The sequence below is a fragment of the Anabas testudineus genome, chromosome 21 (genome assembly GCF_900324465.2).
Source record: "Anabas testudineus chromosome 21, fAnaTes1.2, whole genome shotgun sequence".
In the NCBI taxonomy this organism is placed as follows: domain Eukaryota; kingdom Metazoa; phylum Chordata; class Actinopteri; order Anabantiformes; family Anabantidae; genus Anabas; species Anabas testudineus.
Genome location: NC_046629.1, coordinates 470,223 through 1,008,706, shown reverse-complemented (window position 1 = coordinate 1,008,706; position 538,484 = coordinate 470,223). Strand labels below are relative to the sequence as shown.

Genomic DNA, 538,484 nt, shown 5'->3' with positions numbered 1-538,484 from the left:
ACTGTGCTGTCAGGAATCACGCCACCTTCATATTCAAAGCTAGAAGACGTAGACAAATCTGCTCCAGGCAGTGAGGTGATGACATGGGAGGGATACAATATGCAACCATGCTGCAGCTAGAGTGGAAACTAAGACTGAATGTCCCTTTCAAGGCTTTTCAAGGCTGCAGCATTGGGTTGATGGGTGTCCAGTGAAATTTGGACGTCAGAGCTCTGTCAACGAGGAAAAGATTGCTTAAAGTGCAGTTGTTTGCCTCGGTGTGGGCAAAGAACAGAACAGAGAAGTCAACTGACGGACATCGTGTGGTTTCAACTTCTCAAATGTTGGTCAATCAAAAAAAAAAAAAAAGAAAAATCCAAATAAATAGATAAAACATCTTTCTCTAAATAGCGTTAAAACACAGTGTATCACAGTTTCTGTGATACTGTCTGGGGCTGTATGATGCACTGTCCACCACAACATTACAACTACCAGGTAGTCTTAATGTTGTGGCTGATTGGTGTACATATACTGCCGACCTTGTGATTGCATTTATAAACACTGATAAAATGATATGGCATTAAAGCTAAAATTTAAAACTCGGCACGGCAAATTTCTGATCTCTCGGACTTTTTGTAAAAAGCTGCCGTCAGTTTCACTTTAGTCACGTCTGCAGATACTCCACACTTCTGCAGAACGCTCCAGTCCAGCCTTCGGTCTTCATTTACAGGTTTATTATTGTGCGTGAGTAAATCAACTTTCATAAATTACAATTACTACAATCAAACAACTGAAGCGTTATATTTCTCCGTTCCCTCCTGTTTTCTTTCTTTATTCTATTCTTCATAATGAAGCGGTGTCATTCTAATAATCAATTTTAAGGAATTACCAACTTCCAAACATGAACTGAATTTCATAATTTCTTCAATTTAACCTTGTGACATTGATTAAAACAGCATCAGTTCCAAACACATATTCATTTTACAGCAGGCTGCTGTCATCCATAATGAGTAGAATCACATTAGTTTGCATTATTAAATTACAGACAGGAGCTTTTCGTCCGAGTGCTAACTGCAACACCCCCAGTGCTGCTGTTTGTCCACGACTTTACGCAGCAGGCTGAAAGATTTCACACGGCTGCTTCTGTTTCCTCAGGGCCTGACAGAAGAGGGAAACCAATTTCACAATTTGGGGCAGTGCTTTACTATTTATACACTGCTCCTGAACAGGGAACAGGCATAATTACACAACGGCCTGAGCAGGAGAGGAAGAAGGAAGGAGTGCAGGAGCTCGATGCAGCAGCATGTCTCAGTTTAGGTTTCTGTGTCAACAGCAGCCTGTCCCCTCTCGGTGGGCCCTCACTCTTCATGTCACTATTTGTACAGAACAGCTGGCAGCAGCTTCCGTCCCCACACTCAGCAGCTCACGCTCTTCTGGACAGGAAGTAAATGTTTAAGACTGAACAGATTCAGTTTTTTTGAGTTTTGCTGAATGGATCCGGACCATGTCTTGCTAATATAAACCTGGCCTTGCTGCAGTCTACTGTGTTTCTGTGCTGCACTGCTCTGCTTTACCACAGACCAGGCTATAGCTGCATATGAGATTCATTATGTTAGTATGTGTGAGTATGTGACTGGCTCTGTCAAGATATACAAATTAGTTTCACACTGATGAATCCATTTATATCTCCTGAACTCAGCACTTGTTTTTTCCATCCCTCTTCTATTTTTTCCTTGCCATGTTCCTCTCCTGTCTCTTTCTCGTTGTCGCTGCCTTTTATCTTTCTGTGTTTGTGTTAAACAGTTTGTTACAAATAGATAATGTCGCTTTGACTCCTCATGCCAGCGATTACTCCCAGTTCACTGTCTTCTCTCTGAGCTTCAGCATTTCTCCACCTCTGCTCCTCTAGAGAAATGCTGACGAAGATCTGCTGCAGTAGATAAACTAAACTTTTTCCTTTTACCTTAACATTTGACTGGTAGTCTGGTAGTCTGACGAGCAGAATGAACCCTGATGGTCCGTGAGTCACTTCCTCTCTTGTTTTCCAGCGATCCTTGCTCTATTCCCTGCTGATTATTGAATTCAAATTCTGATATTCTTCATAACAAAGGAGCAGGTCCCTGATGTAACAGTGTCGTGTAGTTACATGATGATTGTAATAGTTTTTGGACAATAATGGAGCTGCACGGCTCAGACTCAGGAAGTTCTCCAACCACTTATCTAAGCATTTGTTAAGGGCCCTGACACAGTTTTTATAGACCTGCTGGACCTAAACTGTGGTTACTTGTAGGGAAGTCCTGTGCTTGGGTGGCAGTTAGTTCAGTTGGTAGAGCATTCATCTATAAACCCCGGGGTTACTGGTTCGATTCGTGGTTCCTACTGGCTATATGTAGACAGGACACAGACACCCCACAGCAGCACCGTCATCTACTGCAGCCGTCTAAACAACAATTTCCCCAATGGGGTCATTAAACTATGTCATTATTATTATTTTGCAACCCCAACCTCCTCCTCACAGACTCCGAGGGTGTAAACAGTGGGTAGCTGTGTAATTGATGACTGTTGATTCAGCTTCTACACATCTTCAAGCACTGATACGTACATATTGCTCATATTTTATAAATTCTATATTTTACAGGAGAACAGTATCCACAGACAAGTAAGCTGAATGAGGTTTTACTTCACACAAAATACTTCTTATTACATACTTCATTAGAGTCTTATATTTTAAAGAAGGCTGAAATCTCAACCAGCTGGGACATTTCATTGTGGAAGATGTTTTAGTGTTTTGGTGTCATGTCAAGTGTCATTTTAAAAAATGGAAAAAACTAAAAACTCAGCAGCCAACTCACCTCCTGGACAAAACAATCCTGTGCTCCAGTGTGTGTGTTAGTGCTTTATAAATGATGTGTACAGCAGCAGCGAGCGGAGGCAGAGGGAGAAGCTCTCCATTAGTTGTGCTGAATCTCTAATGAAGCCTGTTGACAGCAGCTGTAATTATCCACAGCTCTTTGTGTTCTTTTTGTGTACTGCTGTGTTGAGACATTCCTTCATGTCCCCCTCTGCTGTCGTGACTCGTCAATGATGCCTGCTTGTCACCAAACCTTGCAGCAGTTACTTTTTAGGAATCTCTTGTTTAAAACTGTATGTAGGTTATTGCTTTGAATGGTTATAAATTAATCATCCTAAACGCTCCTGCTGGGACTTCAAATGAAGTACGTACTGTTGAAATGTAATGTAAAGTACTTTTACTCAAGTTCTTCTTCTTGGTATTTTCTCTATGTTCCTTGTACACATGTACCGGTCTTGCTGCAGGTCTTTTGCTGTCTCTTTAGGGTTCTTCTACACCAGCCTCTTCAGAATGTGGTTGCAGCACGTGACAGCCTCTTTTTTCTACGTCCAGGCAGTGTACCCACTTTTCCTTTAACTTTGCTTTCAGTTGTGTCTCTAGAAACATTCACTGTCTTTTTACATTATTTTCCTTGTTTGTGACTCTCAACAAGCCACCCAGAACCAGTTTAAGTAACCTAACCCTAAGTTAACCCTAATCATATCGTAATAATACCACATTAACCACAAACATGCTTCTACTAACACTTTGTGCTGCATCACAAACAAGCTTCAGACAAGCTGAGGAGTGATGATAGAAAGTAAAATGCCATCCATCTACATAGGTATAATGCTTCTGAGCAGCAATGCTTTATTTTGCTGTAGTTAAAAGACAACACAATAACTTAATGCTGCACAACAGTTGCTTAGCAACCTCTATCTGGTCAGTGTTTGAAGTGGTACACAGCAGCAATCCACCACAACATTGAGTGAAACATTTCTGTAAAATATCTGTTACTGAGTCTGACGGGACACACAAATCACATTGATCCACTATATGAAGTTCATGTGTAACCTGCAGCTGGTTCATCAGTTTATTTCCTTTATGTTGCAGAGTGGATTAAATAACTGAAGGAGAACACTCATTTCTCTTGTTTCCATTGTGTTTCTCAAAACAGCTTTGAATCTCAATCCCCAGTGTACCAAATGCTACACCGTGGTTTGAAGCATCAGTTTACAGGAATGGTTACACTGACATCTTGAGGCCATTGATTCAAACTGCACTAAACTCTTGTTTGTATAACTTTCCAATGCAGAAGTGTAAGAGCACCTGGCACAAGCCTGAGACAGTGCTGCAACAAACACTCCAGTATATAGAACTACAGTTGTTATAAGGCAAATCAAAAGACATAATGATGTCAATAACACACATTCTCCTTAGCAGAGATTCTATTTGCCAGGTTAAGTCAGATAATTGCTATAGAAGATAAAAGAACTCTTCTCACAGTGACTCTGGCGTGGTAATGCAGAGTGGGGTTTGAATTCTGTCTGTGGCCTACGTCAAGTAGGGGTCCTTAGACAAAAACTTGCACTTACAAGTTTTTGCACAATGCCTTTGCCTTTTGCCTTGCATCTCACTTGTGGCTTTGGATAAAAGCATCTGCCAAATGACTAAATGTAAATGTACCTCTTGTCTGGTACAAAACCGAGACAGTAAAATGGGCAGAAACATATTAAGAACCAAGCTACAACAATACCAAGAGTCCTGGCTGCTTTCAACTCTGATTTCTTGTTCAGTACAGTCCCTGAATGATGGAGTGTGGTGGCTGCAACATGAGAGCGCATGGCACGAGCCTGAGACACTGCTGTCAGAAACACTCTCATATACAGAACTATGATGGCTGTAAATGGAGCAACAAATGATAAAACAATGTCAACAGCTGTTGTAATGTCATCAATGAGAATCACACACTGGTACCACCAGGTAAAACCATTTGAACAGTGACAGAATATAAACTGGGATACTCCCATCATCATCCCACAGCCATGAAACTCTGACAGCATTTAGTTGTGTAGCCTTGGAAAATTAGTTGACACACCTGACCAGTCTGTCAGGACCAGGGAGGGGAAGGAGGCTTACAGGAGGAAACTGGAACAGAGCCTTCAACATAACGACACCAGGGAGGTTTGGAGGGGCATGAGGACCATCACTGGCTACAGGTCCAGCAGCCAGGAGACTATGGGGACAGTGGACCGAGCCAATGAATTTAATCATTTTTTCAATCAATTCCAGGCTGAGCCACAGAGCCCAATACAGTTCACTACCTGCTCCTCAGTCCCTCCCCCACACGACTCAGCCACCACCCAAATGATCTCGGCTGAACAGCTGCAGCCTTTGTGGGGTAAACCATCACACATCTGCTCCATTGCACCTACACCCACCTGGGCAAGCCTGGGGCTTAGTGAGGTTCAGGTTTTTTGATTTCTCCAGTGCATTCAACACCATCCGTCCTGCACTGCTGGAAGAGAAATTAACAAACATGCAGGAGAACACACCCCTGATCTCCTGGATCATGGACTACCTCACCAACCGCCTACAGTACGTCTGCCTGCAGAACACTGTGGTCTGTAGCACAGGTGCTCCACAGGGGACAGAACAGCTCCTCTTCACCCTCAGACTTCAGGAAATCTGGGAGTCCTGTCATCCCTCTCTCTATACAGGGGGAGGAGGTGGAGATCATATCCAAGTACAAGTACCTGGGAGTGTACTTGAACAATAAACTGGACCGAACTGGACTAAGAACTCAGCAGCACTGTACAAAAAGGCTCAGAGCCAGATGTACTTTCTGAGGAGAATCAGGTCCTTCAACGTCTGCAGCACCATACTGAGGATGTTCTATGAGTCTGTGGTTCCAGTGTCATCTTCTATGCAGTGGCCTGCTGGGGCAGCAACATGAAGGTGGAGACACTAACAGACTAAACAAACTGATCAGGAGGAGCTGGCTCTGTGCTGGGGGTGGAGCTGGACCCTCTACATGTTGTAGCTGAGAGGAGGATGCTGTCCACACTCCTCTCAATCCTGGACCATCCCTCCCACCCACTGCACAGTGTGTTGACTGGACAGGGGAGCACGTTCAGCCAAAGACTTATTAACATTAAATGTTCCACAGGAGATCCTTTCTACCTGAGACCATCAACCTGTACAATTCCTCCCCTCTCTGTAATTCCACCCTGGACTAACATTATTAAGCCATTTTTATTCATCTCACATATTCTGTATATATACTGAGTTTTCTGTATTGATGTTATTGTTTATTTATGTTGATTTGGATCTTTCCTGGTTGTGGTTCTCTTTCTCTTTCTCGTCTTTGTTGAGAACTGTAATGAGGTAAAATAATTTCCCTCTTGGATTAATAAAGTTTTTGGAATCTTGAATGTAGAGACTTTAAAAAATAAAAAATAAATCACTTTAAATGGGAATAAAGTCATAGAAATACGGCATCAAAATACAATAAAATGTGCAGCAGTAAGACTACAGAAATACCACAAATGAAAACAAATCTTAGAATCATAGACCCACAATGTTAAATGTAAATGTTACTTACATTCCAAATCAGTCACCGTCACGTGGGGCCATGCACAACTCCATGTTAATGCTAATCAAATGAAAACACCATCAGCCATCAACAACATGTGGCTGAACTTTTCATGACATCTACTGCTATTTAAAAAGTGTCATGTCAATCAAATATTATCAGATAACGTCTTTAGAATTTAATCCTCATACTTCAACTTTATTATTCCACATTGTTACAGCCTTTTTCTTTCCCCCTCCTGTCCTTTGGGGCTAATACTATCTCGAGTGTGTATGCAAATTACATTGAATTTTGTCCTCTACAAAGTTCCAGGTCTCTGTTACCATCTATAGAAGTAATGCACAAAAGGGATTAAGCGGGGATTTTTCCAATATTCTGGCTGAATTTAGCCTCGACTTTGTTGTACTAAAGCAGGATAATCTTAACCCAGTTAAGTTAGTAAAGATTTTCAGTCATCCAGGAGAAGTTATCTGAAAGTTGAGTCACGGCAACTGGACGTCCTTCATGTTAGGTCGAAAAGTTTCACTCCTCATCCAAGTAGCTTCTTCAGTCTGAAGAATTTTCTTCTAGGGCCAGGGAGCTGAAACTGGATATTGACATAACCATGGTATCCTTTGAAATCAGTTCCCTCTTACCAGCATCCCCACCACTGATGTCTTAAAGTCTGTAAGGAGAAGACAGCACCAGACGCCACCTCAACCCAGATCAGATCTGCTTTCTCCCGGACATGTGCCTGAACACCACCTACTTCACTTACAGAGGTGAGTTTTACAGACAGAAACACAGCTCCATTAGGTCCCTAGTGTCACCCACTGTAGCAAACACACTGTGGATATGTGGATAACACCTAAGTGAAGATCAACATCCAGGAGATCCAGGCTTCCGGACCACTTCTTCTTTTCTTTTGGACTGTTCCCTTTCAGGGGGCACCACAGCGAATCATCTGCCTCCATTTAACCCTGTCCTCTCCATCCTCTTCTCTCACACCAACTAACTTCATGTTCTTTCTCTCTACGTCCATAAATCTCCTCTTTGGTCCTCCTCTAGACTTCCTGTCTGGCAGCTCCAACCTCAGCATCAGTTTATCGACATGTTCCCAATCTCTCTAGTCCAAACCAACTCAACCTGTCCTCTGACCTTATCTCCAGAACATCATGGTCTGTCCCTCAGATGGACTCATTCCTCATCCTGTCCATCCTCTCTGCTACCTGTTACCTCACAGTTCCTTTCGGTTCTTTGTTTTGCTGTGTCTAACCTTCATTCCTTTGCTTTCCAGAGCATAGCTCCACCCCTCAAAATCACCAGCTCCTCCTGTCTGCACTCCCTGAATTGGGCATTTTTGCCCAAGAAAGCACATAAGTGTTAGTACTTCCTTTGCAAACTGAGAAGAGTCGGAGCCCCAGCCCCCATCACCTGCAGTTTCTACAGAAACACAACTGAGATTATCCTGACCAGCTGCATCACTGTGCGGTACTCCACCTGCACTGCGTCCTACCGCAAGACCCTGCAGCTCATAGTGAGAGCAACTGACACGATTATTGGTGTCTCTCTCCCCTCCCTTCAAGACATCTACAAGACCTGTCTCACTTGCGAAATACATTGCAGGTGATCCAACCCACCTATTGCACACTTTCACTTTCCTCAGTTTGCTGCCATCAGGGAGGAGACTGTGGACTATTTGGGCCAACACCAGCAGACTCAAGGACTAGGCTGTGAAAACACTCAACTCTCTTTCGGCTCTGCCCACCCCAAAAACTACCACAATGGGTATGAAAGGAACTGCAATTCTCTGCATGTACTATACATATGGAAGAATTGACAATAAAGTAGACTTTGAGTTTGATGTCTTGCACTACTCTAACATCTGCTACTCCAGACTTCCTCTTACAAACCACAGCTCCTCTCTCTGCACTCTGTCAGACACTTTTTCTAGATCTACAAAGAAACAGTGCAACTTCCTTTGCCCATCTCCGTACTACAGCAGCATCCTGAGAGCAAATACTGCATCTGTTTTACTCTTTCTAGGCATTAAACCATATTTCTCCTCACAAATGTTCCTCTGCCCTCAGCCTAGCTTTCATTACTCTATGGCTCAACAGCTTCATTCTTCTGTAGTTGCCACCTCTCCTAGACACTTCCGTACCTCCACAGGTATGTCATCAGGACCATCTGCCTTTCCACTCTTCATCCTCTTCAATACCCTCCTTACTTCACTCTTACTAATCTTTGCTACTTCCTGCTCCACAACAGTCACCTCCTCTACTCTTTGTTCTCTTTCATTTTCCTCATTCATCAACTCTTCAAAGTACTCATTCCATCTTCCCATCACACTCCTGGCACCTGTCAGTACATTTCCATCCCTATCTTTAATCACCCTAACCTGCTGCACAGCCTTCTTGTTTCTGTCTCTTTGCCTCGCCAACCTGTCCAAATCCACATCTTCCTCCTTACTCTCTAACCTAACAAACAAGTCCTCATATGCCCTTTGTTCTACCTTCACCTTACACTGCATCTTCCTGTACTCCTTCCTGTACTTCAGTCCTCTCAGTATCTCACTTCTTGTTAGCTAAACTCTGCACTCTACGCTTCACTCTCCCCTACCAATACTACACTACAGCCATTTAGAGTCCAGCAGTGATGATGATTCACATGTTTGATGCAGCTGGATAGTGTGTTGGTAATATTGCCACCCTCCATGTGGGAGACTGCGGTTCGTATTCCAGATATAGCCAACCTCCAGTAGCGATCCTTAGACAAGACCTCCTTACACTCACCCTTCCTTTGCCTTGTTAGTTGTATCTCACTTTTGAGTCGCTTGGATAAAAGTGTGTGCTAAATGTAAATGGTTTTCACAGACCACATACTCAGCAGGGAAGATACCATTGACCATCACATGCACACACTCACACTCACTGACTAGTACCTATTTTTTGACTCACAACACAAACTAGGAGTCATCATGACTAAAAGAAAAGGCTGAAAACATCCCCACCTTTACTAAAGGCAAAAAGAAGGAAGGCATCTGAAGATGGTGTTTAAGGTCTGTGGACACTTTAAGTGGGACTTAAGCAAGGCAGCATACTGTTCTAGAAAAAAGAACAACAGTCAGAGTCCCAGGGTGAAGAGAACCTACAGTAGTTATTCTTTAAAAGGTGGTTGTGTCTGAGAAGCTGAACTTTTTCTTAGAAAAAAAAAACACATACCTTTACACTTAAAACCCAAAAACACTCTGAGACAGAGACTTGTCTACCCTAAAGACTGGACACCAAAACATAAGGTGAGCAATATAGTGTCCAATGCAGTAAAGAATGCTCTAACCTGTACATTGGAGAAACTAAACAGCTACTACACAAGACATAGACATAATCTGTCTTCTATTTGTCATGTTGCCCGTACATCCATCCCAAGAAAGATTAGGTCCAATTCACACATCCACCAGATTTACCTAACAATCCACTTTAGGGGGTAGAAGGAGGTGTGACCATAAGATCTATTCACATCTTTCCCTTCGTTTCCCACCAAGACACCTGTAATAACTGACATAATTCCAAGCAGCTTTACCTGAGATGGGAGAAACTGTATGTTGTTGAGATGTTAATTTATTGTTGTGCTTAGATTTCATGTATCTATTGCATCTTTTACCTACCATGTAATGTTCTTTGCTCTGACTTGATGCCTTAAGGAACAGATATTTTTAGGATAGAGACGTTCTTGGCCATGCAGAGATAGACGCATGAGACAATGCAGAAGTTGTGCGCCTCTGACCCTGTAACATAGTTTAGTAAGAAAGTCAGTAAATCGTGATTCTGTTCTGTCTCCATTGTTTTTTTCTACTTTATAATAAACTGCTGGAAACACCATCTTGATGCTGTTTACTTCCACAACACTGCACAAACAGCAACTGCTTGCTGGGTTTTGCACCACTCATAGTCTAGTCTGTTGCTAAAAAGCGCAATAATGATCTCAGCAGACCATAGAACCTTGTTCCAGTTGACTCCTAAGTCTCTTTGGGCAAACACTTGTTTTCAAGTTGTCTTTACTTCTGCAACATTTCTGTGACCACAGTATCTCAAGAATGCCATGAGGTTGTTTGGTATAAAATTTCAGTGGTCAATAGTTAAGACCACTGTAACCCTTATGTATGTCCCATTCCTGACATGCATGTAACCTGCAACTTCAGGCATGCAAGCAAAATTTGATAATTAATAATTAAAGTTTTGTTGTCTTTTATAGTTTTTTACACTCATCCTGATAAACTTTCACTACACAATGGTGAAATGTTTCTATTTTTGGGGGCAACAGATACACACACACAGATTCTTTGCCGTGATCAGAGAGTACAAACTACGACAGTAGTAGTAATATTACCCATGATCAGAAAATAGGGATGCAGGGCAGGACTAAAACATGGATGAGAAGGTTTAAATCTATTCTTCCCTCTCTCGTTACAGTAATGTGAGATCCCTGGCATACAGTGGCAAGAAAAGTATGTGAACCCTTTGGGATTACGTGGTGTTTTGCATGAATTGGTCATAAAATGTGTTCTGATCTTCATCTAACTCACAATAATACAAAAACACCGTCTGCTGAAAATAATAGTACACAAACATTATATGTTTTCATGTTTTTATTGAACATAACATGTAAACATTCACAGTGCAGGGTGGAAATGTATGTGAACCCCTAGCCTAAGGACTTCTCCAAGAGCTAATTGGAGCCAGAAGTGAGCCAACCTTGAGTGCGACCAATTTGATGATATTGAATTTGTTGCTGAAAGCTGTCTTTTAAAAACACACCAGTTTTGGGTTTACTTTTGCAGCACTGTTGCTAGTCTCCCTAGGCTTGGTCGTCCTGTAAAGATGACTGCAAGAGCACAGCGCAGAATGCTGAATGAGGTAAAGAAGAATCCTAGAGTGTCAGCTAAAGACTTACAGAAATCTCTGGCACATGCTAACATTTTTGTTGACACATCTACAATAAGGAAAACATCAAACAAGAAGGGAGTACATGGAAGGACACCACAGAGGAAGCCACTGCTGTCCAAAAAAAAAAATATTGCAGCACTACTGGCAAAATATTCTGTGGACAGATGAAACCAAAATTGAGTTGTTTGGAAAAAACACACAACACTATGTGAGGAGAAAAATAGGCACAGCACACCAACATCAAAACCTCATCCCCACTGTAAAACATGGTGGAGGGAGCATCATGGTTTGGGGCTGCTTTGCTGCCTCAGGGCCTGAACGGATTGTTGTCAGTGATGGAAAAATGAATTCCAGAGTTTATCAAGACATTTTGCAGGAAAACGTAAGACCATCTGTCCACCAACTGAAGCTCCACAGAGGATGGGTGATCCAACAGGACAATGACCCAAACATACAAGTAATTCAACAAAAGAATAGTTTCAACAGAACAAAATACACCTTCTAGAGTGGCCCAGGTCTGATCTGCAACTATTAAAAATAAATAAATAAATACTTTATTGATCCCCTTGGGGAAATTGTGGGTGGACAGCTGCTAGATGGTATGTCAGCGCTACACTACGGGGTTTTGGTGTCTTGTCCAAGGACACCTCAGCAAGTAGCCAGGAGGAACCAGGAATCAAACCACTCACCCTGGGGTTTGTAGGCAACTGCTCTACCCCCTGAGCTACTGCCGCCCCAGGAAACATTTGGTTGAGGTTATTGGTGCCAAAGAAGGGTCAACCAGTTATTAAGTCTAAAGGTTCACATACTTTTCCCACCCTGCACTGTGAATGTTTACATGTTATGTGAAATAAAAACATGAAAAAATATGTTTGTGTACTATTATTTTAAACGGACTGTGTTTTTTCTATTGTTGTGACTTAGATGAAGATCAGAGAACATGTTATGACCAATTAATGCAAAAGGGTGCCCATACTTTTTCTTGCCACTGTATCTAACTATCCAGTCCACAGTGTCTGTTCACAGCATGTTGGTCTCACAGGAGCCAGGCTGCAGTATCTGAAGAGAGATAATGAGTCTAATAGTTTTTCTAAACCAGGGGTAGAACAAGGCGTAGATCACAGGGTTCAGACAGGGACTCAGACACAACAAAAATAGACCAGAGGCTGCAGGTAAATTGTTAAAATAACTACTTGGTACAAAACCGAGACAGTAAAATGGGCAGAAACATATTAAGAACCAAGCTACAACAATACCAAGAGTCCTGGCTGCTTTCAACTCTGATTTCTTGCTCAGTACAGTCCCTGAATGATGGAGTGTGGTGGCTGCAACATGAGAGCGCATGGCACGAGCCTGAGACACTGCTGTCAGAAACACTCTCATATACAGAACTATGATGGCTGTAATTGGAGCAATGAATGACAAAACAATGTCAACAACTGATGTAATGTCATCAATGATAATCACACACTGCCCATAGCATGTTTTATCTTTGCCTGGTTTACCCAGACTGTCTCTAAAAAAGATACTGTTATAGACAAGAGAACAGAACCAACACATACAAATCCATATCCTAACTCTTCTCACAGTGACTCTGGTGGGGTAATGCAGAGGGTCACAGATAGCCACATAGCGATCTGCTGATATGAGCACCATGCCGCCAATAGAGGCAGAGATAATGGAATAGCTCACAAAAGCCTGCAGAGAACATAAGAGGTCACTAAAATACCAACAAGATGTTTGTCGGTGAGTTTGTATCGGTGTCACAACGAGACCTGTAAGGAAGTCAGAGACAGCCAGAGAGAAGAGGAGGAGGTTGGTGGGTGTGTGGAGCTGCCTGCAGGGAGACAAAGACATGTAATGTGATACCAGACATTCATGCAAAGTGATATGGTTTAAAACAGACTTTTCTGGTCAACAGCATTGTGAACAAAGCAGAAGAAACAACTGGTGTCAGGATGTGATGTTATTCACATACTAAGTCACATTTCTTGTAAACTGGTTTGTTCAGATGAATAAAAACAGTCAGCTGGAAATAATCAATGTATCTCTGCCTGAAGTGGGAGACTGAGATGATGACGAGCAGGTTGAGAATTGCAGTGACAACAGAGATGAAGAACAACAAATACAGGAGCACAGTATCAGACTGATGGTGTTTTGGTTTCCTGCAGGACACGTTGAGGAGCTGTGGAAAGCAGAGCTCTGCTGCATCCTGATTCTCCATCCTCAGAGAAAGGAGGAGGAGAAGCTGCAGCCCTGACAGCTTCTGACTTTTGACCCTCCCCTTCTCTCTCTCTGTCTCTCTGAGTGGAAGGAGTGGTGCAACATGAGTGACTGAGATTTTTTTTTTCTTCTTTTTTGCCATTTTTGTTCACAGGGTTTTATTCTTGGACTGATTCTTTTTACTCTATATGTGTCCCCAATAGTAGGCAATATTATTAGAAAAAAATTCTATTGCTATGCAGATGGTACCAAGCTATACTTATACAGGTGCTGGTCATATAATTAGAATATCATCAAAGGTTGATTTATTGCACTATTCTGTTCAAAAAGTGAAACTTGTATAATATATTCATGCATTACACACAGACTCCTATATTTCAAGGATGTATTTCTTATAATTTTGATGATTAGAACTGACAACTAATCTAGCCACAGGGGTTGCAAGCCAGTTACTTCTGTGCCGGTCCCAAGCCCGGATAAAAAGAGAGGGTTGCATCAGGAAGGACATCCAGCATAAAAATTGCCAAAATAACCATGCGAATCGTTTCATACCGGATCGGTCGAGGCCCGGGTTAACAACGACCGCCACCGATGCTGTTAACCTACAGGGTGCCGGTGGAAATTTAACTACTGTTGGTCGAAGAAAGAGGGGAGGCAGAAGGGTTCGTGGTCAGAGGGATAAGGGAAAAGGCAGGAGCATAGGTTTGAGAATAGGGAAGGAAGGTAGATGTTCTGTGTGTGCACGAGACAAGGTGGAAGGGCAGCAAGGCACGTAGCATTGGAGGAAGATACAAACTGTTCTACCATGGTGTGGATAGGAAGACAACATTGTTCTAGAGGTGAAAAGATTCTCAGACAGGGTGATGAGCCTAAAGCTAGAAATTGAAGGGGTGATGGTGAATGTAGTCAGTGGGTATGCTCCACAGGTTGGCTGTAAGTTAGAAGAGAAGGAGAGATTCTGGAGTGAGTTTGATGAGGTCATAGAGAGTATCCCCAGAGGAGAGAGAGTTGTTGTTGGAGCAGACTTCAATGGGCATGTTGGTGAGGGCAACAGAGGTGATGAGGAGGTGATGGGCAGGTTTGGTGTGAAGGAAAGGAATCTGGAAGGACAGATGGTGGTGGACTTTGCTAAGAGGATGAAAATGGCTGTAGTCAACACCTACTTCCAGAAGCGAGAGGAACACAGAGTGACATACAGAAGTAGAGATAGGAGTACACAGGTGGACTACATCCTATGTAGACGGGGTCATTTGAGAGAGGTTAGTGAGTGCAAAGTTGTGGTAGGAGAGAGTGTAGCCAGACAGCACCGCATGGTGGTGTGCAAGATGACTCTGGAGGTCAGGAAGAAGAAGAGAGAGAAGACAGAAAAGAAGACCAAGTGGTGGAAGCTAAAGAATGAAGAAACTTGTGAGGAATTCAGGCAGAAGTTGAGACAGGTTCTGGGTGGTCAGAATGAGCTTCCAGATGAATGGGAAACAACAGCAGACGTTATCAGGGAAACAGGTAGGAAGGTGCTAGGTGTGTCATCTGGAAAGAGGAAAGAAGGTAAAGACACTTGGTGGTGGAATGAGGAAGTACAGGAATGCGTCCAGAGGAAGAGGTTGGCTAAAAGGAAGTGGGATGTAGAAAGGACTGAGGAAAGAGGACAGGAGTACAAGGAAGCGCAGCGTAGAGTGAGGGAGGTGGCAAAGGCCAAACAGAAAGCTTACGATGAGCTGTATGACAGGTTAGACACAAAGGAAGGAGAGAAGGACATGTACAGGCTAGCCAGACAGAGAGACAGAGATGGGAAGGATGTGCAACAGGTAAGGGTGATTAAGGACAGAGATGGAAAGGTACTAACAACCCAGGAGAGTGTGCAGAAAAGATGGAAGGAGTATTTTGAGGAGCTGATGAATGAGGAAAATGACAGGGAAAGAAGGGAGGAAGATGTGGATGTTGTGGGGCAGGAAGTAGCAGAGATTGGAAAGGATGAGGTGAGGAAGGCTTTGAAAAGGATGAAGAGTGGAAAGGCTGTTGGTCCTGATGAGTGCTTAGGAGAGACAGCAATGGAGTTTCTAACCAGTTTGTTCAATGGGATTCTAGAGAGTGAGAAGATGCCTGAGGAATGGAGGAGAAGCGTTCTGGTTCTGATCTTTAAGAACAAGGGTGACACGCAGAACTGCAGCAACTACAGAGGAATAAAGTTGATGAGCCACACAATGAAGCTGTGGGAAAGAGTAGTGGACGCCAGGCTTAGGAAGAAGGTGGAGATTTGTGAGCAGCAGTATGGTTTCATGCCCCGTAAGAGCACCACTGATGCTGTTTTTGCTTTGAGAATGTTGATGGAAAAGTACAGAGATGGTCAGAAGGAGCTGCATTGTGTCTTTGTAGATTTAGAGAAGGCGTATGACAGGGTGCCGAGGGAGGAGCTGTGGTACTGTATGAGGTCGTCGGGAGTGGCAGAGAAGTACGTCAGAGTAGTTCAGGACATGTATGAGAGAAGTATGACGGTGGTGAGATGTGCTGTAGGTCAGACTGAGGAGTTCGAGGTGGGACTACACCAAGGATCAGCTTTGAGTCCCTTCTTGTTTGCTATGTTGATGGACAGGCTGACAGATGAGGTCAGACAGGAATCACCCTGGACAATGATGTTTGCGGATGACATTGTGATTTGAAGTGAGAGTAGAGAGCAGTTAGAGGAACAACTGGAGAGGTGGAGGTTTGCTCTGGAAAGAAGAGGCATGAAGGTCAGTCGTAGTAAGACAGAATACATGTGTCTGAACGAGAGGGATCAAGGTAGAAGTGTTAGGTTACAGGGGGCTGAGGTTAAGAAGGTGCAGGAGTTTAAGTACTTGGGGTCAACAGTTCAGTGTGATGGGGAGTGTGGAAAAGAGGTGAAGAGGCGAGTGCAGGCAGGTTGGAGCGGGTGGAGGAAAGTGTCAGGAGTGTTGTGTGACAGAAGTCTGACCATTTTTTAATAACATTTGAATTTACAGTACCAAACTTTACCACACCTACAGATAAGATTCACTACAGTAGATGTTTATGTAAAAATGCTGTCGACAAATTTAAGGAACTGATTCCATCTTTTATTTCAGAGCCATGTACCAACACAGAGGAAGGCAGTTATTTCAATGTTACTCCAGCACAAGTGGACTATTTTGTTGATAGTACTGCTGCTTCACTCTGTTCAATACTTAATACTGTTGCTCCTGTAAAAAAGAAGCCAGTGAGTCAGAGGAAGTTAGTTCCATGGTACAATTCAGAAATCCGTAGCTTAAAGCAGAAATCACATAAACTGGAAAGGAGGTGGCGTTCCACCAATTTAGATGAATATTTCCTAGCCTGGAAAGATAGTTTAATAATATATAAAAAAGCCCTGCGTAAAGCTAGAACTTCATATTACTCCTCATTTATAGAGGCAAATAAGAACAACCCCAGGTTTCTTTTCAGCACTGAGGCTGGCTGAGGCACCAGGCTGACAAAGAGTCATAGCTCTGTGGAGCCTAGTATTCCCTCAACTCTAAGCAGCAATGACTTCGTGAATTTCTTTACAAATAAAATCATAACTATTAGAGAAAAAATTGATCAGATCATCCCTGCATATAGCATGGATTGTACAACAACTCTAGATCCACGCTCGTACTTAGACTGCTTCCTCCCCGTAGATCATTCTGAATTAATTTCAGTAATTAATTCCTCTAAACCATCAACATGTCTCTTAGATCCCATCCTGACTAGACTCCTCAAGGATGTCTTACCTTTGATCAGCACGTCCATATTAGATCAGATCAATCTATCTTTACAAATAGGCTACGTACCACAGGCTTTTAAGGTTGCTGTAGTCAAGCCCCTGCTCAAAAAGCCTAATCTGGACTCAGGGGTCTTAGTGAATTATAGACCAATATCCAATCTGCCCTTTATCTCTAAAATCCTTGAAAAGATAGTTTCTAAGCAATTGTACGACCACCTGCGCAGTAATAACTTGTATGAAGATTTCCAGTCAGGATTTAGAGTACATCATAGCACAGAAACAGCACTGGTAAAGGTCACTAATGATCTTCTATTAGCATCAGACAATGGACTACTCTCTATACTCGACATGTTAGATCTTAGTGCTACATTCGACACTATAGATCACAACATTTTATTACACAGACTGGAACATGTCATTGGAATCAAAGGAACAGCACTAGAGTGGTTTAAATCGTATCTATCGGATAGATTTCAGTTTGTACATGTTAATGATGAATCTTCCATGCACAGCAAAGTCAGCTATGGAGTTCCACAGAGATCTGTGCTTGGACCGATTCTTTTCACTTTATATATGTCCCCCTTAGGCAATATTATTAGGAAACACTCTATAAATTTCCATTGTTATGCAGATGATACCCAGCTATATTTATCTATGAAACCAGGAGAAACTAATCAATTAGTCAAACTTCAAGCTGCTTAAAAGACATAAAGACCTGGATGTCCTCCAATTTCCTTCTCCTAAATCCAGACAAGACAGAGGTTATTTTGTTTGGGCCTAAAAATCTCAGAGACACTATGTCTAAACACATTCTCACCATTGATGACTTAGTATTGGCCTCAAGTAATACTGTAAGAAATCTCAGAGTTATCTTTGATCAGGATATCTCCTTCACTTCATACATCAAAGAAATCTCTAGAACCGCCTTTTTTCACCTAAGAAACATTAAAGTTAAAATTAGGAGCATCCTGTCCCAAAGTGATGCTGAAAAACTAGTCCATGCATTTGTTACTAGCAATTCATTATTAATAGTTTGTCCCAATAACTCATTAAAAAGCCTCCAGTTAATCCAAAATGCTGCAGCCAGAGTTCTGACTGGAATTAGCAAGAGAGATCATATTTCTCCTACGTTAGCTTCTCTCCATTGGCTTCCTGCTAAATCCAGAATTGAATTTAAAATTCTTCTCCTCACTTATAAATCACTTAATAATCAGGCTCCATCTTATCTTAAAGAACTCATAGTTCCATATTATCCAAACAGAACTCTCCGTTCTCAGACTGCAGGTTTACTTGTGGTTCCTAGAGTTTCCAAATGTAGAATTGGAGGCAGAGCCTTTAGCTACCAAGCCCCTCTCCTGTGGAACCAGCTCCCAGTTCAGGTTCTGGAGGCAGACACCCTCTCTACATTTAAGACTAGACTAAAAACTTTCCTTTTTTATATAAATCTTATATTTAGAGATGGATCAGGTGACTCTGAACCATCTCTTAGTTCTGCAGCTATAGGTTAGTCTGCTGGGGTAACTCCAGTGAGCTCGTCTCCTCTCTCCTTTCTCCTCTATCCATTCTAATTCTACCATTTCATGTCATTAACTTTGTGTCTTCTCTCTCCTGTAGTTGTGTTTCCTCCTCTCTGTCTCCCTCTCTCTGTACTTTTCTGCAGGTATCCTCGGCCTGGAGCTGTACATCTCCAGAATCCAGTCGACCTGCCCAATGTTCTTGCTGCTTGTTGTTGTTTTTGTTGCCTTCTGTTCTTATCTCTCTTCTCTTTCCACTCACCCCAACAGATTGCCGCCCACTATGAGTCTGGTTCTGCTGGAGGTTTCTTCCTCTAAAGGGAGTTTTTCCTCTCCACTGTTGCTCAAATGGGATTGTTGGGTTTCCTGTATGATTTTTTGTATAATAATTATACAAACCTTACTCTGTAAGGTCTTAAACCTTGCACTGTAAAGTACCTTGAGATAATTTCTGTTGTGAATTGTCACTATACATATAAAACTGAATTGAATTGAATAGAAGAGCGTCAGCAAGACTCAAAGAAAAGGTGTACAAGACAGTGTTGAGACCAGCTCTGCTCTATGGGCTAGAGACGGTAGCAGTGAGAAAGAGACAAGAGGCTGAGATGGAGGTAGCAGAGATGAAGATGTTGAGGTTCTCCTTAGGAGTGACCAGGTTAGACAGAATAAGAAACGAGTACATCAGAGGGACGGCTCACGTTGCCTGTGTTAGCAACAAAGTCAGAGAGGCCAGACTGAGATGGTTTGGACATGTTCAGAGGAGGGATAGTGAGTATATTGGTAGAAGGATGTTGGAGATGGAGCTGCCAGGCAGGAGGGCAAGAGGACGGCCAAGGAGGAGATATATGGATGTGTTGTTGCTCTGATAGAAAGCTGTCCTGGTGATATTATCTTAATGAGCTTCAAATGAAAGACTGGAATCTAGAATCACACCAAGGTCTTTTACTGTTGCACTAGATGTAACAGGAAGGTCGATCTAGAGTTACGGCGTGATCTAAAATCTTGCTTCTAGCTGCAGATGATCCTATGACGAGTACTTCTGTCTTATCGGGATTAAGCAGAAAAACGTTAATTAGCATCCAGTCTCGTATATCCTTTACACATTGTTCAACTTTATTACGCTGTTTGATCTCATCTGGTTTTGATGAAACATATAACTGTGTGTCGTCAGCATAACAATGAAAGTTAATACCATGTTTACGGATTATGTTGCCCAGAGGAAGCATGTAGAGGGAAAAAAGCTGTGGGCCTAAAACTGAACCCTGTGGAACACCAAACTCCACTGGAGAGCATGTGGAGTAATCGCCATTGAGATCTACATACTGATAACGATCAGTGAAATAGGACCTAAGCCAGGAGAGGGCCGTTCCCTTAATTCCAACAACATTTTCTAATCTGTGAAGGAGAATACTATGGTCAATAGTGTCAAAAGCTGCACTGAGGTCAGTAGCACAAGCATAGAGACACTACCCTGATCAGAGGCCAATAGCAGGTTATTTACTACTTTAACAAGTGCCGTCTCTGTGCTGTGATGAGGCCTAAATCCTGACTGAAAGAGGTTGTGTATGTTATTTCTATGAAGATACCAGGATAGCTGCCCAGCTACTGTCTTTTTGAGAATCTTTGAGATAAAGGGGAGGTTTGATATCGGCCTGTAATTGGACAGCTGACAGGGGTCGAGATCAGGTTTCTTGATTAGCGGTTTAATAACTGCTAATTTAAAAGACTTTGGGACATACCCACAGCTGAGTGAGGAATTTATGATTGTCAGCAGGGGTTCTATTATTTCTGGCACTATCTGTTTTAGAAAGTGTGTCGGTATAAGGTCTAATGTACAGGTTGAAGATTTTGCAGAAGAGATGAGTGAAATTAGTTCTTAGTAGTTTAAGTATTCTAGGTACTGACTTGCTGTGGATAGCTTATCATCTGCGTCTACTAAATTGTTGGGTTTAGCCTGAATTTTGTGCTTATATTTACAATTTGGTTATGAAAAGGTTCATAAAGTTCTCACAAGACAAGTTGATTGTTGTTTTTAAAAAAAATAATTGATGCCAGAATACCCATCACCTGGTCTGCTGGACAGCAAGTTTAGTCATATAAAGCTTCCATTTGAATTTCGTCATTTGGCAGACGCTTTTATCCAAAGTATCTAACCAAGTTGGGTGAGGTAAGAGGTACTAAGGCAGGGAAAATATAATGAGGTCTTGCCTAAGGCAATGACACCAAAGTTGTGTGAAGTTATTGTAGTGATGAACTGTCATTTAACTGAAGCAAGACAAGTTTGAGGTATCATATTATATAAATCATCATTACAATTTAACATTCCCAAAACAGAAGTTCTAGTCTTCCCTGCCAGACCTTCAACTCAACACAACATCAGCATTAACATTGGATCTGCGGTGATTGTCCCTACTAAGTCAGCCAGAAACCTGGGGGTCATCCTTGATGATCAGCTGACCTTCACGGAACACATCGCCACAGTCTCTAGGTTGTGTAGATATGCCCTCCACAATATCACAAAGATCAGACCCCACCTGACAGAGTACACAACCAAACACATTGTACAGGCGTGGATCTTATCTCGTCTTGACTACTACAATGCATTGCTGATGGGGTTACCGTAATCCACGACCAAACCCCTCCAGATGATCCAAAATGCAGCAGCACGCCTCATTTTTAATCAACCAAAAAGGTCTCATGTCACACCGCTCTTCAGATCTTTGCATTGGCTTCCTGTGGCTGCAAGGATCAAGTTCAAAGCTCTGTCTCTTGCCTACAGAGTGGTCAACTCCACAGCTCCATCTTATCTTAGTTCAATCATTCAGGTCTACATCCCCTCCCATCCACTGCGCTCAACCGGTGAACGACGTCTGGTGGTACCAGCACCACACAGTCGACACCAAGGAAAACTGTTCAGCTCAGTGATCCCACGATGGTGGAATGAGCTGCAGAACTCTGCTCAGCCACCTCACTTTAATATTTAAAAAACTGCTGAAAACAGAACTCTTCATCTTCTTCCTTTGCACAAAAAAACAAACTTTTCTACTCTTTTGTTCTCACATCTCTTGAAACAGAAACACTTTTTTGGTAGCACTTTGCTTTGATGTTTTTTCTCCTTGACTTAGATTTTGTGTTAGCAGAGCCAGTGCTGAGACAGCATCAACAAGCCATGCTCTTCACACTGGATGTGGGTAGCCAGGGCAAACCAGTAAACAATACAACAACAGCAAAGCTAACTAATTCCATAACTAAATGGATGGCCACAGACTATAAATGATAAGGCGGCTTCAACACAATAAAGAACCACTGAATGCAGTGCTTGCACAGCAGACGCATAAGTTAGCCATGCTAACCTCGGCTGATTATGACAGATTGGCAAAGCTGGAAACATTGCTGGAACCCTGCAGATAATGTGACTTTTTCTCTTCAATTTTACTAATTTAATCAAGTAATTTCTAAGTCATCTAGACATAATTTAAGGCCAATACCCTGAATAGGTATCTGAATATAAACTGCACTCACTTAGTCAGCTGTGCATCTGCATTGTAGGTACATCACTGAACTCCTAGGTGGTGAAAAGTATGTATCCCGCTCTGTGGTGCTACTTGCGCTGTGCCATTTCCTGCTTACAGTGGAGGTCTCTGATGTTGACCCTGCCTACATATTCCCTTTCGAGGCTGCATTTACAAATAACCTAAACAGGTGAAAGGAGAGCTCAAACCTGTAGTGCAGCTGGTTAGTGTAGTGGTAACATCACTGCCTCCCATGTGGGAGACTGAGGTTCGAATCCCAGCTGTGGCTACCCCCTGTAGGGGTCCTTAGGCAAGACCTCCTCACGCTCACCCTGCCTACCTTTGTACCTTGTAATGACTTGTAAATAAAAGTGTCTGCTAAATGACTAAAATGTAAATGTAAAATGTAGTGCTTACAGGTAGCAACAGCTCTACGTCCCAGATTCAAGGACCTGAGGTGCTTGCCCAAAGCAGAGAGGGGAGAGGTGTGGCAAAAACTGAGAATGATGCTGGAGGATAGAGCACCTGCTCCACAAAAGCCAGAGTCACTAAAGAAGAAGATCAAATCAGAGTCTGATGATGATATGGCATTGTCCACAGATAAATGTTGACAGAGGTACAAAGCTGAGTCCAGTGTCAGCATAGACACGTCCACTACAGTGGGGGTCAGCACATTCAGGTGCCCATGGTTAGCTGGTACATTTTGTAAAAAGGTATTTGTCTACACCTGCCTAACAGTACAGGGAACGGTTTTTGTTCAATGTTTACACTGGCGACTTCATGTTCAGCTCAGCATCCTGTCACCTGCAGAAGTTCTCTGACGACTCTGCCATTGTCGGCCTGATCACGGATGACGATGACAAAGAATACAGGGAACTGTTCCAGAAATTTGGTGCCAGCGGAGCTGCCTCCAGATCAATCCGGGGAAAACCAAAGAGCTGGTGGTGGACTTCCGCAGGCACTCCCTCTCCACTCTTCCACTGGTGAACATCCAGGGAATGGATATTGAGAGAGTGGACTCTTACAAATACCTGAATGTTCACCTTTACAATAAACTGGACTGGCCACACAACACTGATGCACTATACAAGAAAGAACAGAGCAGACTCTTTCTGCTGAGGAGACTAAGGTCTTTCGGAGTGCAGGGAGCACTACTAGACCAATAATGCATTAGTTATTTATTTACAGCACATAAAATAAGTAAAAACATAGAAAGGTAAGATTAAAACCAATATAAAATAAACCAATTCATTCATATATATATAACACAGTATTATGGCCAGTATTTAGTCTTGGTTCCAAGACCAGGAATGCCAGTTTCTCCATTCACCCACCATACAAGCCTCACACGAAAGCCACTGCCACTGACTGAGTTGGAGAATCTAAAAGCATAAGAACTTGCATCCTCAGAGACTGAACATGGTTCAGCTTGGCATCCTAACAACAAATATTCACGTTCCTGAATCCACTTGCAATCCTCCCAAAGTATCTGACATTTCTATCCAGAGCTTCGCTGAGAAAGAAAAGAGAGACTGTAGACCAAGAGATCTGAGTGGAAGGTACTGCCAGTGGGGAAACTTGACCAAACTAGTCATTAATTTGCAAGATACTTTTTATAAGTTCATTTGCAAATTCCTTTTCTTTCAAGAACACAACTGCTTCATTTATGGATAAGGTAATATGGGATGTTTCCTGATCTCCTTCAGCCGGAAATACCACTTCCACAGTGATGTCAGACTATTGCCCCACTATCATGATTTGTCTTAGAAACCAACCCCACCAAGAAAGCATGTTTGGTTATTAGCATACTAACTAATCACTTAACACTAAACTACAAGCACAACAAACACAACAATCTGCTTGAGAAAAAGTTAGAGGAAAAACTCAGGACACGCTCACAACCACTAAACTCCCAGTGTGCAGAGAGAGAGAAGGGGAGGGTCAAAGGTTATAGCAGAAACTGATATCATCAGTTGTCTGACAGAGTTTTAGTCAGAAGCCGTCAGGGCTGCAGCTTCTCCTCCTCCTCTCTCTGAGGATGGAGAATCAGGATGCAGCAGAGCTCTGCTTTCCACAGCTCCTCAACGTGTCCTGCAGGAAACCAAAACACCATCAGTCTGATACTGTGCTCCTGTATTTGTTGTTCTTCATCTCTGTTGTCACTGTGATTCTCAACCTGCTCGTCATCATTTCAGTCTCCCACTTCAGGCAGAGACACATTGATTATTTCCAGCTGACTGTTTTTTATTTATCTGAACAAACCAGTTTACAAGAAATGTGACTTAGTATGTGAATAACATCACATCCTGACACCAGCTGTTTCTTCTGCTTTGTTCACAATGCTGTTGACCATAAAAGTCCGTTTTAAACCATGTCACTTTGCATGAATGTCTGATATCACATTACATGTCTTTGTCTCCCTGCAGGCAGCTCCACACACCCACCAACCTCCTCCTCCTCTCTCTGGCTGTCTCTGACTTCCTTACAGGTCTCGTTGTGACACCGATACAAACTCACCGACAAACATCTTGTTGGTATTTTAGTGACCTCTTATGTTCTCTGCAGGCTTTTGTGAACTATTCCATTATCTCTGCCTCAATAGGGGGCATGGTGCTCATATCAGCAGATCGCTATGTGGCTATCTGTGACCCTCTGCATTACCCCACCAGAGTCACTGTGAGAAGAGTTAGGATATGGATTAGTATGTGTTGGTTCTGTTCTCTTGTCTACAACAGTATCATTTTTGGAGAATGTCTGAGTAAACCAGGCAAATTTAAGTCATGCTATGGGCAGTGTGTGATTCTCATTGATGACATTACAACAGCTGTTGACATTGTTTTATCATTTATTGGTCCATTTACAGCCATCATTGTTCTGTATATGAGAGTTTTTCTGACAGCAGTGTCTCAGGCTCGTGCCATGCGCTCTCATGTTGCAGCCACCACACTCCATCATTCAGGGAATGTACTGAGCAAGAAATCTGAGTTGAAAGCAGCCAGGACTCTTGGTATTGTTGTAGCTTGGTTCTTAATATGTTTCTGCCCATTTTACTGTCTCGGTTTTGTACCAAGTAGTTATTTTAACAATTTACCTGCAACCTCTGGCATCTTTTTATTGTGTATCAGTCCCTGTCTGAACCCTGTGATCTACGCCTTGTTCTACCCCTGGTTTAGAAAAGCTATTAGACTCATTATCTCTCTTCAGATACTGCAGCCTGGCTCCCATGAGACCAACATGCTGTAAACAGACACTATGGACTGACTGACTGAAAAATGATCTTCTCTATGAAAAAAGAAATTAATTTGTCAAGAGAAAGCCATGGTTATACCACTGGAACTCTAGAGAAAGTCTTAATAAATGTGATGCTGTGTGATTAAATTAAAATCCTGAGATTATTCTAATTGATGTTGTTTTTAAGATTTTTTTATTTTAAAATGTTATAATAATTAATTAGTCTGCATGGGATGGTGGTGTAATAGTTAACACCTCACAGCAAAAAGATCCTGGTCAGCTAGGTGCTTTTATGTGTTGAGTTTTTATGTCTTCTATGGTAGGCATATTTTATCACCTACTGTTGTCAACTCCTAATTGTTTACCACCTATGCTGTGTTTCCATGAATTAATGCTAGCCCTTAACTTATTTAATGCCAAATATCTAGTTTTAAGAGTCAAAGCATACTCTGGTATTAATTAATCACCTGTTTATAACTCTGCTAATTTTACAGTTATCTTGTTTTCTCTCATCAGTTAGCAAGGCCTCTACGTCTCCCTCCTGCTTTGACCTGCTCAGTGCGCCTCATGTTTAACTTCTACTTTCCCTCCTTTAGTAATAATGGTATTTGTAATCAGAGTAAGTTATTGGACATGAGGCTGACAGAATTGAAAACTCAGCTCTGCACTATTGAAAACAAGCCAGCTAGTCAGGTCCTAATAGCTGAGCCACCTAGCTTAGCTCCCAATAGCTGTCCTCTGGCAGTTCCCAAGCAGCTGGGAAGTCAGGTCGGCTGGGTGACGGTTTGTAGAACTGGCGGCAGTAGCTCAGGTGCTAGAGCAGTCGCCTACCAACTGCAGGGTGAGTGGTTTGATTCCTGGTTACTTCTAGTTACCTGCTGAGGTGTCTTTGGACAAGACACCAAAACCCTGTAGTGTAGTGCTGACATACTGTCTAGCAGCCAATAATAAAGTATTCATTATTATTATTATTATAGAAAGAATAACCTCAGACACTTGACCTGGTTCACATTTCCAGCAGAGTTTCCCCTCAGCAACAAATCGGGTAAAAGATAATGGTTTGTCAGTTGAGGACTTGTATGGTTGATTTGAAATTATTATTTACAGAAGCAGAGAAGTTAGTTGTCTTCACAGGTTTTTATTGAGAAATCAAATTTTTTCTACTGTCGCAGGCTTCAGTCGGCTCATGCGTGGCACGCAAGTATCGCAGCATAGATGATGTGTTGTTGCTGTAAGACAACTCTTGTGTGCAGAGCCAACATCGCACCTACGAGCAATTGTAATTTTGAGACCCATTTAAAAAAAATACAATTCAATTATGGAAACATAAAATGTATGCCATAAACTGTATTATACCTTATCTGGTGGTATGAGATCAAAATGATCCCAGACTTTAGAACGTGACTTATTGGTGGTACTCGCCATGAAACTTGACAAAATACTCTCACTCTCCAAATCTCTGTCTCCTCACAACCCCATTTTGAAGCATAATGATGCATCTTATATAGCTGGTACAGCACCAAACCACTCAAATCTGTAAAACCTGTCAAGCTGTCACTGGCTCAGAATGCATTGAAACGCCATGAGCCAATGAAACAGACTGAAAGACTCTGAGTCAATAAAAAGCTTCGAAACACTTTTAGGGAATGAAACGCGAAACGAAACAACAGTGACGTTCAAAGCTTCATCTGTCACGTGACACTGGTGTTTCGATACAATCTCCGACACAGCGTTTCACCAGGAAGATTCTCTGTTGAGCCCGAAGCCTGCGCTCCCTTCATACCACAATGTACACTTATCTTTGCTCTCCAGTCCTCATTGTTCTCTTCAAAGGAAGCACGTATCGCCTACATTATGTTGTTGCTTTCAGGACCAGCCCGACAGTGGGGAATGGCGGAGTGGGGCAGACGCTCTGAGATTTGTTTGTTGGTGAAAGCATTCACAGACACTATATGAAAGGTGTTCAACTGTGCAGTCCTATCTAAGGATGCTTTGCGCCAACTGCCAAGGATCTGACAGAATCTGACTTCCATTTGGTGAATGATTACACTTTGGATTTTCTCACCACTGCTGCATGTAGTAAGTGGAACAACAATGCCCTCTTTTTAAAAGACTGTACAGCTAAATATCGTGCTCACCAGGGGCAGTGAGGGCCCTATCTAGGCTAGCTAGACCTAGGCATGCCTACCTAGGCTATGTTATTTCACCCAGCTGCATCCAGATGGACTCAGAGAAGAGCAGGGCGGTGGCTGAGTGGCCCATTCCCAGCTCCAAGAAACAACTTCATGCTTTCTGGGATTTGCCAACTTTTACAGGAGGTTAATCTGAGGCTGCAGCTCCATTGCTGCCCCTCTACACCAGCACTCCTGACACAGATAAAGCCTTCCAGGTTTCACTTCACCTCTGCCCTGATTTTTGAAGGCCATCTACCTCGACTGGTTGAGATGAGTAACTGGTTGTAAATTCAAATGTTATTAAATGGTCAGATAAAAAAAGGTTTTGGGGGAAAAACTGTCAAAATTATTAATTTCAGCATTGTATACCAATGGAGTCTAATAGTGAATTAAAGTCAGTGTTGAGGCAGTTATCATCTACATCTACATGGATATTAAAGTCACCCACTATAAGAAAGTCTGAGAGTTCAGTTAAAAACTCAGAGTAAGGGACAGGAGGACGGTACACAATAACAAACAGGACTGGTTTTTGATTTTTCCAGTTTGGATCAGAGAGGCTAAGAGTGAGGCTCTGAATTCAAACTATGTTTAGATCTGGGGTTGATTAATAAACTTGATTGCTGCTACTCCTCCACCCCGACCTGTGCTTCTAGGAACATGATAACTAACATGATGGGGTTTAGACGAGAGAGATCTGATATTTAACAGCCCACATTTGATTGTTATCCTATTATTTTGTCCCTCCCTATGAGAGGAGTCGTCCTTATTTTTATTAGGTTCTTATGAATCCCTCCAATTGTGTTGGTTTTTGATATGCATATAATTTATGTGGTCGGGCAGCAGACACTTTCTCTACGGGGTTTTGGTAGTTTTGGGGGGTTGAGGGAGGCGTCTCTACATCCTGGGCTCCACTCTGAGATGTCAAGTTTCAGTCCTAAATCCTATTCTGACTTGATCTTTCTGCAGCCTTTGATAGTGTAAATCCACAACTCCTCTTCTCTGTTATGGAAGTTATTTAAAATAATTAAAGTCAAGGTTTATTATAGTTCTTGGCACTGACTCACAGTAGCTGTTCAAATCAGGTTCAATACTCTAACAGTCATCGCCAGTATGGTCAACTCAACAGCACCTTTCTACCTAATCCTAACCACTTGCCCACTGTGCCAATGAACAGCAGCTGCAACAGCATTAGCAACAGAAGTTCCCACCAAGTTCCCACAGTCTGCCAGGAAGACTGAGATAGAGAACTGGTAAAATTAATGTGCAGGGGGTTTTCCTGGGATCACAGGACTTTTAAAGTAAGAACTGGGAGGGCGTTGAGGAAAAAGTGAATGCCAGACCAGAGGGGTTCTAGTCACCAATAACCAGCTTGCCTCCTCACTTTGGCACACACTATCCATTCTCCAGCCCCCTTGGGGCCTACTAGATATTATTGTATTGTTATTACTTATTGTGGACCTTTTCTGGTCCAAGATTTACTGGGTCGGATGCCTGGTGCTCTCCTTGTCTGTGGAAAAAAGAGGGCAGGCCCATATTGACTTTTCTGCTATAACACAGACTTTTTGGCTGCAGTACATTGCTGGTCTGAACTGGACAGACACCGCTTGCCGTCTGCTTAGGAGGGTTGCTGGCCTAACCTATGATAAACACCTGTTTCTGCACACCTATGAGGATTAGGTCAGGACTGGTCTGCTCCAACCCACTTCTACAAGTCTGTTCTGAAGTTCATGAAGGTCTTCAACCTCAGGACCCCAACAACAGGAGCACCACTCTGTGGATGTGGTTGTTTGAAGAAACATTCTTCCTAACAGCATGTAGAAAACAAACTGTTTGTCTTCCTACAGTGTACAGTTCAAACTGGGCATGGGTTGTAGCAAAACAACTTTCATCTTGCATTTCTAACAGTAATCGTTTTAATGTGACCCTTCCAGTCTGCTTTCAGGTTCTGAACCTTCACTGAAACTGCACTTACCAAAGTGGTAAACAATCTCCTGCTAAACATTTACATTTAGTCATTTACCAGACGCTTTTATCCAGAGCGACTTACAAAGCAAAATAGCTAAATTAATGAGAAAAACATTAAAGTGCTTCAAGAAGAAATGTTTTGTGACAAGAAATATTGAGTCCCATGGGACTTGGTTTTTGGCCCTCTCCTCTTCTCCCTTTAAATTTCAGCTATTCACCAAATTACTGGAATTTATTTCCACTGTTATGATGGATGATACTCAGCTCTACATCTACATGTGTAAGGGCAGTGTGTCTGCTTTATAAAGCTTTTCAATGTCACATCAGTTCCTGCTACTAAATTCATATAAAACTGAGATTCTTATCACTGGTTCACCTCAACACCATCACATGCTTAATAAGATACGCTTAAGTCTTTATAACTGTGCGATTTGTCAGAGGTTGATAGCTAATAAACTAAATTACATTTATGGATGTGATTGCATCAGTCTGACTACATTACATAACATGTACATGGTACAGAATTATTACTTAATGTGCTGATCTCACCTGACACAGGCTCAAGAACAACAGTGATGTAAGCAAAGGCCACAGGTTCATCCTCTTCACAGATGAGAAAGTTAGTAGCAAGATCTTTATTATTTTTACACAGTACATTCAATCAGAAATCTGTAGTGTCTCACAGAATAACTGTCTAAACTCCTGAGAATCTTATTAATGCAGTGTTTGGTTGGTGGGTAGAAGGTTTGGTAGGTCAGACATCTGTGGAATAAGCTAATGTTGGTTTTCTCCTTGGCTTAGACATTTTTGCCTCGTACATCACTTGTAACCCGCTTTACATAAAAGCATCTGCCAAAAGAATAAATGTAAATGTAACTGTAAATGTACATGTATTATTGTTATTTAACACAGTCATGCTTGAACTGAAGTGGACCATCTCATTCTCAATCTGCTCGCCTTCAGATGCTAAACATTTACAGAAAATGCATGTTATCCAAGTTTTCTCTAGACAAATTAATTTCTCTGTCCATAGAGCAGATCATATTTCAACACAGTGTCTGTTCATAGCATGTTGGTCTCACAGGAGCCAGGTTGCAGTATCTGAAGAGAGATAATGAGTCTAATAGCTTTTCTAAACCAGGGGTAGAACAAGGCGTAGATCACAGGGTTCAGACAGGGACTCAGACACAACAAAAATAGACCAGAGGTTGCAGGTAAATAATTAACATAACTATATGGTACAAAAGCAAGGCAGTAATATGGGCAGAAACACATTAAGAACCAAGCTACAACAAAACCAAGAGTCGTGGCTGCTTTCAACTCTGATTTCTTGTTCAGTACATTCCCTGAATGATGGAGTGTGGTGGCTGCAACATGAGAGCGCATGGCACGAGCCTGAGACACTGCTGTCAGAAACACTCTCATATACAGAACTATGATGGCTGTAACTGGAGAAATTAATGTCAGAAAAAGATCAACAGCTAATGTAATGTCATCAATGAAAATCACACACTGCCCATAGCATGTTTTATTTTCGCCTGGTTCCCCCAGACTGTCTCTAAAAATGATACTGTTGTAGACAATAGAACAGAACCAACACATACTAATCCATATCCTAACTCTTCTCACAGTGACTCTGGTGGGGTAATGCAGAGGGTCACAGATAGCCACATAGCGATCTGCTGATATGAGCACCATGCCCCCGATAGAGGCAGAGATAATGGAGAAGCTCAAATAACCCTGCAGAGAACATAAGAGGTCACTAAAATACCAACAAGATGTTTGTCGGTGAGTTTGTATCGGTGTCACAACGAGACCTGTAAGGAAGTCAGAGACAGCCAGAGAGAGGAGGAGGAGGTTGGTGGGTGTGTGGAGCTGCCTGCAGGGAGACAAAGACATGTAATGTGATATCAGACATTCATGCAAAGTGACATGGTTTAAAACGGACTTTTATGGTCAACAGCATTGTGAACAAAGCAGAAGAAACAGCTGGTGTCAGGATGTGATGTTATTCACATACTAAGTCACATTTCTTGTAAACTGGTTTGTTCAGATGAATAAAAACAGTCAGCTGGAAATAATCAATGTATCTCTGCCTGAAGTGGGAGACTGAGATGATGACGAGCAGGTTGAGAATCACAGTGACAACAGAGATGAAGAACAACAAATACAGGAGCACAGTATCAGACTGATGGCGTTTTGGTTTCCTGCAGGACACGTTGAGGAGCTGTGGAAAGCAGAGCTCTGCTGCATCCTGATTCTCCATCCTCAGAGAGAGGAGGAGGAGAAGCTGCAGCCCTGACGGCTTCTGACTAAAACTCTGTCAGACAACTGATGATATCAGTTTCTGCTATAACCTTTGACCCTCCCCTTCTCTCCCTCTCTCTCTCTCTCTCTGACTCCTGTTTATTTACAGTTGTGATGTAGTTATAGTTACAGTATTTACCCTTTGTCTCTAAAATTCTTGAAAAGGTAGTTTCTAAGCAATTGTACGACCACCTGCGCTGTAATAACTTGTATGAAGATTTCCAGTCAGGATTTAGAGTACATCATAGTACAGAAACAGCACTGGTAAAGGTCACTAATGATCTTCTATTAGCATCAGACAATGGACTACTCTCTATACTCGTCACTCATTTTATTACACAGACTGGAACATGTCATTGGGATTAAAGGAACAGCACTAGAGTGGTTTAAATCGTATCTATCAGATAGATTTCAGTTTGTACACGTTAATGATGAGTCTGAGAAAGTTACCTACGGAGTTCCACAGGGTTCTGTGCTCGGACAGATTCTTTTCACTCTATATATGTCCCCCTTAGGCAATATCATTAGGAAGCACTCAATAAATTTCCACTGTTATGCAGATGATACCCAGCTATACCTATCTATGAAACCAGGAGAAACTAATCAATTAGTCAAACTTCAAGCTGCTTAAAAGACATAAAGACCTGGATGTCCTCCAATTTCCTTCTCCTAAATCCAGACAAGACACAGGTTATTTTGTTTGGTCCTAAAAATATCTGAAACACTATGTCTAATCATGTTCTCACCCTTGATGACTTAGTATTGGCCTCAAGTAATACTGTAAGAAATCTCAGAGTTATCTGTGACCAGGATATCTCCTTCACTTCATACATCAAAGATATCTCTAGAACTGCCTTTTTTTACCTGAGAAACATAAAATTAGGAGCATCCTGTCCCAACGTGATGCTGAAAAACTAGTCCATGCATTTGTTACTTCCAGACTGGACTATTGTAATTCATTATTAATAGTTTGTCCCAATAACTCATTAAAAAGCCTCTATCTATCTATTAATCTATGTTAAAAATAGTTAATATATGCCTTTTTTGTTTTCTGCAGAGTGGTCATCTGCTGTGGCCGGACAGCCCTGTGGCACCTCTGACTTTACTGAAGATATGTAGTAGCACAATCTCTATAAAGGAACAAAAACATCTTAAAATGTATGATGCTGACATAATTGAAACAATCCTTGCACACCTGTACTGTTGTGCTCCACATGTTAGTTATAGTAAAGCATGGGTAGCTGGTAAGGTATTTGTAACTTTACTTGAGTTTGGGGTTTCATTACTTTTATCACGTGGTCTTGTAGATATTACCTGACTAATCCACCAAAACGTCTTAAGAGACTGTCTGCTTCACTTTTATCAAGGTGGACAAACAACCACTTAGTCCTCACTGTTATTCTGTACTACTAATTCTATCGGTAGACCTCGACCCTCACCTTGCTTCAGTTTGTCCTTTTTTCCTTTTGACCAGGTTTTCTTCTCTTCCTGGTTCAACAAACAGGAAGATAAGTCTAAACTATTTTCTTTAGGAAGATTTCAGATGTTACTGTGTGTTACATCATTCTCTCATACAGACAATAAAGCTCTAACTTTCCTCCTTTTCAATTATTAAAAAGTTGACAACAAGAGCTTTAGTGAAATCTGCCTTTCTGTGTCTCAGAATAAATCTTGAGTCTCTCAAATATCTTTTTATGCAGTGTTTTGTTGGCGGGTAGGGGGTTTGGTAGGTTGGGACAGATATGGGACGGAACCAGCAACTATTACCTGTGACAATGCTATTTAATGGGATCAGCTCTATGTCACCTGTATACATACAGACTTGACTGATTCATTCATCCATCCATTATACTATCTGCTTTTCCTTTTAAGAGTTTTAGAGCTGGAGCCTATCCCAACAGTCTTGGAGCAAGAGACAGGGTACACCTTTTCTATCCAGCCAGTCTATTTCAACCTAACATGCTTGTCTTTGTCCACATGCATGCTAGGTTAACAGTGGTTAACAGTGATAGGAAGCTGGAGTACTTGGAGGGAACCCACGCAGACACAGGGAGAACATGAAAACTCAGACACACACAGAACAGCACCGAGCTGACTGGCTCCTTCTTCCTGTGAGGTGACAGTGTTAACCGCTACACCACCAACCCACACGGACTGATTATTTATTATAATATTTTTTAAATAAAAGTAACATCAACAACAACAATAATTAATATTAATCTCACAATTTTGATTTAATCATACATTTATGCCATAACATATTTGACTCCATTCTTTTTAGAGTTCCATTTAATTTTCTCTAGACAAGTTTCTTTATCCATAGAGCAGATCATATTTCAGTCAGTCCACAGTGTCTGTTCACAGCATGTTGGTCTCACGGGAGCCAGGCTGCAGTATCTGAAGAGAGATAATGAGTCTAATAGCTTTTCTAAACCAGGGGTAGAACAAGGCGTAGATCACAGGGTTCAGACAGGGACTTATGCACAACAAAAACAGACCAGAGGTTGCAGGTAAATTATTGAAATAACTACTTGGTACATAACCGAGACAGTAAAATGGGCAGAAACATATTAAGAACCAAGCTACAACAATACCAAGAGTCCTGGCTGCTTTCAACTCTGATTTCTTGCTCAGTACAGTCCCTGAATGATGGAGTGTGGTGGCTGCAACATGAGAGCGCATGGCACGAGCCTGAGACACTGCTGTCAGAAACACTCTCATATACAGAAATAAGATGGCTGTAATTGGAACAATTAAATTCAAAACAATGTCAACAACTGTTATAATGTCATCAATAAGAATCACACACTCACCATAGCATGTGTTATCTATGCCTGGTTCACCCAGACATTCCCTAAAAAGGATACTGTTATAGACAAGAGAACAGAACCAACACATACTAATCCATATCCTAACTCTTCTCACAGTGACTCTGGTGGGGTAATGCAGAGGGTCACAGATAGCCACATAGCGATCTGCTGATATGAGCACCATGCCCCCTATTGAGGCAGAGATAATGGAATAGCACACAAAAGCCTGCAGAGAACATAAGAGGTCACTAAAATACCAACAAGATGTTTGTCGGTGAGTTTGTATCGGTGTCACAACGAGACCTGTAAGGAAGTCAGAGACAGCCAGAGAGAGGAGGAGGAGGTTGGTGGGTGTGTGGAGCTGCCTGCAGGGAGACAAAGACATGTAATGTGATATCAGACATTCATGCAAAGTGATATGGTTTAAAACGGACTTTTCTGGTCAACAGCATTGTGAACAAAGCAGAAGAAACAGCTGGTGTCAGGATGTGATGTTATTCACATACTAAGTCACATTTCTTGTAAACTGGTTTGTTCAGATAAATAAAAAACAGTCAGCTGGAAATAATCAATGTGTCTCTGCCTGAAGTGGGAGACTGAGATGATGACGAGCAGGTTGAGAATCACAGTGACAACAGAGATGAACAACAACAAATACAGGACCACAGTATCAGACTGATGGCGTTTTGGTTTCCTGCAGGACACGTTGAGGAGCTGTGGAAAGCAGAGCTCTGCTGCATCCTGATTCTCCATCCTCAGAGAGAGGAGGAGGAGAAGCTGCAGCCCTGACAGCTTCTGACTGAAACTCTGTCAGACAACTGATGATATCAGTTTCTGCTATAACCTTTAACCCTCCCCTACTCTCTCTGTTTCTCTCCTGGGTACTGACGTCCTTCTCTCTTTCTTGTATCATTGCTCTCTCATCTTTGTTATTCTTTTTCCTGTGTCTCTCTCCGTTGTACTTAATGATGACGATTTAATTAAAGTCACAATTTAAAGTTTTGAGGAAAAACACAGGAAGGTCTTGATATTTAGTGAGAGCAGATTTACACATCTGACACTTCTTCCTAGCAGCCTTGAATATGGTGTGAGTTTACATTAATGAACAAGAGACTATGATACGTGAGACAAACAGATCTGGAAGAAATGGAGCACATACTGTCAAGACAAATTAAATATGTGGTGCAGAAGCTGAAGTTCACAAGTGTCGTGGGAGGAAGAGAAGACTTTAGGAGGGTAAGAAAGCAATCTGGTAGATGTAGAGGGGTAACTGAGAGGTTGTCCGTGTTGCAGTTGTAGATGGGAACGAGGTGGTTGCCAGTTTTATGGCTTGGGGGGGTAAGGACCAGTATTTGTCAGACATCTGGTCAGACATGCAAGGACATCAACCGACCCGGTTTGGTGTGTTCTGTCAGACAAGGGATGATATCAGTTTCTGCTATAACCTTTAACCCTCTCCTTCTCTCTCTCTCTGACTAACTCAGTGCTTTAAGCCTTGATGAAGCTGTGTGAGAACAACATAAGAAAGAACTTTTAAATTTTCAGAAAAGATTTAGACTTGTGCCACTTATTTTCAGCAGCCTTGAATGTGGTGGGTTGTTTATGGGTCATATCAGTTAGTCAGAGAATAGGAGGTAAGGATTGGTGAACCTCTATTTCTCTCCACCAGGGGGCAACATCCTAAAACCTTTTTTAAACAGTGCAATGTTGTTCTCTTCACTGGCTGAAAACAGCACATCCACAATCTCTTCTCTTGCAATTCTGTTAGAGAAAATCATGACACCTTTCTGTCAAAATGATATTGATGGGTCTGATAAGCCCGCCCCCGGACATGACGTCACAACTCCGCCCCCAAAAGTGACAGCATACTCCCACTTTATGAATGACAGCTGATCTTTTTTCTATCACTATTCACTTTTTTGATCAATGTGGGTACAATTACCTTCATAAGACCCAGAGAGTTTAATGTCTATACAAAAGAGGTGCTTATAACCTATGTGTTAAGGTACAGTGTGTGATTAATAAAAAACAATTTTTTTTTATTGGCCAAGACACTTTGCAGCGAGTCTACTCTGTGTGACTTGCTGGGCACAGCAATCTATTCTTAAAGTCAAACATGTAGCGCTCACCCCGGCAAAACTAATCCGCGTGTTAGTCGGCACTGCCTCAGCAGCACTATGGTGGCCCCATCCCCCTCCCTCCAGTCTCGAACCCTCATCAGGTATGTGCAGACAATAGTCAAACGGACACAACCCAGTATCTCAGAATAACAAAAGCCCAGTCGTGTCTCCTTATCAGGCGTGTCCAAACAGCCGCCAAACGGTCACTTCACCTTGAGTGCATAAGACCCCTAGCCCCCAAAACAGGGGTCACATCAACAATTGAGTCTTTTAGGAGGCGCATTCGCCTTTGTCATTTTAACGCGGTGGACGCACCACTGACTCTGAAAAGGTATGTTTGTTTATTTAATGTTAAAGTCAAACGTGAAGTTTAATGAATTCATGTTTAAAATATTATTTTTAAAATGTTGGTCACAAAACTGCTGCATGTCATGTGTTTTTAATGCAAAGGCTGGAATTCTTGTCTTACCTTTGTGTAGCTTTTTCTGAAGAAAACATGACTTACCTAGGCTTTTTTTTTTAGCATTCACCGGTTCACTTTAAACAGAAGTATCCCTTAAGAATTGTATTCCTTTCAGTGAAATTTATGTAATCCATCGATGTAAAGTTTTCCAAATTCTGCAGCTTTCCTATAATCATTTTTAAAACCTGAGACCTGGCACCGTCGCTTGGAAAAGCTATCACGCCAAGTAAGTCCTTCACTGTATTCGAACCCATGTTAGTTCCATGTACAAAAAAGTATGCATTCCTGTTCCAGCCTCTAAACTTTATGCCACTCGTCAACTCTAGGTTATCCTGGGGTGTAAACCATCTTAAAAAAAAAAAAAAATCCCACGTTGGCGAGCTGACACGTGTCTGTCGCCTGTTTATTCATCATTATGTTTCATTATTATTATTTGTGAAATGAGCCAAAATAATGGAGCTTAATCATCTAAGAGAATTTGTTTCCCAAGTTGTGAATGGTTTGTCACCACCCACATTGCCTCGTGGTGATAGCCAAACTCTCTCACCAAATCGTGTTAACAGCGATCGTGTGATGACTCATAATCTCACCCAGTTAGATGCTCTCTTACAACAACTAGCTGCGACCACCTCTCACAGCCCGGCTGTTGAACATGATCCGACACCCCCCCCAAGACCTCTTACATCGACCACCCCTCCTTCATTTGATCATACACAGATAATAAATCAGATATTACATCTAACCAACCAAATTCAAAACATTGCCTCTGAACACAGTCAAAGTATCGGTGATAACAGTTCTGAAAATATACTGTCTCAACAACCCACCCACACCTGTTCATCGTCTGACATATTACATATGTTACCACGACCTCCTCAGCAAACAGGAGGAAACAGTCAAATCGCTGGAGCAAGCAAAAAATACCCCAGCTGATGTTACCGTCCTTGCGCGTCCAAATTGTCCAACGTCCAACGTTAAGATTAGACGTCCTTTAACACTAGAACTACGACAGACTTGTCAAATGACAATACACCTAGGAGCCTGGCAGTGTGGTCAAATGACAACCTGGCCCCCTGTGGACAGCTGCTTTTATTATGTAAAGACCGGCACATGTCGGGGTGGGGGCAGATGGGGGGGAGGGTTGTCGCTGACACACCACAAGAGGAACTGAGGCCGGCTAAAGCGCTGCCTCACCAAGACATCTTATGGAGACATCCACACAAACATGTTGTTTTTTTTCCAAAGCGGGATGACAAGTCGTCTTTGGTGCTTTATCAGTTGGTCACATAACACAAACATAGAACTAACGAACGCATCCACACAGTGAGACACGGAGTGGGACAGGACACCGTAACACGCCGTCGAAGCAGTTCTCCAAAGCGGGACGACAAGTTGTCTTTGTCTCTAAACTGGGTGCAGTTCTCAAGTTAAACAAATATGATATTATATTAAAAAAGCAACTCACAAGTGTAGGTCTTGCCTAAGGACCCCTACTGGTGGTAGACCACGGATGGGATTTGAACCCCAGTCTCCCACATGGGAGGGGGGGATGTCACTACTACACTAACCAGCCGGATACTAATGTTTTAACAAAGTAAGAACAGAACCTGTAGTGTTCTGCAGGTAGGCCCCCGTGTCTTTTTTAGACATCTACAAATTTGGAACCGTCGCAAGTAAAATTGTTTTTTTTTTTTTACAGAAACCATGATAGCGGTCCAATGTTAAAATGTGAAACCCAGGCCCCCAAAAGTTCTCTGTATTTGTTCTGGTTTCAATAACATTACTATAGTATAAAAAATGTCCAAGCTTTTCTCGGGGTCAGGTACTTTTGTACTTTTTGTCACACGGGTTGCAGCGCCGGCAGCATATCATGTATGTCCTGAACACTGCGGTGTATGTTTAGATCCGTCATGTAGCCACCACGTAGGACAACTTACAAAATGCGACGACTGTAACAGTACAACTCTCTACTGTCTGAAAAAACACAAGGAGAAACAATGGCGACGTAGAGTGCGTAAATACGCAAGTCAATGCGATATGCATAAACAATATCCTGACTGTAAAATGTCGTATAACAATGCGCTGTCTGGACCCGTTGAAACACACAGGTGTGATGCTATTTTTTGTCGTATTTGCGAAAAAAAATATAACGGATGAGTCCAAAATACTGATCTGGGGCCTAAAAGTGTCAGTTGATGATTTGTGAGTGACCGAATTTCGACAGCGTAAAAGATTTGGTTGAGGGCTATATCGCCAATGCGAGTGAGGATCATTTTCTCACAGCCCCCCAGCCTAAAGTTCAGCGTGACAAGAGAGGATTCCAATTGAAAAAACTCATCGATTGACAAAAAGTTCAGCGTTGTTTTAAACACGCAGGCTCCTGCCCGGTGGAAAAAGCGTTCCATTTTGGTATGAAAGACAAACTGTTGTGGAAAAAACTGATTCAGGTTTTAGGCTGAAGGCTCCATTCTCTCGCTTAATTCTTGGACACAGCGGATCAGGTAAAACATTTTTTGTTAAACATGTATTGGAGAATTGTAATTATGTGATGGATGTTGAACCTTATAATATGGTATGGATTTACACTTGTTTTCAACCTCTGTATTGTGATTTGCAAAAATTGTGTAAAAAAAGTCAAGTCAAGTCTGCTTCATTTAATGAAAAACTGTTCCCTCGTGGTCAAAAACATTTGGTAATTTTAGACGATGTCATTTATGAAGCCAATGTGGTGAAAATTCTTATACATACGAAATATGCAAAACCATATTTCATAAATGGAAATATATCCGAACTCTCAACTTGCATTGCACTCATCTTATCCAATTAAAAAAACCACGCGACAAGTTGTAAATGTCTTAGTTGGCTTAACAAATATTCCCTAGACAGAAACCATACTTTTTAGAAAGTTATGAGGATGCCACAAAAAAAATTTATGTATTGGTTGACCTGGGCCTTCCTGTCCAGACGACTTTAGACTGAGAGTGGGTCTACTACCTTCTGAGCATGCGTGTGTGTATCTGCCCAGAAGAAAACACATCAGAGTGATTGCCAACGAAAAAGGTTTAACCAAGAAAAGAAAAACTCTTCAGATGGGTGGTTTTCTGGTACCTTTACTCGCTGCCGCTCTTCTAGGACAACTGATTGCAGGCACTGTTTCTAGATAAACTCTGTAGGACGCGGCCTCACGAAAAACGTACCTCGTTTGCCCTGAGCAACTAAAACACCTAAACCAGGGGTGTCAAACGTACGGCCAAGGGGTTCAGTTCGGCCTGCAGGATAAATCTGAAAGTGAAAAAATGCAATGAGACATCAACTAGAATTTTTAAAAAATAAACTATTCCTAAATTGTCTGCTGGAGGTGCTAAGGTGTTTTGGAAATGGAGTACCTGAAGGAAGAAGAAGAAAAGGACAAAACAAATCTGAGATAGACACAGCTAATGTTTAGTGATTACTATGACAAATCTATTTATTTATGTATTTTTTATGTGTTTCATGTGTTTTATGTGTTTCATGTATAAATCTTATATTTACAGGCCAGGTGATTACGTTCTTTTATATACATTTAAAATGGCCACTACTCAGGTTTGTAAGATGTGGGGAGTCAATTTAAGTTTTGAGAATTATTACACATGTGGAAAATAGAGTAAAAATATTTCCTATATGTTAAGTTAATTTAATGTTGAAGTGCAATAGGCTACCATATTTTTCAGATCTAAATACCAGTGACTTTTGTGTTTTGTGCCTTTTGTACAATCACTATGATCAGTTGTAATGCACACATGTAAATTATAAACTAAATCAATTTGTACGTTTATCTTGAGAAATCTTTCTTAATGACGTTTTGTAAAAAAGTTTTACAAAATTAAGTAAAAAAATATTCTTTTCACTAAAACAAAGGGGAAAACATGAATTTATTGTTATTTATAGCTATTATGAACTATGACACTACTTGACATCAAATTGCACTGTATGTGGCCCCTGGACTAAAATGAGTTTGACACCCCTTGTCATGTTTCCAGCCTCGTGGCTGCTGGTGTTTCCTCCCGTGCTTTTATTTTGGTGGTTTCCTGTTTCCCTTTCCCGTTCTGGTCACATGCACTTGCCTGATTGGCCACACCTGGTTTTCCCCCACACTATAAATACCGGCCTGCCCACCTGTTTCCCCTGCCAGATAGTTTGTTCTCCCTACCCGGACACTATCCCGCATCTTTATTGGACTGTTTGTTTGGATTTTTCGGACTCTGCCTGTTCTGGACCCCGTCTCTTGCCTGACCCCCTGGCACTGTGAGTTCTGTTTATCCCCTGTCTTTCTCCCCTGCTCATGGTACCAGACCTGTCCCTGTATCTACCCTGGATTCCCCCTCTCTGGACCAGCTGGACCTGACTCTGCTTCCTGGCTATCCCTCTGGTTCAGTGAGTTTCCCGTCTGATCTGTGTTCTCCCTTGTGGTTCCCCCTCTACTCTGTTTCGGTTTGGATCTCCCTGTGTTTCGACCTGGATAGTCTTTCTGTTGTGGATTCTGCCTGTTGGACTTACCCCTGAACTGCCTTGAACGTGTATGACCTGGATTACCCTTGACCTGAGTTTAGCCTGTGGATTTACTGTTTGGACTGCCTAGTTCTTCACCAGTAACTGTTTACCCACACTGTGTTTTGGACATTGGTTCTCGTCACGTGACTGTCATTCTACTCTGCACTCCTGGACACTCTCCTCTGGTTGCCCCATCCACCACCGTCCTCCATTCTGTTCATGTGCTCTCCGTTGGTCTGCCATTTTGGCTTTGACATTGTCCTTCATTTTGCCCATGTGCTCTCTGATGGTCGGCCATCTTGGTTTTGACATCACTTCCGGTTTCCAACCAGACCACCACACTCACCCTACCTCATCTCCTCCCATCTGGTGACTGTTTCATTGATTTACAGTGTCCTGTCGATTACAAATAAACATTGTTTGCTCATTTCTGTCCTGTCTAATCTCTGACCATGGAGTCCTTCATCCAGCTTATGACACCCCTGGCCTAAACGATAGTTAACCAACCTGAAGATATCAGCGATCAGGTTGAAACTGACTTAGATGAAAATATGCGTGAGATCCTAGAAGAAAGAAGTCTGTTGCCTGATGAGGAAAAAAAAAAAAATACAACATACTGCTGCAACGATATCTCAACCCTCCAGAAAGTAAAGCAAGGTGAAAATAGAGAAATTGTTCTCAGCGTGCCACAAGAAGATAGTCAAAAAGTTGCGCTGGTTTGTAAAGAAGAAGACGCTGTTGTGATGTGGTTATGAACATTAACCCACATATTCAAAAGAATGCACAATATATTTCACAAAAAGTAGACTCTGACAGGTTGGAACAATGATGGTGAATTCGTCTACAACGAAAACACTATTCGTGGATCCCACATGATGGATGTCATGAAACATTTAGCAGTTACACATAAGTGGAAGCGTCAACCACTTGGCTGGAGCGACTTCATACAGACTTTATCCAGCCTGAACATCCCTCTGTCCATGACACCTAATAACCATGCATGTATGGAAATTCATCCACTCAAAAACAACAGTGAAGCCTCTCTGAACTATTCTACACCCACCCAAACGAGAAGTTTTGCTTTACCTAGCGATTGGTCTGAATCACCACAAGCAGCATATCACCAGCCGTGAGGTTATGTGGACAAATATAGGAAGAAGAATAAGAAGAACATCACTCTATCACCACGTTGGCTCACTATGTCATGATTATCCACGCAATGTATTTGTTTTGTTACATAATAAAGAGGCTTATTGAAAAGTATTTATGAAATACTTCACAACTTTATTTGTTATACACATCATATGGTTATGGGGCGCAGTGCATTGATTAATTACACAGCTTTGATATTTTTTCACAAATTCACAACAATAGAATCATTTAGTTCAGTGTTGTCTTTATAAAGAGACAGAACATTTTGGTATGACTAACCACATGCACAATGACAGAGGTAATAGATACAGTGTTGTCTGCAAGCTACAGACGATGGATTTTGTCCATAGAGCCAGCAGTGTCTTTGAAAAACAGGCCTGCTGTGAATTGTGATTTCAGGGTGTCATCAGAGAAATTCAACAGTGTTTCAATCATTGCTCTGTATGGGTGCGTGGCGCTGGATTGTGAAATAGGTCACCCAGAGTTGTCGCATTGTGAAAAAAATTGTGTTTATTGGATAATTACCGAAACCGCTGTATCACGAGCAATGTCTGTTCCGTTGGCATTTGTAATTTTTAGACATAAAAATAACAAGGTGTCGTTTAAATCCAGATACATTTTTCACTATCACCCAGTACAAAGAACTCCAGGGGGCCGTGGTCTGTGATGGCTGAAATCGGTCTGATTTTTGTATACTGTTTGTCCTCGATACTGAGCTGGGACATGGGACAGGAAAACAAATCCAGCTCCGTAGTGGCGCATTCAACCGACCCGTATAAAGATAAGATAAGATAAGATATTCTTTATTGATCCCACATTGGGGAAATTCAATTTGCTACAGCAGGTCAGTGCAAAAAGAACAACAGAACAACAGTAATGTGCAAAAAGAATGAAAGGGTGTGCAAAAATACAAAAGTAATAAACATTTAACGAGAATCTACAACTATATACACTATTACGACTTAACATATATAATATGTTATACGTAATAATAAAATAAATAAAGTAAAAAACAATACAGTCAGGTGGGCTATGGATGCATGATAACCGGTTTTGTACAAGTATATTTAAACTGTGGCATTGTACAGTCTAACAGCTGTGGGAATGAATGACCTGCGGAACCGCTCCTTCCTACATGGAGGGTGTAACAGTCTGCAACTAAAGGAGCTGCTCAGCCCCTCCACTGTCCGATGTAGTGGGTGAGAGGTGTTGTCCATGATGGATGTTAGCTTGGCCAACATCCTCCTTTCACCCACTTCCTCCACAGAGTCCAGTGGACAGCCCAGGACAGAACTGGCCCTCCAAAAACCAAAAACCAAAAAGTTAAGTTTTTTCTTAAAATATGTCGCTGGAGCTCCTTTGCAACTTTGCTCAGTATCACTTTACCGTATCTGAAGTTTACCGGTATATTTTGATCCGTTTTAATTTCATGTAAATGTTTTCTATATGATTCTTTGCCAGAGGTGTGTACTGTGGTGGGTTAAAAGACTGAGTGGTTACGTCACCGTACTTGCCCTCTATTTTAACTGTCCGAAGGAGTGGGGCGTAAGCGTCACCCACTATCTGATGATGCACCATGTCGCTATAGCAGTACATGTGATAGAATCCAGCTTTTATGTCATCTGGAAGCGGTGAGAGGACAGGCCCTGGCCTTGCATGTTGCCACACCCCCTCTTATAACACCAACAGATAACACATGGGGGGGTAGAAAGAGACAGCAAAACATTCTCTTCCGGACCATTGACCATTGTCTTTTTATGTCTTTTTCATTTCATTATAGGACAAACGGATCTCAGTGCCCTGTAATTTAAACTGTGCATTTAACTCTTACATGAGGTTTTTGTCTTCATACAAGTCATCTTCAAATTGCACCGTGCATTCATTGAAATTCTCGGGGGTGACCATGCAGGCTTTCACATCGCTGGATGTGCTAAATAGCTTGATATTGTGTTTTTCCATGTATTCAAATGCCTTATTGTAAAACTCTCTCCCCTTATCCAACTGAAGAAAGCATGGGACACTGCTGTCTTTCAAAATGGATGCAAAAGCTTTGGTTACCTCTGTTGCTGTTTTTTTCTTTAAAGGTCGAACATATGCTTTTTTAGAAAATACATCGTTAACCGTGAGTACATAGTTAAACCCGTCATTATACGCTGTCAGGAGATTGTCACCTATGATGAGTTTCACCTATGATGATTTCACTCCTTGCTAAGAAACCCTGCAATCAGACAGATGAGACACAGACAGTGTAGTCTTTGTACAAAGGGCACCCTCCTCAGTGTAACACCCTGAGAGAGTACACCGAGGGAGTTCCTTGGTCCTTTATTTATAGTCATGTGATATAAGAATGTACACAGTGTGAGTGGGTGTGATGATGTGTATGTGTGTATGTCTGTGTGTGTGTGAACCGGGCTATTCCGGTCCTGGGGTCCGTCAGTTATGTGTGTATGGGTGAAGGCTGTGTATAAACCAAAACAATGGTAGCATGAGTACAGAGTGTGACAATATGATTAGCTGTTTCACAGTTTTCTCTTAACATACGCTGATACAGCTTGCATGTCGCAAAGATCAGCTTGAAATTGATTGAGCGGTCTTGACACAAAAACCCTATTCCTTACAAAATGTGTCCTGGCTGGTTTGTGGAAAGTGTATGCGTCTTGTGTGTAGAAATTCTCTGATTACCACCACGTTTCCTTTATACCAGTTTCTTCTTCTCCCACTTGCTGTAACCACCTCACACCACCGTAACTTGCAGGATGTGCTGGATCGTTATGTGAGAATGTAGTTTTTTCAACTCATTATTCACATGAAGGGTTTGCATGTTTTTAAAAGACAAGTCATTGTGTCAACAAAAGCAAAGCATGTTGTCACCCACCAGCGAATCGTGTATCGTCGATTGCCTGGATAATGTTAGCCTTTTGTTTCAACTCATACAAAAATGTCTCAATCACCCCTTGGATTTTTGCTTCTGACGCACGCAGGTTGTAGGATTTCAGAAGATGAAGAACAGCAGGTATTCATTTTTTGGTCCACAGTCTTTTTTTTCACTTTCTCAAAATGCTCCCAGAAGAAATGCTCAGGGATCCCCCACAGACACTCGTGACTGATCTGGCTCGGATGTTTTGTCAGACAGCCGTAGCAGATGTCCTTCTGGTGGTCGCATATGGCTATATGCAGCAACCGAGTGACCAGAGATTTTACCGTGTCCAGCAATACACAGGATAACGAGCCGTCTGCGTCGTCAACGCCACCCTGCTCAGCCGATGAGAGTCTACTCAGGGAATTGCTCGGGAGAAGCAGTCGCAGCTGAAGAAGCACAAATTTGTGTTGCGTCAAGTATCCCCTTGTACTTTGTGCAGTCATCACAGCTACAAAGCAGACACTGTAGAGGCGACATACTCTGAACAATGTCAATATCCTGAGGCAGCTCTGGTGGGGTTACGTACCCACTATGTAACCCATCACAATCATACCATTTTGGCATAAACCCACACGCTATTCAACCGCAGGCTGGGGACGGAGGAGGTGAAGCCGCCAGGGGCGAAGGTTCTATAGCGAGTGACCCAAACACTGCATCTGCCGCTGGGGGAGAGTAGCTTGTGAATGACTGCAGGCTTTCTGGGTAAGACATGCTTTCTTCAGAAAAAGCTACACAAAGGAAAGACAAGAATTCCAGCCTTTGCATTAAAAGTTTTATGACCAACATTTTAAAAATAATATTTTAAACATAAATTAATTAAACCTTACGTTTGACTTTGACATTAAATAAACAAACATACCTTTTCAGAGTCAGCAGTGCCTCCGTCCCGTTAAAATGGCGAGGACGAATGGCGAAGTGCCTCCTAAGAGACTCAATTGTTGATGTGACCTGTGTTTTGGGGGGTAGGGGTCTTATGCACTCAAGGTGAGGTGACCGTTTGGCGGCTGTTTGGATACACCTTATAAGGATACATGACCGCCAACATGTTTTACTTTAAGAATAGATCACTGAATTTCTAGGTTTAATTGTAAGTGCTTGCCAACAAAGACTTCCAGACCAGCAATCACTAGCGTGGGCAGCCGAGTACAGCAGCAATAATGAGAGGCTGGGCCATGGTAGGGAAATGGGAACTGTCAGATAGTGAGTTGTTGTGGATTCATTAAAGGACTGTATTTAGACTGTGTTTTTGAGAACCAGCAGTGTCATGCCCTGGTAGGTATGGAATCTACCAGTTGCATGTTGCAATGGAGGGTTTTCCCAAGGACAAGTGGCCCACTTCCGCCCCTAGGACAGCGGATCTGCACATAGCTAGAACCACAGCAGAGGGAGAGAATGGAAGCAGCTTCCTTGTGCAACCAGGCAGCGGGACCTGGAACATTCCGTCTCCTAATGTGATGAGGACCTAGAAGAGGGATTGAGGACACAAGGAAGAAAGGAAAGAAAGAAAAGAGAGAGAGAGGCACACAGCCTATATGCTCACTTGGGAGAGAAAAAAAACAGAGGATCAGCTGAACTGATAGATGAAGCAATTAATGTTATGATCTCGGATTGTATGGGCTACGCTAAAGTACTGGATTTATTAGTTCACCGACACTGAAACCCACCCACCAATCAAGTTGTGTACAAATTTCTGCCACTAATTTAAAGTTAGATCACTAAAGTTCATCTGTGACGTCAAAAGCTGAAGCTGTCAAAAAAAAAAGAAGAGAGATGTTGAATTAGAGTCAGTGTTTATCAAACGATCAATCTAGCCACAGGGGTTGCAAGCCAGTGACTTCTGTGCCGGTCCCAAGCCCGGATAAATAGAGAGGGTTGCGTAAGGAAGGGCATCCAGCGTAAAAATTGCCAAAATAACCATGCGAATCATCCACAAGACTTTCATACCGGATCGGTCGAGGCCCGGGTTAACAACGACCGCCACCAATGCTGTTAACCTACAGGGTGTCGGTGGAAATTTGACTACTGTTGGTCGAAGAAAGAGGGGAGGCAGAAGGGTTCGTGGACAGAGAGAGAAGGGGAAAGGCAGGGACATAGATCTGAGAATAGGGACTCTTAACGTTGGCACGATGACAGGGAAAGGCAGAGAGCTGGCAGACATGATGGAGAGAAGGAAGGTAGATGTACTGTGTGTGCAGGAGACAAGGTGGAAGGGCAGCAAGGCACGTAGTATTGGAGGAGGATACAAACTGTTCTACCATGGTGTGGATAGGAAGAGAAACGGGGTAGGAGTGATCCTGAAGGGGGAGTTTGTAAACAGTGTTCTAGAGGTGAAAAGAGTCTCAGACAGGGTGATGAGCCTAAAGCTAGAAATTGAAGGGGTGATGGTGAATGTAGTCAGTGGGTATGCGCCACAGGTTGGCTGTGAGTTAGAAGAGAAGGAGAGATTCTGGAGTGAGTTTGATGAGGTCATAGAGAGTATCCCCAGAGGAGAGAGAGTTGTTGTTGGAGCAGACTTCAATGGGCATGTTGGTGAGGGCAACAGAGGTGATGAGGAGGTGATGGGCAGGTTTGGTGTGAAGGAAAGGAATCTGGAAGGACAGATGGTGGTGGACTTTGCTAAGAGGATGGAAATGGCTGTAGTCAACACTTACTTCCAGAAGCGAGAGGAACATAGAGTGACATACAGAAGTGGAGGTAGGAGTACACAGGTGGACTACATCCTATGTAGACGAGGTCATTTGAGAGAGGTTAGTTACTGCAAAGTGGTGGTAGGAGAGAGTGTAGCCAGACAGCACCGCATGGTGGTGTGTAAGATGACTCTGGAGGTCAGGAAGAAGAAGAGAGGGAAGACAGAGAAGAAGACCAAGTGGTGGAAGCTAAAGAATGAAGAAACTTGTGAGGAAGACAGAAGTTGAGACAGGTTCTTGGTGGTCAGGATGAGCTTCCAGATGACTGGGAAACTACAGCAGAGATTATCAGGGAAACAGGTAGGAAGGTGCCAGGTGTGTCATCTGGAAAGAGGAAAGAAGGTAAAGACACTTGGTGGTGGAATGAGGAAGTACAGGAATGTGTCAAGAGGAAGAGGTTGGCTAAAAGGAAGTGGGATGTAGAAAGGACTGAGGAAAGTAGACAGGAATACAAGAAAGCGCAGCGTAGAGTGAAGAGGGAGGTGGCAAAGGCCAAACAGAAAGCTTACGATGAGCTGTATGACAGGTTAGACACAAAGGAAGGAGAGAAGGACTTGTACAGGCTAGACAGACAGAGAGGTAGAGATGGGAAGGATGTGCAACAGGTAAGGGTGATTAAGGACAGAGATGGAAAGGTACTAACAACCCAGGAGAGTGTGCAGAAAAGATGGAAGGAGTATTTTGAGGAGCTGATGAACGAGGAAAATGACAGGGAAAGAAGGGAGGAAGATGTGGATGTTGTGGAGCAGGAAATAGCAGAGATTGGAAAGGATGAGGTTAGGAAGGCTCTGAAAAGGATGAAGAGTGGAAAGGCTGTTGGTCCTGATGACGTACCTGTGGAGGTGTGGAAGTGCTTAGGAGAGACAGCAGTGGAGTTTCTAACCAGTTTGTTCAATAGGATTCTAGAGAGTGAGAAGATGCCTGAGGAATGGAGGAGAAGTGTTCTGGTTCCGATCTTTAAGAACAAGGGTGACACGCAGAACTGCAGCAACTATAGAGGAATAAAGTTGATGAGCCACACAATGAAGCTGTGGGAAAGAGTAGTGAAAGCCAGGCTTAGGAAGAAGGTGGAGATTTGTGAGCAGCAGTATGGTTTCATGCCCCGTAAGAGCACCACTGATGCCATTTTTGCTTTGAGAATGTTGATGGAAAAGTACAGAGATGGTCAGAAGGAGCTGCATTGTGTCTTTGTAGATTTAGAGAAGGCGTATGACAGGGTGCCGAGGGAGGAGCTGTGGTACTGTATGAGGTCGTCAGGAGTGGCAGAGAAGTACGTCAGAGTAGTTCAGGACATGTATGAGAGAAGTATGACGGTGGTGAGATGTGCTGTAGGTCAGACAGAGGAGTTCAAGGTGGAGGTGGGACTACACCAAGGATCAGCTTTGAGTCCCTTCTTGTTTGCTATGTTGATGGACAGGCTGACAGATGAGGTCAGACAGGAATCTCCCTGGACAATGATGTTTGCGGATGATATTGTGATTTGCAGTGAGAGTAGAGAGCAGGTGGAGGAACAGCTGGAAAGGTGGAGGTTTGCCCTGGAAAGAAGAGGCATGAAGGTCAGTCGTAGTAAGACAGAATACATGTGTCTGAACGAGAGGGATCAAGGTAGAAGCGTTAGGTTACAGGGGGCTGAGGTGAAGAAGGTGCAGGAGTTTAAGTACTTGGGGTCAACGGTTCAGTGTGATGGAGAGTGTGGAAAAGAGGTGAAGAGGAGAGTGCAGGCAGGTTGGAGCGGGTGGAGGAAAGTGTCAGGAGTGTTGTGTGACAAAAGAGTGTCAGCAAGACTCAAAGGAAAGGTGTACAAGACAGTGTTGAGACCAGCTCTGCTCTATGGGTTAGAGACGGTAGCAGTGAGACAGAGACAAGAGGCTGAGATGGAGGTAGCAGAGATGAAGATGTTGAGGCTCTCCTTAGGAGTGACCAGGTTAGACAGAATAAGGAACGAGTACATCAGAGGGACGGCTCACGTTGCTTGGGTTAGCGACAAAGTCAGAGAGGCCAGACTGAGGTGGTTCGGACATGTTCAGAGGAGGGATAGTGAATATATTGGTAGAAGGATGTTGGAGATGGAGCTGCCAGGCAGGAGGGCAAGAGGACGGCCAAGGAGGAGATATATGGATCTTATAACAGAGGACATGAGGTTGGCTAGTGTGAGGGTAGAAGATGTTCATGATAGATTTAGGTGGAAAAGGATGATTCGCTGTGGCGACCCCTGATGGGAAAAGACGAAAGAGAAGAAGAAGAGTTTATCAAACGATCATTTACCACTTTGCTAAGTGCAGTTTCACTGGAATGAAAGGATTTGAAGGCTGACTAAAAAGGTTCAAACAGACTATTATTAGTAATGGTATTTGAAAGCTGTTTAGCTACAAACCTTTACAGGATTTTAGAGAAGAACAGGATATTAGAGGCCCCATTAGTATTTAGTGACTCTGGATCAAGGTGTGGTCTTTCCAACACAGGTTTAACTACAGCAGCTGAAGGGGACAATACCAGTTGATAGTGACAAACTAAAAAAAAAATTCTGTATGGTGGGTCCCAAAACTGGCCAAAGATCTTTATACGGTGTAGCTGGTAGAGGATCAAGAGTACAAGTTGTAGATTTCTAAGCTATCACAAAGGTAATGAATCTAACTGTTTTCCAACATAATGCTTGACTGGTTCTGTAAGGGGAAGATGATGTGTAAAGGTCGAGGAGCACAAGTCACAGGAGCACAGGTCAGGTGGAAATTCACTCATGGTACCGGAGAGTAGAGCAGAGGCAGGGATAGGTTTCAGGGCAGGCAGGGTTAGAAATAGGGTGACATGTCCGGTCCTAAGTGGAGGAAATACACAGGGGGAAGAACAGGTCGGGTAGAAGGCCCTCAATATCAAGGGGATAGGCAGAGGTGGGTTCAGATTAGGCAGGTTTAGGCAACAGTAAGTCAGTCTGAAAGTTAATGTCGGATAGCGTACCTCTCAGGAAAGTGTGAGACCATTTGGCAAGTTGGGAGACACATAGACCTGCTTAAGAAGGGTTGAAGTAGCACAGATGCAGCAAATGATTAGACGATGATTGGTTCGGTCCTTCTGGTGAGAATGCGTACTGAACCAAAACTGGACCAAGGGCTGTGAATCACATGATTTGAGGGCTTTGAATTATGGGTAGATTTAATTTCTGTCGTTTATAGACACCCAAAACATACTGCAGAATGAATCGTGGGCAAACATGGAGTCGTGAAGAGGTGCAATGCCTCATTGACATCTGGTCGGATGACTACATACAGGCACAACTGTCCACTACACACAAAAACAGCTACGTTTATGCACAGTTTAGCAAACGGCTCAGGGAAAAGGGAATCGAGAGGTCTGCTGCACAATGCCGCATCAAAGCTAAAAAACTTCGTCAGGAGTACATAAAAGTGCGGGACGCTCTGAATAAAACAGGGAGCTCTGGCAAGGAAAAAGATAAATTTCCTTGGTTCGACGACCTGGACAAAATACTTGGGACAAAACCAGTCATTGAGCCGGTGGATGTGGTGGAGTCCCACGAGAGTTCAGCACCACCGCCTGTTTCCAATGATGCTAACACAGCTGACCTGGCTGCATCTGACACAGATGTTGACGGTGAGTTAAAACTTTGCAGAGTTTATCAAATTAGTAGTTATTTATCAGTTGCTTTCATGTATTCAGCCAATGCTACTGTACGTGAATTACTTACGTTAAAGTGAAGCAGCACCTATAAACCTGTTGCTTTTAAAAGCATTATATTATTTTCAGTATGACATTACTGTTATTAGCACACACACACACAGTATTAAATACACAACGTTATGGAATGAAATATCTCTTTTCTTCATTAATATGACAAAAGTAACTCAGAAAATTAAATTTTTCTACTAACAGGGTGAAATTCAAGCTGTGTGTCCTTTGATACAGACAGTACAAACACTGTGGATGATGCAGGCGTTTCTGATGCTCAGAGCACCAAGAGTGGTAAAAATGAGAAGTGCACCAGACGGGGCAAACTGCCCATTCCTGAAGATCAAGCTAGAAAAAGAAAAGAAAAATCTTACCGTCTTGATGATGAATTCCAAGCTTACATGACTGACTGTTAAAAGATTCAGGAGGAAGTACGTGAAGCTGAGCAGTGCCACTTGGCTCAAGAGGCCGCTGCTTTTGAGAGGATGCTTCAGGCCCAACGGGAAGCTGAAGAAAGAAGATTTCAGTATATGTAAGCACAACAAGAGGCTAATAACAAGATGTTTCTTCAACTAATGGGCACTCTTGAAAGTGCTCTGAGTCCTGGTCAGCCTCATTCGTCAGGAGGCTGTGTGTGACCTTTCCCATGTATCTCCTTTCCTGCATCTCGAATGCCAGGATCCTCCATCTTTCTTTGATTTTATATCGCAGCTTTGAGGTGATAATCTTCTTGTACAAAATTCCACAATTTACTCAAGTCCAGAACCAGGAATAACGCTTGAAACTATTTATTTGTAGATATCAAGCTCGTACATCAGCTCTGTCCATTACCGACTTGAAACCTCTCACTTGCAGAAATACGTTGCACCTATTGCATATTGCATTTACATCTGCCTACAGATGACACTGCTACTTTCTGCATTCTCACCTAAACCATGTTGACTCACTAAATCTTTCTTCCCCAATGTGCATTGCAGACTGCCTTACGGCACTAGATCTGTCTGTCTATCTCTAAAAACAGCAATTTAACAGAATATTAACTAGTGCTCTAGCCTAACAACACAACATAACATACTGAGCTACGCTTCATTGACTGTTTTAAGATTTTAAATAGCATATGGTATATGTAATAACAGTCAACATGCAAACACAAATGTGATGGCTTGTATAGTCTGTTACCATTTGTAACAGGCAACATTTGTCGACTTGGTGGTCCCTATTTATCTCTCTTTTTCTCTTAGCCTGTCCTGTGTATCCAGTTTTTTTTTCCTTGTTGCTAGGCTCGTTTTTTAGTACATCTCATCTCCTTGTTTAGTTTCATGTTGGCTGTGGCAGTTCTCACTTTCTTTTTTGATTAATTTGACTGAGCTTTTACCCTTCTATGCTGCTTTCTGTCCATGTCATCAGTGGAAGTTCTGAGAGGGTATAACCTAATTTCCTAAACTAGTTCTAGAAGAAAAATTAAAAATTAAGAAATTAAACAAAAGAAAATAAATGAAAGGAAAGAACATCACAAAGAAGACAGAAACTGTAACAGGCTGCTACATGGCTTGTGTTTGCACACACTAAAACTGAGGTGCAAATTGCCTTAACCTTCTAGTTTTGGTCATAAGAGGAGCCTCTAAGTCTAATCCCTTAAAGTATGTTAGTCAATCTTTCTAGCAGTCTAAAAAGCCCTGGTAAAACATAATGCTTCAACTGGTCAAGAACCCAGTCAACGGTTGTTGTATGTACACTCATGCATGTCTAAATAAAATCAATAGCACATTAACCAAGAACATGTTGTTAGCAGCACAGTGTATTGCATTAAAAAGCTTAAAAAAGCTGAAATGATTAATTGATTTACGATAATTTTGTTGAATCAGGACAACACAATAATACAGCACAGGACAAGAGTTGCTTAACAGTCTCTGCATTGTCAGTTTTTGAAGTGGTAGAAAGCAGTGGTTCACCTCAACATGGAGTCAGATGTTTCTGTAGTAGATCTGCTACTGAGTTTGTCTAACAGGACACAATGATAACATTTCTCCTTTATATGTTATAGAGTCAGGTAGATATACAGGTATAAAGAGATGCATGTTAGGAATTCTGAATCATCAGTCCATTACATTTTTTTAAAAAAGTAAAAATAACCAGAACATGTTTTTTGTGTGTTGTACTATAATTACAAGTAATCTAAGGATGAGTCACCAGATAAATAGGAAACCCAAAATGCATGGATGTGCATAAAGTGGTTTCTGCATGAAGATCAAGACAGATCAAAAAGGTAAAAACAAAAGGTTCTTCTCAAGATTATTGTTCCTCTTAAACAAAATCTGATATTTACATTCTACTGTCTCACAGGATAACTGTCAAATCTCTCAAATACAGTGGCAAGAAAAACTTTGTGAACCTTTTGGAATTTCATGGTTTTCTGCATGAATTGGTAAAACGTGCTCTGATCTTCATCTAAGTCACAACAATAGAAAAACACAGTCTGCTTAAAATAATAGTACACAAACATTATATGTTTTCATGTTTTTATTGAACATAATATGTAAACATTCGCAGTGCAGGAGCCAGGAGTGAACCAACCTTGAGTCCAATCAGTGTGATGATATTGGATGTGTTGCTAAAAGCTGTCCTGCCCTTTAAAAACACACACCAGTCTTGGGTTTACTGGTTTCAAGAAGATGCCTGATGTGAACCATGCCTTGCAGAAAAGAGCTTTCAGAAGACCTACAATTAAGAATTGTTGACTTATATGAAGCTGGAAAGGGTTAAAAAAGTATCTCCAAAAGCCTTGATGTTCATGTGTCCACGGTAAGACAGACTGTCTACAAATGGAGAAAGTTCAGCAATGTTGCTACTCTCCCTAGGCGTGGTCGTCCTGTAAAGATGACTGCAAGAGCACAGCGCAGAATGCTGAATGAAGTAGAGAAGAATCCTAGAGTGTCAGCTAAAGACTTACAGAAATCTCTGGCACATGCTAACATTTTTGTTGACACGTCTACAATAAGGAAAACATTAAACAAGAATGGAGTACATGGGAGGACACCACGGAGGAAGCCATTGCTGTCCAAAAAAATATTGAAGCATGTTTGAAGTTTGCAAAAGAGCACCTGGATGTTCCACAGCACTACTGGCAAAATATTCTGTGGACAGATGAAACCAAAATTTAGTTGTTTGGAAAAAACACACAACACTATGTGTGGGAAAAAAAAGGCACAGCACACCAACATCTAGATTCAAGATTCAAAAATCTTTAATAATACCTAAGGGAAATTGTTTTGCCTCATTACCATTGTACTCAAAACAGACAGAAAGAAAAGGAACCACAACCAGGAAAGATCCAACACCAACATAAATACACAATAACATCAATACAGAAAAACTCAATATATATACACAGAATATGTAAAATAGATAAATGAAATTCGGTCAAAATATATAGATTCACAGCAAGTATATGACATTTTCACTTCCCCCACTCCTTACACAGGGGGGAGGAATTGTACAGATTGATTGCCACAGGTAGAAAGGATCTCCTGTTGTTCTCTGTGGAGCATTTAATGTTAATAAGTCTTTGGCTGAACGTGCTCCTCTGTCCAGCCAACACGCTGTGCAGTGGGCGGGAGGGATTGTCCAGGATTAAGAGGCGTTTGGACAGCATCCTCCTCTCAGCTAGAACATGTAGTGTCATGGTTTCGGCTTGGCCGCGGCCGGTCTTGGATTTTCCTCCTTCACTCTCCCTCTGGACTTCGCCCACCAGCCACTTCTCTCCCTCTGCTCCCAGCAATCAGCTGCATATTGGACTCACCTGTGTTCCCCTCAGGCTACATAAGCTCTCCTCAGCCCTTTCTCCTCTGTCAGATCGTCGTCCCCCCCCACCCTGTCTCCAGCCTGTGTTCCCTGCCTGTTGCTATTCCTGCCTGCTTAACCCTGCCAGCTTAACCCTGCCAGTTCCTGCTCATCCTGCTCAGCCCTGTCTGCTTCCCCCCTGGAGTCTTTGGACTTTGTTACCCTTTTTTCAGTGAGTGTTTTCCTGCCTTCAAGCAGGTTTTTGTTTGTACTTTGATTTCTGATTTGTTACTTTGTTTTCCGCCATTTTGTTTTTTTTTACGTTGTCACTTTGTATCCATGTTTCCCTGCCGTTTTTGTAGTGTCTGTTGACACCCCCCTTAGTTTCCCTTGTTTTTGTACTTATCAGTAATAAATCCTGTTTCTGTTAATTCCTGCCTCGTCCCCCTCCTTTAATTGTGACATGTAGAGGGTCCAGCTCCACCCCCAGAACAGAGCCAGCCCTCCTAATCAGTTTGTTTAGTCTGTTAGTGTGTGCCACCTTCATGTTGCTGCCCCAGCAGACCACAGCATAGAAGATGACACTGGCCACCACAGACTCATAAAACATCCGCAGCAAGGTGCTGCAGACGTTGAAGGACCCGAGTCTCCTCAGGAAGTACATCCGGCTCTGAGCCTTTTTTTGTACAATGCTGATGAGTTTTTAGTCCAGTCCGGTTTGTTGTCCAAGTACACTCCCAGGTATTTGTACTTGGACACAACCTCCACCTCCTCCCCCTGTATAGAGAGAGGGATGACAGGACTCCCAGATTTCCTGAAGTCCATCACCAGCTCCTTTATTTTATTGATGTTGAGTTGCAGATGGTTGAGTCCACACCAGTCCACAAAACTGTCCACCACTCCCTGGTACTCTGTGACATCTTCACCCTTAATACATCTGACAACTGCAGAGTCATCAGAGAACTTCTGAAGATGACAGGACTCTGAGTTGTACCTGAAGTCATGAAGAACTAAATCAGATAGAAACTCTGAGAATTCAGTTAAAAACTCAGAGTAAGGGACAGGAGGACGGTACACAATAACAGGACTGGTTTTTGATTTTTCCAGTTAGGATCAGAGAGGCTAAGAGTGAGGCTCTGAAATGAATTCAAACTATGTTTAGGTCTGGGGTTGATTAACAAACTTGAGTGGAAGATTGCTGCTACTCCTCCACCCCGACCTGTGCTTCTAGGAACATGATAATTAACATGACTTGAGGGGGTCGACTCATTCAGAGAGACATATTCATCCTGCTGCAGCCAGGTTTCAGTCAGACAGAATAAGTCTATTTGATGTCTAATAAACTCATATTTCTAGAGAGTTGAGATGCACCATCTAAAGTGGGATGGATGCCGTCTCTCCTAATCAGCCCAGGTTTTCTCCAAAACGTTTTCCAATTGTCTCTGTAGCCCACGTTGTTTGCGGGACACCACTTAGACAGCCAGCGGTTAAATGATGACATGCTGCTAAACATGTCATCGCTGGTCAGAATGGGAAGGGGTCCAGAGAAAAATATGGAGTTGACTGTGGCCGCTGGAGTCCTTAACTTTGTTTGTCACTATAGATCTGCCAATGACCAGAGTAGGTTTCTCAGTGATTTGTTGCTGAGGGGAAACTCTGCAGGAAATGTGAACCAGGTCAAGTGTCTGAGGTTATTCTTTCTACAAACCGTCACCCAGCCGACCTGACTTCCCAGCTGCTTGGGAACTGCCAGAGGACAGCTATTGGGAGCTAAGCTAGGTGGCTCAGCTATTAGGACCTGACTAGCTGGCTTGTTTTCAATAGTGCAGAGCTGAGTTTTCAATTCTGTCAGCCTCATGTCCAATAACTTACTCTGATTACAAATACCATTATTACTAAAGGAGGGAAAGTAGAAGTTAAACATGAGGCGCACTGAGCAGGTCAAGACAGGAGGGAGACGTAGAGGCCTTGCTAACTGATGAGAGAAAACAAGATAACTGTAAAATTAGCAGAGTTATAAACAGGTGATTAATTAATACCAGAGTATGCTTTGACTCTTAAAACTAGATATTTGGCATTAAATAAGTTAAGGGCTAGCATTAATTCATGGAAACACAGCATAGGTGGTAAACAATTAGGCGTTGACAACAGTAGGTGATAAAATATGCCTACCATAGAAGACATAAAAACTCAACACATAAAAGCACCTAGCTGACCAGGATCTTTTTGCTGCGAGGTGTTAACTATTACACCACCATCCCATGCAGACTAATTAATTATTATAACATTTTAAAATTAAAAAATCTTAAATACAACATCAATTAGAATAATCTCAGGATTTTAATTTAATCACACAGCATCACATTTATTAAGACTTTCCAGTGGTATAACCATGGCTTTCTCTTGACAAATTAATTTCTTTTTTCATAGAGAAGATCATTTTTCAGTCAGTCAGTCCATAGTGACTGTTTACAGCATGTTGGTCTCATGGGAGCCAGGCTGCAGTATCTGAAGAGAGATAATGAGTCTAATAGCTTTTCTAAACCAGGGGTAGAACAAGGCGTAGATCACAGGGTTCACACAGGGACTAATACACAATAAAAAGACACTAGATGTTGCAGGTAAATTGTTAAAATAACTACTTGGTACAAAACCGAGACAGTAAAATGGGCAGAAACATATTAAGAACCAAGCTACAACAATACCAAGAGTCCTGGCTGCTTTCAACTCCGATTTCTTGTTCAGTACATTCCCTGAATGATGGAGTGTGGTGGCTGCAACATGAGAGCGCATGGCACGAGCTTGAGACACTGCTGTCAGAAACACTCTCAAGTACAGAACTATGATGGCTGTAATTGGAGCTATTAGTGTTGGAATAAGGTCAACAGCTGATGTAGTATCATCAATAAGAATCACACACTCCCCATAGCATGAATTAAATTTGCCTGGTTTACCCAGACTTTCCCAAAAAATGATACTGTTGTAGACAAGAGAACAGAACCAACACATACTAATCCATATCCTAACTCTTCTCACAGTGATTCTGGTGGGGTAATGCAGAGGGTCACAGATAGCCACATAGCGATCTGCTGATATGAGCACCATGCCCCCGATAGAGGCAGAGATAATGGAGAAGCTCACAACAGCCTGCAGAGAACATAAGAGGTCACTAAAATACCAACAAGATGTTTGTCGGTGAGTTTGTAACGGTGTCACAACGAGACCTGTAAGGAAGTCAGAGACAGCCAGAGAGAGGAGGAGGAGGTTGGTGGGTGTGTGGAGCTGCCTGCAGGGAGACAAAGACATGTAATGTGATATCAGACATTCATGCAAAGTGATATGGTTTAAAACTGACTTTTCTGGTCAACAGCATTGTGAACAAAGCAGAAGAAACAGCTGGTGTCAGGATGTGATGTTATTCACATACTAAGTCACATTTCTTGTAAACTGGTTTGTTCAGATAAATAAAAACAGTCAGCTGGAAATAATCAATGTATCTCTGCCTGAAGTGGGAGACTGAGATGATGACGAGCAGGTTGAGAATCACAGTGACAACAGAGATGAAGAACAACAAATACAGGAGCACAGTATCAGACTGATGGCGTTTTGGTTTCCTGCAGGACACGTTGAGGAGCTGTGGAAAGCAGAGCTCTGCTGCATCCTGATTCTCCATCCTCAGAGAGAGGAGGAGGAGAAGCTGCAGCCCTGACAGCTTCTGACTAAAACTCTGTCAGACAACTGATGATATCAGTTTCTGCTATAACCTTTGACCCTCCCCTCCTCTCTCTGTTTCTCTCCTGGGTACTGACGTCCTTCTCTCTTTCTTGTATCATTGCTCTCTCATCTTTGTTATTCTTTGTCCTGTGTCTCTTTCTGTTGTACTTAAAGCTGACAATTTAATTACAGTTACAATTTAACGTTTTGAGAAAAACACAGGAGTTTAAGTACTTGGGTTCAACAGTTCAGTGTGATGGGGAGTGTGGAAAAGAGGTGAAGAGGCGAGTGCAGGCAGATTGGAGCAGGTGGAGGAAAGTGTCAGGAGTGTTGTGTGACAGAAGAGTGTGAGCAAGACTCAAAGGAAAGGTGTACAAGACAGTGGTGAGACCAGCTCTGCACTATGGGTTAGAGACAGTAGCAGTGAGAAAGAGACAAGAGGCTGAGATGGAGGTAGCAGAGATGAAGATGTTGAGGTTCTCCTTAGGAGTGACCAGGTTAGACAGAATAAGGAACGAGTTCATCAGAGGGACGGCTCACGTTGCATGTGTTAGCAACAAAGTCAGAGAGGCCAGACTGAAATGGTTTGGACATGTTCAGAGGAGGGATAGTGAGTATATTGGTAGAAGGATGTTGGAGATGGAGCTGCCAGGCAGGAGGACGACCAAAGAGGAGATATATGGATGTCTTAACAGAGGACATGAGGTTGGCTAGTGTTAGGGTAGAAGATGTTCATGATAGAGTGAGGTGGAAAAGGATGATTTGCTGTGGCGACCCCTGATGGGACAAGCCGAAAGAGAAGAAGAAGATCTAGTCAGACAATTAGTCCATTATACAAAGTCCATTAGTCCATTATACAAAATATCACAGGTAAAACAATTCTCATGAAGCAACTCTCACAGCTTTAATAAAAATAATAAAAAACTATTTCACCTTATGTAGGAATAAAGTCACAGAAAGAGCAACACAAGGAAATAAGGCAAATAAACACTCTTACATTTTAGATCCATAGACACACAAAAACCCAAAAGTGTTTACTTACATTCAAAATCGGTCACAGTCACACCGGGATAGAGCACAACTGACCAACCCAGTTCCTTCCTGCTGTAAGGCGACAGTGCTAATCACTACACTACCATTACTTCTGGACTGAATTATTTTAATAATAAAAATAACAACATCAACATTAATTCTCACAATTTTAATTGACTCATACAGCGTGACATTAATGTCTTAACTCTCATCATTCTTTTTACAGTTACCTTAATGGAAAGCACGGCAAGGCTACAACTGGTTAAACCAAAGAAGAGGATAGGAGGAGTGGAGTGGTAGCACTGTGGGACCTTAGATCAAAGATGGTCCAAGTCTTAGAGGTGGTCTGGGAGGTGGGCCTGGAGGTTTGTTACTAGTTTCCAGATTGAGAAGAAGGCGGGTGAAAGCTGGCAGGAAATAGTCAAAACCTTGTTCTAATTCTGGCACGCTGAATTGAGATCTGCTTTAGAGTTGCTGGTTCCAAATACCAAACAAAATAACGTCTGTCTTGTCTGACTTTAGGAGTAGAAGATTAGAGAACATCCAGAACTTTATGTCTTTTTTTGGATTAGTGAATTGTACCATTGAGCTAGCTTCCTCTAATTCACTACTTTCTTTTTTAGAGTGAATTAGTATCAAGTATTGTCATCAGCATTTTCAGATAAACATCTACTAGAGATAAATGTTACATGAAGTAAAGTTTAGTACAGTAAATTAAAATGTTATTAAAGAATGGTCAGATAAAAGAGGGTTTTGGGGCAAAACTATTAAAGGATCAATTTCAACACCGTATGTCAGAACAAGATCCAGGGTGTGATTAAAAAACAGTGTGTGGGTTATTTTTACATTTGGAGTAAATTCCATGGAGTCCAACAGTAAGGGACAGGAGGCCGGAACACAATAACAAACAGAAAAGCTGCAACAAATGGCAACCACACTCTTTTGGAGGAGTCACAACATCAGTGAGCAGCTACTCGCCCCAACCAGAAACAATGGATAACTGCAAAGGTGTGCACACTGCTGAGAGTCTTTAGAGCAGGCGACTGAAACTGTCTCGGGCCATCAAAGTGGCAAAGCGTGCTCATGATAACAGGATCCACAGCCACAAGGCACATGTGGCAGGCATCCAGTCCATCACCAACTACACCAGCCTCTGACAGTGATGCATCCCTCTCAGACATGCTAACTTCTACGCCCGGTTTGAGGTGCTGAACAACAACTCCTGCCAATGACCAGGTACTGTGTTTCACAGCGGCTGACATGAGGAAAACTCCATGCAGAGTCAACACAAGGAAAGCGGCTGGACCAGACAGCATCTCTGGCAGAGTTGTCATAGAAACTGCAGATCAGATCAGAACAGATGTTCTCACAGACATCTTCAACATCTCTCTGAGCAGCGCTGTCCCCCCATGTGCTTTAAGACCACTACTATTGTCGCTGTCCCAAAAGAAATCACCAGTGTCCTGCCTCTACTACTGTCCTGTTGCATTCACACCCATCACCATAAGCCTGCTGGGCCTAAACACCTCCCTCTGTAACCTGGACTTCCTGACTGGAAGACCACAATCAGTCCAGATTGGGAACAGCATCTCCAGCACCACCACAATGAACACTGGGGCCCCTCAGAGCTGTGTGCTCAGTCCACTGCTGTTCACTTTGCTGACTCACGACTGTGTAGCAACACACAGCTCAAACCACATCACTAAGTTTGCTGATGACACGACCGTGGTGGGCCTGGTCACTAAGAACGATGAGTCAGTGTACAGAGACGAAGTGACACATCCAATGGACGGATGCAGAAAGAACAACCTTTCTCTTAATGTTAACAAAACCAAGTAGATGGAACATCAACAGCTCCTCTGTGGAGATCGTCAGGAACATTTAATTATCTACCCTAAAAAGACTGTATTTATTTTATATCAGTATAATAATGAGCTCAGTCACTTTCAGTTTACTTATTTTATATTGCACATTAATAGTCAGTGCTGAACTGGAGTCGTCTTTTTTTTATAATGAAGTTCTGATGAACCACTCATCTTTTTTTGATCTATATAATTTAGGTGGTCGGGGAACAGACACTGTCTCTATGGGGCTTTGGTAGTTTTGTGGGGGTATGGCAGAAAGGTGTTTAAGACTGAGTCTCTATTGAGACTGAGTCTATTTATCCAAAAATGTGAAAGGAATATTACAAACATATGTAAGAACTCTTAGGGCCCATAAAAGAGGTCTTACTTAAGGAGCCTTTGTTTAAGAGTCTGGTTAAAGCGCTCTGTCAGTCCATCTGTCTGTGGTTGATAAGGAGTAGTCCGTACACTCACATTTTTTCTGTTCTTCTTTGGCTACATGGCTTGCAAGACTTCCTTCATGGCCTAAAACTACTGGGAAAGGCAAATTATCAACAACTCCAACATTCAGTAGATAGGTCTGCCCTTGCACTTCAATATAGAGATCAGCAGGGGGGTATGGCTTCTCATCACCATGTACACAACAGATTGGAATAGTCCCAAGAGTACAGATAACTTGTTGGTACATACTGCCTGTGTACAAGAGTACTGCCAGTATCAATCAAGGCTCTGGGTTTTTCTCCATTGATCTTTACAATTGCCATCTTCATAGACTGGTTACTCTTACATTCAACATTTTGACTCTGGCGTGGAACAAAACACATCTGAGTGAGTTTAGTTGGATTCTTTGGGCATAATGGTTTGGTGTGACCATCCTGATTCTCCTTTACAGGAGTCTTACCCACTCCTGGCATTGACCTCTGCTGGTAATAAGTGGGTATAGACCTGCGAGTGTCTTTAGAGGTCTTCCACGCAATGGTATATACATCTCTTTCAGCTTTACATACAGCTGTTTGAGACCTCGGGCCTTACCAGCGAACAGTGGTATTAGGTGAAAGACCCAGTCAGCTTTGAACCATCGACATGCTGTTGCAATTCTTTCAAATGTAATAAGGAAGTGTTCAACATCATCACTGTTAATTTTTCTAATCCTGGATCGACAGAAAATCGAAACTGACCTGATGCCGCATGGGGTTGCCAGACACTTTCCGGGGGAGGTGTTGCTTGGGCCTGTGGAGCATGGTCATCCATGCTGGAAGTCTCCAAGGGATCCAGCACTGTTGGAGAAATGGGAGATGCGTACCTGCATCTCCATCTGCAAGAGTTGGAACTGATGTTGTAGTGTCTTAAGCCGATAGTCTTAAGGCCTCCTGCTGCCCCATGATAACCTGGAGGATGCCAGCCAGATCTTTCAGTGATGGCTCTCCAGCTCCTTCACCTTTAGTAGTAGAAACCACTCCACAGCCCTCATCTTCCTGATCCACTTGTTTTCCCTGTCCACTGTGCAGGTCTTCGTCCTCTGCTTGACTTTTTGTATTTCTTCCTCCACGCTGCATGGCTCAGACCAAAAAAAGTGAAATCAGGAAGAGAAGAAAGAGGGAGAAAGGACCAAAAAAAAAAAAAAAAAAACACACCAGTATCCTCAACCAGCTAATCCCACAGCTGCCAACATATGTGAGGGGCCAAGCAGGCAGGCAAGAGGAAGCACAGGTGGATTGTCAAAAAAAAAGGGTTTATTTATCCAAAAATGTGAAAGGAATATTACAAACATATTTAAGAACTCTTAGGGCCCATAAAAGAGGTCAACAAAAGAAACCGAACTCAAAGTAGACCACACAAACGTAACTTCAACTGAATAAACCGACTAACAAAAACCAACTAACCTTCCTAAATGAACACACAAGGGAACATATATAATGGTTGATGAGACCATTTGACACACAGGGGGTAACTACAAACAAATAGTACTAACAAAACTTCAAAACAGTACAACATCACCGTCAGTCTTTCCAATTGTAAATAATTAAATAATTAATCAAAAAATAACATCCTCCACAAAGGATTAATATTAACATAGATTAACATAGTCCACAACATGCCAAACTAAAGTCCCCCTCACAGGTAGGAGACTACAGTCCGATGAGCCTCTTCCTGTATAAAACAGGTCTGTTTTCAGGGCTGCATCCTTTGCCCCGACCTGAGAAGACCACCAGCAACTAGGGATGGCAGCTGAAGCCTCAAGAAGCTTCCACAAGGTTCATCTGATCGTGCCGGAAGATGAACCAAAGTTGCGGAGCTTTGAAACCACGCAGAACATTTACATCTGGTGGTGCACTGCAAGCATAGCATGTGCTTCAACCAGCCTCCTTGTCCTTGTTATACTTCAATATGTACAAAATAAAAGCGTGAAATAAAACAATTTGTGATAATTTATGTGAGAAGTGCTTGTGTTACATTGTGAATAATAAGTATAAAGTGAGAGGGCCACGGTACCTTGAAACCTTTATCTTCCACAATGGAAAATGGTTGCGCATCCATTACATTGGATGGACCGGAGGTGTTGCATTATTGAGGATGTGTTGTCATGAAATGCCAATTCTTTTGGGCAAATCAAACACCACAACTTCAACAGAAAGAAAAGAAAAAGATAAACAATTACTTTTTAAAATGAAAGACAAACCTACTTCTACTTAAAGACTTCATCAATAGCTAACAATAATAGTACACTTCATTTGTTTGAAATAATCCAGAAACACTTTGCGTAATAACCAAACCTTTCTGTCAGAACACAGACAGAGAGCTTATAATAGCCGTAAGGGCTTTGTTTGTGATATGTGCTAAAAGTTCAAAATTAATGTATTGTGCTACATAACTTGCCGCACGCATACCCATAATAATAGCAAAGCATTTACATTTGAAAAATTGTACAATAGTATTACCTTATTAGGAGAAACCAAGGTGAAGTGACCCCAAGAACGTTTCTTACAAGAAGCCATGGTAAAGGACAATGAATTGAATTTGATTCTGACAGGGCAACAGAACTGGTCATTTGGGATTCATTTTGCTTTTGTAGAGAATAGCGCGCCCGAGTGTTCAAACAGATGAGTGACCTCGTCACGTCATCAATCACGTGATCAGCGGCATTTGGCACACTCCCCGGGAAAATTGTGTTGAACCACTCTGCTTTATGAAGGTGAAGCAAGCGCCGAAGCGTCCGTGTCAAACGGGTCATCCCTACCAGCAACAGCAGCAACCTGCCCCTGCAACTTCTGCACTGTTAACTCAAACAAATATAAATTAGCACAGGCAACAATTGTTAAACATAAGTATAACAGCAGATAACTAAATGTGGGCTACAAAGAGAAACTAATGTACTGGCAACCAAGTTAAATAAAGTATATTGAATGAACTTTGACTGTGTTCTTTCTATACCTTCTAAATGTAGAAACGTAATCTTTCTAAATGTATAAGCTGAATATGGTGGTTAAAGTATATAAACCAATACCTACTGTGGATTACCCACAGTTCAATTGTGTGGCAGCAAGTGCTGCCATCACAGGTAGTCTAATAAATCCGGCCATTTTTCTAGATAGTAGAGAGGCACCACGTAAAGTGGGATGGATGCCGTCTCTTCTAATCAGCTTCCCGGCTGCTCTGGAACTGCCAGAGGACAGCTAACAGGAGCTAGGCTAGCTGGCTCTGCACCGGCTACTGGGACCTGACTAGCTGGCTTATTTTCCATGGTGCAGAGCTGAGTTTCTAAATTAGTCAGCCTCGCTTTCAATGCTGCAAATAAGTTACACTTATTACAGATCCCCTTCTCACTAAAGGAGACAGAGGAGAAACTAAACATCACCTGAGCAGGTCAGAGTAGGAGAAGCTGAGGGAGAAGGAGAAGCCATGGCTGACTAAATAGCTAGTTAAACAATATGCTAGCAGACCTTAGGAAACAAAAAAGTGTTTCTGTTTCAAGAGATGTGAGAACAAAAGAGCAGAAAAGTGTTTTTTTGTGCAAAGGAAGATGCAGAAGAGTTCTGTTTTCAGCAGTTTTTTAAATATTACAGTGAGGTGGCTGAGCGTGCAGAGTTCTGCAGCTCATTCCACCATCGTGGGATCACTGAGCTGAACAGTTTTCCTTGGTGTCGACTGTGTGGTGCTGGTACCACCAGACGACGTTCACTGGTCAGTGGACGGGAGGGGATGTAGACCTGAATCATTGAACTGAGATAAGATGGAGCTGTGGAGTTAACCACTCTGTAGGCAAGAGACAGAGCTTTGAACTTAATCCTTGCAGCCACAGGAAGCCAATGCAAAGATCTGAAGAGCGGTGTGACATGAGACCTTTTAGGTTGATTAAAAATGAGGCGTGCTGCTGTATTTTGGATCATCTGTAGGGGTTTGGTCATGGATGCCGGTAACCCCATCAGCAATGCATTGCAGTAGTCAAGACGAGATATGATCAACGCCTGTACAATGATTTGGGTCGTGTACTCCATCACGTAGGGTCTGATCTTTCTGATATTGTGGAGGGCATATCTACACGACCTAGAGACTGTGGCGATGTGATCCGTGAAGGTCAGCTGATTATAAATAATGGCCCCCCAGGTTTCTGGTCCTCTTAGTAGGGACAATCACAGCAGATCCAATGTTAATACTGATGTTGTGTTGAGTTGAAGGTCTGGCAGGGAAGAATAGGACTTCAGTCTTGGGAATGTTAAGTTGAAGGTGTCTTTCTCTCATCCAGGCAGAGATGTCAGAGAGACAGGCAGAGATGCGAGAGGAGACAGTAGAGTCATCAGGTGGAAAGGACAGAAAGAGCTGTGTGTCATCCGCATATCAGTGATAAGAAGGAGGAGGTCCTGAATCAGCTGTGGACCTTCATCTTAAGGACAAAGGACAAGGACTGTGACGTTCAAATATTAGACAAAGAGGACAAGTGGTTTGAGAGAGGGGTGAGGGAAGCCTTGCATGTGCAAAACAACCCCCCCTCTCAACAGAGGATGAGGACTTGGACACAACCTGTCTTCTATTTATCATGCTGCCCTTTCATCCATCCCCAAAAAGATCAGGACCAGCTCACACCAGGTTGGACACACTTAACGACCCATTTAGGTGTTAAGAGGGGGTGGGCAGAGGTGTGACCATTACATCCTTCACACCCCCCCCATCCTTTGTTTCACCTAACGAGCCTATTCAGGGCAAGGGGTGGAGTGAAACCAGTCCTGGAGCATAAATTTGTGGCCTCTAACCAACTATCTTCAGACTGAAGAAGCTACTTGGATGAATAGAGAAACATTTCAACTAACTAAAGGAAGTCCAGTTGCCATGACTCAACTTCCAGACACTTACATCAATGTGTCTGGAGTCCCTTCATTCGTCCCCAAATGCAACAGCTCAGATGCTTTGGGAAGTTTACAAATTGATTCAGGACAATGAATCTGGGTTGTAAGAATGTCAAGTTGAATCATTTTCAGTCTCTCTTTAGACAAGTTTTCATGTCCCATGCCCCCCCCCCAATTCAGTCACTGGAGGTGCCTTTCTGTGCCAAATGTGAGCCTCTAAATGTAGGAACAGAAAGTGCTGCAAAAGGCAGGATCCAAAAAATTCACTACAAACAAAAGAAACCTGAACCTACTAACTAGATACTTACAGGGAAGACACTCAAACAGTTACTGACCTTATGATCTTTTGACCAGCAATTCTCTTTACAACTGCTTAATGCTAAGAGAAGATTTAAATATCTAAAAAAAAAATGTAATGAAGGTCTAACAGAAAGTGTTTCCTCTCTGCTGGTTCTGGGCACTTAGTTTTTCACTGTCCAATCTCTCTTCTCCTTATATGCAGGGCTTAAAGGTAATTTAAGCCTTGCATATATGAATTTATTCACAAAAAGGTTTTGGTAAAATAAATACAAACACAGATAAGATTATGTGTCATTTCTCTACAAGAAACTAACTGTATGATGCCAATGAAATTGACTTGAGCTTATGGTGGGAAGGGCAGTATTTCCTCAGCCACGTAACAGACTTTAGTGCACCGGTGCCACATTGTTTTTCTTCTACTGTTAATGTTAATATTGTTTTCAGCACAAAAACAGTGAAAGACTGACTTTGTAAGGGGAAAGTTGAACTTTTACCTTTACTTTCATAAACATTTATGCATCAATCAGAAAACAATTAATATAAAAACAATAAATGTTATGTGCTATTATTGTATCTCATGATTTTAATTTAACTACATTACATTAATTCAATTCAATTCAATTTTATTTGTATAGAGCCAATTTACAACAGAAGTTATCTCAAGGCACTTTACAGTGTTTAAGGTTTAAGACCTTACAGAAAATATTTATACAAAAAATTATAGAGAAAACCCAACAATCCCATTTGAGCAAGCTTTAGGCAACAGTGGAGAGGAAAAACTCCCTTTAGAGGAAGAAACCTCCAGCAGAACCAGGCTCATAGTGGGCGGCCATCTGCCTCGACCGGTTGGGGTGAGTGGAAAGAGAAGAGACAAAAGAACAGCAGGCAATAAAGACAACAACAAGCAGCAAGAACAGTGGGCAGATGAACTGGATTCTGGAGATGTACAGCTCCAGGCCGAGGATGCCTGCAGAAAAGTACAGAGAGAGGGAGACAGAGAGGAGGAAACACAACTACAGCAATGGTAGAATTTGAAAGGAGAGAGGAGAGGAGCTCAGTGTATCAGTAGAGGTCCCCCAGCAGACTAACCTATATCAGCATAACTAAGAGATGGTTCAGAGTCACCTGATCCATCTCTAACTATAAGCTTTATAAAAAAGGAAAGTTTGAAGTCTAGTCTTAAATGTAGAGAGGGGTTCTGCCTCCAGAACCTGAACTGGGAGCTGGTTCCACAGGAGAGGGGCTTGATAGCTAAAGGCTCTGCCTCCAATTCTACATTTGGAAACTCTAGGAACCACAAGCATACCTGCAGTCTGAGAACGGAGAGTTCTGCTTGGATAATATGGAACTATGAGTTCTTTAAAATAAGATGGAGCCTGATTATTAAGACAATTATAAGTGAGGAGAAGAATTTTAAATTCAATTCTGGATTTAGCAGGAAGCCAATGGAGAGAAGCTAACGTAGGAGAAATATGATCTCTCTTGCTAATTCCAGTCAGAACTCTGGCTGCAGCATTTTGGATTAACTGGAGGCTTTTTAATGAGTTATTGGGACAAACTATTAATATTGAATTACAATAGTCCAGTCTGGAAGTAACAAATGCATGGACTAGTTTTTCAGCATCACTTTGGGACAGGATGCTCCTAATTTTAACTTTAATGTTTCTCAGGTGAAAAACAGTTCTAGAGATTTCTTTGATGTAAGAAGTGAAGGAGATATCCTGATCCAAGATAACTCTGAGATTTCTTACAGTATTACTTGAGGCCAGTTCTAAGTCATCAATGGTGAGAATGTGATTAGACATAGTGTCTCTGAGATTTTTAGGCCCAAACAGTATAACCTCTGTCTTGTCTGGATTTAGGAGAAGGAAATTGGAGGACATCCAGGTCTTTTTGTCTTTTAAGCAGCTTGAAGTTTGACTAATTGATTAGTTTCTCCTGGTTTCATATATAAGTATAGTTGGGTATCATCTGCATAACAATGGAAATTTATAGAGTGTTTCCTAATAATATTGCCTAAAGGGGACATATATAAAGTGAAAAGAATCGGTCCAAGCACAGATCCCTGTGGAACTCCATAGCTGACTTTGCTGTGCATGGAAGACTCATCATTAACGTGTACAAACTGAAATCTATCCAATAGATACGATTTAAACCACTCTAGTGCTGTTCCTTTGATTCCAATGACATGTTCCAGTCTGTGTAATAAAATGTTGTGATCTATAGTGTCGAAAGCAGCACTAAGATCTAACATGATGAGTATAGAGAGTAGTCCACTGTCTGATGCCTTAATTTTATTAGGATTCTAATAGTAAAAACTGTTTTCAAGACAAATTATTTTAATGATGACATTCCAGTCAGTCCACAGTGTCTGTTTACAATATGTTGGTCTCCCGGGAGCCAGGCTGAAGTATCTGAAGACAGACAATGAGTCTAATAGCTTTTCTAAACCAGGGGTAGAACAAGGCGTAGATCACAGGGTTCAGACAGGGACTAATACACAACAAGAAGATGGCAAAGGCTGCTGGTAAATTGTTAAAATAACTACTTGGTACAAAACCGAGACAGTAAAATGGGCAGAAACATATTAAAAACCAAGCTACAACAATACCAAGAGTCCTGGCTGCTTTCAACTCAGATTTCTTGCTCAGTACATTCCCTGAATGATGGAGTGTGGTGGCTGCAACATGAGAGCGCATGGCACGAGCCTGAGACACTGCTGTCAGAAACACTCTCATATACAGAACTATGATGGCTGTAATTGGAGCAATAAATGACAAAACAATGTCAACAGCTGTTGTAATGTCATCAACAACAATCACACACTCACCATAGCATGACTTAAATTTGCCTGGTTTACCCAGACTTTCCCAAAAAAGGATACTGTTGTAGACAATAGAACAGAACCAACACATACTAATCCATATCCTAACTCTTCTCACAGTGACTCTGGTGGGGTAATGCAGAGGGTCACAGATAGCCACATAGCGATCTGCTGATATGAGCACCATGCCCCCTATTGAGGCAGAGATAATGGAATAGCTCACAAAACCCTGCAGAGAACAAAAGAGGTCACTAAGATACCAACAAGATGTTTGTCGGTGAGTTTGTATCGGTGTCACAACGAGACCTGTAAGGAAGTCAGAGACAGCCAGAGAGAGGAGGAGGAGGTTGGTGGGTGTGTGGAGCTGCCTGCAGGGAGACAAAGACATGTAATGTGATATCAGACATTCATGCAAAGTGATATGGTTTAAAACTGACTTTTATGGTCAACAGCATTGTGAACAAAGCAGAAGAAACAGCTGGTGTCAGGATGTGATGTTATTCACATACTAAGTCACATTTCTTGTAAACTGGTTTGTTCAGATGAATAAAAACAGTCAGCTGGAAATAATCAATGTATCTCTGCCTGAAGTGGGAGACTGAGATGATGACGAGCAGGTTGAGAATCACAGTGACAACAGAGATGAACAACAGCAAATACAGGAGCACAGTATCAGACTGATGGCGTTTTGGTTTCCTGCAGGACACGTTGAGGAGCTGTGGAAAGCAGAGCTCTGCTGCATCCTGATTCTCCATCCTCAGAGAGAGGAGGAGGAGAAGCTGCAGCCCTGACAGCTTCTGACTAAAACTCTGTCAGACAACTGATGATATCAGTTTCTGCTATAACCTTTGACCCTCCCCTTCTCTCTCTCTCTCTGACTCCTGTTTATTTACAGTTCTGATGTAGTTATAGTATTTACCCTTTATCTCTTAAATTCTTGAAAAAGTAGTTTGTGAAAAAACAATTATATTCAATTCAGTTTTATTTGTATAGTTCTTTTTACAATTGACATTGTCACAAAGCAGCTTTACACAAGCAAAGAAAATAAACTATGGAAGTTAGATTGTCATAATAAACTGATTGTCCCTGATGAGCAAGCCGAGGGCAACGGTGGCAAGGAAAAACTCCCTGAGAAGGCAACAGGAAGAATCCAAAGTGTGTCGGTATAGGGTCTAATGTACAAGTTGATGATTTTGCAGAAGAGATGAGTGAAATTAGTTCATTCTCTTCAAGGGGAGTAAAGTAATCTAGGTACTGATCTGCTGAGGTTAGCTCGTCACCTGCGTCAACTAAATTGTCTGGTTTTAAAGCTTGAATTTTCTGCCTTATATTTACAATTTTGTTATTGAAAAAGTTCATGAAGTCCTCACTACTGCACAACGTTGTTGTGGAGATATCTGCAGTAGTTTTCTTTCTAGTTAATTTGGCTACTGTATTAAATAAAAATCTAGGGTTGTTTTTGTTGTTTTCTATAAGAGTGGAGAGATACGTTGATCTAGCTGCACTAAGAGCTTTTTTATAGTTCAGGATGCTCTCCTTCCACGCTATCTGAAATACTAACAATTTAGTTTGGCGCCATTTACATTCTAACTTTCGAGTAGTCTGTTTTAAGACGCGTGTGTCATCGTTATACCAAGGAGCAAGTTTCTTATCTCTAATGACTTTTCTTTTAACTGGAGCTACATTATCTAAGGTATAACGTAATGACGACTCGAGATATTCAGTCGCCTGGTCTAGTTCAGTAGGGTCAGACGGTGATCCAATCAAAGTTGATAACTCTGGAAGATTACTAATAAGGCTCTGTGCGGTAGTTGATGTAAATGTACGTTTAATGCGATAGCGCGGCGCTGAGTATACATTGTTAATATGACACACTGTAGTTGAAACAAGATAGTGGTCTGAGATTACTTCAGACAGTGGGAGCGTAAGTAAATTTCTTATACTTAAACCGAATGATATTATTAAATCTAAGGTGTGACCCGCTTTATGAGTGGGTCCTACTACACACTGATCTACTCCTACCGAGTCCAATATGGACATAAATGCTGTTCTCAGAGGGTCTTCTGGATTCTCAAAGTGAATATTAAAATCTCCAGCAATTAACGCTTTGTCTACAGAAACAACTAGGTTAGAAAGGAAATCTGCAAATTCACAAAGAAATTCAGAGTAGGGCCCTGGGGGTCTGTAAATGATAATTAGCGGGATCGGCTGAGCAGACTTTATAGGTTTCTGTTAAACAGAGTATATCAAACTCCTGATCTGTGATAGTTTCATTAACAGTAAGAGCTTTAGATGTAAGAGATCTAATATTTAACAGTCCTAACTTCAGATCAGAGGTGCTGGCTGCACAATCAGTGTGCTCTGAATTTGAGGTCTGTATGTTAATTAAATTATTAAAACATACTTTCTGGGTTTTTCCAGCTTTTTGTTTAGCTCGAGGAACAGACACAGTCTCAATATGTTGAACCCTGAGTGACGACTCTGTGCAGCTAGCAGACACTTGGTTTAGCCTGTTTGTCTGCTCCCTGGCCTGGACTCTGGGTAGTCAGCGACTAGCTAGGCCTGATCTTAGACTATGAGCTATACTGCAAGAAATGAGAGCAGCACCTTCCCGAGTGGGATGGACACCGTCCCGCCCTAACAGGCCAGTTTTGCCCTCAAAGGTACTCCAATTGTCTATGAAGCCCACATTATTTTCGGAGCACCACCTGGACATCCAGCGGTTCAGCGACATCAGACATCGCCTTCGCTAATTTAAACACCTCTTTAAAGTTATTCTTGGTAACCTCAGACTGATGAAGGCGTATATCGTTAGCTCCAGCACCATCTTGGAAAACCTATGCTGTCCTAAGGCTCTGAGATTACCTTCTATGTCTGGTGCCTTGGCTCCCGGGATACACCTGACCAGTGCGGCTGGAGTCGGGGGCTGGCTATCTCCGCCTGCAGCACCCAGACCTTCCGCTATGGAAATAATGCTACTCTCACTCTCTCTACCCCTCTCTAAAGTCTGGATGTGCATTTACGATTCCTCCCTTTGCCCCTGTCTGTGGGTTTTGTTTAGTTTTGTTGCTCACTCTCCTGCCACACCCGCATATGGACTTCCTCTTCCTCCACTCTCCACTCACCGGACTAATTGCTCATTCATTTCACCTGTTAGTCTTTGTTCTTTATAAGCAGCCCTCTGTCTTTCATTCAGTGCTGGTTTGTTGCACACTTTTCATGGATCCACTCCACTTGGTTGTCAGTTAGTCACTCTTTTTGGATTACTCTGGACTCTGTTTGTTTCACCCTGGACTGCACTTTGTTGGACCTTGGTTTTGTCTGTGAGTTTGTTTTTGAGTTTGTAGTTGCCTGCCTTCCGCAGTGATTTTTGTTTGCTACCTTGTATTTCTTATTCATGAGGTTGTTTGTATTCCATTAGCGTTCGTGCCATGTCTTGTTTTGTGTTAGTTTGTTAGTTTCTAGTTCGTATTTTTGCCTGTGTTACCACCGTGTTATCAGTTGTCACTTTGTATGTTTTTCTTTGTACTTAACCACTGTGTTTCGGGTCTCTTTTAGTTGATACTTTGTGAGTTTTGGTACTTTCCTGTATTCCCTGGTCCTTTTTGTTAATAAATACCCTTTTGTTTTGTACTCGTTCTCCCTCGCCCGTTTATTACTTTGTAACATGCGCTCCTCTAACGCTGTTATCTTCTCTGTCAGAGTGCTAACTAACACACACCTGTCACATATACAAAAAACACGCGCGTCCTCCAAGAAGCGGAAACAGAAACGGCAATATGATATATGACCACCTGCGCAGTAATAACTTGTATGAAGATTTCCAGTCAGGATTTAGAGTACAGTAGCAAGAAAAAATGTGAACCCTTTGGGAATACGTGGTGTTTTGCATGAATTTGTCATAAAATGTGCTCTGATCTTCATCTAAGTCACAACAACAGAAAAACAATCTGCTTAAAATAATAGTACACAAACATATGTTTTCATGTTTTTATTGAACCTAACATAGAAACATTCACAGTGCAGGGTGGAAAAAGTATGTGAACCCCTAGCCTAAGGACTTCTCCAACAGCTAATTGGAGCCAGGAGTGAGCCAACCTTGAGTCCAATCAGTGTGATGATATTGGATGTGTTGCTGAAAGCTGTCCTGCCCTTTAAACACACACTAGTCTTGGGTTTACTGTTGCAGCACTGTTGCTACTCTCCCTAGGCGTGGTCGTCCTGTAAAGATGACTGCAAGAGCACAGCACAGAATGCTGAATGAGGTAAAGAAGAATCCTAGAGTGTCAGCTAAAGACTTACAGAAATCTCTGGCGCATGCTAACATTTTTGTTGACATGTCTACAATAAGGAAAACATCAAACAAGAATGGAGTACATGGGAGGACACCACGGAGGAAGCCACTGCTGCCCCAAAAAAATACTGCAGCACATTTAAAGTTTGCAAAAGAGCACCTGGATGTTCCACAGCACTACTGGCAAAATATTCTGTGGACAGATGAAACCAAAATTGAGTTGTTTGGAAAAAACACACAACACACACAGGAACCAGGCTGCAGTATCTGAAGAGAGATAATGAGTCTAATAGCTTTTCTAAACCAGGGGTAGAACAAGGCATAGATCACATGGTTCAGACAGGGACTCAGACACAACAAAAATAGACCAGAGGTTGCAGGTAAATTATTAACATGAGCCCTGCATATATTGATTTATTCACAATAAATGTGAATAGAGCTAGACGTGGACCAAAAAAAGGTTTTGGTAAAAGAAATCGTAACAGAGATAAGATTATGTGTCATTTCTTACAAGAAACTAACTGTATGATGCCAATGAAATGGACTCGAGATTATGGTGGGAAGGGCAGTATGTCCTAGGGCCACATAACAGACTTTAGTGTTAATGTTAATAATGTTTTCAGCACAAAAACAGTAAAAGACGGACGTTGTAAGGGGAAAGTTTAACTTTTACCTTTAATTTCATGAACAGTTATGCATCAATCAGAAAACAATGAATATAAAGACAATGAATGTTATGTGTTAATATTCTATCTCATGATTTTAATTTAAATATACGACATTACATTTATGTAATAATATATTTTGACTGTCTTAATTTTATTAGGATTCTAATAGTAAAAACTGTTTTCAAGACAAATAATTTTAATGATGACATTTCAGTCAGTCCACAGTGTCTGTTCACAGCATGTTGGTCTCACAGGAGCCAGGCTGCAGTATCTGAAGAGAGATAATGAGTCTAATAGCTTTTCTAAACCAGGGGTAGAACAAGGCGTAGATCACAGGGTTCACACAGGGACTCAGACACAACAAAAACAGACCAGAGGTTGCAGGTAAATTATTAACATGAGTACTTGGTACAAAACCGAGACAGTAAAATGGGCAGAAACATATTAAGAACCAAGCTACAACAATACCAAGAGTCCTGGCTGCTTTCAACTCTGATTTCTTGTTCAGTACAGTCCCTGAATGATGGAGAGTGGTGGCTGCAACATGAGAGCGCATGGCACGAGCCTGAGACACTGCTGTCAGAAACACTCTCACATACAGAACTATGATGACTGTAACTGGAGCAAATAATGTCAGAACAAGGTCAAAATTTGATATAATGCTCTCAATGTAAATCACACAGTCCCCATTGCAGGTCTTGTCCTTGCCTGGTTTACTCAGACCTTCTCCAAAAATTATACTGTTGTAGACAAGAGAACAGAACCAACACATACTAATCCATATCCTAACTCTTCTCACAGTGACTCTGGTGGGGTAATGCAGAGGGTCACAGATAGCCACATAGCGATCTGCTGATATGAGCACCATGCCCCCTATTGAGGCAGAAATAATGGAATAGCTCACAAAAGCCTGCAGAGAACATAAGAGGTCACTAAAATACCAACAAGATGTTTGTCGGTGAGTTTGTATCGGTGTCACAACGAGACCTGTAAGGAAGTCAGAGACAGCCAGAGAGAGGAGGAGGAGGTTGGTGGGTGTGTGGAGCTGCCTGCAGGGAGACAAAGACATGTAATGTGATATCAGACATTCATGCAAAGTGACATGGTTTAAAACTGACTTTTATGGTCAACAGCATTGTGAACAAAGCAGAAGAAACAGCTGGTGTCAGGATGTGATGTTATTCACATACTAAGTCACATTTCTTGTAAACTGGTTTGTTCAGATGAATAAAAACAGTCAGCTGGAAATAATCAATGTATCTCTGCCTGAAGTGGGAGACTGAGATGATGACGAGCAGGTTGAGAATCACAGTGACAACAGAGATGAAGAACAACAAATACAGGAGCACAGTATCAGACTGATGGCGTTTTGGTTTCCTGCAGGACACGTTGAGGAGCTGTGGAAAGCAGAGCTCTGCTGCATCCTGATTCTCCATCCTCAGAGAGAGGAGGAGGAGAAGCTGCAGCCCTGACAGCTTCTGACTAAAACTCTGTCAGACAACTGATGATATCAGTTTCTGCTATAACCTTTGACACTCCCCTTCTCTTTCTCTCTCTCAGTCTGAGTGCATTCTGGTAGTGAGTGTGTGTGTGTTGAGCGGATGCATGAGGTGGTTGTTAGTACCTTTTTTTAATTTTCTAACTTCTTCCTTTTTTGTATGTGCTGTAAATAACTCCTGGTGTAGAGATTGTTAGTGTCACTATAAGTGGTGTGTGTGTATATAGAACAATTTGTTTTCAGTCAACCAGTGTTTGTGACCATGATAATTGACTTCACCCACCTAACATGGAAACATGGTCCAAAGATATCTGCAGGTAGATTTTGTTAATTTACTGGTGAGAGACATTATTGGACACACGTTCGCTCCCATTCTCCTATGCTACACCTTCCAAAAGAATTGTTCTTGCCAACATACTCCCGTTTATTATAACATGGGAAAGTTGGTGAACACCCATTAAAAAAGTATTTTCTGGTTAAATATCCCCACTGTTACAATATGTTGTGTCTCACAGGTATATACGATCCTGAACAATATACAGGGTCCAATTTAATTATATTATATTGATATGAGATGTATGAGATGTTTTGGTTGTGGGCCAGGAGAACATGTGCTTAGGATCTGTCCAGAAAAAGTGACCCAGGACACACCTGATCCAGACGATGAGGCCAGTGAGCAAAGCACGGTCAGTTGTTCTAGTTCTGAGCTCTGTGAAGAGCAACAATAAACATGACTGGCAAATGCCAAGTGACCAAAGAGTAGAGCCAACAAAGTTGTACTAATAACACTGTAGAGGATGAAATGTGGCCAATCATGTGGGGAACAGTGGGTTAATACTTGCTGCAGATAGGATGGAGGGCACTGGGTTATTCCATGCAATAAACAATTCAACAAAAGAGCAAAGCACAGAAGTCAGTGTAGGGCTAAGATTTTCAAAGAGTAAATATGTCATGTGAAGTAGACGTGGTCAAACCAGTCACATAAAAGGAAAGGTAAAGCTGCAAATAATAAAGCCCAAGCAAAAAAAGGTCAGATCAGCAAAGACAGGAAGTCAGCTGAGATTCCTCTGCAGTGTGAAAACGGTGAGAGAAAAGATTGTGACAGTGACTTTAGTCAGAAATCTGCCCCACAGTAAAAGCCAGTTTATAAAGCCAGTGGAAAGTGGAAAAGCATTTTGCTCTAGAATAATATCTATGAATCTGCCACGTTTTGCATAAGAATCAAGAAAGACTGTGTTTTAACTGATCAGGTTTTCTTCTTCGTTTTCTTTGGGGCAGGGGTCAATGAACACGTTAGTTGCTTTGATGATCATTCACTGGTTTACTCATATTTTACGAAATACGAGTGCTTATTGGCATTTAACAACTCCTTAATTTATGAATGGTATCTTTAAAATGCTGAGGGTTTTATTTGGTCAGGGGCATTAGTACATTTAGGAAGGACCTGGGTATGTCATGATTCCAGCTTACTCCTGCCTGTCTGTTTCCAGTTTCCCCTCCCTGCCTCATTACTGATTACTCATCACACCTGTGCCACTCCTACTTGAGCAGGTCCATGTGCTTCTCAGCCTTGCCAGATAGTCACACATCTACCTGAGGAAACACACTATCCAGCATTCATTCGATGTGACTTCTTGTGATTGAACCTGCCTGATCTGAACCTGCCTCTGCTCTGCCCTTCGGTACTGTGAGCGTTTAGTGCTTGGACAGCTTCTGTGTAGGACCCTGGATTTTGTTTTTCACTCTGCACCTTGGATTTCTGGAGAAATGTTTGCGTGTGTGTTCATTAACCCATTGTGCTTTTGCCACTTAGCCTGTTCTGCAGACCATATCATTCCTCCTCTGCTCCCAGTCTACATGTGCTTTATTCTGTGTTTCTGTGTTGTGTGGTCTATGGCAATGGAGTCGCATAGTAGGCTCATGACACAACTATCTGGCCAAAAACCTACCGAACATGTGGAACACGTGCAAGGGTATTGCAACGTCTATTACAGAACCGACTCTACGAGAAAGCCGAAAAATGTAACTTCCACTCCGAGACAGTTTCTTTTTTGGGATTCCTTGTATCCTCTGGCCGGATACAGATGGACCCAGCTAAGATCCACCTGCAGGATACCTTCGTGCTCTCTCCATCCCCCGGCCATGGTCCCACATATCAGTGGACTTTGTCACTGGACTTCCTGTGTCGAAAGGTTTAAACACCATCCTGACTGTGGTAGATCGTTTTTTCTAAAATGGTTCACTGTGCCCTTCTTGCCAGACTCCCATCAGCTAACAAGATGGCGGACCTGCTGGTACAACATGTGTTCCGTCTCCATGGCCTTGCCTAAAACATCGTGTCGGACAGAGGACCCCAGCTCATTGCTCGTTTCTGGACAGAGTTCTGTCGTTTTGTTGAGGATTTCTGTCAGCCTGTCTTCTGGATTCCATCCTCAGTCCAATGGTCAGACAGAACGGCTCAACCAGTAGCTGCACACCGGCCTCAATCTTCTGTGTTTCCAGGAACCAACATTTTCGGTCGACGATGGTGGTCTGGGTTGAATATGTGAACTCCCTACCATCTTCAGCCACTGGGTTGACTCCATTCCAGGTGGTTTATGGCTACCAGCCTCCGCTAATTGATGTTCAGGAGAATTAATCATCGGTTCCATCTGCACGGGCCTCGGTGAGACGTTGTCACTTGGCCTGGAGGAGAGCCTGTGCCGCTCCATCCAGACCAGTCATTCCACGAGACTCAAGCCAACTGGTAAATGTAGTCCAGCTCTGGCCTACAGTTTCACCAGCGGGTGTGGCTCTCCTTCGCAGACGTTCCATTATGGGTGGAGAATCATAAGCTGGCTCCTAGATTCATTGGCCCTTTCCCCATCACCAAAGAAATCAACCTGGTGGCAGTCCGTCAGCACCTCCCCAGACCACTTTGAATCCACCCGACCTTTCATGTTTTCCGGTTGAAGCCTGAAGACCCTCTCCTCCCGCCTGGCTCAATCGATGGCGGTCCAGCGTTTAATCCTGTCTGGCTGTCATGTCCCTTTAATGTCCCCACATTAGAGTCTTACACTGGGTTTGGTACCTGTAAATACCATGTATAATTTATTTGTAATGTGTAAAAAAATAGTTATTCAAGAAAATTTGTCTGTGAGGGCACAAGTAAAAAGAAATCACTAAATGTAGGAGGGCAGCAGGTGAAAGAAAGACAAGGATGAAAAGTAAATAGTAAAGTAAATATAAGGTAGTTTTTCTTATTCTTCCTTTTTATCATGTGTAATTCTAATTCTAGGTAGGAAACAGGGATCACTGCTTATGACTTTGTTTGCTTCTTCATTAACTGTGCTGCTCCTCCACAGAGGATCTTCAGCCTTAATTTAGAATTGGGGACGGTCCCAGCCCTGTGGTAAACATCTTGTATTGTTCCAGTATCTAAAGTAAAATGTCCAGCTGAGCTAAATAACTAAAGTCCGGTTGCTCTCACATGCCAGATTATGAAGGTGGTGGAGAGGATGATTCTGCACTTACTGAGACATTTTGAACATGCAATGGATCCACTGCAGTTTGCTTACAGGGAACAAGCTAGTGTGGATGATGCTGTCCATTACGTGTTTTGTTTTTTTTTTTTTTTAATTTGCAAGTGATATGATTGTGATTATGTTCTTGGATTTTTCAAGTGCATTCAATACCATTAAACCTATCATCCTTAGAGAAAAACTGAAAGTGATGGCGGTTGACCTGGGGGTTTCCTGAATTAATACTGAACTGATCCATTTACATATCAGGTTCAAAACTCTGGTAGTCACCTTCAGACTTTTAAAATCAACAGCATCTTCCTATCTAAGCACCATAATCAAACACAACAATACACTACCTCAAGAAAGAGTCACATTGTACTCCGAAAGATCTGGTGCCTGATCCTCTGTGACACGATAGAAAAAAACATTTCTCCACCGTAAAAACTTAATGACCTTCATGGCCAGCTTCTCAGACCTCATGTTTCTCAAGTTGAGGGTTCAGATGTTGGCTCTCTTTTTGGGTCATCAGTTCATTTAATAATTTAATTTAAAAAACAGCACCAGTATACAGTTTTTACTTTTTGCCTCACAAATAAAAAAGTAAAGTTATCATCATCTCAGAATGAATCATTAAATAAACAAGACACCCCAAAACCCAAAGTGAGTTTGTGGATGATGTGGCTGCTGCATGAAACCCCACAAGAATGGACAGAGCAGGAAAGCAGAAGAAAAGAGCCTGTTGCCAAATTTTAGAATTTAGGTTGTAGGTTTAGGTTTAAGTACTGAAGTGTTGCATGATGACATGTAACATATAGAATTATAAGAACTCTGTACTTATCTTACCTAAGGCAATCAAGATTCACAATGACATATGTAAAGGCCTCAGTTTCTTCTTTTTCATACATAATAATAACAACAACTTTATTGTTTCCTGTTAAACTATTCATAAAATCTTGGAAGAAATCATACAGAGCAGATCATATTTCAGTCAGTCCACCGTGTCTGTTCACAGCATGTTGGTCTCACAGGAGCCAGGCTGCAGTATCTGAAGAGAGATAATGAGTCTAATAGCTTTTCTAAACCAGGGGTAGAACAAGGCGTAGATCACAGGGTTCAGACAGGGACTCAGACACAACAGAAATATACCAGAGGCTGCAGGTAAATTATTAATATAGCTTGCTGGTACAAGGGAGAGACAATAATTTGGGCAGAAACACATTAAAAACCAAGTTACAACAATACCAAGAGTCCTGGCTGCTTTCAACTCAGATTTCTTGCTCAGTACATTCCCTGAATGATGGAGTGTGGTGGCTGCAACATGAGAGCGCATGGCACGAGCCTGAGACACTGCTGTCAGAAACACTCTCATATACAGAACTATGATGGCTGTAAATGGACCAACAAACGATAAAACAAGGTCAAAGATTCCTGAAATGTAGGTAACGAAAATCACACACTCCCCATAACAGTAATTATATTTGCCTGGCTGAGCCAGATTATCCCCATACAAGAGACCGTTGTAGACAATAGAACAGAACCAACACATACAGACACACACTTTAATTCTTCTCACAGTGACTCTGGTGGGGTAATGCAGAGGGTAACAGATAGCCACATAGCGATCTGCTGATATGAGCACCATGCCCCATATTGAGGCACAGAGAATTGATGAGCCAACATAAACATGCAGAGAACACATGATATCAGCAAGTTGCCAACAGCCTAGTTGTCTGTGTGTTTCCAACAGTGTCACAATGAGACCTGTAAGGAAGTCAGAGACAGCCAGAGAGAGGAGGAGGAGGTTGGTGGGTGTGTGGAGCTGCCTGCAGGGAGACAAAGACATGTAATGTAATATCAGACATTCACGCAAAGTGATATGACTTAAAACTGGCTTTTGTGAACAAAGCAGAAGAAACAGCTGGTGTCAGGATGTGATGTTATTCACATACTAAGTCACATTTCTTGTAAACTGGTTTGTTCAGATGAATAAAAACAGTCAGCTGGAAATAATCAATGTATCTCTGCCTGAAGTGGGAGACTGAGATGATGACGAGCAGGTTGAGAATCACAGTGACAACAGAGATGAACAACAGCAAATACAGGAGCACAGTATCAGACTGATGGCGTTTTGGTTTCCTGCAGGACACGTTGAGGAGCTGTGGAAAGCAGAGCTCTGCTGCATCCTGATTCTCCATCCTCAGAGAGAGGAGGAGGAGAAGCTGCAGCCCTGACAGCTTCTGACTAAAACTCTGTCAGACAACTGATGATATGATATGATACCTTTGACCCTCCCCTTCTCTTTCTCTCTCTCAGTCTGAGGTGGCCTGTGAGTGCTTGTCAGAGTGATGGACATTTCTTTTTCACGGTGGTTGTTAAAGTTCTCTAGTATAGTATGATGGGAGTGAGTGTGTGTGTGTTGAGCGGACGCATTAGGTGGTTGTTAGTACCTTTTTTTAATTTTCTAACTTCTTCCTTTTTTGTATGTGCTGTAAATAACTCCTGGTGTAGAGATTGTTAGTGTCACTATAAGTGGTGTGTGTGTATAGAACAATTTGTTTTCAGTCAACCAGTGTTTGTGACCATGATAATTGACTTCACCCACCTAACATGGAAACATGGTCCAAAGATATCTTTGGTATAATTTGTTAATTTACTGGTGAGAGACATTATTGGACACACGTTTGTTCCCATTCTCCTATGCTACACCTTCCAAAAGAATTGTCCTGGCCAACATACTCCCGTTTACCAGATGATTTTCAGGAGTGCGAGTTATTATAACATGGGGAAGTTGCTCATCACCCATTAAAAAAATGTTTTCTGGTTAAATATCCCCACTGTTGAAACATGCTGTGTCTCACAGGTATATATGATCCTGAACAATATACAGGGTCTAATGTAATTATATTACATTTATACATCTAGAATAATATCTATGAATCTGTCACGTTTTGCATAAGAATCAAGAAAGACTGTGTTTTAACTGATCAGGTTTTCTTCTTCTTTTTCTTTGGGGCAGGGGTCAATGAACACGAATCATCTGCCTCCATTTAACCCTGTCCTCTCCATCCTCTTCTCTCACACCAACTAACTTCATGTCCTCTCTCTCTACGTCCATAAATCTCCTCTTTAGTCCTCCTCTAGACCTCCTGCCTGGCAGCTCCAACCTCAGCATCAGTTTACCGATATGTTCCCAATCTCTTCTCTGAACATGACCAAACCACCTCAACCTGGCCTCTGACCTTATCTCCAGATCATCATGGTCTGTCTGTCTCTAAGTCGTGCAGCATCGCTGGTCTCACCACTGTCTTGAACACTTTTCCTTTCATTCTCACTGATCCTCTTATCACACAACACTGCTGACACTTTTCCACCCATTCCATCCTGCTTGCACATGTCTCTTCGCCTCTTTTCCACACTCTCTGTTGCTCTGATTCGCTGACCCTAAATACTTAAAGTCCTGCAGCTTCTTTTCCTCTGCTCCCTGTAACCTCACTGTTCCACTTAGTTCCCTCTCATTTACACACATGTATTCTGTCTTGCTGCAACTAGCCTTCATTTTTCTACTTTCTATAGCACACCTTCACCTCTCTAGATTTTCCCCCACCTGCTCCCTGCTCTCACCACAGATTACAATGTTATCTGTGAACATCATAATCTATTGACAGTCAACTGATCTTTACCGACCACATCTCCTCTGTCTCCACAGTGTGCAGATTTTCCCTTTTCAACATCACAAAGATCAGACCCGACCTTTCGGACTATACAACATAACTTATTGTTCAGGCTATGGGCATATCTGGTCTTGACTACTGCAGTGTCTTCCTGATGAGGTTACCAGCATTGCCATGTTTTTGATCAGCTAGTTCACACTCATCGTTTGTCAACTGTTTGCGTGTGTGTTCACTAACCCATTGTGCTTTTGCCACTTAGCCTGTTCGGCAGACCATATCTCAACAAACCTCCACCTTATAACGGGGATCCTGAAAACTTTTCTCATGCAATGTGCGATCTACTTCAGTTTTCAACCCTCTGCTTTTCAGTCTGAGCAGGCTAAAGTGGGGTTTGTTATCCCACGAGAGTCTGGGCTACAACAGAGTGGAGCCGTGCCGCAGTCACCTGTTCCTCTTTCAGAGCCTTTTCAGATGACCTAATCAAAATATTCGATCCTACCAAGCCAGACAAGAAGGCGGCTATCAAGCTGGGGGAGATTAAACAGGGCACAAGGTCAGTAGTAGAATACTCCATTGAGTTCAGGACGCTCGCCACTCTTTGTGATTGGAATGACTCTGCATTATTTACCATGTTTTAAAGGATGCATTGGCGACCCAGGATTTCCCAGAGAAACTAGACAGGTTAATCAATATCTCTATTCGCATTATTCATAGGATCAAAGAACGAGCCAGAGAGCATTTTAAAACACACCCTTGTTCTCGCAGTCCACTGCCTCGTGGATCTTTTGCTCACAGCCCAGCTGTCCCTCCACTAGTTCTTCCAGCAGCGGCCATCTCCTCAGAACTAATGCAGATCGGATGGACTCGCCTTAGTACGGAGGAACGGCAGAGACGTCTTAAGAACCATCAGCCGAACACGTTCAATTGCGGCTTCAAGATAAGGTACTCACCATCCTGGCCTTCATTGACTCTGGGGTGGATTCTGAGTTCATGGACCAACAACTGGCAGCTAATCTGGGTTTACAACTCCATCCCCTTCCTCGACCTATGCAGGTAAAAGCTCTTGACCACCATATCATTCATCCCTGTTCAGCTCTTACTGATCCTGTTCATCTTTCTATTGACAACAACCTTGAAGCTTTGCAGTTTTTGCAGTATTTAATTTAAAAAACAGCACCAGTATACAGTTTTTACTTTTTGCCCACAAATAAAAAAGTAAAGTCATCATCTCAGAATGAATCAAATCAAATAAACAAGACATCCCAAAACCCAAAGTGAAGTTTCTTCACTGTGTCCATGTGGAGGATGTAGCTGCTGCATGAAACCTCACAGGAATGGACAGAGCAGGAAAGCAGAAGAAAAGAATGTGTTTGCATGATGACATGTAACATATAGAATTATAAGAACTCTGTCCTTATCTTACCTAAGGCAATTTCGTTTGTTTTGGTTTCCTGCAGGACACGTTGAGGAGCTGTGGAAAGCAGAGCTCTGCTGCATCCTGATTCTCCATCCTCAGAGAGAGGAGGAGGAGAAGCTGCAGCCCTGACAGCTTCTGACTAAAACTCTGATGATATCAGTTTCTGCTATAACCTTTGACCCTCCCCTTCTCTCTCTCTCTCTCTATTTGAGGTGGCCTGTGAGTGCTTGTCAGAGTGATGGACATTTCTTTTTCACGGTGGTTGTTAAAGTTCTGTAGTATAGTATGATGTGTAAATAAAGTGGGTGGGGGGAGGTTTGTGTGTGTTTTTTTACTGACTGGCATTCACTGATCTGTGTGTCGATACTGATGCCGTTGATAACACATCATTCACAGAAAGGCAGAAGGTAACTGAGGTGGAGATAGAGAGAAAGAGTTAAAAACTGACAGTGTTGTAATTGAACATGATGCAGGGACGAAAGAGGGTGAATATGAGAAAAGAGGTTCTCAAGAACAATCGGGGCTGTGAAAGAGGTGAAAGGGAGGAACCTGAGAAATTCATCAGGATCAGGTTTCTCCTCCTGGCACAGAGTCACTGACATGTCTGATTACAGTTCATCCCAATCACAGTAAGCAAGTACCTACTGTGTTGATAGAGCAAAACTATTAAGGGTGTGAAAATTAAAGATTACTCCTCAGTCAAAGAACTTGTTACATGGTCAGATTAGAAGCAGAGAAAAAGGGGGCTTCACTGTTCAGGAGTTCTACAGACTTCATCATCACCCTTTGCCATGAGATTACTGTTGCTACACTTTGTGGTTTTTATCCTCTCTCATCACACAATCAATTTTAAAATTGATGCTTTAAACTTAAATGGGGCCATTGATTAAAAAAAACAAATGGTTTTAGATGAGCTTATGACGTTAAATCACAATGATGTAATGTTTGTACAGGAAATACCCAGTGACAGTAATGAGGTGGCCTGGACAGGTGACACTGAGCTGTGGCAGCAGCTGCAATAGAGCTGTAGGATTCCTGTTTTCTAAATCTTGTCTTCCTGTCTCCTTCACTGTGTTATTCCTGGCAGATTACTGGCAGTGCAGGCAGTGTTTGAACCCAGTACAGTTCTCTCAATTCATGTCTATGCTCCTAATACAGGAGCAGAGAGACTATTCAAGGAGACACTGTTTAACTCATTTTAATTCTGCTGGCTATTTGTTCATAGTTTGGGATTTTAATTGTATGGAAAATGATTATCGTGACCAAAGCCACACTTGACCTCATGCTGTATAAAAGCATGTTTTAAACAGATCTTAGGAAGTCACAAACTGGTAGATGTTTGGAGGAACAATATACACAGTCTCAGATGAGCTGAAGGAGCCTGCTGACATCAGGTGGTGGGTTGTGGAGTTCTACAGGGACCTTTACAGCAGTGAGTACACAGAGACTGAAGACAGTTTTGAAACTTTCTGTGCTGATCTTCCTGAGGCACCTGAGGACGTTAACATGACTCTCGAAGAACCTCTGTCTTTGCAGGAGTCCGTCACACTTTGGAATCTGGACTGGACGAGGACCACCTGTGTTCTTGTGCCCAGTAAGCTAATTTTAGGACATCAATGTGCCCTCTGTTTCCTGTGGACTCGACTAGGCATTATAATTCCACAATATGGGTCTCTAGATCTTTATTGGATCTGGTAATGAGACATTGGGTGAGAGTGCAGAAGTGGAGGTTTTTGTTACCACACGTCTTGTAGAGGGAGGACTCTTGTTATTAACAATCTGGTTGCTCTGGCCTGTGTGCACACTTTCTAAAAAAACTGAATGCCCACAGTGATAGATTTCTACTAGGATCAGCTGCACTGGGTGCCGCAGTGTGTTTTGTTTTTACCAAAGGATCAAGGAGGCCAAGGTGTGGTCTATCTGTCCAGTAGGGTGTCTGCCTTCAGACTACAGTTCACCCAGAGATTCGGCACCTGGTCAGATGATGTGGAACCCTCTACATCTGTTGTGTTAAAGAACTGAACTGGGTGCATCTAAGAAACAGAATGGACACCGTATGGAGGACAAATTTGTCCATTGCAGAGACAGTACAACAAGCTTGAAGGGTCCACGTGAACAAAAGAACTGGTGACCTTGAGTGCAGAATACTATGTAGGGCTGCTGCAGTCAACTGGTTCAATGGGAAGATCCAACAATTTCCTGCATGTGTACATTGTGGTGAGGTAGAGACTCTTTTATACTGTTTGATAGAGTGCAGTCATTTTTAAAGGTTTTAATGAAAGCTGGAGCATGTTTTTATTTTGGGGGGCTGGGTACTGCAGAATTTATTTATGTATCTATTTATTCTACTTATGTGTTTATCCTGGTTGTACTGATATCCCATTGTTCTGATTTGTGAAGTTAAAACACAAGCAGGTTCTCAGCAGCGAACTAGCTAACTAGTGGACCCAGTTGCAGAATGAGAAATTCAGAGTGAGATTTCCCACAAGATGATTTATTAACACATTTTATAAACAAATGTTTAAACTAGCAAACTAACAAACAGACTGACTACACTAACAGGACTTACGGACCGTGGTGAACTCCCCTGTCAGTCTGTCGTCCCCTGAAAACCTTCTCCTGTACCTTGTCTTATCTCTGGCCATGGAGTCCTTCCTGCAGCTCATGACAGAACTATCTGGCCACAAAATGGACTCTGTCAGAGACCTGGCCTGGGGGGGACTTACCTACCCGCCCAGCTACTGGGAGGAGTACTCGTACCTGGATGATTACCCAGATGATTACCTGGTTTCTCCGTATTACGGTACACGACTATCTATTGCCCCAAGGCCGGTCAGTTACATTAAATCCAGATAACTGCGGCGGTTTCGCCAGGGGCGGCGGAATCTCCAGGCCTCAGCCCCAGCTTTGGCTCCCGCTCCGGTTCCAGTTCTGGATACCACAGCCAAGGCCGCCTCAGCCCCAGCTTCGGCTCCCGCTCTGCTTCCAGTTCCGGATACCACAGCCAAGGCCGCCTCAGCTCCAGCTCTGGTTCCTGTCTCAGCACCCGCTTCAGCCCCTGCCATCGCAGCTGCTCCAGTCGCAGCTCCAGTTCCAGCCACCGCAGCTGCTCCAGTCACAGCCTCGGCTTCAGTTCCGGCCACCGCAGCTGCTCCAGCCCCTACTGTCACCACCACAATGTCTCCAGTTCCGGCCTCCGCTCCTGTCATCATGGCAGACGTCGCTCCCGCTCCTGTCATCATGGCCGACGTCGCTCCCGCTCCTGTCATCATGGCGGACGTCCCCAACGTGTCAACACAGAGGTCATCTTCACCACCTGTCCAGTCTCCAGGCGGGTCGACGCAGAGGTCGTCGTCGCCGCCTACCCAGTCTGTCCTGTTTCCAGGCAGGTTGACGTGGAAGACGTCGTCGCCGCCTTCCCATCCTGTCATGTCTCCGGGCGGGTCGACGAAGAGGACATTGTCGCCTTCTCCGTCTCTCCTGTCTACAGGCGGGTCAACGCAGAGGACGTTGTTGCCGTCTCTCCTGTCTACAGGCGGGTCGACACAGAGATCGTCGTCGCCGCCTTCCCATCCTGTCCAGTCTCCAGGCGGGTCGACGCAGAGGTCGTCGTCGCCGCCTACCCAGTCTGTCCTGTTTCCAGGCAGGTTGACGTGGAAGACGTCGTCGCCGCCTTCCCATCCTGTCATGTCTCCGGGCGGGTCGACGAAGAGGACATTGTCGCCTTCTCCGTCTCTCCTGTCTACAGGCGGGTCAACGCAGAGGACGTCGTTGCCGTCTCTCCTGTCTACAGGTGGGTCGACACAGAGATCGTCGTCGCCGCCTTCCCATCCTGTCATGTCTCCGGGCGGGTCGACACAGAGGTCGTCGTCGCTGTCTTCCCATCCTGTCATGTCTCCGGGCGGGTCGACACAGAGGTCGTCGAGGTTCTGTCTCTCCAGCCTGCCAAGTTCCTGCCGTCGGAGCATCCTCCTGGCGCCCCTCAGCCTGCTCTCCAGTTCCTGCCGCTGGCTCTCCAGGCGTCCGCTCCTCAGCCGGCTCTCCAGGCGTCCGCTCCTCAGTACAGTTCAGCCTGAAGCTGGCTGTGTCACTTTGATAAGCTAGGTCGCTGCACAGGCTGTAAAAGGAGATCTGTGATGCCCTCCCGAGTCCTCAGAGAGGGTTTGCTGAGAACCGTACTCTATTCGACCAATGGGACAATAAATACGAATACATTTTACTATCCATAAATATCTAAGTGAGTGACAGGAGGCCCTGTGGTGCCTTTTGACTTTAAATACCATACTAGTGGGGAAGTTTGAGTGCTTGGGCAAAAAGGTCTTAGACAACAGCTGTGTTAAAGCGTTGTGCTTAAACTCTTTTGTAGGATATAGGCCACTGAGGTAGACTGTAGTGTCTCACCTGACACAGGCTCAAGACCAACAGTGATGTAAGTAAAGGCCACAGGTTCATCCTCTTCACAGATGAGAAAGTCAGTAGCAAGATCTTTATTATTTTTACACAGTACATTAAATCTGAAATCTGTAGTGTCTCACAGAATAATTGTCTAAACTCCTGAGAATCTTATTAATGCAGTGTTTGGTTGTTGGGTATGTTTGGTAGGTCAGACATCTGTGGAACAAGCTAATGTTGGTTTTCTCCTTGGCTTAAACATTTTTGCCTCGCACATCACTTATAACTCACATTTCAACATAGTGTCTGTTTACAGCATGTTGGTCTGACGGGAGCCAGGCTGCAGTATCTGAAGAGAGATAATGAGTCTAATAGCTTTTCTAAACCAGGGGTAGAACAAGGCGTAGATCACAGGGTTCAGACAGGGACTCAGACACAATAAAAACAGACCAGAGGCTGCAGGTAAATTATTAACATAACTATATGGTACAAAAGCAAGGCAGTAATATGGGCAGAAACACATTAAGAACCAAGCTACAACAATACCAAGAGTCCTGGCTGCTTTCAACTCTGATTTCTTGCTCAGTACATTCCCTGAATGATGGAGTGTGGTGGCTGCAACATGAGAGCGCATGGCACGAGCCTGAGACACTGCTGTCAGAAACACTCTCATATATAGAACTATGATGGCTGTAATTGGAGAAATTAATGTCAGAAAAAGATCAAAAACTCCTGAAATGTCATCAATGAAAATCACACACTCTCCATTGCAGGTGTTATACTTGCCTGGTTTACTCAGAGTATCCCTAAAAATTATACTGTTGTAGACAAGAGAACAGAACCAACACATACTAATCCATATCCTAACTCTTCTCACAGTGACTCTGGTGGGGTAATGCAGAGGGTCACAGATAGCCATGTAGCGATCTGCTGATATGAGCACCATGCCGCCAATAGAGGCAGAGATAATAGAGAAGCTCAAATAACCCTGCAGAGAACAAAAGAGGTCACTAAGATACCAACAAGATGTTTGTCGGTGAGTTTGTATCGGTGTCACAACGAGACCTGTAAGGAAGTCAGAGACAGCCAGAGAGAGGAGGAGGAGGTTGGTGGGTGTGTGGAGCTGCCTGCAGGGAGACAAAGACATGTAATGTGATATCAGACATTCATGCAAAGTGACATGGTTTAAAACTGGCTTTTCTGGTCAACAGCATTGTGAACAAAGCAGAAGAAACAGCTGGTGTCAGGATGTGATGTTATTCACATACTAAGTCACATTTCTTGTAAACTGGTTTGTTCAGATGAATAAAAACAGTCAGCTGGAAATAATCAATGTATCTCTGCCTGAAGTGGGAGACTGAGATGATGACGAGCAGGTTGAGAATCACAGTGACAACAGAGATGAACAACAGCAAATACAGGAGCACAGTATCAGACTGATGGCGTTTTGGTTTCCTGCAGGACACGTTGAGGAGCTGTGGAAAGCAGAGCTCTGCTGCATCCTGATTCTCCATCCTCAGAGAGAGGAGGAGGAGAAGCTGCAGCCCTGACAGCTTCTGACTGAAACTCTGTCAGACAACTGATGATATCAGTTTCTGCTATAACCTTTGACCCTCCCCTTCTCTCTCTCTCTCTCTCTCTCTCTGTCTTTCTGAGTGCATTCTGGGAGTGAGTGTGAGTGTGTTGAGTGGATGCGTGAGACTGAGGAGAAACCTTTTTTCTTCTTTTCTAACTTCTTCCTTTTTTGTATGTGCTGTAAATAACTCCTGGTAAAGAGATTGTTAGTGTCACTATAAGTGGTGTGTGTGTATAGAACAATTTGTTTTCAGTCAACCAGTGTTGACCATGATAATTGACTTCACCCACAACATGGAAAAATGGTCCAAAGATATCTGCAGGTTTTTCTGTTAAAAATTATACTGTTGTAGACAATAGAACAGAACCAGCACATACTAATCCATATCCTAACTCTTCTCACAGTGACTCTGGTGGGGTAATGCAGAGGGTCACAGATAGACAACACCCATTAACACACCTCCACCTTATAATGGGGATCCTGAAAACTTTTCTCATGCAATGTACGATCTACTTCAGTTTTCAACCCTCTGCTTTTCAGTCGGAGCAGGCCAAAGTGGGGTTTGTTATCCCACGAGAGTCTGGGCTACAGCAGAGTGGAGCCGTGCCGCAGTCACCTGTTCCTCTTTCAGAGCCTTTTCAGATGACCTAATCAAAATATTCGATCCTACTAAGCCAGACAAGAAGGCGGCTATCAAGCTGGTGGAGATTAAATGGGGCACAAGGTCAGTAGCAGAATACTCCATTGAGTTCAGGACGTTCGCAGCTCTTTGTGATTGGAATGACTCTGCATTATTTACCATGTTTTTAAAGAATTGAGCAAGAAGGTAAAAGATGAGTTGGCGGCCCAGGATTTCCCAGAGAAACTAGACAGGTTAATTAATATCTCTTTTCTCATTAATCGTAGGATCAAAGAACGAGCCAGAGAGCATTTTAAAACACACCCTCATTCTCGCAGTCCACTGCCCCGTGGATTTTTTGCTCACAGCCCAGCTGTCCCTCTACTAGTTCCTCCAGCAGCGGCCATCTCCTCAGAACCAATGCAGATCGGATGGACTCGCATTGTAAGAGGAGGAGCGGCAGAGACGTCTTAAGAACCATCAGCCGAACAGTCAGCTTAGCAGCAGAACGGGGACAGCTGCTGAGCCACACCCTAAAACGGTCATCCCCTCACGGACGTTCAATTGCGGCCTCAAGATAAGGTATTCACCATCCCGGCCTTCATTGACTCTGGGGTCGATTCTGAGTTCATGGACCAACAACTGGCAGCTAATCTGGGTTGACAACTCCCCCCCCTTCCTCGACCTATGCAGGTAAAAGCTCTTGACCACCATATCATTCATCCCTGTTCAGCTCTTACTGACCCTGTTCATCTTTCTATTGACAACAACCTTGAAGTTTTGCAGTTCCATCTCATTCATTCCCCCAGTCTGCCCTTGGTTCTAGGTGCCTCCTGGCTTAGAAGCCATAATCCCCACATTGACTGGTCCTCCTGCAGAGTTCTTGGATGGGGACCAGGCTATTCCATAACCTGTCTCCACACAGCTCAGCCCGTTTCCACACCCCAGGTATCAGACCAAGTGGAAGAGTTCCCTGACCTTTCTTCTGCTCCTACAGCTTATCTGGACCTTAAACAGGTATTTAACAAGGTGAAGGCCACATCGCTACCCCCACACAGACCCTATGATTGTGCCATAAATTTGCTGCCTGGAACATCTCCCCCCTAGGAGGCGTCTCCCTGTCTGCTCCTGAGAGAGTTGGGATGTAAAAATACCTCGATGAGGTTTTAGTAGCAGGACTAATTCGACCCTCATCGAATTAGGGTCGAATTCCTAGACCCTTTCTTCTTCATGGGCAAGGAGGACAGGGCCTCCAGCCATGCATAGATTTTCGAGGCCTGAATAAAATCACCTTTAAGAACCGCTACCCTCTTCCGCGAATCTGTTCTGCCTTTGAACTGTTACAGAATGCCAACATTCGACCTACGCAATGCCTATCACCTGGTTCGCATTCGACAAGGAGATGAGTGGAAGACCACATTCAACACCCCCTCAGGACATTATGAATATCTGGTAATGCCTTTTGGACTGACCAATAACCTTGTGTTAGGATATATGCTGAACAAGTTTCTTATCTTCTCCAAATCTGAAGCCGAACATGTGGAACACATGCAAGGGTATTGCAACGTCTATTACAGAACTGACTCTACGAGAAAGCCGAAAAATGTAACTTTCACTCCGAGACAGTATCTTTTTTGGGATTCATTGTATCCTCTGGCCGGATACAGATGGACCCAGCTAAGATCCACCTGCAGGTTACTTTTGTCCTCTCTCCAACCCCCGGCCATGGTCCGACATATCAGTGGAATTTGTCACTGGACTTCCTGTGTAGAAAGGTTTAAACACCATCCTGACTGTGGTAGATCGTTTTTTCTAAAATGGTTCACTGTGCCCCTCTGGCCAGACTCCCATCAGCTAACAAGATGGCGGACCTGCTGGTACAACATGTGTTCCGTCTCCATGACCTTGCCTAAAACATCGTGTCAGACAGAGGACCCCAGTCCATCGCCCGCTTCTGGACAGTTTTGTTGAGGATTTCTGTCAGCCTGTCTTCTGGATTCCATCCTTAGTCCAAAGGTCAGACAGAACGGCTCAACCAGGAGCTGCACACCGGCCTCAATCTTCTGTGTTCCCGGGAACCAACATCTTCAGTCGACGATGGTGGTCTGGGTTGAACATGCGAACTCCCTACCATCTTGAGCCACTGGGTTGACTCCATTCCAGGTGGTTTATGGCTACCAGCATCCACTAATAAATGTTCAGAAGAAGGAATCATCGGTTCCTTCTGCACGGGCCTCTGTGAGATGCTGTCACTTAGCCTGGAGGAGAGCCTGCGCCGCTCCATCCAGACCAGTCATTCCACGAGACTCAAGCCAACTGGCGATGTAGACCAGCTCCGGCCTACAGACTTGCCAGCGGGTGTGGCTCTCCTCCGCAGACGTTTTATTATGGGTGGAGAATCGTAAGCTGGCACCTAGATTCATTGGCCCTTTCCCCATCACCAAAGATATCAACCTGGTGGCAGTCCGTCAGCACCTCCCCAGACCACTTCGAATCCACCCGACCTTTCATGTTTTCCGGTTGAAGCCTGAAGACCCTCTCCTCCCGCCTGGCTCAATCGACGGCGGTCCAGCGCTCAATCCTGTCCGGCTGTCCGGCTGTCATGTCCCTTTAATGTCCCCACATTAGAGTCTTACACTGGGTTTGGTACCTGTAAATACCATGTATAATGTATTTGTAATGTGTAAAAAAATAGTTATTCAAGAAAATGTGTCAGTGTGGGCACAAGTAAAAAGAAATCACTAAATGTAGGAGGGCAGCAGGTGAAAGAAAGACAAGAATGAAAAGTAAATAGTAAAGTAAATATAAGGTAGTTTTTCTTATTCTTCCTTTTTATCATGTGTAATTCTAATTCTAGGTAGGAAACCGGGATCACTGCTTATGACTTTGTTTGCTTCTTCATTAACTGTGCTGCTCCTCCACAGAGGATCTTCAGCCTTAATTTAGAATTGGGGTATTGTTCCAGTATCTAAAGTAAAATGTCCAGCTGAGCTAAATAACTAAAGTCCGGTTGCTCTCACATGCCAGATTATGAAGGTGGTGGAGAGGATGATTCTGCACTTACTGAGACATTTTGAACATGCAATGGATCCACTGCAGTTTGCTTACAGGGAACAAGCTAGTGTGGATGATGCTGTCCATTACGTGTTTTGTTTTGTTTTTTTTTATTTGCAAGTGATATGATTGTGATTATGTTCTTGGATTTTTCAAGTGCATTCAGTACCATTAAACCTATCATCCTTAGAGAAAAACTGAAAGTGATGGCGGTTGACCTGGGGGTTTCCTGAATTAATACTGAACTGCATCCATTTACAAATCAGGTTCAAAACTCTGGTAGTCACCTTCAGACTTTTAAAATCAACAGCATCTTCCTATCTAAGCACCATAATCAAACACAACAATACACTACCTCAAGAAAGAGTCACATTGTACTCCGAAAGATCTGGTGCCTGATCCTCTGTGACACGATAGAAAAAAACATTTCTCCACCGTAAAAACTTAATGACCTTCATGGCCAGCTTCTCAGACCTCATGTTTCTCAAGTTGAGGGTTCAGATGTTGGCTCTCATTTTGGGTCATCAGTTCATTTAATTATTTAATTTAAATAAAAACAGCACCAGTATACAGTTTTTACTTTTTGCCTCACAATTAAAAAAGTTAATGAATGGTCAGAATGAATCATCAAATAAACAAAACACCCCAAAACCCAAAGTGCGTTTTCTTCACTGTGTTCATGTGGATGATGTGGCTGCTGCATGAAACCTCACAGGAATGGACAGAGCAGGAAAGCAGAAGAAAAGAATGTTTTTGCATGATGACATGTAACATATAGAATTATAAGAACTCTGTACTTATCTTACCTAAGGCAATCAAGATTCAAAATGACATATGTAAAGGCCTCAGTTTCTTCTTTTTCATACATAATAATAACAAAACCTTTTTTGTTTCCTGTTAAACTATTCATAAAATCTTGGAAGAAATCATACAGAGCAGATCACATTTCAGTTAGTGCACAGTGTCTGTTCACAGCATGTTGGTCTGACAGGAGCCAGGCTGCAGTATCTGAAGAGAGATAATGAGTCTAATAGCTTTTCTAAACCAGGGGTAGAACAAGGCGTAGATCACAGGGTTCAGACAGGGACTCAGACACAACATGAACATACCAGAGGCTGCAGGCAAATTACTAACAGAGCTGTCTATTACAAAAGAGAGACAGAAATACGGGCAGAAACACATTAAAAACCAAGCTACAACAATACCAAGAGTCCTGGCTGCTTTCAACTCTGATTTCTTGTTCAGTACATTCCCTGAATGATGGAGTGTGGTGGCTGCAACATGAGAGCGCATGGCACGAGCCTGAGACACTGCTGTCAGAAACACTCTCATATACAGAACAATGATGGCTGTAAATGGAGCAACAAATGATAAAACAAGGTCAAAAATTCCTGAAATGTAGTATGTCGCAACCACACACTGCCCATAACAGTAATTATATTTGCCTGGCTGAGCCAGATTATCCTTAAACATGAGACCGTTGTAGACAATAGAACAGAACCAACACATACAGACACACACTTTAACTCTTCTCACAGTGACTCTGGTGGGGTAATGCAGAGGGTAACAGATAGCCACATAGCGATCTGCTGATATGAGCACCATGCCCCATATTGAGGCACAGAAAATGGATGAGGTAACATAAACATGCAGAGAACACATGATATCAGCAAGTTGCCAACAGCCTAGTTGTCTGTGTGTTTCCAACGGCGTCACCACAAGGCCCACAAGGAAGTCAGAGACAGCCAGAGAGAGGAGGAGGAGGTTGGTGGGTGTGTGGAGCTGCCTGCAGGGAGACAAAGACATGTAATGTGATATCAGACATTCATGCAAAGTGACATGGTTTAAAACTGGCTTTTCTGCTTTTTTCAACAGCATTGTGAACAAAGCAGAAGAAACAGCTGGTGTCAGGATGTGATGTTATTCACATACTAAGTCACATTTCTTGTAAACTGGTTTGTTCAGATGAATAAAAACAGTCAGCTGGAAATAATCAATGTATCTCTGCCTGAAGTGGGAGACTGAGATGATGACGAGCAGGTTGAGAATCACAGTGACAACAGAGATGAAGAACAACAAATACAGGACCACAGTATCAGACTGATGGTGTTTTGGTTTCCTGCAGGACACGTTGAGGAGCTGTGGAAAGCAGAGCTCTGCTGCATCCTGATTCTCCATCCTCAGAGAGAGGAGGAGGAGAAGCTGCAGCCCTGACAACTTCTGACTAAAACTCTGTCAGACAACTGATGATATCAGTTTCTGCTATAACCTTTTACCCTTCCCTTCTCTCTCTCTCTCTCAGTCTGAGTGCATTCTGGTAGTGAGTGTGTGTGTGTTGAGCGGATGCATGAGGTGGTTGTGAGTACCTTTTTTTTCTTTTCTAACTTTTTTGTATGTGCTGTAAATAACTCCTGGTGTAGAGATTGTTAGTGTCACTATAAGTGGTGTGTGTGTATAGAACAATTTGTTTTCAGTCAACCAGTGTTTGTGACCATGACAATTGACTTCACCCACCTAACATGGAAACATGGTCCAAAGATATCTGCAGGTAGATTTTGTTAATTTACTGGTGAGAGAAATTATTGGACACACGTTCGCTCCCATTCTCCTATGCTACACCTTCCAAAAGAATTGTTCTGGCCAACATACTCCCGTTTATTATAACATGGATGGTATCTTTAAAATGCTGAGGGTTTTATTTGGTCAGGGGCATTAGTACATTTAGGAAGGACCTGGGTATGTCATGATTCCAGCTTACTCCTGCCTGTCTGTTTCCAGTTTCCCCTCCCTGCCTCATTACTGATTACTCATCACACCTGTACCACTCCTACTTGAGCAGGTCCATGTGCTTCTCAGCCTTGCCAGATAGTCACACATCTACCTGAGGAAACACACTATCCAGCATTCATTCGATGTGACTTCTTGTGATTGAACCTGCCTGATCTGAACCTGCCTCTGCTCTGCCCTTCGGTACTGTGAGCGTTTAGTGCTTGGACAGCTTCTGTGTAGGACCCTGGATTTTGTTTTTCACTCTGCACCTTGGATTTCTGGAGAAATGTTTGCGTGTGTGTTCATTAACCCATTGTGCTTTTGCCACTTAGCCTGTTCTGCAGACCATATCATTCCTCCTCTGCTCCCAGTCTACATGTGCTTTATTCTGTGTTTCTGTGTTGTGTGGTCTATGGCAATGGAGTCGCATAGTAGGCTCATGACACAACTCTCTGGCCAAAAACCTACTGAACATGTGGAAGACGTGCAAGGGTATTGCAACGTCTATTAATTCAATTCAATTCAATTTTATTTGTAGAGCGCTTTTTACAATTGACATTGTCACAAAGCAGCTTTACACAACCAAAGAACAGTACATGAACAGTGAATGTGTAAGAATCATAATAATCAGATTGTCCCTGATGAGCAAGCCGAGGGCGACAGTGGCAAGGAAAAACTCCCTGAGAAGGCAACAGGAAGAAACCTTGAGAGGAACCAGACTCAACAGGGAACCCATCCTCATATGGGTGATTACATGCTGTGTAGGCAGCAGTCCAGTATAACAGTTAAAGTATTTTAAGTTAATATGGAGTCCAGTTAGTTATTGCAGGCAGACTTGTTCCATTCCTTGACTATCGAGCGTTGAGTCGAGACCTCCAAGAAACAGCTTCCGACGTCCGCCGAGGCCGGGACCGACATCATAGCAGCTTGTGACCAATTCAGTCTCCAAACACATCCCAAAGGGCAAACGGTGGATCCAGGCGACGAGATCTCCAGCCAGAAGTTGGGCATCAGGACGAGTTAGACAGGTCCAGAGGGCAAAGGGTGGAATGACGTGTAGCTCGACAGAGAGACAGGAAGAGGGAAAAGAGAGAGGGAGAGGGAAAGAGAGAGAAGAGGAGAGATTGCAGTTAGTTGTATTCACAGTCAGATAAAGTTTGAGGTGAATGTATATTTAGTGTAGTGCAGCAGGGACTCCGGCAGGACTAATTATGACAGCCTAACTAAAAGGGTGGGTTCAGAAGGAAACACAGACATGAGGGCACACTGGGATGTAGAGCAACCAAACACTTCACCATCAACAAACCTGAGTGATCAGTGAGAGTTGGGAAGACAGCATCTAAACATACCAGTTCACGATAATGCTCTACGTCCATGAGTCCTTCCCAGATCTATTTACTCAAATGCTTGACTAAATAAATAGGTTTTCAGCCTAGACTTAAACACTGAGACTGTGTCTGAGTCCCGAACGCTATTTGGAAGGCTATTCCATAACTTTGGGGCTTTGTAAGAAAAAGCTCTGCCCCCAGCTGTAGTTTTTAGGATACGAGGTACTGACAGGCAGCCAGCATCCTTTGAGCGAAGTAGGCGTGGTGGATCATAAGACACTAGCAGTTCACTTAGATAATGCGGCGCAAGACCATTTAATGCTTTAAATGTCAAAAGTAGTATTTTAAAATCAATGCGAAATTTCACGGGGAGCCAATGAAGTGTAGATAAGATAGGCGAGATGTGATCGTATCTTCTGGTTCGAGTGAGGACTCTCGCTGCTGCATTCTGAACTAACTGAAGCTTGTTTATGCACCTGGTTGAACAGCCATACAGTAAGGCATTACAGTAGTCCAACCTAGAGGTGATGAAAGCATGGACTAATTTTTCTGCATCATTTAGTGACAAAATATTCCTTATCTTGGCAATATTTCTGAGGTGAAAGAAAGCTGTCCTGGTGACATTATCTACATGAGCTTCAAATGAAAGACTGGAATCTAGAATCACACCAAGGTCTTTGACTGTTGCACTAGATGTAACGGAAAGGCCATCTAGAGTTACGGTGTGGTCTAACATCTTGCTTCTAGCTGCAGATGATCCTATAACTAGTACTTCTGTCTTATCAGGATTTAGCAGAAGGAAGTTAATTAGCATCCAGTCTTGTATATCCTTTACACATTTCTCAACTTTATTAAGCTGTTTGATCTCATCTGGTTTTGATGAAACATATAACTGTGTGTCGTCAGCATAACAATGAAAGTTAATACCATGTTTACGGATAATGTTGCCCAGAGGAAGCATGTAGAGGGAAAAAAGCAGGGGGCCTAAAACTGAACCCTGTGGAACACCAAACTCCACTGGAGAGCATGTGGAGTAATCGCCATTTAGATCTACATACTGATAACGATCAGTCAAATAGGACCTAAGCCAGGAGAGGGCCGTTCCCCTAATTCCAACAACATTTTCTAGTCTGTGAAGGAGAATACTATGGTCAATGGTGTCGAAAGCTGCACTGAGATCGAGTAGCACAAGCATAGAGACACTACCCTGATCAGCGGCCACTAGGAGGTCATTTACTACTTTAACAAGTGCCGTCTCTGTGCTGTGATGAGGCCTAAATCCTGACTGATAGAGTTCGTGTATGTTATTTCTATGAAGATACGAGGATAGCTGCCCAGCTACTATCTTTTCGAGAATCTTAGAGATAAAGGGGAGGTTTGATATCGGCCTGTAATTTGACAGCTGACAAGGGTCGAGATCAGGTTTCTTGATTAGCGGTTTAATAACTGCTAATTTAAAACACTTTGGGACATACCCACAGCTGAGTGAAGAATTTATGATTGTCAGCAGGGGTTCTATTATTTCTGGCACTATCTGTTTTAGAAAGTGTGTCGGTATAGGGTCTAATGTACAGGTTGAAGATTTTGCAGAAGAGATGAGTGAAATTAGTTAGTAAGTAAAGTAGTAAAGTAATCTAGGTACTGATCTGCTGAGGTTAGCTCGTCACCTGCGTCAACTAAATTGTCTGGTTTTAAAGCTTGAATTTTCTGCCTTATATTTACAATTTTGTTATTGAAAAAGTTCATGAAGTCCTCGCTACTGCACAACGTTGTTGTGAAGATATCTGCAGTAGTTTTCTTTCTAGTTAATTTGGCTACCGTATTAAATAAAAATCTAGGGTTGTTTTTGTTGTTTTCTATGAGAGTGGAGAGATACGTTGATCTAGCTGCACTAAGAGCTTTTTTATAGTTCAGGATGCTCTCCTTCCACGCTATCTGAAATACTAACAATTTAGTTTGGCGCCATTTACATTCTAACTTTCGAGTAGTCTGTTTTAAGACGCGCGTGTCATCGTTATACCAGGGAGCAAGTTTCTTATCTCTAATGACTTTTCTTTTAACTGGAGCTACATTATCTAAGGTATAACGTAATGACGACTCGAGATATTCAGTCGCCTGGTCTAGTTCTGTAGGGTCAGACAGTGATCCAATCAAAGTTGATAACTCTGGAAGATTACTGATAAAGCTCTGTGCGGTAGTTGATGTAAATGTACGTTTAATGCGATAGCGCGGCGCTGAGTATACATTATTAATATGACACACTGTAGTTGAAACAAGATAGTGGTCTGAGATAACTTCAGACAGTGGGAGCGTAAGTAAATTTCTTATACTTAAACCGAATGATATTATTAAATCTAAAGTGTGACCCGCTTTATGAGTGGGTCCTACTACACACTGATCTACTCCTAGCGAGTCCAGTATGGACATAAATGCTGTTCTCAGAGGGTCTTCTGGATTCTCAAAGTGAATATTAAAATCTCCAGCAATGAATGCTTTGTCTACAGAAACAACTAGGTTAGAAAGGAAATCTGCAAATTCACAAAGAAATTCAGAGTAGGGCCCTGGGGGTCTGTAAATGATAATTAGCGGGATCGGCTGAGCAGACTGTATAGGTTTCTGTTAAACAGAGTATATCAAACTCCTGATCTGTGATAGTTTCATTAACAGTAAGAGCTTTAGATGTCAGAGATCTAATATTTAACAGTCCTAACTTCAGATCAGAGGTGCTGGCTGCACAATCAGTGTGCTCTGAATTTGAGGTCTGTATGTTAATTAAATTATTAAAACATACTTTCTGGGTTTTTCTAGCTTTTTGTTTAGCTCGAGGAACAGACACAGTCTCAATATGTTGAACCCTGAGTGACGACTCTGTGCAGCTAGCAGACGGTTGGTTTAGCCTGTTTGTCTGCTCCCTGGCCTGGACTCTGGGTAGTCAGCGACTAACTAGGTCTGATCTTAGACTATGAGCTATACTGCAAGAAATGAGAGCAGCACCTTCCCGAGTGGGATGGACACCGTCCCGCCCTAACAGGCCAGGTTTGCCCTCAAAGGTCCTCCAATTATCTATGAAGCCCACGTTGTTTTTGGAGCACCACCTGGACATCCAGCGGTTCAGCGACCATAACCTGCTGTAGGTTATGTCACCTCGTCTCATTGGGAGGGGGCCAGAGAAGATTACCACATCGGACATCGCCTTCGCTAATTTAAACACCTCTTTAAAGTTATTCTTGGTAACCTCAGACTGACGAAGGCGTATATCGTTAGCTCCGGCATGTACCACTATCTTAGAAAAGCTATGCTGTCCTAAGGCCCTAAGATTGCCTTCAATGTCCGGTACCCTGGCCCCCGGGATACACCTGACCACAGCCGCTGGAGCCCCTAAAGGTCTGGCTAATTTCACGTGTCTCATGATCGAGTCTCCTATAACCAGAGTTCTTCCAGGTTTCTCAGCAGGTGAATCACTGAGAGGGTTAAACCTGTTGGACACGTGAAGCGCGGGGGAGGTGTGCTCCGGTGGGCTAGTTTTAGCCTTAGCCTTAGCTTTGAATGCGCGAGTATGCCGAAAGATCTGGTGCTAGATCCTCTGTGACATGATAGAAAAAAACATTTCTCCACCGTAAAAACTTAATGACCTTCATGGCCAGCTTCTCAGACCTCATGTTTCTCAAGTTGAGGGTTCAGATGTTGGCTCTCATTTTGGGTCATCAGTTCATTTAATTATTTAATTTAAATAAAAACAGCACCAGTATACAGTTTTCCCTTTTTGCCTCACAATTAAAAAAGTTAATGAATGGTCAGAATGAATCATCAAATAAACAAGACATCCCAAAACCCAAAGTGCGTTTTCTTCACTGTGTTCATGTGGATGATGTAGCTGCTGCACGAAACCTCACAGGAATGGACAGAGCAGGAAAGCAGCGTAGGTTTATGTTTAAGTACTGAAGTGTTTGCATGATGACATGTAACATATACAATTATAAGAACTCTGTCCTTATCTTAGCTAAGGCAATCAAGATTCACAGTGACATATGTAAAGGCCTCAGTTTCTTCTTTTTCATGCATCATAATAACAAAACCTTTATTGTTTCCTATTAAACTATTTATAAAATCTTGGAAGAAATCATGTAGAGCAGATCACATTTCAGTTAGTGCACAGTGTCTGTTCACAGCATGTTGGTCTCACAGGAGCCAGGCTGCAGTATCTGAAGAGAGATAATGAGTCTAATAGCTTTTCTAAACCAGGGGTAGAACAAGGCGTAGATCACAGGGTTCAGACAGGGACTCAGACACAACATGAACATACCAGAGGCTGCAGGTAAATCACTAACAGAGCTGTCTATTATAAAAGAGAGACAGAAATATGGGCAGAAACATATTAAGAACCAAGCAACAATAATACCAAGAGTCCTGGCTGCTTTCAACTCTGATTTCTTGTTCAGTACAGTCCCTGAATGATGGAGTGTGGTGGCTGCAACATGAGAGCGCATGGCACGAGCCTGAGACACTGCTGTCAGAAACACTCTCACATACAGAACTATGATGGCTGTAAATGGTCCAATAAATGATAAAACAAGGTCAAAGATTCCTGAAATGTAGGTAATTATAATCACACACTGCCCATAACAGTAATTATATTTGCCTGGCTGAGCCAGATTATCCTTAAACATGAGACCGTTGTAGACAATAGAACAGAACCAACACATACAGACACACACTTTAACTCTTCTCACAGTGACTCTGGTGGGGTAATGCAGAGGGTCACAGATAGCCACATAGCGATCTGCTGATATGAGCACCATGCCCCATATTGAGGCACAGAAAATGGATGAGGTAACATAAACATGCAGAGAACACATGATATCAGCAAGTTGCCAACAGCCTAGTTGTCTGTGTGTTTCCAACGGCGTCACCACAAGGCCCACAAGGAAGTCAGAGACAGCCAGAGAGAGGAGGAGGAGGTTGGTGGGTGTGTGGAGCTGCCTGCAGGGAGACAAAGACATGTAATGTGATATCAGACATTCATGCAAAGTGATATGGTTTAAAACTGACTTTTATGGTCAACAGCATTGTGAACAAAGCAGAAGAAACAGCTGGTGTCAGGATGTGATGTTATTCACATACTAAGTCACATTTCTTGTAAACTGGTTTGTTCAGATGAATAAAAACAGTCAGCTGGAAATAATCAATGTATCTCTGCCTGAAGTGGGAGACTGAGATGATGACGAGCAGGTTGAGAATCACAGTGACAACAGAGATGAAGAACAACAAATACAGGAGCACAGTATCAGATTGATGGTGTTTTGGTTTCCTGCAGGACACGTTGAGGAGCTGTGGAAAGCAGAGCTCTGCTGCATCCTGATTCTCCATCCTCAGAGAGAGGAGGAGGAGAAGCTGCAGCCCTGACAGCTTCTGACTAAAACTCTGTCAGACAACTGATGATATCAGTTTCTGCTATAACCTTTGACCCTCCCCTTCTCTCTATTGGTTTCTCTGCTGGGCACTGATGTCTCTCTCTCGCTGTATGAATAAACGTGTGATATGTGTTTCCCCACATTGCACACATTAAGAAAATCATTAGTGAAGCATATATCTGATCAAATAACACATAGAAGTGCATTGAGGCAGCACCATGAAGGTGTCAGACGCTAACAGGCTGAACAAACTGATCAGGTGGGCTGGCTATCATTGGTCCCAGAGGGACCAGATATGCTAGTGTTGTGCTTGTGTAGGATGTTAAAATTAGTCTTCTAGGAGCTCATGTCTACATAGTTTTTTGGGTCACGACTGTAAGGAAACTATAGAGAAGTGTTATCTTTAAAATTCTGCAAGGGGCTAAGAAATTATTTAAATGGACAACGCTTCTGGGAGCAGGATGAAATAAAGAGAATATAAACAAAATAACAATAGTGCAGTTTTACCACGTCCAAATAATATGTGAATTAAACTAACCAAAAATCTACTTTTGTAAAATATGTATTTTAGTTATGCTTCCCTCCCTCCCAACTTTCAGGCTCTATCAGTGGCTTGATTTTATGGTTCCTGTGGAAGCCCAGGATTTAGAAAGGAGCATTGGGATATGTCTACTTTTTATATAAGCTATGTAATAAAATGCAGAATTGTTAGTGTCACAGTGTTTTTTATGAACATTTTCTGGCTTTACCATCACGTTTCAAAATAGCTATTGTAAATATTTTACTTGGTCATGCGTCTTTGAATTGGAGCTTTTTGAAGTAGGACCCGGCTGCAGACATGCATGGCGTCTATCCACCTGGGCTGGAACTTCTTCACTTTTTATGGAAGTATGGCACCTTTTCCATATGATATGAATATCCGGCTGTATTTCTAAGGCCATGCCTCCATTTAAACCTAGTGCAGCAGGAATATGGCTGCATATGTTATATCTGACTTAACTTACTAAATGTACTTGGTACTGTAGCCGAGGACAGTGTTAGTTCAAACTGGGTCCATCCAGAGGTATTTAGTATCAGAATCTGTCCCAGTCCACCCTGGACTGTGCATTGTATGAACCTGGGGGGTGGACCTTGACACTGCAGGAATGGACATGAATTTTATGAACGGTTGCACAGTTTTTTTTTTAGAAAGCCTTTAATTGTCATATGTCACATTTACATGTTGCAATGAAATTGGTCTCCTGCCCATCCCCTGGCCCGGGGAGCTAGCATGAAGTTCTTGCTCAAGGACACACCTGGTGTCTTGGCCAATATGAGGCCAATGGTCTACCCATTGGCCTTGGATGCAGATAACGGATGCATATAATGGTGCAATTCACCTGTTCACTTTGTAGCTGGACCTTAAGAGAAGGGGATTGGGTTAGTAAACTATCATGTGTGTATGCAGTAATTACATTGACCTCATTAAAAGTTCCTAAAATGGCTTTAACGTGATGTTGTTCTAGTGTTTTACCAACATCATAGTATTTCTGATAACTCAGACCTGTGCTTCTTCTCTTATTAGTTTGCCAGCCACTTCCCCTTATTCAACAAACTTTTGTTTTAGCTTTTACAATATTAAATTTAATATATATAATTGTGTTGACAATAATATATTGAACTTTGAAAACTTGAGTATTTGGACCATTTATTATTTTTTTCAACAATCCATTTTTGGATTTCATAAATAGTTATTTTGAAAATGATAAAGATAATTATATAGGTGAGGGCACCTGGGAGACAGGAACCACTAATGGAAATTCATGTTGATATTTGTATAGTTTGGAGTAAATTCACATTGAGACATAGATTGAAACCATTTACAGTAACTTAATTCTGAGTCTCCTGCTCTTTTTTCATGTAATTTCTTTCATTTGAGTAATTTGAATTTTCAATATAATCAACTGAAATGTGTGTCTGACATCATTTAAAATGTATATTTTTCATGGCTCTTCTTTTCAAATCTTACTACTGAGTTATTTCTAACAGAAATCATGTTCAATCAAATGTTACTGAGCGCCATCAATGGGAATGAGAAAGGAGATTATCTGACAGTAGCAGCTTTATACAGCTTACATTTCATATACAAATGAATTTCTCTGTCCTTAAAGCGGATCACATTTCAGTCAGTCCACAGTGTCTGTTCACAGCATGTTGGTCTCACTGGAGCCAGGCTGCAGTATCTGAAGAGAGATAATGAGTCTAATAGCTTTTCTAAACCAGGGGTAGAACAAGGCGTAGATCACAGGGTTCAGACAGGGGTTAACGCACAACATAAAAAGTGCCAGAACTAAGGCACTAGCTGGGATTTCATATACAAAAAAGAGACAGAAATATGGGCAGAAACATATTAAAAACCCAAAAACAATGATACCAAGAGTCCTGGCTGCTTTCAACTCTGATTTCTTGCTCAGTACAGTACCTGAATGATGGAGTGTGGTGGCTGCAACATGAGAGCGCATGGCACGAGCCTGAGACACTGCTGTCAGAAACACTCTCACATACAGAACAATGATGGCTGCAACAGGGAGAAAGAATAATACAACAATGTCAAACGTTCCTGTAATGTAGTCAACGTAAACCACACACTGTCCATAGCAGGACCTAAACCTGCCTGGTTGTATGAGATCATCTTTTAAAATGATTCCATTGTAGACAAGAGAAAAGAGTCGACCTACATAAACACATATTTTAACTCTTCTCACAGTGACTCTGGTGGTGTAATGCATTGGGTCACAAATGGCCACATAGCGGTCAACTGATAGGAGCACCATGTCACATATTGAGGTACAGTAACAGAATGAGCTGACATAATAAGACAGAGAACATATGAGATCATCTAAAAACCAACAGCCCAATAGTCTGTGCACTTTTAATGGTGTAACAACAAGTCCATAGAGGAAGTCAGAGACAGCCAGAGAGAGGAGGAGGAGGTTGGTGGGTGTGTGGAGCTGCCTGCAGGGAGACAAAGACATGTAATGTGATATCAGACATTCATACGAGGAGCTGTGCTTCACATGTGACGCAGCTTGAGATTTCATGTCCAAAGCAGAAAAATATATCTGATGCCACAGCATAGTAACTAAATTCTAATATTCCAGTAAACCAGGCTGGTCATAACATTTCAAATGTTCATTTGAAAGCTCTGCTGAAAACTTTGTAAGATTATCTCTGCCTGAAATGCGTGATTGAGATGATAACGAGCAGGTTGAGAGCCACAGTGAGCACAGAGATGAAGAACAGCAGATACAGTACAAATTCAGATTTAAATTCCTTTGGTTTCCTGCAGGACACGTTGAGGAGCTGTGGAAAGCAGAGCTCTGCTGCATCCTGATTCTCCATCCTCAGAGAGAGGAGGAGGAGAAGCTGCAGCCCTGACAGCTTCTGACTAAAACTCTGTCAGACAACTGATGATATCAGTTTCTGCTATAACCTTTGACCCTCCCCTTCTCTCTCTCTCTCTGGCCTTCTCATTCATTTCTCTTTCCACCCTTTTCTCTCTCCTTCCCTTTTTACCTAATCTGGATGGCTTGGGCTAAAAAACTAAAGTGTGTTTTTGTAACACAGTAAATTTTCCACAGTTCCACATATTAAAAGTGAAGCTAAACATGAGCTTGTTGATTAACTGTGTTCAAGTTATCTTCACGTTACTGTGAGTTATCACACTTCAACATACCACAGGTCAACAGTGGGTATTGTGAAAAAGTGTGAATACAAAACATGAATACATTTAGATGTTTACAAGAAATTGTGTTTGATCAGACGTCTGCAGACAATTATTTTAGTGGCTATGTCACAGTCAGTGAGCTGTGGTGAATCAGTTCCTCTGTCACAAGCGCTCTTTGACCTCACATTTAAACATTTCTTTATGATTCTGCTCCATTTCTATTTCTGTTACTCAGCCTGTTTGTCCTGCTGTCTTCTACCATTTCTCCATCCAACGAGTCCTTTCTTGAGTTGAATGTATCTACAACTGGGGGTTTTTGTGTTGATTATAGGAATATTGTGCCCGGCACCACTGTCTTCTTCAGATCATTTACAAACTGTCATTTGAATGAAATACAAACATCCTAAACAGGCTGAACATGTCTCAGGTTGAAAGATAGTTGATGATATTGAGCTTTTGTGGAAGGTGTGTCTGTTGGTTTTGTTCACTCATTGTTAAACAGAAAAGTGAATTAAATGCGATGGTTAAAATGATTAAAATCATTCTCCCATGTCTGACCTCCACAGGAAGTAGCAGCAACTGTCCATAGTGTCTGACAGCTCCTATGCACCACACTCAAAGTTCCATGTGATGACTTCTGGTTCTTTCATTCATTCATCCATCCATCTATTTTCCTAACTGTTTGTCCTCTTAAGGGTCAACAAAGTGCTGGAGCCAATCCCAGCTTTCAGTGGGCGAGAGGTGGGGTACAGCTTGCCAGTGATACAGAGACAGACAACCACTTACATTCACAGCTATGAGAGAACAAATTAAAAAAAAATCTCTCGAAGATGCACTGACCGTCCAAAAAACAAGGTCACACTCTAATATTTTGTTGCCTTCAGCTTTGATTATGACACTTATTCACTGTGGCATTATTTGAATGGGTTCCTGCAGTGTCTCAACATCTATTCCTTTCAGAGTTGCATTAAAGTCTTCTCCAGCACATCCAAAGATCCTCACTGGGGTTAAGGTCTGGACTCTGTGAGGTTAAGGTCTGGACTCTGTGGGGTTAAGGTCTGGAATCTGTGGGGTTAAGGTCTGGAATCTGTGGGGTTAAGGTCTGGAATCTGTGGGGTTAAGGTCTGGAATCTGTGGGGTTAAGGTCTGGACTCTGTGAGGTTAAGGTCTGGACTCTGTGAGGTTAAGGTCCGGACTCTGTGGGGTTAAGGTCCGGACTCTGTGGGGTTAAGGTCTGGAATCTGTGGGGTTAAGGTCTGGACTCTGTGGGGTTAAGGTCTGGACTCTGTGGGGTTAAGGTCTGGACTCTGTGGGGTTAAGGTCTGGACTCTGTGGGGTTAAGGTCTGGACTCTGTGGGGTTAAGGTCTGGACTCTGTGGGGTTAAGTTCTGGACTCTGTGAGGTTAAGGTCTGGACTCTGTGAGGTTAAGGTCTGGACTCTGTGGGGTTAAGGTCTGGACTCGTTGGTTCTACTCTCTAACGTAGACGACTTTAGAGAATCGGAGGCATCACAGTCGTTGACGATGAAACAAACTTGATGTTTGTTGAAGTCGTGTCAGTGTTTTTCCTCTTAAAATAAGGAAAACTAAACTTCCTCCGCACTTTATCATTCAAACCGTTATTATTGCATTATGTAATTGCATTATATATATATATATATATATATATATATATATATATATATATAGATAGATAGATAGATAGATAGATAGATAGATAGATAGATAGATAGATAGATAGATATATAAATTGATCCAGCTTCTTAACCTGCAGCAGGCAGGGTGGCCCCACCTGCCCCCACCCTGCAACACTCATGGTTAGGCTGCCACCTGCCTGTCGTCGAGGCACCTCCCCACGGCTGCCACCCAATCCACACTGCACCGGCCCCTTATGCTCCTTCCTGCGGGTGGTGGGCCTAAAGGAAGTCGGTCCCACGTCGCTCCTTCGGGCTGGGCCCGGCCGGGTCCCGTGGGAGAGATCCCGGCCACCAAGCGCTCGCCTACTTGCCCCAACCCCGGGCCTGGCTCGAGGGTGGGGCCCCGGTGACGCCGATCCGGGCAACGTAACAGTCGTTGATTTAATTTTCATCATAAGGGGTTTGTGAACTGCTCTTAGTCTGGCCCATCGCCTAGGACCTGTTTGCCTTGGGAGACCCTACCAGGGGCTTAAGCCCCCGGCAACATAGCTCCTAGGGTCATTCGGACACGCAAACCCCTCCACCACAGTAAGGTGGCAGTTGGAGGAGGGGACTTGCACCCTCCAGGTTGGGGGGGAGATCCTCCCTCAAGTGGAGGAGTTTAAGTATCTTGGGGTCTTGTTCACGAGTGAGGGAAAAAGGGAGCGTGAGATTGACAGACGGATTGGTCGAAATGAGTTTCCTCCGTAGGGTGGCTGGGCGCACCCTTAGAGATAGGGTGAGGAGCTCAGTCACCCTGGAGGAGCTCGGAGTAGAGCTGCTGCTCCTCTGCATCGAGAGGGGCCAGTTGAGGTGGCTTGGGCATCTGTTTCGGATGCCCCCGGAACGCCTTGCAGGGGAGGTTTTCCGGTCCTGTCCCACGGAGGCCCCAAGGAAGACCCAGGACACGTTGGAGGGACTATGTCTCTCGGCTGGCCTGGGAACGCCTCGGTGTCCCCCCGGAAGAGCTGGAGGAGGTGTCTAGGGAGAGGGAAGTCTGGGCATCTCTGCTAAAGCTGCTCCCCCCGCGACCCGGCCCCGGATAAGCGGATGAGAATGAATTAATGAATGAATTATCCAAGCTTTGGTGTGAATTTGGAAATGACACATTAGTATATTATTGTTTTAGCAGCATGCCGCTGTGGTTAGTGCTGTCACCTCTCAGTTAGTAGTAGGTGTGGAAATATTGCTTGGTACCCCTCCAACTGTCATCATCACTGCACAGTTTAGATTTTTCCCAAACATGGTACATGATGATGTAGGCCTACTTCCATCTCTCTGCTGGAGCCTGCGATGAGCTGGTAAGTAAGGGACAAAAGAAGAACCTTGTGAGTGTTGTGAGGGTGTAACTATCTGATTTGCTCACCGCCGTTATGTTGACCAAGTCATACTCAAGTGAAGCTGCCAGTCATTTTCTTACTTTTAACACGTCTCTGTCTACAGAAAAGCAGATCTCATAATTCTGTAACACACTCCAGTGTTGTGTTGCCAAAGCTGTGGAGGCTCTGCATTTTGTGGGGCCAAGTTCACATAGCAACAAACTGGAAACTGATCACAAGTCATATTTATTTGCAAACCCATGAATTAAACCTCTCAGTACATTCATCTTGTGCTTGTCAGCGTCTGTATTTTAAACAGTCTCTTCATTTTTTTCATTTACAGTTAGTCATTTGGAATTTTGCTTTGTAAAGCAAAAGTGTCAACTGCCCAACATCTTTCACCTGTAGTCATCTCTCTTGATGGAAGCAAAGGGTGTTCCATGATCAGGCAGGTACTGACATCTTTAACAGAAGCATGTTTTCACTGTTTGGATTTGTGAATAACTCACTGAAAACATACCAACAAACGTATTTGTCACATTTCAGTCAGTCCACAGTGTCTGTTCACAGCATGTTGGTCTCACAGGAGCCAGGCTGCAGTATCTGAAGAGAGATAATGAGTCTAATAGCTTTTCTAAACCAGGGGTAGAACAAGGCGTAGATCACAGGGTTCAGACAGGGACTCAGACACAACATGAAGACCCCAGAGGCTGCAGGCAAGTTATTAACCGAGCTGTCTACAAGAGAGAGACAGTAAAATGGACAGAAACACGTTAAAAACACAACTACAACAATACCAAGAGTCCTGGCTGCTTTCAACTCTGATTTCTTGCTCAGTACAGTCCCTGAATGATGGAGTGTGGTGGCTGCAACATGAGAGCGCATGGCACGAGCCTGAGACACTGCTGTCAGAAACACTCTCGTATACAGAACTAAGATGGCTGTAACTGGACCAATAAATGATAAAACAATGTCAAGAACTCCTGAAATGTAGTCAACAACAGCCACACATTGTCCATAACAAGAATTATACCTACCAGGATAAATCAGATCATCCCTAAAAATGAGATTGCTGTAAAAAACAGAACAGAACCAACACATACAGACACACACTTTAACTCTTCTCACAGTGACTCTGGTGGGGTAATGCAGAGGGTCACAGATAGCCACACAGCAATCTGCTACCAGGATAAATCAGATCATCCCTAAAAATGAGATTGCTGTAAAAAACAGAACAGAACCAACACATACAGACACACACTTTAACTCTTCTCACAGTGACTCTGGTGGGGTAATGCAGAGGGTCACAGATAGCCACATAGCGATCTGCTGATATGAGCACCATGCCTCCTATTGACACAGAGACAGTGAATGAGCTCACAAAAACATGCAGAAAACAGACATGATCACCAAGTTGCCAACAGCCTGTTTGTCGATGAGCTTCTAACGGCATCACCACGAGGCCCAAGAGGAAGTCAGAGACAGCCAGAGAGAGGAGGAGGAGGTTGGTGGGTGTGTGGAGCTGCCTGCAGGGAGACAAAGACATGTAATGTGATATCAGACATTTATGCAAAGTGATATGGTTTAGATGTAGCACATCTAATCAATTCATTCATAAGGCAAAGCAGAATAGTGCCAAGGTAGAAGTGATGTCATTCACATATTCAGTCTAAAAAATCCTGTTTTTTCACATTTATAACAATGATCAATTGTAACCCTGCTGAAAAGTTTATCTCTGCCTGAAGTGGGAGACTGAGATGATGACGAGCAGGTTGAGAATCACAGTGACAACAGCGATGAAGAACAACAAATACAGGAGCACAGTATCAGACTGATGGTGTTTTGGTTTCCTGCAGGACACGTTGAGGAGCTGTGGAAAGCAGAGCTCTGCTGCATCCTGATTCGCCATCCTCAGAGAGAGGAGGAGGAGAAGCTGCAGCCCTGACAGCTTCTGACTAAAACGCTGTCAGACAACTGATGATATCAGTTTCTGCTATAACCTTTGACACTCCCCTTCTCTCTCTTGCTGTCTCTGCTGGGCACTGATGTCTCTGTCTCTTGCCAATTGCATCACATCCTTTTCTTTTTCCGTTTTTTTTTTTTACTCGAGGGTTTAAGGTCCACTCCCAATAAAATAAATTTTAGATCACTGCCATTAACATATTTAGAAGACATAAGACAGCTGGTCAAAAAGGTTCTATTCAAAACACTGTATTGAAGTAACTTAAGGTATGAAACTCCCTTCATCGTCTCACAGCCATGTTTCATTGCAGTAAGGTTTTGCCTGATTTACTGTTGCCTGTTTTTGCCTGTACCTGTTTTACCTGTCTGTCCATGAACGTCCTGTCTTTTCATGGACCTTGTTTTTGGATCGACTGTGTGGTCCTTCACCAGTTCTTTTAATCCCTTCCTGGTTCTTGAACGTTCACCACTTCACTCTATGTACCTGTCTTTGCATTTAATGTCACCAGAGGTACAGACATCAGGGGTCACTGACCACAGAGAAATACATAGAACTGAGCACTAGTGAAAGAAAAGCAGAGGAATGTTTCTGCAGCTCGTGATCATTTGATTGTATATTTAAAATGTCCAAAAGCTTTAAAGGACACAGAGTTGTCAGACAGAAGAAAGCTGCAACTTTCTTTACTTGGAGATAGAGCTCCCAGTGACAAGAAGAAGAAGAGATTCAAAAACACAAGTCTGTCCTCCAGGAGAAGCGAAGTCTTAAATAAAACACAGAGGCTTTCTTCTCTTTTGCTCCTGTTAAGAGTAAAGTTAATTAATGTTAATCACTGATCAAGAAAGAGTGACTCAAATCTGTTTTCACTTTAGTTTATGTCTCAAGTTCCCTGCATCCAAAAACACACAACAGTGTTTTATTCACATTTATATACATAAATGTAACAGAGGAGCAGAGAGCTTCTATCAAGCTACACAATGATCAGCTGTGCTTTGTTTAATACCTGCTGTGGCTCCGTCACGTCCCTCCCCCTTCAGCCCTTTCATGCTGGTTCATCTGACTTATCTCAGTTATTATTATTAAATATCACTCCTCTTGTTGCATCCTTTAGGTTCTGATAGCTGTAAAAGGCCTCTCCAACTGGCATTAAGGTAAGTTAAGGAGTCGTATTTAACTTCTTTTTAACATTTTTGAGTACTTTGCGACTCTCCAAGCTTCTGGTGACCCCGACTCACAGAACAGAACTGGTAGTGGTTCAGAGATTTTCACTTTCAAAGGTTTTTCAAGCAAATCCAAGGATTCTGCTTGATTAGTACATTTTAAAGTTCTTCAATTTATTGTAATAATAACTGACTCATACCTGAAGGTTGTGCAGAGTAGAGCGTAGTTCTTTTCACCTTCCACAGGTCATCAGGAACTTAAAGCAAGTCCAGTTGCTACTGAAAAGTGCGTCAGAAATGATCCGGACTTGTGTGAGCTTGTGTGAATGCAGAGTTTTCACAATGAGCACGTAGGTGTTTCCTTTCAGCCGATCTGCTCAGCACCATATCAGAATGGGAACTCTTTACTGTGCTTTGAGTTCTGCTGTATCCCACTTATTTCCTTCAGGAAACTGGGGTAATGTACATAACACATATCTAATCATATGACTGACTGTGCTTCGTTGTGCTGTAAACAAACACTCAATGTGCAGACTTGATTCAGCAGGCATTGTCCAAAGTGCATATGTAAAATGGATTATTGTTCTCACAGTGAACACAAGGACTGAAATGCAAAAATCAGCATTGTAAAATAGGCTTTAGATTCAAGATTCAAGATTAATTATCATTTACAGACCCCCAGGGCCCTACTCTGAATTTCTTTGTGAGTTTGCAGATTTCCTTTCTAACCTAGTTGTTTCTGTAGACAAAGCGTTAATTGCTGGAGATTTTAATATTCACTTTGAGAATCCAGAAGACCCTCTGAGAACAGCATTTATGTCCATATTGGACTCGCTAGGAGTAGATCAGTGTGTAGTAGGACCCACTCATAAAGCGGGTCACACCTTAGATTTAATAATATCCTTCGGTTTAAGTATAAGAAATTTACTTACGCTCCCACTGTCTGAAGTTATCTCAGACCATTATCTTGTTTCAACTACAGTGTGTCATACTAATAATGTATACTCAGCGCCGCGCTATCACATTAAACGTACATTTACATCAACTACCGCACAGGGCTTTATTAGTAATCTTCCAGAGTTATCAACTTTGATTGGATCACCGTCTGACACCACAGAACTAGACCAGGCGACTGAATATCTCGAGTCGTCATTACGTTATACCTTAGATAATGTAGCTCCAGTTAAAAGAAAAGTCATCAGAGATAAGAAACTTGCTCCCTGGTATAACGATGACACGCACGTCTTAAAACAGACTACTCGAAAGTTAGAACGTAAATGGCGCCAAACTAAATTGTTAGTATTCCAGATAGCCTGGAAGGAGAGCATCCTGAACTATAAAAAAGCTCTTAGTGCAGCTAGATCAACGTATATCTCCACTCTTATAGAAAACAACAAAAATAACCCTAGATTTTTATTTAATACAGTAGCCAAATTAACTAGAAAGAAAACTACTGCAGATATCTCCACAACAACATTGTGCAGTAGTGAGGACTTCATGAACTTTTTCAATAACAAAATTGTAAATATAAGGCAGAAAATTCAAGCTTTAAAACCAGACAATTTAGTTGACACAGGTGACGAGCTAACCTCAGCAGATCAGTACCTAGATTACTTTACTCCCCTTGAAGAGAATGAACTAATTTCACTCATCTCTTCTGCAAAATCTTCAACCTGTACATTAGACCCTATACCGACACACTTTCTAAAACAGATAGTGCCAGAAATAATAGAACCCCTGCTGACAATCATAAATTCTTCACTCAGCTGTGGGTATGTCCCAAAGTGCTTTAAATTAGCAGTTATTAAACCGCTAATCAAGAAACCTGATCTCGACCCTTGTCAGCTGTCAAATTACAGGCCGATATCAAACCTCCCCTTTATCTCAAAGATTCTCGAAAAGACAGTAGCTGGGCAGCTATCCTCGTATCTTCATAGAAATAACATACACGAACTCTATCAGTCAGGATTTAGGCCTCATCACAGCACAGAGACGGCACTTGTTAAAGTAGTAAATGACCTCCTATTGGCCGCTGATCAGGGTAGTGTCTCTATGCTTGTGCTACTCGATCTCAGTGCAGTTTTTGACACCATTGACCATAGTATTCTCCTTCACAGACTAGAAAATGTTGTTGGAATTAGGGGAACGGCCCTCTCCTGGCTTAGGTCCTATTTGACTGATCGTTATCAGTATGTAGATCTAAATGGCGATTACTCCACATGCTCTCCAGTGGAGTTTGGTGTTCCACAGGGTTCAGTTTTAGGCCCCCTGCTTTTTTCCCTCTACATGCTTCCTCTGGGCAACATTATCCGTAAACATGGTATTAACTTTCATTGTTATGCTGACGACACACAGTTATATGTTTCATCAAAACCAGATGAGATCAAACAGCTTAATAATGTTGAGCAATGTGTAAAGGATATACGAGACTGGATGCTAATTAACTTCCTTCTGCTAAATCCTGATAAGACAGAAGTACTAGTTATAGGATCATCTGCAGCTAGAAGCAAGATGTTAGACCACACCGTAACTCTGGATGGCCTTTCTGTTACATCTAGTGCAACAGTAAAAGACCTTGGTGTGATTCTAGATTCCAGTCTTTCATTTGAAGCTCATGTAGATAATATCACCAGGACAGCTTTCTTTCACCTCAGAAATATTGCCAAGATGAGGAATATTTTGTCACTAAATGATGCAGAAAAATTAGTCCATGCTTTCATCACCTCTAGGTTGGACTACTGTAATGCCTTACTGTCTGGCTGTTCAACCAGGTGCATAAACAAGCTTCAGTTAGTTCAGAATGCAGCAGCGAGAGTCCTCACTAGAACCAGAAGATACGATCACATCTACCCCTATCTTATCTACACTTCATTGGCTCCCCGTGAAATTTCGCATTGATTTTAAAATACTACTTTTGACATTTAAAGCATTAAATGGTCTTGCGCCACAGTATCTAAGTGAACTGCTAGTGTCCTATGATCCACCACGCCTGCTTCGATCAGAGGATGCTGGCTGCCTGTCAGTACCTCATATCCTAAAAACTACAGCTGGGGGCAGAGCTTTTTCTTACAAAGCCCCAAAGTTATGGAATAGCCTTCCAAATAGCGTTTGGGACTCAGACACAGTCTCAGTGTTTAAGTCTAGGCTGAAAACCTACCTATTTAGTCAAGCATTTGAGTAAATAGATCTGGGAAGGACTCATGGACGTAGAGCATTATGGTGAACTGGTATGTTTAGATGCTGTCTTCCCAACTCTCACTGATCACTCGGGTTTGTTGATGGTGAAGTGTTCGGTTGCTCTACATCCCAGTGCGCCCTCATGTCTGTGTTTCCTTCTGAAGCCACCCTTTTAGTTAGGCTGTCATAATTAGTCCTGCCGGAGTCCCTGCTGCACTCTTTACTAAATATACATTCACCTCAAACTTTATCTGACTGTGAATACAACTAACTGCAATCTCTCCTCTTCTCTCTCTTTCCCTCTCCCTCTCTCTTTTCCCTCTTCCTGTCTCTCTGTCGAGCTACACGTCATTCCACCCTTTGCCCTCTGGACCTGTCTGACTCGTCCTGATGCCCAACTTCTGGCTGGAGATCTCGTCGCCTGGATCCACCGTTTGCCCTTTGGGATGTGTTTGGAGACTGAATTGGTCACAAGCTACTATGAAGTCGGTCTCGGCCTCGGTGGACGTCAGCAGCTGTTTCTCTGAGATCTCGACTCAACGCTCGATAGTCAAGGAATGGAACAAGTCTGCCTGCAATAACTAACTGGACTCCACATTAACTTAAAGACATTAACTGTTATACTGGACTGCCTGCTGCCTACACAGCATGTAATCACCCATATGAGGATGGGTTCCCTGTTGAGTCTGGTTCCTCTCAAGGTTTCTTCCTGTTGCCTTCTCAGGGAGTTTTTCCTTGCCACTGTCGCCCTCGGCTTGCTCATCAGGGACAATCTGATTATTATAATTCTTACACATTCACTGTTCATGTACTGTTCTTTGGTTGTGTAAAGCTGCTTTGTGACAATGTCAATTGTAAAAAGCGCTCTACAAATAAAATTGAATTGAATTGAATTTTTCCTTGTAAAATGATCATCCTTTAACCATACCAGCCCACATCTGTGACTTCAGGGTGTTTCTCATTTGTAATAAAAAGCTTGCACAAAGGGGGAACGGACGGAGTCGGAGATAGGAAATCCTGGGTGAAGCATTTATGATGCCAAGACCTCAGGCCGGCTCCCCTTGCAAGTAAAAAGGCCAAGTGTCCTTGTTGTGCTTTATTGTCTCCATCTCTTAGTGTATGAAACGTGTTGTGGTAGTTTTGGACCCAACAGTTTCCTTATGATGGATTTCACTGAACTCTGGGGGATGTTCAGTGCCTTGGAGATTTGTTTGGATCCATCCTCTGACTTATTCTTTTCAATGACCTATTCTCTAAGTTGCTGGGAGTGTTCTTTTGTCTTCATGGTGTAATGATAGCCAGGAATACTGAAGAACCAGTGACTGGACCTTCCAGACACAAGTACTGTAAATACTGCACTCAGGTGATCCCCATTTCACTAATTGTGGGTCTACTAGCACCAAATATCTGGACCTCTGTTGGATTAGATCAGTCATTTTAAATAGGGTGAATATTAATGCTAACATTGATTTTACCTTATATATTTTTATTTAATTGACATTACTTTGTAGAAACCTGTTTTCACTTTGACATTAATGAGTTTTTTTTCTACCTCTACTATTGAATAAATGCTAAACATGCTAAACGTTAATCCCCCTTGTCTTCACACACATTCATTTGATGTTTTGGAATCAGTGGTGTTGGTGGTACATGAGCAACTGCTTTGTTCACTTACTGCACTGTAATGAAAGCCGTTTCCACCCTCATCAAAATGGGTAATTTAGTGTGGCAGGAAGAGGAAAAAAGGTTATTCAATCATATCTGTATTCATCTTGAATGGTCTAAATCGCCAGAACTAGCTTGTCTCCTGAGGATGACATCTTTTCGGCCCTGCAAATGTCTCCTAAACAAGAGACTTCCAAATAGTTGAATGGGAAGCTGTAGCAGATCTTTTGGACATGCTGTACAATTGAAAATAACTGTGCCAAAGTCAGTACAGTTAAAACATGAGAGTGGTTCTTGAACCATGGAACTTAGAACCTTAGAGTACCTGCATTTAACTGAATTTACATGATTTATCAATCATAAATTATATAAGTACAAATTCCACTGTCATTGGTTTGTGCAGAAATATCAATAGAAGAGGATCCAACAGTGAAATGGTATGCCTTTACTTAACAACTACATGAAAAGGAAGTCACTTTATAATGCCAACAAAATTATTTTTGAAATCAGAACCTTAATGACAAACAGGACAGACTGAAAATACAGATATCTGCAGCAAGGAGGGTGTACAATTAGTGCTCCATAGCAACATAGAGCATGTTGGTCTCACAGGAGCCAGGCTGCAGTATCTGAAGAGAGATAATGAGTCTAATAGCTTTTCTAAACCAGGGGTAGAACAAGGCGTAGATCACAGGGTTCAGACAGGGACTGATATACAACATAAAGACTGCAAAGGCAGCAGAAAAACTACTAACAGAGCTGTCTTGAACAAGAAAAAGACAATGATATGGACAGAAACATATTAGGAACACAATTATGTTAATACCAAGTGTCCTGGCTGCTTTCAACTCAGATTTCTTGCTCAGTACATTCCCTGAATGATGGAGTGTGGTGGCTGCAACATGAGAGCGCATGGCACGAGCCTGAGACACTGCTGTCAGAAACACTCTCAAGTACAGAACTATAATCACAGCTATTGGAACAATAAATGTCAAAACAATGTCAACAGTTCCTGAAATATAGTCAATGAAAATCACACACCCTCCGTAGCAGGAATTATGTGTGTCTGGTTGAGTCAGATCATCCTTTAAAAACAGAGTGCTGTACAAAACAGAACAGAGCCAACAGAGAAACACACACACTTTAACTCTTCTCACAGTGACTCTGGTGGGGTAATGCAGAGGGTCACAAATAGCCACATAGCGATCGGCTGATATGAGCAGCACATTTACTACTGAGGCACAGGTAATAGCAAAGGCCACAAAATTATATAGAGAACACATTAGATTACCAAGAAACCAACAGGATGTCTGTCGGTGAGCTTCTAACGGTGTCACCACGAGGCCCACAAAGAAGTCAGAGACAGCCAGAGAGAGGAGGAGGAGGTTGGTGGGTGTGTGGAGCTGCCTGCAGGGAGACAAAAGATTCTTTAAACATAGCAAATCAGACACTAATGCAAAATAACAGAAAGCACTGTCAGCAGAGCGTGTATGTGTGAGTCTGCTGTGCCAAGATGTGATGTGATTTGTGCACGAACTGATCATGATAATAACGGTCATTTGTGAGCACTGCTGAATAAACAAAAACTGTGCTGAGAGGTTTATCTCTGCCTGAAGTGGGAGATTGAGATGATGACGAGCAGGTTGAGAATCACAGTGACAACAGAGATGAAGAACAACAAATACAGGATCACAGCCTCGGACTGATGTTTCAGTTTCCTGCAGGACACGTTGAGGAGCTGTGGAAAGCAGAGCTCTGCGGCATGCTGGACCTCCATAATCACACGGAGCAGGAGAAGCTGCAGCCCTGACAGCTTCTGACTGAAACTCTGTCAGACAACTGATGATATCATTTCTACTGTAACCTTCATCCCTCCTCTTCTCCCTCTCTGACTTCCCTACTCGCTGATTACGTCACATTGTTATTTGTCAACACATCTTTTTTGCCCACAGGTCTAATGAAATTAGAAGTTGCCTATTTTATGTTAACGTTAATATTGTTTTGGCTGAAGTTAGAAATGTTAACATTATCTTATAACGTTGAGAATTAAACAAATACATTCATTGATTACACTGAGTGATACACTGTGCACTATATAAAATACCACTGATAAAATAATTATGTAAAATTAAACTAGGATTTCTCTAATTGGTAGCTGCTGTTTACTTACTCATTGGTTGCAGCTACTAATCCTATTATTTATGATTTATAATCAGGTTGCAAAGGCTAAGGTTGCAAACAACCCATAATGCAAATAGAGTGTATAAGACTGAAAGAAGTGCTGAAAGAATAGGCTAGTGCAATGAAACCTTCACTGTTTAGTCCTTAAATATAACTCGTAACTCAAATATAACTCATATATTTGCTCATTATGGTCAAAACCTAATAAATCAGTAGAGCTACAGGCAGAAAGGTGTTTTACAATAATCTGTACAGTACACCGCCTTTCATCCGGGGACAGCTGGGATCAGTTCCATCAACTACAGGTGATCTGCAGCTCTGGCTAAATACCGAGTTATTCATATAGTGTTTATCCATCATCAGCTCTCCAGTCGGTCTCGGCAGAGCCGATCACAGGCTTTGCTAACTAACTGTGTCCAACAAGTCAGGTTACATATAAGTGAATACACTGCTGTGGTGTAGTATCCTGTCTTTTAGTGCTGGGGATCCCAGCTGTTCAGCCTGGTCGCTTTCTGCATACATCACATCTGATCTGTTAGATCCCTAATTAGACTGGACTTTAATGACTTATGAATCCATATCATCCAAACATTCCAGTCAGGTTATGTGTAAGTTAATACACTGGCACTGCTTTTAAACAACTATGGATACAATGGCAAGAAAAATGAAGGGCACCCTTTGGGATTAGGATGAGTTTTGCATTAATTTTTCATAAAATGTGCTCACAACAATAGAAAAACCCAGTCTGCTGAAAATAATAGTACACAAACGTATGTTTTCATGTTTTTAATGAACATAACATGTAAACATTCACAGTGCAAAAAAAAAAAAAAAAAAAAAAAAAAAACAGGACGGGGACCATATAAGGAGAGTAAGGTAGGTATAGGATGAGTAAAAGCCCACTACAAAAATGGCTGTGAAGAAAACTGGAAGAAGGTGTCAGGTCGGAGGTGAGGGCGATATACTTTCCCAAGATGGCAGCCCCCATGGACTGAAACACATGCTTGCAGGAATGCATCACCAGGAGGAAAAACTGTAACACAAGCACTGAATGAGATGACCAGTTTATAAAGGTGAAATTGAGGATTCAGGGAGAAAAGTTTCTGGGAGCAGGCAACAATTGAGGTTCCTGATGAGCTGTCAATCTTCCAGAGGTCCAAAGTCTGTACAGAATCCAATAATACACAGTCCAAAAGCCAGTACTAAATCATCCACAGGGAGTTGTCCACAATCCAGTTTGACAGAGTAAAAAGAGGCAGTCCAGAGTCATACACAGAGGAATACAGAGAGGGGTAGGAAAAAACTCACAGTATCCAAAAGGGGGTCAGGCAAAGGCAAGGTTCAGATCATGCATCTGGGTCACTACCGAAAGATCCGTCAGGCGAGATCGCTGAATAGTTGCTCTCGTTATAGCAGAAAGTCTGGAGAGGAGCAGAGAGTCAGACCTGCTTATAAAGGGACCGGAAGACGGGTGAGCAGAATCAGGATAATTAGATGAAGGTGGTGTAAAGAGGGAGAGAACAGGAAGGGGACCATATAAGGAGAGAGGGAAACAGACCGGAGAATTTTGGTTCTCATGGTCTGAGAGTTCTTCAAGTTCCTTATGGCAAACTTTTACATTAGGAACAATTCTTCGTAGAATTTTGTTTAAAATAATAACTTTGATCCATTTTGTAATGAGATTGTAACAAAAAAAAGTTACGGACTGTGGATACTTTCTGCATTCAGAACGAAACAGAAAAAACAAGTCATCACTAGACAGACCGTCAGCATGCTCTCATCAAAACATTTACCATGTCCAGCAAAGACTATGTATTGTGTAGTCAGTCAGATTGATCACAAACCTTAATAATGGATTAGCACTTTCCACTTGTACCAAGGATCTACAGACTTTTTTGATAATCCTTGAACCCTAATTCTTCCCTTTTCTGCCATGCTACCTGTCATTTCACTAATTATACTAATTATACACTAATAATAACTCATATGCATGAGTAACAAACTAATTTAGCAATGCAAAACTGCAGCAACATCAAACCTAGTGTTAGTTGGAATCATTTGAATCTCATTAAATCATGCTCTTAGCTTCTGCTGTCTATCCTTCTTTGTGTTTGTCCCTTTGCTACCAGAATAGTTCACTTAGTTCTGCCTCTTGTGTTTGTGTGGCCTGTCCTTCTTTCCAGGTCTTTCTGCTGTCATGTGGCTTCAGTTCTTTCCAGTGGCAGAACATGGAAATCGCTCAGCGTCCTACCCGATAATATTCATCATATGTGTTTATACTTGAGAAGTGTTTCCTTAACTTTACAGCTTTGATTCTCAAGACACAATAAACATTTTATGTTAATGTGTTTGAACAAACACAAATGCTAAAGTTTATGATAGAAGCCAAAAAGTCACTTAAGCAATGATTGTATCACTTGTTAATGTGTGTTGGCAGCAGCATGTGTTTGTGCTGAAGCTTGTTTTTCTTCACACCTCTGATTGGATTGATACCTCAGAGACTGAGCTGTAATCATGTGACACCAAGGCATGCAGGGGAAACAGCCTTCCTGTCCAGGGAGGCTATGCTCACAGCTATTACCAACAACTTGTAGGTCATAAACATTTACTTGGAGGCAAATACAATCTCATGGGCACCAACTGTGACTGTGTCATGGTCACAGTCAATTTTCCAGGGAGTGAATTTAGGCTCAGAAATGCAAACAAGTAAAATGTGTATGAAGATGGTGTTCGCAAATGCACTGTCACATTCCCAACAAAAACTTTAGATTGTAATGTTAATATTAGATTATAAACCATTAATGTTAAATTTATATTAGTTAATTTTACATTTAAATAATATACACTGGCTAGAAAAACACCAATACACTTATGTTTATATATTTTCTGTTGTTGATTTAATTCAGTCAAATGGCAGTAAATGATTCAGGAAACACAAAAAAGGTAAAAAAGAATTTAGGGCATTCAAGAACAGGACAATGGTCAAATCAAATTTGCTTTAATCAAAAAACATGCAGCATGACAAATCTGGTCTTTCTCTTCTTTTCCATTTAGCTGTTCCCCTCTGGGACAATTACAGGTCATGGACGGATGGCAGGGGAGATGTCATGACCTTCTCTGCTGTTCTCACTCCTCTTTGAAGGGCTTTCGGAAGTAGTGTGGCTGCCATACCAGACTGAGAGGCTGCTGGTGATGATGCTCTTAACAGCACCACTGTAGAAGGTAGTGTGGAAAGAAGGGGGAACGTCTGCTCTCCTCATCCACTGCAGGAAGTGAAGGCGCTGCTGTGTCCTCTAGTGTTGGTGGACCATGTCAAGTTGTCTGTGATAGAGATTTTGAAACAGGTGCTTTCACAGATAGTGAGTGGGGGGGGAGTACATGTTTCATCCTGAAGTCAAAAAAAAAAGAAAAAAAAAAAAGGGGTAGCTCCCTCTGGCCATGATCTGCTGCACAGATGGCTTGCTTCTGATTAAGGCCTCTATGCGGGAATTAGCATAACAGAAGAGGCGCTATGAGTTTTCAAGGTGGGGGTAGGGGACAACCTTCTGCAAAATCTTCAACCTGTACATTCGACCCTATACCGACACACTTTCTAAAACAGATAGTGCCAGAAATAATAGAACCCCTGCTGACAATCATAAATTCCTCACTCAGCTGTGGGTATGTCCCAAAGTGTTTTAAATTAGCAGTTATTAAACCGCTAATCAAGAAACCTGATCTCGACCCTTGTCAGCTGTCCAATTACAGGCCGATATCAAACCTCCCCTTTATCTCTAAGATTCTCAAAAAGACAGTAGCTGGGCAGCTATCCTCGTATCTTCATAGAAATAACATACATGAACTCTATCAGTCAGGATTTAGGCCTCATCACAGCACAGAGACGGCACTTGTTAAAGTAGTAAATGACCTCCTATTGGCCTCTTATCAGGGTAGTGTCTCTATGCTTGTGCTACTCGACCTCAGTGCAGCTTTTGACACCATTCACCATAGTATTCTCCTTCACAGACTAGAAAATGTTGTTGGAATTAGGGGAACGGCCCTCTCCTGGCTTAGGTCCTATTTGACCGATCGTTATCAGTATGTAGATCTAAATGGCGATTACTCCACATTCTCTCCAGTGGAGTTTGGTGTTCCACAGGGTTCAGTTTTAGGCCCCCTGCTTTTTTCCCTCTACATGCTTCCTCTGGGCAACATTATCCGTAAACATGGTATTAACTTTCATTGTTATGCTGACGACACACAGTTATATGTTTCATCAAAACCAGATGAGATCAAACTGCTTAATAAAGTTGAGCAATGTGTAAAGGATATACGAGACTGGATGCTAATTAACTTCCTTCTGCTAAATCCTGATAAGACAGAAGTAATAGTTATAGGATCACCTGCAGCTAGAAGCAAGATGTTAGATCACGTCGTAACTCTAGATGGCCTTTCTGTTACATCTAGTGCAACAGTGAAAGACCTTGGTGTGATTCTAGATTCCAGTCTTTCATTTGAAGCTCATGTAGATAATGTCACCAGGACAGCTTTCTTTCACCTCAGAAATATTGCCAAGATAAGGAATATTTTGTCACTTAATGATGCAAAAAAAATGAGTCCATGCTTTCATCACCTCTAGGTTGGACTACTGTAATGCCTTACTGTCTGGCTGTTCAACAAGGTGCATAAACAAGCTTCAGTTAGTTCAGAATGCAGCAGCGAGAGTCCTCACTAGAACCAGAAGATATGAGCACATCACCCCTATCTTATCTACACTTCATTGGCTCCCCGTGAAATTTCGCATTGATTTTAAAATACTACTTTTGACATTTAAAGCATTAAATGGTCTTGCGCCACAGTATCTAAGGGAATTGCTAGTGTCCTATGATCCACCACACCTACTTCGATCAAAGGATGCTGGCTGCCTGTCAGTACCTCGTATCCTAAAAACTACAGCTGGGGGCAGAGCTTTTTCTTACAAAGCCCCAAAGTTATGGAATAGCCTTCCAAATAGCGTTCGGGACTCAGACACAGTCTCAGTGTTTAAGTCTAGGCTGAAAACCTACCTATTTAGTCAAGCATTTGAGTAAATAGATCTGGGATGGACTCATGGACGTAGAGCATTATGGTGAACTGGTATGTTTAGATGCTGTCTTCCCAACTCTCACTGATCACTCGGGTTTGTTGATGGTGAAGTGTTCGGTTGCTCTACATCCCAGTGAGCCCTCATGTCTGTGTTTCCTTCTGAACCCACCCTTTTAGTTAGGCTGTCATAATTAGTCCTGCCGGAGTCCCTGCTGCACTATACTAAATATACATTCACCTCAAACTTTATCTGACTGTGAATACAACTAACTGCAATCTCTCCTCTTCTCTCTCTTTCCCTCTCCCTCTCTCTTTTCCCTCTTCCTGTCTCTCTATCGAGCTACACGTCATTCCACCCTTTGCCCTCTGGACCTGTCTGACTCGTCCTGATGCCCAACTTCTGGCTGGAGATCTCGTCGCCTGGATCCACCGTTTGCCCTTTGGGATGCGTTTGGAGACTGGATTGGTCACAAGCTACTATGAAGTCGGTCCTGGCCTCGGCGGACGTCGGAAGCTGTTTCTTGGAGGTCTCGACTCAACGCTCGATAGTCAAGGAATGGAACAAGTCTGCCTGCAATAACTAACCGGACTCCATTTTAACTTAAAAGACATTAACTGTTATACTGGACTGCTGCCTACACAGCATGTAATCTCCCATATGAGGATGGGTTCCCTGTTGAGTCTGGTTCCTCTCAAGGTTTCTTCCTGTTGCCTTCTCAGGGAGTTTTTCCTTGCCACTGTCGCCCTCGGCTTGCTCATCAGGGACAATCTGATTATTATGATTCTTACACATTCACTGTTCATGTACTGTTCTTTGGTTGTGTAAAGCTGCTTTGTGACAATGTCAATTGTAAAAAGCGCTCTACAAATAAAATTGAATTGAATTGAATTGAATGTCTTCTTGTGTATACCTAGTCGAGAGTGTCTTCATCCCTGGTAGCGAATTTCACATATTGATGCTAGTACTTTCTTTAAGTTGGCCTGGTGGAAGTCGCCACCTATTATGTTGATATAGTGCGCATTTGTGTTTTGCAAGGAGTTAACAGAGTGGGGGAATGTACATATGATGATAATGGCTGTAAATTCTCTGGGCAGATGGAATTCTTGACATTATAATGTCAATAACTTTACAATGTACATTTTCAATACTGCCATCCATTAATATCCATATACTGTACATACTCACACTGCTACATATACTGTACTTACATGTATATATTTTATTTATTACTGTACTGTTTGTACTATCAGGTTTCATAGTCTATTTATCTCGGACTGTGCCAGTTTAGTCTTTCGTCTCCTATGGTCAGACTATCTTTCTGACAGTGTTTAAGCTGTTGTAAAAATGCAATTTCCCCATTGTGGGACAAATAAAGGTTTTCTTATCTTATCTTATCTTATCTTATAAACTGCTAATAAACCACGGGAACGTTTGGAGGAAATGACAGATTTGCTTAGTCCAAGTACTTTGATTGTAGACAGTTCTCTTAGTGACCTGTGACGGTACAGACCACACATTTAATATAGTTTGCACATCGCTAGCCGGAACTAGAGTATCTACTGCCATACAGGCACCGCCAGGATCACATGACTATTATGATGCACGGAATTCAGTTGGAGAACAGAAGGCAAAAAGTAGAATGTACAAGATGGAGAAAAGCTCATATTGTGCTAGTTTAACTGATATTACGAGAATATATAAAAATGGAAAATCATGATATATATTAGAGATGATCCCTGTGTTATGAAGAGGATGATGTTTCAATTTAATTGACAGGTCTGCCTGACATGCAGGCAGTAGATACCTACAGATATAATAGAACAGTATACTGTCCCCTCTCAAACACACCAGTATAGTGGCTTCATTAGCTGGTGAATACTGGTTTTGACAGATAAAGAATTCCTTAAACAAAATAATAAGTAAAATTTAAAACTACATGTAATAATCGTCACACACTTTAAGTTCAGTGGCCTGTTGGTCCCCAACTGCACTACATTTGCTAAATGCCTCTTCTGCCCATACAGCTGCCAGCAGAGAGCGGGGCATGTACACAGCTTTCTGAGCTGCAGCATCAGCGGCAGGATATGAGGAGATCAAAATGTTATTGTTCTGGCTAAAACCGTGTGTATCACAAAATTTACGACTAGACAATGTTTCGTAACTCAGATCTGATCCTGTATTATATCAGTAATAATGATCAAGTTTCTCTGCAGCGTAGGTAAAGACTGCTCTCACTGCCGTTAACATTACCATGGTTTAATTGACCAGGGGTTAGTGCTGACTGTGGCTCAGTTGGTAGAGAAGTCAGCAGTTGTTTACTTAGTCCAGAGTTGGTGTCTAGATTCTTGGCCAACTGTCAAAGTGTTCCCGGACAAGACACTGACATCTTGACAGCTGCTGGTCAAAACCGTGTACATATGATGGAAAGATCCAAATATGTTGATTTAACATATAACAAAATGTTAGGTATGTCTAATGTTTCTGCTGCTACTCTATAAATTTGACATTTAGTAGAAGTTAATCTCACTATATGAGTTTGAATATGAGTTTATTGTTTAGGTTTAAATATGTTAGTTGAAACATGCCAACACATGTCTGCCCAGACTTCTATTCTAATAATTATGCATGAGCTTGAGTTGATGTTTGTGCCATGTAATGAAATTCCTTCCAGGCATTTCTAAAATATCGTGTTGATGAGAGTAGACACACAGTAAATAATGTCACAATCAGAATCTGAATCAGAATCAGAATCTGCTTTATTGGCCAAGTTTGCACAGGACAAGGAAGGAATTGGATGTGGTCTGACTCCGTCTTTTGTACCCTCTGGTTTTTATTATTATTTATTGTTATTTACATAATATACAACAAACTGCCTGTATGCAGACTCATCACCGTCCCGGATCAGTCAATGACCTTTGACCACCAAAATTACCAAATTAAACCCATTCACCCTTGATTTAAAGTGGATGCTTCCAACACTTGACAATATCCTACATTAATATCAGATCTCCTCTCCTGCTGAACATGGTCTGGGCCGGGCCCTGCAGCAGTCTAACTGACTAACATGGAGTTAGACTTTTGTTAGACTGGAGTTTTATAATTAGGACAGTAACAGTAACACCATTTATTTCTTATGAATTTAAACATCTGCTCATTTATCTGCTCACCAGCTGCTAATTTTAATGACAAGTTATTATTTGCATTACATTTATTGGTTTGTATTTAGATGAAAATGTTTATTATAAAAGACAATTCATTGAAACCCACCCCTGTGTAATTTAACCCACATGGTACAGTCTGTGTTCCCCACACTATAAAACACAATGAATGCTTCTGCTTTCTGCTTTGACAGTTTGAACTTTAACCTGCAGGACACATGGATGGGAGCACATGCTACAAACATTTGGTAAATGAATGTGGTAAACTGTTAAATTGTGTTAGAGTTGCATTTCTCAGACATATGTGTAACCAGACTCTGAGGTGTTTTTATTCTTTTTACCAGTTCAACAAACTTGGCTTTAGTTTCTTTAGTCATCATAGCATGTAATGGATGGGTTTGTGCTGGAGCAGTATGTAGTTCAGTTGTCTGTGAACTGTTGTCACAGTAATGATCCCTCTGAGCCTTTTACTGAAACACCCCCTTCAAACCTCCTGCTCCCTATGCCGTCAGTGTCATATTTTTGTATCAACTAACAGATTACATCAGGGGCCGTGTTTATTTCACTAAACTATACAGACAGAGTAACACGAAGACAACAACTAAACTAAACTGAGTGGAAGAACAGAGAGACGGCTTTAGACTGCAGCCATCTCTACGACCAACCTCGGCCACCAGGCTCCTGCTCAGAGACGCTCGTCACAGTCTGAACTTTAACTTAACAAACTGAGCTTTAAAGGTTTGTATAGAGTATATACAATAGTTGGATGCCTGGCCCCAGATGGTCAAACAGTAAGACTGACACAAATCATAGCATGCGTATACATGTGAGCTGCAATGGTAGCTTAATCTATTCTTTATGTGATTTCACAAACTCAATCTTATGGCCCCTGTTATAACGAAGAACCTGATCCTGAATTCACAGAAAACAAGACACTGTTAATGTAAACATACCTGAATCCACTTTGTGTTTCACGCAGAGAAGCTGGAGCCTGTCTGGTCGATCCCAGCCGATGATGTGAAGAAACGGCGTTCACCTTCAGTGAGTAGCAAAGTTATAAACACAAATCAAACTCGGAAGGACAAACAGGAACTGAAACTACAGCCACAACAAGCCAAGCAAAAAATAAATATATTCTTCTTCTTCTTTTAGTATATAAAGCATGTTAAAAGGTAAAAAAGTATATTTGAAGCACAATAACTACAAAAGAAATGTATAATCAGTAAACGAGTGTTCAACAAAAGTACAATTGAAATAAAATATTCAGAAGTACATTCACAGTAACAATCGGTAACATACTTAATAGTTTAGTCCATTTTTATTGGTGTACTAAATCTTAAATGGTAAATGTGAATGGTCTGCACTTATATAGCACTTTTCTACCTAGCTGGTACTCAAAGCGCTTTACACTGCGTCTCATTCACCCATTCACACACACAAGCACACACACACCGATGGCAGAGCTGCTATGCAGCTGACCTGACTCACTAAATATATTTCTAATTATATGTTATTGAGTTTTTTAAAAGTAGATTAGAGTAAATATCAAAAGTTTAACTTTATTTAACTTTTAACACTTTAACTTTTATTAATGTGCTTCATTAGCACATTGTTCTTTGTTGGATGAAGATGGCGCCGGTGTTTGTGGCTGCTCGTCTCCTGTCCGTATTACTGTTGGTATTTATCTATTTTCTAGCTCTTGGAACTCTACAGACTGAGTCTCTGCTGGTTTATAATCGTCAGTTCCTTCTGGATCTTGGACAAAGTGTTAAGGATCTCCGCATATTTGATCCTTGTGGACAAAAAACTCTGCCGCCGCTCCTGTTGGGAATTCCGACTCACCTGTTTTGGGCCTCGGCTCTTTTTTTTTTTTTTTAGAAGAAGCCTTTATTGTCATTTGTCACATTTTTACGTTACAGATGAAATTTGTCCTCTGCATTTAACCCATCCCTACATACAGCTACATACAGCGCCCGGGGAGTGTCTCGCTCAAGGACACACCTGGTGTCTGTGACGGGGTTTGAACCCCGAACCTTCTGCATTCAAAGCAGATGATCTACCCACTGAGCCACCAGGCCGCCCCAGGCTCTTCTCTTTCGGTGAAAACGTCGCCGCGATACACGCAGTGGTCAGCTGTTGAAGCTGAAGACCTGCCTGGCTCGCTCCCCTTGTTTCTCCCAAGCAGGACATGGATTGCACCGTCCCTTCGTTGTACCCTGGCGTTTCCTGGACCCAATCGGAGCCTGCCTGACACCTGTTGCAGGCAGTGATGAGATTCTCCGGCGTCCTCGCCCCTGCTCTCCTCTGCCCCGCCAGGGTGGAGTAAACCCCCGTAACCTGAGGGCGCTTCCTTGGCTTTCCTGCTCTAAATCACAAGCCCCAGTCAGAATCGGCCTGGTGGACACTGTGGCCCCATTAAAAACTGTGTTGCCTAAAGTTAAATCTGAGCCTTGGCTCAGCAGCAGGACTTGTGAAGCTCGGCAAAAGTTTCGACAAGCTGAGCGCAGGTGGAAGAAGGATGGTCTGCAGGTGTCCTTTCAAATTCTAAAGGGTTGTTGGCGTCAGTATCAAAATACTGTTAAAGATGCTACAAAAGAATCCCCTTCAAACATTATTGCATCAAATAGCCAAACATTATTGCATCAAATAGTGTTATTTAAGACAATTGACTCTGTTTTAAACCCGACAACAACAGTGTGCTGCCTGGAATCCTCTGCTGAAATGTCCAATAATTTCCTGCACTTTTTTACCGAGAAGGTTGTTGCCACAAGGGCCTCCATTTCAGCTCCTGCTGTTGATCCATCTGATTGTGCTCCTTGTTTGGCTGTGTTTGATACGCTTGAGCCGGTAACACTCTCACTTTTGGAGGTGATGAGCCACATCAAGCCATCGGGCTCCCCTCGAGATGTTCTTCCTCCTCATTTTCTTAAAGAGGTTTTCCACAGTATAGGGCAGTTGGTTTTGTCCATTATAAATGGCAGCCTGATTTCAGGTGTTGTCCCGGCAAATTTCAAACATGCAGTGATACAACCCCTGCTTAAGAAACCAGGTCTTGACCACACTGAGTTGGCAAATTTTAGGCCCATCTCCAAGTTGCCTTTTATCTCTAAAATCCTAGAGAAAATTGTTTATGCGCAGTTGAAATCTTTTTTACTTGAGCAAAATCTTTTAGAGGTTTTTCAATCTGGTTTTAAAACCAGATGACATTAAGGAGTGGATGGCCCTAAGTTTAACGATACAAAAACCGAGGTGATGTTGATCGGTCCAAATGGCCTTGGTAAACCCTCCCTGGTAGACCTTGGCCCTTTGGCACAGTTTGAGAAGCAGACTGTGCCAAACTTAGGTTTTAAGATGGACTGTGATTTTAAATTGGATCGTCAAATTAGTGCAGTTGTAAAGTCTGGCTTTTTCCACCTTAGGCAGCTGGCTAAAGTAAAGCCTTTCGTAACATGGCAGCACTTTGAAACAGTAATCCATGCCTTTATTACATCTCGGCTGGATTACTGTAACGCACTGTATTTTGGTTTAAATCAATCTTCCATTGCACGTCTCCAACTGGTCCAAAACGCAGCTGCTCGTCTCATGGTTGGGGCACGAAAAAGGGAGCACATAACTCCCATCCTGGCATCTCTCCACTGGTTGCCTGTGCATTTTAGAGTTCATATTAAAACGCTTTTAATTGTTTTTAAATCTTTATACGGTCTTGCCCCCACTTATCTAGCTGAGCTACTTATCCCCTATGCTCCTTCCCGGTCTCTCAGGTCAGCTGACCAGCTCCTCCTGACAGTACCGAAGTCAAGGTGGAAGCCTAGAGGGGACAGAGCTTTTGCCGTTGCAGCACCCAAATTATGGAATGCCCTACCACTGCACATTAGGCAGGCACCTTCATTGTCCATTTTTAAAACTTACTTGAAGACTTATTTTTACTCTCTGGCTTTTAATTCAGCATGAAGACTCTGTGTTTGTTTTATTCTTTTGTTTTTATTGTCATCTTATTTATTATTCATTGTTTTAAGTATTGTCTTAATTGCTTGTTTTTCTTCTGACTAGCTGTGTACAGCACTTTGGTCAGCCATTGCTGTTTATAGCAATTGTACTTCAACATGCACTTAATCTAAGACACATTAGTATCTTTAATATAAATATACCATATCGCTAAGTACAACCTAATAAACGTAAAATTTTCTTTTGTGTATTTTTGTGCTTTTATAGCATAAGTCTGAAAGTAGTTGAGTCTTGCTTCAAACTGTGATTTAGTTCATTCATTTATTTAACGATCACTGTTTATTGTTAACATTGTGGTTAAAAGGTTTCACTCAGTTTTGGACATTGGTGTAGGCTATTTTTTTTTATTTCTAAGAAATATGTTGAAACTTGAACCTAACATATATTGTTTTATATTTACTGGCATTGTGCTAATATAGTAATTAGCATAGCCAAATGTTAACATATTATAATACTGCATCAGTATGCTGCAGGTTATTATATGTTTTGTAGTTGGATAGTGTTTAGCATGAACATAATATTTGACATTCATACATTTTGCATTTACATTCTTGAGCTACTTTAATGAAGTATGATTTAACATAATTTATATATAATTTAACACACACTTTATTTTCAATACCCTCTTCAAATTAAAATATTAATCAAGTTGTGCTTTATTTAACATCAAATCATCCCATTCAATAAGTATTATTATATTTCTCAGAGAGCACTGAATGGTGTCAGACAACAGTTTAAAGTGGTTTATGAAGCCACCAGGTAATCTAGCCACAGGGGTTGCAAGCCAGTGACTTCTGTACCAGACAGAGAGATAGAGATGGGAAGGATGTGCAACAGATAAAGGTGATTAAGGACAGAGATGGAAAGGTACTAACAACCCAGGAGAGTGTGCAGGAAAGATGGAAGGAGTATTTTGAGGATCTGATGAACGAGGAAAATGACAGGGAAAGAAGGGAGGAAGATGTGGATGTTGTGGAGCAGGAAATAGCAGAGATTGGAAAGGATGAGGTTAGGAAGGCTCTGAAAAGGATGAAGAGTGGAAAGGCTGTTGGTCCTGATGACGTACCTGTGGAGGTGTGGAAGTGCTTAGGAGAGACAGCAGTGGAGTTTCTAACCAGTTTGTTCAATGGGATTCTAGAGAGTGAGAAGATGCCTGAGGAATGGAGGAGAAGTGTTCTGGTTCCGATCTTTAAGAACAAGGGTGACACGCAGAACTGCAGCAACTAAAGAGGAATAAAGTTGATGAGCCACACAATGAAGCTGTGGGAAAGAGTAGTGGAAGCCAGGCTTAGGAAGAAGGTGGAGATTTGTGAGCAGCAGTATGGTTTCATGCCCCGTAAGTACCACTGATGCCCTTTTTGCTTTGAGAGTGTTGGTGGAAAAGTACAGAGATGGTCAGAAGGAGCTGCATTGTGTGTTTTTAGATTTAGAGAAGGCGTATGACAGGGTGCCGAGGGAGGAGCTGTGGTACTGTATGAGGTCGTCGGGAGTGGCAGAGAAGTACGTCAGAGTAGTTCAGGACATGTATGAGAGAAGTATGACGGTGGTGAGATGTGCTGTAGGTCAGACAGAGGAGTTCAAGGTGGAGGTGGGACTACACCAAGGATCAGCTTTGAGTCCCTTCTTGTTTGCTATGCTGATGGACAGGCTGACAGATGAGGTCAGACAGGAATCTCCCTGGACAATGATGTTTGCGGATGACATTGTGATTTTCAGTGAGAGTAGAGAGCAGGTGGAGGAACAGCTAGAGAGGTGGAGGTTTGCTCTAGAAAGAAGAGGCATGAAGGTCAGTCGTAGTAAGACAGAATACATGTGTCTGAACAAGAGGGATCAAGGTAGAAGCGTTAGGTTACAGGGGGCTGAGGTGAAGAAGGTGCAGGAGTTTAAGTACTTAGGGTCAACAGTTCAGTGTGATGGAGAGTGTGGAAAAGAGGTGAAGAGGCGAGTGCAGGCAGGTTGGAGTGGGTGGAGGAAAGTGTCAGGAGTGTTGTGTGACAGAAGAGTGTCAGCAAGACTCAAAGGAAAGGTGTACAAGACAGTGGTGAGACCAGCTCTGCTCTATGGGTTAGAGACGGTAGCAGTGAGACAGAGACAAGAGGCTGAGATGGAGGTAGCGGAGATGAAGATGTTGAGGTTCTCCTTAGGAGTGACCAGGTTAGACAGAATAAGGAACGAGTACATCAGAGGGACGGCTCACGTTGCATGTGTTAGCGACAAAGTCAGAGAGGCCAGACTGAGATGGTTTGGACATGTTCAGAGGAGGGATAGTGAGTATATTGGTAGAAGGATGTTGGAGATGGAGCTGCCAGGCAAGAGGACAAGAGGACGACCAAAGAGGAGATATATGGATGTTATAACAGAGGACATGAGGTTGGCTAGTGTGAGGGTAGAAGATGTTCATGATAGAGTTACAGTAGGTGGTGACCCCTAATGGGAAAAGCCGAAAGAGAAGAAGAAGAAGATGAAGCCACCAAGGAATTTGTGTCTGTATTGTGCTAATTTACCCTGATTCTTGTCTTTTGCGCTGCCTTTTCTCTCAACAGAATGATTCAGTCAGTGTATGTGAATATTAGAGTAAGTTAATAGACTGTTCATGTCTTAATAAATTAACAAACAGAAACACAAAGACTTTTGTGAGAATCCTAGTAAGTGGTTTAAACTAGTGTTCATGTCAGCTGAGCAGCTATGTCACGCTGCTGTTATTGACTTAGTTTCTAATAATAATAATAATATGTTTATTTATAGAGCACTTTTCTAAATATGCCTTAGATACTGATTCACATAAGAAACAAAAAACACAGGTAGCCCAACACATCCAAGCTTCCAGCTTCCGTTTCAAAGTCCTTTACATTTAGTAATTTTAACATCTGCTAAATAAATAACTTATTATTAGTATAGTATAGTATATAGTATATATCTGTGTAGCTTCAGGTAAAGAGGTTATGTTTTAAGATAGAAAGATATATTTCATAATATATGTTTTGATTGGAAACAGACTTCTGAGGATTAAAGTTAGAATTGTTTTACCTTTTACCTGTGATGTTTTGATGTCGTCCACACACATTGTTTGCATTAATTCATGTTTTATTGAGCTTCAAACTATGTTTACATTTCATCCACAGTGATATACAATTGAGATACAAAAAAAAAAAAAACGTCTAAGCTGAGGAAAAGAACTTTAAAGTAAGGTGATCTGTAAAGAACTGTTTCAGTTTCATGGGGTGCCAGTTTTTTTTGTTTTCTTTTTCATAAAAGATTTACGTGCAGAGCCCTGTTTTCCACAGGGCTTACAGAGGTGGGTAGGTTGTTCCAACATTGTGGAACCACTGAGCTGATTAATTTAATCTGGGATCTTACAGACCACAGATGCTGTTCACTGGCAGAACCTGATGCCGCAGCTACATGAAGCCAGTGCAGAGATCAGATCACTGGAGTAACGTGTCCTTTTGTACTGATCAAAATGAGACGTGCTGCAATTTGGATCATCTAGAAGTTGTAGAATGTGTCTGTTTACACACAATAAAGCACAACTTTATATCCCAACACTATAAAAAATTAAAATCAGTAATCTCTCAATTACAGAACATTTGTGGGGATCTAATTGGACATACTCAGTATAAAAAGGTTAAAAAACCTCTGTTTGTAAGGGGTATAATAGTTCCAGAGGTAGTAAGTACAGTGTTGATGTACTTTACAGCAGCTTTAGCTACTTAACAAAGCCAACATAGGCTGCAAAGTGCAATTATAGAGAGGCAAAGTGAGCTCTGGTGGTCTCTGCAGGAGTTTTGTCCTCCACCTCATTTCCTGATGGAGCGGCTAACATAGTGCTTCTTGATGCTCCTCACCGTCTCAACAAAGAACAAAACAAACGGGATCTAAACATTTTGTGGTTGATTGAGTTCTTTAGATGTAGCCTGTCAGCTTCAACTAAAAAAATATGAACTGTGTAAGGATCATCATCAACATCCATCTAATTACACACACCACATAAAACTGTACAGCACAAACAAGTATGATTTGTTGTTACTTGTTTGCAGATGGACTTGATGAGGTCTTCGGATGCTCTTCCAGGCTTTAAAAGTAGATGTCTCATTTCAAATATGTGTGTATGTGTTGATCTTTTGTCAGAAATTGCAAGAATTGGACACAAATAACCACAGCAGACCCGTCCTGTGGTGCTGATAATCATGCTTTATTAAATCAATAATTGGAGAAACACTCAAGGAGGCTGCGAAAATACTCAACACTACAATCTAACTTCAACCAACCCAAAGTGCGGGGCAGTCCGCAACACTGAACACACTGGCGGTTAGTATGAGCTGCAGTGTTTTTGACTGGCGGTGCCCTGCTTAACTGACAGATGAACTTCTAAAAACTAAAACACAAACACACACTGCAGACCTCCAAGAGACAGCTCTGCCTCTGCAAACAAGCACTGGATGGACTCTTAATCAATGGGATTGGCCAGGTTGATGGTACTACTGAGAAGCCTGATCAAGTGGTTGTTTGCCAGAAGCAGAGCGCACAACAACAAAAGAAACACTTGTGCTCAGGGAGTGCAGGCCGCTCGCACTGTGAGCATGTCATCGAAATGGCGTTATGACATAATCAGTCAGAGGCGAGGTCCAGTCGTCCTGCTTACATGAGGGTAAATGCAAACAGCACTCAGGATCTCACGGTCTTCTTCCAACACAACAGCACTACTATCACTCTCCAGCAGTGCATTCATAGTATGTCTCTGATTGAGTTAACGTCAACAGGGAGCCTCTCTACCTGTTGAGGCAATCTTAAGACTTCAACTTATCGTTGAGGCACAGAGTTTAGTTTCTCAGTTTAACAGGGTATTCGTTCCTAATGAAACTTTCTCCTGTTAAACCTCATTTAGTTTCATTTAGTTTCAGTTAATATTATTGTCATAAATAACAATGCATAACATTTTCCATAACCGTTAAATTCGGCTATATACATTATGTACATGTCACAGAAAAATGGATCAAAAATCCTAAGTCATAGTTATCCAATATGGCACATGTTACAACAACTTTAGACTTTAGTCTAGTTTGGCATAAATTAATGTCAAGATTGGTACAAAAATAGTTCATATTTACAAGAACAGAAATCCAGATCTTTATCAAGTAGATTATTTTGCTCAATTAATAAATAAAAAGGCATGGAAGTAGGGCAATGGGGAAGATGGGAAGATTAAATTTATTTTCTTTACACTGATCGAATGCTAATGTGAACAGTCGCTGTGTCAGATCCAAGCTCGTTGGATAGTTTGAGGGTATAGGTTCCAGCATCTTCCTCCTTTACCCCAGTGATGATGAGGGTGGTCAGGTCCTCTGTGGTCTCTATGTGGAAGCGTCCACCAGCTGTCACCTCAATGGTTCTTCCTCTTCGAGACCACTCGATGTGTTTGGCATCGCCAGAGAAGGCGCAAGCGACTGTCAGGACTTTGCCTGGCTCAATGCTGATGTCTTCTGGCAGAGCCTCAATCCTAGGAGCAGAACCTAAAAACCACACATCAGATCAACCTATAGTCTATATATAGGACTTGGTTGTTAATAATTAAATAATTCTATAAGTTACTATTTCATCGTAGAGCGTTTTGACTTTGTAGCCATTTACTCAGAACTGTAACAAATGAATATTAAACATAAAAAAGCTTCCTTTGAAATGATACAAGCTCCAAAGAACTGTTGTTTAACAGGTCTTGTCTACACATAGGCTTACCGATTGCTCTGAATGAGGATCCCTCCATGTGAGAGGTCATCTCTGTGTGGCTGCTAGAGCTCATAGCATATGTCTCAGATGCCATGGAGGACCTGCTGGACATGGACATGGTTTCAAACTTCATCTCAGCTGCCATGCTACTGAAGGAGCTTGACTCTATCATGGACGCCATCATTGCCTGCTGGGCAGAGGATGAGAATGACGACTCCTCCACTGTGTGGATTTCTTTCTTCATTTTCATGGACGATGATGTCTCCTTATGACTCATCATCGCTGAACCTATACATGACAAGATGAAAACCGTAAATGTGTCCATCTCGTCAGAAATCCCAATTCTTTTAATTGGTACTAAATTTGTCCAAAATATTTTAGGTAGGTGCTTACCTTTAAGTGCCACTTGCTGCTCACGGTAAGCAGTGATCTTCGTGCGTATAGACTGGAACACCTGTCCAGTGAAGGAGAACGACGACTTGGATACTCCTCTCTCCGATGTCATTTCACAGGTGTACTCCCCCTGATCACTGTCTGCCAAATCATGGATTTTAAGGCTGCAAGAGCCCTCAGAGAAGTGCATCTCAAATCGGCTGCTCTGTGAAAGCCTTCTCCCATTAACATACCACACCACCTCCTTCAAACTGCTCTCACACACACAGGACATCCTGACTGAGCCCTCATGGGCCTCGGCTGTTAACTGGCTCACAACCTTAGGAGGTTTTGGGGTTGGGGATTTGACAGTAGGCGGAGACACAACCCTTTTTGGTGACATGATGGGAGTAGGAGACTTCACCCTGGGGGGTGATTTGATTCCCTCAGGCTCAGGGGACTTTAAGCCCCTTGGCGATTTAATGCCTGAAGGCTCTGGGGACTTGATGCCCTTTGGTGTTTTCATTCCAGCTGGCTCTGGGGACTTCACACCCTTTGGTGTTTTAATGCCTGAAGGTTCTGGAGATTTGACTCCCCGAGGAGATTTTACTTCCACTGGTTCAGGTGATTTGATGGGTGTTGCTGACTTGAGTTTAGGTTCAGGAGATTTTATACCTCTTGGTGACTTAACTCCTTCAGGTTCAGGAGACTTGACACTTGGAGGTGGTGATTTTAAGCTTGTTGCCGGAGACACTGCAATTGGTTCAGGAGACTTGACACTTGGAGCTGGTGATTTAACTGGAGGCTCAGATGATTTCTTGCTGGCTTCTGGCAACTTTACATCGGGAACAGGGGATGTGACTGAAGGCTCTGGTGACTTGACACTGGGAGTGGGTGACTTTACAGAGGGCTCAGGTGATTTGACAGCTGTGACTTCCTCTTTGGGAGGTGGTCTACGGATAGTTAAAGTGAAGTGAGCCTCCTGTCTACCTGCTGAGTTCTCAACCACTACTGTGTAACTGCCCTCATCTGAGGTAGTCACAGAGGAGATCTCCAGGTTGGATTTGTACTGTGTGGTGATGACCTGGACGCGGTGAGATGAGACAATGGTTCTGCTCTTGTACACCCATGTTACAGTGGGTGAAGGGTCCCCATCGATATCACATGAGAATCTCGCTGTCTCTCCCTCTGCAACTGTCACAGACTGGGGCTTAGTGAGGATTTTGGCAGGAAGTGAGGGCTTCACTTTGCGGACAGAAACATCCTCAGCAACAACAGCAGATGACTTAACTTTAGCTTCAGATGTGGTGTGTCTCTCAGTCAGAGAAAACTTGTCAGACGAGTAGGAAGAACCAGATGATAAGTATTCAGTGGAAGAGTGCTTGACCAATGAGTCGTACCTCTCTGCTGATGAGTACCTTTCAGAGGTGGCAGCATATTTTTCGCGTGTGACAACTTCATGGGTTTCAGTCAGCTTTAACTTGCTTTCTTCCACCTCAAAATGGCTCTCGGAAGCATAGCCAGCTTTGAAGTGGGTGGTGTGATAGTGGTCAATTCGAGTGATTTCAGGAACATGTGCTTTGGGAGCTTCCTCATCTTTGCGGCAAGAGGAGAAGGTGGTGTAGCCACCACCAGACACCTCCAAGGTGGCATAGTCTGAAGCTTCTCCCTTGGTGTTGGAGCACACACAGCGGTATGTGCCACTATCCTCTTCCTGGCAGTCCAGAATAGTGATTGACAAAACACCACTCATATTGGTGAACACATATTTCTCACTGCTTTCAGATATAGAACTTCCATTGTGAAACCACTTAACCTCAGCCTCTGGCTTGGCTTGGACATTCAGGGTGAATTTGGTGTCTTGGCCAGTGGGTATGCGATGAGAGCGCATCCTGACAGTCACACGAGGAGCATGGTCCAGGCTGAAAGGTGACTGGCTGACAACCTGATATTTCCTCTCAGACTTCAAAGCAGCCTTTCTGGCCTCATACCGGGACATTATGTCAAAACGGGCAGACCTTTCAAACCTGGAAGAGGAGCGTGATGACCTCTCAACAGATTTGATGGGGCTGGGAGAGCGAGGACGGGTTCTCTCTGGTGTTGGGGACCTCCTCTCCACGATTTCTCCCTCTGCTTCCACAGGAGGCCTGGCACGTGGTGGTCTAATCAGCTCTGAGACTGGACGCATGAGCTCAATGTATGTAGGAGACAGCGACCTTCTCCTCCTCATATACTGAGAAACTGTGCGTTTCTTCTTTGTCTCCACAACCTCAGCTGCCTCATGCTTCACCTCCTCTCTTCTCTCTTCACGTACCATGGCACGGCGCTCAACACGGACAGGGCTTCCAGGAGGAGAAGCAGAAAAGCCGAGCTCCAGTTCATCCTCCAGCATCATTCTCTCCTCCTCTGTTCTTCTCATGGAAAGGTAGTCATCAACAGGCATCAACAGCTCCTCATCACTGAGGTCTCCCAGCGATCTCCTTCTAGATCTGAAAGAGGCCTCGGATTCTGGTGAGGGGGAACGACGTGCAGGCCTGACAGTCTCCAGATCATCCAGAGTGAGTTTTGGAATACGCCATCTGGGTCTGTATTGGTCGGTGATTCTAGGAAGTGGCATGACGTAGAACTGCTCCCACCTAGACAAACGAATGCGTCTCTGCCTCTTCTGCACAATCCTCTCCATCCTCTCTGGAATTTCATATTGGTCTCTCAGCTTTCTGTACCACTTCATGTCAGAAAGAGGTACAAACTGTTTGATAGCTTTGTCCTCATCTAGAACTTTGGGATCATGAACCACAGGTTCAGGGATCTCATATGGCATGAAAATCCTCCTCTCCTCCTCCAGTTTCTTGGTCTCAGATTTCTCAACTGTGATGTCAAACTCACCCTCAATGTTCTTGGTGCTCACTGCAGGCTTGTATATCTCTGCAGCAAATTTGAGAGCCTCTTGGGCTGTTGGGTTGAGAGGTACAAGTTCTTCAGTGGCAACAATCTGCTGAGCCATCTTGTTGGTCTTATCAATTTGTTTCTGAATGTGTCTATATTTCTCCTCCTCGTTCTTGTACTCTCTCCTGGTATACGTAAGGCGGTCCACCTTCAGTGTACCCTGGCAGCTTACAGACCCAGCAGAGTTGGTTGCAGTAACCTTGTACACACCTGAGTCCTCAAGGAGAGTCTCTCGGATATGCAGGACATAGTAGTCAATGTCTTCCTGTATGACAATGACTTTGGGTCCAAACTGTAGTGGATGGCCATCTTTCTCCCATTTTAGAGTAGGAACTGGGATTCCTGAGACTCTGAGTTCAAAACAGACACTATGCCCCTCAATGCACTCAACATTAGCCAGCAGACGTTTAAACATGGGCCTCATAGTTTCTTCCATCACAGGATGAGGTGTCACAGTAAGACGGGCTTTACAGCTGTCTTCTCCAAACTTGTTGCTGGCTACAACACTGTATTCTGCGTCATCATTCAAGTCCACATTGTGGATCATTAGCTGGTACAGACCCTTATCACTAGTTATGGTGTATTTGCTGTAATCATCACCTGGCTTAATCCTATCTCCATTCTTTAGCCATGTTACATGAGGCTCCGGGTGCACTGTAATAGTGACACCGAAACGAACATCTTCGCCAACATAGGCTGTGCAATTATAGAGAGGCAAAGTGAACTCTGGAGGTCTCTGCAGGAGTTTTGTCCTGTCAACTCTCTTCCTTAGTTTCTTGATGGAGCGGCTTATATAGTGCTCCCTGATGCTCCTCACTGTCTCAACAAAGAGCTCGCCATAAGCACTGTCCTCTCCATCATCACTCAACACCTTGCATTTGTAGACACCGTCATCACCGTCTTCAATGTCTTTCACATAGATGCTGGCAAAACCGTTACTATAAGTAATCTCATACTTCTGACTTGTGTGAAGCTGACGGTTTCCAAAGTACCATGACACTTGTGTACTCTTGTCATAGTTGAAAATGCTACACGTGAATCTCACATGGCCACCTTCCTCAGCTGACCCATGCATGACTGGACCAGCTCGGAGGCCACGATACTCTGTTCCAATCTTCACCTTACCCACAGCCTGTCCTCTCTGATTTTTGAAGGCACCACCATAGGCCACACGAGCTGCTGACACAATAGAGTCTACCCTTTTTACTAGAGTTTGGTAGTATCTTCTATGTCTTAGTGTCTTAATGACCCTGTTGCTGACATGCTCAATCTTCATTTTGAGCCATGGATGCTCAAGAGCCTCATGAGCTGTCATACGGAGCTTCATGTCCTTGACTAGAAGCCTGTCCACAAAGTCCATAGCCTCCAGGCTGATGTCCTTAAAAGCTTCATTGTCAAAGATATACTCACAGTTGGAGATGTTCTCAATCATCTTTGTAGTGGACTCTGCCGCAAATGGATTAAGACCGCTGAGCAGAACATAAGCCATAACACCAACAGACCACATATCAGTCGCTGTTGTGACCAGGTCATGGCGGTGGACCTCAGGAGCATAATATTCTGGAGCAGAAAACAACATTCTGATGTTTTCACCTGGCACCAGAAGCCTAGCCTGGCCCATCTCGATAATCTTTATGTTGGAGCTTCTCCTTGTGGTGTAGACAATGTTGTCAGGGTGAATATCAAAGTGGCCGAAGTTTTGGCTATGCAAGAACTTGAGGGTAGAGCAGACTTGTCTCAGGTAGCGTACAATCTCCTGCTCTGAAAGCTCAAAGTTGCTAGTGCCAAGACGCTCAAAGATGTCTACTCCAGAAATGAATTCATAAATCAGAATGATTTCTTCCATGCTTTCAAAGTATTCATGCAAGTAGATGACATTCTTGTGTCTTGCTACATTGAGTGCCTCGATTTCCCTGAGAACCAACTCACGGTCAGTTCCCCTGACCTTGATAAACTTGGCCATGAAGGTCTTCTTTGTGGCAATCTCCACGCAGCGGTGGACTGTTCCAAACTGGCAGCGGGCAAGCTCTTCAGAGATGATATACTTGGAGGACAGCTCCTTCACCTTGTAGGATACAGCCTCCTCCTTGGTAATAACTCTGGTTTCATCCACTTCCTCATCATAGTTCCTAATTACTGACTTGTCCTCCTTTGTAGTGATTGGCTCAGTTGGGTCAGAAGGAGGGCTCAGGCCAAACTGGTTCTCAGCAATGACACGGAACTGGTACTTGGTCTTTCCGAATACATTGATGATGGTGATGCTGCAATCAGTGGTCTGTCCTGCACGGATCCATCTGTCAGCTGTAGTGGGACATTTCTCTACAATGTAGCTAATGATGTCACTTCCACCATCACTGGCAGGTGGCTCCCAGGTCAGGGTGATGGAGTCCCGAGCAATGTCACTAACCACAAGTCCTTTTGGAGCTTCAGGTGTGTCAACTACATTCACTTCAATGGTTTGCTTGTCCATTCCAAACCTGTTCTTCGCAGTAATAATGTAGTAGCCAGTATCCCTCCTCTGCATTCCCTTCTGGAAAACGAGGGAAGTGAAAGACCTGGTGGTGATGACTTGATGATATGGTGAGTTAGAGAGAATTTCCTGACCCTTCTGCCAAGTGATTGCTGGCTCAGGCTTGCCAGAGATGGGGATCTTGATTGTGATGTGATCACCCCGGACAGCATGGACTGCTCCCATACCTTTGAGCTCATCAGGCAGGTGGATCTTGGCAGGAACTGGAATTAAAGTAAATAAAAAACATTATAAACAACAGTTATTAAGATTAAGATTTCTATGTAAGAAGTGACACCTGAAAAAATATCACTTAATGGATTCTCTATAAGATAATGAATAATTACAGTTATATCATTACCTTCCACCTCCAGGTTGGCTGTGGTAGAAATGGATCCCGATGAGTTGGTTGCTCTGACTTGGTAAACTGAGGCATCGTTTTCATCTGCAGCAGTGATGACCAGCTGATAGTAACCTCCCTTGAACTCCAGGGCTTTGATCTTTGTTCCATCTGCCAGGATCTCCTTTCCACTGCGATACCATTTCACCACAGGTTTGGGATGTCCCACCACCTTGTCATAGAAAAAAAAGTGTTATGAATTTGCTGGAAAAATAAGCTACATATGTTCACTACACTGCAGGAAAATGCACACCCAAAGTGTGTGTATATATATATATATATGTGTATATATATATATATATATATATATATATATATATATATTTAAAACACACACACAAATTCTTAGTAGTAGTAGTTTATAGTACCTTTGTAACAAAGGTGGCACTGGCGTGGTATTTTACAGTCATGTCCCTGATCTCCTCCCTAAATGTTGGGGCACGAGGAGCCTGGTCGGACTTGGGGATAACGGGCTCAGAGATCTCACTCCAGTCGCTCTCACCACCCATGTTCTCACACTTGACACGGAACTCGTACTCAAAGCTTTCAATCAATCCCGTGACCTCGTAGCTAGTCTCAACAATCTTTTTGGTGGTTACTGACATCCACTTGTTCTGTTTTTTCTCACGTTTCTCCAGGTAGTAGTTGGTTATTTTAGCTCCTCCATCACTGCTTGGAGGCTTCCAGCAGACAACACAAGAGTCCTTGGTAGAGCTGATGATGAAGGGCTGCTGTGGGATGCCAGGTTTTTCTGAGAAACAAAGGATGTTATTGTAGTGATGAAGTTGTCTGCCTTACTGCAGTGAATAGTATAGTAGCTAAATTAACGAAAGCTCAAAGGAACTTTGAAAGGACTTACCAAATGGACTCTTGATGATGACCACTGATGGGATCTCCAGAGACTCACTGACACCATACTGGTTCTGAGCAGAGACTCTGAAGTAGTATCCAGCATTCTCTGTCAGGTTTGAAATACGACAGGTGGTGCCAGAGATGGAGGAGGACACCAGGTGCCACTGCTCACCTTCTTTGGCCTCACGTTTCTCCACAAGGTAATTTGTGATCATGGATCCTCCATCATCCTTGGGAGCCTTCCAGCTGATGACAACCGAGCTCTTCAGCAGGGCTTCAACAATTAGTGGGCCCTCAGGGATGCATGGTTTATCTGAAAAGAAAGAAAATTGAATGACTAACAGCTCTTTTTTAACTGTACATGTGTTGGTTGAAACAAATACATTTATATATGTTAATAATATTTAACCACTAAACAAAAATCATGTCGAAACATCTAAATTGTAAACAACAGAATAACATTTTCCATTAGTGACTTCCATTATTGACATTTGACCTATGGAGTTTGTACCTTGGATTTCAACACGTAGTGAAGTGTCAATGGTTCCAAACACATTGCTGAGCTGCACCTTGTAGCGGCCAGCATGGGTCTTTCTCTGGACATTGCGCACCACCAAGTGGGTGTAGCTTTCAGTGTTTTCAATAATCACATTTTCAGATGGGTTCAGAGGCTTCTTGCCATAGAACCACATTATCTGGGGGATGGGACGACCAATATAGACAACATGGAGACGAAGGCTGGTGCCGGCACCAGCAAAGTACTTCTCTTTGAGAGGAAAGCCAGGGTGGAACTGAGGTGGTGCCTGCAGGCGCAGCTTGCCGCTGGTCTCAATCTCTCCAGCCTCATTGATGGCCCTGCAGGTGTACAGGCCCTCATCTTCCTGCTCATCTGTCAAGATGCTGAGGGAATGATTACGGCCATCTGAGCTCATCTTGTACTTGCGGCTCTGGATCAGTTCCTTGCCATAGCGGTACCACTTGATTTCAGGCAGAGGTCTACCAATGATGCCACAAGTCAGAGTGCCAGACTCCCCAAGCTTGGTGGTTACATCTTGGATCTCTTCTTTCAAAGCTGGAGCCTCACCAACTAAAAACATATCAGCAAAGATTGTTTAAAATAAACAATGTCTTTATGTAGTTATGCAGTTTTTTACTATTTTTTCCTGTACAAGGTTTGTAATATTCTTGCACTCCTGATACTGCTACTTCAGAATATACTGTATATATTTATGCTAAAATGAAAACTTGTTGATTTAAACAAAGTTTAGTTTTAGTGTTTAGCTTTGTAAGGTTACTTCAGAAATTGAGATTTATTGCACTGCTGTGAGAAAATCCACTGACTTCAACACTTGATAATGTTACATATAATAAACATGTAATGTTGCTTTGACCAGTTCATTCTATTTTATTTTATTCTATTAGATCTTAATGCTGCATCAGCTCACCACTAAGTTTGGTCTTGATTCCCATGGGTGTGCGACGAGGTCGACTGAGACCAGTCTCGTTCTCGGCAAAGATTCTGAACTCATACTCAGTTGCCTCCATCAAACCGCCCATGGTGAACTGACGATCCTTGGAGCGCTCCTTGTTGCATTTCTTCCAGGCACTCTCTCCAGCCTGCCTGAATTCAATCCAGTAGCCCAGAATCTCCTTGCCACCGTCATGTTCAGGCCTAAGCCAGTGGATGGTGATGGAGTCTTTGGTGACAGAGATGATGTCAATTTCTCCTGGCTGACTGGGTTTGTCTAGACAGAAAGAAAATAATATCCGATTAGTAACAGTATGAAAGAGTGTTAAATCTATGGATGAGGTGTTGTGTATTGTTAACGAACCAAATGGATCTTTGCAGACCACAGACTCTGAAGCAGGTCCAGGCTCACTCTGGCCAATGTCATTCTGAGCCACGACTCTAAACGTGTACTCTGCATCTGGGATAAGACCAGTGACATTGTACATAGTGGTGGTGATATGGGTTTTGTTGTGGCGCACCCACTTCTCTGTTGACACCTCTCTCCTTTCCACATAGTATCCTGTGATACGGGAGCCTCCATCATCTCGGGGTCTGGCCCAGGACAGAGACACTGTGGACTTGGTTACGTCCATAATTTCAGGTGGATTACTGGGAGGTTCAGGTGGGCCTGAAGGTAAAACATGTTAATAGTGATCTTAGTACCTCAGCAAGCTATACTGACATCAGAATTATGAATGTACACTGTGCTTATTATGTGGCCAGCATTACACAGACAGTATTAGTACTCACAAAGTGGTGTCTTTGGTGTGACAGATTCATCAGACTTGAGAGATCTGCTGATGCCAAACTGGTTTTCGGCAAATACCCTAAAGTGATACTCCACATTCTCCTTCAGACCCTTCACGACCAGAGAGTTCTCAGTTACCCGTGCGCCCACTGTATACCAGGCAGCCTTGGGTACCTCCCGCCTTTCCACAATGTATCCTAGAATGTCAGAGCCACCATCATCTGATGGTGGCCTCCAGCTAACCCGGACTGATCTGGCCTGAATGTCATCAAACTCCAGAGGTCCTTCTGGGGGGTCAGGACAACCGATCACCTTGACCTGGGGAGAGTGGCGATGTAGAGAATTTAAAGTGTAATACTGATTACTGATATTTCCATTTACTTAAATCATGTTTCACAAAAATCTGCCAAATGTGCCGCTCACCTTGATGTAAACAGCCTTTCGCCCACATTTGTTCTCCAGCACTAGATCGTAGGTACCAGTGTCATCTTTGTGTGCCTCTTTGATAACCAACTCAGTAATGTCATCATGAGTGGCAATCATGGCACGGTGGGAGATGTCACGACCATCTTTGGTCCACTTGCATATAGGAATGGGTTTTCCCTTAATGGGTACAGACAGATGAATAACTCCACCCTGTCGTACCACATAGCCCTCCTCATATTTACGATCCAGCTCATAGTCGGGATAACCTGAAGACAGATTTGTCAACTTAGTTACAAATTCATCTAAAAAAGTTTGACTCTAAAAACCAACTGTAAATTATGGAATGTTGACATACCAAGCATCTCCTGGACTTTAACCACTCCAGGAATCTCAGCAGGCTCTCCAGAACCACCAGCATTGCAGGCGATTACCCTGAACTTGTACTCAGCACCCTGGGGCATGTGGGTGAGGGTGTACTCGCACATCTTGGTGGGTGTGGTGTTGCACAGGGTCCATTCCACCTGGTCCACCTTCTGCATCTCAATGAAATAACCAGTTACAACAGACCCACCCTCTTCTTCAGGCGGTAGCCAGGCCAGAGAGACTGAAGTCCTGGTGCTGTCGGTGACTCTGGGCTGAACTGGAGGACCGGGAGGCGCTGTTCAATAAAACAGACATCTGGTAAATATACAGACTCCACACTGGAAGGATTCATCTACAATATGTGGTGAGTTGCTGAGTCTGTGCCTCATACCAATGGGATCAATGGCCACGGTGATGGCAGAGCTCTCACTGGGTTTTCCAGCTCCTCTGGAGTTGATGGCTGTGATACGGTATTCATACTCCAGCCCCTCAATCAGGCCAGAAGAGCGATACCTGGTCATGGTGACTGGGTTCTTGTTGATTCTCAGCCACCTGTCAGAACGGGACTCCTTACGTTCAATGATGTACCCAGCAATTGTGGAGCCGCCATTGTCTTCGGGTGGATGCCAGGTCAGGGTCATGCCCTCGTGGGTGACATCAAGCACCTCTGGCCTGCTTGGAGGTCCAGGGATGGCTACACATAAACGCAGATTAGTTGATGAATACAATCTGAGTATATCTAAACGACCTGTATAATGAATCATCAATCACAAGTAGAAACTGTTGTTCAACTGAATTTTTCAATAATCATTGTTTTTAAAGTCAAAATAATGTACTGATGGGTGGAGGATGAAACGGTTACATGGGCGGCACAGGGAGAATGTAGTCACATTCATTTTTCTTTCATTGGACTAAGAGAAGTTTGGCATAAATGATCAACTTAAGCAGTGTAAAAAAACGTAGTCCCAGCTTTTCATGAAAATTACTGTCATCAATTGGGTCAACTACCCCTAATAGTTGCTAGCATGTTTTAGGTAACAAATATTCTGAGTTGGAGATTTAAAAAAAAAAATTCTACCAAACAGAAACAAACAACAAAAAATAAGACTGGACTTTGGAAGATAACTCACTCTTTGCACTCTTGCATTCCACCACTTCGGACTGCAGGAAACCACCAATGCCAAAGCGATTCATTGCTGCAACACGGAACACGTATTCGGTTCCCTCAGAGAGTCTAGTGAATTTGAAGCAAGGTCGGGTCACTGACTCTGAGATTGTGGTCCAGCCTGGCCTGTGGGCATCACGCTGCTCGACCACATAGCCACTGATGTTGGCACCACCATCCTTCTCTGGAGGTTCCCAGCTAATTGTCACAGACGCACCGTCAACCTCCTCAATCTTCACTGGACCAACTGGGATACCAGGTTTGTCTGGACAGACACAGGTTAAAGACTGGTTAGAGACATTGTGCACAGGATATGAATTTTAATTTATGTAAAATACAGTTTTTTTTAAACACAACAAAAAACGGTAATGTTTACTACATGTTTGTTTCTTAATTGATTTTAATTATATGCATAAATTATGTGTATAATCTTTTGTGAGCAGCAGGTTTCCCTACCAAGGACGATGACTTTGATGACCTCAGTTGCCATGCCTATAGCGTTCTTCACCTCCAGCGTATAGTCTCCTGTGTCATTGATGGTGGTCTCACGGATGGTAAGACGGGTGTATTTGCCATTACTGTCAATCTTAATGCGATCTAGGCTGTCCTTCAGCTTGACACCCCCAAAGAACCAGGAGCAGACAGGTTGCGGCTTGGCTTTTATTGGGATGTTGAGGTCAATAGGTTTTCCACGGTGCACATAAACAATCTTTTGAGGAATGCTGGTCAGGTCAATCTTGGGCATAACTGTAATACACAGCAGCGATGTGACAAGTTTTAAGTTATTTTTTTTATCATGTATCAGTGATGGCAGAAGTGATTGTGTGATAACTTACCCTTGATCTCCTGGATTGTAACTGGAGTGACGATGTCCATTGGTTCACTGGATCCCCTGCTGTTAGTGGCCCGAATCCTGAACAGATACTGGTCCCTCTCCATTAGGGATTGGATGGTGTGATGGGATACTGTGGCCTTGAGTGTTGCCACAGCACTCCACCTGTCAGAGCCCACTTTGCAGGCCTCGATGATGTAGCCTGTAAGCCTGCTGCCTCCATCGTGCAGTGGTTTCTCCCACTGCAGTGTGGCAGAGGACCTGCTGACATCAACAACCTGGAGGTTCAGAGGAACTGATGGCACATCACACACTAGCACAGCCTCAGCTGTCTCACAGGGCTCGCCAACACCGTAGATATTCTCTGGCAGGACTCTGAAGAAGTAGTGCATGCCCTCGTCCAGGCCTGTGATCCTGAACAGGGTCTTTCTACATTCAGTGGTGACGGTTTTGTATGACTTCATGTTGGCTTCACGTTTCTCTATAATGTAGTTGCTGACGTGAGCACCACCATCGACGCTTGGGACATCCCAGGTGATCACAACAGACTCCTTGGTGTAGTCTTTTACCCTCACTAAACCTGGAGGTCCAGGAGTGTCTGCAGGAGAAAAACAAGTGCAGGAAGAGATGATAGTTATGCAAATGTACTTAAATGACTTACTTTCTATGCAGCACCCCTTTTTTACACAACTTCCCAAAGATACATATTTAGTATCTGTGGAAAAACATGACATACCATAGACTTTAACCAGGATAGTGACAGTCTTCTTTCCAGATGGGTTCTCTGCCTCCACAATGTATTTTCCAGAGTCGTAGCGATCAACCTTCTCCACTGTTAATGATGTGTAGCTATCAGTAGTTTCAATGTAGCCACGGCTCTGAAGCTCCACACCTGTCTTCCTCCAAGCCACAACAGGTGTCGGCCGACCAGTAATTGACACAAACAGACGTAAGGTTCCTCCAGCACGCAGACACACAGTTTTCTTGAGGTCATCTGCCAGCTCCAGGTCAGGCATTTCTGAGCAGGAAGAACATAGTAAGATATAAGATGACAATGCTGCCAAGCACTTACTTCCCAGCCAAAATCTCCAAATTGGCTGTAACCTAGACATTTCAAGGCTGACAAAAAATTTATAAATCAGAAAACAGAAAGTATGTATTTTATTAATCAATACTATATTATTACCACTAATACAATTTCTTCCTATATAGTAGTACAAGGTAATGTATTCCAGTCAATTTAATTCATCTTTTAAGTCAACATGAATTTTATAATTATATATATTAGGTAAAAATCGTAAAACACGACTGCATTAACTAATTCAAAGAAAAAAAATTAACACTCTACAGTATTTCTATCTGACATTATGTAGAAATTGTGGAAAATATAAATTAGATTTGAATTAAAAATAAAATTACACATTTAAAGTAGACATCTGCACTGACTCACCAACTCTTTCAAGTGGTTCAACCTCTGCACTAGGTTCGCTGAACTCCCCAGTGCCGTTGCTGTTGATGGCAGCTACTCTAAATCTGTACTTCTTATTTGCTGCCAGGCCAGCGGCCACATAGTCATTGGTGTTAAGTGCTTTGACAGTGGCACGGTACCACTGCTCCGAACCCTCCTCTAGGATTTCAACTACATAGCCGGTGACATCTGAGCCGCCATCATACATGGGTCTTGTCCAGGTCATCCTGATGCTGTGCTTGGTCGTGTCAGTGATGCGAGGCATTGATGGAGGAGCTGGTGTATCTGAGTGTAGATGAAAATAAACACATATGTTTGTCTGTTTCAAACACCATTCCGCTGAGTTGAAAATAATGTTGATGACTTTTCCTCTGAGAATAGACAGTTAAACATCTTACATGTGGGATCTTTGCAGAGGATGTATGGTGAGGCGTCGCTCGGCTGGCTGTCTCCAGCAGCATTGACAGCAGTCACTCTGAATTGGTACTCACTTCCCTCCAGCAGGCCCGTGATCTTCAGACGGGTGTCATAAATAGTGTATGTTTTATTCACTCGAGTCCACCTGTACCAGAGGAAAAATGAAAGGACCACCGGGAGAGAGGGATGGTCAGCATCAATATGTCAAAAAGTGAAATCTAGAAATAGATTACACCCACTAATTCATTTAGAGTTTGCTTCCACCTTGTGCTGCTTTTCTCTCGTTTATCCACTATGTAGTTTTTGATCTCACTGCCTCCATCGCTCTCAGGCTTCAGCCACTCTATGATGACATGTTCTTTTCCCACTGCAGTAGCTTCTGGTGTTCCCGGTTGAGAGGGGGTGGCTAAAAAAAAAAAGGGTCAAACAGATCAGAATTACAAAAACAAATCTATATCCACTTTTCATTTTTACAACATAATGTTAAGAAACAATAAAGCAATTAATTGAAAGCTTTTTTATTCAGATTTTTATTTCCTTTTACCTTAAATTCTTTAGATTTATTGATTCAAATGAATCACAAGAAGGAAAGAAACTTTTTCTTTAAATGTAAAAAGATAACTATCAAAACGCCAACTGAGCTGTAAAAAAATCTCAGCTAAACAGAATTTTTTTCAGAATTTTAAAGTTGAAAACTGATATGGAGTAATAGTTCTATTTTAAATCTGGATGCATGCTATAGCACAATCAGTACAATTTTGTTTTAATGGCTGCAGCTTACTATAAGCATTTCTGGCAATGACAGGTTCAGACTCCAGAGGAACTCCAGGTCCAAACTTGTTGACGCCTCTGACTCTAAAGATGTACTCATTGTTCTTGATCAGTCTTGTGCTGACGCATGACAGGGTCTTGCACTCGGTCTCCATGACAACCCAGTTCAGACGACTGGTCTCGCGACGCTCCACAATGTAATGGCTGACAGTGTCTCCACCATCCTCCAGAGGAATCTTCCAGCATACAGTACACTTCTCCTCTGTCACTCTGCTGATTATGATCTTATCAGCTGGAGGTCCAGGAGTGTCTAAAAGAAGGAAACTCTGAATTAGATCCAACATTTCAGACAGTTCAGTGTCACACTACTGTTACTATAATAAAGGTTTTATATCTTCTAAGTCTAAGACATGGTAAACTACAACCTCAGAGTTTGGAATCATTTGATAGTAGTTTGAAGATTGTGAAGATGTGAAGATTCTCAGGTTGTGGTTATCCCAAACAATGCTGTTCAGTGGTAACTGAACTTGCTTCTAGTTCTTCCACCCAAAAAGCTTCATCAGTTCTGAACTGTTTAGCTCAGATGGAACCTCGTTCTGGACAAAAGGTGAAACGTCTCCAAGAACTTAAGCAAGTCCAGCTGACAATGAACAGCATTTTATGGGATTTAATTTATGTCGTTACTTGGCTACGCACCTAGGACTTTCACGTTGACTGAAGCAGTTTTGATTCCACTGGCATTTTTGACAGTGAGAATGTATCTGCCTGTGTCATATCTGTCACAGTTCTTGATGACAGCCATGGCTCTGGTAGAGGTGTAAGTCAGTGAGTATTTCTCTCCAAGCTCCAAAACCTTATCGCCCTTTGACCAGTACACAGTAGGCTCTGGTTTCCCACCTACAGCACCATCCAGGACCAAGTCAGAACCAGCAGTGATGGTGACTGTTTCACCCACCAACTTGCTGTCAAGCTCAGCTTTGGGAGGAGCTACAGGAAAAAAGAAGTTAAGTTAAGTTTTTACATCAAAGAATAAACTGTAAACAGCTTGATGTAAGAATGTGTGAATGTATTTAATCAGCAAAAAGTGAACAACAGAATAACACAATAAAAAAGTGATATCGCATAGAAAATAAAAGCCTAATAAACAAATTACCAAGCATAAAGCAAATCATCAAAGCAAGAAATGAAGGAAAATGGTAAAGTTAGAGCCTCGTCCCAGAATATGAATGTAAACTGAAAATAAACAGAAATCCTAATTGTAATGTTTTAGTAATGCGTTAACTTACAGTATTCATCCTTGCATGTGACTGGCCCGGTGGTTTCTGAGGGTGCACTGTGGACACCAGCAGCGTTCTTGGCAATAACACGGTACTCATAGGTCTCACCCTCTCCTAAGTTGGTTACAGTGAAGTAGTTCTCCGTGATGGTAGTATAATTGCACTTGAGCCAACGGTAGTCATTCCACTCATCTGTGCTGAAGACTTTCCTCTCCACCACGTAACCGACAATCTTGCTGCCACCATCATTGAACGGCACAGTCCAGCATAAGGAAACCGATGAGCGGCTGATGTCTGTCACCTCTGGTTTACCAGGAGGATCTGAACAAGGAGGGAGAGATGTCTGTTGTAAAAACTGCCACAGAGTCTGGAGGATCAAAGCACGAATTATGACTGCATCAGGGATGCTATGGATTTAAAAATGTAAATGCAAGTGTATTGCATGTTTCTAGTCCTTCTCCCGTACCCTTTACTGCCTGTTATTATTAGTATTAATAAATAAAGGCTGAATAAAACATCTTTTTAACAGCACAGCATACTCAGTTTGGTGGTAAAAGGGATTTTGTGTACTTCTCACTAAAATGGATGAAGTATTGTTGCAGTTCAGAATGTTTGAAGCATCATGGTGTACTTAAAAAAAAAAAAAAAGTGTGCACTATCCATAGTGCTCAAGGTTGTATTGGCATTACGCTCATGTAGCTATTACTGATTAAAGGCAACTGTTTATCCAGAGACAAAAGAAAAAAATAACCTTGGGCTTGCTTCATTAACATTTTCTAAGTGGTTTAAGAAAGGCATGGTTATCAGTAAAAACATATTTTGTGATCAATATACTGACTAATCAGTTGTTAGGACCTTGTCTCAACAAAGGCTTGTGTTGACTGGTTGTTATGCTAAAAGTCTGGCTAATATTTCAAACATTATTCTTTATCTTACCAACAGGATTGAGCGCGACCACAGGTCTGGAGGCTTCACTGGCCTTGCTTAGTCCAGCAACATTCATGGCATACACCCTGAACTGGTACTCCAGGCCCTCAATCAAGTTGGACACCTTGTAATGGCACTCCAGGCAGGGCAGTTTGTTCTCCCTAACCCACAGAATTGTGTTTCTCTCCTTCTTCTCAATCCAGTAGCCTGTCACCTTGCTGCCTCCATCTGCATATGGAACATCCCATTTGATGCTGATGGCATTTGCAGACACGGATACCACATCTGGACGGGTTGGAGGACTTGGTGGAACTGTTAAGGTGGGAGGTAAGGTGAGAATTCTTAATCTGACCTGGATCGGAAATCATTTACAAAATATGTTACATGTCTATACATGTAAAATCTTACCAAATGGATGCTCAATGACAACTGCAGCAGACTCAATGGACTTGCTGACGCCAAACTTGTTCTCAGCGCACACTCTGAAAGTGTACTCCATGTACTTGGTAAGATGAGTCACTTTGATAGTTGTTCTCTTCACACTGGAGTTTACTACTTGCCAGGAGGCAGAGCCAGACTCTCGTTTTTCAACAATATAATTGGTGATGTCATTTCCACCATCATCAGCTGGCTCTAGCCAAGACAGAGTGCAGGACTCTGAGGAAATTCCAGAAATTTCCACAGGACCTGTGGGTGGACTGGGTCTTCCAACAACAACCACAGTAACTGTGAACGTCTTCACACCAGCAGCATTCTCCAGAGTAAGGTAGTACTTGCCACTGTCACTTCTCTTGCTGTCTTTAACTACCAAAGTGGTTCTCTCATGTGTGGTCTTAATGGATATTCTGTCAGTCTCCTTCAGCTTCATCTCCTCCAGCTTCCAGGTAGCCTTGGGTGCAGGCCTGCCGGTGATAGGGATGTCGATTGTGAATGTGTTGGAAGTCTTGCAGGTGATAAGCTGATTGGTGATGCTGCTGAGGTCTGCAGTTGGTTCAATGCGAGGCTCTCTAATGACCACGGAGCCAAAGGTGCCTTGAGGTTCGCTGATTCCTGCATCATTCTTAGCCTTGACTCTGAAGTCATACTCTGTTTTCTCAATAAGACCCTCCACCAACATCTTCTGGGATTTGGTCTCTCCACTAACAATCCAGCGGTCAGTGCCTTTAGCTCTGAATTCAACAATGTAGCCCCTGATGCGGCTGCCTCCATCATGCTCAGGCTTCAACCACACCAGGGAGGCTGTAGAGTTAGTTGTGTCTACAATGTCCAGTCTTTTTGGTGGTGCAGGTTCTTCTGTAGCAATAATGGGTTCTGTTATCTCATGAGGTTCTCCCTGACCATACTGGTTAACAGCAGTCACTCTAAACAGATATGGAACACCAATCTCCAGACCAGTTACCCTGATCATCTGGCGAGAACACTTGGTACTGACCTCCTGCCAGGCTAGACGGCTGGCCTCCCGCTTGTCCACAATGTAGTGGTGGATTCTGGATCCACCATCATTATTGGGGGCATCCCACATAAGTGTCAAGGCTCCACGTGTAACGTCTTTAAAGGTGATGGCTCCTGGAGGTCCAGGTGTATCCAGCACTTTGACAGTAAATGTAATAGATTTCCGTCCACTGTTGTTCTCCAGAGACAGAGTGTATTTGCCAGCCTCATATCTAGTGCAACCCTCGATAGTCAGCGTAGAAAATGAATCAGCGGTGTTGACATCAGCCATGACAGGCAGCTCACCTTCTACTTTAGACCAGGTGGCTAGAGGCGCTGGCTTGCCATGGAAAGCAACATGGAGAGTAACAGTTCCACCATTTTTCACAATGTGAGTTTGTTTGAAGTTGGCATCAATGTCAATCTCTGGAGACGTTAGTCTATCCAGAGCTTGAACAGGGTTTGGCATCACAGAGGCTTCACCCTCTCCCGATCCATTTACAGCACTGACCCGGAATTTGTAGAATTCTCCAGGAACCAGGCCCTTAGCAGTGTATCTGGTGTGGATACAAATCTGGTTGTTGACTCTGTGCCATTCCTCCAGGCTGGCCTTACACATGTCAATATTATAGCCGATGATTTCCAAGCCACCATCGAAAACTGGCTTGGTCCATTCCAGGGTGATTGATGACTTGGTGGAGTCAATGACCTGATTGAGAAAAGGCATAGTTATTAGTTCTCTACACCGTACCTTCTATGTGACTTTGAGTTTTCAATATTTATACTGATAATTAAAAATGAATTTCCAATATCTGATATGTCTGACAATAAAGCGCATACAAGAAAATATTTGCCGCTTTTTTTCCTTCCTTTGTTTTTATTATTAGTTTTAGGGGGTAATTACTTTTTCACAGGTGGCCAGGCAGGTTTGGACAGCTTTTTCCCCTTAATAAATAAAAAAATAATAAAAGAAAATACAATTTGCATGTAGTTTGCATTTAATAAAAGGGGAAGGGGTAAAGACGTTTTACAGCACTTTACTACAGTTTTTTCTCAGTTCATTGTAAAAGGAAGACAAATTGAAATAAAATCTGAATTACAATTGTAAGATTGGCCAGAACCTATTTTTGTTGTAGGACAACAACCTCTACAGCCCTACCTTGATCACTGTAGGTGCACTGGGGGCACTGGTTGGCTCTCTGCATTTAAAGAGCCTGGAAGTGCTGCTTGCTGGTCCAACACCAGCACCATTTTCAGCCATCACACGGAACTCATATTCGTTGCCCTCAGTGAGGTTAGTGACGCGGTGCCTTAGCTCTGTGATAGGCCTCTTAGAGGAAACTTTAACCCAGCGCAGGCTTTTCTTCTCTCTCCTTTCCAGGATGTACTGTTTGATCTCATTTCCTCCATCTGACCTTGGCCTGGTCCAGCACAGAGTGATGCTGTCTCCAGTCACATGGGTGGCATCTGGGGTACCAGGAGCCTCAGGCACAGCTAAAGTAAGGCAGAAATTGTGGTTATGTTATAAGGACATGTTCTAAACGTTAAGACAGTTTTCTCTTAAAGCAGTAACTTTTAAAGTTTGGTTTGTTTGTCAAACAATACATGAGGTTCTTACTGTACTGCATCTGTGCGATGACCGGATCAGAGTCCAGTGGTTTACCAACACCAAACTTATTGACAGCAGAGATTCTGAACTGATACTCATTGCCCTTGATAAGATTGGTGGCATTGTAAGAACATGCTTCACACTTGGATGTGACCAAGGCCCAAGAGATCCTGGATGTCTCCCTTTTTTCAACCACATAGTAGGTGATTGCTGCGCATCCATCGTTCTCGGGTGGATTCCACCACACAGTGCACTTTTCAGCTGTAATGCCAGTGAAACGTATAGGACCCTCGACAGGTCCAGGGGTATCTGCATGGATAGAGAAGATGAAAATTTTGCTTAAAGTATCATAAATTGCACTTCTGTCTGCTGATCTTATTTACATGAGTTGTAACACTTTTCAAAAGACGACTTCAATATGTGTTGTAATGTAATAAGCACTGTTCACCAACCTTGCACCCTAACGTTGACATCAGCTTTTTTGCTACCATAACTGTTCTTTGCCTCCACAGTGTATATTCCACGATGGCTCCTGTCAGCATCGCGAATGAACAGACTGCTGGTACCAATGCCAGTGGTAATCTCAATGTCAATCATGGTCCTCTTGTCAATCTCCTTGCCATCCTTGTACCAGACAACCTGTGGGACGGGACGGCCAGTGATGCTGCAGCTGAGCTTGACATTCTCTCCAGCCTTCAGGGTGAGTACCTGGTCTGGTGACCACTGAATCTCAGGAGCAACTGCAGAGAGAATGAACAAATGACAAAATAGTACAAAATGTGTGAGAAATATTATGTATGGGATAGTAAGTTTTTTTTTTTGGAAAAATCCTTACTGCTCTCATCCTTGGTCATGAAGTATCCAGAGGAGTTAGATGGGGGGCTGACTGTTCCCACAGCATTTCTGGCAATTACTCTGAACTCAAATCTGTCTCCTGGTGACAGACCAGTCACAGTGAACTGGGTCTCAGTGATATCAGTGAAGTTGCACCGCAGCCATTTGCCTCTACCGTGGCGCCTCTCAACACTGTAGGCCACAATTTTGCTGCCACCATCCCTCTTGGGAATCTCCCACTGCAGGGTGACTGAGTCTCTAGTTACATCAATGCAGACAGGCGTGCCAGGCGGATCTAATGTGGCATACAAAACAAAGGGAATCTTGAAATAAATTACACACATACCCAAATTTTATATTCAGTTATATATTGCATGTGTTGATGTTAAAGAACAACAACAGAAACAAATGTTTGTTAGCATCTATCTAAAATAACATATGGAAATAAAAGGCATTATTATTTTTTTATATTTATTCATATAATTTTTTTGTAATGTAATATTGATGGAGCTTTGTGTAACACATGAACAAAGACAAAACTGATATCTATCTCCTTATCTTATTCTGTTGGTAAACATATGTTTCTCAAATTATTTGGCTGTTTTTTTTATTTTATTTTAAAGCTATTCTGCAAGAAGTGAAAGACACAGCATTTACTTACCAACAGGGGAGATGGCAAGTGCATGTTTACTCTGTTCACTAACAGGGCTAAGTCCAGCATTGTTCTCAGCATACACTCTGAAGGAGTACTCCAGACCTTCCATGAGACCAATGATCCTGTACTCTCTGTTGGAGATTATTGTGGAGTTCACCTTCTGCCACAAGAGGCTATTCCTATCCTTCTTCTCAACATGATAGCCCAAAATGGGAGATCCTCCATCAAAGCCTGGGGCCTCCCACTTGATGGTCATACCATCACTGGTAATGTTGTAGGCCACTGGCTTTCCTGGAGGGCCTGGAGGTTTGTACTGGTGCTGGGCGACAACATCTGGGGAGGTGAGTGGTTCGCTGACTCCATACTTGTTTTCTGCACGGACTCTAAACTGGTATGCAGTTCCTTGGACCAAATTGGGAATCTTAAAAGTGGTTCTGACAACACTTGAGCATACCATCTTCCAGTTTGCCTGAGAGGTCTCACGCTTCTCTACACTGTAGCAGGTGATCTCGCCACCTCCGTTCTCTTTCGGCTCATCCCAGGAAATGATAATACTCTGTGCTTTAATCTCATCAAAGCGAATAGGACCAACAGGCACTGAGGGGGGTCCCAAAGTGATGACATTAATGTCAAAGTAGTTCTTGATGACTCTGTTGTCTAGGACCAAGGTGTACTGGCCAGCATGCTCCTTCTTGACTCCTCTCACTGTTACTGCAGTCTTGTTGTCAGTGGTCCTGAAACGAACCTTGTCACTTTCCTTCAGAGGTAAATTATCCTTCAGCCAACTGATTGCAGGTCTTGGCTTACCCTTAAAGGGTAGCTCAATGTGGATGTTCTGACCAATACGTACAGCAAGTTCTCCATTGGGGTACTCACTGAGGTTAGCTTCAGGTGGAATGATGAAGTCAATCACTGTAATTGGACCAATTTGAGAGAAGTCACTTTTGCCTTTCTCATTCTTCGCAAACACTCTGAAGTCCATGACAGCATCCTCCTTGAGTCCTGTCACTTCACAACTGCATCGCTTGCATGTAGCACCCAAGGTCCAGGTAGGATCTTCCTCAGTTCTCTTTTCAATGACGTATTCAGTGATGTGGCTGCCACCATCGTGGTCAGGTCTGGTCCACTGCAGAGTTACAGAATTCTTTGTGGAGTCCACCATCACCAAGTCCTTAACAGCTCCTGGTGTTTCTGTGGCCCTGACAGGCTCAGTGGTTTCACAAGTGTCACCAACACCAAACTCATTTTCAGCAGACACACGGAAGAAGTAAGCTACATCCTCTTCCAGACCCACCACCTTGTAAGTTGTATTGGCACACTCTGCTGCAATCATTTGGTAAGCCTTCATGGTGGAGGCCTTCTTCTCAACAATGTAATTAGTAACAGGAGAACCACCATCAATGACTGGGGCTTCCCAACTAAGGGTCAGCTTTCCTCTTGTCACATTCTTGATAATCAGTTTATGACAGGAGGATGGACTGTCCAGAACCTTAAGGGAAACTGTAATTATCTTTGGCTCTCCAACGCCATTCTCAATTTCAAGCAGATATTTGCCACAGTCATCACGGGTGACTTTGGGGATGAGAAGTGTGGTGGCTCTGTCAGTGCTGGTGATGGTATAGCGGTTGTCACCAGCCATGTTGCGGTCACCACGGCGCCAGGTGACGTTGGGTGCAGGACGTCCCTTCAAGGGGATAAATACTTCCACATCACGACCGGCCCTAGCAGTGTACTGGGTTGTCATGGAAACATCCAAGTCCAGATCTGCCTCCTCTGTTAAAAGGAAGTTATACAATAGATGAAATGCTAAAAAGACAATATCCAAAATAGCAATAATGTTTTTACTTTGGTTATAAAACAAATATAAATAACTTATGTTCTCAATAACCTGCATCAGTGCAAATACAAACCTAAAATATCTTTGGCTTGCACAGGCTGGTACATTTTGATGTCCTCTCCTTTGCCCTTGCTGTTGACAGCAGACACTCTGAAGTAGTAGTAAGTTCCAGGTTTGAGGTGGGGTACCACATACTCGCAGGTCTTGACCTGTGGGTTAATAGTGACCCATTCTTTGTCTTCTGCATTCATCTGGTCCAAAATGTAGTGTGTTATATCACTGCCACCGTCATAGACAGGCTTTTCCCATCCAAGGGTAATGGAGGTCTTTGTGGAGTCAACCACATGCAGCTTGGATGGCTCACCAGGCAGATCTGGAAAAGACACATGTTTATGAGAAGACCTCAACAGCAAACCATAATACATTCCTGGCATTGTGATGCTGTAAATCAAGGGTGTTCAATCCCGGGCCTCGAGGTCCACTGTCCGGCTTGTTCTTCCTGCATTTGTAGCTTCTGATTGGCTGAACACACCTGATCCAGGTAATCAGCAGTGGGTAGGGCAGAGATAGTAGAAAAACTAGCAGGATAGTGGCACTCGAAGACAGAGATTGCACACCCCTGCTGTAAATGCAAATTAAAGCCTTACCAATGGGGTCATAGGCCTTGAAAAGGTCAGAAGGCTCAGAGTAATTTCCTGCTCCAGCCTTGTTGACTGCACAAACTCTGTACTGGTACTCATTGTTCTCCACAAGGTTGGTGACTTTCTGCCTGGTGTCCCTAATGGTGCCCTTCACCACCTGGACACAAAGGGGATGCGATGATGCTTACATGTGCCTGTCTTTAGTTTGGCTTCTTTAACATGTGAAATCTACATAGCTAAACAAACCTTGAACCACTGAAGACTCTTCTTCTCTCTCTTCTCCAGATAATAACCGTCAATGTCACTGCCTCCATCCAATGCTGGTCTTTCCCAGGTCACGGTCATGGTAGACTTAGTAATCATTGTCACTTTAGGCTTAGATGGCTCACTGGGGGAAACTGTTAACAGTTTGGTTAGATAAAATAAACTAGTTTGCAGTAATTTTTTTAATATTTTAAAAACAAGCTATATTTTTCATATTCTCAGATTTTCTACGCCTCTCTAATAATTTCAATAATAATAATGTGAAATAGTATTTTAAGTTGTATTTTCGATTGTATATTTAGTTACTTTTTAATGCTGATAAGTTAGGGCAGTTGTGTGGAGTGAATATGTTGTTAATTCAGTTTACTTACCAAATGCATTCTTTGCCATTACAGGCTCTGACTCTAATGGGTCTCCGATGCCATACTTGTTGACGCCACGAACCCTGAAGATGTACTCATTGCCCTGGATGAGTCTGGGCACATTAACAATGCAGTCTACCAATTTCTCTGACACAATGGACCACATGACCCTGCTGGTCTCTCTCTTCTCCACAATGTAATGAGTTACCATGGCACCACCCTCATCAGCAGGTGGAGACCACATGATTGTGATGTTGTCAGCTGTGACCTTCTTGAACTGAATGCCTCCTGCGGGAGGGCCTGGCTTGTCTGGATAGAGGAGGGACATGTTTATGCATATATCATGGTTTATACTGTTTATTAATTAATTGAATAAATATCTAAATACCTTGAATGAGTAGTCTGACAATGGCACATGTAGACCCCAGAGAGTTCTTCACCTTAACCTCATAGGTTCCTGAGTTCAAACGAGTGGTTTCCTTCAGAAACAAACTGGTAGATTCAAATGTGTGTTTGAAAGAGAGCTGGGCATTGGGCTCAAGCTCTCTTCCATCCTTAAACCACTCAATAGTAGGAGCAGGTTTGGCTTTGATATTAAACTTGAGCTCCACATTAGCACCAGCCTTGTGTTTGACCTCATTGAGGTACTCCTGAGGTATTTCAATCTCTGGAGCACCTGAATGATAAATGAAAAATAGGCATGTTAGTTTTGATTGGTAAATGCAACATACATGATAAAACATAATGAAAGGAGACAGAAAAAGATGAGAAACTAGATCCCAGTTAACAAAGGATTGAAAGAATAACAATAATTATTATCAATTATCATGAAAAAGTTCATTTTCAAAGTGCTCTAGTTTCAGTTGTCAAAATGTTTCTTAGCCAATCTTTAAGGACAATCATTGCTCTAAGGTTTATTAAAATTTACAATTTGAAATAAAATGCCTACCATAGGTATCCACACATGTGGCTGGTCCAGCAGTTGAGGATGGGTTGCTCACTGAGCCAACAGCATTCTTGGCCAAGACTCTGAACTCGTACGTCTCGTCTTGTGTTAGGCCAGTCACAGTGTAGCGAGTGTCTGTGACATTTGTGAGGTTAGCTTTGGACCACTTGGCACTAATACCCTCTCTCTTCTCAATGATGTAGCCGGTGATTGTGGATCCACCATCATAGTTGGGTTTCTGCCAGCCCAGGCTAATAGAGTTCTTGGTGATATCAGTGATGCGCAAATTGATTGGTGGCTCTACAGGAGCAAACAGTAGGATTTGTTACAAGACAACAAAAGCAGCAGAAAAAGGTTCCTTCACTTCTATCTAAGAACTGCATACTCACCACAGGCATCAATAGCCAGCACTGCATCAGACACTTTGCTGAAAGCACTGATACCAGCAGCATTCTCTGCTGCCACCTTGAACTCATAAATAAGTCCAGCATTGATGTTGTTGACCTTGAAGTGAGTAGCACGGATCACCATTTTGTTGACTCTCTGCCAAAGAATACTGTTCCTGTCTTTCATCTGTAAGTGGTAGCCAAATACATGGCTGCCACCATCAGACTTTGGCTCCTTCCAAGCTACAGTGATGCTCTCCCTGGTTACAGCTGTGATCTCTGGAGTTGATGGAGCATCAGGAATAGCTGGTGGGTAAGAGGCAGTGTTGGATTATGTATACATTGATCATGAGAACTGAAGTACAAAAATATTAAATTTATAGATTAAAGAGGAAACAAAAATAAAATCACTTACTGTAAGGAAGGTTGACAGTTACAGTTGGTGAGTCAATGTGTTCACTGATTCCATATCTGTTCTCAGCCCTGATTCTGAATTGGTATTCTAGGCCAGTGGTCAGCTTCATGATTTTCATGGTGCAACGGGCCACAGCAGAAGAAATATCCATCCAGTTTGCTGTGGTCGTCTCTCTTTTCTGGATTATGTAGTTGGTGATAGGACTGCCACCATCATATGTTGGTGGGAGCCACTTCAGGCTCACGCTGTCTTCTGTGATGTCAAACAGCTCCACAGGGCCAAGTGGGGCACTGGGGCGATCCAGGACAACAATGTTTACAAAGGTCTTGGTGGTTCCACTAGAGTTGGAAGCAGTGATATCATAGCGTCCCGAGTCTCCAGCCACACTCTCACGCAAAGTGATTTTGATACTGTCAGGGGTCACTTCAGAGTTGAACCTCATTGTTGACTTGAGCAGCACATTATCCTTAGATAGGATGACTTTAGGCAAAGGCCTGCCTGTCAGCGGAATCTCAAACTTGAGGGTGGAGCCAGCTCTAACATGTACTGTGTTATGTGGGAAATCCTTCATGTTGATCTCAGGAGATTCTGGATCAAAAAAGTGTCATTAAATGATTTAAAAAGTTACAATGTGAGATGTTAGACCAAATTCTACATTTTTAAATACAATTGTTTAAAAAAAGATATATTAACTTATATGTGATATTTCTCCAATTGCATTGCTAAATCTGACCAATCTAATCAGTTGGTAACTTACCAAGCTGGTCTTTGACCATCACAGGAGTCACCATTTCCTTAACGTCACTAAGTCCAGCGAGGTTCTCAGCTCGGACCCTGAAGAAGTACTCTGAATTCTCTCTCAGACCAGACACTGTGAAATGGATAGACTTGGTTACACCGCACTTAACCCATTTCTCCTGTCCTTTTTCCAGAGCTTCAACCAGGTAGCCAGTAATTCTGCTGCCTCCATCTTGTTCTGGTTTTGCCCAGGCCAGGGACACACTCTCTTTGGTCACCTCAATCACACCTAGCTTTGGTGGTGGACTTGGTTTTTCTTTAGAAAGAGAAAAAGTGTTAAAGTGTTATAAAATAACATGGCGTTACCTTTTGCATATCAATAAAAAGCTTTTAAATTACCAATTTAAAATTCAATACCTGTTATCTTGGTTCCCTCTTTGGTCTCAGCAGGAACACCTACACCATATTCATTCTCGCCTGTTACTCTGAAGTAGTAGATTTCTCCCTCCTGTAGGTCTGTCACCTTGTATGTCAGTCTGTGGCATTTGCCAGTCAACCTAGTCCATCCTTTCTTGCTGGCCTCACGGATATCAAGAAGGTAGTTCTTGACTGGACCTCCTCCTTCATTCTCAGGAGTGTCCCATGTTACAGTGGCAGAGGTTTTGGTCACCTCTTTAACTTCTACACGTGCAGGAGGTCCAGGGGAGTCCAGGACTCTGACATTGAGTGTCAAGGAAGTGGTTCCAGCTACACTAGACAAGGTGACAGTGTATTTGCCAGAGTCCTCGCGAGTTGCTTTCTCTAAGGTGATGGAGGTGAAGGTGTCTGTGGTGTCAATGACAGCACGCACTCTGAGGTCAACATCAGGTTTACTCCAGGTAACGCTGGGGACAGGTTTGCCTCTGAAAGGCACTGTCATAGTGAATGAGCTTCCATCTTTGACAATTAGAGTCTTCCTCATCTCATTAGTGATGTCAAATACTGGTTCCTCTTCTCTTTCTTTGGCAACCTGTTTGTCTGACTCCGGACTGGGCTCACTGACTCCAATCTTATTAATTGACCTAACAACAAACACATATTCTGAGCCAGGAGTCAATCCCACCACTGTAAACTCTGTATTCTTGGTGTTATGGACTCCAATAATCCATTCATCATCAAATGTCTTCCTGTATTCTACTCTGTAACCAGTCACAGGTGCCCCACCATCAAATAGTGGCTTATTCCATGACAAGGTAGCTGAGGTCTTTGTAGAATCAATGATCTTAGGCTTAGCAGGAGGTGAAGGCAGGAACTGTGGGTCTTCAGCCTTGGTGAGTGGGCAAGGGGTGCTAGGAGCACTAAGGCCAGCAGCATTCTCTGCAAACACTCTGTATTCATACTCGCATCCCTCACGAAGGTGTGAGGCTTTCACTCTGAGGTCATAAACAGGTTTCTTATTAACACGGCACCAGCGAAGGCCAGTTTTCTCTCGCTTTTCTATTACATAGCCAGAAATGCTGCTGCCACCATCAGAAACTGGTCTTTCCCAGCAGATGGTCATTGCTTCACCAGTAACTGAAGTGACCTGGACATTAGTGGGAGCTGCAGGCACAGTGAATGGATCCATGGCCTTTACTGGCTCACTCTCCAGGGCATCACCATCCCCATATTTGTTGACTCCTCTGACTCTGAAGATATACTCATTTCCTCTGAGCAGCTTGGTTACTTTACAGGTGGTTGCCTTCATGTCTCCATAGACAAGAGTCCAGGCAAGGCGACTTGTCTCACGTTTCTCCACAATGTAATGCATGATTTCAGCACCACCATTCTCTTGAGGTGGACCCCATGATAAGGTGCATTTCTCTGCTGTAAGGCCAGATACTGCTAAAGGTCCTGAAGCAGGTCCAGGAATATCCAGAACCTTGCAGTTAATAGCCACAGACCTTGTTCCTGCTACATTATGAAGGGTCAGAATGTACTGGCCAGAGTCCCTTCTGATAACATCTCTAACAATCAGGGTGGTTGTAAAGTTAGTGGAGGTGATTTCACATCTGGCCTTAGCATCAATCTCCTTTCCATCTTTGGACCATGACACAACAGGGAGTGGACGACCTGTGATTTCAGCATCAATTCTAATGATCTCCCCAGCCTTAATTACAACAAGCTGTCTGAACTTATCTTCCAGGATAATAGTAGGAGGGTCTACATCATCCTTAACCGTGACTGGACCAGTACTTTCTGAAGGTGCACTCAACAGTTCAGCAGAGTTCTTAGCAATGACATGGAAGTCATACTGGACATCTTCTGTCAGGCCTGTGACCTCAAAGTATGTGTCCAGCAGATTGGTAAAGTTACATTTCAGCCAGCGACCATTGGGAAGTTCTTTACGCTCTACAATGTAGCCAGTAATCTTTACTCCACCGTCATACTCAGGTTTCTCCCAGAAGAGGGAGACTGAATTTCTAGTGATGTCGGTAACTCTAAGGTTACGAGGAGGCAGACACGGATCTCTGGCTGCCACTGGGTCACTGGCCTTAGTACATGGGCCAATGCCTGCAATATTTTCAGCATATACTCTGAATTGATACAGCAAGCCTTCTTCGACTCCTGTCATTTTAAACTGGTTGTCAGTCAGCAGACCTCTGTTGACCTTCGTCCACAAAATGCTGCTTTGGTCTTTGCATTCAATGTGATAACCGAGCACAGGGCTTCCACCATCACTAGCAGGCCTGCTCCATACAACAAGCATGCTAGTCTTTGTGGCATGTGCAACATGAAGGTTTGTTGGTGAGCCAGGTGGCTCAAAGGGATACTGAGCAACAACAGGAGGAGAGTCAATGGCAGGACTCTTGCCATAACGGTTCTCAGCTGCAATACGGAACTGATACTCTGTCCCCTGAGTAAGATTAGGAACCTTGATTGATGTTCTGGCCACTGTGGCTGAAACAATCTGCCATGTTGTGGTGGTGGTGTCTCTCTTCTCCACTACATAATTGTTGATCTGGCATCCGCCGTCATAGGTTGGAGGATCCCAAGACAGAGAGACAAAGTCAGCACTCACCTCATCCACCTTAATGTTGCTTGGTGGGCCAGGTTTGTCCAGAATTATAACAGAGATTTCAGCTGTATTGGTGCCAACTGAGTTAGTCAGAGTTATCTCATATTTTCCTACATCCTCCTTGGTTGCATCCTTGATGACAATCTTTGATGAGGTCTTGGAGGAAAGAACATACACTCTGGTCGTCTGCTTAAGCCCTTGGCCATCTTTTTTCCATGACACTTCAGGCTGTGGTCTTCCCTTGAAGGGAACATCTATCTTTAGGTCATCTCCGGCTTTTACACTATATGTAGTGAACATCAGGTTAATGATAGGCTCCACTGTGATGTCCTTCACCATCACTGGTGTAGCCAGTGGCTTGGCATCACTCTTGCCCTTATCATTCATGGCAATCACCCTAAAAGAGTATTCCTCTCCAGTTGTAAGTCCATCAATAGTAGCTTCCAGTGCTTTGACTTCACTACACGTAGTCCATTTGTCATCTCCCTTAGGCTGCATCTCAACAATATAGTTTGTAATCCTGCTTCCTCCATCATGATCAGGTTTTTCCCAGGAAAGAGTTACAGTATGACGGGTCACATCAACTACAACAATCTTACCAGGAGGCAAAGGAGCCTCAGACACTTTAACTTGATCTGTGAAGGCAGGCAGACCTACTCCCAGCTCATTCACAGCCAACACTCGGAAATAGTATCTGCCTCCCTCTTGCAGGTCAGAAACAATGTAAGAGTTCCTCACACAATTAGTGCAAACACTGGTGAAGGCCATTCTCTTCTGCTCTCTCTTCTCTACAACATAGTGTGAAATCTTTGCTCCACCGTCAATTATAGGGGGCTCCCAGGAGAGGGAGACAGAATTTCTCTTAACATCTTTAACCTCCAAATTAGTAGGAGCACTAGGAGAGTCCAGAACTCTGACATTGACGAATGCTGATTTGGAACCACTGAGGTTCTCAAGGGTCAGTACATACTTGCCAGTGTCAAATCTGTCAACATTCTCAATCACCAGCATTGTGTAAGAGCTTGTGACTTCAATCTGGGCATGTTCATTTAGAGTGCCATCAGCCTTGGACCATTTGACCTCAGGCTCAGGTTTTCCTCTTATTGTCACAAACAGACGCAGGGTGGCACTGGCACGAACATTAACCATCTTCCTCAGGTCAGCATCTAGTTCAATTTCAGGAGCTTCCAGTTTCTCTGCAGCAATTACAGACCCAGGTATGTCTACAGGCTCTCCTACTCCCTCAACATTAACAGCACATATGCGGAAGTTATACTCAGCATTTTCTTTCAGTTTCTTGACAGTGTAGCGAGTTTCTTGGACACCAGTGGGTGGTGTACAAACAACCCACTCATCATCTGCTGCCTCCTTCAATTCAACAATATATCCACTAATCTGTGCTCCACCATCATAGATAGGCCTGGTCCAAGCTAGAGAAACTGTGGTGCTTGAATGGTCTGTGACTTTGGGGTTATTTGGAGGTCCTGGTGGATAAGTTGCATCACAGGCTTTAATATACTGAGTTGGTGCACTAGGTTTTCCCACACCAGCAGCATTTTCAGCTGATACCCTGAATTCATATGAGTGTCCCTCTGTAAGGCCAGTGCATCTGAATCTCAGGTCATTCAGCCTCTTCTTGTTGCACTTAGTCCATCTGATACCATCCTTATCACGTTTTTCAAGGATATATCCTTCTATTTCAGCTCCTCCATTATTCTCTGGCCTTTCCCAGGTAAGCACTATAGAGTCTCTGGTGATAGCACTAGCCTCTGGGGTGGAGGGGGCACTGGGAGTGGTAAAGGGATTGCGAGCAATAACAGGTTCAGATTCCAAAGGCTCACCAACACCATATTTATTCACAGCAGTGACTCTGAAGATGTATTCATTGCCAGGCAGTAGTTTTGTGACTTTATAGCTGATGGCCTGGATCTTGGGCTCCACTACTGTCCATGACAGACGACTGGTCTCTCTCTTCTCAATGATGTAATGAGAGATTCCAGCTCCTCCATCATGTGAAGGATGATTCCAGTGCAGGTAACATTTTTCAGCAGTGACCCCTTTGACTTCTAATGGGCCATCTGGAGGACCAGGACGATCTAAAACCTTAACAATAACTGGGATCATCTTGACTCCTCCCACATTGACGAGTTTGAGAACAAAGTGGCCACCGTCTACTCTGATACAATCCTTTACTGTCAGTATGGTACGGGTGAGTGTGGTCTTGACCTCCATTCTTGGTGTTGTTTTGTCAATCTCCTTTCCATCCTTTAACCAAATTACCTCTGGGAGAGGCTTACCCGTGTATTCAGCATCAATGATAAATGTCTCACCAGCGTGAACAACAGTAAGGTCCTTGAATTTTGAATCCATGGTGGCTTCTGGAGCCTCAATTTCATCTTTGGCAGTAATTTGTCCTGTGCTCTGAGAAGGGCGACTAGAAATACCGGCAGCATTTCTGGCAATTACTCTAAACTCATAGACACAATCTTCAGTCAGCCCAGTGAGAGTGAATTGGGTATCAATAATGTTGGTGAAGCTGGCTTTCATCCAGCGGGTATCTGGGTGTTTCCTCCTCTCAATCAAATAGCCAGTGATTGCACTTCCTCCATCATACTGAGGCCTGGTCCACTGGAGTGTCACATGGTTTCGAGTGATTTCAATAGCATCAGGAGGACCTGGTGGATCACAGGGGTCCCTGGCCACTGTGCTCTCAGAGACCACGCTAGCTGGGCTGACTCCAGCAATATTCTCAGCATAAACTCTGAACTCATACTCAATACCTTCTTCCAGCTCTGTAGTCTTGAACCGTGTGTCTGGGATTAGAAGCTTGTTGAGTCTGGTCCACAAAAGGCTATTCTTCTCTTTTCTCTCAATGTGATAGCCTAAGATGGGACTGCCTCCATTGTTGGTGGGAGTTTTCCATTCAACAACCATGTTATCCTTGGTTACAGCAGATATAATTGGCGTACCTGGGGCAGCAGGCTCACTAAATGGATACTGAGCAATAACAGCAGGAGAGACAATGGCAGAGCTTTTTCCATATCTATTCTCAGCAGACACTCTGAATTGATACTCAATTCCAGTCTTCAACTTGGTGACTTTAATGGTTGTCCTGGCAATAGTTGCTGACACAATCTGCCATGCTGTTGTGGTGGTATCTCGCTTCTCTACAATGTAGTTGTTTATCTGACAGCCTCCAGTGTAATCTGGTGGCTCCCATGAGAGTGTGACATAATCAGAGCTCACCTCCTCAATCTTCACGGGGCCTGTGGGTGGACCTGGCTTATCAAGAATAATGACAGTAATCTCCTCTGTAGCTGTTCCAACACTGCTTGTTGCTGTGACAGTGTATTTTCCAGAATCTTCTTTATTTGAATCCTTTATACACAGCTTAGTAGATACTGGTGTGCTGGATACATTCAGTCTGGTTGTTTCCTTAAGAGCCAGTCCATCTTTCATCCATTCAACTTTGGGAACAGGTCGTCCAATCACTGGGATCTCAATCTTCAGATCCTCACCTTGTTGTAAACTGTAAATATTAAATGTCATCTTGAATCTGGGCTCAATAGTTACATCTTTAGCAGTGACAGGTGCAGCCAGAGGCCTGGGGTCACTCTTGCCCTTATCATTGAAAGCTGAAACTCTAAACAGGTACTCATGTCCAGCACTGAGGCCTGTGACAGTGCCCTCACAAGTTTTGGTTGTGGCAGCAATGACCCATTCCTCTGAGCCTACAGGCTGCATCTCAATGTAGTACCCCATGATCCTGCTGCCTCCATCATGGTCTGGTTTCTCCCAGGAGAGTGTTGCCATGGTTTTTGTTACTTCATTCAAAGTGACCTTGCCCACAGGCAGAGGAGGCTCAGAAGTCTTAACAGACTCTTCTGTCTCAACTGCTTGTCCTACTCCAAATTCATTCTCAGCTAAGACTCTGAAATAATAAATAGTTCCTTCAGTGAGGCCAGTGATACGGTAGCTTGTCTTTGTACACTTGTTGTCCACATTAGAGTAAACCTTCCTGGTGGACTCACGCTTTTCAACAAGGTAATTTTTAATTCTTGAACCTCCATCGATAAGAGGAGGCTCCCAGGTTAGAGTGATACTTTCCCTCTTAATGTCTTTTACTGTTAAATTCAGAGGGGCTCCTGGAGTGTCCAGAACTTTCACAGAGACAAAAGCTGATTTGGTGCCAGCACTATTTTCCAGGTTGAGGATGTATTTTCCAGCATCATATCTGTCACAAATGTCCATGGAGAGCTGTGTGTAATCTTCTCCAGTCTCTATCTGAACTTTACTGGGCAGTTCTCCATCTTCCTTGGCCCAGCTGATCTCAGGAGTAGGACGGCCCTTGAATGGAATGCATATTCTCATCGAGCCTCCTGCACGCACAACTATTCCCTTCCTGAGCTCTGAATCCAGAATCATCTCTGGAGGATCAACCTTATCCATAGGTTTTACGATTCCCTGGATCTCAGTGGGCTCACCAACACCCAGTTTATTGATGGCACAGATGCGCACCCTGTATTCCTGGTGTTCTATCAACTTGGTGATGGTGAACCTGGTAGCATTAACGCCAGAGGGTGGGGTGCATATAGTCCACTCCTCCTCATCAGCCTTGGTAATTTCCACTGCATACCCTTGGATTTCACAACCACCATCATAAATAGGCCTGTGCCAGGCCAGACTGATGGAGTCTTTAGTTGTGTCAACCACATGCACATTAGAAGGGCAGCCTGGTTCAAAGGTGGGGTCACAGGCTTTGAAATACAGTGTAGGTGGGCTTGGCTGACCCATGCCAGCTGCATTCTCAGCAGATACCCTAAATTCATATTCATGGTCCTCAGTTAGTCCTGTTACTCTGAATCGCAAGTCTGTCACTCTGCGTTTGTTGCACTTGGTCCACCTCACTCCAGCTCTGTCTCTCTTTTCAATGATGTACCCCACAATGTCACTTCCTCCTGTTGTTTCAGGGCGATTCCAGCAGACAGTCATTGAATCTCGTGTAATATTTGTGATCTCAAGCTCCTGAGGTGAGCCAGGAGGGACAAATGGGTTTCTCATGATAACCGGTGCTGACTCAAGAGGCTCACCTACACCATATTTATTGACAGCCATGACTCTGAATATGTATTCATTGCCTTTCAACAGTTTAGTAACCTTGAACATGGTCGCACCACAGTCACTGGAGACCACAGTCCATGCCAGACGGCTGGTTTCTCTCTTCTGAATGACGTAATGAGAAATGGTAGCTCCTCCATCATGTCTGGGTGGCAGCCATGACAATGAGCACTTCTCCTCGGTCACATTGCTGACAGTAAGGGGTCCCTCAGAGGGGCCTGGTCTGTCCAGTACTTTAACACTGAAAGGGATAGTCTTAGTTCCAGCCACATTGGTCAGGACCAGACTGTACTGCCCACCATCCACTCTGATTGCATCCTTTACAACGAGTAAGGCCTTAAAATCTGTGTTTTTGATCTCTGCTCTTGCTGAGTTTTCAACCTCAACATCTCCTTTGAACCACTGAGCTGTGGGGATAGGCTTCCCATTCACACTGGCCTCCAGACAAAAGGTCTCTCCTGCACTGATAATAAGGGTTTGGTTGTATATAGGATCTGTCTCACACTTTGGTGGGTCAACTTCATCCTTTGCAGTGATAGTTCCCGTGCTCTCAGAGGGCTTGCTGATGGCACCAGCAGCATTCCTTGCAATTACTCTGAAGTCATATTTACTGTCTTCTGTCAAGCCACTAACTGTAAATTCATGTTCAATTATGTTAGTAAAGCTAGCCTTCATCCACTTTCCTTCTGGAAGATCACGTTTCTCCACTACATAGCCAGTAACTAAGCTTCCACCGTCATACTCTGGAGGAGTCCACCTTAGCTTCACTGAGTGCCTGGTCACAGTCACAGCCTCAGGACGACCAGGAGGATCACATGGGTCTCGAGCTACGTAAACTTCAGAAACCTTACTGCATTTTCCAATGCCAACAATATTTTCAGCATAGACTCTATACTCATACTCAATGCCTTCCTCAAGAGGAGTAGATTTGAACCTGCAGTCTTGAATTAGCATTTTGTTGATCTTGGTCCAGAGAATACTGTTCTTTTCTTTCCTCTCCAGATGGTAGCCCAGGACGGCACTGCCTCCATCAGATGGGGGTTTGTGCCACTCAACAATCATGTAGTCTTTGGTGAATGAAGACACAAATGGTGTTCCTGGTGGGCCAGGCTCCTGGAATGGATACTGTGCCACAACAGGCTCTGAATCTATTGCATAACTCTTTCCATATCTATTCTCAGCATAGACTCTGAACTGGTATTCAGCTCCCGTCTTCAGATTGGCCACTTTGAGTGTTGTTCTTGCCACAGTGGCAGATACAACCACCCAGTTGGTTGTAGTTGTGTCTCTCTTCTCCACCACATAGTTGGAGACTGGGCAGCCACCTGTATATGAAGGTGTTTCCCAGTTAAGAGTTATACTCTCAGCGCTTATGTCCTCAAACTTGACAGGGCCTATTGGTGGCCCTGGTTTGTCTAGGGTGATCACCTCAATAGTGGCGTCCTTGGAACCCAGATCACTGGAAACATTAATGCTATACATGCCACCATCTTCTCTGGTGGCATCCTTTATGGTGAGGATGGTATGGTGCGCTGATTCAGTGACATTGACTCTGGTGGTCTGCTTAAGAGCAGCTCCATCCTTGGTCCAGGTGATGGTTGGTTTTGGATGTCCAGCAATTGGGACCTCTATTTTAAGGTCATATCCTACCTGGACACTGTAGGAGCTTACTTTTGGTCTAACAGAAGGCTCGACCACAAGGTCCTTTGCTACAACTGACTGAGCCAGTTGCCTAGGGTCACTTTTGCCCTTGTCATTGACAGCAACAACTCTGAACTGATACTCTTCTCCTTTGAGTAGGTTTGATACTACAGTTTCCAGTCCCTTCACACTTGCACACACAGACCAAGTATCACTTTCCTTAGGTGCAAGTTCGACTTCATAGTGACTGATCCTACTGCCACCATCGTGTTCGGGCTTCTCCCAAGAAAGAGTTACAGTGCTACGAGTAACATCAACAACGCTGACTTTACCAGGTGGCTGAGGCTTCTCAGATATCTTAATTGGTTCTGTTGTTTTAGCAGGAAGACCTACACCATATTCATTCTCTGCCAGGACTCTGAAGAAGAATATTCCACCCTCTGGGAGAGGTTCTACTTTACATGACATCTTATTGCAAGTGGTGATGGTAGAATAAACTTTCCTGGTGCTCTCACGCTTCTCAACAATATAATGCTTAATCTTTGAACCGCCATCGAGAAGTGGAGGTTCCCATGTGAGAGTGACAGAATTCTTGGTAATTTCTTTTATCAAGAAGTTTGTTGGTGGACTAGGAGAGTCCAGGACTCTGACACTAATGAAAACTGACTTTACGCCACTGACATTCTCCGCAGTCAGAGTATACTTGCCACTGTCAAATCTATCAACATTCTCAATGACAAGTGATGCATAGCTGCCTGTATTGTCAATCTGAGCAGTCTCTTTAATCTCACCCTCAGCTTTACCCCATTTCACCTCAGGAGCTGGACGACCTCTCACAGGAACAAATAGTCTTAGAGTGCTTGCTGCTCTAATGTTAATCATCTTTCTCATGTCAGCATCCAGGTCAAGATCTGGTGCCTCAAGCTTCTCCTCCAGAATAACTTTTCCTGGAAGATCAGCATGCTCACCAACACCAACTTTGTTGATGGCACATACTCTAAATTTGTATTCATGCTTCTCCAGAAGTTTTGAGACTGTAAATTTAGTATCTATGATTCCAGTGGGAGGAGTGCACATAAACCATTCATCAGATGCCCCATTACAGGCCTCAACAATGTAAGACTGAATCTCACACCCACCATCATAGATGGGTTTTCCCCATGTCAGGGTAACAGTTGACCTAGAAGTGTCGATCACCTTTGGGTTATTAGGTGGGCCTGGTTTAAAGATAGGATCCAATGCCTTATAGTACACAGATGGTTCACTAGGTGAGCCCACACCTGCAGCATTTTCAGCAGCAACTCTGAATTCATAGCTATGGTTTTCTATGAGCCCTGTCACTCTAAAGCGCAGCTCACTCACTGTGCGCTTGTTGCACCTAGTCCATCTTACACCATCTTTGTCACGTTTCTCAACAATGTATCCCTGGATAGGGCTTCCACCATCATTGGTTGGTCTCTCCCAGGTCACCACCATGGAATCTTTGGTGACTGTGGAAACTTGTACCTCTCTTGGTGGGTTAGAAGTGACAAACGGATTTCTGGCAATCATTGGCTCAGATTCTAGTGGTTCACCAACTCCATATTTATTGACTGGAATAACTCTGAAAATGTACTCATTTCCAGGAAGCAATTTGGTTATCTTTAGGTTTAGTGCCTGAACCTTTGGTTCAACTACAGTCCAAACCAGTCTGCTGGTTTCCCTCCTCTCAACAATGTAATGGGATACATCACTTCCTCCATCTTGCAAAGGAGGTTTCCAGGCAATGGAACATTTCTCACTGGTCACACCATAGATGGAGATGGGGCCTTCAGGTGGTCCCGGTCTGTCCAGGACCTTGACATTAATGTTAACAGATTTCTCTCCTCCAACATTCTTTACCAATAAAGTGTACTGACCTCCATCAACACGGATGGCTTCCTTAACAACTATGCAAGCTATAAATTCCGTGTTCTTGAGCTCTAATCGAGCTGCTTCAGTAATCTCTTGGCCTTCCTTCAGCCAGTGTACTGTTGGCACAGGCTTACCAGATACAGCAGCCTGAAGCCTAAATGTCTCTCCAGCATTTACTACAACAGCCTGGGAGTACTTAGCTTCCAAGTCGATCTTGGGTGGATCCACCTCATCTTTGGCAGTGATGGGTCCAGTAGAATCAGAGGGCAGACTGAGGACACCTGCTGCATTCCTGGCAATGACACGGAACTCATAAATCTGATCTTCAGTAAGTGCTGTAACAACAAATTCAGACTCAATGATGTTGGTAAAACTGGCCTTCATCCATCGGCCAGCGCCCTCCTTCTTTTCAACCACATAGCCTGTGATCTTGATCCCACCATCATACTCTGGTTTGGTCCATCTGAGTGTCACCTGGTTTCTCGTCACAATAATAGCCTCTGGCTTTCCTGGTCGGTCACAAGGATCTCTGGCCACTTGCATTTCACTGAGTTTGCTTGCTTTGCTGAGGCCTACAATGTTTTCAGCATAGACTCTAAATTCATATTCAATACCCTCCTCAAGGCCTACAACCTTGAATCTGGTATCTGGGATTAGTTGTTTGTTTTGTTTCACCCACAGTATACTGTTTCTTTCTTTGAGTTCTAGGTGGTAGCCCAGGATTTTGCTCCCACCATCATTGTTTGGTTTCTCCCATACAATCACCATACTCTCCTTAGTGGCTGACTGAACGACAACAGAGTGTGGCGAGTTTGGCACTTCAAATGGATACTGCGCAACAATGGTATCAGACAGCAGAGCAGTGGATTTGCCATATCTATTCTCTGCAGCTATCCTAAACTGATACTCACATCCAGTTTTGAGACGGACTGCTTTTATTGTGGTTCTGGCTACTGTAGCAGACACAATCTGCCAATTGGTGGTAGATGTGTCTCTTTTCTCAACAATGTAATTGTTGATTGTGCAGCCACCATCATAGTCTGGTGGATTCCAGGAAAGGACCACGCTGTCAGCAGTGACCTCGTCTAACTTAATTGGGCCAGTTGGAGGACCAGGCTTGTCTAGAACAACAACACTGATATCTGTAGATGCCTCTCCAGCTGTATTGGTCAGTTTGACAGTGTATGTCCCCACATCATCTCTGCAGGCCTCCTTAATGACCAGAAGAAGATTTTTATCAGTAGCTTCAGTATTAACCCTTGTTGTCTCCTTAAGAACAACACCATCTTTGAGCCAGGTGGCTGTAGCCTTGGGACAGGCAGCATATGGCACCTCTATCTTTAGATCATCTCCTGCTAGCACACTGAATGTACCAAAAAGCAGTTTAAAGACTGGAGCAATCACTAGGTCTTTTGCCACTACAGGCACACTGAGAGGACGTGGGTCACTTACTCCCTTTTCATTAGTAGCTGAGATACGGAACATGTATTCCTCTCCCTGTGTTAGACCAGTTACGAGAGCCTCATTGGTCTTCACTACCATGACTTGGGTCCACTTCTCACTGCCTTTACCTTGCATCTCAACAATATAGCCTGTGATTCTACTGCCACCGTCATGCTCAGGCTTCTCCCAAGTTAGTGTGACGCTGGTACCAGTAACTTCACAGAGGGACACTTTGCCTGGTGGTAGAGGCCTCTCTGATGCTTTAATTGGTTCAACAGTCTCCACTGGGAGGCCAATGCCATATTCATTCTCAGCCAGGACTCTAAAGAAATAGATCTTTCCTTCCTCCAAGTCTCCAACTTTCCAACTTGATTTATGGCAGCTAGCACACACAGTTGAATAGGCCTTTCTGGTGGACTCACGCTTCTCCACAATGTAGTTGCGGACTCTGGAGCCACCATCAATAAGAGGTGAATCCCAGACAAGGTACGCTGAATCCTTAGTGACCTCCTTGACAATCAGATTCTGAGGTGCTCCTGGAGTGTCTAAAACCCTGACATTAACAAAGGCGGTTTTGCTTCCTGAGGCATTCTCTACTGTCACAATGTATTTGCCTGCATCAAACCTGTCAACATTGTCTACCTGAAGAGTGGTAAATGATGGGGTGATTTCAATGTTAGCTTTGTCCAGGGATTCACCTTGCTCTCTTGACCATTTTATTTCAGGTGCAGGTCTTCCCTTTATAGGGACAAAGAGTCTAAGTGTGCTGCATGCTCTTATGCAGACCACCTTTCGCAGCTCTGCTCCAAGCTCAATTTCTGGAGGGAGCAGTCTTTCTTCAGCTTTGGGGGTTCCTGGAACAGCAGCAGGTTCTCCAACTCCTTCACAGTTTGTTGCACAGATGTTGATTTTATAATCTTGGTTTTCCTTCAAGTTGGTGATAGTAAAGGAAGTGGCTGTCCATCCCTTCTTGGGTGTATGAATTGTCCACTCATCCTCCTCAGGCAGGCAAGACTCTACAATGTATCCAGTGATTTCAGAACCACCATCATAAACAGGTTTGTTCCAGGCAATGGTGATAGAAGATTTAGTTGTGTCAAGCACTCTGGGGTTTCCTGGAGGTCCAGGCTTGAAGATTGTGTCTATGGCTTTGTAGAATGGACTGGAAGGACTAGGTTGACTTAATCCAGCATTGTTCTCAGCAAGGACTCGGAATTCATACTCATGTCCAGGTGTGAGGCCAGAAACCTTGAATCGAAGGTCAGTGACAGTTCTTTTGTTACACTTCACCCAACGCAGGCCAGTTTTGTCCCTTCTTTCTATTATGTAGGTGTTTATTCTACTGCCTCCATCATGTTCAGGGCGCTCCCAGCAGACAACCATGGAGTCCTTGGTAATGGTGGTAACTTCTGGTTGTTGTGGTGGGTCACTGGGTACATAGGGGTTGGCACATGTGACAGGTTCAGACTCCAAGGGTTCACCCACGCCATACTTGTTGACAGCCATGACCCTGAAGATGTACTCATTGCCCTTCAGAAGCTTAGTGACCTTGAATCTGTTTGCCTGAAGGTCTGTAGCCACATTTGTCCATGCCAACCTACTGGTTTCGCGTCTCTGAATAATAAAATACTCAATCTTGGCACCCCCATCATGTGTTGGATGCAGCCAGTTTAGGACACATTTCTCAGCAGTGACATCAGTAACTGTAAGGGAATCTGGTGGTCCAGGTCTGTCAAGCACCTTGACATTAAATGTAAACTTGGCAAAGCCCCCTGGATTGCTGGCAGTGAGAGTAAATGCACCGCCATCTCTCCTCAATGAATCTTTGTTAATTAAAGTTGTGTGGAAGTCAGATGTCTTTATCTCTAGTTTGGCTGTATCCTCAAGCTCCTTTCCTTCCTTGGTCCATACCAGAGTTGGAATTGGCCTGCCAATCACATTGGCCTCCAGTTTAAATACCTCACCTGCCATGACAACAACAGTGCTGCTGTATGATGCATCAACATCAAGCCTGGGCTCTTCAATGTCATCTCTGCATGTGATTGCCTCTGATGGCTGAGATGGAGCGCTTACACTACCAGCTGAGTTTTTAGCAAACACACGGAATTCATAAGTTGCATCTTCTGTCAGACCACTGACTGTGTAAATGGTTTCTAAGATGTTGTTGAAGTTGGCTTTGAGCCAGCGTCCATTGGGCATTTCTCTCCTCTCAACTGTGTATCCTGTGATGGAAAATCCACCATCTCCTTCTGGTTTAGTCCACATCAAAGTTACCTCATGTCTGGTGATATTTAGTGCCACAGGCCTGCCTGGTTGGTCAACTGGATCCAAAGCATACGCAGATTCAGAGGGTTTGCTTGGTTTGCTGAGACCAGCCATGTTTTCAGCAGTAACACGGTATTCATATTCAATTCCATCAACAAGGCCTGTTGATTTGAAGATATTTCCAACAACAAGAGCTTTGCTGATCCTCTGCCAAAGAATGCTGTTTTTCTCTTTTCTGTCAACGTGATAACCTAAAATGGCACTGCCTCCATCAGAGGATGGCTCGTTCCAACTCACAGTCATAGAATCTTTGTTAAAAGATGTGACCACAGGAGTTCCTGGCTGGCCAGGCACATCAAATGGATAGGCAGCCACCACTGGATCAGAGGTAATGGATGGGCCAATACCATATCTGTTCTGGGCCTTGACACGGAACTGATATTGAGTGCCAGTGTTGAGTCGGGCTGCCTTGAATGTAGTGCGGATCACTGTTGCTGCTAACTCCACCCATGAAGTGCCAGTAGTCTCCCGCATCTCAACAATGTAGTTGTTGATGGGAACGCCTCCGTCATTCTCTGGTGCCTCCCAGGACATAAGGACATAATCACATGAGACCTCATCAAGCTTAATAGGACCAGTAGGAGGACCAGGAATGTCATGGACTAGGACTGTTATTGTCTCAGTTATTGTACCTAGCATATTCTTCCCAGTCATGGAATAATTGCCTTCATCCGTCCTTTTGATCTCATTAATGTTGAGAATAGTTAAAGTTGGTGTGGTTTCAATGTTGATTCTTTGAGTCTCTTTGAGCATTGTTTCCCCCTTCTTCCAGGAAACCACAGGCCTTGGTTTGCCAAGCACTGGAATCTCCACCTTTACACGGTCACCTGCTTTTGCAATTACAGTCTTCTGATATACTCCACGTAGGTCAAAGGAAGGACCAGAAGTCTGCTCCCTTATAATAGCAGGTCTGCTCTCACGAGGGTCACTCCTGCCTGATGCATTGACAGCCATTATGCGGAAGATATACTCTGCACCCTCAGTCAGATCTGTGACAGTGTAATCCAGTGCCTTGATGGTGGCCACATGGACCCACTGGTCACTGTCCTTCTTCTGGGCTTCAATGACATATCCGGTGATCAAGCTGCCACCATCATGCAGAGGCTTGGGCCATGAGAGGCTGGCACTATCAGCTGTTACATCAGTGACATACAAGTTCTCTGGTGCAGAGGGAGCCTGGGATACTCTGACTGGCTCAGAGGTTTCAGCAGGTTCGCCTATGCCCAGGTCATTCTCAGCGGAGATGCGGAAATAGTAGTAAGCACCCTCTTCAAGGTCTGGAACTTTGAAGGAACACTTCTGCCATGTGGTGCTGAGCACAGTGTAGGCCTTTTTGGTGGCAGCTCTTTTTTCAATAATGTAGTTGTGAATCTTAGAACCACCATCAATTATGGGGATTTCCCATTGGAGAGTAATGCTATTCTTAGTGATTTCTCTCGGTCTGAGGTTGACTGGTGGCCCTGGTGTGTCCAGAACTTTTACATTAACAAAGCCAGTCTTCTTTCCAGCAACATTCTCCAGACAAAGATGGTACTTTCCAGCATCATATCTGGTGCATTCAGGAATAACCAACAGTGTGTAGGATTCTGTAGTATCAATGTGTGCACGTGTTTTCAGGTTGGTATCGTCTTTGCTCCACCTTACTTCAGGAACAGGACGGCCCTTGATGGGAATAAACATACGGATTGAAGCACGGGACCTGACCACTAGGGTTCTCCTGAGTTCAGCATCAAGCTCAAAGTCTGGCAGTGACTCCTGGTCCACCAGTTCAGTAACTTTCTCAATCTCTGCAGGTTCACCAGTTCCCTCAGCATTTACAGCACTGACTCTAAAGTGGTATTTGCCGCCTTTTTGAAGTTTACCAATAACATATTCATTAGCTTTTAATGGGAACTGTGTCTCAGTCTCCCAGTCATCATGCCCCTCCTTTTTGTACTCAACAATATAACCTTCTACTTCAAGACCTCCATCATAATGGGGTCGGCCCCAGGCCAAGGTTGCTGTGGTTTTTGTGGTGTCTGTAATTCTGGGGTTGGATGGAGGACCAGGTGGATCTAATAAACAAGAAAATGCAAAATTATCAATGTGACTAGCAGTGCTTGGAATTTATGTTGACTTTATGTGACTTTTCTGTATGTCATTTGATCTCTTAAAATACTTACACACAATGTCCTTGGTTAGCACAGGGCGTGATGGTTCACTTGGTTCTCCAAATCCAGCCTTGTTCTCAGCAGTGACTCTAAATTCATACTCCACCCCTTCACTTAGACCTTGCACCTTGAAGCGTAGGTCAGGGACTGTCCTCTTACTGGCTCTGACCCATCTCATTCCTCTCCTTTCTTTCCTCTCTACACAATATCCTCTGATGTCACTTCCCCCATCCTTTGCTGGTCTTTTCCATGAAATGGTGACAGCATTCCTACTGACATTATCAATCTCTGGGGTTGAGGGTGGGCCTGGTGGGCCTGGGTAAATTAAATATGCATGAAAAATTGTTAACTATTCCACGAAATAGGGTTTGTATTTATAATACACAATAAAATCACAATTACTTACCAAAGCTGTCAACCATTTTGACTGGACCAGACTGGCTTGAGTCTCCAGTGCCATATTGGTTTACAGCAGAAACTCTGAAGATGTACTCATTGCCTTTAATCAGTTTGCTGGCTACATATCTGCAGTCCACAATGTTTTCAGCTAACTTGGTCCACTGCAGGCGGCTTGTTTCTCTCTTCTCTAGTATGTAGGACTTAATAGAACAGCCTCCATCCTCCTCTGGTGGAAGCCAGGTTAGAGTACACTTCTCAGCTGAAATGTTACTTGCTTCAATAGGGCCTGGGGGTCCAGGCACATCCAGGACCTTCACCTTTACATGTTCTTCTTTAATGCCAAATGGGTTGCTGGCAGTGATGGTGTATTCTCCTGTGTTCTTCCGACTGGCATACTTAATAGCCAAAGTAGAGGAGGTGGGGGTAGAGGTGATGGTGATGACATCAGAGTTCTTCAATTCACGGCCTCCCTTGGACCAGGCAGCAGTAGGGGGGGGTTTGCCCACAATCTTGGAGGCTGAGATCATAATGGTGTCTCCTGCCCTGACCGATACGCCATCCTTTATGTCTGGGTCAATAGTGATGGTTGGGGGCTCTGCATATAAGAAAGTTGTATTTCAACATTTAAAAATCAATTGCAGACCACATAAATATAAATTTATGACAATATACTTTAAGTATCTGTCAAACAAATTTAAAGACGTGCCATTATTCTGATGTTTTAAGTATCTAACTACCAAAATTAGTTCACTATTCAGCATACCATACTCATCCTTGCAGGTCAGAAGCTCAGTAGGCTCAGAAGGAACACTAATTGCACCAGCAGCATTCTTGGCCCTAATCCTGAATTGATATTGAGATCCCTCGGTCAGGTCGGTGACAGTGAAGGCACAGCCCTGAATGTTGACATGATTAGCCTTCATCCAGGCCCGGCCACCAGTATCCAGTTTCTCCACCATGTAGCCTATCAATTTGTAGCCACCATCATATTTGGGAGCAGTCCAAATCAGTGTGACTGTGCTCCTGGTGACACTAATTACCTCTGGTTTCCCAGGAGAATCTAACAGAAAAAAAACCCATCAGACATGTTTTCAGAATTAGGATTTCATTTTTCCATTTAAGTATTTATTATTGTGATCAATTTTGAGTTGCCAAGAATTTGTCTTCATAGTAGTGGAAAAAAACTGTGAACTTACCAATAGGATCCAAGGCGACCACAGCCTCAGTGACTTTGCTTGCCTTTCCTAGACCAGCCATGTTCATGGCCATTACCCTGAACTCATACTCTAGACCTTCTATCAGACCAGTAACTCTGCATTCCTTCATTCTCAGAGGAGTTTTACTAGCTCGTTTCCACATCAGACTGTTCCTTTCCTTAAACTCTACATGAAATCCTACAAAAAAACACAGAACCAGGTCAAATCATGATGAAGCTATTTGTATTTGCTCATATACAAATGTATATTTATCACATTCTGTTACCAGTAATTGGGGAGCCACCAGTGTCTTTTGGATCAGCCCAAGTCAAGATGGCTGACTCATGGCGAATGCTCACAATTTCTGGAGGAGCTGGTGCCTCAGGCACATCTGGAATAAGCCAGACGGGTGGAAGGGTTAGGAAAGTAGGTAAGACATGTAAATACATTGTGAGTTCCAAAAGTCTTCCCTCGGGCACAAGTGCCTGGTCACATTTAAGTTTTTCATGAAGTTGCACCTAAAATCTTGCACATGCAACTATTTTTATTTTTGTAATTTTTAATAAAACTCTGCCCTTAATTTGTCATCCATTGAAATATTCAATCATATCATAGGCTGGGAATGAGATGCTTACTAAATGGATGCTGGGCGATGACTGGATCAGATCTCAGACACTCTCCAACCCCGTACTTGTTCTCAGCAAACACTCTGAAAATGTACTCTATTCCATCATGGAGCCTAAGCACCCTCATTGTAGTCTTCTGGATGGCTGAAGCCACTGTGGCCCACTTGTTGTCTGTCGTCCTCCGCTTCTCTACTATATAGTTGGACACCTCTGCACCACCATCATCTTTGGGAGGTCCCCACTCCAGGGTGATGCCATCAGCTGTGATTTCGTCAAATTTAATGGGACCAGTACAGATGCCAGGCTTGCCGACCACTTTCAGCTGGAACTTGCAGTCCTTTGATCCAGCACTGTTCTTAACATTGATGGTGTAAGTATCGGCATCTCCTCTCTGGCAGTCTCTGATCAACAAGGTGGTGACACCCTGCGACGCCTCCACACACATGCGGCCGGTGTCTCCAAGCACCACATCGCCTTTCTTCCAGGTGGCATTAGGGTAGGGCACTCCAGTGATTGGGATGTTGACACGTGTGGTGCTACCCTCCTTGACCACACAGCAACCATCATGTAGGCTGCTCAAATTGCAGTCAGGCAGTACTGAAAAAGGTTTTTCAATTGTTTAAAATAAAAATGGGTTGGACAATTATATGTGATGGCAAAGTGAGGCTGATTTCTTACCATACTGGTCCTTGGCAACAACATTGAGCTCAGTGGGTGGCCCCTCTCCAGACTCATTGAGCGCTTTGACTCTGAACAAATACTGCTTGCCTTCAGTCAGTTCGCTGATGGTATGTGAAATGTTTTTGCCCTTCATGATCTGCTTCCATTTCTCTTCACCTTCACTCTGCTCTAGGATGTAAGCTGTAACGTGGCTTCCCCCATCACTGATGGGCTTCTTCCAGCCTAAAGTGACTGAATTTTTGGTGGTCTTCTGGGCTTTAAAGTCTGTCACGGGACCAGGTTGCTCTAAAGGAGGAGGAGTGATGAGTTAAGATTGAGTATGTGGTTTGTAACTGCTCTAACTTAATCAAGTGAAACTTGTGTAAAATGATGCTTTTATGTCCTCTATCATAACACTCTACAATAGTTTACTGTACAATAACCTAAAAAACTTGCAAACACTAGAGTAAAACTGGAGTAAAACTATAAAATTTGTATCTACCTGAAGCCCGGACACTTCCAGCAGTCTCACAACCTTCTCCAATACCATAGACATTTTCTGCAAGCACTCTGAAGCAGTAGGGCTGTCCTGCCTCTAAGTTGGTGATCCGGAAGGAAGTCTTGTGACACTCTGCTGACACACATGTCCAGGCCTTTCTCTCAGCCAGACGCTTTTCTACTATGTAACTCTTCACTGGACTGCCACCATCATTCAGAGGGGCATCCCAGGTGATCCAGGCATGGCTTCTGGAGGTTTCCTTGACAGTTAGGTTCACAGGTGGCCCAGGTGAATCTGAGGACAGATAAGAAACAGTATCTGTGGCTTAGAGATTTTGTTAATAAACAATTCACAGGTACGCTATGTTTTCATCCAGTTTCTCATCTTCACTGCTATATTAATTGTGTAGGTGTAATTGTGTATTTGTTATATAATGTTAAACTGCATTTCAGTCAGTTTAGTAATAGCAGTGTTGATGGGTTGAAGGTGAAAAAGACTTGAGGGTTAGAACTGAGTTGCATTTTTATTTCAAAAACTTTACAACGTTGCAAGTTCATAGATGTACATAAGCTGCACTGATTAATCATGGAAGAGTTTTTGCCTACTAGAAAATATATTTTATCCAGTAATATACCAAACTATGTTAATGTAAAAAGCATTCTTACCAAGGACCTTAACCACAATGGTGTAGCTCTTAGAGCCGCTGCTGTTCTCTAGTGACAGAACGTATTTGCCAGCATCATATCTGTTAATGTCCTCGATCATCAGTAGGGTGTCCCAGTCTGATGTATTGATCAGAAGGCCCTGTCTCTCCTTCAGGTTAGCATCCACCTTTGTCCATGTCACCTTCGGTGGTGGGCGTCCTCTCAGTGGGACATACAACCTCATGGTGACACCAGCTCGAAGAACCAAAGCCTTTCTCAGGTCAGCATCCAGCTCAGCTTCAGGAGCGACTGGAGGAGAAACAGAACATTATCATTATCTTATCATTGATTCTTTTATTAGTATATCTGTTACTCCTACATTCTTTTGTACTATGATAAAGCATGACCCTTCATGTCACTCAAATAAAAATAGAAGACATTAATGATTTACAATGAGATGAAGTGATTAAATTTATCCTGAAGCTTTGCTAAAGCATTGTGCTTTAGCAAAGCTTCAGGATAAATTTAATCACTGTACCGGACATGAAATAATTGTTAGGACTTCTTGCACAGACTATGAAGTGGTATAATAAACTCATGAGGAACATACTTAGGATCTCTTTGGGCATGTGGTTTCCTGGGACCTCACTGGGCTCGCTATAGCCAATCTTGTTCACAGCAGTGACTCTGAACTGATACTCTGTGTTATCCGACAAGCCTGTGACCACAAATGTTGTGGCCTGGAGTTTTTTTGGGACATTGCACTTGGTCCAGTCCTCGGCGGTGGCTATCTTACACTCCACCAAGTATCCAATGATCTCACATCCTCCATCATATGCTGGTTTGGTCCAGCTAAGGCTGATGGATCTCTTGGTGGAGTCCACCACCTTAGGGAAGGCAGGTGGGCCCGGAGGATCTAGCAAATGATTGTGATAAAATTAATTATTTTTACATTTCATAGAAATAAATATCCAAAGATATTTTGAAAAATACAAACTTAGTTGCAGCACTCACAGTTTGAAACAGTTTTAGTTTTTTTTAGGTGTTTTTTAAAAGTGATACTCACAAACTGGGTCGACAGCCAGTTTAGCACTGGATGGGTCACTGGGTTTTCCCAAGCCAGCCTTGTTTATAGCAATGACTCTGAACTCATACTCAGAGCCCTCAGTCAGCTGTGCTGCCTTAATGGTCCTGTCGATCACCGGCCGGCGGTTCACCTTAGCCCAGGTTAGCTCAGTAGCCTCACGTTTCTCGACCATGTAGCCCAGGACTGGAGCCTTGCCATCGTTGGCTGGGGCCTTCCAACTGACTGTCATAGAGTCCTTAGTGATGTTGGTGATAACTGGCGGCTCACATGGACCAGGAACATCTGAAGGAAGAGATAAGGTCATTGTAGTGATTTTTACCATAAATTAACAGAGAGAAAGTTTTTAATAGTCATTAAGACCATACATTTTTACCAAATTTGGCGCTTTTACTGTATTTAAGGAGTTCTAATTCACAGTTTCACTGGATCCAGCTGAGATATATTCTGTCACCAACATAGCTTTGTTCTTTCCCCTGCGTGACTTTATAAACATTTTGGACTGTTGAATGAAAGTGCACCCCCCACATTAGATGTACTTATTTAAAGACTGTCTGTTGTTTTTCTTTTGTCATGTACTCCATACAAATAATTGCCCCTGGGGACAATAACATTATTATTGATTTATGGTAGCATAAGAAAAACACTAGTGTTTCTCCTACTTGGAAATCAACAGAGGCAGTTAGATTAATAAAAGAACTACAGTAGTGGCGAATAGAATGTTTTCAATAGTGTATCAGAAGCAGCTACTGTCAGAAATAGACACAGGGCATAGGTTTAGCAATGTGGCCTACATTAAGATACTTCAGGGAAGTTCCGCAGTGCACCTGGTAGAATCTAGCGCTATGAATAGAGTGAAAGCGATCAGCTTAGATGACAGTGCTGGAGATGGAATGCATCACAGCCGGATTTGTGTGTGTGTGGAATCGTGTGCTGTATCTAGTATCCACCAACATCTTGGTGTAGTTAAAATGTAGTGGTCTGAACGTACCATATGGGTTCTTCACCATGACAGCATCAGTCATAGTGGGATCTCCCGCACCATACTGGTTCTCAGCACTGACTCTAAACTGGTACTCATGTCCTTCAATTAGTTTCTCCACTGAGCAGTCTGTGACATGTCCATGGATGTTGGAGGTAACCAATGCCCAGTTAGCCCTGCTGGTCTCACGCTTCTCAATTATGTAGTTGGTGATTTCAGAGCCACCATCAGCAAGTGGGGGATCCCATCGCAGCTTAACACGGTCTGCAAACACCTTAGTAATTTTCACTGAGGCTGGAGGACCTGGCTTGTCTGGAGAAAGCGAGTAAAGTTAGTGTGTTTGTTTAATATATACAAGTGTTTCTTAAACAAAATACAACGATAATGAGGTTTGCTCTCTGCAGTGTGGACTTACCAAGCACCTTGACTTTTATGGTGGCATACTTTGTGCCATTGATGTTCTCAGCAGTGATGGTGTAGTCTCCAGACTCTTTCCTGGTGACAGAGTAGAGCTCCAGCATGTGAAGGTGTTTCTTCTGGGTCTTCTTCATTCCCTCAGCAAGGACCAGAGGCACTCCATCCTTCTTCCAGCTTACCTTTGGCAGTGGCTTTCCGTACACCTCAGCGTCCAGGAAGACATTTTCTCCAGCTTTCACAACAATCAGGTTCTTCATGTTGACACCCAACTCCACACGAGGAGCAACTAACCAGAAGAGGAAGAGAGAGTAATTATCTCTATTTGCTAATAAGTTATTTTACCACACTTTCACTTTCTTGCTGTTTTGAGTTGTACCATTCTGTGCAATGACAGGGATTGGGTCAGACAGCTCAGATGGCAGGCTGATGTTGATGGCGGTCTTGGCGATGACTCTAAACTGGTACTGTTGGGTCTCCTCCAGGCCAGTCACCACGTAGCTTTCCGTTTGGATGTCCATGCAGTTGGTATTGCATCGTGTCCATTTCTCTTCTGGTAGCTTTGTGTACTCTACATAATATCCAATCAGCTTGCTGCCACCATCATGCTTAGGACGGCTCCAGACCAATGAGACAGAGTTCTTGGTCACATCCATGGGCTCGGGTTTCCCTGGTGGGTCTGGATGAAAAAAAAAAGCAAAAGATGATAGACTTATGCTATTAGAATGAGGAAGCAAGATGAGGGTTGAAGTTCTATAAACAACAATCAACTGAAGATATGTTCTTACCAACATCTGTCCTGGCAGTGATGAAGTCAGTTTGTTTGCAAGGTTTGCCTTGTCCAGCCTGGTTGAGAGCTGACACTCTAAAGGTATACTCCAAGCCTTCAATCAGGCCAGTGCATGTGTGGTGAGTGGCTTTGATCACAGACTCATTGGCCTTCACCCACAGAAGGCTGTTTCTCTCCTTCTTTTCAATGCAGTATCCAGTGATGGGGCTGCCACCATCACTGCTGGGACGCTCCCATGAAAGGATGACAAAGTCCTTATTAACCTTGTTGATCTGCAGGTTTCTAGGCTCACTGGGAGGATCTTTGGGGAAAATACATTTAATATACAATGTGAGAGGTCAAGATTCTCGGTCATCCAGGTGAGGTTATCTGGACGATTAGTCACGACAACTGCACCTTCTGAAGTCTCCTACCAACTTTCCTCAGACTGAAGGAGCTACATGGCTGAATAGTGAAATGTTTCAACCAAACTAGGAAGAAGTCAAGTTGCCATGACTAAACATCCATTAATACACATTATCAAAGCTATAATATTACTTAGCAGAAATTAAGCTAAAAATATAGGCTTTAACTCACCAAATGGATATCTGGCAATCATCTTCTCAGAGTAAATGGGTTCAGAGATGCCAAGCCTGTTCTCTGCACGAACTCGGAAGCAGTACTCTTTGCCAGGAGTTAGTTTGGTGATTCGGAAGCTGGTTTTGGTACAGGATGTAGACACAGTGACCCAGTCACCCTGACTGATATCACACTTCTCCACAATGTAGTTAGTAATGTTGCTACCGCCATCCTCCTGTGGGGAGTTCCAGAGCAGTGTGCAAGCATCAATGTCCAGTTCTGTGATCTCTAGAGGAGCTTCAGGTGGTCCAGGGATGTCTGCACAAGCACAGAGAATGAGTTATTAGCAAAGAGTCATGACAAAGTCAAATATACACTCCTGATCAGTGATCCATTTATATCCACGTCTTTTAGTTTAGAGCATGCAGGCTCAACAATGTCTGTGTCTGATGTTCAGACTGACCCATGATGATGACTCTGAGGATCTGGTTGACTTTGCCAGTGCTGTTCTCTGCTGACAGGCTATAGTAGCCACTATCCTTTCTTGTCACATTCTTGATGACAAGCGTGCAGCTTGTCAGTGTCTTTACAACAGACAGACGATCAGACGTCAACACATCTTCATTGCCCTGCTTCCACTTGCAGAAGGGAGCAGGTTTACCTGCCACAATGGCCTCAACCACCATTTTGGATCCAGCTCTGACTGTTACGATGTCAGGCATGATGATCTTAGGAGCCACTAGAATAAGAAGAAACACAAAGAAATCAGTTTTTATTTGTTTTATTTCAGTATCACTATGTCTGTAAAGTGTGAGGTTTGTTTCAGACCAGTTTACTCACTCAGCTGCTCCTTGACCTCAAACATTCCTTCTGCCTCTCGGGGAAGACTGACTCCCACAGAGTTTCTGGCTGCCACTCTGAATTTGTACTTCTTTCCTTCCTTCAGACCAACCACCACAATAGTCAGGTCTTTAACCACAGAGTAAGGTGTCCACTTCTCCTCTGGTGCACCCTCCTCCTGGTAGTCCACCACATAACCATTGATCTTGGCTCCTCCATCTCTGAGTGGCTTTAGCCAGCCCAGTGTGGCACTGTTCTTGGTGATCTCCAACACGTCCATCTTCTTTGGAGGGTCTGGTTCACCTGGATAACAACACACAGGTGTTCAGAAAAGTAGACAACAAGGACAAGGAGCAGGCAGGGATAATAAGGGATAACATGCTGAACCCTTTTCACAGAATCTGGGGTGATACTCACTTATGGGGTCAACAGCCAGGTAGGACTTGGGTGAGTCCTGAGGAACTCCAATTCCATACTTGTTGCAGGCCATAACTCTGAAGTAATACTCAATGCCAGGTGTAAGGTTTGCCACCTTAAAGCTGGTCTTCTTCTGGTCCTCTACACACTTGGTCCAGGTCTTCCTATCCACCTCTCTTTTCTCCACAATGTAATTGAGGATTGGACTGCCACCATCATTCTCTGGTGGTAACCAAGACAGCTGAGCTGTGGTCTTTGTGATATCAGTTGCTTCCAAGCCACCAACTGGACCAGGAGTGTCTGGAGAGGATAAATTTAAGAACAAGTTTGATTGAACCTTTCCCATACCAATGAAATATATTGTAATCAAGGGGTCAAAAACATTATTTGCAAAATAACATTATTCTTCTGTTTTTCACCTAAGACTTTGACACGGACGAACACAGCCTTCTCTCCAGCTGAGTTGGATAGAGTCAGCGAGTATTTTCCTGAATCCTCTCTAGTGCTCTCAGGTATTACCAGGAAAGACATGGTATCAACCTGGTCCACATGACCTCGGCGCACCACATTATCCACACCCAGGCGTTTCCAGGTAACCCTGGGTGCAGGTCTTCCTCTGATAACGGCAAAAAGCCTGATTGGACAGCCAGCCCTGACAGTCAGACCTTTCCTCAGACTGGCATCAAGTTCTATCTCTGGAGCCTCTGTTTCCACAAGAAAACATTGGTGTAAAAATCATCAGTTATCAAAATTGATCATGTTGTGGATACAATTTATAAAGGCACAGCTGCTATTGGCTGTAGGAATGGGTTATTCTTACCCACTATGTCCTTGGGGGAGACAGCTTCCTTTAGGTAGGCGTGACGTCCCCAGCCCACCTGGTTTTTGGCAGACACTTTAAATTCGTACTCCTGCTTTTCATCTAGTTGACCAATGGTGAACTCTGTGAGCACCAAAGGGCCGTGAGTGTCAATTCTTTTCCAGCCCTCTGTGGGTTTCTCAGGGTCTGCCTCACTTTTCAGCCTCAGATCTAAGCTGTAGCCAATGATGGGTGCACCACCATCATACACAGGTTTAGACCAGGACAAGGTGATAGAGGTCCTGGTGCTGTCAGCCACCTTCAGGCCTGCAGGGGGTCCAGGGGGTTCTGAAGGTACAGTAAAACAAAGTTAAAAAAAAATACAGAAACACCAGAAGTAGCCTTTATTTGTCATATGTCACATATCCTTGTTGCAATGAAATTTGTCCTCTGCTTTCAACCCATCCCCCTAGGGGGAGCAGTGGGCAGCCACATACAGCACCAAGAGAGCTAACATGGGGTTTCTTGCTCAAGGACACGCCTGGTCACAGACAGGTTTTTACCCAGCATTATTCTGCATTCCAGGCCGATGCGCTACCCATTAAACCACCAGGCCTCCCATGGGCAATCATTGATAATCGGAAGCTTCCTGTGGTTTATCTCTGGCCACAGCACAAAATCATGAAGATGTTAACAGTGCTTTGACAGGAACTATAAACTCACCGATGGGATCTTTGGCTGCAACAGGTTTGCAGGGTTTGCTAGGCTCTCCCAGGCCAACCTCATTCTCAGCCTTCACCCTGAACTGGTACTCATGGTTTGGAATAAGGTTGGTGACTTTCATACGTCTCTCAGAGATGGGGCTCTTGTTGCATGGCACCCATCGCACTGCTCTTTTCTCTTTTCTCTCAAGGATGTAGCCAGTAATTGACTTTCCTCCGTCATTCTCAGGAGGAGTCCAGACCACTGTCATTTCATCTTTACTGACCTGCATAAAATATTTCTTGTGTGACTAACAGAAAAGATGATTTCTTAAAACTGAAACTGAGAAACTGAAAACTAGACTTATTTCACTTGCCTTGGTGACCTCTGGGGCATCAGGAGGTCCAGGTCTGTTGAACTGAGTCTTGACAGTGACAGACTTGCTGTCAATGGCAGGACCAGTTCCCATCTTGTTCTCAGCCCTCACTCTGAAGATGTATTCGTTGCCCTCCACCAGACGAGTGACATTGCAGTATGGTGTGACTACAGAAGCTGAATACGTAGACCAGACCATCCTCCTAGTCTCACATTTCTCAAGGATGTAACTGTCCACTTCACAACCTCCATCATCCTCTGGAGCATCCCATACCACTCTGCATTTGTCTGCACCAATGCCAGTAATCCTGAGGTCCCTCACTGGCCCAGGAACATCCAAGACATTAACGTTGGCATATGCTGTAAAGGTGCCAGCTGAGTTAGTGGCAGTAATAATATACTTTCCAGTGTCAGTGCGCCTGGCTTTAGTCATAAGGAACTTTGAGTAGTCCGGGCCAGTCTCACAGCTAATTCTGGGGTTGTCTCCAATAGCTTTGTCTTTTGTCCATTTGACCTCAGGCTGAGGCTTTCCTCTCAGAGCAGCTTCCATCCTAACTGACTCGCCGGCTTTCACTGTCACAGTTCCAGCTAGCTTCAGGTCAATGACCGGCTTCTGGATCTCCTCCCTCACCAGAATATCTACAAGTCTTACCCAGGCACTCTCGCCTCCTTCATTGACAGTCTGTACCCTGGATAACAAATAAGAAATATTACTTATAAAGTATATAGTATACATAATATCCATTACATTAGAGAATATTAAAGACTAGATTTTTTCAGCAGAGAAACAACCTAAGAATTTAAAAGTAAGATGTAATTTACCTGAACGTGTACGTCTGGTTCTCTACACACTTGTCAGCCAGGAAGAATGTGTTGGTGAGAGTTCCAGTATTGAGTTTCTCCCACTCCTCAGCATCTTTGGCTTTGCACTCAAGGTTGTAGGAAATGTTGGGGCTACCTCCATCATAGTCAGGCTTCCTCCATCTCAGATAGACATAGTTCTTACCAATGTCAGTGGCTCTAAAGTTCTCAGGTTCCCCAGGTTTCTCGATGGGATCAATAGCCAGCACAGGGGTTTTAGTCTCCACAGAGGGTCCTGGTCCTAACTTGTTCTCAGCACAGACACGGAATAGGTACTCATGGCCCTCCATCAGCTTGGTCTTAATCTTGCGATTCGTGCAGTTGGAGGAAATCATAGACCACATGCTAATGCTAGGTTCACGGCACTCCACTATATAATTGGTGATCTCAGATCCACCATTGTCCTTAGGGGCCTCCCAATTGATCATGCATGAGTCCCTGGTGACATAGGTTGTGTGCAGATTCTGGCAGTGGCTAGGTCTGTCTAGCACATTAACTGTGATTGCGCAGGAGGCCTCACCACCCTCATTTGAAGCCTTCAGGATGTATTTACCATGGTCTGTTCTTGTGGCTTCCTTGATCCTCAGGTGGACCACAGGGAAGTTCTGAATGATGGTGACACGCTTATTTTTTTCCAGAACAGTCTCCTCCTTTAACCACAACACTTCTGGGTCAGGACGGGCTTTGATGTAGCCAATGATGTTGATGTTGTGTCCAACACGCACGGTGAGGCGATCTCTGCACGTGGCCTCCATTTCAATTTCTGGAGGGATGAGGATATCCTGGGCAGTGATGGACTCTGGGACTTCTCTGGGCTCTCCATCTCCAATCATGTTTGAGGCGTGGACTCTGAATCTGTAGGTCACACCCTCCTGTAGACCCTTCACTGTGTATGCACACTGCTTGATGAAGTCATCCAGGTTCACTTTCTTCCACTCTTCTGAGTCTGCTTTCTTCATTTCCACAGTGTAGCCCAGGATGGGGCTACCTCCATCTTTGGTTGGTTTAGTCCACACCAGGTCAGCAGTGGTCTTGCTGTAATCTTTAACTCTGGGGTTGACAGGAGGACTGGGAACAGTGATAGGTCTGCAGGGCTTGCAGGGGTCAGAGATGGGAGAGGGGCCACTATAGCCAGCGATATTCTCAGCAAACACTCTGAACTCATACTCACTGCCCTCAAACAGACCCAGGACCCTGTACCTCAGGTCCCTGGTGGGTGTCTTGTTAACACGTATCCACTTTCCTGCCTTGTGTCTGCGCTCAATGACATAGCCAGTGATCTGACTGCCACCGTCAGAGAGGGGCATGGTCCAGCCCACTGTAACAGCATCCTCAGAGATATCATAGACCTGTGGCTTACCAGGGGCACTGGGTGGCATGAAGGAATGCTCAGCAACAGTGGGCTTGCTCTCAAGAGGAGCACCAATACCCATCTTGTTCTCAGCACGAATGCGAACCACGTACTCCACTCCCTTCTGCAGGCGTGTGATCCTGAGCTCTGTGGCGAGGCTGGCAGAACTCACACCTCCCCAGGTCTCCTTGTTGGACTCCCTTTTCTCCACAATGTAGTTGGTAACAGGGCTGCCACCATCATCCTTGGGAGGTCGCCATTCAATCATCATGGAGTCAGGAGTGACTTCTAGGATATTGACAGGTCCAATAGGAGCAGCAGGAACATCAAGGACAGTCACATTTAAGGCTACTGTCTTGGTCCCAGCTGGGTTGGACACAGTGAGCAGGTAGGTGCCAGTGTGGTTCCTGGTGCACTCATTAATGTTGAGCACAGTAGAGAAGTTGTCTGTGTCAATCTTGACATTACCCTTACTGACGATCTCTTCCCCCTCGATGGACCATTTGGCAGTGGGAACAGGGATTCCTCTCATGATTGCTGGCAATCTAATGGTGGTACCGGCCTTCACAACGATGCCTTCAGTGAGTTTAACATCAACCTCAATAAGTGGAGGCACTGTGGACATGCAGACAGAGTAAGTTATCCCACTTTTTCTTTTCAAAAACACTGAAATAATCAACTGACTAAACTGGCTTTAGCAGATAGAGGTACTCAAACAACATTTGTTTGTTTGGAGCATCACCAGTGTATTGACAGACGCCAGGTACCATTGCAAGGCACATTAGCCTGCTCGTACAGTACATTGGCACCAATATTAATGCTACAGAATGTATTGGTAAACGTATGACCACTTATAACAACAGAGAATAAAAACTGATCAGTACAATTTAATCCAGCAAGAATTTTTTGTTCTGTACTCACCCAGTTTCTCCTGACAGAGAATAGGCACAGTGGTATCTGGTCTGCTGAGCCCGATGGCATTCTCAGCTCTAACTCTGAAGCGGTAGGTCTTTCCTTCTTCTAGTCCTGTCACATGACTCTCAGGGATGCTGACAGTCTTCCACTCTTCCCATTCCTTTGCTCCCTCTTCCTGGTACTCCACCAGGAATCCTGTAATCTCACTTCCTCCATTGCGGTCGGGCCAGTTCCAGACCAACCACACCTCAGTCTTGTCCACATCCACATGATGCAGGTCTTTGGGAGGACCAGGAGGAACTGGAAGGGTGGAACAAAATACATTTAAATTTGAACCTGTAAGTTTGAGCAATTACAATATTGACTTCATTCTCAAAATAATTGTTATTTTTTTCTTTTCACAAGATTAGTAATACTGACCCCCTAAAAAATTATTTTATTATTATCATTTTTATCATCTGTTACCTTTGTGTTAAAACACCAGAATCTATTTTCAGTACAAAATAATTCATATTGAGCTTCTGATCAAGTGTTGACTGTAATGTTACTCACAAAGTGGGTTCATCACTTTGATGGCCTTTGGTGTCTCAACAAATTCACTGCGGCCATACTGGTTCTCAGCAGCGACTCTGAATGAATAAGAAGTGCCCTCCATAAGATGTTTCAATGTCATGCTGCGCTTCTTGGATGTGGAGCAGACAGGAATCCACTGGGTGGATGCTGTGTCTTTTTTCTCAACAACAAAGTTAGTGATGCGAGTGCCACCATTGTCCTCTGGGTCCTTCCAGGACAAGTAGGCAGAGTCACTCCTGACATCTGATACTCGAAGGTGCTGGATTGGGCCAGGTTTGTCTGAAGAAAACCCAAAGAATATAACAGAACTGTTGATTTTGTCTCATCATTAGTGACAGATACAAAATTAGATTTCCTGAAAGTATTAAAGAAAAAATCAGAAGACTGATTTTCATCACCGAACATTTCAGAGCAAACACATACAAAAGAGCGCATTCAACAAATCTAAATTGTTTTCTGCAATCCTTACCAAGCACCAGCACAGTGCAGGTGACAGTCTTGGATCCAGCTGGGTTTTCCACAGTTAGGATGTAGTCCCCGCAGTCACCACGGTTACAGAACCTCATCTCCAGCTTTGTGCCTCTCTGGTTGGTCTCAATGTCTGCCCTAGTGGGAACCTCAGCATCATTCTTCTTCCAGGTGACAGTAGGGAAAGGTTCACCTTTGATGGCAGCCATCAAAGTAATGTGAGTGCCGGCCATGGCTTTCACCTCTCGGGTCATTGCTGCATCCAGAATCAATTCTGGGGGTTCTGAGAGGCAACCAAGATGTAGAAGTAAGCCATGAGAGACATTAAAGGGGAATTAGTAATTAACACGAACATTTAATGTATATAACACTGCTTAAATCAGAGTTGCAAGATGATTCAGATAATATTGTACCATTGACTGGACAACTTACCAAGTCTGTCCTGCACTTTGATTGGCTCCTTCACATAAGCTGGATCAGACTCTCCAGCAGCGTTGACTGCCATGACTCTGAAGCGGTACAGAGCACCTTCAGTAAGGCCAATCACCTTAAATTTGGTCTCCTGGCAGGAGTCTGGAGTGTGGTTTACCTAAAGACAGCAGCAGGAGAGTTCAATATCACATTTCACTTGGAGATAAAGCTGATGCAGTGTAAAGGTCATGGGACCATTTAAATCAAAATAAATAGAGAGCAAATGTCACAGGAGTGTGCCTGCTTCATAGTAGTTGAGGAATTGCTTTACCTTTTGCCACTCCTCCTCTCCAGCCTTTTGGAACTCCAGCAAGTATCCAAAGATCTTTCCTCTGCCAGTGTCAGTGGGTGGCTCCCAGGACAGGGTCACTGACTCCTTGGTGTGGTCAATGGCCTCAAGATTCACAGGCGGACCAGGTTTCACTATAGCAAAAGACAGAGAATTCTTGTAGTGGGTTTGCACAGTGACATAAGTGAAAAGAAGAAGTGTTGTAAGTCGTGAATTTACCAATAGGATCTTTAGCAAAGACTGGTTTGGATGGTGGACTTGGGTCGCCAGCTCCCACCTCATTCTCAGCGCTGACTCTGAACTCATACTCACAGCCTTCCAGCAGCTCTGTAACCCAGTACTCCACCTTTGGATGGATTTTCTCTGTGTTGCAACGAACCCACCTGGAGGCAGAAACATAATGATTTTTTTTTAACCACTGAAAAACTTGTCCATGTATATCTATATATACATATATAGAGATATATATGGCTTCAGTACAATTAAGATAAAATGTGATGAGGTGAGGTTCTGTTCAGTTTAGACTCTGTGTGAAAGCCTTGACTGAAGCCATTACAGATCATGGAAGTGAATATTCACGGGGACTGAATAGTGAATATTCAAGAGGAGGTGAATGCAGGTGTTTCTTGCGGATATTAGAGCACTGTGCTACTAGTTGTTTCAGTGTTAATCTAGATGTTGGGTTTTGAAGTATCCATAGTTCCCACATCCTCTTCATGTAGCCCCGCTCACTTGGGTTACTTATGTGGTAGCATTCAAATAGTTCCGTCTTCATCTCTGTCCATGAATGTCTTATTCTTATTCCGGTCTCCCACTTCCCCAACACCTGACACTGTTGACCCGGGCAACGTCTGAGCCATTGTGACGAGGTAGACCGGTAGCATTGCCTAAGGGCCCACGCCCACGTCGATCCCACGCCCTACCGTACCAAAGTCAGTGGCACTAACCACTGAGCTAACAACATCTCTGTCCAGAAGAGTGCAGTCCTAGGAACAACTAAGATACTGCGCAGGACCCTCAAGCTCCCAGGTGGAGGACCCAAGCTTGTAGAAATAAGACCGCTCCAAGGATGGATCGAGTGGGTATTTTTTATATATATATATATTCCAAAATTTCGAGTTGTAGTGTAGTGATTATCGATAAAGCACTTAGTAGATGTCAAGTAACTTAGTGGGGAACACGTGGCTTTACTTTACAGTAAACAAAGTGACTCTAATTTCTTTGAAAGTTTTTTTGTTAGCTCCTTCTTGGATGGGCACACAGAGAAACTAAAACTAAGGACAGGACCCTTCAAACTACAGAGGGTTTCTAGTGTTGTGTGTGTTGGTGTACCTGTTGGCCATGGTCTCTTTCCTCTCCACGATGTAGCCTGTGATTGGTTTTCCTCCATCAGCAGGTGGCTCCCAGCTGATCAGGGCAGAATCATGGTAAACTTCCTTCACTGTAGGCTGCTTAGGAGCATCAGGCACCTCTGTGATGGAGATAAACAAGCATAGTCCCATTGGTCATACAGCATTCTTCACTTTACTATGTGTCACGCTCGAGTATCTCTGAATGTGGGTTTATAAGGACTTACTGAATATGTCTCTAGCTTTGGTCTCTGCAGACAGCAGGGGGTCACTAATGCCGTACATGTTCTGAGCCATTATTCTGATAATGTACTCACGACCCTCAATTAGCTTCGGCACCTGGAACAACACACAACAGCAGGAGAATGGACATCTGAAATCATGCTCTTCAGCTAATGAACACTTCATTTTGATAGAGGCTGAACACATCGGCATCACTGAGTATGAAAAACTACCAAGTACTCAAATATGTTGCCAGATTACAAATCGGGAATGATTCTTTCATCAGACAGTTCTTCCTGTTTAATTAAAAACATCTTCACTTTTACACACTTTTATAGTTGATCTTTTCCATCTACTTGTTTAAACATTTAAGATTTGAGAACTCATGTTCATATCATTCTTAAAACTGGATATAATGTTCCTCTCTTTATTGTTCAATACTGCCCATTTTATTAACTAGTCCTCCTCACTTTGCAGCTGGTCCTGGTGCAGGATGAGGTGACTGGCATCCACAGGTCTCTATTAGTGTCTCTCTTCTCGATGATGTAGTTGGAAACAGCACAGCCTCCATCATCCAGAGGAGGGTTCCAGGAGATCACCATATAGTTCCTGTAGATCTCATTGAATACCACGGGGCCCTGTGGAGGCTGAGGGCGGTCTGACAGGAGGAAGCATTCATACAGATGACTCTCCAGGTTTCTTTGATACCAGAATCTTTCTATTCTTTGTCATAATTTGTTCTATTTTAACATTCTGGTCAAATTAGGGTCAACATCAAACCACCAGTTTAAAACATTTTTTTGTTTTGGCTGTTTGACAGCTACAACCCACATGTTTGTGTTTCCTTTGTATGAAATGGTACATCCCATAATGTGAGATAACTTGTGCATACACTATATGGGTATATGGGTTTTTGTAAATGGCTATAATGAGAAACATATCTGTGAATCACAGTGTTACCGTAGCAGCGACTCACCAACCACGGTGATGGTGCAGATTCCTTTGCGAGCTCCAGCACCATTCTCCACACTGACACAGTAGCAGCCACTGTGTTCTCTCTTGACTTTGCTGATGTTGAGGCTGAGGTGGCGGGTGGTGCTATGGAAGCTTATCTCCTCGTCTGCCTTCAGCTCCTCGTCATTCTTTGTCCAGGCAATTGATGGGGCTGGTTTGCCACTGTAGCGCCCTGAGAGTGTGCAGCTGTCTCCCACCTTTACTATAATTTTTTCCCTGAACTCTAAGTCCAGAGTTGGTGGCTCTGGTGGGGGGGAGGGGCACAATTATTTTAATACTACGTTTCGTTGGTCTGTGACATTTTTATAGTGAAGCACAATATATAAGCTGCTCATCTGGTTTTTGTTGATAAATAAATGTTATGTGTTATATAGTATAAATATATATTTTCTAGGTTACTGTCACTCACCGAGCTCATCCTTGCACTGCACAGGTTTGGTGGCGAAGGATGGTTTGCCCTGTCCCACCTGGTTGACAGCGGAAACTCTGAACTCATGGCTGGAGCCTTCCTTAAGTCCAGTCAGTGTGAACTTCCTGTCCATCAGCTTATCTTCTCCACCTGCTCGTGTGAAGTTGTCCCGGCCAATCATACGGGACTCAAGGATGTATTCCGTCACTTCGGCACCACCGTCATACTTGGGTGGTCTCCAAGCAACAGAAATGGAGTCCTTGGTAACAGAAGTGATGATGAGGTCCTCTGGACGCTCTGGGACAGCTGGAGTTGAAACAAACATAAATTATATTTGAGATATTTAAATAGAATATATAATAAAACTGACCACAGTTTGAGATGTTCTCTTGTATTTAATTACTGGTTCCTGCCAGTGTTGTTGTCTTTCTTAGTGACAATTTGGACCTAAACTATAAGCCTAGTAAGAATAAAACAAATCAATAATTATTAACTCTCTTTCTCTTAAAAAATGTACCTGAAATGTACAAGATGTGAAGGGGAATTTTTTTGAAATAGTATTTTAGGTGGTGTGTCTGACTTACAGATGGGGTCCTTAATGAGAACCATCTTATCGGTCTCAATGAAAGGGCCCATGCCGATGATGTTCTCAGCTGCGATCCTGAAGAAGTAGCCTTTGCCATCAATTAGTCCCTGCACGATGGCATTGTTCCTTGTCACCGTGTAGGACACTGAAGTCCAGCCCATGCGATCTGACTCCCTCTTCTCAATGATATAGTTGGTAATTGCTGAACCGCCATCATCCTCAGGGGAGTACCAGGTCAACTTGCAGGTGTCATTGGTCAGATTCTCGCCAGAGAAGGGCACGCCGACGGGTCCAGGGACATCTGGAGTGGATATTGAATGTAGCATTTTAATTAACAACAGCCTCATCAGGAAGCGGACTCACGTTTTTCACAACTCATTCCTGTTTTCAGAAAGTCACTAGACCACTTTAATTTGGTTGACTCACCCAGGACCTCGACAATAACGACCTTCTTCCTCTCTCCCCCCTCATTCTTTGCACTCAGTGTGTACATGCCCTGGTGTTGACGTTTGCAGTTTTTGATGACCAGCGAATTGGAGATACCCGTCGTCTCCACTACGGCCTCTTTGGGCACCTCTGCATCATCTCTGCACCAAGTGATCTGTGGAGTGGGCTTTCCAGATACGTAAGCTATGATGCGGATGGTGGCACCTGCATGGACCACAATCTTCTCCTTCACTGAGGCGTCTAGGTCCATCTCAGGGGGAACTGGATGAGAAGGAAACATTTTTTAGAAATGTTCATAACATTTTATCAGCAGGAAATTTAGCTGCAGTGTGAACCGTCTTACTTGTTCTGTCTTTGACCTGAATCAACTCAGACACGAGTCCTGGGTCTCCAACTCCAGCAACGTTCACTGCGCGGACTCTAAAGCGGTACAGACCACCTTCCTTCAGACCAGCCACCACAAACTTGGTTCCCCTAATCTCTGTGTCCTTTGCCTGTAAAGAGAAATTAACACCTCAATAGTTTTTGTGTTTTTTCAGGAATTCCAAAAAAAAAATAGAAAATGAAAGCTATCAACATTCTTACGTGTGAAATGCAAAGTGAAACACAAAGGTTAAATGTCACCAAAGCGGTTAATGCCAGTGTAGACATGCTGAAGACATTTAATTATGCAGTGCTTTAGATAATATTATAATATTTCATCAGTTGACTTAACATCAGGAGCTAGTGATGTACTGTATCTGAATATATATCTGTTCTTTACCTTCTGCCAGCCCTCCTCTGTCTCTGGCTCCTTCTCCTCCTCAGCTTCACTCAGCAGCAGCTTCCTCTGAGCTTTTTTCTCTTCTTCCTCCTTGTTCACCTCCTTGAACTCAACAATGTACCCGGTGACCTTTGACCCTCCATCCACTAGAGGAGGGATCCACTCCAGCTCCACGGTCGACTTTGTCCAGTCTATCACCTTCGGAGTAGGTGGTCCGGGAGGCTCTGCACACACACAGATACAGATATACTGAAAATACTGTTCATCTGGAGTCAACATTGTCATAACCACATTGCAGCAAAGGGAAGAAGCCGGTCTGAACTATCATTTTAAGTTGGCTTGTTCTAATTTCAGTAATGACAAAAAATAAATTGTATGTATTTCACTCAAAGAAAACAAACAATAACATGCATGTGGTACATTCTCCTGGTAAAGACGTCAATTTCTATCTTTACATTATTGAGACAGCGTTTTCAAATCATTTTCAAAATATGTCTGTGATAATTATTTATCTGTCTACATTTGGTAAAGTGCTGAGTAAATCAAGTTGTTCACATCACTGTTACCGTTACTAGTGTATTTTTTCTTTATTCTTTTCTTCTTTTTAACATTTTACTTCAGTCTAAAGCTAACTGGTGAACACAGTGCTGCTTTACACTGGTCAGATATCCTGATGGTGAGGTATGCCCTCTCTCTCTCCAAAGTTCAGGATTAAACATTTTTAAAATAAACTGGCTTAAACTGTTTTGTTAAACTACAGACTGCAACACACTCAGAAAATCTGTCTTACTGATGGGGTCTCTGCAGAGTATGGGGTCAGAGGGCATGCTGGGCAGACCACAGCCAGCAGCGTTGACAGCGATCACCCTGAACTGGTACAAGGAGTTCTCCAGCAGACTGGTGACATCCCAGTTGTTGCCCAGCGGCAGTGCCCGGATCGGGTCACGGGTGACGCGGGTCCAGCGTTTGGCGGTCGTCTCCTTCTTCTCAACAATGTAGCCAGTGACAGGGGAGCCACCATCATACTTGGGTTCGTCCCAGTTGACGGTCATCGACTCTAGACAGATGTTGGTGATCGTCGGTTTGTCACACTGACCCGGAACAGCTGCAAGAAGATCAATAATCTTTACATCAGCTGTAGCAATGAGATATAATGTACCATCTATACCATAATACTCCCAAGAACAACTTACAGTAAAATGATTATCATTAATAATCATCTATACAACAAGCACAATTTGATGTTACTGAACTGACCTTATAATGTTACTTTTTAAGTCTACGAGGGAATGATCAGAAAAAACTAGGAAAACGGAACCTTTTGGCTTTGGGGAGTGGCTATGTCCATTTTACACCAGCTTTGGAACATTAATGGGGTAAGATAACACTCACTGAAGAGGTTTCTGGCCTTCTCCAGCTCGCTGACCAGCGCAGGTCCAATTCCAAACTTGTTCTGGGCCATAACTCTGAACTCATACTCGTGATTCTCCGTCAGCCGAGTCACCACATAAGCACACTCCTTGGGGTCATTGGAGACGTGCACCCAGGACTTCCTGTTGTCCTCTCGTTTCTCAACCACGTAGTTGGTGATTTTGGATCCACCATCGTCTGTGGGAGGGTTCCAGGTCAGGCCGATCCTGTCAGCAAACACCTCAGTAAACTTGATTGGTCCAACAGGCGGGCCAGGAGGTCCTGCATGAGAAAGGAGAGAAAGTCAGCAATAGTTGTTGTGTAATTAAAGATTCATGTAGCATCAATGTCTAGCTGTAATTAACTAATCAATCCTTGATCCTTGAAATCATTGCAACCACGACTTAATTCAAATCTAAATCGGTACCATCTTAAATTCGGCCAGCTGTTTTTCTACTTTCTTACACAGCAAATAACGAACAACGGCAGATTTGTCATCAGCATTTTTAGTAAAATTAGTCGTTAGACTCCAAATGCTGTAATGTTTCTCACCTAACACTGAGAGCTTGATCTCCTTGGTGACTGTGCCCAGGCTGTTGCTGGCTGTCAGGCTGTAAATGGCACTGTCATGTCTGCTGGCCTGCTGAATCAGAAGAGTGCATTTGTCCTGGGTCATCAGTTTGTTAATATGCTGGTCGTACTGGACATCAGCCTTCTCCCCAGGTTTAGCCAGGCTGGCTTTCTGCCAGGTGAGCGTGGGGAATGGACAGCCACTTATCTTCGCCACAATGCTGATATCACAGCCCTCCTCGCCCTCCATGGCCTCACGCAGCTGGATGGTAGGAGGGCCTTCAGAGAGAAGTCAGATGCTTTATAAAAATGTCCTGCAGCAACAAATAACAACTAACAAGTGAAACAGGTTTGTGAGCAGCTTGTATCGTGGCTACCACTCACATGTCTGATCCTTGATGACCATGGGTCCAACTGTGGCAGATGGTCGACTGGGTCCTGCAGCATTCACAGCTTTTACTCTGAACTCATATTCTCCACCCTGCAGATCAGCAGCGGGACAGTCCACAGTGAGACTGGGTCTGAAGCAGGCTCAGCTTTATCATCATCATGTTTGTCACATAGTAGTTCATAACAGGTTGTTAGACACCACACATCATAATATCTGTATCGGTGGAGTGGAACAGTGGGGTGGGACCTGAGCTCCACCCCTGGTTTGACTAGTATTCTTCAAGCAGGACCACAAAAAACATCTGGCTTCACATCCAGTTACTTTTGGGGTCATTTCTTAACCATTTTGCTAGAGGATAGAATTACATTGATTTATCAGGAGAAACCAAACTAACCTAAACATTCTAAAATGTGAATATAATAAATTAGAGCAATAACACTGACCTTGTATTGTAGATTAATCTTACCATTTATGTAACAAAGACATACATTGCAGCCAAAGGCTGACATCAATCTGAAAACTAAAATGTAATGTGGGCTGCATATTAACTTTTTATATCAGTTCACAGTGAGTTTTTTTTCTTTGTCCTTGAGAAAAAAACTTTTTTCTTACACATCACTCTCATTCTTAAGAATGGATTTCTTAGCAAACTAGTATAATATAAGACAGTATGTAAAAAGAATACTGTAAAATAATTATAAAATAGTTTTAGTTTATTTTTACTGTTTTATTTTTGATTATATTTAACTTAAAATCTCTGAAACCTCTGTAATTTTTCACCAGTACAATGAATTTAATATTTTAACTAATAACTGAATATTAAACAAGGTGAAGAATAAATTAATAAATATTAAGGAGAGTTTCTCTGCAGGTTTTATGTTTTTGCAGAGATATTAGTAACTTCATGTACTAACTACAACAGGACAAGAATAGCAGCCTTACTGTGTTTGTTGTTTGGTGAATAAAGGCATGGTTGTGTGTCTACTCATCTCAGAACACTGCACTAAAATCTTTGTTAAATTTTCAAGGCACCTGTTTCACTTGCTGAGTGACCATTTGTTGTGACCGTTCACATGCAGCACACCTGCTGCTTTTTTGCTAGTGTTACGCTGTCTGGGTAGATACAACATTAGATCCCAAAGCTCGACAGATAATTCTGGTGTAGGTGGGGTCTGATTTCCCCGTAGACAAGCATTTGTTTCATCTGAATTTAACTATTTACCTCTGTCTACTACTGAAAATCAGGATCTAACATCTATCCTCGCTTTATGTGCTGTCATCCGATTCGATATGACGCAGTTTTCATACGGACCCATACAACTCTGACAGTCTGGATAGCACCTATTTAGGTCTGGAGCTTGATCTTGTTGAACCCTGTGCTAATAAGCTACTGGACATTGAGTTGGACAATAAGCAGTAGTGGGGCAGTAGTGGGATCCTTTGACGGATCTAAACCAACCTCCTTCAAGTCCTCCACGACGAAGGTGAGCTCCTCCACATCTCTCTTGTTGCACTGCTTCCAGGTCTCTTTCTGTTTGCCGCTGGTGTCCCAGCTCAAACGCTCGATGATGTAATGCTTTACAGGAGAACCGCCGTTGTTCTTGGGAGGCTCCCAGCTTAGAGTGACAGTGTTTTTCGTCACCAGGTTGACTTTCAGCTTTGTGGGGGGGTCAGGTGGATCTGAGGAAAAGTAACAAGAAGATAATCACTAGAACAATTCCTTTGGCAGTCTGTATTTCAGTGGTTGGAATAGTAGGTGTGTCCTCACAGATTGGGTCTCGGGCTTGCACAGGATCTGTGGTGACTGTGAATGGGCCAAATCCAAGTCTGTTCTCAGCTCGGACCCTGAACAAGTAGTCCTGACCCTCTAGGAGACCTGGAACCACGTAAGCCTGGATAGCGCAGGCTGTGTTTACCTGATAACAAATCAACCAATCAATCACTTCATGTTGAATGCGAATGTTGTGATTTTACACCTGGATCTTTTTCTGCTATTGTGTCCATTCGAAAAGTAATGTCTGTTTACCTCTAATAACCTCTTATCATTAAGGCACATATGGAGGAGATTTGCTACTGTGTTGACTGTGTGTGTTTCACTCTTGCTTGGAGTAAAAAAAGAATCATTTTTTTGTGTTTTATTAAATTTGTACTTGTAAAGCTTTAGGAAGCTCTGGTGTTCCCCACAGTATCCCTATCCCAAAGTCAGCTTCACTCAAAATTCAACACATCCCTTGAAGTTAGCAATTACATACTCTGTCTAATGCTCAGCATTTATGATCTACTTTAAAAAATATTCTAAATGGTCAGAAGCAAGATAAAATCCTAAAATAGTGCCTGTGGTTTGAAAAGGACAGAGCAAGGTTTACCTTGGTCCAAGCCTTGTCTGTGAGACTTTTCTTCTCAATGAAATAACTCTTGATTCTTTCTCCCCCATCGTTGTCGGGGAGCTTCCAGATCAGCCTCATGGTGGAGCGAGTGACGTCGGTAATCTTCAGCTCCTTTGGAGGACCAGGAACATCTGCATCCATGAAAAGAACCAGACAAAACAATGACACCAACATACGGGAACTCTGTTACTAACAGTTACTATTCAGAGAAAAACATGTTCAAGGTTGTAGTGGACATGTTAAGCACATGTTTATATACAGTCAACACAGACATACCAAGGACATTGACTCTAACATTGACATGTTTCTGTCCAGACTTGTTCTTGGCAGTGATGGTGTAACGTCCAGAGTGGCTCCTTAGACTGACAGGGATGGTGACAACAGATGTGGTGTCTGTAGATTCAACCTGAATATAGCAACAATCAGACAATGAAAGTAAAATATAAAGCAAAAAACATAAATGTATAGAAATATATATATCTTTTTCTTTTTTTTTTTTTTTTGATGATCTTTGATGATCTTACCTCTGAGTCTACGGGCAATGTGTGCAGTTTGTTCTTCTGATGCGTCTTGGCTTTACCATAAAAGTCCCATGTCACCTTGGGGACAGGGCGGCCTTTGATGGTGGCAGGAATTCTGATTGGATCGCCAGCACGGATGTACAACAGGTCATCAACTATCATGTCTATGCTGATGGAAGGCTCAACTATGGAGAAAAAAAATAGCAGTGCAAACATAAGTGAAGGAAACATTGTACATGGTTTAGTCATTATCCACAAGATAATGACTAAACCTATTGGTATTTATTGCAGTGGGGCTTTAAAGTGGGACTTACGCTGGATATCTTCAATCAGAACTTCACTGGTGCTGGGACTGGGGTCAGACTCTCCAATGTCATTGACAGCAATGATCCTGAAGCGATAGCGTTTCAGCTCGCGAAGGGTGGGCACAGTGAACTCAGTGGTAGGGTGCAGAGTGTCTGGGTCATTAACCCTCACCCAATCTGATTTGCCCTCATCCTGGATCTGGATGATATAGCCCTTGATGGGACTTCCTCCATCACTCTCTGGTGGTTTCCAGGACAGTGTAACGTTGTGTTTTGTCTTATCAGCTACCTCAGGAGCAGCAGGCATGCTTGGAGGAGCTAAAGAGAAACACATTCTAATTTATCATTTCTCCAAATACAAGATCTGGTCTGTTTCAGTTTGATAAATTGCTCAAAGAACTATGAGAATTGTGTCTTCAAAAATAAGTTTTTTTCACTCACTAATTGGGTCGACAGCAAAGGCAGAGTCAGATGGTCCACTGAAGGGTCCAGTTCCTGCAGAATTGGTGGCAGCAACCCTGAACTCATACTCTGTTCCTTCAAACAGATGATTTGCCTGAGGGACACAGAAAAGAAAGTATTACAATTGTAGTATTTATTATTTTTTCGTTTTTTTTCTTTCTGAGAAAAATATGTGTGACAGTGCATCCTCTGTGACAGAATTTACTGGTATGTCATTGCCTTTATGGTCTCTGAAAAATTATACTTTATCTTTTTAGGAAGTATTGTCTACTACTGTGGTCTATTGGTCGATTGTTTCATCTTTATTGCACACCTCTAGGTCTGTTTAGAAGTTCCCTGAGCCTTTTATTTTGTCATGTAGTAGGTGGAAAAAAGTTAGGTGTAAATTGAGGTCATACATTTTCCAGGTTTGTTAAAGAATAGATCCAGAATTAATAATCAAGCAAAAAACAAATCCTAGCAGCTGACCTGGTACTCCCAGCCTTTCATGCCCCTCTTGGTGATCAGTGTCTTATTGACTCTGGCCCAGTAGGTGGTGCCTTTCTCCCTCTTCTCCAGCCAGTAGCCAATAATCCTAGAGCCACCAGTTTCTCTGGGAGGTTCCCAGGTCAGAGTCATGGTGGCCCTGGTGTACTCTGTGATTGTTGGTTTCTCTGGTGGGCCTGGAAGGCCTAATGGGTCTATGATCTTGACTTCTGCCGTCATGCAGGGGTCAGATATACCGTACCGATTTTGAGCTCGAATCCGGAACAGGTAGGTCTTGTTATTCTCCAGGTTCCACACCTATAAGGTAGGGATGTTAAAATTAGAGTCATAAAGAGGTTGTTGTTGTTGTTGTTGTTGTTGTTGAACATACCCCAAATTTCTTCTCGACGATGCTGCTTGTAACCTCCTCCCACTTTTCAGGTGGAGCTTCCTGTCCCTCTTCTCGCTCCAGTTCCTCTGTCACCACTTCCTGCCTCTCTATGATATAGTTGGTCAGATCACTGCCACCATTATCCACTGGAGCATCCCACTGGAGGTGGCAAAACTCAGACTTGATGTTGGACACTGTCACATTCCTGGGTGGAGTTGGTCGGTCTAAAAGAATAAGATAGGTTAAGTCAGGACCTTATCAGCTGGTTATTGTTCTAATTAAAACACTAATTTTATCCTACATTATGTGTTATATACTGAATAGGATCTTCTGTCTTTTTTGCTTTAAGCCCTGTGTTTCCACTCACCCAGCACCATGACGTAGGTGGTGTGCTTTGCCGAGCCCATGTTGTTGGAGGCAGTTATGACGTAGGTGCCGCGGTCTCTTCTATTGGCTGATGGGATGGTCAGTGTGGTCTTGCAGTTCAATCTGCCAGTCACTTCTGTGTCTATAAGCAGGGTCTCAGTGGGCTTCGGAATCACAACATCATCTTTGGACCACTCAATCGTGGGGATGGGGAGGCCCAGAACATCGGCAGGAATCTCAATGGGCTCACCCTTTTTCACAGTAATTGAGTCATGCTCAAAGTATTTCAACATGTGGACCTCAGGAGCCACTGGAAAAACAGAACAACAAAATAATTAATCAAATAAAAACAAGTGAAGATGATTAGCATCACTAATAGTACGATTGAGTGTATTTTTCAGATCAGCTGTGGTTTTGAAGTTACAGTGGGATGTCACACATTGGTTAGTGATTCAATCCCTTCCTCCTCCTGTCCCCATGGGCAAGTGTCCTTGGGTAAGACACAAATTCCTCCAAAAGATAATGCTAGCACCTTGCTTCACAGTCTCTTATCGTGTCATGTTTTTGTGTGTGTGAATGGGTAAATAAGTTACAAACTGTAAAGTGCTGATTAAACTACTATATAAATGCAGCTATTTACCATTTTTAATTATGCCTTCATTTGTTTATTTATTACGGTTGTTAACACAGGTCCTAATATTCAGCCTTACCTTCATCATCTTGGACGATCACAGCTAATGGGATGGTTGGCTCACTCTCTCCTATTGCGTTGACACACTTGATCCTGAACTCATACATCCAGTCCTCTTCCAGACCTGTCACAGTCATTGTCAAGTTGGGGCAAATCTCTGTGTTACAGGGCTCAAAGGCCTGCTGGTCATGCCTCTTCTTCTCAACAAAGTAACCGAGTATGGGGCTGCCACCGTCATTACGAGGGGGCTTCCAAGTGAATGTGATGGAGTCTTTGGTACGCTCAGTGTAGTTGAACTTCTCTGGGTATGATGGTGGGGCTGCGGAAGCAAGGAACAATTAAATTCAAGTACAAATCCACTTTTTAACAAAGACCACCGCTACTCCTAAACACTTAAGTCTTGGTCTGTTGAAATTCCTGAACCAAAATGAAGTAATATTAGGACTCACTTGGTGCATCCACAGCCAAAATTGGTGGCAGCTCAACAGGCTGGCCCAAGCCATACTTGTTCTTTGCAATGACACGGAATATGTACACCTGTCCCTCCTCAATACCCGTACACTCGCATTTTGATGCAATGGTTTCCACGGGCTGCTTCCATATATCCTTTTTGATATCTTTGCGCTCTACAACGAAGCCGGTCAGGTCGCTGCCTCCATCATCTACAGGGTCATCCCAGTTCAGAAATATCATCTTACGGGTGACAACAACAGGCTTCAGGTCAGTGACGGGCCCAGGTACATCTAAAGATAAAACAAAATTAGAGCTCTTTTTTCATTTTGTAGCATCATTTAATTTCAAGTTGATTTCTGAGTTTTATGCATCAAGCCCTGTCCTGACTTTCTGGACTCACCCACAACCTCTACTCTGGTCCAAGCATTCTTGACACCGCTGGGATTGCAAGCAGATATCTGGAATTTGCCAGCGTCCTTCCTCTGAATGTTTGGGATTGTAAGAATGCTGTCGTTGCCCTCTGTAAGGATCTCCACACGGTCCTTGTCAGGTTTTCGGTCGTCTTTGGTCCAGGTGATGTATGGATAGGGTTTACCTGTGACTGTAGCAGGTATAAGGAGTGTCTCTCCAGCTCTGATGACCAAACCATTCTTAACTGAGAGGTCCAGTTCAATCACTGGCTTCTCTGTGGATGGCAACCAAACAGAGAAGCAAAAGAAAGATGAGTCAACACTAAATTAGGCAAATTTTGGCCTAATTAAATCCCAGTTCAGTTTTGCGGCTTCTCGTTTTATTATCTTTTTGGCTGACCTGCAGGATTTCTGACAATAACAGGCTCTGTGACTCCTGGTGGTCCCTCTCCAGCAGCATTGCAGGCAAAGACTCTGACCACGTACTTTGCTCCCTCACGTACTTCATAAACAGTGAATGTCCGGCTCCTCTGGGAATGCTCTGTAGACCTGGTCCATTCCTTTGAGCCAGCAAGGGCCTGAGAAACACCACAAAACAAAGAAATTAGGAAGGTATAAGGTCATGAGTAGAGAAATTGAGCCTGCAGTTACAGTGCAGGAGGTACAGGAAGCTGGAAACAGATGTGAGTTGAACTGAAGTATCAGAAGTCTGGATCTTACCTTTTCCACGTGATATCCCACAATCTCTCCTCCACCATTGTCTAAAGGTGGATCCCACTCTACTTCGATTGAGTGGTCTGTGGTTGTTGCTATTCTGACAATTGGTGGTCCAGGAGGTACTGCAGAGTCACAAAGACACACATATTAATATTAACATAACGTTAAGATTCTGAATACATCTGCACAGACATGAATAATCTCTTCATGACTGTTTTGATGCCTCTTCTTGCTTCTAGCTTTCTCCAGGTTTCTGATTGCTGTCAGCATCAGTAATTAAAAACGTTTATCGATTCAAAGAAAGGGAGGCTAATCATGACAACCCAACATGGTGAAGACAATTGTTTTTCTCTGGTACTAACACTGAATAGATTTTTACTGAACACAGGGCTTAGAACTGTTTACATACAGATTGCAGCCTGGGCCATCATGGGTTCAGAGGGAACGCTGTACTTTCCGACGCCAGCTTGGTTTTCTGCTGCCACCCTGAAGATGTAAGTCAGTCCCTCCAGCAGACCTCCAACATTCAGCTTAGTGTCAGTGACAATATCCCTAAAGGCGAGGACCGGAGGGGAGAGTCGGCAACATGCTTGATATTTCCCATCTCATACCAAAAATGTTAATTGGTCTAGGGTCAAATTCAGTTAGGGAATGTCGTCTATTGTTTTTTCCTCACCTGTTGACTCGTGCCCAGTGGGAGCTGTTGATCTCACGGCGCTCCACCCAGTATCCCAAGATGGGGCTGCCATTGTCATTTGGCTGGTTCCAGGCGACCAGCATGCTGGTAGCCATGACATCATCAACCTGTGGCTTATCAGGAGCATCAGGAGGGTCTGAAGAGAATGAACGGAGGGAGCAATAGAAAACGTTTGTTTGGTTGAAGTGTAATTGTTTTTTTTTTTAGATTTTTGTTTTTGCTAACGTGTTTTACCACTAGTTATGATAGCATCAACATTTCATATCATATAGTGCTTTTTATAGTTCACATGATTGTATTTCACTTTTTGAATTTTTTATTTAGCCTCTTTCCTAAATTTTTTTTGAGTGAGTAACCTCTGCTTTTACAGTGTGTATATAGGTGTCAAATGTTTATAAGGTGTCAAGTTTGCATGTCTGTGGGCTGCGACAAGTAGTATATCATACCAAAAGGATTCTTGGCGATGAGAGGTTTGGAGACACAGGGTGGACCTGCACCATGCTTGTTCTCAGCCACAACCCTGAAGATGTACTCCTTCTTCTCAATGAGTTTGGGCACGAAGTAGCGGCATCCTCTCAATGTGGTGGTGACAGGGCTCCAGCCAAACTCCAGCTTTGAGTTGTCCTTCTTCTCCAGGGTGTAGTTTAGGATTTCACTGCCACCATCATCTAAGGGAGGATCCCATTTGCAGATCACAGAGTTCTTCCTCACCTCCTCAAAAGTAAAGTTTACTGGAGGACCAGGAGTATCTGTGGAGAGACAAAATGGTAATATTTAAAGTTGTTTTCACACCTCAATTTGTTTGCTTTGGTCTGAATCAGTTGATGAGTTTGTGAACTTGTGGCAGTTTCTCCTCGGTTCAGTTGTGTTTCACACACGAACCAAAACACGTCACTTCAAACTACATGAGAACGTCCTCTCTGCTTATTGATCAGATGTTTCTGCCGCGGGAACAGAAACAGTAAATACAGGAAGAAGGTGAAGTGTTGTTCTACTGTACGTTTGTGCAGCAAACAACTAAGCTCCATGAATACATCAGGAACATGGCCCCAACTGATGGCGTGCTTAGTGAATACCTCAGGCAGCATAAACCCGAGGAGCAAGGGAAGGAAGAGGAGGAACCCTCATTGAAGGACAAACCCCTGCACGGCATGTACCATCTGCAGAAAGAAGAAGTGGCTGATGTCGACAAATCTTACCAGTGGCTGGACAAAGCTGGACTGAAAGACAGCATAGAGGCACTAATCCTAGCAGCACAGGAGCAGGTCCTGAGTACAAGATCGATAGAGGCTGGGATCTACCATACCAGGCAGGACCCCAGGTGCAGGCTGTGCAAAGATGCCCCTGAAACAATCCAGCACGTAACAGCGGGATGCAAGATGCTAGCAGGCAGGACACACATGGAACGCCATAATCAAGTGGCCGGCATAGTGTACAGGAACATCTGTGACGAGTACAGGCTGGAAGTCCCAAAGTCAAAATGGGACACACCCCCAAAGGTGGTTGAGAATGACAGAGCTAAGATACTGTGGGACTTCCAGATACAGACTGAGAAACTGGAAAGTGGCCCCAGCAGATCCCAGGAACAACATCTGAGATCTCTGTCCAGAAGAGTGCAGTCCTAGGAACAGCTAAGATACTGTGCAGGACCCTCAGGCTCCCAGACCTCTGGTAGAGGACCCGGGCTTGTAGGAATAAGACCGGACCGAAAACCGAGTGAGGATTTTTTTTTTTTCACATATATGTTTATATATATAAAACAAGTGATAACAAAAAAAAAAAAAGATTCTAGTGTTATAAAATGCCTTCAATGTCTTCCAGGTTAGTTGTAATTTCCCAATTCATTCTAAACACAAGGTACAAACAGTACATTGATAGTGTTAGTAATTATTTAAACAGCTGTCCTTTCTTTCTTTTGGTTAGAAATATGTTTAGAGCAGTGACTAACAGGAATTGCTGTGAGATCACTGTCACACACTTTTTAATGGACCTCATGAACTCACTGTGTATATGAGGTTGGATACAAGAACAGCACTCTAACATATTAATCAGGCCAGATACCCACAGTACCCTGCAATACAACTAACTTTAGCAGTTGGATTATTTGGAGTTCAGCTTTTGAGATCATGCTAACAACACATATGTGCTATCACTAAATCCTTTATTTGGTTTATTTACTTAGATAGACCAAGACCAAGATGTACTTTGTACCTTGTGTGTACAATCCATGAAGAAATTAAAAACTCCCCCGAAGGAAAATGTGAAGGCTTTCAGTCCTGTTAAATACTCAAGTTATGTAAATGTATAACTACATTAAGCACAAGACACCACAGAATTAGAGAAAACTAAAACTCAATGGAATGAAACTGAATAAAAAATATTTCTTACCCAGCACGTTGACTTCACAGGATGCAGATGCGATACCATGATCGTTCTCCACTTTCACCATGTAGACACCGTGGTCGGCCCGGACTGAGTCCCTGACGATAACAGAGGACACACCCTTGCGACTGTTATTGATTGTTAGACGCTCATTTATCGTTGGGTAGTCTGGTTCCTCCACCTCTGGCTCAGCAGCCTCCTCCTTCTTCTCTTCCTCTTTCTTCTCCTCTCCTTCCTTCACCTCTTTCTTCTCTGCCTCACCCTCTTCCCTCTTTTCCTTCTCCTTTTTCTCCTCCTCCTTCTTCTCAACCTTCTTCCTCAGGGGTCTTTCAGGCCTCTTGCGGAGGGGCTCAGGCCGAATCACCTGATTATTCCAGTACCAGGTGATCTCTGGGTATGGCGCACCAGAAATGTTGGCGTCCAGGCAGATCTCGCAGCCTCGCTTCACACTGAGACCGGACTGCAGGCTGCCGCTCAGGAAGACCTTTGGAGGATCTGAAAAAAAAAGCAAAATAAAGAAAAAGTTTAGCTGGCAGCATGATGCCTTCTAAGTTATAAAACAAGTTAGTAAAAGAAACAATGGAAAAAATTGGCTATTCAGCAGAAAGTCAGCCTGCTTTTCTTAAAGTGTAAACTTTGAGAAAAGCAGAAAATATGCGTAGAAATGTCCTATATATGATTATACTTATTATGCTACATTCAACTTCATTAAAATAATGTTGTCTTACACTGAATATAAAACAGGAGCTGACATCATACTTACTGATGACATCCGAGGCCTTGACGAACAATGTGCTGCGTGATGGCTCACTGATCCCTGCAGCGTTTTCGGCTCTGACTCTGAAGGCGTAGCTCTTGCCCTCCGTCAGGCCTTTGACAGTGTAGGACAGGACAGGCACCAGGAAGTCGTTACATCTCTCCCACTTGTCTTCGCCCTTCTGCTGCTTCTCCAGGATGTAGCCCATGATCTTGGCGCCACCGTCGTACATTGGAGGCTTCCAGGTCAGCGTGATGGTACTGGAAGTGGGGTTGTGGGTCTCCACGTCCACTGGTGGGTCAGGAGCATCTGAGACGGGAGTCATATTTCAATTAGATTACTTTTTGGACAAAAAAACTCCACATTCTGATGGCTTTCTTTAAATACACCCAGCATCCTATATACACAAATCTCACAGTTTAAAAAGCTGGATGTCTGTTAATACATCATCTCTGAGTCACGAAGTCAACATGCTTACGTTTCTGGTCCTCAGCAATGACTGGGTTGCGGAGTTCAATGAACTCTCCTCCTCCAACCTTGTTGACGGCCTGGACTCTGAAGTAGTACTCGCCATTGGGGATGAGGTCTTTGACGGGCCAGCTCACCTTGTTCTCTCCAGACATCATGTTGACATATGTCCTCCTGCCAGCCTCACGCCGCTGCAGGCACACAGAAATAAAATTAACTTACAATCTAAATGCGTTTTTGAGTCTCTGATGTCAGATTCAAAACAGTCACTGTAGCTGAAACATGTTGGCTTCTCAGACCTGCAGGACATAGTGAAGAATTGGGGTGCCGCCGTCATAGTCTGGAGGATCCCAGGTCACTTTACAGGAGCTTTTTGTGATCTCAGAGGCCACAATCTCCTTGCAGGGACCAGGAAGACCTGAAGACAGAGAAACAGGCATGTTATAACATGATGTGCTGCTCCTGTGTGTGGCAATGTCAAAACTGCACTCAGTCAAAAGTGGAATTGCGTACCAATGACTTTGACGTTGATGGTAGCACTGGCAGCTCCGAGTTTGTTCTCTAGAGTCACTTTGTACACTCCGGCATCAGCGTGAAGGCTGCTTTCAACCTCCAAGTGACAGGACGTATATTCCTTCCTGTTAAGTAAAACAGGTATATTTAACTACAGATACAAACTTCTTGTAGTTTTCTAAAATTCTCTGGTTGCAGTTTCTCCAGTATAATGATTCACTCTTTCTGCCACACTGACCTGAAGCCAACACGTTCGTCTGCCTTCAGCTCCTTGCCGTCTTTGTGCCAGGTGATTCTTGGTGAGGGGACAGCTCTGAAGGGAACTGGGATGTGCAGCTTCTCTGTCTCCACAACAACCAGGTCCAGGGTTTGGAACTCCAATGTGGGGTTACCTGAACACACACACAAAAAAAAAAAAAAATCACATATTATTGCCAATTATTAACAGAAGTTTGAATAAGAAACATGATATTTTAAGGATGGTGTCAGAAGTTCTTACAATCAGAGTCTTTGGCAAATACATTCTCTGAGATGTCAGAAGGTTCGCTGACTCCAACAAAGTTGATGGCCCTCACTCTCAGGATGTACTCCTTCTCAGGGACCAGGCCCTCCTCCACGCGGTATTTCAGCTCTTTCACTGGACGAGAGTTGACCCTCATCCACTTCTCAGTTCCTGCCTCACACATCTCAATGTGGTAGCCCGTAATGGGGCAGCCGCCATCCCTCTGAGGAGGCTTCCAAGCGATGGACAGGAAGTCCCGGCTGGCTCCGGTCACATGCAGCTCAATGGGCGGTGATGGGACACCTGAAGAGGACGAAATGCAGACATTTATGCTCTGTACAGTTTAAAATTTAGAGGTCTTTCACTTCACTATGCTATTTGTTACTGGACTAACCAGTTGGATCTTCAATAGTGAGGATCTCGGTGGGTTCACTTGGGTGTCCGACACCAGCCTCATTCTCAGCGCAGACCTGGAACTGAACCTCTGTTCCTTCAATGACATCTGTGACTCTGTACTTACAGTCTGGACCAGAGGTCTTTGCGCATTTCACCCAGCGGGTTCCAAGCTTCTCCTTCTTTTCAATGCAATACCTACGGTGTAATAAGATTGAAAGGTTGGCACACCTTCATACTCAGCACACTGAGGAAAAAACCTGCAAGAGAAAACCTGAAAGGTAGGTACCTTTCACTTTTTATGATCCTGTTATGAGTTTATAACAGGCAGTACTGGCAACAGAAAAGTATACTTTTTAAGGTGGAGATTTGTTTCCAGAGTCTGAAGGAGTTTTATAGTGTCTAGTTAATTTAAATGATATTTATTTGAAATACTTGTCAGCAAAATTAAAAAGCTAGTATGAGGAACTAGAGGAAGGTACTGCCACTACACAGGACTAATGGTTCATGCTGAACAAATCTTACTGTAAAAATTAATACAAATCATAGAACTACAAGATAAATGGAACAAAGTTCGAACTTTGTCATGTTGGTGAGCAAAAACCTACAAACGATAACATGGTTAATATTTTTTAATGTGTGTTTGATGTAGATGTAAACACTGACTTGAGGATGGGTCTGCCGCCATCGTTTTTAGGTGCCTCCCACTGCAGGTCCACGTATCTTTTGGTCACTGCATTTACAGTAAGGGCGTACGGTGGCCCGGGAGTAGCTGAAATTAAAAAAATACATTATCTTGCTGATTAAAATCTTTCATCACAGTATATGTGACTAAAATTCTTACTACTTAATACTTACTGAAAGTGTCTTTGGCCAGTACAGAGTCCTCCAGCTCACAGAACGGTCCCACACCCACAGCGTTCTCTGCAGCAACACGGAACACGTACAGAGATCCTTCATTGAGTGGCGTGACAGTGTATTTCAGTTCCTTGACTGTGGTGTCCACTGCCTGCCAGCCTTTACGCCTGACATCACGCTTCTCCACCACATAGTTGGTGATGGGAGAACCTCCATCACGTTCTGGGAAGTTCCACTTCAAATCTGCGCTGTTCCTGCTGATGTCAACAACCTCCAACCAGCGAGGAGCAGTAGGAGGGTCTGAGGAGAGTCCAATAAAGATTTAATCATTGCAAACATCGGCTGTAAATTTAAGTCTGGACTTGTGTCAGGGTTGTTGTTTTTTTTACATATCTGCTGTGGAGCAGTTTGTCATGTTTTGTTTTGTTTGTCGTGTACAATGAGGGCATCTTTGTGTGTTCTAGAGCATAATTTTGACACAGCATGTTTTACAGCTCATTCACAGTTTGATATAATGTGCTGTGTCTGTTTCACAGCAGAGATGTTCAGCAGCAGTTTTGTTGATGGATGACATATGTTTAGTCTGTTCTTTATGAACACCAGTTTTTACATGTTCTGCTTGTTCTAGAGCATTACTTTAATGTGTCTGCACTGTTTCAAAATTTAGACTAGACTATCACACAAGTAATCTACATCATCATTTGACAAGATTGTGTACTTCAGTGCAATTAGCTTTTCTTACTGAGTCTCTCTTTGCAGAGCACTGGGTCACTGGGCTCGCTGGGGTCGCTCTCTCCGGCCATATTAACAGCTCGCACCCTGAACGAGTACTCCTGTTTCTCCATCAGACCCTTCAGGAAATACTCCAGGAAGGTGATGTTGTCTGCCACACGAATCCAATCCATTGTGCCACTCTTCAGCATCTCAATGATGTAACCATCAATTTTTGCTCCACCATCATGCTCTGGTTTGGTCCACATCAGGAAGCAGGAAGTCTTGGCCACATCCTTCACTGTTGGTTTACCAGGAGGCCATGGAGGATCTAGAAGAGGAACAGCCATGATGTTTTTACCACCCTGAAAGGACTTTAGATTCCCATATACAACAAGTGGTAATAAGCTAATGCTATGTACCAATAGGATCTTTGACAAGGATCGGGTCTGTCTCCTTGCTGGGTTTTCCAGTGCCTGCTAGATTCTCAGCCAAGACTCTGAACTTGTACTTCTTCCTGGTGGGAAGACCTTTCACTCTGCAGAGGAAAACACATCACTTCAGCACAGTGTACTAAAACACGTAAACTCTGAGTAAAACTTAGATCAGACTTCAGACTCACTCGTTAGACTCACCTGTAGTTTGTGTCTTTGACGGGCAGCTTGTTGCACCTGATCCACTTATCGTGGTCAGGTTCATATCTCTCCACCCAGTATCCAGTGATGGGACTTCCTCCGTCCTCATCAGGCTCCAGCCAGTTCAGAGTGAGAGAGTCCTTGCTGATATCTGAACCCTCCAGTTTGTAAGGAGCTCCAGGAGTGTCTGAGGACAGGAGGGATGAGGTTAGCTACTCTTAACCATATGCTGACACACACCAAAGTAGCTCAGCTGATAGAGCAGTCCCCTATAAACACAACATACACTAATTCTAAAATTTGTAACCCAGAGCTAGGTGTTTCCTGGAACGCTCAGTCTTTACGCTATATTAATTTAGCCAGCTGCAGTTTTCAGCAGCAAAGCAATATTTTCCATTAAGTAAACTAATTCATTGATTAACCTCAGTCCTATGGTAATGTGACCTACCAAAGGGGTATTTGGCAGTGATAGGTGGGTGTTCTGCTGATGGGCCAACACCAAACTGGTTCTCAGCAAAGACTCTGAAGATATAGTCCTTGAACTTGACCAAACCCACAGCTTTGTACGTGGTCTGTTTAATGGTGGAGGACAGTCGATGCCAGATCTCGCTATCAGCCGCACGGCGCTCAACAATATAGTTAGTAACTCTGGAGCCTCCATCGTCTCGCGGTGGGTTCCAGGAAAGGAAGCAGGACTCGTTGGTGATCTCAGAGATGTCGAAGGCTGCTGGAGGACCAGGCTTATCTGTGTGAGGAAGATGTAAATTGAATTGAATTGAGCCGAAACTAAGAAAGTAATAATTAAAACAGTATTTGTTATTTATTTCCTGTCTCACCGAGGATGTTGACGTCCACGGTGGCAGTGGCTCGACCGCTGACATTGGTTGCCTCAATAATATACGTGGAGCTGTCATCTCTCACCGTCTTGGCAATGGTTACAGTGGAATGCCCCGGCTTGGTCTCAATGGACACTCTGTCATCTGGTTTAAGGACCAGGTCGGCCTTGGTCCACTTCACCCTTGGCTCTGGCTTACCCGTCACCTCTGCGGGCAGTTCGATCTTGCTGCCAGCCTTAGCAGTTAGACCAGCAAGCAGTTTGGCATCCAGATGGATCTGTGGAGGTTCTGCATGGAAAATAACGAGGAGTTGGCCAGAATTTATATATTAGAAGATGTTTAACAGGACGTTTGGTGAAAAGTAAGTTAATCTGAACTTTTCCAACCAGTTTGTTGAACATTATTAAATATCACACACCTCCATTTGTTTTACACTGTGTGACGAACTCTCATCAGTGTTCGTCTTTAATAATCACATTTAGGTTTTTGTTAAATTGAGCAGGTTAAAAAAGTGACTAGTTAGTCTAGTTAGGCTGCAACTAAACATAAATGTCATTGTCTTCCTGGAGCTGAGCTCATTCAGATTAGTTTTACTTAATAATCAATCGTGGCTAATCTTCCTCAGTGCATTCAGGAAAACTTTCAGGGTACCTATTGGATCAATAGCCTGGATCTCGTCTGTGGCCTTGCATGGTTGGCCGGCTCCCAGGCGGTTCAGTGCTCGGACTCTATAGGAATACCACTGGCCCTCAGTCAGACCCGTCACCTGGCATTTCAGGTCAGGCACCATATCTCCGCAGGGCTCCCACTTATCTGTTCCTCTCTGGCAGCGGTCCACGTTGTAGCCTTTGATGCTGCTTCCACCATCGTACTTCGGCGGCTCCCAGGTCAGGAAGATGCCGCTGGCTGACTTGTCTCTCCACCTGAGGTTTTCTGGTGGGTCAGGTACCGCTAGAGAAGAAATGATGTGGAGGGATTAGAATGTTTTTTGGGACTCTGTTGTTGAAGTACTACATTTGGAAAAGAAAGAAGACAGAGTGTCGAGAGAGTGCACTGCCTATTCAAAATGTGGAGTAATAAAACACTGACACAGCGACTGTGTGCACAAAACATAGTAATAATAAGAAGAAGAAAAGCCACACACAAACAACATATGCATACATCTCCATTAAGCTACAAATCCAAAACTTACATAAACCAAAGCAATTAAAATACAAAAAATACCTTTTCACTATATCTAAAGATTTGGTTGAAAATAACAAAAAATAAAAGTTAACAATAAAAACTAATCTAATTTGAGAAGCTTCAGCCCTTGGTTTGGCTCACTTGCAGGAGAAGAGACGTTGACAGGCTCGTCAATGTACGCCGGCTCTCCTGGTCCACACTTGTTGCAGGCAGTGACCCTAAACAGATACTCCTTCCCTTCAACCACGTCTGTGACAGTGAACTCCAGGTCCTGGATACCTGTGACCACCTGAGGGTCAGGAAAGAGGGACAGAGTTTGAAATGATTAGTGTTCATCTCAATAAGTGGTTTATTGCTGTGTAGTGATGCTGGCGTCATTGGTAACTTCGTTAAAAACACTTTTTCTACCATATCTAAATGGAGGGTTTTGTTACTTTACAACACAAGCATTTTCATTTTCAAACTCCTACTCTAAACTTCTAACAGTTAATGGCATCATCAGTTGTTTAGAGGTTACTGTCACACCTTCACCCAGGTCTTGCGTGACACATCGCGTTTCTCCACTTGGTAGCCTGTCAGAGGACTTCCTCCATCGTGCTCTGGAGCCTCCCAGCTGAGGTGGACGTGCTGCCGGGTCACCTCCAGGACTTTGAAGTCTTTTGGAGCACTGGGTGATGCTGGAGGACAGGGACAATGATGATTTAACAAAAACTAACAAACTACTTCATCTTGGGTAAGTAATTATTCAAACTTCAGGTCTGTTCTAGATTTGAAAATAGTTTTTATGGCCCACCGATGACATTGACATCAATATCTCCAGAGACAGATGTGACGTCATTCTCCAGCTGCAGGCTGTAGGTGCCTTTGTCTGGTCGGATGCTTGGTGTGACAATTAGTTCGGCAAATGTTGGCCTGGTGGTCAGTGTGACGCGCTCATCAGCGCTGGTCAGCTCCTTCTCTCCGAAGGTCCACTTAGCAACAGGGGTTGGATATCCGGTGATGGGGACTCTGATGGTGAGAGGCTGAGGGACGATCACCTCCAGGCCGTCTTTGAAAGCACTCAAGTCGAAAGTTGGTGCGACTGTAGAACAGAGAGTTTTCAATTTTCCATAAAAATTATTAGTATCTCACTAAAAATCTTCTCAATTAAAAACACAAGGCGTTGTTTGTCTCACAGTGTGGGTCGTCAGCCAGCAGTGGTCCGATGATGTTTGAAGGGTCTGAGACTCCTGCGGCATTTTCAGCAAACACTCTGTAGTTGTACTTGCTGCCGTACTTCAGACCAGACACCTGAAATAAAAAGATAAAAAGTTAAAGTTACAGAGGTAAAAATAAAAAAATAAAATCTGTGTGTGAGTGGAATTTGAGAGAAACAATCTGATGGGGACTGTTAGCTTAAACTACTATGAAACAAACGTGATCAAAAAGAATATTCACACACTTTTTTTCTTGTATTCATTTAATCTGTACAACTTTGTTTCACAGTATTTACTGGATGAGAATAAACCCTGAGCTGTATCTGGTCCCTATCATGCTTCTACTGGATTGATCTAGATTGTTATCTGTACCTTGTAAAAGAGGTCCGGGCAGAGACGGGCGTTGCAGCGAAGCCACTTGTCTGTGCTGTCCTCGCAGCGCTCAATGATGTATCCAGTGATAATGCTGCCTCCATTCTTTAGAGGAGTGTCCCAGGTGAGCTGCACTGAGCTCTTGTTCTGGTCCTGCCAGGACAGGTTCAGAGGAGGGCTGGGACGCTCTGCGGGAGAGAGACAAAAATAACACGCAATGACACTCGTCTGGATGCACTCGAAGTTACTGCTGAATTGCTTTTGTTTCTGTAAAGTTGATAGATATTTTATGTTTCACCTGGCTGTATGAAAAGTTTAGCTGACGTGGAACTACTGTGTCTGCACCCTTTTTTTTTTACTGACCAGTCACTATGACGACCCAACTCACCGATGGGATCCATGATCTTGACGGGCTGGGAGGCAGCGCTGGGCTTTCCGACACCGGCTTTGTTCTCGGCTTTCACTCTAAAGATGTACTCTTTATTCTCAATAACATCGTTAACGATTGCAGTGAGCTCATCGGCTTTAGACACCTGGACGGGCGACCACTTCACAGACGTCCTGTCGCGCAGCTCGATGATGTAGGAGGTGATTGGAGAGCCTCCATCTGACTCAGGGGGCTCCCAGGAGACAGTGCAGCCAAATTTGGTGACATTTCCCACAATCACATTTAGAGGTGCATCAGGAACATCTAAATCATGATAAACAATTAAACAAGTTTGTTCCATTTTTTATTAGTTTAACTTTCAATAATGGAATTCATGCTGTGTAATAATGAGGCTGGAGGAAAAGTAGTTTCAATATCTGACGTGATATTTTTCTTAGCATTTCTTCATGTGACAGATGACAACTGCTCACTATTACATGTCTTAGACAGACAGTGGTGGAAAAATATCCTCAAGTAAAAGTATTTGTTCAAAAGTGTTTAAATATTATATATTATAGTTTAACAACATAATAATAAGAATATTTCATAATAATAATGTCACAATAATAACATATAATTTTGTAGATATCTTGTATTGGATTATCTGTATTGATGATCATTCATCACAAGTACTCTAGTTACACGCCCATAGTAAATTAAAACGCACCAGGATACTAAGTAAGTCTTACCAAATTTGTTCTTGGCCTGCACAGGTTTGTCGGTCTCTATATTGGGTCCGCTGCCGACCCGGTTTCTGGCACAGACTCTGAACAGGTACAAGGATTCCTTCTGAAGGCCAGTCACTGTGTACTCGGGACTCTCTGCGTGATCAGTGGCCAGAGTCCAGGTCTTACGCTTCACATCCCGTCTCTCCACCGTGTAGCTGATTACCTTGCTGCCACCGTCGCTCTCAGGTTCCTCCCATGCCAGGCTGACCTCGCCATCGGCAGTGTCGACCACCTGCAGGTTCTTCACTGGTCCGGGAACGTCTAAAAATGGACAAATGTATTAAATCGTGAAGTATCCAGTATTTTAGAATAACATCAGTGGATAAGTTACTTCTCTTCATTACAGAGCGGCTTTAGTTGATCAGAAGGTTAGTGAACTGTTTCTTCAGAGAACTCACCAATGACCATTAGGTTGATGAAGGCTTCTCCCAATCCATGTTTGTTCTTGATGATGATCTTGTAGCGGCCCTCGTCAGACTTTTTGGGGTCCTTCAGCCGATACTCTGTGTGGTCAGCGGAGGTGTAGATGTTTTCTTTGGGCAGACTCAGGTTGTCGTACAACCACTCAGCCTCGGCCTGTGGGTAGGCGCTGTACGGGACGGCCAAGACGACTGGCTTCCCAGCATCTGTGATGTAGCTCTGGTCTGTGGTCCTTATCTGGGGCACAGCTGCAGGAGCATAAAAAGGAGGAATGAACAGTGATCTTAGTCAGAGGCAACAAGTCATCATGTTTTAATTAAATAGCTCCACTAGCTTTCAGCAGAAACAAGTACTTAGTACAAGACAACCCCTAATAAGTTAAAATGCTGAACTTAGGATCCAGCAGGTAAAAGATGATTCATTCTGTCTTTTTAAGCTCTGTGTTTGGTCTCCACCACATCCTGAAGGAAATATCTGACCAGTAGCTGCTAAATGTTGCACTAAGTTCACCAGCTGCTATCTGATTGTGTCTGCCTGTTGTTTTCTGCCAAGCATGTAGAGGTCTGTGGTTGTTAAGGTTTTTTGTTCTCATAAAGCTGCTGCAGCTGAAACAACATTAAACATCTAATCACCAATGTTCATTCATGAAATCACATTCATGCATATGACACTGCACCAATGTTTCATACAAAAACAAAAACTTTCCAACCACATTCATGGCAGGTAGATCTTAAATCCATCTTAAAATCTTAAATCCATCTCTTGGCATCACTTTTAAAAAAAGACTAAAAGATTGAAGAGCGGCTCAACAACCTCACAAGGGACAAATCTCTGATGACAATTAATAAAATCGACAGTGACACAGGTGTTTTTGTGGGTGAGCTCTCACCTGCCAGCTCCAGCTTGGCTTTGGCATCTTTGTCTTTGACCATGACCCTGTACTCTCCCTGGTCTCGAGGTCTGATCTCACAGACCTGCAGTCTGTGGACTTTACCCTCACTCATCATTTGGTATTTGTCTCCCTGAACGACCGTCATATTGTTTCTCAACCATTTGACCTCCACTCTGTCTTTGTTGAGCTCCACCTCGAACACGACATCTGAGCCTGGAGGCTCGAATGCGTCCTGTGGGGGTCTGATGATCTCCACTGGGATCTCTGTAGGCCAGAAAGAGATGTATAAAGAGGGCATCCAGAAACTGCAGTTAATCCAGAGTCAATCTGAGAGACCTCACCTTCAACAAAGAGCCTAGCCCTGGATCTCTTCTCATCCACACCACAGGCATATTCACACTCATCATCCGGTCTGCACTCCTTGATCCGCAGGGTGCACATTTTTCCATCTTTTTCAAATGTGTATCTGGAACAAGAAAGAGGGTTATTCAGTCACTTTAAGTTACATTAGTAACTTACTATGTTAGTTTGGGGAACAGGAAATAGTAAAATAGGCGTACTTTAGGTTAACATTAGAGATTAAGGGAAGTTGTGTTTCCTTTTGTGACGTTCAAATTTTAACATGCAGTTTGAAACTATCAAACTTCTTTGAAGTGTGAAGGAACCAGAGTTCAGATGCGGCCTCCTTCTGTCTGATTAAACCAGATAATAGCACACCAGAGCTATTATCTGGTGTGCTGCCACTTTTAAATGTGGTGACGTACCTTGGTCCTTCTCTGATCTCCCGTCCGTTTCGGTACCATTTGACTTCAGCTTTCTCTTTGGTCAGTTTGCATGTGAACTCTGCGTTGTCAAACTCTGTGATGGTCTGGTCCTTCAGGTGCATAGTGAAGTCTGTCGGGGCCTCGCTGATGATCAGCTCGGCAGTGGACTTGCTGTCTCCAGCCACAGCCGTATACTCGCCTTCATCCGCCAGCGTGCAGTCTTTGATGGTCAGTGTGTGTTTTTCTTTGTCGACTCTGTAGACGACGCGCTTGTTGAAGGTGATCTCCTCACTGCCCTTCATCCACTTGAGAGTGGCGTTGGGTCTGTTGACTTTACAGGAGAAGCTGACAGTCTTCTTCTCCTGAGTATCGACGTCCTCCAGAGGAACCACGATCCTCAGACTCTCCTCTGAACAACGACACAACAAACACATGTTCAATACAAAAACCGACTGAATGCAAACGTTAAATCTACAGAAGGAACTCAGAGGTCAGAGAAGTGCACAGTAAAGTGTCAGGATTTATGACTGTCTACTTTCAGTTTATAGAACTTTGGAAAAATCTATTCATGCATGTTGCTCTTTGAATTCTCACTTATATTCATTTAATTTAATTTAATTTTTCATTCTGAAGTTTTATACACTTAACAGCAGGAACCAAACTTTTAGAGCTCATTTGTTCTGTAGCTGAACATACATCTAGTATGTTTTCCCTAAACCCACCTCCACTCCAGCACAGACAGAAACCCATCACTGTGGACCACTGACCTTTGACACTAAGGCTGCCAGAGCTCTTGGCCTGCTCTCCTCTCTGGTTGGTCAGGTTGATGCTGTAGTTGGCTTCGTCTCCCTTCTGGGCATCTCTGATCCTCAGGGAGAAGACATTGTCTCTCTGGACCATCACATACTTGCTGCTCTCGAACAGCGTCTCCTCGTTCTTCAGCCATTTAGCCTTCGCTCCCTCTTGGTTCACCTCGCAGTTCAGGACCACCTCCTGACCTTCTTTGGCTTCTGTGTTCTTCAGTGGCGTGATGATCCTCAGCTTCTCTGCAGGACAACATTCAGAGACAGTAATAAGTGAACATGTCATAGGCTCAGTGTGAACTTGTGTATAAAGACTAAACTTAGGACGTAAAGCAGCAGAAATATTTTAACACAAACAGCTCCCCATTTTTAAGCTACGAGGATAGTTTGGGCGGCAGTAGCTCCGGCGGTAGAGGATTCGCCTACGAACCCCAGGGTGAGTGGTTTGATTCCCGGTTCCTCCTGGCTACTTGCTGAGTTGTCCTTGGACAAGACACTGAAACCCAGTAGTAGTGCCGACATGTACTGTCTGGCAGTTGTCAACACAATTTCCCCAAGAGGATCAATAAAGTATTCATTATTATAGTTTCAAAGCTAAAAATTAAATTGTAAATTAGCACATTTACTGACAAGGGTCATTTCTGTTTTCAAAAGTCAAAGTGACTTTGTCACTCTTCCCACCGGGTGTTTTTTCAAGGACTTTACATATAATGAGTGTGGATGATCTGTGGATGACGCTTACCGCGCACAGTGAGGCTCGCGCTGGCTCTGGTCGATCCGATCATCACCACGTATCCGCCCTCGTCTTTGAGCTCGCAGTTCTGTACGACCAGAATTCTCTTCTTGCCGTCACTGACCATGTGGTATTTGTCTCCCGCCTCCAGCTCTGTGTTGTCTTTCAGCCATTTGACTTCATAGGTTTCCTTGGACACGGAGCAGGTGAACTCGGCCTTCTCGCCCTCCACCACCTCCTGGCTCTGAGGCCTGGAGATGAACTCAGCAGCCAGTTCTGAAACAACAGGAGATGTCACAGGTTAGAGCTGCTTTCATGTGCTACTTTACTCTGGACTAGAAGGAAACTAATTTATTTTTATTATAATGTATTTATTAATATTTATTTGATCCTTTCTTTAATAATTAACACCATTAAAAAGTCACTGTCTGTCATTTTTGCTGACTGTGATCATCTAAGCCTGAGGTAGACAGTAGGTCTCTCTGTTAGTTTCCAGGTTGATCATTGTGTAAATCACATATTTTTGAGACTTTAGAGAACAGGTGCTCTTCCCCTGCACTGGGTACAGTGTCTTTTATATTCTCCAGAACAAAACAGGCAAAAGAGAAAAGGCATGTCCATTTTAATGAACACCTTCTTTTTAATTATTACATTTGCTCATTTCTACTGTCTTTAAGCACATTAAAGTTGTTATTTAGTTGTTTATTAGGAACAGTTCCGCACTTTGGTACATTTTTCTCGTCATACCATTAATCTTGAGGTTTCCGGTAGTTCTAATGCTGGGACTCAGCCTGCAGTTGTACTCTCCAGCATCAGCCAGCTTCAGGTCCTGGATTAAAAGGATCCTCCTCTTCCCGTCCACAATGTGCTCATAGCGGCCGCCCTCTGGCAGCTCCTCGTCTCCCTTGTACCAAGTTACATCAGCACTGGGTTTGGAGACCTCGCAGATCAGCTTCACACTGTCTGTTTCAGTTCCCTCCACGTTAGACAGGTTCTTAGTGAACCTGGCCTCCTCCTCTGCAACCAGAGAAACAGATACAGCGATGACACGAGGTCAGACCTCAGCTGAGCTATGATTACAGACATTCTGGAGCCGAGTGAGCAAACTGCTGCTCAATATTTAGTTTGATACGTGTTACATGTTAACTTTCCCACACAAATATTTCAGATTGAGTCATTTTCCTCCTTTTATCTGGTTTATGACCATGTTTTAGGTCAGGAAACAGAAAATTCAACCGGATTCACAACCTCTGTACACATGTTCAAAACCATCCTAACACAACTACAGAGTCAGATTCATGAAAGAACCCATTTTCACATTCAACTTATCATTTAAAAAAGTTGAAACAGTATTTCAGAAAGATGTGTCCATGCTTGTGTGAAAGAAGCTTAACAGGAAAGTGAACTAATCATTTGATGAGATTCTTTCTTACCTACGACAGTGAGCATGCCGGAGGATTTGGAGGTTTTTGCATCACATTCATATTCAGCCTCATCTTCAAACACAGACTTGTGGATGATGAGGATGTGTTGACAACCTTGTGCAATAATTTCGTATTTCTTTCCCTTTCTGATCTCACTTCCATCCTTGAACCAGCGGACCTGTGAGTCAACAGTAAAGAAAAGGTCACAGAAAAGGATTTTCCACAGTTATTCAGTTTACCTGAGATGAAAGGAAGAGGTGTGCTCACCTTGACGTCCTCTCTGGAAACCTCACATTCAAACCTGGCAGATTCCTTCTCTCTGACCTCGACATCATGGAGCGGCTTCGTGAACTCGACATGTGGAGCTGTTGATATAAAGAGAGGGAGGTTTACAGGGTGGGTTATTTTAAGTATCAGTACCTTTAGTTCTAAGAAGAGTTTGTTTGCGTAAGTAACTACTGTTTTTAGTTTGTACTTAGGTCATTTAAATCATCTTGGGGATCATAACATTACTTCAACACAGAACTCATTGAAGAAGTTTTTATTTTGCCATTTCTGAACTTACGTTCAACGTTAAGGAAGCAGGAGGTTTTGAAGTCTTTAGCATCACAAGCATACGTCTTTGAGTCATCCAGAGTGCAGTCGTGGATGACCAGCGCTCTCTTGCGGCCGTCAACGATCATCTCGTACTTCTTAGTCTTGCGGATCTCCTGTCCGTCCCTGAACCATCTGACCTCAGCATTCTCTCTGGAAACTTCACACTCAAGAGTGGCGGTGGCTGCTTCCTCCACCGTTTGGTCCTGCAGAGGCTTTGTGAACTCCACCGGTGGCTCTGAAGACACATAACAATTCAGTAGTTGTTTCGTTACTAGGCTGATAAAGTAGAGCAACATCAAAACACTCAAAGCCCTTAGGTTTCCTCTCATGAAGAAAAGTCAGCAAATAATAATAATAGAACTTAAACACTCTAACCTGAAGACATTCTGAATGGGTCCTGGGTCTAATGTGATATTGTTGTGTTAACATGAAGAGATGATCTTGACCAGTTAATGAAGTCTGTTTCCCATTTAGCTTCTCATCATTATTTATAAAATAACCCAATGAAGAACTTCCAATGCAGCACACCTGTAGGTTTCAGGTGCCTCTAAATCACCACTTAAGGAGAGAAGCACGTTGTTGTTCTTTTAAAATCTATCCATTCAGGCTGCACTACACTCTGACATCATCAACAGAGTCCAGTAAAATCAGCAGACGTTGTCTTACCTTTGACGATGAGGCTGGCCTCAGTCTGGAAGTCTTTGGAAGCAAGTTTAATTTGTCCGGCTTCATTTAGCTGGACGTCTCGCAGAGTCAGGCTGTGGACTTTACCCTCCGCCTTCAGCACCACCTGTCAGGTTCAACAGAGTCTTTCAGGGTTTTTCCTAAACACAGTCTCTCTGAAAGTTTTGTTTTTAAATACCTGTCAGATTGAAAAAGGTCATGTTCCCTTAACACAGCCTAACTAGTTCAACTGGGTCACAAAGTTGGAGGGTTTAGCATTGGCTTACAGGTGGGTGACTGAGGTGATTACTACCAAAACTGAGTCTGTAAGGATGATATCGTACACGCTGGCTCAGTCATGTCATAGGTTTACAGTAGCTACTAGCAGAACCACATTTTGGTTTTTCGAGGAAGTCCGTGGTTTGGGGATTACTGCCCTGCAGCATACCTGTCGGGTCGACAGCAGAGTCAGCCAAACTGGGGGTTTTTGGTGACATACACTTTGATTGTGTTCCCAGATCTTCAACCCACAGTCGGTCAGCTGATCCCTGACAGCTGAAACGAACGCAGGCAGCTGCTTTCCCTCCCCCGATTTAAACCGTGTGACCTCTGACACCTGTGTATTTCACACTGAGCTGCTGAGCCCACAGCTACATAACTCACTGAGAAGAACTAAAAATGTGCTATGTCTGAGATTAAACCTGTTGTATTTACTATTCCCTATTTTCAAGATCATATCATGATCAAGCACCATAAAAGTCAAAAGTGAAAAAAACCTTTTAAAGACACTGCGGGGTCTCTACAGCTACACTTATTATTGAGAACAGAGCTTTAGTACATTTTAGATGATCAGTAAAGGTCAAATATTTTGGAATTAGTGATGGGACACTAAATTACTAAGTCAATTACCTAAAACCTATTAGAGGCAACAAAGTCTAAATAAAAAGACTAGAAACTGTGTCTTATGTTGTTTTAAAATGTAAGAACAGATTAGTTATGATGTTCTCATCTACAACCTAAAACACTGTTTCACTGTTTATTCACATCACATACGTTAAAACAGCTGGGAGGTGTTTTGATGTCGGGAGGAGACAACTTTAATTGTTTTACTGATCCTGTTTGTTCAGTTTTATGCTACTACATCTTATAAAAGTCACCAAAAAAAATCACAATTTGAGTCAAATTCTACACAGTGAAACTCAACATGAAGCTAAAGGAGGTGATGAGTCTCAGAGCTTTCATTTGCAGTTCAACTTTCAGCCTTTAAACCTGCATTTAAAGGCCATACCTCTGATTTAATCTAGTTTCAACAGGTTTGTAATAATTTCTGTGTCGAAACAGTAAAAGTAAGAAAAGCTTAGAACAGTGAAACATTTTAGTGAAGTGAAGACAGACGACAAGAATTAAATCATCTGTTGAAACGGTTGAGCACATGAACCTCTACTCAAGTGGAATATGTAACATGCAGTGAATCACAGTTGCACAACCCAGAGAGAGATCATGTGTCTTTGGAAAGCTCAGTTCTCAGGTTGCATCTGATCATCAAACTGATCCTGTGTTACGACTGGGTTTTATTTCAGGGTCACACCAAGCTCTATTCTACTGTTATTTCACAGAGAACCTCAATGATTCCAACACATGCAGGAACAGTTACAGCACATCGTGTGAGTTTAGAGCTGAAGCTGTCAAATAGCTCCTGTTGCCACCTGCCCTGCGTCTCAACCTCCTGCAGCTGTTAAAAATAACCCTGCAGAAACGCTTGCAGGGCAGAACAGCTTTCCTGCCTGCGTTATCTCAAAACTGGGATCGAATGCTCTGCTGGAATCCTGAACCTCCACCAGCAGGGCCTTATATGAAGACAAGCTGAAGATGGAGCAGCCTGGTTCAAAGTAAACTGTACATAAGGAGAGGGAAACCCCAGACCAGAACCACCCGGACTCAACAGGAACTGACTGTCAATTGGTCATGTGTTTCAGGACGTAAATCCCTGTTTGGAGTACAGAAAGACTAGTGAGGACTCACTCAGGTGTGTTAGGACTTACTCGGTCGCTTGGTTCCAGCTTTGTACCCCCCAGGAACCACTCGACAGCAATGCCTTCATATGACAGCTCACATTCGAACGTGGCGGTCTCCCCAGCAGTCACGGTGACATCCTTCAGAGGCCTCTTCAGGCCGATCACTCGGGCTTTGGGTTGGGGAGAAGACATGGTTAGTCCCCCCCTAAACAGGTCAGTATATCCAAAAATCCCCAGAGAGAAACGGCTAATCCTCAGTGGCTAATCCTCATGGTGTGGTTGAGCTGAAGGCAGGCCGCTGGAAGCCCTCAGGATAACTGAAGCCAGCCACCCTGAGACTTGGCACTGGGGGGCTGAGCTCATTACCATTCGACCTGCCGTCAGATGTGTATGGCCGGTACAAACCAGAGACAGATGGGGTCATGCCCTCCCCCCGCCAATCACTGCAAACTTGCTCTAGATAAGGCATGTGGCTTCTAAAATAACCGAGGGTCCCGATTGGCTGAGAGCCCACATCTACCAAACTCATCAGGGGCAGCAAATCTGCTCCTGTCAATCACCAGCCTGAATTTTTCCTGGAAACGGAGAATGTGGAGCTCCTCACAGGAGGTACTCATGTCACTCTGCAGAAAGTGACAACGTGATGGTTCAGACGCTGCTGTTTCATAAGGATGACTTGTAACGGGTGTTTTTGTACTGCAGGCCCAGCTCGGATCCAGTATGTTTATTTGGATCAACAAACCGCATCAAGTATTTACAACAGACTTCCTCAAATGCCTGATTTAAAGCCCCTTAACAGCCAGTTAAAGACGTCTGGCAGAGTAGGTGACAGCCAGCTGAGAGCTGGACTGTTTAATCAGAGAGCTTTCAGCCACTATCTGCTCTGATAGAGCTACTTCAGCAGACTGAGGGGGGCTGGCTCATCCAGCTGTTTAACATGATATCTGTCTAAAGGAAAGTTCTAGATTTCTGCAAAAAAGGCAGTTTAATAAAATCCACCTCCGTAAAGAGCTTCATGGTTCCATGGTTGACAGTTTTGTTGGCAGCTCAGCTGTCCCCCTTTAAACTAGAGAGTAAACAGTTTGATGGTTTGCCTCTCTTCACACAGTACATCAGTGGAATTATTTATTCTTTTATTTAAAAGAATTCATTTAATGGAAGGGGGAATGACTTGGTAGGATGGTGGTTTTGTTTTCATGCTAATTAATGAAATTCACCCAAAACGCGAACCGCCCTCTGAACTAGATTTTGTTTCAAACCAGCCTCGAGAAGCCAGAACTGAAGCAGTTTTACCTGGACAACAAAATCAAGCTGGTTTCCTACAAGTAACATTGGCAACATGATCTTTCACATTTCTTTTTTGTATATGTACTGAAAACTAATTAATGAATTTTTCTTGTTTGATTATGTCGTTATGTAGTTTCTTTCTGCTGATATGAACTGTCAGCCAGGAAATACACACACAAAACAAAGTGCTGCTATTAAATCAAGTCAAATACAGACACTGTGCTGGCATTCATGTTCACTACAACAGGCAGTTTTATTTATGGAATTGTAACCAAAATCTAAACATTATTGTGAATGTCTGTCAAGAGGATGAATTTCAGCTGCCAGTTACCTTTGACCCTGAGCTGAGCTGAGGATTTGGCATTCGCTGCCCCGAAGTCCACACTTCCGGCCATGCCCATTTTGCAGTTGAATAGGGTCAATGTGTGTCGGGTTCCCTCCTCCTTGATCTCCACATCCTGAAAACAATCATCCACATTTTCATCTAATGGATTAGTGTTACTAATGTTACTGGACTAGTGTTTTTTTTTTTAAGGTAATGATGCATTTATTATTTGTATATTTCTTTAATCTTACAGGAGATGGATGGAGTGCCTCTCCCTTCAGTTTCCAGGTGGCGTGAAGATTTTCCTCTGAAATCTCAGTTTCAAACTTGGCCGTCTCGGTCTCTGTGACCTCCACACTGTACAGCGGGCGAACAACCTTGATGTCACGCTCTGCAGAGATTTAACAAGACTTTAGAGAAAACCAAGCAGAAGATCTCAGAGACCCCAGAGACCATGAAATGGAAACAGTTTCCCATTGTTGTATACAGTGAAACAGACAGAGTCAATGGAAGACATACAATGGACATAAAGACATTTGAGCAAGCAGCTGACGCTCTCATTCAGAGCGACTTACAGTTTATGCAAAAGCAGAACACCTTGAATTCACTCTTGACCATAACCCAATCCTCTAAAACACTTCCCCTAAGTAAGTAGAACTGAATCACTAAAGTTTACTGACACTTTGAAAAAGTTAAGGTTAACTGAAGTGGGAAGTAACAATCAGTATTATATGCATGCCTTGAGTTGGATAACAAGTAATTCTTGCCTGTGTGCTTTGTTGTTATTTTGATTAGATATCTGCCTGAAAAAATGTGCATTGTTTCCTGTAAAATTTATAAAATACTAATGTAAAGTAAATAGAAATGTATAAGAGTACATTAATATGACTCCATGAGAGGAGAGACTACAGCATGAAAGTTAGAGTTCTCTCTTTGCTTCTTTGGATTCTTATTAGTGTTAACATATATGGTTATGATGATGTCCAGGATTGGATTATCCTCAAGCTGTGATAATAAGTGACCAACATTACAAACAAGCACATGAGACATGTGATGAAGGATGGAGGGGTGATGACCAGCGGCACAAACAGAGTCGGGATTTTGGGAAACAGCGGTGCCAAAGGCCTGTTTCCGCACTCCTTAGCAGGGTCTGGAGAGGGGGGCCCGGATCGCTGCAGGTATTACCTTCGATGTTTAGGTGTGCTGTGGTTTTGTCGGTGCTACAGTCGCAGTTGTACACGCCCATGTTGCTCTTTGTCGCCTTCTTGATGACCAAAATGCGCTTCTTGCCATCTGATCGGAAGACAATGTTCTTGGAGGGAAATATTTCATTACCGTCTTTAAACCATCTGACCTCACCGACGGCCTTGCTCAGCTCACAGGACAAAATCACCTCATCCTTCTCAACAGCAGTGTAGTTCTGGAGCTTTACTGTGAAGTACAGGTCGCCCTCTGCAAGAGGACATAATTTTTAAAGCAATAGCATTACTCCTGTTAAACTATTGTGCACTTTTGACCTTGAATGTTTCTCTTATTTGAACAGGAGTTTTGAAAGGACACCATAGAACCCTCTGTAGTAAAAATAAAACTACAGCTTTACATGGGAAAGCATGGGAATACCCCATAGTGAGATCATGTTTTCTGTATTTCCAGGAATTCAGACGATGATCTCATCATTTCTGTAATCTTACATTGGACACCTTGAAAAAACGTTCATAAAAATGCCACTAACCGAGCACAGTGAGCATGGCCTCTGATGTCTTGCCCAAGGCCTCGACTTTGATCGTGGAGGTGTCATCGATGGTCACCTCCTTGAAGGCCAGTGTGTGGACTTTCCCATTCTCCGACATGTGCACCACCTTGCTGGGGTGCAGACGGATGTCGTTTCTGTACCAGATGACTGGAATCTTTTCATGAGAGAGTTCCACGCTGAACTCTGCCGTTTCACGTTCTTTCACAGTCACATCTTTAATTGGCTTGATAAATTCGAGGCGAATACCTGACAAGAAATTATATATATATATATGTATATGTACATATATAAGAGGAAACATACTGTACAAAAAGGTCTCAAGGGAGAGAGATGCAAAACCATAAGATTGTTGTTTTACTATTTGTTTTTTCTGTGCTTGACTTGTTCAAGTGACGGAAATGGATGTTTGCCTGAAGCCTTTTGTCAATAAATTTGATCAATAAAATAAATAGGACAAGTCACTAAATTGTCCCTGGAGGCTGCAGTGTTCAACACGGCTCACACAACAAACAATAGGCTGATAATTCAGCTTGTGTAAGCCAATGAAATCTAAAGTGTATCAAGACAATCTGCCTGCAGAAATGTAAACAACTGCAAAATCTGATGGTGGTTCTAGAAAAAGCCGAGTGATCACAAAACATTAAGAATGGACACCATATTTATCAGGGAGGTCTGAACTGTAAAAGGCATATTCACTGCATAGCATGGCAAAAACATGTGGCTGAGGTCAGGGCTATGTGCCAGCCAGTCAAGTGCTTCAAGCTTCAAACTGGAAAAAACATCTGCGTCTTTTGTACATTCGTTAAGACAGTTTAATATTAAATTGTATTGCAGAGCGTTCAGATTTCCATTTACTAGAACTTAGAAAGGATCAAAACAGCAAAAGGAAAGCGAGACCATAATACAGTAAAATATGTGGGTGTAATGGTGTCTGCATATTTTTGGCCACACAGTATTTGTTGAGACATTTAACCATTATTTAAAAAGGCTTTTGGCAAACACTCATGCCATTTACTAATCACACAAATGTATGTATTGTATGTACCCCAATGTACACTTCATTCCTGTCTTTACCTTTTATAATCAGTTTTCCAGATGTTCGCTTATCTTCAGCCTCAAACATATATTTGGCTTCGTCTTCATATCTGGCAGATTTTACAATGAGAGTGTGTTTCTTTCCCTCCACCAAAAGTTCAAACTTGTCATCGTTTGACAGCTCCTGGGATCCCTTCAGCCAACGGAAACTTTTGGGCTCTCTAGAAATTTCCAGCTCAAACTTTGCCTCATCTTTCTCGTACACGTGCACGTCAGCCAGCGGGGTAATGAATGATACTGGGAGCTCTGTTGATTCAGACAGGTGAAATTAAAACTAAGCTGCTTTGTGAAAACGTCAGATCAGTTGTGGTTAAAGAAAGTCAGATGGTGGTGACTGGCGAAGACAAGAACAACTTGAAAATGAACAGAAGACTTTTGTGCTCAAGCTTTTCATTGGCAAAAAAGAAATTCACGAGCAAAGTACTGTGGTGGGATAATGTGTTAGAAGAGTTAAAAGTAGTTTGAAGTGAAAGCTCACCCTTCACTTTCAGGTTAGCAGAACACTTTGCGTTGGCGGCCGTAAACGCCACCTCACCAGTTTGAGGCACTTTACAGTTGTACAAGACCAGAGTATGTTTGGCACCATCCTCCACAATCTCAATATCCTACAGATGTCCAAAAAAAACACCAGTATTTCAAAACAAAACATGACATCTCTTCTTATCTTAACCCTTTTTTCTTTTCCTTATTCTTAATGAAATCTGAATCCTCATCTAGTAAAAATCAAACCAAACAGAGCCATGAGCATGAGAAAATCTGGCAGAGATGATTGTAATAACACATACAGCAGATGGACTGAGGATCTCTCCATTCAGTTTCCACTGGCCGTGGACATCGTCCTCACTTAGTTCGACCTCAAATCGAGCAGTTTCGCCATCAAACACCTCAACGCCATACAGTGGTCGTACCACCTTGATGTGGCGGGCTGATGTTCAAGACAGGGGACAAAATTCTTACTGAAGACATTCAGACATTTAAATATTTAACAACAAAATGGACAATTACACTGACAACAAAACAGACAGCAGACAGATAGAGCTGAAGTGGTGCAAAAACTGAAAAAAGAGTGGGTAGAAGAGGGTGCTGGTAAAGGACAAGCTAAGATGGGGTAGTTGTCTCAATAGAAGCACCAAAAATCAAAAACCTAATCTGTCTTTACCTTCAATGTGAAGCGTTGCTGTTGTCTTGTCTGTTCCACAGTCACATACATACTGTCCTTTGTCTTTGTCCCCAACTTTGTTGATGATGAGGGTTCTGCGTTTGCCCTCAGCTTTAATGGTCACCACCTTGGAGGCCTTGATCTCAGCCTCATTGTGGTACCACATGACATCAACGTCTTTGCTGAGCTCGCAATCTAGAATCACTTTGTCTTTCTCCACTGCAGTATAGTCCTGCAGCTTGACTGTGAAGTACGCATCTCTCTCTGGAATATGAAAGGTTGTGGGTGACTTTACATTGCTTAAATAAAACACACATACAGCGTGTAGAACGCAGATGACACATGACAAGAAACAGAAATGCACAACAGCGAAACAATTTCTCTGAACACAGAAATCAGTGTCTTATAAATACACATCGGGGGTGCTCTGTGGACCTGAACAAACACGACGGACGTAAACAAACTGTGCCAAAAGAGCATAACAGGGGAAAAAGCAGACACACTGGATGAGGACAGGGGGATTGGTGTTTTTGTTTTACCTATGACCGTCAGGTTGGCCATGGAAGGAATTCCTTTGGCCTCAGCCTTAATTTGGCAAGTGTCATCTAGAGTCACTTCCTTTATTTCTAGAACATGTTTCTTTCCTTCCGCGTGAGTGATCACTGTTCTGCTCAGATGAATCTTTGTGTCATTCTTGTACCACGTGACTGGGATGTTCTCATGAGAGAGCTCCAGCTCAAACCGAGCTGTATTGCCTTCCTTCACAGTTTGGTCCTTTATTGGTGAGATAAATTTGAGCCTGATACCTACAGTTGTATTAGTAAAGCATATTCATAGAGTTAGTTTTGAAAAGAAAACCTACCTACTCAATGAATAGAAATATTATAATGAAGTTATTCCTATAGGTTCCGCTAGTTATGCACAGTGATGGAGGTCCAGCACTTACCCTCCACTGTGAGCCTGGCTGTTGAAGTTTTTCCCAAAACCTCGATAGTATATTCATTCTCGTCATCAAATTCACAGCAGTTTATGATCAACATATGTTTCTTTCCATCATCGATGATGTCATACTTTTGGTCTGGAGTGATGATCTCACCCCCTCTGTACCACAAGACCTTAGAGACATCCTTCGTGATGGTGCATTCAAACTTAGCCTGTTTCTTTTCAGGCACAGACACATCCTTCAGCGGGACAACAAAGTCCATTTCGATTTCTGGGTTAAAAAGTGACACAGGTACAGTACATCAACAACTGAACCGAACAAAGGAACACACCACAACCAACAGCCAGTGGCCAGTTTTCTACGCACATGTACGGTACATGAATCCTACCGCTGTGGGGTATTCCCATGAATCCTAAACGCCCTAGCTTCTTATCAAATAAACTGGAGCGCATTGGTTTTCAAACACAAGTCGATCCACATTGGAGACTTCTTCAGGTTGTCTAGGCCATCTGAGCAGATGATCTTCACCTTTATCTTCAGTCCTGAATTGTTTAGAAGCACAGTCTGCTGTGGAGTGTAGCACTTCATGTGATGAAGGGTATATTACTGCCATCAAGGACAGCAACACGTTTTTCCCTGGGATTAAAAAGGTTCCTTGAATTGTGAATTGTGTTGGTAACAAATGTTACCTGTAGGCTGTGTAGGAATCTTCATTCTTCAGGCCGGCCTTCTTTGTACTTACTGGTACTGAGAAAAATCAGCCATTTGCTTCTATTAAACTCAACTAAAGTACTTCTGTAAAACTAAGACAATGTGATTTCATGTCTGGTGGAGTGACCTATCCTTGAGCATGGTGCTGGTGTAATGAACAAACTGGCCACTGTACTTACATTTAACATAAAACATTTAACAACTTACAAATAGACAGTATTTTGACATTGCTACACAAACGTATGTACATATGTCAAATCTGACAGAACAGTAGACAGATTCACATTTTCCACTCAAAAGAACAACAGTAGAACAACAAATACAACACTATTTGGACAAGTAGAAATAATTGGAATCCCACGTCAAAGCACACGTTCCCACGTTCTTCCATTTTTCCTGGGTTGCATAAATCTCACCAGAAAATGGGACAAATGATCAGTTTGACTTCTCAGCCCTATTAAATAAAGATCTAAGGTCTGCTCTCATGTGCTATAAAGCTTTATTTTTTCCCAACAGACCTTATGCCTTTATTTTTACAACTAATGATAAAATGATAAAACCATGATACACTTTTAATTCTTACTATATACCAGGTGTATTTCTTACCTTTCACATTCAACATTGCGCTGGTTATGGCGTTCAGAGCCTGGTAGGACACTTCTCCAGCCTGATCCAACTGACAATTTTTCAGCGTAAGCCTACGCACCGCACCATCCATTTGGATGTCGCATGTCTAACGAATACATTAAAGTCCATTTATATAGAAAAGTTAACATCATTATTGAGAGTTACATTAACACTTATTTGACAGTTTAGATCTATCCAGTCTTACCGGAGATCTGGTCAAAACCTCTCCTTTGAGCTTCCATTCCCCTGGGACATCATCCTCAGAGATCTCAGTCTCAAACATGGCATCTTCCTTCTCAGTCACCTCAACGCTCGCCAGGGGCTTTAAGATCTCAGCCTCCCGTTCTGAGAGAGAGGTTGCATTAGTATTCACAAACTGTTTAAATTGTCGAAATAAGAAAAACATAAAGTAAAGTTTATGAAAAGCTCAAGTAAAAAAGCAAACCTCCTAGTGTTAGCTTTGCAGTGTAGGTGCGTCCTTCCACCTCCATGGCATATTCTGCAACATCATCAGGTTGACAATTCTTGATGGTGAGTGTTAGCTCCTTTCCTTCCTTCTTGATCTCAACCTTGTCAGAAGGAACGATTTCATTCTCTCCTTTGAGCCACTTCCAGTTGGGGGTGTCTTTAAAGAGCTCGCATCTAAATGTAGCAGTGGCCTTCGGCTTCACATGCTGGTCTCTCAGTGGTTTTACAATCCAATCTTTGATGATTTCTGTTGGAGTGAAACATTAGTGAATCAGTGGCCATTGTACCATTACAGACACAACATGTATATAATCGATTATGTAGCCTACTCAATTTGACCAAAATGAGTTTAATCTTAGCTTGATTTCTGTGTTATGATGTAAATAAAAAGAATTCTAATTTTCACCATGTTTTTGCTCTGTCAAAGAAATGGGTATATGAAAAAGGTTAAAGTTCATTTGAACTTTGAACTGGACATTAAGACATTGGATGTGATCTAACACTAACAATACAAATACAACTGGATTTACTGTAACAGAACATCTAAACTGAAGAATCAAAGCAGTCATACGGCGTTCATAATTCCTGCTCTTATCTGTTCAGGTACATAATACTTACAAAGCACCACTATTAATGAATGTTACACAATTTAAGACTCACCAATCACTTTGACATTTGTTTTAGTCTTGACCTCCTCCTGGCCAGCTACTTCACATGAATAACAACCAGCATCCTCCTCAGTGGAGTTTTGGATGGTCACAGCATGCTGCAAACCAATGATATTAATCTGAATCTTGTTTTCCTTTTTCTTCAGGACCACGTCATTCTTCTTCCATATTACATCTCTCTCTTTATTTAACTCGCATGTCAAGTACAGAGGCTGACCCTTCAGGGCCGATGTCTCCTCTTCCAGCTCTTTGATCCATTTCACAGGCAGCTCTGTGGGGAGATAAAAAAGCCAATGAGCAATCTGGAACTGGCCAACACTTAAATACAATTAGGAGCAATTCCATTTCTGGTTCCTCAGAATATTAAATACTATGAAGTTTAAATATATAAAAGTACCTTCAACAATGAGCTTGGCTGTGCATGATATTTCCTTGCCAGCATTCTTGGCCACACAGGTATATTCACCAGTGTCCGACAGCTGGACATCAATAATGTTCAACTTGCGATCTTTGCCATCAGAGGTGAACTTATGCTTGGGACTCTCACGTAGGTTACTGCCATCTTTCATCCATGAAGTGATGGCAGTGGAGGGTGAGACCTCACACTCAAACACAGCTGATGAACCAATAGATTCAGCTTCCTGTAGCACAATGTCCTGAAGCTTCTTGATGAACTTCAGAGGTACAGCTTTGAGCTTAAATCCCGCAAAAGGTTCCTCTGGTGGTGGTGTACCTCTTCCTCCAGGCTTCAGGCCACGGCCTCTGCCTTCTCCAGGGGACGGGGTCTGCTTGGCTGGAGTACACATTAAAGACAGTCAATTCATATTTGAATTCCAAGAAGGACTCTGTGGCATCAATATGAATAATGAAGAACATAATAGGATTTTCTTCAAAAATATTATTGGAATATTAAGACTTACGTTTCAGCCCTCTACCTCTGCCTCTTCCTGCTTCCTCTGCCGGTTGTCCCTCTGTTCAGAAACAATTCAAATGAATCTGCTGTACCTTATTAATGTTATTCAAATATGCTATTACCAGGAGATGTGTACTGTACCTCAAATGTATTCGGAGGTATGAAGTAATTGTTATCATAAATTTATGAAATGACATTAAAATGAAGGCAAAAAAAGATGTCTTATGTTTTCACAAAGATGAAGCTTTTGTGAAGGGATGGAATAATGGACAGGGATGGCAAGAACACATGATGAATGGCATGATACTGAAATGGCAGACAGACAAATGACAGGAAGCAATGAAAATGACCAAACGCACAAAATGTTGTTTAGCAGAAATAGAAGAAAGAGATGGTATAAATCACGTCACTTAAAGATTTGATGAGGTAAAGATGATTTACATGGAGGCATGATAATGGGAATGGGTGGAGATTATTCAGGGCATGAAGGGAGGGTCTGTGTCGGTCGTCACCCAACAAGTTGGGGCCGCCATCATCTCACCTCTCCTCGCCACCCCAGGAACCTCCAGAGCACCTTCTTCTCCTTCTCTCTCCCAGTCCTCTGAGCCGTAACTCTCTCGGGGAACCAGCTCCCAGCCCCAAGCTTCTTCTTCTTCCAGCTCTACTTCTTCCTCAGCTTCAAACTCTTCTTGAAATACCTCCTCTTCTGGCTGGGTGGCAACTTTCTTCATCTGCACAGCTCCAGGAGAGATCTCCTTCACCAGGGGGACCTTCCCTTTGTCGGGCTTTGTTGGCTCTGCAGACTTGCCCTCTTCTGGTGATGGTTTTTTTGGAACTTTTTTAAGAGTCACAGTTTCAATAGAATCTTTTGGTGAAACTGTTTTAGGAATCTTTTTGAGTTTTTCAACACTTGGCCTCTTCTCAACAGGGATTGTCTCTGCTTCTTTAAGCTTTTCCACTTTCGGAGATGGCGTCTTTTTCACTTGCTTAAGCTGTTCCACAGGCTTCAGAGCCACTTCTTCCTTCTTTTCTTTCACCTTTGGTATGACTCCCTTCTTTAACTGCAGAGGTATGGGCCCCTCTGGAACCTTCTCAGATTCCTTAACAGTAGCTAGCAAAGGAGACACCTTCTTCTCTACTGGAACTGTTTCTAGCTCCTTTGGCTTCTCTGGCTTCTTCTCAGGAGCTTCTGGGATCTCAGGTTTCTTCGCTCGATCCTCTGGTTCTCGTTCTTTTGTTTTTTCATCAGGACTCATGCGACTCTGACGCAAGTCATCAGTAGGCTTCTTCTCTTTCTCTTCTGCGGGTTTCTTCTCAGGCTCTGCAGCCTCTTTGGAAGGCTTGGCAATGGGCTTAAGCTTAACGCTTTCTATTTCTTGTTCCTGTGTTGGGATTTTTTTCACCTTGGTGGGTGCTTTAACCTCCTCAAGCTCTTTTTCTGGAGTTTTCTTTTTATCTGCTGGCTTTGGTACCGTAGCTGGTGGTTCTGTTACCTCTGGAGGAGCCTTTCCAAGTTTCTTAGGAGGTTCCTTGGTTTCAATCTCTATAGGCATCCTCTCTCCCTTCTGGAAAGGCAAAGTGTCCCTATCTGGCCTCTCATTCTTCTCTTTCTCCAACTCCTCTGCAGGTTTAACTGGCTTCTCAAATGGTTTTAGTTTGACTACTTCTGGTTCCACTTCATCTAAGGGCAATTTTTTCACTTTCTTTAAAGTCGCACTAGGTGGAACTGCTTCCTCTTCCTTTGGTGCTTTGGGGGTTTTCTTCAAAGAAACCTTTTCTTCAGGTTTCTCATCTTTTGGGGTGGGTTTCTGACGGGTCCATGCATCTTTAGGAACTTCTTTTTGCTCCTCTTCTTTAGGTTTAATGACTTCAGGCTTTTTCACCACATCTGCTTTCTCTCGAGGCTTCTTCTCCTCCACAGGCTTCCTGGAGGCGATTGATATCTCAACCACCTCTTCTTTATGGACCATCTCCTCAACATCAAACACAGTGGTCTTGATAACCTTCTGAGGTTTGCCCTCTTCTTCAACCTCTTTAGGTGGAACTGATGGAATCTTCTTCAGTACAATAATTCCCTGCTCTTCTTCCACGTCTCTCACGACTCTGGTTGTTTTCCTCAAAGTGGGAATCTCAAATTTTCTGTCCTCTTCAATATGAATTTTACCTTTTTTGTGGAGAACAGTTTCTGAGGCAGTAAAGTTTTGACATTACTAACTGACACTTAAGGCATAACAATTTGCACAAACACATACTAAAGAGTCACAGATGGGCAAAAATAAATACACAAATCACACATTAACATTTATTTTAATCACAAACCTCCTAAAAATAACTTAAGATGGCATAAAGGACAAAGACAAGACAACATTTACAGAACACAGAACAAATACAAAATACAGAAAAAACACGTGGTATAATGTGAATATACTGAACATTTCAAAGAATGAATGAGCCAAATAGAACCAAATAGAGACCAACAGATGTCAAACTGAGGATTGGGTGAACTGGGTGTGCATTTTTGTTTTGGGGGACCTATTGGGTACTGTAACAGTTTCAGAAGGTATGCCTTCATTGTTGCTGATTATATACTGTCAGTTGCTGTGTATTTTATATACTAACATAATATGGTTTACAACTGGTCCTCTTACCTTTCTTGACTCCTCCAGGCGCTTGGACAGGTCCCTTGGATTCATCTAGTACAGATGTATAGTTCGAAAGTTAATAAAAGGTCATGTAATTAAAGAGCAGCTTTAATATTTTAAAAATAGGAAGACCCTACATTTATTTTATCACCATATTTGTCACCAAACACATTCAGAAATAACAATAATTCAAAATCAGATTATGGATGACATAATAAAGTTGTGACTGAGATGCAAAGCAAGGTAGTCCAGTATGAGTCCATCCAATTGAATGATGTGAGAAGCAGTTTGAGTATGGATAAAAAGCTAAAATGAAATTGTGTCAAAGGATAAATATGGCATGCTGTGTTGGATTTATGGTCAAAGAGTTAAACAGACAACACCACAGAGAGGGACTTCTGACCAAGACAAAACAGGCTATGCACTAAGAACAACAATGAAAACACAACTTGATGATTGTAGCCAACATGAAATAAGATGTGATAAACATGGAAAAAGCTAAAACAAAGAGAATTTTTCCTTCTCAGTCCATAACATATCTCTACCTGGCTGAGGGGCTGTCTTTTCTACAACAACTGTTTTTTCTTCTTCCACAACCATCTTGGCTGGTTCTTCAGCCTTCACAACAGGCTGTGACCGGGATACTTCAAGTGTAAAAAAGAGGGAATGGAAGGATTGTAAGGAAAGGCCAAAAGACACCGTCCTTCTAAAAGTGCAAAAGAATTACTATCTAGATACCTGGCTTTGCTTCCTCTTGTGCAGTAATTGTCTTCTCCAACTTCTTAGTTTTGTCAATAACTTTAGGCCTTTTTGGAGCTTCTTGAACTTTTTCAGCAGCATGCAGTTTGCTCTCTTGAAGTACAAAGTATACAAAGGATTTAACAAAAAGCTCTCCATGGACACCAGAGAGAGCTTGACATCAGAGTTTATACCGATAGTTTATGTTCATAACCACCTCATCTCTTTAGTGATTTGGATAATATGGTGAGTTGCTATGGGATAAAGTTTCAAAGATTTAAATTAGCTCAAGAGTGACATTATTTTACAAATGCCCTGCACAGAAACACAGAAACACTTCAAAAGTTAGGTACCTTCTAGAGGAACAGCTGGCTTTACCACTGGTTCTTTGACATCTGGCGGCAGCTCCTTGTCCTTAACTGGAACTTGGAAATGAAATGATACGTCACTGATAAGACTGATGGGGTGTGCACTGAACCATGCAAAGACAACACAATAATAAAGAAAATCCACAATGAAAACATGAAAAGCTGAAAGAGTTTAAAGATGGAAGAAATTTCCAAGATATGTTCACAAAAATATATACGCTCACCTCATCTGTAGGGGAGAAAATAGTTTTAACGCGTACAACTACAGTATAATGTAAACCACAAACAGAATTAGTAAAACTATGAAAAAAACCTACACACAAAACACAAAACTGTGGTGGTTTAACTATCAGGTGATAAGAAGCCAACAGAAACCATTTCAGATGACAGCACGGTGGTCCTTCACAGTGAGAAAGAAGAATTGGTGCCCAAACAAAATGGGTGATATGACATGGATAAATCTGCAAAATCCTTAACACGACGATAGCAAGTGAGTGCACAGTGGTGTATGATGCTCAGGTCAAAAACGTGCTCAGTGACATACACAAATCTTCCCTATATACCTCTGAAAGATTGTTGAAGGGATACATTTGCTTTCCCTTCTGGTTCCAAAGACAAAACTGTTGTTTCTATGGTGGAGTGAATCCCTTCAGGTCCTTCCACATCTTTCGTTATGGGTTCAAGCTCCTGAGTTATGATGTATTGGAAATCTGCTTCCAGGCAAGACTGTTGGATTTCAGATGTCCTCCTGTTGGCACCATGGCTATATACTGTAGCGTCTGTTTTGTAGTCAGTAGTGGTTTTCTCAGTTATGTTTTGCTCGGTTTCATCTGTTACTGAGGGTTCTCTGACTTTGGGCTCATACAAAGGCAGCACTTCAAAATCGGCCTTTAACTCAATTTCTGTGGGTTTGCATTTGTCAGAAATCTTCCCCTCTTCAGGGACTAACTCTCTAGGTGTAACTAACAGCTCACCTTTGATTTGTTCCTGTCCAGTAGCTTGTATCTCTGTGTTTTTGTTTGCCTGACACAGGGCTGGAAGTTTAGATTGTCTTATAACTTGTTCATGTTCTGATTTTATTTCTTCTTCTGGAGTAACAGTGATAGCTTCATCCCCAGCTGGCTTGGATGTTGGCCATTGTTCCTTATCTTTAGTTTCTCGTTTATTTGACACAGCTGTTGTGATTTCTTCTTTTGTTGCAATTCTGTCAATGAGAATGCCTCTTTTGATGTATGTTTCTGGTCTGTCATCTGATTTAAGTGATTGTTTAGGAGTCTCTGTTGCTTTGCTTTCAATGTGTTCCAGCTTCATTTTTGCTTCTTTGATAGGACTAACTGTACCTGTTCCATCCTTAACTGCGATTATCGTTGACTGAACTTCTTCTCCTGTAACATCACAACGGTATCTTTCATCCAAACTCAGTTTTCCAATCTTTATTTGTTCTAGTTGTTCTTGGTTTGTTTCTGCAGTTGGGGTAATACAGAGGAAATCATCCCTAATTGTTTCTGTTTTAGACTGATTGCCTTCAACTGTAACCTGATGTTGGTCTTTTAGAGAGTATGATTTCTTTTGAGATGTACCATCATATCTAACTTCCTCGTACCCAGGGGAATGGTGTACTTCTTGGGTCTTTTGATGGGTAACAGTTGTCCATTCTGCCTTTGGTTGAGTTTGTTTCTGTTTTGTATCCACTTTTTTTTTTTGGTCAGGTTTTAAATAATCTGGGACTTCTTTGGCTTTAGTATCTTTGTTTGTAATCTCGTGTTTTTCAGCTAAAATTTCCAAACTTCTTTGGGCGGACGGAGGACTTTGTGGATGTCCTATAAAAGGAACCTCACTGGACTCGTGTACACCCTGTTTCTTCGATGTAATATCTTTTACATCCTTGTCAGGAATAATACCTCTTTGCAATTTGTCCATTTTAAAATATCCTTCTTTTATAACGACAGGTTTTTCTGATGCAATCGTCATCACTGTTGGAACTGAAATTGTTCTTATAACTTGTCCCTGTTGTGCTTCTCTTACTTCTAATAAGGAAACACTACCATGTTCATCTTTAACTGTAACTATCATGGACTCCACTTCCTCTACAGGAAATGTTCTTTTTTCCAACATCTGTCCATTCTTGTTTGGGAATTTTGATTTCTTTGGTTGAATGTCATTACTCTTTGTGGCTTCTACCCCGGTTGCAGGAATAACACCAGTTTTTTCTTTAGTTTGCTTTTGTCTGTTTTTTATCTCTTCAGGTGAAAGAAGGGTGGTAACTTTGTTAGTTACAGAAGATTTCTCTGATGCTTCTTCTGCTGCATCAGATGAAACTGAGGTCTTTCCTTCAGTTTGTTTCCATCTTTCAAGTAACTCCTCCTCAATGGGACTAACTGTTTTCGTTTCATGCTGAGCTAGGTCTACTGTTGATTTGGCTGCTTCAACTGTTATGACATCTGTGTCCCTCTTTGTCAGAGAAACTTCATCTATGTCATAGACACACTCTTTTCTTGAAGTAGTGTCTTTTAATAACTTGTCAGGTGTAAAATGTAATTTGAGATTGTCTGATTTAACATTTCCATCTTTAACTACATGTGATCTTTCAGATGCTATTTCCATTTCAGGTGCCACTGAAAACTTGTTTGTGATCTGTTCCTGTTTTGTCTCTGTTACTTCCAACGGGCTAACACTACCATATTCATTTTTTATTGAGACTGTTTTGGACTGCATGTCCTTAGGGGAATTTTTGGTACTTTCTCCCAAACTGCTCTGTTCCTTTTTTGAGGACTTAATCTTTGTCGGGACATTTTCAACAATAACTGGTGATATTTTGTCAAGATTTTGCTCTTCCTCTGTTTCCATAGCTTTTTTCTCTAGTGGAATGTCATCGGACTCCTCTGTTGTCTTTGCAGTGTATTTTTCTATTGGTATCTCAGTTTTTGTTAAGCTATTCTTTAAGCAAGTTAAGTTTTGCTCAGCTGCTCTTGAAATGTCTATTCTGACTTCAGTTTTCTCTGGTTTTTCTTTAACTATGTCCTTGGTTTTGGTCTGTTCAACAGTAATATCATTGGAAGTATCTGTTATCAACTCTTCATATTTTACTATTAGAGGTTTTTCAGATGCAACCTCCATTACAGGAGGGACTGAAAACATTCCTTTAACTTGTTCCTGTTTTGTTTTAGGCATTTCAAAAGGAGTGATACTACTATATCCGTGTTTCTCTGTGACTGTCTTAGACTGCATTTCTTCAGATGGTTTTCTTTGTTTTTTGGAGAGTGTGTCATGCAAAGTTTGTTCAGTTGGTTCTTGTTCTGGCAGTTTTGTTGCCACACTTGTGGAGCATTTACCGGTTTCATCTTTAATTACTTTGGCCGCAATCTTGTACATTTTGGTTAATGTCTCAGCTACATCTTTTTCCTGAAGAACTTCATCTGGCTTCGCCCCCTTTACTTTGTTTGTTTGTTCCTGCTTTCTTTTCTTCTCTTCAACAGGAGCGGGTTTTGCTGTTTTGTCTTCCTTTTCTACATAATCATACTCAACTAAAGATTGTTTGTATGCTACATCATGCTCTGACGCCCCTGAGCCCGTGCTATCAATCTGTTCCTGTCTTTTTAGACTCTTCTTTTCAATGGAAGCCACTTTACATTTTTTACTTTCATCTGGGTCTACATCACATGTGATTGTTGGTTTTAAAATGTCTATTTTGGTGTTTTTGTCTTTTGTCACAAGTGTCTCAGCTGCTTCGTCTATCACAGGTGCCACTGAGGTTAATCTTTTTATGTGTTCCTGTTTGATTTGTAATGCTTCACAAGGTGCGATACTAACACATTCATCTGTAACTGCAACTGTCCTGGTCAGAGCGTCTTCAGTTAGAATCTTTTTAGATTTGACTGATGTTGATCTTTCATCTTTCTTATGGTGAACAACTTCTGATATATCACCACTTCCTGCTTCCATAGGTGCAGTTCCCTTAGAAGAATCAACTCTCAGCAATTGCTTCTTTTCCTTTTTTCTCTGACTTTGGGGATGTTGCTTTTGAAATTGTTTGTCTATTTTATATAATGACAGTTCTTCTGTCAAGGAGCCTTTATCAGACTCATGAATCCCTTTGTCAGAGACATTTCTTTTAACCTGCTGTTCCTGTGCTTTTGGTGTCAAATGTTTAAAGGTAGTCACTTTTAATTTTGATGGGATTGGTTGGTCTTCAGTCTCCTGAGTTTTACATAACTGTCGTGGTCTAACCTTCATTAGGTTACCTTCATTCTTTTGAGGAGTATCATCAGTGTCTACCTCCGCTTTTGCAAATTCAGTTACTTTGACTTCTGAAATTCCCTCTTCAGGAGCTACTTTCAATTCTTTACACATTTCCTCCATCATGGGTGAGACTGCAACCTTTGTTTTAATTTGTTCCTGTGTTGTTTCTCTCTCTTCAGTAGGAATGACTTTAAAAGTTTTATCTTTAACTGTGCTGACCATTAGCTGATTATGCTCAACTATAATCTCTTGAGGTTTGGTATGTTTCTCTTGTGGCCAAACAGTTTCAGGCTCTCTCTGAACTGAAATGGCCTCTTTAGGTATGGCCATCTGTATTTCTCTCTGTGATTTTTCAGATGTTGCTGTCAAATCTGCAGCAGATGACTTTCTTTCTTTAGTTTCTTTGCATTTCTGGGTGGCCTCTATTTTGGAATCTATTTTAGCCGTTTTCTCAGTCACTCTGATGGACGTGTTCTCTTCGGTGGTGGGTTTTTCTGTATTGGACAAACTAAAAGAGCTGACTCTTGGTATAATTTTATCAGATTTACTTAATCCCTGCATTTCAAGGCACTTATCTGTTCTGTCAAGACTTCCCACAGGAGTAATTTGGGTGCATTTGTCTGTGATTGTCTTTGTGTGGATAGGTTGGCCTGTAGTTTTACCAGCTTTTGATGGCTTCAGTGTTTCTGGGGTGAACTTTTCTGATGGTAATTCTTCCGATACTGGCTCAGCTGTATAGGCTACCTTTGTTTTAGCTTGTTCTTGTCGAGTTCTTTTTGGGATCTCTTGGATTTTGTTTTCTCCTGTTGATTTTGTGACCTTTGTGGACATCTCTTGTGTGTCTTGTGATAACGGTTTTATCTTTGTAGAAATTACATCTAATCTGTGGTTTTCTACAACTTCTTCTCCAGCTTCTGAAATTCTGGCACATTTGTCAGAACAGTCTCCTGCTATCAGCGATTCTTGTGTCTTTTCAATTAGTTCTTGTTTTCTTGCTTCCTTCACCTCCTTAATTCTGATTGTCTGCGACTGGCCATCCTGTGCTTTGCCTGTGACTGGTCTCTGCTGTCCCTGCTTTTGGGTTTCCCTTTTCTTTTGTGGACCTACCTCTGACTTTTCTTTCTCCTCAGCTTTTCTAAAAATGTTCCTAATCTTTGTTTTATGCTCTTCAGCTAAACTAACTTTGTCAGTTTCATCTTCTCGAAACTCTGACTGAACCTCTGCTTGAGTGTCTTCGGATTTCACTACCTTCTGTTCTTTATCTTTCCTTGACACTCCTTCTGTTTGAGACATCTCTAACAAAGCTGCCCTTTTTCCTTTTTCATTTAGAGACATCTTATCTTTACTCATTAGCAGATTTGACTTGACTCCTTCACCTAAAATCTCTTCAGTTTTGGCTAACGCTGATTTTCGTTCAGTTTGTTTTTGTTGTGTTTTTATGTCGTCTGTTGGAGAAACTTGTTGTTGTTTATTGTCGGCTGAAACCATCTTTGGACATACTTTTAATTCTAGGTCCTTGGTCTCATCCATTCCATTCTGTTCCATTTCTTTTGACTCAACTGGTCTTGTAGGAGGATCACATTCGACTTTATCCATGTTCTCTGTTTTACTAGTACACCTTTCTACTAATGTTTGTTGTGGTTTTTCTGTTTCAGGTTTCATGGTAGTCAGTCTTTCAGATTGCTCTTGTTTTGCTTTTATGTTCTCTTCTGGACTAACTTGGATGTATTTGTCTGCAACAAATTGGTCAGCTACTGCCTGCTGTCCTACGTTTTGAAATACATCTTCCTTTGGAGTCCTGCTTTGTGATATGATTTCAGGCTTTTGAAGAATGCTATCAGTTGCAGTTATTTTCTCAGAAAGTGATTGTGGAAAAACAGTCTTTCTGCTGGGTTTCATTTCAGTTGCTCCTTCCATAGGACTGACTTTGACCAGTTTGTCTTTAAGTGTAACTACTTTGGACTGGATGGTTTTATGCAGAAGCTGATCAGCTGGTGACATTATGTCTGAGGCATTTCCTTCATTCCTCCTCTGCTCTGCTTGTTTCACATCTTGATCTTCTACTGCGACTGTCTTCCACTGAAAGTTATCAAATTCTTCTCTCATTTCTACCTGATCTTCTTGTTTGGATGATTTTCTTATTTTATTATAAACGTCAGTTCTGATTAATTTTGCTGGAGCATCTTCCTGCAGTAATTGTTTATCTGTGATGTCTTTATGTTGATGTCGTTGTGGTATCTGTAATGCTTTCTCTTTCATAGAATCAGATTTGTGCTTTGGTATTTCTTTCTTTGCGTTACCTTTAGACACTGCTAACTGAATTCCTTCAATCTTATTTTCAGCTTTGTGTGATTCATTTTCAAGTTTATCGACTGTTTCGTTTTCTTTAGATTGAGAATCTGTTAACTGCACAGACTGTGCATTAATCTGTTGTCTGACTTGTTTCTTAGCTAATGTTTTCTGTTTGGCACTTATTTCTTTCTCAGTAGTATTTGACTTTTCTTCTGCTTCCTGAGATTCGACTATTCTAGTTTTGGGAGCTCCCTCCTCTAAAGATTTAATGAGCATTTCTTTCTTCTTTGAGGTTGTTTCAACATCATCAGCCTTCTTGTCTTGTATTTCTTCAACTGTTTGTTGAACATAAAGCTCTTTTTGCTCAGTACGCTCATCTTGAACTGCCGCTACTTTATTTGTCTTTGTTTCATGTCCTGTCATGACCTTTTCTTTAGTTTCAAAGCCCTGTGTTTTTGAACCATCAGTAACAGATATACCACCACTTATTTCAGGTTCCTTCTTGGTGTTAAAGATCTCTTCTTCCTGCAAACTTTTCATTTTGTCACCCACAGTTTCTTCTTCACCCTTTTGATGCATTTTAGCTTTTTGATCATTTCCTCTTTCCATGACTTTCTCTGCAGAGTTTGTTTCTTCAGCCATGAAATCTTTCCGATTTCTAAGTCTTTTCTCACCCATTAAAAGATCAGTGGTAGTCACTTGAGGATGGAAGACTTTAAGAGGTGTGAAGAAAAAGCACCATGTAGCGGTGCCAAGAGATTAGGAAAAAAAACATAGACACAACATTTGGTGTTAGACAAACACAGAGATAAAAAAGTAATCACTGACAATCAAGAACAAATGTGTTGCTGTACCTCTCTCGGGTCTTTTTCCTTTTATTTCAACTTGTTCGGGGGACGGGGCAGCAGTAACTGTCTCTGTCTTGGTTTCTGTGTCTTTAAAGAGTAATCAAGACAACATTTAAGAGATGAAAGAACAGGGAGAAGGAATAAAAAAAGAATCTGTTAACAAACAGCATCCAAACAAAGTAATAGAAGAGTGATGTAGATGAAGATGAGGTGAAACACAGTGAATAGGAAAATATGATATGAGAAGATGACATGAAAAGTTGACTGTGGACTGAGGCTGATGTGATGACTCCTGCTGGTTGCCCATGATTTTGCATAAAAAAGAACAAAGACTGCACCCAAAAATGGAGTCTTGGGAAAAAGTTAGAGATGGAAATGATCATGATGTTAGATGTTTTCTCTGTACCTCTGGAAGGTGCTTGAGAGGAAATCCTTTTCTTCTCCAGTGGTTTCGTATGAACCGTATCCTCGATAAAAAGACTTTCTTTTTTTGTCTTTTGTGTGTCACTTCTCAGAGGAGGGACATCTCTGGATTCCTCTTCTTTCTCTGTTTCCTCTGTTTCAGTTATAGCAGTGCTTGACTCAAGCTCAGCCTTGTGTTCGATCACTTTTGTTCTCTTAAGCTTGAGATCTGCTGCTGACTCTTTTGGTTGTACGGTCACCTCTTCTGCACTTATTTGATCTACTTTTGTCTTTTTTTCCTGTTTCCTTTCTGCTGGCTCATATTTCTTTACTGACACTTGAGCTTGTGCACTAGTTTCTTCTTTTTCGGAATCATAAATGACTGGTGGTTTAATTCTAATTTTGTCCTTTCCACCTATTTCCTCCTCCACAATATTTAACTCTGTAGATATAAACTTTGTTGGTTTGCCTTTAATAGTAGTTTCTCCTGGCTCAACTCTAATTTCTGTAATTTCCTGAGTTCCACTGTATTTCGTCTCTGGAATACTTGATATAATCTCAGTGTCATAATCTACTTCCTTGTAAGGGACCTCTGTAAAAGGTTTTACTTCAATTTCCAATTCTTCAGTTTGTTTTCTGGCTTTTGTGCTGATAATAACTGGGGAAGGTTTGGTTTTATCTGTCTCTTCAACATATGGAATATCTTTTACTAACTTCATTTCTTTCTTTGCAGTTGTTTCCTCTGGTTGTGCTCTCTTGTGTATCTTTCTGCTTTCTGTTTTAATAGAGGTCTCACTTTCCTTTTTGACTCTAACTTTAGTTTGTTGTTTAGAAAGATTGTGATTGTCTGGCAGGGGACTGACCGAGGTGCCGTCTTTCCTTTCATCTGTGATTTCTTCTGTTGGCGATTTTAATGTCCTGACAAAAAACTCCTCTTCAGTTTTTTCTTTTGTAAGTTCATCCTGCAGTGTTTGCTGCACTACAACCTCTTCTGTTTTAGGGACGACTCTTTGTTTGGTCACCTTGGTTTCTTTCCTTTTTGTGTCAATAACAGATATCTCACCTTTCAATTCAGACTTTTTATCTTTCTGGGTCTGCTTCTCCGTTGTGCTTAAGACATCGTCTTCTGATAGCAACACTAATGTTTGGCCTACAGGAGTCACTTCATCCTCGTACAACACGTCAGCGCGTTCTTCCACCCCTTCTTCGTGTTCCCAAACCTCCTCTGTTGGGGACATTTTCTCCATCACATAATACATTTCCTTTGTCTTCTCAGCTCCTTTCCTTTGCTGAATCTTAACAAGGCTTGTAACTTCTGGAAATTGTAAGAGTTGTTGAAGAAGAGGCGTCATGAAGCGGCGCCAAGAGGTGATGGCAAAACACAAAGACAAGAGTGTTAGAAAGACACAACGCAGAGATTAAAGGGCTGATGTTTGAGGTGACAATCCATCTGGTGTGTATTACACCAGATGTGGAGTATTTAACCACCGTGTCTCCAGATGGTTAGTACCTTTTTCAGGAGGAGAGACTTTTTTCTCCTGTTCAACCTCTGTGGGCAAAAGCTTCTCAATCTTCTTAGTTTCTATTTCTTTTAAAGAATGATTCAGTTTTTAATCCATGATGGTGCATTAGCAGAAGGTCAGTGTAGAAAAAAGAGAATTTAGACAGTTAACAAACAGTGAGAAATAACAACACACATTCATTGACACAAATCAGAGCTAGAAATAACAGATAGAAGAAAGATGCATGATACTGTGAAACCCTCTGAGGAACTGGCAACAGTTCAGGTTGTGATTTCATACAATAATGAATGTAAGACATGACATCTAATGTAGACTCAAAATCTATAAGATCAGTTACATTGTCTATGCTACAGAGAGCATTTGATTATTACATGTTTCTGGATGTGTATGTTTTAAAAAAAAAACACATCCAGAAACACAATGTATATTTTCCCATGGTCCTGGAGCAAATGTTGTAACTGGACTGTTGCTGATGATTCACATGCATGAAGAAGACAAAAAGAAAGAAAGAGTTGAGGTCTGCCTCATCTATACCTTTAAGAAGAGGTACTTCTCTCTCTCGTTTAGGTTTAGCTTCAGGCACCTTCTCAGGTGTTTTATCAGGGGTCTTTGCAGGAACGGGTTTAGCGACAGAGATTATCTCTGTTTGCTTCTTTGACACCCTTTCAGGTTTTACTTCCTCAACCTTCACAGGAAGCTCCTCAAGGGGCTTCTTAGGAATCCTCTCTTTCTCAGTCACCTCCTGGGGAACCTTTGCAAGCTTCCTCTCAGGAGGAGACGTCTCTATCACTTTTTTCTCAGGTACTTTTTCTGGCATCTTTGGAATTTCCTCCACTTTTCTCTCAGGTGCCGGTACTTTCTCTGGGACCTTCTCAGGGGTCTTTTTCTTCTCCTCTGCTCTGCCCAGAGGTCGTGTCTCAGGTACTGTTTCGGGTGTTTTGTCAGGGAGCTTCTCAGATTCAGTCTCCAACACAACTGCATTATCTAAGACCTTTTGAGGTACTTTTTCAGGCACCTCTTCAGGCATTAGTTTAGGTTTGGGCTTCAGAGCTTTAAGAGGGTTTGACACAAAAATATGCACAAGACATGAATATAAAGAACAACAATTGTGCTGGCGCACAAATAAGGAGACATTAAACTAATCTAAATGAGTCATTGTCTGAGAATTAGCATACAGACATGTTATGATTTGTAAAGGCCAAATGATGGTGTCAGAAGAAAAGTAAAATCATTAAGAACTATTCTCTGGGCATAAATAATAACATTTACATGCGTTATGGTAAATTGAGTAACGTAAGCCACTTGGTTAAAATGTAAAAAGACTCGAAGGACAACAAATAAAACAAGGTACTGTAAGAAAGCCTGAGCTTGTTACTGATGAAAGATCTAGACGAAACATTAAAGTACCTTTCTCTTTCTTTGTTGGCTCTTCTTTGGGAGGAACAACAGTAGCTTCTGGTTTCTTGGCTGCTTTTGGAGGCACAGGTATTTTTTCCTCCACAGGAACTTTAAAGAGTACCATTTACAGACATTAGAAGAATTACAATGAACTAATGTGGAAACTCACAACTCTCTTATGTGTAAGACAAGGGGTTAAACTCTGTTAAACACAACGTGCAGCCCCATCTTAACATCACAGTAACTCAGTGAGTGAGAGGTTAGAAATTAGACAAACACACCATGGAAAGATGAGCATAAGAGTTTAGGTTTTAATGTGATGAGCTTTGAGATGACTGAGTTTCAGGTACCTTTAACTGCCACAGGCTTCTGCTGTGGTGCCTCTTCCTCTCTCTCCACTTTATGTGGGAGTGTAGGAGGTGGTGGTGGTGGTGGTGGTGGTGCAACCACCTCCTTCTTTGGTGGTGTCTCTGGTACTTTAAAATGACATGAACTGTATCAGATATTTGAAAATGTATCTATGGCTATGCTGTTGTTCTGTGGTTCAAGGGAAAAAGTGACATCAAAATGAGACATACACAGACAAACTGAGTCGATCACAGACTGAGACATTTAGACGAAACATTAAAAGCTCCAAAGGTTAAAGAATTTAAGAGTTTCCTTACATCCAACAAGAACAGCACAAAAAAGGATCAATAGGTATTCATGGAACAATCATTCCAGAGTTAAGGTTGGATGGTGGAGTTAAGAAGATTAAGAAAAACTCCAGAACTGCATCACAACCAGACACGGTGTATACCTTTCTTCGGTGGTTCCTGCCGTGTGGGCGCTGGTTCCAGTTTAGTCTTTGGAGGTTCTGGTTTTGGCACTTTCACTTCGGCTTCAGCTCTTTTCTCTGGCAGTTTAGGTTTGGGAATCACTGCAGGTTCTGGTTTTGGAACAGCAGGTTCTGGTTTCGGAACAGCAGGTTCTGGTTTCGGAACAGCAGGTTCTGGTTTCGGAACAGCAGGTTCTGGCTTCGGAACAGCAGGTTCTGGCTTCGGAACAGCAGGTTCTGGCTTTGCTACAGAAGGCTCAGATATATGCACTTTTGGTTTTTCTGGTTCCGGTTTTGGAGCTTCTGGTTCTGGTTCAATTACTTCAGGTTCAGGCTTGATCTCAGCTGGTTCTGGTTTTGCAGCCTCTTTGGGGACTTAAAGCAACATTCAGATTGTTTTACATTCAAAGATTCGCTTCCACATTTGAAGCTAGTTACAAACAATAAAGATGTGTCAATACTGAAAACAGAGGAAAAACACACACCGGCTTAAAACAGTCTGAACGTTCTTTAAAACACACAGAACAGAACAGAAAATACCTTTGGATGGTGGTGTCACTGGCTTCTTTACTGGCACTGGCTTAGCTTCTGGCTCTGGCTCAATCTTAGCTGCAGCCTTGGCTTCAGGTTCCAGTTTTGGAGCTGGTGTGGATTTAGGCTTTGGTTCAGGTTCTTGTTTCAGTTCTGGCTTGGGTTTAGGCTCAGGCTTAGCTGCCGGTGCCACTTTTTTGGGCTCTGCTGGAACTTGGGGCTTGGGCTCATCTTTAAGTAGGTAACACAGACATTAACTAATGTTAGCATGAAGTCATGGCGAGACCTAAGAGTTATCAAGAAGTATTTGAAAGAGAAAACACTCGACAGGGAGACTCACAGAGAAAGAGCAAATTTTAAAAAACAGTCACCTCACCGATAACAGAGGACAAAGTCAGAATAACACTGAAACAGGACAGGCATTAAGAGGAGAGAAGCCGTGTTGATGTGCAAACAAAGAAGCTGCTACTGGGGATGCTTGCTAAGATATCAGACAACAGAAAGTACCTTTCTTTGGCACTTCAGCCTTCTCAGCCAGTGGTGAAGGAGCAGCAGCAGGCTTCTTAACTTCCTCTGGTTCTTTGAAGAAACATTCAAACAACCACAAAGAAAAAAAGGTGGTGAAGGAAACAGAACTGAATCTAAACACCTGTCAAACCACAACGGAAGAGAACAGTAGCAGGACAGTGTCATAAGCAAAGATGGAAGATGTTGATGTTGAGTACTGAGATGTTAGAAATCAGACATCTCTACAGGATCTCTACCTTTGGGAGCAGGAAGTTCCTTTTTCTCTGGGACAGAAACAACAGCAACTTTTTCATCCACTGGCTTTTTGGCCTCTGGTACTTAAGTAAAATTTTACAACATCAAGGGAGGTTACGGTGGGAAAGGTCACACATACATAATTACACATTTTCAATACATAAAAACTATTAAAACCCAGAGATTAGACAGGTACATGCTAACATCAGAGGTATGTTGATGTACCTTTTGGTGGCAATGGCTCCTTCACAGCTGGTACTGGCTTGTCTTCAGGCTTTTTCTCAGCTTTGGGAGCAGCATAAGATAAATTAACACATATAAGAACAAGTAACTACAGTGGATCATGCAATAGTTCTACCTGTAACAAGAAATGACAGAGAACCAAATAAATAACAGGAATAACAAAGAAGGATAAGACACAAACACAGGTTTTCATAGGAGAGGGTGGATAGGTTGTGTTTTTTTGCAGGGCAGTTCACTGCAGCAGGAAGACGTTCAGCTCTGTGCTACCTTTTGTTGGGATTTCCTGTCTCATTTCAAGTTCCTTGGTCACCACTGTCTCCTCAATGGGAACTCTGGCAGCTGGTGAAAAAACACATATGAACACAACAAGAATTAGCATAAAATTATTAGACCACAGAATATATGATAAACCAGGTTACTGCAGTAAATGGTTTAATCTGAGAAGAGGAGCCATTGATGCTGAAATGTTAAGAACACACACCTTTAATAATAGAAAAACTAAATAAAGGGCAGACTGTAATAATAAAGTGATCATAGCAGTTGACCAGAGTTCACAATTAGATGTGAATAACTGATCTGTCTACACCCATGCATTCAGGGTGAGGAATAACAGAAGGGAAAAGCAGAAGCCAAAAAAAGACACAAAAGAAAATGATTAGAGAACAAACACTGAAAAAGGATGAAAGCAGGAATTCTAACAAATCTAAAAGATGTCATGCACATAAATGGTTAAGAGAGAGCCATGGTTAAGAGCGGCTCTAAGTCACAGGTATAAAGAGACAGAAGCTCCTCCCAGTGTGTTACTGGGATCCAATACCTTTACCTTTGCTTGTGGACACCTCTTGTGTTATGGTCTCTTCTGTCCAGCTCTGATACTCAACTGAAGGTTGACCACCACAAAAGTGACAGAAGACAACAAACGTGAGGCAAACAGTTTGTGCTTGGTAACAAAAGCTTGTGTCGTCATTTCACAGTCACTGTCTGTCCTCAGAGAAACTTTAGTTCACTCATAAATCAGACTGGCCAAATGTAATACTTCCACGGATTGCTGGGCCAGAAAAAATCAAACATCACTAATTCACACAAAGCGACTAGAACAAGGAACAGTTTCTGTTTCAAAGTGAATTACAAACAAACCAAGAAGATCGTCTTCAAAAAGAAACCAAACCCCAAATCTAGTTTGACAAGTCCGACATCTGCTGGTGAATGCAGGAGTTACAGCGCATGTCAACTGTCTGCTATCTTCTCAAGATCTGATCTGATGCTAGTGGGTTTAATATGTTCACTTTAGGTTTTAATCTGTGACTGTTGCTATCTAATCTGCTTTTATATACTGTAGTTAGATTTGTTAAGTTTTCTTGTAAAGCTTCATCATACTGATATGTAATTTCATAAAATAGAATGAAAGACGCAGACAAATCAAATGCTAAAACACTTAGTTACTCTTGGCTTTAGTTTCCTTATATGCTGAATTGTAGTATAGACTAGAGATTGTTTCTAATATCCAGTAGATGGAAAGTGAACTAATTCATTAAAACTCTGTCTAAATGAACACAGTTTCTTTTCCCCATATTTAAAACCAAATTGCTTTCCTGGAAAAAACCTCACAGCACGTTAAGATTTTAGCCTGAACAGCTCTATCCTGTGTGAATGAGATTTATGTTTCTGACTGAAGTTACAGTCACTTGGCAAAATTGAATTTTCCAGAATAATAAAGAGACTGACTGTGAAAAGAAGACATAACTAGAAGTCAGTGAGTGTGTGATGAAGAGGTGGAAGATGGGATGAAAGTGAAAAAAAGATGTATGACCTCCAAATGTCAGACACAAACAAGATTGATTAAAGTCAACAAAACAAAGACATGCCTTCGTCTTGGTCTTCACAGAGATCAGCGAGACGACACAATGATGATTTTATAATAAACATGAGAGGCAGATTTGGGTAAATTCATATTATGAGACTTATTAATACTTTGTTAAAGGTCAACAGCTTTTGTGTTTTGTTCCCCTTTTTGAACATCACTAATTTCTAATTTACTTTTTATTTATTGTCAAACAACTTACTGTTTAAATACAGACTAGAAGTTCTGTCAACAGAACTCTAGATTTAACAGTGATTTTTAGAACAAAAATAATTTTCATAATGTTCCTAATCCTTAGGTTTTTGTATTTGTTCAAATATAAAAAGTAAACAAATCTATATAACAAAGACAAAAATAGATTCTAACAAATGTACAAATGTATAGTTCAGAATAAGTAATATTTAGTATTGTGATTTAAAATCAATTTTAATTTTGTTTTTTCCCAGATCTGCTGAGATGATTTGATGGCAGAGGATTAAGGACTTTCAAATGAAACACATAACGAAACACAACATATTGTACCTCTCTGCTCCACCTCCACCTCCACCTCCTCTTCATAATGATATGAATATTCAGCTGATGCTTGACAAAAGGAAAAAAAGATATAGTTGTTTGGTTCACGTTATTACATATATAAAAAAAAAGAGACAAACTTTTGATTTCTGAATATAAGTTTGATGGTTGCTGAGCTCTGTTACTGAGATGATCAGTTTAAAGTTAATGTTTAGTTGTTTTGAAAGGTCCAAAGTAAATATGTACACAGGTAATATATGAAAAAGTGAATACCTTTCTGTTCAATCTCTTCTTCATAACGATAGAATTCAGCAGATTCTTTAAAAGACAATAGTATGTTGGTCAGAATCTTACATTTATCATAAAATCTTGTCTATAAATTTAGTAATTAAGCCACAATGACATAGTGTCAATGCAACAGTTCTATGATTCATTGCGTTTTGGTCCAAATTCACATTAAAAGGTTTAACCTGGGTAGAAATCCAGTTTCTGAAAAATGGATTATGAAATCAGCCCCTGCTTCCAGTCTTACCTTGGATGGCCACTGAGGAGGGCACTTCAGGTCTTTGAACTGAGGAGTCTGGGATATCTAAAGAATATGGAATATGATTCATACCAGTACATTTATTCAAAATATACTAACGTGTAAATAGCATTAACAAACACTAACTTACTAGTTGTCATTTATGCTTTGACATTTGGAAAATTCCTCTTGCCCGAGTTGTTGGTGTAAAATAGGTTAAATCAGCCAAATACAAACAGCTAGCATAAGGCTATTGGTCAAAGATAAGGACTCAAGCTGATGTATCTGAAAGCTAGTTTATGCTGATTATATCAGCTGTTTGTGGCTAGTAACTGGTAGCTAACAGCTCACTGTCTGTGCCTACGAACAAATCAACAACAAACAGTTAACATAATGTTGGATGCCACACTTAACCTCAACTCATCCAAGTAGCTTCTTCAGCCTGAGGACTGTTGGTTTGAGTCCACAATGAAACCAAACTGGAGCATTCGTGTCTAACCAAACATTTTCAGACTGAACAATCTACTTGATGAGTAGTGAAACGTTTCAGCCTAACAAGAAGGAAGTCCAGTTGACATGACTCAATTTCCAGATGTCTACAGAGACTAAACAAATATCCAGGTGCTCGTCTGACTCAGGTGAAGACTAAGAACAAGAGGTTTACCGTAAATGTTACACTGAATTAGTTTTTGCTGGACTGCAAAACAAAATACTTACCGATGGGGCCCATTGCTAATTCGATTTCTGTGAGAAGGGGGAGATTGAAAAATGCGTTAAATACCAAAACAGACAAAAGCTGAACAGAAGCATAAAAGGTGCCGCCTGACTAGGAACTGTACCTTTGCCAGACAAATAAAGCTCAGCTGTGCTCTTTGCCTCTCCTCTGGGCTCCAACCTCACAATGACTGAGTACACGCCTACATGGGATTAGTAACGAATGTTTAACACTCAAGTCATAAACACAATGAGGAAAAAAAATCTATAGGGCTTTGTGATGGGCCTTTGGAGCTTGATGGTGCTTTACACACCTTCGTCTTCAATGGTCACGTTTTTAATGACCATGAAATGTCTTCGGCCCTCACTTCTGAAGTTGTACTTAGGGCTCTCTTTCAGTTCCCATGTGTCTTTGTACCATGAAACGATAGCGTTGTCGAAGGACACCTCACACTCAAAGGTGGCCGACTGCCGCTCGTTGACTTCAACGTTGTGGATGCGTTTGGTGAAATGAATTTGTTCAGCTACAACAGATAAAGATGTGAATGGGTAAATGTGGCTGGAATCACACCTGGAAATGTATGATAAAAGCTGAATGGTAGTTTTCATCCACACGGTTAGAAATGATGATCAGAGGAATGTTTATGGACAGTTATGATGATTGGTTGAGGAAGATGGACTTGAGTCAAGACAGATATGAGAAGACAACAAATAAGATGTTGGCGAATGTTTTTGCAAGAGAATCCGGGAGAGGAGAGGCAGTAATGTTAAAACACAGGAACACAAATCCCAGAAGAAAGAGAAAAAAAAAGAGCTCCAACATTAGTCTCAGTGTTTGATGGTGAAATTCGAAAGAGGTTAGTAAACGGGCAGAACATCCAGCACTTTTAGAAGGTTGCAGGATGGTTTCCAGGTACAAACCTTCCACCCAGAGGTCAGCCGAGGACTCCAGGTGCTGGTATCTGCAGGTGTATCGGCCCTGGTCTTCGGTCTTCAGGTCTCTGATCAGAAGCTTCTGAACCTTGTGTTTCACCTCGGATGTGTACCTGCCCTTCATCTCTAACTGCTTGCCGTTTTTAAACCACTGAGCCTCTACGTTAGGGACAGACAACTGACAAGAGAGGGTGCATGACTGTCCTTCCTTACCCGATGTGTCCTGCAGGTGCTTCTCAACTTCTGCCTCTGAAAAACAGAAACACAACAACACAGGGTCTGTCAGGTTCTGATGTCACTGAATATCAGAAACATGATGTGGATAAAAATATTTACTGCACATTAAAATGCAAAAAGCCTACAAGCAAACAGCATCAGTACTGACCCATGACGGTGAGCTTAGCGCTCGAGATGTGTGGTCCACAGACCACACGATAGTTGCCCTGGTCAGACGACTTGCAATTCTTGATCTTGAGCAGGTGGCGGTCACCACTGATGCTAATGTCGTACTTGTTGCTGGTGTCCAGTTTCTGGGTGCCCTTGTACCAAGACAGAGTGATCTCTGGGTAGTTGATCTTGATCTCACACTCGAACACTGTGTCATTGTTGGTGAAGACGGACTTATCGGAGATGTCCTTCACCACGGTCACAGGCTGCAGGTGTAACAGGAGAATTAATCCCCTGAAGTCTTTTTAAATTTCCAGGAAATGGGAAAATGTTATTTTATCCTTTGAAATATAACAGAAATAAAGGAAGTGTTCACTTATCTAATGCTAAATTTTACTTCTCTCAAAAACATATTACATTATTAATATATTAAGGAGTTCATTAATAAATGCATCAAACTTAGCAACACTTCCCTTATAATTACTATAAACGTGCACAGATCAACTGTAGCTCTAAAATATAGTGGTTCTAAATGTAAATACCTGGATTTTTAGGTAATGAGGAGGAAAGTTTTAAGGAATACTAGTTAGAAAATATGAAGCGTGTTAGCTATAGAATAGTCGAGTACATAGCTGGAGTTCTATTTATTCAAATCCTCTTCCTTCTGCTCCATCGTACCCAACCTGGTAATTAACAGCAGCAAAAATAGGTCGTACCTTCTGATGACTGCAAATATCATACAGTAAATATGTCCTGACCTCTGTCCGCTCCATCCTCTTCTGCAGGTCGGCCACCAGTCGGGCCATGTCCTCATCAGACTCTCGATCTCCACGTTCAAGTTCCTGCCAACAACAGCATTAGTCAGCACAGCGTCAACAGACAGAAACATATTACATATGACTGGATGTGTGTTACCGGTCTTCCACTTTCTTCAGCTTTCTCCTTCTTAAGCTGCTCAATGGCCTGGAGTAGGCCTCTGTAGTCTGTGATGCCATACATTCGGGCATATTTCTCATATTCTTTAGGGTCCACGTTCCTCAACAGTTCAACAATATCAATGTCCTTCTCCTCTTGTGGACTCTTCTGCTTTGATGGTGTTCTGCAAGCCAGACACAAGTATTAAAAGAGTTTGTAAAGTCTCTTCCAGTGCAGATGTATTATAGAATATTTCAATACGGTACATGTGTTGTCAGATTAACTGAATCACATAAACTCACTTCTTCAGTTTGGCTCGGAGGTCTCCCTCAAGCACAGCTGCCTCTTTCTTTTCGTTGACATGCATGTCAGCGCTGCACTCGACCTCTCCGTGCTTGTTGGAGGCGACACACCTGTACTGACCCGAGTCAGACTTAGTTACCTCTCTGATCTCTAGTTTGGCCTCCTGGCCCTTCTGTTCAATGGAGATCCGGCCACCATGTGTAACCTGCCTCCACTTCCCCTTCATCCACTTCACACTGGGGATGGGGTCACCACCCACTTTTGCAATAAAGGTGGCAGTCCCCTCTGAGATGGAGAACAGATGAGAAAGAGAGCTCAGCCAAAAATCATTCTCATAAAAACATTTATTTTCATCGCAACAGGTGAGATGTGTTGAGAGTTTGCGCACTTCATATGATATTTAGTTCAAGTTTCTAACAATGAAGGAAACGACCAGGACGGAATACACAGATTTTCATGTATATGTTATGTTGCGTATCTCACTCTCAGTGACGTGTGCAGTTTTGGGCTCCTCAATAAAGAAGAGGTTGTCCAGTTTTTTGGTCGGAGCGGCAGCTGGAGCTTCAGCAGGAGGTGACGGTGCTCCTGGTTTCTCTAAAACACGGCATGGTGCAACATTACACATTTAAATTCGCAAACAGAAGACACGAAAATATTGTACGTCTTAATGCTTTAAGTTCCATGACATCATAAGGCTGCCTGCTTCTCTTATGCTGCTCTGCAGTTTTAAGATTCACTTAAAGAGTAACGGTGTGTTTCCCAGGTGTCACGAAAATTCATTGGGCATTGGCCACTGAAATTAGAAGAAACTGAATGAGTTACTTTTTTAAAATAGTGACCTTAAGTTTTTTCCCAGCTATTACCTTTGACTGTGACTTTGGCCTTGCAGAACTCACTGCCAGCATCATTGGTGGCCTTACAAAGGTAATCACCAGCATCATGTCTGGAAGCCGGACTGATTTCCAGACAGGCCATCCCATCAGAGAAGGTGATTTTCCTGCTGCCAGCTGATGACAAATCCTTTCTGTCTTTCATCCACTGGATCTTCAAAGGAGGAGACCCACAGACATGACATCTGAGACTCAGCTTCTCGCCCTCATCTACAGTCACTGGTTTGAGTGGGACGTCAAACACTGGAGGCTTCTTGGCCTCTGCAGGAGAAAGAAGACAGTTTCACTTCAGCAGAAAGCACTGGAGTTAATGCTAAAGTTACTGAATCAGACTTATGTTAAGAATGTATTAAATGAAAAGTTGCAGTGCAGGAGATCCTTTCATCCAACCATCCATCCATTTTTTCAAAATAGACAACTCTTTCTTCAGTTACATATTTAGGCTGAGGGATCCTGGGGCACTCCAAGAATGATATATAGAATTTCTAAAAGGGGGTGTCCGAGAGGATGATTACATGCATGGACCACCTCAGCTGGCTCCTTTGCTCTTTTTGACTTCCCTTGCAACCAATCCCGTGTGTGTTGCTGCAGGTGGTGGACCACAGGTGGGAAAATCAATATGTTTTCTTCAGGCTGTGCACAACTGAGTGCCGAGGTTGTATTGTAAACCTAAAAACGTCGCTACTAGATGTTTCCCAAATTCTGGAATGGAGGTCTGCTTCTTTGAGGTTTAGTCCAAGAGGTATCACAAGCAAATGTATAAAGTGGTAACTTGGAGACAAAACTAGGAATGCAACTAAAGACAAGCTGAAAACTACAAAGACTATATGAACTGATATAGACAGTTTCCACAAACTGTCCGATTTGTAGGAGCATTAAGCTTGTGACAAAGTAAATGGATGAGATAACAAAGCAATCTGTCACATTTCCTTTCTATTTGTATTTACTTCATGATCTCTTTGGGACATACCTGGTTAAATAAAGGTTATACTGTGTCAAAAAAAGTATTCAGACCCACCTGAAATGTCCACAGTGATGTCGCACGAGGCTCTTCCAGCTTCATTTGAGGCCTGGCAGGAGTACCTGCCGCTGTCAGTCACCTGACCGCTCTTAATGCACAGCACGGCCACATTACTCTTAAAGCTAATATCGTATTTGTCAGAGCTGTAGATCTCTGTGTTGTCTTTGAACCAGCTGACAGACATGGGCTGTGAGCCGGAGACTCGGCCCTCAATCTTCACCAGTTTGCCCTCTGTGTCCTCAATGTGCTCTGAGGGCTTTTTGGTGAACATTGGAGGGTTTTTACGCTCTGAAAATAAGAGAAGTGACTGTGAGGAGATGACATTTGTTTGTTTGTTTTTTTCACAAAGAATCACCCTCAAAAGGGGCTTAAGTGTTTAAGGAAAGAGGGTCAAGATAACAAGAGTGTGGGTTGGATTAAAATACCTTTGACAGTAATATCAGAGAAACAAGAATCTTTCCCCATGTCATTTGAGGCATGGCAGAAGTATTTCCCCGTGTCGCCTTTATCTGCCTTCAGAATGGTCAGGTTTGGTGTGTTATCCACGCAGCTGATCTTATAATTACCCCCAGTGCGAATGTCTTTATGGTCTTTGGACCATGTGACTTTGATGGGGGCAGATCCAGTGATGTGACACTCCAACTCAATGCTGTCACCCACCGTTGACTCCCGTGGTGACAATTTCCTATCAAAGACTGGGGGGTATCTTGGTTCTGCAGAGTCCGTGGAGATAAGAAGATAAGAAGAACACAACAACACAGGTTTTTCAGACTCTCCAAGATGATGTAATAAACATTCATGTTTACAGCATGTTCCAGTTTGTGTTGTTGACACTTAGTTTGTGACTAGTCTGGCTTTTCTTTCATTATCATGCTTTACAGACCTTGTAGAGTGAGCTTGGCTCTGCAGGATGCTGAGCCCACGCTGTTGGTGGCCATGCAGGTGTACTCCCCAGAGTGCCTCATCTCGCTGTGGCTGATCTGCAGCACGGCTGTGTTGTCATCGTACAACATGGAGAACTCGTCTCCCTCACTCAGAGGCTCACCATCCTTTAGCCATGACACCTCGATGGGAGACGAGCCAGCAATACGGCACTCAAACTTCACTGGCTGACCCTCTGTCTGCTGTAGGCTGGTGATTTTCTTAGGGAAGGACGGTGGCGTTTTGGCCTCTGGAGACGGTGAAGACATGATGGTGGATGTCAAGGTTGGGTGAAACGTGGTTCTTTCCTGTTATCCTTTAACATTTGTCTGATAAAAGTAATTTCTAGTTCCTTTACAAACTTTAGACATTTACTTAAAGAATTGCAATTGTTCTAAATCTTTTGCATTGTAAATTAGTCAACATAATGTATAGTAGATAAATCCAGATCCACCTCATGGTGCTTCTACATCAATACATCAGCAACAGTCACTTCAAAACACACACATTTAGAGTCATTTTCTGTGTTTGAATACTAAGGTACTTAGTAACTGGTTCTCTAGCAGCTGACTTTTAGATTAGACATGTAATCGCAGTGGTATGAAGAGTAGGAAACAGGTGCTCACCTAGCACATTGAGTCTGCAGGTGGAGGACGTGGAGCCGATCTTGTTCTCCGCTTTGCAGGTATACTCTCCAATGTCAGCCTTGGTGGCTTTGCTGAGCTTCAGACAAGCGACACCCTTTGAGTACTCCAACTTACAGTTGGGGCTAGACCTGACTTTGCCATCAGCCTTGAACCAGGAGACTTTGATCTCAGGCGTGCCCGCCACCTTACACTTCAGACAGACTGCGTCTCCTGCTGTTACCTCCATTGGTTCCAGAGACTCGACAAAGTACGGTGGTTCTGGAGTAGGAGAGACAAATGCTTAAATCATCATAGAACTGGCCTATGTTTAAAGTCAGACATCTGCTGGTCTCAACAAGTACTCTGTCTGGGGATGTCAATGTTCTTTTTCATGGAAGTCTTCTTTAAATGCGTTAAAATATTATTAACATGGTTTCATAGCCACATCAAGTTTGGGCAATTTTGGGGTTCTGACTGGTTACTTGGCATTAGTGACATCAGTCAACTGTGGCCACAAGGGGGTTAAATGACACTCAAAAACCAAAACATACGTGAACAACCCGTACAATGGTGTGTTTTTTGTTTTTACATATTGTGTTTACAGACAGTATGTTTTAGGTTTACAGAAGAAGAAGTTTTAAGACTGAGGACTAATGTTTATACTCTTAACTGCAATGTGAAGCTGCTTCCCTAAACATTTTGATGGACTAATTTCTGTAGCTTTGTGTGTAGCTCCTACTAATCACATAGTGATTCACTGATGTAGTGGGCTAAACACAGCAGTGGATGTAACTTCAGAGTTAGTGTAGTGCTTGTAACGGTAGTTACTGTAGTATTTAATCAAGCAATGAAGAAAACAGAACAGGGTCAGTGTATTTCAGTGAGTAAAGGTTAAACTAACCTAGGATGGACACGACTGCGTCACACGTGTCCTTTCCAGCATCATTGGACACTTCACAGGAGTATTTTCCTGCAGCCTCCTTATCATCAGTGCTGAGACACTCCAGGATGCATGAGCTTTCAGTCGTGGTGATGTTGTATTTGTAGGAGGCAAAGATCTGCTGGCCATCTTTGTACCAGTTCACTGTGATCTTAGGTGTTCCAGTGTAAGTACACTCTAGTGTTAATGGTTTGCCCTTTTCAACTGACACATCCTTCAGCTTCTTAGAGAAGGCTGCTGGCTCTGAATGACACCATGACACGAGTATTTAGTTCAGTTCACAGGGAAAATGTGCATATATTTGTACTGTGACAAGAGAGTGTGCAGTCAGCAAACAACAGACAAGTTTAAGTTGCAGTCTAGTTTAAACAAAGCTGTATCATATATCATATTCATGTAATAATAACTTTTTATTATTAATTATTCAATTTAAGAGATTTTGAAGTACTTTTTGCTAATCTATACATTTGTAGTTACTCTACTAATGTACAACACATAAATCCAATATGTTCTATTTCTGTTCTACATTATTATCCTAGATGTTCTACTGACAGCTAACTGAAGTTTGTGGCTCTACATAATGGTGCCAAAGCAGAAACAGTTTTTAAATTTTTGCAAAAGGGAGGAAAACTATTTATTTATTCCCATTGGGATAATTAAAGTTTTTTGAATCTTGAATCTTGAAAAAAACGTATAATTTGACTGACCTTTGACAGTGAGATTAACTGGACAGCTCTCCTTTCCGGCATCATTGATGATCTGACAGGTGTACTCTCCAGTGTGGGATCTGTCCACATTGAAAAGCTCCAAAAGAACTTGGTTTTCCTTCAAAGAGAAATTACAGCCCCGTCCTGCTAACAACTCCTTTGTTCCTCTGAACCACTTTACTTTGAGTGGGGCACTTCCTTTCACCATGGCTGAGACAGTTACATTAGAGCCTGGCATGGCCTCCACAGGCTGCGGTGGCACCACAAAAGATGGAGGTTCTGGGTATAAACAAACAGTAACAGGATCAAGCATGATGAAAGAAGTGTCAACAGACAACTATTTTTTATTTAAATCTTTCATTTCATATTTAATGGAATTTTAAGGGTTAAATACCTTGCGATCAATATAACCAGAAATAGAACTATCAATTTACAGTCTTTCAGATACTGACCTTTGACAACCACGGAGGCTGTGGTTTCGCAGGATCCTGCCTTGTTGACGGCTTTACATTTATACACACCGGAGTCTGTCAGCTTCAGTGTGGGCATTTTGAGAGTGCAGCTGTTGTCGCTGAATGAAATCTCATAATTTGGCCCACTCTGTATCTCTTCCCCATCATGGTACCATGAAATAGTAAAAGGTGGGGAGCCTGACACTTTGCACTCCATTTCTCCAGCTATCCCAACAACTGTGTTACAATCTTTCAACTTCCTTGAGAAGCTTGGAGGTATGATCTTATCTGTAAGGCAGGGAAACGAGCAGTTAGCAAAGCACCAGGACAAATATAGATGTAAATATACATTTTTAAAATGTATTTATGTTTGTTGGTACAGACTAAAACTGAAAACTGTACTGATAAGTGATGAAAGCTAACACTGAATGTCCGATCAGATCCAGAATAGGGGTCTAATTTAGATTCAATTTGAGCCAATTTAGATGGTATTTAATATAGTTCATGTACAACAGCTTGTACAGTGGCTTGTAAAAGTATTCATACCCCTTGAACTTTTCCACATTTTCTCACATTATGGCCACAAATATAAATATATTTTATTTGAATGTTATGTGAAAGACCAACACAAAGTGGTATACAATTGTGAAGTAGAAAAAAAATTATACAAAGTTTATTTATTTTTTACAAATAAAAAACTGAAAAGTGCAGTGTGCAAAAATATTCAGCCCCCTTTTCTCTGAGTGCATCCAATTGCCTGCAGAAGTTGCCTGATGGTTGCTGACTGATTAAATGTTGACCCAATGACTGAATAGAGTCCACCTGTGTGTAATTTAATCTCAGTTCAAACACAGCTGTTCTGTGACAGCCTCTGTGTTTTGTTAAGAGAATATTGGGGAGCAAACAGCATCTTCAAGTCCAAGGAAGACACCAGACAGGTCAGGGATAAAGTTGTGGAGAAATTTAAAGCAGGGTTAGGGCTATAAAAAGATTTCCCAAGCTTTGAACATCTCACGGACCACTGTTCAGCCCATCATCTGCAAATGGAAAGAGTATGGCACAACTGCAAACCTACCGAGACATGGTCGTCCACCTAAACAGGCCGAACAAGGAGAGCACTGATCAGAGATGCAGCTAAGAGGCCCATGGTGACTCTGGATGAACTGCAGAGATCTACAGCTCAGGTGGGGGAATCTGTCCATAGGACAACTATCAGTCGTGCACTGCACAAATCTGGGCTTTATGGAAGAGTGGCAAGAAGAACCACAAGAAGTCCCGTTTGCAGTTTGCCAGAAGCCAGTGACCCAGCAAACGTGTGGAAGAAGCTGCTCTGGTCAGATGAGACCAAAATTGAACTTTTTGGACTAAATGCAAAACGCTATGTGAGGCGGAAACGTAACACTGCACATCATTCTGAACACACCATACCCACTGTCATGACATGGTGGGGGCAGCATCATGCTCTGGGGCTGCTTCTCTTCAGCAGGGACAGGGAAGCTGGTCAGAGTTGATGGGAAGATGGATGGAGCCAAATACAGGGCAATCTTGGAGGAAAACCTGTTGGAGTCTGCAAAACACTTCTAATCTGACTCAGCCTGAATTGTTTTGCAAGGAAGAATGGGAGAAGATTTCAGTCTCTAGATGTGCAAAGGTGGTGGAGACATACCCCAAAAGACTTGCAGCTGTAATTGCAGCAAAAGGGGGTTCCACAAAGTATTGACTCAGGGGGGCTGAATACTTTTGCACACTGCACTGTTTTTTTATTTGTAAAAAATAAATAAACTCATGTATAATTTTCTTTCTACTTCACAATTGTATGCCGCTTTGTGTTGATCTTTCACATAACATTCCAATAAAATATATTTATATTTGTGGTCATAATGTGAGAAAATGTGGAAAGGTTCAAGGGGTATGAATACTTTTACAAGTACATGGACATTTAATAATTTAGAGCTGTGGCTTATGTTGGTAATTTCTTTCCAAAAACAAAAGATATTGATAATAATATCTTAAATATTATGTTGTTTTAACATTCTGCTCATACCCTTAAACTCATATCCTTAAACTCCAAGTAGGAAAAAGAAACCAACCTAAGACAGTGAGATTAATTTTACTTAGATCCTTCCCAACTTCATTCATAACCTCAAATGTATATTCTCCAGAGTCCATTTTCTCAGCAGAGAGCACATTCAAGCTGGAGATCATCCGAGAAAATGAGATTTTGTATTTTCTCCCAGAGGCCAGCTCAACACCATCCTTGAACCACTTAGGTATGAGCTCTGGGGTTCCACACACTTTAACCTCCAAGGCGGCCATATCGCCTGCAGTCACACTAAGAGCATCAGGTTTATCCACTATCGTTGCAGGTTCTGGAATCAACAGAGAAGAACCAGAATAACATTTTAATCAAACTTGTTGAGGAAACTGGAAGAAGACTGTAAGAGAAAGAGAGAATTATATGGTTACAAACCTAGAACAGTCAAGTTAGCGAAACACTCCACACTCCCAGCATCATTTCTGATTTGGCAGGTGTATTTGCCTGCCGTGGTTGCATCTGCCTTAAAGACTTTAAGAGCGACCTGGTTGTTCTGAAAGGTGATTTTCCTGTTCTCACCGTCCCTGAGTATGTGATCCTTGTCTTGAACCCAGGACACAGTAATGGGTTCAGAGCCTTTAACAGTGGCCACAAGGGTCACTTCCTCTCCCAGTACCACTGTCATGTTAGACAGTTTCTTCACAAACGATGGTGGCTCTGAAGAGAGGAGAAAACAGCGCAAAAGGGAAAGTCAGCAAAGTGACAAAGTAAATTGAAAATCTTATACTTAGGATTTTCATTTGAGACTTTCGCATATTCTACTGACCTCTGAGTTTAACTGATGTCTGGCAGGTGTCACTTCCTACACTGTTTGACACTTTGCACTCGTAATCACCAGCATCCGAAGATTCTATCCCAATGACATGCAGCGTAGTCGAGCTGCCCTCACTCACCATCTTATACTTCCTGCTCTCCATCAGAGGTTTCCTGTCTTTGAACCATGTGATCTGGAACGGAGCTGTACCGCTTATCTCGCAGTACAGACTCACGTCCTTACCTTTCAGCCCTTCAACTGGCTGAGGTACTTTGACAAAAGATGGTGGGTCTACAAAAAGATCAGTAAACTGTTAAAAAGGTATACACCGGAAAACAAAATCTTAAAGCTGAGACCCAAAACATTTCATGTGTTGTGACGCCCTGGAGTAACAACAGCCCCATTGCTAAGATGGCAGAGATGTTAGGAAACTAGCTCAGTGGAATTTTTGTGAAAAGATAAGTCAAGATTTAGGTGCAAATGTTTGTGGGACTACAGCCACTTGTGGAATTGTAATTGAAATTGTGCAAAGCAATTACTTAAATAATAGTAATTAAGTTAGAACAAATATGGAAGTAAAGGTAGAAAACTGAATATTAAGAGTGAGGTGGCTGAAGTTTATCTAGCTCTTTATTTACTATATTTGAGAAATGTGATAAAATTTGTGATTGTATTGCTAAAAAAGGAGGCAACACTGTAAGGCTTTTAAAATTTCTCAACAAAAGAAATAAGTGGAGCAAAAAGATTCTGGTGTATATTGATGCTCCACCACTATAGGCAGATATATAAGGTTGAAATGTTATGGATATCAGCTTTAAGCAGTGCAACCAAACTTTGACTAAAACCTCAACAACACAGTGAGTTAGGCCATGAATAACAAATAATGATTAAGAAGTCAGTTAAAGACTGACCTTTAATGTTAAGTGTGGTGCTGCAGCTGACACTGCCAGCATCATTCTGAACTTCACATGTGTAAACTCCATCATCATCAAAGCTGGTGGAGAGCAGTTCGAGGACTGCAACTGACTCAACAAATGACATCCTGTTGTTACCCCCATCCATGACCTTGGCGTCATGTTTGTACCAGGTCACTTTCAGAGGGGTTGTGCCACTGACTTTGCACTCCAGGCGGAGTGACTCGCCCTGTTTCACAAACTTAGTGGCAGGGAGTTTCAGCACAAATTCAGGTGGTTCTGGAAAGCCAAAATATAAATATATTAGCTGCTGGAGGCATCTAGAGACACTTCCAATAAATGGTTAATAAAAGTAGTGGGTGAGCAGATGGGGTAAGCTGAGGAGATGAGCTGACGATGAGTTAGCAGCAAAGGTAGGAAAGGGCAACAAACTAAGCTAAAACAATCGAAAAGCTTCAAATAATAGATATGAAAGTGCTGCAAAGTTGACAGCGTTTTAGCCAGCAATGCAAATGTGAAAAGAATACAGCCACACAAGAGTTGATTTAAAAGCTGTGAATCCAACCTTTGACCGTCAAGTCTGCACTACAGCGTACAGAGCCAGCGTCATTGCTGAGTTGGCAAGAATAAACTCCACTTTGGGTAACACCCACTGAGTAGAGCTCTAAGAAACAAGACAGACCCTCTAGCCCAGTGAAACACGTGGGTCCAGTCATGAGCTCTGTGTCGTCCTTGAACCATTTCACCGTAAACGGAGGAGTGCCCTTAAATGTGCATTTGAAGCGTATAGTTGCATTGGGTATAGCTGCCTGAGACTCGGGCAGCATCACAAAGCTGGGAGGTTCTGAAGAGAACAAGACGGATCAAGTTAAAGAAGTACTCACCTTTGATTAAGGAATACATGAATTACCACACTGGAGAGCACTCCCTGACCTTTGACCATGAGGGACCCGCTGCATTCACAACTTCCCGCTGCGTTGGTCAGTTTGCAAGAATAGGATCCTGCATCGGATCTTTCTAGCTGTTCGATTTCAACAAACACAGAATTGTCCTGTTGAACGAGTTTGTGTTTTACACCACTAGAGATTTTGGTCCCGTCTTTCAGCCATTCCACAGAGATGGGGAGGGAACCAGATATTTTACAACATATCTGAACAAAAGAGCCCAGTATCTCTTGCATGTCTGTCAGGGGTTTGATGAAGCTTGGGGCAATTACTTGCTCTGTCATCAAAAAAATAATAGGGAAGCAATTAGATTTAGTGTCAGCATGTACCACAGGAGTAATGTTTTTTACACCAACCTAGTACGATCACTTTAACTTTGCAGTTGCAGCTACTAATGTGGTTTGCCACCTCGAAGACATAGTCCCCTTCATCGCCTTTCTGAGCGGACTGAATCTTGAGACTGCTGATGTTATTTTCAAAGATGAGCTTGTGCTGCCTGATGGACTGGAGCTCCCTGCCATCTTTCTTCCATTTCACTTGGAGCTCAGGAGTGCCTGTTACCTTACATTCCAGACTCACTGGATCCCCAACTGTAACCTTTATCACATCAGGTTTCTCTGTAATCTGAGGAGGCTCTACAATGCACAATGAAGTAAGAAAGTGAAAATACTTCTAACCTAATCAGGACTGTGGAAAATTTGACAGTCAAAATGATTTGAGCACAGGCATACCTTGCACCGTGAGAGTGGCAAAGCACTTATCCTTCCCAGCCTCATTTACCACTTGGCAGGTGTATTTCCCGCTGTGCACTGCTTCACAGACAGGAATCCTGAGAGTGGCAACATTGTTCTCGAATGTCCTCTCAAACTTTGGATCCTCCAAAATCCAGTTCTCATCCTTCTGCCATTGTACAGAAAGAGTGGGAGAACCCTCTACACAGCACTTTAACTCTGCCATTTTACCCACAACAGTGACAATGTTCTCAATCCTCTTGGTAAATGTTGGTGGTTCTATTAGAGAAAACCAGTGAAATGTTAAAGTAATTTCATATAATCTCAAGAGATAAATGTACATCTGTAATTGTCAATAGCCAATACCAACCTTTGAGGTTTAACATAGTCTTACACGTACAGCTTCCCACTTCATTAGCAGCAGTACACTGGTATTCACCAACATCTACAGTGTCACATTTGTGAACCTCAAGCCCTACAGTGCAATCTGTCTGGGAAAAGCCATGTTTAGCACTGGGTTTGATCTCCTTTGCATCCTTGTGCCATTTTATCTCAAATGGACCAGTCCCAGCAACTAGACACTCAAAGGTGGCACTAGAACCCTTCACCACATCAGCTGAAACAAGCTCTTTAGTAAATGAAGGCGGCTCTAAGAAGAGAGAAAATACTGCTATGAACTTTTTACTCAAGAGTTAGTTATGTTAATTATGTATCTTGTATTGTTAAAACTCCTGCACAATGGCCCTCATTTCTAACCTTTGACCTTGAGCTCCATGCTGCAACTCTCACTGCCAGCCTCGTTACGAGCTTCACAGTAGTAAAGACCACTGTCTTTGATATCAGCCCTACAGACTTCCAGAATGGCCACAGAATTAACAAGGGACATCTTGTATCGATCACTGGGGCTGATCTCAGAGCCTTCCTTGAACCAGTAGATGTCTATCTCAGGTGTGCCGGTCACCTGGCACTCAAACATTTTACTCTGACCAGGACGTACCACAGACAAACGGGGTGGGGTCCTTGTAAACTTAGGGGGCTCTAAGAAATATAACAACAGATTTAATGGTCAGACAGATGACAAGTAAAACACTTGATTTTACTACAGTCCAAAATCTGTATGTTTCCAGCCAAATGCTCAAACTGGGGTGAATGGGTGTGTACTTCTCTTAACACTGTATTGGTCATCTTGATGGCAATTACATGAGGACAGTGGGATGTACTACACTGTCACTTAACGAAAAGGTTTCAAATGCATTCTCTATGAGTAAGTGAATGAGAATGAGGAAGAATTCAAATTGCCAGTGGACAGATGGATGGACACATACTTAATAACTCAAAGAAAGAATGATAACCTTTGACAAAAAGTGTTGCCTGGCATGAAGTGGAGCCCACATCATTCTGTATTTCACAGACATACTCTCCAGAATCAGATGTTTTGGCAAAGAAGAGCTCCAGTGAGCTTGAGGTATTGTCTTTAATCAAAGAGCATTCAGAACTGGACAGAATCTCTTTCTTGTTTCTAAACCACTTGATTGTCAGCGGTGGTGTACCAGAAACCAGTACATTAAACTGGACCTTTGAGCCAGGCAAAACATTCATGGATTCAGGCTTTTCAAGAATGCATGGTGGTTCTGGAAGAGAAAAACAACCAATGTGTATGAATTCTGCACACACAATATACTTTTAGTTATAGCCATTCAATCATTCGGCACATCCACCTACTATACTAAAAAGTACAAAAACAAATTGCGTTCAAACCTTTGACAAATAAGATCCCAGAGCACTGGACAGTTCCTGCTTTGTTTTTAGCGATGCAAGTGTAGTTGCCACTGTCTTTACTGTCAAGATTAGAGATTTCCAGAAAAGCAACATTCTCAAAGAATGTGCATTTGTATTTCTCATCGGTCTGGACCTCTTTCTCATTTTTGTACCATTGTATGGTTATCGGCAGAGAGCCAGATACAAGACACTCCAGATGAGCAAATGATCCCTTGATGCCTTCTGTTTGCTTCAGTTTTCTTGTAAAAGATGGTGGAATTATTTGATCTACCATGGATAGAAGAACAGGATCAGAAGCAAAGTTCAAAGTAAGTTATGACCTAAACAAATGTTATGTTTTAGGATACACATTAAGAACTGACCAAGAGTGGTGAGACTGGCCTCACAAGAACATTGGCCGACATCATTTGACACCTCAAACATGTAGTCACCACCATCACTTTTCTCTGTTTTAATAATCTTGAGCACAGAGCTTATATCTGTGCTCTGCACCTTATATCTCTGGCCTGAGGTCAGCTCCTTGCCAGCCTTTAACCACTTGGCCTTCAGCGGTTTTGTGCCAGAGAACCTGACCTCCAGCGTGGCTGGATCCCCCTGAGTAACACTGATAGATTTGGCTTCTTCTGTAATCTTTGCTGGCTCTGAGACAAGAAATAAAAACATTAACATTAAATCTCAAAACTATGTATTACTACACAATGATCAACTACTACAAGAGTCTGATGAACAGAAGTCAATTCTATGAAAAGATGTAATTTATCTTTAGAATGATGAATGAAAAAGTAAGGCTACCAAACTCAAGTTTCAAATGCAACCATCTTAACCAACCTTTGACAGTCAACATAGCAGAACATGTCTGGCTCCCTGCTTGGTTCTGCACCTGGCAAGAGTATTTGCCGCCATGTTTGCTCTGTAAGTTAATAATGTGCAACAGAGCTGTCTTGTTCTCATATGTTATCTGAATGTTTTCACCCTCTTTGACCTCATGATTGTCTTTCAGCCAGGACACAGTCAAAGGCTCTGAACCCTTTACAGTGCATCGTAGACTAACTTCGCTGTCCACCAATGAACTGAGGTTTTCCAGTTTACGCACAAATGATGGTGGTTCTACAAGGGAAAAAAGTGTACAGTCAGTCAAGCCTACAACAATTAAAGCTCCTTCAAGAAAATGTTTGCAAGGCAAGGTTTTCCAAATGCAGGTATGGAGAAGAGTAAAAATGTAAGCTGTTGAAATAGCAACAGAAAAGTTGATTCAGAGATAAATCCATAGCATCTAAACCAACCTTTTAATGTTACTTGACAATCACAGGAGGCCCTCCCCACTTCATTCTCAACAGTACACTGGTACAAACCAACATCTCCTGCTTCTACTGCCAACACCTGTAGGGCCACCAGGTCATCTTTCACTGTGATCCTGTGTCTCTTGTCATTCCTAATTAGCTTCGTGTTTTTATAAAATGACACAGTAAAAGGGACAGAACCAGAAACCTGGCCCTCCAGCATCATCTCAGAACCTTTTACCACATCTTTGGACTCCAAGCTACGCACAATCACTGGTGGCTCTAAAAGAGGACAACAGGCTTGTCAGTGCTTTACAATAGAATGTAACATATGAGGACAGAGAAAACACTGGGGTTATATAATGAACTTAAACATTTTCCTTGGTTTCTTGCTGTTCTCTCAGCTTTTTTTTTTCTAAATGTCATCAGTATTCACTCTATGGAGAAATCATGTCCATAGGTATTTTCAATTCTTTCAGCAGCAGTCATGGTAGTTTGATAGAATGAATGCTGATGATTTCCCATTTGAACTGAAGAAAAGCAAGATGTCTTCCTTATGACAATAAAAGTCATAATTCATATCAAATGCTAGAAAAGGTGACAAGGTGCATATATCAGGTTTAATGCAAAGAGAACCATTTGTAAATCCAAACAAAACCAACCTTTGACTGTAACTGTGCTGCTGCAGCGGTCACTACCAGCCTCACTGGATGCCACACAGACATAATCACCACTGTCCTGTACTGTACAGTTGACAATTTCCAGAGATGCCACTAAATCAGTACAAAACATTCTGTATTTAGGACTGGAGCTGATCTCCATCTCGTTCTTGAACCACTTGAAACTAATGATGGGACTGCCCACTACTGCACACTCCAGTCTGGCAGAGTCAGCACTGGTGATGAGTTTTGCCGCCTCAAGCTTCGTCACAAACACAGGAGGTTCTGCGAGAGTAGGTCAACATTGAACACCAGACAGAAGACTCAACATTAGTCTCAGAGGATACTGATGTCATACAAGAATTTGAAAACATCTTTATGAAGCTGCACATATTACTGAAGACTGGCACCTTTCACAAAGAGGACTGTGTTGCAATCCACCTTCCCAGCATCATTAGATACTTGACATGTGTATTTAGCAGAGTCACTGGGTTTCACAGAATGAAGCTCCAAAGAGCTTGAACAGGCATCTTTCTTTATAAAGCATGTGCCGCCAGTTGTTATCTCTTTTTCCTCTCTGAACCATTTAATAGCCAGAGGAGCTGTTCCAGTGAAGGCTGCTTTGAAGCAAACAGTGCTTCCTGGTATAACATCTTGACTGTCTGGTTTCATTGTGAAAACTGGGGGCTCTGAAGATCATTACAAAAACAAGATTTGCATTTCATGTTAGCATTAAATAACTGAACAGCTGTAAACAAAAAAACAGAAGCAGGACATAAGCTGAGCATTCAGAACCTTTGACATAGAGGGTGCCACTGCTCTCTTTAAAGCCAGCTGAATTAGTGGCTCTGCATTTGTAAACTCCAGAGTCAGCCTTCTCCAGTCGAATAATTGTCAGTGTAGCAGAGGAATCTTTAAACTCTGGCTGGAACTTGGCCCCAGTTGCGATCTCCTGGTCGTCTTTGAACCAAGATATGGTCATGGGTTGGGACCCAGACAGCTTACACTCCATTGAAATATCATTGCCAATGTTACCATCAATTCTTTTCAATGACTTGGTAAAAGTTGGAGGCATTATGCGATCTAGTTTTGAAGAAAAACAAAACATGATGCAATAACACAGTTTCATACTGTTTTCAGAAAAGAAGAAACAGCTAAAATAAAATAAATGACAGTGTGCACACTGACTGTATTGTATTGTATTGTCTATTGGAATGTTTCAGCTTTAAGGCCTTAGATGAATTTACATCCCAAAACATGAAGTGGAGAGAAGAGTTATATAAAGTGGGAGGAAAAAGTTGTTCATTTAGTCAGTTTTCATCATGTGTAAAACAGCAAAGGCTTTATCTACTGTTAAAGAAGCAGAAGCTGATCCTAACCTAAGACAGTGACTGAGCAGGTGCACTGGTCTTTGCCAACTTTATTGGACACCTCCATCTTGTACTCTGAAGTATCTCCTTTTTCTGCTGTGAGAATCTTCATGGTGGCAATATTGTCCTTTAGAGTCATCTTATATTTACGGCCACTGATCATTTCCTTCCCATCTTTAAACCATTTCACTTTGAGGTCTGGACTTCCAGAAATAGTGCATTCCAGTGTAGCTGAATCCCCTGCTGTCACACTAATGGATTCTGCAGGTTCTACAATTCTGGCAGGTTCTGAGATAAGACAGACCCAATGTGTTATTAAGATACAAGAGTTTAAACACAAAAACCTACACAGCAGCTAAAAGCTACAAATCTCTACAGGTATGTTTGTATTAAAGATGTTATCTGACCTTGAACTGTCAAGGTGGCCTCGCATTTTTGGTGCCCCGCCTCATTCTCAGCTTGGCACAAATACTTTCCACCATGGTTGATGGCCACTGTTGTTATTATCAGGCTTGCAACATTGTTCTCAAACACCATTTTGACATTGGGGTCATCATCTCTCAGTATTTCAGAGTCTTTCATCCATTTAACAGTGATAGGAGCTGACCCCTTAATGGTTCCCTGTAGTTTTACTGTATTTCCCAACACTGCTGTTGCACTCTCAACCCTCTTTGAGAAAGTTGGTGGCTCTAAAAACATACAAGTAAAAACTGATTTTTAGTCATGAGATTACACCTCAATCAATAAAACTCAAATGTACTAACCTTTAAGTTTAGCGAGGGCCTTAGTGATAACTTTCCCAACATCATTGGATATAACACACTGATAATCTCCAACATCAGCACTTTCAAAGGTCTGGATCTCCAGCCTCGAAAATGAATCTTGTGATATTATTTTATATTTCTCATCACTGGCAATCGCTTTCTTATTTTTTAACCAGTTGATTTCAAAAGGAGCTGTTCCTGTGATTTCACACTGCAGCTGAGCTGCTGCTCCCTTGACTGCCTCTACTGTCTGCAGTTCTTTCCTAATGGATGGTGGCTCTGGGTGTGAAAAGGTTAAGTATATTTTATGCAATTAATACTAATGGTTTTCAGAACTGAATAGTCAATGTGAAGTAAATGCAAGATTTGACAAACCTTTAACAGCTACAACAGTGCTACAGCTCTCGCTGCCAGCATTATTTGAAACTTCACAAGTGTAACTCCCACTGTCTGTTACCAAAAGGTTGATTATCTCCAACATGGCAACTCCATTCTTGAAAGAGATCTTATACTTTCCTCCATCACTAAGCTCTCTCTCATTCCAGAACCAGTGGATGTGAAGTTCAGGTGAGCCTTTAATGGTGCACTGTAAACGTGCAGCTATACCCTGTTTCCATGTAATCTTAGGTTCCATTTTCTTGATAAAAGCAGGGGGCTCTGAAAGAAGTGTTTGATTCAAACACACCAAGATGTTTAAGCAACATCAAAAGAGAGGTAAAACAAAATAACAAAGACAGAAGAGTGTGAACAAGAACTAAAAGACAATAGCAGTGCTTTGTGTTAGCATTAGTTTGCAGTTGGCTAAAAACAGTTGACGGCAATGATCCACCACTTTGAATGTTTTCACTCAAAACTAATTGAAAAAGCATCCCTAAGATCTTACCTTGAACTGTTACTACAGCCTCACAGGACGAACTCCCAGCCTCATTTGTGGCTGTGCACACATATTTCCCTGAGTCCTTCAATTTGGACTTGGGTATCTCTAGAACAGCCACTTTGTCCTCAAAGGACAGTTTAGACTCCATGCTCTGGTGGACTTTTTTGCCATCCCTGGTCCAGGTGACAGTCACACCAGTGTCCTCATCCACCTGGCAATCCAGCCTCAGCGGGTCATTTACAGCAGCTGATGCTGGCTCAATGGTCTTAACAAAGCTGGGTTTGTTGATAACCTTGAGTTCTGTGGAAAAGGTGGCAGTGCCGACACTGTTGGAGGCCTTGCACAGGTACACTCCCTGGTCAGTCAGCGAAAGACTTTTAATGTGAAGGGAATACTTGTTTTTTTCACATTTCATGACATAGTTCCCTTCAGAGGAGATGGCTATGTTGTCCTTGTGCCAGACAACTTCCATGGGTGAGGATCCAGTGAGTGAGCACTGGAACACAGCTTGTTTGCCCACATATAAAGTCATAGGGTCTGGTTTTGATACAAATACCGGTGGGTACATTTCTAAGGAGAGCAGGTAAAACATACAAAATTTAAACATAACTTAAAAGATGAAAGGTACACCAACATGAAATATAAACTAACCTGTGAAATCTCAACTTGGTGATCAATGTGGGTTTGAACATGAGTAAAGTGTAGGTTCAGTGTCATTATATAATGACAAATATGATACATTACCATTTTACAAACTCTCTTTCGCACTGCACAAAAGTAATTTAGCATAAAACACAGAGCAAACAGTATGTATATAATTCTCTCTCTCTCAAACACAAATACACGAGTATGTAAAGTGATAAATAAATTATCCCACTGGGGTCTTACCTGTGACAATGAGGGAGGCAGTGCAGCTGTCAGTGCCGTGCTGGTTTGAAGCTTTGCAGGTATATTCACCGCTGTCAGCTTTGACTGGGTTTAGGAGCTCCAAAGAGGAACTGGTGTGGAGGCTAAGGATCCTATACTTCTCACTCTGTTTGATCTCAATACCAGACTTGTACCATTTGAAGGTCACGCTCGGAGCATCCTCAATCTCACATTCAAATTTGGCGTGGCTGCCAACATTTATTTCCAGAGGTGTGATTTTCTGCCTAAAGACAGGTGGCACTGAGGCACACACAGACAAATTAAAAAGTAAATGTTAGTAATGGAATTTGTGAAACTTTTTGTATAAAATTGACAGTTCAGGCACAAGAGTGGTGGAATGTAGAACAATGGTGGGAGGCAAGTCAGGAGTGACTGTGGAGGAGAAAAACAGCAGGAACATTAGCCCCATGGTTTCACAAAAAGCTGCATGAAAGATCATTTCACATGATTCTCATGGGACTAGCATTCCAGCTACAAGGAGCAGAAACAAAGACTGTGAAAGACGAGGCAATGTCAAACTCGAAATTCTTAAAGCATGCAGAGGTACACTGAAGATGTGGAGACAATGGACCTAGAGGAAATGTGACAGACCATGGGTTTAAAACAAAGAAACCTGTTGATACCAACATGCCAAAGTGACCATGGAAAGACCATGAAAGTTGCCTGGAGCACAAGATCATGACAACCGCGATGACTGACAAAAAGGCAAGCTAAAGTTGCATGACTGTGATGCATGTGGTCTTTAGGCAGCCCTTGACCATACAATGATGTGGATCAAACAAGTGAGTTAGTACCATCTAGTGCCCTGCTAAGAGTGCTCATGCTGAGCTATGAAATGACAAGGGACTAGGGACCTGTGACAAATGCATAAAAAATCATGAACCTACTTCTGTGAATGATTAGTCTTTATGAGAGAAAATGGATGAATGAATGAACAAATGAATGAATGATAAACTGATTTTCCTGTTATCAAACCTCTTGAGACCACAGTGAGTCTTGAAGATGTTGTAGTCCTGCCAGCTTCATTCTCAGCCTCACAAACATATTCTCCTTGATGTCTCTCCTTGACAACTTTGTCGATAACCAGTGTATATGTGTCGTGGTCTTTGGAACACTTGAACTCTTTGCCAGATTTCACTAGTTGCCCATTGAAAAACCAGTTTACCTTTGTGGCATACTTGATAGTGGTACTCAGGGTTACTTGACTATATTCATCAATGGATATGTCTTGCGAAGAAGACACAATTACAGGGAATTCTCTCTGTTGTGGCCTGGACACTGGGATCTCCTCTTTGGAGATCTCTTTCCTCTCTTCCTTCTGAATGTGTACCTCTAGCACCTCTTCGGTGGGAATGGTGGTCGGTGGTAAGACAGTAGTAACAACAGCTGCTCCTACATCTTTCTCTTGGCTTTCCATAACTGATCTCACCTCCTGCCTTGACACCTGCACTGACTGTTCAAAAGCCATGTGAGCCTCACTGGAAATTTTTATCTGTGATAAGACAGATTGTTCCATTTTTGCTATCTTGGATTCCTGCACCACAACCTGCTGTCCTGCTGCAGCACATTCTACTGTCATTTTAGACTCTGTCTTGAGTGCAGCAGCGTGAGATTTAACAGCAGTGAAATCAACCGCACTCTCTGCCATGCTTACCGTCTCTACCATAGATGACAGCATTTGCTTAGAGTGGGCCGAGGTGATCTGGGCCCTTTGAGGTTTGTCTAGCTGCATAGTACCTGGCTGTTCTGAAGTAAGAACACGGGCTTCCTGGTACACTATGGAGTGGAAAGCTGCCTGTAGTTCAGTCCTAAGGTCAGCTGTCTGAGGATATCTACCCTCAAAAGCCAAAGTAATCTCTATTGGGGAACCTGTTGTTGTGATCAGGTATGTAAACATGACTCGCTTGGGCTCTCTTTGAACCTTGACCTCTTGTACCTCTACAGCCTGTAGCCTTCCTACGACATCAGCCAGTAACACTGGTTGGTCGCTGGCCACAGCAGATTGAAGAGCTTCTCTGAGCTGCAGACGTATGTTAAGACTTGATGGTTTAGGTATCTGAATTACAAATGTCATCTCTTTGGGAAGAGTTGTACTGTCTTTTGATTCAGATGCCATCAGGGACAGTTTTGGCTGTGTGGTCACAACAACTTTAGTTGCCTCAGACTTGGTGATGTCCTGAGAGAGCTCACCTATCAGCACTTGCTTCTCATCCATCATTATCGCCTGCCTGACTGACTGGCCTTCCTGAATCTGAGCAGCAAAGTCCTGTTCTGCTGCCTCTAAAAAGACACTACTCTCAGTAGAGATCTCTTTCTCCTCAATCTGGATTGGCTCAGAGGGAACATTTGGCTCTACTGCCATCTGGCAAATACATTTATCCACAGCTGTAAGACTTTCAGTGTGACCCTCCTCTAAGGCCTGACTATCTGCCACACTAGTGACATGCATCACATTCCAGCGATCCTCCTTCTGCACCAAAGCTCGCTGCTGCTTAATATCAGTAGTAACTGGTGTCTCTTTTGGCAGCTGCATAGGCTGGTAGGAGAGCTGGAGAATGTTTTGAGGCCTGGGCTCAGTTCGAAGCTGAGACTGAACTCCAGTCACTGACAAATCCAGTTCTGTGTGATAATCTGCTGTTAGTTCTCTTTTTTCTTCTGAGACTGCTGCATGGCTCCTCGTCTTTTCTTGTTTCTGTGCTGCCACCTGTTGGTCAGGCTTCTCAATTATGAGGATATCTTCTTTGGGTAGCAGCTCAACAGGTTGGGTTGACTGAAGATGCAACAGAGTAGGGGCCTCTTTCTGGGACTGGATAGTCATGGTGTTAGTCTTGGCCTCTAACTCTGATGTGTCCTCACAAATTACTGTTCTCTGCTCATCCTGGCTAACAGTGTGCAACAGAGTGGGACTCTTTCTGGTTCCTGCCTGTTCTGATGCTGGTTTCTCACATATAAAGGTCCTCTCAGATGGAAGGAGGTCCTGGTCTGTGATAACCTGCAGGTGTAACAACTGCTCTCCTTCTACCTGTGAGTGAATTGACACAGCACTGTCCAGACTTGGCAAGTGCTGAATGGACTCAGCCTGCAGCGTTTGCTTGTCTTCAGCAGTTAGAGCTGCTTTCACCATTTTATTCTTGCAGACATGGGCTGTCTCTTCAGTGGGTCTCTGCATTGAGAACTTAGTCTCCTTGGACAAAATTTGTTTAGACTCACTGACCGAAGCCAAAACTGGTTGGTGCTGTTCTTTCTCAACCTGAGTCTTCATAGCAGAATCTGCTGCTGCTAGTTTAGTAGTGTGACTCTCTGCAAGCAACTGTTTCTCTTCACTCTGGGCTGAGTACAAAATCTTAATCCCTTCTTTAACCTTGTAACTCTTCTCCTCCTGTGGTTTGGGGATATCCTCTGACTGCTCTTTCAGGATGGACAGTTTTGACTCCACTTGATACCCACTGACTAGATGTTTTGGTTCTGAAACGGACCTTACAGTAGCAGACTTCTGGTCGGCTAGGGGTTCTGTGCTAACAGTACTAATTGGGGTGAGCTCCTCAGCAACAACTGACATCACCTTTGACCTCTTTTCCTTAGCAGCCTGAAGCTCAATTACCTCAGGGCTTTGAATACGATCACAGTGCTGTTCAGTGAGGTCTTGACTCTCTTCAACAGATGATGTAAATGCTGCCATGTGAAGCTGTTTTGCAGGAACAGCTGAAACCTGAGGTGGGTGGGAAGGCACCACAGACACCCTCTCCTCTATCTCATGAGACTGAAGCACTGCTGCCTGGTGGGTCACCTGCTCACAATGAAAAGTGGCAGCAGAGATATCAACTTCTCTAAGGGACCCTACTTGTTCACTGGGAATTATCTGCCGGTCTTCAGTGCCAATGGTGTAAACCATCTGATCTGACCGAGCTCTGTCTTGGCCTGGAAGACTGACTTGGTACAAGCGAGACTCGGTTGCCTGCTCTGTAACTGAAACCTTATATCCTTTCTTCTGAACCACTGTCAGCTGTTCCTGTTTGTGAGAAACAGAGATCGATTCTTTGAAGACAACAAGTTCAGCACTACAAGATGCCTCACCAAACTGGTTAGTGGCCTTACATGTATAAAGGCCACTGTCTTCCAGTTTGACACTTTTGATATTAGTGAAGCCAGACCCATCTGGGTTGGTTTTAATGATACAGTTTCTACTTGGCTGGATCTGAAAAGCTCCCTTGAACCACTTAACATCAGGTACTGGATCACCACCTGCCTTGTAATTAAAATTAACCTCTCCACCTTCTGCACACCTTACAGGTTGGATCTGAACTGTGAAAGTAGGAGGTTGACCTGTGACCTTAAACATCTCCTCCACCCATTTCTCAGCCTGGCTAACATCCGTTTTTTTTACTTGGAGATATGTGGTCCATGTTGTCTGACCAAATCGGTTGGTGGCAGTGCAAGAGTACTCGCCCTCATACTCAGAAGTGACATGAGTTATTACTAACATATACTCCTCCTTTTCCTCTATCAGTTTGTATATAGAGGAGCTCTTGATGATTTTTCCATTATGAGACCACTGAACAGTAGGCTTTGGAAAGCCAGACACTTTGACAGTAAAACTGGCTGTTTCCCCAGTGGTTACAGCTGCTGGGGCGAGCTGGCTAAGGAAAACTGGCTTTTCTTTTTTCTTCTCTAAAGTAGAAGAGTAACGTTTGGATTCTGGCTTGAGTTCAAGTGTTTTTGTTTTCTGTGGTAACTGGACACCAGTGTAGTAGGTTTCCTCCTGTCCTTCCACAGTGGTGATGGTGGTGCTACAACGCTCTGTCAAGAAATATTGAGCAAGACTGATGACAATATCGACAATACAAATGCTTTGACATAGTGAATTAAAAAAAACAAATATTAGGGCTGTCCTTCACTACAGTAAATCTTCAACAGTCAACTATTAGACAACAGAAAGAGATTTGTGAACAGTTTTTATGCTAAATTTCTGCTTACAGAAATGTCCAATTATTACTAGTTGACTGGGTGATTAGTTTTTAAGTGGTTAAAGGGGCAGCCTTAATATAAGATTGAAGAAGGACCAAAAAATTGGCTATAAACTTTTTAGATAAGTTTTTTCCTCTTTCCTTATTTTATACCATTTTTTTTGTTTGTTTGTTCTTTGTCATTTTCAGAATAAAAAGATTTTCCCTGAGAAACCATTTACTTTTAGAACATACAACTTAAGTTAGCACTAGCATGAGACTGCAACTCTCTGGGTATTAGACATTATCAAATTATAATAATATGATACAAATCTGCAAAAAAAGAAAATAATCTGCAAGGTTTACTAATCAAGCAGAAATTCTCAGAAAAATAAACTGCTCGCAAAAGGTTTTAGACACAAGGTAATATTGGCTACACCCTAGACCGTATACACAAAAAAAGCTCAGTCTTCAAATTCACGTCATCAGTTATTTTTTATTATACAAACTCTGAGACAAACGAACATGTTGTCTGTACAAATAAATCATGAATTTCTATGTCATTGCCAAAATTTCCTAATTAACTTATTCTACTGGTAAACATACTACTAAAATTACACATATTTACATCAACAATAACATCAAAACTTATATATTATATTGTAGTTTAAAAAATTCACAGTATTATCAACTTTTAAAATTACTTACCAGTAAACTTAAACTACCATCAATTAACATTGCCTTAAAAATGTATCACTTGCTTCACAAGCTGCAAAAACTCACTTACACACACAAAACCAGAACAAAATAAGGCAATGAAATATGACTGAATCAATTCAATTAAGCAACACAACACGAGTTTATTTATGATTGTCTGGACTAACTCTGTGATATGATTACTGCTCAAAATAGCATTATGGTTGTTGGCTGACTATTCTAACTTACTGATAAGTAAATGTTAAAATCTAATTAAAATGTTGTTTTGTGTCTATTTATTAGTCACTTCAGCAACTAAATGTTTTCATTATTATTATTAAATTTTTTCTCAATCTGGAGAAAAATTAAAGGATTCAGGCCATATAATGGTTATACTGTAACTGTATTTGTGATTTATATAAATAAAAGTATATTATTGAAGCGTGGTCAAACCTGACTTGATTTATTGATTTAAGTCCAATACTAAATTCTTATATTCCAAGTTTTATACATTTTTTAGGTTTTTTTATGTACGTTTTATGTACACTGATTTAAGAAATTGATCTTGAAAATGTATGTTAATGATATATATTTCTGTGAGATGTTTGTTTCACGCATCCATTATTCTTGTTAAAAACAGATTCTGTTTGCTGTCAGTGAGCTGTACTTCATTACTTACTTCCAATTTACAGCAGAAACAAAAAACAAACTGTAACAACTTAAAATATCTGAAGAACCTGCCAGCAGACTAATTTGCTGGCATTATTCAACTCGTTATGCACTATGACAAACATTTACACACTTTTCTAATTAGACTGTATCTACACAGAGTTAGATAGTCATAAAAAAATTAAATCTGCCTAATTTAAGCTACATTCTAATCAACAGAAATTTTGGAAAAACAATTGTGTACTTGTGTATCCAGTAAAGCAGGTTGGAGAGACTAGAAAATTAATTCAAACCAGGAGATCAACTAATATTGTAAACATCACAGTATAATAGTAAAGGTACTCCAGAATAGATTAGAAGCTATCGTCTTCAGCTAAGTGACCTGTGCAATCAGCTGGTATGCTGGATAATTATTGGCTGTTATTTCTTTGTCATGCCTGTCTGCTCTTGAAGGTTTTTAAAGTAAAACCGAAAGCTTGGAAACTGCCACCATGCCCCATCATGCTTTTTTCGGAGTAACTATACAACCTACCATCCAGTCCTACTATTCAAGAATCAGCTACATACAACACAGTGATTTAGGTGTTAAATGTTATGTCTTTGTGCAGCCAGCCCAAAAACCATCAACCTCTAAAACACTTTCAGCAATGCTGTAGTTTCAATGCACCCAGCTGTGTTTTGGATTATGCATTTGTACTCACCAGCATCACTCTGGATGACATTAGTAATAAGCAGATTGAAATGACCTGCAGTTTTCTCTTGGATTATACATCTGCTGTCTGTGACCCGGTCTCCATCTTTGTACCACTCAGCAGTGGGGTTTGGCTTACCAGTAACCAGACACTGGAGGATAACAGGCGTTCCTACTGATGCAGTAACATTAGTCAATGGGATAATGCATTTGGGGGACGTCTCAGTCACCTGAAAGTGGAAGCTACACATATCCGAGGACTTCCCTTTGAACTCTATCTTATCATCTTTAGCTGGCTCAGCAAATACATCAAAGTTAATGCTAACATATTTCTCTCCCTGTTCACTCATTTCATTGTCAGTGTTTGCCACCAGCCTAACTGCTCGCTGAGACTCATCCGCCTCTTGCTCAAACTCAAATTCAAGCTCTATTTCTGACACCTGTTCATCATCAAATGATGTGTTGCCAACCATCAAATCAAACTTCTGCGGCTGGACTATGGCGCTTCCGAGAGACACAGCTGTTAACTCCCTACCTCTGGTTTTCCCCGAGAAAGCCTTTGCATTTAACACAACCAGGGAAGCCCTACAAAGAGTCTCCCCAACAATGTTAATAGCTCTACAGGTGTACACTCCGCTATCCTGTGTTGTCACCTTACAGATCTTCAGGAAATGGTTGTCTCCATCTGAAGAGTGCAAGTATTTTTTGTTATTGTGAGGAATTTTTTTATCACCTTTGAACCAGGATATGATGGGAGATGGAATACCCATCAGAGAGCATTCAAACATGACAGTGGTGCCTTCTGGGGTTTCCATGTCACAGATGGGATTGATGAACCTTGGAGGCATTTCAGTCACCTCAAAAGCTATTTTCAAATCATCATGCTCCTGAGTAATGAAATCCACAGCACCCTCCTCATAAATACTTGGTAATACATCCAATGATAGGATCATGCTCTTGTTGTCAGCTGTGTACTCAGGAATAGTGATGATCTTAACCTGTTTCTCAAATTCTTTTACCTCAATTTCATCCAACTCTACTTCAAGCAGAATCTCCTGAGGGGATGGAGAACGAGAGGAATCATCCTCCTCCACATCAAACTCCATCACATGCTGATGGGTGACAGCAGGTGGGGCAGGCATGAACCTCACTTCCTGGGATACAACTACCACTAAAGCAACACTTCTGGCTTCCCCAACATAGTTCACAGCCTCACAGATATATTCTCCCTGGTCGGCTTTACTGACGTTGTGAATTGTTAGTGAGATGCTGTCACCATCTCTCTGCATTTTAACTCTGTCATCTGCCACCAGTTCGGTTTTGTTGGAGAACCACTTCACCTCCGGGGAAGGTAGGCCAAATACCTCTGCATAGAATGTTAGTGAGTCATTTTCAAACACTCTCTTCTTAATAAGAGGTTTAAGGAAGGCAGGAGGGATTCCCTGCACCTTCTCTTGAACGGTTGGAAGGCCTAAAGACTCCCTGTCTTTGTTGAGGAACCGATTCTCATCCACACTTTTTCCATGACTTGTTGTTATAATGTCCTCATTAGCAGGAGGAGTCAGGAACTGAAGTGGTGAAAAGAACCTTTCAGTGGAGTCTCCTGTGGATGGCCTCTTGTGTTCTTCAGGGGAGAAGGGATATTCCTGTGGGGTCATAAACCCACCAGGTGCATTAGAACTGGGAGTCTGAAAGGATTCTACAATTAGCTGTGACACCTCAGTAGATGAGCCCGGGGTGTAGAACCTCTCAGCTACTTCAGCTATTTCTTCACTCACAGTGCTACCAATCTCTATGGACATCTCAGATTCAGGGGACAGTGGCCTTCCCCATTCTGATGAAGGGTTGTAGTAGTCATACACGGCACCAAAAGTAACCTCCTCTTCCTCCATAAAGCCAGCTGGTGCTGCTGTTCCCCCAGTTTCAGCAGCAGAGGCCTTGTCCAAACTAGGTCCTTTAACCTTTCTGTCTGCATCGGACTTGGCAATAAAAAGTTTAGGTTTTGGCCTTACATCACCATCAGTGATCTCATCATCACCTGTGATTGGTGGAGACTCAACAACATCACCAGTGACCGTTTCCTCTGTTCCTTCTGGCACATCAGCCTTGGAGTCTGGCAGACTAAGGAAGACGCCATTGTCCAATGAGGGCTCTGGAACTGAAATCAGCTCCTCGTAAGAAGATTCACCCTCCTTGCTTACACGTTTCTCCTTGGGCATGAAAACATATCCCTGATTAATTCCTTTAGCTTCTTGTTTGATATGTTTTTCCACTTCTGTCCACTCCTCTGCCGCACTAGCGCTACTAACATTTTCAGCTTCACTGTGAACAGGGGAAGATCTTGCAGCTCCAGTTTGTTCGACAGGTTTGAGAGATTTGTGAATTCTTTTAGGTCTAACAACATCTTCAGCTGGAGCAGGAGCTGAAGTTCTGATAGATTGTTTTACTACAGAGACCTTTTCAGATTGAAAAGGAATGAAGCTGCTAGTTCTGTCAAATGCAGGCACAGTTTCCTCCTTCGCTCTCTCCACTTGATCTGCCTCAGTTTGAAGTGTAACAGGCCTTTGTGGCTTAGGTCTGACCAGTTCTGGAAACTCCTGCACTTCCTCCACAAACCGTTTAACTACATCATGTCTTTCTGCTAAAACTGCTCCTTCTTCAACATCAGCAGATATTACATGGATCTCACTTTCTTCTTCCACAGAGAAGGTAGGCAGGGTGGATTTGTAAGAGACAGCTTTAGGAACTACAGAGTCAGCTTCAGTGATATCCATTTCTGTTTCTGCTTCAGGTACAGTTTTGGGAGAGCCTGGATTTATTCTGTGACCTTCTGTATGTATGGTGCAGGGTTTAGGTGCATTTATGTGTTCCTGTAGGTCGAGTGAAACAGCAACTGGAGGTATAAACTCCTCAGGGAAATGCATTTCCTGTTTCTGTTCCTTGTCAGCCAATGTAACAGGTGAGTCTGACTCAAAAGCTTGTTTCATCTGAGAAACCTTTATCACAGCAGCAGAAGCTTGCAGACCACAACCAGATATATTAGGAAGCTCTTTAGACACAATGGGACGGGATTTTGGGGCTTTGGCAGTTTGTGAATAATGTTTATCTTTTGTCTGAATGATTCTCTCCTCAGTAGTAGTGTTGCCAGTTTTTGCAGACTTTTTGATATTCCCAGTTACACCCACAGGAGACTCAATTACTCTTTCAGATGGAGTAAAAACATCATCCTGTAAAACACCACCACCTTCTGAAAACTGTGCAGGCTCTGTAACTTGAAATGAAACATGAGAGATGCTTGTGACCTCTCCCAACCTATTTTTGGCAACACATTTGTACACTCCAGCATCAGTGTATGTAAAATTGTTAATATACAGTTTGTACACTTTATCGTGTATTTCAATTGTATATTTTCCAGATGTGATATCAAGACCAATGTCGTTATGACACCATGCAACTTCTGGAGCAGGTTCCCCTTTGATCACACATTCCAACACAGCCGTGTTGCCCTCAGCACAGGTGATACTCTCTAATTCATTAATGACATGGGGAGCTATACTAACCACATCAAAAGAAAAAGTAAATTTGTGTTTAACATTTTGAGAAGCTCCCTCATCACTTGATACATCTGGAGTTTTCTCAGCAAAAGCCTGAGGCTTATCCTCATTGCTTTCTTCCATCATCTCAGGTACAGGAGTGGCAGCGGTAATTCTGATTTCAACAGGTGAAGAGCTAAAAGATTCATCTGAGCAGCGACGTTTGTGGATCACTGCCTGAGGCACCTGTAGCATTGCTTTTCCAGAACCCATGTAGGACTGAAGTTCTTTCTCTATTATACCCTCCAGGTTTTCCTCATCATTCTCTGGCACGTCTGCAGCTACCTGCTGTCTGACCCCTGACGTCTTCACTATCTTTTTTCCTACAATCTCAAGAGTGGCACTGCAGATGGATTTACCATGCCTATTGGTTATGACACAGTCATATGTCCCCTCGTGGTCTGTGGTTGGATAGAATACAGTGAGCTTTGATTTATTAGATTTGCTCATAATATCATAGTCAGGGTTGTGGCCTAATGGGTGACCATCTTTGAGCCAAGTGACTGAAGGCAGAGGTTCTCCCTGGAACTGGCACGTAAACTCTGACATCTCTCCGATTTTTACTTTAACTGAAGACATTTCTTTTACAAATACTGGAAAGGAGCCATCAACACACTCGTCCATCCTTACACCTTCTTTTAAATTTGTAATTTCTAGAACTCTTCTTTCCTCCTTCTCATCCTGTTTTGTCCTTATTGAGCCTCCAGTTCCTTCCTCCCTCCTGTTGACTGAAAAATCCTTCTGCTGTCTCCAATTGCTAGTCTCTGTGGTAGGTCCACTGTCCTCTTTCATATCGCTCTCTTGGCTTACGTTAGACTGAAAACCTTGACTGCTTGATTTTCTAACAGTCCTACCATACTGTTCCCTGCTCTGCCTTCTCTCTGGCTCTGTTCCTACATCCTCCTGTGGACTACATGGTGAGTAACTCCTGATGGAGGAAAACTCTTTAGGAGCCTTCCGATGGCTTTTACCTTGTGCAGAAACAAGTTCAGATCCTTCAAAAGGAGCACTTGTAGGTTGTATGGGAGATAATCCCTGAACTAGCGACGCTTGACCACATATTCTGTCTTTTACAGGAGTAGATTTTAAATCATAAGAACTGTCAATAGGTTCATTGAGACTGTGCACCAAGCCAGCACCTGTAGGAAACTCATGAGGAAATGTCTTGTGATCAGCAGCATGTTGAATAGGTGAAGGTATATTTGTTGGTAAAGTTCCCCCAGCAATTGCTGTATGTGGAGGTGGAAGCTGACTGAGATGGATTTCATGAGAAGTGACACTGTGATAGATTTTACTATCAAATGGTGTAGCATGTGACTCAGTTGGCAACCTGGGCCCAGGCTGTTTGGCCTGATTGTCCAAAGTCCATTCAGATTCCAGTTCAGCGACTTCCTCTTGTTCAGTAACATCTTGCTGCCATTTTAGAATGCGCTGAGCCAGTGCTTCCTCCTCACTTACTATGTATTCACTGTCCCTCTGCAACCTGGTCTCTCGACCCTCTGTTGGCAGTTCATCTGTGGGTGGCCACTGCAGGCCATCACCCTGCTGATCTTGGCATGCAGCGGAAACTGACTTGCTCAAAAGCACCTTCTCTTTGACCACAGGTCCTGGGAAAGTCTTACTACTGCTGAACAATTCAGATGGTGAAAATGATTCCACTTTAGGAGCTTCTGGAACATCATGTCCAACCTTTATGGTGCCCTCTCTCTGGAATGATGTGTAACCCTCTACCCAGTCAGGCTCTACCTTAACAGCTTGCTCTTGTTCCATCTGAACATCTTGCTGCCATTTCATTATCCGCTGCGTCAAAGCCTCCTCTTCACTGACAAACTTTTCACTCTCATTCTTCAGCTCAGATATGTTCTCCCTAGACAGCTGTAGCTCATGCCTATCTCTTGTCTTCTCAAACAACATCTTCTGTGTTGTAGGTGATGTCTGTGCTTCCATTTCGGCTGCCCTGGCTTTTACTCTGGGTGATGGCTGTGCCTCTGGTTCTAGTTCTCCCGGTCTCTTCGTTCTGGCATTAATTATTGGGGTGGAGGGTTTGTCCATTTGAACTTTACCTTTTACTTTAGGTGACATCCCAACATGGTCTACAGTATCTCTTTTTTCCACCACCTGCTGCTGAATGTAACCCTCAGGCTCCATGTACTGTTTCCCTGATGGCATTGGCAGATCAGTTTTAGGATGGAATGTCTCCCCTTCTGACATTTGCATGCCTTGCTGCCATTTCCGGATCCTCAGTGCAAGAAGTTTTTCTTCACACTCCATCCGTTCAGCTTCCAGGCTCTTCTCATACTTTGCCCTCAAAGACTCTTCTTCAAATTGCTCAGCTGTTTCTCTTGCTATGCCACCGGATGTTACAGCCTCACTCCGAAAGCTCTCTTCTAAAGATTTGTCTGGCCTTGACCTAGGTGACAGTGTGAGTCTGTCCTCATCCCTGGCTTTCATTCCGGGTGACAACTCTGCCTCCAGTTCTGTTGATCTAGTTTCCACTTCTTCTCTTTTGGCTTTCACTTTAGGAGATTTTGGTGTTGTTGCATCTTCAGAATCTACAACCCTTTCATTTATTCTGGGAGATTTTTGGAAAGAGGGTACCTTAGGTTCTAGAGTTGATCTTTCCTCTACCACCTCTTTCATGGAATAAATGGGTCCAGCGGGCTCCGTGTAGTGCGTCTCTGACAAAATTGGCAGAGCAGTTTCTGGATGAAATGTTTCCTCTTCCGACATTCTACTCCCTTGTTGCCATTTCCTGATTCGCAGGGCAAGGAGTTTGTCCTCACACTCCATCCTTTCAGCTTCCAGGCTCTTCTCATACTGAGCCCTCAAAGACTCACCTGCACCTTCATCTTCATACAGCTCCACTCTGTCTGCTGTGTCTTTTGTTGGTGTGATTGCTTCACTAAGGTACTTCTCCCTAATAGAAGTAATCTGGTAAGCCCTGGGTGACTCTGTGAGTGATACCTCCTCTTTAACAGGCACCATTCTAAAAGGTTCCTTGCTGTCAGTGCGTATTGTATTTTCAGGATATGTTAAAGTTTCAGAGTAAGGGACTTCAGGTTGATGAAACTCAATTGCTACCATTGTAGATTCCACCTTCGGGTCAGGAACTGCACAGTGATTTTCATTTTCCATCTTCATGAATTTATCATCTGCCTGACATTCAACAAAACTCTTGACTTCTTTAACCTTCAGCGTTTCTGAATGTTTGACATCTGATTTCTGTTCTGTCTGTGTCACCAGAGTATCAACCAACTCTCCTCTCATGATCTGAATAGCCCTGGTTCTAGACTGAGGCTCAAATGAATGCCTTACACGAGGCTGAGAGGGAGCGCCACTTGAGGTGTTACTTCGAAATTCTCTATGACTCTCCCCCAAATCAAAGGGACGATTGAAATGTGGAACATCAGGAAGAGAGGCAGGCTTGACCCTGAGCTTCTCCACATACTCTGCATAGCTTGACTCACTGGCAACCGACTCTAACTCAAACTCAGAGGAGGACATAGTAGAAATTGAAAGTCTTTTCTTCTGTTTCACCGCTTTTTGGAGTGTGGTAAGTTTTGTCCTTACTTCATTGTGAAGGCTCTCAGTGTCACTAAACCTCTCACTGTATCTGTCACTGCACCTGTCACTGAACTTGTCGCTGAACCTGGCACCTGTGCGCCGGTCACAGTATATATCACTAAACCTGTCATTAAAGCGCTCCGATCTGTCAAACATGGGGGGAGGAGATGGGGCACGCTCTGAGGCAGTCTCCAAACGTTTACACTCTTTCTCTGACTCCTCTTTTGAATGGGAACCAGACCCGAAGTACACAGTACGCACCAAAGCGGTCTTAGATCGTGATCTTCCCTGATGAACTTTGGACATCTTGTCAAACGGAGACCCTACACACCTGAGCTCAACTTTAAATTTCCTCTCTTTCCTCTGTTCTGCCATATTATCTATGCTTTCATGGGCTTTGGCAGAGCATCTAACAAAACCCAGGTAGTTAGCCGACTGTTCTTCCCTCAGAGACACCAAAAGTGATGCTGTGGAGTCAGCAGAACCCTCTGTGTTTATCGCCATTACCTTATAACTTCCCGAGTCCTTCTCTTTTATACTATCAATAACAAGACTGGTAGTGTGCATGTGCATTCTGCTGTCAGTACAGATCCTGCGTCTATGTTCTTTAGGAACAGATCTGTTATTATGAAACCAAAGAATAGTTGGTGGAGGGTAAGCAACTAGTTTACACTTTAATTCCACTGGTTCTCCCTCTAGGACTGACTGGAACTTTAGCTTCTTGGTGAAGGAAGGTTTGATGTTCTCTGTCCACGAGCTGATGGAGGAGGTTCTGCTGGAGCAGCGATTAGCTGACACCAGGCCATGATCTAGGAAGTCCTCAGTGTCAGAGAAGGCTCCTCTAAGTTGTCTAGTGCCCGTGAGGTCAGAGCTGCGTTGCAGCATTCCTTCTTTGCCTTCATGAGAAAATAGTTCTGCAAATAGAAACAGACAACTGTCAGAACATCACAGCCTCCAGGGATAAAATAGAGAAAAGGATTTAAATGAATCATTAATGTGAATATTAAAAGCATGCTGGGAGTCACAATGCCATAAGAAATAATTTCACTCACCATATTTGTTCGAATAAACGCAAGACTTGATTCTTTTTATTAGAAATCTGCAGGAAGTTTTGATCCTTCGTCTGTGGAAATTTCTTCAAAACATGAATTATTTTTATGATTATAAAAAAAACCATATTTCCAAGATGGGTTGCTAACATCCGCTCGCTTTACTTTTATGGAATTGCTTTGGCCTTGACCTAGAATATTCCTTACCTGACTTGCAGACAGGAGAATAAACGCCCTTTCTAAGCCTTAACTTAAAAGGACATAAATTATCAATGAGAAGCAAAGCTCTCCAAATCAGATCTTGTATTCTAAAATCTAAAGGAAGCGGTGGAATTGGGTGAGAAGGCGTTTATTCGAACTAATATAGTTTACTGGTGTTATTATAATGCAAACCACAGGAATCACATCCCACTATCTGCAAGCCAGGCTAAGAAATATTTTGCAGGAAGAAGGCATCAGGTCCAGATGCAGTACACCTCCATATCTTTTAAAGGTCATTTAACTTGGAAGCTTTAAAAGATACGTATCCTGCCAAATCTCCTTTCCTGGGAGAAGATCAGAGTAACTTTCATGCCAAAACGAAACGAATATTTAGATGCAAAATCGCAAGAGTCAAAAACTGGTGCAAGCAAGTTCCATCAGTTCTCGCCTGGAGGAAACCATGAAATATTATCAAGGCGCAGGTGGAATAAAAACAGACAAAAGGATTTTCTTCAAGACATAAGGATGACATGCAGCTGTGGAAATTCAAAGATCATACAGGGACAGCTCCACATAATGAGCTATTTGTCAAACACTAAAAGCAGTTTGTATATGCAAGCAACAAATAATCCAGATAAACCATAAAACATGAACCGGCACATTTTGTTGTCCACAGTTTCTCTCCACTCTCACTATTCAGTGAAGCAGAGCCCATTGCTCAGGACCAAAGTTACCCCATGACAGACTACTTTACAAGTAAAAATTCAGTCAAGTCAAACAAATTTGGTTTGAAACTCTACCTTTCCCACTCAGCCTGCTTTTCACGTGTGACAATAATCTGGTGATTTTAATACAGTATATGATGGTCAAACATCTGATATGACCTTACCTTTGACTTCTTGCTCTATCTTGGTTTCAATCTGCTCTCTCACGTGACTCACTGAAAGAATGAAAGGACAATAATTCAGATTTCATAACACTTTGATTCTGATTCCAAATTTGCACTAAATTAATCTAAAACTGGAGTTCCACTACTTTTAGTTTTTCTATACTGGACCCAAGCGTAACTAAAACTAAAAATAAACAATAATAATAATAATAAATAATAAATAAATGGTATTTATGATAATTTTTGAGCAATGACATTTTCATTGCTCAAAAATTATATATATATGTATGTATATATACATTGCTCAAATAGAGCTCTCAACTACACATACTGCAACATAGTTAAAACCATGAAAAATGACTAGAACATTTCTTTCTTACTTTAAATTTCATCAAATTCCACTTACTAGCTTTTGCTAGCTCACATGTAGCTTGAGTCAGTATTAATTTGTCAAACAAAAGAAATGTTCGAAAGCTAAGTCACTGATTGAAGTGTAGCCCCGCCTACTTCCTCTATGTGCTGCATTATGATGATGATCAAATACACTGGTGTTTTTACAAAGATGTTTAACTCTTCTTTCTAATCCAACTAGGACTTAAAACGGAGTAAAAGAACATATCAAAATGATGGACTCCAAATGCATATGGCAAAAGGATTAGAGTCCAGTTTGTTTGACAAAGATGTTTTTAACTCTTAGAAACATTACCAACACACATCACAGGTGGAAACTGGGCCAAAAGACAAATCAACGAATGTTGACATTAACACAGAGAAGTTAAATTAATGAAACATAGGATTTGAGTTTCCTGGAGGATGAGGGAACAACAGAGGTTATGTGAGTGAGTTTCATGCATTTCCATGAGTTTTCCTGTGCAGGAGAAGAGAGTGAGAACAGACAACATGTAGGAGGACAGAGAGAAGTTTGTGCCTGTGTTCGGGGAGTGACGAGGACGTGATAACCCAGGATTCAAACCAACTGATGCAGTCATGAACAAAGTGGTTGGTCTTTCTGGAATAGTGAGGTTAGTCACATCTGGAGGAGGCCTGAGGGATGTCCTGACCAAGTTTTATTTCACTAGGGTTACGGTAAGAAAACAGCAAAGATACCTACAGTAGCAGTCCAAATATATTCATACAGTTAACAATAAATAATAATAATAAAAAGGTGGTTTTAGGGTTGTTTCAAACAAAGTATAATTGGGCATGAAAAACCAAAGAGAGTTTGTTCAGACCTGGATGATTTGTACTGTGACTAAAAATGTTAAAATTAGAAAGGAAAACAATTTCCTTGGATTAGAACTGTTTATAACAGCATCAGTACAGAACCTAGTTTGTCTGCAATTGTAACGTGATGTCATTAAAGAAGCTTCCCCAGACCAGGAATGACATTTAAACTGCAGTCTACTGGTTCAGGACATCCCTGTAAGTATTTTGTTTGGAGACAAAGAGGAGGTGTTGGAGGACGCTGGATAAATCTAGCAGGAAAAGAAACAGGTAGTTTCAGAGTGAATCTGGCTGCAGCCACCCGCTCCAGATTTTACCTTCTTCTTCTTTGGTAATGGTGAGAGTGGCCAAGCATGCAGCCTCTCCTGCAGAATTGGCTGCCCTGCAGGTGTATTGCCCAGCATGCTCAGAGAAAGCGTCCACTATGATGAGTGTGGCCATGTTCGTCACCTCATCGAAATGAAACACCACATTCTTGTTGGGCTGAACTGGCTGCCGGTGGTGGAACCAGCTTATCTCTGGCTTCGGCATGCCGGACACACGTGCATGAAAGCGGGCCACCTCCCCGTGTGGCACAGAGCAGCTTGTGATTGGCTGGATAAAAACTGGCTTTTGGCCAACGGGAGGTTTTTCTAGACTGGTGAGGCTGGTGGAGACATGCCAATGAGTCATAGAAGAACTGTCCACTGCTTGTTTTCGCCCTGAAATGAAGCACGTTCATTGACTTTCATCCTAGTTAGCACATTTGGGTGATGTTCAGTTCAAAACACCCAGCCTAGGGTGAAGACAGCAGCAGCATGTCTGGTTAGTAAGAAACTCACCATCCAGTGTGAGAGTGGCAGAGCAGGATGCGGTCCCAGCGTTGTTTGTGGCCACACAGGTATACTCGCCCTCATCCTCTGGGTAAACCCTGGAGATCTCCAGCTGACAGCTGTCATCAAACTGAGACATCCTGAAGAACTCTGACTGCTTGATCTCCTTCTCCTTGTGGAACCAGCTGATCTTCACATCTGGACAGAGGACAAAGGAAAAAGGAGGTTTGCAGTGGCAGGATGGACTTTTGACTTGCGCTAACAACATATTTTTGCTCATGTTTTGTTCTGATGATTAAAGCAGGAGAGTTGCATGTTGGACCACACAGCTGAAGAGCTCCAAACTTTTACATACTACATCCTCATGGGGTGTAGTCCGGACACAAACAATGAGGTGAAACTACAACACTCTGCAAAGCTGAGTGGGCATTCTTACCATCTCCACGAACTCTACATTGGAAGCGAGCTGGTTCTCCCTCCAGGGCTGAAGTGCTGGTGATGGGTGAGATGACGACCGGAGGAGCAACGGGTGCAGCTGAGTCTGGAGAAACCACCTCTGACACTACAACACACACACAGACCGATCTATACATGTCCTAGGTTAGAAATATTTGTTTGTCTGGTCACAGGTGTAACATGTCGCTCTACCTTCCACATTGAGCGTTGCAGTGCTTGTGGCGGTGCCGTAGTCATTCTTGGCCTCACAGTTATAGATGGCGGCGTCCTCAGGGAAGACTTCGATTAGCAGCAGCGTGTGCTCATTGCCATCATGGAGGAACTTGCATTTGAAGCCTGGGGACAGTGTCTGAGAGTTCTTGTACCAGAACACCTGAGGCTGTGGAACACCGCTCACCTGCACTGAGAAGCGGGCTGGTTTTCCAGCCTCGACCGACTGAGGCTCCATGTGGCGGACAATCTGAGGTGGTTCTGGGACTGAACAAAACAGGAAAGGGTTTGGTGAGCCAGGTCAGGAGAAAGCTGATTTCACGTTCTTCAGATTTTTTAATGAAAAACTGTTTTGTATTTTCTTATAATCTTGCTGCTGGACTTACTGTTGACCCGGAGGTGCATGGTGCTTCTGTTCTTGCCAGCGATGAAGGTGTACTCGCCAGCATCACTCCTGTAGGTCTCAGAGATTGTGAGGCGGTGCAGCTTCCTGATGGCCACGTAGCTGAACCTCTCCTCCACCGAGAACTGGATCTCCACACCGTTTCTCAGCCAGCGACCCTCTACGTCATCCTCATTCACCTCAAACTCGAATGTCGCCCTGTGTTTCTCCAGAACCTATAAGACAGGAAGAAGGCAAGATTTTCTTCAGGTTTCTGCTCCATATGAAAATGTGTCTACTTGTGTTACTTAAGGACCGTTCATAATACTCCAAATTTTTTCATTTCTTGTGTTGTGAGGTCTGTTAGCTCTGTTAGCCATGGCTGCTTCTCCCTCTTCTTCTCCTGCTCTCTCTTGCTCGGTTTGTCATATGATTAGTTTCTGCTAGGCCTCATTTTGTGAGAAGGGGATTTGTAATAGCTAGCCAGCTAGCCTAGCTCCTGTTAGCTGTCCCCCGGCAGTTCCCGAGCAGCCGAGAAGTCAGGCTGGCTGGGTGACAGTTCGTAGGAAGCATAACCCCAGATACTCGCCCAAGGTTCACCACGACCACGTTCACGTTTCAAATCGATTTTCCCCACTTAGCGACACACCCGCTGAGAAACCCACTCGGATCATTGGCAGCTCTATAGTGAGAAACGTGAAGTTAGAGACTCCAGCGGCCATAGTGAAGTTCATTTCCGGGGCCAGAGAGACCTACTTGAAACTCTTGTCTAAGGGTAAACGTAAATACAGTAAGATAATAATTCACACAAGAGTTACCAAAATTAACGTTGAATCGGTGTGTAACGATGTCGGACTCCATATTTTTCTCTGGACCCCTTCCCATTCTGACCAGCGATGACATGTTTAGCAGCATGTCATCATTTAACCGCTGGCTCTCTAAGTGGTGTCCCGCTAACAACGGTGTCTACAGAGACAATTGGAAAACGTTTTGGAGAAAACCTGGGCTGATTAGAAGAGACGGCATCCATCCCACTTTAGATGGTGCGTCTCAACTCTCTAGGAATATGACAGAGTTTATTAGACGACCTAAACCCTGACATGTCAGAGTGGAGCCCAGGACGCAGAGACGCAGTCTTACACACCTCTCTGCAGCTTCCTCACAGCCGTCACCCCCCAAAAACTACCATAACCCCATAGAGACAGTGTCTGCTCCCCGAGTACCTAAATTATTTATATCTAAAACTAACACAAGAGGAGTAATTCATAAAAACCTAATAAAAATAAAGACGACTCCTCTCTTAGAACAAAATAACAAGAAAACAATCAAATGTGGACTGTTAAATATCAGATCTCTCTCGTTTAAATCCCTGTTAGTAAATGATTTGATAACTGACCATCAAATAGACTTATTCTGTCTTACTGAAACCTGGCTGCAGCAGGATGAATATGTCTCTCTGAATGAGTCGACCCCCTCAAGTCATGTTAATTATCATGTTCCTAGAAGCACAGGTCGGGGTGGAGGAGTAGCAGCAATCTTCCACTCAAGTTTGTTAATCAACCCCAGACCTAAACATAGTTTTAATTCATTTGAGAGCCTCACTCTTAGCCTCTCTGATCCTAACTGGAAAAATCAGAAACCCGTCCTGTTTGTTATTGTGTACCGTCCTCCTGTCCCTTACTCTGAGTTTTTAACTGAATTCTCAGAGTTTCTATCTGATTTAGTTCTTAGTGCAGATAAAGTCATTATAGTGGGTGACTTTAATATCCATGTAGATGTTGATGATAACTGACTCAACACTGACTCTAATTCTCTATTAGACTCCATTGGTTTTACCCAAAATGTAAATAAACCCACTCCCTGTTTTAATCACACCCTTGATCTTATTCTGACATACGGTGTGGAAATTGATCAGTTACAAATCCGTAGCTTAAAGCAGAAATCACATAAGCTGGAAAGGAGGCGGCGTTCCACCAAATTAGATGAATCTTGCCTAGCCTGGAAAGATAGTTTAATAATATATAAAAAAGCCCTCCGTAAAGCTAGAACCTCATATTACTCCTCATTAATAGAGGCAAATAAGAACAACCTCAGGTTCCTTTTCAGCACTGTAGCCAGGCTGACAAAGAGTCATAGCTCTGTTGAGCCTAGTATTCCCTCAACTCTCAGCAGCAATTTATGAATTTCTTTACGAATAAAATCATAACTATTAGAGAAAAAATTGATCAGATCCTCCCTGCATACAACATGGACTGTACAACAACTCTAGATTCATTTGTAAGACCACGCTCGTACTTAGACTGCTTCCTCCCCGTCGATCATTCTGAATTAATTTCAATAATTAATTCCTTTAAACCATTAACATGTCTCTTAGACCCCATCCCGACTAGACTCCTCAAAGATGTCTTACCTTTGATCAGCACGTCCATATTAGATCAGATCAATCTGTCTTTACAAATAGGCTACGTACCACAGGCTTTTAAGGTTGCTGTAGTCAAGCCCCTGCTCAAAAAGCCTAATCTGGACTCAGGGGTCTTAGTGAATTATAGACCAATATCCAATCTGCCCTTTATCTCTAAAATTCTTGAAAAGGTATTTTCTAAGCAATTATATGACCACCTGCGTAGCAATAACTTGTATGAAGATTTCCAGTCAGGATTTAGAAAAAAAAACTAATTAAAAAGCCTCCAGTTAATCCAAAATGCTGCAGCCAGAGTTCTGACTGGAATTAGTAAGAGAGATCATATTTCTCCAACGTTAGCTTCTCTCCATTGGCTCCCTGTAAAATCCAGAATTGAATTTAAAATTCTTCTCCTCACTTATAAATCCCTTAATAATCAGGCTCCATCTTATCTTAAAGAACTCATAGTTCCATATTTTCCAAGCAGAACTCTCCGTTCTCAGGCTGCAGGTTTACTTGTGGTTCCTAGAGTTTCCAAATGTAGAATGGGAGGCAGAGCTTTTAGCTACCAAGCCCCTCTCCTGTGGAACCAGCACCTAGTTCAGGTTCTGGAGGCAGACACCCTCTCTACATTTAAGACTTAAAACTTTCCTTTTTTATAAATCTTATAGTTAGAGATGGATCAGGTGACTCTGAACCATCTCTTAGTTCTGCTGATATAGGTTAGTCTGCTGGGGGACCTCTACTGATAAACTGCCGCCCACTATGAGCCTGGTTCTGCTGGAGGTTTCTTCCTCTAAAGGGAGTTTTTCCTCTCCACTGTTGCCTAAAGCTTGCTCAAATGGGATTGTTGGGTTTTCTATATCATTTTTTGTATAATTATTTTCTGTAAGGTCTTAAACCTTAAACACTGTAAAGTGCCTTGAGATAACTTCTGTTGTGAATTGGCGCTATACAAATAAAACTGAATTGAACTGAATTGAATTCATATTTTTATTTATGGGAGCAGTTTGGAAAATACTTTCCCTCTAAAAGTGACATCTAATACGATCTTTAATTTATTCATCCTCTCTCTGTTTTATGTAATTGTATACTAAAAGTGTGTGTATGAACATCTCAACTTGGGTTTTTAAAATGGGCTATTTTTCCTATATACTGAATTTTAAGTCAAAACAATTACTTAAACAGAATTTTCATTCTGATAATGAAAATAACTACAGCCATAGTAATGTTTATGGTCATTTGTAACGCAGTGACTTAACTTTTAAACCTGCACATACTGTACTTCTGACTAAAAGTGATCTAAAACTGTCTCACTGTGATCTCCCGCTCTGCCGGTTCTGAGATCCGGATGTCACGACCCTCCACTGTGAGGTGGGCCTTGGAGACATTTGAGCCAGCCACCACTGAATACTCTCCGGCATCAGACATACGAACTGTCTGGATCATCAGACGGTGAACGTACTTCTCTGCTGTCACGACGTACCTGTGAAAAAAGGAGATTACAGCTCAACTGCTGACAAACAGATCGAGAGGTGGTTTCAGTTCTTTTACAAGTGAAAAGGACATTAGATAAACTTTGACAGACCTTTCTTCAGAAAGGTCCAGCTCCTGGCCGTCCTTCATCCACATCACCTGAATGTTTGGCTCAGAAACCTCACATTCAAAAATCGCCTTCTTCTTCTCAGTGATCTTTATGTCCTTGATTTTCTTTGTGAATTCAATCACACGAGCTGAAAACCAAAAAAATCCAAAGGTCTATTTCAATTTGAGCCACAATACACATGGAAAATACTAAAATAATAATAACGACACTTAACTCTGGTGCCCTTTAAGAGATTCTCCAAATCAACTGCTTTTTACAGGGTTACTTAGTTAAAACTAAATGTCAAGTTTTTATTTTCAGATTTTTCAGATCTTACCACTTGTCTCCTTGCGGATAAAAACCATTAGTTTAGATTTAGTTGAGACTCATGGTGAAGCCAGCTTTAAATTCAGGTTTCTTGTCAGTCCACATGGATTCAGCACTTGTATGAACATATAGAATAGCGTTAAAATATATATGTATGTTGATATAATGAAACTTTACCTTCGACAAACAGGTTAGCGGCAGTGGCAGCAGAGCCCGCCACAAATTGGTACTCTCCTCCATCTCCAAAATGAACGTTTCGGATGGTAAGGGAATGTGTGAGCTGCCGGCTGCGGACCTGACATCTGTCCGACGACTTGATCTCCACACCGTTCTTCAGCCATTTGTAGGTGACACCCTCATAGTTCACAGTGACTTCAAAGGTGATGGTGTCTCTCTCCTGAGCGTTCAGGTCTTTCAGCATGGAGGTGATCAGAACGGCTGCAAAGTACAAAAATACCACAAACACTTCTAAAAAAAGATTTTATGGGTTTTCTTTTAATTTTGTGTGAAAAACTGCACATATTACGATATATGTTAGACCACAAAATCACAGTCAAAAATGTAACCAACTATCTTCAGACTGAAGAAGCTACTTGAATGAGTAGCGAAAAGTTACCAGGACTTAACTTCCAGAGAATCTTCCAGAGAATCTTCACCGACATACACATAAAAAACTTATGTTACTTTACAAAATCATCAGGCAGAAGTGTGTGTGAGTGTGTTGCAAGTATCAAATTTTAAATTACATGAAATTTTAAACACATTATCACAGATTTTTAGACTTTTAGGAAAACTCCCAACTCTTCTGGACACAGGCTTTGTGCATTATTCACAAAGTTTACAGTTTATGTTTGTGTAGTTATTGCTATGATCCTTATACAGAAACTACTGTTATAACGTTGTTAATCTAATGTTATTTTATTATGATCATTCACTTTGTTCAAAACCTCTAAAACCAATGTGCCAGAATGTACCAGTGGTGCAATATGGAGCTTGTTTTACTCAGAGCCTTAATTTTTAAATTCTTGTGCGCTTTGAAATGAAGGGAGTCTTACGGCTGACGGTTAATGTTGCAGAGACTCTGTCGTTCCCACAGACGAAGGTGTACTCTGCAGAGTCGTCTCTGCTCGTGTTCATGATTTTCAGCTGGTGGAGTTTTCCTTGGACCACGATTCTGAACTTCTCGCTCATCTCGATCTCCACGCCATCCTTCAGCCACGTGGAGGGCACGTTGAAGTGAGACACTTCACACTCGAAAGTTGCCACATGGGTCTCTGGGACCTCCACGTTCTTCATGGGTTTGGTGACTCGCAGAGCTGAGTCAGAGGAAAGAAAAAGATTTACACAAGGTACAAATCAAAAAGTTCTCATGTAATTAAATGTGTTTCCCATTATCACTCTAACTACTTTCCAACAAGCATTTTATGACAAAGTGTAAAGGTTTTCCATAAATAAATAAAATTAAATAAATAAATTTCTTTGGCCACATAACATGTGAAAAGTACAAACAACAAAGATCATTTACATTTCTTAAAGTAATAATTGTATTAAAGTCTAAACATAAAAACAAATAAAAAAATGCATATGGACATATCTAAAATATACTAAAGAAATAGTTAGGCTAAAAAACTGCTATAGTAAAGATTTATTACTATAAATTAGTGATAAGTTTTTTGTAATCAAATTGTGCTGTTGTGTTGTTGCCTCATATCATGCCATTTTGAAACAAAAATCCTAACATACAAACTCTGTTCTATATTCTGTATCTCTGTGCTATAAAATGATGCTGTCATTCACGCATGCTTAAAAGTTAAACCTTTACGGCATGTATAATTGCACTAAATGACACAGAAATGAATATCGTCCAGTTAATTTATTTTCTCTTTTTATTGACAGATTTATTGTATTTTTTCATTATTTAGCTTGTAATAATGTGTATTAAACGTTACCTTCCACAGTGAGCACAGCGCTGCACTGCAGGTGTCCGACCACAGCCGTGTACTCTCCTGCGCTGCTGCTGTCGACGTTTTGCAGAATCAGCTTGTGAGCTTTCCTCTCTGACAGAATCTTGCACTTGTCACTCGACTTTAGCTCAACACCTTTAAACATCCACCTGACAGGGATGTTGTCATGTGACAAGCTCATCTCAAAGGAGGCAGTGCCATCCAACAGTGACGTCACATCCTTTATCTTCTTCACAATTTTGATTGCTGTAGAAATAACAGCAGATAAAAGTTTGAAATATACAAAAAAACTTTCCTCCATTGCTGCTCTACAATTACGAATTAGGATCTGTCCAACTTTATTTACAGTTACATCAATCACAACACACGTTCAACACTTGGAAATCTCTTTAAATGAACTAAATTCAATCTGCAGAGACTCCAGAGGGTTTCATGTTTTTAGTATGTTACAACAAGTCGCTCATACTCACTCTCTACATTGAGCCTGGCATTGGCAGACAGTTTTCCCAGTTTGAAGGAATAAACCGTCTCATCTTGTGCGTTGCAGTTTTTCACCTTCAGTGTGTGGACCACGCCTTCTGAGGTGATCTCATACTTGTCGCTGTTTTGCAGCTCCACCCCGTTCTTGATCCATTGGGATCCTTTTACATCTGGGTGGGTGAGCTCCAGTGTGAACACCGCCTCCTGGGTCTCAGTCACGGTCTGGTTCCTCAGAGTTTTCTTGATCTTCACCGCTGCAATTTAAAAACAAACTTCTCAGAATTTACACAATAACACAAGATTCATCCTCTGGCGAGCAGGCATATCAGTAGGTGAAGACAGAATTAATTGATTTTCCAAAACTAACGTCACCGTTTCCTTAGAACTGTGAAATCAATAACTTAGTTTTGTGTTGTAATGTGCAACACAGAAACACGTGCAGTGAAAAGCTGGTACTCACCCTCCACCCTGAGGTTAGCAGTAGTTTTGGAGTTTGCCACCTGGTAGGTGTACTCTCCAACATCCTGTGGTCTTGTGATGATGATAATGAGGCGCCTGACGGCTCCGTTCACCTCGCTCACCACATTCTCATTGAAGTCTACAGATTGTCCCTCCTTCAGCCACTTGCCCTCAGCATGGGCGTTCGCAACTTCACATTCCAACTCAGCTGTCTGAGACTCTGCCACCGTCACATCCTGCAAGGGTCGCGTTATAGCTCCACCTGGGGGCAGCACAGGGACACAGATTGTTTTATGCTACTGGGGTAGCAGAGCAGAACAGAGCTGCCCCACACCTGGCCAGGTAGCACATGACACAAAAACAAAGTGTTTTCCAATATGTGAAAAATTCTCTGAAAAGAGATTCAGCTCGTTGGTATCGTTTGACTTCCTGTAGTTTTGTAGTGATACAGTAATCAGGCACCTGACTGTGCACTGTTGACCATTTTCCGTATTATTAAATTGTCCGTGTTTTGGTTGGGACAGGTCTTCAGTTGTTTTAACCATTTATCCATTACTCTTAGCTAATAGGACAGTACTTTCACTATGCTGCAGCATACATTGTTGTCACAAATGGAAAAGGATGTAAATCTATATCTACTATTTGTTGTAGTTCTGGAAATTCAGGACATTGTTTAAAAAAATGCCATTTAAATGGCAACTTAAGGACCTTAAAAGAGTTAAGACATACCAGAGACAGTGAGCTGGGCACAGGATGTCTTTTCACCAGCATGGAACATGTAGTCGCCCTCCTCATCCTTCATGGCATCAATAACACTCAGAGAATGAACCTTGCCCTTGGATTCTATCTTGCATTTGGGTCCAGGTTTGAGTTGCTGCTTCCTGAACGTCCAGAGTGGGTCGATACCGGGATGAGAAACTTCAACAGTAAAGGTGACATTCTGGGACTCTGAGCAAACTTTGTCCTCCATGTGCTTCACAATGTGCACCTCTGTAAAATTAAACATGATCCACTGTTAGAACCTGAACCTGGAATCAGAACCTAAAACCAGGATTGTAAAATCACTCTTACGTTCAACAGTCAGACTGCAGCTGGTGTCGACCTTGCCGACCACCAACTTGTACTGTCCTTCATCTGAGGCATGGGTCCTGGTGAAGACCAAACGTTGCTTGGCTCCCTTTGTCACCATCTGGACTCGGTCACTGGGAATCAAGAGTTTATCATTGTGGAACCATTTGACTGAGCTGATGTCCTGAGCTGAGATTTTGGCCTCCAGAACAGCCTTGGTGCCCTCGATGGAGGACACGTCTTTCAGTGGTATCACAATGTCAATAGCTGTAAAAAAAAAACAGCGGAAATATCATCAAGTGTTGTACTGATGATTATGCTTGTGTATTTTACACTAGATTTCATACTTATTCTGACTCTTACTTTGGACGCTGAGTTTGCCTGAGGTGGAGATGTCCTGGGCTGGAACCATGAAAGAGTAGGATGCAGCATCTTCCCTGGTGACATTCTCCACCAGCAGCTTGTGAACCTGTTTGTCGATAACAATGTGAACACGGTCTGAAGCAGAAATGGCCTGACCGTTCTTCATCCAGGTTCCCTCAACATTCTCCTGGGAGAACCTGACCTCCATCTGAGCTATGTCACCCTCACAAACTGTAAGGTCAGTTAGAGGCTGCATCAAGGTCACTGGGCGTACTGTAATAAAAATAGAGAACTCCAATTATTCTCATATTACACTACTGCAACCAGTAGGTAAACACAACATGCAATGGTATATTATACCCATGAAGTGTTCTGTCATTTGCAAAGCTAACTAGTGATCCCAGAAACTATATATGTAAGAAACAACCAATCACAGAACTTCAAATTCTGTTGAATAACATATATCAACAGCTAAAGGCAAGGTCAAGTTGCAGGTTGCATAAACTTAACTACAATTTATGCTTACGTTTCATTTTGAGTGATGCACTGGTCCTTAGTTCTCCACATACAAAGGTGTATTTCCCCTGGTCCTCTTTCCTGACATCCTTAACAGACAGAGTGTGTCTTCCTCGGCGGGAAGACATGATATATTTACTGCTGGGAGAGAGCTCCTTGTCTCCAAAGAACCAGCTGCCCTCAGCATCCTCACGAGACAGTTCAACCTCAAATTCTCCAGCGAATGTCTCTGGTACCTCAATGTTCTCCAAGAGTTTGATGAGCTCCAGGGGAGCACCTACATATGTGTAAAAATATATCGAGAACCATCATACACCAGTCTACCCAGCGAAGGCCAAAAGAAACAGCGGAATGAAATTCAAATCTGTGCAATAATTACCTTCTACGTGGAGCCTCGCGCTCGTCCTTATATTCTCATCATCTACGAGCACACAGGAGTATTCAGCATCATCCCTCATTTCAATCATCAGCACAGACAGAAAATGGACCTTTCTGTCTGAATGCATTCTGTATTTGTCTCCGGAGAAGATCTCCACATTGTTCTTGAGCCATCTGACTTTGACAAAAGGTTCACTGGTTTCACACTCAAAGGTTACCATGGTGTCCTTCTCATTGGCACTGGCTTCCTCCAGGTTTTGGGTAAAGCTAACTGCTGCCTTGGCTGGAATGAGAAAATATCATGTGAGGCTTTAAAATAAATCACAACTTGTTACTTCTCATGTTACTGGAAAAATTAGGTATTAGGTGACTTTACCTTGCACAAGTAGGAAGGCGTGGCTTGATGCCTCCCCAGCAACATTCATGGCTTTAACCATGATGCTAGCAGAGTCCTCTACAGTGACATCTCTAACTACCAGTTCACAAACGTGGTCCTCAGGCCAGTACCAGTAAATACGGTCAGACTTTTCCAGCTGAATGCCGTTCTTGAACCACTGGCACTCAGGTTCTGGCCTGCCAACAACTCTGACTCGGAAACGGACCTCATCAGTTGGAGCAACAGTTTTGCTAGTGATGCGTTCCAGGATCTTGGGTGCCTCCATACTTGGGGAGAGCTGGACCCTCTCTGGTTTGATAGTGGGTATGGTGACTTTGCCTTGTTCCTCCATCCTTCTCCTCTCAGCCTCTTCCTTCTCTTTCATGTGATGAAGCAGCTCCTCCTTAGTCTTCTTCAGTAGATCCTCATAAGAGTCATCCCTCTTGCGAGACTTGAACTCTACAGCAGAGATGGACTCATAGAAACCTTCTTCTGTTCTACGCTTGAACTTGCTCTTCAGCTCTTCGGACTCCTCTGAGGTTTTCTCATGAACAATTCTCTGTGTCTTACGCAGTTTAACAATTTCTCTGTCCTGTGTGACCTCGGCAGGTCGATCAACTTTCACAACATCGAATCCAACTCTGCCAGGCTCAAATGGACTTTCTGCAGCCTTTTCTGGAGCACGACGCAATACAGATCTGAAGTCCTCTTTCTGTTGGATCTCCAGCTTCACAGTGTGCTCAGCTGTGCCCAAAGGATTGTCTGCAACCACCCGGACCTCTCCGGAGTCATAAGACTTTATGTCAACAATCTCTAAATAGTAAATACCGTCATAACGAAGTCTGTATCTCTTGCTTTTGCGGATAAGTTGTCCATTAAGGTACCAGTTAACCTTAGGTGCTGGATAACCAGTTACTCTGCAGCGGAAACGGGCAATGTCGCCTTCCAGCACTCTGGCTGGTTCAGGTAGGAGCACAATTTCAGGTTTGGTCTTTTCAGATTCCTCATCAGCACTTACTCCAGATGGTCCTCCCTCATGAGCTAGGCGCTCAATCTCATCAATTCTGTGGGCTCCCTTCCTTCCTTCAGGCAGCTGTGTTTCCTCAACAAGGCCCTTCTCATCCTTGACAATCAGGGTGGCTGAGGTCTGGTCAACTCCAAACTTGTTTGTGGCTCTGCAGGTGATGACACCGCTGTCTCTAGCATAAGCAACTTCATAGTCAAGACTGCAGTAGCCAAATTCATTGACCATGCGCAACCTGTTTGCAGCTGCCAGAGGTTTACCATCATGCAGCCACTCCACAACCATGGTGGGGTCACCAATAGGGGTCAGCCTGCACTCAAAATGAGCTGGACCAAAGCGTTTCATTCTGATAGAGGTCAGCTTCTTCTTGAACACTGGTTTCTGCTGCTTCTCTTTATCATAAAGATCACCCTCCTCCCACTGCTCCTGACCATAGCGAAGATGAAGGGGCTCCAATTCAGGAGCCGCAATCTCTTTGGCTTTGTAGGTTCCTTTAGGAATAATAAGCTTTCTCTCGGCTTGAGGAGCAGTGAAGTCCACCTCAACATTGACTCTGCACCGAGTGGTGTCTCTACCAGCCTTGTTAATGGCAGTAGCTGTGTACCAGGCACTGTCTGAACCAGCGGCTGAGGGAATCTGGAATTTAGCCTCTCCTTTAGTACCATCAATCCTGAAGAAAAAAATATATTTCATATTTAAACATATACCATGTGAGGACCTTTAATTCACTAGTCACTGTTTCTCAGATTAGAGAAATTTTAAATTAATTCAAGATACATACTTGATATGTGGATGCTTGTGTGAAGTGATAATGTCACTATTTTTCAGCCAGACAATATCAGGCAGAGGGTTTCCAATAGCTCTGACAGCCAACTCAACCAGAGTGCCTTCTTTTACTGTCATGTTCTTTAGCTTCTCGACAAACTGAGGGCGCGCCAGGCTTTCACGAGCTGTAGTGAAACACGATAAGGGATCAGACGATATTTAATAATAAAATAAAAACATTTCTCAAAGACCAAAGAAAGTCATCAGATGCAGTATAATAAATCTGTAGGACAAACATACCATCAACAGTAAGATTTACAGACACAGAAGTCCGACCAGCTCTGTTCTGAGCAACAACTGTCCATTCTCCAGAGTCTTGAGGCATGGCTGGGACGATGATCAGGGACTGAGTACCATCCTCTTTAATCACTATCTTGTGGGTGTAGTCACTAACCACTTGTTGTCCTGGGAAAAGAATAAATAGTTTTACAAAATGAGTCACAAAGTGACAAACAAAGGTGCATTTCTAGAAAGTGTTGAATTTTTACTTACCATTATGGAACCAATATGTGTCAGGCATGGGTCTGCCAACAACCTTCAGGTCAAATCTGGCAGTTTGACCTTCAGAGCATTTTATTGAAGAAGGCTTCATGACAAACACGGGTTTGTAGAGTCTTTCCAGCTGAGCCTCATCAGTCTCATCAAGCCTGCGGGCAGGAGAACGTCCAGGAGAACGACTGGAAGAACGGCCAGGAGAGCGGCTCAGAGAACGTGGAGATGTGGACCTGAGATAGGAGCAGAGTGATGGTTAAACATCAGGATAGTCACTACGGTTGTCTGTCTGCTGTTTAGTATTTCTGCTATATTGAGAGGTCAGTGCTAAGTTAACAGTACGGTTGTTAGTAAGAAAATCTAAACAAGCTGAAAGAAGCTACAAGACAAATAATTTGCAGCACTCTATAGGTTCATTAATTCAAGTGAGACCCCATTACATCACAACCAGCTAGTTCATACATTGTTATGTATACATATAACAACAATAATCATTTTAGCTTTTTGTAGTGCCTTTTGAACGAAGCACTCAACCTTACCTAATCCTCTGCACTGCTGACTGTGGTGTGTATCTCTGAGGTGTTACAGCTCCAGATGGCTCCACATAGAGCTTCCCAGAGCTGACTGCATTTCCCTTCATGTTGGTGGCGAAGGCAGTGTACACACCCTCATCCTCTGGTAGTACCACCGGCAGACGAAGGCTGGCACGTCCATCCTGAAGAACTTCTATCTGGTAACGGCCTCCAGGCCTGATGCGCTGGCCATCTTTGTACCAAGCAATCTGGCAAAAGGCAGAAAATTATTTTACAAACTAAAATAACTTCTCAAAATCAATATTTATTCAGTTAACAATGTCCTCGAGTGCTAAAAGGGCTGACGAGGGTTGGAGACCAGAAAGCAGTTACTGTGGATGTAAGCTGCTATTATTAGCATATGCTAGGTCCTCTTCTTGTGATAATGTGAGTCGCATAAAAAATTGTAAACACACCATAAATCTGACATATTAGGTTCCTGTAAAATATAGGTTTTATTTACCACATTGGGGAAATACAGTTGAATTACAGTTGCTGTAACCTCTGTGCATTAGTCATTATTCACTTCAGAGAAATTTCAGTTTTACCCAATTGAGACTCTCTTTGACTACTTATATGACAAAATTAACAAAAAGAAAACATCAATACATGTGAATATATCTTATATTAATTAATCTTGAATCTTTTTACACTGAAAACCACATATTCTTGCTAAAGGTTCGGCTCTGTACCTTTGGCAATGGATTTCCAGCCATCTTGCAGTGGAAGGTGACACCCATTCCCTCCATTATCCTGTAGTTTTTGACCGGTGTGTCAAAGGCCGGCTGCACAACCTCATCATCAGCTGCAGTCACCATCAGCTCTCCGTCCTCTGTTACCAGCTCTCTGTAGGTAATCCTCATGATACGGAGCTCAATCTCCTGAATGATCCTCTCCTCAAAGGCGGATATGAGAAATTCCTGCAGATTTTGTAACATTAAATATGAACTGTGGATTACTGAGACACTGATAGAGTGTAATCTAGTTATCACCTATGAATAACAACATCAGGGTAAGAACAATGGATCTTTAGACAGAAAATACCGTTTCTGACACGAAGCTCATGGGGGTTGTCACCTTCCGCTGTTCCATCTCGTACTGAGTCACAACCACGGATGGCTCTTGAACCACAGCTGTTGTGACTTCAGTTTTGTAGGTCATGTCATGCTGCTTCATATACGCTTCATATTCCTCTGTAAACATACATGCAGAAACACTTTGAGTGACTGGTCCAACAAGGTTTTCTTAATGCGTTCAGATAGGATTCAAATCCTCGGATGTAGAAACAGAAGAATACTGATACCTTCCTCCAACAGGTTAGCGGAGGATGAGGCTTCTCCATGTGGATTTTTGGCAAAGATGGAGTATTCTCCAGCATCATCAGCAAAAGTCATGGAGATCTCCAATCTGCATTCTCCTGTGTCCCTCTTGTAGGCGACTTTGTATCTAAGATAAACAATAGTTATCTGTTTTACTCTGTGGGGTGTATTTGATTCAGTTTCTGTGCCAGAAAATATTATAAATTTGTCAGACTAACATTCCTCCACCAAAAACAGTATGATCCACTCATAATGACATAAAAGAGAGAAAGACAGAGATCAGTGAATTAATTAGTGGATTAATAGACTAATCATTTCAGTGCTAGTGGAAAATGCAATATAAGTGTACAGATACTGACAGAAGCTAGTGGGAGGTCTGTACCTGTATCCAGTAGTGAGTGGCACACCATTCTTCTTCCAGATGATGTGAGGTTTTGGGTTTCCGCCAACCTGGCATTCGAACACCACACTTCCTCCCTCCACCAGCTTCTGAACAGTTGGTTTCTTGATGAAGGAGGGAGCAGCAGACTCTCCTGTGGTCACTTCTGCCACAGTTTGTTCCTTTGTCTCGACAGAAACACTGAAAAGAGGCAAAAGCTCGATCAAAAACTACAACAGTGGAAGCTTAAAGTGACTGATTTGGACTGTTGGTAATATATAAACATATATATACATATATATATATATATATACACACACACATATTTACAACTCACATTTTCTCTTGTGTAATTCCGATTTCACTGACAGATGTCTCCTCTCTGCTCTCGACTTCTTCTGAAACTAGAAGTAGATTTTGGATTACACTTGAGGATCTGTGTTTTTCAAGTGATGACCACAGATTGATTCTCTTTCTTCCAAAGAGCCATTAGTTTACTAAAATGTATTTCAGTGAACATGAAACTTAAATCTCTCATCTTTTTTACTGCATTCTGTGCTTGATGCACATTTATTAATCATGTTTCATGTTTAATGGACTACTGAAAAAAGAACAATCAAATATGTGACTTCATTCTTTCATAATTAATTATTCCACCACCATCACCTTTGACGAGCAGGTAGCAGGAGGTGCTGACAGTCCCCGCCTCGCTGGTGGCGGTGCAGGTGAAGCGACCGCTGTCTTCAGCGAACGCCTCGCGGATCACCAGCCGAGCGAAACTGTTCTCGTAGCTGATCTGAAAGTCAATGGAGCTCTCGATCTTGTAGTCCTCTCTGAACCACATGACGACGGGAGCGGGGTGACCGCTGATCTGGCACTCCAGGGTCACAGACTCGCCCTCTGTCACAGTCAGATTCTTCAGGCCCTGAGGGTTAGAAATGTAACCGTTCCTGTTATTTTAAGTTAAATATGTCTGAGGGATAGAGATAATGTAGTGTCTGAATATCATAGTAGAAGTACTCGTTGTCATTTATCTGATTATGAACCCTGAGTAATCCAGAAATGGATTTATTTAAATTAGATTATTTATTTTTACTCACAGCATTCAGAGTTGGAGGAACAATGGGCTCCTGGGCTCTTGTGGGCACTGCAGCTGCCTCCTGTGATAAAAAGAACATCAAACATCATCAAACACAGATAACGACCATCTCATCTGTGTCAGTCTGTGGGGATGGAGGGTTGGAACAGATAAAAGCCCTGCAGAGAGGACGGACCAACAGGGGAGGACAGGAAGAAGAGGAAAAGAAGGATTCTTCATGAGGTGGGGGAGAGCAGCATGTGACTGGCTGCTGCGTTACAGTGAAGGGGTTAAATCAAAGGAAGTGATGGCGGTATGACAGCGGGGGGTTGGACCAACCTGAGGAGCCCAGTCCTCAAACTCGTCCTCACTCACTGCATAAGCCCCCGCCCGCTGTAACTCAACCTGACTCTGATATCTGACATCTTTGAACGGCGGGGGGACGGGCTCCGGCGTCACTGGCACTGCCGCCCTGCGAGACGGACTGGGAGACTTGACAGGCTTGATGATCTTTTTGTGAGCAGAGGAGGAGGACAACTCTTTCTGCAGAGTGGCGATGGCAAAGCCAGCGATGGACACCTGACCGGGCCAACGAGAACAGCGTTAGCCATCTCCAAAAACACAACAGAGCTCCACAGTTCAGTGGGGATTAGTGAGGAGAGAGTGGGGGGGGGGGGGGGTAAATCTTAGTGAGAATGGGAGTCGTAGCAGGATCACAGGCAGATGTCTCTCATATTTAACTTTTTCCAGTTTATTAACTGAACTAAATAAAGTCCAATCAATCTTTTCTTATAGCTGTGTTAACTGAAAGAGCTGCAGACTGTTACAAAGCCACACAGCTAATTCTGCTGCAAAAATAATTTTAGTTTAATCAAATTATTTTTTATAGAAATTGTTGATTGGCATATCTTGATAATGCATTCATCATTTGCAGTAATTTATTTTGTTTAGCTTTGTTATTCTAGTTAAGTTTAGTTGTTTTACTTTTTATGCTAAAATTAAGTGTCTTCATAACGGGGTCTAGTAAATCTTACTTTGGGCAACTTCAACTCAAAAAACAGCAGAATATGATATGAGAAACTGTTCGAGGCTCATCAGAGAAAACGTGATGACATATTTTAGGATGGATGAAATTAAGTGAACCACACCACATAACAAAAACAGTGAATCTTGAATGTTAACGTGTGTGTTAAAGATGAAATGGAGGTTTTTGAATGACGACGACGAGCCTGCAGCTCCTCTCCTTACCTCGTGGCTAGGTTCATGTTTAGGAAGAGAAACTTTAGAAACTGTGAAATGTGGAACTGGGGACGGGGCGAGACCAGTGTCCACATGGGAGGAGATTTCTGTTCTTGTGTGAATCTGGAGTAACCAATAAAGTTTATTGAGCAATTAAGAAAACTGAGACTCTGTTATGTTTGGATATGATGTCATGAGTAAACCTCTCCAACCTGGGAGACCTGGACTTTGCGCTGCTCTGAGGCCACAGCGACAGCTGCTGGCGGTTCAACAGGGAGGGGTTTTGTTGCGACTATGTGTTTCTCTGCTGTGGTTACCGCCTGCTGCCTCATCTCCACCTCTATAGCCTCTTGCTCTTCTGCTTGACCTCCCTCCACATGCACGGGCTTGCGGACACGAGCCAGATCAACAGCAGCCACCACTGTGGCCACCGCCTCAGCTTTTTTCCCTCCCTCACCCTGGAGACATAACAAGCAGCACATAGATCTCAGGACATCCATGGCAGAAAGTCAGGAGGAAGAAACTTCACCAAAAGCCTTCCATTTAGTTTCCAGTTTCCAGAAGGGGAGGAACAGTGAAGCCGAAATGATCATCACTGTAGCCATGCCTCGTGCAACAATGCAGTCAAACATGCAGCTTACGCTCCTCGTTAGGAGCACAAGGATTTCATTAGAAGGAGCACATACAGTGAGGAACAGGCGACGAAGGGGAGACATTCAGTGACGTCAGGTTCACCATTAAAAGTAAAGATATCCACCTTCCAACAACTTGGATGTTTTCATGTCTTATTCTAAAGAATAAGAAAACCGTCCAGCAGGTTTTTCTAGACTCCGAGAATAGATGGTGTTTAATGTTGTAAAGCTGTCTGTGGCAGTTTAGAGCTGCTGGAAAAACAACTGCTCCAACACTAACTGCTGCTAAAATCACAGGGTTACATCCAAATGTAGCAGAGTTTAGTTGACTTTACAAAAGAACTGAGCTGAATGTTTAATGGAGACAAAGAGGAGGAGGTGATAACACAGGAAGGTAACAGCGTCCTCATCACACCACACACTGTTTGCTATTATACCCAGGAGAAAATGAGAAAAATGCAGTAATGGAACCGTTTGTTTTTCCTAATTCTCTTCATTTCCATGTGCAAAACATACGATTATAAAAACAACAAAAAAACTAGCCTATAAAAAGAAAATCATTAGATTAGCTACAGATCAATTTATTGTAACCAAGGGTGAAAAAGAAAAAGAGTACACGCACAATGAAGAGTATAAAAAGGTGAAGTGATGGTAGTAGACGGCGGGGGTCTACCTGCACTCCGTGCACTGCGGCCTCAGGTGGCCCCCGGCTGCGAGCCTGATCCACGGCCGCCACCACGTTCGCCACAGCCACGTTCTTATTGTCCTGGGAAACATGCTCATCCTGATGCATTCACAGCACAACAACACATCAACACATGTTCACTGCATCCAACACACGGGCAGAGCTGGGCCAAGGCACCGTTAGTGTATTTACAGATTCAGTGTTCAGCTTGCACTCACTGCTTTGGAAGAATTTTGATTCAATGGAGAATTACGTTATTCAGCATTAACCCTTTAAGAGCCAAACGAGAGCTTTATCCATTCGGCAGGCACAAGTGAAGCTTCACACACATTCATTAAATCACCTGCTCGCGTTCACACTCACACACTGGTACAACAGGAGGTGACGGCCCACCATCCTCACCTCTCTGGTGGCAGCAACCTGCTGCTCCCAGTGCTTCTCCATGTGAAGCTGGGCGGCACTGCTCACACTGGTCATGCTGGTCAAAGTGGTGTAGCTAGTTTCAGCCACAAAGTCTCCCTGCTTCCAGGGCGGCAGGACCTCTGCAGAGGCAGATACCTGCAGGAGAAGAGACTGGTGATCGTGGGTACAACAGGTCTTTAAGCTGATAAACTGAGTCATTTAGGTAATTATTTAAGGAGAGTAGAGCGGTAAGGAGCAGTAACGAGGGTCTGCTGGATGATCAGGTGGTCTCACCTGTTTCCTGGTCATGACAGGAGACTTGACCGGTCTGATGGGAGAGACGGACAGTCTGGCAGATGGAGAGACGGATCTGTGGTGTCAAACACAACACACTGTTATGTTATTTTGTATTCCTTAATTTCCTAACACACTTTTTGCCTCTACTTCAATGACAGTCCTTCTAAAACACTTGATAATTTAATGACAGTCCTTGGGGAGTACTATCATAAACGATCAGCTGGCCTTGGCCGTACCTGACAGGTGTGGGTGTTGGCCCTTTCACGTGTCTGACAGGTGAAGGCGACTGCTGGCGTCCTCCTGTCACCTTGGAAACAAAGGACGGTGGAGACTTGGAGGTCGGCTTCGGGGGAACCCGTGGAGGGGTTTTGTGAGCCAAATGCTGAATCATCACTCCTCCTTCTCCGTACATTTCCATCTTGGTGGTGGCCTGGAAACTTGCTTCCAATTTCTGAAGAGGAAAAATATATTTGATCGATAGAAGGAAAGACGTCCAAACATTTCCTTTATCAGGTTCTGTTAAAGGTACATAGCTAAGAACATTTAAACAAAACGGGCGTCGATATCAAATAAAACTAATAATAAAATGCAGTTAATCATATACAGTTCATTTTACTTCCAGTTTTTATTCATCCAATTGAACCCATTCAATCGGTAAAACTTCCTGCTCACCCTCTGCACACCAGTCCGGGAAGTCGCCATCTGGGATGTGGACACAATCATCTTGCTTTTCTTAGTAGGTACAGCTTCCTCGCCTGCAGCAAAGACACGCATTCAGAACACATTTAAAACCTTGATGCACTGGAGCTAATCATTATTTCCAATATCAATGAATCTAATTATTCTTGGTTAGTGTCCAGTAAATTTTCCCACTGTTCAAACCGCTTGTTTTCTTTAACCAACTCCCAAAATATACTGTTTACCGTTACATATGAAAAGTGACTAATGGCTCCTCTCGTACTTCTTTAAAAATTCAAACGATGCTTCATTAATGTTACATGTTTGTTTACAGCTGGTAGAAAACACAGAGGTCCTCACCCTGAACCAACAGTTCAGCGGTGGACGTGGCCCGTCCGCTGCTGTTGGTGGCGGTGACAGAATATGTCCCAGAATCCTCTGGGAAGGCTTCAGCGATCAGCAGACTGTACAGGTCTCCCTCTTGGAGGATCTTGAAGTCGGCTGAGCTCTGGATCTCGGCTCCCTCTCTGTAGAACTTCACCACAGGTGTGGGGATCCCAGTGACTCGGACATCCAGCCTCACCTGGCTGCCCTGTCTCACTGTGGTGCTCTGCAGTCTCTGAAGAAAATTTGGAGGCGCCGTCTCCGCTGCAGAAACATAAAATACACCTCATTAGACTGATACAAACCAAGCAAATCATTTCTGATGTTATGTCCAATGAAACTTTATCATGGTTGTGGGAATATAACATAACTGCAGCAAGAAAAACGCTGGTGTAAAACAAACTAAATCTAATTCCACACTCAGAGATGTAATAATGCAAAGATAAGCACAGAAGAACAAAGATAAAACCTGACAAATACACATTAAGCTTGACTCCTGAACTCTTTTTCATATTCAAGCTGTTTTACAGTCAACATGATTTCTCAGACACAAGATCCTTACTCGTTAATCACTTAATAAACTTGAGATTCCTGTTAAGGAAAGATATGCTGCAGCAGCTGCATCTATATCTGTTTTATCACTGGATTAAGTGACACAGCATGCCCCTCAGCAGAGAGCAGGATAAATATAGTCTCAGGTTTTTGGATATATTTGTTTTTAATCTATGGAGAGTGGAGCCGTCACTAACATTAATATCTATATCGCCTGCAAAACAGTTTACAACACAGCCAGTGATTTACAGTGTAACTGTATCAAACCAGGTACCAGTAAAATGGAACACTGGTAAACTGGAAAAACAAGAGATGGGGAATAACAACTGGTCCTTTTAAAGGACATGATAACTACATTTTGCATTTCTTCTTAGCTGTTTTTATCGTGTCACTGGGTCTGTTCAGTACTCCTTTTGGGCCTCTCTGTTGCTATTTGCTTTACTTCTCATACAGAAGTGTTAGGAATCTAAACCAAGTTTATCCAGGGCCCCCTGACCCTTCAGGGTCCTGTGCCCATTCACTAATCCATCCAACATCGCCTGGAGTGAGAAGTCTCGCCTGTAAAATGGAGCCTGCACCTGAAGTGATGAGTTCTACCTGCGGTCTCACCTGTAACGAGGAGTTCAGCGGTGCTCGTGGCTTGTCCAGCGCCGTTGGTGGCTCTGACAGAAAATCTTCCGCTGTGTGCGGCGGTCACAGCAGGGATCCTCAGAACAGCGCGGCCATCGCTGAACGAGATCTGAACGCCGGGCAGAGCGGCGGTGGAAAGAACCTGGCCATCACGGAACCAGCTCACCTCAGGAACTGGAGAACCTGCAAAGGAGACAAGAACCAGACCAATGACTCTTAATCACTGCTGGGATAAGTTTCATGTCTAGTACAGGTTTTCATTCACACTCACTGCAGAGGACCATTTGAAACTGGCTGCTAATCAGCTGAACTTTGCTAGCTGACAAGTTACAGAACATTGGTTGGGTCATTCAATTCAATTTTATTTATATAGCCAAATCACTACAGAAGTCATCTCAAGGCACATCTGCCTCAACTGGTTGGGGTGAGTGGGAAGAGGAGAGAGATAAGAACCACATTGAGTTAGCATCCAGTGCTACCTAATGCTAAAACTACATCTTCTTTGTACAGATGTACACTCTTTGACACTACAGATATAATTGGGTCAAAATCATGGAAATCCGAGTCAGACTTGTTGGGAGTTTGTTTCTTTGTCTGTTAATGGAGCTAGGCACTTTCTCTGCCTTAAATAAAAAGAATGGGGCTTGAGACCTGGTTCCAATTTGTCCAGTCCATCTCAACTGCATGACTCCAAGGTTATCAGTTCCTATTGTTCTGGCATCGTTAAAACAGCTGCGATCGGGCTGAAAACTTGCATGTCTACTTTTTTTCTACTAAACAATCGATCTGTTAAACAGAATCATAAATGGTGTTGGTATCAATAAAATCTTTCAAATGCCCGTCAAATCCTGGTACAACACGGATTATGAAATGTCATATTTCTAATGACATTCACCTTATTTTGGGATAATCTCTCCGCACACAAAGCTAAGTGAGAAGTGAACAGCCAGTTTTCTTACCACTAACTTGAGCCTCGAACGTCGCGGCACTACCCTCAAGTGCCACGACGCTCTGCAGCGGCTGCGTAAATGTTGGCGCCTGTGTTGACATGTTGGTCGGCACCCTGCAGACAGTACGACAAAGAAAGACAATACGTCAGAACAAAACACAAAGCAGGAACAGTGAGACCTCTCCCACACAACATGAAATCATTTCTTTATTCAGACACAGTTCTCAGATGATTACAGATAAAGTCCAAAAACCAACTGTTTTAGGGAAGCTGTGTTTTTAATGTCAACCTCTGTCACAGTGACCAACAAACATCAGGTGAAGAAGACATTTTGATGAATATTAAGCTTGGAAGCACTTAAATGAAGTGATCAAATGATGATGAAGATGATTAAATGTTTACTGTTCTGTTTGGTACCAACTGAAATGAGCCTGTACAGAATACAGAAAACTACCTTTCAGCCCAACAATATCCTGCCTCAGTAAAAATTTCACTTTGGTACAAATTCACAGATCCTAAAATCTGTCTGTGAAGTAAATGGCACCTCACAGAGCAAAGATTTTACTGTAGTCACTTTAAATGCTGAGGTTGGTCCCAAACAAACAGCCGGAGTCATAAAGAACCATGTTCAGAAAGGGGTCCTGCAACAGATGGGCTGGCCGTAACAGGAAAGGACAAGTCTGGGAGGATGCACCTAAACCAGCCTTCCATCATCAGTGGTGCATTGAGCTAATTCCTATGTTCAGTGTGGCTCACACCGTTTATGTGTTAGCATGCCATTTGCTAATTACTACTAAACACAAGATGTCTAAGTCAAACTGATTGAATGAAGCTTTTGACTTGATGGTGGTCCAAGCTGAAAAGTCAGGAACCAAAGTAATGGCCGTTCATCCTATGGGGATCATGAACGTCTGAACCACATTTCACCACCATCCATCCATGCAACAGTTGTTGAGATATTTCAGTCTTTGGTGGGTCATCACGGCCTTTTAGAATTTCCACAGTAAACACAAGGACCTAAACCTGAAGGCTGCGTGGATGTTCTGCTGGGTTTCATGTTTTTCTTTGACAGCTGACCTGCTGACAGCGAGTCTCTGGGCTCAGATCACCAGTTTGACCCCCTCAGAGTTATTTTTAGCAGCTCTGTCCCTGGAGGTGGTCCAGGCTCCACAGGGTCTGGCCGATAAACCACCAGCTGATCCATCACAGAGCCCAGAGCAGATTAAAACACCTGCTTAACTTAGGGGGGACTGGTCTTAGGTTTCAATTCCAGTCTACTTATAGGCTGTCTTCAAGGTGTAATCAGTTTTGTTTGTTGAGATACATACATACATACACAGTTCAAAAACACACACATAAAAACTGTGCCAGCTGTCACATTACAAGCGTGAGACAACAACCCACAACATTTAAAAAGGAGGATTTAGGCATCTCAAAATTGCTGTACAGTGGCAACTGTAAATTGTTGAAGATGGAAGTTCTTGCAGCCTCCTTCAGGATGGAAGGCATCACATTTTTCCCAGAGACCCTGAAGCTTTTTGTTGATCGATTGATTAATCACTCATTTGACAGTAACTAACTGGAACTAATCAGAAAAGCCAGAGATGTATCTGGAACAGTTTCTCCAGTGTGCAGATGTGCTAGTTCTCCATGACACAGAAGTAGTTAGTATACGTTAATGTTCATTTTTACACTTCTTTTCACATTGAAATGCTTTTTGTGATATTATCTGTGTCTATATCACTTCACATATAAATTTTGCTTGCCTTGTATCTCACTTGCTAGTCGCTTTAGATAAAAGCTGTTTCCCGGAGTCTGTCTATGTGTCATGGGCAGATGAAGGACGGAGGATCTGACATAGTTCTGGCATATTTGCAATTAATAAAATTGATCTGTTGGCACTGAACTTCAGTAGAGAGGAAAAATGATTTGAGTCCACGGCATGTTAACCCTTCACCTTTAACTGTATCAGTCTATAAATGATATAAACAGCTCTCAGAGAGTCACTGCAGTCATGTTCAAAGATAATGCTCTTTGACACTACTTGGACATCCATGGATTCTTGATGGACCTGTCTGACCCTGGTTAACTGACTTTAGCACCGAGTTGTGTTTAGGCTCAGCCTAACTGTTCTGGGCTGGGGACTGGATCCGGCCCTGGTTGGCACCAATTGTACTTAATAATGTACCAGTTTGGCTGTACCGTTGATGCACCATGACTGTCCTCAATAGCTCCATTACAATTTCTAAACAGCCCTTGTTGTGTCTGTCAGTCCAGCTTCCGTTGGCCCAAACGTACCCTCACTAGCCCTGGCTGTTATAGACCCTGGTTGACTTAGATTGTCCCTGTTTAATGTTTGGCTCTGACAGGCTCTGGTGGTCTCCATTTGGCTCTCCCCCGTTGTTCTTAGGTGTCTCCGATTGGTGGTGGCTGGGCCTGGTGTCTCAAGCTGGCACTGACTGTTGTTTATTTAACTCTGATTGGCCCCGTTTGGCTCTAACTGACCCTTGATGTCCCTGGTGTTTGGCAGCGGGTTCGTGGTCCTGGTCCACGTCACCTGTCACCTTCCAATCAACACTTGGAGAAACAACAACAACAGCTGCTGCAGTTTGACACCACACCACCTCAAGCTGACGACCCAGAGCAGGAAATGTCAGCACTTCTGCTTATTAAAACCTTAACTGGTCTTGGTCCTGCAACGACTCCATGAGTTACAATAAAAGTCTCCAGTTTGTGAAACAACTGATAATTAAAGCAAACAGAGGGAATGAAGGAAGACACTCACTTACAGTTTTTATGTTTTCATTTGTGCCAGGTTCAACGTCCCTAATATGCGAGTTCCTTTTGTTCTCAGGTTTTTACACTGAACATTAACCCTGTCATGCATGAATTAATGCATGAGTCAAAATCAGTTTCTATTCCTCTCTAGACATGTAAAAAACAATGCAATTAAAAAAAAGATTAATGTGCGTTTGACCTTTAACAAACCAGAAGCAGAAATGATAAACTATGGAATTAGTAATAATGTTAATCTGATGTTTTCATATTCCAATACTAAATGTTGACCCTAGCCGCTGACCGAGTAAATGAAAGGGTTAGCCACAGTTCAGATGGTCTATTCCTCGTTCCAAAATGTTATCACAAACTCTGACTCTTTAAGCAAAAGCAGAAAATATTCTCTAATACAATAAGAACTGAGAAGCTGAGAATCTATTGAAATTCTATATTTGGTCGGGTTAGACCAGAACATTATGACCATTTGGTGATTTTTGTTTCCTTTACAATTTTAAAATTGATCAGTTTACATGTTAGTGGTAATATCATTTACAGTACAAGTAGACATAATCGCATCTTCTGCAGCAGCTGAATCAGGTTTAGGTGAATCCCCGAACATAGATCTGGTTACAGCGAAACAGAATCTGATGACTCGACCGCACGTTAACGAGGCGACTGAGTGAGAATCACGTCCAGTTGTTACAGAATGAGTCAGAGATGTATCATCATGAACGAAGCAGCTGTCAGGACACAAAGGGTTCAAATCAGCTCCACCTTTACTGTTACTGACGTGTCATAAGATCTGCAGCACGTTGTTCTGAAACATGTTATCACGATGCTTTTATTTTGGAACCATCAGTATGTGTTGGTTCTAATACTCCTGTACAATAGAGGAAGATTTTATCACAGTAACATGATAAAGTCACGCTAAGATGATTCAATTCAGGACTTAAACATTTCACTTAATTTTATTCTTGCAATTTTGTGGTTTTAATACTTTTAAAAATGTAATTTGTCAAAACTAAAACTTTCATTTCTTCTTTTTGAATGTTTTCGTATTAGTTTTCATCTACTTTATTGTTTACACCATCTTTTTAACGCAGTTTTTTGTCTTCCTGTTGTTTTTGTTTTTTAAAATTAAAAGCATTTCTATTTTGTCTGTCACTGTCCTGTTATTTAAAAATACTTATTTATCACATTTAAATAATTAACACCTTAAAATACTGTTATAAATATGTATTGGAACTTAGTAGATGTATTTTGTACAGTACTTGATCCGCAGAACTAAATGTCTGTGTGTTTGATACCAGTGAAATTATTTCTAAGCATCGATTCAAACTCAGAATCACAGTCAACATTTACATTTAGTCATCTGTCTTCACCCAAAACCAAGGGAGGAACACATGCGCCAGATGGATAGATCGACATAAAAGTGCCGAATTTTACTCTCAGATCATAATAATCATGATCATCAGTCATTTTATGAAACACGATCTAAATATAATAGCACCCCCAAATGACAGACAGCAGCTGTTGGGTGTCCTCCAAAATAAAAGCCTAACTGAGCTGTTCTTATTCAGACACCTCCACCAGCATAGCTATGTGTGATGTACTGAGGGAGGGGGGGGAGCTATCTAACACACTACACCAAACACTAAAAATAACAGCACCCCCCAACCCACACAGTCTCTCCACACCCCCTCCACCACACCTAGGTTTGATTGACAACCACCATGTGGCACATAGCTGGGGGAGCAACTGATAGCCCTGCTGCTGATTCCCTTAAAAAGCCATCAGACCAGCTGAGAGTCCGCTGTGATGCTATCAGCAGCTATTCTGGGACGTCTCATTATAACCTTCAACAGGGAAAAGCAGCAAAAAGCCTTTAAGGTGTCAGCGACACTGTGTGAAAAGTGAGAAGAACATGAATGGAGTCTGGCACGAAGGCTTCTTACAGTGTGGTGTGTAAGAAGACAAATGTCTGGGTGTTAAAGTTAAACCCAGCAGGCGTCAGTCAGCTGCTGCGCATTAATCACGACATTTAGAAAACTTTGAAGACACTTACTTGTCTGCACAAGGATGCCCGGGATGCCCAGAGGTGGGCTTCTTCAGAAAATCTCTTTATCCAGAAAATTTAGTGAGAAAATCCAAAAGGAGAACAGCTGAGCCTCGTAGGAACCCACACAAAAAACAAAACTACAGGCAGTCGGCGCCGTGTAGTTTTGTTTTTCCTCCTGACAGCAGTCCCTCCAGCCGAGGCGTCCAGGCCGGGAACGCTGACTCTGCTCAGAGGAGGCAGCCGGGCGCTGGGGGGCTTTATAGTGACCTGACATCACACAGGACGCGCTCTGCCATTGGTCAGCTGCAGAGAATCATGGGAGATCAGAGGAGCCATTTTATGCAACTTGTTACACCTGTCGTTACTTAAAAGAAGCAAACATCTGAAGTGTGTCGTTTTCCTCTCGATCCACTCGATGAACTGACTGAATTTACTCTTTAAAGACTGTTCCAGGTGAATATCTGGCTTTCTGTGTTTTACAGTAACTGAACTGAACCACTTTGGGTTTTTGGACTCCTAGTCAGACATTTAAAGATATCACCTTCACCATGTTCTGACATTTAACAACCAAACGTTCACGACATTCAGCAGATTTTCAGGACTGAAAATAATCATCAGGTTGTTGTGTGTTTTAGAAGGAACTGCGAACCTGATGGGATTACTGCACAGCTACTGGATGTAGTGCACAGACCTGCTTGGTTCACTTATTTTATTCTGTGAATATTTGTGGAACCTGTTATAAAACAATATTAATCTTAAAATAACTTCAAATGATTCCTAAAGTTGCTTGTTTTTCTTTTTTTGAAGACAAAATCACACCAGAACAGAGCGTCCATCGACCGAAATCTTAATGATCAATTAAGATTTTTGACCATTTTTAGCAGAAATGAAGAGAAACAGCTAAATATATGTGTCACATTTCCTAAATACATCTGATGAAGTCCCATTCATCTGTTTGTTGGAGTAAACAAATCATTGCAAAAACAAAACGTGTTGCAGCCTTGATGGAAGTTGGTGAACGACCTGTTTGCACTGAACCCAACTGATAAGAATGTGTGTGACGCTCTGCAGCCCGTTGGTCTGATTTCTGAAGTTCTGGAGGTTGATTGTGGATCAGAGATGACGGAAGTCACACTGAATCAGCTTGTGTTTCATATTTCTGAACATTGTTTAAATACGAATGTGAACTTCATATCTTCAAATAACCAAGAAGATGAAGAGGAAATGATTTCTCGGATGATTATAAATATAACCCGACTTAAAGCTGAACTGGAATCAAGTTTCAGGGGTGAAACAGGGAAATTGGCTTCTTCTTGTTTTTTTTTTAAAGTTTAATCATCTGAATCAGTGAAAGTTTAATACTTGTTTTATGGAACTTTACACTGGAATATGTGTATTTGTACAGCATTTCACAAACTTGACAAGTTTAAACAGAACGTTTTGGTTTCAACGAACATCGAGCGGAACTGGAATTTAAATGAAGGTCTTACCTGAATTAGCTTTATTTCAATCTCAATATGAAACATTTCCTTCTCACTTGTTTCCCTGTGAACAGCTGCAATTTAAATCTATTCTCTGTCAACATGGGTTTAAATTCACCACCACTGACTGACATGCTCACACAGAGGTTCATGGGAAATGTATTGTTTAGACCCGCCTGCCGCCATGATGGATAAACAGAACTGAAACTACTAGTATCAGTAAAAGTTCTTCATTTGAAGACAGACGACAGAAACGGATCTGTTTCACTTTTTCTAAAATGCAATAAAAACTAACTTCCATCTAAAACCTTAACTTTGTTAAGTTTGGATCGTGGTCTCACTGCAGGGTGAAGCTCAGCCCAGTTAGTTCTTTGTAACTTATCAGACTAAAAGTTTCACTGCACCGTGCCTCAGTACATCAGACTGTGTATTTGTATGTTGTTGTTTCGTCTCTGTATTTCTGATCATGAAGTCTTGCTCTAACGGTGGACTGTGAAACCTGCACTCTGCTCTGTGGGGGTTGTTTCCGATCTCACTCTCTGTTGTTTTGGGGTTTTCCGTCACCAGCTGTTGTTGTTTTCCTGTTTTGTTTTGCTCAGTACACCGGTGGTTTCTTTCTTGTTTAGTCCAACGTTTTGTTTCGTTGTTTGTTTTTCTTTCGTTTCCTTCTGGTCACATGTCAAAGTGTCTTTTGAGAAGACACTGAACTTTACCCCACAAGAAATAATAAAGTAAGTCAAAATCAAAAAACCCAAAGTTAAATAGTGATTCAGAACTATTTATTGTTTGAACAATCAATCTTATAAGACACACCTGGGTAACAAGAAACATGTGTTCCGATGCTTTTGCTCACTTAAAAAGGTGCTATTAACTACTCAAGTAGTTTAAGATATTTAGATGTTTTATGGTAATAAAAATAAAGTGAATCATCTGAAAATCTCCACCATCATAATCAAATTGCCAAATGAGGAAATATCCTTTGCTGTTCCATCACCTGTGGAATCATTGCTAATGCATAACGACTTCACGTGCTGCGCTGACCGACACCTTTATTTGGGGTTTTGCTTTAATATGTCACCACAGTTGGGGATGTTTGGGGTAGATACTGGAAACTGTTCATCCAAACACTGACAAAACCATTCATTTTACTTTACAATGTCCACAGCACAAACTTTCAACAACTGTTGAAATGCATGTTTTCATTTCAATACTTCTCTGGTGAACTGTCATTAAGAGAGCAGATAAAAATCTACTATTACATCTTTTATTAACACCTGCTATTAATATTGCCAGTTATTAGGATTCCATATTCAATCTATCAGTGACAATGATTATTACTGGGGAGAAAAACCCAAACTTCTCTCTACAAATTCAAAATCAACACACTTACAACCCTGAAGAGATCTTTTCTTCTTTCATCTCTAAATACAAGCTGTGTTAGATTAAAAGGAATCAATCATTTCTGCAAACACAAAAGTCAAATGTACTTAATATCTATAATCACTGTTACTTAAAAATGTCATCATGAAACACGTTAAAGCCCTTTTTAAACAGAACCTGCCATATTGCTATTAAATTATAATAATAATAACACGGCCTGGTGGCCGATGATGGGTAGATTATTGGCCTTAGATGCAGAAAGTTCGGGGTTCAAACCCTGTCACAGACACCAGGTGTGTCCTTGAGCAAGACGCCCCGCTAGCTCCCCAGGCGCTGTATGCGGATGCTCACTGCTCTGCACTTAAATGCAGAGGACAAATTTCATTGTGACACATGATAAATAAAGGCTTGCTTTCTTTCTAAATTCACCCTTTATTGGGACAGATGTGTCACAAAGCCAGCAGAACTTCTTGTTTTCATGTTCGACATGTTAATACTTAGGGTCACCGATCTGGTTTCTGGTGAACAATGTGTTCATGTGATAAGACACTGAAGGAGAAACAGGAGGCTCTCTAAGCACCACTACAACAAGCAACTCTTCTGCTGCCACCAAACACTTACTCGCTGTAGTGTTCCTTAGAGAGTCGACCAGGAGAATACCCTGATGGTGTCATCAAACCAAACTGCTGCTCCCTTTGACGCAGTCGTCGAGCCGGCCGGTGTGTGACACTTTACTATTTCTTGTACCAGCATATTGCTGGGTGAACTATGGCCCTTTGCAGTGGTACGTTTGTACCATTTATACAGATTGTGTGGCAGCAAAATGCCACCACATTTCCACTTTCAACAGACTTTATCGATGCCGACATACGCTGAACTGAACAGTGTTTATGACTCGTAAAGTCACACGTACCCATCCTCCATCCCAACTGTTCTTTACCCAGTCTGGTGATGGAGATCCAGGTTACAGCTTGTTAAGTTCCTGCAGTGGAAAAAGGTGATTAGAGCACAATCAGGTAAAGCAGCCACAGGAGAACACAGAGTGTACCAAACCAGGTCTGCCAGTCCACACTGATGGTGTCCAACACTTCAGCCATCGACCACTTATCACTGCTGCTGCTGGCGACCAGCTGAGAGTTCTGATAGTTGGCAGCTCTGACCTTGTACAACCCACCATCTGAGTCCGACGCCTCTGGGATAAACAGGAAGTGTTTCTCATCTTCGCAGGCCAGCACTCGGCCCAGGCTGGTGGCTGACACCTCTCCATCTTTAAACCTGGAGTAACCATGACGACAGGAGGTCAGATAGCACACAGCCCAACTCTGAGCCAGAGGAGCTACAGCTCCTACACCAGCCTGTGGTGTAGGATCCCTGACTATGTAACCAGACAGCTGAAGGAAGGATTTATGATGTGGAAATGTGAAAGTGTTCATGCAGCAGTGCTGGTTTGTATTCACAGGAACACACCAGCAGGTTTATGTTAACTAATTGCCGAAGTAAAAATCCTACTAGCAAATGGCAATATAAAATTAGCACACACATTAAAAGATCACTTCAGCTTCAGTTATTGTTATATGCTGACACAGTTGATCAGAGAAAATGTTTTTTTACAAGCACTAATTTAAAGTCACCAAGTTCACTTCAAGACTGAATTCAAGCCTAAACATTGATATTTGACAATTCTATTTCATTTGAAACCAACAAAAGATAAAAACATTTTCTCCAAACTACTGTATTATTGTGGTTTAATCAGTATGTACATAGGATCCAGATTCAAACATACAGGTCTTTGAGGTGAGACGTGTCGTTAATAATCTAAAGCTTGTGTGTTATTGTGGAGCTGGTTGTATGCTACCCACCAGGTGAGCGTGGGCTTGGATTCTCCTGTCACCTCCACCTCTAGTGTCACTGGAGAGCCCTCCATGACCGTAGCTCTAGACAGGGGCCTGGTGAAGCAGGTAGGGACATATGTAGAGGCTTTTCCCTGGGGAAGAGACTCTGTCTGTGCCCTCGGAAGAGGTGAAGGAGGAGCGGGAAGGGGGGGCCCTTGGATCTGAGGAGTAAGCCTGATCTCCTCACGGATGGCCATAGGCTGACAAATGTCTGGGTCTCTGTCTGGAGTTAGTATATGAGGTGGAGAGGATGGGTGGTGGTGAGGGTGAGCATGCAGGTTAGCTTGCTGAGCCAAAGCCTGCATCTGTGCCTCAGGCTGAGGAGGTGCAGCAGGCCTGCTGCCAGAGTCATGCACACACTGCTGGGTAGATGTGGACGTCAGAGACTCGTGGAGGGAGTAGACTGTCTGGTAGCTCTGGTTATTGATGAATCTATTACTGTTGATGGTGGTGCTACTGGATATTTTGATGTTGCTGATGTCGTTTGGCTCTAGAAGAATGGGAACATGGACATCAGGCAGATCTCCAGCACCAGTGGAGAAAAGGTTTTCTTTGCTGCCAGGCTGTTCCAAGGTACAATGGCCTTCTGAAGAGGAGGACAAAGAGTAAACACCTTGTTGGGTGCCAGTGGTGGTTGCCGTAAAGCTACTGGACGTATCCTTCAATGATGCGGCTGTATCAATTTGTGGCGAGGTCTCACTCTGGGGTAAGAAGCTTGCTTGGGGTGAACTGCTGCTATAGCCTGAGAAAGTTTCCTTTATTATTTGGGAATTTATGGCCTGATTGAGGCCACTTCCTGTGTCACTAAAACATTCTGTCAAACTGTCTTGATAATTGTCAGTTCTGGTGTTCAGCAGGAAACCTGTGTGTTGTGAATAGGTCTTGCCCTTGTTAAGATCAAGATTTGGACTGAGGATTTGGGGAAGGGTGGGGCTTGGAATGAGGTCTGCAGCTTGGAGCAGGGGATCAGTTTTTGGCAAGATACCATGTATGTATGTGACATTTTGGGTGTTTTCACCGTGGCTATTTCTCCGAGGCTGTTTATTTTGACTGTTGTGCTCACTTTGCAAGGAGCTTCTCTTCACAGGAACATCGTTAAGTCTATCTGTGGTGTTGCTCCTGTGGACTAGGTTAGATCCAGAAGTGAAACTCATTTCAGCATTACCCATGGGCAGGTCATCACTCTGAGGGAAGTCAGATGTGATGGTCTCTTCAGTCCTCAGGTTGCCGCACAGAGTGCTGGTGAACATGTTTGGAACAGGAGCAGAACCTGTCAGAGGACACTGGACGAATGAACTGGACTCTGATCTGAACCTGTAACACACACCACAGGAACAAAATCCAGGTCAGACCAAGAGGCTGCCACTTTCTCACTTGTGACTAGTTGTGATAGAATATTGTTGCTCTTGAACAGGTTTGGTGTAGAGTTGTATTTGGGATGGAAGATGTAGCTGTAGAATAGAAGCCTCTGTCAACCTACATTGTTTTAACCAGTTTTTCCTCATATGGTTAAAACGATTCAGTAAATAACTAATGTCCCAGTTTGGTGCGGAACATCTTGAATATCTTGCTCCTTACTGCAGCTTGCTAGTGATGTGCGTAGTCTCTGCTGGTTCTGAGGACTGTAACACATAGGAAAGTTGTGTCATGACTTTGTGTTTGACAAACCTGGTGCTGCTGTGAAGGCTGGTGGGAGGAGTTAGACCACCATCTGTCTGGCTGGATTCTGTCTGTTGTTGAGCAGTAGCAGTACTGCTCCCATGATGCTCTGGCTGAGTGGGGTAGTGGTGGCTGTACTGACTAATGTGGACACTGTGGCAACTAAAACAGAAGCCGTCCTCAATATCTGATTGGACCATGATGGATTCTGGTGTCTCTGCCAGGGGAGGCAGGGAAATGTCATCAGGTGACACACACTCATAATCATCAGTGGACAAAGAATCCTCTGTCATCGCTTCTTGCTGCTGGAGCTCCAACTCCATCAGGCCTCCTGCTGATACATTCTGGTTACAAAGGAAGGAGTATTACAGTTTGTTAGAGGTCAAAAACAATATTCATCACAGACAACCAGAAGAAGAAGAAGAAGTGGTTTAAAAGACACTACAAATTTAGCCTGAGATGCTGATGCAGGAAGCTCCAAAGCTGGGGGAATGTGGGCAGACAGCTTATCTTATATTTATAGTCACTGGCTTTAAGAGGAACATACAGTGGTGTATCATCTGCATAGAAATGAATATTGAAACCGTGTTTTTGAAGCAGTGTGTGTCTGGGAGGTAGGTCTTGAGCCACTCTTTGCTCTTTGAGTGGTTCATGTTTGAACTCCAGGAGATCACCTGCTGTCCTGTTTCTTGTCTTTCCTTCCTACGGATGTCAGTAAGTGATGACCCAGTCCTAGAATATGGGAGAGTGGCCTGGATGGCATGGGCCTGTCGGTGAGCCTCCACTGGGGTGCAGGAGAGAATGAAGGTGTGGGTGGAGAAGTAGGAGGAGGTTAACCTCTCGCTGAAGGAGCAACGACATAAAAACCTGTTACTCATACAGTCGGGATTTTAATACACAATAGAAACGACAAGGCAAAACAATTCATCTCATTTTCCACAGTTTTCCTCCGTGTATTAGTTTTATTTGACAAAAAGGAACAAGTAGTCCAAGAACAATAGATGATCCCAAATTAAATCTAACAGGAATATCAGCACCTGGCCTCCCTCAGTGTACCTTCTCTCTGAGTCTGGCTCCTGACTGGGGCTCTTTCTTAGCTGAGGCTTCTTATTGGCTGCAGTCTGCGTCTTCATGAGAACCTCTCTCCCTTCCTGCTCGCTGGTCAGTTCAGGGGTGTGTCCCGTCTCTTTTAGCTCGTACTGGAACACATTCAGTTTTATTTTTATTGAAGATGATTGTTTTTATTTTATGTTTAGACACCTGACAACATTAACTCTTCTTATTGAATGTCTGTGTGATCATTTTTACCACGTCAGCTGACTCCTGTGTGCTGCGGTTATCCATCTGCTCCTTCTTTTTCATCTTTCGGTTTCCCTTTGTCTTCTTTTCTTTGTCTTCATCTTTCTCTTGTGTCTCTTCCTCTGTCCTCTGCTCCATTGGGCTCTCTTCCTTTATTTCATGCTGCTGCTGTTTGAGACTCTCCATCTGAAAACACCACAGTGAAATAAATAGAATGAACTCATTAAGGTTAATTGCCCGTGTATGTGTATCAGTGTCTAACAATGTGTAAATTACAAATATAAAATATTGTACATTTTTGTATGATTATCCACACCTTACAAACATACAACATATTGTTCTGTCACCCAGTTGGCTGCAGGAGTTGATGTTCCTTTCCCTTCTTGGGATGTTGCTGCTCTTCAACTCTCCAGCTAATTCTTAGTTAGCCAAATTAAATTATACTATTATGACATTTTCTAAGAATTTCTCCTTAAAGTTCAGACTAAATCCCAGAAAAGACAGAAATGACGCAAAGTATGTGTTCCTCATTTATTTCTCTGGACGTTCAGACCACAAAGTGCATACTTCTCCGACGTCTGCTCGGATAGGGAACTGATGAGACACAAACTGCATCATCACAGCATCAGAAGATGAAGATCAGTGTGGACTACATGTTAATCAGTCTGCTACTACAACAGCACATTGGTAAGTTAAATTACATCGAGTTGTTTTAATAATTAAACATGTGTTAACTTCAGAGTAAGCCTCTTGTTCTCACTGTCCAGTGAATAATCATCGTTTTAGCAATGACTCAGGGAACAAAGACCTCATCCCCCACATGAAATCAATATGATCTAAATGAACATTAATTTAACATGAACACTGACGGGGCCACTAGCTGCTACAGGAACTCTTAGCCACATCTACTGACACCAGTCGACACCAACCAGTCCAAACCCAACATACTGAGTCTGTAATGTGCAAACGGAACCTACAAATGAACAGAACCAAGAGTTTTCCAAGCAGCCATTTCACTCGTTACAGTATATATTTGATCAACCACACCCCCTCACTGAGATAAGGGTTTTTGTTCTTTCCCAGGTTAAAGCTCGCTCTGTGAAGTTTCCTAAATGCCTCTTAGACCAAGACTCTCAGCTGGGTCTTTTTAGGCTATGTTAGGAGCTCTGAGAGTTTTCCAAGAAGGTTTGCGAATACGGGCCCTGGAGTCCAGAATCTAGACCAACACAACACTGACTCCACTTTGATTCAGTGCTGCAGAATCATGAAACATGGAAACAAATGCATGTGTTACCTTCAGTTTTGCCTCCAGCTCCATCAGTCCATCACTCAGCTTTCTAATGGACTCCACCATCTGTGAGTGTTTACTGACCGTCTTCTCTACATACCGCCGCCCATCCTCTTCCCCTAAATCATTGACACATGTAAGGACTGTTTTGTTTTGAGGGGCCATGAGCTAATTCACAGGAAAAGGCAAACAAAGTTGTCAAACATATAATCTAAAATCTGCCTCTTCAGAACCAGAGAGGCGGTTCATCATTGTCCCGCTGTGATGTTACTGACCATGCAGCGTGACAGCCAGCTCGGTCATCTGACTGATCCTCTCTTCCTGCTGAGGAACCGTTGGCCAGACGAACTTCTCAAACTGCCTGGAAAGAACAGAGACGGCCTCTGTGCTGCGACACTCCAGCGAAAACTTCCCAACTCGAGCGATGGTTGCACTCGCCTCTTCACACCAGAACTGATACTGTTAATGCAACACAACATACATGTAAATCAAACATAAATGGAGCATGTAGTACCCTGTAGTGTTTGTGTACATACTCTTCAGCTCTTCTTCTTTATCTCCTCAATATAACCATATCATCTGAGACTACATCATTTGATTAATCTTGGATTTGTGAGCTGGAACGAACTAGAACACTAATTAGTATATTAACAGATATTATTATCCTATTATTCCAATTCATTAACTATCATATAAAACTGGGCAAAGACAGTAAATATTTACATTCTGAAAACATTTTGACCAAATCCGTGTGTCCACAGTAAACCAGTATTGTACCAGTAACCAACCTCAACAACAACACAACTCAGTAATCTAATGGACTCATCACCTCCTCCATGGCTTTCTGGAGCCTACAGGTCATGTCTAGTGTTTTTTGGTATTCGCTGACACTTCGCTCAAACTCGCCCATCTGTCTCTGCAGCTCGTTGACAGCGTCCTCCGTTTGCCGGGCTGCGCTCCTGTCCTTGACATCTGACCCCAGCCGGGACATCACAGCCTGCAGACGTTTCCTGAGCACCTGTGGGATCAGACAGAGCAGGGACGTGTTAAGTTTCACTCATCATTAATGAGTTTCCTCGTTGGGAATACCCGGGTTAAACAGTGCCCTCTAAAAGGTGAGCTGTTACCACTACGTTACTAAAAGCATGTTCACAAGATAGAAATTCTTAGAACTTGATTTGTTCAGATAAACTGACAGCTGTTTGTTTCAAACTTATTGTTTTTAAAGCTGTTACATTTTAACCAACCTAACAGTGAGTAACTCCTGATTTTAAATCCAGTCACTTGTTAACATAAAATTAATTCAGACTTTGTTAGAGGAGCTGGAGGCAGAATGCGGCACATTTTTCACATCTGATAATGTGGTTATATTAAACCTGGACTTTTGATATTATATTAATATTCATGTTTACCACTTATTTTCCAGTTGTGTTTTTGAAAGACACAACTGCTGTGTAGTGGTATGAACTCCAGGAGTGGTGGAGTTCTGGATGAGACACTGAACCCTGTACTCGAAAAAGCAGCTCAGCTCAGGGAATTAATAAAGTTTCAATTGTTGATATTACATGATATTATTTAACTGACTGTTAACTTTAAAAGCATGTGCTTTTATTGTAGTAATTAAGTACATTCTTCTAATTGTAAACTAATTGTAGCAACTTAATGTTTTTGAGCAGCCAACTTCCAAATCTGCATTTATTATGTTGGTTCAACTTAACTTCCCCAGATTTTGTCATCACCTAAAAGGGTTTTAGAGTGCGTGAAAACATTCACTGGCACGGTAATGTTAAGCCTGAAACAACCCATAATGCAACAGTCTTTGTAGCAGACAATGTCTCTGTATTATTGTCTCAGTGTTCCAGCCTGAATTGAACTAAGGACTCTGTGGATATGTGACTAACATTTTAACAATGACACTACAGGCCACTCAAACCTGGGTTACCTTGACTTTCCTGTTGCTCTTAAATGAAATACCTGCTGTGCTGTATCCGCATCACATCATACGTACAAACAACATACCTGCAGCTTCTCCTTGTACGTCTCCACCTGCTGAAGCTGGTTTCTGATGGCCTTCATGTTCCTGGTTCTGTCGTTTCTTTTCAGGTAGTTAAACTTCGTATTGCTGAAACGCTTCTTCAGCTCCTTAAAGGAGTCACGAAGCTGAACAACAATACACTGGAAAATCAGTCACCTGACTTCATCAGCTGGTTGTGCATTAAGAAGACAATGTTTAAACATCACACATCCCACGGCAAATACGTCTCTATGGACGTGTCCATGGAAGCTTTTCATAGAAACAGTAACAGATCAGTTCAAATATATATCAAATGAATAAAAGTGGAACTGTTTCATGGTTCGATATTTGGTGTGATCAGAGCAAACTTTAGTATTTATTTCTTGACCTCTGCTTTATTTGTTCATTTTTTTTTTGGTTTAACCAACTAAGTTGAACTATGTTAGTCATGGAAGTGTCATCACTTCATGTACAATAATGTTGGGTGCTTGATCCACCACTTTGGTCCAGACTGAATTGACATACTACTAAGTACAGATGTTCGTGGTCTCCAGATGATAAATCCTACTGACTTTGGGGATTCCATTATGTTTGGTTTTAATGTTGTTAATTAATTAAATGTAAATAATTGCTAATTTACATTTAGTCATTTATCAAACACACACGAGAGATACAAGGCACAATATCTAAGTCAACGAGAAAGAACAAACAAGAAAGAAGAAAGTTGTGGAAGAGTTCTGTTTTCAGCAGGTCTTTGAAAACTGAGGTGGTAGATCGTTCCACCATCGTAGAACCACTAAGCTGAAAGTTTAACCTGGGATCTTTAGAGGTGAGGGATCGTAGATCAGGATGAGGGAGTTCAGGTAGGGAAGTCAACAGCAAAAAGCATTAAACTGTCAGTGGTGTTATAGAAATACTTGAATCACCAAAGTCAGTAGGGTCCATCTTCTGGGGACCTTTAGATAATATGGATCATGGTTATCCAACATGATGCTGGTATATATGCTGCTAGCGTGGTTAAATGGTTCTTTTTGCACAGTACATATTTTCCTTTTTGACTGTTGACTGCATTATGGTCAGCTTGGTGAAGATGTATCCGCATGTACACAGAGACTTGATAAGATTATTTTTAGATCGGGGGGTCCAGACCAGTGGGACATTTCTGCCTCTGAAGGGAGGAACAGCAGTGTCAGATGACCGATCTGTCAGCTGAAGACAGCTGAGACACAGAATCTGTGTATTCGTTAGTTCAACAGACGGAGAAGCAGAAGTTAGAAGCTGAAGAGTTTGGACTGTGAACACTGAGGTACAAAAGTAAAATAATAAAGGTCACATGGAGGAGAACTACCAGGATGTTTAGCTCAAAGTAACACAAACTACATTAAAGTACCATGAAGTAACCATGAAGTACCCAGAACGATCACCTGTAAGAATGTTCTATGTACCAAATAAAGAACCTCAACATAGAACTCTATAGTGGTACAAATATCACAAAATACTCCCAGGGTACTACACACAGTATACGTAAAGGAAAAACCAACATTTCCTACATATTTACTACATTTCATATATTCTACTCAGATTCTGTTTGATTACAAGATGTTATACTGTCACCATGACAACACAACGTTTCCATGGGAACAGTCCACAGCACTTGTTATGAGACAGTGAGGTCCAGTTTACCAGAGAGAGTGGATCCTGCTCTGGGACTTTAGGGACTTGAATAAAGCCAAAATGTGTTCTGTGTGACTTCAGTTATATTTAGACTCTGATCAAACTGAGAGCAGCTGCTTCAGATCGGTGTCGTCCAACTGAAATGGAGTCGCTCGGTGTGCCATCAATTAACATCATTTATCTTAAATGAATTACTAATTGGATCTTAATTAAAAGACGGTCGAGTAAACCAGACACCTCAGCTGATGGATCCTGTGTCTTTCTCTTAGTGGAGGATTACAGACCTTTACATTTACATTTAGTCATCCAGGTGATATTTTATCCAAAATAAAGTAACAAAGCCAAATAAAAGGAAACCTACCAAAAATAACACTAAGGCCAAATGTAACTGATGAAAAAGCCACTGGCTACAAGGGTTCGTCATCCGAACGAGCCCCACCCTCTGATCCACCCGAGCTGTGTCCACGGTTACCTGACCTGCAGCCTCCACCACAAAACCAGATGTGTTATGAAACGTCTCGACGTCAACTCGCTGTCTGTCATCTTTCAGCGTCACTCATGCTTTTAATGCCTCCTCCTTTCTCACATGAACCAGCTGATGACCTGGATCTTTGATCTGTGGCACAGGCTCCAGATCAGCTGGAACCATCACTGCACACAGGTAGAGGTTACGAAAGATGAGCTCACCTGGCTGATGTCATCGTTCAACGCGTCGGTCAGCAGCTGTCTGTGGAGTTTCTCCTCACGTCGAGCTGCTTCACGGAGCCATGAGGAACAGAGAGAGTCCAGATCGAGGAGACGAGTCTCCAGCTGCTGCACACGGAAACATGTGCAACCCTAAAAGAAGAGGAGGAAGGATGCCCACTGTTAACCTCAGTAAAAGTACTGCGAGGTACTGCAACCAGAGCACAGGATTAAAGTACTGGAAGGTACTGCAACCAGAGCACAGGATTAAAGTACTGGAAGGTACTGCAACCAGAGCATTGGATTAAAGTACTCGTGCTGTGTCTGACAGTATCACATTATTAATCCTGGCACGTGGAGCTTTACTGTTGGACTTGATTTAACAGAGCTGTGTGTACTGTGTGTATTCGTACGCTGTGCTTGACGGCGGTGCAGATTTCTGTCTTCAGTGTTGAAGCTGTTTCAAACAGACTCTGGATCTGCTGCCGGTCGTCTCTGTGTCGCCTCAGCTCAGCCTCAGTTGATCCACATAAACCAGTGGAACCAGTTGAGTTGCTCGCAGGGTCTGACTGGAGCAGCGCCTCCAGCTGGACACACAGAGAACAACAATGAAGTGATGACAGCAGTGACTTTTCTATGAAGTGGCGTTAAGCTGGAACAGCTGGAAGTTCACAGTGACGGCTTTGTAAGAATTTGTGTTAATAACTTATATATTTTATTTATCTTCTGTTTTAAGCAACAGGTCCTCAACCAAATGTCACTTCAGCCGGAGACATGAAAATAGAAAAACTTAGAGCCACACTACAAATACACTGCATCTCCTCCTGGTCATGGCCAGTTCTCTGTTCTGCAACACAAGTTCTGTGGAACATTTCACGGTCAGATGTTTTCTGACACCGTCTTAATGACTTGTTCATGATGAAGACGTCCCACAGGGGACAGTTTCTGTAGCACATACTGAGAACTACCAGGAACTCCTCTGTTCCACTGACCTTTTTGGCTGTGAGGTGGAAGCTGCTGGTCCGGTTCAGGATTGATTCGCTCTGCTGGATTTTGTCTTTCACTCTCTTCTGGAGCTTCAGCAGCTCAACACAGGACAACACTTCCTCCTCCTTCACCTCCAGCCTTTCCTGGACTCCTCTCAGACTCTCCCAGCTCCTCACTGTGTACTCGACTTCAGCATCTAGTTTCTGAAAAAGAGGAAGAAATGTCCTAAAAACACACACACACACACAAAACACTGTTCAGCTACAACTGGACCTGCTTTAAGGTCTTCACCTTACATCCAGCAGAATAACTATGACCCAGACCCGGAAGAATCTTCACAGACAACACACAAGATCAGTTCAAAATGTCACAACAGTGGTTCCCCAACAATCACAGTAGCCCCCCGGGGTTCCACTGGTCTAGAACCACTACCAGTAGTCCTTGTGGTCCACGTGAGGTCAAAGTTCTTAAATAACCATCCCACCGTCCAAACACTGCAATGGTCCAAAAGTCAAAGCACTCACAATCAAATGTGGTCTGGCCTGGATGAAGTGCTCCTGCAGCCTGGACGTCTGCAAATCTAAACCCAGATCCATCGAAGTACACGAGTCAAGTAGCTCAGAAACAGACTTCAGGTCTTGCTGGCTCTGAAAACATACGTATAGCAGTCCAGTAGTAGAACCCAGTTAAGGATATATGCTGTACCTGTACTTTGAGTATTTCGTTTACACTACACTTCATAGTACTGTACAGTGGTACCTACTCAGTTCTCAGTTTGTTCTACTGTGGATAAAACCTTTCCCATATTAAACGTCAGTGTAGTGAGTACCTTCAGCAGTCTGTCGTGGTACTTCCTGTAGAACCTCATGTCCTCCTGTAGCTGCTGAGTCTGCAGTTCATTCACTTCCTGTTCGGTTTTACTGAGCCGCTCCAGCATCTGCTGCACCGCCCACAGCAAAGCCTGCAGGTTTAACCCCGATCCTGACACCTGACCCACAAACACACGATACATACCAGACTTCATACAGAGCGTCGTCAGTGAAACTGATGCTTCCTTCTCCTTTTGAACTGTTCTGGTCTCGTGAACTCTAATCTCATCTCGTGTCACTGGATGTGATTCCAGTTCATGTCACATCCTCTCACGTCATGTTAAATTAGTTTAGGTCATTTTACCTCATCTCATGTTAGAATAAGGAAACTAATAAAGGAAACAGGTAGTATGTTATCAAATATAATATAATATCTAATCTAATCTAGTTTCATCTTGTGTCATGATCTGTTAAACCTCACGTCTCCTCATCAAATCTCAAACATCATCCTGCTCTTATGTCACTAAATTAACGAATCTGAACTCCTGATTTGTGCTGGTCTGGTTACCGTGGTAACAGTGTGGACACAGTCGTGTCCCATTTCCTGGGCAGTGTGACACCTCTGCAGCGTTTCCTGCCAGCAGGCATCGACCTGCTTCTTCTTCTGTGGTGACCTGACATGACTACAACTGGATGGACTCTCCTGCTCTTCCTCTGGCCTCCTCCTGCACATCTCCTTCAGTTCTTCCACCTCCTCCTCCACCTGGAGAACAGAAATACCTTCAGCTAACAGCACAGTTAGGCTCCGTGCAGCACGTGCTGTGGAAGCTGGAGTTCTCATGAACCGAAAGGTTAATTTTACTCCTGTAAACAGCATCTCCCAGAGGCTGTGAGTTCCTTACAGCTCAAAGCTGCTGCATGGAACTGAATTACCATCATTTCACACTGACCCAGTGCTGTGTCTGTGCCCCGTTGACCCAAAGAGACTCTAACCTGCTGTGCCGCCCTCAGGAAAGTGACATAGAGTTGTAGCAGCTGCAGGTTTGAGTTAAGCTTCCTGTTCAGACTCTGCAGCTCCTTCAGGACCAGATCAACTCGACCAGTGAGTTCAGGACTAAATGTAAAAGATGAGTCAGCTTCAAGTGAACTGGAAGTGGTACTGGTTCTGGTCTGTTTGCCAATGCTGCCTTTCTTTAGCTGCTCTGTCAGGGCCTTCAGAGGAGACAGTTGTCTGCTGGGTTCACTGGGCGGGTGGCCACTGTCTCTGCTGGTTGAATCTGTGTGCAGAGCTGTGATCTGATCCAGGACTCGTCTGAGGTTCTCTGCATCGAGACCTGCAGACTGAAGACAAACACAAACAGCGTGGGTTAGGAAGGAGAGACTGGAATTTTCATGTCTAGCCACACAACATAACCGAGTCACTAACATTATGTTCAGGGAAAAGGACACAAAGCAGCTCGACACACTTAAACTACACAGAACTTCATCAATAGAACGGTGTGTTACAAAACAAACCAGCTGTGACAGTGATCATCATCATCATCATCTTCAAATGTCCTCGTAGCTTGGTCCTGAGGCTCGTCCCGTCCCACAGACACGTTATAGTAACGACGAACAATAAAGAATTTACCACTGATTTGATGGGGAAAGTTTGATCAGAATCAGAAAACACGTGATCAGAATTAAAAGTAGTAAAAGCCTTGTTTGTGCACCTCAGCCTGTGTGTGCAGCTGCAGGTGTGTGTTCAGAGAGTCTTCAGCTTCACAGAGCTGCAGTCTGGCCTCAGAGCAGTTGGACAATACGCTGCTGCCCTGCTGCACCCAGCTCCACACCTGCAACACAAACACAGTCATGTTTCCGCTCTTTATAGGATGTTTTTTGATTTACAATCATTTCCTGACTCTCAAACTTAACCAGAGGCGGTAGAAGTACATAAAGTGTATACTCAAGTAAAACTGCAACGATTTGACTACAAGGCAAAGTACAAGTACCACTAGTGCTAAGTACATACTCCCAAACCTACTTAAAAGTACTCAACGAAGAAGAGAGTATATGTTGAAGATGTTTCTCCAGAGCTGACGCTGCATTTACTGCTTGACATGACAAACGTGGTTTCAGCTCCACTAATCCACGTTACTTCTGTGAGGAACCTGCTGGTGAAACTGTCTCTGGACTCAGTCTGGACTAAGACAAAGACTGTTTGTCTGAGGGAAGATGATCCACTCGGTCATAACCAATGACAGACTGTTTTTGTAGTTCCAGAAAATCCAACAGAGTGATATGTCTTCACTCTACAGGATCTTGTCAGTTCAGTTTATCACAGTCATGTTAACCTGTTTTTATCAAGAAGTGATCACTGGATTTTGAAACCAGTATATAATTTATATTGGGTGGCTCCTGAACAGTAGGGATCAGCTGGTATTTCTCACACTGATTTACCAGTTTGTAAAAAACCTGGACGTAACTGCAGCTTCAACAGCGACATGAAGACTGTACTGATAAAAACCCAGTGGTACCTTGTCCAGGAGCTGTTCACAAGACAACAGCAGCTGCTGTCTCCGATTGGTCAGGAATGTTTGGTGGGCGTGGTCTTCTCTATTTTCAGTCTTGTTTCCCAGCATGCTCTGCGGTCCTACCTGCTGCCTGCTGCAGAAGAAGAAAGAAATCATGCAGCTGAGTTAAGAAATGTTAGATGTTCATGCACTGAAATGATTCAGGCTCAGGCGGAGACATGTAACCGTGAAGATGCTGAACACGGTTCAGCATTTTAGTATTTTCCTACCTGGGAACATCTTTGGTCTCATCCTGGTCCCGGCTCAGTTCAGACAAACCGACCTCTCCAGCCTGAGTGAGACACCACACCAGTGTGAATTTAACTACAACTATGAAAGAAATGTTAACTCAGAAAACGGAAATAGCATCCATCAATGATTCAAAATGAAAAGATAATGTTTAAGATGCACAAATGTTCACTGAGTCATTATCAGCTTAGCTCCTCGTCAGTAAAACAGTTTCCTCCACTGATTAAATATCTCTGGATCACGAAAAAGAAGAAGCTTCTTCTTCTGTGAAGTTCTCTCCTCTGACATTATAGTAGTAGGTTATGAACCACGGACATTCAGAGAAAACACAGAGCAGCACAGAGACCGTCAGTGACCTGCTGTGTTAAAGTCAAAAGGAGGAACTCAGGTCCGGATACTAGTAGGTCCTAGACCAGAAAACTGAATGCGAAGCAGTCTGTTGACTGGTGGAAGACTTTGTTCTCAAACCTCCCACTTACTTCTGATCTTGATCCTGGCTTGAGATCAAACTTGGAACCAGACTGGAGGTCTCTGTTATCTTCTGATTTGGATCCAGGCTGCAGGTTGATTTTTTCTTTCAACACAAATCCAGGCTTCAGAACTGACCTTAGACCAGACTGAAGGTCTCTGGTCTCCTTTGATGAAGAACCTTTAGGTTGAAGCTCTTTAGAATCTGATCTGGACGCAGAATCTAGAAGTCCAGTGTTCTCTGATCTGGATCCAAACTGCCAGACTGTGGTTTCTTCTGTTCTGGAATCTGACTGCAGGTTCTCTGCTGTTTTCGGTGCTGATGTGGATTCACACTGCTGGATCTGGTCCAGGATCTCATCAGGACCGCACTTCTGTGTTGGACAGAGAGTTTTGAGTTACAACGTTTTATAGGAAGGTTCGAAAGATGGATTTTATTATGGTGACTTTAATGAGTCTCCCTGAGTTCAGCTGTCGTCCATGTTTCATCAGACAGAATATTTTTATATCCAGTCGTCAGAGAGCAGAGTGTAACTGCAGCAGGACTGATATTTATATCCGGAACACTAGACGGATGCTGACAGATCAGGCTCTCACTGCTATAATATGCATCAGCGACAGTATTTTACATTTGATGCATCAGGCGTGTCTGGTGAGTCCACAGCTGTAAACACACTGTGAGCCTCCAGGATGTGGATTCTTATACTGACATTTGACCACATTCATATTATTGTTGTTTGTTGCTTCTGATCATGTATCAGAGCGGAACAATCCCACAGTAAGCTCTACTTTCAGGTAAACCTCTGTCCAACAACGTGGATTAGTAATGTGTAGCTGCCGTGCTGTGTGTCTGTGTCATTATTTAATGCTGTAGCAGGTCTTGAATGGACTGGACTTTTGTCAGCTCTGTGTCGTCTTTGTAAGACACATTCTAATTCAAATGGTAAACTGCTGGCCTGTCTGGACTCTTCCTCTTTCTTGCAGTTCATGATGTTGTCCTTCACTTGTTGGAGCTGGAGCCTGATGGTCCGGTCCACCTTCCTTCTCCGATCCTGCAGCATCTCCACCATCTCCTCCAACTTCAACACCATCCCCCTGCTGCAGTGGGAACTCTGCAGAAAAGCAAAATGAGAAGTAAAAATAGTGAATTCATCAGCTTGATGGTCGACAATGAAACATCCTCAGTAAAGTGAAAAAGGTGGACGTGTGGGCCACAGCTGTTAGATGTTGTAGAGCTGAGGCACTTTCACCTCCTCCTCCTGCTGCAGTGCTCTTCCTCTCTTGAGGAGAACCTCTGTCCTCTGCAGCTGCCTGAGTTTCTGCAGCAGAACACTGCTGCTGGTTAAAACGTGCAGTGACTTTCCCAGAAGGTCTGCATCAAAAACACAAACATACAGTGACAATGTTGCTGCAGTTCACAACCACCAACCAAAGAGACTAAACCAGTTTCTACTTAACCCCCAAACCTAGAAATGAAACCACCAACAACAAAGAAATGTTTGACCTTTAATAAATTAAACATTTTAATGTGTTTAAATCAGGTTAAATCAACTTTTAAATTCAACTGGTGGAGTACACCAATTAAACCAAACCAGACCAGTCTCAATGTTGTAATGGACAGTTTTTGGAATGGCTTCACCTACTGCCAAAGTGCATGGATGAGAGAAAACAGCCTAAAAGGACCAAATCTCCAGCAACACTTGGAGATTGTAAAACAACTTTACTACAAGATCGATTGATTTCATGAAGCCGAAAACTGGTTCTACTCTCTGTAAAGTGTTGCTGGAGGTTTGATCCTTGGATGGGCAGTTAAACCAGTTAATTTAAGGTCACCAGGTTAAACACACACAGCCTTGGGCTGTAAACTAATTTAAACTAGTTAGTGTTCAAATCAGTTTAAAACCAGCTCCAACTTAGTTTGTCTGGTGAACTAGTAAAGTTTTAGTTTCAACTCAACACTTAAAATAAGTGCAGTTCAGTCTAAATTATAACAGTTACCTCTACTCATGGAGTTGTATGTGACCTGTTTCTCATCGTCCGGTTTGATCTGTAGATTCTCAGCTCTGTTAATACTGACACCAAACTGCAGAGAGAGAAACATGGTGTGCTATTTCTCAGATAAACATGAAACTCAACAGTGAGTACAGTCAATTTTAAACATATACTATGTTTTGACAATAGCAATGCTAAAAAGTATAGAGTAGTAGAGTTATTTCACTCTACTACGATGCTACAGATTTGCTACCACGGTTTGTGTATGTCAGATCAATGGCAACAGAATTCTGGACATATTAGTGTTTCCCAAAGGCTCTTCTATGTGGTCCACAAGACAAACAACTAAAGAAAGCGGGACAGAGAGTTGGAATGAAGGTGAGTCTGCACAAGCCCTTGTAGCCCTCGACCATAGCAGGACTTCATTAGACTGAAATGTAAATACAGCGATTCCAATGAGGTGCAAACCAATGGTAACATCCAAGAACATCTGAAGAAGCCTCCCATGTTTGGGAATCCCATTCCTTGGACTGATGGTTTATAGCAAGTCCCCAACCCTGGTCCTCATGGCCCCTGTCTGCCCCCAACTCTCCCTGTCCCACCCACTGCTGATTACCTGGATCAGGTGTTTTTAGCCAATCAGAAGCTGATTGAAAAACAAGCTGAGCAGTAGGTTAGGGAGCACAGGCTTAAAGCAGCGGGTGAGGCCCGTAGTCTTCAACAACACTCAGCTGCTCGTATAGTAGTAGCTGTTGTTGTTGTAGACAGACTTATCGTCCCACTTTATCCGACTCCACTCTCTGCTCACATTTAGCCAAATGGTACAAACCTCGAAGGACGCAGATGGATAATGAAATTTACCACAGAAAGCTACTTGAGACTTTTTGAAAGCACAGAAATGAAATGTTCTTCAGTCACCCGATGTAAACCTCACTGAGCAGCTTGTCACTCAAGACAAAACTGAAAGTAGAGAAACCCACAAGCAGCAGGTGAAGGTGGCTCCAGCGAAGGGCTGGTAAAATCATCTCCAGGCAGGAAACTAATAATGTGGGGATGTTCATAGGCTCCACACTTCATGCAGTCATTGACTGCATTTTCATCCAAGTGTTAAAAATGATAGTAATATTTTCACTTTTTCCAAACACTCCCCTGAACACTGAGGTACTTGAAATGCTTAAAGTGGCGGGTTTTAGTGAGAACCTCTTAAAATGAAGCTAAAAGTTTCTACACTTTGATCTCATCTTGATAGTTTTATTCTAAATCCAGATTACGGTGGTGTACAAAAGCAAAATCAAAAAACTCTGTCACTGTCTAAATACAAACTGTAGTGACCTGGGGGAACCGAGTGTTAGCTGTGCAGTAAGCAACATGGAATTACATCAGAACTGTGGGTAAAAGGGAAGAGAGGACAATGGAAGGAGAGAAAAGAAAAAGTGATGATTACGATGTGATGCAACCAACAAGAGACAGGACGTCAGCGCCAGGCAACACCCCTGAACTGTGGGGGGAGGAGATCATGGCACAAACTAATATCATCAGTTGTCGGACAGAGTTTTAGTCAGAAGCTGTCAGGGCTGCAGCTTCTCCTCCTCCTTCCTCAGGTGATGGAGGTCAAGGACAAAGCAGTGCTCTGCTTTCCACAGCTCCTCAACGAGTCCTGCAGGAAACCAATGCACCGTCAGTTTAAAGTCGTCCTCCTGCATTTGCTGTTTTTTATTTCTGTGCTCACTGTGGCTCTCAACCTGCTCGTCATCATCGCAGTGACACACTTCAGGCAGAGATAAACTTCTCACCAGAGTTTACAAATGATTATTTCTGTGTCCAAACAGATTTAGAAGAAAATATAACGAGTGAACAACATCATTCAACCATGAATGAGTTCCCACATCTAAACCATATCACTTTGCATGAATGTCTGATATCACATTACATGTCTTTGTCTCCCTGCAGGCAGCTCCACACACCCACCAACCTCCTCCTCCTCTCTCTGGCTGTCTCTGACTTACTTGTGGGCCTCGTGGTGACACCGATAGGAGTCCTCAGACAAATAGCCTGTTGGTTTCTTGGTGACCTTGTGTGTTCTCTGTATAATTATGTGAGCTGCTTCATTATCTCTGCTTCAATAGGAGACATGGTGCTGATATCAGTCGACCGCTATGTGGCTATCTGTGACCCTCTGCATTACTCCACCAGAGTCACTGTGAGAAGAGTTAAAATGTGTGTTTATGTGTGTTGGATCAGTTCTCTTCTCTACAACAGTCTGTTTTTAAAGGATGATCTGACTCAACCAGGCAGATATAAGTCCTGCTACGGAGAGTGTGTGATTGTCACCGATTACATTTCTGGAACTATTGACATTGTTTTGTCATTTGTTCTTCCAGTTACAGTCATCCTACTCCTGTATGTGAGAGTGTTTCTGACAGCAGTGTCTCAGGCTCGTGCCATGCGCTCTCATGTTGCAGCCACCACACTCCATCATTCAGGGACTGTACTGAACAAGAAATCAGAGTTGAAAGCAGCCAGGACTCTTGGTATTGTTGTAGTGGTGTTCCTATTATGTTTTTGTCCATTATACAGTGGCTCTTTTATAATAGATAGCTTTGATAGTGCATTACCTGAAACAATTATGTTTACTCTAATGTCTATTAACCCCTGTCTGAACCCTGTGATCTACGCCTTGTTCTACCCCTGGTTTAGAAAAGCTATTAGACTCATTATCTCTCTTCAGATACTGCAGCCTGGCTCTCGTGAGACCAACATGCTGTGAACAGACACTGTGGACTGACTGAAATATGATCTGCTCTATGGATAAAGAAATGAATTGGTGTCAATGTGACAGTTTTTAAATGTTCTTAGTGTTCTATAGACTTAACTGTTGTTTTTTCCAGTGATCAGTAACCAGTTATAGTTGGAGTGTGCCGCTAAAGTGTGATCAAATACATTTGATGACTATTTTCTGCTGCAGTTATCTAACCTGTGTATTTTAGTGCCTTTAGTTTCATGTAATTGTGAATTACGTGCAGCAAATATCTTAGATAGACTAAAAATGTCAGTGGAGGTATAAAAAAAAAAAGAGTTAAATGAACAAATATCATTCAGCTCCTCATTACACCTGTAGTAATGACACACATAGCATTCAGCCTGTCAGCTAAGTTACACTAGCTCATAGTAATAATTCCTCCTGTTTATACACAACATTAACTGAAAGCAGCGGGAAGATATTTTAATGTCAGTGTGAACCATCGAGCAAAACCTGTTTCACTGTTCATTTTAGCATCTGACTAAAACTGTGAATTCTCTTTTAACCTGTAACGACGTCAACGTCTGTGCAGTACAAACTGAGATTAAGATTGTTTTTCCTGCGTCACACTTTACTGTTTGAAATCACTGGAAAAATCAGTGACGCCGCACCATAATAAAAGATACAGTGCCGTGTGAATGTGCTATCATTAAAAGGATCCCGCTGTAAAACACACTGTTTGTTTCCTGTGTTTACAAAAATCCTCCAGAATAGGAGGATTATTTTGTTCTTTTTCCCCATGTTTCACTCCACAGTACCAACAGTACATTGAAGTACCTGTAAGTACAAACATGTCCGTATTTTTTTAGTCCCTTACACTTTAAACCACAGGCTGTGAGGTGACAGCCCAGTTTTCCATACGTCTTGAGGCCTCCTACCTCCTGTGCTTTTTGGAAAAAGTCTGAAGCCAGCATCAGGACTTCCTGTCGTCTCTCCAACAAGTGAAGGAGCAGTGACCATCCCTCGCTCAGAGACGCCACCATGGCCTCGTCCACGTCTTCCCCTTTCTTGATTTCCTTGTTCTTCTTCTTCCTCCGCTCTGACTCTTGCCTGTTTTCCACCACAGCCAGAACTTCCCGCTCATGTTTCTAAAACAACAGGAGTGTAAATGAGAATGTTCAGGTTGGGATTAAAGCACAGTCACTGGGAAAGTTTTACCCAGTTCAAGTCGACAGGAGATCAAGCACATTTCCAGTTTTTTTCTTGTGGATCTAAAATGGTTCTGATCATGTTTCCAAATCCCAGTTCATTTCCAAGTCCTTGTTAAAAAGTGCAAACTTAATATGTCAGGAAATTTTCTGGAGCACTGAAATTTGACTTCACTTGTCTGTTTCTGAGAACTGCAGCAAACGTTTGTGTTCACCTTGAGTTTCTCTATCAGCTGCTGCTGTTCCTGGATCAGCATCTGGTTTTCATCTTTGCTCAGTCCAATCTCACAAAGGCCTGGATGGACCTGAACAAGCTGGAGGTGGAGCAGAGATCCACTCTGTGCACACAGACACGTGGACAAAACAACAGTCACTATTCAAAAAGGGACAAACTGTTTCTAACTCCTCTGTTTTTGTCCTAATGAGACATCCTAATAATGGAACTAATGTTCCCCATTCAATGACTTAGTTAGCCTTCATATTAAAATACCAGATGCAAAGTGATGAGGAGGAAACTAGTATCAATAATAGCTAACAATGACTCTTCATTAGTTTGACTGAAAATAATCTGTTCTGAGTTTGTTCTGGTGGCTAGTTCAGGTCACAAGGAGCTGCATGTGTCTCTGATACAGTATCTGTGGTATGTCGACTGGCAAGGACACATGACCTGGGACCACAGTCACACACTGGGAAAACACCGGCTCACTGAAATGCTGTACTTACTAAAACTATTATATACAATATGTAGCACAGGTACGTTTGAAATCCAGTGGCCTTCAGGACACAGACAGGTGTCAGCTGCTTGACACTTCCCATTGGACCCAGATCAGTAAATAGTTTGTACTAAAACAGGAAACAGCACATGGACAGAATAGAGACTGACCCGTATCCTAAATGGCTCTGAGAGCGTGTGAGAGGTGGGGTACGGCCTGGACAGCTCGCCAGTCTATCACAGGAGTGACATTCACACTGACAGAGCACCTATAGGCGATTTAGAGTCACCTACTAGGAGGAAACCCACACAGGCACGGGGAGAATATACAAATTCACAGCATACTAATGGATTTTCCTCACAGACTTTGTGCTGAAGCTATTGCATCACGTCCAGGCTGGCCTCTGCTCCACTAGTAATACCTCTTCAAACATTTCTCTCACTGGTCTTCGTGGAGAATCAAGTCCTGTCCTACAGCTAATAACTACAGCACAAGGTATTAGAAGATGATGATTTAAAAGAAAGTTAACCAACAATTGAGTCTTTTGAATTACATCAGAACATGACGGCAGACATCACAGGACGGTATACGTTAAGTTGAACCTTCTTCCCTCCGTCCTGGATCCACTGGGTTTTAGCAGCAGTGAATGGAACAGTGTCAGTTTAGGTGAAAAGGTCTTAAAGTACGTACCTGGAGGACGGAGACGACAATCTGTGACTGGCCGGCCTGGATGGCAATGGTGCTGAGTGTGGTGAAAGAAGGAGAAGGCTTCTGGTTTCCGTCGCCTGTTTCTCCTTCTCCAAGGATGACGCATCCCACCCCCCCCGTCTCGTCATTCTCTCCAGTCGTCATGAGGAACGGTTGGAGCTTGACAAATGATGGTATGTGTAAGATTTGTCTTCCAAGTGATCTCTCATCATTTCAACATCTTTCTCATCAAATTATTCTCACTCCAGTTTGTTTGTTTCGTTTTCTGTTTGCATGTTTTCCTTTGTGTTGCTGTTATTTGTAATGTTGGTTCATGAACTAAAGCCAAAAGTCCATCGTGAACAGCTGGAGATCCTGTTTTTTATATATATACACAGCTGAATCTCCTGCAGAACAGGAAACAAAAAGAAGTTGATGATCAATGAGGAAAGAAGTATTTCGATTCTTAAGTAAAAGTACTAATAGTACACTAAACATATTCCAATCGAAGTAAATATGATCGTTAAATAATGGTTACTTATTAAACTGACTGATTTGTACAATTTCAGGAAAAGAGAGAAATATCAACTACCCAAGAACAAACTAACTTTTTAATTACAAGTGACACTATTTTCCACAAACATAGTTCACTTAATATTCCCTTTGCCTTTCAAATGTCTAGTTCCTACTCTGTTTACCATCATCTTGCCTCCATTTAAACACCAATAGTGAGTTTTATATTAGGAATTGATTAACAAAAAGAATGTACACTGCTAATAATGGCCGGGCTGTGATTTGTTAATGCTAATTATATATAGCTTTTGTCATTTAAGGTGTAAAGCAAAGATGACATAGCAAATTATGAGAAATAATGGAATTCAATAATATTTCAAGGAATTAAAAAAATACATTTTAGGTTAATTCATTTTTTTAGCACTTTCATGCAAAAAATGACAAAAATGTAAAGATAAGAGCCATAATGTGCTTTACAAATGAAGTCCTTTTCAGTGAGGTTAATCTTAGAAAAACACTTTAAGTGTTCTGTATAATCAGTATGTAAACATGCCAGTAAACTTACCAACAAATACACAATGAAACACTTCATTATAATGAGGCAGAAACCAGTCATTAAATGATTCTGTAGCAGTGACGTGTGACCACTTTTAACCCCTAAAGAACAAAGAAATGTCCACAAAGGTGAGTAAAGACTAAAGAAACAGTTTAACTCTGACCTGAGCCTCAGCACCGAGATCAGTGCTGTTCCTTTCTGCTGTTGCGTCTGTGGCGCCACAAAAAACTCTGAGAGGAGGGTTCGTGTCAGGGTTAGAGAGAGAGAGGTGGTAAAAATAGACGTGGTTTCCAGTGGGATTATCACACAGCTGAATGACAGAGACACACTGTGTAAAGATATGAGCACATGAAGTGGAACGTGATGAAGCACAAACAACTGAGCAGTTGTTTTCCATTTGTCTACACTGACGTGCACCTTCATCACCACGAGCACACACACTGTCTGCTGCCACAGATTGTCACTGCAGCACCAGATGTGACACCACAGTGATCACCAGATGATTAAAGTTTATAAGTTTCCATCCAAACGTGGGACAAATGTTTGCTATATTTATATTATATCAGCTACACAGTGAGCGTTTCTATCGAGTGCTGGGACGAGTAGGAGCTGCTTCAGTAACACAAACGGTTGGTTGCACACATTTTCCACTTGAGAAGAAGTTGTAATTAAGAGTACAACTTCATCTGCTGCTGTTTTTCCATTTCTTCAGTGATGTTCAAGTCTCATATCAACTCTTCCCTCCATGTGATGCTCCTGCCTCCTCTTTCAGACTCAGCCCCTCCCTCACCTGTTAGGTCTAACTTTGTACTTTAGTTTTGTTGGACTGTAAAGTTGCCCAGCCTCTCAGGTCAGTAAGTCTTCTTGGGGAAAACACTCACGCATTATCTCCTGCAGTCTTTCTGTAACACTGCTCTTGTCATTAAAGATTCCACTTTTCCTCCACTTGCCATTTTGAATGAATCGAGTCAGAATAGCTGTCAAAATAATGTGTTAAATGTCCTGCGATGGACTGGCGACTGTCCAGGGGGTACCCCTCCTGACGGCTGGGATAGGCTCCAGTGCTCCCACGACCCTTTAGAGGACAGGCGGTTAAGATGTTGGATGGATGGATAATAGGTTAACCTCGATTAGTTATTCTCAGTTTAAATAAATAAATTTAAAAAAGCTTAATTCCATTTCTCAGAGCAGTTGTGGTTACTGTATTTATCGTCTCTTTCTGTTCCCGATATGCACTGTGGTCCTCCCACGAGCAGAGGGTTGGCTTTTCAAGAGCTGCCTCCTGCTCGCTCCCTCTTCAGATGCCAGGACCCTCCTCTCCGTTCTCTCAATATTCATTTGCTCTGCTGCCTGAGATGTCCATGTCTTTCTGGGTCCACGCTAATCTCACAGAACAATCTGACCAACCTGGACCCAGTTCCATCCCTAGGGTACGAGCCAAGGATCAACGGCCAGGCCTTTCTGACCCAGTGCCAGTGACCCCCCTTTAGGGAGCCACAGAGTGGGGACTCCAAGTCAAATTGAATTGAGTTTGTAACTTCAAGTGTGAGCTTGTCCATTAAAAGGAGGGCGTCTGCAGGAGGCATGAGGAGGAAGGCCTGCTGAGGAGGAAGGTGGGGATGCTGTACGGTTAGTGTTGGGGTGTAACAGGCATTAATCACAGCATTACTTAATTACAAAGTAAATGTAATTGTAATCCATCAGAGTTAATAATGAAAACGTTGGTGATCACAAATGACTTACATGAGAATATATTAAACTATTTTAACAGATAAAATCTCATTTTATTGTAGAGTGAATTCACTTTCTACAGATGAATTCATGAAAAGACGCCTGTCAATGTCAACACTAATCAAATTAGTCGGGAATGTGGCAAATAAGTAAAGCTCAGTAGTTATAGTTCAGTCCAGTCCAGACCATGACCCGAGTTATGAGGATATTTTAGGATTAACCAGTGAAGCTGAAACAGGCCAGAGTAAACGCAAAGATGCAAAGATTTTACATTTCTTCTCTTCCATGCTTTGTTATTGTTTAGTAATTTAAATAAAGAGCTTGCCAATTAAAATATGTATTGTATTGTGTAATTATAGTATTATTTAATAAGTGATTAAGAAAGCATGAAGTGTTGAGTGCTGTTGTGAGATTTTCAATAAGTTATAACAACTTAATATTTTTAGGTCTGGACGGATTTGTTGCCCTGTTGAACAATTGTTGAAAAAAATCAAATATAAGTTACATTACTTTGAAGACAGTAACCTCTACTTAAAAATGCAATAACCTACTATATTATACCCCGCCTGTACCCAAAAAAAGTCGCACAATATTTCGTTGGACCCCCTTTAGCTTTGACATTCGGTCAGTCAGATCAAGTGATGTGTCATGTTCCCTCATCTTGGAATATGTCCTAGAAGAATAAATGGATGGAATAACCTGGTCCTTCAGTATCTTCAGGTAGTCAGTTGACCTTATTCTTTGGACTCATAGCAATATAATAACATTAGTTATTATAGGTCCATCACTTCACCTCCTCTCTTCTTACCCTGATGCTCCATCACTCTGGAACAAGGTCAATCTGGACTCAGACCACATGACCTTCTTCCATTGGACAGTTCTTAACCCAGCTTTAGTAGTTTCATCAATCTCCTCAGATGTTTTCAGACATGGTTGTTTAATAAATGAGAAGCTTCCACTGCATCATACCATACCAGCTGAAACATCATCCAGGCAGTAATTATCCAGTGGAGGCTCTCACCTATTTACTTAGTTAAATCCAAGTAGTGACTTTTTATTTGGACAGGCAGTGTACATAAGTAATCTTCCCAACACTCATAGCTGACCACCTCAGATGTGAAAAGATGTCTAGATAAAGTGGACAAGTCTTACTTTCTTACTAAATGACTTCACAAATTCAAAGCTCGGATATCCCAAAACATTTCAGCATTTTTAAATGTTGAAAGAAAATTGCTGCTAATGGAGGTGACACACCTTATGTCTCTCTTCCTATTGGCTCTCTTGGGCCTCCATAAGTGAGAGTCACAGTTGAACCCTATAGAATTGGATGCAGGCTGCAAATGTTAAAGTACCATCTGTGCTAGGAATCACAGTGCTGGCAGAGAGAAAGGCCAAACCTTCACAGAGGCTGCTGAAAGTGTACTACACAAACACTTGTTGAGGCCTGATACTCCATGGCTGGCTCATAATGCTGAGGTAATATCATTAAAGGGTCCCATTGCATCAAAGGTTGTACTGTAGTTCAGACATTTCTGTTTTGCATTTTCTGAAAGAAATAGGTCTCACAAAGGCGACGACAATGAGAATCGTATCCAATATCTTCTGTGCATTGTTTGGCAGGTTTCTACTCAGTGACACAAAGTTTCTCCTGAAAATACAAATGTTCTATTTGTTATTGATGCAAAAGCATTGTCTAGTGAAGTTTTAACATCAAATGTCTCTTTATAAAATGTTGGCATCAGAGGAGCCAGGCTGCAGTATCTGAAGAGTGACTATGTGTTTTACAGTTTTTCTAAACCAGGGGTACAACAAAGCGTAGATAACAGGGTTCAGACAGGAGTTAAAGTACAGCAGGTAGATCTGATAGATGCCGTCCAAGCTGTTCCCACCTGTAACACTGTAGATGTAATATGGTGAAAGGCACAGAAGAAAAACTGCCACCAGGACCCCAAGATTTCTGGCTGCTTTCAGCTCCGATTTCTTTGCAGTTGTCACTGAACATTGGAGTTTGGCAGCTGCAACGTGAGAGCGCATGGTACGAGCCTGAGACAGAGCCACCACAAACACTCTCATATAGAGAACGACGATGACGGTAATGGGACTGACGAAGTTCAGTAAAAAGTCAACAGTTCCTTCAACAAAACTGATGGAAACTACACATTCTCCGTAACAGGTAGCATACCTGTCTGGCTTTTTGAGAAGATCCCTCAGAACCCAGATGCTGTAGAAAATAGAAACCATCCAGCACAGAAAGACACAGAGCCTCACTGCTGACACAGTCACTTTAGTGGGGTAATACATGGGCTTACAGATGGCCAGGTAGCGGTCCACTGATATGAGCAACATGTTTCCCACAGAAACACTAGTAGTAATGTAACCTAACAAAGAATTCAGAGCACATGCAACGTCACCAAGGGACCAGCAGCCGTGCCAGATAAGGATTCCAAATGGCATCTGCTGTAAACCCACGGTGAAGTCAGCGACAGCCAGAGAGAGGAGGAGGAGGTTGGTGGGAGTGTGGAGCTGCCTGCAACAAAGACATGAGTAAGGTGAAGAGTCAATAAAACAACAAAAGTGGTGGAGGAATCATTCAGATCCTTCATTTATATTGACTTTGGGATACAAGCAGAAAAAAGTTAATAAACTACAGAGTGAACCAAGTACTGGAATCTTGAATAGCAGACGTCCTTAACAATAATTTCCCCAGAGGATCAATGTAGTTTTTCATCTGTCTTTGTCTTTTGAAATAACAATAATAACCATTTCTGAATTTAAACTGCAACAAATACACATTTAATATAAAAATACATCATTAAAAATAAGGCTTGGAAAATTAAATAGTAAAGATAAAGGATTACATTTGAAATAATCTGTACAGAATTTAATAATGAAAGATTTAAAAGTTAAAATATGAAGAATAATTTGAAAATTACAAAATTTAAAATGACAATAAATACATACATAAGAGAATATACACTGAATATGGTTCACAGGTATCCAAAGCAGAAACATTTAAAGATGTTCTTTCTGAATTTAAATTTCCTCTGCAAAGCTGTGAACATCTATTAAGGTTTCTTAGGTTGCTGAGTATTACTGTGATTCAATTTAAATGGTATTAAAAGTATTTTGTACACAAACTGAGCAGCTTACACAGAGACACCAACAACTAAAGAAAGTGGGTAAAGAAAAACCTTTTTCAGTTTTTCTGTGAGTTGAGTTTTCTACAACCACTGCACAGCAATAATGACTTCAGCAACATATAAAACATGAATATCTTTTTTACCATCACTAGTTCACTAGTTTCTTGTTTAAAAAAACAAAACAAAACATAAATATAATGCATGATGTGAAAAGTTTTATTTCTATCGTACCTGTAGTGGGAGATTGCAATGATGACCAGAAGGTTGAGAACAGCGGTGAACAGAGACATGAAGCATGGCACGATGTAAATGAGCATAGTCTCAAAGTGACGGTGCTTTGACTTCCTGCAGGAGGCGTTCAGGAGCTGTGGGAAGCACAGTTCAGCTTTTTCCATCATCAGAGAGGAGAGTCGGCTGAGATCAGACAGCAGTCTGATCTACGAGAGTGGTGACAAAATCTTTATATACAGGTTTTACTCACTGTATGACGCAAGGATTACACTTTGAGTGAGTGTGTGTGTGTGTGTGGGGGGGGGGGGGGGGGTAATGGTGGTGAAGGGAGCTCACAGAATCCTGAAGAAGGGAAAAATGCACTCACGTGACAAAGTTTGTACAGAACGAGTTTGTAAAAATGTCGAGGCACTAAGAGCACACTCACAGACTGTATTTCCAAAATAACCAGAGCGTTGAAGTGATGATGTCAGCCAAGGATTGGTATGCATTCATTTGTTCCTGTACGGATTTCTGTCCACGGACACACGGAGCCAATAAAATGTGTATTTTCAACATTTCCTTCACACAAACTGACAGCAACACACCCAGATGTAATTTACCACATCACTTGCTGAGATAACGCTGTTCTCAGCTGACACTGACTGGCTGGGCCACAAGCTGCTTAGATCACCACTATCTCACCCAGTAAAATGGTTTCTCATTGGATGAAAACATTCCATCATGCACGGATTTAAAAAAATGAAAGAACACTTAATCAAAGTTTAGCATCAGAAGTTAAATCTCTGGGATATTAATTTGAACAAGTGAACTAGAGGGGCAACAATGAGTTGACCCCCAAATCAGGAATGGTTTTCCAGGTGGAGGACACTGATGTTTTTCTCTCCTCATCTTTCCTGACTGTTTTTCACTAGATTTGCATTTGACTAAGGTCAGTGTCACTACTGGTAGCATGAGGTGATACCTGGACCCTACAGAGGTCGAACAGACTCCAACTCCTCCAGGTTGTCTCATCAGTACGTACCATTGACAGAAGGTTTGCTGTGTCTCCCAGCACAGTCTCAAGAGCACAGAGGAGATTCTAGGAGACAGGTTACTGTAGGAGAGCTGGACAGGGCTGTAGAAGGTCCTTAAATCATCAACAGGACCAGTATCTACTCCTTTGTTCAAGGAGGAACCAAATGAGCACTGTCACAGCCCTACAAAATGACATCCAGCAGGTCACTGGTGTAAATGTCTCTGAACAAACAATCAGAAACAGACTTCATGGTGGCCTGAGGGCCAGAGATCCTCTTGTGGGCCTTGTGCTCACTGTCCAACACCGTGGAGCTCAATTATTTTGCCATAGAACGTTAGAATTGTCAGGTCTGCCACTGGGCCCCTGTGCTTTTCACAGATGAGAAGAGATTCACCTTGAACACACGTGACAGAAATGAAAGGTCTGGAGAAGCTGTGGAGAACATTATACTGCCTGTTACATAGTTTAGCATGACCGTTTTGGTGGTGGGTCAGTGATGGTCCTCTACAGGCCAAGCAACAACACCCTGAGTGCTATTAGGTATCAGGATGAAATCCTTGGACCCATTGTCAGTCCCTACACTGGTGCAGTGGGTCCTAGGTTCCTCCTAGTGCACGACAATGCTCTGAATTTGAGGATGTCTTTGAATTCAGTCCTCTGTAGGTTGATAGGTTGATCATTTTTATTTCTATCAAATATTATTCTAACCTTTCATTTGTCCACACCATATCAGTATATATATATCCAGCATAGTTTTTTTCCACATTGAGATCTGATGTGTTTTCAAAGTCTTCCTTTAGGTTTTTTGAGCAGTGTATATACAGACTTCATCTGGACATAATATAAATCTAAAACTAAATCTAAACTTTCTGATTCTAAGTAGGTTCCAAGAGTTCCAAGAGGTGTTAAAAGTGTTAAAATCCATGTTTGGGGCCATAAACAACATGATCATGAACATGTCACTTTATATCAACATGACATAACAGGTGAGGTTATTTGGAAATTGAGTCAAGGTGCCAATAATCATGGTCATCTGCAGTGTTTAGGATGAACGTGCACCCTCCTGTAAGGTCTGTTACAGGAGGGTGCCTGCACAGATGGATGGTAAGGCTGAAAAGCATAAAGACAACTGTGAGTGGGGAGGAGTGAGGATTGTTGATCGCTGCTAGGAAACGTAAGGTAAGTCTAAGTTAGGCTCTTTCAGCAGTGAACTGAAGGAAGGAACATCCATTAACTTAGGCCTTGAGAGTAAGAGTCACCGATCAAGTTTCCAAGTCCGTCAACAGTGGAAGTTGAGTCATGTCAACTGGACTTCCTTCTTGTTAGGTCAAAACGTTTCACTACTCATCAAGTAGCTTCTTCAGTCTGAAGATAGTTGGTTTGTCTCTCTTCTCACCTGGCCTGAATAGGCTCATTGGGTGAAATAATGGAAGGGGAGGGTGTGAAAAGATGTAATAGTCACACCTCTGCCAACCCTTTCAACCTCTTAAGTGGGTCGTTAGGTGTGTCCAACCTGGTGCAGGTGTGAATTGGACCTTATCTTTCTGGGGATGGATGAAAGGACCAATAAGACTGATTATTAATTCAATTCAATTCAATTCAATTTTATTTGTAGAGCGCTTTTTACAATTGACATTGTCACAAAGCAGCTTTACACAACCAAAGAACAGTACATGAACAGTGAATGTGTAAGAATCATAATAATCAGATTGTCCCTGATGAGCAAGCCGAGGGCGACAGTGGCAAGGAAAAACTCCCTGAGAAGGCAACAGGAAGAAACCTTGAGAGGAACCAGACTCAACAGGGAACCCATCCTCATATGGGTGATTACATGCTGTGTAGGCAGCAGTCCAGTATAACAGTTAATGTCATGTTATTACATGATGTGCATTTTCAGGATTTTTAAATTATGCACAAGTGGCCACTTTATTAGGTACACCTACACCATGTAATGCAACTGAATACTGCCAATGAATTTTACTTTTATAAGGTTATAATTTCTCAGTCAGTTTTTGTTAGAACTGTCAGAAAGGTGATAATGTTTTATAATTAAATACAAACTACATACAAACGTGTAATAGCTCCATGACTGCACATACAGTGTAAGTGGGTCAGTTTGTATATAATGTAATTTTTTTCAAGCTACCTATGTTTCTCACCTCACTTAACATACGGGTCTATTTTGTAGATATCTCTGATTTTAGGGAGATTACTGAATGTATTATGCCGTTACAATATTTGAAATACTTGATATTTTTAACTATAATTAATCACAATTTATTCAGTGTGTGTGTTCATAAAGGACCAAGTCTACATGTTGCAGATACCACCACAATGTGACTTCAGCAGTTTAAATGGGTTCCACATATTGTAGCATAGAACGTCAAACTAAACAAATAGACAAACAGGGATAAGGACAGTTCCAGCTCATGGTTACAGACAAATGTCCAAGAAATTCAGCTGCTTCTTTTATTTTATGTATTTTCACACTTTTCTTCTTGAGGATTCAGAAACTGAATTTAAACCTTTTAAAGGACTCCTGTTTAAGTCATTCTCACTCCTGCATGCTGCAGGTCCTTTTTTCTGCCTCCCCCAGCCACAGGTTTTCCTCATCTATCCCATTTCCTCTTCCCATCATGGTGGAAAATGCTTGTTCTGTTTTTTTCCCCATCTTCCTCCTGAGTGTGTGCTTAGCAGCAGAACATTACAAATGACTGCTTTAACTCTAAAGATCAAATTACAATCAAATGGCACACACACGAACAATTCTTCAGAATTAAATTTCGTCAGTATGTAAATGTTCAGCAGTTGTCATTCTTCTATCTGAACAAACTACAATGGATATGTTCTACTGTGGCTCTTGAAATGTTTGATGAAACGTTTTGTTATAAATCTGCAAACTGCAGCAATCTATCCTTTCCTATTTAATATATCCTTGTGTTATTGTCACTGATATATACCTAAAAAGCCTTGTTGTCAATATCGTACAATGCCTCTACAGTATGTTGGCATCAGAGGAGCCAGGCTGCAGTATCTGAAGAGTGACTATGTGTTTTACAGTTTTTCTAAACCAGGGGTACAACAAAGCGTAGATAACAGGGTTCAGACAGGAGTTAAAGTACAGCAGATAGATCTGAAGGATGCTGGTGAAGTTGTTCACTCCTGTAACACTAAAGACATAATATGGAGAAAAGCACAGAAGAAAAACTGCCACCAGGACCCCAAGATTTCTGGCTGCTTTCAGCTCCGATTTCTTTGCAGTTGTCACTGAACATTGGAGTTTGGCAGCTGCAACGTGAGAGCGCATGGTACGAGCCTGAGACAGAGCCACCACAAACACTCTCATATAGAGAACGACGATGACGGTAATGGGACTGACGAAGTTCAGTAAAAAGTCAACAGTTCCTTCAACAAAACTGATGGAAACTTCACATTCTCCGTAACAGGTAGCATACCTGTCTGGCTTTTTGAGAAGATCCCTCAGAACCCAGATGCTGTAGAAAATAGAAACCATCCAGCACAGAAAGACACAGAGCCTCACTGCTGATACAGTCACTTTAGTGGGGTAATACATGGGCTCACAGATGGCCAGGTAGCGGTCCACTGATATGAGCAACATGCTTCCCACAGAAACACTAGTAGTAATGTAACCTAACAGGGCATTCACAACACACACGGCGTCACCGAGGAACCAGCAGCCGTGCCACATCTGGATTCCAATCGGCATCTGCTGGCTACCCACAGTGAAGTCAGCGACAGCCAGAGAGAGGAGGAGGAGGTTGGTGGGAGTGTGGAGCTGCCTTAAAAAGACAGAGGTAAAAGAAAAGAAAACATTTAAAGCAGAACATTCATTAAAAAATAAATTAATTAAAGTTGATAAAAAGACATATTTGAGAGCATATATAAAAAATGTTTACTTCACTAAATATTATATTTATATGTATAATTTCTTTTCCATGTACGATGAATTTACCTCAACCATTTATGTGCTAGTTTTAGCGAATGAAAGTAACAGATAAATACACAGTTCAGTAAATCTTATCTTTTACCATCATAAACAGAAGACTTTAAAATATATGAATGTATAAATGAGAAAAAGGATGAAGACTCAGTAACAAAACATGTAATTAAACCACAGCTTTGATTGGTCATTAATCCACTACTGAAACCTGTCACAGATTAGAAAAAAAACACTGATATTTGTAGTAATATGCTTTTTTCCTGTGTGTAACAGACAGAAAGTGATAATGATCTGTGAGTAAGAGAACAATGAATTAGTGAGAAACCTTTTGCAGATCCTTCAAGTGCTTATTCATGACTGCTGATAATTTAATGTAGGATTTAGGGTGAATTCCCACATCACAAAGTGACCAATTACAAATGCATACACCACAAAATGTAAAGGTGCCTCTCAGCAACCTTTCTGAAAGCAGATAGGCCGTAACATTAGATCTGTTCTCTCAGACACATGAAACAACTTTACATAAGTCATATGTTTTTTTACAGGGACAAAAGCCACAATCTCCTAGATCCTAATTTCAGTGACAGTTATCAGTAGTCAGATATTACAGTACAGTAAATGTAAGTGACAAGCATCAATAATTACATTCATTTCCCATTTCAAACCATTTCTACTTTGTGAGATCAGAACATAAAATGAACGTAGCGTAAGATAAGCAAAGAGTTGAATATCTACCTGTAGTGGGAGATGGCGATGATGACCAGCAGGTTGAGAGCAGCAGTGACCACAGAGATGAAGGACAGCAGGAAGTTAATGAGCACAACCTCAGAGTGAGGACGCTTCAGCCTCCTGCAGGAGGCGTTCAGGAGCTGTGGGAAGCAGAGTTCACTTTCCTCCATCAGACACTTTTCTGATGTCACCAGACACATGCACAGAAACACCCCAGGTGCTGCTCAGGCACCTGCAATTTTTCCCACTGAGTTGATCAAGCACATTCTTCTGTTGTCACTTTTAATGTTATATCAAATCAATTTTTATTTTGTCATCAAATTTCAGTTAAAAACTGCTCTAACTAGCCCCAGCAACTAGGTTTAGGTTCTAATTCTGTGAGGCTGCATGAGCCACTTTGACTTTCCCTGCCACAGCAAGCGCTGCATGAAAATCCAGCAGCATCCACACCGGTCTGATCTGGTCCTGAGCCGACAGCTCAGTGTTAAAGAACAGAGAGAGAAACAGAGACAGTAAAGCAGAGTGAGACAGAACAAGAGGGAGACTAATAGTCATCACTTCCCTCATGCCTGTCTCCCCACAGGTAATTGGGTTTAGGTCCCCTGACTCCACCCACCTGCTCAGTCTTTGTGTTCATACCTTTTTCATTATTATAGCCGCTCACTTGCTTTATGTAAAAACTAACTTAGAAAAGTAAAAGCTTTACTGTATTGCATGTAGCAGCAGTAACTCTGCAAACATCAGTCAAGTATTATAATAAACACCACAGACTGAAGACTACAGTTTAATATAATGATTAAATAAAAGATAATCAGTAACATAAAGAGAAGTTTTTTTACAAAACGTCATCTTCCACCCAAATGCTCAGCAGTGGCCCCGTCTACATTAGCCCAGTCCAACATCTGTATTTCAAGCTACAAACAGAAATGAAGCTTGAATTCAAGGTTCAATAAATACTTAAGGATTCTCACAGCTGGGAATCTGTACTCAGATGTTCACAGAAGCATTTCAGAAGTACAAAGTTTTATGACATACATATTTTCTGGATCGGCAGCTTTAGATCCAGGGACAGCAAGAAACTGAACAAACTGATCAGGAAGGCGACTCTGGGACTTCACTGGAACCCTTGGAGCAGGATGCTGAACAACCTGCCAGCAGCTATCACCCTGGTCAATGACTCTCCTCTGACAGTTGATAGATCTCCCCCCAGAAAGATTTCAGTGATGCTCTCCTCTGTTTAACAAGGGTCGATCAAGCTAGCACTGAACAGCTTCCCTCACAGCTCGTTCGAACCAGTTGTCTTCCCTGCACTTTGGGAATCATCAGAGTAAGATGAGGGTGAGTTTTGTCACTGAGGTGAGGGTGGCACACGCCTCCACTGTCTGGCTGGCTGGGGGCCGTTCTGTGGTTCTGCACCTAAGCCCATTGCAGACGTACGTGTGTAAGGCCAACTTCCTACTCTGTACCGCAGCTGCATTGTCGTCTTTCATTCAGGCCTAAGCCTGGTACACACAGGGTTATTTATCTGTAGAGCGGCTGTTCTACCTGTTTGTGACATAAGTAACTGGGACAGAACGAGTGGTGGTGCCCAATTCATCTGTCTGGGTAGAGGCCAGTCTCCGTTTCCTAATGGAGCCACTGTAAATCACTGGACTCATTTTTCAGCCTCCTTTAGGGCAGAGCGTTTGTCGGGAGGACTGAGAGGTTTCAATGACATGCTGTCCAGAGATTATCAGGTTATCTGGCACTGCTCCCCTCTGGGGGCCTGTCAGGATCAGGACTGTCCACCCGTCTGTTAATCATTGAGGGTGCGTCCTATCCTTTAGCAGCTGGTGTGCGTCACTCATTAGGAAACAAAAAAAGCCATAAACAACACCCTTGTAAGTGAAGTTGTTGCAAAGTAATTAATTTCTGTACAAAATTAAACTTGGTGACAGACATCTGCATATGTCGCTGCCCTCACAGCTTTTCTAACGCATAAACACGAGCACTTCGATGTCTCTGGACAAGTGCTGCTCCAACACTGAACAGACACAAACACTGCTGCTTGTTCTGAGAACAGCGTTTCCCTTCAGTCCATTTGATTGTTGTTCAAACTGAATGTTAATGTGAGCCTTTCTTTAACCAACTACTTAGCAGCAATGTTTTATCAATCGCTAATTGAACTTTGAACTTTCTTTCCTTACAGTAGATCTTTAGTTGACCTTGTTGGTGATGATAGTCCAGGACCTGCTCCATGATGCAAGTGGTTCTTGGTTCTAGAGCAGCAATAATTGGGTTCCGGTCTGGAACCAGATTGAACTGGTTCAAAGCGCTGCATTAGTTTCTCTTTATTTACTTGTTTATTACATGTGGTAATTACATGTTAGTTCACCTTTCAGCACAACAAAGATCCAAAGCACACAGTCAAGACCACACTGAAGTGGCTTCAGGATAAGTCTATGAGTGTCCCTGATTGTCCTCCAGTAATCACCTACAAAGAGACCTAAAGATGTCTGTTTACTGAGCAGCTACACGAGACACAGCAGTGAGGTTTAGATTTTTTTACTCATTTCAATTGTTACAAAAATATAAATTTGGCATATTACTATGTGTATATCGAGGGGGAAGTTTTACAACTCAGCTAAATGTGGGTGATATGGTCACACACGAACATTCAACATATGAAACCGCTTGTAAAACTGCAGTGATACCCATTTTCTCCTGAAAATGTACATTAAGGTTGTTATGGTAACAAAACACATGGTCGTGCAAAGTTTAATTGTATAGAAATGTCTCATTTTAACATATCTACAATATGTTGGTCTCACAGGAGCCAGGCTGCAGTATCTGAAAGGTGACTATGTGTTTTACAGCTTTTCTAAACCAGGGGTAGAACAAGGCGTAGATCACAGGGTTCAGACAGGAGTTAAAATACATCACAAAGCTCATGAAAGCCTCTGTTGAAGAACCAATCAAGATGTCACGGCCTGTCAGACAGAGACAGTAATATGGAGAGTAGCAAATCAGAAACACAACTACAACAACACCAAGAGTCCTGGCTGCTTTCAACTCAGACTTCTTCATCAACCGACTCACTGAAAGATCAACACTGGTGGCTGCAATATGAGAGCGCATGGCACGAGCCTGAGACACTGCCACTACAAATACTCTCGTATAGAGAACGATGATGACTGTAATGGGACTGATAAAGGCGACAAAAAGGTCCACCTTTCCATTAATGTTGACCATACATTCTCCATAGCAGGAATTATATCTGCCAGGTTGCTGCAAGTTATCATACAAAAGGAAAACGCTGTAGAAAACCGAACATGTCCAACACAGAGAAACGCTGATGGTGACTATTTTATGAGTTATTCTGGTGGAGTAATGCAGAGGGTCACAGATAGCCACATAGCGGTCAACTGATATAAGCACCATGTTGCCTACAGAGGCAGAGATAAGAATGACGGGTAGGAAGAAATACAGAGCACACACGAGGTCACCCAGCACCCAGCAGGAACCCATCATGAGGATTTCCACCGGCATTACCAGGAAGCCCACAAGGAAGTCGGAGACAGCCAGAGAGAGGAGGAGGAGGTTTGTGGGCGAGTGGAGCTGCCTGCAGGGAGACAAAGCATCACTATGTATCATGAATAAAATCTTCAAGAGGAGCAGCTGTGTGCAATGAAACACAAACAGCACACAACCACAGTGTCCTAGAAGTACAACTCCTCAAATTAGGTTCAAGAGGTGACGTTCAGAAAAGACTTGAAAGGCTGTTGTTACACGTCTGCCTCCGTAAACTTGAGAAAACTGAAAACCCTGCAGATAAATGTGATTTTAACTAATATTTCTGGACGTATGGGAATGATCCAAAGCAGAAACAAATGTAGTGTGATAATAAATATGCAAGTACAAATGCTGGATCTGATATCAACTCCAAGTTCTAACTTAAATATTTCACACAGTTTAGAATCAGTACCAAGATGTTAGTAATAGTGAACCTGCTGCAGTGGACTTTGTAGACCTGTAGACAACAAACTGCAGGTGAAAAACTGTCGCTTGTAAGAAATTAAATGTAGTAGAAACAAATTCCCATGAATTTTCACACATTTCTTAACAACATAAAATATGTGAGCATCACTTCAGTCTCGTTCTCCTTTGAGCTCACACTTGTTACTGTAAATTACAACAGTGTCACTGTGCCTGTAGTGGGAGATGGCGATGATGAGCAGCAGGTTGAGAGCAGCAGTGAGCACAGAGATAAAGAACAGCAGCACATTAATAAGCGCAGCCTCAAAGTGAGGAGACGTCGGCCTCTTGCATGAGCTGTTGATGAGTTGTGGGAAGCAGAGTTCAGCTTCTTCCATCATGAGAGAGGAAAGGCTGCTGAGCTGGGACAGCTCTCAGACCAAACTCTGTCTTACAGCTCATTTATCTCCTCTCCTGCTTTAGACACAAACTCCCTCCTCCCTCGCTCTAGGAATCACACTCCTCCTTTGCTAAAGTTTCTAGGTGCCCCATCCCACCATCTGCCACTGAGCGCATTAGAATAAGGCCCACGAAATGGGTCATATTTCGTATGATGTTTTTCCAAAGATGTGTGAATATGAACATGTTTTCATTTACAGTGAGAGTTGACTGTGTGGCAGTAAAATGAATAATTATATGTCTTCAATATAAATTCACTTAAAATATCAGATTTTATCAATTCAAAAGGGAAAACAAGCAAAACCAGTTCTTCACTCCATCAATTTATGCTCTGCAGGCTCCAAACCAGGGTCCAGTTCTGTGACTCTGCCGGAAGATGTTAGTATGTTCGCTGTGAAGTCAAGTACTGACACTAAATGACCTGACCCGAAAATAAAGAAGTGCGTCCACAGCAGCGTCGCCTGTGTTCGAGACAGTGAAGGGAAGCTTCAGCAGAGGAATCATACATCCCAGATAAAACGAGGCTTCACTGGATAAAAGTGGGTCAAGGGACCGTGCAGATCACAGATCATTACATACATGAACTGGGGTTGTTGCCAAGAAAAACCAGCAGATGTTTTAAAGCCTGTCTGTTCACAGCCGGACGCGTGGTCACTGCTAAGCAACATGTCAGGGTGTCTGTCTGCAAACTGAAGAAGCAGAAACCCAAACCCTAACCCTGGTGCCGCAGATGATGCCATGATGAGTTCAGAGACACAAAATGTGCCGCTTGGAGCGGGCCAGTCAGAACCAGACCTCAACTCGACAGAGATTCTGTAGAACGACGTGAAAAGAGAGTTCCACACCAGACCTGAAAATCTGTTTGAGCTGAAGCAGTTCTATGAGGAAGACTGGTCCAAAGTTCAGGTCTGATCCACAGCTACCCCCTGAAGATCAGATCAGAGTTAATGCAGAAACCAGGAAACTACAACAGTGTGACAACTCATTCCACTGTATCCGAGTCCTTGACATGTGCCATTGTGAAGAGAATATGAATATGAATGTGAGTGGTTATAATGTTTAGGCTCATAAGTGTACGGCATGTTTTTGTGATTAAGCAACAATTACATCATGAGTCAAAAGTTGGAAGTTGCATCACAGTTTGTAAAACTAAAAGGAAAAAGACAGAAAATCAATTTGCCTCCATTGTGCTGATTGCATCATGTATTTACGTTGAAGCTTGTTAACACCTCTGACTGCCGTTGTGTCTTCATGTCACACTGATGTGAGGAGGTGTGAAAAGTTTCTAACCAGAAAGTCATGAACACAGTCAACAGCAGCTAATGGGTTGTTCAGTGCCCAGAGGACAAAGACACATGAGACATGTAATGAGCTGCTGAGTCTGGGTAAGCAGCTAAGCACATGAACAAGTTTCTAAAATGTATAGACCCAAAAGCCCTGTGTCCAAATTCATCTGTCAAAATCCATCTGCTTGTTAACAGCAGATTTCCTCTACACATGCATTCACGACAACAACAGAGTAGAACGTTCATCTCTTACAAGACACAATGAGATTCTACTGGATTTGCTCCGACAGTCAACAGGTTTACGTTTCCATCACCAGTTCCAGTTGTTTCAACTTTATCCCTGAGAAATGTTGTTTAAGTCCAAAACAAATACTGCCAGGTGTCCTGTGCCAAAGCGGTAAATGAAAAACAATTTCAGTGAACTGATCACAACGGAGTAAACTGAAAACTGATAGAGCACTTAAAAACATTTAAACTATAAAGGGTGTTTACCGTCATCTCTAAGACTTGTTCTCTGTTAGAGGCTCACATCGGCAGACTGTACAAGTGTTCACACACACCACAGTTAACGTCCCTGCGTGGTTTTGACCAAGAGCGGGTCCAAGAGGTCACCATGAGCCCAGAGCAAACGGTTTCTCTTTTCCGAGGTTTTTCACGTTTCTGCATTGGCCACTTTCCTTTTTAACAACAAATGCAGTCTTCATAAATGTTACACAAAGTGCCTCCTGCTGTTTAACACATCGAGTTGTACACAGCACAGTAAAAATCGTAAATGTCCTCAGTGTACTGCAGAGATGAATGCTGTGTAACAGTGTTCAATTCTACAGCAGAAAGTGTAGGGATCCATCTGTGAAGTGAAGCTCCCCAGGAAGTGGATCACAGAGCAACACAGCAACCGTGAAAACAGAAGAAGAAATACAATGTTCGAAATGGCTGAGTCAGCCGAAGTCTATCCTACAGAAATACTTTGAAAGAAGCTGGAGCTTTAAAAGCAGCTCATGCAGGAAACCAACTGAATTATAAACTACAATCACCACAAATATTGATTGAGGTTAACGCTGCGAAGGGGGTGACACCAGCTCCTAAAAGTACGGGATCAATACTTTTGTCAGACAGATATTAGATTAGATTTAAGTTTCAAAATAAATGCAGACAGATGTGCAGCTTTTTGCCTCACTTCTTTAATTGGGTTCTAAATGTAGTATTTACATGGAAACGTGACCACGGTTTAGTTCATTTTTATGCAAAAACAGAGAAAGTTGTAGAGGGTTAAGAAGGGGCGTATGTGACATAACTAGGGTAACTTATAAAAGCTTTGGTACACAGACACACAACCGAACCATGAGCCAGACATCATAGAAAAAGTGTTTCCTGGCTCAGGGATTTGACTTCAACATTTAAACAACGTAAATATAGCACAATAAATAACTCAGTAGACGAGTGAAGTCGAACCTTTATTCCATAACGATCAGTAACTTGCGTGTTTTGGATCCTTATAAATTCAGTTTTACTGTTTTTTATTCCATTTTATATTTCAAACTAGAACATTTTATGTATGTCACATCGCTCTCAAACTAAATACAATAAAATAAATGGTGAAATGTGAACTTTGCAGAGCAGTGTGTGTCTGCAGTCTTCATCCTGCAATGCTGACAAGTATACATGGCAGATAAACTGGCTAAACTTAAGTTCCCTGATTACAGGTTTGTAGGTACAGTAACTGATTATATACCAATTCATTTCCTGTGCTTGTGCAGAGCTGACACTTGCAGAGGAGCTCGTCTTGATCCAAAGTATTTCGGCAAACATGACTAAAGGTGATCCATTATATTGACTGTAGCTATATTACAAAACTCGGCTGGAGAAGTTGTTATCTATAAAAGCTAAATGTGGGAAAGTGCAAATTCAAGGGGGTGCTCCCTTTCCAGACTGCCAAATGTCATCTTCATAAGCATAAGACAGCAACAGCATCAAAAGTCTGTTTGGGTCAACGGCGACACTGGGACCGTTCTCACACGAATTAGTGAAACTATATAAATATGAATTATCTCCACCAACTGTTGATGAATCGCTGCTCTCACTTTTTCCATAACTGCGCGGTAAGTGACCTAACATTCTGTACGTTTTGATGGAAACTTGTGGTCCCAAACCCAAAGGAATTCTTAGGCCTTTGTGCAAAAGTGCTGACTTTGGCTTAGATTAAATAAATAGAAACAACTAATCTCATTTTAAGTTTAAACTTCACTAACTTAGGTAGAACTCATCTGCAAAAATAGCCACAAACCACATGTAGTGCCGTAAAGGTTCCACTGTCAGATTCAGGTTCCAAAAGTCGTGGTTCATAGTTCATAGAACAGCGACAAATGAAAACTGGCTCAGTTCTGCAGATCAGTCAACATCTTTGTAAACATTGGTGGGCTAGCTGCTCGCTAACATAGACTCGACTGTTGTCTATTCTGCACCAGACAGAACGTTTCAATTCTGTCAGAGGAAATATTAAAACCATGTGACCTGCTCATTTAACAGAACACGCTGTCAACCACAAACCGATCTCATTGATCCTTAAGGTGGCTCAGAAGAGGCTCTAAAGCTGTAACATGCTGTGAAGGACCAGCAGAATGTCTTTGACCCAGTTTGTTGGTGCTCAGACGCTTCAGCAAAGAGCTTTTATTTTTCACAAGCTACAACTGGCTGAGGGACATCCTGACCTCCTCCTCCCGTAGGCTGCGGTCCAATCGCTGTGTCTCAGATTCCAGGACGGACGGAATTGGACGCTGCGTGACGGCGGCCAGGGAATCAGTGAGGTCATGTCTTAGAGAGAGCAGCCACTGGCTGTTTCTGGAGGACTTCTGGATAAACTCCGCCCTCTGCTGCTGATCCACAGCCAATGAGAGATGGAGCTGACTCACCTGTGGGGAGGAAACAGTCAGCATCTACCTGACAACCCGAACACCTGAACTCTTCTTTGCTGCTGCTCTCACCTGCTGCTCCAGCTCCTGCACTCTGCGCCGCAGTTGTTCTTCTTCTGTGGTGTCTGCAGACGCCTGAACAAACAGGACAGCTTTAAGCACTAACACATAAAACCTTAGTTGTGTGTGTGTGTGTGTGTGTGTGTGTGTGTGTGTGTGTCTCACCTGAGATCTGCTGTCAATAAGTTGCTGTCTGAACTTCGAACGCTCCTCCTCCACCTGAAACACAAAACATGAAACATATAAAGAATCATGCACCGTGTTCATATCGAGCTGTGTGTGTGTGTGTGTGTGTGTGTGTGTGTGTGTGTGTGTGTGTGCGCGCTCACCTGTCTCAGAGTGTCTCTCAGTGCGTTTCTGTCCCTCTTCAGTTTTTCTCTCTGGTTTTCTAGATGAGAGTTTTTCTTGTTCAGTCGTTTCTGTTCCAGCTCCAGTTCAGCCACGACACGCTGCAGGACCACCAGCCTGTCGCCCACACTCTGCACACACACACACACACACACACACACACACACACACACACACACACACACACACACACACACACACACACACACACACACACACACACACGTTTCTTTATGTTTAGTTCAGCCTCCATCAGGTGCAGATAAACCAACACAAGATGAACTCTGACTTTTAAACTGGCTCCACAGGGTGCTGGGCTCCAGCAAAACAAAACGGGATTATGGTTAGAAAACATCTTCTCAACGTCGAAACCAAAACACAACAGCTGCCGCTGAGAAGATGTCGTTTCTTATTTTAATTGACAACAGAAGACAGGATGTAAGTGAATTAAGTACAGTGTGTGTATCGGGGTATTGGGTGGGAGGTATGATTTTAACAACAATAATAATATAGGAGGTTTTCCTACATCTGTCTATCTGTCTAGGGAACAATGATTACGTTGAACCATATGTTCATGTTGTTCTTGATGAGCATCAACTGAGCAAACGTCACAGCTCATTTACCATTATGAAATTGATGCCGTGGCTGGTACTACATGTTACTACATTGACATTATACAACGCTAACGCCCAGGTGCCAGTACCTGTAAATAAAGACTGGAGCTCCTGTCCTGGAGCTTTGTTAGTTCTGTCTAAGTAGGCGGACGTATCTTAGGGATCAGATGAACACTGGCGTATACTGGTTGTACCCACCTCATCTAAGACGGGTCCTGTCCCTGGACTCTGCTCCTGTTGGTGGGCTCTCTCCCTGTAACCAATCATAGCTGCTTCAGTTCGCTCCAGAGCCAATCGAACTCTGTCCCGGTCTTTTTTCAGCTCCTCAGTCCTCTGAGTCAGAGTGTACACCTACTCAACAACCACAACGACAACAAAGCAGGTATTCACACAGGTCACAGAAGCTATAATTGATTCAGGGTAGTTATTGTTGCCGCCCTGAACCCCGACAATGTCCCGCCCTGAATCCTGCTGACCTACCTCCAGTAGAGGACCTTATGCTTACTCTGCCTTTACCTTGTACCTTCTAAGTCGCTTTGGATAAAAGCGTCTGATAAAGGACTAGATGTAAATGTCCACAGTTTGTACGTGAAAACGTCTGTGACGTCAGATAATGAGGTTGACGGTTTAGTGACCTATGGTTCACAGTTTACACAGGTGTTAAAACAAGGTTTCTGGAGAAGTTGTGTATTTTGCTTCTGCTAGTAATGATAGCAGCTGAGCTTAGGCTGCACCTCACTCTGTCTGGCTTCTGCACGACTCGCTCCTACATTCATTTGGAAGAAAACTGTTTTTACACGGTTCACCAGAGCACTGACTACTGACTACGACCCTTTTGTTACCTCAGCTTCTTTCTGTCCGAGCAGCTTCCTGATCTCCTCTTTCTCCTGCTGCAAAGATGAAATGTGCACCTCCAGAGAAGAGATCCTCTCCTCCTCTTGCTGCTCAGGATATGATCAACAATTCAATTATTAAAAACCTGTGGATTGATTCCAATATTTTTTAAACACTGTCTTTCCATTGAGTGCTCACCTCTCCACATTGTCCTCCTTCGTTCCTGTTGTCCGTCTCTTGTCCTTTCCTCCTCCTCCCCCGTCTGTCCTCCTCTTCCAGTCTCTCTTTGAGTCGTTCGACTTCTCTTGCTCGCTCAGCAGACAGTGAGGAGATCTGCGTTTTCTGCTCCTCCAACATGGCCGCCACGGCTCGGACTCTGCTCAGCTCAGTCTGGCTGTCCTCAATGTTCTTGTCTTTCTCCTCCAGCCTGGACCTCCACTCCTTACCCATCTGCTCTTCTCTGTCCTTCAACATCTGTACCTCTCTAATTAAAGCTTTCAGCTTCGCCTCCTGTTCCTCCTTCACCTCCTCTACTATTCTTGTCCATTGCTCCTCAGCCTCTTTCCTCTCCTCCTCTGCCTTCTTGTTCACCTGTCGAGCCTCATTCAGCTCCTCCATCATCTCCTCCCTCCTCCTCTCCAGGGCCTTGACTCTGGCTCTCAACTCCTCAAATGCCTCTCTCTCCTTCTCCACCTCCTCCCTGGCAGTCCTCAGGTTCTCCTCTCTGACTTGCTGCTTCTTCTCCTCCAGAGCTCTCCTCAGACACTCTCCCTCAGTGTGGCTTTCCTGAGGAGCAGAAGTATAAAATGATGAGTTCAGCGTTTATTTGTTATTGTGGATGGTATATTACAGAGTGAACGCTGACTGGATCCACTGGATCTGAGTGTGTATGAACCATGTTCCAGCCTTTAACCAGGGCAGGATGTGCTGTACCTGCAGCAGGAGTTTCAGGTTGGTCATCTCCTCCAGAGCTGCTCTCAGACCCTCCTTCATCTGCTGCTTCTCCTCCTCCTTTCCTTTCACCTCCTCCTTTGCTCGGTCCCTGCTCCGACTCAGATCAGACAGCTGGAACACAGAGAGGAACAGAGTGTTCATTGAACAGGTGTTCAGGCCCCAGCTCCACCACAGGGTGGAGAAGAGGAGTCCACAGATGGTTCCGTTGGGGACTATACACTCTGTACTGTGTTTGTTGGAGCATCATTGACTACAACTGCTATAAAAACAGCAGCATCGTTTCTACACAGAATATGCTGCTGTGACTGTACCTGATTTTGCAGGGAGCTCAGGTTCATCGACGTCACCTCCATGCTCTGTCGTAGTCCTCTCAGCTCCTCCTGCACCTCTTCTGTCCTCCTCCGCTCCTCTTGCAACTTCTCTGTTAGAGACATCACCTCCTTCTCTGTTCTCATTAACGTCTCTTGTACTTGTACTTTCTCGTTTTGTTCCTTTTGCACCTCTTGAGTCATCTCGTCCTTGGTTCTCCTCAGCTCCTCCTGTAGCTCATCTTTCTGCCTCAACTCCTCCTCTGCGTCCTTGCTCCTCCTCTTCTCCTTTTCTAGTTCAGCCTTCCCCTTCTCCAGCTCCCCGTGTAACTCCATCTTATCCCTTTGTTCCCTTTCCATCTCCACTTTCAGTACAGAAACCTCTCTTTTAGTTCTCCTCAGCTCCTCCTGTAACTCCTCCATCTGCTGGCGCTCGTTTGATTGGGTCTCCTCCCTCCTGCACAGCTCCTTCTGGATCTCTTCCTTGAGGGCCATCATCTCCACCTGCACCTCCTCATTCTCCCATACCTTCCTTTTCACCTCCTCTTTAATAGTCATGACTTCTTCCTCGGTCCTCCACAGCTTCTCCTCCAGCTCCTTTTTCTCACTTTGTTCCTCTGTGATCATGTCTTTAAGTTCTGACACTTCTTCTCCCTTCCTCCTCAGCTCTTCTTGTTTTTTATCCCTCTCCCTCTGCACCTCCTCTTTGAGAGCCGTCACCTCCTTCTCCCTTCTCCTCAGCTCAACTGACAGCCCTGCCTTCTCCTCTTCCAGCTCTCTCACTATGGACCTCCCTCTCTCTACCACCAGGAGGTGCTGATTTCTCTCAGCCTGCACCAGTCTCTCTTGGTCCTCTTTTGCCTCCCTCAGTTCATCCTCCAGCATCCTTTTCTCCTCCCTCACCCTGATGAGTTCCTCCGTCTCTGCCTCCTTCCTCTCCCGTGCTTCCTCCAGTTTATCCTCCATCTTCCTCTTTTCCTGTCTCGACCTCTTCAACTCTTCATCTGCCTTTTTGTCCTCTTGTGCCTCCTTCAGTCTCTCTCTTTGTTCTTTAATCTCTTTTTTCATCTCCTCCGACCTGTCCTCCATCCTCCTCATTTCATCCCTGACTCTCCTCAGCACCTCTCTCTCCTCCTCACACTCTTTTTCCACCTCCCTCACTTTTTCTTCAAGACTCCTCTTTTCCTCCTCTAGTTCCATTAGTTTGTTTTCTAGCTTTCTCCTCCTCTCCTCCTCTGTTTTCCTTCGATCCTCCCTCTCTCTCCTCTCCTCCTCATCTCTCTCCTCCAGAGTGCTTCTCAGCTGCTGCAATTCCTCCTCTCTGTCCTTCAAGATGCGACGGAGCTTTGTTAGCTCCTTTGTGGTCTGCTCTGCCTTCTCCTGCCATTCCTTGACCTCCTCAGCCAACTTTTCGTGGGCTTCCTCCCTCTCTCTGAATCTCCTCTTCATTCTCTCACTCTCTGCATGAGCTTCCTGTAACTCCCTGGCCTGGGAGAAGAGCCTGTCATGTTTTCCTTCTCCTTCCCTCCTCTCTTTCTCCAGGACCATCCGAGTTTCTCTTAGAAGTGCCTCCAACTGCTCCTCCCTTGCTTCCTTTTTCTTCAGCTTCTCGTTTACCTCCTCTTGCTCCCTTACTGCTTCCTCCTCTCTCTCCTCCATCAGCCTGAGATGCCTCTTCAAGACCTCTGTCTCCTCCTCACCTTCCCTCACAGCGCTCATTTGATGTTCCAGGCAGCGCTCCATGCGCTCCACCTCCTCCTTCACCTCCTCACACTCCTCCTTGGCCACGCTCAGGCTCACCCTCAGCTGCTCCACCTCCCCTGCTTTCTCCTTTAGCTTCTCCAAAAGTCCTCTCATGGCTTCCTCCTTGTCCTTTTGCAGATTCCTGTTCTTATTCTTCTCTTGTTCTTTCTCACCCTCTAATTCTTCCATCTTTCTCCTGAATTTCTCCAACTCCTCCTCTGCTCTCTTTGCTTCACTCCTCAGTCGTTCCATTTCCTCCTTCCTCCCCATCGCTTCTTTTTTGTCTTGCAGTCTCTCCTTTCTCCTCTCTTCCTCTATTTGGGAGATTTCTCTTCTTAGTCTGTTAACCTCAATCTCCGTGTCTGCCACCTTTGTCCTCCACCTCTCCACCTCTTCTTCAGCTTCACACCTGAGTTCCTCTACCTTCTCCTCCCTGTCCTCCTTCTCTCTTTCCAATCTCTCCATGCGGTCACAAAGTGCCTCCATTTCTCTGTCCCTCTGCATCTCTTCCTGCCTCTTCCTCTCGTCTCTTTTCACCTCTTCCTCTCTCATCCCGACCTCCATCCTCTTCATGTGCTGTTCTAGTCTCTCCCGTTCTCCCTCCACCCACTGTATTCTCTCTGTCATGTGACTGATTTGCACCTCCTTCTCCGTCACCTCCTCTCCCAGTTTTTCTACCTCTCTTTGTCTATCTTGCTTCTCCTGCATCAGTCCTTCAACCCTTCTCCTCAGCACCTCCACTTCTCCATCCCTCATCCCCAGCTCCTCACTCAGAGCCTCTCTTTCTCTCTGCCAGACGTCCTTCTCCTCTTTTCTTTCCTCTTCCTCTTCTTTCTTCCTCCTGCTCAGCACCTCTGCCTCCTCCATCAGCCCGTCCACCTGGTCCTGCAGCACCTCATTCTTCTCCTTATTCCGTTCTCTTGTCTCTCTGTCATCTTCTATCTTGGCCAATGCTCGCTCCAGCTCTCCCCTCAGACACTCGATCTCACCTTCACACAAACAAAAGCAGAATCATTTTACTCAATTAACTACTGTGAATAACAGACACAATTTCTGCTACTGCTGCTGCGTCTAGTGGACACCAAGTGGTCCTGACTAATTCCTGCTGAGGGTTACTGAAAAAAATAAGGGAAAACACAGAGACTCTTCTTGATGTTTTACAAATCCATATAGGATCAAATTTATGATTAATCAGAAATCCTGTTTTGTACAGTCGCGCCTCAGACTGCATTTTGAAGCCAAAGCCTTTTTCCATAAACACTAATCCAATAATTAATCTTTGCTCATTTACACGTGTTGTGTTTTTCTGTTCTGTCCTTGAAGGACAGGTAGAATTAAATGGTAATATTCACACTCACCATGTAATGTTTCTTTGGCCTGCTGCACTGTGTGAATGTGTGTTTGCAGTTGAAATCGATCCACCTCTGACAGTGAGAGTTGTTTCTGCTGCTGACTGAGCTGCTGATGAAGAGACACTGATAAAGACCTGCATCAAAGAAGGACAGAGAATGTCTGGTGCATTACATACATACATACATACACCTGTATGAACAGGAAGTTTTGATTTCTTATGCTTCGAGATGTTGGAACAGTTTGTGTGAGGATCTGATGACTACTGCACAGGTGCAGGTCTAATCCACAGCTAATCAGACCGTTTTATACAGGAGTCGTTCCAAAAGCTTCAAATACTTTTTCTGGCCACTTTATCTTTTAAAGAGTTTTGCGATTCTGTACCTGAGCTCCTGCAGCTCGTCCTCCAACTGCTCCCGGTGTCTCTGTAGACTTTCCTGCTCTTCCCTAAGCCTCCTGCTATCTCTCTGCTCCTCCTCCTGCTGTCTTTCTCTCCTCCTCATCTCCTCACCTGCCTGCCGCAGCTGCTCCTGCACCTCCTTTAGTTCTGCACACACCAAGGCATGCTGGGAGGACAGCTGAGGATCAAACACACGATTGATCACACAAGTCTTTATGTGTTTCTGGGTCACATGATGGCAGGTCACTCACTCCCCCTCTGTACCTCCTCCAGCTGTCGTCCATTCCTCTCGGTCTCCTCCATCAGGGAGAACAACTCTCTCTCCTTCCCCTCAATTATTGTGTCCATCTTGTTCTCTCTTTCTCTGAGCTGTCTGATGACCTCTGTGTCCACAGCTCTATGAGCTCTAACATTCACAGAATTAAAGGTCCGATTAGAGGGTACATTCAGGGTTAAATTCAACATTTAAGAATTCAGGTACAAACAGACTCACCTGAGCTCGGTGCAGTCCATTTTGAGGGTTTGGACCTCCCTCTGCAGAGAGCTGACCTCTGACCTCAGAGCCTGCAGCTGTGATTGGTTGTCTGACAGCTCACACTCCACCTGCAACGTAACCACACTCTTACTATGAAGTAAAGGTCTCCTGCTCAGGAGCCTCCGAGCCAGTGGTAAAGTAGCAGTGTTACCTCCAGCAGCTGTTTGTGCAGTTCTTTCTTTTCTGAGGCTAAAGCTGAGTTCAGGGCGGCCATCTTTTCCAGAGCGTCCCGTCCCTCCTCCACCTCCCGCTTTAACACACACTCAGATGATGAGAGACGCAGCACAAACTCTCTGGCCTGGAGGGGGCACAAACATGTACGTCCCAGTTTTACCAGGAGGGCATTATTCATGTTCACATACAACTTAACCTGACAAACAGTTCCTGTTACCCCATGACAGATATGTGAAAAGGAGAAATACTTATCTGCTGGGTGTATTCATTTTTCTGTTAACGTATTCCCAGATGTAAGAACATATTCCAGAGTTTAGTCTAAAGCGTCACCTGTTCTCACTCTAGGATATGACATCTCACAAAAATGGAGGACAAACTTCTGAACATCAGCACAAGTGTTGACATAAAGCAAACACAGTCACACAACATCTGTCCTGCAGGTTGAACTTTATCTGGAAGTTGAGTCCCGGTAACTGGACTACCTTCTTATTAGGTTGAAACGTTTCACTACTTATCAAGTAGCTTCTTCAGTCTAAAGATAGTTGGTTAGAGACACTAATTTATCCTCCAGGTTGGTTTCACTCCACCCCTGGACTGAATAGACTTGTTAGGTGAAACAATGGAAGGGGAGGATGACTTTAAGGTTGTGCTCTGACTCTGTATCGGCACATTCACCACACTAAGAGACTTGGGGAACATTATTTTTCTAACCACCAGAAAACAGCTCATTGATGTCTGTACCTTCTGCAGGGCATCTTTGGCATCAGCAGTCTCCTGTTCTGCTCTCTGTTTTTCCAGCTGCTCTCTCTCCAAAGCCCCCTTCAGGACACAGGACAACAATAAGAGGAAAAACAAAAGAGCCTAACAATAATTTAAGTGAACTAAACCTTGACGTCTTACCTTCAGAACATGGATCTCCATAAGGTGCAGAGTTTTTCTCTCTGTTAATTGGACGTTTTCCAACAACTCCACCTCAACTCTAAAGCCAAACATCAATTCAATATCTGAGATTAACTCGACTCCGGTGTTTGTGTGGAAAATGTCCAGTTCTCCACAGAAACAAAGACGAACAAAAACTTTTCTGGTATTATATAAGCTGCTGCTTATTTCATGAACAGTGAATCACTTTAGAAAGTGGATTTTTATTAAGAGTACCGTTTGTGTGATTCTGTCTCCATCTGTCTGTTTCTCTCTTCCTGTCGCTCTCTCTCTCTCCTCAGTCTGTCATTTTCCCTCTTCACCTCCTCCTCTCTCATCTGTATCTCATCCACCTGCAGACGTAGAGATGAGGACACCTCACGCTCCCTGAAAGACATACAGAAACATTAAAGAGTGTTGCAGGACACGCTAGAGAACAGAACAAGAGAAAGCTGAGCCCCATTGTTTGGATGAGTTCCACTCTGAACAAGTTAAGCTGTATCAGCAACTCTCCGTCCTTCCGCCACGAGTGATTAAAATACTGCATATCACAGTGCAGGAAGCAGCAGCAGCATTCTCAGCAGATGCCACATGTGCAAACTCTCTGGGCTTCAACAAGCCGTCATCGGCATGTTGAAGCATGTGTTAGCTGTCAGAAAAGTGTCTTTATCAAACCGAAATGCTGTTGTCACCCTCGTCCACAGTAGGACACTAGTAAACATTTAATTTGAGCCACAACTGGGTCAAAATGTAGCAGTGAGACTGCTCAGTGTTTTCTCTGAACTGGTTACCAGTTTGATTCAGTGCCTGGTTTGACACCAGTTTGCATCGGTCATCTCTTCATCCTGGATTCTACTTGCAGACCCCTCAGATCTCTTGATCAGCTGCTCTACTCACAGTAAAAAATTAGAGGCGATGGAAAATTTTCTAGTTCACTCCTCACTGCATCATCTCCACCATTTTTTGCAGTTTTTACAGCCTCAGCTTTAAGCATTTGCTTTTGAGTTTGCATAATAATTGATGAGTAACGTTTCTAAATTGAATTGTTGAGGTCATACTGAAGTGTGTTACATTAAGACATCTCTAATATTTTGGCTATTCTATATAAAATGAATAAGGGAGGAAAGGCATTAAAGACACCTCGTCATAAAAGACATTAACTACGACCCAGTTACAGTGTATACCTCTTCAGTATGTCCAGAGTGTGTGTGAGCTCCAGCTGTGTATGTTGTGAGCTTGTTTGCAGCTGCTGATTGTCCTCCTTTAGCTGGCTCAGTCGCAGCTGCAGAGCGGTTTTCTCTTCACCAAGCCGCCGCAGAGATAACTCTACACCCTAAAACACACACACCACATTCATTTTAACACTATCATGACCTCTGAGCTGCGGTAGAAACCGGTTCTATTCTGTGTGGGACTGACCTGCAGTTCCTGATTTCTCCACTGCAGGGCGCTCTCTGTGTAAGAGAGGGCAGAAAGCAGGGAGGATCGGTCCAGACTGAGGACACTGTCTGAGAAGACACACAGAGGTCGAGTGCTGCTGCTGCTCAGGACTCTGGACTGAAGACACAACACAATAACAGTGATGAGTGACGTTCTAATGAAAGATCAACCAGACCACTTGACAAGAGCGAATGACGCAGATGCTCTAAACTTTCATTCCTGTGTGCTTTCTTAACTGTATGCTGGTCAGCAGCAACCTCCAAAACACCCACCTCGCAACAGCTTTTCCAGCCTTTTGTTTAAAACCTTAATAATAATAATAATAGTAATACCAGTAGTGTATGAATGTGGGTTTAGGCTCACAGAGTCAGAACCAACTCTGATACTGTAGTGGTTATTGTTGCCTTAAAGTTAGCAATGCTGTGAAGGTAAAGAAGTAGCGCTATGCAGACGTACATGGTGATGTCATGATTTGGATCTATGATGGCTCTCTATCCTGTGGAAAAAACGGTTCTTAAACAGTTCCCAATTTTAACCAACTGAGATCCAGCACTGGCACCATGTTCGTGCTGGTCCAAAAGGTGTATGAGTGACTTATCTTATGTCTTATGTCTTAACATCCAGTTAAATGATGATTACCTAAAACCATTAACATAGTTGATCAAGATGGTTTCCAACAGGTAGCTGACATTACAAACATGTTATGTTCTGTGTAGGACTCCTGTAAGAAGTTAATATTTGTTAGAGATTTAAAAAACTAACATGAGATCACATTGTGTTTCCAGACTCACTAGTCGAATTACAGCCTGACTGACAGACTGCAGGGTTCTCTCCGTTTCTCGGTGTCTCTCTACCTCCCACTCTCTCTTTTCCCGCTGATTCTGCTCAGCCTGCAGTGAGTGAGAGAGCTCTGCAATCCTAAGGAAAACAGAGAGACAGAGAGAGAGAGAGAGGTCAACATGGTAAACTATTAAATACAGTCTGAAGTAGAATGAACGCAGGAAAAGAATGAGGGATGATTTACCGTTCCTTCAGCTGAGAAACTTCAGTTTCATGGAGAAGCTGCAGTGCACACACCTCTCGCTCCTTCTCCTCCTGTATCCTCTCCTCCTCCTCTTTGTGTTCCAGTTCTCCCAAAGAGAAGGTTCCCAGGGTGGAAGTGTCTGGAGGAGGCTCAGATGGTGAGATCTTTGGGGTAGGGAGGACAAGCGTGGAGGAGAGAGGAGACGACGATAATGGGGGTTGATAGAAGAGTGTGGAGGAGAGGGGAGGTGAGAGAGATGATGGGTGAAGGTCAGAGGGGACATGAGGAGGAGGATGGACAGATGGGGAGGAAGAGGAGGGTTGGAGGTGAGAAGCACTGAACCGCAGGGAGGAGGCGACTGACTCACATCTGGAGAGGAGAGAGGAGGACAGGCGAGAAAACTCTGCCCTCAGCTGCCACAGATCCCTGCAGACAGAGACAGGTTGGTCAACCAGCAGCAAGTTCTTCAACTCGTGTTTCTCAACACTGCAACCTGACCCTTTTAACGTTTCTCTACAAACTCACCTGTCTGCGGCTGTTTTGACAGTGTGACAGTGTCTTTTCAGAGCAACTGCCGATCTCCAGACCGACAGCAACTGCGCCTGGTGCTGACCCACATGATCTGACCGATGCTGAACACAGAAAAACTCTTAAAACTTCACTTCAGCCTGAAAATACTCCACAAAGGTTTTCTTAGCATAGTGCACGTAAAGAAACACACAGGGTTTTGGAGGTTTTAGCATCCAGGTAGTAGTCAGAGCAGTTTATAATGTACAATTGCAAAGTTTGTTAAAATGTATTTTATATATAAACAAGTGTTGTGTTTTGACATTGACCCGTTTACCATTATTTTTTATTAACTACACTCCACATGCACAGCTGATTGGAGGACACGTACTGTGAGACTTATTCACGTTACTTAGATAATGTAGAAAAATCTAAACTGAATTTAATATTAAACAACAGACCTCCTCCTCTCTCAGCCAATCAGATTCTTTCTGCTCCATCTCTGCCACTGCTCTCGTCCAATCATCTGTTAGCTTCTGAACCTCCACCCTCAGGCCCTGGTTAGCCTTCTCTGATTGGCTGAGCTGCTCACAGAGCAGGGCATTGGTCTCAGCCAGACTGACCGACCTGAAGAGAAACACACAGGTGAGACTGACACACCGAACAGGAGAGACACACACAAACACACACACACACACCTCTGTTGTTCCTCCTCCAGCCTGATGAGGGCGCTCTCCAGAGAGTCACTGTGTTCATCTCTGATCCTCCACTAGAGGACAAAAACAGAACAGGGGTACATCAGCACCTAGAATACTGCACTGTTCCCATAGTACCAAGCACAGTAGTGTAGTAGTAGTAGTATTGGAGTCTGACCTCCGTATTGAGCTGCTGTTTGTGTTCGTCCTGCAGCTGAAGCTCCAACTGCTGACATCGATCTCTGTACTCCAGTACCTGAGGTAACACTACAGTCAGTACTACAACACACTGATACTACTAGTCCTCTGGTCTCTGTACTTATGTTCTCACTTTGTTCTGCAGACGGTGGATGAGCAGAGCCTGTCTGGCCTCCTTCTCTCTCCCCTCTCTCACCCTCCTCTTCCATACCCTCTGCTCACCCTCCATTTGCAGAGAGAGGGCGAGCGAGGGCGACACCGACTGGCGCAGCTGGAAACAGAGAGAGAGAAGTGATGTTTTGATTCACGCTGATGATCACGTGACCTCCTTCCCTTGTCTTCCCGTCTCCTCACCCGGTCATTCAGAGCCCTGCTCCTGGATTCCAGCTCCTCTCTCTCAGCTCTACTTTCTGCCAGCTCCTCTTGCAGACGGCACACCTCCCCTTTGAGCTCTGCCTTCTCCCGCTGCCAGCCAATCAGCAGCTCTGAATCCATGGCGACATGTGGACCTGGTCTTCAGTGATTCAGTGACTCAGTGAGTCCAGCAGCAGAGCAGACAATAGACATATGGAGATTCTGACAGAAAGTTTGTAGTTTCCTGAAATAAATAAGGTCGCTGTGTTGAGTAAGGAGGAGGAACAACGTTACACAAAAAAGTACACCACAGAAACCAACTGTCTTTTGTTGACAGCACGTCTCTAGATTAGAATGATTAAAACCACTCTTTAAGTAAATAGCTCTGGTTTCCTGAAGGAAAGAAGCGTGATCCCACAACAGAAAGCCGGTTTTTAACTGTGTGGAATAACTAACTCTCTGTGAATAGTCCGGACTGTTCCCTGCTGTGTTCCCACATGGGCTCACTCGGACATCACGGTGACTTTGTACTTGGGGTTTCGCAGGATATCGTCCCGGTAATCTCTGAACTGAATAAGGAGGAGTTTGGGGGGGTCAGCGAATGTGTGAAAGCTTAGGAATTGTTTTGACACACCCCCAGATGTTTTGTTCAAATCAAGACTCAATGAACAATTAAAAATCTGAATTATTATTATTATTAAAACAAATACAATACACTTGTGGACAGGTTGCCCCCTCGAGGCGCCAAGGGTTCGGCGTTCAGCGCCAGTGACACTTCGACGAGTGGCCAGGAATCGGGGGGAGGCGGAAATCGAACCACCAACCCTGGGGTTCGTAAATAACTGCCGACCGATTTAACGCTACAAAAAAGAAACCAGCTGAACTAAAGCGTAGAACCCAATGACATTGATGTAACATGACGATTTAAAGCCTCAAACATGTCCGAAACGTGTCAGCTGACGGTACTCTGGTACCGGTACCGGTAATTATCCGCTACTGCTGAGCCTTAATCCTGTGGTTGAACTGCAGACACAGCAGAACATCTCCTCGGCTACTGAAAACACCGACAAACGGACCACATGCAGGTTAAAGGTCCAAACAGAACCGGGTCGAACCGCTGCCGTCACCACTGTTTCATTATGAACCGGGATGTTATAACGTTTTGTCCGTTTTTGCAGGAACTGCCTCTAGCTAACCTGTTAGCCAGAATGCTAACAAACAGTGAATAAAGTTCGTACCTGGAGCGGATAAAGTTATGAGACGAGTTAAACTGACAAACTCTCACAATTCGAAGGTTTTGAGCGATTTAAAATTGACAGTCGGACGCGTTTCTTCGTTTATCTGGACAAGATGAAGCTAACAACCTGTTGTTTTTAAAACATTCAAACAGAGAAACTTCACCTTTCACCCCGGAAACAGAGCGTCACATGATACGACCGGAAACACGTCACAGCGCTTTAATACAAACAGCGACACCTGCAGGGAGAAAATATACTGAGACTGATTTATCAGTTTTTCTAGAGACAAATAAACTTCCTATATTTATTACATTGAATTGATATATTATAAGTTACTCAGAAAGTATGATACTCTAAATACACAAACATCAGTGGTCTTTAGTTTTACTTTTCATTTCATTTCAACACATGAAATGTATTTGTGGAGTGTATTTACAATAATATAATATATATATACAAATATATAAGTAAAAGCAATTTAAAAGAAAACTGTCTGAAATTAAGCAGATAGTAATACATTCAGATGCTGATTAATGATAAACTGTAAATATATCAAAAACAGAATAAATATTTCACTATTTATTATTATAATATTCTGAATTGAATGTTGTTTCTGTTAACACTATTTTAAACCACAGATGATAGATGAAGTAGTACAAAAATGTCATGTTAAATTTAGTCACTGATTTTTTTTTTTAATCTAAGCTAATTTTCACTTTGATGGCAGCAACATTTTTCAAGCAAGCAACAAGTTGGGACAGGAGAAACTAAAGACAGGAAAACATTAGCAGCAGGGATCAAATGAGCCTTGAGAACTAAGGATGTGATGAGGGTCGTCATCCTGAGTAAAACTGTGAGAATAAGGATTTTTAGTGAAACTAATCTGCAGTGAATTTGGAGATTTGATCCAGAAACACCACCAACGATGAGCCTGATCTCATGTGAAGGTCCACTTTGTGAGTATGTCCACTCACTCCAGATTATTCCTTCTACTCTAGACTTCAGAACCAACAGAACCACCTTCTTTTCTCCTGTCTTCACAGAAATCTGTAAGATAAGACCTTTATTAGTCCCACAGTGAAAAAATCCTGTGTTTACAGCAGCAGAGTGAACAGAAACAAGCCCCAAAAAGATCAATCAGAAAAACATTTGTTCCTATTTACAGTGCTTTGGGGTTGAGATTCTGAGTATTGAATATTGTGTAAAACCTTGAGTTACATATTCACTGTGTGATTGTGTGTTAGTGCAGTGATATATTGTACAGTGTAATGACAGGGGGGAGTAATGGGCTCCTTGTTAAGAGTCTTCCTGTCTCTTCCTGTCAGCGATGTGGGGTTCATCCACCCCGATACCAGATCAATATGCAAACTGCAGCGGGTCCAGTGCTGAGCTCACCTGGGTGCAGAGGTAGCCGAGTACAATGCTCTCTGTGGTCTTCATCAGGTGAGAGGTTAAGGCAACGGGTCTGTAGTGGTTCAGGTTTGTTTTAGGTAGTGGAATCAGAAAGGAGGTCTTCCACAGGGCCGGGATTCTCTCCAGCCTGGGGCTCAGGTTAAACATGTACAGGACCACCTCACTGAGCTGGTCTGCACACTGCCTGAGAAGCCTGGAGCTAATGCGGTCTGGGCCTGTGGCCTTCCTGGATTCAGACTTCTTTAACTCTCTCCTCACCTGGTTCAAAGTGAGGCAGATGAGAAGAGAAGGGAACCTTCTCATGTGGATGCTACTAACACTGAACAGTGCATAAAGAAAGGGACGTAACACACGTCTAAGGGTCCTAACCCTAACCCGATCCTGGTCTCAGATGTCTTATGAAACATCTGTAGAGAACATAAACACTTTGTGATGTGTCTTCAGTATCACCCCCTCTTTTTGTCCTTTCCTGTGAGTTTCTTCTCAGTCTGATTGTGGGGGTCATGAGGAGGCGATCTGTAGTTGTGTTTAAACTGGTATAAATTAAAGTGATTGGCCTCATCAGTTCCCAAACACTTAGAGCATGTAAATATAAGAAAGTTAGATTGAGCAGTTAGATTGAGCAGGGACTTTTATTTTGGTGGGTATAGAGTGACCTGGTTATATATTTTGTACATAGTGAGTTTTTTCCTGTAACTGATCATTTAAAGATGGGACAGGAAACTTCTTTTATTTTTTAATAATCCATTATAATTATAAATGCCCTTTGGTACCAGGCTAAAAAAAACAAAACTCTACAGTCTAGATCAGAGTGGAACTCGGTCGATTAGATCTGACAGCACCGAGGTGACCAGTTTCCTGTGTATGTGAATGACAACATTTATAAATTACCACAGTTTAAGTTCAGGAGATTTGTTATTGACTCAAGTGTTACGGACATTTGAGCCTCTTCCGGCTAAATGACCAGATTTAGTTTAGTTGACTCAGCTACACTGTGTCACAAAGTCCTGAACACTGTAAGTTGACAGAGTTCAGGACCCAGACGTTCGCTTCAAAAATAACTTTACGTGGCTTTTAATGTATAGATGGCATGAAAGCGTTTCATTTGTTTTTTACTTGTCATGCTGGAAACGTCAATCAGAAAGTTAAGAACTCACTCATGTTCCTAACAACTGAGAGCTTTATTTCATGTTGTATACAGAGTGTTACAGAGTCTTCTATTAAATGCCCATCGTACTCACTGTGTTGTGTTTTTCCTTCATTTAGTAGCAGACTAACTGTGCTGACAGTGTGTGGTTCAGATTTACTGGTAGAAACATGGAGACTTGTGGATGTTCAGACTTTTGTAAAAACATAACCTCAGAAATCTGGAAGCTGTTTACTGTTGTGATGATGATGGTGATAACTGATGGTCATTTTAAATGCAGCACATTGTTGCTCTACAGTATGTTGGCATCAGAGGAGCCAGGCTGCAGTATCTGAAGAGTGACTATGTGTTTTACAGTTTTTCTAAACCAGGGGTACAACAAAGCGTAGATAACAGGGTTCAGACAGGAGTTAAAGTACAGCAGCCAGATCTGATAGATGCCGTCCAAGCTGTTCCCACCTGTAACACTGTAGATGTAATATGGTGAAAGGCACAGAAGAAAAACTGCCACCAGGACCCCAAGATTTCTGGCTGCTTTCAGCTCCGATTTCTTTGCAGTTGTCACTGAACATTGGAGTTTGGCAGCTGCAACGTGAGAGCGCATGGTACGAGCCTGAGACAGAGCCACCACAAACACTCTCATATAGAGAACGACGATGACGGTAATGGGACTGACGAAGTTCAGTAAAAAGTCAACAGTTCCTTCAACAAAACTGATGGAAACTACACATTCTCCGTAACAGGTAGCATACCTGTCTGGCTTTTTGAGAAGATCCCTCAGAACCCAGATGCTGTAGAAAATAGAAACCATCCAGCACAGAAAGACACAGAGCCTCACTGCTGATACAGTCACTTTAGTGGGGTAATACATGGGCTCACAGATGGCCAGGTAGCGGTCCACTGATATGAGCAACATGTTTCCCACAGAAACACTAGTAGTAATGTAACCTAACAGGGCATTCACAACACACACGGCGTCACCGAGGAACCAGCAGCCATTGAAAATCAGGATTTCAACAGGTATCTGCAGGAGCCCGACTAGGAAGTCAGCGACAGCCAGAGAGAGGAGGAGGAGGTTGGTGGGAGTGTGGAGCTGCCTTAAAAAGACACGTAGACAATGTGAAGAGTCAAAGATCTCTTACTGATACTGAGTCCAGGATTTTAGAAAAAAATCTAAACCAATGAGGAGAAAGAAAAATAACAGTAAAGTTATGTGAAGCACAAATGTGAAAAAGTAAAATTAAATCAAAAAAGTAGTAAAAGACTTACTGAAACATGGGAGTTTTAACAGGGATAAAATGATTTGATCTGCACAGATAATTATAAAAAACAATGATCAATGCTTTAGATCACATTGAACTTCTGTGAGGAAACACAAAGAAAGAAGAAACACTTCAGACACATTTTTCTCATTTGGCAAAGACACAAACTAGATTGTGGTAAAATCATTTCAGTTTCCATTTTCCTGTTGTCGACATGTTTAACGTCAGCTTCTGTTTTTCTACACGTTCACAGCCCAGACCTTATTCACACTGTCGACTCCTTGGAGATCATCAGGTGCACATTACTGTCTAAAGCAAGATAAGCAGAGAGTTGAATATCTACCTGTAGTGGGAGATGGCGATGATGACCAGCAGGTTGAGAGCAGCAGTGACCACAGAGATGAAGGACAGCAGGAAGTTAATGAGCACAACCTCAGAGTGAGGACGCTTCAGCCTCCTGCAGGAGGCGTTCAGGAGCTGTGGGAAGCAGAGTTCACTTTCCTCCATCAGACACTTTTCTGATGTCACCAGACACATGCACAGAAACACCCCAGGTGCTGCTCAGGCACCTGCACTTTTTCCCACTGAGTTGATCAAGGTCTTTTTGGACATTTTCTATTTTTAACTTTACATTTAAGTTTTTTAAACAGTATGACATGAATACAGCTGCTGCCTTTAAATCCTAATTCGCACAAACACCTTTAACTTCTGGTCCTCGGTCTGCAAGTCAACATCCACAGAGAGAGAAGCAGAGCGACAGAGCAACAGGGAGAGAAATAGACGGGGGTCACTCCTTCACTTCTGTCTCCCCACAGATCACTGGGTGTGGGTCTCTGGCTCCACCCTCCTGCTGTCACGGAGTGAGGAGAAATGAATTCTGACTTGTACAACAGGAAAATGTGTGACGGCTTCACGTTCTCTGGTTTGAGCTCCGTCTAATGAACTCAGTGAAGATTCACACTCACTCTGAGAGTGAATAAAATAAGCTGCAGTTCTAAAGTTCTGAAACACAACTTATGGATTCGAATCCCACTTTTCAATGTTAATATGTTTCTGAGTTTTTATCCCCAAACTACAGGAAGAAGCTGGAATTGAATTGTATGAATTCGAATCAGAATAAAAGGTGAATTACTTACTAATATAAATATAATTCATGGCCAGATCATTTGATTTCCTAAATGTCTCTCTTTACTTTATAACCTATATCATTTGTCCCAGTCCTCCCATAGAGTCCGAACAGCCCCCCAACCCCGGGCAGGGCCATCCATCATCTTAACTGCAGCAGGGTACACCTGGACAGGTGTGGAGGTGTGTCTTGAAATTGCCAGAATTCTTCTGGCACCAGACACCAAAATGACAGACGCCATCACGTGACAGTTGTTCTGTACCCAACTTGACCTTTGACCTCCTGTGCTCTGTTGTGCTCTATTTTACCATTTACTCCCTAAACAGTCAAGTTATCCGGTCACAGTAGACAGGAAACCTGTTTCCTGTGATCGGGGTAGTGGATACTCAGACTTCGGTCGAGGCAGATGACCGCCCACTATGAGCCTGGTTCTGCTGGAGGTTTCTTCCTCTAAAGGGAGTTTCCTCTCCACTGTTGCCTAAAGCTTGCTCAAATGGGATTGTTGGGTTTTCTATATGATTTTTTGTATCATTATTCTCTGTAAGGTCTTAAACCTTAAACACTGTAAAGTCTTGAGACGACTTTGGCGCTATACAAATAAAACTGAATTGAATTGAAAACTGAACTTCCAGTTACCTGTTTGTGGTCATAACAATGTAATGCTTCACTGAATTGCTCAGGTGTCTACACCTGTCCACGTCTTAACTACTGAGAACTCCTCGTTACATAAAGAGTTGTTTGATTAAAAATATTCAGCTTTACTCTGTTCACCTGTGAGTGGTCATCACGTTCAGGTTCAACTGAATCTTTAATCAAGTTACATCATGTGTTGAAGTTTGGAGGTTGCATCACAGAAGCTTGAAAGTCAAACTTTGACGAGTGGTTTGTCTCTAATGTCCCGATTGCATCATGTGTTTATGTTGATGCTTGTTAGCAGTTAACACCTCTGAGTGTGACACTGTAGAGAGAAGGTGTGAAAACCCTCCAAACACTTCGGCGTACACAGAGGAAAACGACTCACGAGACACCTAATGACAGTGTTTGTGAGCAGTCAAAAGTTTGTTCTCTAACTTTGTTATTTTCAATACTGAAGACGTTCAAACTGTCAGAACACGTGTCGACTCATCTACTGAACAACCCCGAGTATCTTTGATAGTTGGGATTCAGCTTTGATCCTCTCAGTCGGACTCATGAGCTACCAAACCATGTCAGCTGGATTCAGGTCATGTGATAACCTCGAGGTGTGTTTGGGTCATTGTCCTGTTGGAGAACTACTGATGGTCTCACTAAGTACAAACCCAATGGGACGGCATGTGGCTGAAAAGCCTGTGGCAGCCATGCTGGTTAAGTGGGCCCTCGGTGCCACCATCAAACCTCCTCCATGCTTCACAGTGGGACCACACATGTACGACCCCTCTGTCCATTCTGTCTGTGTCTACCAAACACACGGCTGTGTCCATTCCTTGTGGTTCTAGCGTGGATGTCCTGCTTGTTCTTCTTCTGAAGGAACGGTTCCTCCTCTGATCTCTGGATGTTTAATCTGGGGTTCTAAGGTTCTGGTAATTCTAATAAACATGTCCTCATGTCAGCCTCATAACAGCCAGTTTTATCAATTTTATGGTTTTCTTGTTAATTTGTCATAAAATGTGATCTGATCTTCATCTAAGTCCAGAGTATTAACAAATACAATGAGCCTAAAATAAGAACACAAAACAATTCTCATTTTTCATGTCTTGTTGAAGAACCATATAAACCTCAGTGCATATGGAAAAAGTATGTGAACCCTTTGAATGATGACCTTAAAAACGCTAACTGGAGTCAGGTGTTAGCCTAGGTTACATAAATTAGTTAAGGAGCTGTGGACTAGAGCTACTTCAACTGACAAAAAACACTTTTTGAGTTTGCTCAAGCGAGGAACAGGATCCTGTCAAAGCTTTTCTTTGAGAGGATCTACGATCAATAACTGTTGACTTACATAAAGCTGGAAAGGTTTACAAAGTGATGTCAAAGACTTTAGAAATTCACCATTCTGCAGTTAAACAAGTTACAAATGGTGTTATAGTTCCCTCCTCCGGCCTGCTGTGACCCCCCGACCCCGAGTGACAGAAAAAGATTTGAAGGCATTATTGGGACTGACTAACATCTGTGTTCATGAGTCTAGGGGAGTGGCCAAGTCAGAGCCCAGACCTCAACCCAATAGAGATGCTATGGAACAGAGAGCCACACATGAGACGTCCAAAGAATATGAGCTAAAGGAGTTCAGACACGCAGTGAGTTCACGGTGTTACTGCTACTGTGCAACATAGAACACACTGATGAAACAAGAGCTCTTCACACAAGCTCTTCAGAAAAATGAGGTGTGTATGAGAACAGAGTCTACCGTGTCATGTTTGTAATGCTGAGTCACAGAGGAACACAGGGGCTAAATCATGAACCGTGTAATGAAATAACTCATACAAAACAAGATGTCAAGGACAGAACTACTGGTCCCGCTCCTGATTCCTGCACAGGTTGGAACAGCTGAACCAGCTGAAAATCCTGCAGCGGACTAGTTGTGAAATCTGAATTGGCTGCTGTGTCATTTCCCTTCATCCAAAAAAGCCCTTTTATGACCAACCACCAGTGAACGTGAGTACAGCGTTGGTGTAGGAGCCTAAAACAGAGGGCCAGGTATGGATTTCACCAACTCGATGTGAACAGGTACAGCATGTTGTCCAGACTGAGACCTTTCACTACCGACAGCATGTAAACACAGGTTCACATTAAGCTTTGAGTCTGTGCAGGTGAGAGGAACATGAGCCCCTCAGTTTGTGTGGATAGGAATGTATTTAAGTACAGTAACCACGTATTTGTACTTTATTTTTGATTTATTCATCAACATTATTACAGACATACAATTTGATTCATAATAAATCTCACAATACAAACCCGAACAGAGTCAAACAGCTCCTCTTTGGTTAATTTATATACATTGGGATTATATATTCTAAATCACAGGATCAGATTCAGGTGTTTCTCAAACAGTAGTAGCTTATCTCACTGACATTAGCTCATTTCTGTGGTTCATGCAGACTCTCTTTATGGAAGAGGACTTTGGTTTGTTTTACTCTTATCATCTTCTCTGTAGGACAGAGTTCATGTAAATTCTGGAGCATTATAATAAAAAGACAAACTGCACTGCAACAAAAGCTTGAACAGCATAAATAAATAAATAAATAAATGAGCATGATCCTGTGACTGTCCTGTAGCACCACCCTGTGGTTCACACAGACTGTTCATCTTCTTATCAGACAGGATAAAGGCTTTAGTCTTTTCAGCTTAGCCACAGTATCAGTGTATCAGTGAAACTCAGTGAGAAGCAACTTTAGCTGGAATGGAAGACACAACAACTTCTGTGATGTTCTTCATGCTTTGACTGCTCTCTACAGCCTGTTTGAAATGTACTGAAACTTGTTGATATGGTTCAGCACAACTTCCAGTTCCTGAGGGAGTTACTATTTCTCTCATCCCTCCAGAACAAAACCTCCATCAATCCAATTCGAAGGGAGAGTTGCTGCCTGAAGTGAAGGCTTCTTGGGGTCAAAGTAACAGGTTGCTGCATTTTCCTTGATGACGACCTCATAATTATATTTGTGTTTTAAATAATTATTAGTACAGTACAACAGCAGACTCACCACTGTGGGTGTGTGTTATTTCATATTTACTGCTGATGGCGCTCTATGTGCAGCAGTGCCTGGGCTTCAGGGCTCCGCTGGGTCGGGTACTGCACGGTCTACAGCGTTCTCTTTGGATTTCTGTGACAGTCCTGTGTGCGCACACAGACCTGCAGCCTCATGTCCTTTTGTCTGCACTGAGGGGGTTTACCTGAACTAAATAGGAACAACTAATGACTAAAACTAAACATAGGATATTGGTGAAGGAGGTGGTATGTTCCAAACCTGAACAATGGTCATGCACCAAAAGGATGAAATCACAAAGACAGGTAATCAACATTTTCCTTCACTGATTCTCTAAGACTGAGGGAACCTAAAGAAAAGCCAGTGCTGAGGTTGTTTGCTTATATCTCCTCGGATATCGCCTTGGATCCCCTTAGGATTTGGCAGGTGGAGCTATAAACCATTTCAGAGAAGAGGGACGTGTGGACCATGTTCTGAACCTCCATGGACCCGGGACCAGCAGCAGAAAAAGATTTATTCTGACTCAGCCTCTCATGTGGGATTTGTTTTCCATCGCTGTAAACTGAATCTTTGGAGAAGGAACCATTTGCAGGTCAAATCCTAACTATCATTTCAGTTTGCTTCTTTTCTTTCTGTTCCATGGGGGAAGGCTGCTTTCCTGACACCACTCGGGACCAGCATCTTCAGTGCACTGGCTTGAGATGAGGGGTTTTTTGGACATCCTGGGGGTGTCCAGGAGGAGTCAGCTCACAAACCACCTACCCTAGAGTTGATGGGTAACTTCGTTACCTACTGATCACTAATGGTTTTATGGTTGTACACCTTGAGACAGAACGCAGTCCCATCCTCCAGCGTCCCTTCTCATTTAAACGTTGTTCTTTGAAGGTCAGTGTCCTAAAATAAACGTAAGTTTTAATAAACTCTGTAAAAGTGCTGCATTTACTCATCGTGGTTATTATTCATTTTGAAGGATCTCAGGATTTCCCTTGCATGGCAGATTGTTTGAAGGTTTAAGTCAAACTCTGTTGAATCCTGAAGCTCCACAACTGTGAGGAGCTGCGTGGTGGATTTCATTCAGTAGGTCTTGAGTTTAAAGACCTTGCTGAGCCTGGAGGTGGCACTGGAGTAGATGAGGAAGGAGCCTTCATCAGTGCTGAAGTATTCCCAGTCTCTGCAGCCAAATGTCGGCAAACTGTGGACAGGAACAAAGCCCTCGTAACCCTGCCACCTGAAAACATGAGGCGTATAGAGGCAGTGACGCACAACAAAATAAAATGTGCACTAACATCAATAAACATCCCTCTAATGCGCAACAGGACATACAAACCTGTAGATGACACTGTTCAGAGAGTACGAGCTGCCATCATGAGAGTTCGCCACGACCAAGAACTTCTCATCTCCGATGGAAAAGAACTCCCAGTCCACTGCACTGAACACAACAACATGTTGTCTTATTATGTCACTCGATCTTTATTACATTGACAGAACTAGATTAAAGAGCAGTTTGAAGTGCAGGGTTTTAATCTAGTGTACAGTTTAAAATAAGCAGGGAGACTTCACCATAAAGAGCCAAAAGACAATTACACAGAGACAGAAAGTGTAGATTCAGTGTCAGAGAGGGAAACCACATCACAGTAAGGGCGATCGTCCACTCCAGATGTTCATTTAGGACTGGAACAAAACATATACTTCAAATATCGTCACTTTACCTTGTTATCCAGGGCCTACATTTATTTAGAATGATATATTTATTACTTTTATACTAGGAACTAAAACAACACATTGGCAGAAAACACGTTAAAGGACCAGTCCTTAGTTTAAATATCAAGTCCCTCAGTGATGAAGACATAGACAGACCCCCGGTATAAAGAGCAGGTTGGTTACCTGTGTGTGAGGATGTCCTGGAAGGGAATGAACGTCTGAGTGAGCGTGTTGAGTTCATACACGGTGGAGTTGATATTGTAGAGACTTGGACCGCGGCCTGAAACCTTCTGACTATTGGCGACGGCGAGGAAGAACCTGTCATCGATCTGAAACGTCTCCCAGTCCGTGGCTCCCACCGTCTGCAAAGAGAGGATAAAAATTCAGAGATGAATGGACACAATCCTATTTTGGGACAATTAGCACAGATTAACACTATGATAAATCAAATACTAACATAGCACGGTCATCCCTCTCTCTATACAGGGGAAGGAGGTGGAGGTCGTGTATGAGTACAAATACCCGGGAGTGTACTTGAACAAAAAACTGGACTGGACTAAGAACTCATGAGTACTGTACAAAAAGGCTCAGAGCCAGATGTACTTTCTGAGGAGACTCAGGTCCTTCAACATCTGCAGCACCATGCTGAGGATGTTCTATGAGTCTGTGGTTCCTGTGTCATCTTGCTGTGGTATGCTGGAGCGGCAACATGAATGTGGCAGACACTAACAGGCTGAACAAACTGGGGAAAACAGGGCAACCTGATGAGAAGTGGCCGGGATCTACCATACCAGGCAGGAGCCCAGGTCCAGGCTGTGCAAAGATGCCCCTGAAACAATCCAGCACCTAACAGCGGGATGCAACATCCAGTAGATCCCAAGGAACAACATCTGAGATCTCTGTCCAGAAGAGTGCAGTCCTAGGAACAGCTAAGATACTGTGCAGGACCCTCAGGCTCCCAGACCTCTGGTAAGGAGGACCTGAGCTTGAAGAAATAAGACCGCTCCAAGGAAGGAGCAAGTGAGGAATTATACATATATAAACATTTATGTATAGTTTTCTGTATTTGTGTTGGTGTGGATCTTATCTGGTCCTGTTCTTTTCTGGTCCTGTCTGAATTGAGAGCAACAAGACAATCCATTTGGGATTAATAACGTTTTTTAATCTTCAATCTTGAATCTTAACCTGATTAAGTCAGAAAATGTGTGTCCACTCAATCCCTACAAAACTAACAGCATTCACATCAAGCTCAGCTGGACTCTGTGTTCACTGATCACTAACATGTTTTTATTGCATTTTTATTTTAGTTTTCCCTTGTAAAATATTCAGCTATAAGAGAACACCAGCAGCTGTCCTGTTCTCATTATTCACCATCATGCAGTAGTTTGTCCTTAATATGTCGTATGGGATATGAGTTTGTTTTAAAAAAACGATCAGTATGTTTGAAGTTGTGGGTGAAATGACTCGTGTAACCTCTAGAGGACGACAACAGGGTTTGTATTTAAGGTTTAAGCTGTTCTGTTTCTAGATATAACACACCTGGTGTGAACCATCTGATGATGTTTGTACAGTTGAATGAGTGTCCTCTCTTGGCTGTGAATGTTCTGTCAGAACTCCAATCAAAGGTTCAGCCCGTCTTCATAAAGCTTTAACATGTTTGTTGTGGTTTTAAAGGCCAATAAAAGTGTTTCTTCACTCAGACGAGTCCAAACAGCTGCCTACAGCTGGAAACCCCCTCACATCAACACACACACTGCTCACCTGCAGGCATGTGCGTCTCATTAATCACACTCTTTAGGTTTCCTGCGTTTTAATTGGAGGGTGTCATTTACTATTTCATCACAGCTTCATGAACTAACGGAGCAGACATGATTAAAAACACATTTTCAAAAATCGGAGTGATTTTACAGAGCTTCTGCTTTCATGTGAACATCTGTCATTATGTTAATGTTTTACTGCACTTTGTCGTCCTGCCTTCACATTTATTACAACTGAAAACGAAGCAGCAGTAAACACGAGGCTGCTGCAGGTCAACTGGGATGTTTCAGTGATTTTATTTCTTTATATTCATTTATTTCAGAAAAGGCTGCAGACTGAGTTTTTTCATAGTTGATTAATCTAAATTTCATCTGCTGAAATACTGAAGGGTGGTTGAAATGTGGGGCAGCAACCTATTGAAGGAATCCTCCCACTGGTCTGGGGAACTCACATCTCCTATTATCCTCAAACTGATTTGAATGCATCATTCATGCAAGAAGAACTCATCCATAGTTGGATGGACCTCCAACTCAGAGAGGTTGTGTTGCTCCTGCTCCTCACTAGGTTTGAGTTTGTGGATGTGTTGCTAATTTGGAACATATCCAGGATCTTGTGAAATCATCAACAGTATTATCAGTTAACCTGTTAATTCACCACAAAAAACAGAGATCAAGTCTAATCTGAGAGTGAGTTAAGACAAACAGTACGAAAGGGTGGCACTTCAGTCAAGCGGGAGTCAAATCCAAGTCAAGACTCAAGATTGAGTCAAGAGGTGAGATCAAATCCAAATTAAGGCCAAGCCCAGCGTCTGAATGGGGATCAACCTCAGTGTGAAGCTAGCTAAACTGGATCAAGCCCAATCTCCAAATAGTAGGTTGGGCTCGAGTCGGGACCACGTCCAAAATGGGAATCAAGTATGTATGAACACAGAGTCCAAAGCTCATCCAAATAGAAACCAAATCCAAATGGAGTCAAGATGTTGTACCAGTAATCTGCAAGTAGTGCTTTTACTTCTGGTATTTTAAGTAGCGTGTGTATTTTGTTAATAATCCATTTTGGATGTACATGTATTTCTACACTGTGGTATCTCTCCTTTTACTTAAGTGCATAATCCAGCACGGAGCAGAAAGACATGGTGAGAAGGATTATCGCAGTAATCTCTGCGGATCAGACACTAACAGCAGCACAAGGTGACAACATCCAAACCACAAATCACACACAGGTAAATGATAACCTGCTGAGTCAGAGCAAAGCACTGACTCATCCTAGTGCTGACTGAGGTGTGATAGAATGAGGCGTCTAACAGGAGTCAAGGAAATGTCTGTGTTTTTAATACCTCGATTTTTATTGCTAACAACTAACAGGGAAGAAGCCAGAAAAATGTCCAAGCCACTCACTTGGTTTGTCCTGCTTTTTTACACCCTAACAAGGTCACACTGTTTACGGTAATATGTCAGACAGCTTTAAGGCCGCAGGACTAAAAATGAGCGTCAGAGGGTTTTGGTGAAGATGCTGTTGGCAATAACATGGCAGTACTGATGGAGAACTTGATTGGTATGGTAAGAATGTATGACTCAGCAATTAGCTGACACAAAACATATTGTCTACTAAACATTACTTCGATACTTTAAGAACATTTTACAGGTAATACTTTTCCTTTAGAAGGATTTCAAACACAGGACTTTTACTTGTAATTGACTGTTTTAAAATTAAAGGAGCTGAGTACTTCTGTGAGCTCAAACACTGACCGGGATTTCCTGGAAAGTCTGGAAGCTGCCGTCCACCCAGACATAGACAGTGGAGCTGATTGTGGTGGTCTGACCGTTAAAGGTGTTGGCGACAACCAAGAAGTGGTACGGCCCAACAGTGAAGAACTCCCAGTCATAAGCTCCAGACGTGGACAGAGTCTGGTTCACTTCAAACATCTGACAGGACGGAAGGAAGAAGAGAAGTCAGGAGAGAACAGAAAAGTAGAAGATGGTTAATAAAAAGATGGGACAGCAGACAAAAGACACAAGTATGGAATGGAAGAGGACACAACAACATCAGAGTCAGAACAGGAAAAGACAGGATAAGAGGTGGCTGGTTAGTGTAGTGGTAACATCACTGCCTCCCATGTGGGAGACTGATCCCACAAAATCAAATCCCAGCTGTCGTCTACCACCAGTAGGGGTCCTTAGGCAAGACCTCCTCACGCTGCCCTGCCTACCCTTGCACCCTAATTGTAAGTCGCTTTGGATAAAAGCGTCTGCTAAATGACTAAATGTAAATGTAAACATGAGAAAGGACACAACAAGGCAAGAGAGATCAGGTATAAGTGGACAAGAAAGACCATCAACAACAGAGGACAGAATCAGGAGAAGATGGCACAAGACAGGACAGCAGAGAACAAGAAGAGCAGGAAACAGGGAGGACAGGGTGTTGGACGTGTCCGGTGTGGTTCAGGCTTGTGAGGTCACCTTAGTGTTTGGGTTCCACCTGTAGATCACACTGTGGATGTTGTGGTTGGAGTCTCTAGCTGAGGACACACAGACACTTTTTTATCATTTAAAACTGAGGGACACGTCATCAACCTGCCATCAATACGCAGTGTGGAACCTGTTTGACGTTAATATTTGGAAAAAAACAGATAAAAACATGAAAAGTTTAGAATAACTATATTTATAACTTATTTCTGTTGCAATAAACTGAATGTTAAGAAACTGTGCAGCTGTATGATAAAAGTGTTTAGTGCTTAAATGACGTATGTGTAACAAAAGGAAGTAGCACAAAGTCATTAGTGACCTCGTAGAACAGCACACATGAAAATATCATCACTTCGTCCAGCTGGATGTCAGAAATATTATACTGACTGAATGCATCTGCTGAAATGTCCTCACTATACTAAAATGTCCTCACTGTACTAAAATGTCTTCACTGTACTAAAATGTCCTCACTGTACTAAAATGTCCTCACTGTACTAAAATGTCCTTACTGTACAGAAATGTCCTTACTGTACTAAAATGTCCTTACTGTACAGAAATGTCCTCGCTGTACACTGGAAGATCCTCACTGTACTGAAGTGTCCTCATTGTACACTGAAATGTCCTCGCTGTACTTAAATTGTCCTCACTACACTAAAATGTCCTCACTGTACTAAAATGTCCTCACTACACTAAAATGTCCTCACTATACTAAAATGTCCTCACTGTACTAAAATGTCTTCACTGTACTAAAATGTCCTCGCTGTACTTAAAATGTCCTCACTACACTAAAATATCCTTACTGTAATGAAATGTCCTCACTGTAATGAAATGTCCTTATTGTACACTGAAATGTCCTCCCTGTCCTGAAATGTCCTAACTGTACTGTAATGTCCTCCCTGTCCTGAAATGTCCTCACAGTGCAGAAATGTCCAATGAAGAATGTGTTGATGGAAACGCAGATAAGACTCCTGTGACGAGGTTGTTCTGTTTCCAGTGTGTGATCTAACCACAGGACACCTGCATCAGCTGTCTCTGTCTCTGTCTCTCACACCATAAACAACCTTTCCTGCTTTTCAGATCAGTGTGTTTTATCTGCACAGGAAACTCACACACCACATGGCGTGAATGTGTAATCAGAGCAGGTGGAGGTGTGTTTGATGTGAATGGTTCAGTACCACTCTATTTACACAGGACACACTGTTCAGAGAGATGATGTACCACCAGCTAAAAAAGTTTACACATACATTATTTTAAGATATTTAATACCAGGATTCCCATTTTATTCACAACAGAGCTAAACCAATAACATCCAGGCTTATTTCTCTCCAACCAAAACTAATAAAGTGAGTATAAGTAGAGCAACGACTAGAACACGTTGAATACCTGGCAGCCTTTAGACTAGAGCTGGGGACATGTGATATTTATTTTTTGGGTGGAGTTCCTTAAATAAAACCTGTAAATGCATCTTTTAAAGACTTTTTATGACGATTTTGAGTGAAGAAACAAAAAGCTCCTCCAAAGAGGGATTCTGTTTGCTGTTTACCTCGTCTGTGATTGGCTACAACAAGGAAGCTCTGGTTGTGGATGCTGAAGGCCTCCCAGTCCAGAGCGGCGTGAGTCTCCAGAGTCTGATAACGGAGAAAACGCTTCCGACGTTGATTCCAGCGGTAGATAACAGACAGCTCAGGTTGTGCCTCCCTGGAGTTAGCCACCACCAAAAAAATCTGACAGAGAAAAGTACAATCATTCATGTATTTAACATCACAGGATGTGACCTCCTGTGTTCTGTCCACTTCTTTCACCTCAGTTTATTTCTAAAGCACCAAATCACAACTAAAACCATCTCAAAGCACTTTACATAGTAAGGTTGGGACCTGACAGACATCCCTGCAGAACTGTCTGTGTGCGTGGGTCCACATGAATCTCCTGTTCTGTACAAACAAAAGCGACACAATGTGATCAGAGGCTCCAACAGCTGAACTTTTGTTCTTTTTCTGTTTCTTTTAAAGACACTGCTCCCTCTGAGTGGACGCATTGTTCACACGAGCAGAGAAAAACCTGAAAAGTCAGTCACACAGGTCAGTTACTGGTGGTAAAAACTAAGTATCAGCTCTAATCTGTTTGATATATTCTCCCCATATTATGTAATATTAACAGCGATAGGAAAAATCAAGACTTCAGCTGCTTCTTGTCTGATTCTCAGTGTAGCTGAATATATTCCATAAGTCTTCTAACAGTGCTGGTAGCAGGAACCGATCTCCCTAGAGCACTTTCCTTTTAAGTTCCTCCTTACCTTACATACTTTTGTTCATGGAACTGGAACTGGAAATGTAACGTCCGGCTGTGTAAACAGCAATTTAATGTTGCAGCTGGTAAAAATGGGCCTTTACTACTTTAAATGCTGCTTAATCTACAATAAAACATCTGCTTATTAGTCCCTGTCTGCTGACAAACTAGAAAGTACTTTTGTAGTATAAAGTAACATATAATCCATATTATTGCATTTGAGTACATGTACTCCTTTACTTAACACTACTGCACTCGTGTTAATGTTAGATACGAGTTTCAGCATACAAACATCCTGTACAGCAATATGAATATGACTACGTTTTGATTTTAATTAAACCGAAGTGAGTTCATTTTGACATTGTTCTTGTTTTCAAACCTTGGTTTTTGTAAAGGGATTAGAATACAAAACCTTAACCATATGGGCCTGTATGAAATGAAGCCCATCACTTCCACAACAGATCATTCAGGTCTGTGAGTCCCGGACTGATAAAGCAATGGAGCTGGAGCAGCTCTTACCTTGTCGTCAACGGTGAAGTGTTTCCAGGCTCGAGCCTCCTGAGTGCTGATGTTCTGGTAGAGCTGGAACGACCCGCCACTCCACTTGTAGATCCCTGAGCCGGGCCGAGAATCCCTTTGGGAGGAGACATGGGGGCGAAGAGGACAAAGGACAGTCCGTCACACTCTTTAAGATAATGTCCAGGTCTTACATCAGATCTGTTTTCTTTCAGTACCTGTTGGCTGCAGCCATGAACAGACCTTCAGACGGGATGGAGAAGACCTCAACGTCGAAGGTTTCTGAGCTGGTGTACAGATCCTGGTAATCCTCCACATAATCCAAACGCTCCTTATCTGCAGAAGATACATGATACAGACGAGAAACAGAGAGAAACTACTTTTACTTTACACGTGTGACCAGATCTTCTGCATCCGCCCTCTGTTGCAGTTTGATGATTTAAGCTTCGTGACAGAGACACCGCAGCACTCGCCTGAGTCTCTGTGACATCACAGCTCACCTTACTTTGATCACTGAATATTGTATATATTATATATATATATATATATATATTATAAAGTTTCACACTCACTCTGCAGCAGCGCCCTCCATCTGAGTCCATCACAGATGAACAGGCTTTCCCTCTGAACATTGAACCACAGCTGGCCTTGTTCTGGTCTGGAACACGGAGGAGGATTTCCCAGAGTCACTCTGGCCTCAGCCTCTAAAAGCAACAACAAAAACCAACAACACGCCCTTGTTTACTTTTTACAATGTGACGTGAAACTGAACCAACGTGCTGTAAGACAAATCAATAGAAGTATAGCTGTCAGATGAACGTGCAGTAAAAAGTACAATATTTACCTCTGCAGTGCAGTAGAATACCAGCACTACGTGGAAGTACAGAGCTACTTTATTAATCATGGAAAATCCCTTTTCTGTCCAAACAATAATCCCCAGTGACAGAGCTAGAAAGAAGCATGAATGACTTCTCATTTCTGCAGCTGGATTTGAACAGTAACTGTATCTGACGGATGGAGGTGAACCGACAGCTCCGAGTTAATGAAGTGGAGGTAATGAAGGTTTTCGTCACTCCTTCAACCACATGCCTTCATTACGAGCAGACAGAAAGAAGTGAGTCTATTATTACACATCAGTCAATGTCAGCTGGAGGGAGAGGACAGCAGCATGATAAAAGACAGAGACAATGAGGCTGATAATGAGATTTAACCACTGATTTACCCCAGAGATACACAAGTGCACGTCAACTTCAGCACAATAAACAACTGTTGACTGAGCCACAAGGCTCACTGTAACTGATTCAGGCTGCAAGGCAGGGCTGCACCTGGTGGCCACGTCTGTTTCCATGTGATCGAACTGTTCCGTTAAAAGTATCTGGATTCTCCGTCATCAGGTTGGCTTGTGTAGCCATGTCTGTACAGTCAGCCACCACTGGGTCACTGTGACTAAAGAAAACCTTCTCAGGCTGGAACTGCAGTTAGAAAACAGGTTTTCTCATGATTTAAGTGGATTTATGGAACATTGTCCTCACTGAGAATCCACCATATGGATATCACAAGAAAAAAAAGGTTTCACGTCTGTATGTTGAGATTTGCCTGAGTTTTAGTTCTGACAAGAGCAATTTTCAAATACTATATATAAAGAGTGTTCACTTTAGAATACCACAGTATTCCCATGATTGATAAACAACTGCTCTACCCACTGATCCACAGCCACTGCTATGTCTGTTCACTGGTGTAAACAAACACAACTGGTGGTTTTGCCACTGTACCGAATAAAGTTCATACACGCACAAAGAAATGAACAGTAGCCAGCACTGCTGTGATGACACAGGAGCACTGGCCCATGAAGTGCTGTCCACCTGCATTTATAAATGACTGCAGGCGACAGCGTATACTACTAGGTTCAAACTGCAGGAGAAAAGACCTTTGTTTAAACTGAGATCTGACAGTCATCAGAGAAACATTATAAAATTGAGAGACCAAAAACAGTTCTCACCCTGTGACTAGGACACACAACTACAAATGATGCAGAATACCACAACACCACACTACAGTTGACTTTGCGTCAGTGTCATTTCTCACACTCCTGAATTTTTTCGATGTGTAAACATTTAGTCATTTATCAGACGCTTTTATCCAAAGCAACTTACAAGTGAGGTACAAGGTTCAAATGCAGGGTAAGAGTAAGGAGGTCTTGTCTAACGAACCCTACTGGACGAAGACCACAGCCGGGATACGAACCCTGAGTCTCCCACATGGAGGGCTGCGATCTCACCACTACTTATCCACGCTGTAGATTAAAAGAACATTCCACTTATCTTTGTTTTTTTCTTTGGACATTAAGAATTATTTAGATGAACAGAGAATATGCAGCTTGACATTTCGTGAAGACTTCATTTGTCAGAGGAGGCAAAAAGGTTCAACCACACACTTCAGTGTCTCAAGTTAACTTTGTAGTTTTTATGGAGCGCACTCAGCTGTGAGCAGGTACATCAATCAAACACACCACAGACAGTTAACCTGACGTAGGTTTATATAAACTGTGAGTCATAAGGACACAGATTTGACTGAGGGGCTTGATGCTGATATCCATCCGAGACCGAGCTCACTCTACTGAACTTTATTAACTCTCTGAGCCTCCGACTGCTCACAAACAAGTCACTGTTTACTTTGAAATACGCTCAGATGTTGGTCTGATGATGATGTCTGTCGTTTTGAGACTTGGATGTGGACGATGGATTTTAGTTAAATCATAGTAACGAGGGAAAAGTCTTTTTCAACAAAGAAGGGACTGTAGGCAGAGATAATACTGTCCACTAAATGACCACTCTTGGTTTTAGTCTGTATCTGTTAATGAAATAATAAATCAAAATGAAATGTGTGAGAAAAGCAGTCATTTACAATCTAAGAGAAGAAGGAAAAAAGACACTGGACAAACACTGGACACAGTCGATACAACAATCTGGAATGAAAAAGAAAGAAACCACTGGTGTACTGAGCAACACAAAACAGGAAAACAACAACAGCTGGTGACGGAAAACCCCAAAACAACAGTCGGTGAGATCGGAAACAACCTCCACAGAGCAGAGTGAAGGTTTCACAGTCCACCGTTAGAGCAAGACTTCATGATCAGAAATACAGAGACGAGACAACAACATACAAACCTCCGATCAGCAGAAAGAAACAGGAGGTTGGAGTTCACAGAAAAGTTCAGAGAGGATCCACAAAAGTGCAGGAACAGAGTTTTCTGGACTGAGAGACCAAGCTAAACCTGTACCAACATGATGGAAAGACCAAAGAGTGGAGGAGGAAAAGATCTACTCATGATACAAGCACGGTGGAGGTAGAGTCATGGTTCTGGGCTGCATGGCTATAAAACTATTTGAGCTATTTCCATTTTTGGATCTAAAATCTAAATGTTGTCAGTGAACAGATAAAAACAAATAAGTTACTCTTTTCTGTCCAATATCTACAGTTCTTCCATATAAAGTAAGTCATGCGGGCTTCGTACAGGAGTGGACAAAAACATGAACACACCTGTTCAATGTTGTTGTTTTTTTAAAAGGAAATGAAACCTGTACCTGTCTGAACCTCACACTGTTGTCATGGATACACACATCAAACAGCAGGCACCAAATGTCAGTCAAACTGCTGGTAATGTACCCACACACACACACACACACACACACACACACAGACACACACACACAGAAACCAGTATCTGTAGAGAACCGTCAACCATTACCTGAGGATCCTGTCAGTCTGTAGTTCAAGTTACTGAATCTCTGGTACCATCACATCCTGAAGTTTACAGTCCAAACACACTGAAACACACAGTGGTGGAGCCTCAAACAGTGTTTCAAAGCCCCGCCTCATTAGCTTTACTGCCTCTCTTAAGGGTCACACAGGACTCGAGCTCATCGTGGTGGGCTGCACCCTGGACAGAGTCTATCACAGGCACACGGAGACAAACAATCACTCTCATACCTCCTAGCTCTGGAAAGTGACAGACTCAAACAGAAAACTCAAACACGTCTAGTCCGAAAACCACGAACAGAGAGGACCCAGCAGGCCGGCAGGCTCAGACCTAGGACGACTCACTGCACCTCTTCGATTTAGGAAATTCAGAGAAACGAGTTTGTTAAAGCCATGATCAGCAACGATCGGCAGACCTCTCTCTGCTGGTCTGGCTTTAATCACTTAACTCCCCCTCTCTCCTCACCGTATTGGTAAACCGGTCCCTGGTGGTCTGGATGTAGAGGGGTAGACTTTAGGACCTTGGGGATGGACAGCTCTGCCAAACTGGGATAAGTGGTGGGACACAGTCTGGGCGTGGCGTCTGATCCAGGAAGTAGAACCAACTGACGCAGTAAACCCTGAACACAGACAGATCAGTTTGAACCAGCAGACTGACTGAGAGGGTCTCAGTTGACTGAAGACCTGATCCAGAACTCAGACTCACAGTGAAGCGTCCCCTCCACCTCCTCCTCCTGCTACCAATGTAGAACCTGGACCCTTTGGTGCTGAGTGAACTGGGGAAAGACTGGACCTGTTTCCTGGGAAGACGGGAAACAGGTTAATACACTGGTTGACCTTCAGAAACTGATCATTAACCAATTTGTGTGAATCTTTTCTGGTTGTGGTTCTTTTCTCTGAGTCTTAACGACCATAGAATAAAGACGCTGCTTTGTGTCCCTGGTCTGGGTTTAAGGTCATGTTGTGATTTTGTGATGTACGCCAACAAAGCAGACTGACCCAGAGTGATCCAGAGAACCAAGACTGAACTGAAATAAACCAGGCTGAACCAGGTAAACTAGACTTAACTGCTGAGATGAACTGGACTGAACTAGTCTGAACTGTCTGACTCACAGCTCCAGAGGCAGTCCACAGTCCACAGTCAGTGTGGCATACGGTCCAGTGATGGCCAGCACCACAGTGTGCCAGTGGTTGTCGTCCAATCCAATGTCCTTAAAACTCAGCCAACTCCGCCCTTTGATTCCAGAGGGCGTGGTTATAAAGTGGAGGCGGTTATTTGAGACACGTAACCCTAGCAACAGGGAATCAGATCTCTCCTCCACCACGGAGAATATGTACTCGTTTATCTGGAAACAGAGAGGAGAAGAACAGGTGAGACTAGACTGGACCTGACTGAATCAGAACAGTCCAGATCAGAACAGGCTAGACCAGGGGTGTCAAACGGTCCGCGGGCCAGAACCGGCCCACCAAGGGGTTCAGTCTGGCCCGCGGGATAAATCTGAAAGTGAAAAATGCAATGAGACATGAAGTAGGATTTCTGAAAAATAAACTATTCCTAAATTGTTCGCTAGGGGCGCTAGGGTGTTTTAGACATGGAGTAGTTGAAAGAAGAAGAAGAAAAAGACGAAACAATTCTGAGATAGACACAGCTAATGTTCAGTGATTACTACGATATATCTACTTACTACATCTACTTACTGCATCTACTTACTACATCTACTTACTACATCTACTTACTACATCTACTTACTTTTGTACTCGCCTTCGCACCCTCATTAGCCAAAATATCTTTCTCAAAAAGGAGAAAACTTCACTACAAAAGAGTTTGGTCATAAAGTTTATGTATGTATTTTTTATGTGTGTTTCATGTATAAATCTTATATTTACAGGCCAGGTGATTACTTTCTATCTTATACATTTAAAATGGCCACCACTTAAGTTTGTAAGATGTGGGGGGGGTCAATTTAAGTTTTGAGAATTATTACACATGTAGAGTAAAAATATTTCCTATATGTTAAGTTAATTTAATGTTGAAGTGCAATAGCCTACCATATTTTTCAAATCTAAATACCTGTGACTTTTGTGTTTTGTGCCTTTTGTGCAATCACTGTGATCAGTTGTAATGCACACATGTAAATGATAAACTGAAGCAAGCTGCACGTTTTTCTTGGGAAATCTGACTTTCTTCATAACGTGTTTTGTAGTAGGATAGTTCATTAAATAAAAAAAATATCCTAATGTAATTGTACTTCTTTCCACTAAAACAAAGGGGAAAACATGAATTTATTGTTATTTATAGCTATGATGAGCTTTACCTCGATTTTAATGGTCCGGCCCACTTCACATCAAATTATACTGTATGTGGCCCCTGAACTAAAATGAGTTTGACACCCCTGGGCTAGACCATACTAGTCTGGATCAGACCACACTGCAAAAGCCCACAGGCACTAGACTAGACTAGCCAGACTAGACGAGACCAGAACAGGTTATAATAGACTGGATGAGACCAGAATAAACCAGACCTGGGGACAGACTGGATTAGAACAGACCACATCAACCAGGTCAGAACACAGTAAATTAGACTGGACTTGACCAGGTTCTGATCAGTTCTACTGGTTTACCTTTGGTCTCAGCTTTGGTATCTTCACGGTGGCGACCAATGAGAATTCAGCAGGAAAAGAGTCACAGTTGGTGAAGATTTGGGCGGCAGGGAAACTCAGCGCTGTTGCCATGGCACCAGCCAATCGGAGACCTCTGGACCCTCTGGACTGTACCATCTGCACCTGATTGGTCGAATGATTGATCATATGTTTGCGCATCATTCATCTGTTGCCCCCTCCCTCCCTTCACACCTGTGTCCTACCTGTGTGGGCTGGACTTGTCCTGGGCGTGGCAGAGCTCTGGCCAGCAGGTCAAGGGGCAGCAGGTCTGAGTAGGAAACAGTCATGTTGAACACACTACACTACATACACACGACTGAGGTCTTCATGGGTCCAGACCCAGACGGGAGTCAGGACCAGGCCGTGACGGCTCACTGTTCCCCTTTACTCAACTGTTTTCTCTTCATGCATTTTATTGACTTGCTGAAAAAAAAATGACATTTACTTCAGTAGAATTTTAAAGTACTTGATTATTTTACTTCTACTCTACATTTGAGTGTTTTTACACTTTTTACATGTATTGAACAGATTCAACAGCTTTAACAACAGCAACATTTATATTTGTGTAAAATAAATAAAGTGCAGATTTTTCTCTCTCTCTGCAGTGAAGCTGATTTTTGTGAAACTAGTTAAAGTGAATGAATCACTGCAGATGTTGTGGAACAGCTGGTTTCTGATCTGATCTCTTTCTAATAGGACGTTTTCCCCACACTGGAATTGGTGTAGTGTTGGCAGACTGTGATGTTAATCCTTATCGGCTCCCAGATCAGATGGTTAACAGTTTATTTTCATCACATTATCACTCAGATGGGTTTTTATTCCTCCTTCTGCGGCTTCAGTGTTGATCTAAAAATAAAACCACAGGTACACTGAGCTCAGGATTTTTGAATAAATTCTGTTAATGAGCCAGTTTATAATCAAACCAGCTTTAGAAATATTTTTTTAGTTTAAGGAAAATTCATATTAACAGAGAGTCATGAGTAATATAAAGTGAGAAAGTAATGTAGAGAGTCACTGATTAAGAAACACGCTGTCACAGAGGAACAAATGTAACACGCAGACGTATAGTAACGTAGAGGATTTTCTCCTTTTCTTACCTTACGTTGAAGGAGTACCATAAGAAACTGTGACATTTGGCATCACAGAGTAATGTACAGGATCATCAACAGAATTCCAGACATTTACAGAGTAATGCATAAAATAAAGCTGTCATGTACAAATAGCTGACTAATAGAGTAGTGTAAAAGCAGAATAAACCCCATGTGGCAGCATCAGTTCCCTGATTACAGACAAACTGAGTCAATGTAAATAGAGACAGAAATGAGATGTAAGGAGAGATTCAGAGGGAATTTAAATCTTTGTTTCTTAACTGACAACAACAGGTTGATGTTAGATTTTAGCTGGAATTCCCCTTTAAGCTCCTCTGAGGCCCTGTCTGTGTGTTTTGTTGCTGCAGCGGGATCAATGGAAGATGAATAGAGGGAGGGGACGACAGCACAGAAACACGTCTCACATTTCAAAGACTCGAGAAGCAACGAGAGACTTCTGAAACACACAGGGCGGCCCAGAGAGAGATCAGTGAGGACAGGCAAAGTTAGAGGACAACCAACGGGCGGAGAAGACGAGGACGAGGCTACACAGTCAGAACAGCTGCACACAACATGTACATCACAGTAGAGGCATTTCTACTCCAGCTAACAGATTCCATCTCCTTCCAGTGTTTGTGCTAAGCTAGGCTAATAGTTTCCTTCTCCTTCTGGTGTTTGTGCTAAGCTAGGCTAATAGTTTCCTTCTCCTTCTGGTGTTTGTGCTAAGCTAGGCTAATAGTTTCCTTCTCCTTCTGGTGTTTGTGCTAAGCTAGGCTAATAGTTTCCTTCAGTTTCCAGTGTTTGTGCTAAGCTAGGCTAATAGTTTCCTTCAGTTTCCAGTGTTTGTGCTAAGCAAGGCTAATAGTTTCCTTCAGTTTCCAGTGTTTGTGCTAAGCAAGGCTAATAGTTTCCTTCAGTTTCCAGTGTTTGTGCTAAGCAAGGCTAACTGTTTACCCCACTTTCATTTTTTTTGCTAAGCTAGGCTAACAGTTTCCCCCTGCTTCCAATTTTTGTGCTTTTACACCTCGTACCTGTGCAGGGCCTCCAGCCCTGGCTCTGGACTCTGGTGGTGAATAGTGCCCAGGTGAGCAGAAAGCAGCGACACGCCAACATTACGCCTGCGTGCTGTCAACAGCGTAGGTTCGATTCCTCCTCACCAGTCTGCCAATCTTGTCATTTTCAGATAGATATTCAACCACACAGACGCCTCAGACAACCTGCATCAGAACAAAATCCCATCAGGCCTCTTCTTGATTTACAGCCTCAATTCTAATGTCTGTGTTGAGGGACATTATCAATATGATTTTAATGGTATTTGAGTTATACCCTCTACTAGTCCAACTGTGGATCCAACTTAAGCAAAGAAAAAGGTTTGTTAACTAACAGCAGTAGTAGTCAAGTTTAGTAATAGCATTCCATTAATACTAGCAGTGAAAACCTTTCCTGTTTTCTGTCTTTCCTGACACGTACTTTTGAAATTTAAAAGAAATCATTCAGCTAAGTTTCTGATCCAGTCTAGAAATATTTTAATCAGAACTTGTTTACCTTTACCAGGGTCTTAAATCAAACTACATTACTGAGAACTCTGATACCAGTCCACTAGAATCACCTTTACTGTGTCCAGTTTGAGCAGGTTCAACTTTCACTCTCCTGGTTTGGTTCTAGTTGCTGTGTGGATTAAAAAAACATAGATGACTTGCCCAGTTTCTGATTTTGTAAAACCTAAAGAAAAACAAAGTAAATACTTGGTCTTAGAATGAGCATGCCCTTCATACTCCATGTATTACTCTCCTCCATGAACCTTAGAGGTTCTGTTAGCAATCCCCAGGAGCTGAACTTTGAACTTTGGCCACCACAATCTAATCCGTTGATCCGTGAGTTAGTGATTGTGCCAAATTTGAACAAATTCCCTGAAAGCATTTCTGTGAGATAATGTTCACAGATCTGGACCATAAAGAACGATCCATTCGATGTTCACTGTGTGTTCACTGTATGTGACTGTGTTGACTGTGTGTTCACTGTATGTTGACTGTGTTGACTGTGTGTTGACTGTGTGTTGACTGTGTTGACTGTGTGTTGACTGTGTTGACTGTGTTGACTGTGTGTTGACTGTATGTTGACTGTGTTGACTGTGTGTTGACTGTGTTGACTGTATGTTGACTGTGTGTTGACTGTGTGTTCACTGTATGTTGACTGTGTTGACTGTGTGTTGACTGTGTTGACTGTATGTTGACTGTGTGTTGACTGTGTGTTCACTGTATGTTGACTGTATGTTGACTGTGTTGACTGTGTGTTGACTGTGTGTTGACTGTGTTGACTGTGTGTTGACTGTGTTGACTGTGTGTTGACTGTGTGTTGACTGTGTGTTGACTGTGTTGACTGTGTGTTGACTGTATGTTGACTGTGTGTTGACTGTGTTGACTGTGTGTTGACTGTGTGTTGACTGTGTGTTGACTGTGTGTTGACTGTGTTGACTGTGTGTTGACTGTGTGTTGACTGTGTGTTGACTGTGTGTTGACTGTGTTGACTGTGTGTTGACTGTATGTTGACTGTGTGTTGACTGTGTTGACTGTGTTGACTGTGTGTTGACTGTGTTGACTGTGTGTTGACTGTGTGTTGACTGTGTGTTGACTGTGTGTTGACTGTGTTGACTGTATGTTGACTGTGTTGACTGTGTGTTGACTGTGTGTTGACTGTGTTGACTGTGTGTTGACTGTATGTTGACTGTTGACTGTGTTGACTGTGTTGACTGTGTGTTGACTGTGTGTTGACTGTGTGTTGACTGTGTGTTGACTGTGTTGACTGTGTGTTCACTGTATGTGACTATGTTCACTGTGTGTTCACTGTATGTTGACTGTGTTCACTGTATGTTGACTGTATTAACTGTGTGTTCACTGTATGTTGACTGTGTTCACTGTATGTGACTGTGTTCACTGTGTGTTCACTGTATGTTGACTGTGTTCACTGTATGTGACTGTGTTCACTGTGTGTTCACTGTATGTTGACTGTGTTAACTGTGTGTTCACTGTATGTTGATTGTGTTCACTGAATGTGACTGTGTTAACTGTGTGTTCACTGTATGATGACTGTGTTAACTGTGTGTTCACTGTATGTTGATTGTGTTCACTGTATGTGACTGTGTTAACTGTGTGTTCACTGTATGTGACTGTGTTCACTGTGTGTTCACTGTATGTTGACTGTGTGTTCATTGTGTTCACTGTATATTGACTGTGTTGACTGTGTATTCATTGTGTTCACTGTATGTGACTGTGTTCACTGTGTGTTCACTGTGTGTTCACTGTGTGTTGACTGTGTTCACTGTATGTTGACTGTGTGTTCACTGTGTGTTCACTGTGTTCACTGTATGTTGACTGTGTGTTCATTATGTTCACTGTATGTTGACTGTGTTGACTGTGTGTTGACTGTGTGTTGACTGTGTGTTCATTGTGTGTTGATTGTGTTCACTGTGTGTTTACAGTGTTTACTCTGTATTCACTGTGTGTTGACTGTGTTCACTGTGTTCACTGTATGTTGATTGTGTGTTCATTGTGTTCACTGTATGTTGACTGTGTGTTGACTGTGTGTTGACTGTGTGTTCATTGTGTTCACTGTATGTGACTGTGTGTTCACTGTGTGTTGACTGTGTGTTCATTGTGTGTTGATTGTGTTCACTGTGTGTTTACAGTGTGTTTACTCTGTATTCACTGTGTGTTGACTGTGTGTTGACTGTGTGTTCACTGTGTGTTGACTGTGTGTTCATTGTGTTCACTGTATATTGACTGTGTTGACTGTGTATTCATTGTGTTCACTGTATGTGACTGTGTTCACTGTGTGTTGACGGTGTGTTGACTGTGTGTTTACGGTGTGTTTACTCTGTACTCACTGTGTGTTGACTGTGTGTTGACTGTGTGTTGATTGTGTGTTGATTGTGTTCACTGTGTGTTTACCGTGTGTTTACTCTGTATTCACTGTGTGTTGACTGTGTGTTCACTGTGTGTTCACTGTATGTTGATTGTGTGTTCATTGTGTTCACTGTATGTTGACTGTGTGTTGACTGTGTGTTCACTGTGTGTTGACTGTGTGTTCATTGTGTGTTGATTGTGTTCACTGTGTGTTTACAGTGTGTTTACTCTGTATTCACTGTATGTTGACTGTGTGTTCACTGTGTGTTCACTGTGTGTTTACAGTGTGTTTACTCTGTATTCACTGTGTGTTCACTGTGTGTTCACTGTGTGTTCACTGTGTGTTCACTGTGTGTTGATTGTGTTCACTGTGTGTTTACAGTGTGTTTACTCTGTATTCACTGTATGTTGACTGTGTGTTCACTGTGTGTTCACTGTGTGTTGATTGTGTTCACTGTGTGTTTACAGTGTGTTTACTCTGTATTCACTGTGTGTTCACTGTGTGTTCACTGTGTGTTTACAGTGTGTTTACTCTGTATTCACTGTGTGTTGACTGTGTGTTGACTGTGTTCACTGTGTGCTCGCTGTGTGTTTACGGTGTGTTTACGATGCATTTACAGTACAGTTGGCTACTTATCAGACGCTATAGAAAAAGCTGTTTCCATTAACTGAATTATTCGAATCTGATTATTCCATGTTGTGCACTGACCCTGTGGACTGTAAAACTGAAAAACCAACAAAAAGACTAAGTGTGTTTTTACACACGATCCATTTCTTTAGCTGTGATTTTAATTCGCAAACACAGCGGTAGATTCACAAGGTGCCCACATGAAGCAGGAACATCCTGAACACAGTACCACCACAGTCTGACATTCAGCCACCGAGGTGGACTCCACTGGGGGGCGCTGCAGCTCATTTCACATCATTTGATTTGAATGATTTTGATTTTATTTTAGGATCTGAATGTAACATGTGTTTAGGTAAAATGATAAATCACACCTGCATAAGAGGTCAAAGGTCATACAGTCTCCTGAGTTCAGCCAAGTCCTGGTCCTGGATCAGTCTGTGGTTCATAACAACATGCAGGGCGGTTCACATCTAGAAGAAAAACACCTCAGGGAAAATTATTGCATTTTAAATCCTGGACTCTTCATCCGCTCTTCTCCTTCTTTGTCAAAACATAAAAAGTCTCAGAGAACTCTAAACTCTCAACCTGAGTTCAGGAATAAAAGACAAGTGGACCAGGTGTTTTATTTCTCTCATCCTGGAACAGTTCTTCAGAAACATGGTCTCAACGTCTTTTCTTCAACCAATTTCTTTCTTCACTGGTCATTTCCTCTTTTTGAAGAGAAGAAAATGATCATCATGGTTTTTCCATCTTCCTTCAGAGTTATTAAAAGTCCAGAAGATGCAGACGTCCCACTGTCTCTCCTTCAAACGTACAGTGTTCCTGTTTTCAAAAACATCATCCTGCGTTTCTGCTTTTCACTCAGATTGTAAAAAGCTTCAGATCTCTGGCAGTTTTGTCCTGTTGGTTTGACATCTGCACAGTGACTGGATGTGATTTTCAGGTTCAGGTGAGACTCACTTTGGGGAGAGGGAGAGCTTACCTGGCTCGCTCGCCCCACATTTGAATATGAAAGAGTGGGAGGAGCTGCAGAGAGAGAGACACACACACAAATGACTTGTGTTTAATAACTTTAGTCCAGAAACAGCTTCATAACCACAGAAAGTATTTAACTAATTGCTCATTTTACTGAGATACAGCATGAAACAAAACTCATTCACAGGATACAGGAACCTTAAATCCACAGGTGAAGTCATATGGACACAAACCTGATTTTTTTTATTCTGAAACTCCTTTTATATTTTGAACAAAAACTCAGTAAACGCACTTATTGCTCAGAGCAGATGTTTTAATTTGAACATGTTTTAATTCAAAGTCTTTAAATTCAACTAATGACACAGATGCAAAAACAACAAATCAAATGTTTTGGCCTTTGTGTTGCTCAACCCTGTCTCAGTAAAATGATGCTCCTATGCAGTGGTCATCGGAGTCTGACAAACTGCACTGTAAGTAAACTTGTTTTATTGATATGTCCAGAGTGAACATGTCCATCTGTTAATAAATGCAGCTTCAGACATTCAAAAACAACCTAACAAAATGACAAATACTGGTTCTTCAAACATCCAACTTAATTTAACCTCAGTTCACTACACGACTCACATGTGACAGAGGTTCCACGACCTCTGGTGCTAACCCATCAACCCTGTGTGTGATAACCTGTGTAATGCCATTCATGTCAAATAAGTCATTCTACAAGCAGAAATGCCAAAGCTGGGAGGGTTCCAGTTTCTGAAAAGTGAGGATTTGCTCTAGTTTAAAAAAACATTCCAGGTTTGCTTTGATGCTTTTCATCGTATTTTGTAAAATGGAAATCAGGTTTAATCTGCCGCAGACGCTCAGAGAGAAGATCTGATGAGAGAGAAGATGAAACAGAAGATGAAGAGAGAGATTCTCACTGATCTCTGCTCCGTCTGTCTCACAGGAATTCCCCAGGTGAAGCTCCGCCTCCTACCTGTCCAACCAGCTGATACACCTGAGACGGCACTACGTCTATTTGACAGCTGTAGTTATTCAGCAGATCAATAATGGAAAATATGATCAACTAATAAAAGTTGTTACTGTAGTGTACACATGTAGTATCTCAGTACTTCTACTACTACTTCCTGGATCCTCAAGTACAAAAATCTCAGTTTAAAAATACTGCAACATCATCAGAAATGTGTAGTCAGCTAAATGTATTTAAAGTACTGCAAAAGTACTTGTTTTGAATAAATCTGCTCGTGTTTTATGAATGATCCACGACTCAGATTTACTGGAGCTGGTTTAGCTACTTTATCAGCCGCAACATTAAAACCACCTCTTTGTGGTCCAGGTGTGCACCAGACTTTAAGACCTGTAAGTTGTGAGGAGCACAGCAAACAGATGCTCGATCCGACTGAAGCCAGGACCCAAGGTTTCCCAGCAGAACTTTTACCAGAGCATCACCGGCCTCCACCTCTTCCCCAGGTCGACTGCACAACACAAACAGGAGACTCAACATCAGGGTTTGTTCAAGTGAAACTACTCATACTGTTTAAAACGTAGTGCAGTAAAACAGGGAAGTACTGCAGTAAAACAGAGAAGTACTGCTATAAAGTACCACAAAGTGGAACCAATGAAAGTGCAGTAAATGTACTTATATCCCATTTTTAAAAAGTTAGAGTGTGAGTGTGAGGCTGCTGTTTGCTCTGACACGAAAGGCTGGATCAGCACTTTAAACACACATAATCCAGGCCTAAACCTGGACCTGGATCCAGTCCAGAGACACGGATGAGCCCACAGAGACCGTCCTCTGACACACACATACTCACTCAGTGCTCAGATATTTCACTAAATAAAAGTATCATGTCAAAATCCTGCATTCAGAATCTTATAAATGCGTCATCGTCCCAACTGGTGCCGTTCGTAGATCTGGTTCAGTGAAGTCTTTATTTCTGTGTCCGTTGTCCAGTTACCTGATGGTTGACTCATGGAAACCGGAGCTCCTCCTTGTTCGGTGGAACATCACGCCCAGTACTGAAACGTTCCAGATAAGTCTTTTAATTAATAGAAATAAAGTGTAAATAACCATCAGCTATTTCAATGACTCATTTGTAGGTAAAAAATAGTTGAACCACGGTGCCAGCCGAGTCAGCTGATCACGTGATGCACACCACTCCTACAGAGAACTCGTGTGCGAGTGGAGGAGGTCGCCGGTGCACATGCTCTGTGCGCTCAAAACGTGGGAGCGTGAGGATCATCCAGCTCATTTTCAGGATTTTTCAAGGTGACACTGAGCAACTTTCATCCAGTTCTTCTAACCCAGGTGTCCTCATCAGGTGTCACCACAGCGGAACATTTCACTTCTCAAAAAACATCTAAGTACGAGTCTCTGGAGAGTTTACAACCCCACTGCATGCTGGGAAGTCTACATTGGATAATTAACTACATTAATTAACTACATTACAATGAGTTTGCGTTTGTTCGTTATCACTTCAAAGGATCTCAACACAGAACAGCTGGTGTTCAGAAGTCATAGAGTTAAACTGATAAAACATTTAACTATCAGAAAGATCTTTTATACACGATATCCAAACATTACCTGTTTTATTATTTCAGATCTTATTAACAGTATTACTGGTGTCTCCATACGAAGGTTTAACGTTCAACCAGAGGTCGAAACAGTTTCTTACGTCCAGCGACGAGGTGACAGCAGCTGAAAACACTCGAACAGAGGCAGCGTGTGAACAGAGGAATGTCGTCAGTGTGTGAAGGTTGGCTGATAACATCTCTCCAAGAGAAACCATCCCAACAGCCAGCAGGTGTGTGTGACCTCGCACTGATCTGTGATAAAACCTCAAGAGTTTCAGAGGAAAACCACAACAAACAGCAGGTGTGTGTGTGTGTGTGTGTGTGTGTGTGTGAGACAGACACTCGGATTAGATCAGCTACAGCCAGCACACAAAAACCAGGAAGTGCGAATGAATATTCAATATTTAAGAGCTGCACTCAGCAGCACCACTGACGACTGTTATCACTCTATTATCTATCTGTGCTGATACACAGATAGATAATAGATCATTATTTTCTGGTCAATAAAGCTCAAAGCATCCAAATTTTCAGGTTGTGTAAAACTGTAGAAACTGCATCACAGGAAAAGGAGTCAGACAGTTTCAGTTGGAGGCAGCGAGCTGCTGTGTTGAGTCTTGCTTCAGACTGGAGTGTCAGACAGGCTGACGCTGCATCATCCCCGTTAATCTCATCATTATAATATCAGCAGCATCACTGTTCATCACCAGGTTCGAAATACGACATTCCAAACAGATGAGTTGGTGAAATGTTCGCACCACCACCAAATTAGATAAAGGAGTATTTACCTCGATTTCCATTGACTGCTGGTGGTAACAACAGCGTGAGGTTCACCAGCACTAATGGCCTCTGTGCACCGAGTGATGCTGGTGCTGCTTTGATGTCACTGTGGGAGTGTTGAGGCAGGTTCAGGCAGGAAGCTGCTGTCATCGCTCATCTCTCATTTCCCGCTTTTAATACACACTGAAACCACCAGATTGACCTCTGACACACAGGAAAGAAGTAGGAAAGAAGTAAAAAAGAAGAAGTTATTCCAGAAACTCACCATCAGCAGCAGGAAGCTCATCTTGACTGTGGACCGGCCAGGTCCTAAAGCCAGAAGAGGAGGAGGCGGGCGCTCGAGAAAGACGTTCAGAAATCTGGTTTCCAGGCGGAGACTCGGTGACGGGTGGTCTCTGGGCAGAACGTGTCCATCGTGGTTTGTTTACAGCACATTGAGGCCGCCACAGTCACATGATCACAAACCATGGGTTATGTACGTAACCCTGGTTTCCTGAAGAAGAGCAGCGTAACACAACAGAAGGCACAGCAAATGTTTTCCTCTCTGGTGGCAGGTCGTCTAGAAGTTCAGGGTTCTAGTGCTGATCTGGAGATGTTTATTGGACATCAAGTTTTGGTAGCGACACAAATATTCTGATTATTTTTCCATAGTTTCTGAATTTGTGTCTTATCAGATGAAAGCATCTTAAAATGAGAAAATAATGAGTGGATTCATTTTTTAATAGATCTAAATCACAGAGACACACAGTAAGTGTTTCAAATAAAAAGTAACAGCATATTCATCTTTGAAGAAAAGATCACTTTAATACATTAAAGGCTGCAAGTTGCATAAAACACGACTTTTCATTTTTCCTGCAAATATCCAGAACACAGCGACCGATCCTCCTCCCACACTTTACTGTTCACTGCTAATCTCCTAAATAAAACAAACCTTTCACACCTAAACCATCACTTAACAGAATCAGGTAAGAACGTCCAGACTAAAAGAAAAACAAACCTAAAAGCAGTCGAAGCTCCTCTGAACCCGCTCAGTCTGAAAGGTCACAAACCTCTACAGACACAGATAAAGTGCTTAAAAGTCCAACTGAGAGAAGCCGAGGAGCTCCTGTTCCACTTGAAGACGAGCTGTGCGTCATCGGTCGGGTCGATTCAGACGGACACAGTCATGGCAAAACATGTCCTTCACCTAAAGATGACTCAGCGTCTCAATGATTCAACAGAAAACTGATCAGCGCTCTGGTTACTGAGCAAATGAAGCCTAAGATGTTTGGATTTACAGCTTTTCCCAGTTCACAGCATCAAAACCTAAAATACATTTCTGAGATTATGGACTTTTGATTGGAGAAAAAAACGTTTCACACTCTTGGAACTTGTTTTCTAACAAACTGACTCAACCTGCTAAAATTTATCTACCGAGCAGTGACAAAAAGAAGAATTCTGCAATGACAGGATCTTGCTGATTGCTGCTGTGGAGAGCAGCAGCGGTCGCCAGAACCAAGTGGATTATCATCGAATTCACTGAGAGTTGAACTTGGGCTGAGCCATGAGCTGCAGGACACCGTTAAAAACCAAACCTGGCAGCTCGGAGTGGCGTCTTCTTTATCCAAACACCACTGACGATCAGGATCCAGCATCTTTCTGAGAGGAAGAACGAGCTGGACGTTGTGTTGAAACGCTGTTTGAGCCTCAGACGTCTACACACACCGTCAGACTCAGACAAAAACAAAACAACAACTGTGACTCAAATGTGACGTGACGCAGGAGAGGAACGAGCCGCCGCCGCCGTGGTCAGGTGACACCGGTTAACGGACCACCGGCTGGTTTTCATCATCTTCTGTGTGATTCAGTGAATCTGTGTCAAAGCTATAAAACATCTGGAATCTTCCAGTCGTCCGTCCATCAGTTTATTGATCTCTGTGTGTGTGTGTGTGTGTGTTTCCATGGTGACAAGGAGGATGCTGGGGAGAGTCTTTGAATCCAAACAGATTTTGTTATCCGCAAGAAAACCAGGAGTGTCTCTGAAATAACAACACACACACACACACACACACACACACACACACACACACACACACACACACACACACACACACACACACACACACACACACACACACACAGAGTGCGCTAGATGTGGTCACAGGGGGGTGACATCATCCACGCATGGAGACAACATCATCTCTAAAGGCCCAGAGACTTGCGTACAATCTTCTGGGCTAGTTTATAAAACTGCTCACGGTCCTCCCGCCACATTTTAGAGGCGTCGACGTTCGCTCCACTTTCATCGTTAGGCTCTGCGAGGAGACAAGGAGGCAAGGAAAGAGAGAGGGGACAGGGAGGGACAGGAAGAGACAAGGAAAGGAACCACGGTGACAAAGAAGAGGCAAGAGAGAAGAGAGGAAGCAAGAGATGACACAAAAAGTGGAAAGGAGGCAAGAAGAGGGGGCAAAATAGGAGACAAGGAAAGGATACAAGAGTAGACAAGGAGTTGAAACAAGGAGAAGAAACAAATTAAGGGTGCAAGGAGACAAAAGAGGAAACAAGTTGAAAGTTAAAAGTGAATCATGAATTTGTTTCTCACACAGGTGTTCCAACAGGTGTATGAAGTACCTGCCAACATGCTGACCACCGACAGCAGGATCTTCTCCACACTCTGGACCGGACTCCACCTCTCCGCACTGCTCTCATATCCCATCGGATCATCACCCGGGGCGTGGAGGATGGAGATACACACCCGCCCATCAGGATAAACTGGAGGAGGAGGGGGAGGAGTAAGTACTTGATTCCAGACGAGACTTTAGTGAGGAGATTTTAGTGTCTGAATGTCGACTGAACACTGAATTATTGGTTCAGTCATGACATCATCATCGTGACATCACACGTATACAGGTGTTTACCTGTCAGGTGAGGCAGGAAGTCGGAGCCGACCAGCGAATCAACCTGACTTCAACCGTGAATCTTATCAGGGTGTGATAAGCGTTTCCTGTCGCTTCATCTCTGAGCTGCTCTTACTAAGGAATCGAACCATCAACTGTCTTCTTAAGGCCGATAAGTAAAAGATGCACCGAGAGGAACCTTTTAGCTGCAAACACTCATTCCAGGCATCAGGAGGTAACGAGCACAGACCAGTTGACGTCCTAATAATTATCTGGACGTCTGGTTACGGAGGCCGCTCTCGTTTTATATTCAGCTGCTGTTTTCTAACGTCACACACAGAAACATAAATCCGCCTGTTTAAAGGTGAAAAACCTCTTTTAAAAACTGCTCTCAGACAAAAAGCATTTTGTTCTTTGAAATTTGAAAACAGATTTCTAACCTTTTTCCATATGTAATTTATAGTCACTTTGTTTTGAACAGTCAGGACATCTGACACACTTTTTATTTTCTGAAGGTTTAAACCTTTATTTTGGAAATCACTCATTGGTTTTGCAGACAGCTTTTAAATGAACACACGTCTGTGGACGGCTGAGAGCCCGAGCAGCTCTGCTCACTGGTTGTTTTTCCTTGTGTTTCATCTTGATCTGCTGCAGTTTGTTGATGGGAGGATCAGACGATACAGTTACAGCAGGAAGTGCAGTTTAGCTCAGGGCCATGCTGGTGTGTGATGATGATGATGATGGTGATGATGATGATGGGTCAGCAGTGAGCCTCTTGTCCTCTAATCAGTACAGAGCATGCTCAGACCACCGCCTGCTGTGACTTTATCGCTCAGCCTGCAGTCCACTAATCACAGTGCTAATGACAGCACGCTAACGACATGCTACCAGCAGCAGCGGCGTGTCGCGACAGGTCAAATGATGGTCTCAAGTCAAGTTTCTGTTGTTGTCAGCAAACTGCCTCATGTTACCCAACTCGGGTGCTTGGGGTCACACGGCGGATTATGGTTGTTTACATTTGGCTCTTTTAAAAGAAGAATGAATGAATCTGGAGACGTGTCGCCTCGTGCAGCAGCGCGGCTTCAGATTCAGAACTGTCGAACGGAACTAAAGGTCTAAAGGTGTGTTCAGCATTCACAGAAACAAAGAACTCAACAGCCCACTGACAAACGTCCAGGACAGAACAGGACCTGTGGACTTACTGTTGGGGTGAAACATTTCGCAGGTGAACCTCATCTTAGGAGGGCTGAGAGGATAATCAGAGGGAAAACTGAGGACGGCTGGAAACACTCCACCTTCAAAGCACGTGTCCTGAGGACCCCTGAACCACAGAGAGAGAACAGCGTTAAGATTTGTTTGATGTACAAAAATCCACAGCAACACAAAACAAAACTCCAACTGAAAAAGGTTAATAAGGTGAAGAGGTCACTGAGGAGGATGTAGTTCTGTGGAGGAGGTCCTAGACTTTCAGTCCTTCAGCCACCTCTCAACACTTAAGGACAAGGACAAGCGTTATGAATAATGAACGTATAGATGGACATTAGTACTGAAAAAGTTACTACTGATTATTTCCTTTAGGGTGTTTGAACTGTTGTATATTATTTGGAAGGTCCCTGAAGGACACTCAGGAGATCAGTCTGTCAGGTGGTTCCAGGTGTCATTTGAGGGTCCAGTGATCCTTCAGTTGAAGTTTGAAGCGGTTCTTACAGAGATTTTGAAGGAACACAAAGTAAACCAAAGGTCTAAAAGCAGTGTGCCGATTGTCAGAGTTCAGCTGGATGTTTGAATATCATCTGTTATCTGGACTCTAGTCTCTTCCTCTCCTGCTGCGAGCAGATGATCTGATCCGATCATCTCCTGTATCTGCACGTTATCTTTGACTCCACTCTGCTTCACACACGCTCTCGTGGCTGCTGATCTGTAGAGGGTACATGCACTTTTAATCGGGGAAACAACAAACTCTGGATATTAAAACCTGAGCGGTCTGACAACATCTGATGTTCTGCTCATCACTGGACACGAACGCAACAGAAAAGTACAGCGTATTAAGGTGACAAATGATTTGGGTGCATCAGTGTGAGGGACTCTACCTGAAGACGATTAGCAGCGAGGAGCAGCGAGTGAGATCAGTGGATCTGAAAACACTGATTACAACTTTTCAGACACACTCTTATGCCGTGATCTGTATTTCTCAAGGTAATGTATCTAAAGTAGAACGACGACCCTAATCCCATCTCTTTTTCTGCATTTGTGGCCCGTCTAAACTGGACCTCTTGGGGCTCTGGACTATTGAGCAGAGGAGAAGACGTCACTTTGGACTCTGAGGAACTGTAACTACAGGCTTTACTGACTTTTGAAACAGTAGCTAAAAGAAGAATAAAACACCCTGTAACCAAAGAGTTTAGGGCGGTTACACCTGAGGACGGTCCCAGGTAATGATGGGATGATGTCAGTGGGTGGGGACAGGTTGTGGGGGGGTTAGACTGAGCAGGAATGTGGACTGTTGGACTGTGAATGAGCTGCAGGTTAAATTGAAGGGCAGACAGAAGCTGCTGGCACGCTAACAACAACAGGAGGCTCAGTTACACCTGATGATGCTGCCTTCACTGACGTCACAGTCAATGCAGAAAAGCGCTGCCCACAGGAAACTGAAGCGGTGAGTATATTCATCTACATGTTGTACGCGAGGCTCGCTAACTTCTCTGAATCTGAATCATTACATACAGGTGAAGAACGTCATTAATTCTGTGTTTATCCAGCAGCTGTGCAGAGAGAAACTGCTGACTTTGGCTGATGTAGCGTAAATAAGCAGAGCTTCATAATGAAGGGTCGACTTCACTGCAAAATACTGATCTGGGTGTGAGAGCTTATGACAGGATGAGCAGGAGAAGTTGTTTTTGTGAGTGGAAGATGCTGATTATCTGAAGAAAGGAGAGAAAAACTAAGTGTTACTGAGAGTTTGAGGCTGTTTGATGAATTCTGCTCAGTGGATGTCTCTGTCTCACAATAAGACAGAGGAGCAGACTTGTAGCTCCAAGCTTGATTTAGGCTTCTGCATCAAATCTATGTCATCTGACGTGAACCTCTGCAGAAATATAACAGAGTGGTCCACTCAGTAGCATCACAGTCCTCTAACAGCTGTAGACTCTTGTGTGTAATCTGCTGTTCAACATCCGTTAGCTCCGACTCCATCACGATCTGCTCTGTAGCACACTGAAGACACCAGCTCAGCTATAAAACCTCCACTGCTCACTAGTGGTTTGTTGTGTAACTGCAGAGCAACAAACACCAGCGCACAAGTAGAAATGCTCACAGACGGTGCAGATTCAGCTGAAGCAGAAATCAGCTTCGGATGAAACGTGTCAGAATCTTCTTCAGTCTTCACAATCCAACTAGTTCAGAGCCTCGTGATCCTGTGTGGGTCTGATCAGTAACACTGATAAATCCACTGCAAGTCAGGGAAATGAATCTCTCTGAATGTTTAACTGTTGGTCAGAACAAAACTAGGCTGAACTCCAAACACCAAATTAATTAAAGACATTGATGAGAACATTTGTTAATCTGATATAACAGACACATCATGTTTGAACTGAGGCTGCAGCTACAGATGACTTATGCCATTTACTATTTTTATTATGAATCTATCAGTTTTGTTTGTTAGTTGATTAACGTAACAACAAATAACGATAACTCCTGGCAGAAAAGCTGAATACATTAACACATAAATCCATTGTGTACTCACATGATCAGAGCCTCCCACTCAAAGAAGTTCTCCTCATTAGCCGGACCTGCAGGAGCAGATCAAATCTACTTTAGTGTGTCTCAGTGTGTGGACCTGACAGACAGGTGGCCTGGTGTAAATGTGATGATCTGCAGTATCAAACAGACACAGCTCACGTGTCAGTCTCACCTGCAACAATCCCCTCAGGTGGGTTCAGAGTCAGCTCTGAAACACAAAACACACACACAGGTTAACACTGTAGGACCAGGCTGTGACCTCTGACCTTAATCACTGGAGTCTGAAGTTCTGGAAAATGAGAGGAACCCATGTTACATCATAAAACCACATGAATACTGGATCAAACCTGAACCCGAGCTCAGTAAATGTACAGGTTTGAACATTTACTGTTTACATTTGTAAATCAGAACACACGAAACCCGTCAGTTGAGTTGACGATAAGATCACTTTAATCAGTGTGTGTGTCAAAGAAAGAGAGAAATGAGTGTAAACAAACCGAGCTAACAGGCTAACACTAGCACCTGCTAACGCTGGTAAGCTAACTTCACGTTATTTAACACAACAATTAACCACGTTTTCCATTACACTCAACCTAGAACAGCATTAACATTAGCATACAGACATAACTGCAAGTGTTAAAATATGACTAAATACTACTCTAACTGCACCAGATTCCATTTGAAAACTGCCGGAATTATTATCGCACGTAACAAGTCACTGACATGGTGACTGTTCATCCCTTCAGTTTCATAACGTGTTTACAGGTGATGATCTGTTTCTCAGTTTGGAACCACTATTTAATCTGATTATAGTTTACGTTAACTGGATCTCGTAGCTGAATAAACATGTCGCTTTTTCCTGACTCTGTCTCACTGATCTCTACGAAGAAGATTCTGGAGAGCGCTGACGAGCCACACAAACACATTATATAATGGCTCGTTTTCTCATTATAAAGGCTGCTGGGTGTCGACACATGGAGCCGAATTAAGCAGACCATTATTCCTATTAACCTATAAACCGATGTAAGTGGCAATAAGTTGTCTCAAACACCAGTTATGAAACTAAACACTAAACCGGCACATACTGTAATGGAGTTTGGTTCAGAAGGACTCCTGTCGCTCACAGGGCTGTTAGCTTAGCTTGTTTGCTAAACTTACAAGTTGCCCCACTGGCTGAAAGTGGAGTTAGGACACGACTGACCGGTTTACTCACGTTTATACTCAGCCATGAGTCTCTTCAGCGCGGTTCCGGCCATCGTGATTTGATCACGGAGACAAACGGAGGAAATTAAAAACGGATCGAGTTCGTTTTTTACTCCGAACGAATCTGTCGCCACAGCTGTGCGAGCTGCGCATGCTCAGCTCTGTGGCTAGTTTCAGTGTGTGGACAGCGCCTCCTGGTGGCAGCAGCAGGGTACTGCTAGTACTACTACTAGTACTACTACTAGTACTACTGCTGCTAGTACTACTGCTAGCACTACTGCTAGTACTACTACTACTAGTACTACTACTAGCACTACTGCTAGCACTACTATTAGCACTACTGCTAGTACTACTACTGCTAGTACTACTGCTAGCACTACTGCTAGTACTACTGCTAGTACTACTACTGCTAGTACTACTGCTAGCACTACTGCTAGTACTACTACTACTAGTACTACTACTAGCACTACTGCTAGCACTACTACTAGCACTACTGCTAGTACTACTACTGCTAGTACTACTGCTAGCACTACTGCTAGTACTACTGCTAGTACTACTGCTGCTAGCACTACTGCTAGTACTACTACTACTAGTACTACTACTAGCACTACTGCTAGCACTACTACTAGCACTACTGCTAGTACTACTACTGCTAGTACTACTGCTAGTAGTGCTAGTAGTGGAAGTAGTATTAGCAGTAGTAGTGATATTATGTCATTGATGTACACAGTGCATGCTCCTAGAAGTACAATCCAAGCAGACAGCAGAGGACGATGGGACCACAGCAGAGTTCATGGAGGACGAATGGGTGAAGAGGCTCAGAGACGCCTGAACGTTGTCATCACACTGAACCAGGTTTCGTTGTGGACTAGATCTATGTTTTTCTAAGCAGCCAATTAAGACGTTTTATTCATATTTTACTGATTATTATGTTCAAATACATCAGCTGCACGTTAAAAAACAAATGACTCAGTATTGAGTGGTTGAAATACAATAATAATCTAAAAATCCAGTCTGGTACTATGGAAGTTTAAAATTTAGTGGTTAATATGTGTAAAGTCCTGTTGAATTATGTTTATTATATTTTCCTTTACATTTTATAACCATAATCAGTTTTTCTGATGACCAGCCCTCTGGCAGCTCAGCAGCCGCCTCACTTGTTGCTGGAGGAGGATCCTAGACTATAAAACACCTGGACTACTTCAAGCTGACGCCTTGTTACCCAGCGTGGAATAAAGAAGCCCAGGTGAGCTCAACAGGAACAAAAGAAAGGACCTGAGCAGTTTTTCGTTTTTCAGAAGCCTCATTAATTCCATAGTTTGTTGGTCGTCATGGAGACAAACGATGGAGGTGCTCGGCCGTTCTCATCACAGACACTGGACATTTGAGCCTTTTGGATCTAGACCAACATGTGAAAAAGGTTGCGAGCAGCTGGAGAACAGTGTTCGGATCATTGGATCCGCAGGTCACATGGGTGTAAATGAAATAAATCAGGGTTCGGACTTCGAGAACTCCCCACAGACCACCAGTTTCCTACCAGGCACCAACCTGTGGATCATCTGACAGATCTTCACTGAGGAACTTGGGAGACCAGCTCCAGTTTCAGATCCAGACGGTGCTGGTCAATCAAGCAGACGTTGTGTCCATAGAAGAGGAAGAGAACATGAGACTAACACATGCTCACAGTACATGGTCAGTTTCATTTACAGCTTTTTAAAACCTTTTCGTGTTTCACAGAGAACGTGGTGCTGGGACAGGGGCTGGAGGACTGTCTCCGACTGACCCAGGACCAGAACTCTCGGTCCAGGTTGTGTCAAATGAAAAACTCAATAAGATAAAAGTCAGAGGTCACAGCAATCATCAGCTCTGTCCTGAGAGGACCGGACTCTGTGGACTGTGCTGGTCTCGGTGATCCCATCAGCTCAGCTGTTCTTCATCACGTCGTCGAGCAGAAACCTCTCATCTTTCTAAATATTGAATACGACAGAATCGATCTCCACATGAAATGAATAAATCAACGTTTCTATGACTCGATGTGCTCTGTTAAAGCAGGGAGCACAGTTAAACCCCTCAGCTCCAGTTTTAGTGGAGATGAACTTAAAGTTAATGACACACGACAGCAGCAGGTTGGTGATCAACATTTATTTGGTATCTGTGAGTAACTACAGTCGTAGTGTCGTCTGCAGTTCGTCAAACTGATAGATACTTATAAAAATTACTACATCCATCTGATACCAAACTAATCAGTGTCCGCTGCTCGTTTAGTATGAGAGGGAAACAAAGATCTCAGAGGAGACATGATAATATTGTACTTATGAATCTGTGCATTAAATAAGTGTAAAGATAAAACAGGCGCTGACACACACACAAACACACCTGTGAACACGATTCTTTGGTTTCTGTTGAATCAGCCTTTAAATAACTGGATTAAAGCAGCTGGAATGTGGCAAAAACTGTTCAGAAATTTGCCTTCGGCGTCGGCGCCGACACGTTTAAATCTCGTCTGGTTCTTCACACTCTCAGCAGCAGCTCTATTCAAACCCAGCTTCTTTACTGTGTCTTTGAGTTTTCTGCTGCAGAAAACCCAGACGGTCATTGAACGTGTCGCCGCGTTGCGTTCAGGCCAACAACGTAAGGCAGAGGTGCTGTTAGCTGGAAGGTGTCGTTGAAGTCCGAAACAAACAGGACAGAAGAAAAGTGAGGAGGGAGACGGAAGCTACAGGTGACGGTCGTCTGAGCCTTGTACTCGCAGAGCCGGGTCACACTCTGACGTGAAACCTGATTACCCAGAACCCCTGTGTGATGACGTAACATGTGGATTAGGGTCGAACTGGGTCAGCAGGCGTTTTAAACTGTGTACGACTGTTTCATCCACCCGTGGAGTCTTTAGCTGCCCGGAGCTTCTGGTGACCCAACTCTGTGAGTACAAGGCTCTGCTCGTTTCTTCTTCTTCAGCTGGACCCCACAGGGATCAGGTCTAGGTCACATCCAGTATATCTGCAGCACCTACAGTGTGTTAATGTTGATTAAAAAACCGATACTGGACTCCATATTCCCAAACCCACAAACCCCATCTACCGTAGATTCGGTACATTCACTGCGTCTCCTTGTGATTGGACTGATGTGCACGTTCAGGGACTCTGTGCCAGTTTCACTACTTCATTACTTTTTCTGTGTGAACATTCAAAAAGCCAAATGTTCCATTGACGGTTCTGAACACAGGTGACAAGGTTCCTCTAACGAATCATTACTAATCAGCTGATAACAGGGAAGCTGACAGAGGTTTTTCCTCTGCAGGAAGTGAATGTGTCCGTGATGTGAAAACGCTGGAGCTCAGAAACACTCGACCAGGAGCTGTGGGTATCGGGTCTGACGGGTGCTGAACGAGCGGTGACCACTTCATCCTCTGTGGGAGTCCAGACTGCCTTATTCCTCCTCCTCCTCCTCCTCCTCTTCCTCTCCAGCCATCACCTCCACCAGCAGCTCGGCAGTGCACGTGGCCTCCCCCAGACTGTTGACGGCCTTCACCGTGTACTTGGCGTCATCGTCACCTGATACCTGCGGGTTCACACCACAAAGTGTCATTATTCAGGACGTTTAACTGAACCACGGTCCTCCAAAGGTTCACACTGAGTGTTTATATATTTATATAAATGACCTTTAATTCAAAGGTCACGTCTTTTTGTACCGTTCTGGAGGAACGTGTAAGAACGTGTGATTCACCTTAAATATCAGAATCTCAAACAGGTTTGACCTCTGACCTCTGAAATGACCAGACTGCAGTTTCCGTCTTCATCGTAGTCGATCTGGAAGTGTCGGGTCTCTTTGATGGGCTGGTCGTCTTTGTACCACACCACCTCGGGGTCCGGGTAGCCTGGACACACACAGCTGAGGGTCAGTTTTCACTCACCGGCTAAAAGCAAAGTAACGTTTTCACCTACGATACTAAAGGTTCAGGAGTGAAATGTGTGGCTGTGAATCAGTCGGCAGGGACGTCGTCTACAAACACCACAGGTGGTGGTTCAATTCCTGATTCCCAGTCACATGTCAAAGTGTTTTTGAACAAGACCCTGAACCCTTCAGGTGCTAATAATTACTGAAGTATCATCATCCCATCCTGCCACAGGTAGGAGCAAAGAGTGAGATTCAGAAATACCTGGAAACATCTAGTCCATCATAAACGTGAGTAAAGGTCACTGCCTGATATTACACAGACCACAGGTAGGACAGGTAGGACAGGTGAGGAGGTACCTTCTATCTTACAGTCAAAGCGAGCGGCACTGCCCTCCACCACTTCCACGTCTTTGATGACTGCGCTGAAACTGGGTTTACACTCGGTCTTCTGCTCGTACTCCAAACACTCCAGGAACTGGTTGTCCTCTGCACACACACACACACACACACACACACACACACACACACACACACACTTTTCAGTCAGTCCTCCTGCTCTACTCTCTTATACTCTCTTCCACTGTGTTCTAATGTGTCGACCGTCGGTGTTGCTCTGACCTTCGGTCGGAGACCCCTTCTTGGCGCTGACTCCGGCCATCATGGCCATGGACGACAGTCGACCGATGGCTCGAACAGCGTGACCCGTTTTCTGCCACAGAAGAAGAAACAGATGAAACGTGACCCCCAACATTTACTCAAGTACAAACGTGCAGTACTTTATTTACTTTTTATGCCACTTTTTACTTCCACTCACTACATGTATCTGAGGCTTTAGTGACTTTATACTTTGAACCATCAGTTCAAACCACACTGAAGCGTGTTCTCAATCATTTGTTACGATTCCTCCCTTCGCCCCTGTCACGTTGGTTTTGGTTTTGTCACTTGTTCTCACCCTATTCCCCTGTCACTAGTTAGTTAGTTAGCTAGTTGGACTTCATCTCGTTTGTTTGTTGGATTTCCCTGGACTTCATTCCACAAGATGACACGTCCACACCAGGTTTGTTTGTTCGTGAGTTTGTATTTTTGTCTGCATTAGTTTTTCATTGTTACTTTGTATTTCTAATTAGTTAGTTCATTTAGTGTTTGTGCTTCGTTTTTGTTTTGTGATAGTTTGTTGGTTTATAGTTTGTTCATTATTTTTTGTTGGTACATTGTGTTGTTGAGTTAGTATATTAGTTAGTATTGTATCTGCCTCAGCAGTTCTTTTTTATTTGGTACTTTGTATGTTCGATCTGTGTGTTTAGTTTACGTTTTTTTCCGCACTATAAGGCGCACCTTCAATGAATGGCCTATTTTAAAACTTTTTTCATATATAAGGCGCACCGCATTATAAGGCGCATAGAGTAGACACTACAGTAGAGGCTGGGGTTACGTTACGCAACCCTTAGATGGAGCTGCGCTGAAGGGAATGTCAACAAAACAGTCAGATAGGTCGGTCAAACTTTATTAATAGATTACAAACCAGTGTTCAGACAACTCCGTTCACTCCCAAAATGAATAAACAGCTGTTTTATCATTTTCCCCGAGGTAAAGTCAGTGACGTAGAATTTTCGTGACACAGTTTGTCTTTGTCCATGTTGATGATGTGCTCTGGCCGTGTCATGCCTTTCAGTTCAAGTGATAAATGAATAACAATAAGTTGTGACAAAGGCAGCTAAAAGGTATTATAGTATTGTTCTTAAAATTTGTCAGAGTGAGAGTTGTGTATTTTAGTTGATCTTTGTTAAGATAATTAGTTGCAGAGTGAGCGCTCTTTCCACTCTCTGTTCAATAGAACAGCTTTGACGTATTTTCTCCGTTGGTAAATTAAACTAGTTTAGTTTCCACAGTAAAACCAACTGGTTCATGTTTATGCTGAGTGTGTTTTATACGTTTGTGCCTTGGAAAGCATTTGTCTCTGTAAGTATTAACATGTTTATTGTCATTAGAAGTTTGTTAGTTGTTACCTGTTACATGTGATAAATTACGTGTGCGTGTTATTGTAATTAGCTTCATTCAAGTCAAGCTAGCGTGTGAGTGTAACATACCAAATGTGTAACGATGTGTATTAAGATATATTATTGTTAATTTAGTTTCTTTCTGTTTCTTTCAGTTACATAAAGAACAGATAGGATAAAATATAGTTGAGAGCAATGTACTCCTCAGTTCACAACTCCAGTAAAGACAAGAAAAGAAAGCCTTGGATGGAGTCTCCTACTTTTTGTTAGCTGGCTGTCTAGCTACACTAAGTTCACGTGTTGTGAGGACAGCACAGGCCGGTGTTATGCCGAGTTTTGCATCCCCCACTCTAATCAGGGAGGAGGACGCAGATCTCGGCAACTCTGAGTTGCCAAATATTGCACCCCCTCCCTTATTAACTGTGACACACGTTATAACAAAATGCTGTCATTTGTCCATCTTTTAGATTATTTTAAGCTGACAGTGAAAATTCACATACGCAAAAGTGTGAGTGGCTCAAATCATAGTAAGTTCACATAAGTTTGCAAATCTTGTTTTTATTAGCAGAGGTTTTATTAGATAAAAACTTGCCTTGACAATGTTTGACCCATTAATAACATTCATACATTCAACGAACCACAATGAAAACATTCATTAACCACAACACTTCTAATCTGCTGTACCATTTTTAATAGGGCAATAGTGTGCTTTGTTACCCTTTTGCGTATGTGAATTTTCACTGTCAGCTTAAAATAATCTAAAAGATGGATAAAACGTGTGTTACAGTTAATAAGGGAGGGGGTGCAATATTTGGCAACTTGGAGTTGCCGAGATCTGCATCCTCCTCCCTGATTAGAGTGGGGGATATCGATCTCGGCAGGCATGCAAAACTCGGCATAACACCGGATCTTGAGTTTAAACTCTGCGTCGTAAGCGTGTCTCTTCATAGGAGCCATTTAGGGGTTTTTGCACAAACACACAACTGGAAATGAAATGGCACGCTTCGCGCAGTCATATATCCCAGCATGCACCGCGCGCCACTTCTTCTACGAAGGAAAATGGAGTTGGTGGCTGTTTACCTGGTTGCGAGACCTGTTGCGGCTCAATATTGATCCATATATAAGGTGCACCGGATTATAAGGCTCGGTACATTTTAAACTGGAGGATATATTTCCATAGTGCTGTGTACTACACAGCATGTCTGTGTTCTCTGACAGTACTCGTTGTACTTTGAGTTACTGCAGTACAGTGGTTTACCTGCCATTTCCTCCTCAAGATGTACTTCTTCATCCTCTCCTTGGAGAGCTTCTTGGCCTTCATGGTGTTGGTGTCCTGCTTCAGCCAGGGGTGTTCGAAACACTGAGCGCAGGTCAGCCGAGCTCTGACAAACAACCACACACGTTCACGCTCATTTACACGTTCACTGAACAAACCACTCTGATCTCGTCCTTCTTCACATTATCAACACTTTGACTCAGGGCGTCTGTGGCTGACGCATACAACCCGTCTGCATGTTTACTGTGGTCTTTCTTCATGCCCTGTCGTATCATCACTCTCCATTACACCACAGTTCTCCAACGACTGTTACTCACCTTTTCCCTCCATCTTTAGGTTCTAGCCGTTTCCAAAAACTTGATCAACAATCTAACATGCAGCAGAAACCAGCTCTGTCACAACCTGAACAACAGGCCGAGTCCAGACTGCTCCTTCTGCTGCTTCTCTCAGTTAAAACTCATTTTCCCTGTTTGCTTCTTACTTCATGTCTTTCTTCAACAGTTTGGTGATGAAGTCTTTGGCGTTGTCCGAGATTTCATCAAAGGCCTCGTCCTCAAAGTCCCACGTGGCCGAGGTGACATTGGACAGAGTCTCGTTGTCGTTGTCGCCCATAAAAGGAGACAGACCGCTCAACCTGAGAGGACAAACGCAGGGCAAAGTGAACCCAGTGCACCCTAAAGATGACTGAGTGACACTGGACTGAACACAGAAAACCGTAGAAGTGAAACCAAATTAAATACAATCAATACAGATAATAAGGAAAATGAAGTCAAAAAGTCCTGAATGCTCAGTTTAATGGGATAAATAAGGAAACACCACTCACAGAATGTAACAGATGACCCCTATACTCCACATGTCTGTGGGGTAACTGATGGCTTCGTAGTTGATCACTTCTGGGGCCACGAACTCTGGGGTCCCAAACAAAACCTTCAGGGTCCCAGCATTTTCTGTGGGACGACAGGAGACAGCGTCTACATCATCCACACTCTCCGATTAATATTCTAATGAAATGCAGAATGTGAAGAGACACAGGACGGCTGAGTTTGTCGTCGTCTTGTTCTTTCAGTCGGGCAGCTTTAAGGTCATTAAAAGTTCTTTACTAAACTCGTCAGTCTGTCAGACTGTTGACGACCTGGACGTCCTCCTCAACACGCCTTTTCTTACTTCTTGTGGTTTTGCAGCTACATCAAACATCTTACCGAGCCGTCTGGCGAGGCCAAAGTCGATGAGTTTGATCTTGCTGCCGGTCTTGTTGACGCACATGATGTTCTCAGGTTTGAGGTCCAGGTGGACGATGCCCTGTTTGTGGATGAAGTTGACTCCGTCGATGATCTGCAGCATGTATTTGATCACCTCCCTCTCCGTCAGCTCAAAGTCCTCGTCGATGATCCGTTCAAACAGCTCGCCGCCTGAGATCCTGTACGAACACACAGAGTTCACGCGTGTGCGTCCCTTCAAAATATGACTACACGTTATCACAAAGACACTCAACATGTCAGATTTACTTACAGAACTTACACAACAAGTTATTTCACAAAATAAAACTCCAAAGATATTTTAAAGCTCTGCTGATAATACTTTGTCCTTAAATGAAGAATGCTCACAGCGCCACCATGTGGCCAGAGGCTAATGACTCTAAGGCTGTTAATTCTTAAGCAGTAACAACAATAAGACTTTACTGTCTTCTTCATTGGATCATTCACTGTTTTCTTCATCTCGGCCGTTAATCACTGTAAAATCCTGTGAAACAAACTGTCGGATGAGATCATTACAAAATAAGAGCAGCTACAAAGACATATGAGGAGTTTCTGTTGAGTTCAGTGAAGAAGGAGTCAGATGGAGAAAGAGTGTGTGTGTCGAGGTCTGTCGCTGCCTTCAGCTCTAAAATTAGCAGAGAGGAAATAGCTGCTCTCAGATTCTTCTCATTGTTGGCCACAAAATTATTTTCCGCTGCTGTCCAGAGGAGAAACATCTTGTCCTGTTTCCAGATTAAACTGTTCAGAGATAAGCTGCAGGTTTTTGTTTTGACACAATTTTTAGGAAACTGTAATTTTTAAATGATGAGTCTTCCCTCCCTGTTGTTCTCGTGATGTTCAACTTGTTTTAATGAAGCGGTCGGTGAAGACTCTCATCCAGGTGACATGATCTGGAAGTCATGTCAACTCTACTTCCTTCTTGTCAGGTCAAAACGTTTCACTACTCACCAAGTTGCTTCTTCAGTCTGTTTTAATGATTCTTAACAAGTCACATGTTTTTTTTTATGCTATTTAAACGGTTAAGCCATCATCAAACATTTTATTTTATCCAAACCAAAAAATATCTGTTAGCGCTGGGTTTTCGGACTGTTACGGAGTGGCAGCAGGTCTCACCGAACATGAAAGACAAACAAAGAAGTGCTTCTTCAGACTAAACTCTACGTACATCTCCAGGACCATGACGATGTCGGACTTGCCCTCGAAGGCGTCCACGCACTGGACAAGTTTGGGGTGATGGAGGCTGTTCATGATGCCTATCTCCTGCCGGACGTTCTCCTTCTCCTTCGCTGAATACGCCTTGATGAATTTTCCCGCCCAAACCTTCTTGGTGGCCTTCTCCACCAGTTTGAAGACCTGACCGAACTTTCCCCTGGACACAAACACAACACAAGCTTTTAACAGAGGAGGCAGAAGTACACACATGCAGTACTCAGGGAAAAGTAAGAGTACATGAAAATCAAAGTTTAGCTGAGTAAATGTACTTTGTCTGGTTGTTGTTCTGTCACAGTTGATACACTTCAGTTTCCTCAATGTAACAAACAGATTTTATTTACTTGATTTCCTGCTGTCTTTCCCTTACTTTACAAATGTTTCTTTATATCTGGTGCTCTAAATGATCCCCTGACAAACTCGACTCTTTCTGTTAACAGAGCAAACGTAAAGCCTCAGAGTACATACGTCCCCAACCGCTCCTCCACGTCGTACAGCTCCTTCACCTTCACGTCTGTCCTGATGGTCACGTCTCTGTAGTCGGGCTCCTTCTCTGAGTCTGAAAAAACACACGAGTGTCATACCAACTGTGTAATGTCACATTCTCTGATATGTAATGTGGAACGTGTCGTCTTTTAAGTGCTCTCATGTTGTTCTCTGTTCTGTTCTGTTAATCTGCTGAGATCAATGAAACAGGAAGTGGTACCTTCATCTTCCTCCTCGGCCTCGTCCTGGTTCTCTGTCAGACAAACCAAACAGCAGCGACGTCAGTTCAGTTAGTCGGTTAAGTCAGCTGTTACTTCAGTTTAGTTTAGTTTAGTTGGTCGGTTTAGTCCTGACAGCTCAGCTGTTACTTCAGTTTAGTTTAGTTTAGTTAGTCGGTTTAGTCCTGACAGCTCAGCTGTTACTTCAGTTTAGTTTAGTTTAGTTTAGTTAGTCGGTTTAGTCCTGACAGCTCAGCTGTTACTTCAGTTTAGTTTAGTTTAGTTTAGTTTAGTTAGTCAGTTTAGACCTGACAGCCCAGCTGTTACTTTACTTTAGTTTAGTTCTGGTAGTCGATTTAGTTCTGACAGCTCAGCTGTTACTTCAGTTTAGTTTAGTTTAGTTTAGTTTAGTTAGTCGGTTTAGTCCTGACAGCTCAGCTGTTACTTCAGTTTAGTTTAGTTTAGTTTAGTTTAGTTAGTCGGTTTAGACCTGACAGCCCAGCTGTTACTTTACTTTAGTTTAGTTCTGGTAGTCGATTTAGTTCTGAGAGCTCAGCTGTTACTTCAGTTTAGTTTAGTTTAGTTTAGTTTAGTTAGTCGGTTTAGTCCTGACAGCTCAGCTGTTGCTTCAGTTTAGTGTAGTTTAGTTTAGTTAGTCGGTTTAGTCCTGACAGCTCAGCTGTTACTTTACTTTAGTTTAGTTCTGGTAGTCGATTTAGTTCTGAGAGCTCAGCTGTTACTTCAGTTTAGTTTAGTTTAGTTTAGTTTAGTTAGTCGGTTTAGTCCTGACAGCTCAGCTGTTACTTCAGTTTAGTTTAGTTTAGTTTAGTTAGTCGGTTTAGTCCTGACAGCTCAGCTGTTGCTTCAGTTTAGTTTAGTTTAGTTTAGTTAGTCGGTTTAGTCCTGACAGCTCAGCTGTTGCTTCAGTTTAGTTTAGTTTAGTTTAGTTTAGTTTAGTTAGTCGGTTTAGTCCTGACAGCTCAGCTGTTACTTCAGTTTAGTTTAGTTTAGTTTAGTTTAGTTAGTCGGTTTAGTCCTGACAGCTCAGCTGTTACTTCAGTTTAGTTTAGTTTAGTTTAGTTAGTCGGTTTAGACCTGACAGCCCAGCTGTTACTTTACTTTAGTTTAGTTCTGGTAGTCGATTTAGTTCTGACAGCTCAGCTGTTACTTCAGTTTAGTTTAGTTTAGTTTAGTTTAGTTAGTCGGTTTAGACCTGACAGCCCAGCTGTTACTTTACTTTAGTTTAGTTCTGGTAGTCGATTTAGTTCTGAGAGCTCAGCTGTTACTTCAGTTTAGTTTAGTTTAGTTTAGTTTAGTTAGTCGGTTTAGACCTGACAGCCCAGCTGTTGCTTCAGTTTAGTGTAGTTTAGTTTAGTTAGTCGGTTTAGTCCTGACAGCTCAGCTGTTACTTTACTTTAGTTTAGTTCTGGTAGTCGATTTAGTTCTGAGAGCTCAGCTGTTACTTCAGTTTAGTTTAGTTTAGTTTAGTTTAGTTAGTCGGTTTAGTCCTGACAGCTCAGCTGTTACTTCAGTTTAGTTTAGTTTAGTTTAGTTAGTCGGTTTAGTCCTGACAGCTCAGCTGTTGCTTCAGTTTAGTTTAGTTTAGTTTAGTTAGTCGGTTTAGTCCTGACAGCTCAGCTGTTGCTTCAGTTTAGTTTAGTTTAGTTTAGTTTAGTTAGTCGGTTTAGTCCTGACAGCTCAGCTGTTACTTCAGTTTAGTTTAGTTTAGTTTAGTTTAGTTAGTCGGTTTAGTCCTGACAGCTCAGCTGTTACTTCAGTTTAGTTTAGTTTAGTTTAGTTAGTCGGTTTAGTCCTGACAGCTCAGCTGTTACTTCAGTTTAGTTTAGTTTAGTTAGTCGGTTTAGTCCTGACAGCTCAGCTGTTACTTCAGTTTAGTTTAGTTTAGTTAGTCGGTTTAGTCCTGACAGCCCAGCTGTTACTTTACTTTAGTTTAGTTCTGTTAGTCGGTTTAGTCCTGACAGCTCAGCTGTTACTTTACTTTAGTTTAGTTCTGTTAGTCGGTTTAGTCCTGACAGCTCAGCTGTTACTTCAGTTTACTTTAGTTTAGTTAGTCGGTTTACTTTAGTTAGTCGGTTTAGTCCTGACAGCTCAGCTGTTACTTCAGTTTACTTTACTTTAGTTTAGTTAGTCGGTTTAGTCCTGACAGCTCAGCTGTTACTTTACTTTAGTTTAGTTCTGTTAGTCGGTTTAGTCCTGACAGCTCAGCTGTTACTTTACTTTAGTTTAGTTCTGTTAGTCGGTTTAGTCCTGACAGCTCAGCTGTTACTTCAGTTTACTTTAGTTTAGTTAGTCGGTTTAGTCCTGACAGCTCAGCTGTTACTTCAGTTTACTTTACTTTAGTTTAGTTAGTCGGTTTATTTTAGTTAGTCGGTTTAGTCCTGACAGCTCAGCTGTTACTTCAGTTTACTTTACTTTAGTTTAGTTAGTCGGTTTATTTTAGTTAGTCGGTTTAGTCCTGACAGCTCAGTTGTTACTTCAGTTTACTTTAGTTTAGTTAGTCGGTTTAGTTTAGTTTAGTTAGTCGGTTTAGTTTAGTTTAGTTTAGTTAGTCGGTTTAGTCCTGACAGCTCAGCTGTTGCTTCAGTTTAGTGTAGTTTAGTTTAGTTTAGTTAGTCGGTTTAGTCCTGACAGCTCAGCTGTTGCTTCAGTTTAGTTTAGTTTAGTTAGTCGGTTTAGTCCTGACAGCTCAGCTGTTGCTTCAGTTTAGTGTAGTTTAGTTTAGTTAGTCGGTTTAGTCATGACAGCTCAGCTGTTACTTTACTTTAGTTTAGTTCTGTTAGTCGGTTTAGTCCTGACAGCTCAGCTGTTACTTCAGTTTAGTGTAGTTTAGTTTAGTTTAGTTTTTCTCCACTTCACTCACCGTCGTCCACCAGCCCAACAGTAACTGGTTCAGACTCAGCACTCGGTTCTCCAACCCCATAGATGTTCTCTGCCCGGACACGGAACTTATACTGACGTTCTGGAAGAAGGTTCTGCCGACAACATAAACTTTATTTAAACTGATCAGAACTTTTTGTCTCCTTCAGAAAAAAGACGTCCAGCTGCACACACCTGGACGTTGTAGGAGGTGCTGTTACAGGACACCAGGTGTTTCCACTGCTGCTCCACAGAGTCCCAGATCTCCAGGTTGTAGGACTGGACTGCGCTGCCTCCGTCGTAGGTCGGCCCGTACCATGACAGTGTCAGACTGGACCGCCGGATATCTGAGGCTGCAGGGACCTTTGCTGGTGGGTCGGGTTTATCTGAGGAGGGACAGAGATAAAAAGACAACAGAGAACATCAACAAGCTACATCCTCTGGATTTATACTGTAAATATATAGAGAATCTGTCCTGAGGCTGGCGCTACAGCAAACACTGCTAATACAAGACTTGAATAGTAGTAGTAAGAGTATGTAACAGGTACAGATCAGTACTTCAGTACTGGATGTAACACACATTTGTTGTAGCCAGTCATGACAGAAGTACATATAATAAACCTGGAGAGTCTTTACTGGACACAGAACCACATTAAACTGAACTGCAGAGTCTGAAAAGAAGAAAAACCTGCAGCAGGAACCAGGATGATCAGAGCTGACTGAAGCCTTAATATGACAGAAGAAGATGTTGAACAGAAACACGTCAGAGGTCAAACACTCTTCTGACTGCTGTGTGTGTGTTTACACGCAGCAGCAGAGTTTATAGGTTCACACAGACAGATCGCAGCCTTAAAAGGCAGCAAACTGTAGCACGGAGGCTGAGCTCAGCCTCAGGATTACTAACACACATCTGTTATAAACACAACGAGGACGAGACTCTGATGTTTTCTCTGTCTGACAACTCAGCATGTTATCTAACTGGGAGGTAACTGTTGGTTTGGGCTGGACCAACTGGTTTGGATGCTGTCAGTTGTCATTACTGAGCCAGTCGGTAGGGTCGGGGACCTGGAACTGATCTGAGGCGTCACAGGGAGAGGAGCGGGGACACCCTGGACATAATGAAACTAAAACATGTTCAACTAAAATCTGACTCGGTTTGTTTCTCATGTCTGGGTAAACTGAGCCTGGATGGGTCCTCAGTGTGTACAATTATGAGGAAACAGTGAGAGCTGATGTTACCGGTGTTTCTTACCGACGATAGTGAGGTTGAGGGCAGCCTGTCGGAGGCCGTAGCTGTTCCTCAGCTCGATGGTGTAACAGCCGCAGTGATCCTGCTGACCGCTGGAGATGGTCAGTTTACTGCTGGTGTCAGTGCTCTCTATGGAGATGTCACCTGAGCCCTCCTGGATCTGATCACACACAGAACATGAGACAGTCCAACAAGCTGTCCGCAGCGGAAACATTACAGAACGTGTTGGTGAAGCTCAGCAGACAACATCTGAACTGACAAATTAAACAGTAACTAGTGAAAATGTACGTCACCACCTGAAGTTTTGTTAAATGTGTGACATATTTTTGCACCCGGAAACACGCTCAGTAAGATTTACAATTAGATTTCAGTTTGCAGTCAACTCCACTTTGTCATTTTCAAGTTCTCATTCTTTCTCAGGGAGTTTTAAGTAAAAATGAGACCTCAGACCTGGTCTGACCTAGTCTGATCAGGTGTCTGATCATCTGATCAGCAGATTCTTAAACTCCAGTACTGTTTTTGGAGCAGAATCTGTAGCTGACCATATGGATATGTAAAGAAAGGAAACTGCTAAGGTTTTTTTGTGGATGTGTCAGAAACAGCACGTCTGTGAAGTCTAATAAGTAAAAACTGTTTCTGTTTTAGTTGCATTTCTACATTTGGAGAATGTTTCTTTAAATCTTAAATCTCACAGGTCCACTGAACCAAAATACACAGAAACACACATTTTCAATACATCTTCATATCCTGTTATCCTGATCAATAATCAATAACCCCAGCCCCAGTGTGTGTATGTGTCTCACTGGTTTCCTGAACTTGAGCCAGGTGCAGTTGATTGGTGGAGCTCCAGAGAACTTGCAGAGGATCTCCACTTTCTCTCCTGCCAGGATCTTCATGTCCTCTGGGAACTGCAGGATCTGAGGAGGAAGAGCTGAACACACACACACTCACTATCAATAATCAATAATAAAAACAGAAGGGCAGAGCCACTGAATTAAGTCACTGAAGGACTTAATTAAAGGGAAACAGAAATCGTGAATAAAAAGTAGTTACTGTATTTACCGTGCTATAGGGCGCACTTAAAGCCTTCAATCTCCCAAAAAAAGGACAGTGCGCCTTATATATGAATTTATTGGAGTGTCTTAGTACGACTTTAGTAAACTACAAAGCCGCAGCGCTTACAACATTACGGCTGCTGTAGTCAGGAGCATCACAGAGTAACTGACTGTGCTTCACATAATATTACCCCAAAATACTTACTTTAAACTCAAGGTGGTTGTTGTTGTATTCTGTTATAACGTTAACTGAACAGTTAGGAGTTATTGTTAATACCCTAGCATTTGATTTAGTGTTTGGGAGTTATGGTGAACACGTTGAATAAAGTTTGACTTAATGCGCCTTTCAGTGCGACCATTCAATGAATGTGCCCCTTATAATCCGGAGCATATAAAATACGGTAGTAAAACAGATGAAATAAAACATGAAGTCTGGTGTAAAGTCCAACATGTAATAAATTAGGATTCATCAAAATGACGATTAAGACATAAAGACACACACTTTGCTTTATTACTCTTAACTGTGACTATGTTACCCTGTTACAAATGAGATCTTGTTTTTAGCTTTTACATTCTCCTTGAGCCTCCACCACACACGTGCTCATGGGAGCTGTAGTTTTCTTAGAAAGGACACTGAAACCCCTTTTCCACTGTCTCTTTGAGGCAGGTACCGAGCCGATGTGAGGGGTCCATGTAGACCCTCCTTTAAGCCTCAAGAGAGAAGAAAAACTGAATTTAAACCCAAAATAAAACATTTCTAGGGTTGGTTTGCTTTTTATCAGACTACTGTGGGGTCTTGAGATGCTTGACTGAACTTCACTATGATTACAAACTTTATTCTTCAGTATTTACATACGCTTTTGTTATAAATTAATTAACTGTAGGTGAATCATTTTGATATTCATATCAACAGTAAACACACCTTTACCACAGTTTTAATACTGTTACTAACAGTCAAAGACTGTTTCTATCTGTCAAATAACACATTTTTACTGTTAGCTTTCATCACACACTAGATGCAGCACCCACAACCCTGAATTTAAAACCAAATGAAACGTTTTATGTCTCAACCGAAATGATTTGTTTCCAGTGCAGGTAAACAGACGTATGCATCACCTTGTTTGGGAGGCGTCTTGGGAGTTGGTTTCTTGATTCTGGCTTCACCTGGTGGAAACAAACACAAGTCAAATCTGTGATACCAAAGTCGTGGTCAGACAGAACTGAATTACAGTGGAGGAGAAGAATGTGAGACAGAGTGAGGCCTCCTGTGCACAGAGAGCGTCTCTGACAACCATATATGGACAACATGAGAACGGTTCCTCGGGATAAGGAGTTCCTGTTGGTTTTATTTATTGTGACATCTGCAGGAGAAGAAAGAGTGGACAGATGTACAGATGGTGTGAAAAACGGATGAAAGAATCTCCCCCCTGGAAACACAAACACAAGGCTTTTCCAACACAAACTGATTTGTGATCTGTGAGAAACCAGCAGAAAATCAACACAGCGAATAACCCTCTACTAACAAACTGCTGCTCAACGTAAATGACACGAACACACGAGGACTTTCATTTCTGAAGCTGACGTGGACGAGACGTGCTGAAGATCATGTGAGAGGGCAGCCACAGAAACTGAGCTGAGGAGCATTCAGTAACTAGTTGTTGATTTACTACATACATTTTACATCGTTTATTTTTAACATAATACTTAATAGCAGCTTAATCAGCTGGTTGTTTGGGTCTGAGAATATCCACTGGACTTTCTCAGACACATCCACTAATTAACCGCTAATTAGCAGCTTATGTTCAGGACACTATGAGGAAGGTTTTTAGGAAAAGACGGGAAATTATCTGAATATATGTATTATAGTTTCAAGCTGATGCATCACTGAGCTGTGTCACCATCTCCTTCTGTTCATCTCTGACCACATTTAGACTTTACTTTACTTCTACTTCTCACAGAAACCCTCTGTGTGTTAGATGTATGGTGAAAATTCAGGAACAGCGAAGGATCCAAAGTTCAACTGGAGAACACGACTGACCGTTAAGTGGTGGAGACAGGATCCACATTTCAAAAGAACTGCTGAATTCCTACTTTCACCAACAGCAGCTGATCGAAAGGAGGTGACTTCAGGCCTGAGTCTGAGTCCAGATCTGGACCAGAGTTTCTGATTTCTGAGGAAGGAAACGCTCTTGATGCGTTTGCTGGAACTCAGAGATTTACGGTCAGACTCCAGGTGAAGCAGGATCCTGAGACTGGGTCCAGGAGCACAGAGAAGGGCGGGAATAGCTTGAACACTGAAGGATCCAACTCCAGTCCAACTAATTTTATCTGAAGCTTAAACAACCGGAGTCCAGTTCACACAGTGTCAAAGTTTTTAACTTCCATTCACTCATCGGTAAAGATCAGGAGCTGAAATCTCATCTACAACATAAATACACAACAAAATACTACAAATACTTTTGTAATTAGTTTCCACTGTGTAAACAGGAACTTATTTAAAGCATTTCTTAATGTCTGACTCTAACCTCCCAACCTAAACCTAAACCTGGTCCTAACCTAAAACCAGGTCTGAACCCTTCTCTTCCCTGGATCCACACCAGCCAACAGGTCAACAGCTGATCAACCAATCACAGCAGCTGTGCAGCTTCGATCTGACGTGTTCAGATTCAGACAAAAGCTTCAGATCCGACTGGACGGTTCTTCGCACTGCAGAGGGTCGATGACCTGAACTCACTGTGAGAACAGAGAAAACAGTTCGATGTTCTGCAAAGATCCAAAGCAAACAGGAAGTGAAGCTGTTCCACGATTTACGGCCGAGAATCAAACTGAAATGAAGATTAAAACCAAACAAGTGATCCAAAGTGACCGTGCCCCGGTCCAAACCCTTCTGGACCTGACGGTCAGCTAAAGCTCTAAAAACCTCTGGGGTCTCTGACCTGGTCGCCGCCGCATCAGAATGGCCTGAGACATTTCAGTGTTGTAAGAATCAGGAAGTGAAGGATCACGTTTCACGACTGCAGAAAGTTCCCAAATCCAAACCTGGTTAAACACATGAGACCTGGTCTCTGGATCGGCCCGTCCCTGCAGCTGGTTCTGCTTCAGCTTTTGGACTAAATAAAATCAGCTGACATCAGGTCACAGTTTTCCAGCTGATGGAAAGAAACCACACACACACACACAGCAGAAAACAACAAACAGAGGCTCTAATGAAATTCTTCTGTGGAGGTCCAGAGGATCACTGGTGTTTTTCCCGTTTCATTAAGGATTTTCATTCATTCATTCTCCGCCGGACTCTACCCGTTCTACAGTTAATACACCGGCCCATTTCCCTTTAACATTCTAGCTGGAGCTGTCCAGACATATAGCTGCCAGTTTTTGGACCTCATACTGGTCTTTCCACTGCCTGCTTTCTTTGCAGAGTCGCTAATAAAGGTGAATCGAGTATTACAGTCAGTACTGGACTGAATCCCACACATCATGATCCACAAAGTCCAGCACCAGAAACAAAACTCTGTGGACTGAGGAGGAGCTAAAACTAAAACTATGAGTTGATCAGTTAAATCAATCTCTGAATTCAAGCTCATCTTCGTGTAATCACACAATATCAGAAATGATTCTCTCCAGAACACAGAGTCTTTTTATCCAAATCAGGGATCGTCGGCGTGCAGACGACACGCTTCTTAAAAGGAGCTGCTTCACTGGAGACTTTCAGGGTTTTAATCTGTGGTGTGAAGTAAAACAATGTCTGAGTCGGGAGGGAGACTCGGGGAAACCGGGCCTTAAATGGAAGTGTGGGAGAGGAGCCATGAGGAGCTCTGAACCATTTTATACCAGAACATCCTCCCCCCGTCATTCCTCTGCTGTCAGCTCACATCTGTTGGTAAAACAGACGACTCAGCGTGTCCACGTTATGTTCACTTCTCTTCAGCCGCAGAGATCAGTACTTCGGACAGGAAAGTGGACCATGGTGGTCCGTACAACTGCAGTGAGGCTGGAAATGTGTCTTTTGAATCATTTTTGGTTTCTGGTTTTTTGCAAACACTCAGATTTCCCTTTTACAGAGCAGGAGGTACAAAGCAAACTGACACAGTGTCCTGTGAACTTATATACGAACATCTCCAGGATTAGGAAACAGCAACTGGCTGGAAATCAGCAAACTGCTCATTTTTACATACATTTTTTTGCCAGACGCCAGAGATGCTCCAGAGAAAACCAGCCGCTAAATCGGTGCTGATGCTAACACCAACCAGGTCATGTCATATTGTGGTTACCACTTGGTTACTGTTGCTAAGCTGTCAGTTTTCACATCACTGAACGTTCCCTATCTTTATGATGATGACATTTCCAAGCCCCCAAGCAGCTAACGTTAGGTTACACTCAGCATCTTATGTCAGCAGTGGCTAGCTAATGCTATGCTAACACCTGGTGAACATGTTAGAGCAGACAAACACAAGGATCAATCTATACTTGACTCCAGCTCCAACATGTGGAGAAGTTTACTGACACCGCTGCTGAGACCAGTTACTGTTAATGCATCGAATCAACACACAGTCAATGTGTCACTGTACAACTGTCCTGAGTTTGATGCTCTTTCCTAAACTGACCGACACCCGTGATGTGAACGCAGCATTAAATAAGTGACCGTCTTCTCACCCAACACCTATCACTCCTTTACAACAACACAGCTCTCCTCCAGCACAAACTCCCAAACATGACGCTTTATCGTGTCACAATTGTGTTTCCAACTTGTTGGATCAAACTCCATTGATAATTGATAATAACTTTTTATTAGTTATTTATTATTGTTAATTATTAGTGTTTGTCTGTCACCTTCCATGTGAGTTCCATATTCCTGCTTCATGCTTCAGATACTTGATGGTTCCTGATCAGAACCATGTGAGTGCATGTAAACATAGTGAGTGAGCTCAGAGAATATCCTCTGTAATAAATCCCACACTGAGGTATGCAGGGTACATTTACAACACTCGCACAGAGGGAACAGGAAGGATTTAGAGCTGGATCATGAAGATAAGAGCAGATTTTCCACTGGGCTGAAGACTGAGAGAAAACATGAAGCTGCTGCAGCCACAGTCTCTGCACAAAAACTGTCCACACATGTACTGTGTGATGTGCTGCTGTCAAATGAAACACAGGGATCACGGGTCAGGAAACATATAACACACAGCTCTCATCATACATACTCAACATTGTGTGATTCTGGACGTCATGTGGTGAAATCTCTGGTTGGTGGTCCCAGGTTTTATCTAATAAGAGACCAGCAGCAGCCTAAAGCAAAGCCCAGCCAAATTCTTGATGACTGGTCAAACAAACCAACCAGCCAATCAGAACAGGACTCCAACCAACCAGCCAATCAGAACAGGACTCCAACCAACCAGCTAATCAGAACAGGACTCCAAACCGACCAACAGGAATGCACAGACCAGACCATCGTTTACCCTTCATTTGAGTTCATATATAAACCAATAAAGGAGACAGGAAGTGACCAGACCAATGAGCCGATCATCATCAAGAAGCTGTGTCTGAGGTTTGGTGTGTGAAGAGAGCAGCCTGCAGCCTGCATCCCAAATCTGAATCTGCACCTGTACTGATTCGGTTTTTATATGAACAAACCAAATCAATGTTGAAATGTGAATTTTAAAAATCTGCAGTTTTATCTTCTGTGACAGAGACAGCTGAGGTTTGTTTTTTTACAAGTTAAATAGATTCAGAAAATGTTTTAAATGATGGATCTGGATCCAGATTCATTAAAGTCCTGCAGAGCCACATCCCTGTAGTTCTGGGAAAACCAGGTTGGTTTTAACTGTTGACGGCGTTGATATGTTGACTCACAGCAGTCGAATTATTTAAACTGTAGAGATGACAGGGTTGGTGATGGGGGGGCAGGAAGCAGCAAGACCAATGGGAAACTTGGTCTTAGTGTGGAGAAGAAAGCGCTGGTTTACTGTTCTGGAGGTAGGAATAATAATCTGACAGTGATGTACGTACTGATGTTTCCAGTGATACACAAAGACGCTGGAAATAGAAACACCAACCCGAGTGTGTGTGTGTGGGAACCAGTGCTTACAGCCTGCAGCTCCTTATTGGGACAAAAGGAAAGAGGCTGCTGCTGCTGCATATTTTGGAAACTCACTCTCTGAGGTCGGAGTCGACTTCTTGGACTTCTTGTCAGCTGGAGAGTTTTCTGCTGGGTCTGGAGGAGGACGAGAGACACAGAGAGAGAGGAGTTTAAAATGAGCAGCATTAAGTGTTTCAGTCCTGCTCTGTTCACATCACAGTCTCAATGCTGTGAATGCTGTGAAGCCTCAGACCGAAACATGAGCAGCAGCAGTGGGGTGACGGGGCCCCAGGGTACCGACAGGTAAACCCCCAGGTCAGACAAGAGAAATGATTTGGTTTGAGTCAGTATGAACTGATCCTTCCAGCACTGATTAAGACTACAATGAACCCACAACTTCAATGCCATTTGTGGAATAATGACTTCCAAAATTCACTTGCTGCTGATATGATTGCCTAGATCATGATTTCTTAGCTAAAACATGGATAATCTAGTTTTTGTGGTTAGTCATTGTTCCTAAACTACATGAAGAAACGTTAAATATGCAGGAACAAATGTGTCACGGTGACTCTGCGGGTATTCAGCTATAACAAAGACAAAAACACAAAAACATAGATTTTAAGAGTCTGTAATGTTCTTATTCATGATCTATTTATTCCCTATGCTCTCGAGTTAGACTGAACCAGCTGAAAAACTGATGTTTGTAACTCTTTCACTTCTCATTCCCCCATGATTTCCCCATTTCCCAGCTTTCAAACGAACATGAACATGTTCCATTCCAGGAACGGTGTCTGATAAATACAGGCCTGTTTGTGTTGATTCATTCTAATTACAGGAAACACGCAGACTGCTGAGGCATCCTGCAAAGTGAGGGGGGTGGGGGGGGTGATCCACGCTGTTGTTCTTATATTTTCACTGGGTAATTAATGAATGTACTAAACGACCTGCAGCCTGTAGTTTACAGGGTCACACATACAGATGTGAAGTTTTCAGTTCAACATCACACCTGGACAGTCGTCCTGTCATTCAGCTGTTTCAGGTTTTAATCTGATGTAGATCAGAACAGTTTGTTTACATATTTCAGACTCACTTTCTGGAAACAAACCAGCAGCTACCACTTAAACCACAGAATATTAAAATGGCTGACTTTGCAAGGGAGTTTTGTGACTTTCTAACTGATTTACAGATCTCACTGGCTGTAGATAAATAATCTGATAACTATTAAAGAGTTCTGTTGAAGTTTAATATTTGGTGTTCATACACAGAAATGGAAAAATAAAGTGCCAGGTTTTTAAAGGAAAAGGATTTGTAGGTTTATATCTCAGGTGCAGAACACATTGTTTACTTGATTTATGAGGACGTGTTTCAACATGAAGCTGAATTAAAGACTAATGGTGAAGCTGTGTAAACATGGTGTTCACACAGTAAACATTAAAATGACAGTTCTGTGTAAGTAGTTTGACACAGAATGAGTAGTGTTGACAGCAAACATATTGAAATATGTCAGCAGTTAATAAGCTGAGCATCCGTTTTCTGTTCTGTGTGTGAGGGGAGTTTGTTATGATGTGAAGGGTTCATGACCTTTGGGTGTTTCTAAGGTGTTTTACTTAGGTCCAACGTGGAGCCTGAACTCCTTTGGAATCAGTATCTGTGAAGCTGGATGCAGATGTTCACATGGTGACATGATTAAACTGAACATAAAACAACGTGAAATTCTCACCGTCCACTAGAACCATGCAGGAACATTCAGCTTTTCCTGCTGAGGTCTCAGCTCTGCATTTGTACTGGCCTTCGTCCTCAGGTAGAGCTTTGTCTATGGTCAGAGAGCACACGCCGTCTGCAACACAACACATCATACATTGTAACATGATCTGTTATCATACAACACAGCTGTATTCACTGACTGTATGAAGCCGCTGATCCAGTGAATCTCTGTCAGATGAAGCAGGAGCTGGTTTCTATTCATCTGCCAGAACCCAGGTGATGGTTTGTGTTAGGAGCTAACAGGGTTCTGTGCTGCAGGTGATCTTGTACAGGTGCTGGTCATATAATTAGAATATCTTCAAAAAGTGTATTTCAGTAATTCCATTCAAAAAGTGAAACTTGTATAATGTTTACATTCATTCCACACAGACTCATATATTAATTTTGATGATTAGAACTGACAACTAAAAAACCCCAAATTCAGTATCTCAGAAAATTAGAATATTACTTAAGACCAATACAAAGAAAGGATCTTTACAAATCTTGGCCAACTGAAAAGTATGAGCATGTACAGCACTCAATACTTGTTGCAGTGCGGCGTGGCGTGGAGTAGATCAGTCTGTGGCTCTGCTCAGGTGTTATGAGAGCCCAACTGTCAACTGACGACTGTCAAATCAGCAGTCTTCCCCATGATTGTGTAGCCTACAGAACTAGACTGAGAGACCATGTAAAGGCCTTTGCAGGTGTTTTGAGTTAATTAGCTGATTAGAGTGTATAAAAATCCTTTCTTGGTAACATTATAATTTTCTGAGATACTGAATTTGGGTTTTTCATTATTTTGTCAGTTCTAATCATCAAAATTAAAAGAAATAAACACGAAGTATATCAGTCTGTGTGTAATGCATGTATATAATAGACAAGTTTTAATAATATAAAAGAATTAGTGAAATAAATTACTTCACACTGTCTTGAGAACATTCCTGAAAGTTTGTTCTCACCAACTCTGCTGAGGTTGAAGATACTTCAGGAATCATGAGAAGACACAGATGTAGAATTGTATTACTCCAAATAAAATGTCATATATGACGTGTGCAGGGGGACAAATGTCTCCTCTGAACATCAAGAGAAAGAAGCAGAAGCTAAAGCATTTGTGAGAAATTCAACACAAGAAGAACAACTTCACTACATACAGTGAAAACATGGAAATAATTACTACAACTATACTCAATCAGTGAAGAAACAAACAAAGGTCTGATTCAGTAAAACAGAGCTGAGCTGACACCATACACAGCTGCTAACATCACCATCAGCGTCCTGTCTACAGAGGCCTGAGACCATTTCAGTGACCTCTGACCTTTACTATGTGATGGAGCAGGATCAGGGGCTGTCCTGCAGACTGAAATAAGAGGAGAAGGATTACTGCTGTCACACACACAGGGAATCCTCATTTATCCATGAACATACACACGTACAGATTTAGCAGCAGGTCTTAATGTGGGAGCCATTAGACCACATCACTGTGTGTGTTTCTGTCTTTGTGGGGACATTCTGGACATTCTGGCTGTTTCAGACTCTGATAACTGATACTGGTCAGACAGATCACAGAGAGACTCAAAATGGTTTAGAAGAGACACACAACAACCACAGAGACACACACAACCACAGAGAGACGCAAAACAAATACAAAGAGATGCAAAACAACTACAAAAAGACACAAAACAACCACAGAGAGACACACAAAAAAATACAAAGAGACTCAAACCACTACAGAGAGACACAAAACAAATACAAAGAGACACAAAACAAATACAAAGAGACACAAAACAAATACAAAGAGACACAAAACAAATACAAAGAGACACAAAACAACCACAGAGAGACACACAAAAAAATACAAAGAGACTCAAAACAACCACAGAGAGACACACAAAAAAATACAAAGAGACTCAAACCACTACAGAGAGACACACAAAAAAATACAAAGAGACTCAAACCACTACAGAGAGACACAAAACAAATACAAAAAGACACAAAACAAATACAAAGAGACACAAAACAACCACAGAGAGACACACAAAAAAATACAAAGAGACTCAAACCACTACAGAGAGACACAAAACAAATACAAAGAGACTCAAAATGGTTTAGAAGAGACACACAACAACCACAGAGACACACACAACCACAGAGAGACGCAAAACAAATACAAAGAGATGCAAAACAAATACAAAGAGATGCAAAACAACTACAAAAAGACACAAAACAACTACAGAGAGACACAAAACAAATACAAAGAGACACAAAACAAATACAAAGAGATGCAAAACAACTACAAAGAGATGCAAAACAACTACAAAAAGACACAAAACAAATACAAAGAGACACAAAACAACCACAGAGAGACACACAAAAAAATACAAAGAGACTCAAACCACTACAGAGAGACACAAAACAAATACAAAGAGACACAAAACAAATACAAAGAGACACAAAACAACCACAGAGAGACACACAAAAAAATACAAAGAGACTCAAACCACTACAGAGAGACACAAAACAAATACAAAAGACACAAAAAACACCACAGGGAGACACAAAAACAAATACAAAGAGACTCAAAAACAACCACAGAGAGACACAAAACAAATACAAAGAGACACAAAACAAATACAAAAGACACAAAAAACACCACAGGGAGACACATAACTACAAAGAGACACAAAACAACAACAAAGAGACACAAAAACAACTACAGAGAGACACAAAAACAACTACAGAGACATAAAACAACTACAAAGAGACACAAAACAACTACAAAGAGACACAAAACAACTACAAAGAGACACAAAAACAACTACAGAGAGACACAAAACAAATACAAAGAGACACAGATATGTTCCTGTTTTCCTTGTTTCTTGTATCAGTGTTGTGTTTAAATGTTTGTCAGTTTAAATCAGTTTAATTTCTACAATATAAACCTTCAACATAATTTTATATGATTTAATAAATAGATTAAATATAAGAGAATTCAGACTCATGTCAGATGTGTTTGTTTCTATAATTTAGAGTGGTGAGTGAGTGATTTTATTTATCATGTACATGTTGTATAGTGCAGCTGTAACCAGATCAGTGTTTCTTACAGTTATACACAGAAACACAACCTGAACAATACAGTACAACTGTGAACTGCACTAATATAAAATAACTCAAAATAAGTGTAAATCTGTTCTGTGTCATAGAGTTGTCGAGCAGAGGTTACAGATACCTACACTGATTATAGGAACAGGAACAACACTTACTGAAGTCAACTGAAGAACATCTAAACATCTTTTCTGTGAGACTGAAATTATTAATCAATGCAATTAATCAATTGAATTACTGTTAACAAAACACTAAACTAAAACTAAAAACTAACAAATTTTCATCAGCTTTATTACTGTGAACTGATTCTCTCTGAGTTTTTAACTCTTGTAGTAAAATAAGAATAATGAGAAAGTGGTGGAACATCCCTTTAACTGACAGGACCAGTGAATATCAAATGTCTGGTCAGTATGAAAACACAGACGTGTGTGCGTCCTGTGTAAAGTGATCTGTTTCCACATTAAATACCAGCAACAAATGTGAAATGTGTGACACATCACATCCTGACACTCTATTGTTTCACATCTGATTCTATTAATAGATTCTGAATCAGATTCTGAACATGTTGGCTTCGTGGTGGGAAAGGTTTCACTGAGCAGGCGTGTGTGTGTGCGCGGGTGTGTGACCTCTGACCTTCCTTGGCCAGGACGATGAACTTGGACGGCTTGATGACTTTCCCGTCCAGTGTCCAGGTGACGGTGGGGTCTGCGGGGTCGACGAGGCGACACTGCAGCCGGAGCCGCTGCCCGTCCAGCACCGTCACGTCGCTCAGCTTCTCTATGAACTCCGGCGCCTTCCCTCCTCCTCCTCCTCCTCCTCCGCTCTTCTTCTCGTTAATCCCTCCATCCACACAGTTGTTCACCGCCGTCTTCTCGCTCTCCCCGTTCTTCTCGGGGCTCAGTGGTTTCTTCTTATTAGCGAGGACAGAGCGAAAGTCAGAAGCCGGGTTCTTTCCAGGCGTCTCAGACGCTTTGTTGCCGTTGCTGCTGGGGGTGCCCTTCTTCCCCAGCACGGAACGGAAATCTACCTGCTGTGAGGAGTTCACCTTGCGCTCCTCCTCGGCCTTGGGTTTGACGCCCTTCAGGTTGGCCTTAAAATCCATGTGGCGGTGGTGGTGGTGCTCGGCGGTGGCGGGGCCGGCCTCCCTGGGCTCTTCTCCCTGCTTGGTTTTTAAAGCTCGGCGTCCCAGCAGCGAGCGAAAGTCCAGCTGCTGCACCTTCCTCTGTCGCAGCTCCTCTTCACCGTGCTCCCTGGTTTCCACCCAGTGTCTGAGGAGGCCTGGGGGGGCAGCGGAGGCCTGGTCCTGGTCACCCTCCTTCTTCTTGTGCAGGTGCACAGTTTCGTTGTGCTCCTGTTTGGACTCCTGCCACTGCCGACTGACACCAACACTACTACTGCTGCTGCTGCTGCTGCTGCTGCTCCTCTGGTCCACGCCTCCTTCTCCTCCAGCGCCTCCTTTCAGCACCACGGTCCCCCCAGCTCCTCCTCTTCGTCCCGCTGCGGGGCTGGCCGTACGAGCACAGACACAGATGGGGTGAAAGAGAGAGAGAGAGTAAACGGCTGGGTTAAGTCCCCCTGGAAAAAGAGGCGAGGCCCCACCCCTTACAGCTGGAGGAGGGGGTGAGTGAGGGGATGGGAAAAAGAGAGAGAAGGGGGGGGGGGGGGCGGAAAAAGACCTCAACTCTAAATGTCCACGTTACATCACAAGTGACTCGGCTGCCCGTATAAGGACACAGACCCAGAACTGAACACATGTAAACAGTGAAACTGTGAGGACTCTCCACCCCCTCCACCCCCTCTCCCCTCTGACTGCTCTGGACTCCCCGTCCACCCAGATCCTTCTCTGTCAGGTCTACTCTCTGTGCTTTAGAGTTACAGATGATTTTCAGACAAAAACAGTTCTGATTGGTTTGGATGCTACAGTCGGATTAGAGAAGCTTTAGGAAATGTCTGGATAAAGGACAGACGGACAGATGAAGTGGTGGGTGGGAACAGGGGGTGGAGGACTGGGATATCAATGAATGTATGAATATATTTATTTGTTTATGTAGCCCAATTCTTAAATCACCTGCTCAACAGACCGTATGTCTCAGTCCTGAATCAAATAAAACTTTTAACAGGGGCAAAAACAAATACAAAGTCTTTTACTCTGTTCTACACACCACATGGGTGGAACCTTTTTACCACCGTCTGTGGTTCCTAAACTGTATAAAGTACTGTTTGATCATCTGTGTCTTGCTGACAAATGGTTAGTACTTGGTACCTGGTACCAGGTGCAGACTGCTGATTGGTGAGAGAGTTGTCTCATCATGCTCCTGATTTTTTCCAGCAGTCTTTCGTTTTGCTGTTTTCTGACACTGAGACTGAGCAGGTACCGTGTACAGTGGCAGTGGAAAATGAATTACTCGGTACCAAAAGTGAGTACAGTAGATTAGAGAAGACAGGATTCCTTTTTGTTTTCCCTTGACTATAAAGACAGGAGGTGTCATTTACACTGCTTTCTGTCCAGACTCATGTTCTATTCAGTTTATGGATGTGAATCAGATGTAAGACATTTCTGATACCTATCATTGCTATATCAAATGGGACATACGTCAGGTCACGGTGACCTTGACCTTTGGTCATTAAAATCAGTTCATTCTTAACAAGAAAGAACATTTGTGTCAAGTCTGACACGTCACATCACATTCACAAAAACAGGAAACATGAAAACGTAAAGACGCGCCTGTCGCCGGCTTTTTCCATTTGTGGGTTTGCACACACACCTACACTGCACTACCTACAGTATATAATGACACAAACACACTGTATCTACACAGTCATATGATTTACTAGATATGAACAGGAGCAGCTCTGGTCAGGGTTATCTTAGACTTCAGTAAACTACAACACGTTACATCAGAGTGCCACCGTGTTAATGTTCTGCAGTGTTTTATCATTAACGACAATCAAAGTTCTGAAATAATGAATGAATGAAAGATGTAAATTACATGCAGAATACACTTCAAATGTAAATGTAGTACATCTACATTTGTACAATACAACAGTATTGTTCAATACAACAGTATTGAAGCAGAGAAATTAAAGTGTCTCACCTGCCACCCTGTCGTCCTGTTGTTCCGTCGCCATCATGAACAGATAAACTGGCCACAGCGCTGCACTCCCCAACAGCGTTCCTGACACGCAAACACGGGTCATTTTGTAACAGAACAAACGGCTGAACTGAACTGTTCGCATTAAGTTTTCTATCGCCTCACACAGCTATACCGCTGTGTGAGGTCCGCAGTACAAAAGTACAGTACACAGTACCTGCCCAGCTCAAACCTGGTAACTGCATCTTTCTGGTACTCCCACATTATGTGACTGTTGCACCTTAAAATGCCCGATTTCAAGAACAGTTACAATTTATGTTACAGTGGTTTAAGGTGTTTCTGCAAAGAAACTGTGGGAAGAGAAACACCGTTGTTCTTAATGTTCACAGCTTTGCCGTATGGACAAAGCCCTAGCAGTATAAAGAGAACCACGCCTGTTTAGGGTAAATTGGGTCTGAAACCCTTCTCGCTGCCTTTGTTCCAATTCAATTCAACTTATTTGTAGAGCGCTTTTAACAAGTGTCACAAAGCAGCTTTACACAAGCAAAGAAACTATGGAAGTTTACATGAACAGTGAATGTATATGAATCATAATAATCAGATTGTCCCTGATGAGCAAGCCGAGGGCAATGGTGGCAAGAAAAACTCCCTGAGAAGGCAACAGGAAGAAACCTTGAGAGGAACCAGACTCAACAGGGAACCCATCCTCATATGGGTGATTACATGCTGTGTAGGCAGCAGGCAGTTCAGTATAATAGTTAATGTAATGTAATGTTTTAGCCTCCTTTCCTAAATCAGGGCCATACTTATGATTTCTGGTCACTCCATACCTAGAGAGAACCTTTATAAATGCTGTGTTTCTATGAACAAGTACAAATATTGGCTGAATATGACGGGACGGCGCAGCACGCGAGGAGGAGGTGGATACATTATGGATGGATTTATGGATGGGGGAGGGTGGGGGCTCCTCTTTAAGTTTAATCCTCAGTTCATCTCCATACTGTAGCTCATAGAGGATTATGTTGCTGCACACTGAACATCTGTTTCTGGTCATGGTTTGGTCCATTGTCCTCTCACCTCAGGCTGATCAAGTAGTCTCCAGCATGATGCTTCTGAACCCTCCTAGTGAAGACAGTAAATCAGAGTTAGATCCGTGTTGGTCCAGGATCTAAACCGTGTTAAGTGTACGTTACTGAGACCTGATGAGCAGTGAGACGACATCCTCTCTCTGAAGCAGCTCGTAGTCTCCTTCAGAAGTCAGAGGTCGGCTCAGAACGGTCCTGGTCCAGGTGTACTGGGGGAACGGGTCTCCGGCAATGGCACAGGAGAGGAGGACATGTTGGCCCACCACGGCGCTCACTGGTTTGGGTTTGGTGATAAACCAGGGCTGGACGCCGTCCTGAGGCTCTGCCACAAACCCAAACGAGAGTTGAGAGTTAAACAAGTTTATAGTGGATTCATCACAGACTGAGGTGGAGTTACATTAAACCCATTCTGGGCATAACATGGGGGTTTGTGCAGACCTCCACAGGAAGCATTACTTACAGTTACAGGAACTAAGATAACACACTAACTGTTCTCAGATTAGGATTGGCTTCCTACATTTCAGAGTAGGGCTAAAGCGTCTGCAGTTACCCTCCACAGTGAGTTGGGCCTCGGTCTTGGCCTCTCCGTACTGGTTCCAGGCCCGGCAGCTGTAGGTCCCTGTGTCCTCAGGGAAGACCTCCAGAATCAGCAGCGTGAAGCAGTTCTCTTCCTGCAGGAGGTGGAAGTCCTCCGACTCCATCACTTCCTGCTCATCATGGAACCACACCACCTCTGGAGGGGGGTGACCTGAAGACCAGGACTTCACCAATGAATTCATCACAGTGATGGGAGGTGGGGGTCATGTGTGCAGTTCATGGTGATCTGACAAATTAAGCCAAGTCTGGACACAGGCTGGTTTTTTTTTATCTGATGGGGAGAAGGGGATGGGCCATAATTCTACTGTACATAAGTAGAAATAAATAAAAAAGTGGAGCATCATGAGAAGTGTGTAGATGTGTATAAACATTCCTCGTCCCGCTGTATGAAAAATGCTCAGAAATGTCCTCACTGTTATGGTAATGAACCAGACTCATCCAGAGTTAATCTGCCCTCAGCCTGACCTGACAGGAAGTACCACCCACACACACACACACACAGAAAGGTGGTGGTCGTACCGCTCAGCTCCACCGTCATGCTCACTCTGCTGCCGTCCATCACCTTCAGGTCCTTCAGGCAGCTGATGAAGCATGGAGCCTCAGTGACCTCTGACCTACGACCCTGTAGCACGCCTGCAAATACACATGAAGAAGAGTGGGGGTGCAATTCTCCACGTATGTTGGATAAGAAACTTGCAGCATGGTATAAAGGTCACCGTCTCCGTTTGAAAGCAACGTGTTAACCTGTTCGGATTTCCACTGCCGCTGCCTTTGTTTGTTTCCAAAGTGCAGACTGAAGATTCTCACGTCACACTGCTCCAACATAACAAACTGCGAACTGTATTCACTGAATATTTCTTCTTCAGGGTGACAACTACAGTCAGTAAATAAGGTTTGGTATGATGAAGACGTGTGATGTGTTTTAACGATTCAACACAAAAAAGCAAACCTGGTCTGGGTCTGAATGGGGGCTTCAGACTCACTAACCACTGGAACTTTTACACAAACACACATCTCACAGATAAAGGCAGTTCAGTAGTTTAAAGTTCTACTCTGCGCATCTATACTCCCACGTGTCTGTGAGAGGGAAAAGGAAATCCAGACTGCATATAAGGAAAAGGATGAGTGAGGATCAGACTCACACACCTGACTGTGGACGTTATCATAACACAACACGTCTAATCTGTGTGCGGGATTTATAAGTTGGTTCACATTATATCTTAGTGCAACTGTAAACCTGAAACAACAGTAAAACAACCCAACAGGCTGACAGCGATTCAAACTTCTTATTCTAACAAGTAGCAGTCTTCGTTACACGAGCAGCTCCGTTGTTTGCTCTTATTCATCTGGTCCCACGTCTATTTTACTGTTGTCTGTTACTTCTCTTCTATGTTAGTGACTCAGTCTCAGCTCTGAGTTATATCACTACTGTGTTGTGTCTGCATGTTATCTGTCTGTTCTGAGTCACCTCTCTTTTATTTTTAAAGCAGTCCTTCTGTTTCTCTGTCGGTGAGTTGATGTCATCAAGTCAGGAGAAGTGAAAAGGCAAAGAAGAGCTGGGAAGGAGCAGCGAGCAGAAAATATGAACTATAAACCAACTGTAGTGATTTATTATTAAATGGAATCCACTTCTTTAGTAAATTGTGGTTTGTCAATATAACACACGTCTTTGAACGTAAATTTAACTCCACCTTAATTTTAGTCTTTGGATCAGACTCTCAGATCTGTGTCACAGCTGCTGCTGCTCCACCTTAAACAACAACATATATATTCATGTGGTTTACACCTGCATGCACCTGTCCCTCCTCATTGTTTGTCTCCCCTGATCAAACTAAGTCCGGTGTTTCTTTCTGTTTTAGCTCTGGCGTTGGTCTCCACCACCTCCCGAGGGACATATCTGATCTATAGCTACTAAATGCTCCACTACTGCTCAGCTGCTCTGTCTGCTGTGGACAGTGAATGCAGCATCATCCCAGCTTTATAAGGGCAGAGTAAGGAAAAGGAAATCCCCGAATGAACACAGTGAAATATCAGGAAATTCCCACAGACTGAGCCCCTCCCCATCCAAGTCTCTTCACATAGACATTAGGTCTTTTCTGAGAACTGTTTATATATATAAGTGTTACCAATATTTTATAGAAACCAGCTGGTGGATTTTGGACAGTTTCACTGATTTAAGGAAGTCTGTCATGTGTGAAAACCAAGTTATGATTAAAAATAAATTTTATTCTAAGCGATGAGTCGTCGGACAAACACTGAGCTTGTCTGTAGTGGCCTCAGCTGCAGCTCTCAGGTTTGTGTTTTATTCATGTGAACAGAGCATGAGCGGTTCAGTCCGTTTGTTTGAACCAGATCCAGAACAGAAACAGCTACTGGAACCCGTCCCCACCCTCGACTGAGATCAGAAAGTTCTCTGACCTTTGACCTGGACTCGGGCCGCAGTCTCCGCTCTGCCATGACAATTCTCGGCCACACACACGTACACGCCTTCATCACGCCGTGATGCATTCTGGAAGGTCAGCGTGGCCACTCCCCTTACGTATGAGGACCGAGCCCCACCTGGAACAGGACATCCTGATGAGAAAGAACAGACAGCATCATCATCACGTTAATGTGGGGCCCTGAGGGACCCTGAGGCTGAGTAACATTTGCAAGTATTAGAGTCCATGTGAAGATCGCCGTGAGCATTCCTCCAGGTAATACTGGTCTCACTGGGGCTTTAATGGAAGTGCTGGAAATACTTCAGACGTGTCCACCTGCAATTTCTTCCTCAGGGTTTAACAGTTAACTACGTGTGATTTGGTGACTGGAGACAAAGAACTGTACTAAACTCGTACAGTTTGTGAATCTGTCTTCTCCGAACTGCATGTACAGACACCGACAGCTCTGCTACTGTCTACTTTATCTTTTATTGATGACATGATTTTTGTCTCGTTTTCTTTGTTTTACTGGAAAAACACCTCGAAGTTATCGATCGTTACTCAGTCCTGTCAAATTTCACTAACGGCATGTTTTTTCTTAAACAGTACCATTAATAGTGTTGAGCTGCGTACTTCAACATCTTACTGCGACCATGTGAATATTTATCTCAGGCTGCTCTGGATTATTCGCTCAGGATTCCTCAGATCAGTACTTCTGCTTCTGTAGAGATACAGAAGCCTCCATGTGAACCTTTCCTTTGATCAGGATCATGTTGCTGTGATACTAAGGTCTGCAGCTGTGTGTGTTTGTCCAGATGTTAACAAAGGTAAAAACTCAGATCTGAAACCAGCTGTGAAACATCTGGAGTCCCACAAAGTGACGACACACACACATGGATTCTCCGCTTGATGCCTTTTCTAGATCTGTGTGTTATTTTATCTGTGTGTGTTACAGTCTATGTTAGAGTGTGTGTTACTGTGTTACAGTGTGTATTACAGAGTGTGTTACAGTGTGTGTTACAGTGTGTTACAATGTGTGTTACAATGTGTGTTACTGTGTGTTTTACAGTGTGTTTTACAGTATGTGTTACTGTGTGTTACAGTGTGTGTTACTGTGTGTTACAGTGTGTTTTACAGTATGTGTTACAGTGTGTGTTACTGTGTGTTACAGTGTGTTTTACAGTATGTGTTACAGTGTGTGTTACTGTGTGTTACAGTGTGTTTTACAGTATGTGTTACAGTGTGTATTACAGAGTGTGTTACAGTGTGTGTTACAGTGTGTTACAGTGTGTTACAGTGTGTGTTACTGTGTGTTACAGTCTGTTTTACAGTATGTGTTACAGTGTGTTTTACAGAGTGTGTTACAGTGTGTGTTACTGTGTTACAGTGTGTGTTACAGAGTGTTACAGTGTGTGTTACAGAGTGTTACAGTGTGTGTTACAGTGTGTTACAATGTGTGTTACTGTGTGTTACAGTGTGTTTTACAGTATGTGTTACAGTGTGTGTTACTGTGTGTTACAGTGTGTGTTACTGTGTGTTACAGTGTGTTTTACAGTATGTGTTACAGTGTGTGTTACAGAGTGTGTTACAGTGTGTGTTACAGAGTGTGTTACAGAGTGTTACAGTGTGTGTTACAGAGTGTGTTACAGTGTGTATTACAGAGTGTGTTACAGTGTGTGTTACAGTGTGTTACAGTGTGTGTTGCTGTGTGTTACAGTCTGTTTTACAGTATGTGTTACAGTGTGTTTTACAGAGTGTGTTACAGTGTGTGTTACTGTGTTACAGTGTGTGTGTTACAGAGTGTGTTACAGAGTGTTACAGTGTGTGTTACAGAGTGTGTTACAGTGTGTGTTACAGTGTGTTACAGTGTGTGTTACTGTGTGTTACAGTGTGTTTTACAGTATGTGTTACAGTGTGTGTTACTGTGTGTTACAGTGTGTGTTACTGTGTGTTACAGTGTTTTTTACAGTATGTGTTACAGAGTGTGTTACAGAGTGTTACAGTGTGTATTACAGAGTGTGTTACAGTGTGTGTTACAGTGTGTTACAGTGTGTGTTACTGTGTGTTACAGTGTTTTTTACAGTATGTGTTACAGTGTGTGTTACTGTGTGTTACAGTGTGTGTTGCTGTGTGTTACAGTCTGTTTTACAGTATGTGTTACAGTGTGTTTTACAGAGTGTGTTACAGTGTGTGTTACTGTGTTACAGTGTGTGTTACAGAGTGTGTTACAGAGTGTTACAGTGTGTGTTACTGTGTGTTACAGTGTGTGTTACTGTGTGTTACAGTGTGTTTTACAGTATGTGTTACAGTGTGTTTTACAGTATGTGTTACAGTGTGTGTTACAGTGTGTGTTACAGAGTGTGTTACAGTGTGTGTTACAGTGTGTGTTACAGAGTGTGTTACAGTGTGTGTTACAGAGTGTGTTACAGTGTGTGTTACAGTGTGTTACAGTGTGTGTTACTGTGTGTTACAGTGTGTGTTACTGTGTGTTACAGTGTGTGTTACAGTGTGTTTTACAGTATTTGTTCCAGTGTGTGTTACTGTGTGTTACAGTGTGTTTTACAGTATGTGTTACAGTGTGTGTTACAGTGTGTGTTACTGTGTGTTACAGTGTTTTTTACAGTATGTGTTACAGTGTGTGTTACAGTGTGTGTTACTGTGTGTGTTACTGTGTGTTACAGTGTGTGTTACAGTGTGTGTTACAGTGTGTTTTACAGTATGTGTTACAGTGTGTGTTACTGTGTGTTACTGTGTGTTACAGTGTGTGTTACAGTGTGTGTTACTGTGTGTTACAGTGTGTGTTACAGTGTGTGTTACAGTGTGTTTTACAGTATGTGTTACAGTGTGTGTTACTGTGTGTTACAGTGTGTTTTACAGTATGTGTTACAGTGTGTGTTACAGTGTGTGTTACAGTGTGTGTTACAGTGTGTTTTACAGTATGTGTTACAGTGTGTGTTACTGTGTGTTACAGTGTGTTTTACAGTATGTGTTACAGTGTGTGTTACAGTGTGTGTTACTGTGTGTTACAGTGTGTGTCTCGCTCCATGTAGCATGTTTTGTCTTTATATGGCCTCCAGCTCTTCTATTTGTTTAACTCTCTCTCTCTCTCTGTGCTGCTTCTATTTTTCACTCTTCACTGTTTTACTTCAGCTCAGTTGTTCCTGCTGCAGTTTCACATTCTCGACTTTCTGCCGTTTCCCTGTCTGTGTGTGTTTTTAGGTTTTTCACTGATTAGTCTCCTGGCAGAGGCACAGACACTGACTAACCTACAAAATAAAATCAAACATTTACTTTCTGTCTGTTTTTCTGCTTAATGTAAATGTTCTTCGTTTTCTGTCAGTGTGGTTGGTTGGACTAATAAAAACCACAAAGTCCTGTAGAAACAATAAGAACTCACTGAGAAAACAACACGAAAATAAATCAACATGATGTTATTCTACATTTAAACATTCACATTCAAGTGGCGTCAGGTCAGAGCTCTTCACTATTTACCTGTAACTGTTGTAGACTCAATGTTAAATGGATAAAACTGTGATTTTTCACCTCCTCACCTCATTAACAGGACCTAGTGAAAACTGCTCTTAGACCTTCTGTGTAATTACCATGTTTACCTCTAACAGCAGCTTCAGTTCTGAATCTTATCTGAATACGTTCCACCTCTCTGTGCTTCCTGTCCCCTCATTTGAATCATCAGTGTAGGAACTGCTGACCTGGGCCTCCCTCTGCCGGAGATTTGGGTCCAGTTGAGTTTAGAGGAATAAGCTGAATAAGGATCAGGATTCTGGAGTGTCCCTTGTTCAAGTCCTGGACTTCTCTCTTCTCCTGTCTGTTTCTGTTACATATCTCACTCCGTTCCCTGAACCTGCTTCATTTTGATTTATTATCGGGCCTCATTTGGAGACGCTGCTTCTTTGTCTAGCTGTCCTGGTTCTACAAAAACATGTGGGGACAAAGTGCTGGATGAACCCACCGTTGAGCAGCCAGTGGACGGCAGCAGGAGGTTCTGCCTCAACAGAGACCTGCATGCTGATGGTCTGGCCCTCGGTGACCCAGGAGTCCTGCAGCTCACTGACGAAGTCCGGAGGCTCAGAACCACCTGAGGGACCAACAGAGTACATCCAATGGGAAACTTACACCGCGGAGCAAAACACTGCTGTTTTCCACGTTAGTTCACCTGGGCAGGTGAATGAGACCAGTCCTCCCTCTGAGACCTTCTCGTCCAGAGGAACAACCTCGAACCGCAGGTTGGACCCGGACAGCGACCTCCTCACAGCCCCGAGACCAGCACCAGAACACCGAACATCACCATTTGTTCTTGGACAGTGACAGGAAAAGACCAATTTAAACACTAAATGTCTAAATTATTATTGAACAGTAACTGTTAGCGAGGACTAACACCAGCAGGCTAACGCTAGCTGCTAACACACCTAGCTGGATAAGCTAACTCAGTTAAGTTCTTTAACTGCTTTTAGCTCTGTTATCGTGTACATTTTATATTGGTGACTGAAAACGTTTTATTTCAGAATCCAGTTTTCACAAGAACCTCCAGACCTTCACTGCTAATTACCAATATCGTTAAGCAGCTAACAGCTAACGTTAGCTAAGCTTTCGGTACCTGTGTCTGTCGACTGAACTGACTGATCCGGTCTGAACTGGACCGGGCCTGGACCCTGAGTGGACCTGCAGACATACAGACGTTAAAGTCACAGTGAAGCTGTTATCTGTAAAGTGTTTGAAAGAGTATGAACTAAAAGCTTTTCTCTGTTTACTCCTGTACCTGTCGTGGACACACAGACACACCTGGAGCAGCACCTCATGGGTTTTAATATGTGCACTGTCCGATGACACCGACGCTGATTATGGGCAAAATCTGCTGTCTAATTATTTATACCTTTGTTAAGTGTTCCCAGATTGAATGAACATATTTCTACAGTCTAATTTGTCTATTAACATCTCAGGTGAGGTGTCACCTGCTCTCACCCTACGTTTGACGTCTCAAGTGAAATGAGAGAAAACCTAAAAACTACTTTAAAAAAGCGCAGACATATAAATTAAACAGAATTAATCTGAACATCAGCATTTCTCCACATTTCAACACTAGTGTTTGTCCAAAAAACAGACAACACCTGTCCTCAGGTGTTCACTGAAAGTCAGTTTGTTTCTACTTTTTCTTTAACAAATGATTCGATAACAAATGACAGGATGGTCAGTGTGTGTGATTATGGAAATATTTGTAAATGTATATGTAAATACTTAATCACAAACCAGAGACACATCAAGAGTCCTTCAGATATCTGCAGCATGAAGTGAGTCGAGCTGTGAACAGACACTGTAAGTCTAACCACTGTCTGCACGAATGAGCCGCTCACACTGTGGGAGTCTCTCTCTGAACCCGCTTCTCTTCACCACGGTCGTTTTACCGACTCTGAGTAGAGGTACAGGTAGTGGACCTTTCAATCCAGAGGGCGAATGCTGCTTTGACGCTCGTCATTCGCTGTCTGTGTGTATTGGTCTTTACTAGTACAATGTGTGTATTTGTCAAGTTGTGTCACGGTGAGGTCACGTTACAGACAGTCCTGTTTGATTTGAGCAGACACTGAGGTGAGACAGAATCTCAGGTGAGACCGTGTTCATCTGTGAAGTGCAAAGACAGCAATAATTGGTGACCTGTGCAGCTGCACATCTCCTCTCAGCCACAGGAGGGAGCTGTACAGCAGCCCTGCTCCTCCAGGTAGCTTCCTGTCCAGCCTGAGGGAGGGGGCTCCGCTGCCGCTTCTCTGACTGGGAGCTGGGGGCACTGGGAGTACTGGGTGCATCTGTGCCCACTGTCCGGGTGCTGGTCCTGGTTTGTGTGTCCTCAGGTGGGTGCACAGTCCTGCAGGGGGAGACACGTGGGTCAGAACCCGCCATCTGCTCAATCTGTTAGTTTGACTGTGCAGCAGATGAGTGATATGTTGATGAGGTGAGGCAGGTACTGAGAGGGCTCACCTGGAGGAGCCATCAGGAACACCTGAGGAGAAACAGACACACTCTGTAGCTGCTACATTTAAAAAAATATCGTGTTTCAGACACCGTGAAGACATAAAAACCCTGAGCTCTGATTGGCTGTCTAACCCTGGACACTGAGTTCAGCGGTGGCGGTCGCCGTTCCTGCTGCGTTGGTGATCGAACACATGTAACTTCCGGCGTCCTGTGCGCAAACGTCCCGTATCTCCAGCACGTGAAGCCCCGAGCACTCGAACACACTGAACCGGCTGCGGGCCTGAAGCTCCACCGACCCCTGAGAAGCAGACACAGGTACAGTCAGAACCCTCAGGACTAAACAGGAAGTAACCCTCCCGCCCCCCCGTCAGAGTTCAGTTCCTCCCACCTTGTACCATGTGACCTGGGGCTGTGGACGTCCTGTTGTTCTAGTGGTGAACTTCCCGCTCTGTCCCAGCTGGACGAACACTCGGCTCGGTTTGGTGATGAACTTCGGTGGACTCGGGCCCCAAAAACTGGTCTTGGTCTCCAGTACTGGGACTGCAGAGCAAGACCTGGAATCATGGGAAGTGGACAAGCGACACTATGAGGACAGAGTCCACATGTTGTTCAGAGAACTCGTCTGATAGGTTAGCTCCAAAACGCTGTCTGTCTGAGGATCCTGTCACACAGTCCTGGTCTGAGAGGGTTCGGTTAGCAGCTCTGGAGCACCCTAACAGGTTTTCACCTTAGGAGCTGCTTCAGGGTCTCAAACTTCATAGAAAACATATTTCTCAGAAATGTCTTAGGTTTCAAGACCAGGAGAAACGTTTAGGACTGATCTGTGTTTAACGTCCAGACAGAGAGGACAGGTAGAGGGGAGCAGCTCACCCTGTCTCCTGGAAGGATGGGACCACGTGTTTCTGCCCACAGTTCTCTGGAGGTGGAAAAACGTGAGAGTGTCAGAGAATCAGCAGAGTCCAGATCAGAACAGGAGGAACATTAGTCCGTACCGAGCCTTCAACAGCAGAACAGATCACAGAGGGTTAGAAAAGGGAAGAAGAGTTTAAACGGGTTGTAATGAAATCAGAGACCTGATCCAGACCTGAATCAGAGACCTTGTCCAGGCCTGAATCAGAGACCTGATCCAGACCTGAATCAGAGACCTAATCCAGACCTTGTCCAGGCCTGAATCAGAGACCTGATCCAGACCTGAATCAGAGACCTGAATCAGAGACCTTGTCCAGGCCTGAATCAGAGACCTGATCCAGACCTGAATCAGAGACCTGATCCAGACCTGAATCAGAGACCTTGTCCAGGCCTGAATCAGAGACCTGATCCAGACCTGAATCAGAGACCTAATCCAGACCTTGTCCAGGCCTGAATCAGAGACCTGATCCAGACCTGAATCAGAGACCTGAATCAGAGACCTTGTCCAGGCCTGAATCAGAGACCTGATCCAGACCTGAATCAGAGACCTTGTCCAGGCCTGAATCAGAGACCTGATCCAGACCTTGTCCAGGCCTGAATCAGAGACCTGATCCAGACCTGAATCAGAGACCTAATCCAGACCTTGTCCAGGCCTGAATCAGAGACCTGATCCAGACCTGAATCAGAGACCTAATCCAGACCTTGTCCAGACCTGAATCAGAGACCTTGTCCAGGCCTGAATCAGGTAGTTATACTACCAGTACTATCTGGAGTAGTAATAGAGGTAGTAGTAGTAGTGCAGGTATTCAAACCTTCCAGGACTCCTCCCACCGCCAGGCTGAAGTTGCCCCGCCCACTCTGCTCCATAACACAGTGTTCTCCACCAGTCAGTGCTCTTCTCTGTCTGTCCCACCTGACGTGAGGCTCAGGGTGACCACACACCTATAACACACATCACAGGTGTTTTATTGGAAAAGGTACCATTAGCTTCTCCTGAGTAGCTCTAGTATTATTAGTGGTAGTAGTAGTACTGGTAGTAGTAGAATAATATTCATAGTAGAAGATGTAGGAGTAATAGTAGTGGTAAGGAACAAGAGTAGTATTAGTAGTACTAAGATTTTGCAGGCTGTGCTTTACAGACCTGTTGCTATGACAACAGGCCTAGACACATTTTAAACCATCTATATGTTCTAGCGAAGTAAGACCAGGACCCAGAGTTCCAGTGGACTCAGACCAAAGCAGACTAAAAGCTGGCTGTCAGAGACTCTGAGCCGGACTCAGGAGTCTGTGCAGCTCGGTCCATCTCCAGGTTTAATGCCCTAACGGTGCTTTCAGGTGCTGTGGGATTGTACATACACAGTGCTGCCGCACACTGAGCAGGTTTTTCTCTGTTTTTAATTATTTATATATAAAATAATTATTTTATATTATTATTCATTCTCAACATAATCACGTGTTTCTGTTTGTTCATCCAGGTTCCGCTTGTCGTTTCTGTTTCTGAAGACTGAAGAAGGAAACGTGAGTCAGGTTTGTGGCTGGGATAGTCTGTGTTAGAGGAGCTGCCCAGAGACCATCATGTCTGTGTGTGGTTGACAACTTCACATCAGGATGCAGCCGATCACAAGACTAAAGAAATGTTAATCCCTGTGTTCGCGGTTTCTGTCTGATCTTGGTGAATCCAGCTGCAGAGTCTTAGTCAACATCTGCTGCCTCCTGTTGCTCACAGTTCACGTCCTGCTGTGGCCCCCTCCTCCCTTATTTGTCCAAAGTCTGAACTTTCCTGTGTGAAGTTGTGTCTACAGGTGGATATTCGTGGGACACTTATTAATGTTCTGTTAACGGTTTTAGTTCACATCAGCACCTTTGTCAGAAAAGAAATGAACAAACTATCTGCGGAACCATGAGAGTAAAGTTCGCTGAATGTGACGGAACTGATTGTTCCCTGTTAATAAAGAAAACATGAGGCTGCAGCAATGATGTGTCCAACACTGTCCTTCGATGAGACACGTTTCTGACTGTCTGAGGGGTCTGATCTGGTTTTAGGGTTCAGGTTAGAATCAGGTTCAGCTTTAGAGCTGGACTACAGACAGACCCACTTGTGAGATGAATGAACATTTCGTGAGAACCTGATAACGAGGAGACACAGAGTTCTACCGTCTCCTGTTCTGATTCAGTGTCTGTTTGCTTCGGGTTACATTTTCAGGACACAGACACTTTCTGACTGTCCACAAGCATCCAGTTCTGAGTCTGGTACTTTCTGAATGGTCTGGGTATTTTCTTTCTGGGTTTCAGAACTTGTCTTCAGTGTCACAGTAGAATCCTGTTAAATCCAAGATGCCCTGCAGCACAGACCAGTCCGATACTTGAAACTGGACAGGCTGACCAGCTCGTGGTCACTGAGCATGCTCCCTCTGAGGATTGCATCAGCTGTTTGTCATTTCAGGCAGCTTGTGCTGTGATGGAGGGTTTTATCGGTGTGAAAGTGTTTTCAGAACAAACAGCAGCAGCCTGCTGTCACAGCTCAGATATGTCGTCCTGCTGCCTTACATGGCTGAAACCTGCTGAAACCACCAAACCCTTCTGTGCAGCCAGACGTCCACCTTTGCTTCCTATTAAGTCCACATTCGAGCTATGGTTTGATCATTTCCAGACAGGCAGGAACAGACCTGCCACAGACGGGTTAATAATAATAATAATAAGACAGCAGAACCCAGTACCACCACTGTCCTGCACAGACCCAGAGAGACACAGTTTGTGTAACTGTCAAACCTGAGACGTCAATGGTTAAACTGAGTCGATGCTGTCCCGTGGGACCGCAGCTGAACTCAGAAAACAAGTGAGTGAAACAGGAAGCAGCTGATAGCGGATCGATAACGGGTTTCTACTGATGGACTGTTTCCATCAGACAGACAAAGAGAAGCCAGTGAAGCTCTCTCTCCTGTCCACAGTTAATTATCAGGAGGAAACCAAGTTTCTATGAAGTCCACATGTTGAGTTCACATTTAAAACTGCGAGTTTCATTTGTGATTTAATGACTTCTATTGTGTCCAAATCCCAAACTCCACCAGTGAACCTGAACCTGGTCAGAGAAACTGATCCTTCAGGGCCACAGTGAAGTTTTAGCATCATCAGCTGAAGATTCAGACAAGACTGTGGTAAACAGAGGTCACGTGACACCAGTGATCCATAAACTGTTCGAAACCAGAGACTGAAGGTGAAGAACAGAGTTTGAGACCACGGCCAGAGAGCATCCAGAACTGAGACTGTGCATCTCTCCTTCATTAGTCCTGTTGGTTCCAGAACTTCAGTTGAATGAAAACTGAACTAAACACACTAACGAGGAGACAGAAACCTCCCAGCATCCTCTGGGGTTCTTCTCTAATGGCACCAGATTCCTTCACGTCAGTCGAGCGTTTCACAAACTTCCTATAAAACCAAACACTGTTCCCACAATCCTCCACTGCAGGCTTCAGCTTCTTTAAAGGACCAGTCCGCTGTTTCACTTCTTACTTTCTACAATCCAAAGGCTGATTATGACCTTGAACCTTTATCCTCAGACTAAAGTCGGTGTCTTTTTTGCTCAATGATTAATTCTCAGTATTTCCTGTTCAACCCGAAGCTATGTTCTCGTCATGCTGAACCTAAATTAAAAAAATCGGATTGTTATTCACAGCCAGAGAGTTAAGATTAATATGTGAACATGTGGGATATTATATATATTGGAACCTGAGTCTCACAAACAGTAAACAGACACCAACACCAAACAGATACTGACCAGAAACCTGACCAGAAACCTGTTTCTGTTTGTCCTGTCAGTTTCAGGTAAATGATGGTTAGTTCACCACGGACAGAGACAACCAGTGTTCAACAGGAAGCTGCTCTGTGAATGTTTGTTCTGTGTTCACATCATCTCTCACAGTGACACGTTTTATGTTTTAGGAGGAAGAGGATCTGGTCTGAGGGATCACACCTTCAGATTAAAGACTGTAGAAACTTAGCAGTGATCATTGAAGGACGGATCACAGATCACTGCAGTGTTTCTACAGAATTACAACAACAAACTAACATTAACTTCAGTGTTTGAGTCATTTACATTTAGTCTTTAATTCAAAGCCACTTACAAGTGAGGTACAAGGCAAAATATCTAAGTCAAGGAGAACGTTAAGGTAAAGAGCTACTGTCACGATCGTTTGCCCGTTGGTTTTATGTTTCTGCTCACACAGTCTCTCACATACTTACCTGGTCACATCCAGCCACTTCCCGCTGTCTCTGTCAGTCAACATTTGCTCTGTCTCTGTTTCTCTTTTGTTGAATGATATATTCTAAGTTATTGATATTTTAAGACAACGTGCCAGTGATGGGGAGCTACCCAATGACCCACGCTCTGTAGAGTCCCTGAACACCTCATCACCACAACACACTGAAACTCTGAGTACACTATTTACTGTGATCCTGTTCACACATGCATGAAATTCACTCGTGACTGTACGATCACAGTATTCACCAGATGGTAACTTACAGGTAATCAGGAGCCCGTTTACAGGAGCTGCAGCAACACGTAGGTGATGAGAAGCTGGTGGAGTACCAGAGACCGTGGAACAGTCTCAATGTGCCGTTGTGGATCAGGAAGGAATTAATGAAGAGGTTCAGATGTTGTCACTAAAACACTGACCACCTTCTTCTGCCGCCTTCATCCAACCATCTGCACATCGTAGTGGTCCTTTGAGAGTCTCCCCCCGTTCAGATAACACTGAAGGTAACATACTGACACGGTACTATAGTTGAGTTCGAATAGGAAGCAGACAGGAAAGAAAGGAGAGTGAGACATGGAGGAAAGAACCCAGATGGACTCAAACCAGGGACACTGCAGTTATTTTGCTGCATCACGATCGTGTCCATGTCCAATCTGATAAACATAAAAATAACATCTTAATAACAACAACTTCCTTCTCTCTTAAAAAAATCCACCACATGTAAACTAAATGTGTTTAGACAAAAAGGCTTTTAATAAACTGCACCTCTCAGTCAAACAGACTTCTGTCAAACATACAAATCCTCATTCAGAAATCTGGCATTTTTATTTTGTTTAGTTGTGTCTGAACATTAAATTTGTAAATCCCACAGAGCTGATGTCCTAATAGGTTTTAATCTTAGCAGCAGGAAATAAATATTATTTACTGACTGCTGAACTTTTAAATGAGATTTATAATACCAAAGCTCCAGAAGTGTAGAGAAACCAGCAGGTAGATACCAACACACGGTTAGCTCTCTAAAAGACCTCCCACAGTGTGTGAATAAAGCTCAGCGAAAGAGTCCATTCTCCATGTTTCAGTGAACGCACCATCAGATCAGCTGTTACAGGTTCAGTCTTTCCAGTAGTTTTTAGTTACAGGCTGGTTCCTGAACCTGATTCAGATGAAACCTTAGCCCCCCACAGGGGTTCATTACTGATCAGAGTGAACAATTAAACTTCACTGACTGAAGTGTAATGTGAGAAAGTGAAGAGAAGCAGAGAAAACACAAACTCACCAAGCTGAAGTTTCTCCTGCAGGAAACAAACTCAACACAAACTGAGGGGGTTTGTTCTGCACCTGAAGAGTCTGGACATTCACCAGGACCTGGACCTGGAATGTTGCTGGTCTCTGGTTAAATCTCCTTCTGCTGAAAACACTGAGGAGGAGGAGGAAGAGGAGGAGGAGGGCTGGACTGATGACAGCAGGACCCCCTCCACCCTCCAGATCCAATGATCCAGTTTAGGTTAAACTGTGTTCACAGTGTGACCAGAACAAGCCTGATTAACATGACGTTTATCAGTGATTTCTTTTTTAAACTTTGTATATTTTACCTCACTGAGCTCTTTACACTTGTTTTTGTGCTGCTGTATTTATTCAGTTGTCCTTTATTTGTTAACGTCTGTCACTCAATCATCCTCCCATGACGTCTCCTCCAACAGTGGCTGCTTGATAAATCTGTGAGTTACTCTTTAACAGACTGAACGACACATCATCAGTATGAACTGATCATCAGATAGTCCAATCTTCATCGTGTCATCAACGACTTCTTGACTGGTCACTTTCTATTTGAGGGTGAAACATGAGCAGTTAAAACATTTCAGAACTGACAAAGACATTTACATAGGTTTCGTTATTTATCATTATATTTACAAAGCACTTTTTCTTTTTTAGATTCTGAAGAGTTCTGTTTTCAGCACTTTTCTTGAAAGTTGAGACTGAGGCAGCTGAGTGTACAGACACGACTAGATCGTTCCACCATCCTGCAACCACAAGACGTTCACTGGCAGAGCGCAGTGAGAGGGTTTGTACACCTGGATGAGGGAGTCCAGGTAGGCCAGTGCCGGAGTTGACCACTCTGGTTTCCTCCCAACCTACATCTTTATCTATTTCCACCAGTTTCTTGAAAATATCATCACACAGCTCACGACCATCAGCTCTGTGTTTGGACTCATCAAACGTCTCACAGATATCAAACCCGTAAGTGAAGGCACTTTTCCGAGAAGTCACTACATCTGGATTTCTTCCAAACACTACAGCTCCCTTCACAACAGCGTCCTGTGGTCTAAAGGGACACAGAACTCCACAATGACGACCAAACTCATCGTTAAGGTGTTGAAGCAGAATCTGACTTTCAGCGTAGCCGCCCATGTTTAGACCTTTGTTCAGGATTTCCCTGATGCTGCTGATGATGCCTTCCAGACTCTCAGCAAAGAACGATCTCAGTTTCTCTCTGGAGATTTTGATCGACCCATCATCCCAGGAAGCTCCTTCTACTGATTCAAAGAATCTTTCTATTTGCTGTCTTCCCTGAGCTACTGATCCCAGATTCTAAGGACAACAGATCTGAACATTGTCATCTACTTGTTTGAGTTTAGTAAAGTCATACATCAGTCTCTGAACCTCACTGGGAAACTTTCTCTCATATTCATCCCAGATACCATCAGAGAAGATTTCTCTGAGGAACTGTTTGAACTTTCTGTCCACTCTTTGTCCTCCCAGATCATTTCCTTAGACCTTGTGGAGCTCCTTCAGGTTTCCTCCATCCAGGACTTCATGTACAGTTATATCAATGGTTCCACCTGCAGCGGACACAGAGGAGCCACAGACAGTAGTTCAGACTCCTTCCTCCAGCTCTCACACCAAACACAGACGCTATGTTGGACAGGAAATACTTCAGTAGGGTCTCAACATAAGAAGATAAAGATTTGTAACAGTACCTCCACAGTCGACAACTACAGGTGCTGGTCATATAATTAGAATATCTCTAAAAGTTGATGTATTTCACTAATTCTGTTCAAGAAGTAAAACTTGTATAATGCTTACATTCATTCCACACAGACTTATATATTAATTTTGATGATTAGAACTGACAACTAAAAAACCCCAAATTCAGTATCTCAGAAAATTAGAATATTACTTAAGACCAAAACAAAGAAAGGATCTTTACAAATCTTGACCAACTGAAAGGTATGAACATGAAAAGTATTAACATGAAAAGTATGAGCATGTACAGCACTCAATACTTAGTTGTGGCTCCTTTTGCCTGAATTACTGCAGCAATGCGGCGTGGCATGGAGTCGATCAGTCTGCTTCACTGCTCAGGTGTTATGAGAGCCCAGGTTGCTCTGATAGTGTCTTTCAGCTCTTCTGCATTGTTGGGTCTGGCATATCACATCTTCCTCTTCAGAATATCCCCATAGCTTTCCTATGGGGTTAAGGTCCGGCGAGTTTGCTGGCCATTTAAGAACAGGAATACCATGCTCCTTAAACCAGGTACTGGTAGATTTGGCACTGTGTGCAGGTGCCAAGTCCTGTTGGAAAATTAAATCTGCATCTCCATAAAGTTGATCAGCAGCAGGAAGCAGGAAGTGCTCTAAAACGTCCTGGTGTACAGCTGCGTTGACCTTTGACCTCAGAAAACACAGTGGAGCAGCACCAGCAGATGACATGGGACCTCAAACCATCACTGACTGTGGAAACTTTACATTGGACCTCGAGCAACGTGGATTCTGTGCCTCTCCTCTCTTCCTCCAGACTCTAGGACCCTGAAAATTTACTTTGATCAGAGAACATAACTTTGGACCACTCAGCAGCAGTCCAGTCCTTTTTGTCTTTGGCCCAGGCGAGATGCTTCAGACGCTGTCTGTTGTTCAAGAGTGGCTCGACACAAGGCCTGCGACAGCTGAAACCCATGTCTTACATACGTCTGTGTGTTGTGGTTCTTGAAGCACTGACTCCAGCTTCAGTCCACTCTTTGTGAATCTCCACCACATTTTGGAATGGATTTTGTTTTTAAAATTCTCTCCAGGGTGCAGTTATCCATATTGCTTCTACACTTTTTTCTACCACATCTTTTCCTTCCCTTTGCCTCTCTATTAATGTTCTTGGACACAGAGCTCTGTGAACAGCCAGCCTCTTTTGCAATGACCTTTTGTGTGTTTGTCCTTGTGCGAGGTGTCAGTGGTCGTCTTCTGGACGACTGTCAAATCAGCAGTCTTCCCCATGATTGTGTAGCCTACAGAACTAGACTGAGAGACCATGTAAAGGCCTTTGCAGGTGTTTTGAGTTAATTAGCTGATTAGAGTGTATAAAAATCCTTTCTTTGTATTGATCTTGAGTAATATTCAAATTTTCTGAGATACTGAATTTGGGTTTTTCATTAGTTGTCAGTTGTAATCATCAAAATTAAAAGAAATAAACTCTTGAAATATATCAGTCTGTGTGTAATGCATGAATATTATATACAAGTTTGACTTCTTAAATGGAGTTAGTGAAATACATCAACTTTTTGAAGATATTCAAAATATATGACCAGCACCTGTATGTATTGTGTTCCAGGAGACTGGTCCAGTCTGTCTCCGTTCTGGTTCAGTGTGATGAAACCATCAGCTGGAAGCTTCTTATACCAGACTGAAGCTGCTTCTGGTTCCAGTGCGATCACCAGTTTGTCTTCACTTGTCACTATTCCTGCCTGGAGGTGAAATGAAAACTCACTGAGTGCTTTTAATTGATTTCATTATTTCACTGTTAAGAAAATGTTGATACCTGAGCTGCAGGTAGACTTCGGGAAGACGCCCTGAGTTAAACCAACAACCTGAACTACTGTCCGACAGGAAGCAGAGCAGAAAACAGCAGGGGGGAGGAAATAAAATGCAGTAGAAACAGCTGATAAGTATCATTTTAAAGGTCATCAGGGTCCAGCCTTGATATTTAGTAATTTTCAAAAATAATAAAATTCCATTTCATTGTGCTTTTCAGCTGTGAACACTCACACAGGCCACTAGATGGCGCTGAATATATGTTCTTCTTATACTCTGGTTTGCTAAGAGGAGAGGTCATCACAGACCTCAGGTTAATACGGGACTTCAGGTTTTATTTTGAAGGATAGAAACGTTTGTGTTGCTCACTAACACAACAGCCATCACTTCCTGTTTCAGTGTGAACCACTAAAATGTATCAGCTGCACCTCCTCCACCTCCTCTTCCAATCACTACTGCACCTCCTCCACCTCCTCTTCCCATCACTACTGCACCTCCTGCACCACCTCCACCCATCACTACTGCACCTCCTGCACCCATCACTACTGCACCTCCTCCACCTGCTCCACCCATCACTACTGCACCTCCTGCACCCATTACTACTGCACCTCCTCCACCCATCACTGCTGCACCTCCTCCACCCATCACTGCTGCACCTCCTCCGCCCATCACTACTGCACCTCCTCCACCTCCTCCACCCATCACTAGTGCACCACCTCCACCTCCTGCACCCATCACTGCTGCACCACCTCCACCTCCTGCACCCATCACTACTGCACCTCCTCCACCCATCACTGCTGCACCTCCTCCGCCCATCACTACTGCACCTCCTCCACCTCCTCCGCCCATCACTACTGCACCTCCTCCACCTCCTCCGCCCATCACTACTGCACCTCCTCCACCTCCTCCACCCATCACTACTGCACCTCCTCCACCCATCACTGCTGCACCCTAAAGTCCTCCACCACACAGTTCCCAGAGTGGTAGTTATCAGGTCATTTCATAAAGTTGAATGTACCGAGACTGAGACTAAACTGGTTAAACTGGTTTAAAATGCATCAAAACAAATAAAAAGGCGCGAATTAAGGTTCCGTTTATAGAGAAACGTGTTCATGTAAAGAAACGGCTTCAGGTTTTTACCACAGATTAAGAGTCTGTTAACAGATTTTACTATATTTTAATAAATAATCATAGTTTGAGAAGGAAACAGCTGATTGTAAAGACCAACTTGTTTTATTTTGAAATCCTCTCCGGAAGTTCGGTTTGCTGTGGTACCTTTATTTTGACAGTCTGGACGCGGCCGCGCACAAACGCAGCGCGGCTTCATCTCTGCGGATTTTCTGATTCTGCGGAACAAACCTGCGCTGGACCCGGATTCATACCCGAGAGGGAAGTCCAGACCGGGCCGGACCGAACCGAACTGAGCCGGACCAGAAGAAAGACAGAAATCCAGACAGACGCAGAGACAGACAGGCTGCTTCATCTCCTGCAGAGACCGGAGTCTTCCTCACCGGTAGGAACCGGACACGGTAACGGGCCGTGCGTGTGCGTGTGAGTGTGTGTGCCACTCCCTGCCAGCCTCAGCGGTGATAACGCTGCTGTTCACACACACGGAACATGTTTCACGTATGATCTGTGTGTGTGCGTGTGCGTGTGTGTGTGTGTGTGTGAACAGAGCAGGTGAAGCTCAGGTGTGTCATGAAGGTCACACACACTCGTTAGAACAACTACAGTGATTTGACTCGGATTCTGATGCTTCAGTGGAAATAAAATAGAACATCTAGACCCAGGTCCTGGTCCCGGTCTGGTCCAAGTCCTGGTCCCGGTGCTGGTCCTGGGAATAATAATTTAGCCTGATTTTAATTTGGATTTATTGTGATATTGTGTTAATGCTGGAGGAATAAAGTATGAAATAATTCAGTATAAAGTCTGAAGATACTTATTATAAATGTTAATAAAGTTTATTCTCAGTCAGTTTTATGTCACTGACGCTAAAATATTCTAGAAATATTCCCACGTTGTTTTAAAAAGGTATAATGAACGTGGATCCTGTATTTAAACGTTTGAGATTTCAACACTAATAGATTCGGATAGAAAACACAATGTTAAATATAAAACTACTGTGTTCAGTGACTCACTACCGTTTAACTCAGAATGATTATTATGATTTGTGTTCACTGCTAATTAATCACAGGACAGGTCGCTGTTCTTTACAACACTAACGTTCTTCTATGTGTAGTATTTCGCTGAACTTTACTAGGAACACGCTTAGTAGGCACAGACTGAGGAGCCTGAGAGTCCAGAGACTGAAGTGACCAGGTACAATGAACTGGTTCAAAAAGGGACCACAGAGACCTGGTCCAAAGAGACAAAACCACCTAATAAAGTGTTTGTGTTTTTATTTTAGAGGAGGACATGTCACCAGCTCCTGCAGGATAATCTGACCCAGGATCAGTGATGCCGGATTGTGTTTCATTGTTTGTGTGACGGGACTCGAACCTGTGAGCTGGATCCAACATGGCGGCTCTGTGTGGACCTTTATCAACATTAACAGTGTGTCTGTTTGTCCTGCTGCTGCCGGTTGCTGCCCACGGTCAGTAAACGCAGCATCAGTATATCAAATTATATTAATGACCTGTTGGGAAACTGTTAGCCTAGCCTAGCTTAGCAAAAGAGTAAGAACAAGGGGAAACTGTTAGACTAGCTTAGCACAAAGAGTAAGAACAAGGGGAAACTGTTAGACTAGCTTAGCACAAAGAGTAAGAACAAGGGGAAACTGTTAGACTAGCTTAGCAAAAGAGTAAGAACAAGGGGAAACTGTCAGACTAGCTTAGCACAAAGAGTAAGAACAAGGGGAAACTGTTAGACTAGCTTAGCACAAAGAGTAAGAACAAGGGGAAACTGTTAGACTAGCTTAGCACAAAGAGTAAGAACAACGGGAAACTGTTAGACTAGCTTAGCAGAAACAGTAAGAACAAGGGGAAACTGTTAGACTAGCTTAACAGAAACAGTAAGAACAAGGGGAAACTGTTAGACTAGCTTAGCACAAAGAGTAAGAACAAGGGGAAACTGTTAGACTAGCTTAGCACAAAGAGTAAGAACAGGGGGAAACTGTTAGACTAGCTTAGCACAAAGAGTAAGAACAAGGGGGAAACTGTTAGACTAGCTTAGCACAAAGAGTAAGAACAAGGTGAAACTGTTAGACTAGCTTAGCACAAAGAGTAAGAACAGGGGAAACTGTTAGACTAGCTTAGCAAAAGAGTAAGAACAAGGGGAAACTGTTAGACTAGCTTAGCACAAAGAGTAAGAACAAGGTGAAACTGTTAGACTAGCTTAGCACAAAGAGTAAGAACAGGGGGAAACTGTTAGACTAGCTTAGCACAAAGAGTAAGAACAAGGGGAAACTGTTAGACTAGCTTAGCACAAAGAGTAAGAACAAGGTGAAACTGTTAGACTAGCTTAGCACAAAGAGTAAGAACAAGGGGAAACTGTTAGACTAGCTTAGCACAAAGAGTAAGAACAAGGGGAAACTGTTAGACTAACTTAGCACAAAGAGTAAGAACAAGGGGAAACTGTTAGACTAGCTTAGCAAAAGAGTAAGAACAGGGGGAAACTGTTAGACTAGCTTAGCACAAAGAGTAAGAACAAGGGGAAACTGTTAGACTAGCTTAGCAAAAGAGTAAGAACAGGGGGGAAACTGTTAGACTAGCTTAGCACAAAGACTAAGAACAGGGGGGAAACTGTTAGACTAGCTTAGCACAAAGAGTAAGAACAGGGGGAAACTGTTAGACTAGCTTAGCACAAAGAGTAAGAACAAGGGGAAACTGTTAGACTAGCTTAGCAAAAGAGTAAGAACAGGGGGAAACTGTTAGACTAGCTTAGCACAAAGAGTAAGAACAGGGGGAAACTGTTAGACTAGCTTAGCACAAAGAGTAAGAACAGGGGGGAACTGTCAGACTAGCTTAGCAAAAGAGTAAGAACAAGGGGAAACTGTTAGACTAGCTTAGCAAAAGAGTAAGAACAAGGGGAAACTGTTAGACTAGCTTAGCACAAAGAGTAAGAACAAGGGGAAACTGTTAGACTAGCTTAACAGAAACAGTAAGAACAAGGGGAAACGGTTAGACTAGCTTAGCACAAAGAGTAAGAACAAGGGGAAACTGTTAGACTAGCTTAGCACAAAGAGTAAGAACAAGGGGAAACTGTTAGACTAGCTTAGCACAAAGAGTAAGAACAGGGGGAAACTGTTAGACTAGCTTAGCACAAAGAGTAAGAACAGGGGGAAACTGTTAGACTAGCTTAGCACAAAGAGTAAGAACAGGGGGAAACTGTTAGACTAGCTTAACAGAAACAGTAAGAACAAGGGGAAACGGTTAGACTAGCTTAGCACAAAGAGTAAGAACAAGGGGAAACTGTTAGACTAGCTTAGCACAAAGAGTAAGAACAAGGGGAAACTGTTAGACTAGCTTAGCACAAAGAGTAAGAACAGGGGGAAACTGTTAGACTAGCTTAGCACAAAGAGTAAGAACAGGGGAAACTGTTAGACTAGCTTAGCACAAAGAGTAAGAACAGGGGGAAACTGTCAGACTAGCTTAGCACAAAGAGTAAGAACAAGGGGAAACTGTTAGACTAGCTTAGCACAAAGAGTAAGAACAAGGTGAAACTGTTAGACTAGCTTAGCACAAAGAGTAAGAACAAGGTGAAACTGTTAGACTAGCTTAGCACAAAGAGTAAGAACAGGGGGAAACTGTTAGACTAGCTTAGCACAAAGAGTAAGAACAAGGGGAAACTGTTAGACTAGCTTAGCACAAAGAGTAAGAACAAGGGGAAACTGTTAGACTAGCTTAGCAAAAGAGTAAGAACAGGGGGAAACTGTTAGACTAGCTTAGCACAAAGAGTAAGAACAGGGGGAAACTGTTAGACTAGCTTAGCACAAAGAGTAAGAACAGGGGGGGAACTGTCAGACTAGCTTAGCAAAAGAGTAAGAACAAGGGGAAACTGTTAGACTAGCTTAGCAAAAGAGTAAGAACAAGGGGAAACTGTTAGACTAGCTTAGCACAAAGAGTAAGAACAAGGGGAAACTGTTAGACTAGCTTAACAGAAACAGTAAGAACAAGGGGAAACGGTTAGACTAGCTTAGCACAAAGAGTAAGAACAAGGGGAAACTGTTAGACTAGCTTAGCACAAAGAGTAAGAACAAGGGGAAACTGTTAGACTAGCTTAGCACAAAGAGTAAGAACAGGGGAAACTGTTAGACTAGCTTAGCACAAAGAGTAAGAACAGGGGGAAACTGTTAGACTAGCTTAGCACAAAGAGTAAGAACAGGGGGAAACTGTCAGACTAGCTTAGCAAAAGAGTAAGAACAAGGGGAAACTGTTAGACTAGCTTAGCAAAAGAGTAAGAACAGGGGGGAAACTGTTAGACTAGCTTAGCACAAAGAGTAAGAACAGGGGGAAACTGTCAGACTAGCTTAGCAAAAGAGTAAGAACAGGGGGGAAACTGTTAGACTAACTTAGCACAAAGAGTAAGAACAAGGGGAAACTGTTAGACTAGCTTAGCACAAAGAGTAAGAACAAGGGGAAACTGTTAGACTAGCTTAGCACAAAGAGTAAGAACAAGGGGAAACTGTTGGACTAGCTTAGCACAAAGAGTAAGAACAGGGGAGAAACTGTTAGACTAGCTTAGCAAAAGAGTAAGAACAAGGGGAAACTGTTAGACTAGCTTAGCACAAAGAGTAAGAACAAGGGGAAACTGTTAGACTAGCTTAGCACAAAGAGTAAGAACAGGGGGAAACTGTTAGACTAGCTTAGCACAAAGAGTAAGAACAAGGGGAAACTGTTAGACTAGCTTAGCACAAAGAGTAAGAACAAGGTGAAACTGTTAGACTAGCTTAGCACAAAGAGTAAGAACAGGGGGAAACTGTTAGACTAGCTTAGCACAAAGAGTAAGAACAAGGGGAAACTGTTAGACTAGCTTAGCACAAAGAGTAAGAACAGGGGGAAACTGTTAGACTAGCTTAACAGAAACAGTAAGAACAAGGGGAAACTGTTAGACTAGCTTAGCACAAAGAGTAAGAACAAGGGGAAACTGTTAGACTAGCTTAGCACAAAGAGTAAGAACAAGGGGAAACTGTTAGACTAACTTAGCACAAAGAGTAAGAACAAGGGGAAACTGTTAGACTAGCTTAGCACAAAGAATAAGAACAAGGGGAAACTGTTAGACTAACTTAGCACAAAGAGTAAGAACAAGGGGAAACTGTTAGACTAACTTAGCACAAAGAATAAGAACAAGGGGAAACTGTTAGACTAACTTAGCACAAAGAGTAAGAACAAGGGGAAACTGTTAGACTAGCTTAGCACAAAGAGTAAGAACAAGGGGAAACTGTTAGACTAGCTTAGCAAAAGAGTAAGAACAAGGGGAAACTGTTAGACTAGCTTAGCACAAAGAGTAAGAACAAGGGGAAACTGTTAGACTAGCTTAGCACAAAGAGTAAGAACAGGGGGAAACTGTTAGACTAACTTAGCACAAAGAGTAAGAACAAGGGGAAACTGTTAGACTAACTTAGCACAAAGAGTAAGAACAAGGGGAAACTGTTAGACTAACTTAGCACAAGGAGTAAGAACAGGGGGAAAACTGTTAGACTAGCTTAGCAAAAGAGTAAGAACAAGGGAAAACTGTTAGACTAGCTTAGCACAAAGACTAAGAACAGGGGGAAACTGTTAGACTAGCTTAGCAAAAGAGTAAGAACAGGGGGAAAACTGTTAGACTAGCTTAGCAAAAGTGTAAGAACAAGGGGAAACTGTTAGACTAGCTTAGCACAAAGAGTAAGAACAAGGGGAAACTGTTAGACTAGCTTAGCACAAAGAGTAAGAACAAGGGGAAACTGTTAGACTAGCTTAGCACAAAGAGTAAGAACAGGGGGAAACTGTTAGACTAGCTTAGCACAAAGAGTAAGAACAGGGGGAAACTGTTAGACTAGCTTAGCACAAAGAGTAAGAACAGGGGGAAACTGTTAGACTAGCTTAGCACAAAGAGTAAGAACAAGGGGAAACTGTTAGACTAGCTTAGCACAAAGAGTAAGAACAGGGGGAAACTGTTAGACTAGCTTAGCACAAAGAGTAAGAACAAGGGGAAACTGTTAGACTAACTTAGCAGAAACAGTAAGAACAAGGGGAAACTGTCAGACTAGCTTAGCACAAAGAGCAAGAACAGGGGGAAACTGTTAGACTAGCTTAGCACAAAGAGTAAGAACAAGGGGAAACTGTTAGACTAGCTTAGCACAAAGAGTAAGAACAGGGGGAAACTGTTAGACTAGCTTAGCACAAAGAGTAAGAACAGGGGGAAACTGTCAGACTAGCTTAGCAAAAGAGTAAGAACAGGGGGAAACTGTTAGACTAGCTTAGCACAAAGAGTAAGAACAAGGGAAACTGTTAGACTAGCTTAGCACAAAGAGTAAGAACAGGGGGAAACTGTCAGACTAGCTTAGCAAAAGAGTAAGAACAGGGGGAAACTGTTAGACTAGCTTAGCACAAAGAGTAAGAACAAGGGGAAACTGTTAGACTAGCTTAACAGAAACAGTAAGAACAAGGGGAAACTGTTAGACTAGCTTAGCACAAAGAGTAAGAACAGGGGGAAACTGTCAGACTAGCTTAGCAAAAGAGTAAGAACAGGGGGAAAACTGTTAGACTAGCTTAGCACAAAGAGTAAGAACAGGGGGAAACTGTTAGACTAGCTTAGCACAAAGAGTAAGAACAAGGGGAAACTGTTAGACTAGCTTAGCACAAAGAGTAAGAACAAGGGGAAACGGTTAGACTAGCTTAGCACAAAGAGTAAGAACAGGGGGGAAACTGTTAGACTAACTTAACACAAAGAGTAAGAACAGGGGGAAACTGTTAGACTAGCTTAGCACAAAGAGTAAGAACAAGGGGAAACTGTTAGACTAGCTTAGCACAAAGAGTAAGAACAAGGGGAAACTGTTAGACTAGCTTAGCACAAAGAGTAAGAACAAGGGGAAACTGTTAGACTAGCTTAGCACAAAGAGTAAGAACAAGGGGAAACTGTTAGACTAGCTTAGCACAAAGAGTAAGAACAGGGGGAAACTGTTAGACTAGCTTAGCACAAAGAGTAAGAACAGGGGGAAACTGTTAGACTAGCTTAGTAAAAAGAGTAAGAACAAGGGGAAACTGTCAGACTAGCTTAGCACAAAGAGTAAGAACAAGGGGAAACTGTTAGACTAGCTTAGCACAAAGAGTAAGAACAAGGGGAAACTGTTAGACTAGCTTAGCACAAAGAGTAAGAACAAGGGGAAACTGTTAGACTAGCTTAGCACAAAGAGTAAGAACAGGGGAAACTGTTAGACTAGCTTAGCACAAAGAGTAAGAACAAGGGGAAACTGTTAGACTAGCTTAGCACAAAGAGTAAGAACAGGGGGAAACTGTTAGACTAGCTTAGCACAAAGAGTAAGAACAAGGGGAAACTGTTAGACTAGCTTAGCACAAAGAGTAAGAACAGGGGGAAACTGTTAGACTAGCTTAGCACAAAGAGTAAGAACAGGGGGAAACTGTCAGACTAGCTTAGCAAAAGAGTAAGAACAGGGGAAACTGTTAGACTAGCTTAGCACAAAGAGTAAGAACAAGGGGAAACTGTTAGACTAGCTTAGCACAAAGAGTAAGAACAGGGGGAAACTGTCAGACTAGCTTAGCAAAAGAGTAAGAACAGGGGGGAAACTGTTAGACTAGCTTAGCACAAAGAGTAAGAACAAGGGGAAACTGTTAGACTAGCTTAACAGAAACAGTAAGAACAAGGGGAAACTGTTAGACTAGCTTAGCACAAAGAGTAAGAACAGGGGGAAACTGTCAGACTAGCTTAGCAAAAGAGTAAGAACAGGGGGAAAACTGTTAGACTAGCTTAGCACAAAGAGTAAGAACAGGGGGAAACTGTTAGACTAGCTTAGCACAAAGAGTAAGAACAAGGGGAAACTGTTAGACTAGCTTAGCACAAAGAGTAAGAACAAGGGGAAACGGTTAGACTAGCTTAGCACAAAGAGTAAGAACAGGGGGGAAACTGTTAGACTAACTTAACACAAAGAGTAAGAACAGGGGGAAACTGTTAGACTAGCTTAGCACAAAGAGTAAGAACAAGGACTGTAGACTAGCTTAGCACAAAGAGTAAGAACAAGGGGAAACTGTTAGACTAGCTTAGCACAAAGAGTAAGAACAAGGGGAAACTGTTAGACTAGCTTAGCACAAAGAGTAAGAACAAGGGGAAACTGTTAGACTAGCTTAGCACAAAGAGTAAGAACAGGGGGAAACTGTTAGACTAGCTTAGTAAAAAGAGTAAGAACAAGGGGAAACTGTCAGACTAGCTTAGCACAAAGAGTAAGAACAAGGGGAAACTGTTAGACTAGCTTAGCACAAAGAGTAAGAACAAGGGGAAACTGTTAGACTAGCTTAGCACAAAGAGTAAGAACAAGGGGAAACTGTTAGACTAGCTTAGCACAAAGAGTAAGAACAGGGGAAACTGTTAGACTAGCTTAGCACAAAGAGTAAGAACAAGGGGAAACTGTTAGACTAGCTTAGCACAAAGAGTAAGAACAGGGGGAAACTGTTAGACTAGCTTAGCACAAAGAGTAAGAACAAGGGGAAACTGTTAGACTAACTTAGCACAAACAGTAAGAACAAGGGGAAACTGTTAGACTAGCTTAGCAGAAACAGTAAGAACAAGGGGAAACTCAAACTCATAAAACTCAAACGAAAGAAAGTTTCAAGTCAGGCAGTTTAGGCAGAACTAAAATAACCAGATTTGTTAGTGGAGTTCATCTGGTCCTGGGACCAGGTCTACAGATGTTTGTGGTTTTGTGTTCCATAAAAACCTGGTTGAACTGGATCAAACTGAACTAAGGATACTGTTAGAACACAGATTAGCACTTCATCTCCCATCATGCAGCAGCTCAGACAGCGGCTCAGCTTGTTACAGGAACTCACCGCCCTGTTTGTTCACTTAATGAATTGTTTCTGCAATTAAGTGGTGACGCACAAACGCAGCCTCACATCCTGTCGCACACACAGTCGTCAGTGAGTCTGTGTCAGTTTCTGTGTTTGTGTTGTGATGCAGTCGATACGCCGAGACACACACTCCACCCTCACAGCAGACTAAACACTGAGACTCCGACTGGCTCCAGCAGGGAGGGTGGGTGGGGGGTCAGATTCCTGTGAGGTGACGCCGACCCCCCACCCCCTCTCTCTGAATTTAGGACCTTCACAGAGCTGCAGCCTGGCCCACAATGTGATTCACCTCTGTCTGGATCATACCTGATACCATCAGTAGGGATCAGGATTAGGACACAGTGGGCCCTGTCCAGAGGTGGGTAGAGTAGCCAAACATTGTACTCAAGTAAGAGATGCTGTACTTCAAAATAATATTTCTCAAGTAGAAGTAAAAACTATGGTGCAATAAAACTACTCATAGAAGTACATTTTTTTCAAAAAGTTACTCAAGTACATGTAACGGAGTAATTGTAACGCGTTACTACCCACCTCTGGCCCTGACCCAGGGTCCAGTCCTGTTAGAATTTTGATCTTTTCTGAGGCTGTAAATAAAATCACATCTAGTGTTTTACAGTGAATGTTTCAGGTCGGGCGTAACTTACCTGTCAGGGTCAAGGAGCAGTTTAAGAGCATCCACACTAACACTACAGTTCAGTGTGAAGCTTAACCTACTACAGCTCTGACATTTATTGGTTACTGACTTTGGACACAGTCAGCTTGGTCCTGCTGTGACGAACAGTCAGAGACGGAGACGACTGCTTTTAGATGAGTCATAAAAAATAAAACTTAACGACAGGAGGTTGTTTGTATGTGGAACCAAAGCCTGGCTTCAACCAAACACAAACCCCATCTGAATTTAGAATGTGTTCTTTGTCATCTTAGTGAATCAGGTCCTGTCTATATGCATGTTCCGACTAGTAGAGCTGTACTGGAGGTGAAGGATCTGTGAACACCAGGACCCGGGTCAGACTCCCTGAGTAGAGGATCTAAAACATCACCGACATTGTGAATTCTCCTGAACAGTGAGTTCATGTGACGCTGACTGCATCATGTTCTGAACTTAGTCTAGGAACCACAGGCAGGGAAACTGCTGTGACTTAGTGGATGTGACGTTGGGACATTGGATTAATGGAGAACACTCGGAGCCTGAGGCGTCGCGCTGCAGCTCCTCTCAGCAAACGCCTGAGCGCTTCTTTATCTATGTGTGTCAGACTGGTCCTCTGCTGCACGGCCACTTGTTCCTGGGCTTGGTCTTCATCCTGCTCAGGAAGATCAGCAGAAAATCAAAAATAACCTGACTGAGATCACATGTCTGGACTAGACGAGTCCTAATCCCAGAAGAATCATTCCTATGTTACCACCAATATACTCTGAAGGCCACTTGTCCCCAACAGTGCAGCTGATGGCCAATATATAACGTTACTGTGATGCAGACGTGGTCATTGTTTCTCTTTGTACATCCGATAAAAAAAAACTGAGCCACATATCTTATGAAGTAATGGTAATGGTGGATGACAAACACTTTGTAGTGTCCCTGAAGGCCTCAGCAGCGCTGCTGTCAGAGATGCTGCTTGGTTTAACTGGCTCGTGTGTATCGTAGATCCACTCATGATAAGCTATGAAATATCTGATAAATGGGAGCTGCTGTTGAAAAACGGCACCTCCAGGAGCCTTGGGGAGACGCAGGATGTTTGTTCTTCGGAGAGTCTGTCAATGGGTATTTCGATGAATCTGTTCTTATTGATGAGTTTGATCATATTTGAGTCTGAATTTATGTTTCAGTTTTAGTTTGAATAAGTGATTTAAAACTCAAAAAACTAAGCTGTGTCCTTCACTGAGGCCTGTTTGGATCTAAATAAAGGATCCTGTATAGTCCAGAAACCTCCTGAGTGTAAACACTGTGACCTGAACCATCACTGGTGCAAAGCTGCATCAAAAACTGACCCGGTGTCTGTGCAGGTCTGCAGTCGGAGGACAGAGAGTGTGCCTTCGCCGACCACCCGCAGGACCAGGAGCCTCTGAATGGACCCACCAACGACCTGCGAGGAGCGGTACAGGAGAATGGGACAATCCGCTGCAGCTACGGCTCCCGCTGCTATGGACTGTGGGAGAAACGAGCAGACGGTGAAATACACCTGGTGAAGCAAGGTGAGACATGCAGACACACTCTGGATCAGATCTGAAACTGCTGTGTTAGCTCCACATTAACGTCATCGGACAAACTCTGAACAGAAAGTCCAGTAATGAACCAACTGGACTCTGACCACAGATTGACTCTGCTCCTTACTCTGTGAATCAGCTTACAAACTTCAGCTTCGCAGTAACAGCGGCAGTAGCTGAGGGCAACTGCTCATCCTGACTCTAATGTATTTTCTCTGCAGGTTGTTGGACTCACATTGGCGACCAACAGGAGTGTCATGGCGACCGTTGCCTGGTGACGATCCAGAACAGTAGCTACAGATTCTGCTGCTGCAGCAGAGACCTCTGCAACGCCAACTACACCGAGCCCCCCACCGCCGCCAACACCCCCGCCCTCAGACTGATGAAACCCAATGGACGGGACGAGCGACAGACAGGTGAGACGTCAGTCATGTGACGGTGAAGCCGCAGATTGGACCAAAGACATGATCGCTTTTTGACTCTTACTAACAGACTGTTGACTCCTGCTATGTTTTTTCGGTGCTGGTGCCACACGCCAGGTTGTGGAACTACACTTCCCATGATGCTTTGTTAGTAAATATCTAAATCCTCAGTTTGTTCCTGATGAACTGAGGAGAACGTAAAGCTTCTCAGGCAGGTTCTGGTCTCAGTGGGGTCCAGTCTTTCTGCTGGGGGTGAAATTAAACCTTTATTGGTCCACGAGTCATGTGGACTAATTCTTGTTCAGTCTTCTGTTTGAGGGTTCAGACCTGGTTTTAGGTTTCAGTCGCGGTGATGTTATTGATGACATCATCATTCCACAGATAACCATTCACTGAGGCGGGAGGAGACAGCACTCATCGCCTTGGCAACTGTTGCCATAGCAGCCATTCTTGTCATGGCAATGTTCCTGGGATACAGGATGATGAAAGGTACGCGAGCGCACACACACACACGCGTACACACACACTGGATTATTAAGAAATGTGATTAACAGACTGTGTGTGTTTGTCCAGGCAAGCAGAAACTCAGTCTTTCTGCTCTGGATGTGATGGAGGCAGCTAACTGTGAATCTGCCGTCGACCTGGAGAATCTCAAACTGCTCGAGGTAACGGATTGGCTGTTCAGCTTAGCCAATCACTCTATGAGAAGAGAAATCGAGTCCAGTGATGTTAACTTCTTAACAGACACATTCTGGATTAGAAGTAGTTATAAACCACTAAAGGGACCCAAGAGGCAGTGTAAGATGTGTTCGATATGTATGAATCATATTTTGAAAAAAGAGAGACCAATCCAAGAGGGGCCCGAAAACAGCCAGATCCGACCTGAAGAGACCAAAGGAGCATTAGACCTTATCCAAGGTGAAGTCGACCCAAATAGAGTGGAAAGACAAACAGCAGCAGATTATTGCTCTTGCAGTTAATACATTTTCATTAGGTCATTTAGCAGACGCTTTTTTCCAAAGCGACTTACAAGGGTAGGCAGGGTAAGCATAAGGAGGTCTTGCCTAAGGACCACCACTGGAGGTAGTACACAGCTGGGATTCAAACCCCAGTCTCCCACATGGAAGGCGGTGATCTTACCACTACACTAATAATACTTGAGCCCTGAGGAACTCCACAAGTATCTAACGAAAGTCTCTGTCCTCTGTGGCAGCTGATTGGTCGGGGTCGTTACGGCACGGTGTATCGTGGCTGTCTTAACGAGCGCTATGTAGCCGTCAAACTCTTCAACTCGGCCAACCGGCAGAACTACACCACCGAGCGCTCCATCTACTGCCTGCCGCTGCTGCAGCAACACGACAACATTGCCCACTTCCTGGCAGCCGACGAGAGGACGACGGGCGACGGCCAGCTGGAGTTCATGATCCTCATGGAGTACTACCCTCATGTAAGAGCACTGCAGCCCTGTTATCCTTTCAGAGCTTCAGCATTCCTATTTATTGTGTGTTATGACCTGATAATATAAGGAAACCTCTGAAAATGAGATTTCCGGTCTGCAGTTTTTAATTAATACTTTGAATCTTCTGAGTTTTAAAACATTTATACAACAAATTAGTTTACATTTACATTTACATTTAGTCATTTAGCAGACGCTTTTATCCAAAGCGACTTACAAGTGAGGAACAAGGCAAGCAAACAAAATCTAAGTCAAGAAGAAACAACATCAAAGCAGAGTGCTATCGAAAAAGTGTTTCTGTTTCAAGAGATGTTAGAAAGAAAGGGTAGAATTTTTTTTTTTTTTTTTTTTTTTTTTTTAAGTGCAAAGGAAGATGCGGAAGAGTTCTGTTTTCAGCAGTTTTTTAAAGATTGCAAGTGAGGTGGCTGAGCGTGCAGAGATAGGCAGCTCATTCCACCATCTTGGGATCACTGAGCTGAACAGTTTTCCTTCGTGTCGACTGTGTGGTGCTGGTACCACCAGACGACGTTCCCTGGTTGAGCGCAGTGGACGGGAGGGGATGTAGTTGGATGTTTGTGTATTTTTTTACGAAATCTTAGTTCTAAAAACATATTTTACATTTTGCAAATTAATTTTCCACCTTTCAGACCCTTCAATTTCAATTCAATTTCAATTTTTTTTCAAGTTTTATTTGTATAGCGCCAATTTACAACAGAAGTTATCTCACAAGGCACGTTTAAGGCCTTACAGAGTATAATTATACACAAAATGATATAGAAAACCCAACAATCCCATAGTGAAGAGGAAGAAACCTCCAGCAGAGCCAGGCTCATAGTGGGCGGCCATCTGGCTCGACCGGTTGGGGTGATTGGAAAGAGGAGAGAGAAAAGAACATCAGGCAATAAGACAACAACAAGCAGCAAGAACATTGGGCAGGTCAACTGGATTCTGGAGATGTACAGCTCCAGGCCGAGGATACCTGCAGAAAAGCACAGAGAGAGGGAGACAGAGAGGAGGAAACACAACTACAGGAGAGAGAAGACACAAAGTTAATGACATGAAATGGTAGAATTTAAATGGATAGAGGAAAAAGGAGAGAGGAGAGGAGCTAGGTGTATCAGTAGAGGTCCCCCAGCAGACTAACCTATAGCAGCAGAACTAAGAGATGGTTCAGAGTCACCTGATCCATCTCTAACTATAAGCTTTATAAAAAAGGAAAGTTTGAAGTCTAGTCTTAAATGTAGAGAGGGTGTCTGCCTCCAGAAGCTGAACTGGGAGCTGGTTCCACAGGAGAGGGGCTTGATAGCTAAAGGCTCTGCCTCCCATTCTACATTTGGGAACTCTAGGAACCACAAGTAAACCTGCAGTCTGAGAACGTAGAGTTCTGCTTGGAAAATATGGAACTATGAGTTCTTTAAGATAAGATGGAGCCTGATTATTAAGGGATTTATAAGTGAGGAGAAGAATTTTAAATTCAATTCTGGATTTTACAGGGAGCCAATGGAGAGAAGCTAACGTAGGAGAAATATGATCTCTCTTGCTAATTCCAGTCAGAACTCTGGCTGCAGCATTTTGGATTAACTGGAGGCTTTTTAATGAGTTATTAGGAAAACTATTAATAATGAATTACAATAGTCCAGTCTGGAAGTAACAAATGCATGGACTAGTTTTTCAGCATCACTTTGGGACAGGATGCTCCTAATTTTAGCAATGTTTCTCAGGTGAGAAAAGGCAGTTCTAGAGATTTCTTTGATGTATGAAGTGAAGGAGATATCCTGATCAAAGATAACTCTGAGATTTCTTACAGTATTACTTGAGGCCAAGACTAAGTCATCAAGGGTGAGTACGTGATTAGACATAGTGTCTCAGATATTTTTTTAGGCCCAAACAAAATAACCTCTGTCTTGTGTGGATTTAGGAGAAGGAAATTGGAGGACATCCAGGCCTTTATGTCTTTTAGGCATGCTTGAAGTTTGACTAATTAATTTGTAATATTGCCTAAGGGGGACATATATAAAGTGAAAAGAATCGGTCCAAGCACAGATCCCTGTGGAACTCCGTAGCTGACTTTGCTGTGCATTGAAGACTCATCATTAACATGTACAAACTGAAATATATCTGATAGATACGATTTAAACCACTCTAGTGCTGTTCCTTTGATTCCAATGACATGTTCCAGTCTGAGGTTCCAGACCTCACAACACAAGAAATTTAAAAATTTGGAGTATTATGAACGGTCCTTAAGTAACACAAGTGTATGTTACAACTCTCACGCCAGAAGTGCTGTTCACTAAAACTATGAATTTAGTTTTAAGTTGGTTAAAGTTAGTTGTACAAACACAGAGCAACTGAATAACAAGTCAGCGTTGACAACAGGAAGTGATGCAATACGCCTACCGTAGGAGGAGCAGCCAAGCAGCCAATTCACAGTCTCCTTAGAGTCTCCTCCACAAAGTTTTAATGAGACACAATGAGATTCGGATTCCAACTCGTAATAACCAGTCTTGTTTAAGACTTGATTATTACTGTTTTCCCTGTCGGTGAAGATTCTCAGTCGTCCAGGTGAAGTTATCTGGAAGTTGAGTCATGGCAACTTTACTTCCTTTTATTAAGTCGAAATGTTTCACTACTCACACAAGTAGCTTCTTCAGTCTGAAGATAGTTGGTTAGAGACCACATATTTATGCTGCAGGTTTGGTTTCAGTCTGCCCCTTGGCCTGAATAGGCAGGTTGTGTCCAAGTCCTCCACCTCTGTTGAGGGGGGGTTGATTAGCACATGCAAGGCTTCCCTCACCCCTCTCTCAAACCACTTGTCCTCTTTGTCTAATATTTGAACATCACAGTGCTTAAACGACTCTTTGTCCAATACTTGAATGTCACAGTCCCTGAATGAGTGTCCTTTGTCCTTAAGATTAAGGTCCACAGCTGATTCAGGTCCTGAGGTGTTACTCCTCCTGTGTAGCGGCTGTTTGGTTTCTCCAATGTACAGCTCAGAGCATTCTTCACTGCACTGGACCGCATACATTATACTGCTCATTTTGAGAGTCCGGTCTTTAGGGTGGACGAGTTTCTGTCTAAGTGTGTTGGTGGGTGTTGGGCTCTGTGTTTTAGGAATCATCAGGACCCTGAACCATAGAGCACAAAACATCCCCACCTCTACAGAAGCCCATAAGAAGGAAGACAGAAAAGAACAAGGGAACAGTCGGAGTCCCAGGTCCAACGCAAAAACCTGGTCACTCCCTATGTGGCTGGGGTTTCAAAGAAGCTGAAAAGGGCTTTCAGAAAACACAGCATATCTGTCTACTTCAAACCCACCAACACTATTGTTTTCCTTGTGACCTGATCTTTAATAAATTCAGCTACGTTACCCGAGCTCCTCCTGATCCCCAGCAGAAGCAGCTCTTTACAGTTTCCTCCTGCACCTTTACTATGTATTTACATTTTCAGTTTAGTTGAACCATGATGTGCTGTAACAAGCTCTGCAGCCTGTAGGTGGCGCTGAAAGCAGCCGTCAGTCTGTCTGCAGCCTCAGTTCAGCTGTTTGTCATCAGTCTAGTTATTGTGCTGCAGACGGCGCCTTTGATTCTGCTTCCTGTCTGGAGATACTCTATATTTGTACTTTACATTCCTGAGGCCCCCACCCTAACAACTAAAGATCTACACTGACTCTGAAGTAAACCTGGTTCTAATCTGCACTCTGGAACCAGGTGTGAACCCTTGATGATATTAAACTAAATTCACAGTCAGACATGAACACACAGTAAATCACCGTCTGTCAGCTCCAGCTTCCTGTTTATAACCACAGTTTACACACAGTGTAGCGTCTGCTGCTTGTTTACTGTGTTCCTCTGAGGCCGTCTGCTCACTAACACACACACAACACATTAAGATTGGCTGGTTTCTGTACAGACACAGATGAGACAGTTAAATGTGAATGGATGGGAATGAAGATACGCCAGAGTCATGGTGTGATTTAAAAACACCTGTGATACCTGCAGTTACCTGCTCGATGCACCTGTCTCATCTGTTCCTGGCTGGTTGATCTCTAGAATAACACACACACAGAGCACCAGGGTGAATAAAGCCTGTTTCCTCTGGATTTAACATCCGGCTCACACTGGATGAATCTTTACATCACACATAAACAACAAAGCTGTTTAATTCACACAATGAGGAATCGGCTTCAGCAGGAGGTCACGCTGGAGAGTGATCACAAACAAACAACCATGAATCCAGTTTCTATCCTCTGTGTGTCCCTCAGGGCTGTCTGTCTCGTTACCTGTCTGTCCACACCGTCGACTGGTCGACCTGCTGTAGGATGACTCACGGTGTAACCAGGGGACTCGCCTTCCTCCACACCGAGCTCTTCAGAGCAGGTACTCTTGTCGCTGTCTCACCTGTGTGTCACATACATACACACATACATTTCTGTACATTTTTCACTGCAGTTTGCGGACGAGGGATCAGGAGTGAAGAGGCAGTACAGAGTCATCCTGTATTCAGACTCTACTGGACTGTTTGGACTTGGATTTTCTTATTAGCACAAACGCTCCAGTGTAGCAACACTGTCGCTCCCCATAAGGCATCACGGACACAAGGTGTTCTTTATACACAGGCATTTATTAGACGCACTTCAGCATGCCGTGAGAACTGAATAAAAGACACATAAATACATACAAAAGACATTTCTTAAGGGATATAAAACACAAATAAATAAAATAGCACAATAAAATATAAACAACACAAATTGCACTTAAACAATTACTTAAAGATATAAAATGATATATTCACAAGTATTCAGTATTACAAACTTAAACTGAAACATTTGGCGTCATGTTAACATTTAGCAGCTTCAAATATAATATAAAACCCAAAACAAAACATACCTCATTGGCCGCATCATCTCACAGGGAGGAAAATAAACTTGGAACCGAACTTTTCAACCTCAAAATCTTCACAAAAAAGTTGCGCAGTGCAGCGTGGCTCAGAACCCCATCTTCTAACTAGAACCCCATCCACGTGCAGTAGACTGTGTACCACAAAAACTAACCTGACGTTACCTAAACTGTCTAACATTGGTTCCCCAAGTGTCGTACTAACTTGATATTAATAATATATATTACTTTAAATTCCCTTCTTAAATGTATATATATATATATATATATATATATATATATATATATATATATATACATTATATAAACATTTAACAAAACAATCACAGATACTTGAACAGTATAACTGATGCTTCTTGACACACACACAGTAAACATGTCAGAGGCCAAACTGACCGTCTGCACGTGACAAAGATAATTAACCATCTCTCTCATGACAACACAGCAGTCAACATAACAACATAACATTTGCAACTAATGGATAAATACAAAGATGCTCAGAATAAAGTTGGAATCTTCCAGAGCCAGAGTCGGGTTTTAAGAATAAACTCAATAAATCAAAAACCTTAGACAGTCAACTGACCTTTCTACCAGTATAAACCATGTCCAGACTTCAATCTCCCAATATTCCAACCAAAGTTTCAAGATACTCTGACGTCTGACTTTCATCTCACAGTCGTCTTTTTATTCTTGAAATATGTGTTTCCTCCATAACTGGAAAACGATCTTGTTCAGATGGTTTCTTACAGATAATCACATAAACATGCAATTTATATTGAAATGTTCAAATGAAACGTGGCAGGAACAGAATGATGGTAACAGACTGGTCTGCGCTGTGTCCCCTCTCAGACCAGTATAAACCAGCTGTGGCCCACAGAGACGTGACCAGCAAGAATGTCCTGGTCCGGGCCGATCTGTCCTGTGTCCTTGCCGACTTCGGCCTGTCTATGACGCTGACAGGAAACCGTCACAGTCGCTATGGAGATGACGACACCATGGCCATATCTGAGGTGAGGTGGTGGTGGTGATGGTGACAATGATGGTGATGATGATGGTTGTGATAATGATGGTGGTGATGATGATGTTGATGATGATGGTGATGGGTAAAATAAGACAGCAGACTTTACAGGTGTGCATTTGCAGGTGGGGACGGTGCGGTACATGGCTCCAGAGGTTCTGGGTGGAGCTCTGAACCTCAGGGACTGTGAGGCAGCGCTGAAGCAGGTGGATGTTTACGCTCTGGGTCTGCTCTACTGGGAGAGCTTTAGAAGGTGCTGCGACCTGTTCCCAGGTAACACAACACAACAAACATACAGCACATATGTCAGACTGTGGCTACCAACCAAATGTCCTTCAAAATAAAAGCAACATCACTTTTATTTTAAAGGGAATTTGGTTGGCAGCCACATGTTAAATAAGACACAATATAAAATAAATATGTATATGAAAAAATACGAAAATTCTAAATAAAGTTCTGCAGCCTCTGATTCTCTGATTTCTAAGTGGCTTTGTTATTAATTGTGATGAACTGGTTTGACACATTTTTTCAATAGTTTCTGTCTCTTTATATTTCTTTATCTGTGTTCATTTAGGTGAAGCAGTCCCTGAGTACCAACTGGCATTTCAGACTGAGCTCGGGAACCATCCGAGGTTCGAGGAGATGCAGATTCTTGTTGTCAGAGAGAAATACAGACCCAGGTTCCCTGAAGCCTGGAAGGAGAACAGCCTGGTAAGTTCCTACCTGTCAGCACAGGTTCATCTCAATCATAGTCCAATTTTAGCATTGTGCTAAGGATCATCCATGAACCTCTGAATCTCCCCCATCTAACCCTGTGTTGATGTTAAGTCACTGTCCTTCTCCACGTAAAAGAATACAGTTCAGTCCTCGGCCCCTAAAAATAAGACATTTCCCTCCAAGTTGTCTCCTGAGAAACACATGGCCTAGAAAATATTTACTTTGTTAACTAGATAGTTTAAGGAAAACTTTACCTGACAGATTGAATGCAGAGCGTACAACTTCCTCTGAACGTGTACTTATGGTCTAGTTGTAATAATGTTTGTCTGCAGTAATCACGTACTGCAGTAATTAAGTAGTAACAAGTACTGTGTATTTGTTTTAGGCGTTGCGTTCCCTGAAGGAGACGATGGAGGACTGTTGGGATCAGGACGCCGAAGCTCGACTTACCGCTCAGTGTGCAGAGGAGAGACTGTCTGAACTCACACTGCTGACTACACACACTGCAGTGCAAAACTACAGGTACACACACACACTGCAATACACAACCACACGTACACACACACACACACACACACATATATACTGTAATGCCATACATTACAGGATTCCTGTGTCCCTCAGGAATCTGTCCAATGCACGGTGGCCCACTCAGGTGGGATCCGCCTCCTCCTACATTGAGGATTTGAATGTGGGAGTGGTCAAAAATCTCCAGGGAGACGGCCATCTGGCATCTGTCGCCAAGACAACAACAAGTGGAGCCGAAGGTGCTGAGAGGAACAGGAACTCCATCAACTATGAGCGGCAGCAGGCACAGGTAGAAGTTTAACAGGTGGTAAAGTGAAACTAATACAATAAGATCAACCTTTATTTGTCCCGCACTGGGGAAACAGCAGCAGAAATAACAGAAGAGATGACATTACTCATAAGTAGAACAATATGAAAGAACTGTATCTGTACAACTTTGTGCGTTAAATTATGCTATAATACTAAAACCTAAGAGATAAACAGAACAAAAGTAGTTCTGTGATGTGTTTCTACACTGGGAGCAGCTCTGGTTGTAAAGCCTAACAGCAGCAGGGAGAAAAGCCCTGTGATATATCTCCTTCAGACATTTAGGGGCTGCTCAAAGACGTCACTGTGTCATACAGGGGGTGGGACTCGTTCCTAAGCAAAGATCATAGCTTCTTGATACTGACTCGTTTCCCTGTCCACTAGGCTCGGCTGTCCAGTTCAGACAGCAGCGTGTCAACCACCACCGCTATGACACCTGCCACCACCCTCTGCCCTATCTCAGAGTCTGAACATGCCGGTGAGTCACATTCAGTCATGTATGTTAACACTGATGTTTCTGACCCACCACCAGTGAACATGGAGCAGGTACATACATCTGCACCTCAGTGTTGTGCATGAACACGCTAAAAGAGCCGACCACTGAACGCGCTTATATTTTTGAAGAACAGCGAACTGAACACTAGCGTCAACTTGTTCATCTTCTCTTGATGTGCGTCCACACACCGAAACTTCCAGCACTGCCTCATCTACCATCTTCAGTCGCAGTGCGAGGCGTTCAGAGACCGTATAGAGCAGGGGTCACTAACAGGCGGACCGTGGTCCGGATCCGGACCCAGACCCAGAAGCTGTCCCATACGGACCTGGAGCTACAGACCAAACCGAACGTTTCGATTCCAAATCTAGCGGGGCACCTTAATTTTAAACGGCGCAGCTATTTCGATCGTTACCGTAGTTATTTACTGGATGCGAGAACGCATTGGCCATTTGAATGCGAGTTAAACCGTCCCACGTGACTTCACTTAGCCAATCGATTCTGTGGATCACAGGCGGTAAAATTAACAACTCAACAGTAGATGAGAGAAAGTTCAAGTTGGAAAGGAATTAATAAAGAAAGACAGTGATAACAGAGAGACAGAGGAAAGATACAGACGACAGAGAGGAGAGAGATACAGACGACAGAGAGGAGAGAGACAGAGAGGAGAGAGACAGACGACAGAGAGGAGAGAGACAGAGAGGAGAGAGACAGACGACAGAGAGGAGAGAGACAGACGACAGAGAGGAGAGAGACAGACGACAGAGAGGAGAGAGACAGACGACAGAGAGGAGAGATACAGACGACAGAGAGGAGAGAGAGACAGACGACAGAGAGGAGAGAGACAGACGACAGAGAGGAGAGATACAGACGACAGAGAGGAGAGATACGAGAGGAGAGAGACAGACGACAGAGAGGAGAGAGACAGACGACGGAGAGGAGAGAGACAGAGAGGAGAGAGACAGACGACAGTAGAGAGAGAGAGAGACAGACGACAGAGAGGAGAGAGACAGAGAGGAGAGAGACAGACGACAGAGAGAGAGACAGAGAGAGAGAGACAGACACAGAAAGGAGAGAGAGACAGACGACAGAGAGGAGAGAGACAGACGACAGAGAGGAGAGAGACAGAGAGGAGAGAGACAGAGAGGAGAGAGACAGACGACAGAGAGGAGAGAGAGACAGACGACAGAGAGGAGAGATACAGACGACAGAGAGGAGAGAGACAGACGACAGAGAGGAGAGAGACAGACGACAGAGAGAGAGACAGACGACAGAGAGGAGAGAGACAGACGACAGAGAGGAGAGATACAGAGAGGAGAGAGACAGACGACAGAGAGGAGAGAGACGACAGAGAGGAGAGATACAGACGACAGAGAGGAGAGACAGACGAAAGAGAGGAGAGAGACAGACGACAGAGAGAGAGACAGACGACAGAGAGGAGAGATACAGACGACAGAGAGGAGAGAGACAGACGACAGAGAGGAGAGAGACAGACGACAGAGAGGAGATACAGACGACAGAGAGGAGAGAGAGACAGACGACAGAGAGGAGAGAGAGACAGACGACAGAGAGGAGAGAGACAGACGACAGAGAGGAGAGATACAGACGACAGAGAGGAGAGAGAGACAGAGAGGAGAGAGACAGACGACAGAGAGGAGAGAGACAGAGAGGAGAGAGACAGACGACAGAGAGGAGAGAGATACAGACGACAGAGAGGAGAGAGACAGACGACAGAGAGGAGAGAGACACACGACAGAGAGGAGAGAGACAGACGACAGAGAGGAGAGAGAGACAGACGACAGAGAGGAGAGAGACAGACGACAGAGAGGAGAGAGAGACAGACGACAGAGAGGAGAGAGACAGACGACAGAGAGGAGAGAGACACACGACAGAGAGGAGAGAGACAGACGACAGAGAGGAGAGAGAGACAGACGGAAAGCCTTTATTACAAAATATTCAGAGTAAACAAACCGACAAACAAAAACGTGCCACAGACCAAAACATCATGAACATAACATCAAACAACAAACTAAATAAGGACAGAGATAAATAAACACATCAGTAAATAGAGGGTTCAGCCTCTGGTGAAAATAAACTAATCCCTAAAGAACAGTGTTAAACACAAGATTGTCCTCCACGACAGAGCAGAGGACATCGTCGTAGCACCACTGCTGAACAAAACCCGGTAGATTGTTCATGAACTTATAGAACTTAAAATCCAGCCACAATCGGGCCCGAACCAAAGCCCGGAACACAGAGGTGACCTCCTGACCCTCCGCCTTCCTGGTCTTGTAAATAGCAAGTTTGGCCTGGCCGGACAAGAAGTTCAGCAGTTGCCACTTTGTGGCGTCCACTCTGCGGTACCCAGCCCCAAAGATAAAAACAGTCGTGGTCCAAGTTTCACTAAAACCCTCAAAAAGCACAGTCAACAACTCAAACAGCTCACGCAGCCGGTCACAGTCCATAAAACAGTGGAAAACAGTCTCCGGTAGACCACAGTGCACACAGGCGCAGGAAACCTCCGGATTGATCTTGCTGGTGAATGAATTCACAGCGATCGCCCCGTGTAAGATCCTCCACTGAAGATCGCCAGTTCTCTTGTTCAGGGGGGGCTTGTAGAGGACCCTCCATGTCGGGTGCAGACCAACAGCGTGGGACAACCTCCTCCTCCACACCGTGTCAGTCCTGACCCCCAGCTGGACCCTATTCAACTCCACAACACAGCAGGCGTACAGAATCTTCCCCGTGACGGTGTAGAGGTCAAAGCACCTGGTCGAGTCTCTAAAGTCCAAAGTAAAACCAAGTTCAGGAAATGGATCTCGCTCATCCGGACTCTCCACGCCACTGCAATAATCCTGCAGCATCTGCTGTTCATCAGCAGACAGTCTAGACAGAACCAGTCCCAAAATCCTCTCCGAAACCCGGGCCGATCACAGACCCAAAGCCGCGGCCACGGCCGGTGCGTTTCCCAGGTCAGGACCAGCCACGTGAACCAGGCGCTTCAGCGTTGTCAGGCCAGAAGAGAGCAGAGCAGGAGTCAGACCCGGGGTGGAGCCGTCGTGGACATCCAACCGGGCCCCGCACAGCAGGGGCTCAGCCAAGAGCCAGTGCAGGGAGACCGAAGGCTCCAGCCTCCTCCACCCGAACAGCCGCCAGGATCGAAAAACACTCCGATAAAACACAGGTAAAACTGAATCATCAAAACTAGTGGAGTCCATTAAAAACAGCGCAGAGTCCAGGTGAAGTGCGCCAGGCGTCTGTAGAATGGCAGAGGCCACGGGTCTCCAGACCACATCCTCAGGTCCAGAGAGAAACCTTTGGACAAACTGCAGTCTGAACGCGGACACTCTGCTGGACAAGTGGATCAGACCTTGCCCGCCTTGATCCTTGGGTAAAAACAAAACACACTGTGGCACCCAGTGAAGCCGGTCCCAGAAAAAATTCACAATGATGGTCTGTTGGCCAGAGCCTTGGACAGGATCTTATAATCCGTACAAAGCAGTGAGACGGGACGCCAGTTCTTAATGTCCTGAAGGTCACCAGTTTAAGAAGATCAACAGGGGGGTCCACACAGGCCAGGCGATGCCAGAGCCCACTGGCCACCAAGTTGTTGATCACCAGAGCCCTCCCCCTGTACGACATCTGTGGCAGTAGCCACCTCCACTTTTGTAACTTCCCCTCCACCTTCTCCACAACACCAGCCCAGTTCCTACTTACACTCTCTTCATTCCCCAAATGCACACCCAAGTATTTAAATCCCCCCCTCTGCCAGGTGAGACCCCCCGGTAGAGTGGGAAGCCCACCCCTCCACCTGCCGACAGCCAACGCTGCACTTTTGTGCCAGTTGACCTTAGCAGATGAGACATTGCCAAAAGCCGCAACTATATTTTCTAAAGTACGGATCTCTGTTTGTGACTTAACGAGAACGACAACATCATCTGCATAGGCCGACAGCACAGGGTGGGCCGTACAATTGGGTAAAACCAAACCACTAATGGAGGACCGGACCTGACATAAAAGAGGCTCTATGGACAGGGCGTACAACATCCCTGAGAGAGAGCAGCCCTGTCTGATGCCTCGTTGCACTTTAAAAGGAGCGCTCAGCTCACCATTGACCTTCAGTACACTCTCAATGTCCTGGTACAGAACCTGGATCATAGCAATCAAGCCAGGGCTGAGACCAAACCTCTCCAGAGTCTTCCAGAGATACGGGTGCTCAACTCGGTCGAAAGCTTTTTCTTGGTCCAGCGAAATCAGACCCAAGTCTATTCCCAATGAACCAGAGAGGTCCAAAACATCCCGAATTAAAGTCACATTGTCAGTGATTAACCTACCGGGCACACAGTAAGTCTGATCCCGATGGACCACCTGGTCCATCACCTCTCGCAGTCTGTTGGCCAGAGCCTTGGACAGGATCTTATAATCCGTACAAAGCAGTGAGACGGGACGCCAGTTCTTAATGTCCTGAAGGTCACCAGTCTTTGGCAGCAGAGTAAGAACCGCTCGTCTGCAGCTGAGGGGCAAAGAGTTCTCCGTTAAGCTTTCAGCAACAACACCGAGCAGATCTTGTCCCAGCTCAGGCCAAAAAGCCTTGAAGAACTCAACCGAGAGACCATCGAGCCCAGGAGCCCGCCCTCCCTTCATACTCTGTAAGGCCACAGACAGCTCCTGCAACGACAGAGGTTCGCCGAGCGTCACGTTAACCTCCTCAGAGGCCTGGGGAAGACCACCACAGAAAGTCTCATAGTGCACCAAGTCCTCAGTGTACTCACTGCTGTACAGGTCTCTGTAGAACTCCACAGCCCTCCCCCTGATGTGACCAGGGTCCGTCAGCACAGCCCCTACAGAGGAGCGCAGGCCGTGGATGTACCGGCTCTGGCCATTCCTCTTTTCCAGACTGAAGAAAAAGCGGGAGGGAGCATCCATCTCTGCGACAGCCTGGAATCTGCACCGGACCAGTGCCCCCTGTGTTCTGGTGCCCAGTAGGCTGGCAAGAAGAGCCTTTTTGGATTTGAGGACGTCAAGGTGTCCTGTGTTTCCTGTGGAATCTGCCAAAAGTTGCAGTTCCACAATATCACTCTCTAGAGCTTTAATCGACCTGGTAACGTCCCTAGTGACATTGAGAGTGTACTGCTGGCAGAATTGCTTAATCTGGACTTTGCCACAATCCCACCACTGTCTAAGATTCATAAAATCAGATTTCTGGGTTTTAAAAGTCTTCCAAAAGAACCTAAAACCATCTTTGAAACACTCATCAAGCAACAGTGAATCATTAAAAATCCAGTATGCGCTCCTATGCTTAATGTTATTAATAAAAACATGACACAAAACCATGGAGTGATCAGTAAAACCAACAGGTGTGATCGAACAGGACCTGAAAGAACTCATCTGGTGCTTAAAAGAATAAAAACGGTCCAGTCTCGCTAAGGAGATCATGTCATCTCTCACATTGGACCATGTGTACTGTCTGTCAGAGCCGTGGAGGCTCCTCCAGACATCGACCAGCTCATGAGCTTCAGTGACCTGTTGTAAAACACGCCTAGATGCAGGATGAGGCTCGATGTGGTTCCTGTTTAGATGGTCGTTCTCAGTACAGTTAAAATCACCACCTAAGAACAAATAGTCTTCCCAGTTACAGTGAATTAAAACAGAGTTCACTTCATTGAGGAGCAGGAGTCTCTCCGCTCCTGTATTAGGAGCATAAACATTGACCAAGAGCACTTTGGTACATTCAAATACTGCTTGGACCACCAGCAGCCTGCCAGGAACCACTTCAGATGCAGTGAAGGAAACCGGGGGACAGGATCCAGAAAACAGGATACCCTACACCCCCGCTGCTGCTGCTGCCATGGCTCAGTACCACCTGTCCAGGCCACTCCCTGTGCCAGTCAACCTCATTACTGCTGTCACTGTGTGTTTCCTGTATTAGCATCACGTCAATGTGATTCAGTTTCATGAGTTCATATAAAACCATTCTCTTCTTCAGGTCTCTGGCCCCGTTCAGATTCAAGGTGCCAATTTTAAAAGTAGTCATGGGGAGAGAGAAGAGAAAACAATCACAGAGCAACAGCAGGAAAACCAGGGCAGGGAGTGAGCACTTAGAACAACCCTCCATCATCCTCAGGTTCCTGGCTCAGCTTGAACACAATTTTCTTAAGTCTGTAAACCTCCTGGTCTGTGTAGCCCCCTTTACCTCTGCTCCTCATCTGACCTTGGACCGAGGTCACAAACAGTTCTTTATCAGAAAAATAATCCTCAACTTTCACCCCCTTTAAGTTCTTAGTTCGTAACAGAAACAGTTTAACTCTCTCGACACTGTACGCTCTAATACCCCCCAGTCTCTGAGACTGGGAGGAAGTAGAACCGGACATCTCAGCGTCAGTGCCGGGAGAGTCGTCGACCCCACTACAGTCCGACTCGGCTGCCTTCAGGCTCCTCAGGCCTCTACCTCTGACCTTTTTCACAGCCCCAGACTGGTCCTGGGAGCTGCCCACCGTAGTTTTACTTTTCCTCTTTCCCCCTGTTGCTGTGGGACAACTGTCCCCTTCGTCCATCACTGCTTCCTGTTCAGACCACGGCTCCTCAGCACACGGCACCATCTCCCCTTTACTCACTGTCTGTACTACTGATGTGTGATCAGCAGCATCAGTCCCCACCACCTCAGCCTGGTCACCCCCCAGGGCACCTGCCTCAGACTCATTCTGCTGTCCTTCACCTCCACCTTGCTCCTGCACATCCACCTCTTCCCCTCTTTTGCCCCCTGCTGGCTGCTCCACCCCATCATGGACACCACCAGACCTGCCCTGCGGCCTTCTCAGGACAGGCCCTGATGAGATGTCCTCCCCTCCCACAGCCAAAACACTTCATGGTCTCAGATGTCACAAACAGAACATAATCAAAGTCATCAACCCTCAGCTTCAGCACCAGGTTCAGTTCTTCGTCCTTATTGTTCAGAACCATGTAGACCTGACGTCTGTGGGAGATGACGTGACGCAGCTCTGGCTGTGTACATCCTGACGGTAACCTCCGTAAAGGAGACACTATCTTCCCGTGTCGGGACAACTCTCTGCACAGCAGCTCGTCACTGATAAACGGTGGAACATTAGACAGAGTCACTTTCTTAGAGGGCTGAGTGAGAGGAGACACAGAAACAAAGGAGTCACCGATCACAACACCACTTTCAACCAGGCCGTGAACTTTATCAACGCTGTCGAGGAAAAGAACGACGGAGCCGTTCATCCTCGCAGCGGATTTAATACATTGTGGACCGACCACAGCGGCCACAGCGACCACACACTCATTCACCGAGAACCGGGAGGCAGCGGACACTTTCAGGCCGTGCTTCCGCGTCAGCTCGGTGAGGAGCATACCTCCACCTGCACCTGGACGCCGACCGGCGAACGCCGGTCGGACACAAAAGCGCACACAAACCCCGTAAAACACCCCCGACCCCCCCTGTATGAAGACCAGACTGTAAAACAACACGTTAAAAAGACACCACCGTGAAAAAAGTAAAGAAAAAGAACGAAAAACTACAGAAACACACGAAAAACGCTCCGAGCTCTCAATCACACAGCACCTCACTCTGAGAGAGAGAGAGACACACAGAGAGGAGAGAGAGAGAGACAGACGACAGAGAGAAGGAGGGAGAGAGACAGGCGACAGAGAAGAGAGGGAGAGAGACAGACGACAGAGAGGAGAGAGATACAGAGAGGAGAGAGAGATACGACAGAGAGGAGAGATACAGAGAGGAGAGAGAGATACGACAGAGAGGAGAGATACAGACGACAGAGAGGAGAGAGACAGACGACAGAGAGGAGAGAGACAGACGACAGAGAGGAGAGAGACAGACGACAGAGAGAAGGAGGGAGAGAGACAGGCGACAGAGAGGAGAGAGATACAGAGAGGAGAGAGACAGACGACAGAGAGGAGAGAGAGACAGACGACAGAGAGGAGAGAGACAGACGACAGAGAGGAGAGAGAGACAGACGACAGAGAGGAGAGAGACAGACGACAGAGAGGAGAGAGACAGACGACAGAGAGAAGGAGGGAGAGAGACAGGCGACAGAGAGGAGAGAGATACAGAGAGGAGAGAGAGATACGACAGAGAGGAGAGATACAGAGAGGAGAGAGAGATACGACAGAGAGGAGAGAGATACAGACGACAGAGAGGAGAGAGAAACAGAGAGGAGAGAGATACAGAGAGGAGAGAGATACAGAGAGGAGAGAGAGATACGACAGAGAGGAGAGATACAGAGAGGAGAGAGAGATACGACAGAGAGGAGAGATACAGACGACAGAGAGGAGAGAGACACACGACAGAGAGGAGAGAGACAGACGACAGAGAGGAGAGAGACAGACGACAGAGAGGAGAGAGAGACAGACGACAGAGAGGAGAGAGACAGACGACAGAGAGGAGAGAGACAGACGACAGAGAGGAGAGAGACAGACGACAGAGAGGAGAGATACAGACGACAGAGAGGAGAGAGAGGACAGACGACAGAGAGGGAGAGATACAGAGAGGAGAGACAGAGAGGAGGAGACAGACGACAGAGAGAGAGAGATACAGACGACAGAGAGGAGAGAGACAGACGACAGAGAGGAGAGAGACAGACGACAGAGAGGAGAGAGACAGACGACAGAGAGAGGAGAGGACAGACGACAGAGAGGAGAGAGACAGACGACAGAGGAGAGAGACAGACGACAGAGGAGAGAGAGAGACAGACGACAGAGAGGAGAGAGACAGACGACAGAGAGGAGAGAGACAGACGACAGAGAGGAGAGATATACAGACAACAGAGAGGAGAGAGACAGACGACAGAGAGGAGAGAGACACACGACAGAGAGGAGAGAGACAGACGACAGAGAGGAGAGAGACAGACGACAGAGAGGAGAGAGACAGACGACAGAGAGGAGAGAGACAGACGACAGAGAGGAGAGACACAGACGACAGAGAGGAGAGATACAGAGAGGAGAGAGACACACGACAGAGAGGAGAGAGACAGACGACAGAGAGGAGAGAGACAGACGACAGAGAGGAGAGATACAGACAACAGAGAGGAGAGAGATACAGACAACAGAGAGGAGAGAGAGACAGACAACAGAGAGGAGAGAGATACAGACAACAGAGAGGAGAGAGACAGACGACAGAGAGGAGAGAGACAGACGACAGAGAGGAGAGAGACAGACGAGAGAGGGAGAGATACAGACGACAGAGAGGAGAGAGCAGACGACAGAGAGGAGAGAGATACAGACAACAGAGAGGGAGAGACAGACGACAGAGAGAGAGAGAGAGACAGACACGACAGAGAGGAAGAGACAGACGACAGAGAGGAGAGAGACAGACGACAGAGAGGAGAGAGACAGACGACACAGAGAGGAGAGAGAGACAGACGACAGAGAGGAGAGAGACAGACGACAGAGAGGAGAGATACAGACGACAGAGAGGAGAGAAACAGAGAGGAGAGAGATACAGAGAGGAGAGAGAGAGATACAGAGAGGAGAGAGATACAGACGACAGAGAGGAGAGATACAGAGACAGAGAGAGGAGAGGACACACGACAGAGAGGAGAGAGACAGACGACAGAGAGGAGAGGACAGACGACAGAGAGGAGAGAGAGACAGACGACAGAGAGGGAGAGAGAGACGACGACAGAGAGGAGAGAGACAGACGACAGAGAGGAGAGAGACACACGACAGAGAGGAGAGAGACAGACAACAGAGAGGAGAGACAGACGACAGAGAGGGAGAGAGACAGACGACAGAGAGGAGAGATACAGACGGAGAGAGAGAGACACACGACAGAGAGGAGAGAGACAGACGACAGAGGGAGAGATACAGACGACAGAGAGGAGAGAGACAGACGACAGAGAGGGAGAGACAGACGACAGAGAGGAGAGAGACAGACGACGACAGAGAGGAGAGAGACAGACGACAGAGAGGAGAGAGACAGACGACAGAGAGGAGAGACAGACGACAGAGAGGAGAGAGACAGACGACAGAGAGGAGAGATATACAGACAACAGAGAGGAGAGGACAGACGACAGAGAGGAGAGAGACACACGACGAGAGGAGAGGAGAGAGACAGACGACAGAGAGGAGAGATACAGACGACAGAGAGGGAGAGACAGACGACAGAGAGAGGAGAGAACAGACGACAGAGAGGAGAGATACAGAGAGGAGAGAGGACACACGACAGAGAGGAGAGAGACAGACGAAGAGGGAGAGAGACAGACGACGAGAGGAGAGACACAGACAACAGAGAGGAGAGATACAGACAACAGAGAGGAGAGAGACAGACAACAGAGAGGAGAGATACAGACAACAGAGAGGAGAGAGACAGACGACAGAGAGGAGAGAGACAGGACAGACAGAGAGGAGAGAGACAGACGACAGAGAGGAGAGATACAGACGACAGAGAGGAGAGAGACAGACGAACAGACAGAGAGAGAGAGATACAGACAACAGAGAGGAGAGACAGACGACAGAGAGGAGAGAGACAGACGACAGAGGGAGAGATACAGACGACAGAGAGGAGAGATACAGACGACAGAGAGGAGAGAGACAGACGACAGGAGAGAGAGAGAGAGATACAGAGAGGAGAGAGACAGACGACAGAGAGAGAGAGACAGACGACAGGAGGAGAGAGACAGACGACAGAGAGGAGAGAGACAGACGACAGAGAGGAGAGAGACAGACGACAGAGAGGAGAGACAGACAACAGAGAGGAGAGAGACAGACGACAGAGAGGAGACAGGACGAGGGAGAGACAGAGAGGAGAGAGATACAGACGACAGAGAGGAGAGAGACAGACGACAGAGAGGAGAGAGATACAGACAACAGAGAGGAGAGAGACAGACGACAGAGAGGAGAGAGACAGACGACAGAGAGAGAGGAGAGAGACAGACGACAGAGAGGAGAGAGACAGACGACAGAGAGGAGAGAGACAGACGACAGAGAGGAGAGAGACAGACGACAGAGAGGAGAGAGACGACAGAGAGGAGAGATACAGACAACAGAGAGGAGAGAGATACAGAGACAGACAGAGAGGAGAGAGACAGACGACAGAGAGGAGAGAGACAGAACAGAGAGGAGAGAAGACAGGAGAGAGGAGAGAGACAGACGACAGAGAGGAGAGAGACAGACGACAGAGAGGAGAGAGACAACGACGAGAGGAGAGAGACAGCGACGAGGAAGAGGACAGAGAGAGAGAGAGAGCAGAGAGAGAGAGAAAGAGACATAAGACAGAGAGAGAGAGCAGACGACAGAGAGAGGAGACAGAGACAGAGGGAGAGAGACAGACGACAGAGAGAGAGATAGACAAGAGAAGCAGAGGAGAGGAGGACAGACGACAGAGAGGAGAGAGATACAGAGAGGAGAGATATACAGACAACAGAGAGGAGAGAGATACAGACAACAGAGGAGAGAGACAGACGACAGAGAGGAGAGAGATATTGACAACAGAGGGGAGAGAGACAGACGACAGAGAGGAGAGAGTGAGAGATATTGACAACAGAGAGGAGAGCGACAGACGACAGAGAGGGAGACAGTTGATAAAGGGACGGTGAGACTTAATTTGGAAGAGTAAAATATAAAAATGTCCAAAAAGAGAAAAGTGGACAGTGAAAATAGAGTTTTCAATCCGGAATGGACAGACTCCTTTCTGTTCATATTACCCACTGGGAGCACTAAACCTGTCTGTCTGATATGTTCAGAAACTGTGGCTCTTATTAAAAGTGCAAAACGCAAACGGCATTATGAAACAAAACACAAAGGTTTTGAACACATGTACCCACTGAAATCAGAAGTGCGATCAAAGAAAGTTGAAAGTCTCAGATCCCAATATGACCAGTCCACCAGGATCTTGAGCCACACATTCACTGCACAACAACGTGCTCACGAATGTTCCCTCAGAGTCGCTTGGATTTTGGGTAAACACAAAAAGCCATTTACTGATGGAGGGGTTATCCAAGAATGCATGAGTGCAGTAGCTGAAACGTTACTTGAAGGAAAGAATCAACAGGAGCTATGTGATAAAATAAAACAAATACCCATGTCAGCATCATCTGCTACAAAGAAAAGTGAAATTCTGGCATATGATGTGTTAACCCAGCTAGATGAAGCCATGCTAAAGGCACCATGTGTAGGCTTGGCTGTGGATGAGTCCACTGACATGTGTGACAATGCTCAGCTGTTAGTGTATGTCAGGTTTTTCAACACTGACCAGAAAGCATTCTGTGAAGTCCTGTTAGGTGTGACTCCCCTTAAGACAAGTACTAGAGGAGAAGACATCTACGTGGCCATTAAAGAGATGTTAGCAAAGAGAGGAGTAGAGCCAAAAAAAGTGGTTTCAATAACCACAGATGGAGCCCCTGCTATGATAGGTAGAGAGAAGGGAGCTGTAGCAAGACTGAAAGAGCCTACCATTGCATTATTCATCAATCTGTCCTGTGTGCCTCCCTGTCAGACGAGCATGCCCAGGTGATGAATACAATGATGAAAATGATCAATTTTCTCAGGGCATCCTCTTCGTACCAGCATCACATGCTTAGGGAATTCCTCAGGGAAGTTGATGCCAATGCAGATGATCTTCTGCTGCACAACAATGTAAGATGGCTCAGCAAAGGCAGGGTGTTGGCACGTTTTTGGTCCATTAGGAGGGAAGTAGCATCTTTTTTGGCAGAGCTCAAAAATCAGAAGGCAGCACAGTTTTCTGTCTTTTTAGAAGATGAGAAACAAATGGACAATGTGGCCTTTTTGGTTGATATAACTTCCCATCTGAATGAACTGAATTTGAGGCTACAAGGCAAGGACAATTCAATCTGTGAGCTAATGAGAGCAATCCTCTCCTTTCAGAGGAAACTTGAGGTGTTCAAGGAAGACCTGCAGGCAGACTGTGAACACTTCCCAGCAGTGCAGGAACAAGTTCAGGGACAGAGAGATGTGTCTTCTTTTGTTGACTTTATTGATAACGTGATTATAAACTTCAGCAACCGCTTTGACAGTTTCAGCTTTGGACAGCAGCTCACCATGTTCATTCAGAACCCAATTCTTATCACAGATGTCAGGGGGTTCTCAAAGGAAGTCACACAGCACTTTAAATGGGCAAATGCTGGGCCTCTCCAAATGCAATTGATTGATCTCCAAGCAGATCTGGCCCTGAAAGAGCAGATTGTGGGAACTGAACCTTTCACTTTCTGGCTTCAAATTATCCCTGAGACAGCTTTCCCAGATCTAAGGAAAGTAGCTCTGTACATCTTGACCATATCGTTCCAGGTTAACCAATGAACACCTCCACGTGTGTATGAGAATGGCCCTAACTCCATTCAAGCCCAGGTTTAAAATTCTAGCTGGACAAGCTAGAGCTCAATTTTCTCACTGAGCAACAAAGTGGGGGAGTTAAATATATGAGGGGAAAAATATGAGCCTCTAAAACTGTTCAATTGTTGGGATATGTTCAGATTTTTTACCTGTTAAATTGGTTGAGACTTTTGAGTCAAGATGTAAAAGAGAAGTTTTTTTATGCCTTTCCTTCCTTTATTTTATTTTTTCAAAGTTAGGCACTTTATTTGAAAATTTGTATTCTTGCTTATTTTGATAAGCATCCCTGCTTTTATTTCATAAATTAGACAACATTGTAAATATATGCTCAGTTTGACATTACATTACAATAAATTTGTCAAAAGGTTTTTAAATTGTACTGAATTAATTTGATTTGACAGTCAAGTATTGATTACATGCAGGTTACTTAATAATATATTGCAGTAAATAGTTACATTGTAATCCTCTGGACCTTTGCTTCCAAAAAATTTGTGTAACCTGACCTCTTTAAAATTTAGTTGAATACCCCTGGTATAGAGCATAAGTCAGTTTAGAAGCGCTATATCAGTCACAGAAGCCGCTGAAGTTCAGATAGTGACTATGACACTTTACAGCTGCCTATTTTTACCCACCGATGCTGATTATCAGCAGTTTTCCATCTTAGGGCCAACTCACAGTTTCCATTCATACTACCATATCGCAAACAGTAGTCCTACTGCTACAGCTTGGTCTGTGTTCACAGACACACTGCGGTACAAGAAGAGCTGTTGTATTTGACTTTGAAGTACGCACAGAAAAACCAACACGATGTGTAACCACTTGATGAGAACAGGGTGAAAGATGTGGACATAAACCTACAGTGCATGAAAAAAAACATCCAGTTCACTTGTTCCCGGTTCCTCCTGGCTACTTGCTGAGGTGTCCTTGGACAAGACACCGAAACCCCGTAGTAGTGCCGACTCAGTGTCTGGCAGCTGTCCAACCGAATTTCCCCAAGGGGATCAATAAAGTATATATTATTATTATTATTATTATTATTATTATATGGACACGTGTCCATCCTGAGAGGACAGGCAGAGCTGGGCAGGTGACTACATTTATGAAATGTGTACCCTTGTGGACACTCAAGACGACCATGAGTTGGGCTTTAGTTTAGCCTATCAGCATTCTGACATTAGCTAATTCCCAGTAAACACAGGTAGAGCTGAGGCTGATGGGAATGGCATTTGTTTTACAGATATTCAGTCCTAAACATAAAGAACTGGATCATATATCTGAGATGTTAGGTCAGAGGATCCGAGTTACTACAGTTCGTCTTGAGTTGACCACAGTCAGGATTCATCTGAACGTACTAAACATGAATAATTTAATGGCAATCCATTTCTTAGCCCTTGAGATTTAAAACAGGAGTGAAACTGAAATTATTTCATTGAAGTGGATTTGGGTTTTACTATGAATGGTACAATTTAGCAAACACAACAATCCACATTAATCCACACATTACATTTTGTCCTAGGTCAATCAGTGAAGTAAATGTCCCTGTCGTCCTACAGGTGACGCTGTTCCCAGTGTCCCTGTCTGCCTGCAGCTAACAGAAGAAGACCTGGAGGCCACGAAGCTCAACCCTAAAGAGGTGTCTCCTTTAATACTAATATGCTCTATTGTGTTTTTTCATGTCTCCACAAATCATTAAAGTCTACATCTGTCTCTGCAGGTTGACAAGAACCTGAGGGAAAGTTCTGATGAAAACTTGATGGAACATTCACAGAAACAGTTTGGGTCAGAGCCACAAAGTACCAACCTGCTGTACCAGCAGATACTACAGACTACTGAGGTATTACTACTGAGGTACTTCACTGAACTACCTGTGTGACTTCTTTGAATGATCTCAGTAACCTGACATCTCCTCTTCTTGTTCCTCCAGGTGAACAACTTGGTGTCAACTCCACCAGGTGAAGTGGGGACTGTTAGTGGGGTTGATAACCCTCCTTCCTGCAACCACCCCCTCCCAAAACAGCAGAACCTTCCCCAGAGACCCACAAGCCTCCATCTCCCCCCCAAAACCAAGGGGCCCCCCTCAGCCTCCTCTCGACTCAAGCTGGGAAAGCTGAAATCAAACCACAGACAGGTACAGTAGGATCTGATCTGATGCATCTAGAAATGTGTCCTTGACCTCTACATCACAGTAAGGAGGCAGTAAGCCGGTCTTCCTGAGAGCATACCAGATGCACTACATGAACAAGGAAACTTGGACCTCAAACTGCATGTTCTTGGTCCTGACATTTACTGTATCTAGTCAGTGGTTTGCTGCATGAGTCTGTACGTTTTGCACCTCTCGGATACTTTGTTACCAACTCATTCAGTTTATTTACTTGGCACCGAATCACAACAACAATCATCTCAAGGCTGTTTATTGCAGTTGTTAGTTAAGTTAAAGTTAAAATCAACTTGAGAGCAAAAATACAAGGTTACAATTTGTTGTGTCACTTGTTACATACAGACTGTTTTGTGTATTTCAGGTGGAAACAGGTGTTGCTAAGATGAACACAGTAACAGTTGCCACGGCTGCAGAACCATACATGGCAACCACGGTAACCAACAACAGCAGTGCCGTAAGTGGATATGGAGTCCACTCTGTGACCGTGGTCACCGGCAACTACAGTGCAGGCGTCCCCACCCTGGTGACGAACGGCCTGATAGGTGGAGGTCGAACCAATCCGGCAGGTCCACAGCTCGAGGAGGAGGAGGACAAGATGGAAGAACATGATGATGAGAGGAGAGGACACACGCTTGAATCTGCTCAACTTCAGTCCTGATGAACATGAACCTCTGCTCAGGAGAGAACAGCCGCCTGCCGAGAGCGAACACCTTCCACATCATCAGTTACGAGCTGGAAACGTCCTGTCGGGGCGAGGTTCAAACTCCAACAACAACAACAACAGGGCAGCGCTGGGATCAGAGGTCAAGATCCATGGTTTAGAGATTCATGGGAACATCATGGGTTCAGAAGTCAGTCGTGGTAGAGGGATCAGCAGCCCTAGACCTGAGCAGCAGAGATGCAGAGATTCAAACTTTGTCTCAACAAAAGCACAAGACGAGCTAGTTCCAGAAGCCTGTGGAACCCTAGCTTCACAAGAACAGGAATCCTCATCCTTAGAATCTGCAGGGTTACCCCTAACCCTTGCCCAGAAGCCTTCAGCCACATACACGCCAGATTCGGTGGCTCCGGCCTCAGATCGAGAAGCTCCAGTTGGGAACCCAGAATTTTCACCTCTAGAAGTTCTAGCTCCAAAAATTTTAGTAATGTCAGATTCAGAAACCACACCTCTTGCAGAAGCACCTTCTCCAGAATCTGCAGCTCTACAAGTTTCAGCTGATCTGTCGTCATCCTTTGTGGGACAGGACAAAGTAAGGAGACCGGAGCGTCCCCGTTCTCTGGATCTGTCCTCATCCAGCATCTCCACAGGTAAATCAAGATTAAAAGTCTAAAAAGACTAAAAACTTATTTGGCTTCAAATTACTTTTAGTAACACTTGTTTTTTCAAACAGCGTTCTTCCTTCAGGGGAATGTTAGTATTTAGTAGTTACTTAATGTAAGTAGTTAGTTAATGGAGGAAAAAATTATGTGTTCACAACTTCATCTTTGAGAAAACCCCGGTAATCCTCTCAGACCTGTCGGTATTGACTTATAGTAGGTACGTCAGTCGATTCGTGTGTGGGTCTTATTTTGGCACAAACAGACCAGCTAATATGTCCTAATAGCTTTTGGGTGGAGTTAACCATTGGTCACATGCAAGTGTGTGCTGTGGCCAACTGCAGGTCAAAAAGAGTGCTGAGGAAAATTTGATGTTGCAACATCAAATTTTGTCAACTGTGGTTCAGTAGCTCCAGTTTGAGCCAGGGTCCCCCTGTCCTCCATGACACTGAAGCCAGAATTGGTCCCACTTGTCAGGCCAGCGTGTTGCAGAGAGAAAATGGGTGAACAAGAGAAACGCTGTAAAGTGCTTTGGATAAATGTGCTACAGTGTTTGAGTTCTCCATTTTCCATACAGCAGGTCTGCATCAACTGGTGGTGGGACTAAAACTAAAAGTCTCTTGATTAAAGTGAGTGCAGTTGCTGTCCACAGTATTAATGAAAAAATGACAGCGATGGATTTTAGCTGTTGAAAGATTCATCAGTTTTCTAATGATTCTTTTCCTCTCCTCAGATGAGGTTTCTCTCACCGATGGCGGCAGCCTCAGCGCTTCAGGAGAGAAAATCAAGCGTCGTGTGAAGACACCTTACACCCTGAAAAAGTGGCGTCCATCCTCCTGGGTTGTTTCAACGGATACAGCTCTCGACTCGGACTTTGAGTTCAACACCGATCGCAGTGGCAGCAGTCAGACCCAGCCTTTTTCTGGTCTTCATAAAGCAGGAGGCATCAACCAGTCAAAATCCAGTATGGCCGTGTTTCTAGTCGGCAGAGGAGCCACTGCGACCACAACCTCTGAGCCTGATGGAATGACCTGCTTCTAAAAGTTTTCTTTGGACGAGGTGCAGGAGGACCGATTATTTGAATTACTATGTTGTTTTCCTTCTGTTGTGTGGTAAAAAATGGAGTCTGCAGGTTGCCACATTGTCTGGAACCTAATTAGAAAGGGACAGGAAATGCTCCCAGGCTGCAGTGTTGTTCTTGGCAGAAATCATGGAACATGAAATGAAACCGACTGTAGGAGCTGTTCATACACTTCCCAAACAAAGCGTCCACTTTTGTGTTTCATATGGTATCTAGACTTAGTAACTTAATTCAACTCAACACGTTTTCAAAGATGTGACGTCAGCCTGAATAATTCAAATGTTCAGAATCTCAAAATTGTGTTTCCTAACTTTATAAATGTTGTTGTTGGTAGTTGTGGCCTTGAACCCACCACAGCAACACAAACCTGTGTTAAGAGTAAGTGGAGGAACTTACCTGATTGGCCTGTGGTCGACAGATCAGCTGTTGACTCTACTGAACAACCTCAGCTCGTGGTTTAGTGAAGGAAGTGTCCTGCTCCCTCTGACTCTCCTGGGGCTAGCAGGTTTGTAGATGGATTCCACTTCAGGATCCTACTGATTCGTAACTGAATGTTTTGCACTCGTCTGTGGTTTCCACTGTCCCCCATCCACTAAGTTAAAGCTATCTTATATCTTATGAGAATTGGCTCCTGTTTGTCTAACAACCTTACAACACCTGAACTACAAATATGCCCAGAAGCTCCAAAGTCTCTGTTAGTGGCCATCAAAGGAAGCTCCTCTCTGGCTTTCTTCTTTCTCGCTGGTTGTCCTGTTGCTAGAGGACTAATCTAGTTCATATTGTCCAGGAGTTCAAAAATCCTACTTTGACTTGTGGCCAGTTACATGTGGGTGTGACTGAAATTGACCCTAGAGCGTCTTTCTGCTAATTTCTAGGTAAGGGAACTCCTTTCTCGTAGACATTTAGGCTCCTGTTCGGACTTTTCCTGCAGCTCATAGATGTGGTAAGACAGGTGCATTTTTAAGGCACTTTAAACAACCTGAGTGTTATTTAGAAAACCATATAAAGGAGACTCAATTCCAATAGTAACAAAGACAAGTTTAGGACATTTCTTCTCTCTGTGTTTGTGTCTTTGAACTATATTTTATATGTTTTAAAGATGAGCCTTTGCTTTAATCTCTAATTCTAGCTATGCAGTCAGCTCATGTGCTGTGAACAGCAGGAGGCACACTGTTGTGTGTTTGGCTCAGATTTAGCAACATGACTGTTGGAGAATCTGTCTTCTTTTAATTTGCACTTTCTTTACTAAACGGCCATGTTAGGGCTGGAAGGACTGTGGAAGTCGAAGGAAATATGTGATGGAAGGAGAAGAAGTCCTGTGGAGATTTTTAAACCATCAGCCTTGTGACCTGTGAAATCTCGGCCACGTACAACCTCCTCAGGTACCTCAACGGCGCTGGCGTTGGCTGGAAGGTGAAGACAAAGAGTGTATTTGTCAGAAAAAAGACGAAGAGGAACCGAGTTGGTCCGATGGGCCGAACACGCCTTTGAACACCTCCAAAGCTGTCTTATCTACATCTGTCCAGGGTCAGTTTGGCTTTGAATGCATTTTAGCTCAGAGCTCAATCCTTCATCCAATAATACCACTGTCTTTAGAGCATTTACACTGATACAGTAGAAACATGCTCATCTGGTTTTCTGACAGGTTAGCAAAGTGTGTTGGAAAGTAAATGAAATAAATTCAGCATTTACCCACATATTCCACAGCACTTTATTTTAGTGAACCCACAGCATAAACCGGGCAAAACTGCAGTTTAAGTTTAAATTAAATCCACAAAAGTAATACTTAGTGTATAAAGTGGATCCTCACGGTTTATAACAATTTATATTTTTATGTTATTATTTACAAGTATAAGCACGAACAGTAGTTGTAGTAGTAATAGTAGTTGTAAAACATTTGCAAAATGTCTGACTTTTTAAATGGAGTTTGGTGTGATGTATTTTAGACAAAACAAATTGGTGACATAACGAACTGATGTTCATCCAGTAGTAACATTTCCCTGAATATTTTCAAATGGCTGATTCTGTAAATGGAGAGTTGTAGTCACTGTCCGTACACGACATCACCATTTAACCTTTAAATGTGTATTAAAAGGTATTTAAAAGGTCATTCTTTTCCTGTTTCTTCCACTCACAGTAAAAATAATATCAGCATGGTCACAAAAACATTAGCATAGTGTTTAGTCGTATTTTAAGATGCCTTCGAAAATGTATTCCTGTTTTATTTTTGTATTTTCTACTGTTTGTAGATATGCTAATGTACAAGCTAATGTGTCCAGGTTATTCAATTCAATTCAATTTTATTTGTAGAGCGCTTTTTACAGTTGATATTGTCACAAAGCAGCTTTACACAACCAAAGAACAGTACATGAACAGTGAATGTGTATGAATCATAATAATCAGATTGTCCCTGATGAGCAAGCCAAGGGCAACGGTGGCAAGGAAAAACTCCCTGAGAAGGCAACAGGAAGAAACCTTGAGAGGAACCAGACTCAACAGGGAACCCATCCTCATATGGGTGATTACATGCTGTGTAGGCAGCAGGCAGTCCAGTACAACAGTTAATGTCTTTAAGTTAATGTGGAGTCCAGTTAGTTATTGGAGGCAGACTTGTTCCATTCCTTGACTATCGAGCGTTGAGTCGAGATCTCAGAGAAACAGCTTCCGACGTCCGCGAGGCCAGGACCGACATCATAGTAGCGTGTGACCAACTCCAGTCTCCAAACGCATCCCATAGGGCAGATGGTGGATCCAGGCGACGAGATCTCCAGCCAGAAGTTGGGCATCAGGACGAGTCAGACAGGTCCAGAGGGCAAAGGGTGGAATGACGTGTAGCTCGACAGAGAGACAGGAAGAGGGAAATAGAGTGGTAAGAGAAGAGGAGAGATGGCAGTTAGTTCACAGTCAGATAATGTATGAGGTGAATGTATATTTAGAATAGTGCAGCAGGGACTCCGTTAGGACTAATTATGACAGCCTAACTAAAAGGGTGGGCCAGAAGGAAACACAGACATGAGGGCTCACTGGGATGTAGAGCAACCGAACACTTCACCATCAACAAACCTGAGTGATCAGTGAGAGTTGGGAAGACAGCATCTAAACATACCAGTTCACCATAATGCTCTACGTCCATGAGTCCTTCCCAAATCTATTTACAAAAATGTTAAAAGCTATACTGCAAGAAATGAGAGCAGCACCTTCCCAAGTGGGATGGACACCGTCCCGCCCTAACAGGCCAGGTTTGCCCTCATAGGTACTCCAATTATCTATGAAGCCCACGTTGTTTTCGGAGCACCACCTGGACATCCAGCGGTTCAGCGACCATAACCTGCTGTAGGTTGGATGTCGCCTCGTCTCATTGGGAGGGGGCCAGAGCAGATTACCACTTCGGACATCGCCTTCGCTTATTTAAACACCTCTTTAAAGTTATTCTTGGTAACCTCAGACTGACGAAGGCGTATATCGTTAGCTCCAGCATGTACCACTATCTTCGAAAAGCTATGCTGTCCTAAGGCCCTAAGATTGCCTTCAATGTCTGGTGCCCTGGCCCCCGGGATACACCTGACCACAGCCGCAGGGGCCCCTAAAGGTCTGGCTAATTTCACGTGTCTCATTATCGAGTCTCCTATAACCAGAGTTCTTCCAGGTTTCTCAGCGGGTGAATCACTGAGGGGGGCAAACCTGTTAGACACGTGAAGCGCGGGGGTGGTGTGCTCTGGTGGGCTAGCTTTAGCCTTAGCCTTAGCTTTGGCTGCGCAAGTATGCCGCCGAGTCGTCACCCACTCGCCCCGCTGTGAGGGCTCTAATGCCGGAGTCGGGGACTGGCTATCTCCACCCGCGGCACCCAGACTGTCTGCTACAGAAATAACACTACTGTCACTCTCTCCAACCCTCTCTAAAGTCTGGATGCGCTCCTCTAACGCTGTTATCTTCTTCGTCAGAGTGCTAATTAATACACACCTGTCACAGGTAAAATTACCGCTAACGACGGAGGAAGACGGCCTAAACATCCTGCACTCTACACACTGAACAAGCTAAATATTACTCATTTTAACGTACCTGAGTTGTAGAAATGTTGTAGAAATGTTGTGTAGTTTAAATATTTTGCTGTTGCTCTCAGACGAAAAAACACCCGCGTCCTCCAAGAAGCGGAAACGGAAGTGGAAATTACTAACCCACCACCAAACAGGTCATGCTTGGTAATGTTGCCATCCATCCATCCATCCATTTTCTTCCGCTTATCCGGGGCCGGGTCGCGGGGGGAGCAGCTTTAGCAGAGATGCCCAGACTTCCCTCTCCCTAGACACCTCCTCCAGCTCTTCCGGGGGGACACCGAGGCGTTCCCAGGCCAGCCGAGAGACATAGTCCCTCCAGCGTGTCCTGGGTCTTCCCCGGGGCCTCCTCCCGGTGGGACAGGACCGGAAAACCTCCCCTACGAGGCGTCCCGGGGGCATCCGAAACAGATGCCCAAGCCACCTCAACTGGCTCCTCTCGATGCAGAGGAGCAGCGGCTCTACTCCGAGCTCCTCCCGGGTGACTGAGCTCCTCACCCTATCTCTAAGGGTGCGCCCAGCCACTCTGCGGAGGAAACTCATTTCGGCCGCTTGTATCCGCGACCTTGTCCTTTCGGTCATGACCCAAAGCTCATGACCATAGGTGAGGGTAGGAACGTAGACTGACCGGTAAATCGAGAGCTTTGCCTTTCGGCTCAGCTCCTTTTTCACCACGACGGACCGGTACACCGACCGCATTACTGCTGCCGATGCACCAATCCGTCTGTCAATCTCACGCTCCCTATTTCCCTCACTCGTGAACAAGACCCCAAGATACTTAAACTCCTCCACTTGAGGGAGGATCTCCCCCCCAACCTGGAGGGTGCAAGCCACCTTTTTCCGGTTGAGAACCATGGCCTCGGACTTGGAGGTGCTGATTCTCATCCCAGCCCCTTCACACTCGGCTGCAAACCGCCCCAGTGCCTGCTGGAGGTCCCGGTCTGATGAAGCCAACAGGACAACATCATCTGCAAAAAGCAGAGATGAAATCCTGTGATTCCCAAACCGGATTCCCTCCGACCCCTGGCTGCGCCTAGAAATCCTGTCCATAAAGGTAATGAACAGGATCGGTGACAAAGGGCAGCCCTGTCGGAGTCCAACATGCACCGGGAACAAGTCTGACTTACTACCGGCAATGCGAACCAAGCTCCTACTCCGGTCATACAAGGACCGAATGGCCCTTAACAAAGGGTCCCGAATCCCGTATTCCCGGAGTACCCCCCACAGGATGCCACGAGGGACACGGTCAAACGCCTTCTCCAAGTCTACAAAACACATGTAGACTGGATGGGCGAACTCCCATGAACCCTCGAGCACCCTAGCGAGAGTATGGAGCTGGTCCAGTGTTCCACGGCCAGGACGAAAACCGCATTGTTCCTCCTGGATCCGAGGTTCGACTAGCGGCCTAACTCTCCTCTCCAGCACTCTGGAATAGACTTTCCCAGGGAGGCTGAGGAGTGTGATCCCCCTATAGTTGGAACACACCCTCCGGTCCCCCTTTTTAAAAAGAGGAACCACCACCCCGGTCTGCCAGTCCAGAGGTACTGTCCCCGATCTCCACGCGATGCTGCAAAGGCGTGTCAGCCAAGACAGCCCTACAACATCCAGAGACTTAAGGTACTCGGGGCGAATTTCATCCACCCCTGGTGCCTTGCCACCGAGGAGCTTACTGACTACCTCGGTGACTTCAACCAGGGAAATGGACGAATCAACCTCCGAGTCCCCAGCCTCTGCTTCCTCAACAGAAGCCGTGTCAACGGGGTTGAGGAGATCCTCAAAGTATTCCTTCCACCGTCCTACAACGTCCCCAGTCGAAGTCAGCAACTCCCCACCTCCACTGTAAACAGTGTTGGCGGGAAACCGCTTTCCCCTTCTGAGGCGCCGGACGGTTTGCCAGAATTTCCTTGAGGCAGACCGATAGTCCTCCTCCATGGCCTCGCCGAACTTTTCCCAGGTCCGAGTTTTTGCCTCTGCGACCGCGCGGGCTGCGGCACGTTTGGCCTGCCGATACCCATCAGCTGCATCAGGAGTCCCACAGGCCAACCAGGCCTGATAAGACTCCTTCTTCAGCTTGACGGCTTCCCTTACTTCCGGTGTCCACCACCGGGTTCGGGGATTGCCGCCACGACAGGCACCAGAGACCCTACGGCCACAGCTCCGAACAGCCGCATTGACAATGGAGGTGGAAAACATGGTCCACTCGGACTCAATGTCTCCAGACTCCCTCGGGACCTGATTGTAGCTCTCCCGGAGGTGGGAGTTGAAGACCTCTCTGACAGAGGGTTCCACCAGACGTTCCCAACAGACCCTCACAATACGTTTGGGTCTGCCAGGTCTATCCCGCTCCCTCCTCCGCCATCGGATCCAACTTACCACCAGGTGGTGATCAGTTGACAGCTCAGCCCCTCTCTTCACCCGAGTGTCCAAGACATATGGTCGGAGGTCAGATGACACAACCACAAAGTCGATCATAGACCTCCGACCTAGGGTGTCCTGGTGCCACGTGCACTGATGGACACCCTTATGCTTGAACATGGTGTTCGTTATGGACAAGCTGTGACTAGCACAGAAGTCCAATAACAAAACACCACTCGGGTTCAGATCAGGGAGGCCGTTCCTCCCAATCACGCCCCTCCAGGTATCACTGTCATTGCCCACGTGGGCGTTGAAATCCCCCAGTAGGACGACAGAGTCCCCAGTCGGAGCACCTTCCAGTACCCCTTCCAGAGACCCTATGAAAGCTGGGTACTCTACACCGCTATTTGGCCCGTAGGCACAAACAACGGTGAGAGACCTATCCCCTACCCGAAGGCGCAGGGAAACAACTCTCTCGTCCACCGGGGAAAACTCCAACACATGGCAGCTGAGCTGGGGGGCTATAAGCAAGCCCACCCCTGCCCGCCGCCTCTCACCATGGGCAACTCCAGAGTAGAAGAGAGTCCAACCTCTCTCAAGGAGTTGTGTTCCAGAGCCCAGACTGTGTGTGGAAGTGAGCCCGACTATCTCTAGCCGGTACCGCTCAACCTCCAACACAAGTTCAGGCTCCTTTCCACCCAGTGAGGTGACATTCCATGTCCCAATCGCCAGATTCCTTGTCCAGGGATTGGGTTGTCGAGGCACCTCCACACGGCTGCCACCCAATCCACACTGCACCGACCCCTTATGCGCCTTCCTGCGGGTGGTGAGCCTACGGGAAGGCGGTCCCACGTCGCTCCTTCGGGCTGCGCCCGGCCGGGTCCCGTGGGAGAGATCCCAGCCACCAGGCGCTCGTCTACGTGCCCCAACCCCAGGCCTGGCTCCAGGGTGGGGCCCCGGTGACGCCAATCCGGGCGACGTATCCGACCTTGATCTTTCACTCGTCATAAGGGGTTTATGATATTATCATGTTATCATAAACCCCTTATGGTAATGTTGCACGCAGCATAAAGGTTATGACCTGGAGTCTAGAACCAGGTCCAAGGCTGGAGCTTAGACCAAACAGAAATCTGAAACTAACTAATTAACACATGCATTTGAATCAACAGATCATAGAAAACAGCTCTGGAAGCTTTTGATCATCCTGAGGCTTCACAGGATGAGAGGTTTACCTGAAGGTGTGTTCAGACCGAAGACAAAACTGTCACCTCACTGCGTTCATGTGAATTCAACACATTCACTTACACTTATCCCAGATCCTTCAGGCGTCTTTAAAGAGCTGCTACATCCTCAGTTATTATTTCTACGTAGACTTTTGTGGGCATGATATCCACACAGGTCGGATTTCTCCGTTATTCATCTCCGTTGATACAGTTTGTGATGTACACCTGTGGTTTTAGTGCCGTACGGAACTAACGTGGCACGTAGTGTCACAAGTGGGGGGAAGGGACGAGGCAGGGATGAATAGAAAAGGGGTGTTAACAGGCACTACAAAAACACGAAGACAAAGTAACAACATAAAACTACCAATCAAAGTAACAAAACAAGAAACCAAAGTACAAAAGAAAACCACTGCTCAATGGCAGGAAAACAACTCACAGAAAACAGGGAACTAAAGTCCAAAAGTTCCGTCAGAGCCCAGAGGATCATGGGGGGGAGAAAACAGGAACAGGGTTGGTAGTAGGTTGGGGAAACGACAACGATCTGACAGCGGGGAGATAACTGAGGAGAGTTTTTGTAGGGAGAGGGGAACACAGGTGAAGCCAATGTGCAATTAATGACTGGGAGCACAGGGAGAGAAGTGGCTGGTGGGTGGAGACCAGGTGAGAGGGAGAGGAGGAAAACCCACAGTTGGACAGGTGCCGGGCTGAAACGGTGACACTGCTTGTCAAATTTAACTCATTAGGATGAAATACTGAACTCATAAACCAGATTGTGGAAACCGTTAGTTGTCAGCACCTGTTGTGTAGTTATTAGTGACGCTTTTTGTAAATCCTTGTGTTACATTTAAGATAAGCAACAACATCGCTGCAGCTCCTGCTCCAGGAGTCATGGTTCGGACTGGATTTAGTAACTAATATAGTCAGTTTATCTTTACAGATTATAAAGTGAGTAGTATAATGAGTCCTTTTGCTTTGTGTTGAGTGTGAACACACCATTAGGTTGCTGCTAACTGCTGGGTTTCCCCTTTAAAGTCCACTGCAGCTCATCCAGAGGCCACTTCACGTTACTGCTCTGTGAGGATGCACACATGTAGACACATTCTGCTTCTCGCATGAAACATCACCACTAAATGCGATTTATATTAATTTGTAATTAAGTTTCTCTGGGTTTTACTGAGTTTCACTGAGTTTCTCTGGGTTTAACTGGGTTTCTCTGGGTTTTACTGAGTTTCACTGGGTTTTACTGGGTTTCTCTGGGTTTTACTGGGTTTCACTGGGTTTCACTGGGTTTAAATGAGTTCCACTGGGTTTCACTGGGTTTTACTGAGTTTCACTGGGTTTAACTGAGTTTAACTGGGTTTCTCTGGGTTTTACTGGGTTTCTCTGGGTTTTACTGGGTTTCACTGGGTTTTACTGGGTTTCACTGGGTTTTACTGGGTTTGTCTGGGTTTTACTGAGTTTCACTGGGTTTCACTGGGTTTAAATGAGTTCCACTGGGTTTTACTGAGTTTCACTGGGTTTCACTGAGTTTCACTGGGTTTTATTGAGGTTCACTGGGTTTTACTGGGTTTTTCTGGGTTTAACTGAGTTTTACTGGGTTTCACTGGGTTTCTCTGGGTTTTACTGGGTTTCACTGGGTTTTACTGGGTTTCTCTGGGTTTTACTGGGTTTTCACTGGGTTTTACTGGGTTTGTCTGGGTTTTACTGAGTTTCACTGGGTTTCACTGGGTTTAAATGAGTTCCACTGGGTTTCACTGGGTTTTACTGAGTTTCACTGGGTTTTCACTGAGTTTCACTGGGTTTTATTGAGTTTCACTGGGTTTTACTGGGTTTCTCTGGGCTGTACTGGGTTTAACTGAGTTCCACTGGGTTTCTCTGGGTTTTACTGGGTTTCTCTGGGTTTTACTGAGTTTCACTGGGTTTTACTGAGTTTCACTGGGTTTAACTGAGTTTCACTGGGTTTTACTGGGTTTTTCTGGGTTTAACTGAGTTTCACTGGGTTTCACTGGCTTTCTCTGGGTTTTACTGAGTTTCACTGGCTTTTATGAGTTTCACGAGGTTTCTCTGGGTTTTACTGAGTTTCACTGGGTTTTACTGAGTTTCACTGGGTTTTACTGAGTTTCACTGGGTTTTACTGGGTTTCTCTGGGTTTTACTGAGTTTCACTGGGTTTTATTGAGTTTCACTGGGTTTTATTGAGTTTCACTGGGTTTAACTGAGTTTTACTGGGTTTCACTGGGTTTCTCGGGGTTTTACTGAGTTTCACTGGGTTTCTCTGGGTTTTACTGGGTTTTACTGAGTTTCACTGGGTTTAACTGAGTTTCACTGGGTTTTACTGGGTTTTTCTGGGTTTCACTGAGTTCCACTGGGTTTCTCTGGGTTTTACTGGGTTTCTCTGGGTTTTACTGAGTTTCACTGGGTTTTACTGAGTTTCACTGGGTTTAACTGAGTTTCACTGGGTTTTACTGGGTTTTTCTGGGTTTAACTGAGTTTCACTGGGTTTCACTGGGTTTCTCTGGGTTTTACTGAGTTTCACTGGGTTTAACTGAGTTTCACTGGGTTTTACTGGGTTTTTCTGGGTTTCACTGAGTTCCACTGGGTTTCTCTGGGTTTTACTGAGTTTCACTGGGTTTTACTGAGTTTCACTGGGTTTAACTGAGTTTCACTGGGTTTTACTGGGTTTTTCTGGGTTTAACTGAGTTTCACTGGGTTTCACTGGGTTTCTCTGGGTTTTACTGAGTTTCACTGGGTTTTATTGAGTTTCACTGGGTTTTATTGAGTTTCACTGGGTTTAACTGAGTTTTACTGGGTTTCACTGGGTTTCTCGGGGTTTTACTGAGTTTCACTGGGTTTCTCTGGGTTTTACTGGGTTTTACTGAGTTTCACTGGGTTTAACTGAGTTTCACTGGGTTTTACTGGGTTTTTCTGGGTTTCACTGAGTTCCACTGGGTTTCTCTGGGTTTTACTGGGTTTCTCTGGGTTTTACTGAGTTTCACTGGGTTTTACTGAGTTTCACTGGGTTTTACTGAGTTTCACTGGGTTTTACTGGGTTTTTCTGGGTTTAACTGAGTTTCACTGGGTTTCACTGGGTTTCTCTGGGTTTTACTGAGTTTCACTGGGTTTAACTGAGTTTCACTGGGTTTTACTGGGTTTTTCTGGGTTTCACTGAGTTCCACTGGGTTTCTCTGGGTTTTACTGAGTTTCACTGGGTTTTACTGAGTTTCACTGGGTTTAACTGAGTTTCACTGGGTTTTACTGGGTTTTTCTGGGTTTAACTGAGTTTCACTGGGTTTCACTGGGTTTCTCTGGGTTTTACTGAGTTTCACTGGGTTTTACTGGGTTTTACTGAGTTTCACTGGCTTTTACTGGGTTTTACTGAGTTTCACTAGGTTTCACTGGCTTTTACTGGGTTTAACTGAGTTTCACTGGCTTTTACTGGGTTTTTCTGGGTTTTACTGAGTTTCACTGGGTTTCACTGGGTTTCACTGGGTTTCTCTGGGTTTTACTGAGTTTCACTGGCTTTTACTGGGTTTTACTGAGTTTCACTAGGTTTCTCTGGGTTTTACTGGGTTTAACTGAGTTCCACTGAGTTCCACTGGGTTTTACTGGCTTTAACTGAGTTCCACTGAGTTCCACTGGGTTTCACTGGGTTTTACTGGGTTTCTCCTGGATCTCTGTTGATATGCTTTTTTTACTGCTGTTTATTTCTGTGTGACACTTTCCAACAGTGTAAATACTTCATACACATTACTTCACATCGTACACTTTCAGATGGGACCAAATACCACCACTCTGTACTCTTAGTGTTGGAAACTGCAAGTATACAAATCATCGTACCTCTGTACATATAATTAGTCATATAATGCATGTTGTACAATCCTGCAGATTACAAATCAGCCTTTGATAAATAAAAAAAGAACAAAAACAAGCCCAAGCAGGAGTGGATCAGTGGACAAGCTTCTACCTAGGACAAGTAAGTCCTGAATAAGTAAGTGCTGTTTGAATTTGTTTGCTTCTCTAGTACTAAGTCTGCTGATTTTATCTCTTAGTGGTAAAAATTGTCCCCAGAGGGTTTTGCTCTGTTGTTGTTGGTTTCAAGGAGCATTTACACCTTTGGCCTAACAGAAGCACTTCAGTTAGTTTGGTTTCAACCAGGGGCCTGTATTTCAAGTGGAGGGATTATTTTTTTAAATCTTTCTCTGCACTTAAAACCTAAAAAAATAAAATAAAATCTTGCACTTATTTGACTTAGATATTTTAGCTTTGTACCTCATATGTATGTCGCTTTGGATAAAAGCGTCTAATGAATAAATAAATGTAAATATTTATTACTTTTTATAAGTTCATATGTAAAAGTTGTGTACTTGGGGGTAATCAGCCAAATGTTCAAATGAATATTTTTAAATGTAGTTTAACGTGACAACTTTTAAAGATCATTAGTTAACCGGTCGTTAAGACGTTAAACTTAAGCCCAGCAATTACATTTTTCAGTGTTATCTACAGCATTTCTTAACATATTTAACACAGTTTGGTATAAATTGAGTAACTATTCAAATAACAAGCTATTTATATCTTACTTTAGATTTATTAGATTTATGTTTAGCCCAGTTCCTGAACCAGAAAATGATTAACATGCTAGATTTTTAATATAGTTTGGTGGACACAGTGGGTCCTTCTAGTTTTTTTTTTTTTTTTTTGACAGCGCCATCCAGTGGTAGAAAGTAGGAACTGTAGCTGGTCCCAGGCAATGGAGTCCTAACAGGGTCAAAAGAGCCTGGAAGGAAAGCAAAGCGTGTTTGCTGTGGAGCTGGAGTCAGGTTGATTGGACCAGAGGGTGGTGTCAGTCTGTGGGCTGAGAGCCCAATAAAGTGAAACAGTTTAACAGATTGAAATGTTTTGAAATTAAAAATCAAAAAAAGCTGCAGCAGCAAATTGATGATTGGATGATTAAATACCTGCTTGTTATGTTACAGTAGATCATTGTCATTTTACTGTTCTGATAATTAACAAAGTCTTTGTCCTAGTTCTATTCATTGAACGTTTCTCAGCAAATGAATCAAAAATAAGAGAAAATGAAACCTCAGAAGTCTTGTTATTGATAAAGAAACACGTATTATCTTTTTTAATCAAAGGATGCCTGTCACCGTGGAGCCTGAGCCATTACCACGGAGATGGTTGCTAGTTAAGGTGCAGCAGACCTGGACTGGGATGGACCTGTGCCAACAAAACTGGCTCCACAAAAACTAAGAAACTGGGTCCTGTCAATTCTACTGTGAAACAAAACCTTCTCACTTCAGTCTGCAGACTCTGGATCAGATCTGGTGCTTGGCTCACCTGGAACAATTGCTTCACTAAGCCCTGCCTCTCGACATCACAGAAGGTGGCCCCGCCCCCAGATCAGGTGATCAGGCCTGTCGGATCCACAAGGACGTTGTTCAGGTCTAACTCACAGCTACACCAAGAACCTGTTGAGGTTTTCTCTGTTATTAAAACACGATTTCACCAACTTTCTCCGCCTACACACACACACGTATATATATATCTGATGCAACTTCATCGTTGCCACCAAGACCCGGTGGATGGAGACTTTAGTAAAAACCACCTTCACATGTTGTTAGTCTGCGTCACCGCTCAGGGACCGACACATAAACAGCAGTCATGGAACGTCGCCAGAGGAACCGTCGCACCTTCACAATACAGACAGTGTCCGAGCGCCTGACGCACCCCCAAGTTTGGATTCATCACCTTTCTCACAGTTTCTTGTTGCTTGTGTACTCCTCCATCCCCCCGTAGCAGATCTAATAAAACAAAGGATCTAAATACAGTGATGATGCCTGAGCTCAGGCTGCTGCGTGGTTCGTGTCTGTTTTAACTTCTCGACGCCGCTCAATGTGCAGGATCCTTGTCCCAAATGGAAAGAAAGTTTATCTTCTCCTAGCTTATATGATGTCGG

General features: G+C 43.0%; 13 protein-coding genes and 1 pseudogene across 18 annotated transcripts; 2 read left to right on the top strand and 12 right to left on the bottom strand.

Annotated features, from left to right (window-relative positions):
* Positions 1 to 51,806: 51,806 nt before the first annotated feature.
* LOC113173238 lies at positions 51,807 to 52,992 on the top strand (annotated as a pseudogene).
* A 59,662-nt stretch (positions 52,993 to 112,654) lies between these two features.
* Positions 112,655 to 113,609, bottom strand: LOC113172745 (trace amine-associated receptor 13c-like; the record flags this gene model as incomplete). The annotated part of the gene is made up of 2 exons (XM_026375762.1): positions 112,655 to 113,123; positions 113,263 to 113,609. Coding segments are annotated over 2 exons (816 nt in total), but the record flags the coding sequence as incomplete, so codon positions are not given.
* Positions 113,610 to 120,624: 7,015 nt separating this feature from the next.
* LOC113173237 (trace amine-associated receptor 13c-like) lies at positions 120,625 to 133,338 on the bottom strand. The gene is made up of 4 exons (XM_026376637.1): positions 133,207 to 133,338; positions 132,672 to 132,821; positions 131,410 to 131,492; positions 120,625 to 121,459 (listed from the first exon to the last, which is right to left on the bottom strand). The coding sequence occupies exons 1-4, from the start codon at positions 133,336 to 133,338 to the stop codon at positions 120,625 to 120,627; spliced, it is 1,200 nt and encodes a 399-aa protein (XP_026232422.1).
* Positions 133,339 to 138,641: 5,303 nt separating this feature from the next.
* On the bottom strand, positions 138,642 to 334,108 carry ttn.2 (titin, tandem duplicate 2). The gene is made up of 241 exons (XM_026376595.1): positions 333,932 to 334,108; positions 329,102 to 329,205; positions 328,122 to 328,325; positions 326,937 to 327,224; positions 326,571 to 326,653; positions 326,135 to 326,349; positions 325,896 to 325,971; positions 325,602 to 325,757; positions 322,666 to 322,725; positions 322,232 to 322,490; positions 321,903 to 321,969; positions 321,569 to 321,766; positions 321,171 to 321,313; positions 320,912 to 321,060; positions 320,560 to 320,787; positions 319,835 to 320,076; positions 319,296 to 319,528; positions 319,044 to 319,208; positions 318,760 to 318,928; positions 316,955 to 318,648; positions 316,580 to 316,861; positions 316,211 to 316,477; positions 315,685 to 315,957; positions 315,325 to 315,588; positions 314,983 to 315,243; positions 314,255 to 314,515; positions 313,785 to 314,048; positions 313,300 to 313,560; positions 312,406 to 312,666; positions 311,528 to 311,788; positions 311,027 to 311,171; positions 310,756 to 310,924; positions 307,042 to 307,273; positions 306,638 to 306,922; positions 306,426 to 306,551; positions 305,999 to 306,187; positions 303,954 to 304,004; positions 287,620 to 287,898; positions 286,738 to 287,301; positions 286,230 to 286,511; positions 285,855 to 286,133; positions 285,498 to 285,779; positions 285,100 to 285,378; positions 284,516 to 284,803; positions 284,131 to 284,409; positions 283,724 to 284,005; positions 283,065 to 283,343; positions 282,610 to 282,888; positions 282,144 to 282,422; positions 281,761 to 282,048; positions 281,355 to 281,633; positions 280,759 to 281,040; positions 280,373 to 280,651; positions 280,003 to 280,281; positions 279,628 to 279,906; positions 279,261 to 279,548; positions 278,893 to 279,171; positions 278,325 to 278,606; positions 277,426 to 277,704; positions 277,035 to 277,316; positions 276,655 to 276,933; positions 274,565 to 274,852; positions 274,113 to 274,391; positions 273,367 to 273,648; positions 272,466 to 272,744; positions 271,802 to 272,089; positions 271,344 to 271,631; positions 270,916 to 271,206; positions 269,871 to 270,158; positions 269,491 to 269,601; positions 269,007 to 269,292; positions 268,705 to 268,888; positions 268,548 to 268,631; positions 267,788 to 268,055; positions 267,391 to 267,651; positions 266,784 to 266,993; positions 266,595 to 266,672; positions 266,473 to 266,499; positions 265,765 to 265,821; positions 265,506 to 265,550; positions 265,242 to 265,301; positions 263,682 to 263,738; positions 263,126 to 263,197; positions 262,841 to 262,900; positions 262,618 to 262,698; positions 262,361 to 262,432; positions 261,863 to 262,084; positions 261,393 to 261,697; positions 260,856 to 260,997; positions 260,515 to 260,613; positions 259,642 to 260,157; positions 259,095 to 259,172; positions 257,189 to 257,263; positions 249,789 to 249,860; positions 249,436 to 249,549; positions 249,243 to 249,341; positions 248,704 to 248,748; positions 246,063 to 246,113; positions 245,540 to 245,935; positions 245,135 to 245,413; positions 244,452 to 244,721; positions 244,212 to 244,351; positions 243,986 to 244,112; positions 237,970 to 238,109; positions 237,725 to 237,851; positions 236,134 to 236,276; positions 234,095 to 234,218; positions 233,397 to 233,663; positions 233,099 to 233,196; positions 232,841 to 233,009; positions 232,155 to 232,424; positions 231,417 to 231,683; positions 230,639 to 230,917; positions 229,872 to 230,280; positions 229,449 to 229,573; positions 229,105 to 229,371; positions 228,194 to 228,463; positions 227,757 to 228,056; positions 227,029 to 227,331; positions 226,641 to 226,828; positions 226,248 to 226,362; positions 225,866 to 226,153; positions 225,598 to 225,749; positions 225,214 to 225,361; positions 224,539 to 224,838; positions 223,888 to 224,175; positions 223,500 to 223,796; positions 223,052 to 223,238; positions 222,839 to 222,954; positions 222,448 to 222,747; positions 221,706 to 222,005; positions 221,514 to 221,619; positions 220,849 to 221,045; positions 220,452 to 220,757; positions 220,191 to 220,344; positions 219,953 to 220,077; positions 219,739 to 219,857; positions 219,450 to 219,630; positions 218,978 to 219,280; positions 218,221 to 218,709; positions 216,279 to 216,581; positions 215,812 to 215,968; positions 215,545 to 215,687; positions 215,139 to 215,257; positions 214,819 to 214,996; positions 214,409 to 214,693; positions 214,005 to 214,298; positions 213,575 to 213,874; positions 212,866 to 213,174; positions 212,499 to 212,722; positions 212,111 to 212,425; positions 211,622 to 211,736; positions 211,190 to 211,498; positions 210,879 to 211,060; positions 210,631 to 210,760; positions 210,334 to 210,485; positions 209,736 to 209,883; positions 209,427 to 209,647; positions 207,961 to 208,057; positions 207,559 to 207,855; positions 206,989 to 207,288; positions 206,387 to 206,701; positions 205,597 to 205,820; positions 205,177 to 205,327; positions 204,813 to 205,094; positions 204,385 to 204,687; positions 203,801 to 204,106; positions 203,354 to 203,635; positions 202,848 to 203,035; positions 202,383 to 202,494; positions 202,139 to 202,277; positions 201,026 to 201,189; positions 200,789 to 200,940; positions 200,479 to 200,635; positions 200,048 to 200,329; positions 199,558 to 199,857; positions 199,012 to 199,305; positions 196,701 to 198,705; positions 195,880 to 196,567; positions 195,525 to 195,789; positions 194,823 to 195,149; positions 194,422 to 194,706; positions 194,003 to 194,302; positions 193,586 to 193,888; positions 193,209 to 193,484; positions 192,764 to 193,063; positions 192,186 to 192,488; positions 191,777 to 192,076; positions 191,399 to 191,686; positions 190,993 to 191,295; positions 189,984 to 190,286; positions 189,528 to 189,833; positions 188,939 to 189,226; positions 188,277 to 188,567; positions 187,793 to 188,080; positions 187,124 to 187,711; positions 186,775 to 186,879; positions 186,489 to 186,686; positions 186,056 to 186,352; positions 185,300 to 185,887; positions 184,906 to 185,208; positions 167,704 to 184,797; positions 167,306 to 167,602; positions 166,549 to 167,136; positions 166,137 to 166,439; positions 165,751 to 166,047; positions 165,190 to 165,477; positions 164,811 to 165,110; positions 164,422 to 164,573; positions 164,182 to 164,332; positions 163,608 to 163,907; positions 161,704 to 163,470; positions 161,044 to 161,337; positions 160,661 to 160,948; positions 160,218 to 160,517; positions 159,759 to 160,093; positions 157,577 to 159,308; positions 157,178 to 157,480; positions 156,251 to 156,562; positions 155,661 to 155,951; positions 154,975 to 155,274; positions 154,458 to 154,599; positions 154,175 to 154,338; positions 153,759 to 154,061; positions 153,045 to 153,326; positions 152,313 to 152,906; positions 151,933 to 152,223; positions 151,442 to 151,741; positions 150,703 to 151,005; positions 150,304 to 150,606; positions 149,946 to 150,214; positions 149,525 to 149,840; positions 149,097 to 149,402; positions 148,710 to 149,009; positions 147,776 to 148,351; positions 147,272 to 147,577; positions 146,781 to 147,163; positions 146,374 to 146,584; positions 140,579 to 146,236; positions 140,195 to 140,473; positions 138,642 to 139,971 (listed from the first exon to the last, which is right to left on the bottom strand). Exons 2-241 carry the CDS (start codon positions 329,190 to 329,192, stop codon positions 139,679 to 139,681), a joined length of 86,139 nt encoding a protein of 28,712 aa, XP_026232380.1. The 5' UTR covers positions 329,193 to 329,205; positions 333,932 to 334,108; the 3' UTR covers positions 138,642 to 139,678.
* A 2,117-nt stretch (positions 334,109 to 336,225) lies between these two features.
* Positions 336,226 to 360,985, bottom strand: ccdc141 (coiled-coil domain containing 141). Its single transcript, XM_026376580.1, has 28 exons — positions 360,934 to 360,985; positions 359,705 to 360,108; positions 358,517 to 358,639; positions 358,032 to 358,241; positions 354,360 to 354,444; positions 353,612 to 353,733; positions 353,318 to 353,473; positions 352,373 to 352,735; positions 351,875 to 351,936; positions 351,609 to 351,738; positions 350,805 to 350,924; positions 350,086 to 350,433; positions 349,661 to 349,855; positions 349,113 to 349,271; positions 348,808 to 348,930; positions 348,289 to 348,486; positions 347,710 to 347,883; positions 347,300 to 347,449; positions 344,944 to 345,084; positions 343,754 to 343,942; positions 343,200 to 343,383; positions 342,931 to 343,043; positions 341,646 to 341,822; positions 341,394 to 341,536; positions 341,012 to 341,180; positions 340,347 to 340,681; positions 338,646 to 339,992; positions 336,226 to 338,061 (listed from the first exon to the last, which is right to left on the bottom strand). Exons 2-28 carry the CDS (start codon positions 359,864 to 359,866, stop codon positions 337,788 to 337,790), a joined length of 5,952 nt encoding a protein of 1,983 aa, XP_026232365.1. The 5' UTR covers positions 359,867 to 360,108; positions 360,934 to 360,985; the 3' UTR covers positions 336,226 to 337,787.
* Positions 360,986 to 364,223: 3,238 nt separating this feature from the next.
* Positions 364,224 to 366,036, bottom strand: LOC113173236 (trace amine-associated receptor 13c-like). The gene is made up of 2 exons (XM_026376636.1): positions 365,873 to 366,036; positions 364,224 to 365,028 (listed from the first exon to the last, which is right to left on the bottom strand). The coding sequence occupies exons 1-2, from the start codon at positions 366,034 to 366,036 to the stop codon at positions 364,224 to 364,226; spliced, it is 969 nt and encodes a 322-aa protein (XP_026232421.1).
* A 2,781-nt stretch (positions 366,037 to 368,817) lies between these two features.
* Positions 368,818 to 371,791, bottom strand: LOC113173201 (trace amine-associated receptor 13c-like). The gene is made up of 2 exons (XM_026376590.1): positions 371,587 to 371,791; positions 368,818 to 370,690 (listed from the first exon to the last, which is right to left on the bottom strand). Exons 1-2 carry the CDS (start codon positions 371,778 to 371,780, stop codon positions 369,886 to 369,888), a joined length of 999 nt encoding a protein of 332 aa, XP_026232375.1. The 5' UTR covers positions 371,781 to 371,791; the 3' UTR covers positions 368,818 to 369,885.
* A 2,249-nt stretch (positions 371,792 to 374,040) lies between these two features.
* Positions 374,041 to 375,932, bottom strand: LOC113173235 (trace amine-associated receptor 4-like). The gene is made up of 2 exons (XM_026376635.1): positions 375,769 to 375,932; positions 374,041 to 375,181 (listed from the first exon to the last, which is right to left on the bottom strand). The coding sequence occupies exons 1-2, from the start codon at positions 375,930 to 375,932 to the stop codon at positions 374,371 to 374,373; spliced, it is 975 nt and encodes a 324-aa protein (XP_026232420.1). The 3' UTR covers positions 374,041 to 374,370.
* A 2,415-nt stretch (positions 375,933 to 378,347) lies between these two features.
* si:dkey-230p4.1 (trichohyalin) lies at positions 378,348 to 394,039 on the bottom strand. The gene is made up of 28 exons (XM_026376579.1): positions 393,883 to 394,039; positions 392,645 to 392,888; positions 392,424 to 392,561; positions 392,271 to 392,348; positions 392,096 to 392,166; positions 391,859 to 392,024; positions 391,416 to 391,522; positions 390,891 to 391,316; positions 390,658 to 390,784; positions 389,846 to 389,983; positions 389,611 to 389,759; positions 388,664 to 388,813; positions 388,409 to 388,487; positions 388,250 to 388,327; positions 387,486 to 387,632; positions 387,293 to 387,402; positions 387,064 to 387,205; positions 386,784 to 386,977; positions 386,408 to 386,535; positions 383,310 to 386,038; positions 382,978 to 383,109; positions 382,243 to 382,830; positions 382,053 to 382,151; positions 381,409 to 381,561; positions 380,578 to 380,727; positions 380,414 to 380,467; positions 380,261 to 380,323; positions 378,348 to 380,188 (listed from the first exon to the last, which is right to left on the bottom strand). Exons 2-28 carry the CDS (start codon positions 392,783 to 392,785, stop codon positions 379,961 to 379,963), a joined length of 6,765 nt encoding a protein of 2,254 aa, XP_026232364.1. The 5' UTR covers positions 392,786 to 392,888; positions 393,883 to 394,039; the 3' UTR covers positions 378,348 to 379,960.
* Positions 394,040 to 396,734: 2,695 nt separating this feature from the next.
* Positions 396,735 to 398,219, bottom strand: LOC113173202 (trace amine-associated receptor 13c-like). Its single transcript, XM_026376591.1, has 2 exons — positions 398,048 to 398,219; positions 396,735 to 397,539 (listed from the first exon to the last, which is right to left on the bottom strand). Exons 1-2 carry the CDS (start codon positions 398,209 to 398,211, stop codon positions 396,735 to 396,737), a joined length of 969 nt encoding a protein of 322 aa, XP_026232376.1. The 5' UTR covers positions 398,212 to 398,219.
* Positions 398,220 to 401,732: 3,513 nt separating this feature from the next.
* On the bottom strand, positions 401,733 to 424,219 carry LOC113173200 (thrombospondin-type laminin G domain and EAR repeat-containing protein). 3 transcript variants are annotated; one of them, XM_026376587.1, is made up of 17 exons: positions 423,642 to 424,219; positions 420,350 to 420,408; positions 419,772 to 419,957; positions 417,856 to 417,920; positions 417,614 to 417,775; positions 416,106 to 416,338; positions 415,699 to 415,792; positions 415,459 to 415,612; positions 411,806 to 411,937; positions 411,452 to 411,569; positions 411,237 to 411,351; positions 409,975 to 410,155; positions 408,426 to 408,484; positions 407,715 to 407,891; positions 404,392 to 404,570; positions 403,835 to 403,936; positions 401,733 to 403,735 (listed from the first exon to the last, which is right to left on the bottom strand). In XM_026376587.1, the coding sequence occupies exons 3-17, from the start codon at positions 419,851 to 419,853 to the stop codon at positions 403,582 to 403,584; spliced, it is 2,007 nt and encodes a 668-aa protein (XP_026232372.1). In that variant the 5' UTR covers positions 419,854 to 419,957; positions 420,350 to 420,408; positions 423,642 to 424,219; the 3' UTR covers positions 401,733 to 403,581. The 3 variants fall into 3 exon arrangements, with proteins under 3 accessions (XP_026232372.1, XP_026232373.1, XP_026232374.1); XM_026376588.1 differs by lacking the exon at positions 420,350 to 420,408; XM_026376589.1 differs by lacking the exon at positions 423,642 to 424,219 and having other exon boundaries at positions 420,350 to 420,440.
* Positions 424,220 to 428,374: 4,155 nt separating this feature from the next.
* Positions 428,375 to 435,571, bottom strand: ube2g2 (ubiquitin-conjugating enzyme E2G 2 (UBC7 homolog, yeast)). 2 transcript variants are annotated; one of them, XM_026376593.1, is made up of 7 exons: positions 435,424 to 435,571; positions 434,383 to 434,418; positions 434,215 to 434,260; positions 431,675 to 431,793; positions 430,207 to 430,347; positions 429,737 to 429,890; positions 428,375 to 429,599 (listed from the first exon to the last, which is right to left on the bottom strand). In XM_026376593.1, the coding sequence occupies exons 1-6, from the start codon at positions 435,464 to 435,466 to the stop codon at positions 429,778 to 429,780; spliced, it is 498 nt and encodes a 165-aa protein (XP_026232378.1). In that variant the 5' UTR covers positions 435,467 to 435,571; the 3' UTR covers positions 428,375 to 429,599; positions 429,737 to 429,777. The 2 variants fall into 2 exon arrangements, with proteins under 2 accessions (XP_026232378.1, XP_026232377.1); XM_026376592.1 differs by having other exon boundaries at positions 428,375 to 429,890.
* A 1,969-nt stretch (positions 435,572 to 437,540) lies between these two features.
* Positions 437,541 to 481,608, bottom strand: LOC113173198 (myosin light chain kinase, smooth muscle). Of its 3 annotated transcripts, XM_026376582.2 has the most exons (36): positions 481,466 to 481,608; positions 480,456 to 480,711; positions 476,749 to 476,878; positions 475,898 to 475,943; positions 475,416 to 475,581; positions 475,160 to 475,325; positions 475,034 to 475,055; positions 474,713 to 474,920; positions 473,661 to 473,725; positions 473,220 to 473,359; positions 473,016 to 473,141; positions 469,044 to 469,199; positions 467,145 to 467,258; positions 466,579 to 466,776; positions 466,143 to 466,350; positions 466,021 to 466,065; positions 464,947 to 465,027; positions 462,485 to 463,356; positions 458,727 to 458,843; positions 457,082 to 457,141; positions 452,047 to 452,094; positions 450,679 to 450,806; positions 449,879 to 450,035; positions 448,822 to 449,012; positions 448,631 to 448,742; positions 445,752 to 445,784; positions 445,514 to 445,604; positions 445,002 to 445,205; positions 443,780 to 443,997; positions 443,404 to 443,527; positions 443,062 to 443,214; positions 442,563 to 442,686; positions 439,926 to 440,016; positions 439,665 to 439,793; positions 439,175 to 439,287; positions 437,541 to 438,971 (listed from the first exon to the last, which is right to left on the bottom strand). In XM_026376582.2, the coding sequence occupies exons 3-36, from the start codon at positions 476,801 to 476,803 to the stop codon at positions 438,840 to 438,842; spliced, it is 4,893 nt and encodes a 1,630-aa protein (XP_026232367.1). In that variant the 5' UTR covers positions 476,804 to 476,878; positions 480,456 to 480,711; positions 481,466 to 481,608; the 3' UTR covers positions 437,541 to 438,839. The 3 variants fall into 3 exon arrangements, with proteins under 3 accessions (XP_026232367.1, XP_026232368.1, XP_026232369.1); XM_026376583.2 differs by lacking the exon at positions 480,456 to 480,711; XM_026376584.1 differs by lacking the exons at positions 466,579 to 466,776; positions 467,145 to 467,258; positions 469,044 to 469,199; ... (9 more) ...; positions 480,456 to 480,711; positions 481,466 to 481,608 and having other exon boundaries at positions 462,485 to 463,348; positions 466,143 to 466,224.
* A 4,693-nt stretch (positions 481,609 to 486,301) lies between these two features.
* Positions 486,302 to 527,012, top strand: LOC113173199 (bone morphogenetic protein receptor type-2-like). The gene is given in 20 exon segments (XM_026376585.2): positions 486,302 to 486,517; positions 487,396 to 487,581; positions 496,991 to 497,179; positions 497,413 to 497,607; positions 497,995 to 498,102; positions 498,187 to 498,278; positions 498,827 to 499,060; positions 503,331 to 503,445; positions 504,814 to 504,974; positions 505,108 to 505,255; positions 505,557 to 505,693; positions 506,085 to 506,221; positions 506,324 to 506,516; positions 506,918 to 507,011; positions 521,900 to 521,979; positions 522,061 to 522,180; positions 522,271 to 522,474; positions 522,866 to 523,125; positions 523,127 to 523,812; positions 524,555 to 527,012. Coding segments are annotated over 19 exon segments (3,537 nt in total). The 5' UTR covers positions 486,302 to 486,517; positions 487,396 to 487,505; the 3' UTR covers positions 524,863 to 527,012.
* Positions 527,013 to 538,484: the final 11,472 nt, after the last annotated feature.

What these genes read in the sequence shown, in the direction of transcription:
- LOC113173198 (XM_026376582.2), bottom strand. Translation starts at nt 476,803, where the DNA reads ATGGAGCAGAGTGGGCGGGGCAACTTCAGCCTGGCGGTGGGAGGAGTC. An exon ending in GGCCCGAGTCCAGGTCAAAG is followed by an intron (nt 467,259 to 469,043) that starts GTCAGAGAACTT and finishes GTGTATTTGCAG; the next exon opens with GCGTGCTACAGGGTCGTAGG. An exon ending in GCAGTCTGGTCATTTCAGAG is followed by an intron (nt 438,972 to 439,174) that starts GTCAGAGGTCAA and finishes GTGAACCCGCAG; the next exon opens with GTATCAGGTGACGATGACGC.
- ttn.2 (XM_026376595.1), bottom strand. Translation starts at nt 329,192, where the DNA reads ATGTCAACACAGGCGCCAACATTTACGCAGCCGCTGCAGAGCGTCGTG. An exon ending in CACTGCCAAATACCCCTTTG is followed by an intron (nt 223,239 to 223,499) that starts GTAGGTCACATT and finishes TCCTGTCCTCAG; the next exon opens with ACACTCCTGGAGCTCCTTAC. An exon ending in GCAAGCCAAAGATATTTTAG is followed by an intron (nt 163,471 to 163,607) that starts GTTTGTATTTGC and finishes TCCTTTTAACAG; the next exon opens with AGGAGGCAGATCTGGACTTG.
- si:dkey-230p4.1 (XM_026376579.1), bottom strand. Translation starts at nt 392,785, where the DNA reads ATGGATTCAGAGCTGCTGATTGGCTGGCAGCGGGAGAAGGCAGAGCTC. An exon ending in GGAGAAATCAGGAACTGCAG is followed by an intron (nt 389,760 to 389,845) that starts GTCAGTCCCACA and finishes TGTGTGTTTTAG; the next exon opens with GGTGTAGAGTTATCTCTGCG. An exon ending in TCGGACAGAAAGAAGCTGAG is followed by an intron (nt 381,562 to 382,052) that starts GTAACAAAAGGG and finishes GTTGTTGAGTAG; the next exon opens with GTGTACACTCTGACTCAGAG.
- LOC113173235 (XM_026376635.1), bottom strand. Translation starts at nt 375,932, where the DNA reads ATGGAAGAAGCTGAACTCTGCTTCCCACAACTCATCAACAGCTCATGC. An exon ending in ATCGCCATCTCCCACTACAG is followed by an intron (nt 375,182 to 375,768) that starts GCACAGTGACAC and finishes GTCTCCCTGCAG; the next exon opens with GCAGCTCCACTCGCCCACAA.
- ccdc141 (XM_026376580.1), bottom strand. Translation starts at nt 359,866, where the DNA reads ATGACGACTGGAGAGAATGACGAGACGGGGGGGGTGGGATGCGTCATC. An exon ending in TTTTCCAAAAAGCACAGGAG is followed by an intron (nt 354,445 to 358,031) that starts GTAGGAGGCCTC and finishes CTCTCTCTGCAG; the next exon opens with TTTGGTGTCAGTATTAACAG. An exon ending in CGTACAAGGAGAAGCTGCAG is followed by an intron (nt 343,943 to 344,943) that starts GTATGTTGTTTG and finishes CTGATCCCACAG; the next exon opens with GTGCTCAGGAAACGTCTGCA.
- LOC113173200 (XM_026376587.1), bottom strand. Translation starts at nt 419,853, where the DNA reads ATGTTGGCGTGTCGCTGCTTTCTGCTCACCTGGGCACTATTCACCACC. An exon ending in ACTTCACCGTTGACGACAAG is followed by an intron (nt 410,156 to 411,236) that starts GTAAGAGCTGCT and finishes TTTCTCTGTCAG; the next exon opens with ATTTTTTTGGTGGTGGCTAA. An exon ending in CAGGACATCCTCACACACAG is followed by an intron (nt 403,937 to 404,391) that starts GTAACCAACCTG and finishes TGTTGTGTTCAG; the next exon opens with TGCAGTGGACTGGGAGTTCT.
- LOC113173236 (XM_026376636.1), bottom strand. Translation starts at nt 366,036, where the DNA reads ATGGAAAAAGCTGAACTGTGCTTCCCACAGCTCCTGAACGCCTCCTGC. An exon ending in ATTGCAATCTCCCACTACAG is followed by an intron (nt 365,029 to 365,872) that starts GTACGATAGAAA and finishes TCTTTGTTGCAG; the next exon opens with GCAGCTCCACACTCCCACCA.
- LOC113173237 (XM_026376637.1), bottom strand. Translation starts at nt 133,338, where the DNA reads ATGTGGCTCATCACCTCCAAAAGTGAGAGTGTTACCGGCTCAAGCGTA. An exon ending in TTGTGGCAACAACCTTCTCG is followed by an intron (nt 132,822 to 133,206) that starts GTAAAAAAGTGC and finishes CTTGTGATTTAG; the next exon opens with AGCAGGAAAGCCAAGGAAGC. An exon ending in GAAACACAAAGTGGATTCAG is followed by an intron (nt 121,460 to 131,409) that starts GTATGTTTACAT and finishes GTCTCCCTGCAG; the next exon opens with GCAGCTCCACACACCCACCA.
- ube2g2 (XM_026376592.1), bottom strand. Translation starts at nt 435,466, where the DNA reads ATGGCCGGAACCGCGCTGAAGAGACTCATGGCTGAGTATAAAC. An exon ending in ACTCATGGCTGAGTATAAAC is followed by an intron (nt 434,419 to 435,423) that starts GTGAGTAAACCG and finishes TTTGTGTTTCAG; the next exon opens with AGCTGACTCTGAACCCACCT. An exon ending in GAGTGGGAGGCTCTGATCAT is followed by an intron (nt 431,794 to 434,214) that starts GTGAGTACACAA and finishes TCTGTGGTTCAG; the next exon opens with GGGTCCTCAGGACACGTGCT.
- LOC113173202 (XM_026376591.1), bottom strand. Translation starts at nt 398,211, where the DNA reads ATGGAGGAAAGTGAACTCTGCTTCCCACAGCTCCTGAACGCCTCCTGC. An exon ending in ATCGCCATCTCCCACTACAG is followed by an intron (nt 397,540 to 398,047) that starts GTAGATATTCAA and finishes TGTCTTTTTAAG; the next exon opens with GCAGCTCCACACTCCCACCA.
- LOC113173201 (XM_026376590.1), bottom strand. Translation starts at nt 371,780, where the DNA reads ATGTGTCTGGTGACATCAGAAAAGTGTCTGATGGAGGAAAGTGAACTC. An exon ending in ATCGCCATCTCCCACTACAG is followed by an intron (nt 370,691 to 371,586) that starts GTAGATATTCAA and finishes TGTCTTTTTAAG; the next exon opens with GCAGCTCCACACTCCCACCA.